The 435,571-nt window shown below is 50.4% G+C and overlaps 5 protein-coding genes across 14 annotated transcripts; 1 reads left to right on the top strand and 4 right to left on the bottom strand.

The window, feature by feature from the left end:
- Positions 1-7,937: 7,937 nt before the first annotated feature.
- RASAL1 (RAS protein activator like 1) lies at positions 7,938-35,945 on the top strand. Of its 3 annotated transcripts, XM_070516110.1 has the most exons (22): positions 7,938-8,106; positions 8,549-8,766; positions 12,673-12,729; positions 14,108-14,221; positions 14,375-14,436; positions 18,791-18,920; positions 20,929-21,010; positions 21,084-21,215; positions 22,879-22,967; positions 24,020-24,137; positions 24,276-24,429; positions 24,796-24,860; positions 25,159-25,271; positions 27,013-27,205; positions 29,671-29,808; positions 30,266-30,410; positions 31,445-31,617; positions 32,736-32,873; positions 32,948-33,083; positions 33,859-33,979; positions 34,820-34,896; positions 35,152-35,945. In XM_070516110.1, the coding sequence occupies exons 2-22, from the start codon at positions 8,702-8,704 to the stop codon at positions 35,289-35,291; spliced, it is 2,442 nt and encodes an 813-aa protein (XP_070372211.1). In that variant the 5' UTR covers positions 7,938-8,106; positions 8,549-8,701; the 3' UTR covers positions 35,292-35,945. The 3 variants fall into 3 exon arrangements, with proteins under 3 accessions (XP_070372211.1, XP_044631774.1, XP_044631773.1); XM_044775839.2 differs by lacking the exon at positions 7,938-8,106 and having other exon boundaries at positions 8,338-8,766; positions 32,820-32,873; XM_044775838.2 differs by lacking the exon at positions 7,938-8,106 and having other exon boundaries at positions 8,338-8,766.
- A 961-nt stretch (positions 35,946-36,906) lies between these two features.
- Positions 36,907-73,632, bottom strand: DTX1 (deltex E3 ubiquitin ligase 1). 3 transcript variants are annotated; one of them, XM_070516112.1, is made up of 12 exons: positions 73,496-73,632; positions 72,668-72,908; positions 72,072-72,160; positions 71,188-71,254; positions 53,553-54,234; positions 40,952-41,013; positions 40,410-40,568; positions 39,851-39,912; positions 39,205-39,363; positions 38,953-39,114; positions 38,769-38,858; positions 36,907-38,167 (listed from the first exon to the last, which is right to left on the bottom strand). In XM_070516112.1, exons 1-12 carry the CDS (start codon positions 73,595-73,597, stop codon positions 37,943-37,945), a joined length of 2,100 nt encoding a protein of 699 aa, XP_070372213.1. In that variant the 5' UTR covers positions 73,598-73,632; the 3' UTR covers positions 36,907-37,942. The 3 variants fall into 3 exon arrangements, with proteins under 3 accessions (XP_070372213.1, XP_070372212.1, XP_070372214.1); XM_070516111.1 differs by having other exon boundaries at positions 71,943-72,160; positions 73,496-73,528; XM_070516113.1 differs by lacking the exons at positions 72,072-72,160; positions 72,668-72,908; positions 73,496-73,632 and having other exon boundaries at positions 71,188-71,580.
- A 19,047-nt stretch (positions 73,633-92,679) lies between these two features.
- On the bottom strand, positions 92,680-145,489 carry LOC106842212 (2'-5'-oligoadenylate synthase 3-like). Its single transcript, XM_070516808.1, has 27 exons — positions 145,174-145,489; positions 142,873-143,155; positions 141,302-141,477; positions 140,254-140,492; positions 139,151-139,304; positions 138,371-138,715; positions 137,003-137,285; positions 135,190-135,365; positions 134,145-134,395; positions 133,588-133,732; positions 133,039-133,212; positions 131,470-131,755; positions 130,262-130,437; positions 129,689-129,927; positions 128,628-128,775; positions 118,071-118,145; positions 117,358-117,555; positions 115,516-115,783; positions 105,747-105,925; positions 104,601-104,836; positions 103,942-104,083; positions 99,900-100,073; positions 98,857-99,139; positions 97,522-97,709; positions 96,150-96,388; positions 94,669-94,822; positions 92,680-93,524 (listed from the first exon to the last, which is right to left on the bottom strand). The coding sequence occupies exons 1-27, from the start codon at positions 145,354-145,356 to the stop codon at positions 93,426-93,428; spliced, it is 5,493 nt and encodes a 1,830-aa protein (XP_070372909.1). The 5' UTR covers positions 145,357-145,489; the 3' UTR covers positions 92,680-93,425.
- Positions 145,490-152,391: 6,902 nt separating this feature from the next.
- Positions 152,392-167,452, bottom strand: LOC106842249 (2'-5'-oligoadenylate synthase 1). Of its 3 annotated transcripts, XR_011505339.1 has the most exons (7): positions 166,706-167,013; positions 165,579-165,867; positions 158,241-158,425; positions 154,846-155,078; positions 154,017-154,170; positions 153,392-153,639; positions 152,392-152,893 (listed from the first exon to the last, which is right to left on the bottom strand). XR_011505339.1 is itself a non-coding variant. In XM_014858636.3 (6 exons), exons 1-6 carry the CDS (start codon positions 166,880-166,882, stop codon positions 152,735-152,737), a joined length of 1,197 nt encoding a protein of 398 aa, XP_014714122.1. In that variant the 5' UTR covers positions 166,883-167,452; the 3' UTR covers positions 152,392-152,734. The 3 variants fall into 3 exon arrangements, 2 of the variants coding, with proteins under 2 accessions (XP_014714122.1, XP_070372210.1); XM_014858636.3 differs by lacking the exon at positions 153,392-153,639 and having other exon boundaries at positions 166,706-167,452; XM_070516109.1 differs by lacking the exons at positions 152,392-152,893; positions 153,392-153,639 and having other exon boundaries at positions 153,671-154,170.
- Positions 167,453-171,244: 3,792 nt separating this feature from the next.
- Positions 171,245-427,064, bottom strand: RPH3A (rabphilin 3A). 4 transcript variants are annotated; one of them, XM_070516106.1, is made up of 23 exons: positions 426,975-427,064; positions 294,278-294,380; positions 266,781-266,902; positions 265,330-265,450; positions 232,554-232,642; positions 219,668-219,814; positions 203,582-203,711; positions 202,223-202,309; positions 201,590-201,755; positions 199,175-199,213; positions 198,925-199,077; positions 193,400-193,486; positions 191,655-191,717; positions 190,382-190,621; positions 188,196-188,275; positions 185,170-185,244; positions 183,643-183,752; positions 181,632-181,758; positions 179,429-179,485; positions 178,564-178,718; positions 177,272-177,353; positions 174,237-174,333; positions 171,245-173,439 (listed from the first exon to the last, which is right to left on the bottom strand). In XM_070516106.1, the coding sequence occupies exons 5-23, from the start codon at positions 232,622-232,624 to the stop codon at positions 173,309-173,311; spliced, it is 2,097 nt and encodes a 698-aa protein (XP_070372207.1). In that variant the 5' UTR covers positions 232,625-232,642; positions 265,330-265,450; positions 266,781-266,902; positions 294,278-294,380; positions 426,975-427,064; the 3' UTR covers positions 171,245-173,308. The 4 variants fall into 4 exon arrangements, with proteins under 4 accessions (XP_070372207.1, XP_070372208.1, XP_044631782.2 ...); XM_070516107.1 differs by lacking the exons at positions 266,781-266,902; positions 294,278-294,380; positions 426,975-427,064 and adding exons at positions 242,409-242,475; positions 265,604-265,855; positions 265,957-266,112; XM_044775847.2 differs by lacking the exons at positions 266,781-266,902; positions 294,278-294,380; positions 426,975-427,064 and adding exons at positions 265,604-265,855; positions 265,957-266,112.
- Between the last annotated feature and the right edge of the window lie 8,507 nt (positions 427,065-435,571).

Here is a 435,571-nt window from a genome sequence, read left to right as displayed (position 1 = left end):
GGTGAGGCGGTGAGGGGCCGCTCCCTTTGCTGGGGCTGGGGCTACCCTGGCCGTGCCTCATGGAGCCCCTCAGCCTGGTTGGGGTGATAGAGAGGGGCCGTCAGCATTACCCGGTGGGGACCAGCTCGGAAGGGACCCCTGACCTGGATCTGGAGGATGAGGAGAGGGAGGAGCTGACATAGTTTGAGCAACTACTGTGGGTCAGACACCGTGCTAAGTACTCTACATACTATATCTAATTTAATCCTTAAAACAGCACTGCAGGGGCGGGACTAGGGAAAAGTACCCAGAGTAATGTTACAAATACTCATGGGTCCTCCACACGGAGATAGCAAACTCCAGCTCCTGTCATCCTTGCTTCTCATCATTTTATTTTTCTGTGCTAAATAATTTATTTTTTCATGTAAAGAAATGTGTTTTCTTACTGTAGAGTAACACTATTTTTAAAAAACTATAGTTCTTGTAATGCATACATTGCTTCAAACAACTCCTAAGCATGTTAGAGCGTATTAAAAAAAAAAAGGAGTTAAAATAACATACATTTTATCTTTGAGCATTTTCCATTAAATTGCAAGGGTTAACTTTCTGCATAAATTGACGCAAGTTGCAAGACACATGATCTCATTTTTTCTTGATTTAAAAAAGATTGAGGTATAATTTACATAAAGTAAAATTCATTTTTTTTCACATACAGTTCCGTGGGTTTTCGCAAATGCATAAAGTCGTGTAACCTCCACACCACATGCAGTTAAGACACAGAACGTTGCCATCACCTCCAAATCCTCACGCCTCTTAGTAATCAACCCTTGCCCCCACCCCAGCCCCTGGCAACCGCTGACCTCTTCTCTATCCGTCTGGTTTTGCCTTTTCTAGAATATCACAAATGAAATTCTATACTTTGTAGCTTTTTGAGTTTGGCTTCCGTCACCCAGCAATATTGATCTGAGATTCACTCATGCCGAGGTGTGTACAAGTAGATCCTTCTTTTTCATCACCGAGTAGTATTTGATTATATTCTGTCACTTGTTTATTCATCCTCCACTTGGGTTATTTCTAGTCCAGGGCAATTTATAAATACAGCCTGTAGTCCCGAGCAGGTTTTTTGCGTGAATGTAAGCTTTCATTTCACTTGTGTAAATATGTAGGAGTAGGATTGCCGGGTCACATGCCAAGTGTGTGTCTAACCATATAAAACACTGCAAGCTGTCTTTCCAAGTGTCTGTGCCATTTGTATTTCACACCCGCAGAGCATGGAAATTCTGATGGCTCCGTATCCTCGCCGGCAGTTGGTATTAGTTTTTTAAAAAGTCATTCGAATAGATGTGCAGCTGCATGGATTACTTTTTATTTAGAGATAATCGTAGGTTCACATGCAGTTTAAGAGGTCACACAGAGAGACCCCACGTCCCTTCCACCCACTTTCCCCAATGGTCACGTCTTGCATAACTCTAGTACCATATCACGACCAGGAAATTGCATAGAAACAATCCAGCATCTTTATTCAGATTTCACAGTTTTACATGCGTCCATTTCGTGTGTGTATCTAGTTCTGTGCAATTTTATCACATGCAGATTCCTGTGACTGTCACAGTCACGATTCAGAACATTCACCACAAGCATCCTTCCTGCTACCCTTTATAGCCACCCCCCTACCCCCGCCCCACTCCTCCCACCTCCCTGATCCCTGGCGTCCGTTCATCTGTTCTCCAGCTGAATAGTTCTGTCCTGTCCAGGATGTTATAGAATTGGAATCATACAATATGTAACCTTTTGAGGCTTTTTTCACTCCGCTTCATTCTCTTGAGATCATCCTAGTCGTCACATGTATCAGTGTTTGTTCCTTTTGATTACCGAGTAGCCTTCCACCGTGTGGATGTACCACGGTTTGTTTAACCATTCAGGTTGAAGGACGTCGGGGTTGTTTCCAGTAAAGCCGCTGTGAAGACTCACGTCCTGGTTTTTGTGTGAACACAAGCTTTCCCTTCTCTGGCAGAGATGCCCAAGAGTGCAATTGCCGGCTTGCATGCTACATGAGTGTTTAGTTTTTCTAAGAACCCGCCGTGTTCTTTGGCAGGGCAGCTGCACCGTTTCACACTCCCGCCAGCAGCATCTGAGGGATCCGGTTTTTCTGCAGGCTGACTATGATCACTGTTCTTTGTCTCAGCCGTTCTGATAGGTGTGCAGTGAAAGCTCGCTGTGGTTTGACTTTGCATTTCTCTGATGGCTAATGATGGTGACAGCTTTCCACGCGCTTCTTCGCCATCTGTAGATCCTCTTCAGCGAAGTGCCTGTTCTCGTCTGTTGCTTAGGTCCTAATTGGATTGTGTTTTTTCTTTTTAACTGTTGAGCTTTGAGACTTCTCTGCATATTCTAGATACGCATCTAGGCATTCCGGATAGGCCTCTGTCGGATGCTTCTCCCGGTCTGTAGCTTCTTTTCATCCCCATTCACATGGTCTTTTGCAAAGCAAAGTTTTAAATTCCGCTGAAGCCAGTTGGCCACTTTTTCCTTTATGGATTGTGGTTTTGGCCTCAAGTCTAAGGTGGGGTTGGAACTCAGGCCGTTTGGGTGTGGAGTCACCCTCTTAACCACAACACTCCAGATCCAGTTGGGCCCTCCTTGGACTCTTCTCTCCTCCGGCCCCTTCCCTTCCTTCCCGCTGCAGAGAATGCCATCCTCTGGAAGCCAGTGTGCATCCTTCCTGTCTTAATTTCTATTCTTTTAGAGGCAGTTTCTTGAAAATATTTATTGAGCACCTACTATGTGCGCCAGGCACCATGTGAGGATATGGCAGTGGATGAGACAAAATCTGCCCTCATGGGGCTTACAGGCTAATGTGGTGGCCTGATGCATCAAATAACCCGGTAAATATGTCATTACGCTCTGCTAGGGTTAGGAGGAGAGGTCTAGAGTGCAAGGAGGTGGACAGGGGAGACCTCCTTGAGGATGGTGGCATGTGAACCGAGACCTGAAGGATGACAAGGGGTGAGTAGAGGAGAGGAAGGGTATTCTACGTACAAGGAGCAGCATGTGCAAAGGCCCTGAGGCAGGAGATATGGCCCCCTCCTAGAAGAGAACAAAGTTCTGTAGGTTGGCGTGCAGAATTCTAGGATGATGGGGTGGGTCAGGACTGGATAGGGCCAAGGAGGGACCAGACCTGTGCCACCAGTGAGAGATGAGGGAACTGAGGCCCAGGGCAGTTAAGTGACTCCTTTGAGGACACGGGGCTGAGAAGTCTGTTTGTACAGAGAAATCAACCCATCCCTGCCCTGGAGCTGCTCATGGCCTAGAGGAGAGAAGGCCCCGACACAAACAGCTTGTCTTTAGAAGGCTGGAGCTCCGGCTTTCACTCTGTGGTCAGCCAGTCAGCCCCAGGCTTTGGCATTCCTCTCTGTGAAGTGGGGCGTTGCTCCCAAGTCCTCTTGGGGCCCCTCTGCCATGCTGCTGAGGCAGAGGCCCCAGCCTCCCACCTGTCTCCATCCGCACCTCCTGGGGGATGGTCTGGGTGGGGCTGCTGAGTGGCAGCAGGACACAGCTTCTCTGCTGGCCTTGCCCTTGGCCACAAACCACGAGCTCTGGAGCCATCCACTCTGCCCACCCCCACCCCCGCGGCTCATGCTTCAGTGGCTGCCCCTTCCTGCTTCTCCATTCCAAGGTGAGGAGGGGCACTTTAGGGAGAAGGTCCAAGGAAGGAGGAAGGGGCCTGGGGACTGACAGACGGCCTCGGGGGAGGCCGGGCCTGACCCCTGCTTCCTCGGCAGCCCGCCCTTGGGGAAGTTTGGAACTCCCGCTCACCCCTCCCACCGCTGCCTCCTGTCCCACGTGGCTGCCTGCCCGGAATCTGCCCAGTGATCACAAACGGGGCTTTGTGTTCCCGAGACAAAGAACACTCTCCTCACCCCAACCTGGGCCATGGCTTGTCCGCCTTGCCCCGATCTTGGCCTCAGGAGGGACAGAGCCACTTCCCAGGAGGCGAAACTGAAGTCTAGAGACGGACAGGTCTGTGGAGCCAGAGGAGGGGTCTGCCTCCCGGTTTGGGGGCGAGGTGTATCGGGGAGGTGGTCAGCTGGCAAGGTTAAGTTGCCGCCCTAGGCACCGTGGGGACAAAGGAAGTAAAAAATATGACGACTCTGATCCCAAGGAGAGAGGCCAGCCCCCCAGCCCTGGAGGGGACTGAATTCCCTCTAACCTGCAAGTGCGTTTCGAGTCTTTCCGCTCCAAACAGTGTGGAGGCATGGCGTGAACCCGACATCGTCCCTGACATTTAGGAGATAAGACGGGCATGTAAATCACCACGAAACAAGAGAACCAGAGAGCAAGGTCAGGGAGCGGTGCCAACGCGGGGCGGAGGGGGCGTGTCGGTCCTCGCTGCCTCCCCAACCGCTTCCCAGGGCTTCCCGGAGGCCGTGAAGGGAGCCAGGGATGGTGCGCGCAGAAAACAGAGCAGCAGAATTATTTTCTGATTATAAAGAAGCACACGCCAGTATGTGGGAGAAAGCCCTCTGCCTCAGCTCTGCCCCGTGCCTGCTTTATCGTCTCCTTAGCACTTCCTACTTCTAGAATATTCTGTAGCCGCATGTTACTCTGCTCCGTGTCTCACTGTACTGACAGCCCCATGGGAGCAGGTCTGGGCTGTATTATACCTCACAGCATCCCCACTGCCTAGTACATAGCAGGCGCTCAAGACATATCTGTTGAATAAAAGGAATATTATATACATGCATATAATATTTTATAGCATCAGGATCATGCTGTATAGATGGTCGTATATACTGTGTTTTTCCCACTCCTTATGTTTTCCTTTTTATCGTTTTGCCTGTCATTCTATAGTCTTTGAGGACATCCTTTTGAACAGCTGTATAGTATTCCATTCCATTGACATTACATTGTCTGTACTTAATTTCACCCCTCTTTATTCACCTTTATTCAATCATATCGGTAGGAATTAAACACAAAATAAGTAGAGAAAGGAAATTAAAGACCTTCCTGATGGAAGGAACTGGCAAGGCTAAGGCAGTGTGGGTGAGGGGAATCTGAGTAAAGTCTTAAGGGTGTGAATTCAGGAGTGTGTCCAGGGGGCTGTGTGGCCAGGGGATCCTGTGTCCAGTCGTGTGTTGTTAAACCGACTCTTCAAAAAAAACAGCAACCTTAGTGTTTGCCAATTTCCATGGTGTAAATTCTCCTACCGCTATCAATTCCGAGTTCCCAGTGTGGCACCGCGGCACACGGAGTTGGAAGGGCACGGGCACGGCGGTCCTCATGAGCCGGGAGGCGCGGCTTCAGCACACGCCTGCTGGTGCCCAGGCCTGATCCCTCCCCCGGATGAGGAGGCCTCCCCACCCTGTGTCTGTGGGCTTTCCCAGCGCCCCAGGCCCAGCGTCTCAGATGAAGTGAGGACTCAGCCTGTCCTGGGCAGTGCGGCCCATCAGGACACAGGAATCTGATCTTGGGATCTCCCTATCAGATTTCTCAGCTGGGATGCACACCCTCGAATTCCCCCAGCTCAGTGACCGGGGCCACACTGGCCACTGAAGTGTGGCCGCTCCATCCATCCCCAGAATTCAGGGCTGGGCCTGGCTCTCCCCCCAGCCACGTCCTCAGGACCCAGCTTCAGAGCAAAGCCACCAAGTGAGGCTCCATGTCAGGCACAGCAGTGGGTTCAGGATGTCCCGCGATGGCCATGACACTTATTGAGCACTTGCTGTATGCCAGGCTGTGCTAAACGTCTGACGCTTATTCCATCCCGTCCTCACACTCTGCCTGAGATGGGTCTTATTCCCATCCCCAAGTCACAGACGAAGAAACCGAGGCACCAAGAGGGTATAAGTCACTTGCCCGAGAACACCCAGCTCGTAAGTGTAGGTGCCAGGATTCAACCCCAGGCTGGCTGGATGCTGGAACCTCTGCTCTTCAACCCTGAGCTCAGCATCTCCTCCCACTTACGGCTTTATGAAGCACCTGCTGTGTGCACCCCGTGGGTGCCGGACTGCAGGACGTTGGCAAGAAGACGATCGTGGGTTTGTCTTTAAGAAGCTTAGAGGAAGGGGAGGGGGAGGGGGCTAACTATTTCTTGAGCACCTACTGTGTACCAGGAGTGATGCAAGGGGTTACACTGCCCGCTGGATTAACTCTCATCACAACCCCTGAGAAAGGTGAGGCCCTTCCCACACGACAGCCCCAGCCTGGTGCCCCTGAGCCTGCCGTCCCCTCTCCCGGCTGGGTGGCCTCCAGCAGATCACGCTCCTTCTCCGGGCCACCTTTCCCCCTGGGTCCTGTGACAGGGGGTTCCCTCAGAGACCTCACACCCTCTGCTAGTTTCGGGTCAGAGCTTCTCAGAACAACAGGAAGTGGGCAGGCCATTCAGAAAGTCTGGGGACTGTGGTCACAGCTCCAGACGAATTGCAGGGTCGGACGCAGGATATTGGACAGGTGACAGAGCTGGCTCCCTGGAGGCCTGGGTGGCACAGCCCACAGCCTTTGTAATCCCCTGGGGGCCTGGGGAGGGGCGTCTGGGAAGTGACTTCCTGCTCAGCTCCGGAAGACGGGCCGAGGGGGCTGGGTGGCAGTTTGGCTGGCATCCCAGGTGGCCCCAGGACTAGACCCCCCATAGATTCCATCAGGGGTCTCCGGGGCTAGACAGCCTATCTGGGGTCTCTGCAGGATCTCAGAAGAAAAAGTGTCCGCCAAAAGCTGCCACGCACGTGGAGGGGAGCGGCAGGGCCGCTGTGTTGAAGTAGCAGTCACTCAGCAAGAGCCACTCTCCCCTGGCGAGGATCGGGGGTGACTGATAAAGATGAGGGGGCTCTAAATAGTCCCTTGGGGATGCCACTGTTCTGGTCCCACCCTGGATCAGCCCTCATCCCCCCGGATGCTGAAGGATGTTGCAGTACTTCTAAACCTGCGGCCAGCCCCGCTAGACCCATTTCCCAGGTGGGGTAACTGAGGCCCAGTCTTTGGAAGTTGGGGGACTCCCTGGCTGGGGTGCCAGGTAGGAAGTCGAGGAGAGACACTGGGAGGCAGTCCACGGGGCCACTCATGTGGCTGGGCAGGGCCCTCCCGTCCCACAGGTTTGGGTGGCGGCTCCCGCCAATAGGGGCCTTCCTATCGGTGCCCAGCCCTGGGTTGACTGAGTGAGTCAGGCTCAGCACCAGCCCTTGTAAGGACTCAGGCAGGTAAACAACAAACCCACGGGGAGAAATAGTGTGCGCGTCAGTATCTGCCCTGGGACTGGCCTCCTGGCCACATTATCTCATTTAAAACGTGAAAAATGTAGGAACCTAGAGCCACAGGAGCAGAGAAAAGGGGAGAAAACCTCTGCCTGGGGTGGGAGGGCATCCTGGAAGACGTCCCAGGAGAGGTGCCATTTGAGCTATACCTTGGAGGACAATAATATTTATATCAGATACTTTCTGAGAGCTTCTGATGTGCCTGTCCCTGTTCTGAGACCTGGGTTTGCCTCCTTCATAGCTGCTCTATCTCACCTAATTCTCTTGAAACCCTGTTATTGAGATACCATGCTATTCCCATTGAACACGTGAGAAAACCAAACCAAGGCACAGAGAGGTTAAGTAACTCGCCCAAGACCACACAGCTACCAAGTGGCAGGTCAGGATCCAAATCCAAGAAGGCGAACCAATTACTGCCTGTGAGACCTTCTGCAAGCCATTTAGCCCTCTGAACCTCAGGGTCTCTATCCGTGAAATGGGGGTAACAGTACAACAGTACGTAGTGCATAGAGATATTTGAGAACGAAGATGAGATAATGCTTGTTACACACCTAGAACAGTGCCCGGCATTAGTAAGTGTGCAAACAAGTCTAGGTGACTTTTATCATCGCTGTGGTGCTGTTATCCGCCAGCCTGCCCCTCCCCCTCCGGCCGCGGCTCCCTCCCCCGCAGTGCCAGCCCGTGACGTGGGAGCTGCCGCTCGCACGATCTGAGTTTCATCGGAAACGAAAAGAGATGGGGGGATATTCGAGGCCCTTCCCTTGACTCTGAACGGACCCCCAGGAATGTGCAACCTTCACTCTAGCGACCCCTCCCGCGGGCCGCGGATACCGCTCCCGGACAGGGCATGGAGGTCGGACGGAGGAGGCGGCGCCGGAGGGTAGGCAGGGGAGGCCGCGGAGGTGTGGACGTGTTGGAAGGAGCGCAAGCAGGGGACAGACTGTGTCTTCCGAGCCCAGTGCCAGCTCACCAGGAGCCAGCGGCCACGCCCATTGATGGCCGTGCCGCTCCCCACCTGGCAGTCCCGGCAGCCGCGCCCGGGTCTCCGCGGCCGGTGCGCTCTGGCGCGTTTGGCTGGGGTGCCGGCAGAGGGCGCGCGAGGGGACGCGGGGACGGGCGGGGGACCCTGCGGGAGGCGGGATTGGGGGGAGGGTGCTGGGCCGCCCCCTCCCGCCCCCTGCCCGCCCACCAGGAGCTCCAGACCCGGAGGCAAGAGCTGGCGGTGTCCCCTGCGCGCTCCGCCTGCTCGGCGCGCCGCTCCTACCTGTGGAGTCCGGGGGGCGCCCCCTCCCCGACGCCTCTCCTTTCTCCTCCTTCGGAAGCCTCCCGCCCAGCTGCACGCGTCTCGGACAGGCGGCGCTGGGACCCCGGGACAGGGCGCCAGTCTGGCAGCTGGTGACATGTAGACGTCCTCTCCGAGGTCCAGCCTCGGAACCTGGGCGCCCTCCTGCCTGGAAAGTTTGAGGCTGGGCGCCATGGCCAAGAGCAGCTCCCTGAACGTCCGCGTGGTGGAGGGCCGGGCGCTGCCCGCCAAGGACGTGTGAGTACCCCCGGGGCGCGGCGGGGGTGAGGGACGCACGGCACATGGGATGGGGCGGGGGTCACCCATTCCGAATGCTAGGGAGGGTCGGTGAAGTGGGTGTGGGGTTCTCGTCTCAGACCCAGTATTGGGACAGAGCTGCCTTCCCGGGGCGAGAGGCCCCATGCCGGTGGCTGTCCTGGTGTGAGGGGGCGCCCAGACTTAGCAGATGCCCCGCCCCCAGGAAGGGGGGTGTCTTTGTTCTGGGATGCACTAGAGGGGTCTTCCAGGGCTGAAGAGGGGGTTGGAGAGTCAGATTCCGTCCCAGCTGGGGAAGGGATTGGCTGGGGTCTGGGGGGGGGGGTGTGGGGGGGTGTCTCTTCCTTCAACCAGGCAGGTGTTGGAAGTGGGATTTCTCCAGGTTTGGGTGGGTTCCTATCAAGAGAACCCTGGGGAGGAGCGCTGGAGGGCGCAGGACCCGGGTGGCCCCAGCATTCCTCCGGGCACATCTAATGTTTAGGTTTGCAGAGTGTCACCAGGTGGCCCACCAGCCAGGCCCCGGGGGAAACGGGTCCTCTTGATCCAGAGCTCTGAGCCCCTCAGTCTGGGAGCTCCCAGCCCAGTGTGGGCCTTCCTTGCATGCTAAGCCACCGGAGCGCCCTGCAGCCCCCTCGGTGGCCAGGTGTGATGGGGCTCGAGGACCCTCGGGCTCCCCTGGTGCTAGTAGTCCTTGGCTGTGCCTCCCCAGGGCTGAGTCAGCAGCTGCCGAATCAGCAGAATGGCGGGAGGGGTCCCCCTCCTGTTTGGCCTGGAGCCCAGAAGGAGCTCTGAGGGTGTCAGCACCCGGGGCGGCTGCGGGATCCTTGGCAGGTCACTGGCTGTGTGACCTTGAACCTGGTCCTCTCTGGGTCTCGATTTCCCATCTGGGCGCTGGGAGCTCTGGACAGGAGTCTCCAAGTGCCCTGCGGCCGAGAGGGTGGAGCACCTGTTGGGGTTTCCCCCGCGGCCAAGGTGAGCCGGAAACTGGATTCTGGCCTTTGCGCAGGTCGAGGTTGGGGCTTAGCTGTACCCTAGCTGCCCGGGCCGTGGACCCCCAGTGGGAGCATCCTGCCAGTGACTTCATGAACCGCCCCCCTCCCCACATGCAGCTGTGCCATGGCAGTGGGGGGGGAGGGGGTTTGCTTAGAGCAGTTTTCCCCGCCCCCCCCATCCTCATCAGCTACCCCAAATAAACACGCATCTGACACGAAAAGCAGAGAGCCTGCGGTGCGAATGCAGCATCTGGACGAGCCCCTGCCTCCGTCTCTGAGATGCCCTCTCAGAGCCCCTGAGCATTCGAGATTCTGGAACCATCGGGGCAAGGAGGCCAGGAGTGGAGGCCTGGCAGCTGCTAGAGGGCTGAGGGGACCCTTCCAGAGCCCGGGCTCCATCCCGTTGTGCTCTGGCCGCTCCATTAGTCCTGGGTGAGGGCCACGAGGGGGTGGCAGGTGTTGTCCCTGGACCCGGTTCTCTGGGCTCCTTCTGCCTCTGCTGAGGAAGGGGTCGAGTCGTGCCTGGTTCCCGCGTCTCTTGACCCCTCTTCCCCCAGGTTCCCAGGCCAAGGTGAGCTCTGGGGTGGGTTCACCCTGGAGCAAGGGTAGGGAGGAGTCACTAAGCCCCAGTTGGGGATCCAGCCACCCTGCCTGTTTCCCTCACTGTTCGCCCTTCTTTAGAGGGGCTCTCCCCAGAGGATGCTGCGATCTCCGTGCCCATGGGGGCTCTTACATGGGGTGTTTTCTCCCTCTCTTCTCCCGAGGGAAAGGGCCTGGATTCTTCCCGAAGCCTCACCAGATTTGAGGGGGGTCCGACCCGGCTCTGGAGGAGGCCTCAGTCGGTACTCGTAGAGTTATTACTGTCATTAATAATAGCAGCTGTAAGCTCCAGGGCTTACTATGGGCCAGGTCCTGTGCTTAACACTTCCTATGGTCCCAGCCCAGAGAGTCAAAGTCGCTTGCCCAGGGTCACACAGCTGGGATTTGAACCCTGACTGTTCCCATGCACAAACCAGACTGGGCAGGCAGTGGCCAAGGGGCCTCTTTTCCCACGCCTGAGGTGGGGCAGGGGCTGTGGGAGAGGCCAAGGGTCCGGAGAGATGGAGGGTCTGGAGGGGGTGGCCCCCCGGCTGCCGTTGCCCCTACCTGATAGGAGCCTGATAAGGCCTCGTGCGTCAGAGCCCTGGAGCCGACGTGGGAGCTTGGCTCCCACAAGGGGCCGGAGTCAGGATGGCTCCACGGGAGGGGGCGTGTCTCCCAGCCCTTTGCCAGTGGGATCCCAGCCAATCCGGCCCCACATCTGCAGCTGGGGAAACTGAGGAATGAGAGCTTGCCTAAAAGAAGCTTGGGGGTGGAGAACCCAGAGAGGGAAATGAGATATGGGGCTTACCCAGCCACGGGCATCCCGGGGGGTGGAGCCAGATGGGGAAACTGAGGCTCCTGGGGTTCCACAGCCCGGTGGTTTTGGGATAGGTCCAGAAGGGGAAACTGAGGCCTGGGGCCTCATAGATGAGAGTTCAGAGAGGAACTCAGAGACGCAGGACGCCGCCCAGGCTCAGGTGTTCAGGGATGGAGACCGGATGGGGAAATGGAGGCCCTGGAGCACCCGGCAGACGGGCTGAGGGAAGGAGTCCGGAGAGGAAACTGAGGCACACGGGAGCCTGCAGACGAGGCTCAGGCTGGAGCCGACTCCTGGGGCCCACATGCCTCGTCCCTGGAATCCTGGAGGCATTTGGGGAGCCCTGACAAACTGGATGGAGAGGGGGTGGCAGCGGGAGAGGGCGGAGCCGGGCCTCGAGGGAGGGGGCCGTTGGGGAAGCGATGGTGAGCTGGGTGGAGGCGGTGCTGGTTAAGAGCGTGTATGCTGAGCCCCGTAGACTGGGGTTCCAATCCTGACTCTGCCAGGCGGGGGTGGGGGGGTGGTGCAGGTCCTCCCCCAAGGAGCTCACAAGGGGGCAGGATGAGTTTGGGTGCTCAGAGGGACCGGAGGTCAAGTTTACACGGGATGGTGGAGGTCAGGGACGGCCTCTCTGAGCAGGTGAATTTTGGTCCAAGGTTTGAATGACAGCCATGATGAGATCAGGGACAGAGTGTCTTAGGCAGTTGGAACAGCAAGTGCAAAGGCCCTGAGGGCAGCCTGAGCTTGGTGGAAGGCAAAGGAGGCCTGTGTGGGGGGACTAGGGGAGCAGATGGCACTGGGGGAGGGCCCCTGGCTGACAGCTTGGGATGGACTGGTAACTCTTATTATGAAGAGGGGATTGTGCTGGCTTTGGTTGACTGATGGCTCGTGGCCGCTCAAGGGGATGCAGCCTATCTCTCCTATGGGCTGCATTTTGAGGTCTGGGTGCTCTGGTCTGGGCCTGCAGTGGGAGAGTCTTCTGAGGGCCGTCCCCACTGAAGGCCGAGCCTCGGGAAGTCCCCTTTCCGGGGAAGCTGGCATTGAAATGACGCTCCAGAGAGGGCAATGCTCACCCCAGACGATGGCATCGAGGCCGCATGGGGAGGGCTCAGGTGAGCTGGCTTGCATCCCGCCTGGCATTGTCCCCTCTAGTTCCTCCCCTGCCTGAGGAGGTGTGTGCTAATATGATGCCCGATTCATAGGGCAGAGAAACTGAGGCCACCGGGGAGGGGACTGCCAGGATGCTGCAGCCAGCAGGTGGCAGAGCCAGGGATGACTCCCGAGCACACGCTCTTGAGTGCTCCTTTGGCCTCCTGGCTCGTGCCTCAGTGTTGTGTTTCTGTGGGTGGGAGTGCAGCGAGCCCGCATGCGCTGCGTCTCCGCTGACTTGCTGTGTGACGCGGGGCCGCAGTCCCCCCTCTCTGTATACTGAAGGTGGGTTGGGACCCCCACCGTGGCTGCCTCCCAGACCCCCTCCCTGAAGCCCCTCTTCTGCAGGTCTGGGAGCAGTGACCCTTACTGCATAGTGAAAGTGGACGACGAGGTGGTGGCCAGGTGAGGAGTGCGGAGGCCAGGCCTGGGGTGACGGGAGCAGGGCAGAGGGCGCCTTCTGGACCTGGGAGTCCAGGCATGAGAATTCACATTGAAAGGCTTGCCCCACGGTGGACCTGCGGCCTCACGGTGGGCACCATGTGCCTGGCCTCGGGGCCCCACGGCTGGGGCTGCCAGTTCCTCTCTCCATCCAGCCCACCAACTGGCCGACCCCTGCCCCCTGGACCTGCTGATGTCCCTGCCAGCTCCCTGGGCCTGACTCAGCGGCTGGCAGCCTGTGCCTCCCCCAGTGGCCTCCCCGGGGGCGGGCAGCTCACGCTTGGCTGGGCTGGCTGGTTCCGGACCTGCTGGGTGCTGCGGGCATCGGGGTGTGTGTATGCGTGCGTGCACCCAGCGGGGCCTGCTTGTGAGTGTGTGTGGGTGATGGAGGGCTGATGTGAACGCCTGTGACCACGTGCGCGTGTCCTGTGGGTGTGCAAGGCGCGCAGGCTCACACTGTGTACATGTGTGCGTGCCTGTGCACACACATGAGCTGTGCTGGTCACACATGTGTGGCCCCTGCCTGCTTATTTGGGTAGACAGGCACTGGTGTGAACATGTGTGAGGTGTGAGGTTGTGTGTGTGTCGGGCGGGGGGACATGGGGCTGGGCCGTGCTTGGCTCCCGCCCCCGCAGGCCGAGGGACGGCTCTCAGCCCCCGAAGGCCTGAGAGGTGCGGGTGGGCGGGTGGCTGAGGCCTCCGTTCCTATGGAGACGGCAGGATTCAGGATGCTCCTGGCGCCAGTTCTGGTCCAGATGGGCCGGGAGCTGGGGGCGAGGAGCGCGCATGGGGGAGGGTCAGCTCGCAGCACCCCGGCTGACCCCCCCTCCATCGTTCTCTCTGTGCTCATGCTGTCCCATCACTGCCTTCTGTGATACTGCCACTAAACCCGCAGATGGATTTTCTGTGTGTCTCCAGGCTGCTATCTCCCCGTCTCTGGGCTCTGAGGAGCCTCTCAGCTTAGGGGCTGGGGAACCTGAGGGACTTCCAGCTGGGAAAAGGCCAGGGCATGGGGCAGTGGGTGTTTGGGAAGAAGGGTTCGTCTGATGGTGATGCCCTGGGCTGGGGTAGAGGGCAGAGTGTGTGCACGTGTGTGTGTTGAGGTCTCTGGTTGTGTGTGTTGAGGTTTCTGTGTGTGTATTTGTGTGTATCTCTACGTCTGGGTTCATGTGTGTGGTTTGTGTGTGTGTGTGTGTGTCCCTGGGTGGGTGTGTATCTAGGTTCTGGGTGTCTGCATGTGTGGAGCCCCTTCTCGTGTGTGTGTGTGTGTGTGTCTGGGTCCCCAGGTGCCTGCCACCTGCGTGGCCCAAGGCCCCCCAGCCCTCTGTGCCCCCTTTGGCAGGACAGCAACCGTCTGGCGGAGCTTGAGCCCCTTCTGGGGGGAGGAGTACACCGTGCACCTGCCCCTGGACTTTCACCAGCTGGCCTTCTACGTGCTGGACGAGGATACGGTGGGGTGGGTGTGCTGGGGACCCAGGCCCGGGCGCCGGAAGGGAGGCGGGACGCCTCGGAGCCAAGTACCTGCCCCCCAGCCCTCGCTGCCTGCCCCCTCACTCCACGGGTGGGGTGGGGTCCCTGACTGCACCCTCACCCCGCCGCCTTTCCGCAGGCACGACGACGTCATCGGCAAGGTGTCGCTGAGCAGGGACGCGATTGCCGCTGACCCTCGAGGTGGGTGAGGGGCCCCGGCACCCTGCTGGGCAGAGGGAGGAGGGGACGGCCGTGTCAAGAGGGGGCATTTTCGAGGGCAGAGCGGGCAGCGTGGGGAAGCATGGAGCCTTCAGTGGAAATTATTTCAGCTGTTGTTAATTGAGTTTAATTTTAATTTGGTTCTTTTATTGAGCAGTTCATTCATTTACATAGTTCAGTATCCAAGATCGCAGTGAAACTGTCCCTCTCACCCCGGTGACCCCATTCTCGTCCCAGTGTTGTCCGTTTCTTCTATGTCCTTCTGGAGGTGTTTCAAACATAGGCAAGCAAGCAACAATAGTAATAGCAGCAAGCACTTATATAGTGCCTACCGTATACCGAGCACTTTCTGAATGCTTTCCATGTATCCACTCACTTGACGACGGTAACAACCCTATGAGGCAGGTGCTCTGCTTGTCCCCGCTCCACAGGGGAACAGGATGAGGCACGGGGGCCCCAGTGAGTCGCCCAAGATCTCAGAGTCATTGAGCGGGCCGGCCAGGATCTGAACCAAGGCTGTCCAGCTCCAGAGTCTGTGCTTGCCACTCTGCACGGTGTGTGCTCTGTTCTCCGCTTCCAGGAATGAGAGCCTGTTACAGTCACTGCTCTGTGCCTCGTCTTCGCCTCGCCATGGGTCTCGGGGATCTTTCTATATTGGTGCCCCAGAGCCTCCCCATCCTTTGATCTCTGTGTGAGTTCACGGCCCTCCGTTGTGTGGATGTACCGTCATTTATTTGCCCAGGCCTCTACTGATGGGCACGTGGGTTGTTTGCAATCTTTTCCTAGTTCAAACAATGCTGCAGTGAATAGCCTTGTACAAACGTGGTTTCACACCTGTGCAAGTTGCATCAATCAGAACTGGTCAATTCCCAGAGGTGGAACTCACGGCTGATAGATATTGCTAGATCACCCTCCATGGAGGAGGTCACAATTTACACACCCTGTACCCTTGTCAACAATTACCAAACTTTTTGATCTTGTATCTGAGAGGTAAAAATGGCCTTTCAGCATAGGTTATTGTGCGTTTCTCTATGAGTGAAGTTGAAAACCTTTTTATATATTTAAGAGTCACTTCATTTCATTTGTTGTCTATTGTCTATTCATATTCTATGTGCATCCCTCCCCACCCCCCGCACTGGGTTGTTTGCCTTTTATTATTGATTTGTAGGCACTCTTTACATATTAGGAAAACTAGTTCTTTGTCATATTAGCTGCAAATATTTTTTCTCCCTTTGTGGCTTATGTTTTGACTCTGCTTACAGTTTTTCCATGTATAAAATTTATTTCTTTTTCTGTAGTCAACTCCATCTTTTTTTTTTGGCTCTTGATTTTCTCTGACACCTAAAAAGGCCTTCCCAACCCTAAGATTAAGAAATTTTTTTTACATGATTTCTTCTAGCAACAATTTGTTTCCTGTTTTTACATTTAAGTGTTTCATCTATTGGGAATTTATCCAGAGACAAGGTACAGGGTATTACTTTTTGTCTGGGTGAGTACTAATTGTCTCAACACCATTTATTGAACAATGTATTTTTTCATCAGTGGGAGTTAGTTGAAATCCTACTGTGTGCTAATCAGCACAATCATTGCTCCTATTTAGTGAGGGCTCCCTATGTGCCAGGCAGGGTGCTAAGCACTTTCTGTTTAGTCCTGACAACACCAAGTGAAGTGTGCGCTAGAGTGACTTTGAATTTGTGGCTGATGGGCGGCGAGGCTGCGAGAGGCGAGGTGACTTCCCCCTCCCGGAAGTTGTAGAGGTGGGACTCGAGCCCAGGCTGCGCCCGCCTCCAACGTCTGTGTCCCTAACCTGTGCCCTGGGCTGTACCCAGTGTGCCCCAAACATCCCCAAGGGAGTGGAATTAAATGAATGGAGGATGAGGCCCAGCTTCAGGGAGCTTGTGGGCCAGATAGAAAAACAAAACACATTCACACAGAACAGGGGGGAAGGGAAAATGAAACTGTCACGAGTCTGCACGTGGGCGCTTTTTATTTTTTGAACAGGACAGAAACGTGGGAGTGGAGGTATATGGAGCATCACTGGCCTGACAATGGAGGAGGGGGCAGTGAGGGCTAGCGTGGTCGGGGGAGGCTTCCTGGAGGAAGGGGCATGAGTGGGTCCTTAAAGGGGCTATCGCAAAGATGCTAAGCTGTCTCTCCAGGGTTTCTCTTCTAGGACCAGGCACAGGCCAGGCCACATGGGGCACTTGGGCAGGGTGGGTGGAGAGGCTCCAGGTGCCAGGCCAGAGGCTGGACTTTCTTCTGGAGGCACTGGGGAGCCATTGATGGTCCTGGAGCAAAACAGTGCAGAGATTGGAGCCCTATTATGGGAGGCTGGAGTGACGGGAGGGAGTAGATCCCTGAGTGGCTTTGTGGATATTGGATCACAGGGGACAAAAGTAGATGTGGGTGATCAAGTAGGAGTCTGCAGCGATGATTAAGTGAGAGGAAGCTGGTGGCGTCCTGCACTTGGGGGGAGCAGGCGACAGGGAGAGATGAGATAGAACTTACACTCTCAGCGGCAGGGGGACCAGATCCTCAGAAGGGCCTCCCGCCACCTCACGGCGAGACCCTGACTTAGGCGGGATTCCTAGTGCGTTGTTGGGGTTGCCGTGAGGAAGGAGAAACCCACAGTCTCCCCTCCGTCCCGATCATGGGCTGAAACCTAGCAGGGAGTGGGGCCCAGCAAGAGAGGAAGCAAGGGTGGCCCTGACAGTGGAGGTCAGCGTCAAATCCACAGTCGACAAAGAGACCCATCTCGGGTGAGGGGCGAGGCTGGTGTTACTGACCCCAGAAGTCCCCGTTAGACTGAGACCCCCCAGGACGAGCGAGCACCATCCTCTCCGGGGACAAGCATCCTCATGTTCAGTTTCCTGCAGAGGGAGCTCAACAGACATGAATTCACAATCAAAAATCACCCCACACCAGGAAGTGGGCCACTGGGAGCAGGGGCCAGCAGGAACGATAACCATCAAACTTAGACCCACGAAGACTTTAGATTTTGTAATTATGATGTACAGAATTTAAAAGCAATTAAATAGGGGCCAGCCAAGTGGCTCAGCAGCTAAGTTCACACACTCCACTTCGGCAGCCCAGGGTTCGCTGGTTCGGATCCCGGGTGCAGACATGGCACCGCTTGGCACGCCATGCTGTGGTAGGCATCCCACATATAAAGTAGAGGAAGATGGGCATGGATGTTAGCTCAGGGCCAGTCTTCCTCAGCAAAAAGAGGAGGATTGGCAGCAGATGTTAGCTCAGGGCTAATCTTCCTCAGGAAAAAAAAATTAAATAAATAAAAAGTATAACCACCAGAAAGGGCCAGCAATAACCACAATAAATTAAAGCAATACCTTAAAAAAGTAAACAGACTTGAAAAAGAACCAAAGCAAACTTTTAGAGATAAAAGGCACAATTATTGCGATTGAAAACTACGTGACTGAGTCCCACAGCGGATCCCTCAGAGCTGACGTGCGAGTTAGTGAACTGGAAGAGAGCCGAAGAAATTATTTAGACTTTAGCCCAGACAAACAAGAAGGAAATTAAAAAAGAGAAGTTCAAAGACATAGAAAATAATCCAGAAGGTCTAACGCCCATTTAGTTGGAGTCCTAGGAGAGAATAGAAAAAATTAGGGAGAGGAAATAATAATATAAAAATTGAGGAGAGGAAATGATTAAAAAAAATTGATGACCTGGAATTTTCCAGAACTCAAGGGAGGATATGGTTCCATAAATAGAGGAAGCACAACCTGTACGAAGGAGGGTAAACTGACATCCTTACCTAGACACATTGCAGTGAAGCTGCCAAACGTCAAAGCCGTCGTCCTTACGATGAGGGAGAAAAGACAGACCATTTACACAAGGTCAATTATTAGGCTGAATGACTTTCCAATAATTACAAAGTGTTGAGGGAAATGAAAGAAAGGCAGAGATTGGGGTCGACCTCACTGACTCGGGCAGGGAGAATGGCCCGGAAGAAGGCTCAGAGATAGGAACGCCCACAATTTTGGGGGGGGGGGAGAGTATGTCAGGACTAACAGATGGAGGGCTTTCTGTGCCAGCATGAAGAGCGTGGTGATGCTTGGTTAAGGGCAGTGGCCCCAGAGCTGTCTGCCTGCCTTTAACTCCTAGCTCTGCCGTTCCCAGTGGGGCCGTGGGCAAAGGGCTCCCCCCCGTGCCTCACGTTCCTTATCTGGAAGGGGGGTAATCACGGTACTTCCACCGGAAGGCTCCCAGGAAGGCCAGGACTTAACACGTTTTTCATGTTAATTCAGCTTTTAGGTTAACACGATGCCTTGCACACAGTAGGTGCTTAATAAATGTTGGCGCCTCTGCCCTCCAGGAATCGATAGCTGGATCAACCTGAGCCGCGTGGACCCGGATGCAGAGGTACAGGGTGAGATCTGCCTGGCCGTGCAGATGCTGGAGGATGCACTGGGCCGTTGTCTTCGCTGTCATGTGCTCCAGGCCAGGTATGGTCCTGATGTGGGCTGGGGTGGGGGGTGCTCAGAGAATGAGCGGGAATCCACTGGGTACCCCCAGATGCCTTGGCCTGTGAGATCACCTCACTCCTGGGACACCCCTGGGCTCAAACAGGATCCCTTGTAGGCAAACAGTCCAAGCTACCGGATTGCAGGTTTCTGGGGTTAAAGCACCAGCGAAATCCTTGTTGGGTCCCCAGTGACCAGCAAACAAAGGCCAGACACTCAGGATGGCCAGACACATGAGTGTGGAGGTGTATTAATCAAATTGTGAGCAATAGATACCCAATTCATACTGGCTTGAGCAGATTGGCTCATATGAATGACATGTAGCTTCAGGCATGGCTGGATCCAGGTGCTCAAACAGTGACATCAGAAATCTGTAGATACAGATTCCTCGGCTGTCTTTTGTGTTAGCTTCATTCTCAGGGAATCTCCCCCCAGGTGGGGGCAAAGATGACCCCAGCAGCCCCAGGCTGGCATCTTACCACCTTGGCTGCTCCAACTGAAAAAGAACTTCTGTCTCTCACCATTTCCAACGAATGTCCTGGGACTAATTCTTATTGGCTCACTTTGGGGCATATGCCCGTCTCTGAACCAATGACACTGACTCTCGTTGGTCAGGCCTGAGTTGTAAGCCCATTCCTGGAGTGGAGGGAGGGATCAGCCGCCTAAGCCCTGTGGGCTGGCAGTGAGGGAAGGTGGGTCCTGCCCCCAGGAAACACCAGAAGGAAGGCAGAGGCAGGACCAGTGAAACCCACAGATGACCCTCCCGGGGCACCAGCGCATGGGACACCCATCTTTCCTCCTGCCTGTTTATCACTCTCTGCTCCCCTTCCCTCTTCCTCAGCGCCCCATCCTTCTGCTTCCTTAAATACTTCCACCCTCCTTCCCTCTCATCTCCCCTCTTGTCTTTCTGCCTTATCTTCACACCTTACACCTCCAGCCTTCACTTTCAGGCCAATCTTCGCCCAGGTAGGAGAGGATCTCTATTTCTAGTCTGCTGTGTGACTTTAAGGCCCTTTCTTGCCCTCTCTGTGCCTCTCCCACACCTCCAGATTTCTTCCCCCAGCTGGGGCTCCCTGGAGTCTGGATGGAGTACACAGGGGTAGAGGACAGGCAAAAGGACTCAGCCTGGGGCAGGGGCTCCTCGTCTGCTTTGTGCCCATGGCCTCCTCCCCAGCCACAAGGTTGTGCAGGATCCTTGCAAGCAGGAGAGGGACCGATCGCTGTCGCTTAGCAACTGGGCTGGCTCCTAGGAAACCAGAGAAGGCTTTGGATGCTGAGCAGGGGTGGGAGATGAGCAGCAGGAAGCAGCAGGCAGCCCCTGGTGGGGGGAGATGTCCCTGGGTTTGGGGGACCTCAGGAAGGATGGGGGAGGCTGACTGAGGTGAGACTTTTGGGTTGTCATGGCAACCAGAGGTAGGGGGTCTCTGCCTCGTGCCTTTTCTTGGGTCCCAGGCAGGGTGTGGGCATGAGTGTTTGTTGAATGAATGAATGAGCTGAGCAGTCACCACACTTCATCTCATTTAACCCTTGGCCCTGAGAGGTTGGTCTGTTCTTACTCCCATTTGCCAGATGAGGAAACTGAGGCTCCCAGTGTCGCCCGGCCAGTGAATGGCAGAGCCAGGCTTTGAACCCTGGCACCTTGTCCTTTGGCCTGTCCTCCCATCCAGGGGCTCCAGGGAAACTGAGGCTCCCTTCCCCTCCCCTGTGCACCTGCTGGGCTTCGTAAGGCAGGACTCGACCTGTCTGTGCCTCGGTTTCCTCATCTACTGGTGCCTCCTCGTAGGGTCGCGTTAGTCCACAGGCAGGTACCGGGGTTGGACGGGCACGGCGGGAGCGCTCCTCGCTCGGTCCCTCCAATGGAGCGGTTCGTTGTCATGGAAACCAGTGGCATCTGAATGGTCCAACCTGAACCCCTTTCCCAGGGTCCAGCTGGGGTCTTGGTGCTCGGGGGTCCTGTGTCGCCCCCACTCCTTTCTTCATCTGTCCCCAGGGACCTGGCCCCCCGAGACATCTCGGGCACGTCTGACCCCTTCGCGCGCGTGTTTTGGGGCAGCCAGAGCGTGGAGACGTCGGTGAGTGTGGGGTGGAGCCTGGGAGGCTGGGGGCCGGTGGTGGGTGCTCCCCCCTCACCCCCTCCTTCCCCAGACCATCAAGAAGACCCGCTTCCCACGCTGGGACGAGGTGCTGGAGCTGCGGGCGGCACCGGGTGCCCCCTCCCCGCTGCGAGTGGAGCTCTGGGACTGGGACATGGTGGGCAAGAACGACTTCCTGGGCATGGTGAGCGCCCCCCTCCAACACCCGCTGTGGCTCCCCATTGCCACTGAGGGGGAAGGAGGAGGGAGACGGGCTGGACGTCCTGGGCCCCGGAGGGCAGATGTGAAGGCGGCCTGGGTGATGGAGGCTCATCGCTCCTGGTACAGGTGGGGAAACTGAGGCTCTCAAAAGTGCAGGAACCTGCCCGAGGTCACAGGGCGGGCCCGGAGTCTTCTTCCGGATGAGAGTACCAGGATGCCGTGTGCTGGCCCTGGGCTGAGCGCTTCTCCCACATAACCTCATTTACATAACCCTCGTGGCCACCCCTGAGGCTGGGACTGTCGTCATCCCCTTTTTACACGTGGGGAAACAGGTCCAGAGTGGTGAAGTAACTTTCCCATGGTCACATGACAAAGAAACGGCAGAGCCAGGATTTGAGTTCAGGTCTCTCTGACTCCAGAATCCAAACCCTTAACTCCTGCTCCTGGAAACGCCACGCTCCGCTGGGTTCTCCTAGAACCTCAGTTTCCCCGTCTGTGCAATGGGTGTGACTGCTCCTGCCTCTCAGGAGTGATGGACGGAGACTCAGGGCTGACAGTTTTCCAAAGGCAGGAAGAGGAGAGCAGACGGTGAGCGGGGGAGGCTCGGTCACGCGCTGCTGGTGCGAATGTAAAATGGTGCGGCCGCTTCGGAAAACAGCCCGGCCGGTCCTCAAATGGTTAAAGATGGGGTTACCGCCGGACCCAGCAATTCCGCTCGTAGGCGTGTGCCCGGGAGAGATGAGAACATACGGACACGACAGAACTTGACCCTGAATGTGCACAGCAGTGTTTTCACAATGGTCCAAAGTGGAAAGTCCGCACACCTCCATCGAGGGATGAATGCACAGACAGGACGTGGTCCACCCTACAGTGGAATAGGATTCAGCCATAAAAAGCAGTGAAGGGCTGACACATCCTGTGACACGGATGAACCTTGAAAACATGACGCTAAGTGAAAGAAGCCAGACACAGAAGAATCTGTGTGATTGTACGATTCTGTTTATATGAAATGTCCTGAATTGGCAAATCCAGAGAGACAGAAAGTGGAGTAGTGGTTGCCAGGGGCTGGGGGTCGGGGTGAGAGATGGGGAGCAGCTGCTAATTGGTACAGGCTTTGGGGGGCTGACAGAAAATGCTCTGAAATCAGTGGTGATGGTTGCACAACTCAGAGAATAGACTAAAAACCGTTGAATGATTTACTTTAAATTGGTGAACTGAATGGGAGACAACTTCTGTCTCTCTAAAGTTATTTCAGAAGGGAGGGGACGGGGCTCAGGTTCTTCTGGACTGTCCGTAAGCCTTTTGCTAGATGCAATTTGTGTCCCTAAACAGAGCTGAAGATATACTCAGTCCAGACATGCTGTCTCTAGCAGCTGTGTAACCTTGGGCGTGTCACTCCACCTCTCTGAGCCTCAGTTTCCGCAACTGTAAATTAAGTGTGCTCTGGAGGCCCTCAGTGCCCTGGCAGGGGGAGGGTGTGTCGCTGCTGTCGTGTGGATGGGACACGGTGGGGGCAGGAGGTGGCGCCTGGAAGGCTATGGCAGGCTATGGCTCCTTGCGTGGGCAGGCTGAGCTCTCCTTCCAGGGCCGGTGGCCTGGCCCCGGCAGGGCAGGGCTCGGCTGAGGGTCCGTGTGTCCCCCCACAGGTGGAGTTCCCCCCTCAGGTCCTGCAGCAGAAGCCCCCCAATGGCTGGTTCCGCCTCCGGCCCTTTCCCAGAGCCGAGGAGGATTCTGGGTAAATGTGGGCGCGGAGGGAGGAGGCCAGGCTGGAAGCACACTGGGTGCCATCTTCAGCTTGGGGGCAGGTCATCATGGTGCCCACGTCAGCCAGAAGCTGTCACCGTGTCCCTGCCCTCATTCATCTCACAAATGTTTGTCAAATGGCCCACGGTGTGTGTTTACATGTGTCCAAGTGGTTCGCCCGATCCCCTCCACCTGCGAGCATGTCAGTTCACACTTGTGGGTGTGTGGTCAGAGCCTTGGGTCCTTCCACACCTGCCCACACCTGCCCACACCTGTCTGCACTGTCCATTCCTGTACACGGGGTTTCACTGGGCACATCTTTGCACACTGGCCATATCTCTTTACTCTGTCTGCATTATCCACTCCTGTTCATACCTGTCGGTGTCTGTTCCCACCTGCCCACACCTGTTCCCACCTGCCCACACCTGCCCACACCTGCCCACACCTGTTCCCACCTGCCCACACCTGTTCCCACCTGCCCACACCTGCCCACACCTGTTCCCATCTGCCCACACCTGTTCCCACCTGCCCACACCTGCCCACACCTGTTCCCATCTGCCCACACCTGTTCCCACCTGCCCACACCTGTTCCCACCTGCCCACACCTGCCCACACCTGTTCCCACCTGCCCACACCTGCCCACACCTGTTCCCACCTGCCCACACCTGTTCCCACCTGCCCACACCTGTTCCCACCTGCCCACACCTGCCCACACCTGTTCCCACCTGCCCACACCTGTTCCCACCTGCCCACACCTGTTCCCACCTGCCCACACCTGCCCACACCTGTTCCCATCTGCCCACACCTGTTCCCACCTGCCCACACCTGTCCACACCTGCCCACACCTGTTCCCACCTGCCCACACCTGCCCACACCTGTTCCCACCTGCCCACACCTGTTCCCACCTGCCCACACCTGCCCACACCAGTTCCCACCTGTCCTTCTGCGGAATCCCCCTGCTCCTGACTGTGCTCACCCTGCCGCCCTGGCCAGCTGCCCCCGCCCACACGTCCCTGTCCCCCCCGCTCTGCTCTGGTCCTCCAGGGGCAGCCTGGGCGCCCTGCGGCTGAAGGTGCGCCTCACGGAGGACCGCGTGCTGCCCTCCCGGTACTACCGGCCGCTCTCGGAGCTGCTCGCCACGGCGGTGCTGGGGCCGGCAGAGGTGGGTGCGTCCGACGAGCAGTCCCGCCGGGCGGGTGGGGGTCTGGGTCACCGCTGCCTCCTCCCTCAGGGAGCCCCAGCTGGGCTCTTCTGCTTTGGGGTCCCAGGGCCACCTCTTCTGCCTCCTGTGCTTGCCCAGGAGGATGCTGCCAGCCCCCTGGCTGTGCTGGAGGAGCTGACCTCAGGGGACTGCCGCCAGGACCTTGCCACCAGGCTGGTGAAGCTGTTTCTGGGCCAGGGCCTGGCCGGGCCCTTTCTGGACTATCTCACCCGGCGTGAGGTGGCGCGGACCAGTGAGTTGCCCACATGACCTGCAAACATCACTCCTCAAGGGCAGGTCTGCAGAGGGGTCTCTGCGGGGGGATGGGGAGGCCTCGGGCAGAGGACAGGGGTTCCTGTGTGTGTGTGTGTGGTGTCCCCTGTGCTGTGCATCCAGCCAGCTGGGAGCACAGTCCTGGTTCAGGCCCTGGTTTTGCTACTCATGAGCTGTGTGACCTTAAGAACCTTGTTAAACCACTCTGGGCCTCTGTACTGTGAACAGAGTTGATGGTGCAAGTCCTCTCGATTCCTGAGGCTGGAAGAATCATGACCCCACGTTGGGTGGCGGGGGTGAGATGGCCCCCCCAAATCCCAGCAAACCCTTTTCTCTCTCCTCCCAGCCGACCCCAACACCCTCTTCCGTTCCAACTCCCTGGCATCTAAGTCAATGGAACAGTTCATGAAGGTGAGGAGGTGAAGGCCCCGTGGGGCCCGATGGCAGCTTCCTCGGGGGGACTCCCTTCCCAGTGCTCACTCGGAGCCCAGAGCTTGGCTGCCCTCAGGTGGTCCCGGGTAGCTGAGGGGGGTGGCTGGTGCCCGGCCTCGCCCTGACCTGCCCCCAGGTAGAGTCCCCCACCCCAGCCCTTGGCACGGCCCCGCCTCCCTCTGGGCCTCTCCCTGCGGGGTCCCCCGGCCCCCCGCTCACAGGCACAGCCCGGCCTCGCCCTCAGCCCCACCCTGTGTGGTGCCCCCTCCGCCCCCAGCTCGTGGGCATGCCCTACCTGCACGAGGTCCTGCAGCCGGTCATCAGCCGCGTCTTTGAGGAGAAGAAGTACATGGAGCTGGACCCCTGCAAGATGGAGCTGGGCCGCACCAGGTGAGCAAGGCCGGGGGACCCCAACCCCCGACCCCCTGCCCGCCTGGAGCCTCGTCAGGCTGGGCCCACGCCAACTCCCACCCTCTCCTTCAGGCGCTGCGGCTCAGGAGCTCTGCGTCCCGCCTCCCAGCCTCTCTGGGGCCTGAGGCTCTGAAGGCCGGGTGGGGCAGTGGTTAGGGAAGGACTCTGAACTCAAGCTCCAGGGGCCAAACCCCAGCTCTGCCACCGCTGATGGGCAGCGGTCTGCGTGCGGAGTGGCTCCCGGAGCCCTCTGGGAGCCTGGGTGGAAGCACGGGGTCATTCCACCCTTGGTGGGCTCTGCCTCTCTTTCCAGGACCTTCCCCTCCAGCCGGGGTGGGAGGCCTTGCTCCCGCCAGGCCACTGGAGCTGGTAGCTGGCAGTCCCTCAGGGCCCACGGTGGGGACAGGAGAGGGTCTTTCCGCCCAGCAGGGCTGTCCACCTTCCGACCACCCTAGAGGCAGGCATCTGGACCCCTTTTTGTAGGCAGGGAAACCGAGCCTCAGAGAGGGGAGGTCACCTGCCTAAGGTTGCACAGCTGGGAAGTTGTAAAGTGGGGATTTGAGCAGGCCTGAGCAGGAGTGCAGAGTTCATCTGTGAAACTCCAAGGCGAGGGCTTTTCCTGGTACGTCTGGCGAGGACCAAGTGACTCAGGGGGTGCCTGCAAGGAGCAGGGGCAGCTGGGGCCCTGGCCTGGCAGGGTGGCAGGCAGACTCTGGAGCCGGCAGTCCCGAGTTCTGACCTCCACTCTGCCACCTGTTTGCAAGGGGACCTCTCTGAGCCTCAGTCTCCTCCTCTGTCAAATGGGAACAATCAGGCTACTTAATCTGTTGGGTTGCATTACGATTAGATGACACGATGCCAGACACAGTGAGTTCAGGGCTTAGCTCGTCGTGTCCAGGACACAGTGGGGCCGGGAACCCCAGCCTGGCTGCCAGGGAGTCTGCAGCCTGAGGCTGGGCAAGGCGGACCCTCCACCCATATGGGAATGAGAAAGGAAGGAATGAGACGATTGCAGATGGAGGAGTGTCCCACTGTCCACTCACCACGACAGTGGTTGAAGACCCACGACATGCTGGGCACTGGCTGAGCTGAGTCCACCGTGGGGAAAAAATGGACACAAGCCCCTCTTCTGGGGGGGTGGAAGAGAGAATAAACTGAAGAAGGAGGCTATTGCAGGCGATGGGTGGAATGAAGAAGACAAAGCGGGAAGGGTCAGGAGGGCCCAGGAGCAGGGGGAGCTTGCAACATTCCACAGGGTCACAGGGACAGCCTTGCAGACGAAGGGACATTTAAGCAGAGAGTTGAAGGAGGTGAGGGAGGGAGTCGTATGCAGATCTGGTGGAAGAGCATTCCAGGCAGCCGGAACAGCAAGTGCAAAGGCCCTGAGGTGGGATCACGTGTCTGGCACGTCCGTGCTGAAAATGCACTGAACTGGAGTCTGGCATCATGTGCGGCCAGGAAGGGATGGCCTCTTTGAGGAGGTGACGTATAAGGTGAATGTGGAGGCAAGAGTGTCGCAGGCAGAGGGACAGTCTGTCCACAGGCTCCGAGAGGACAGTGAGCTGAGCGTGTTGGAGCAGGAGAGAGAAGCCGGGTGGGAACAGGAGGGGAGGGTGTGGAGTGGGCGGGCGGGGTTGCTGGGCTCAGTAGGGGCTGGGGAAGATGTGGAGCGGGGGGGATGCCCAGCTCTGAGGCCCAGCCGCCCCACTTGCTCCCCCAGGAGAATCTCCTTCAAGGGCGCGCCCTCAGAGGAGCACGTGCGGGAGGCCAGCCTGGGGCTGCTCACGGGCTACCTGGGGGCCATCGTGGACGCCATCGTGGGCTCCGCAGGGCGCTGCCCGGCCGTCATGCGCCTCGCCTTCAAGCACCTGCACCAGCGCGTGGAGGAGCGCTTCCCGCAGACGGAGCACGAGGTGGGCAGATGGGGAGACCGAGGCTGCGGAGGGCAGCAGCTCGTCCAGGGACACGCGGAGTCAGGGCAGAGGGGGGACAGAACCCGGCTGCCCACGCTGAAGGCCTGTGTGTCTGGCAGAAGTGGGGGCGGTGTTCTCTGCAGGGTCTGGGACCCAGGAGAAATAATAATAGTTAATAAAAATAATAATCGCAGCAGCTGACACTGCATGCAGCCCTCTCCACGGGTCAGACCTTGTTTTCGGTGCGTTACGTGTTGTTACCCATTATCCAGTGTTCACGTCCACCTATGAGGTGGGTACCTGTATTGCTCCATTTCGCAGAGGAGGAACCTGAGGCCCAGGCGGGTTAAGTTACACAGCCAGGAAGGGGTGGCGCTGGGATGGGCCCCATCCAGGCAGGCGGGCTCTTGCATCTGTGCTCATAAGCGCCAAGTGATAGACTCTGTGCAAAATAAGTGAATCTTAAATGCCGGCTGTGAGATTGAGAGCAAGCTGGCACACAGTAGGTACTCAGTAGCAGACACTCAAAATAAAGGCTAAAAGTAGGTCCATGCCTGGGCTGGGGCTTTACCAATATTGATATGGAAGTTGAAAACTCAGGTGCTACAGGGCTCAGGCAGGTGAGGAAATGAACCAAGTGTTTGAGGCGTGGGGCGGTAGGGAGTGGTAGGGCCTGTGGCGAACCGGATCCCACAGCTTGTCTGGTGGGAGCAGGCCTGGACAATCAGTGATAGCCATGTAGGATTGCCAGATCTGCAGAGTTTGTTTTTTTTTTTTAAGCCAGTATTCTGGATTTTAGGTGCCAGCTCTCATTTTTTAATTGATTGATGCCCCATCTCTCCCCACTTCCTGTTTACAGATGGGGAAACGGAGGCCCAGAGAGGTCAAGGGTCTGGGCCAGGGGTTGGGGACTGAAACTGAGGCCTGTGGCCTCCCAGCTGGGGTCTCGCCCTTGTCTCCCTCACCCCCGCTGAGGAGTGAGCTCTGGGCCTCCAAACTGGGACGTGGCTTGGTGACACCCAGCTTGCCGGGTGCTCAGCTGGGCTGCCGGCAGAGGTGCTAAGTGGGACACAGGGAGGAGGCAAGGGGAGGGGGAGGCCAGCTCCCCAGCCAGCCTGGCCCTTGGAGGGGCCAGTATCAGGGACGCCAAGTGTCCCCCAGTTCTCGGCCCCCAGGGTGGGCAGAGGCCGTGGGCAGGGAGCCGGGACCGTCACAGGCCGGGGGGGTGGATGGGGGAGCCCAGGGGACCCCATCTCTGCCGCTCTGACATCTGTTCCTCCTTCTCGAGAAAGGAGGAAGTTAATGAGCTGATGTCAAAGGCTAAAATTACGCTGGGACAGGGCGGCCGGGGGGGCGGGGTGGCTGTGGGGGGCAGTTCAGGGTTCCAGACGGCGGGTTGGGGTGAGACCCTCCGGGCACCCAGCTCCTCCAGAGGTGCCCAGGAGGCAGGTCTCAGGTGTGAAAACAGCCCCTAAATAAAGGCTGGAGCACAGACTCGGGCTAAAGATAGCCGGCGAGTGGGGGGAGCGGGGTGGGGGGAGCGGCAGGGGCCGGTGCCGTGGGAGGGGCCGCCCTCTCTCCAGTCTCCCTGAGCTTGGGGGGCCAGGCTTCCCTGCAGGCAGGCCTGGCCTGGGGCTCGCACGGACAGGCACCGTCCTTCACAGTGTGCAGAGGCAGAGGCTGTGGCTGGGGGCACATGGGCCAGGCGCAGGGACCTGAGTGTCCTCGTCTGGAAAACGGAGATAATAGCATCTCCCCCCGCCCCCTCGCTGGGATTGTGTGAGCATTAGATGTCATAGTCCAGGCTTGGTTCCCAACCCCCAGCGAGCGCACCGCAGCAGCTGGTGTCAAATACAGGAGAGTGTGGTGAAGAGCGGAGAGTTCAATTCCAGCCTGGGGTCAAATCCTGGCTCTGCCACTTACAGCTGTGTGGCCTTGGGCAAGTGACTGTCCCTCTCTGGGCTTCAGTTGCCTCCTCTGTGAAATGGAGATATAATAAAGTGAGTATTAAGTAAACAAATGTGTGCAGAAGGATCTGGCCTGTTGCTATTATTATCAGAAATCATAGATCTGGGTTGGAGTCCTGCCTCCTCTACTCAGCAGCTGTGTGACCTTGGGCAAGTCACTTGACCTCTCTGAGCTTCTGCTTCCTCATCTGTAGAATGAGAAGAATGGTGGTGCCTCCCTCATAGGGCTGTGCCCTGAGTACAGTGGTTGGCACACAGCGGACTCTGAGGATGTTTGGCTAAATCTGATTGTGCAGGATGGGTGTTGTTACTCCATTTTCCAGGTGGAGAAACTGAGGCCCAGAGAGGAAAAGCCCCTTTGGCAGACCTGTATGGCCACCTGACCCATCTCCCATGCCACTTCCCCTTGCACCACTGATCTATAGTCCTTGCTGCCTCAGTTTCCCCAGCTGGGAAGTGGGTCTGGCGGCCCCTCTCACCGGCTTCTCCTCTCACCAGGACGTGAAGTACCTGGCCATCAGCGGCTTTCTCTTCCTGCGATTCTTCGCGCCTGCCATCCTCACCCCGAAGCTGTTCGACCTCCGGGACCAGCACGCAGACCCCCAGACCAGCCGCTCGTTGCTGCTGCTTGCCAAGGTACCAGCAGCAGAGGCCCCTGCTGGGTGTCCTTAGTCAGGGAAGAGCATAGTAGGACCAGAGCAGGGGGGCAGACCACAGAAGACCCCAACACGACCCAGAGAAGGAGGAAAGTGGGAAGCAGGCTGGTAGTCATTTACGCCTTAGTATGAATTAGACCATCCTTTGCAAAGTGGTCACCTGTTGGGGCTCTGATGGGCTCCAGAGGATGGATGATGTGATCAGCAGTCCTGGGTGGGGGGATCTGGGCTCGGGAGGGAACAGAAGACGGGCACTGGGGGTGCATATCTGTGCACAGGGAGGGGCAGATATTGCTCAGAGCAGGTGCTGCTATGAGTCTTCTCCTTTGGTGAGCACTGATTTGGGAGCCAGGACCCTGGGGCTGTGTTCGGGGTCCACAGAGGGCCCTTCCCCCTGCGGTGACCGTGGCCCTGGCGTGCCCTGCCCCTTGCTCCAGGCCGTGCAGAGCATCGGGAACCTGGGCCAGCAGCTGGGCCAGGGCAAGGAAGTGTGGATGGCCCCCCTGCACCCCTTCCTGCTGCGGAGCGTCTCTCGTGTGCGGGACTTCCTGGACCGGCTGGTGGATGTGGACGAGGAGGAGGGTGAGTTCCTGTGTCCCTGCCACAGCCAGCCTGTCACCCCACTGGATGCGCTGGGCCTGCCGCCCCCCCCCCCAGCACTGAGACTGTGGACCTGTGCGTCAGCTAGTCAGTCCACTAACATCTCCTGGCACCGGCTGTGCTGGGTCTCAGAGATGATCAGAGTGCAGGCCTTGCCCTCCAGGCCGCTCCAGCCAATGTGGAGAGGCGGGTGGGGATTGTGGTGCAGGGTCCACACAACTGACAATTATCTAAGTGCTGACTCTGTAACGGACACTGCTCTGGGCCTGGGAATAGCTGTGAACAAGACAGAACAGACTCCTGCTCTCACGGAAGTTTTATTCTAGTGGGGACCACAGGCTGTGAGCACGATGAATTAGCCGAGCACATGGTGTGTTAGGGAGGATGAGTGCTAAGGAGAAAAAATAAAGGAGGGAAGCGAAGGTTGAGGTGGGGGTGGCAGGTGGAACTTTTAGAAAGGGTGGCCAGGAAAGACCTCGCTAGGGTGACATTAGAGCAAAGCCCTGAAGGAGGACAGAGAGCATGAGGATCCTGAGGAAAAACGTTCCAGGCCGGGAAGAGCATGTGCAAAGGCCCTGAGGTGGGGCCAGAGAGCACTCGTGAGGAGGCCAATGAAGAAGAGTGAATGAGGGGGAGGAAGGTGAGGATGAGGCCACCGGACAGTTTTAAGCAGAGGAGTGGGGGTTGAGTCCGTATCACAGTGTTGGGTGCAGGTCACCTGGGAGCAGCCCGTCAGAGTGTGGAGCCCCGGGTTTGCCTGGCGCATCTCTGGTGCGGGGCTCCCTGGGCGGACTCCCCTGGGCGCCATGGCCGCAGATCCCTGCCAAGGAGAGGGCCCAGGGCCTACGTGTGGTCCGGGCCACCCTCAGCGGCGCTGTCCCCCTCTCAGGGAGGGGTCCAAGGCCTCCTGCCTCCGGGGGAGCGCAGGCTCCTGCTCATCCCTGGGGCCGCGGGCGCGCCGGCAGAGCGGCTGGGCCTGGAGCGGAGGGGCTCACTGTCCCCCTCCCCGTCCCCAGAGGCTGGGGGACCGGCCAGGGCCCTGGTCCCGCGCTCGGCGACGGTTCGAGAAGGCTACCTGCTGAAGCGCAAGGAGGAGCCGGGCGGCCTGGCCCCGCGCTTTGCCTTCAAGAAGCGCTACTTCTGGCTCAGCGCGGACGCGCTCTCCTACGCCAAGAGCCCCGAGTGGCAGGTGGGGCCCCAGCCCTGTCCCGGGGAGGGCTTCCAGAGGGGGCCTCCCCAGGGAGCCGCTTCTCTCTACCCAGGGGGAAACTGAGGCCTGGGGTTGGGGGGGGGGGTTGCGATGACTTGCCCAAGGTCCCGTAGCGACTTAGCAAGTGCCAACTCTGCTCACACATTTGGGCCATGCCGGCACAGACGGGCACAGACACACCCACACACACCCATCCTCAGGCCTCCTTCCGCATGCACCGTTGAGGGGCGGACATATCCCCCACATGTGGATGCGCACAGGGCAGGGACGCTGCTCACCGCGCCCCCCCCCCCCCCCAGGTCTATGCCCCCATCCCACTGAGAAGCACATGAAACGGGAGCTGCTCGCTCCCAGGTACATGCCCGGCTGTATAGGCGCCCACATTCGGCATTCGTTCACTCACTCATTCATTCATCAAACATTTGAGTGACTACGAGGTCCCAGGCAATGTTCTAGGCACTGGAGATACAGCAGTAACGAGACGTAAAATGCATGTTCTCATGGGGCTGCCATTCAAGCGTAGCACAAGCCGAGCCCCACGCTGGGATCTACCCATTTCTGAGTACCACATCCCTAACTGCCACTAGCCAGCCCTGGAGAGGGTGCCCACGCTGACGGCTGCTGCATCAGCAGAGCGCCATTCTAGACTTCAGCTCCCTGGGTTCCAGCGCTGGCGGCACCAGCCGAGGGACCCTGGGAGGGTCATTTATCTTCTTGTGCCTCAGTTTCCTCATCTGCAAATTGGGAAGAACAGAGCCAGCCTCAGACATTTGTTGTGACCATGAAATAAGGTGATGGATGTAGAGTGCTTAGAACCACATCCCAGGTGCCGCAGAAGCGGTGGCTATTATCCTTCTTCTTAAAGAAGGAAACTGATGCCCGGATAAGTTGTCACTTACTCAGAGAGTGACGGGGCAGGACTGCGGGACTCATGGAACAGCCAAGGGGACACGCACACAGATCACAGATACACAGATTGAATGTCCCCACCCCCCGGGGCCCACCTGAAGCGCACACCCAGAGGAAAGCTGTCCCTGGGCCCCGCCGCCCCGGCCCCAGCCCCCAGGCCGCCCCGCAGCGACGGTCCTGTCTCCCAGACGCGCTCCTCCATCCCGGCGTCGCACATCCGCGCCGTGGAGCGCGTGGACGAGGGCGCCTTCCAGCTGCCGCACGTGATGCAGGTGGTGACGCAGGACGGCGCGGGGGCGCTGCACACCACCTACCTCCAGTGCAAGGTGAGGCCCCGCAGGGGTGCGGGTGACGGCGTCCCTTGGGTCCCCCACCCCTGACCGCCCCCGACTCCCTGCAGAACGTGAACGAGCTCAGCCAATGGCTGTCGGCCCTGCGCAAGGCCAGCGCCCCCAACCCGGACAAGCTGGCCGCCTGCCACCCGGGGGCCTTCCGCAGCGCGCGCTGGACCTGCTGCCTGCGGGCGGAGCGCTCAGGTGAGGGGGCGGGGCTGACTCGTGGGGGCGGAGCCTGAGCCCCCCCCCCCCCCCCCCCCCCCGCCGCACCTGTCAATCAGCGGTGTCCTACCTCCGCCCGGGCTGGCTGTGCAACCTTGGGCGAGTTACTGAACCTCGCCACGCCTCAGCCTCCTCAAGTGTGGAATGGGGCTGATAACAGTGCTCAGGTGTCTTGCGAGGATTAAGTGAGGTGATATCCACAAAGCGCTTAGGATCCTGCCCGGCGCGTGGCGCTCATCAAATTGCACCCCAGGTGTCTCGTGGTACACGGACAGACCGTGGGCTTGCTCTCGAGGAAGACAGGTGAATAAGCAGAGAATTTAATACAGTGTCACGAGTACCGAGATGAGGCTTTCGAGGCTCCGGAAAAGGCCTCTGACCCAGCCCCAGCGCTGGAGAGCAAGGAGGGCTTCCGGAGGAGGTGTTGCTTACATGTGACCTGAGAAGAGAAGTTAAGGAGCAAAGTTGGGGACAGGGATGGGGTAAGAAAGAGCGTTTCAGGCAGAGCACGGGCCTGGAGGCGAGGCAGAGCGGGCTGGAGGACAGGAAGGGTCTGCGTGGCTGGACCCCGGATGTGGCAGGAGGACAGAGGCGAGGCTGCTGCTCTGGAGGAGGGTGGAGGCCGTGGGGCTGCAGGGGAGGACTAGATTTGAAGGGCGGTGTTAGAGGGGAAGGGCAGGGTTTGGTGGCTGCCTGGCTGTGGGGGCTTCTGGAAGGGCGTGGGGGCGGTTATTGATGATGCCTGTCCCCTCAGCCGCTGGCTGCAGCCGCACACACGCGGCCGTCACCCTGGGGGACTGGAGGGACCCGCTGGATCCGGATGCTGAGACGCAGATGGTGTATCGGCAGCTGCTCCTGGGGCGGGACCAGCTCAGGTGGGTGCCCCCACCCCTCCCACTGCAGCTGCTGGGACCAGCGGGGGCAGCCACCCACTCTGGCCTCCCACCTTCCTTTCTTCCTTCTTCCCCTGCGCCTCAGCTGGGCCTCCCTGGGGCGGGGTAGGCTCAAGGTGAAGCCCGGGAAGCATCCTCGGGGGCCTCATGCAGAAGTGGGTCTTGGGGTCTTTTAATACCAGGGGATCCAGAGACGTGGGCACAGACCTTGGGTGTGTCCCTCCCCTTCCTGGGCCCAGGATCACCGTTATTCAGTGACAGACACTTGTTCCAACTCATTATACAGAAGGCTCTGAAACTGGCATGCCTGAGTTCAGATCCTGACCTGGCCACTTACTGGCTGTGTGATCTCGGGCAAGTTGCTTACCTTCTCTGTACCTCAGTTTCCTCATCTGGAGAACAGGCATAACAGGAGTCCCTACCTCATGGGCTGGTCCCCAGGGTCAGATGAGCTAATAGGGATAAAGCACGGGTGGGGACCTGGCCACACGGTCAGCGTTCGATAAATGCTCACGGTTCTTATTACGCTGTGTGAGCTTCAGTAAGTGTCTTCACCTCGTGGTGTCTCAGTGGCCGTCTGTATAATGGGGCCATCAGTACGTACCTCCCTCAATACGTGTTTTGCGATAATTAGATGACTTGATATGTGTAAAGGGCTGAGAACATTGAGGGGACTTTACAAACGTTTGTATGACCATGATGATGACGGTGACAACTAGGGAGGACCTGTCATTCCTCCTGCCACCAGCAGAGAATCTGTGGGGTAGAGAGCAGGGTTGGGAATCAGGGCCCGGCCTTGTCTGTGTCCCTCTCAACTTCCAGGAGGAAATTCCTGGAGAATTCTAGCGTGGACACGACTCCGGAGGCTGGCACAGTGAAGGGCTCTGGCTCCTTGGAAGGTAAGGGGTCAGAAAGTCCCTTTTCCTGGCCGGCTCTGATGCCCCCTGCACTTGCCAAGCAACTGCGATGTCCTCGCGCCTGCTCTCTCTCCTGTTTCCGGTCCACCAGCAGGCCAGGGGTGTAGGTGTGGGCTCCGGTACATTTTGGGGTTCTCAGGGCACAAGGAGAATCTGGAGCTGGAGGAAGCCCTTGGTCGGGGGTGGCAGCCTGCCCTGGCCTGGCTGAACCCCCGTGGCCCCCTTGTCTCCCTCCAGGGGCCTGTCCTGATGCCCTGGCCCGGCAGAAAGCAGCAGCTGCCCGCCTGCTGGAGGTACTTGCGGACCTGGACCGAGCCCATGAGGAGTTCCAGCAGCAGGAGGAGGGGACGGTGGCCCCTGGCCCCCTCGGGCCCTGAGGGGATGCCACAGCCACCTGGCCGGAGGAGAAGGAGCCGCTGGGCTCTTCTCAGCGTACCCTGGTCCGGGAGTGCCCTGTGGCTGTCCTGTACCTCATTGATGCTGTGGCTTGGGGGCTTCTGGAGATAGCCTAGTCCCCTGTGCTCTGAGCCCAGAACCTGAGGCACGGAAGCCCTTTGGCAGGGGCTCAGCCTTGCACTGAATGAGTCTCGCTCTCTGGGTTGAGGCCGACTGGAGTGGATGGGATAAGGAACCTAACTCATTGGGTCTCTGCTTCACCGGACTGGCCTCTGCCTGTGAAGCAGTGTGGCACCAGTGAGGCCAGCCTGGCCCTGAGCTGCTGGATACAGTTGTACCTGAATCCCTGATGCCCATGTGGTCTTGTTGCCCCAGACAAGCACTAAATGGGCTTAGCCCTCCCTGTTTTCATGTCTGTCAATCCCTGTTAACATCACCGATCCTCCTGAGCCCTGCCCTTGGCCGAGGGTCCTAACCGCAAGCTTCCAGAACCAGGTGCCCTCAAGAAGAACTGAGGCTGGGAGCCCAGTGTGCCAGACTCAGATCCTTGGAGGCTGGGAGACCTTGGGCCAGGCTCTTTCCCTCTCTTTGAGCCTCAGGTTACCCTGTATAAAATGAGGAAGGAGTGAGTTCAGATGCGTGGGTGTCAATCTGGGTTCTATGGAGGTGGCTCTGGAGCCAGGCAGGGGTTTCTCAGACGGGGCTCCAAAGCCCCCTACCCTGGGGCTGTCTGCTAGACACGCAGATTCCAGGCCACCCCCTCCCGCAGCTCTACTCAATCAGCACCTGAGGGTGGGGTGGGGGCGGGAATCAGGGGTTTTAACAAGTTCCTCAGGCCACGTGGATGCACATGAGGTTTGAGGATCCCAGGGCTGGGCGACTTTCTAAATTCGCGTTTGAGGTGAGACTTCGTTTGAGACTGAATCACAGAAGGTAAAGTGTTTGGGAACACCCAACTGGCAGAACTGGAAGGGCCACCAAGGCCTCGTTTCCGGCTTTGTGTGACCAGAGGGTGGGACAGAAACTGAACCCGCCTGGCTGGCGACAGGCTGCACCAGGAAAGGCACGTTGCTATCCCGCGGGTGGCCAGCAGGGGTCGCCTGGAGCCGCAGCGTCCGCCGCATCCGCCCCGCATCCTGGGATGCTGCAGAGGCTCCCACGCGGCCTGTCGCAGATCCTGGGATCTGTCCTCCTCTGTCCCTAGACAGAGCCTGGTCCTCCTCCCCGAGGCAGGGGCCGGCCTCTCAGGCCAACGAGCCGATCATGGGGTCGCCCAGCTCCTGCATGTCATCGGGGGGCTTTCAGCCCGAGTTCATTCCTCGTAGTAATTGTGCTAGGGAGCGCCAGCACTTCCGCCCCCGCCCTCTTGGGGATCAGGAGGGTCTGCCTCCGCCACCATCACGCCCCCTGCCTGCCCCAGGAGAAGAGAATTATGGGGACCGCCCATCTGCAGCTGCCCAAGGCTGAGAGGGACAGTGGTCCCGGGGCCGTCATTTCGCGGCAGGCTCCCGGATGAGGTGGAGCCCCCCGCCCCCCACCCTGAAGGCTCCCAGGAACAGAGCGACCCACCCTGCGTCTTGGCAGGAAAAGACTGGATGAGGAGGAGAAAGACCGTTTATTTCTCCACCCACAGTGGGATTGGTAGGTTTTCAAAAGAGCAATCGCTGGCGTCCCCTTAAGCCTTGGCTGTCGTCCACCGCGGCAGCCAATCAACAGAGGCGGAGCTGGTGCGTTGCCTGGGCAACAGGCCCCTGGTTGGCCGAGACCACATCCACTGCCCAATCCCAAGGAACGGAAAATGGACTGTTTGCTGTCCGAGCTGCTGTCTGGACCTGCCGGCCTAAGCCAGGCCTCCTCGTTCGCTCCTGAAGCCAGAAGCTCCAGCCTTTGGGTCTCGATGTTGGAAGCGATTTGGTGGCGGGAATGGAGCGGGAGGAAAGGAGCACAGGGCCTTTGTCTGGGACGGACAGAAGGCGAGGGGATGGGAAGCGAGGAGGAGGTCAGGGTCCCAGAAGGATGAAGAGACACAAGCACAAAATAAGATACCTCTAGGCCCCCTCTCTAGGGCCTGCCCCTTTGCAAAACTGCTCAATCATCTGGAGGTGTCCACCCCATGGGCCTACCACTGCCCACTGGTGGCTGTCAGGGATGGGTGACAGAGATGGGGTAGGCTGAGCGTCCCCAGTGCCCCTTCCCCCCCGGGAGCCCCAGCAGGCCCCTGAGTGCGTGACCTGAATCCTGCTGCTGCAGACGAGCCTGTGCAGCTGCGACAGGGGCACAGACGCGATCCGCGCAGAGTATCACAGGGGTCTTCCTGTCTCTTCCCCCAGTGTGGGGGTAAGTAGAGGCACGTGGGTGTGCGTGCATGTGTTCAACAGGACACGTGTGTTTGTGTGAGGGGGAGGGAGGGCGCCGTGGTTTCCAGTCCCCTCTGTGCCACCCTCTCAGGGAGCTAGGGGTCGGAGCTGGCCGGTCTGCCATCCTCCCATCATGCCAACTGGTACCAGCCAAATCCTGGGAATGCTTCTGGCTCCTTCCGCAGACTCCTCCCCAGCCCTGACCCTGCGCTGCCAGGACACACCCGGCGGAGGGAGGCGTACGCTGGACAAAGCAGGAGGGAAGGTGGGCGGCCTCAGGCCTTGGCGGTGGCCTCCGACACACCCTGGGCTGTGAGCTCGGCCAGCACGTTGTCTAGGTAGCTAGCGTCCGGGTAGCCGTGGCCCGTGAGATTGGATCCAAACTCGGTTTTGTGGTGGATCTCGTTCCACACCACAGTGTCCGACTCGCCCGTGGTGTTGGACGTGCCGATGGTGAAGATGAGCCTCCGCTCCCAAGCCGTGATGAGCAGCCGCAGCACCTGCGGGACGGGGCACCGGGAGGGCGGCCGAGGTCACAGGCGGCCCGGCCCTTGTGCCTGGGGCCACTCTCGCCCAGCCTCCCCGCTCCCCGGCCACTCGGTGGCTGCCCAGCTGGCCGCTTCCTTCCCTGGCCTGTTTCTTCCGGGATGAAGGAAGGAAGCATCTCAAACTCACGGCCCTCAGCGGTGTTGGTTTGGACCCCACAATGGCTTAAATAGCCACTTGTGACTTCGTTGGCAATGTTCAAAAACCTGGAGATTTCTGTGAGAATCTGAATTTCTGGCTTCTCTTGAAAATCACCAAGCAAACAATCTATGTGAAGAGCCTGGACTGTTTGGGTTCGAATCCAGGCTCCACCACCTACTAGCTGTGTGACCTTGTTAAAGTTACCTGCCTTCTCTGAGGCTTTGTTTCCTTATCAGTAAAATGGGGTCAAGACCTTGACCTCAGTGGGCCCATAAATGAGGTGAGGGCTGGGCACACAACAGGTGCTTATGGTCAACGCTGGGGCGGGGAGGCATCTGAGAGCAGCAGTTGGGGATGATGGGGACCGCAGGCCCCGGCCCGCTCCCCCCACCCCTGCACCCTCGTGGCACCCACCTTCCGGCCCTTCTCGTTGTTGGGCAGATAGCAGTGGCGTGGGAAGCCTCTTGCCGTGAACTTCTTGCCTGGGTTGGGGTGCTCAGGGCCCTGTGGGGAGGGGCAGTGGGTGCTTGAACTGGGGACAGGGGTGGGGGCTCCGGAGGGGCAGAGCCAGTGGGGTCAGGGGTCCGAGGGGGCTCACCTGGATGCCTGTGGGGATGTCATAGACGATGCGGATGGTCTGCGTGTCGGCGAAGCCGGGCAATGAGTGGGGGATGACGTGGAACTCCATCTTCCCGGGCGGCTGAGTGCCCGTCTTCTCCCCGTAGATGGCCTTGCAGGTGGGGCACTGCAGGCTGCCATCCTGGGGGGGTGGGGCTGGCGGTGAGGTCCCCAGGGGTCCCGGCCCACCGCCCCCCCGCCTGCTCCCCACCCACTGCCCCGCCCAGCCCACCTTGTTGCCGTTGGAGTACATGGCCACGAGGCACAGCAGGTGGTACATGTGGCCACAGCGGCCCAGGCGGCCAACCAGCTCGGGCCGAACGCCCTTGTGCCGGAGCACGCCCTCGTAGCCGGAAGCTGTGACCAGGCGCTCCATGCAGATGGTGCAGTCCTGGGGGGCAGGGAGGGGACACTGAGGACTGGGGAGGGTGGGACACCCCGGGCCAGCGCTGCCTCTCAGCAGGAGCCAGGGTCCCAGCCACAGGGGGCGGCAGCACACCCGGCTCTGTGGCCCCCATCTCTCCAAGGAGAGGACCCCCAGGTACTGAGTTCACACGGAGGCAGAGGCTCCCTCACGCCCCTCTGAGGGCTTACAGGCTTCTCCCTCAAAAGGAAAACTGACACACGTGTGGTGGAAAATATGGCTAAAAATAAGATGCAAAAAGTGCCCATCATTACAAGATTGATAAATGTGATTCTATCAAACTTCAGCATTTCGGCATTTATCAAAAGACTCAGTCAAGAAAGTGAAAAGGCAACCCCACACCCCGGGAGAAGAGGCTGTGACACACAGACCCAGGCTTTCATGTCCTGGAGGGCGGCGGCCAGGCGGCCAGGGGGGAGGGGCGAGGCCGCTGCCGGGACCCCTGGGGGCTCACCTCATCGGGCGGGTTCTTCACCTTCTGCATGTATCGTCGAACCACATCCTCAGGGTTCTTACCTGCAACAACACAGTGCAGTGGGCTTGAGGGTCCCCGGAGTCTACCCCTGAAGGCTTGGCTCAGGATGGGGTCAGGGGTCAGAGGGGTGGGGTCAGAAGCTGAGGGGCTGGCAGGAGGCCCATGATGTCAGGGGTTGCTGGAGGTCAGAGGTAGCAGGAGTTGGTAACGGACAGAGTCAGGGGTCAGAAGCTGAGGGCCTGGCAGGAGGCCCATGATGTCAGGGGTTGCTGGAGGTCAGAGGTAGCAGGAGTTGGTGGTGGACGGGGTTAGGGGTCAGAGGGGTGAGGTCAGAAGCTCAGGGGCTGGCAGGAGGCCCATGATGTCAGGGCTGCTGGAGGTCAGACGTAACGGGAGCTGGTGGCGGACGGGATCAGGGGATCGGGAGCTGGGCTCAGGCGATGCAGGTGGGATCTAAGTCCTAAGAAGAAACTGGAGTTGGGGGGGTCCGGGTGGCGGCCGAGGGTTAGGGGTTACATCTGGGGCGTGGAGGGCATACTCCTCTTGAGATGCTTCTTGGTCTTGCGGCACACCCCGGGCACGCCGGGCACGGGCTTGACGTCGCTCTTGCTCACGGGCGGCGGGTGCAGGATGGGCTTGGGGGCCCGCGTCAGGCACACGGGCAGGCCGGCCGCACACAGCAGGATGCCGGTCATCCCTGGGGGCGGGGACGGGGTGGGGTGGTCAGGGGGCGGGCCCAGCAAGGCCACACCCACCCCGCGCTTTGGCCCTCCCGTCATTGGGCGGACGCGTAGGTCCTCTCCCCAGCCCCGCCCACCTGGTCGCGCTGGGAACCCTGGGGCCTTAAGGTGAGTGGTGGAGCGCCCCCAGGCCCCGCCCACTCAGCCCTGCCCCAGGCTGAGGCCAATAGGAGGGCCTTCTGTGGGCCACGCCCACTCAGCCCCGCCCCCAGGCTGAGGCCAATAGGAGGGCCTTCTGTGGGCCCCGCCCACCAGCCGGCGAGGGGCGGAGTCACGGGACGACAGGTGCAGCGGCCCCCTCATGGGCGCCCCTTCCTTCCCGCCCTGGGCCAGACCTCACCTGCCAGGGCCGGGTGGACCGGCCCAGTTCCATTCAAGTTCTTCACCGGGAGCGCCGGGACCCTGAGGGGAGAGGAGAAGAGGCCGCAGCTGGACCCCACCCCACACCAGAAGACCCAGGGACCCTGGTTTGCATTCTGGCTCCGGCTCCCGGGCATGCTCTGACCCCTCTGGGCCTGCCCCAGTCACCTAGAATGACCACCAGGGAACTCCATCCTGACTCTGACATCCTTCTATTATGCGGTGGGGTGTGACCAGGACCTCTGGCCCTGTTATAACGGAATGGGTCCCTAGCCTTAGTACTGATTCTTTCCACTCCAAGCCGGCCTCCTCCCTAGGGAGGGCGCTTGGGTTCCAACAGCTCCCTTTCATGGGCCACTGTACCTGAAACCCAACTATTAATGATTTAGCCATTCTAGTATCTCTCAAAGTCTGCTATACGGAGCACTAATCTCCACAAAATGTTCTAGAAAAGAAGGATTACAGGGGCAGATAAGTTAGTATACACTTTACTGTCTCCCTTTTTGAAATTCACAACATACACGAGCATATTAAAGGCTCTGATAAGTCCTGCATAAGGAAATATGATTAGCAACGGCAAATTCAGGTTTTCCAAAGACATTTGATGATGAACATTTTTTCCCCTCTGGAATATCTACTGACGTCAGTTCCTGTGCCTAAGGCATTGTCCCCTCTTCAAATGAAGAGTCCCTGGGAAAACGTAGCCTGCTTCCCCTCTTTGCCCTTCCCCCCAAAGAGCTCTGGCTTTTGGAATCAGTGAGAGCTGCTTTCATATCTCAGCTCAACCACTAACCAGCCAGGCGACACACAGCACATCGCCACACCTCTTGTAAGCCTGTTTCCCCATCTGTGAAATGGGGATAAGATGGCACCCTCCTTATGTTTGCTGTGACGAGTCAATGAAATTCTGTCTGTTAAGGGCCAAGCACAATTTCTGGTACCAAAAAAGACACGAATGGCATTAATCGGCATCGTCCCAGTCATCGCCGTCGCCGTGTAATCCTGGCTGAGTAATTTCTCCTGTCTGCACCTCAGCCCACTAAATAGGGCGTAGATTCTCTCCCTCCTGGAGAGGAAACCAGCAAAGTATTGCAGTGACAAGCATGGGCAGGTCACTTAACCCCTATGACCCTCAGCCTCCTTATCGGTAAGATGGGGATAACGATGCCTCACCTACGGGGTTGTTGGAGGGCTGACTGAGAAAGCCTGCTCTGACCTGGGCCATGTGCCTGCCCGGGGCCCACGGCCTCAGGGTTCGCTGGGGAGGGGAAGTGGTGTCTCAGTGTTGATGGGCACGGAACCCTGGATGGGTGTGTTCTGATGTTGAGAAGTCGTGCTCTGAAAGCCAGCGGGCAGCCTGGGGGCCTGAGGGAGGTGCCACGAGGCGGGCAGGAGGGGTGGGGACGGGGGCAGCTGGGGAAGGTGTCCAGCTCCTTCCCCGCCAGCTGAGGCCCGAGCCCCGCCAATGCCGTGTGCTCACCTGCCCTGGCAGGTGCAGTCAGCACCAGGGAGCTGGCTGGGAAGCAGCTTCCAGCAAATGGTACACGCGGCCACTTGGGTGGGGCCGAAACAGCTCCCCCCGGGGGAACATGCACTCTGTATACAAGCACACATCTACGTGGGGAACACAGCACACGCACAGGTCCACAGACACAGATACACACAGGGACACACAGACACACGACCCTCCCGGGAACACACAACAGATACACGCACATACAGGCACACACACACAAGACACAGACACACATACTCGGGGAACACGCCACACACATTTGCATGCAAACATACAAACACCCCCCCCCCCCACCAGGGACACCTACCACGACCACATAGACACAAAGAGAGACACAACAAGCCTCAGGGATGCATCCCCCATGAACACGCAGATTCAGACACACTTCCGCAGAACGAATGTGTACACACACTCCAGGAACACGCCACACACAGAGACACACACATGCACACTGCAAGGACACTCAATTGGACAGAGAAGCCAGCTCCTGGGGGGCGGGGCAGCCCGGCCAGAGCCACCCGTCCCCAGACGCACTTCGCCGTGGAAAGCAGAGAGCAAACTCTGGGGAATGCACTGCAGCCCACAAAGGGTCCCTGCGACCCACACATGGGGACGCACCTGGACGCACATGGACCCACACCCCCACACTGACCACACACGCTCAGCCTGGGAGGCCCACACTTTGCAGAGTCACACGCACTGCACACACCCCCCCCACTCTGGCTGCTCAGCCACACAGGCGGACACGAGGTGGCCAGGGAGCTCCTCCCGGACCCCCTGAGGGGACAGGGGTGTCTGGAGCGGACAAAGGGTCACTGAACACTCGGTGACCTGGAGTCACTGAACACAGCTCCTGAGTGAGGTGCCATGGTGGGGGCAGGTCCCGCGGGGCGCCCAGGGCCTGGTCAGTTGAGGTGTGAGGGGAAGGTGCTATGCCTCAGTTTCCCCACCTGTAATGGTTCCCCATCATGTGACATTCAATGAATTGAAACATGTAAAGCTCATAGTCTGGGTGAGAGTGCAGGTGTCCCGATTTTCTCCTTCTAGCATCTGGGACCCAAGAGACGAGGGCTGTGTATCCATCTGACCCTTCTGGGGGTCTGCATAATCCTCCGGAACCTTCCTGGGGCATCACCACCTAATATCATCCCTCCACATACTCTTACGGACGGCACAGAGACACGGACCCCTTCCTCACCCTTTGAAACACTTCTAGCATAGACACCTTAAGGTCCCCAACACACCTAGGTCTCCCCCACCCCCTTCCTTCCCTTCTGTCTCAGGAGAAAACATCCCTCCTTCTCTCCAGGGCTGTCCGTAATATGGGCGGAAGGATAAACAGTTAGCATGCCTGCCCCCACTTCTTGTCTCCTACCTGCGGCAGACATCACTAATCCATCCCCGCTCTCTCAAGCCAAGCAAAACCCTCAGCAGCTCTCTGGGCAGCCTCCACCCCTCAGTGGGGGCAGTTGCTACCCTAGGTCTAATAGTGCCCAGAGTCTGGCCCAGCTTCTGGCCTGGTCTTGGTAAGCCTCTGACCTGGGAGCTAGGTGGGGGGGGACTCCAGAAAGGGGAGCTTTTAGATCTCGGTGGCCCACAATTTCTGGCAGCCCTGAAAAGCCACAGAGCCCCGGGTCCCAAAGCTGCTCTTGCTCCTGGGAAGCGGGCTGTGCGTGGGGCATGAGGGTGGGGCTGTTTCTTATTTACCCCCCGGCGAGCTGGGGGACGGTCCCCAGGCGGCCTGCAGCCTCCGTCAATCTGCAGGCCCCCACGAGAACCCGGGGGAGCAGGGTTCCCACGACGCCCGAGCGTGGGAGCCACCCGGCCCCCTTTTGATGTGGGGCGCGCTGTTTCCTCCTGTCAGTGAGAACAGCCTCCTGCCCTGGACAAGAGACCGCTGCCCGCAGGCCTCCCGGAAGGGGGCTGGCCTTCCCTCTCTGCTCCGCCCTCCCGGGCCCAGCCCGGCAGAGCACTGGGGAATCCTTCAGGCCCCCTGGAGCCTGCTCTGACCAAGCCAGGCCTGGCTGTCCGAGGACAGGGCTGGGTCTTGCTGCCAAGCTGCCTTTCCTACTCCGCATCAGATCCTGTTCCTCCTCTGCCCTCCGTCCCCCGTGGCCCCCACTGGCTCAGAGTAAAATCGACCTTCACGACACAGCCAGCACCGCCCCCTTGAACCCCATTTCCCCTGTGCTCACCCCTCACCCACTCCACCCCAGGCCCCCCGCACCGGGTCTCCCCGCTGTTCCTCAAACATGCCAGGCACATTCCCACCCCGGGGCCTTTGCACCTGCTGAGCCTACTCCCAGAATGCTCTTCCCCACATATCCTCACACCTTGTCACCTGATCAGACACCTTCCCCACCACTTGACTCCAGAGAAGCCTCTGTCTTTGCCCTTAGCTTACTTAATATTTTTGTCACAGCACCAGTCACAACCTGATATGGTAACGTCTCAGGCATGACCGGGCCCTGCTGCCTCTGTCCTCATCTCCCGCCCGGCCAGCTCCCTGCTCCAGACACGGCTGCCATTGCTCCAGCACGCCCAGCGCGGCTCCTTCCGAGGCCTGCACACGCGCTGTGCGCTCCGCCCTCGGGCTTCCCGCCCCCCAGAGACTGATGTCACTCAGGTCTCTGCCGCAGGGCCACCTCCTCAGAGAGCCCTCCCCGGCCCTCGGCGTCCACACTGCACATCACACACATTAGGTGGAGGCTGGATTCCGCGGGGACGTGCCAAGCAGGTGACTCGCGTGTGCTCGGCCCATTGTCCCCGTGCGGCCTCCGCCCGCCCGTGTGAAGCGAGCCTTGAGGCCAACGTCCAAGAGACACACCCTCCGCAGCCCCGGTCCCCAGAGGGGCTCAGCCAACACTCACTCTCCCGTGGGCAAGCTCGGGGCCTGTCCCTGTGAACGCGCCGCCCCGAGCCACGCAGGGCGCCCTGGGGCGTCAGTGGTTCCAAGCGCTCACGGGGCCCCACAGTCCGCTTCATTCCCTCACCTGGTGCTCCCAACAAGTCCGTGGTAGCCCATTCTGTAGAAAGGGAAACTGAGGCACAGAGAGGGGAAGTAACTTGCTAGGAGGTGGTGGAGCCTGGATTTGAGCCCAGGCTGTCAGACTCCCGAGTCTGTGCTCTTAGGCACGCTCTCTCACCATGGCTCAGATGCTGAGGCAGGAGGCCCTCACAGAAAGAAGTCTCCCCAGGATCAGTCTGGGAAAGAGGAACGAGGTGTTGGGCTCTCCTTCCCACCAAGGAAGAGCAAACAGATGCCTCGTACCTGCTCTGCTGGGAGGCGGTGTTCACAGGCACGATGAGATAATGTGGGGAGATCTTCCTACTTGCTGTTCCTCACACTGTTCCCTGCCCTTTCCTGCCTGAGGACCTTTGCTGCACTGTTCCCTCTGCCTGCCCATACTGCATACTGTCTATTCCCAATTCACACCTGCCCTTTGAAGACAGGTTCAAAGGTCACTGTCTTCATGAGGACTTTTCTTTCTTTCTTCCTTTTTGGTGAGGAAGAGTGGCCCTGAGTTAACATGCGTGCCAATCTTCCTCTATTTTGTATGTGGGATGCCTCCACAGCATGGTTGGTAAGCGGCATGTAGGTCTGCGCCTGGGATCCAAACCCACAAACCCTGGGCCACAGAAGCAGAGCACATGAACTTAACCACTATGCCACCATGCCGGCCCCTCTAAGGACTTTTCTGACCTACCTCAAGCGAGTTCATATCCACTCCTTTAATTCCCCAGGGACTGTGGGAATCTTTTTTTGCCGACACAGACACGTTCTGCCTTGCATTCTAGCTGTGTGGTTCCAGTCCTGTCTCTTCCACCAGACTGTGAGCCTCTGGAACCGCGTCTGACCCAGCCCTGTGACCCTGGAACTCAGTGTAAGTGGGTTCTCAGTAAGTGCCGAATGGAGGGGTTAAGCCAAATGAGAAACTGGTCTACCAGCTCCGTGGTCTCCTCAGAGGGGGTCTGGCGTCCTTAGAAACAGTGATTCTAATGCCGAATGTCCCCCCAGAGACAAGGAAGCAGGGATGGCAAGTATATGACATGCATGGTACCACTGCCCATCCAGCACCCATAGCAGCCATCACCAATCAATCCCAGCACTCCTTTCCACTGAGCCAAAATGCAACTTCAGAACCCTCCTCAGCACAGTGCTCCAGGAAGTCACGACCATTCAAGCAGAGAGGGCACAGGGGATGACATCTATTTGTCATTTATTTTGCAAATGATGGGACTGAAGCCCAGAGAGGGGAAGTGACTTCACTAAGGTCACCCAGCTGCTTAGTGGTGCAGCTGGCGCTGGGTCCTGGAGTTTCCGAGTCAGAGGCCAGGGCTGCCCGCAGGCCGATCTGTGGGGCCACCTGGAGTTGAACAGCCTTCCTCCCTCTGGGCCTGGAGGTGGGCTGACCTCTGACCCGGACCCTGGAGCTGGCCGCATCTGGGCTGCGTGGGGGTGCTCTGGCCAGCCCCAGGCGTCACGGGGCTCAGGACCCCAGGGAGGCAGGAAGCCACACTGACACCCCCTTTAGGGTAGCTGAGTTTCTGTTCCCCTGCCTGAGCCTGGCATCCCCACCCCTCCACCCCGACAGACACACTCCCGCAGCCCCCAGGCGGGTCACATTCTCTGGGGATGGTTTCCAGGTCCTCCAATTGACCTCAGGTGCCCTCAGTACACCTGGCCCTGACCCAGGCCACCTGGGGGGCCTCAGGAGGCTTAGACCTCAGTCGTTTGGGTCCAAGTGGGTGAAGACGGGGCAGACGCGAGAGTGCATGTCATGAGCAGAAGGAAGTGGAACAACCTGGGTGGGGGCGTGCTCCCTGGGCTTGCTCCTGTCCCCTGTCCCCTTTCAGTGTCCACTCCACTGTACCTGGGGAACCAGCCTGGGGCCAACCAAGTCCCCCCCACCCAGGGGGAACCCAGAAGGCTGAGGACATCACCGCCAGCTCTGCAGAGCGTGGGTGCTCCCTGGGCCCAGCAGACCCCACAAGCCATCAGCGGCTGCTGTCTGGGGCCTGGCTCACTTCCCCTTTCCTTGTTCCAGCGCCCCCATCTGCCCAGACAAGCCAGGCAGCTTCCATGAGCCTCAGTTTCCCCTCTGTCCAACAGGACCCCTGGCCCGGTCCATGCCTAGGGATCACAGGGAGCACGAGTCCCCTCGAGAGACAATCTGTGGGGTGGCTGCCATTTAGGGTTCAGATTTATCCAAGGCCCTGGGGGCTCAGCGTCACTCTCCTCCACTCCCCTCCCTCCCGCCCCCCAGCGGTGTGCAGGGCAGGGCAGGGGAGGGGGGAGGGGGGAGGCTGGCGTTCCCACGGCCTGAGCGCAGGGTTTGGCCTCCCAGGGAGCAGGGCAGGAAGTGCCTCAGGTCTGAGGGAGGGGATGGGGTGTTTGCTGTGACCTTGTGGTGAGGGAGCGAGCAGGAGGCCGAGTGACAGCCACTGCTCAGAGCCAGGCCGGGAGAGGGGGTAGCGGGTGGCCAGAGGCCCGATGGGGACACGGCCGGGGTGAGACTTTTCATGTCGTGCCTCTCAGTGCCTTTTTATTTTTGAAGCCCTTAAACGTAATACCTATTAAAGAACTGGGGAAACAAAATGTGGATGCTTTTAAGTAAAAACGTAAAATCACTGCTAGAAATAAAAAAAAAAAAAGAAGAAAAATACCCAAACACACCCACTACATCAAAGCCCACCTTCCCCGGCTCCTGCCTCCTGCGTCAGCACCCCCTGCAGTCTGTTCTCAGTATCCAGAGTGAACCTGTCACAACAAAGCCACACCAGTCTCTCCGTAGCTCACAACCGCCGGCTCCCATGGCACGCTGAGTCAAAGCCGAAGTCCCCCCCCAACAGCCTTCAGGGCCTGACAGGACTGGCCCCATTTCATCTCTGACCCCCTCTCCTACTGTTCCCCTGCAGCCTCCCCAGCCACACTGGCCTCAAACAGACCAGGCCTGCTCCTGCCTCAGGGCCTTTGCACAAGCTGTTTCCTCTGTCTGGACGGCTCTCCTCCCAGTTCTCTGCGTGCCTTGCTTCTTAACCTGCTTCAATCTTTGCTCAAGTGTTACCTTCTCAAGGAGGCCTCTTCATTTAAAATTCCATCCCTCTCACTCCCTACCCCCTTCTGGTTCTTTATTTTTCTTCTATAGCTGTTATTAATTTCTACCACATTCTAGAATTTATTCATTTTGATTCTTGTTTGTCTGTCACTAGGATGTGACCTCCAGGAGGGCAGGGAGTGTCTGTCTGGTTCATGGCTGTGTCCCCAGGGCCCCAAACAGTGCCTGGCACACAGCAGTCACTCAATATATATGGATTAATTAATTAAAAAACAGATGAACGCGGGCTATAAAGAGATAAAAAGGAACAAGGAACTGGGGGAAGCTGCCAGATGAAGGGTCAATATTCTTAATGCAGAAGGAGCGTCGCAAATCGATCAGGAAGCGAGAAGCAGCCCGAGAGAAGGAGACGCAAGAGAAATAAACAAGTACATGGCAAAAGAAGGATGTGCTGGTGGCCGGTAACCAGGAGGTGCTCAGGCCCATGAAGAACCGGAGGTGGGACGACTCAAATGGCATCCACGGCCCCGAGTGGGTCAGCGACGCTGGACAAGCTGGACAGGGATGGACGGAGCAGCACCCTTTCCCACGGCCGGGGGTTGGGGGCGGGCGTGAACGGGGCACACGTGAAGATGCAGCACTCTGACATCAGCCTCCCGCTGGATAGTGGCCTGTGTTGCCAGCCCCGCTTCACAGGTACCAAAACTGAGGACCAGAGAGGGCAATGAGCTCAGCTGGGGTCACACAGGGAGAGGAGACGCCGAAGCTGGGAGCAAATGCAGGCCCATCTGCTCCCCGGGGTTCCCTGACACCGAATCTTGGAGTGGGCAGACAGCAGGGTGGGGCACCCCAATACCCTGGCCAATGGGGGTTTTTGAATTAGAGTGCTAATTGTGTGACCCGGACGGAGCAAGGCCAGCCTGTCGGAGCCTCAGTTTCCTCATATGAGAAATGGGGAGAACACCACCTGCCAGCTCAGGTTTCCGTGGGAATTAAGAGAAGCGATGCACGCAGAAGCCGTGCAATGGAGCCTGGGACTCGGCGAGCGCTCGGAAAACGGAAACAGCCTGCAGCTGCGCCCTCCTGCGCCCCTCCACCACGTGGGGTGGAAACTCTGAGTCTGGCTCCTCGGCCCCACAGCTGTGTTCCCAAGTGCTGGATGCTGCCCTCTCAGGAGACAGGGCGGATCCTCCCACCCCTGCGTGTCCCCCAGGCCTGGGCTGCCAGCTGGCTCCCCGCCCCGCCACAGGGGCCAGCGGAAAAAAACCCGGCCAGGGGACACTGTGGCCAGGCTGGCTGTGTGGCCCTGAGCAAGTCAGTGCCCCTCTCTGGGCCTCTGTCCTGTTCACACCCAGGGCTGAGATGGGGATGGGAGATGAGAAAGTAGAGGTCACTCCTCTTTAGATCGAGCTGATCCCATGGGCGACTTCAAATGCATCTGCGTGCCCAGCAGCTCGGCGTGAGTGGTGGTGGGTTTAGCTGTCTGGCAGAGGGGGAAACTGAGGCACAGCTATGCGCCCACGGTCACCCGACTGGGAAAGGGCCGAGGAAGGACAGGACTCTGGGTCTCTTTGGTCCTGCAGAGAGGGAGGTGGAGAGAAGGGTGCAGGGGCAGGGAGAGACAGCTGCTGGGAGGAGAAGAAAAGGCAGGAGAGAAGGAGAAAGAGATACACAGACAGCCAGAGACTGCAAGAGAGACTGAGACTCAGGGAGCTGCAAAGGAGACTCGGAGAGACACCGTTGTGGGTTGAACTGGGCCCCCAGGACCCATATGCGCAGTCCTATCCCCCGTCCTCAGGGTCTTTGCAGAGGTGATTCAAAAGAGGTCGGAGGGCGCGCCCTAACCAGCACGACTGGTGTCCTTATAAAGCGGAAGTCTGGACACTGGAAACACAGGCAGAGAGGCTGGGGGAAGGGCCGTGAGGGCTCCGAGGTGTTGGGGACCTGGGCGGGGTGGGCCTGGCTACCTGGCTCCCCAGAGACCCCATCGCGTTCCCCTCATAGGCTACTCCTGGCTTGGGTTGCCTTGGCAACGGGAAGCTTCAGCCTGGAGGAACCGGGTCTGCCACCCCCTCCCTCCTTCCTCCTCTCCCCTCACCCAGCAGCAGACCCGCCGGCCCCGTGCCCACCTCCCGCTCCGAGCCAGGGGTATTTTCATCTGGGGTTCCCTGGAGATGGGGGCTGGGGCCTCGACCCAAGCTTGTCTGGCCCAGGAGGGTCAGTTTGAGGGGCAGAGGTGAGGCTGGGTAGGGTCCACGTGGCCGGGGAGGGATGAGGGAGCCCTTGCCAGTCCCCTACCCCACTTTCCAGGCGGAAGTCTGGACTCAGAGAGGGTCAGCAGCAGCTCCCGGGGGAGGGGGAGGGGCAGAGACATAAACCGGGTGGGGGCACACGGCTGGGGAGAACGGAGTGCTGGCAGGTCAGAGGAGGCCACGTTTAAGGACCAGCACCCCGGGAGCAAGCTTTCTTCTCCCCGCAGCCCTGGTGAGCTCAAACACACTCTATAGCCCCCCTACTGCTGGAGCACCAAGCCAGACTCCCCTAAGGCTCCAAGCTCTGGCTCTGGACCCCGATCTGGGAAAAATCTCAGCCCCGACTGTTCCAGCAGGGAACTCCCACCCTTGCGTGGTCTCCAGAACCTGCTGGATGCACTCCCACCTCCACCCCTTTGCCCCCGCAGTGCCCTGCCTGGGGGGCCCTTCCCCTTCTGGCCAGCACCTCCTTCCACCTCTAACCCCTCCCAGAACATGCATGCTCTTCAAGCCCCACTGAAGATGCTGTTCCCTCTGCCGGGAATGGCCTTGCTCAGATCAGGCTGCCTCCTCAGAGGCCTTCCCTGACCACCCCACGCCCTCTGACCCCTTTGACGACCACCCTGCCCCGCTCCCTCCCCGGCACCTCCCTCTCTCGGGTGCTTGTGTTCATTTACTCCTTTACTTGCGACACGTCTGTCTCCCCACCAGTCTGGACCCCGTCTGTCTCGCCGGGCTCTGTGAACACACACCCACAGCACATATCTGGAGAATTAATACTGAGCAATAAAAGCTGAGTAATTCCCAGTCTGCTCTAAAACTGCAGCTTTCACAAATTTCATCAGTGACTGAGAAATTCATCTCACCTGACAACCCATCCAACACACGCAGAGAGGAAGCAGAGCTTTCACGGGACGATTCTGACGTTACGATGTACGATACAGACCAGCATTTTCTAGGCTATTCTAGCCGCTCCGTTCCAAGAAAATTCTGGTTACAACGTTCTGATTTCATAACCCACCAGGGAGTTACCACACAGCCCGAGAGAGGAGGCTCTTGAATTCCTGCTGCAGAGGTCCCCAGAAATTTCCTGGTTCTCCCCGCTGCCCCCCATCCCCACTCCAGCTGGCCCACTCCTCATCTCGTCCTGGGGTGCTCCAGCCCTCCCTTTCCATAAGTGCGCCAGTGCCAGGTGGCCACCCACAGGAGCCATGATGAACAGCCAGCCTGTCACCCCCGGACAGGCCAGCCCCTCCTGCAACCACCCCCGGCCTCCTCAGGTCTGCTCTCTGTGGGCCCTGGGCCTGTCCAGAGGAATGACCTGGAGGGGACGGGAGGGCGAGGCAGGCAGGGTGGCAGCTGCTGGAGTCCTTCCCACGACACGTCAGAGCTCCTACCTCCCATCCCAACCTCCTCCTGGATACCGGAAGTGGTCCCAACAGCCACTACTGAACTATGGTGTGTGGAGACGCTGCGTGACAATGCAGAGTCCTGCTCCCATTTCACAGGTGACGAAACTGAGGCTTAACGAAGGGGAGGGGCCCATCTCACAGCTCAGGATCGGCCAAGAGGGGGATCTGAACCCAAGCAGTCAGACTCTCAAAGGGACAGAAGGTAGATAGGGCAGCCCACGTCAGGGTCCCCTCCCTTCCCCAGGCCTCAGTTTCCCTTGGTGAAAGAGGAGGCCTGGATGTGGTGACCTCAAAGGTCGTATCCAGATCGGACTTTTGTTGGTCTCAGGTCACCACGGTCCATGCCCTGGGCCATGCCACAGTGACACAAGCAGAGCAGGCTTTTAGTGCCCACCCCTCCTCCTGGGCACATGATCTGCACCATAACCGTCTTGTCCCTTCTAGTCTGTCCCAAGGTCAAGGTCTCTGCTCTTCCCTCTCATTCCCACTCCTCAGGGTCTGGTCCTCTGCAGACAGGCTTGCTGGGGCCCTATCTGGGGGCCCGGCATGCCTAACCCAGGGATTTCCACAACTGTTGTGACGGGGGTTCCCCTGCTCGTGAAATCCCGCTGGGAAGGCCACTTCATAAGAGACTCCCCCAAAAAGGCTGGTCCGGTTAAAACGAGAGCAGAGGCTGGCTCTCGTGTGCTGACTTCTTGTCCATCACCCCTCCTGCCACTCTCCCAGGTCACCCCAGGAGTCCCTGGGGCCCGGCTTGAAAACCAGAGTATCAGCCCAAAGTAACGGTGACAGTTCAGCGCGGCCCATAGGGGAAACACTTTCGAAGAGCAGCTAGTGCCCGCCCGGGCCTCCAGGTGAGATGCGCGTGGACTGGGGCAAGCGAGGTCGGAGGACTGCACAGCACAGCATCCCACAGGCCCGCCTTCCAATCCCTGCCTGCCCCCAGGTGACCCTGAGAGCAGGGCGCCTCCCCCAGCCTCAGCCACTTGGTCTGCAGTGCGCGCAGGATAGAACCGTGTGGGGTAATAAAGGAGGGGTTGCAGATACAGCTTAACCAGCGGTAAACATGGAATAGCCACCATTACTGTTGCCATGGCCCCCTCGCTTGTGAATTGTGTGATCTTAGGGAACTTATTAACCCTCCCGGACCACCTTCCTCATCTATAAACTGGGGATGATGATGGGTCCTTATGCATGCAGGTAAACAAGTGGGAACACGTTGACGCTTGGCGCAGAGCGAGGACTTAGATCCTAGACATTGCTTATGACTGTTATTACTATCGCTCTTCTTTGCTCCCAGCCCCGGTGGGCAGCCACCCCTGCGCCCGGGGGCCCGGCTTACCCCGGCGGGATGGAGGCGCGTGCGCTCACGCTGGTGGCGCGCTGGGGCCCGGGCCGGTTGAGATTGTTCTGCCCCGGGGTGGGCGCGCCGCCGGGGGCGCTCGGGCTCCGCGGGGGCGCCCCGGGGGGCTGCGCGGGCTCGGCGGGGCCGGCGGCGGGCGCGGCCCAGAGCGCGGCGCCGGCGAAGGTGGCGCTGGGGCGCACGGCGAGCGCGCCGGGTGGCCCTCCGGGCGGTGGCGGTGGCGGCGGCGGGGGCGCGGGGGGCGCCTTGCGGCGCTGCGAGGCCAGGATGGCATTGGAGGCGGCGCGCGTGCTGTTGACCAGCAGGCACTGCTGGCACGAGCAGGGCTGGCCCGAGCTGGCGCCCACGGGCCACGACTGCGACTTGGGGATGGAGCCGACGGTGAGCGGGTAGGCGAGGTCCAGGCGGCGGCGCAGGCGGCGGCGCCGGCGCGTCTGGCGGTTCATCTGCGACATGCTGTTGAAGTAGATGAGGTAGCAGAAGCCCAGCGACGAGAGGTCGAGCCACGGGTGCTGCTTCTCGTAGGCGTTCTGGATGGTGATGCAGATGTCCATGTCGTAGGCCGTCCACGCGCCGCCGTCGTTCTCCCACTCCCACACGATGCCCTTGCCCGGCGCCGACGACGGGTCGTAGAAGTTGCGCCGCACTGGCCGCATGGTGCCTGTGCTCACAAGGAGGAGGGGGTCAGTACAGCTGGGGGTCAGCGCCCGAGGCGGGGGGGAGGGGGGGCGGGGTCGGCACAGGCTCGAGGGGCAGGGCTGGCGGGGCGAGGTTGAGGGGGACGCGGGGCGAGCAGCAGGGCCAGCACGCATGGGTTGGGGTTAGAGGCGGCAGGGGCGAGGGTGGAGGGTCCACAAAGCGGGGTGTCATGGGGGTGGAATGGCGAAGCAGTCAGCAAGGCATGGGGGGGCAGGGTAGGCAAGCTCCCCCCACCTCTCCAGGGTCAACACCGCCCCGAAGCAGGTGTGGCACAGGCCCTGGGAGCAGCGAGAGGGTGGGGGCTGTTCAGATGAGGTGGGGGGAGCAGAGCCAGCGCGTGGGGGGAGGGGGCAGGGACCAGCAGGGGCCACACCACGCAGACACTGGGGGGCACACGGTCCTTCACTCCTTCCTTAGTTTACTCATCTCATCACTCGTTCATCAAGCCATTCACCAGTTTATTAATTCAAGCCCAGGTTCATTTGTTCATCCCCAAACTCATCAGTGCATCGCCCAGGCCTGCGGTCATCTGGGTGCTTGTGGTTCAGACCTGCGTCTCTGCCCCCTCCTGGGCTCTCTCTGTGCCATCATGCATTCAGTCAGTCCCTCATTTACAACCATCCCATTAACACCCCCCCCCCCCCCCCCCCCCGTCCTGTTCTCGATATTCTACCTATTTGTCTTGTTTTCTGTCTGTCTCCTCCCCCACAAGGCAGGGAGTTTTATTTGCTGCTGCATCCCCAGCGCCTGCACACAGTAGGAGCTCAATAGATATCTATTGAATGCATAAATGAATTCACTCATTCAGACACTGATCCCTGTGGGGTTGAGTTACTCTTTCCTTCCTCCGTGGCTTTGGTTTCTCCCTGCTCTGGTCCATTCCTTCCTCCGCTCATTTATCTGTTTCTCACTCGTGTTTGTGTTTTCGTTCCTTCCTTTGACGAACGTGCTGTCTGCTCTTTGAAGGCTGCACGCTGAGTGTTCACTCAAAATGAACACAACACATGGTAACCCCAGCCGGGGGGGGGTCCTCATGCCCCCATTTTAAAGATGAGAGCACTGGGGTTCGGCTCCCCAGCCCTGCTCCGTGTTCCCCTAAGCTCCCGGGAGCAGGGATCCGTGGGACACTGGGTTAAGCAGAGACAACCCAAGGTCCGGGCTGCAGGACTTCTCAGAGCCTTTAGTCTGCTCTGGGCCTGGGGTGAGTAGGGGGGATTCCCTCGCTGGGTTTACTAGGCACATCTACAGGAAGGCTGCACCCTTGACGGCTCCTCAACTGTGGGCAAGTCCCTTCAGCCTCCCCAGGTCTCGGTGGCCCCATCTTGAAAATGAGGGTGATGCTAATCCGTGACCCCACCCCCACCCCCCCGCCGCCGCCAGGGCTGCCAGGAAGATTCAGCGACACCAGCCACAGAGCACAGGGGCTGGGTGGGGCATCCGCGCTGGGAGGCCCACAGACCTCATTCAAGTCCTGATTGCTTGACTTTGCAGCTCTGTGACCACGGTCAGGTGACTCAATGTCTCTGAGCCTCAGTTTTCTCATCTCTAAAATGAGCATGAGCGGACCTTCCTAGTGAGGTGGTTCAAAGGACCCATCAAGACAAATACTGTCTCGTCTCTGATGATTCCAAAATCTGTCATTTCCAGCCTCCTCCTCTCCCCTGAGAGCCAGACTTGTGTATCCAGCTAGTGGAGGCTCTGATCTCCCCCCACCCCAGACCTGATCCTCCTGAAGGCTTCCTCGTCACAGTTACTGGCAGCTCCAGCCTTTCAGCTGCTTGGCCCCAAATCCCCCAAACCTCAGATTCATCCCTGACTTCTTACCTCTTACCCCAGCTCCAGTCTATCGGTAAATCCAGTCACCTCTACCTTCAGATCCATCCCACATCTCCCCACTTCTCCCCACTGCACTGATTCCACCTGGTCCAAACCACGGTATCCCTCCTGCCCGGACCATTGCAGTAGACTCACGACAGGTCTCTGCTTCTGCCCTTGCCCTCTCTAGTCTGTTCCCCACATGGCAGCCAGGGGGATCTTGTTCAACACAAGTCAGATTACATCCTTCTCCTGCCCCCAATTCTCCCATGGCTCCCTGCTCACTTGGAGTAAAAGCCAAAATCCTGGCCATGCCCTGCCAAAACCCCACGCTGTCTACGAAGCCCCCCTCGCTCACTCCACTCCAGCCACCCAGGCCTGCCTGCTGTTCCTCAGACATCCCAAGCACTATCCAGCCTCAGGGGCTTTGCATTTGCTGTTCCCCCCACGTGGAATATGACCTAGCCACTGCCAGATGTTCTCGGAGTTTCCACCTCGCTTTCTTTCAGGTCTTCGTTCAAATGTCACCTCTTTGGAAAGACCTTCCCAGACCACCCTTCTAACACGGCCGCCCTCACTTCCCCGTTCTCTCCCCCTGCCTTATTTTCTTCCTGGCAGTCTGCACTACCTGATACGACCTATTAACCCTCATGCTTTTTTTTTTTTCTTTCTGCTTTTTCTCCCCAAATCACCCCAGTACATGGTTGTATATTTTAGTTGTGGGTCCTTCTAGTGTGGCATGTGGGACGCCGCCTAGCATGGCTTGATGAGCGGTGCCGTGTCTGTGCCCAGGATTCGAACCAGCGAAACCCTGGGCTGACGAAGCAGAGCCACGAACTTAATCACTCGGTCACGGGGCCAGGCCCCACCCTCATACTTTCTTTGCTCTGTGCAGGATCCCCAGCGCCCACCACAGTGCCTGGTGCACGCAGGATGCTGTCCCTACGGGGAGGGGGTCCGCAGTGCTAAGTGGCATCCCTCAGGGTTGGGCGGGGCCCCACTGTGCTCCCTCCAGAGGATCCATCCCCTCCTCCCCACCTGGCTCAGGCTGCTGTCTCCCGACCACAGACTCCATCTGACTGTCCCCAACTTGGGTCCCTACCCAGGGCTGACAGAGCTTGTCCTCTGCTCTCTCCTCTGATAGATTCCCAAGGGTCCTGGACCACCCCTGCCCCATCAACTGCCCTGAGCTGAAAGCCGGGGGCTGAAAGCTGGGGGAGTCGAGGCTCAGAGCAGTAGCTGTGGACACGAGGGAGGCGGGGCTGCGGTGGGGTCCCTGGGCTCCTATCACGTTCCAGCCAATCATCTGGAAAGGTCCCCAGGGCCTCTGGGGCGGCCCCCTTGGATGCTTGCTCTGTCCTTTTAATTGAGTGTGTGCGCATTGATTTTTCCCTGACTACGGTGTTCTTCCAGGGCTGGCTCGAGAGGGGGTTGTTAAAGGGAAAATCCTGGATCCTGTCCCCGCTCTGCTCCCGAGCGCCGCCTCCGCCTCTCAGGGCCTCAGTTTCCCCATCTGCCCAGTGAGGGCTCCTGATAGGTGATCTTCAGGTCTGAAGCGCCGCCATCAGCCTCTGCGTGGGGTTAGGGCACTGTGCTCCTGGAAGGTGTAACCCTGGTGGGAGGGCTGGGAGGGGAGCTGCCACATTCAGCCCCCTCGGGTGCCAAGTCTGAATTGGGCAGGGCAGGGCCGGGGGTGGGAGATGCAGGGTGAAGTGGTGGAGGGGGCTCCACATACAGCCTCAGGGTCCTCCTCTATCAAATAAGGGTATTAATACATAGCCCAAAGAAGTGCTGTGGGACAAGGTACGATAATGCACGTCACAGGTGCTCAGCAGAGCCCTCAGTTATAGCAAATGCTCAGGGAGTGGTAGCTAAGATGGTTGTTGTTATTGCACACATTACCCACATTCACTCTCTAGCAGCCCTTGTTCACTTGGCAAACTCCTATTCATCCAACAAAACCCTCCACCTGCCCGCCTCCTCCAGGAAGGGCTTTTCCGTTCTGTTGCTACAGCTGGCACATGCAGCTTTTTGTTGCATGTCTATCCTTGCCCTGTCATTAAATTATTTGTTTTTGTTCTTAATCTCCCTCACTGGTTGAGGCCTTTCTGGAGGACAAGGACCAGGTCGGATCCACGTCTGTGTTCCCAGCAGCGGGCACAAGGCCTGGCACAAAGGAGGTGTCTGCAGCTAAAACGGGTAACCTACTTGGCACAGCTCAGGGCTCAGAGGACTCAGGAAAGAGGAAAGGTTGGTCTCGACGGAGAGGGAGTGGAGACAGGAGCAGGAGCCAAGGGCCACATGGGGCCCCGGGGATGGGGTGAGGCCAGGGTTCCAAAGGTCAGCCCTGGCCAGCTCTGCACCTGAGGACTCTGGGAGTTTTCTGGGCCAGGTCAGCTTAGGCGTCCCTCTCTCCAGGGCTCTATTTACAGGCATCGATTTCCCTGCCCGTTCACTGGTGGTTATTAAAAGTGGCGTCCCGAGAGCCGGAGTAACAAGGGCAGCTGCCGTCCTCCCCGCTGGGCCCCCCGCAGCGTCCCCCCTGCCGCCCGCCCATCGGTCTGCCTCTCCCGCTCCCGCTGGCCATGGACCAGGCTGAGGGGGCCTCTGGTTCCCTGGTGACCTGCCTGGGCTGCGATCTCAAGATTTCCAAGAGAGCAGCCGCAGAAATGCGCCTTGCCCTCCCCTCCGTGGCCTTGGCCTAGATTTTTGGCCAGAACAATGGGTCCAAGATGGGGCTGGAGGTTCTTCAGCCTGGGGGATGGGATGGGTCTCAGACTGGTGGCCTGGGGGCATGGCCGGTCTTTCTTTAAGCCCCACGCCACCAGGTGTCCCTGAGCAGACTGCTCCCCTCTCGGCCTCACGGGCACCCAGCTGCACCGGCCACGAGGGTCTGGGTCCCTACAGCAGCTGGAAACCTGTGGCAGGCACGTCCCACTTCTGAGCTGGTTTTCGTGCATCTCCTTTTGTTGTCCGTCCCCCAACCCCCCTTAGTTTCTTAGGAATGTCTGGCTGAAAAATTCCAATCTTGTTCCAGCTGAACTGAGGGGAAAGGGGCCCTGGCCAAATGTCAGCGGGAGGATTGCAGGAGCTGGGCCCCCGAGACCGGGTGTGGGGGCCGCCACACACTGCAGCCAGTGACCAGTTCATGCCTGGGGCAGAGACGAGAGAGATGGAGACACGGGGGCCGGGGGGAGAGAGAGGCACAGGGAGACTGCCAGGGTGGGGTCAGGATCCAGATGGGAAATGCTGGGGCCGAGACAGAACGAGAGGAGAGACACACAGAACAAAAAACAACAGAAAAAAGAGTGAGGCAAAGAGACGGGAACAGAGAGGACGGACAATGGGGACAGACAGTAGCTATGGCAATGACCACAGAGCAAAGGTTTATTGAGCACTCACTGTGTGTCAGAGGTCTGCTCAGCACTTTCTGTGCACTAACTCATTTTATCCTCACATGATTCCTTCCAGGGAGGGAGCAGAATTATTCCCGTTTTACAGTTGAGGCAACTGAGGCCAGAGAGGTGACATCTTGGAAGGGCTGGGAATGCTGCTCCATTCACAGAGTAAAGGAAAGGCCAGGTTTGACTGGTTCTAAGGGGTTCAACTCAGCCAAGCGGGAGCCCAGCCTAGGATACCTCTAGTGACGGGGAACTCACTACCTCAGCTTTGCCCTCAGTTGTTTTGCTGTAAGAGGTTTCTGCCCTGAGAAATGTGATCTTGACCTGATGACCCCCCTGCCTGAAGGTGGGGTGTTTGGGGGTGTCAGTCCCCAGCTTTTGGCCTTAAGAAGACGCTGACTCTGTAGAGAGAGGGGAGGCCCCTGAGCCCCCCTGCCTGTCCCTCAGCCTCCAAAGGGTTCCTCCCTGGGACGGGCTAGCCAAAGGGCCAGCAGGGAGCCCCTCCCTCTGGGGGTGGCTTCCTGGAGGGAAGTGACCTCAGTTTGGGGGCACCCAGACCCTGACAGGAAGGGGGGGCCGTGGGAGGCAGTCATGGGACATCCTGTCAGGTGGGGGGAGTGCCACTGCAGGCTGAGGCCTGTGACTGCAGACTGGGCAGTGGGTTGAGCATGAATTGAGCGCCCACTGGATGCCGGGCCCCAGGGAAGGACTTCAGTGAATCCCCACCTAACCCAGAAGTAACGGTCACAACAGTCGTTCACACTCAGAGAACTCACTTCCGTGACTGGGCTCATGTCACTCGTTTAATCCTGACAACAGTGCTGCGAGCTGGGCTGTTACCCCCATTTCAGAGGCGAGGGGAAGGAGGCACAGAGGGGTTAGGAACACCCCCAAGGGAATCTGTGAGTAAGGGGTCTAGCCTGTGACCTTCCCAGGCCGCCTGGCTCCATGCCGTTCCCTTTACTGGTCTGCTCTGCTCCCACCAGCCCACGTTCCAGAGGAGGAAACTGAGGCATGGAGGTTACACAGTGAGTAAGTGGCACGGCTGAGGTCCAAACCCAGACTGCCATGTGACCTTGCAGGACAGTGGCCCTCTCCCTTCACCCCCGCTGAGTATCTGCGTGGCTGGCCAGCCCCCCGACAGCAACAGCGACAACCATCCTGATTTACTGAAGGCCCCCACTGTGTCAGCCGCTGTGCTCAGGGCTCAAATGCATCGTCCGGCCTCGCCACGGCCCTGGGGGTTTTGTGCACTGTCGTTAGCCCCATTTGGCAGAGGGGGAAACTGAGGCTCCTTGGGAAGACAGGGAGGGCCGGCTGGGGTGGTGGCCAGGCTGGGATTCGAAGTGCGGTCTGTGGGGCCTCCCCCGCCCGGCCGGTGATCAATACTCCCGGCGTGTTCTGTTTCCCTCCAAACTCTCCCGGGGGACTCGTCAAGCCGCCGCGGCCCATTAGCGGTTTCTGCACGTCTGAAGCTGGCCCGGCTCCCCAGGGTCTGCTGGCAGCCAGGCCAGGGCAGTGGGGAGAGGAGGGGAGCGGAGGGGAGGTGAGGGGCTCTCCAGTCCGCCTGGGGGAGGCCGAGGGTCTGCGTGGCACTTGGACAGCCTACCACCTTCAAATCGGTTTTGAAAGGCCCTCGCCCCCGAGGCTGCCGCAGCTGGAAGCTGGCTGTGCCCACTTACGGGTGTGGGGGGCTTCCCGGTCACCTGGCTCCCCACACACTCGGGCTCAGACGCCCTGGCCCAGCAGCAACAGCTGAGAGCAGGGAATGGGGGGGTAGAGAACAGAAGGAGCCACAGTCCTCCATCTCCTGGGGCCCCAGGTGGCCCTCGGCAACTGACCTGACCCTGCCGAGCCTCTTCATCTTCATCTGTGAAGTGGTCATCATCATCGTCATCACAGTGAACGCGCATGAGGGCCTACTATGTGCCAGGCACTGTTCTAGGTGCTTTACAGACACCAACTCTTAACCCACACGACACTCTACAGAGCAGGTAGCCTTCTCATCATGGCCTTGTACAAATGCTGAAGCACAGAGAGGTGAAGTGACTTGCCCCAAATCACACAGCTGCTAAGCCACTAAGGCAGGATTTAACCCAGCCAGATTTGAACTTCTCCCCACTACCACTGCCACCACCCTGGTCCAAGCCACCATTAGTGCTAGACTATTGTAGTAACCTCTGCCCTGTGTCCCTGCTTCCACCCTGTAATGCATTCTCACAGGGCAGCCAGAGGAATCTTTCGCAAACTCAGGTCTGACCACATCTCTCCTCTGCTCAACACCCATCAATAGCTCCCTAGTGCCCTTAGGAAGCAGTCTAAGCTCATTAGCTCATCTTTAGGGCCCATCACAAGCTGTCTGCACAGCCTCACACTCTAACCACACCAAACCTCTAATTATCCTCTGAGCACATCATGCATGGTTGTGCCTCTGTGTATTTACACATGCTGTTCCCTCTGTCTGGAATGTCCTTCCTCTCACCCACCCCTTTTCCTCCCTGCTGAGTTCCTAAGCAGTCTGCATGGTTCAGCTCAAGCACTATCCTCTTGGAATCTCCTCTGCCACCCTTAGGGAGAAGCACTCCCTCCGTGGGGCTCCCAGAACACCTTGCCCCTGCAATACCCCGTTAACGCACACACCTCACTACCCGCTGAGGCTCTGTGTCCCCTCCAGCCTGCAAGCCTCTCAGAGGGTGGGCTGGCTTTCAGCTGCCTCAGCAGCCCTCCACCGCCAGCAGCACAGGGCGGCAAGGGCGTGGAGATGCTAGCTGAACAAAAGAATGAATGAATGAATGACCACACACACACCTAACCGAGTCTACAAATGACGAGGCTGGAGACCGCGAGCTGGGGGTGGACGCGATGTTGTTTCAGGTCACAGGCTATTTGCATTCAAAAAATACAATGACCAGGCATTTAAAAATTGGGGTGTGCTCACTCGAGTCTGGATTTCAGAAGTCCCCAAAAATATTCAAAGATGTGGCCACCACTTCTTGGCAGAGGCTGAGTCACACTCACCTCATTCGTGTTTTCAAGTATTTACTGAGCACCTACTGTGTACCAGGCACTAGAGAACAACATTGAAACCTCTGCCTTCGCAGTCACTGCACACGTGTCTATTAGCTGCCCAGGCCCTGTGCGCATCTGAATTTTTGGCCTCTGTCTAGATGGGGAAACTGGGCCCCAGCGAGAGAGGAAGGGGCTTGGCCCAAGTCACCTAAAGCAGAGACTGCTCCTGACCCCAGCCCCTTGGCCCTCATTTCCATGGTCCCAGGGGACTAACACCTTGGCATGAATGGACCTTTGTTCCCCAGAAGAGAGCAGTTGGGGGAGGGCTCCAGAACGGTGTGATTTCAGGTGAACTTGATGCTTCCCCAGCGAGCTCTGCCTGCAGTCAGTGGGAAAGGGAACAAAGCTCAGCGGAGGCAGGGCCCAGCCTGTCATCAGGAGAACAGGAGGTTACGCTGCGGCTGCTGGCAGGACGGTCCTGGCCGCCAGCGCTGCCTCCTTCCTTTGATTGCCTCGTCCTTTGTTCGGCATTTCAGGGCGTTCGGACCCAGGGCTTGGTGCCAGCCTCCCTCCCGTAGCTTGTCACCTGCCTGCCACTATTGCCCAGGCAGGTGGAGGTGGCAGCCTGGAGCAGCTCCAGAGGGACGATGGGAGAAGCCCAGAGAGGGAGAGGTGCTTGGCCAGGGTGGCAGAGCAAGGACTCAGCCACACAGGACCCAGGGGAGACTCAGCCCCCAGTCTGGCAGCTCCTGGAGCCCCAAGGTCAGGAGCAGCCCCACATCCCGGGACCTCCTCAGTGTCTGGCCTCCTGGGTCAGGCCCGTCACCCCCCACCGGATAGAAGGGCCTTGAGGGCAGCCGTCTGTGCTGTCCTTTTCATTGCGGCATTCCTACTGCCTGGGACAGTGTCTGGCACACAGTAGGTGCTCCTTAAATTCCTGCTGACTGAACGAACGAATGGATACTGACCACAATCCCGTGAGACAGGTCCTGTTGGCCCATATTACAGAGAAGGAAACTGAGGCTCAGGTAGGGAGTGTGGTTTACTCAAAGTCGCAAGCCCCCTCCCCCACGATCACCAGGGAGCTGCTGAGAAGGGAATCTGGGGTTGGGGCCCCACCAACAAGGCTCCCTGAGGCAGCCAGTTCCAGATTTGGGGCCCCATGTTCTCGGCTGGTATTAGCCAAGGGCAGCCAGGGGCTGGTGGGGGGTGGGTGTCCATGTCAACCAGGAGGCTGGGTGGGCTCATGGGGGCGACTGTCTCGGGGCCTGGAGGCTGTCCTGGGGAGTGGCTACCACTGGGTGTGATGCAGGAGTGAGCAGAAGGAGGGGGCCCAGGAGACACAGACGTGGAGCAGGGAGACCTCGGAAGGCCACCCCACACTGAGGAGAGAGCTAGGGACCCCGCTGCCCACAGTCTGAAGGGGCTCCTCCAGTGTGACCAGTCCTGCCCCATCTCCTCCCCATGCCTGCCCCTTCACTCCTTATCTTCTTCACTCCCCTCCATCACAGTCCCCGCAGCGCCCCACGGCCTCCCCATCCCCTCCCCCATGACAGCCGCTATTACCCTCCCCATCACAGCCCCCTTTATCACGCGCCTCACTCCATCTTATTGTTAGCAGCTCCAATCACAGCGTCCATCACCTCCCGGTCCCCTCCCCCTGCCACAGCTCTGGTCACCTCCCCCACTCCAGCCCCACACCTCTCTCATCTCTAGGTCAGAGTCTGCAGCTCCCTTCGAACGAGGAGGCTGGCGGGTTGGGAGAGAGCAGGAAAGGATGGAGAGGGGACAAAGAGGGGCAGGGGACAGGAGGAGAGAGAAGGGGCTGGCTCTGAGGAGGATCCCACCCCCACCCCCGCAGGAGTGGGCCGGGCGCCCGCGGGCGCTGTCCAAGGTGCTGCGGCGCCGGGCCTGGTGCGGGCGGGCGCTGCAGACCTGGATCTGCATCTCAGGCCCACCTCTTCCTACCTCGGGCAGGTGGCTCCCCACCCTCTGAGCCTCAGCTTTGCTGTGCGTGAAATGGGGTGATGCTTCTGGGCGGGTGGAGGGAGCCCAGACAGAATTAAGGAAGTGCCTGCGTCAGGCCCTGCCCAGCCTGCTCCAGCTCTGGTCTCCAGGGCCCGTGATTAATGAGGCTGGTCCTGCAGCGTGGCTCTGGGTCCCCCGGGGCCTGGCCGCTAAAGGAGAGCAGCTGGCAGCCCAGCCAGGCCCGGTGGGACCCAAAAGACCTCCCTCACCCCCTTCCTACCTCTCCCCCTTCTGTCACAGCCCCCCTTTTCCACCCAGGCCGGGCATCTCCTCCAGGACCTTGCCGATGCTGGTTCCTCCACCTGCAGGTGTTCCTCAAACCACACAGACTCTCAGAGGACTCCTCCTCCAGGAAGCCCTCCTACTCAGAGCCCCCAGGCACACACTGCCCACATCACCTGTACCTGAAGGCAACCTGTACCCCTCCTATGAGGCATTTTGAGCAGGAGTACCAGGTGCAAAGTGATATTCTCCACGCTTTCACCTACATCGTCTCATTTAACCCTCACCATGACCCTCTCAGGAAGGGATTATTCTTGTTCTCATTTTACAGAGAAGGGAACTGTGGCTCTGAGAGGTTAAGGGCTTGCCTACGGTCACACAGCCAGTAAAGGGCCAAGCTGGAATTCAGATCCATGTCTGAGTTGGAAGGTCCAACAGCCGTTCCCTCCTCTGCCTGCACTAGACTCCGAGAGCAGTCTGGCAGGGGGCCTGTCCTTCTCTCCGAGTCCCCAGGACCCAGCCAGGTGGGCAGCACTGACTGTCAAACAAAAGTGATGATGAATTTATGGTATCAGGAGAGGCTCCTGGAGCCAGACAAGCAGCCAGAGGCCAAAAGGGTGAGACTGTAATGGTGGAAATGTTGGCAGTGTGACAGGTGGCAGTGGGAGAGACCTGGGTAGGGATTACGTGGACCTGCAGACACCATGGGACGGACCCCTCCCCACCCAAACGCACATTGTCCTTCTTGCCCCTGTTGTCAGGCTCAGCCTCAGGGACCTCCAAGATTGGCTGGGAGACCGTCTCAAGGGCTCCTGTAACCAGGGAGCTGGTCCTGGAGGCCTCTGTGGTTGCGTAGGTTGTTCCTGACAACAAGCCCCAACAGAGCTCTCTAAGGAGAAGAGGGGCACTGAATGTCCCTCTCAGCTGGGGCATTGAATGTCACCTTATTCTCCATCCCTGATACCTGTCTGAGAGGCCTGGGTTCCAGCTTGGGACTAACTGTGTGAACTTGGGTAAGTCACTCACCCTCTCTGGGCCTCCGTCTCTCCATCTGAACAATGACCTGCTTAGGAGTCTAAATTCTGGTGGTGCTTTCCCTGTCGATGGCTGCTCCTCCCTCTGGGTGGCCCCACCCAGTCTCCAATAGCTTAAGCATGTCCTCAGACAGGACGTTTCCCAAAGCGGCAGGGACCAGGGCCAAGGAGCCCCAGTGACCCACAGAAGGGATGAGGTAGGCTTGGGAGATGCTGAGACCATCTGCCACCTGTCATTCCAGCCCGCCAGCTTGGGAGCCAGGCACAGCCACGCTTCCAGCCTCGGGGACAGCAGCCGTGGAGGGTCCCCAGTCTGGCCTCCCCCAGCCTCAGCTGTCCCATCTACAGCATGGACACAAGGCTGCCATAAGTGCCCCCAGCAGAAGAGGGAGAGGAGAACGGGTGACAACAGGCAGTCAGAAAGGTGGCCCTCCCCTCAGCCTCCAGCCACGTGAGTCCCGGGAAGAATCTGGGAATTGTTTAGGAAGTGGCTAAGTCACATCCCTGTCCAGCTGTGGGGACCAGATGGAAAATCCAAGGTCTGGGCGAGGCCCTCGGAGGCCACTGCCCCCCCGGTACTGCCCCAGTGACCCTCAGGATAGTTGGGGCCTTGCACGGGGGCAGAAAACGGCTCCCAAATCTTTCCCCCACTGCTGGTGGAGCCAACCGCTTCCCCCAAGATCCTGGGCCAGCTCCGCCACCAGCTGCTGTGCCCACAAACCCCTCAGCCTTAGTTTTCCCATTTGTGAAATCTTGGTTCGCCTGTGGTAGGGCCGGCTGCAGACAAAGGAAGCCGAGGAGAGCTTTAGGGGGACAGCACGTGGCCCAGCAAGGAGGACACCAGGGCTGTCGCTGCACACATGCCCAGGAAGGGCGTGATCTGACATCATGTGGCCCAGGGTCACAGCATTCCCCTGCACGTGGGCTCCAGACCTGCATGGCTTCAAAGGGAACCTCACCCCCTGCAGGGAGCGATGAAAACAGCCCAGCAGGGGAGAGGTGAGAGGGCACTGGCTGAACAAACAGCAGCCCCCACGGGACCGGGCCTGGCCTCTCCCCTGTGGTCCCAGCCAGACAGGGCATCTGTGTGTCAGCTGTGTACAAGCGGTTGGTGCTGTGTGTGTATGCACAAGCGTGTGCATCTCGGCACATGCCACGAGGCGTGTATTTCTGTATATCCCGTGCTGGGTGTGCCGTGGCACCAGCCCTGTCCCACCGGTAGGTTAAGAACATGTCAGAGCAGGGGTTGGTGAACTACAGCCCACGGGCCAAATTTGCCCGCCGCCTGCTTTCGCGGAGCTCACGAGCTAAGAGTGGTTTTGACAGTTTTAAATGGTTGGAAAAAATAAAAAAGAAGAAGATTTCCTGACCTGTGAAAATCACATGAAATTCAAATTTCAGTGGCCACCACGAGTTTGAGGGGAACACGGCCACATTCATTTACATAAAGGCTGCGGCTGCTCTTTCACACGCAGCGGCAGAGCTGAGCAGTTACCCCAGAGACTGCAGGGCCCACAAAAGCTAAAATATTTACTCTCCGACCTTATCAGGAACTCTGCCGGCTCCCGTGTCAGAGCACTAGCAAAGCTGGCGCGCGCTGCTACTCGTCCCCAGAAATCAAAGTTCAGCTTCAGTGAACTCATCGGGAATTTTACAATCAGAAAACCTCGATCGGGGGCCGGCCCCGTGGCCGAGTGGTTAAGTTCACACGCTTTGCTTTGGCAGCCCAGGGTTTCACCAGTTCGAATCCTGGGCGCAGACATGGCACCGCTCATCAGGCCATGCTGAGGCAGCGTCCCACATGCCACAACTAGAAGGACCCACAACTAAAAATACACGACTATGTATGGAGAGGGGGGACTTTGGGGAGAAAAAGGAAAAAGAACATCTTTAAAAAAAAAAAAAAACCTCAATAGAAGCTGTGTTCATTTCAGTGCATGGATGCGAGCTTTGGGGTTTACAACCTTATGTTGTTTTTAGTGTGTGTGTGAGAACCCTAATCTTTTCAAGGTTCAGGACCTCCTACTCATCTCTCGTGCAGCCACAGTGTTCAGCACATGCTAGGCACACGGTGGCTGATTAGCCAAGGTCTGTGGGATAAAATCACAGGCTTGGTTCTCTCCATCAACCCGGCAAGCCTGCTAGCAAAGCAATGCTCTTGCGCATTTCATAGATGTGGAAACTGAGGCCTGAAGAGGTGAGGACACCTGCCCAAGGCGCTTCCCTGGACCATTAACAGTGAGGACAAGGCATCCTTGCCTGACATTGTTTGCTCCTGGGAGCACTGGGGCAGCACCCTGTGCCAGGTCTGGTGGGGAGGCGTCCGGCAGTTTTCCGGGCATCCAGGTCCCCTGCCAGCCATGGGTTTCCAGGCCCCCCTCCCTCGCTGGGGGTCTTGGCAGCCTCCCAGGAGCCTGTGGAGGGAAGAGTGGATTTTTCCCTTTTCCAGCAAACAGGGGGCAGGTGTGAGCAGCTCTGGGGAGGGGGGCGGGGAGGTGACTGACTTCTGGGGGCTCCAGCGAGGCTGAACGACAAAAGGGGTGCCACTGAGAGTAAGGGGCCTGCTGAAGGGGGGCAGAGGGAGTTTGGGGGTGCTAGGAACCCAAGTAGGGGTGCTGGAAATAGAAATGGGGCCCTGAAAGGTGTGGGGGGAACCAAAGGCGAAATGGCCAACTTGGCAGCCTTGCGGGGGGCTGTCCCTGCTTCTCAGGACCATGAGCCGGCCCAGCACCAGCTCTGACCCTGCAGAATGCCAAACACGGGGCCAAGGAGAAGACCTCCTCCCGCTGTCAGACCCCGCCCTCCACCAGAGAAGCTTCTGGGATGAAACAGAGAGAACAGGGCAGAGGACTCCTAGCACGTCTCATTTCTCCATCAGGGACTCAGTGCCTCTCTAGAAGAATGGGCACGAGGACTTGAGGGTGACTTCCTCTGCTCTCAGGATAAAATTCAAAGCCCTTTCCCTGGCCGTCCAGGCCCGTATGTCTGGTCCCTGCTCCAACCTCATCCTGTACTGCCTTCCCCTTGTTTACTGCACTGCAAACATAACAGACTTGAATGAACTCTGCTCCTTCCCACCACAGGGCCTTTGCACAGGCTGCTCCCTCTGCCTGGAACACTGCCTCCCTCGCTCATTCTTCAGATTTCTGTTCAAACCTCACTTCCTCAGATTAGCCTTCTGTGACCACCCCTAGACTAGGTTTATCTCATGTTCTCAGACCTGCAACTGGTTACCTGTGTGCTGTGTGCCTGCCTGCTCCCCCACTACACTGTGATCTCCACCATAGGGTGTCCAGTAGTAGATGTCTACTGAAGACCCCATCTTGCTCCTTGCAGTATTCTTGTGCTTAGCACAGGGCTGACCCACAGCAGGAGATCCATAAATGGTCCTGTGATGGCCTGAATGAGTGGCTGGGGCCACCAGTGAGCACAGTCAGTGCCTGGAGTTATGGAAACATTGAGGTACTGAAGAGTAACATCCATAAACCACTTGTTACGAGCTCGCCTGTGTTTCCACACTTGGTGACCACTCTGTAGGCACCAACCAACGTTCTGGAGTAGAGCTATCCACTAGAACCTTCTGCAGTGAAAGCAGTGTTCTGGATCCCTCCTGTCTAGTACTGTAGCCAGGAGACACAGGGGGCTACCGAGCACTTGAAATGTGGCTCGTGGGACCAAGGAACTGAATTTTAAATTTTATTTAATTTTAAGCAACATAAATTTAAATAGTGGCATGTGGTTAGTGGCTACCATATTGGATGGCACAACTTTAGAGAGAAAGAGTCCTGCTGTCCCCGAGGCTCACATGCCATTCTGTCATCCAAGGGTTCACAGGAACTGCCCCAACCTTCCTCAGCTGGTCCCTGGGGTCACTCATGCCAAAGCTTCCATGAGGCCGGACCTCACCATCCTCCACTGCCCACCAAGCTTGTCACAGAGACCACCAGGAACAATGACTCAGGGAGATGTCCACCCAGATGGTGAGCAAAAATGCAGAGAGTGGACCTCCCCATTTTTATCACCATCAGCACCTATCACACGATCACCAAGACTGCCACTAACCTCATTCTCTCCATCATGACCACCCCATCACACCACTGCCAAGTCACCACCAACACAGCCATCAACACCACCACCACCAGTTCCACAATCAACACTACCAGTGACATCACCACCAATACCATCTCCTCCATCATGACCACCCCATCACACCACTGCCAAGAGCACCTCCAACACAGACATCAACACCACCCCCACCAGTTCCACAACCAACACTACCAGTGACATCACCACCAATACCATCTCCTCCATCATGACCACCCCATCACACCACTGCCAAGAGCACCACCAACACAGACATCAACACCACCACCACCAGTTCCACAACCAACACTACCACTGACATCACCACCACCATCTCCTCCATCATGACCACCCCACTGCCAGCCCTGATCATCACCACCGCCATCACACCACCCCAACACCACCAACCTCTCATCATCACCACCGCCATCACACCACCCCAACACCACTGACCCCCCCATCATTACCACCGCCATCACACCACCCCAACACGACTGACCCCCAATCATTACCACCGCCATCACACCACCCCAACACCACCAACCTCTCATCATCACCACCGCCATCAAACCACCCCAACACCACTGACCCCCCCATCATTACCACTGCCATCACATCACCCCAACACCACTAACCTCTGCCCCCCATCATCACCACCGCTATGACATCACCCCAACACCACCAACCTCCACCCCCATCTTTACCCACTGCCATCACATCACCCCAACACCACCAACCCCTCATCATTACCACCGTCTTCACACCACCCCAACACCACCAACACTTGGAGCCAGGACAGGACACCAGTCAAGAGCTCTGGCTCTGAAATTCAATTGCCTGGGCTTCAATTCCAGTTCTGATTTAAATCACTCAGACTCAGTTTCTTCATCTGCAAAATGGGACGACTACTACTATTAATACAATACTCAGACTTACTGTCTGTGATTGGAAAAAATCCAATGAGGAAGCACATGGAAAGCCCTTCAACTGTGAGAGACATCGATCCAACCATTTTGCAGATGAGGAAACTGAGGTTCAGAGAGGTGATATAACTTTTGCATAGCCCTACAACTAATCTAAGAGGCTGGACTGGAACCCAAGTCTTAAGCTGGACTAGGCTAGGCTGTCCCTTTTTGGGGGCAGGGAGGTCAGATCGGCAGATGGACCTTCTGGCATTTCCAGGCTCCCTCGAGGGGTGGTGGGGGCGTTTCTGCATTCCACCAGAAAAGGTGGTGGTGTGGCAGTGCTGGTGGTAGCGTCTGTGTCTTGGCCCGGCCCGGCAGGTGTGTGTGTGGGGGGGCAAGGGATAGTGAGTCTGCTCACCTGTGTCCTGGCGAAACTGGTGCATGGACTGCAGGTCGATGATGTAGGGCACCAGCTGGGCGTCCACCTGCCCCAGGACCACAGAACCACGGGCGTCCTCCTTGAGCACGTTCTCGATGTGGTGGCACACGGTGGCCGTGTAGGGCCGCCAGCGGCTGTGCTCATTCAGCCACTCCCACACCACCACCCGGGCCACATTCTGCGGTGGGAAGCCCAGCCCGTTCCCGGGCATCATGATGCCCTGGCCTGGCCGTGACATGGTCGCTGTTGCCTCAGGGGCCAGGACCCCACGACCACGGGCCCAGCTCCTCCTGGGCCTGGGAGCAGGCGGGAACTTCCTCTCTCCCTAGGGGTGCAGTAAGGACTGTCCAGCCTCCCTTCTAACTCCTGGTCCTCTTGGAGGCCCAGAGGCCTGAGTTAAAGGCGTGTGGGGCAGTGTTCCAGCTCCAAGGACCCCTTCCGGGCAGGCAGCACGGTCTCAGATAAAGCTGCTGCTCTGCAAAGCAAGGCTTCCTTCTGATGGGGGAACCGGTGCCCTAAGTGCCTTGGTTCCCTCGGCTCAGATGCGAGAGTGAGGCAGCGGCCTCTACTCTAGGTCCCGTCTCTTCCCTGCTGGTCTCCCGTCCTTCTTCCGGCGCCCAGGGCCTGTCACCCAGAAGGCCGGGCCCCAGCCTGCTCTCTGCAGCGCCCAGCCAGCCCTCCGCGCTCCCAATTGCGTCCCAGACCCTGAGCTTGGCTTCAGTGGGGCTGCTTGCCTGGTCTCGGGTCCGCCCCACCGACGGCTCCTGCTGAAGGGGGCGTCCCTGTACCCCCTGTCCCCGCTCCACGGCGTCCTGGAAGGCCTGGTGGCTGAAGAACGCCCGGGGGAGGGGTGCGGCGCCTACCTCCGGGCTGCGGCTCTGGAGCTGGGCGAGGGGACGAGGGGGGCGGGGGCCCGAGGGCACGCCCCACCCCACTCGTGCTTGCGACCTGCCTGGAGACAAGAAGGGGAGAGGGCCCTTTAAGAATAGAGCGCGGCACCCCCTCCCCCTTCCCGGGAGAGCGAAAGGCTGAGAACAATGGGGAACCGGTGGGGGGGGGGGCGCCAGGGGGGCTAAAGGGGGTCGCCGGCCACGTTCCCCTGGGGCAGGCCCGAAGGGAGGGCTGGGGCTGGGGGCGCGATTTGCCGAGACTCCTCACCTGCGGAGCCCCCTCCTCGGCTCCCCAAGCGCTCCCCTCCCCCGAGGCCCGCGCCCGGCCGGGGATGCAGGGTGCGCGGGGATGCGCGGGGATGTGCGAGGATGCGCGGCGCGGCGCTGCAGGCGCGGCCCAAGGCCCCTCGGGGGTCGCGTCACCGAGGAGGTGAAGCCCGGAGCTGGATCATCGGTGCCTCCTGCCCTTGGGGTAACGGCCCCCCTTCCGCAGCCCAGACCTCCCCAAAGCGCGCGTGGGTCCCCTGCAGGAGCCGGGGGTGGGGTCCCCAAGCACCCCGCGCTCTCACCGCCTGTCCTCTGCTCTGCCTCCTTCTCGGCTCGCGCTTCAGCTCCGCCGCCTCCTGGGCTCCCCCCGGAGTGGGAGGGAGCCGCGGTCCCGCCTCCGCGCCTTTTCCCTCCCAGGCCTGGCGGCCGCCGCGCTGGGAAACTGGGCTTTCCGCGCGCGGACAGACTAGTCCGCCGACCGACGGACGCATGAGCCGCTGCCGGGCCCCGGGATCCCGCGGGTGGGAGGCGGCAGCCGCCGCGCTCAGGGGAGGAAAGGGGGAGGGGGCGGGGAAGGAGGAAGGGGAGGAGACAGATCAAGGCCCTGAGCGCCGCTGGTCCGGACACGTGAGTCCTGGGGCGCCCCAAATCCTCAGCTAGGCCCACCTGGGACCCCAGGAGGTCTCCTCAGCCCAGGCAGGGCGCAAGGCATGGAGTAGGGTATCTATTCAAGCAGGGGTCGCCTGCTTGAATTCTAGTCATCTTTACATCCCAGTTGCCCAATCCAGGGCCTGGCATACAATAGGTGCTCAATAAATGCTTGAATGAATGAATAAATCCAGAGATTGTTTAAAGAAACATCTTAAAGGTAGCCTTCTCTTCTCCTTCCACTATTCTGGGAGAGAAGGATCGGGAGGGGCTGGCAAGGCCCATTTCAGAGCCAAATGGAATCGTGGAATCTGAGTGTACATATGGGAAGACAGGGCCCAGCGAGGGTAAGAAACAGGCTCAGGCTCACACAGCAGCTTAGAGCAGAGCCCAGACAGGAGCCCAGAGCCGCTGCTTCTCCCAGTACCCAATTAGCCAGCCCAGAGCCCACTTCCTCAGAGCACCCAGCTGCTTCAGCTTACCGGGAGTAGCAACAGCATCCGCCTCCCAGGGAGGTGGGAGGGACCTAGGCCAGGAGGCAGAGACCTTAGAGGAAGGCCAGGGCAGACCCTCTGCCATCTCATGCACAGATGCCTGCAAACAATTGGCGCTCAGTAAATGCTGGGTGGGGGTGGCCGGACAGCAAGGGAGGAAGGTGGGGCAGCAGCTCAAGCGTTAACAGGATGCCGCTCTCCCTCTGGCAAGCTGGCTGCAGCTGAGGACACACACCAGCTGGGAGGGGCTGGACCACCCGGGGCCTGTGGGTGTTTAGATTAGGGGAGATGAAGGATGCCTGGGCGGCAGACGGGGGGTCAGCGGGCTGTTTGGGAGCCTGCCCAGAGCGGCCCACGCGCCCCTTCCTCCCCGGGGCAGATGGCGATAAACTAAGTGAGGTCAGGGCAGGCTGCACAGGGGCGCTTTCCCAGAACCGAGTCCAGTTCCCCAGCCGGCTGGAGTGGCCGCCCCTCCCCAGGCCCCTGCTCCATCCTGCAGCCTGGTGCCTGATGGGCTTTCCCAGACTGGCTCAGGGATTCTGCTTGCTGGCGCCTGCCACGCACTAAACAGAGAGGCTCTGTCTGAGGGCAGGGCCAGCCCTGCAGCTCCAACGGGATCACTGAGCTCTAGGGTTTTCGCCTGGCGTCCACTGATGGCTTTCCGGAGGTCCATGCAGGCCCCCTCTCCCATTACAGACACACTTAGGTGTCTGCATTTTTCTGGGAAGAAGGCTCTGGCACTCAGAGATTCTTCTCCAGGGAGGCTGTGACCCAAAAGATTCAGAGCTGATGCTCAACAACCTTATGTTACAGAAGTGGATCTGAGGGCCCCAGGGTGGGGAAGAGACTGGCTCAAGGGCACATGGAAATTTAGCAGCAAGTTGGAAAGAAGAACCGAAGACTCCAGACTGTATAACGCTATTTAAGTTCTAAGGAAAGGTCACCACCTCCGGGAAGCCTTCCCTGAGCTCATCCCATCTTTCTCTGCTCCTCTGCCCAGACCTTGCTGTGACACCCTGTATCACCATTGGCCACTTCAGTGGACTCCGTCCCTGCCAGAGTGAGAAGTCCATGAGGTCAGAGACTGTGTCTTATTCACTTTGGTGTGATGTGGCTGGTGCTCCTTACATAAAGGTTATTGTTTATTGGGTGCTTGTTACGTGCCAGACACTTAGATAGTACTCACGACTCTGCACAACTGCCCCACAAGGTAGGCGACGTTGTCTTATTTGACAGATGGAGAAACCTTGGAGGTTAAGTGTCTTGCCCGAGTTCCCAGGGGGAGGAAGTGGTGGATCTGGGATTTGACTAGCAAACCTGGCTGTACCTGCCCCTGCACGATGCCGCCTCTGTGTGTGTTCAGGGACATTAGAATGGCATCCAGCTGAGGATCTGCGGCAGATCCTGGTGGCCCCTCTCCACTGGGCTCTGGGACATGTGGAAGTTCAAAGGCCCGGCCCCAGGGAGAAAGGGATTCTGAGGAGGGGAATGGAACTCGGCCTTCAAGGAGCCCACCACCCGCTGGGGAGAAGGCCCAAACATCAACGGGGAAGCCCAGAGAACAAAAGCGATCAATCATGAACTCTTTTCAAAAATTCGTCTGTGCGTATTGCACCCCTAGAAAAAGAATCTTGGGATTTTCTCTTCTGTTTTTGTCTTGCTTCCTCGCGGCCATGATACTCGCTGAGGTCATCAGGGCAAGCAAATCAAGCCGGCAAGATGGGAGAAGGTTATCCTGCCACTTTTGTAGACCTTTGAGATACACATCAAATCTGGGGCTGATCACACTTATTTAAGCTGCATGTGAGGTTAGCGACGATTTCCTCAGCTTCGTGACCTCAATGACTTCAAATTCGTCGATGTAACCATGGTTATGGTCACCGTTAGAAACCAGATGAGGGTTTTGAAGCACGACCCAGAGGGACCTGGGGTTTGCCTCTCTCTTCTCAGTACTGTCGATGCTCTTGAGAGCATCAGTCAGGATGTTATGTGCACTGTTATGGTGGCATGGAAAGATGGCAGCAAGAGGTGAACTCATTTTTTTGTTCTCGTATCCATTATCTATTCATCCATCCATCCATCCTTGCATCCATTCATCTATACATTCATCTGTGCAAATGATTTTTCCTCCCTCCCTGCCTTCCTTCTTCTCCCCCCATCACTTCCTCCTAACCACCCATCCCTCCATCCATCTACACTCATCTATCTGTCCATCCATCCATCCAAAAGATACCGGCCCTCGCCTCTGAGCCGGACACTGGACTACGCGCTGAGACACAGAGATAACCAAAACAGCGTAGTTCCTGCTCTCCTGTGTCTCCGAGTCTAGTGAGAGGGGGAGACATGAATTGAAGCATCACACAAAGTTGATTATGAAATTTTGCAAGAGCCATGAAGGAGAAGTTCAGGCTATCCTGAGGGCCTCTAACAGGCGTCCTACCAGGTCTCGGGAGCCACGGAGGGCTTCTCAGAGGAGGTGACATTTCAGCTACTCCCTGAAGGATCCATGATCTTCATGTGGTCAAGCGGGTGGGAGGAGGAACAGAGGGAACAGAGATGTGCAAAGGCCCAGAGGTGGCAAAGAGCTTAGTGTGTCAGAGCAACCGCTGGGAGGCTGTAGTGGCCACTGAGGAGGGAGCAGGGGAGAGCCTGGGGCAAGAAGACGTGGGCGAGGCCTTGTGAGCCCCAGTGTGGGCTTGGGATTTTTATGCTAAGAGCCACGGGGAGTTACGGAAGGGGAAGCCCCACGCTGAGAACCTCTGCTTTAGTTCCCCTGGGGGTAGTAGTCTTCCCAGTGGTCCTTCCCCTGGGTTTGGGGATTGAAGCTGAGAGGGGGCCGAATGAGCCGTCTCCAGCCCATTGGGCCCATAGGACATACTATGAGCTCTCAGGTCTCATGTGGGCCACCCACTTGTTCATTCAATCAGAAAATGTTGATTGAGCACCTACTGTGTGCCAGACGCTATTCCAGGCCCTGGGGATGCGATAGTGGGTAAAAGAGACAAAAGTCCCCATTCTCCCAGAGCTGACATTTGGGGGAGGGGTGGAGTTAGGCAGTAAACAAATGCGTAAATAAAATACATAGTCGATCACAGTGGAGAAAATAGAGGCCTCGCAACACGGCCCGGGGATGTGAATGGGCGCAGCCTTGCTGGGAACGGCCCAGCCTTGTCGCCTAAAGCTGAGCCTGGGCACAGCCTAGGACCCAGCTCTTCTACTCCGAAGTGTGCAGAAGTCCCTGCCCGTTGACAAGAGGAGTCACGTGGAAGAATATTCACAGGGGTTCTGATCACAGAGGCCAAAATTGGAAAGCAGCCACACGCCCGTTGATGGGAGAGCAGATGAAGAAATTCCCCCAGTGAAATATTGCATGGCAGTCAAAAGGAAGGAAGCAGAACCATACGCCACAATACAGACGGATCTCTGAGGCAGAATAGCCCATGAAGGATGTCCCATCGCGTAAACATGATACCTTCATACAAAGTTGAAGCAGCTAAAATTATATGCACGTATGCAATAACGAGCTCTACAAAGGAAGCAGGGGAGGTTAAACACGGGACTCAGGATGAGGATTATGGTAGGGGATGGGATGCTGGGGTAGGGGGAACCACGTGGTTTGGTGTAGGTCATTGTCAAGATTCTAGTTTCTGTTTTGGGTGGTTTCACAGGTGTTTATTACCTTATGAAAATTAATCATTAAAAGCTGATAAGACTGGGTTGTGAAGCAAGGATTACGATAAACCCGTTTTTTTGTGAAGCAGAGTTAAAGGAGAAAAGCACGCACGCAGGAGAGGGGCCACAGCACGCGTGCAGCAGAGGCAGGCTGCAGTTTTCAATCAATAGGTTAAGGAAGGCATCTGAGCCAAGGCCTGAAGGAGGGAGGTAGTGAGCCATGGGGCAGGTTTAGGGAAGAGTGTCCCAGACAGAGGGCACAGCAAGTGCAAAGGCCCTGAGGTGGGAGCATGCTTGGCATGCTCTAAGAATGGCAGACGGTCGGGGCTGGAGGGAGTGAGTGTGGGCAGGTGTCCTGGAGATGACCTGCGGGGAGCGGAGGAAGAAAGCAGGCTTAGGGAGGGGGAGAGAGAATGGGGAGGAAAGGGAGGACATTTCAGGGTTCCGAGAAGGGCCCAGTTCCTGAGTCTGCTCTTCTCAGCGATTTGCTGTTCAACTTTTCACTGGATTCCATGAGCCCCTTCAGTTTCCTTGAGGCAGTTTAACTGAGTTTCTCTGACTGGAAACCCAGTGCGTCCCACCTGGGTGAATCGCTGACGCTGTGCCCAGAGGGCCCGGCGCTGGTTTCTTCAGGAGAGGTTTCTTAAGAGAAGGTGCAAACCAGAGAGTGGAGGCTGGGCCGTGGGAAAGCGCTAAGAGGCGGGAGGAGGCCGGGCCAGCACGGATCCGACCCGGGTGTGGGATGGGGATCAGCCCGTTCACGGAGCGCCTCCTGCACCAGGGGTTTTTGAAGCTCTTCAGTCCTGCCCGGTGTCCTTACAGACTTTACAGACGGAGAGACGCAGGCCCCGGGGCGGTTAGGACATGCAGGTGAGCAGCTGAGCCTGGAAAGCCCAGGTCTCTGACCTTGACCTTGAAGCTGTCCTGTCTGGGATAAGAGGTCTCTGACCCGTTTCCGCTGCGGCGTCCCCTCATCTTTGGGTAACCTGGGGGCAGGTGAGTCCTTGTCACCTGTGCCTCTTCCCCAGCCTCCGGGCAACCCAGAGGCCTGCGGGCAGCTAGGCGGGGTGGGCACGCCCCACCCAGGCCTCCCTGTGTCTCCAGCACAGAGGGAAGGGACCCGGAGAAAGAAGGGGCTCAGAGTCGGGGGGATGGGGACGGGGTGGGAGGGCGGTGCGGCCGCGGCGGGGCTCCCGCGGAGCTGGTGCATCCGGGCAGGGCGCGGGGAGGAGAGGGGAGCACTAACTTTCTCCGGGACCCTCGCACCTTCCCTCTGCACACCGCCAGCTCGGGGCGTGGGACGAAGCAGGGAGGACTGTGAAGCGGAATAGGAGCGGGCGCACACTGCCCCCTGGTGGCCTATGTTTGGGCCGTTGCCCTAATGCTGGAGGGATTTCCAGAGAACTCATTTTTATTTATTTTTTATTGTGTCGAAAACCATAACATACAATGTATCACCTTAACCGTTCCTAAGTGTGCAGTTCGGTAGTGTTAAGTATGTTCGCATTGTTGTGCAACCATCTCCAGAACTTCTTCATCTTGCAAGACGGAATCTCTCTATCCGTTCAACACGCCCCATCCCCATCCGCCAGTCCCCGCCACCAGCATGCCGCTTTCTGTGTCTGTGTCTGTGACTACTCTAGAAACGTCAAGTGAATGGCATTATACAGCGCTCGTCTTTTTGTGGCTGGCTTATTTCACTTAGCGTAATGTCCTCAAGCTTCACCCATGTTGCAGCCTGCGTCAGAATTTCCTCAAGCCTGAGTAGTGTTTCATTGTACGTACGCGCCACATTTTACGTGTCCGTTCAGCCATTGGTGGACACTTGGCTTACTTCCATCTCTTGGCTGTTGTGAATAACGCTGCTATGAACGTGGGTGTGCAACTATCTCTTTGAGACCCTGATTTCACTTCTTTTCGGTCTGTACCTGGAAGTGGAATTGCTGGATCATATGTCCTATGAAATGAATTGTGTCCCCCGCTAAGTTCATATGTTGCAGCCCTACCCTGGAGTATGGCTGTATTTGGAGACATGGCTGTTGGGGGGTAATTAAGGTTAAAGGAGGTCGTGAGGGCAGGGTCCTAATCCAATAGGACTGGTGGCTTTATAAGAAGAGGAAGAGAGAGTGTGTGTTTCTCTCCTCCCCTGTCCTCACTCACTCGCTGAGGAGAGGCCGTGTGAGGACACAACGGGAAGGCAGCCATCCACAAGCCAGGAAGGGAGCCTTCACCAAACCCAGCCACGCTGGTACCCTGATCTGCAACAGCTAGCCCCTAGAACTGCGAGAAAATGCATTTCTGTAGCTTAAACCTATATTTCTATGACATTTTGTTATGGCAGCCTGAGCTGACAAATACAACATGGTAATTCTATCTTTAATTTTTTGAGGAACCGTCGTACTGTTATCCACAGCAGCTGCACCATTTTGCATTCCCAACAAGGGTGCACAAGGGTTCCAATTTCTCTACATCCTCCCCAACACTTGTTCTTTTCTTTTTTTTTTTTTTTGAGGAAGATTAGCCCTGAGCTAACATCTGCTGCCATTCCTCCTCTTTTTGCTGAGGAAGACTGGCCCTGAGCTAACATCCGTGTCCATCTTCCTCTATTTTATACGTGGGACGCCTACCACAGCTTGGCTTGACAAGTGGTGCGTAGGTCCACACCCAGGATCCGAACCATTGAACCACAGGCTTCCGAAGCAGAACGTGCGAACTTAACCACTGCGCCACCAGGCTGGCCATGTTATTTTCTGTTTTTTTGATAGTAGCCATCCTAATGGGTTTTCCAGGAAGTTTTTTTCCTGACAACTCGGTGAAGGCTCCCTGTGTGCCAGCCCCAGGCTAAGTGCATCTCGTGCTTTCTGTCATGTAACCTTTGTGTTAGCCTGATGGTGAAAGTGTTACAGGTGAGGACACTGAGGGTTGAAGGGACAAGTGACTAGCTTAGTGTCACCAGCTAGTAAGTGCTAGGTCCATCAGGGGTTCAAACTTGGTTGTGTGTCTCTCTACAGCTCAGGTTCTTGACAGAAACCTTATTAATCTTGATGATGATGATTCTAATGATGACAGCTGGTGGGTACAGAGCATTATCTCTGTGCCCGGCACTATCCTCCACTTTTTACATACATTTTATAGCCCACTTAAGCTTTGTAACAACCCTCTGAGATATGTGCTATTATTATCCGCATTTTACAGATGAGAAAACCAAGGCACAGAAAACTCAAGTTGTTGCTTCAAGTTATATGGCCACTAAATAGGAAAGCCAGGATTTGAACCCAGTGTCCTATTCTGCCTTTGTATGGATGCACATAGCTTCAAAAAATCCCACCTACGAAAACCCAAATTCTCCCAAAGGGAAAGTGAGGCAGGATTTGCTGCAGTAAAAGCACGACATGCATAGCTCTCCTGTGTGTGCGTGATACCGGACAGTTTGCAAAAGACTTTCACGGCTCAGCGGCATGAGGCCTCACGCCATCTTTGTTGAGGAGCGACTGCTTCTAAGTAGGAGAGGGCCTGTGGCTGACCTGAGGGGACCCCTGGGCTCCGGGAGCTGGGACTCCAACACTGGGCTCCCACGAAAAGGCCAGGCATTTGCATCAGATAAACCACGTTTGCACCCTGGCTCCTTTCCTTTTTTTTGGTTTAAATTTTTATTTTAAATTCATTCTGGGCTTACAGGGGAGTTGCAAAGAGTGCAATGAATTCTTGTCTACCTTCACCTAGATTCTTCAAATGATAACATCTTACCCTATTTGCTTTATCCTTCTATCATCTATCTATCATCCATGCGTCTTTTGTTTTTCTGAAATACTTGAGAGTAAGTTGAAACATACATATGTTTATTTTCGGAAACATTTGAGACTAAGTTGCACATACGCTATTCCTTTACAATATCCATATGTATTCCCCGATACAAAGGAATTCTTCTGCCCAACCACAATCAATGATTAAAATCAGGAAATCGATACAACCTGTGATCTAATCTACAGACTTGACTTAGATTTTGCCAACTGTCCCAGTAACATCCTCTATAAATAGCAGAATAACAATCATCATCGTTCCAGGCTCATGCGGGGCTTTGAGACCATTCTAGACCATTCATCTCAGCCACCCACCAACTGAGGCAGGTGCACGTGTGAGCTCAGCTGACCCACAGACTTACGAGAAACGATAAGTGGCTGTTGCCCTAACTCACCTATCTTTGGGGTGATTTTTCATACAGCAATAGAACTGACGGAACAGGTGCACCAACGAGGATGCTTTGGGCTGCAAGGAACAGAAAACTCAACTCAGAGTGGCTCAGACCATGAGGACACTTCTTTACTTAACAAGGAGTTCTGAGGTCAGTCGTCCCATCAAAGCCATTGTGTGAAGGATTCTCTGCAGAAACAGAACCAATGGGATGCGTGTGTGTAGAGAGATTTATTTGTTTGTTTGAAGGAATTGGCTAATGTGATTGTGGAGACTGGCACATCTGAAATCTGCAGAGCAGGCTGAAGACTAAGGGAAGAGTTGCTTTTGCCACTGAAGTCTGAAGCCCGTCTGGAGATGGAATTTCTTCTTCCTTGGGAGAACCTCAGTCTTCAACTGATTGGATGAGGCCCACCCTCACTATGGAGGGTAATCTGCTCTACTCAAAGACTACTAATGCTAGTCACATCTAAAAATACCTTCACAGCAACATCTAGACTGGTGTTTGACCAAACATCTGGGCACCATAGTCTACTCAAGGGAACAAATAAAATTAATCATCTCAGCTATCAAGTCTCTTCCATCCTTCTGCTTTCCCATCCTTGAGATTTTGATATTTCAGCCTTAGTGTTGTCCCCTCAAGGTCACAAGATAGCTGCTGAAGCTCCAGAAATCACAATTTCAGACAGTAGTGTCCAGAGCAGAGGGGAGAAAGAAGATAAAAAAGGTGTTTTCCTTGCCCAGCTCTCTCTTCATAGGAGGACAGTCTTCCCAGAATCCCTTAGCAGGCGTCCCTGTGTGTTTAATTGGCCAGAGCCGGGTCACATGCCCGCCTCTAGACCCATCACTGGCAGGGGCACGGGACGCCAGGACCGGCTTAGACCAATCAAGACTCATGCCCTGGGAATGGGTGGATCCGGGGGAGCAGGCAGAAAGGGAGGAGTGACTGGTGGGTAGCCAGCCAACTGTGCCGGCTGTGCTGGATGCTGTTGGAATGCTGAGGAGTGAACTCCTGGAAGACTGACCCTCTGCAGAAGCCAGAGGCCATAACAGAAGGCAAGTGTGTTGAGAGTCGGCTGGAGCCCCTTGGTGCGATTAGCTTTCCTGGCTTGCCCCGTGCCCTCAATAGTTAACAAGCCACCTGGAGGACCCCACCTGATGGGGTAGACAGGGCAGGCCAGCTGCGGAGGAAGAAGTGGCCACCACGAGCTGTTGTCTTCTCTGATGTGACACTCTGGTTCTGTCCCACGGCCGCCTGAGCTCTGGCCAATCCACTGACCCCTGGCCAGCCATCTGCCGTTCCTCTAGAAGCTGAGTCTGCAGGGGGAGACCATGGAGGACATGCCAGGAGATCCCCCAGCACCTAGTGTGGTGGGAGGAGGAGAATTGACCCCAGAGCTAACAGCCAGAGAGAGGTCACGCATGTGCTGAAGTGGACTGAAATTCCATCCTCATTCGTGGGACACTTCCCAAGGCTTTTCACGCTTTATTATCTTGTTTAAGTCTCCCCACAGGCCAGGGAGAAGACGTCACTCTCCTTATCGTACAGATGAGGCCCTGGAGGCCCGCAAGCTCAAAGGGCCTTGCCAAGGCCACTGTGTGCGTGTCCTGTTGCTGCTGCGACAGACGGCCTCAGACTTGGTGACTTCAAACAACACAGATTTCTTCTCTTACGGTTCTGGAGGCCAGAAGTCCTAAAACCAAGGTGTGGGCAGGTCTGCGTTCATTCTGGAGGCTTCGAGCGAGAATCTGTTCCCTTGCCATTTCCACCTTCTAGAGGCTGCCTGCATTCCTTGGCTTGTGGCCTCTTCCTCCATCCTCAAAGCCAGCAGCGTAGCATCTTCCAACCTCGCTCTCTGCTTCCGTTGTCACATCATCTTTTCTCACCCTGACCTCCTGTCCCCCTCTCCTAAGGAGCCTGGTGTGGACATTGGTTCCACCCAGAGAATCCAGGATAATCCCGTCATCTCGAGATCCTTGGCTTAATCACGTCTGCAGAGTCCCTTTGGCCATGTAAGGTCACACATTTATAGGCTGTGGGGATCAGGATGTGGGCGTCTTTGGGGGGCCGTTACTCAGTCTGTGACAGTTACCCAGCTGAGGAGTGACTGAGATCTGAGCACCCCCCATTGCCCCTTCACCCTCCCCCTCAGCGGCTTCGCTGTGACTGCAGGACCCGACAGATCCCGGGCGTGCCCTGCACACCCCCACAGCAGCTTTTCAGTGGATCCTGCGCTGGCCATCTTTAGATAAGGGATGAACACGTGGACCCTGGAGTCTGGCTGTCTGAGCTGAAATCCTGGCTTCAACCCTTCCCAGCTGTGTGATCTTGGGAAGTTACCGCCCATCTCTGTGCCTCTGTTTTCCCATCTGTAAGATGGGAATGATGATAATAGATCCCTGTCCCATAGGTACGGAAGATGCGGACTAAGTGATTTAACGAAGATAGAGTTCTTAGAACGATGTCTGGTTCGTAATAACTTCACTAAATGTTAGCCAGCTTATTTTTTATTGAAAGCATGACATTCCATCACTTCCTATCTACCAAGTTGCTTTGCTCTCTTCTAACTCTGGGGTCTGAATGTGTCGGGGTATTTAACACCAGCTGCCATAACAGACAAACCTGGAGTCTCGGTGGTTAAACGCCATCCAGGCTGGCTCCTCACTCACCTAAAGGCTCATGAGGACGGGCAGCCCTCCTCCATTTAGAGCACATGGCTCCCGGGGTCCGTGTGGCTGGGAGGACTGAGAGGGAGCAGCTCTCTCCATCTCCCACTGGCAGCTCTCAACTGGCTCAGCTCGGAAGCGACGTGTCAGTCTCCTCGCGGTCCACTGGCTGGAACTTGCTGAGGACGATCCTGGCGTGGCCTGAGGGTCAGCCCTGTGGGAGGCATAGCTTTCAACATTCTGGGTGGAAAACCGAATCTGGGTTTCATCTGGAGAAAGGAGGATGGGGCAGAAGTGGGCTGATTCATTGAGAGTTCGGCGGACCCAGGAGACCCCGTAAACGGGGGTTTTTCACCTGGGGTCCACAGACCCCTTGAACTTGGATGGAAATAAATTATATCTTTATTCTCGTCAACCTTAACTGTAGCATTCCCTTGCACTGTGAACACTGGCCACAAACGGTAGTCTGGGAGACTGTGGCGTCTGTAGACGTCGCAGATCATTTCGTGTCACATTTTGCGTGTTGGAGCTATCTCAAAAAATATGTTACCCATCACTACTGGGAGATCATGATGGTTATTAGACTGGAAGCTTCATTTTAACCAGGGCCGCAGGGCTGGGTTAATCGATGCCCCCACCCCGCCCCGAGGAGCTGCAGCTGAGGTCTGATGAGCTTGCCAGGCTGACTGGGGGATCGGTAACCCCCGGGGAGTGAGGGTCTGTCTCTGGGGTCATTACGGCTGATCATTACGGCTGCAGTGAGGGTCGCCTGGCCCAGGTCGGGTGGGGGGCTGCAACCGGGGTTCAGGGCTCAGCTGGGAGTATTTTGGAGGTTTCTCATCACTCCAGGAGAATCATTTTGTTTTTGAAACTCTGGCCATGAGAACCTTTTCTCCGGGCAATCCGAGATCTGCTATGGTTAATGAGCCCCTGAGACCCGTAGAGCTAAGGGATTAAAAGCTTAGAATTTGGAGGCGGAGAGGCCCAGGCTAGAATCCCACCAGGCTACTCACCTGCTGTGGGCCCTTGGGCCAGGGGCGTGACTTCACGGGCCTCAGTTTCCTTATTTGTAATGTGAGAACAATGGTATCAAGCTAGATGGCAATGTTGAGGATTGAGGGCGACAGGGCACTCACCCTACTCTTGGCCCGAGGGAAGTGAGTGCTCAGAGCCTAGAGGCAGCTCTTATCCCAGCCTTTCACCTGGGCCCAACTGGACCACCGAGCCAGCAGCAGCGCCCCCTCCCTCCCCGTTCGCTCAGATATTGCAGCCATGGTGGGTTCCAGGCTTTCCAGTGTTCTAAATCCAGCTGAGCAGCGTTGCCTGGTAACGGGGACATTTTGACTCTGAACAGCTCTGAAAGAGCAGGGCCCTAGAATCAGCTTTGCTGATGGAGTTTCTGCCTTGCGCTGGGCCTGTCCAGGCTGTTTGCTGCAGGACGCAGAGCAGGGAGAGGAAGAAGGACCTGGAGCCTCGTTGCTCCATGAGGCTCCCCGGCATTCGCTGAGCGGGAATCCAGTCTCCTCCTGTGGGGCCCAGGCGTGAGCACGGGGATGCTTCCTGGTCAAGACCCGGGTGGTGACCTCCGGCGAGAGAGCTGCTCTAAGCGTCGGCTTCCCCCTCTGTCAGATGGAGATAAAGTATCTACCTTGTAGGCAAGAATCGGATGTGCAGTGAAGGAAAAGCTCCGTGCCAGATGCACGGGACAGTCACCGTCAGCAGCTCTGTCGTCTCCTTCCTGGACAGGATGCGTGGAGCTGAGCCTAGGGTGGCCATGGCTGAGCACAGAATGGGGCAGGGGGTGTTGTCCCGTGTGCTTGGTCTGGCAGCATCTCCCAGGAGCCCTTGAGAATGCTGTGAGCTGGCGTTTGGCCTGAGCTGGGCCTGGCTGAGGCGGGGCTCAGGCTGGGGAGAGGTGTGGGTGTGTGTTATGTAGGAGGACAGTGGCATTGGGGGGTGACAAGAGAGTGGCTTTGGTGGCAGTAGCACTGAGAGGAGACAGGCCTTGTTTCGGGGAGGAGTCCGGGGGAGGAGTCTGGGGGAGGAGTTCGTGGCGCTGGGGAGGGATGTTGGGTACCTGGCTCGGCTGGGGATGTTCTCGGTGACGGGAAGTCTGGAGGGGGCGGGTGCTGGCTGGTGTGTCGTGGAGGGCCCATGCTTCTACTTCTGCACTGTCCTACTCAGGCTGCTGGCTTTTGGGTCTCATGCTTGCCCCCTGTCTTTGCTCAATGGCTATTGCAGCTGCAGACTTGACAGAGTGTTGGAGGCAAAGTCAGGGAGCCCTGGGTGGTGCTGGCCAGCCAAGGCTTTCTCTTTTGTCAGGAGAACTAAAGGTTTCGGAGCCCCCAGCAGACTTCCCCTTAAGTCCCATTGGCCAGCGTGGGGGCTGGAACAGGCTCCATTGTTCAGCAGTGACGAAGCAGCGAGGGAGGAGGAATTGGGAATGGCTGCCGGCTTGGACAGCGACAGTGTCCGCCTCAGCTGCCCTGACCCCAGTGCGATCCTCCACCTGCTCTCCTCTCTTCAGTGCATCCCCCGGGCACACCTAGATGCCCAGCTGCTGCCCGGTGCCCCCCAGCCCTCAGCTATGCCAGGGCAGGTTCACGGGCCCTCAAGGCTCATCCATGCTGTAGCCCATGCATTTCATTCCTTTTTATGGCTGAATTATATTCCACTATGTGGATAGACCACAATTTGTTTATCCGTTCCTCTGTGGATGGACACTTGGGTTGTTGCCACCTTGTGGCTGTTGCGAACAGTGCCGCTACGAACGCTCCTGGACAAGCATGTGTTTGAGTGCCTCTTTTTAAATCTTTTGGGTCTATACCTAGGAGTGGAATTGCTGGGTTATATGGAAATTCGGTGTGTAACTTTTTGAGGAACTGCCAAGCTGCTTCCACAGCGGCTGCACCATTTTATGATCTCAACAGCAATGTGCAAGTGTTCCGATTTCTTCACACCCTCTCCAACAACTGCTATTGTCCAAAATTATAGCCATCCTAATTGGTGTGAAGTGACATCTCATTGCGGTTTTGATTTGCATTTCCCTAATGACTAATGATGTCAAGCAACTTTTCATGTGCTTATTGACCATTTGTATATCTTCTTCGGAGAAATGTCTATTCAAGTTTGTTGCCCACTGTAAAATTGGGTTTTTGCCTTTTTGTGGTTGAGTTGTTGGACTTCTTTATATATTCTGGATTTTAAACCAGATGTATGATTTTTATATATGATTTTAGATGTATGATTTGCAAATCTTTTCTCCCATTCTGTGGGTTGTCTTTTCACTCTCTCGCTAGTGTCCTTTGATGCACAAAAGTGTTTAATCTTAATGAAGTCCAATTTATCTATTTTTTCTTTTGTTGCCTGTGCTTTTGGTGTCATATTTAAGAAAACATTGCCGAGTTCAAGGTCAAGCAGATTTTCCCTTACATTTTCTTCTAACAGTTTTATAGTTTAGCTCTTAAAATTTAGGTCTTTGATGCATTTTTAGTTAATTTTTGTATATGGTGTAAAGTAAGTGTCCAACTTCATTCTTTGCCTGTGGATGTCCGGTTTTCTCAGCACCATCTGTTGAAGAGATCATTTTTCCCCATTGAATGATCTTGGCGCTCTTGTTGAAAATCAGTTGGCTGTAGCTGTGAGCATTGATTTCTCGGCTCTCAATTCTAATTCTTTGGTCTCTATGTCTATTCTTATGCAAATACCACACTGTTTTGATTACTCTTTGTACCAAGTTTTGAAATTGGGAAACATGTGTCCTCTAACTTTGTTTTTCTTTTTCAAGATTGTTTTGGCTATTCTGGGTTCCTTGAAATTCCATGTGAATTTTAGGATGAATTTTTCCACTTCTGTAGAAAATACCATGGGAATTTTGATAGAGATTGCCTTGAATCCGTGTGTTGCTTTGGATGGTATTGTCAACAATATCACATCTCTCAATCCGTGACCACAGTTCCATTTACTTTTGAGGATCTCTTGCAATTACCTATTAACAGGGGGTTCTTCAAAGGGAGAATGCCTCCAGAACTCAAAGACTTGAATCCCTAACGGTGAAATCTGAGGCCAATGGGAAGGACCTGTTTCTTGAATATACGGCATAGAATGATTTCAGAAACACCACAGTGGGTTAATTCTGTAGAGTGTGTCCAGTGTCCACAGGCATCTGTGAAGCCAAATTAAAAGGAAAAAAGTTGTTTCAGAGCCATTGGGTCTTTCCTTCTCTTCTCCTAGTGGGTAGTTAGTGAACAGTGTGTGGAAATAACGGATTGCTTAAAGATGCCTTGCTGCGTGGATCGTGACTCGAAATGAACCTCCCTCCCCGAATCACGTCACGGTGGCTTTAAGCGCACCTCACTGTCTTCTAGGACTTTCCCGCTTTCTGCTCAGGCTAATTGAACTCTCTTGAATACCACAAGATGGCAGCAAGAGCGGGCTGCAACGAGCCGAGCAGAAGAGAAGATCAAGCGCAAGAAAGAGAAGGAGGGAGACGCGAGGAGAAGGAATGAGAAAGAAGGACGGGGCACGAGCAGGAAGACACAGCTCCGTGCGGATGGGGCCCCACAGCCGCACACTCAGCGGCCCTAGGGGACTGGCCGTGGGGCACGAAGCTACCCTGTGCAGGTGGGTTGACCTGCCTGAAATACGATTATACAGGAAATTGTTAGAAAACCAGTGTTTTCCTGTAACAGTGGGAATGGAGGAAGCACGGGAAAATTAGGGACTGCAGAGAACTCTCTCATTCTCTCCTTCACTTGAAGACGCAGTGAACTGGCAGCTCCCTGCAAACCTGGAACAGAGCGCCCACCGGCTGTTCCCGAGTTACGGCCTTTTATAAGGAACCGGTAATCTAGTAATTAAACTGTTTTCCTGAGTTCTGTGAGCCCCTCTAGCAAATGATTGAGCTGGAGGAGGGGGTCGTGGGAGCCCCCCGATTTATAACCGGTTGGTTAGAAGCACTGGACTCAGGCTGGCATCTGGCGGAACTGAGCCCTCACTTGTGGGGTCTGACACTGACGCCAGGTGGACAGCGTCAGAATTGCACTCACTTGTAGGAATCCGTTAGTGTGGGAACCACCTCCGCCATCTGGTGTGAGACACATTGAGGGCAGAGGAGAAAAGCAGACTTTTCCCTTCCACGTGTGACTTGCCTTCCCTGGACGCAGGCTGGGCCGGCCCGGGGCCACTGTGGTCCTGGCGTGGGGAGTGGGTCCGGTTCCCGAGCTCCTGAGCGACCCCTGCCCCTGTGAGACAGACGCTGCCAAAACGAATTACCGCAAACCCCACGGCTCAACGCCCTGCAAGTTTGTTGTCTCCCAGGGCCGTCGGTCGGAAGCCCAGGAGGCCGGGCTGGCTTCTTGCTGTGGGTCCCACGAGGCTGAAACCAACGCGGTGGCCGGGCCGCCTTCCCACCTGGAGGCTCCAGGGAGAAGGGCTGGCAGGCTCACTTGGGGTGTTGGCAGAGCTCAGTTCCGAGGGCTTCCTCGCTGGCTCTCACTGGGGGGTCATTCTCAGCCCCCGGAGGCCATCCACACCCCCGGACTCGTGGCCCCCTGCGTCTTCAAGCCAGCAGCAGCAGCAGCTCAGGTCCCCTCCTGCCTTTTCCTTGCCGAATCGACTAACTTGAGTTTGGAAATGCTCTCTGCTTCTGAGGGCTCCTGGGCCCAGCTGAGTCACCCAGGGGATGAGCCGTCCGGCACATCTCAAGATCCTTAACTTAGTCCCACCTACAAAGTCCCTTTGGCCATATCAGCTCCCATACGTGCAGGTCCCGAGGAGTAGGGTGTGGACATCTTTGGGGGCTCTCCCTCTGCCCGCCACACCCCTTCCTGCTTCCCAGGCCTCCTGTGGGTTTAGTGGCACTTTCTCTCGTCTGTCCGAGCTCGAGGTGGTCACCTGCTGGCTATCTCATTCTCCTGTTATTCTGGCCACACCATGGCCAAATCTTGGGTAGGATCCCTTATCCTGACTCCTCTCCCCCAGCAACAGAGCCTTGTCACTTCTCCCAGCGATAGCTTCTGCTCCATCAACTGGAGCCGTGGCCCTTGGAACGTGAGAAGTTCTCTTTTGTGATTCCCAGCCTGGCCCCACAGTGAAGGGAGAGTGGCTTGGAAGTGGCACCTCTCTGAGGAACGCCAACCAAGATGAGCATGCCATGCACCATTGGTGCTCAGAGGGAACCCTCTCAGTTGGGTTCGGTTACTAGGATCCTCGCATCCTGCTCCCTGTGCCCACTTCCTCTCTCTGGGTCTGCAGCCCACTCCAGGGGACCCAGGCTGGCTCACACAGGTCTCCGGCCCACTCCAGGAGACCCAGGCTGGCTCACACAGGTCTCCGGCCTGCTCCAGGGGACCCAGGCTGGCTCACACAGGTCTCTGGCCCACTCCAGTGGACCCAGGCTGGCTCACACAGGTCTCCGGCCTGCTCCAGGGGACCCAGGCTGGCTCACACAGGTCTCTGGCCCGCTCCAGGGGGCCCAGGCCGGCTCACACAGGGAGAACTTTCTTCACCTTTTCCTTGTCTGAGGTTCACCCCAGGCACGGAGGCCAAGAAATAGAACCAACGAGTGACCACGTTTTCCCTGCTCAGATTTGACCAAACTCAGCTAAAGAGGCCTCAGGGCAGAGCAGCTGAGGCCCTCCAGCACGCAGGTTCCAGATCATTCTTTCACCCACCAATTCTCCTCCTTGCTGGCTTCATTCATGGTCTGCTGCTCAAATCCTTCCCAAACTCCTCCTGGGCCATCGGTCACTCGCCAGGTGTTGCCCTGCTTCTAATCGTTGCATGATTCCTTCGATGGAAGTGGGGACCTTGTTGCCAGGGTAACCGGGAGTCGACAATGGGCCTTAGATCTTGACCTTTAACCCCACTGAGTTGGAGCCTTCCTATGTTCTTGGCTTGTTTCCCTTTTGCGGTCGTAAGAATGCCCGCCCTTCCACACTTCTGTCCTTGTTTCTCCTGACTCTTGTTCTCTTCCTATGAAGTCTGTCTGGTCTATACATTTTCTCTGGAATTTGCTAACTCAATTCCTTTTGTTACTTATAGCCAATTTTTTTTTTTTTTGCAAAAATACTTAAAGGATGGTGCCGTGTGCTCCAGATTGCCCCACACTCGCGGACACGCCGTGTCTGTCTGTCCCTCTCCTACTGAGGCTGTGATTAAATCGTGGATCTGGGAGGTGGCAGTCTGTCCCCCTTCTATTAAAGGGTGCCCCATCAGTGTCTCCTCTAATGGTTTCATCTGTTGCTAATCACTGCCTAAATCATTATTTCATCAGAGTTTGCAAGATGGTGATGTTTCTATTTTGTCATCCTTTCAACATTTATTAAGTAGAATTCTTCTGTAAAATTTTTTTTTTCCTTCTCAGTTAGGGGCTGTTCATTAATCCTGAAATACAGTTGTACAAGAGAGCCTGAGTTTAATTATTACCTATTCCTTGCTGTGCCAATTTTCTGAAAAAATGTTTGTGGCCTCGTTACCTCCAATGATGACCCATGACCACATTTCCTGATCACTGTGAACGCTCCCTTATCTTTGCTGTTAATGAACTTAAATGTCTACTGAATACTGAGAAGACATCGACGAAAGAGACTGAAATGGTTCCTTTCTGTCTTTGAGTGCCTTGAGTTCTCTCTTGCTGGTCTTAGTCCACTATATACCTATCGCTTAGTGCATGGCTGTAAATTGCCCTTCCTTTTCCTTTAAGAGAGTTAGGGTTCCTCTAGGTACATCATGAGCCCTGTGAGGATGAGGCAGTGTCTTACAGTTTCCTGTCTATGTATCAAGGGCAAGCTGGGCCTCCAGAAGGGTCTGGCGACTAGTTGTAGATGGAGTAGACGTGACCTTAGCCTGGTCATTCTTTCATTCTTCAACCTCAGGTCCTAGCTGTTTCCTTTGCTGTTGCTCTGGACAAGGGCAGTGATACATTCCAACACCAGCTCACCGACACCAACTGGGCGCCCTACAATTCAATTCCGTTCTGACGCTGCCTGGAGTTGGTGCAGGCCTCATGAGTTAAAGGGCAAGGTCCCACCAAGACTGCCCCCACTTCAGATGCCGGTCACAGGGGAGTCCCCAGACGACCCGTACTTCTAACTTGGCTATGGATTCAAGTTCAACAATTCACTAGAATGACTCTTAGAACCCAGGAAACTGCTATGCTTACAATCACCATTTTATTACAAAAGATACAGATAAACAGCCAGAGGAGGAGATACATAGGGGGCAAGGTCTGAAAGGGTCCTGAGCCCAGGAGCTTCTATCCCCACAGAGTCAGGATGTGCCATCTTTGTGGTACATCAGCACACTTGCCAACTAGGAAGCTCCCAAGCCTTGTTGTCCCGAGTTTTTATTGGGGTTTCATTACGAAGGCACGACTGATGAAATCATGGGCCATGCACTTGAACTCAGTCTCCAGCCTCCCTCTCCTCTTGGGAGGTTGGGGAGTGGGGCCGAAAGTACCAACCGTGTAAGCACATGCTTGGCATTTCTGGCATGGCCAACCCCTCCCCTGAAACTATCTCAGGGCCCACACCTCACTAGGTAAACTCAGGGATGGTTGGAAGGGGCTCAGTATGAATACAAAGGACACTCCTATCAGGAAATCCCAAGAGTTTTTGAAGCTATGTGCCAAGAACTGGGGACAAAGAACAGATATATTCTTTATTTTATGACAGTTGGTTTATATGGCAGTAATAAAATGTTAAGTGGGTATCTGAAGTTAAAATGCATAGACCTTCAAGCATCTTTGAAGCTAAAGCCAGAGGAGAAGGCCGTTAGATTTGTCAAGAAGATACTCATGGATGGGGGAAAAAGGTGGGCTCAGAAGGAAAAGACAACAGGCTAATATATATATATGGCAACAGTGAAAATCCCAAGCGTTTAGAGAGTTTGCAGGTCTATGCAGAGGCTGGCTCACTCCTGGCGTAGGAGACCTTCGACCGGGCAGGGGCAGACAGGATTCTGTGTACGGAGGAAAAGAGACAGGAGGTGGGCGAGGTGGAGGAGTATGAGAGTAAGACTGTAGAACTATGAGAGCCAAGGGGCAGGCAGAGGGCTTCACTTTGGGAATGCAGAGAGATTCCGCTTCTAAGACTTGAAGGAAAAAGAAGGAGCTAATTGGAATAATCCAGAATGGTGGACAGAAATATGGTGCACAGAAAGCTGGATGAAAGCAACTCTTTTTAATTAAGGTAAGTCACTCACGGAATGAGAGCTCAGCAAGGCGAGACTTTACAAAAAGAACTTGGCGGTCTTGATTTCAAGAGGGGTTGAAGAAACAAGGGAGGGAGCCGTGGGGACCGTCAATGGAAGAATGGATCTGGTTAGTCTTTTATATAGTGAACGGATTCTTTAAAAGCAGTTGCCAGATGACCTCTAGAAGCTTCTTCTAGCATTGGTATGCCAGGATTCTATGACTTCGGAGTGAGAACATCTCATTGACAATAGGATGCACCCCCGCTCCACAACTTCCTGGCGTCTGCACTGTCTAGAAAGAAAGAAATATATGTGCGAGAATACATATCCCAAGCAGTTATAACCGTTGGTTAAAAGAGTCAGAAAAAAAAGGAAGAACTGTATCTGAGAGGGTCACTATTACCAGGGGGACAATTTTTGGGTGCTTGCTGACAGTGTAGATCCTGGTAACTAAAGCTGACCCCAGAGTGGGGGTGGGGGTGTTCTTCTAAAGCAGTTCTCATTTGGGGGCAATTTTGCTCCCCATAGGACATGAGGCGGTCTTGAGGCAGTTTTAATTGTCACAACTGGGGGGGGGCATCTAGTGAGTAGAGACTTGAGATGCTGCTCAACAGCGCCCCACAACAAAGGATTATCTGGCCCCAAATGTCAATAGTTGCTGAGGCTGAGAACTCTGCTTTGAAAGAGCCTCGAGAAAGAACCTGGCGGAGAACAAGCAGACCTGGGGGCAGGTCTCTTGGTGGGAGGTGCAGCCGTGCACAGGTGTGGCAGGCACTCGGTTGGCTCACCAACCCTCATCCATAGTTGTCTTCACCCCCCTTTTTGGAGCCACTTTTATGTTGCGGGTAGCCATGTGAGTGTTCTGGGCAATGAAATGTAAGAGAATTTGCTGGATGAGGCTTCTCATAGGTGCCTCCCTCCTCCCTGTTCTTCTTGCCTGGACCCCGAACCCCACCTGGAGCGGCAGTAGCCACTTTCAGTGCCATAAGGACTAAAATCAATACCTAAAGAGGGCGTAGCCAGAAAGAGCTGGGGATGAGTGTGTCCCCAAGGGACACTTTGTAGTGTCTAGACCTGCTGTTTTGATTGTCATACTGGGTGAGGGGTGCTGCTGGCATCTAGTGGGGATGCTAGATGCCAGGGAGGCTGCCCAGGACAGCCCCCATTACAAAGAAGTGTCTGGCCCCAAATGCCAATAGTGCAGTGGCGGATGGAGAAAGCTCGATGGAGCTGTTGGGCGAGTCCTGGTTTGCCTGCCTTAGGATTTCTCGTAATGGGCAGAAAAAACCAATTGTGTAAGTGTACGCTCCTGAGTCGGGTTTTCTGTTATTTGTGGCTGAATGAATTCCAAGTGGAAACTACAGCAGGAGAAGCTCTTTGGTTTAAGTCTGTCGCAGGGTACACTCCAGATGACATTTCTTTTAGATTATTCTTACGGGCACTTCCCACTTTTGTACGGGGTGTGCACTGCCGTCTTGGAAGCAGAGGGAGGACATCCATTCCGTAGCTTCTTTTGCTAGAAGATGCCAACACCAACGGTCGCCTCCGCCCACATCACCAGTGGGTTCGGCTGGGTCCAAGATCACGGGCCTATGCAAGGGATTAGGAAGCATTAGAGGGTGCTTTTCAGAACAGTGGCCTCAGAATTGGGGGTCCTTTCTACTCTCAGCAATAAAACAACGTGCCCTCATATCTTAGATGTCAGCAATTCAAATGTACGATTGCAGGTCTAAGTAATTTCCTAGAATTAAATCACATTTGTCAAAAGAGTTTTGAAAGGGGCCAGCTGGGTGGCATAGTGGTTGAGTTTCACGCACTCTATTTGGGCAGCTGGGGTTCACGGATTCGGATCCCGGGTGTGGACCTACACTACTCATCAAGCCATGCTGTGGTGGCAACCCACATATAGAGTGGAGGAAAGATTGGCACAGATGTTAGCTCATGGCCAATCTCTCTCAGCAGAAAAAAAAAAAGCTTTGAAAACTGTTAATGATTATACACATGGCATAATATAAAGATCTCCATGCTTTGTCAACTGAAGCATGATGTATAATTTAATCAACTGTAATGTCAAGTAGGGCACACCCCTGGTGGGTAACCCACCAGATCTCGTCCTCTCTTTCCTCTTCTCTGTTCTTTCTCAACGCTCCTGTCTTTTCCATACTTCCATTGTTTTCGTCCCTTGCTGGTGGCATGGAGCAGATACCCTAAGATTCCTTTCTATTCTTTTTTTTTTTTTTTAAGATTGGCTCTTGAGCTAACATCTGTTGCCATATTTTTCTTTCTTTTCTTCTTTTCCCCAAAGCCCCCCAGTACCTAGTTGCATATTCTAGTTGTAGGTCCCTCTGGTTGTGGTATGTGGGATGCTGCCTCAGCATGGCCTGAGGTGCGGTGCCACGTCTGTGCTCAGGATCCGAACCAGCGAAACTCTGGGCCACTGAGGCGAGCCCGCGAACTTAACCACTCAGCCACGGGCTGGCCCCTTCTTTCTATTCTTGAAGGATAAAGGTTTTGTGAGATGTGGATCTGAAAGGGCAGATGAAACCTGGTCTAACAGAAACCCTGCAGACTAAATCGATGGGGAACGATAGCGTCATTTCTCAGGGACACCTCCCAACTTCCACACCACTTAGACCTGCTAATGAGTCCACGCTTTTCCTTCCGACCTAGAAAGACAAAAGCAACTCAGGGACCCAGCACCTTGGTTCTCCCCTCTCTATTCCTCCCAGAGCATGTTTTCTCCTGCTTCCCTAGGACTCCACCCCTGGAGACTGGGTGGTTCTGTGGTTAGCGCAGTCCTCCCGCGGGGTCACATGAGGAATGATGAATCCTGACCCCGTGGGTGGAGAATCCAGGTCGCTGACACGGTGCTGCAGGAAATCAGGTTATGAGGAGGAGGGGGTAGGGTCTGGGGCACCTGGTTCTCTGCATCTGGGTCAGGAGGAAGTTCCTTATGGTCTCATCCTCGAAGCTGTAATTGACGGTCCAGAAGACGCAGAGCTGCTGATATTTTGTGACCAAATCCAGCACCGTCAGGAAACCTTCTGCCGTGTCAAACTGCGTCGCCCCGCTCCCACGCTCCCAGGCATAGATGGTGAGGAGCTCCAAGGCGTACTTGGGGGGCAGGGACCCCTTTTTCTTGAGTTTCCTTTCACACTGAGGGAAGAGTGGGAAAGTCAGATGAAGCTGGGTAAGGCAGGGAGGTGCGATGGGCTCAGCCAGAACCACAGAGACTGCATGTTAAGGACCGCTGAGGCCATGGCTGGGCAACTGAGTCACAAGATGCGGTGCTGGGGGACTGGTCTGTGGGGGTCTGAGCGGGGCGGGTTTGCAGGGGCTCACTCAGCAGCTTGTGGCCAGCACACGCAGGTTTTTTAGTGTGCTTTGGCCATATATGACTTCCCAGAGTGATGACCTAGGTACCATTTTCTAAAACTCCCGTGAGTCCTAATTATGGGGCCAGTTTCCCTATGTCCTTACTAATCCTCCAACACTGCTGGCTACCAAATGGCAGAGATTGCCACTTTAGATGAAGGCCTGAGGCTTGGGGAGGTGAAGTGACTTGCTCAAGGTCACACCGTAGCCCTGAACACTCTGAGTGCCCTGGGGCGGGCTGTAGAGCCATTTCTCAGATTTTCTGGGATGGAAGCCACAGAGCTCAGTCTCCATCTCAGGCTTCAGGGAGCTGGACACAGAAAGGACACATTGCAAGGAAGAGCTGATGGTGAGCTGGATGTTTGCTGCCATGAAGATCCTTAGACCACCCTGTGCACCAGACAGTTGATGGAAGCGAAGGGAGGCTAAGCAGCACAGAAAATGCAGCCTCCGGGCACGCCTGGCGCTCCGACTTGCCTTCCAAGAGAGTGTCTAATCTGTGTCTAATGGTGACGGGCACCGAGCGGCGGATAAGCCATGCTGGCGACTTGTAGGCATATGCAGATCCCAACTTCACCTGGCCTGCGTAGGTGGGATAACTTGGATTCCTGCGGAATTCTTTGGTCAGAGCAAAGGCAAAATAAGCCACGTGTAGCAGCTCTGATGGTGGGAGGTGCTCTACGTTTGACCCATCTTAGTGGGGTTCGGGATGGGAATTCCGCACAGATACCCAGGATTAAGGCAGGCAGAGTCCCTACTTGGGGGGCAGGGACCCCTTTTTCTTGAGTTTCCTTTCACACTGCCCCCAGCGCAGGAGGCTGTGGGCGCATGGAGCGCTCGAGAGGCACTGGTTTCATGGCCACAGAGTCCTGATGAAAACCATAACCAGAGGGCTGGAACGAGAGCTGGCATACCTGTTTGTACCAGTGCTTCACCAGGCGGATTAAACTCTTCACTTTCGTGGGCCGGGAGTCAACGAAATTGCGCTGCAGCTCTGTGAAACAGGTGGAGAACTCTCCCCCGAGGGCGTCCGAGGATTTATACAGCTGGATGAGCTCAGCGTAGACCCTGGGGCTGGGTGCAGAGCCGGAATTCAGTTGACCTGGCATGGGGGAGATAGTTACATTATGCCTTAATATGTACAGAAAGTAATAGGTTTCAAAACATTCTTGACAAATAGAATTTAATTCTGGGAAATTTCTTTCAACTCTATTAGTATATTTGAGTTCCTGATGTCTAAGATATTGGGAGCATCTCCAGAGTAATGAGATATTTAAACAGTTCTATGATCTACAGGAGTACAGGTGGTACCATAAAAGTATTATCCAATATGGTAGCCACCAGCCAGTGTGGCTATTTGCATTCAAACTAATTAAAGGAAAATAAAAAAGTTTAGTTCCTCATTAGCACTAGCCACATTTCAAGTTTTCAGTGGATGTAGAACACAGATTATGGGAAATTTCCACTATCACAGAAAGGCCCTTTGGACAATGCTGATCTGGAGTTTGCAAACTATGGCCCCCAGGCTAAATCTGGCCCGCTGCTTGTTTTTGTAAATAAAGTTTTATTGGCACACAACCACGCCCATTTGTAAAGGTGATATTGATGGCTGCGTTCATCTACAATGGCAGAGTTGAGTAATTGTGACAGGGACCTAATTGCCCTCCAAGCTGAAAATATTTGCTATCTTGCCTTTTACAAAAAAAGTTAGCCAGCCCCCAATCGATACTGTTATTTCCTCTCTGAGAGACACTAAGAACCATTCAGAGGGAAGGTGCCGTAGCTTCTTGATTCGGATTTGGGAAATGCCTGAAATTGCTGTGGTTTCTTTTAATACACCATTACGTGTTTGCCACCCGTGAATTGAATTTCTAAAGGAGATTTTTGCCTAAGATTGGAGGCGAACACCCAGATTTCCTGTTTTTGCCTCAGAATTCCTCCCCCAGGCTGTTGTTTACTTTCTTCCACTAATACTTGAGGAAATTTATCTAGAAATGTGCACAGAACTCCTGGATACTCCATTCTTTGATAGATACTGTGGATGATATCATGGGAGTAGAAGATGTGGATCTTGGCCATCCTTGGGATTCTTAAATGAGAATGAAAGTGTATACAGGTGTAAGGTATGAATGCCACCTGCTGGGGGCACTGGCCCCATGACTGAGTCCCATTGCTTTCCCTCCATCCTCTTCTGCCATCCCTCCAGAATCCGCGTTCCTCCGCCAGCGGCTGAGGTCTGGGGATCTTACCTAACGCATTAAAGGCAGGCAGCACATCAAAGTCAATACTTTCGTTGAGCACTCTGGATTTCAGAGAGAAGCTCAGCACCCTGGGAGCCTTCCACTCTGAAATCTCAAACTTCACTTCAAACTCCTTCTCCCGCTGACAGGCTTCCAGCTGTTTACGGATTTCCTTGATGATTCTCCATCTTTCCGTTTTCTGGGAGGTGTAGTTGTTAAGCGAGCTAAGGAAGACGATGATGTCGGCATCAGAGCCGCTCTTCAGAGCTGTGCCTTTGGCGGTCGACCCTCCCTAGTAGAGAAAGGCAAGTTGAGATATGGCATTTTCTAGACTGTGAGCCGCTCAGCCCTGTGGGCTGGTACCAGTTGGGCTAATTCATGATGTTGCCCAGGGTAGGTTCCAAGTTAGGGTCCAGTTAGGGCTGGGTCCAGAGCAGAGTGTTTCATTCTTCAACAGATGGAGGGAAGCGTGTCAGCCCATGGCCTTCGAGCCATGGACAAGAATGGTCCAATCTGCTGAATCTCTAGCTAGGTTGTTGGCGTGAATCAGGCTCTAGTCATGGAAAGAGGAAAGAGGTCACTTTTTGGATCAGTTCACACTGAGCTCAAAATCTGCAGTGGTTTGAATGGTGGTCCCCCCAAAAGTTATGTCGATTGGAAGTGTGAGAATGTGACATTATTTGGAAAGAGGGTCTCTGTAGGTGTAATTAAGTTAGGGATCTGTGGGCCCTCCAATCACAGGCGTCCTTAGAAGAGAAGAGAAAGAGAGAAGATAACAGAGAAGGTGATGTGGAGACGGAGGCAGAGGCTGGAGTAGCTACAGGCCAAGGACACCAAGGATGGCCAGCAGCCCTGGGAAGCTATCACAAGAGTCAGAAGTGTGTGGTCAGTGACACGAGCCATGCATTATCACCCACCACTGAACATCAGTCTCTAGCTGCCCATCTCCCCTCATCCTTTTGCCCTCCAGCTTCTGATAGATGCGTATTGTAGAGGGACAATCCCGCTTAGTTCCCGCCCAGCATTCCCTTAAGAGAAGCGCCTCTACTCACCTTGACAACCTTCTGAACTTTTGTAGGTGAATGTTGAAAGCATTTTTCTTTAAGGAATATACAGATGATGTTGACAGCTTTCTTGACTTGATCTAGGAAAACTTTGTTGGGCTGGAGAAAGTCCATGATGAACGTATCTAGAAGATGGCCTGGGGTCACGTAGAGTGGCGCTGGCTGGGGAAGATGGAAGAGCCTCACTGTGAGTGGCCCCTGTCCATTCTGGGCCCTCTGCCCGCCTCTCCCTCCCGCGCTCCAACCCTCATGCTGGTACCCCTGTCATCTTCGGTTCTTGCACTGACTTATCCCGAGAACAGACCTGAGAGTGTAGGGTGACACCCACGGCCCGCCAGAAACAAAGCCTCTGCTAGTTGCCCCTTCTGACATCCTGGGAGAGACCTAGATTTTTCTCCCCACGGGTTTGTAATACTCCTGGCTCCAAACTGCTCTCTGATTTCCACTTCTGGTTTTGGCATTGTCTACTAACGGCCAGCACCTTTTACTCATCTGTTCCTTCCTTATTTTCCCGTTTACTGTAGCATTGTAGATTTCTGAGGATCACATGAATCCCTTGTCCAGGTTCTATCAGCCTCCATTCAACACCATGGGCCCAGGTGGATTGGTTCCCAGGGCCGCCATAACAAATTACAACTGGGGGCTTCAAACAGCGGAAATTTGTCCTCTCACGATTCCGAAGACTAGAAGTCTGACATCCAGGTATCAGCAGGGCCGTGTTCTCTCTGAAAGCTCCAGGGGAGGGTCCTTCCTGCCTCTTCCAGCTTCTGGTGGCTCCAGCAAAGGAGCTGCAGCACCCCAACCGCTGCCTCTGTCATCACGTGGCCATCTGCTCTCGGTCTCACAGTGTCTCTCCTTGTAAGGACATGGGCCATTGGATTTGGGGCCCATGCTAAACCAGGATGACCTCATCTTAACTAATTACACCAGAAAGATCCTATTTCCAGAGAAGGTGACATTCTTGGAACCAAGTGGACATGAATTTTGGGGGACACTATTCAACCCACTCCCCAGGCCTACCCCGGGGGATGCTGTCCCCTCTAAGCGTCCAGCAGAGAGGCTGCGCTGGGTCCAGAGGGGCTGTGTGTTCAGCCTGAAGGGATGGTTCTCTGCTCTCTAATCAAAGGGGACCATGGAGGCGGGGACCTGTTCACTCTCGTGCACCTGTGGTCAATTCTGGAAAGAAACCCTATTCAGATTTCTTAGTGGGGTCTGATACCTGCAAAGAAGCGCAGCTGTCTCCTCTCCAGTAGAAAAGTTCAGATGGTGGGGTCGTCCCGTGCCCCCCGAGGTCGTGACACCCCGCTTGAGACTGTGTCTGCTCCCTGTGCTACCTGTTAATGGCCAGTCTCCCCTGCGGGTCTCAGGCTGCAAAGGCAGTCTGCTTCCTGCTTGTGGGGGGCAGAATAGCGGCCGCCCGCCCCAAATGGCCACGTCCGAACCCCCAGAACCTGTGAATCGGTTGCCTTATATGGAAAATGGGACTTTGCAGATGCGATTAAATTAAGGATCTTGAGATGAGGGGAGTATCCTGGATGATCCAGGTGGGCCCCATGTCATCAAAGACTCCTTAAAAGAGAGGCAGGATGTCAGCGTTCTAGAGAGAGAAGCAGAGGTCAGAAGGAGAGAAGATAATACCACTGGCTTTGAGGATGGAGGAAGGGGCCACGAGCCAAGGACTGCGGGCGGCCTCAAGAAGCTGGAGAAGACAGGAAGTGGATTCTCCCCTGGAGCCTTGTTTTATTAATTCGTGTTATTTTATGCTGTGAAGTCTCTAGCTTTTTTTTTTTTTTTTTTTTACAGCAGTAGGAGGAAACGAATATACTGCTCTGCCTTGATGCTGTCCTTTTGCTCATGAGCACAGACAAGATGGGTGGGCTCACCTGGGGCAGGGGAGGGATGGGCAGCTTGAAAGTTGAAGGTCGACCTTGGCTGCCCTCAGATGTTGTAAGTGGACCTTGCAGTTGCTGAGGACAGTGTCCCCTTGAAGGCAAATTCATTGGCAGTACTGCCCCCTCCGCTGGGAAGAATACTGTGGTATGTGTGAGCATGGGTGCACATGTGTGTGTTCATGTGTGTGTGCATGCCTGTGTGCACGCACCCTCCAGGGCCTGAACCTCCTTATGTAGTGGTTCCTGGGCCTGGACTGCCTCCAACAGCTGTAGTAAGAGGGATGGTCTCATAGGCCTGGAAATAGAGGTTGATGGGGTGGCAAGACAGAAGGACAAAAGCAGGTATCAAACGCCAATTAGGAGAGGCGTGAGAACTAAATGCAGTGTGTGCTTCTGGGTTGGAAAAAAGTGGTTATAAAGTACTTTCTCAGAATGATTGGCAAAATCTGAAAATGGATTATATTTGGACAATAATAGTATATTAATCTGAATCTCCGGAATTTGATCATTACACGTGGTTACCTAAGAGAATGTCCTTGTTCTCTGAGATGCCTATGAAAACACGTAAGGGTACAGAGGAGAGGTCTCTGGCAGCTGACTCTCAAATGGCTCGGTATGAACAACACTGACAGTGATGGTGATGGTAAGTGTGTACACACACACACACGGAGGCTGTATCATAGCGACCGTGGTAACGTGTTCAACATTCGGGGAGCCGGAGGAAGGGCGCACAGGAGCTCAATGAATCATTCTTGCAAACTTTTCTATACATTTGAAAGCTTTTCAGAATAAAATGTTAGGGGGCAATAGTTTTTTAAAAAAAGCTATCTTAGGAAGCCAGCAAAATTGGGGTCAGGGAGCCAACACCAGGAGGCCAGCGAGAGGAGGGGCGGGGGGCGGGGCACAGGATACCGGCTCAGAGCATCACATTCCTTCTGGATCCAACTAGGGCTTCTCTCCGTGCACAGGTTCCTTCACTTCCAGGGCCCCATGAATTGGGTAAGCTCATTGACGCCTACGTTTGCATCCCAGATTTTTGCTTAATTGGCCTGCAAATTTCTGTGCAAATAGAATCTTGAGCTCTGCCCCCCATAATCGGGATATAAATTAGTCCTGCGTCTGTGAAATGTGGAATTTGGTTGACCCATCTGGCCTCACATGATACATTGGTCCCCACACTTCCACTCGGAGACCCCCAGGAAAGCTGAAGGATTCAGCGGTCAGACCTGAGAATGTGCTGGCTGGACTGCCCTCCTCGGATGAGCCCTGAGGGCACAGCGGGTTCCGTGTTGACTTGGGGGATGGGGCAGGGAGGGCAGGTGCACCTGTTTGCCCCTTGAGCAGTTCCCCTGTTTCCAGCCCCACTTCTGCCCCTTGCCCTACGCCTGCCTGGACGGAGCTCAGAGCCTGTCCCGGCATCAGCAGGCAGGACTGCCACCCACTTCCCTGGGGCTCCGCTTCATGTCACCACCTTCTCATCGGCTTTCTGTCTTACAGAAATTAATTGAAATCTCTTGTCTTCAGATGTCCCCTTTTCTCTTGGTTCCATCTTGCATGCACTTCACTATCATTTTCATAGATGGGAGGCCCCAAATGGTGTGTTACGGATTGAATTGCGTCCCTTTAAAAACTATGTTGAAGTCTCCACCTCCAGGATCTGTGAATGTGACCTTATTTGGAAATAGGGTCTTTGCAAGATGTAATCAAGATGAGGTCATTAGGGTGGGCCCTAATCCAAGAGAAGGGGGTCCTTCTAAGAAGAAGAGAGAGACGGACAGGCACAGAGGAAAGCCCTTCTGAAGACACACAGGGGGAAGGCCCTGTGACGATGGAGGCAGAGGCTGGAGCGATGCTGCCACAAGCCAAGGATTGCTGGCAACTACGAGAAGCTGGAAAAGGCGTGGAAGGACCCCCTGCTAGAGCCTTCAAGGGGAGCGCATCCTGCTAACACCTTGATCTTGGCCTTCCAGCCCCCAGAACTGCGAGAGAACAAATTTCTGTTGCTTTAAGCCCCCGGCACATGGTACTTTGTCACAGCGGCCCTAGGAAACACACGGTGGGTTGGGTAGGACTGCAGTTGGTGTCCGGGGGGCCCTCCCTGCAGCAGGACGCAGGCTGTAACTGGAAAGCCCTCTCACCAGAACGTTCCAGGTTGGCCCACGCGACTCTCTCAGGCCAGGAGACGACAACCAGCTTTCAGCCGCTACTTTCAGCACTTGCCAGCACATCTTATCTCTGCTCACGTTATTGGTTGGGTCAGTTGGATCCAATATTACTGGCCTATGGATTTCATTAGATTAAAAATAAAAATCAGTTGGGCGGCTTGTGGAAGAAGAAATCCGTTTTGGGGAAAGAGGCCTAGACTGGACATCTGGTCACCTGGATTCTAACTCCTCTGGTTCCTCTCCATTGCTGGGGTGCTTTGTCTAAGATGCCTACCCCATCTGGTCCTGCTGGCTCTCTGCTTTACGGAGATGTTCCATTAACAACATAATAAAGTGGTCTCCCCTTCCTGCCAACCTTCTTCTCTCTTAGCCTCTCCCTTCCTTCTCCAGGGGGAGCACCTTCCTCGTGTTGGTTTTGGGGACAAAATGTGACAACAGTTTGGCATGTGAGTAGCATTGGTCAGGCTTCCCTCTTTCAGACAGGCCTCTCTTGGCCTCCTTCCCCACTGCTGCTGGCATACTGTGGGAGCATCCGTGGCAGGGGGGGATGGGGCGGGGTCCTCATTCTAAGCGGGTCCAGCCCGGCATGCAGACGAAGAGGTAAAGGGAGGGGGCCGTGGGAGGGTTTGTACCTGGACGATCGGAGCTGGCTCAGCAGCATGTTCCGGACAGTGTCATCCTCAAAGTTGTAGTTGACCGTCCAATAGATGCACAGCTTCTCCTGCTGCCTGATCAGCTCCAGAACAGTCCTGATGCCTTGAGCTGTATCGAAGTCTTCTTCTCCGCACCCCTGTTCCCAGGCGTAGACGGTAAGCAGCTCCAAAGCATACAGGGGAAGCAGGGACGGTTCCCCCTCCTTTTTCACATACTGTGGGAGAAGAAAAGGGCCGTGGCTAATTTGGGGACCCCGTTCCTCCCACGCCAGGGGTCTGAAATCGGGAAACCAGAATCTATAAAACGTTGCTGGCCTCCACCAGCGACTAAAATGACACCACGCCTAAAATTCGATGGACTGACGATATCAAGTGTTGACAAGGATGGGGAGCACCTGGAACGGCCTTGCATCACTAATGGGAGTGTAATTGGGTACAGACATTTGGGAACACTGTTTGGCAGTATTTACTCAAGTTAAAAAAATATACATATTCATTATGTACACACATATACATACATATGTATGCCATGTGTCTATGGATACAGGTATACCTACAAATTCGTATACCTTATAACCCTGCAATTCCCCTCCTGCATATTTACCCATGAGAAATGAGGGCTTAAATTCACAAAAAGACGTATAGGGGAATATGCATAGTAACCAATTCATTATAGCCCCCATTTGCAGATGACCCAAATACCTATCAGCTGTAGAGTGGATAAATGTGTGGGATATAAATACAACGGAATACTAGAAAACAAGGAAAAACTGCAACCACATGGACGAACCTCTCACACATCTGTTGAACAGAAGGTGGCAGACACAAAGTACGTTCGGCAGGATTCCGTCGATATCCAGTTTAAAAACAAGCAGAATTAATTGGTGGCGGCAGATGTTGGCACAGTGGTTCGTTTGGGGGAAGCGTTGGCTGGGGGTGGGGTGGGTGGGGGCAGAGGCAGCCTGCTGGGGTGCAGGAATTGTGCCCTCTTTTGACCTGGGTGTTGTTTAAGAAGATATAAAAATGCTTTGAACTGTATCCTTAAGATTGTTGTACTTTGCTGGATGTAAATATCTCCATAAAAAGGAATGGGTGTCAGCCACAGATGTGCAGTTTGAAAATTACCTTCTCATACCAATGCTTTACCAAGAGGATCAAATCCTTCAGTTTTCTCGGACGGTTGTTGAAAAACTTCTGCTGGAGCTCTGTGAAGCAGACTGAGAACTCGCCGGGGCTGGCTTTTGTCATATCCAATGATCTTTTGAGTTCTCGGTAGGTCCAGGAGCTGGGATGCTCTCTCAAGCCTGGTGGGAAAGAGAAACACGGGACTTTTGGTGTTCGCATAACCTGGCCTCAGTGAGCCAATGATGAAGGTCGGTTGTGGTTTGACGGCCCACGCCAACAGCTTAACCTGTACGAGGACCGGGGTGCTTACAGAAAAGGTGAGGGGTGGCTTGCCCTGCCAGATAATAAAATGTAGTCTAAAATGGCCATCATGAAAATGATATGGTGCTGGCTTGAGACCAGATCAGCAGAACCCAACGGAGGGACAAGAAACACAATTACAAATGAAAAAGGGGGCATTCCAAATTAGTAGGATGGGATGGTATCTTTAAAAATGGTGTTGGGGGATCTTGTCAAGATGGCGCCATGAGCAGACATTGAACTCGCCTCCTCCCACGAACACAACCAGGTTACAACAATTTTTGGAAGAATTACCCTGGATTGAAAACTGAAAACTGGATAAAAAGAACCTCCACGACAAGGGACAGTCCTGACAAAGGCAGAAGAGACAGTAAATCCGGCCGGAGAGGAAAAAAGCCACCTTTGGGAGCAGTGGAGCTTCTCAGCTGGCCAGGCGGGAGCCATCCTAAGGTACGCAGCCCTCCCTGGAGGAGTGAGGTCCGGAGCGGGGGCGATACTGCTATAACCATCCTTCAGACTCAGCCCAACTGAGACGGGGGTCTTACTGTCTGGCCTTGCTGGCTATTAACTGCAGCGAGGACATCCCCAGAAAAGCTATTGGCTGAAAGCCAAAAAGACCTGGGTCTTAAAGGGCCCATGTGCAAACTCACTCATTGCAGCAACCTAAAATCACCAGAGAGAAGGCTGACTGTCCTTTGGTGAAACAAGACTCACCTGGTGTGCTCTGGGGGCATCTTGGTGAGAGGAGGATCCTCTCTGGAGACTGAGACATTGGTGGGGGCCAAACAAGAGAAGCCCAAAGAGGCCCACACCAAGACATATTATAATCAAAATGTCTAAAATTAAAGACAAAGAGAGAATCCTAAAAGCAGCAAGAGAAAGGCCTCAAGTGACATATAAAGGGAAGCCCATCAGGCTATCAGTGGACTTCTCAGTCGAGACCCTACAGGTGAGAAGAGAATGGGACAACATATTTAAAGTGCTAAAAGGAAAAAACCTACAGCCAAGAATACTCTATCCATCAAGGCTGTCATTCAGAGTGGAAGGAGAGATAAAGAGCCTCCCAGATAAGCAAAATTTAAAGGAGTTTATCACCAAGAAACCAGTTCTGCAAGAAATGCTGAAGGGACTTATTTAAGTGGGAAAGCAATGACCACAAATAGAGATTAAAAAAATTATCAAAAAAACCCAAAACAACAACAACAACAAAAACAGGCAATAAAATCACTTTTAAGGTAAAAATATAGTAAAGGCAGCAGATCAACTACCTGTGAAGATAATATGAAGGTTAAAAGACAAACGTACTAAAATCACCTATTTCAATGATAAGAGGGTAATGGATAGACACACACTAAACAAAAGACTATATATGGTGTGAAAAACATATAATGTGGGAGGAGGGGAGTGAAAAAGTAGAGCTTTTAGAAAGAGGTCAAGCTAAAGAGTCTATCTACTCAATATAGACTGTTATGTGCATAGTATATTAAATAGCATCCTCATGGTAACCACAAACCAGAAACCTATAACAAGCAGGAAAAAAGTAAGACAAAAGAAATCAAACATATTACTAAAGATAGCCATCAAACCACAAGGGAAGAGAGCAAGAGAAAAAGAAAGGAACTGAGAAGAACTACTAAAACACCCCAAAAAAGAAAAAGTGGCAAAATGGCAATAAATATGTATTTATCAACAGCTACTTTAAATGTCAATGGACTAAATGCTCCAATCAAATGCCATAGGGTGGCCAACTGGATAAAAAAACAAGACCCATGTATATGCTGCAAACAAGAGACAGACTTCAGACCTACAGACACTCACAAACTGAAGGTGAAAGGATGGAAAAAGATATTCCATGCAAATGGCAAAGAAAAGAAAGCGGGGGTAGCAATACTTATATCAGACAAAATAGACTTTAAATCAAAAACTGTAATAAGAGACAAAGACGGGCACTACATAATGATAAAGGGAACAATCCAACAAGAAGATATAACACTTGTAAATATCTATGCACCCAACATAGGAGTCCCTAAATATATAAAGCAATTATTAACAGACATAAGAGGAGAAATAGACAGTAACACAATAATAGTAGGGGACTTTCACACTCCACTTACACCAATGGATAGATCATCCAAACAGAAGATCAATAAGGAAACACTCGCCTTAAAGGACACATTAGACCAGATGGACTTAGTAGATATATACAGAACATTCCATCCAAACACCACAGAATACACATTCTTTTCAAATGCACATGGAACATTCTCCAGGATTGATCACATGTTAGGCCACAAAACAAGTCTCAATAAATTTAAGAAGATCGAAATAATACCATGCATCTTTTCTGACCACAAAGGTATGAAACTGGAAATCAACTACAGAAAGAAAACCAGAAAAGCCACAAAAATGTGGAGATTGAACAAAATGCTACTGAACAATGATTGGGTCAATGAAGAAATCAAAGAAGAAATCAAAAAATTCCTGGAGACAAATGAAAATGAAAACACGACATGCCAAAATCTGTGGGATACAGCAAAAGCGGTTCTAAGAGGGAAGTTTATAGCAATTCAGGCCTACCTCAACAAAGAGGAAAAATCCCAAATAGACAATCTAAAAGCGCATCTAAAGGCACTGGAAAAAGAACAACAAAGCCCAAAATCAGCAGAAGGAAGGAAATAATAAAAATCAGAGCATAAGTAAATGAAATAGAGACTAAAAAACAATAGAAAAAATTAATGAAACCAAGAGCTGGTTCTTCGAAAAGATAAACAAAATTGACAAACCCTTAGCTAGACTCACCAAGAAAAAAAGAGAGAAGGCTCAAATAAATAAAATCAGAAATGAAAGAGGAGAGACTACAACGGACACCTCAGAAATACAAAAGATAATAAGAGAATACTATGAAAAGCTATACGCCAACAAATTGGATAATCTAGAAGAAATAGATAAATTCTTAGAAACATACAACCTTCCAAAACTCGACCAAGAAGATGTAGAAAATTTGAATAGACTGATCACCAGTAAGGAGATTGAAACAGCCATCAAAAACCTCCCAAAAAATAAAAGTCCAGGACCAGATGGCTTCCCTGGTGAATTCTACCAAACATTCAAAGAAGACAACACCTATCCTTCTCAAACTCTTCCAAAAAATTGACGAGGAGGGGAGGCTTCCTAACTCCTTCTACGAAGCCAACATTATCCTGATACCAAAACCAGACAAGGACAACACAAAAAAAGAAAATTACAGGCTAACATCACTGATGAACATCGATGCAAAAATCCTCAACAAAATACTAGCAAATCGAATACAACAATACGTTAAAAAGATCATACATCATGATCAAGTGGGTTTCATTCCGGGGATGCAGGGATGGTTCAACACCCACAAATCTACCAATGTGATACACCACATTAACAAAATGAAGAATAAAAATCACATGATCATCTCAATAGATGCAGAGGAAGCATTTGACAAGATATAGCATCCATTTATGATAAAAACTCTAAATAAAATGGCTATAGAAGGAAAACACCTCAACATAATAAAGGCCATATATGACAAACCCACAGCAAATATCATTCTCAACGGAGAAAAACTGAAAGCTGTCACAGGTGTCCTGTTCCTAAGAACAGGAACCAGACAAGGATGCCCACTGTCACCACTCTTATTTAACATAGTATTGGAAGCCCTAGCCAGAGCAATCAGGCAAGAAAAAGAAATAAAAGGGATCCACATTGGAAAAGAAGTGAAACCATCACTCTTTGCAGACGACATGATTTTATATCTAGAAAACCCTAAAGAGTCCACTAAAAAACTTTTAGAAATAATAAAGGAATACAGTCAAGTTGCGGGATACAAAATCAACGTACAAAAATCGGTGGCTTTTCTATACACTAACAATGAAGTAGCAGAAAGAGAAATTAAGAATACAATCCCATTTACAATTGCAACAAAAAGAATAAAATACCTAGAAATAAACTTAACCAAAGAGGTGAAAGATCTTTACACCGAAAACTATAAAATATTGTTGAAAGAAATCGAAGAAGACACAAAGAAATGGAAAGATATTCCATGCTCTTGGATTGGAAGAATGAACACAGTTAAAATGTTCACACTTCCTAAAGCAATCCACAGAGTCAATGCAATCCCTATCAAAGTTCCAACAACATTTTTCATGGAAATAGAACAAAGAATCCTAAAATTTAGATGGAACAACAGAAGACCCCGAATAGCCAAGGAATCCTGAGAAAAAAGAACAAAGCTGGAGGTATCACACTCCCTGATTTCAAAATAGACTACAGAGCCATAGTAACCAAAACAGCATGGTACTGGCACAAAAACAGACACACAGATGAATGGAACAAAATTGAGAGCCCAGAAGTAAACCCACACGTTTATGGACAGCCGATATTCGACAAGGGAGCCAAGAGCATACGATGGAGAAAGGAGAGTCTCCTCAATAAATGGTGTTGGGAAAACTGGACAGCCACATGCAAAAGGATGAAAGTAGACCATTCCCTTACACCATGCACAAAAATCAACTCAAAGTGGATTAAAGATTTGAATGTAAGACCTAAACCATGAGACTTCTAGAAGAAAACATAGGCAGTACGCTCTATGACATTGGTCTTAGCAGCATATTTTCAAGTCCCATGTCTGACCGGGCAAGAGAAACAAAAGAAAAAATGAACAAATGGGACTACGTCAAACTAAAAATCTTCTGCACAGCAAAGGAAACCATCAACAAAACGAAAAGACAACCTAACAATTGGGAGAAGATATTTGCAAACCATATATCAGATAAGGGGTTAATATCCAAAATATACAAAGAGCTCATACAGCTCAACAACATAAAAAACCCAACAACCCAATTAAAAAATGGGCAAAAGATCTGAACAGAGATTTCTCTAAAGAAGATATACAGATGGCCAAGAGACATATGAAAAGATGCTCAACATCATTAGCTATCAGGGAAATGCAAATCGAAACTGCAATGAGGTATCACCTCACTCCGGTCAGAATGGCTGTAATTAACAAGACAGGAAACAACAAATATTGGAGAGAGTGTGGAGAGAAGGGAACATTTGTTCACTGCTGGTGGCAGTGCAAACTGGTGCAGCCACTATGGAAAGCAGTATGGAGTATCCTCAGAAAATTAAGGATAGATCTACCATATGATCCAGCTATTCCACTGCTGGGTATTTATCCAAAGAACTTGAAAACACAAAGGCATAAAGATACCTGCACCCCTATGTTCACTGCAGCATTATTCACAATAGCCAAGACATGGAAGCAACCTAGGTGCCCATCAAGGGACGAATGGATAAAGAAGATGTGGTATTTATACACAATGGACTACTACTCAGCCATAAGAAATGACGAAATCCGGCCATTTGTGACAACATGGATGGACCTTGAGGGTATTATGCTGAGTGAAATAAGTCAGAGGGAGAAAGTCAAATACCATATGATCTCAATCACAAGTAGAAGATAAAAACGACAAAAAAAAAAACCCACATAGCTTTGGAGATTGGACTGGTGGTTACCGTTGGGGAAGGGGGAAGGGGGGAGGGGGGAGGGCAAAAGGGGTGATTAAGCTCACATGTGAAGGGATGGACTATAATTAGCGTTTGGGTGGTGAACATGATGTAATGTACACAGAATTTGAAAGATGATGTACATCCAAAAAAATAAATAAATAAATAAAATTTAATGGAGCCTTAATAATTAAAATAACTATGGATCAGAAAAAAAAATGGTGTTACCCAAGTTGGTACACACCCGGAGGAAAATAAAGTTCACGTCTCACATACAGTGTATTCTGCCATTGAGCCCATCCTGTGAAGGCTGTGTTTCAGAGACAAGGGTTCAGGCTCTCTGAGGAGGCAGGCCAGGTGGAGGCAGGGCCCTGGAGGCTGGCAATGGAGGCCAGTGGGCAGGCGCAGTCCCTGCAGAGCTGGACCCTGGGAGATGGGGTGATGCACGACAGTGCTTCCCAAACTGGGGTTCCTATCGGGACCCTGGAACAGAGGCCCAGGAGCCTCCCATGCCGATGAACCTGGGCCTCTGAGTTCCAGATCCACTCTGCGGGAGAGCTGATCCCCAAGCAGAGAGACCTCGGGCCTCCGTATTTTCACTAGGTTCCTCAGTGATTCTGATACCCACTGAAGTTTGAGAACCACTGGTGTGGGGTGAGGAAGCCAATGCAATGGGAGAGATGTCAATAGGCCGCAGGAGTTCATCAAAGGGTTTCCATTCTTGCTAGCCGAGCTCCACTGTTTACAAACACCCTTAGATAAACAACAGGAGATGGTAGCCAGCTTGTTCTTTTTGTTTACTGACTTCCTATCATCAGCCAGTCTCAGTTCTGGGCACTGGGCATGCAGGGAGGTTGAAGGAAAGAGCATGTCATCCTTCTCAATACTGGCAGTAAGGTAGCTAACGTTCGTTGAGCGCTTCTTCCACATCAGGCACAGTGCAAGCGCTTCAGATACAGTGAAATACAGAAGCCACACACACTCTTAGGTGGTTATTGCGATGAACTGCTCATTTACAGGTGAGGAAACTGGCACACCAGGCAGTCAGGTAAATAGAAATCCCACTTTGGGTCAAAGACCCGGGGAGAGAGCAGTGGTGGCACACAGCAGTGGAGAGAGAGGTAGAGTTGGAGGAAGCCTGCCTGGAGCTGGTGTGGAGAGCGGGCCAGACTACGACCACCTGGTGGCAGCTTCTGGATACTCCGTGTGAGGAAGAGCTTATTTCTCCTGTCACTCCATCCTTGCATGAGGGTGAGCCCAGCAGAGGGTGCTCTGGCCTGGTCTCCAAATGCCATGCTCTGAACAAGATGAGAGAACATAGGATTTCCTACGAATTTTGAGTCACACTTTGTCTCTTCACCTGACTCCCGCTGTTGTTTGAGGCAGGCATGTACACTCAACCCTTCTCATCTTAAAGGTCCTGCAATCTAGCTGCTTCTAGCTTGATCTTACAGTTGGCAAAAGTGGGTGACTAGTGGGACCAAGGGAAGGGCTCAGGGCTGCCTGGTTTCCAAGCTGGTGCATTCTTCTCTGAACTGGGTCACTTTTCTGTGAATGTGAGTCATTAAGGTGTGTCTGTGTCACCATCTTAAAGGCACCCGTGGCCTGGGGCTTAGAAGACCTCTGCTTTTATTCTAACTCTGTCAGTAACTGGCTATGTGGCCCTGGGAATAGTCCTTTCCTTCAGTTTCCCCATTTGTTTAATGAGGGATGGAATTTCATCCCTAGCATTTAAGTTTGCGATTGTATATGTACCCGTGCTTGAGACTAAGCTGTGACTATCCCAAGTCTTATCCATCCACCCATACAATCAACCATCCATCCAGTGATCTGTCTGGATCCATCCATCCATCCATCCATCCATTCATCATCCACCCATCCATCCATCATCCATCCATCCATCCATCCATCCAGTCATCCATCCATCCATCCATCCATCCATCATCCATCCATCCATCCATCCATCCATCCAATCATCCATCCATCCATCATCCATTCATCCATCCATCCATCCAACTATCCATCCATTCATCCATCCATCCAATCAACCATCCATCTAGTGATCCATCTGTTCATCCATCCATCCATCATCCATCCATCCATCCATCATCCACCCATCCATCCATCATCCATCCATCCATCCATCCATCCAACTATCCATCCATTCATCCATCCATCCAATCAACCATCCATCTAGTGATCCATCTGTTCATCCATCCATCTATCATCCATCCATCCAATCATCCATCCATCCATCATCCATTCATCCATCCATCCATCATCCACCCATCCATCCATCATCCATCCGTCCATCCATCCAACTATCCATCCATTCATCCATCCATCCAATCAACCATCCATCTAGTGATCCATCTGTTCATCCATCCATCTATCATCCATCCATCCAATCATCCATCCATCCATCATCCATCCGTCCATCCATCCAACTATCCATCCATTCATCCATCCATCCAATCAACCATCCATCTAGTGATCCATCTGTTCATCCATCCATCCATCATCCATCCATCCAATCATCCATCCATCCATCATCCATTCATCCATCCATCCATCATCCACCCATCCATCCATCCATCATCCATCCATCCATCCATCCATTCATCATCCACCCATCCATCCATCATCCATCCATCCATCCATCCATCATCCATCCGTCCATCCATCCATCCATCCATTCATCATCCACCCATCCATCCATCATCCATCCATCCATCATCCATCCATCCATCCATCCATCCAATCATCCATCCATCCATCCATCCATCCATCCATCCATCCAACTATCCATCCAATCAACCATCCATCCAGTGATCCATCTGTTCATCCATCCATCCATCATCCATCCATCCAATCATCCATCCATCCATCATCCATTCATCCATCCATCCATCATCCACCCATCCATCCATCCATCATCCATCCATCATCCATCCATCCATCCATCCATTCATCATCCACCCATCCATCCATCATCCATCCATCCATCCATCCATCATCCATCCGTCCATCCATCCATCCATCCATTCATCATCCACCCATCCATCCATCATCCATCCATCCATCCATCCATCCAATCATCCATCCATCCATCCATCCATCCATCCATCCAACTATCCATCCAATCAACCATCCATCCAGTGATCCATCTGTTCATCCATCCATCCATCATCCATCCATCCAATCATCCATCCATCCATCATCCATTCATCCATCCATCCATCATCCACCCATCCATCCATCATCCATCCGTCCAATCATCCATCCATCCATCGATCCATTCATCCATCCATCCATCCATCCATCCACCCATCCATCCATCCAATCAGTTGCTCGTGGACTTTGAAGGCTCTTGGTCTATGCTAATCCAAATTCCTAGTTCAAAACTAGGGCCTTGCTTTGATGTTCACCTGGTGAGAAGGCAGACTCCAAATGCCTGCCCCAGCTGAACTTTTCCCAGATGTGTGCCCCATCCTCTTCCTCTAACCAACATTTATTCTAGTCTAAATCCCCAAGTGTGGCCCACAGACCAGCAGCAGCATCACGGCACTGTTTAGAGACACAGAATCCCAGGCCCTGCCCCCAATGTTCTGAATCAGAAGTTGCATTTTAACAAGGTTTCCTGGTGATTTGTGGGCATGTCACAGTCTGAGATTTCCTCTAGATTCTAGAGTCTAGAACATTTTCTCCAAGGTCAATTAGGAGATGGGGGAAAAGTTCTAGAGAAGAGAGTAAGCCCAGGTAGGAGAGACCTCCTGGCTCGAAGGTCTATGGTCCCCTACTTTGGAAAGCACCAGTGGTATCCCCAGCCTAGAGGACCTGCATAGCTGCCCACCACTCCTTTCTTTGGCTTTGCACTCTCAACAAACTCCTCCAGATCTGTGCCTGCCCCCATACACCCAGGAGGGCTCACCCAGAGCATTGAAGGCAGGCAGCACCGCAAAACTGACGCTTTGCCATCTTGTGAACACCTTGATGATGAGCCCACCGTTGGGCCTCTGGATCTCTATCTTGGCTACCAGGTCTGTGGACTGATAAGCTTCCAGGCACCTGCAGATTTTGTTGAGGATTTCCTGTTGGCTTCTCTTCTGATCCTGGAATTTTTCAAAGTGACTGACGAAGACGACGAGGGTACCATCGGAGTTGCCCCGTAAGACTGTTTTCCGTCCATAGGAGCCACCCTGTCAGTGACGGAGAAGATGTGAGATTCTGGACCTATGGGGGTCACAGGGCACCCCAGCATGCAGTAGTATTTCTCAACTCCAGCAAAAGCCCCAAATGTCACCATAGTCTTAAAATTGAGTGACAGGTATCCATTTGTCCACCCAAAGACCTGAATCAGGATTCCCATAGCAGCACATTCCATACTGGCCCCAAACTGGAGGCAACTCAAATGGCCATCAACGATAGAATGGACAAATGCGGTGTATCCGCACAATGGATACACATACAACAAGGCAGCGATTCACACCACCTGCACATAATGACGCAAATTTCGTAAACAGGATGGGTCACAAAAACCACACACTAAAGCCACACAGTGCATGATTTCACTTATATAGGGCGACCAACCTGTCTGGTTTATGGGGGACAGTCCCAGTTTTAGCACTGAAGGGCCCATGTCCCAGAAAACCCTATAGTCCCGGACAAACTGGGATGGTTGGTCACCCTACATTTAGAGAAAGTTAAAAATCCAGTGAAATGAATCTATGCTGTTAGAAGGCAGGAGAGCGGCTGCCTGGGGTTGGAGGTGTGACTGTCGGGGGTCCAGGGGCTCTGGGGGTGAGAAGGTTTGTTTCTTGATCTGGGTGTAGGTTACACATGTATGTTGTGTGTGCCAATCCACCAAGCTGTGCACTTAGAGCTCTGCAGTTTTCTTATTGTATGTTTTCTTTTAACTAGGAAAAAGTTAACAATATTGAGAGGCAGGATTGCCTGGTGGTTAAGCCCGCATGCTCCCAAGCAGATTGCCTGGGTTTAAATGCCAGCTCTGATGCCTGCTATTAACTAATTTCCTCATGCCTCAGTTTCCTTATCTGGGCCAGGGAGGGGGACACCGAGTGTCCAGGTGTCTTTGTTGCTAGGGCTACTGGGTGTGTGCAAGGGCAGAAGCCAGGAGCCACGTGACAGCAGAGACGTGGGAAGCCGGGCGCTGGAGAGCATGGGAGGAACTCGAACCACACCCCTCCCTCAGCTCCTGGCAGCTTCCCAGCACCATTTCCTCCCCAAAGCTCTAGAACTTTCCGCCTCAGCCCCGGGATTCCTGCCCATAGCACTGACCATTGCTAACTGATGCGAGCTCCCCACCTCCTTGCTGTTGAGCAACCAGAGGTACCTTGGGTGGCTTTACTGAAGTCCTCCAGCCTCAGTTTACTCCCCTGTAATACGGGGACGACAGACACAATAGTAGTGAGTAATCACAGCTAATTTATTGAGCACTAACTATGTACCAGGCTCTGTGCTAAAAACACCATATGCCTAAGTCTCATAACACCCTGAGGTGAGTACTATTCTCTCCCATTTTACAGATTCAGAGACTGAGGCACAGAGAAGTTAAGTAACCTGCCCTGGGTCACACAGTAGTAAGGGACAGAGCTGGCTCCCGAGCCCCCGCTCCTGAGCTCTACCCCATCTCCCATCATCTTGTGTGCCCAGGCCCTGGCACATAGTAGGTGCTCAGCACCAAGTCTCCCTGCCTTCCGGTGGCCGTGGAATCTCTTGGCTCCCAGAAACGCAGCCCCAGCCCTCCACTCACCTGGGCCACCCATTTCTCCAGGGTGAGCTGCTCGGCTCTCTGCAGGGCGGCGCAGATGCCGGTCACCGTCCAGTCGATCCGTGTCTCACATTCTTCATAGGGCCGCAGGGACTCCTGGATAAACTCATCCAGTTTCCGAGCAGACACTTCGTACAGATGGGACTCCCAGTTTCCCATCGCGCCTGCTGGCTGCTGGGGTCACAGCTAATGGCAGAGCAGGAGGAGGAGGAGAAAGAGAAACTCCTGTGCCTGGAGCGGGAAACCGAAACTCAGAGCGCCTCAGCTGACTTCCTGGATCCGGAGTCCCACCCACCCCCTCAGCGGGGGGTTTACAGCCCTGCTGTTCCCAAGGGGCCCTCCCGTCAAACTCGCAGCCTCCGCAGCCCGACTGGGAGGGCTTTCACGTGCTAGAGCTGCGTCCTTGAGCACACTGCCTGCCCCTTCTGTGCCTCCATCTCGCCAGCTATTAAGCAGGGGATGACAACAGTACCTCTCTCGTAGGAGCAACGTAAGGATGAAATGATACCTGCAAAGCACTCGGAAGGGGCCAGCACATGGCAGAAGCTTTATGAACGTTTGTTAAGCAAATAGCATTTTACAAGGGGTAAAGGTTGTCTTTTGAGCCTCTTTCCCTTTTTCTCTGTTCTCAGTGGCCTGGGAACTCAGAGTCAAGGAGAGCAGCAAGGAGAAAGAGACCCGGGGCGGGGACTGACTTGCTCAGGGACGCCCAGCAAGGCGAGGGCTGAGCCACACTCGGGTTTCACTTCTGCCACTGAGCAAACACAGGTCTGGGGGTGGGGGGTGGGGGTGTCAGCGGCTGGGAGCTGCTGTGTACTCAGTTCCTCGGTATACGTGTGGACACCTGCGGGGCCTCCTCAGGCACTTAGCCCACCCAGCAAGGAGGGAAAACAGGCCCAGGCGCCCCCAGGTCAGAGGGAGACAGATGGATGGGCAGCGCTGTGACAATGAGACTGACTGAGGGCTCCCCCCCGCTGCCTCTGCACAGCCACACTAAGTAATACAGAAGACAAAGGTCTCTGCGGTGTGGGAAGAGGGGCCCTTCTCCGCTGTGATCATTAATTTTGTGAATCACCTTGGCTGGGCCATGGTACCCAGATGTGTGGTCAAACATTATTCTAGATCTTTCTGGGAAGGCATTTTTTTTTTTTTTTTTAAAGATTTTATTTTTTCCTTTTTCTCCCCAAAGCCCCCCGGTACATAGTTGTGTATTCTTCGTTGTGGGTTCTTCTAGTTGTGGCATGTGGGACGCTGCCTCAGCGTGGTTTGATGAGCAGTGCCATGTCCGCGCCCAGGATTCGAACTAACGAAACACTGGGCCGCCTGCAGCGGAGCGCGCGAACTTAACCACTCGGCCACGGGGCCAGCCCCTGGGAAGGCATTTTTTTAAAGATGAGATTAATATTTAACTCAGTACACTCTGAGGAAAGGACATGACCTTCCATAATATGGGTGGGCTTCATTCAATCAGTTGAAGGCATTAATAGAAAAAAGTACTGACCGCCCCTGAGAGAGAGGGTAGGCCACCAGCAGCTGGCTTTCAGCCTTGAGCGGCAGCATCACCTTGTCCCTGGGTCTCCAGCCCCTCAGCCTACCCTGCAGAATTTGGACTCGCCAAGATCCACAATCACGTGAGCTCATTCCTTAACATAAATCTCTCTCTCTCTCTCTGACTTTAGATACATCCTATTGGTTCTGTTTCTCTGGAGAATCTTGCCTCCTACACTCGCCCGTTAAGGGTCCTTCCTTGCCCTTATCTGAGTTTTACTGCAATGCCTAGAGGTAGTCTGAGCTGAGGCCATAAGCCTCCTTTTCTAGATGAGAACATGGTGCTCAGAGAGGTGAAAGGTTTGCCCAAGGTCACACAGCCAGTAAGTTGTCTGGCTAGGATCTAATTCTACACTACCTGATTGCAAAGCCTGTGCTTTATTTCTTATTATTTTTTAAACACTTTATTTAGAAATAATTTGAAACACAGAAAATTTGCAAGATGAGTACAAAGACGTTCCTTATGTCCTTCACCCAGATTATTCCACCACGTCTGCCCCTTATTCTCTCTCTAGGCACATCTTATCAGTATTATTATGGCTGAGTTCCCAGATACCCGTGGCCCTGACGTGCACACAACCTCCTCCATTGCCAGCATCGCCCACCGTACATTTGTCACAACTGATGAACCTGCGCGGACACACCATAGTCATCCAGACCCCTTACTCTTAAATACCTCAATGTGGATCCCCTAAGAACATGGGTATCTTGTTCTGTAAACGGAGCAATGATCTGATTCAGAACTTTAACACTGACATAATGCTATCATTCCTTACAGCATGTATAACGAATATATTCTTACCTTCAAATTTTCCCAGTTACTCTAACGCTGTTCTCCGTAGCATCCCCTCCGTCTCCCGCCTAGGGTCACATGTTCTGTTTAGTTGTCATGTGTCCCAGATGGGTTCCCTGGGAAGCCCCTGGGAAAGGATGATGGCTTTTTGGAGGAAATTCCCTGTGGCGTAATTGTCCATCCTTGAAGCATCCTCATGTGCAGATTGAGTAGTTCCCTGGTCTGTGGCCCATCTAGTCTGCCCCCAGGGGTGCTATATTTTATGACCAGCTCCTTAACTCTCTGTGGGTCAGGCCCTCCTGGCTGCCCCTCAACCCCACCACTCATTAGGAGAATTGTGTCCATCCGTGGGTAAGAGTTGCCTTGTGGCTGCTATTATCTCAGGGTTCTACCATCCCCAGTACCGTTAGGGAGCTTATAACAGCATCTTCTACGGAGGAGGCCACCCAGCCTCCTTAGTGATGCTGGGTCCTCTCACTGGCCTAGTCCTTATGGCCTCAGTAAAGGTACATTCTCTGCTTTTCCACAGAAGATAATTGGTGGTGTGTCTGGCCTTGGATAGCATACCCATCCCAGCATGCCCACTCCTCTGAGCTTTTAATCCCATCTTCCACCATCTCCCATAGCAATATTGGTATTTGATCTCGCTCAGCACAGGCTCCCACTTTCTTCATTCTTCTAGGAGCTTTGCTGGCTGCAAATTGGCACTTTCTCTTGCAGTCCATCCCAGGATGTGAAATCCTGAATCCCAGCAGGGGACTTTCAAATCAATAAACTTCCGCATCCAATTACACTGCAGGCCCTGGATCAAGCACCATGGGGTCCACTCCTACACATCCCCACCTGACTTTTGCTGGTACACGCTGCCAGGGTCTTATGGCTATTTGGTTTCATTTGTCCCCAGGTATTTTTTTATTTCTTCTTTGAATTCTTCATTGATCCAATAGTTGTTCAGTAGCATGTTGTTTAGTCTCCACTTTTTAATTTTTATATTTTATTTATTTTATATATATTATATATTATTTTATATATTATTTATTTATTATATTTATTTTATTTTTATATTTGTGACTTTCCTAGCTTTCTTCTTGTAGTTGATTTCTAGTGTCATACCGTTGTGCTTGGGAAAGATACTTGATGTAATTTCTGTCTTCTTGAATTTATTGAGACTTGTTTTGTTTCCCAACATATGTTCTATTCTTGAGAATGTTCCATGTGCATTTGAGAAGAATGTGTATTCTGCTGTTTGAGGATGGAATCTTTTATGTGAGTCTATTAAGTCCATCTGGTCTAATGTTTCATTTAAGGCCAGGGTTTCCTTGCTGACTTTCTGTCTGGGTGATCTAACCATTGATGTAAGTGGGGTATGAAGGTCTCCTACTATTATTGTGTTGCTGTCAATTTCTCCCTTTGGGTCTGTTAATAATTGCTTTATATATTTTTCTGCTCCTAAGTTAGGTGCATATATATTAATAAATGTTATGTCTTCTTGGTGGATTGTCCCATTTATCATTATAAAATGTCCATCTTTGTCTCTTCTTATCTTTTTTATCTTGAAGTCTACTTTGCCCGATATAAGTATGGCTACACCCACTTTCTTCTGTTTACCGTTAGCTTGGAGTATTGTCTTCCATCCCTTCACTCTGAGTCTGTGTTTGTCTTTAGAGCTGAGATGTGTGTCCTGGAGGCAGCATGTTGTTGGGTGTTGTTTTTTAATCCATCCAGACACTCTGTGTCTTTGGATTGATGAATTCAATCCATTTACATTTAGAGTGATTATTGATATATGGGGGCTCAATACTGCCATTTTATCTTTTGTTTTCTGGTTGTTTTATATTTCTATTGTTTCTTTTTCTTTGTGTTTCTGTCTGCCATTTCAGTTTGGTGGTTTTCTGTGATGTGTTTCTCAGTTTTCTCTTTTTTTATGTTTTGTGACTCTGCTTGAATTTTTGTTTCATGGTCACCATGAGGTTTGTATAAAAGATCTCATAGATGAGATAGTCCTCTGCTGAGAGCATCTTATCTCTGTTTGCCTACGCAGGTTCTGTCCTTTTCCTTCTATATTTTTGTTGTCACAAATTGTCCCTTTTTGTATGGTGAATTTGTTACCAAATTGAATTGGTTAAAGTAATTTTTGATACTTTCTTTCCCTTTAGTCTTCATGGTACAATAGTGTTTTCTAACCTGTTCTGATACAGAGTTGCAGTTTTCTGATTCTGTCTGTCTATTTATCACCTTGCTCCAAGCTTTGTAAACTTTTGCCTTTTTGTTTCAGGTAGGAGGTCTCCTTTCAACATTTCTTGTAAGGCAGGTCTTAGTGGTGATGAACTTCCTTAGCTTTTGTTTCACTCCCACAGCCTTTATTTCTCCTTCATATCCAAAGGATAACTTTGCTCAATAGCATATTCATGGCTGACAGTATTTATCTTTCAATATTTTGAGTATATCATTCCATTTTCTCCTGGCCTGTAGAGTTTCTGCTGAGAAATCTGCTGATAGCTTAATGGGGGTTCCCTTGTAGGTTGTTTTTCCCCTCGGCTGCCTTTAATATTCTTTCTTTGTCATTGACTTTTGACAGTTTCATTATCATGTGTCTTGGAGAAGGTCTTTTTGCAATGAGATAATTGGGTGTTTTATTAGTTTATCGAGTTCTGTCTCCAGGTTTGGGAAGTTCTCAGCTATTCTTTCTTTAAATAAGCTCTCCACTCCCTTCTCTCTGCCTTCTCCTTCTGGTATACCCATTGTCTTTATGCTGTTCTTTCTAATGGATTTGGATAATTCCCATAGAATTTTTACATTTTTTAAAAGTCTCAGTTCTCTCTCCTCTTCTACCTGCATCATTTCTAGGTTTCTGTCTTCAAGCTTGCTAATTCTCTCTTCCATATGGTCTGCTCTATTTCCAAGGCTTTTCAATGCATTCTTCATCTCCTTTATTGATTTCTTCAGCTCCAGAATTTCTGTTTGGTTCTTTTTTAGAGTTTTAATCTCTTTGGTAAAGTATTCCTTCTGTTTATTGATTTTATTCCTGAGCTCACTGAACTGCCTTTCTGGGTTTTCTTGTACTTTGTTGAGTTTATCATGGCAACTATTTTGAATTCTTTATCAGTTAGATCACAATCTCCCATGACTTTGTGCTTGGTTTCTGGAGAAGCGTTATTTTCTTTTTGTGATGCTGTGTTACTGTGGCTTTCTGTGGTGCTTGCTGGGTTGTTCTTCTGCTGGTGCATTTGTCACAGTGAACACTTTTCTTACTTAGGTGCAGCTTTGCTTGTTTTGATTCTAACTATTCAGCCGATTGGAGATTAGAGGGCTTTCTTTTGTTCTCCAGTAGGTGCTGCTGTGGCACTAGTTTTGGTTTCTCTTCCCTGAGCTGCCTCTGGCTGTGTTTGAGGATCAGCACGTTCCACCCTCCACTGCCCCTGTTAGGGGTGTCGCCGGGTACTCGGCACTCTTGCCTCATCACGTGTACTTCAGGGGTCACTGACACAGGGCTGGTGTTGCTATGGCTGCTGGCTTCACTGCTGGGGGTCACAGCGATGACTGATGCCTCCCCCATGTCTGTACAGAATCACTGTGGTCAGAAGCGCCACCATGGTGGCAGGGCAGGGGGAGGGTGGGGGAAGCAGGGTTTGTGGGCACTGCCTCTGCTGTTGTTTGCTTCCTTTTGGCCTCAGGTGTCACTGCAGTTGGGAGGTTCGAACATCTTTGCCTCTGCTGCTGCCCACCAGGTTCTCTGGGGCTGGGGGTCCAGGATCCTGGGTACTGCCCCTGCTGTTCCCCCAGTTCACCTCCTCTTTGTACCTTCGTGTATACTGATGTGTGGGTCTCTCCAGCATCCTGGTGTGTTGGCCATGTAGCCTTCTTGGGTTACGGATGTTCAACTAGCTGTAGATTGAAGGGGAGAGACAAAGGGATTCTCCGACACTGCCATCATGCTCACATCCCTATGGGTCTTCGGGATACAAGTCCTTCCCTCCCTTCTCAGGCCCAGCACATCCTCAACTGGGTTATTTCGGGACTTAACATTAGTCATAGGCCTAGAGGGCAAGAGGGAAGGTGGGCACAGGTCTTACGGAAGACAGGCCTCCACAGGGTCTCTAGGTGAGGGGAGAGGGGCTAGCTTTTAACAAGGAGGGTGGGTGGGCCATTCCTGCAGCTCAGAGGAATCTGGGGATTCAAGATTTTCAGGAGCTTCAACTCTTACGTGCCCCGTCTATGAGTCAGGGTCCCATTCTTTCCCAAGCTAGGTCCTGACCTTGTTTAGCAGACCTGATTATTTTGAGAGTATATAACTTTCTTTCACACCCACTAGGATGGCTATAATCAAAATGATGGACGATAAAAAGTGTTGGCAAGGATGTGGAGAGACTGGGACCCCCATTCATTGCTGGTGGGGGCATAAGTGGTGCAGCTTCTGTGAAAAACAGTAAGGTGGTTCCTCAAATGGTTGCACCTAGGCTCACCATGTGACCCAGCAATCCCATTCCTGGGTATTTCACTTGAGATAAATGAAAATATATGTCCACATAAAATCTTGTACACAAATGTTCATAGCAGTATTATTCACAGTGGGCAAAAAGTGGGAAAAATCCAAATGCTCATCAATGGATGAATGGAGAAACAAATTGTGGCACATCCATACAGTGGAATATTACTCAGTAATAAAAAGGAATGAAGCCTAACATACGCTGTCACATGTGAAAACACTGTGCTAAGTGAAAGAAGCCAGACCCAAGAGGTCACGTATTGTAGGATTCCCTTTATACAAAGTGTCTGTGGTAGAGACAGAAAGCAGATTCACGGTTGCCAGGGATCAGGGGGAGGTGGCTGGAGGGAATGGGGAGTGAGCCCTGAGGGGTTTTGGATTTCTTTTGGGGGTGATGAAAATGTTCCGGAATTAGTGTGATGTGTACACCTTGTGACTTCGCTCACCTTGTGAATATACTAAATATAAACCTTATGAATATGCTAAAACCACTGAATTGCACCCTTTAAAAGGTGAAATTTATGGTATATGTATTATATCTCAATAGAAATTTTTTAGGGGGCTGGCCTGGTGGTGTGGCGGTTGAGTTCACGTGCTCTGCTTCGGCGGCCCAGGGTTCACCAGTTCGGATCCCGGGTGTGGACATGGCACCGCTCATCAAGCTATGCTGAGGTCACGTCCCACATAGAAGAACTAGAAGGACCTACAACCAGGATCTACAATTATGTACTGGGGCGAAGGGGAAGGGGTTAGAAAGAGGAAGATTGGCAACAGACGTTAGCTCAGGGCCAATCTTCGAAACAAAAAAATGTACTGACATACAAAACTTTGAAAAAAAAAAAAAAAGAAACTTCCCTTCTTGGCTTAAAGAAAAATTTGTTTTTAAGTAAAAGTTAAATTTAAAAACAACACAACCCTTTCTTTGGAGCCCCGCCTCCCTTGCAGTTCGCTCCTGGGCTGGGGCCTCACTTCCCTGCCGTCTGGCTACAGGGGGTAGAAGGAGCCTCAGGTGCTCATTCTGGGCTTTCAGTTGCTGGTTGATCACATTTAGCTTTTCGTTTTTTTTTTTTTTTTTTACCAAGGTCATGGCAGGTGCCACCCAATTCCACTGGCCTGTTTATTTATGTGCCACTGCCAAGCTGTTTAAATACTAGAGGCTTCAGTGTATGTTTTAATATCAGTTAAGGGTAGTCCCTCCTCAGAGCTCTTTTCCTGGTTTTTTGCGTTTTCCTAGTTTTTCTTGGATGTGTATTTTTCCATAAGAACTTCAGTGCCAACTTGTCTAGTTACAGAGAAAAGTGCATGTGGCTATTTTTGGGTGATCATTGAATGCATAAGTCAACTTAGGGAGAACTGACAACTCCCTAAGGGTGTGGCTGCATCAGGAAGACCCCAAAAGTTACAGCGGAGCCACTAAGTCAATCCCAGGGGCCACTGTCAAAGACCAAGCGGCTAGAATAAAGTACGCCCCTGCTCCGATGGCAAGACGTCCTCTCTGCCCGGCCCAGGGGACCACCTCACCTCTCTTCCCACACACTCATGCCCCCCTGTTTCCCACCAGCTCACAATTATCCTAGCTCTACAGCCATTTCGAGAGGGAGGCCTGGAGTCCATGTGGTGAGGATGGGAGTCCCCACATTGGGATCCACCCGGTCCACCCAGGACGAGAACTGAAGGCTCGCAACGTGCGGGCTGAGTCCCCATCTGCTGCCGGACACGTGGCAGAGCAGGTCTCTGCTGCCCACAGGTGTTTCCCCTGAGTTCTCGGGACAGCGCGGAGCAGCAGCCGGGGCTAACACAGAAGGTGTAACTTGGGGTCCTGAGAGCTCCCGTCTTAGGTTCCCGGCCAGTCAGCAAGGTGAGTTTAAGAAGACTTTATTAACACCCATCCAGCAGCAAGAGCAACACGGGGATGGAGGCGTACATGTGGCTCGGGTCGTGGGGGGTCTGCCCGAGCCTCACCCACCCCAGACCCTGTGGGCTGAGCCGAAGGCGGAGGACTGGCTCCCTGTGGAGCAGAGCACGGCTCTCCATCCCTCTCTCTCTCCAAGATGATGATGGTGAGGGGAGAGCGCTTCCTCCCGTCCCCTGGCCTGCATCCCTGCAATGCATGGGATGTTCGTGTCCCCCTGGATCCCTATGTTCAAACCCTAATCCCAGGGTGATGGTGTGAGGAGGTGAGGCCTCTGGGAGGTCCTTAGGTCAGGAGGGTAGAGCCCTGTGAATGGGATTAGCACCCTTACAAGAAGAGGCCAGAGGGCTGGCTAGCTCTCTTCCCACCACGGAAGACACAAGAAGTCTGCAGCCCGGAAGAGGGCCCTCTGCAGAGCCCGACCGGGCTGGCACCCTGATGGCAGACTTCCAGCCTCCAGCACTAAGAGAGACTATAAGCCACGCAGACTGTGGTACTTTGTGACAGCAGCCCGAAGGGACTAACACAGCACCTGACCGGCAGTGCCCAGCAGTGGTCCCGAGAGAGTCAGACTGTCTGAGATACTCCGGAGGGCAGAGAGGGGATGTGCAGTGGCTGCTTTCTCTGTCTCCTGGCCCTCCCTTCTGGGATGGACCACTCCATCACCCACCCAAAAGATGTTCCCAGTGCAGCTGCAGGGGATGCTGGCCGGACCCTGGGCCCAGGCACTGGGCATCCATTCCTCCCTGCGCTACGTGGGATGGGAGATGAAACATTCACCTCTCAGACTCCCCTGCAGCCAGAATTCTGGCTGTAATTTAAATTGTGCTAAAGGAGGGAGGCAGAAGCCATCTTCTTGCAGCGCTGGCAGCTGGCAAGTCCTGAGAGATGTTTGTGGCCGCTGAGCCCTTGTTCCCGGGTCTGGGCCCCAGCGCTGTGGGTGTGTGGCAGTGGGGCGGCTGCAGTGGCGTTGGCAGAAACAGCAGCTTCCTGACCTCTGAGTCAGCCACGGTGATCTGATCTTGAAACCAATAGTCCAGTGGTGGCCCCTGCCTTCTGCTCCTCTGGCAGAGTTTAGGTGGGTTTAGGTGGATCCCCTTTCTGCTTACGATTCCTGGAGTACTTTCTGGTTTCTGTGCTGAGCCCTGACTAAGAGGGGCACCGTTGTTGGACTGGAGGTCTGGAGTGCCTCCTGCATGGACCTGGTAGATTTGTTCTGGAGGCAGAGAGAAACAGGCTGAGCACTGTTGTTCGAGCATTGGCTCACGTTCAGTTCAGGATGGAGGATCCCATGGGTGGCATTCCAGTGGGTCAGGAGAGAAGACAGAAACCCAGTAAAAATTCAGGAAGACAAACAAGGCATGGCATCGAGATGTACAAACTGGGGGAATGAATGCAACAGGAAGGGTGAAGAAACCGAGGTCTCTGATGAGAAGGGATCCAATTAGGTGTCCAGTGAGCGGGAACGCATGGCATTCATGTACCCATGTATATGTGACAGACAAAGCTAGCTGATCCGGGCATGCTCCCCTGCTGGCAGCTGAGCTCAGAGAGCTCCTCAATAGCCCAAAGATACACTGTAGGCCTGTGAGCACCTTCTTCCTGCATCCAGGCCAGACACTGCCAATCAATCACGGCACTCATGCCACCACCTTCCTCTACTGCATCCATGGCAGACATAACCAATCGATAAGGTCACTCTTCCCAGCTATGTATCCATTCTTCAGAATCCTTCAGAACACAGGGCTCCAGGCAGCCACGACCAACTGATAGTGGCTGACAAATGAGATGAAAACTCTGCCATCCCCGTGAAAAGTTCTTGGACTGGGGAAGAAGGCAAGGCACTGGGAGGCCAGGGATGGGTTTCTGCAGGAGGAAGGATGTGAGCCCGTGTGGATGGGCAGAGAGAAGTCAGGGAGAAAGAGGCCGTTCACAGCAGGGGTGGGGTGCAGGGTAGGATGCAGCAGCAGCTGCCTGAGAACAGAGAGTCACGAGGGTGACGGAGAAGCTGAGAACCCAGGCTGGGGCCGACCCACGGACTGCAGGGTGCAGGGGAGTGTGTGAGCCGGCGAGGGCCCATCTGGTCCCGGGTGGTGCTCGATGAGACTGAGTCAGGTGGGGAGAGCAGAGGGGCCACTGGGAGGAGGGATGGGAGACTGGACTGCGGAGGAGGCAGACCCACTGATTCAGTCTCGCTGTCTCTCACACACTCACACACACATGTGCCAGGTGACCCTGAGTCTCCCCAGGGCAAGGGCTGGTGTCCATCTGTCCATCTGGCACGACCACTGACTTTCTGGGCTTCACACCGCAGCCTGGGGAGGGTTATAGAAGACGTTGGTTAGCCCTGACCTTCCTGGAGAAGCTGAGACCCATGGACAGACAGGACATGGAGGCCGGGGGCACACCCGGGGCCAGGACTGGGCCCTGCCCCTTTGGGAGCAGACATGCCCCTCCCCCGCCCACATTGCACCCCCACCAAGGGCGCCCCTGCTGCCCCACAGGTCTCTCACCTTCACCGGCCATGGCTGGATGGGGCTGCCATCCCTGCCCATGCAGCATGGGGCAGACATGCAGGCCACAGCTTCCTTGGCCAGCAGGTCCCAGCGGGCATTGGGGCCCAGGTTGCCTGTCGGGTCAGCCGGATCCAGGATGATGGGCCTGCAATTTCCATCCAGGGTCAGTCTTATTCCTGCAACTTTGAGGAATTTGGTTGGACTATTCTAGGGTTGGTTGGACTATTCTCTTCCCTCACCAACACTCTGCAGTGGGCAGGGACAGGGCTCGGAGACTCTTCAGGGCTCTGGACACACGCTCGAGGGCAGGGAGAGAAAATAAGCCACACGTGGTCCAGGTCTCCCAGCGGCATCCAGGGCAGACATTGCCAATCAACCACAGTGCTCAGGCATGCTCACCCCTTCTGGACGCCAAGCAGGCATCCTTAATCAATCACAGCACTGGTTGCGCCCCTCTCCCTTCCTGTGTGGGTGGGACACCTCGCTGACTGAGCAGGCAACTCTTCTCACTGAGCCAAATCACAACCTCAGAGTCTTTCTCAACACATCGCTCAAGGAGCCATTGTCCACTGCCTGGAGGTGCCTCAGGCACTTGTGAAAGCACCTCTGGTACCTCTGCACCATTTCAGAGGTAGGCGAAATCCCCAAGAACGAGGTATGCTTATGTTCTCCGAGGGTTCGCAGGTGGGGTTGCCAGATTAAACAAATACCAGTAGAGGATGCCCAGTTCAATTGGAGTTTTGGATAAATGAGTAAGCTTTTTTTTTTTTCAAAGCATAAGTATATCCCAAATATTGCATGGGACATACTTAGACCAGAAAGTTTCCCACTGTTTATCTAGAATTCAGATTTAACTTGGATCCTGCATCCCACTGGGCCACCCTGTTTACAGGTGACCAGGAAGCTGGCTGCCTGTCCCTCAGTACTGAGCACCACTGTTAGAAAGGAGCTCGGCTCTAGAAAGAAGACTTTCCTGCCTCTGCTCCATGCCCTTAGGAGGCGGGGAGGGAGGGAGCGACCCCGGAGCTGGGAACCCGGGCATGGAGGGTGGCCTGGACCTGGGCTTCTGAAGCTGCAGTTTCAGGAAGTCTCTGACGGTCTCGTTCTCGTTGTCGTAGTTGACAGTCCAGTAGACACAGAGCTGGCGGTACTGGCGGACCAGCTCAAGCACGGTGCGGAAGCCCTCGGCCATGCTGAACTGGCAGTCGCACCCGCCCTGCTCCCAGGCATACACAGTCAGCAGCTCCAGCCCGTGCTGGGGGGGCAGCGAGCCCCTCCCCTTGGGCATCTTGTTGCACTGGGACACAAGGAGACAGGGGATGTGTTGGTCCCTCCCGGCAATGAAGAGGAATGGGAGGGACCCTTCCAGAGTGGGCAAACCCCACCCCAAACTTCTGTTGGGCACCTCCGTGTGCCCATGCCATACGGTCATCATCCCGTCAAATCCCACGGCACGGTTATGTCAGCCCTATTGCACAGATGAGGAGACTGAGGTCCCATGGCTGGGAAATCTCTCTCTTTCTGCTCCACCAGCCCAGGGTTCCGGCCGGGGCCGGGCCCCGCATCCTCCCGGGACAGCGCTGCGGAGGGACAGCCCGGCCGACGGCAGGTGGCCCCGCACCCCTGCAAACCTGCTGGTACCAGTGCTTCACCAGTCGGATGAGGCTCTTCAGCTTGGTGGGCCGGGAGCTGATGAAGTTGCGCTGCAGCTCCGTGAAGCAGGGGGAGTACTCGCCCGCGTTGCTGTAGCTGTGGATGAGATCCACGTAGACCTGCGGGCGGGGCCGCGAGTCCAGGACCAGCTGGCCTGCAGGGGGGGAGGAGGCCACCATCACTTCACTCCCTAGGGTCCCCGTGGGGCCAGCTCAGGAAGGACTTCTTGAGATCTCCTGCTGGGCGTCTCCCTGTGGGTGGACAGGACCCAGTGGGAGGCCCGGGGGTCTTTGAGGGGGAACACAGGCCCGGCATGAAATCCTTGGGGGGGGGGGTCTCATCCCCTTTGCTGCCCACCTTCAATGCACCCGCTTCCCCAGCAGGAGGACGTCTCAGCTGGGAGCTGACCTTTCTTTAACGTCTGACACCTGCTGGTCTCTCTCTGACAAGGCAGAGCCTCTGCAGGGAACACAGCGGGGGGTGGGCAGCGCTGGCATCCCCGGCTGGTCCCTTGCACCAAAAGGCACCCCTGATACCCAGCTCTCGCCCTCTGAGCTGGGAGCTGAATAGATTCAGATGCATTTCTGGATGAATCTCTCCCTTGCTACTTGTTTCCCAAACCTCAGGAGCCAGATACATTCGTTTCCAGGGGGTTTCCTCCCCTGCAGACTCTGCTCTCACACTCGGAGCTGAGTACAGACAAAGGCATTTGTGGCTGTTTGGTTCAGGGGTTTGTGCTCAGGACTGGGAAGAGTCCGGCACACAGTAGGTGCACTAATTGAATGGACTGATCGAATGGGTCTGTGGCAGCTGTGGGAGGTGGTACACGGATACTCAAAGCTGGGGACGCACTGAGATACTTCAGTGTCCGCACTGTCAGATGAAAACGGTGGGGCTCAAGGGTGGGAAGTCCCTTGTTCAAGATCATCCAGCATGTTGGTGGAGCTGCTGGGACAAGAACGCAGCTCAGGACCACCGTTTGCCCACATAGCACCTTTGCATGAATTAGCAAAAGGTGCCCTTTTCTCCGGACACTTTGCAGGACCGGTGTGACAAACATCCACATCGACAATGCCTACGATGTGAACAGGTGCGGTCTAGTTGTGCAGTGCACAAACTCTACAGCTGTCCGTGGCAGCCCTGCCTCTGCTGTTCCCCTTCTGGGGACTGTGCCTGGGCACCTCACCTAGGGCGTCAAAGGCCGGCAGCACGTCAAAGTCCACACTCTGATCCAGCATCGTCTGGGATGTCAGGGAGAAGCTCAACACGCGCGGGTTCTCCCACTTGGAGATCTCGAACTTCACTTCAAACTCCCGCTCCTGCTGACACGCCTCCAGCTGGGCTCGGATCTCTGAGATGATCTCGGCCCGCATGTTCCCCTGCTCGGTGAACTGGCTGAAGCAGCTGAGGAACACCACTAGGTCGGCGTCTGAGCGGCCTCGCAGAGCTGTGCCTTTGGCTGAAGAGCCACCCTGGAGAGGACATGGCAGGTGGCTCGACCCTTGAAGTACCGCTTGACCTCCTCCTGCCAGAGACTATGGGCTCTGCACTCTGAGTTAGGGACCTGCTGTGTGACCTTGGGCAAGTCACCTAACCTCTCTGTTTTACATCTTTAATATGGAATTAATATGTGGCATTGTTGTAAGAAAAGGAAAAGTGCAAGACATAAGTTTAAACCCTTCAATAAATGTAAAATTTCTCATTCTATTGTTTGGGGGCTGGAAGGGATTTGAGAGATTTTTTTAGGCCTTTGGTTCTCAAGCCTGTCTGTCCAATGCCTGGCCCCTCTACCCCTGAGGCTGACTTAATTTGGGACGTGGCTGGGGCATCAGTATATTTTTTAAAAGCCTCACTGTGATTCTAAGTGAAGCCACAATTGAGAACAGCGAGTCAGGCTACTGTCCTCAAGTGTTACAGATGAGGAAGTCAAGGATCAGAAAGGGGAAGGTATTTACCTGGGGTCACACAGCAAACCACCAGGCCTGGGACTTTTCATCGGCTGACTCTGTGCCGATGCTCTTTGCAGTGCTGACCTGCGTCTCACTGTGACTCCGATTGGGAACTAAGGTTGTATCTGCTCCAGTGGGTAATGTGACTTCTGGTACACCCCGACATCCGTTCCACCCTCTGGGACCACATCCTGGCTTTCTCTGGGGGAGCCCCTCTTCCCCCACAGTCAGCCCATCATGTCCACATGGGGCTGAATCCACCATGTGACCCAGGCATGGCCGGGCAGAGCAGGATGTCCTCCCAGCCCCGTGATTGGTTTGGGGAGGTATAGCCAGCCAACGACACTCAATTCTAAGACTTTTCTTTGAATTTCAAGAAAAGAGAATTTCCCTTTCTGGAAGCTTAGAGATGCCAAAGACCATCACATGGACAGGGCCTGTCCAAAGACAGAAGAAGACAGAGCCGAGAGCTAGGAGCTAGGGAGAAAAGCTGAGTCCTGAAGATCCTGTATGGGCTCCTGGATCTAGCTGTGTCTGAAGGCAGCTCTACTCCAGGGTTTTCCACTGACATCAGCCAATACCTTCCTTTGGTCACTTCTTTTGAGTTGGCTGTCATGAGCAACCAAAACAAACTCATTGGGCAACCTGAGCCCTCCCTCTGCCATCCAGCCATGACCACATTCTACTTTCTCCTTGATGCTTGGCCCTGTGCTGGTTGCTGCAGGGGCCACAGAAATGGCTCTGACCTGGCCGGACCTGGGAGAGATCGCCGCCCTGCTCTCTGCCCACAGCCCCCTGGGACTCACCTTGACCACCTTAAGCACCTTGATGGGAGAGTTCCGGAAGCAGTTGTCCCTCAGGAACGAGCAGATGGTGTCCACGGCCTTGTTCACCTGCTCCAGGAAGTGGCGGTTGGGCTGCAGGAATTCAGTGATGAACTTGTCCAGGTCACTGGCCGGGGTTTGGCAAAGGAGAGCGGGCTGCAGGGAGAACCCAGGTAGGGCCAGCTCGAGATGGGGTCCCCGCGACCGCCAGGCCCCGCCCTATGATGTCTTATGAGGACAAGACTCCCACTATGTCCTATATTTTTTTCTTCTCAACTGGTCGGTGGGTCCCAGCATCATGGGGACCAGAGTTCCAGTTCTGGTGCCACCTCTGCCACACAGCCTCAGTTTCCCCAACTTTGAACGGGGGCACTGAGGAGGCCCATGCCTCACTGGGGGAACAACCCGTGCCTCAGCTGTAAGCCGTCAGCAGCCTACACTCCCAGCGGCTGGGGATGTGTGCACCGGCCAGGAAAGGGGATCTGGGAAGGGGTGCCGCCAGCACCTGCCACCCCAGGGACCCCCTCTTACCATCACATCCCAGGGCTGCACTGGTGTCCCTTCTCTACTCATAAGGCAGGGCTGCGTCCCCAGGGCTGCTGCTTCCTGGGCCAACAGCTCCCAGCTGCCCTGGCCCACGTTCCAGGTGGGGTCGGCAGGGTCCAGGACCAGGGGCCTGGGGGCAGAGTGGGTGGGCAGGCAGGTGGGGAAGGTGGGAATCAGTGAAGGAACAGAGGGGTGGGAGAGACCGGGAGGGGGTGGGGGGCCTGGGGAGATGGAGGAGACTGTGAGGACTTTAAGGTTGGCCGAGGTTTGCCCAAGTGCAGGAGGGTGCCCGGCTGGCCGCCTCTGTCGGGAAGCTATTGGGCAGCCCCTTAGTTTAAGAAATGGTATTTTACTCTGTTACTAAAACCGGCCCTGGGTTCCTTCAGGGCTCCTTGTGTCCAAGCCTTCTCAGCAGAGTCCAGAGGGAAGCGGGGTGGGGTGCCCCAACCCCGCCCTGGACCGCTCGTGGAACAGTGACTCCAGGGGACAATGGGTCAGGACAAGGATGACACAGAGCAGGCAGTGGGGAAGTGGGCGTGCACCTGGGGTTCCGCAGCTGGCCAAGAAGGTGCGTTCTGAGAGCTGGGTCCTCAAAGCTGTAGTTGACCGTCCAGTAGACACAGAGCTGCCGGTGCTGCTGGGCCAGCCCCAGGACGGTGCGCAGGCCTTGGGCCATGCTGAAGCGGTCCTCCCCACAGCCCTGCTCCCAGGCGAAGATGGTCAGGAGCTCCAGGGCGTAGGCGGGCGGCAGAGAGGCACCGGCCCGCTGCGCTCCTTTGTTCTGAGCTGCAACCTGTGTCACCCAAAGCCAGTCAAGAATCAGTGGACGCGGGCACCTACTGTGTGCTATGCACGGCCCTACGCAGTCAGAGAAACACAGGAATATAAAAAGCAAAACGACAAGAGAGAGTAGAACCTGGAGGTAGCCTGGCTCAGCCTCTGCATTTTACAGGTGGATGAACTCATTCCAGAGGGCAGAGTGACTCGTCCAAGGTCACACCGTGAGGCTAAGAGGCTCAGACTGGGTCTTTGCCTAGAGTCTTTCCTCAAAGGGTGGATGGGCTCGGGTGTAGAGGAAGGGCAGCTGCAATCTATTCATCTCGGTATCCCAACAGTTAGCAGCAACGCGCGCTCAGGAGACGTTTGTTGAATAAGTGAGCGCGAGCGAGCTGGCCTTCAGAGGAGCGTTCAGCGAGGGAGCCCTGAAGGACGCTCAAGATCTGGCGCAACTTGCAAAGAAGATGGTGATGGGGGAAAAGCACGAGCAAAGGCTTGGAGGTGGGAAGGGACCGGGAAAACATCAGCAGCGCGAGGAGAAAGGAGAAACATGAGCTCGAGAGAAACGGTGAACCGGAGCCATAGGAAAGGAGGCTTTGGGGACTGATGGAGACTCTCTTTCAGCCTAAGGCTCCCAGGTCTTGGAGGGGACCTGGAGGATGGAGGTGGTGGTCCTTCTAGCTGGGATGGCCAATAAGAAGTGGAGGGGGGTGGTGGTGATCGCGGCGTAGAGGAGGAGCTGATTGGCTGAGGCAGTTGCCATGACAGCACCCGCTTCCTGGGCGGAGCAAGGGGGCGTGGGGGCCTCACCTGGCGGTACCAGTGCTTCACCAGCAGGATCAGGTTCTTCAGCTTGGTCGGGCGCGTGTTCACGAAGTTCCTCCGCAGCTCCGCGAAGCAGGCGGCGTGCTCGCCCCCCCGGCAGCCGCTGTCCAGGAGGCTCGAGTAGACCCCGGGCTCGGGTTTGGCGCCCGCGCGGAGCTGGCCTGTGGGTGTTAGGAGCTCTGAGCGCACAGTTCTGATTGGAGTCAGCAGCCTTCCCGGCCCAGCCAGCACCAGCCTCCGTAAGTTTAACAGCAATGATAAAACATTGAATCAACTGTAGACAATCTATAACTTACAATAGCAAGCAGAGCTATTATTATTATTATTATTATTTGGTACCGACTATATGCTGGGCGCTTTTTAAATAATTTTCAGTAATTCACCCAGTAACTCTGCAAGGTGGATAATCTTGACCGCAGACAAGCCATGTAGCAAAGAGGTGAAGGAGATGAGCTTTGGGCTCAGACGGGCCTGGGTTCAAATCCTAGCTGTGCGGACCTGGCCTCTTTGAGGCTTGGTTTCCTCATCCGTAAGACGGAGGTAAGAAATAGCATCCCCTTCATAGGGCTCTTGTGAGAATCAAATGAAATCGATGTGTGAAGGCTTAGAATATGCAACATGCTCAATAAACATAAACTGTAGCTATTATTAATGTTGTTAGCTCCCAGAAGAGAAAATCAGGGCATCGAGAGGAAGCTGGAATGGAGTCCCGCCCCCCTCTTTCGTGAGGCTGGCACTCTGGAATAGATGCCTTCTCCATGGACGGTGACTAAAAAAGATCACCGTCTCTCAGAGAGACTTCAAGGAAGCCTGCCGTTGGGCTCTGGGTGGGAGGAAGAAGAAACGGAGACCCAGTTGTGTGCTGGATGTGGGTGTGAAGCCCAAATCGACAGTCTCTGTCTGGTGGGGGAACCCCTGGCTGTTAAAAGAATGTAAAACTGGCCTGGGAACTAGTGAAACTCTTGAAGCCTCGCTAGAAATCAAAATCAAAACTTGGTTCCCTAAAGGCTGTGCCTCCAATCCAGAGCAGAAGGAACGTCCATGGGAAAGGAAAGAAAATGAAGGTGCCACATATTCCGAAGATGAGCTCACGATCAAAAATTACAGAGCACATGAGGAAACGATCTGCCACGAGGGAGAGTCAGGAAACCCAACAACGAGGAGAAGCAGCCCTTCAAGAACTGGAGAAAACAGGACAATCTGAGAGACTAAAATAATTAAAGAGATCAAAGGAACTGAAGCCACAATGAAAGAATAGGAATCTATGAACAAATGATGGGTTGATTGGAGAAAGAGCCAAATAGAACTTCTACAAGTGAAAAATAAAGTCATTGAGATTTAAAAAAAATTAAGGCCAGAAGCAGATTAGACACATTTGAAGAGAGTTAGGAAATAGGAAGGTGGAATCGAACAAGCGAACGGCAGGCAGCCCTGAGAGATACAGAGATGGGAAAAACGAGACAGAAGAAAAGACAGGGAGAAGGAAGTGAGCCGCCATTTAAGAGTGGTTCCAGAAGCAGAGAATAGAGAAAATAGGGAAGAGGCAGTCTTCAAAGAGATGTTGGAAGACATTTTCCTAAAACTAGAGGAAAAGTTGAGTTCTCAGATTGGAAAAGCAGGACAAATTCAACAGTGTAAAGAAAAAGAGAGCATATGCAGACAGATCAGACACTGAAGAATGCTATGAACCGAGAGAAAGTCTGAAAAGCTACCGAAAAGGAAAGCAAAACAAAACAAACACACACACACAGATCGTCTATGAAGACAGCTCTCCAAGTCGCAGGCTGGGCACCCTCACCAATGGCATCGAAGGCAGGCAGCAGGCTGACATCCACCCGGCTCTCTAGGTCCGCGGACGCCAGCTGGAGCTGCAAAGCCCCAGGCGTGCTCTGCTCAGGGAACTTGAGGCTCAGGCTGGGGACCCGGTCCTGCCACCACGATTCCAGCTGTGCCCGTATCTCTTCAAGGATCTGCCCCCGGCGGGCCCCCTGGTCCTTGTAGTCCTTGAAGCAGTTGAGGAAGATGACCAGTTCGGCATCACAGCCACCCCTGAGGTCGGTGCCCCGGCCGAATGAGCCCCCCTGCAGGGAAAAGAACATCTCAGAGCAGGGACCCTCTGGGAGCCCAGGAGTCACCCTCTGACCCCACCAGCTGCACCCCACCCGCCACCCTGAGACTGTTCTTCGCTGGTGTAGGGTCAGGGGCACTACAACACAGCCCTGTGACCTCTGACTCTTGGGAGCCTGGCAGAGTCGGGCCGTGTCTGCCTGCACCTGCCTTCCAACCTGAGGAGGCTGCGCGAAGTCAGTCCGATATGCAGCAGCCGGGAACGTGGGCGGGCTACAGCGGGGCCGTGATCAAAGGTTTCAGTGGGATGCCTGCAGCACCTGCCGACTGCACATCTGGACCACAGGTGCACTCGGAGGACCCAGGGCTCCAGGGGCCTGCAGATGTGTTCTGTGGGCCTGTTTCAATCAATTCATTCATTCACTCATTCATTCATTCAATGAATGTTTATTGATCATTGACGCGTACCAGGATGTGCGAGTGGGTGAAAGTTACTCATTCTTCTGGAACTGATAATCTAGCAGGGGGTGGGGGAGGGAGGCACAGTCAGCAAACAACAGTTCCGGAAGGTTCCAGGTGCTGGGCAGAGGCCGATGGAGCAGTGAGGGGCCTCGGGGTGGGGTGGAGGTTGCAGTTTGAAATCGAGTAGTCAGGCCTCAGCGAGAAAGGGACTTGAGTTGCAGACTTAAGGAGGGGAGAGGGAGTTAAGAGGATGGGAGAAGAGCATTCTAGAAGAGAGAACAGGCAGTGGGGATGTGTGCTGGGTGAGTTCCAGAAGCAGCCAGGGGCCCAGTGCGGAGGAAGTGAAGGTCGGAGGGAGACCAGGGCCAGATCCCGCGGGCCTTGAGGCCGCCGTACCCGGTGAAATGCTGGAGGACTTTGAGCTGAGCAGGGAAGTGATCTGATTATGGTTGAATAGTGTGTTTTTTTTTTTTTTTTGAAAGTGTCATTAAAAAAAAAAAAAGCTGGCACTTAAATATATTTCTCCATCCAGCAAAGTACCCTTCCAGAGATGGCCAGTGTCCCTGCTCTGTCTCCTTCTGCTGCCACTGTGGTCCCTCCGTAGGGTCCCATTGGTGCCTGCACCCGCCAGACTCACCTTGCTGGCTCGTGAGGGCTTGTGGACGCAGTTCTCACGGAGGCCGCGCAAGATGACATCGATGGCCTTGCTCACTTGCTTCTGGAACTGGGAGCTGGGCATCAGGTGGTTCTGGATGAAGCGGTCCAGCTCCGGGGCAGGGATCCGAGACAGATCCGAGACCGCCTGCGGTGGGCGGGGCGCGATGCTGGCCGCGCTCGAGGGACCAGGAGCTCGGCTCGAGGGCTGCCTCCTCCTTGTGCTCGGGTGCACACCAGTGAGAACCCCGCTGTCCTCGGGGGTCCTCTGGGCAGGGTCTTGCTGGATGCGGTGGTCCAAACCCGGGCACCCGGTGCGTGGAAGGTCCTGGAAGATTGTGGAAGGAGCCATCCTACCCATGCTCAGAGGTTTCTATGCCCCTTCTCTCATCAGCCCCCTCCCATTGGTACAGTCAGGGCCACTGGGGCTTAGAGAGGGGAAGTGGGAGGGCCGCCACCAGCCCATATGGCACCTTAGTGCAGGTTAGAAAAGGCGCCCATACAGAGGGGATGAATGATAAGAAGGTCCTCCTATGGCGGGCGGACACAGCGTGGTAAGCAGACACTAGCTCCAGGAAAACCAAGGTGTCCTGTCCCCCTGGGCAGGCCTGGCGTGGTGGTCAGATTGCTCACACGGTGCTGCTCCTGCTTTTTCAACTCTGTTCCACACGCCACGGCCCCCGGCACGTAGAAGATACTCAGGAAACACTGAGCACATAACTTAGGGGTCAAGCCCAAGGACTCTGGGGCGCCCCCCACTCACCAGCCCCTCCCAGGGCTGCACAGGGCCGCTTGCTGCCTGCAGAAAGCACGGGTGGTCACAGCACAACTCTGCCTCTTTGGCCAGCAGATCCCAGCGCCAGGCTGCCCCGTTTCCCACATCCCACGTAGGGTCAGCCGGGTCCAGGATCACAGGCCTGCAAATCCAGAGGGATGAGATGGTTCTGGGTAGCAAGATGGTCAAGATCAAGATTGGAACCTGGTTCTAATCCCAGCTCTGCTACTTTCCAGCTGTGTGACCTGGGGCAGATGACTTACCTTCTCTGGGCCTCAGATTCCTCACATTCAAAATGGGGATAACAACCATGCCTGCTTTGATGGGCTGTTGTGGAGATTAAATTGGAGCAGTGGTCCTCAACTCTGGCTGCCTGTTAGAATCGTAAGCTAGCAGGATCCACCCCCACGCACTCTGAATTATACCCTACGATTTAGCAATTTCAATCCTGCGTCCATATCCAACATTTATGCATATGCACTGAAATACACATTCAAGACTGTGTGTCACAGCCCACTTGTAACAGCCCCAGAAAGGAAACAACCCAAATGTCCACCCTGAGTAGAATGGACAATATATTGTGACAAATTCACACAAAGCAATACTATTCAGCAATGGAAAAGAATGACCCGTGACTGCACGAAACCACAGGGATGGGTCCTAAAGACTTCACATTGAGAAAGGGAAGTGCCAGGCGATGCCATTTAAATGACGTCACAACAGAACTGTAACGACAACGGTCAGAATGGGGTTCCCTGTAGAAGGGTGCAGGGGACGCTCCTGGAGTGCTGGAACATTCTATCCTGATCTGGTGGGGGTTTCACAGGTATGTTCACTTTATACAAAGTCATTGAAATGTGCACTCTGGATGCGGACGTTATATGTCACTAGAACATCCATGCACAAAACTTGTGGCAGATGTTTTAAAACTCCCCCGAGTGATTCTAATTTGCATCTGGGGCTGAACCCCCTGAACTAGAAAGTGCGCGTGCCGTGCCGGCCTTGGCCCCCACGCAGGCCGTTCTATCAGTCTTAAGCACCTCCCTGTGGCCGGGGCGCGGGAGGGCGGGCAGTGGGGCATTAGGGGGTACCTGGGTCTCTCAAGCTGGCGCCGCAAGAACTGCTTGAGCGCGGGGTCCTCGAAGCTGTAGTTGAGTGTCCAGAAAACACACAGGTGCCGATAGTCCTGGACCAGCCCCAGGACGGTCCGGAGGCCCTGGGCCAGGCTGAAGGCATTCTTGCCGCAGCCCCGCTCCCAGGCAAAGATGGTCAGCAGCTCCAGAGCGTAGGCAGGGGGCAGCAGCTCCCTGCTGGCCTCCTGTGGGCACACCTGCAGACGGCGGGGCAGGGCTCAGAGGACAGAGCGGAGGGGAGAGCTCGTTCTCTGCACAACTTTCCTGGGTCTCTCCATCTCTGCCTGCAGGCTGAGGCTGGGACGGGATGCTGTGTTCCACGGCTGTGCCGAGAGCAATCTTGTGCCTCTCCTCTGCCTTCACTGCTGGGGCTTCAGCAAAGTGCTTGGCTCATATTCAGGGGGAGGGAGGGAGAGGTAGGAGATTCAAGGCCCCAGGAGCGGGGAGCAGACAGGCCTTGCCCGGTGACCTTGCTCAGGGTTGCACAGCAAGTCAGTCGCTGAGCAAGAACTGGAATCCAGGATCTCCTTACACCAGAGCTGCTTTATGACGGGTGGTCCAACAGAAGGGCCCAGCCACGTTCCCTAAGATTTTGGGGAGCCTGTTCTCTCATCTCCAGGCACAGGATGAGCACCCCTTCCCCAATACCCAAGGTTCTATCAACAAGCATGAACAGTGCAAGGGGGCATTCCTGAGGCTGGCCTGGGAGGTCTCCTGTGACAAAAGACCTATACACAAAGTGAAAGTTCAGGGCACAGACTGGGATAATAGATTTGCATTATATTGACTCAATAAGAATTAGCACCTTGAATATATAAAGAGTGCCAACAAATCAACAAGAAGAAGACAGCTAACCCAGTAGGAAATAATGGACAAATGATATGAACAGGCACTTCCGAGAAAGAAAAACATGAATAGCCACTAAATGTAAGAAAATATTCTATTGTGGAAGCACAAATTCAAACAGTCATATGCCTGCAGCAAGGACCCTCACGAGTGGCCTCACCTGGCGGTACCAGTGCTTCACCAGCAGGATCAGGTTCTTCAGCTTGGTCGGGCGCGTGTTCACGAAGTTCCTCCGCAGCTCCGCGAAGCAGGCGGCGTGCTCGCCCCCCCGGCTGCCGCTGTCCAGGAGGCTCGAGTAGACCCTGGGCTCGGGTTTGGCGCCCGTGCGGAGCTGCCCTGCGGGTGTGAAGTTCTGTGAGTCAGGAAGGGTGCTGAGGGCAGGCTGGAGGGTGGTGTTGGGGCGGAGCTCAGCTTGGGGTGCTGAAGAGAGTGGGGAGAATTTGGGGGGACCCACCAGCATGGGGGCTGGAGGATGAGGAACAGAGTCTGGAGCTTCTCAGGAGGCAGAGAGGAAAGCTCTAATGGATCCCTTCCTCCCAAATGGCCAGGTAGCCCCCGGGGGTTCAGCTGAAGAGCAGCCTCCTCGTTCCAAGATGGTTAAACAGGAGTGACACTTCCAGCTGAGTCAGGAGGCGGCGAGCTGGCAGCTCTCACCTCCCTGAGGCCCCCTCGGGCGGTACTGCAACACCGCTGTACATCCCGTTAATTAATTGGTGCCACGGGGAGAGGAGACGATGCCAGAGGAACATAAGGCAAGAGGTCTGATTCCTCAGCGGCCATTGCCAATATTTTTTACTACATGCCACGCACTGTGCTGAGAGTTGGACATGGACCCCCTCACTGTACCCCGACCAGAACCCTCCGAAGGAAGCACAGTCCTTCACCTCATTTTACAGCCGAGGAAAGAGGCACAGAGAAATGCAGTGTTCTGCCCAAGCTGAACAGCTGGCCAGTGACGGAGACAGGATTGGAATTTTCAGGAGGTGCCTTTTCCTCCACCACTTCCCCTGAGCTTGGCTCGGGAAAAGTAAACACTCTGCATAATTTTCTAGGTTCCTGACATCACTTGCTGTGTGACTTTGGGCAAGTTACTGTACGTCTCTGTGCTTAAGAAAGACGATAAAATGGAAGATAAAACAGTACCGACCTCATAGGTTTGTTCTGAGGAGTTAATGAGATAAAACATGTCGAGTGCTTGGGATAGTTAAGCATTTAGTAAATAGCAGTTATTACGGTTAATATATGGGTGCCCAGAGGGTGGGTGTCTTAGGTGTGGAAGAGCGGGGCTGTCAGCCAGGACATCATAACCCTGGATAAACTCAAGATAGCAATCTCCCAGAGCATCACGGCAGCTAATAATAATAGAAAAACTAGTAACAAGAATAATAGAAATAAGAATAGCAGACACTCATATAGCCGTGTCAGGTGCCAGGCTCTGTTCCAAGTTCATTACACATATAACGCACACTGCCGTTCCCACGACTCCATAAGACAGCTTACTATTTCCCATTATTATTATTATCCTCATTTGACAGATGTGGACACAGGGCGTATTATTATATTCACTCAAGCCTGGGTACACTATGAAGGAGAAGGCGAAAATCACAATGATGCTTCTAAGATAAAATACAAGATAGTCACACAGCAAGTTGGTGGCAGGCCTGGAACAGGAAGCCCTGTCTTATCCCTAATCATCTTGCCCCCAACGCTGGAACGGGCCGGACCCCTCACCTAGGGCATCAAAGGCAGGCACCAAGCTAACATCCATCCAGTTTTCAAGGTCTGTGGATGCCAGTCGGAGCTGTAGGACCCCGGGCATGTTTTGCTCAGGAAACTCAAGGCTCAGCCCCAGGACTGTGTCCTGCCATGAGGATTCCAGCAGTGCCCGCATCTCGTTGAGGATCTCCGCACGGTGAGCCCCCTGGTCCTCATAACTCTTGAAGCAGTCGAGGAAGATGACAAGTTCAGAATCACAGCCACCCCTCAGAGCTGTGCCCCGGCCAGAGGAGCCTCCCTAGAAAGAAAGAAAGAACTCAGAATTCTGCCTTCTCCAACTCTAGTGCCTGCACAGGCTGGCAGGCAATTTGAGTGAGGCAAGTGGGCTGGGTGGAGACTGTGGCCACACAGCTTCCAGCATTTGAAGCTATGCAGGAAGGCAGGCCCAGGGCAGCCAGGTCTGAGTTTTCAAGAAAAGTAATTTTTATATGTAAATCCATGATTTCTAAATGTTGGCAGCTAACTTTAAAAAAAATTAAAACTGTAGGTGAAACAAATTCTGCTTCGCAGAACATACATTCACAACCTTTGCCTGGGATTAATACAAAACTGCGACATGATTCACTGAGTCTCTGAGACCTGTCTGACCAGTGTTTCTCTCTGCAAAGCTGCCAGCCTGAGGATTTGGGAAGGAAAGTCACATTCTCAGAGTCTCTGCTCCATGCCTGGGGCTCTGCCAAATGTCTGACACCTGTAATCTCGTTTCCAAGAGGCAACAACGTGATGTGGTCACCAGTATGGGTGAAGCTCAGAGAGGTGAAGTGAGTAACACAGCCAGGCGGAGGCAAGAACCAGGACTAGCTTCTCACTTTACAACCAGGAAATGAAAGCGCAAGGAGGCAGCCGCTGTTCAGATCCCCAGCCGGGAGAGGTGAGGCCGTGCTCTGCACTCAGGGAAGCACACTCCAAACCCACATTCTTTTTTTTCCTCCATAAATTAATTCACTTAAAAATACTTTTCATTATGAAAATTTTCAACCCTACTCAAAGGAAGAGAGGATTTTAAAGGTCTCGCCACATCGCTCCATTTGTTTGACCCCTTTTCTCCCTCTTTATGTGATTTTTATAAGGAATTCCAGCCACTGTGTCATTCCGCCCACATACACTGTCAAGAGCATCTCTAAAATGGTGATTCCCAATGGTGGGCGACTGTGCCCCCAGGGGACACGTGGCAATGTCTGGAGACACTTCCGGTGGTCACAGCTGGGGCAGGGGAGTCACCTCATGTTGGCCCTCGTTGGGGGGGGGGGTCCTTCTGGTGTGACTCCAGAGGTGTGCGACCCCTTCTTTGCTTTCTGGTCCAACCAGAAGCCCCAGGCTCATCCTGTCCACCTCCCGCCAGCCCGAATCAGCCTTGCCTCCAAGGAACCCCTTCCGCAGGGAACAGCAGCTCAAGGCTGGAAAAGAAGCCACTGCCCACTGCCTCCTTCAAAGCCTCGAAGGATCAGAAGGCCAGAGCGAAATTCAACCACAAGGGCGGTTCCAGGTCTCCCTGGAAGCTAAGGATGGTGGGCGCTAGGGAGCCTTAGACTCTTGCTGAGCAGAACTTCCTCCCATCCACTCCCATCCACTCCCGTCCATCTCGAGGGCAGAAATCTGCCTCCACATCTCCCAGGCCGCAAGGCTCTCCTCCTTTCCACCCCTCTAGCTAAGATTCAGCCCTAGGAAACCGCTGGGTCTGTGGGCATCCTGAGGTCACAGGGGCAGAGTGGCATTTATGTGACAAAAAGTGGCCTGGGCCAGTGGCTTAACCACGCCCTGTGTCAGTTTCCATATCCATAAAACCGGGACAAGGATCCCCACCTCGCTGAAGGTGAAGTGAGATAAGTGTCATTTAATGAGACAGTGTTATTTGGTAATTTCCTGGTACATTGGGCTGTAATTATAGAGTGTTATTATTTCTGCATCCTTCGGGCCAGGCATAGTGTGAGGCCCGTAAAGAGCACAGATGCAAGAATCAGACTGCCCAGCTTCCAATCCTGGCTGGACCTCTTACAGGCTGACACGTTACTTTGTCTCTCTGTGCCTCAGTTTCCCCACCTGTCAAGTGGGAGTTAGTATCTGCTCAGCCGCGCTGTTGTGGGCAGTATGTTGGTGCTGGCGCATAGAAAGGACGTTATTCGTGTTAAAGAAATCAATCAAAAGAGCTGATAACCTCCTCCCAGGTCGCACCCCCCATCTCAAGGCGCCCAGCGTCCTCGATCGCCCCTATTTACAAATGAAGCCCCTGAGATCGACCCACCCGGGGCCGCTCACCTTGACGATTTTCAGCACCCGCCAACGCTGGGCAGCCGCACCGGGGCGGCCCCCGCGCTCTCGCAGGGCGGCGCTCAGGTTGCCCAGGGCGCGCCGCGCGGCCCCCACGAACTCCGCGGGGGGCTGCAGGCTGCTGGCCACCAGGCCGTCCAGCTCCGCGGCGGGGGTGCGGTACACGTCCATGGTTCGCGCGGGCGCCAGGAGGCAGGGCTGCGCTGGGGCCGCGGGCGCCGATGCCCTCGCGCGCCCCTGGGTTCGCGTCCCGGCGTCCGCGCGGTCCCGGTGCTGGACCCTGCGCCCGGAGCCGGGGAGGGAGGGATCCTTCTGACCCAGCCTCCCGCGGCTTCCCCATTTCCCGCCCAGCCTCCCGGAGGTCCGCCTCCTTTTCCCGCGTTCTGTTTCAGTTTCGTTTACTTCCTGCAGCTCTCAGGCCGCGCGCCCACTTCCCGGTTCCCTTCCCAGTCGTGGCTCCCTCTCCTTGGCCTCCCCGCCGCCAGCACCGGGGCTACCTTCCCGGCAGCTCCCAGCAAGGATGAACTAAACGTCACTGAACAGAACGCCTCCGCAGCGGCAGGTCCCCAGGACACAAGCCTTGGCACCGAGTGATGCATCCTGAGCGTTTAAGAAATGTGCAGGATTTACGTGAAAAAAATGGTCAGAACTGGAACTGAGCAGCCTGGAGGTGTCTTCCATAAAGAAGGAGCCCCTGCCTTGCTCTCTGGCTGAGGGATGCCTTCTAAACGCCAACAGTCAAAGGAACACTTGCAGAACGCTTGTCGTGCTGCTTTACACACACCTCATTTAAGCCCACCCACAAACACAATGGATGCTGTTATTGTCAGACCCGTTTCATAGATGAGGAAGCTAAGGTACAGAGAAGCTAGGCATCTTGTCCAAGGTCACACAGCTGGAAAGTTGTCAGACCAGCTGCGAACCCAGGGCACACTCTCACCACTGCGCTCTATTCTTTTGGCTTGTTTCTTTAAATCACTTTATTGAGGTCATATTGGCTTATAACATTGTGTACATTTCAGGTGTACGTTACTGTATTTCAGCTTCTGCGTAGACTGCGTCGTGTTCACCATCAATAGTCTAGGTTTTATCCCTTGCCATACATATGTGCCCCTTTACCCCTTTCGCCTTCTCCCCACCCCCCTCCTCTCTGATAAGCACCGCCTAAAGCAAGGTACAGATTCAGTGCAATCCCGATCAGAATCCCAATGACATCCTTCCTGGAAACAGAACAAACGATCCTAAAATTGATGTGAAACAGAAGACCCCAAATAGCCAAAGCAATCCTGAGAAAAGGGAACAAAGCTGGAGGTATCACACTCCCTGAGTTCAAAATATACTGCAAAACTATCGTAACCAAAACAGCATGGTACTGGCAGAAAAACGGACACACGGATCAATGGAACAGAATCGAGAGCCCAGAAATAAAACTGCACTCGATTCTTACAGGAGCCAATTCTTCCTAAATAATTCATACATTTAATGCAATTCCCATAAAAATTCCATTTGTAAAACTTCAAGCAAATAAGAAAAGTCTGTCTATAAGAATAAAGAATTTTTTTAAAGAGGAGAAATGAGAAAGGAAAATGAGTTTAGAATGGCACCTCTCACAGCGTGTTCCATGTGTGGTTTTTAACCACCAGTGTGTGGTTATAAAGCCACGAGAGTGAAATCCTTTTGCGACTGGCACAAAGCTAGGAAGATAAGCTGCAGAGCAGAGCCTGCAATCTACACGGCAGTCCCTTGCTGTTTCTATCCTCATGGTCTGGCCTCTCCCTGTTGGGCTGCTTCCCTATTGTCCTGCACCCAGGCGATCAGAATCTGCACATCTGAGCTCTCTCCCAGGCCTGGCCCATGTCAGAGTCCATCCGCTCCTCCATATCTTACTCAAAAACTCATTAGTCTTTTGCTCCATCAGCTCAGGGATCCAGCATGTACTCCGTCTCTGAGTATATCTCAGGCGACACTTCATCTTAACAAGAACTTCCTGAAGTCTGCCTTAACCGAAAGGAAATAGGTGAGGTCAGAGGGTGAAGTTCAGAGGTCGTGGTGAGCTACAGGAGAGCTGGTGGACTGCCAGTGTGTACACCCAGTTTATATTTTGAGTAGTGAGTGCCACATCACTGGGGGTATTCAAGTATAAGAAGAAGACGATTTTGGAGGTTAGATGTTGTGGAGGGGATTCAAGTCAGGTGCCTTCAGCCGTAAAGCCGTGATTTCCTTGCTCGCCCACTAATCCCAGTCATCTTCTTGATTCACACGTCACTTTAGAAATTTTCCATTTGAGTTGGCAGACTGAACATACCCTCAAGATCCTACTAAAATGACAACAAAGATAGGTTAAAAGTATCAGGCAACTCAACAGGTCGGAAATTGAGGAAGAGAAGCATCAGGGGAGCAGACATTTGAAGAATTTTTAGAAGGTAGAAAGCAGAAGGGTCAAGCTTGGGTCAAGATGGCGGACTGATCAGATGGTCAAGGCTTCAGCTCCCACCCTAGACCTCTGGAAATACCAGGAAAGTGATGAGAAAATTAGTTAATGCTGCTGGATCCTAAGTGCAGGTGCCTTTGTTGAACTGGAGATTTATAATCCCCCTGAAAGAGATATGGGATTGGATGAAGGAGGAAATTACAGCCCAAAACACAGGAAGAAGAGGATACCTCTACCGGGGGGGAAGGGCTCTCAGGAGCTCTGGGGAGGGGCCCCGGCATCTCACAAAGGTGAGTGGTGCTCAAGGAGTGGGTTTGCGTGAGGAAGAGGAGGGGGTAGCTGGCAACGGTCGCCCAGGGCTTCCAAGATGGCAGTACATTAAAATTCACCCCCTCGTGGGGCTGGGGGCCCTCAGCATGGAGCTGAGCACCCTGGAGTTCCCCTCTCTTCCCTGAACCCAAACTGAACATCACACATGTTGCATATACTTTGACAGCCGGGCAGCTGTGTTCTGACGTCTTCCAGAAGCTCCACCCCCATCTCTGCTGACTAAATAGGAGCTCGTCTAAGTTTCGTTTCCTCGGCAGGAAGTTGCCCAGAGTGGTGCATCATCACGAGCGACTCCAAAACTTATGACTTGGGTGCTTCAGCTTTCACACAGTAATTTCTATCATCCCTTATACACTTGCTTCTGTTTCCAAACCTCGTGAATTTGTCCTTGAACCAGCAGCCCCAAATACCGGCCCCCAGAGCTTTCCATAACCTGGATCTTCTGGCTTAGCACAAATGATCAGAGCTTAGTTGAGAGAAATACTTATCAAAAAAAATTTGGGGGGGGGCCAGAAAAATTGCTTTATTATTTCTTGTGGTCCTATAAATAATATGAGTTTACTGCAAAAAAATTAATAAAATCAGAAAATTCGGAAAAGTATAAAGGACATTCGTACCGTTGTAATCAGATATACCCACTGACAACACTTAGGTTTTCCAGGAACCTGTCTTTACCGAATGAAATTTAAGAAAACATGCCAAGTACAATGACATAGAAACAAATACCTAGGAATAATATGACAAAAGACACGAGAGACTTATGCAGGGAAAAATTGTGAAACTTTGTTCCAGAGTCATTAAAGAAGACTAAAACTAATGGAGAGAAATTCCAGATTGATGCATTCTCAATACTGTACAGATGCCACTCTCCCTAAACTAATTTCTGTCATTCCAATCAAATACCTCCCCATATTCTGGGTGGAAGTTCACAAATTGAGTATAAGATTAATACAGAAATAGGGCCAAGAGAAGCCATGGATTTTGATAAAAAGAGGACAGAGTTCCTATAAGATATTAAGAATTATTCTAAGCCTATAGTAATTAAGACAAGGTAGTATTAAGGCAAGGATATGAAAATAGACCAAGGGAACAGAACAGAGCCCAGAAACAGACTCACACATAGATGGGCTCTGGGCACACGTCAGATGTGGCCTTGCAGAGCAGTGGGAAAGGACGGTCACTTCAACAAATGCTGCTGTAATAGCTGGGGCTCCACACAGAGGAATGGGTGCTGGACCCCTACCTCACACCATAGAGAAACAAATGCCCTTCGTTGCCTGTGTTTTGGGGTCGTATCCATGAAATCTTTGTCGAATCCAATGTCGTGAAGCTTCTCCCCTGCGTTTCCTTCTAGGAGGTTTACAGTTTCAGGTCTTATGTTTAAGTCCTTAGTCCATTTTGAGTCAATTTCTGTGTGTAGTGTAAGATAAGGGTCCAATTTCATTCTTTTTCATGTGGATATCCAACTTTCCCAACACATTTGTTGAGAGATATCCCCTCCGCATTGTGTATTCTTGGTGCCCTTGCCAAAGATCAGTTGACTGTATATGCAAAGCATGGGCAACGAAAGCAAAAATAGACAAGTGGGGCTCCATCAAGCTACAAAGTTTCTGCACAGCAAATGGAACTATCACTCAATTGAGTGAAAGGCAATCGACAGAAAGAGAGAAAATATTTGCAAACCATAAATCTGATAAGCAGTTAATTCCCCAAGGAGCTCCTACAACTCTATAGCAAAAAAAAGAACAAAAAACTAAGTCGATTAGAAAATGGGCTAAGGACTTGAATAGACATTTTTCCAGAGAAGACATACGAATGGCCAACACGTGTATGAAAAGATGCTCAACATCACTAATCATCAGGGAAATCCAAATCAGAGCCATGAGCTATCACCTCACACCTGTTAGAACGGCTATTATCAAACAGACGGAAGATGCAGGTGTTGGCAAGGATGTGGAGGAGCTAGAGGGGCCGTGCACCGTTGGTGGGAATGTAAATGGTGCAGCCACTGCACAGCAGTCTGGGAGTTCCTCCAAAAACTCAAAAGTACTACCATATGGTCTATGTGGCTTTTCAATTAAGCAACTAATTACCGATTCAATTAATCTACTGACGACTGTAACATTGTTGATGACCATGAAACACTCTCAGAAGACAATGCAGGTGGATTATCCTCATGGTGGAATGCAACGCAGCATTACCCGTGAGCCGGAATTTTTTTATCAGCATGGAGGGAGAAGTATGTAAATGTGACAGAGCAGGTAACAGAACTGGAGAAGGCGTAGGATCCCATTTTTAGAAAAACTCTACATGCACAGGGAGACAGGCGGAGTCAGAGAAAAGGGGCAGAGACAGGCCCCAAATTGGAACGGGTTGGAGGAAGGGACTGTGGGAGCGGTTTTTTTTTTTTTTTAATGATTTCTTTATTTTGCTGATGTTAAAGACAATAGCCAAATATTGTCATGAAGGAGGAGGTTTATCCTCACAGATCCCTAGAAACAGAGGGCACAGCCCGGCCATGCAGGGCCACACGGGGAAGCACCCGTGTCCTTCGTGGGGCGGAGGGAGCCAGCTCGAAAACATGGGCTGGAGCTTTTATGTCATTTCTGTGGGAAAGGCGGCGCAGGGTCAGCGGGCTTAGGATGGGCTGGTTTGAACAGTCTCAGTGGGCTCTGAGCATAGGGGCTGTCCTGAGCTGGCTGGTGCCTGGTCCTGGGGTGAGCAGGGGAGGTGGATTGCGGCTTGAGTTTAAGAATCCTGAGAAAGCGATAAAGGAGGTGGTTCGGAGCCCGGCTCTGGATTGGTTGGTTTGCCATGAAAAGCGAACTCTCAGGTGAGCTGTTTGCTATCTGCAGGAATCAGCCAGCCCTGGGAGGGGCAGTCTCTCCAGGATCAGCAAGGCCCCAGGTGTCAAAGCATCAGAAAACAGAGAACATAAGAAGGCAAGACTGATAGAGAATCACCGGCCGAGAGGCAGGAATGAGGTTTGAGAGGGGGTGGAGAGGCGGTGAAATGGCGGCTTCTTCCAGGAGCCCAGCTGCAGGCAGGGACAGCAACCGAGAAGAGGTAATGAGCTGGGCGCTTGTGCGCCGTGCTTCAGTTCTGCATCGCAGCCAGGAATTGCTGACCAGCACGCACCGACCTGAAGGTGGGGCAGAGGTGTCGTGCTGGTCTGGGCAACTCCAAGAAGCAGACGCCAATGCAGGATTATTGTGCAAGAGTGGCTGTGACATGAACGCGAGAGGACAAGGGTCCAGTTCCGACTCTGCTTCTCGCTAGCCAGGTGACCCCGAGCCAGTGCCCTAACCTCAATTCATTATTATGAGACTATTAATAAAACCATCTCGCAGCGATGCTGGGGGATTCAAAGGAGAGATACAACAGGGACAAACCAAAGACTGTCTGCCAGCCACTCAGGTGACCAGTGGCTCAGGTGATAAGAGCATGCTCGGTCCTTTTGTGAGTAATTACAGTAGTTTTGATATTTTGGAGTCTTGTAAATGAAATGTCGTTTCTTGGTACCAAGGACAGTGTGACAGTCAGTAAAGCCTGTTCTTTAACCCCGTGATCCACCCTCTGGGGCAGAGCCAACAATAGAAACACAATGCAAGCCACAGGTGTGGTTTCACAGTTTCTAGCAGCCACGTTAAAAAAGTAAAAAGAAATAAGTGAAATTCATTTTGATTCAATCGATATCTCAAAAAATTGTCAGTTTAACATACGATCAATATAAAAAATGATCAGTTGTCAAGAATGTGATGTTCCTTTTTTCTTTATTGTACAAAGTCTTAGAAACCCAGTATATATCTTACAATTACAGCACATCTCAGTTTGGACCAGCTACATTTCAAGTGCTCAACAGCCCCACGCGACTGGTGACCACTGGGTGAGACAGGGCAGTTCTAAAATTTTCCCTGGATAAATGGTCCGAGATGTAGACAGAGGATGAACCAAAGATGCTTGCCTCAGAATTATTCGTAATTGAAAATTGGAAGAATCCTAAGCTATCCAATATTAAAACGTTCCCCACGAATGCCAGCTCCGCAGGCAGAGGTTTTGAGGATTTTTGTCTGTTTGGTTCTTTGTCGTGTTCCTAGTGCCCAGAACAAGGCTTGGCACATAGTATGTGTTCAATAAATTTTTATTTTATTTTTTTGAAGAAGACTGGCTCTGAGCTAACATCTGTGCCCATCTTCCTCTACTTTATATGTGGGACACCACCACAGCATGGCTTGATGAGCGGTGTGTAGGTCCGCACCCAGGATCCGAACCTGGGGACCCTGGGCCACCAAAGTGAAAGTGTGAACTTAACCACTATGCCACCCGGCTGGCCCCTCAATAAATATTTTTAGTTGAATCAATGAATACACACACACACACACACACACACACACACACACATATTTCTTGGCACTGTGCCCTGAAGTTAATAAACACCCAACAAATGGTATCTGCTATTATTTTTATTGTTATTGATAATAAATTGGACCATAACCCTCTCACCAGGTACACAGAAGAAAGTCAAGGCTGAGTTTCCACTCTTTTGTCTAAACCTCAACTGTTGCCTCTCAGAGAATATTGTCAGAAAACAGGCTGTGGCGGGATGAAGCTGCGGGCAGCGCTACCTAGGGAGGGCGAGAAAGAGGGGAACAGCAGGAAGAGGGGTCAGGAGACCCGGATTCTGGTCCTAGGACTGATGCCAAGTCACAGCCGATAAGATCCCGCCCAGGAAATGAGGGGGCTGGCCCCCCCGACTCTGGAGTCCTCTCCTCCACGCTGCGCCGGCGCTCAGAGGATGGTGCAGGTCCAGTTCTCTTCCGCGTCGGGAGCGGATGCCCTCTGGCGCGTGCTGCCGGTCTGCGGGAATTCAGGGCGCCATCCGTCGTCGCACTGGTAATATGCGCGCTCAGCCCAGGTCAAAGTGTCGTCCTCGCTGTCTTCTTCAGGCTGAAGCAAGCACACGATCACGTTGGAGAGCTGCCCTGGGTCTCAGCGAGCATTTATGGGGGACACTGTGACGTGCCACCTGCAGCCCCCTCAAGGAAGGACCAGCAAGCCCCGGCTGCCGGGGAGGCCGTGAGCGGACGGACTTCAGCGGCCGCCCCTTGGGGCTGCCTCAGTGGCAGGGCGCCCCGCGCTGAAGACCACGCCCCGCCTGAGCGCCCCGCCCGGTGACCCATCCACAGCGGGTATAAAGGCCTGGCCGCCTCGGTCTGCTAAAGGTCAGCTCCGAGGGCCAGGGCCGTTTGAGCTCCAGGGCTGAGACTGCCCCCGGGCTGCAACCCAGGTGGACTTCTCCCTGTGCCCGCCCGCTCCTGCTTCCTTCCCCTCCCTTCCGCAGGCCTTGATTCCAGCGGATCACCGCTAACATCGTGCGCTCTAAACTCCCAGGGAACCCACCTAGGACGTCATCACCCCCCACCCCCGCATGAGGAAGACCCCTACCCTGGGAGTGGAAAGATCCAAGTTCGAGTCCTTGTGCCCCACTTAGCTGTGTGACACACCCATGTCAGTCAGCTGCTCTGAGTCTCCCATTTGTCAGGTTAAGTAGGGGGGGATGCAAGGCAGGCTGTTTAGCATAGTGGGTTGGGCACTGGCGTTGGAGTCCACCGAGTTGGAATCCCAGCTCTACCAGTCCCTAACTGAGTGTCCTCGAGCAGGTGACTTCACCTCTCTGAGCTTCCTTTTCTCATCTGCAAATGGGAGTAGAAAACATACCTCCCGGGGTGTTATGAGGATTTAATGAAACAACATGTGTTAAAGGTCTGAGGACAGGACCCCAGCCCAAAGCGGATATTCAGTGAGCGGTGGGTATTTATTATTATTATGAGTAGGGTGCGCCAGCAGCAGCTGTTACAGAGTTACCCCAGGCAAGGCAACGTTAATTAAAGAACGAACTCTGGACAAGGGATGTGAAAATTCCAGGAACCCTCCAAACGGGGTCAAAATGACTGTAAAGTATGAAGCACAGCCTGAAACTCAATGAATGTGAGCAACCTCTAGCAAGAAGCAGGCCCCAAGCGGCAGGGAGGCGGGGGAAGGTCGGCAAGGAGGAAGCAGAAGGTCTCACCCCCACGTCCCAGGAGCCCACTGGAGACCCATCCCACTTCTTAAAGCACGGGTAACTCAGCCAGGCTCTCGCCTCCTGTGCCAGCCGAGGCCAGCTGCGTGGGTCTCCACCACCAACGTTTCCTGTGGGGTCAGCCGGGTCCAGAATCACAGGCCTGAAAAGCAATGTTTAGAGAGGGACAAGTGAAGAGGTGGGGCTGCGTCTGAGGAGTGTAGACGCTCCTGCAGAGCAAACGCCAGCCTGGGGCAGGCTGGGACTCGGGGCAGGAGGACCGGCCCAGTGGGGCACTGTTGCCTGGGGTGTGTCCTGAGTGCCCCACCCCACAGTGGGCAGTAAGCATGAGGAGAAGGAGCCTCACACTGGGGCCTGACAGACCTGGGGTTGAATCTCACCTGGGCCCTTTATTAGTGGTGTGCCCTTGGGCAGGTCACTTGACCGCACTAGCCTCAGTTTCCTCATCTGTGAAATGGGGAGAGCTGAACACACCGACCTCAAAGGATGTGGCATGAGGATTGAGACAAGGCGTGTGAAATGCTCAGCACATCTGTGTCAGCTGTTTCACTCACTTTCTCTTAAGGTTTGGACAAGCGCCTTACCTCTCAGAACCTCAGTTTACTCATCTATACAGCGGTTGGCATGGTGCCTGCCTCACGGGGCTGGAGGTTGTTGTTAAAATCAGATGGTAGCACTAAAGTGTCCAGCTCAATGATTGGCAACAGAAGATGACCAGTAAATGTGGAGCCCTTCCACATCCTCCATTTCCAAGGGGCTGTGTCTGGCTCCGGGCGTTCATTGATGTGGAGAGCTGAGAGATGTGGGGACAGAGTACCTGGGTTTCTTGAGCTGCCTTTTCAGGTATTGTCCAATAACAGGGTCATCAAAGTTGTAATACTTTGTCCAGTAGATGCAAAGCTGCTGGTACTTCAGGACTAGTTCCAAGACAGTCTGAAATCCCTGAGCTGTGTTGAATTCTGTTTGTCTGCTTCCCTGTTCCCAAGCATAGACTGTCAGGAGCTCCAGGGCGTACTGTGCTGGCAGTGGTTTCCCAAGTTTCTCCTTGCACTGAGAAGAGGAAAAACAATTGGGAAAATGGGCTTGCCCAGCTTTTGTGTAAAGCACATTTCCCGTGGGCCAAATTCAGCCTGCCACCTGTTTTAGTAAATAAAGTTTTCTTGGAGCAAAGTCACGCCATTCATTTACGCATCGTCTATGGTGGTTTTCATGCTACAAAGACAGAGTTGAGTAGTTGTGACAGAGACCATGTGGCCCACAAAGTCTAAAATATTTACTTCCTAGCCCTTTATGGAAAAAGTTTACTGACCCCTGGGTAAGGGCTTGGGCTCTAGATTCTGACTGATGCGGGTTTGAATCCCGGCTCCACCATTGTCTGATTCTGAGCAGACAACTTAGACTCTTAGAGCTTCTTTTTTCTCATCTGCCAAGTGAATGGTAATAGCAGCACCTACCTCAGAAGGATACTCGGAGAATTAACCAAGACAAAGGACTTGTAGAGTTCCTAAGAGCCTACAGAAGCCAACAAATTTTTTTCCAAAGGAAGATATATAATCTAAAGCCTCAAACTATTTTCAAGTACAATGACCAGCATGTAAATAACCAGGCACATAAGGAAACAAAATATCAAGAGCGATAACTAACAGAAAAGAGAGAAAATAGTAATAAACCCACAAAACTTTAAATATTGAAGGATCAAATACAGACTTTAAAATAACTAGGAATATTAAACCAAGAGCTTGAAATAGTAGGGACTCAGAAACCATAATGTGGCAGATTTGGAAAAGAATGAAATAGAAATCCTAGAACAAAAAATTACAACTAACTGCAATTAATAATTCAACAGCAGATTAGACAGCTAAAATTAATGAATTGGAAGGTAGATTAGAAGAAACTATTCAGAATAAAACATGGAGAGACAAAAAGATGGAAAACATAGAAGAGAGTGTAGAGATATGGAAGATAGTGTGAGGAGGTCTAACGTACATTTACTTGGAGTTCCAGGAGGCAGGGAGAGAAAGATGCAGAGACCATACTTTAGGGGAATGGCTGAGAATTTCTGAAACTGATAAAAGACATCTCTCCACAGATTCAGGAATCCCAATGATGAACCCAATGAACCCCAAGCAGGACAAATGAAAAACAATCATCGTGAAGACACATCAGATTGAAACTAAACAAAATCAAAGACAAACGGAAAAATATAAATGCCCCCAGAGGAATAAGACAGATCACCTAAAAAGGAGCCACAGTTAGACTAACAATTGACTTCTCACTAGTGACACTGAAAGATGGAATGATATATCCATCTACTGAAGTGACCACAAACCCATCAATAATGAGGGTAAAGTCAAGACATTTTCGGAGAAACAAAAACGGAGAGCGTTTACTATTAAAAGACCGTCACCAAAGGAAATCTTAAAGGACACACTTCAGGAAGAAGGAAAGTGATCCTAGATGGGAGGCTAGAGATGTAGGAAAGAATTGATAGTGAAGAAAGATAAATGTGTGGGTAGATTAAATGAATATTGGCTCTGTAAAACAATCATAATGCATTGAGGCACTCGAAAATGGAGAGAGACGTGAAATACATAACCATAGCAGCGTGTCAGTCGGAGGTGGTCATGATGGTGGTTAGTGGAGTTAAAGTGTTGTAAGTTTCTTCTATTATTTTAGAGGATAGAAAGAAGAAAGGATGCAAGGAAGGAAGGAAGTGAGGGAGGGAGGAAAAGAGAAAGAAGGAGAGAAAGAGACAATTCTTTGCTGTGCAAAACTGTCTTGATCATTGTAAAATAACTAGTTTCTTGGTTTTTTTCCATTAATTATCTGTAGCATCCTTGTCCCCCGTCACCATGGTTACCACAACTGTCCTCATGAATGTTCAATATGTCCCTGGGGACAGTGTTGCTCTTGTCAAGAACCACTTTTGTAAGTACTAACATGCTTGGGCTCCCTCATCAAAATGCCTGGAACAGCAAACTGAGATGTCTAGCAAATACTGATTGTCTTGCTTTGCCTAAAGTACTGTTTTTAAAGCAGGAAGGTTATCCTTAATTACTCTCTTTCACTCACTCATTCATCCAAAAATATATAGAATGCTCATTATATATTAGGCAAACTCTTGAGTCAGAAGACCAAAATTAAAGCTTTTAATTTTGAAAGAGCCATCTCTTACTTTCTCTTTCTGTAAAATGGGTTTAATAATAATACCTACCCTTACCCAGCTCACAGAATCACCATGAAGATTAGATAAGATATAGGACATTTAAAAGTAAACAGAAATGCATATCACACCCAGAAAAGATTAAATACAAATGTGGCACAAGCTAAGCACTCGATACGTGTTAGCTTTTATGATGTGTGCTCTTGTGGTGGCTCAGAGAAACCACATTTATTGGGACCAACATTTTCCCGGGCGCCATGTCATGTGGTTTATTTTGCAAGTGAGAGAACAGGAAGCATGAGGGGTTAAGTTGCTTGCCCACGGTCAGACAACCAAGAAGTAGATAGAGGAGGATCTGAACACACGTCTGAAGCCCTGGTTTTCCTCTCTCCACCTTGTGAAGAGTGTGGTAGACTCTGTGAGTGAGTGTGTGTGCGTGTTTTGTGTTCGTTAATCCATTCAGCAATTGCTTATGGAGCACCTATTATGTGCCAGGCACTCTTCTAGGTTCTGGGGCTAGAGCAATGAACAATACATACAAATCCCTTCCTTCATGTACATTTTTAGTTAGGAGACAGACAATAAAAACCAAATAGGCAAATGCAAAGGGCTGGAGGCTGGAGCAGGGTTTTCCTCTTGGAGGAACAAGAAGGAGGACAGCATGGCCTGGGGGGGTGGCCCGCTCAGAGAGGTCGGAGGGCAGAACCCTGTGAGTGGCACAAGGTGACTCAGAGCAGGGGGAGAGTGACAGAGGTGCTGACAATTGATGAATTATGGATCTATTTCAAATATAGGATCAACATCATTTGGTGACTGATTTGATGGGGGTGTGTGTGAAAAAGTCAAGGAAGATGCATGGTTTTGGCCAGAGCAACTAGAAGGATGAAGTTGCCATTTCTCCTCCCCCTCCTCCCCCTCCTTCCTCTTCCCTGCCCACTCCTCCTTCTCTGCCTCTATCCCCCACCTCTTCCTCTTGTCCTCACTTTCTTCCTTCTCTCCCTCCTCCTCCTCTGCTCCCTCCCTCCCCTAGACTGGATGGAGGGCCATACCTTTTGGTACCAGTGCTTGACCAGGCGGATGAGGCTCTTGAGCTTGGTTGGCCGCTGCCTCAGGAAGGCTCGCTGCAGCTCCGTGAAGCAGGGGGAGAACTCTCCCTCCTTCCCCAGGGACTGGCATTCTTCGATGAGTAGGACATATATGTCAGGGTCAGGTCTGTACGATGTAGTCACCTGACCTGTTAGGGATGAATCCATAACTTTAAGATGCCAGCTCTTGAGAGTTGGTGTCAAGATGGCAGCATAGGTGGACTCTGAAGTCACCTCCTCCCACGGACACAACCAAGTTACAGCTATTCTTGGAACAATTACCCCTGAGAGAGAACTGAAAATTGGATAAAAAGAACCCGTGCAACAAAGGGCAGTCCTGACTGAAGTGGAAGAGGCAGAAATTCCTTTCTGGAGAGAAAAAAGCCACCTTCGCAAGCCAGAGAGATTCATGGCTGGCCAGGAGCAATCCTAAGGTACGCAGCCTCCCCTGGAGGAGCAGGGGACCTAGGTGGGGAGTGTTACTGCTATAAGCCTCCTTTGGACTCAGCACAACTGAGAAAGTCTCATAATATCTGGCTTTGCTGTCTATTAACTGCAATGGGGAATACCCCTAGAAAAGCTATTGGACATAAGCAGAAAAAAGCCAGCTCTTAAAGGGCCCAAGCACAAATTGACCCATTTCAGAATGCAAGCTAAAGTCAGCAGAAAGAAAAGTGCACACTTTGGTGAAAAGAGACTCAGCTGATAGGCTCTGGGTGCATCTCAGTGAGAGGTGACACCTCTCCAGGGTTTGAGACATTGGCAGCAGCCAATATTGTGACCTAGTAGAGGTGTAGTGACACAGATGCTGGCAGACACCATTGGAGTTCTTTCTCTGACCTGTTAGCCCAGGGTCTGCCCTGTGCACTAGAGCACTGATTTAATCCAGCTCAGCCAGGACAGGCAGCCCACCCTAGTGACTGGCCCCACCCCACAGGAAGCCCTCGGGCAACTTGTCAGCCTGCATAGACTGGGTGCCCGGATCCTCTGCAGGCAGGCGAGTAGGTCTGCCTCTGTGGGGCAGGGCGTGAGTGAGGAGTGGGTGGAGTGTGTGGGTGTTGGTGGAGTTTGTGGGGGCCTCTGCAGTGGGGCAACTGGGTCAGAATCAGTGGGCTGGGAAGTGTGCATGGGGTAGGACTGTGTTGACGGTGTGTGTGGGCCTGTGAGCTGTGGGGCTTGTCAGCTGCAGAAGACTTCATGCTTCTCAAATAGCCACATAGGGGATCGGCCCCACCTCCCAAAGTCTCAAAGAATTGGGTGCTCCTGTGCCTGGGGCCAGTCCCACTCAGCTGCAATCCTGAGAGAGCTGAAAACAGCCTTGCAGGTGGGAGCCCTTTAGCAATTGTAAGCCCCTGAGCCTAGCAACCAGCTTTGCTGGGGTCCTACTCACTTATCAGAAAAACTGCAACAGGAACTTACTATTAGACCTTGCAGCCACCTGTGCTGGGGCTCCCCACACCCAATAAAGTGACCGAAGGGTCTGTAGCACCCACATGCAGCTGAGCATTACAACCAGCCAGCCAGGTGGACAGCCTAGCCTCCCAGGGCACCTGCAGCAAGCGCAAACCTGTCACAACAGAAGGACACATGTAGCCCACACAGAGGTCACTCCTGGAACATTTGGAACTTGTCATGAGAGGGAAGCACGCTGCTGGGCCTTATAAGGCATTTGTTACATAAGGCCACCTCTCTAAGATCAGGAGATGTAGCTGACCTACCTAATACATAGATATATGCACAGAGAAAGAGGCAAAATGAGGAGACAAAGGAATATGTTCCAACCAAGGGAACAGGAAAAAAACCAGGAAAAAGAACTAAATGAAAGAGAAATAAACAATCTACCTGACAAAGAGTTCAAACAAAAAGTCATAAGGATGCTCACTGATCTTGGGAGAAGAAGGGATGAACTCAGTGAGAATGTCAAAAAAGAATTGGAAAATATATAAAAGAACCAATCAGAAATGAAGAATACAATACTGGGAATGAAAAATTCACTAGAGGGACTCAATGGCAGAGTACATGATACAGAAGAATGGATCAGCGAGCTAGACGAAAGACTAGAGGAAATCACCCGAGCTGAACGGATAAAAGAAAAAAGAACTAAAACAATGAGAGCAGTCTAAGGGAACTCTGGGACAACATCAAGCACACTAACATTCATATTATAGGTGTCCCAGCAGGAAAGGAGAGAGACAAGGGGGCAGACAGTCTATTTGAAGAAATAATAGCTGAAACCTTTCCCAACCTAAGGAAGGAAACAGACATCTAGGTACAGGAAGCACAGAGAGCACCAAACAAGATAAACCCAGAGAGGCCCACACCAAGACACACTATAATTAAAATGTCAAGAATTAAAGATACAGAGAGAATCCTACAAACCACAAGAGAAAGTCAACAAGTGACATACAAAGAAAACCCCATAAGGCTATTAGCTGGCTTCTCAGCAGAAATGTTACAGGCTAGAAGGGAGGAACATGATATATTTAAAGTGTTGAAAGGAAAAAACCTATAGCTAAGAATACTCTACCCGGCAAGGTTATCATTCAGAATGGAAGGAGAGATAAAGAGTTTCCCAGAGAAGCAAAAATTGAAGGAGTTTATCACCAAGAAACCAGTTTTACAAGAAATGCTAAAGGGACTTATTTCAGTGGGAAAGAGAAGACCACATATAGGAATAAGAAAATTATTGAAAAAAACAGGGCAATAAAATTACTGGTAAAGGCAAAAATATAGTAAAAGTAGCAGATCAACCACCTATGAAGATAACATGAAGGTCAAAAGACAAATCACTAAAATTACCTATTTCCATGATAAGAAGGTAATGGATACACATACACACAAAATAAGAGGTCAGATATGATATAAAACATAAAATGTGGGAGGAGGGAAGTAAAAGAGTAGAGCTTTTAGAAAGAGGTCAAACTAAAGAGACTATTAACTCAATATAGATTGTTATCTACATAGGTTATTATATATGAACCTCATGGTAATCACAAACCAGAAACCTATAATAAACACACAAATAATTAAGAGAAAGGAACCCAAGCATAATACTAAAGAAAGCCATAAAACCACAACAGAAGAGAGCAAGAGAAGAAGAAAGGAACAGAGGAGAATATCAAAACACCCAGAAAAAAAGTAACAAAATGGCAAGAAGTATATGCTTATCAACAGCTACCTTAAACATCAGTGGGCTAAATGCTCCAATCAAAAGGCCAGTACGATAAAAAAACAAGACCCATATATATGTTGCCTACAAGAGACACATGTCAGGCATAAAAACATAAACTGAAAGTGAAGGGATGGAAAAAGATACTCCATGCAAATAGCAAAGAAAAGAAAGCTGGGGTAGCAACACTTATAGAACACTAATAGATATTAAAACAAAAACTATAACAAGAGACAAAGAAGGCCACTACGTAATGATAAAGGGAACAATCCAATAAGAGGATATAACACTGGTAAATATCTATGCATCCAACATGGGAGCACCTAAATATATAAAACAATTCTTAAGAGATGTAAAAGGAGAAATAGTGACAGACAATAGACACCTCAAAAATACAAACAATTGTAAGAGAATACTGTGAAAAGCTATACGCCAACAAAGTGGATAATCTAGAAGAAATGGATAAATTCTTAGACTTATACAACCTTCCAAAACTGAATCAAGAAGAAATGGAGAATTTGAATAGACCAATTGGCAGTAAAGAGGTCAAAACAGTAAACAAAAACTTCCCAAAAAATAAAAGTCCAGGACCAGATGGCTTCCCTGGTGAATTCTACCAAATGTTCAAAGAACACTTAATATCTATCCTTCTCAAAATCTTCTGAAAAGTTGAAGGCGGAGGGGAGCTTCCTAACTCATTCTAGAAACCCAACATTACCCTGATACAAAACCAGAGAAGGACAACACAAAGAAAATTACAGGCCAATATCACTGATGAACATTGATGCAAAAATCCTCAACAAAATACTAGCAAATCAGATAAAACAATACATTAAAAACACTGTACACTGTGATCAAGTGGGATTTATTCCAGGGATGCAGGGATGGTTCAACATCTGCAAATCTATCAACGTGATACACCACATTAACAAAATGAAGCATAAAAATCACATGATCATCTCAATAGATGCAGAGAAATCATTTGACAAGGTATAGCACCCATTTATGATAAAAACTCTGAATAAAATGGGTATGGAAGGAAAGTACCTCAACATAATAAAGCCCATAGACGACAAACCCACAGCTAATGTCATCCTCAATGGGAGAAAAACTGAAAGCTATCTGTCTAAGAACAGGAACCAGAGAAGCGTGCCTATTTTCACCACTCTTATTTAACATAGTATTGGAAGTCCTAGCCAGAGCAATTAGGCAAGAAAAAGAAATCAAAAGGATCCAAATTGGAAAGGAAGAAGTGAAACTGTCACTATTTGCAGATGGCATGATTTTATACACAGAAAACCCTAAAGAATCTACTAAAAAAAATTTTAGAAATAATAAATGAATACAGTAAAGTTGCAGGATACAAAATCAATGTACAAAAATCAGTTGCATTTCTATACACTAACAACAAAGTAGCAAAAAGAGAAATTAAGAATACAATCCCATTTACAATTGCAACAAAAAGAACAAAATACCTAGAATAAACTTAACCAAAGAGGTGAAAGAGCTGTACCTGAAAACTATAAAACATTTTTGAAAAAAATTGAAGAAGACAAAGAAATGGACAGGTATTCCATGCTCTTGGATTGGAAGAATGAACATCGTTAAAATGGCCACACTTCCTAAAGCAATCCACAGAGTCAATGCAATCCCTATCAAAGTTCCAACAACATTTTTCATGGAAATAGAACAAAGAATCCTAAAATTTAGATGGAACAACAGAAGACCCCGAATAGCCAAGGAATCCTGAGAAAAAAGAACAAAGCTGGAGGTATCACACTCCCTGATTTCAAAATAGACTACAGAGCTACAGTAACCAAAACAGCATGGTACTGGACAAAAACAGACACACAGATCAATGGAACAGAATAGAGAGCCCAGAAATAAACCCAAACATCTATGGACAGCTAATATTCAACAAGGTAGCCAAGAACATACAATAGAGAAAGGAGAAAGGAAAGTCTCTTCAATAAATGGTGTTGAGAAAACTGGACAGCCACATGCAAAAGAATGAAAGTAGACCATTATCTCACACCATACACAAAAATCAACTCAAAATGGATTAAAGACTTGAATGTAAGACCTGAAACCATGGAAATTCTAGAAGAAAACATAGGCAGTACGCTCTTCGACATCAGTCTTAGCAGCATATTTTCAAGTACCATGTCTGACCGGGCAAGGGAAACAATAGAAAAAATAAACAAATGGGACTACATCAAACTAAAAAGCTTTTGCACAGCAAAGGAAATCATTAACAAAATGAAAAGACAACCTAACAATTGGGAGAAGATGTCTGCAAACCATATATCTGATAAGGGGTTAGTATCCAACATATACAAAGAACTCATACATCTCAACAACAAAGAACTAACAACCCGTTTTAAAAATGGGCCAAAGATCTGAACAGAGATTTCTGCAAAGAAGATATACAGATGGCCAACAGGCATGTGAAAAGACGTTCATCATCAATAACTATCAGGGAAATGCAAATCGAAACTACAATGAGGTATCACCTCACTAGGGCCAGAATGGCTGTAATAACAGGACAGGAAACAACAAGTGTTGGAGAGGATGTGGAGAGAAGGGAACCCTTGTACACTGCTGGTGGCAGTGCAAACTGGTGCAGCCACTATGGAAAACAGTATGGAGATTCCTCAAAAAATTAAGAATAGATCTACCATATGATCTAGCTCTTCCACAGCTGGGTATTTATCCAAAGAACATGAAGACACGAATGCATAAAAGATACATGCACCCCTGTGTTCATCATACCATTATTCACAGTAGCCAAGACTTGGAAGCAAACTAGGCGCCCATCAGAGACAAATGGATAAAGATGTGGTATATAAACACAATGGAATACTACTCAGCCATAAGAAACGATGACATCTGGCCATTTGTGACAACATGGATGGAACTTGAGGGTATTATGCTACATGAAATAAGTCACAGGGAGAAAGTCAAATGCTGTATGAAACAACACCAAATACATAGAGACAGATTGGATTGGTGGTCACCAGAGGGGAAGCGGGGATGGAGGAGGGCAGAGGGGGTGACTAGGCACACGTGTGTGGTGATGGATTGTAATTAGTCTTTGGCTGGTGAACCTAATGTACTCTACACAGAATTCAAAATATATTACGATGTACACCTGAAAGTTATATAATGTTATAAACCAATGTCACCGCAATTAAAAAAAAAAAATGTCAGCTCTTCTCTGAGGTTCTTTCAGTTGCTCTGGGGAGACAAGCTCACTGGCCGTGGGTGTGGTGGAAAGGGCAGCAGGCTTAGAGCCAGGAAGCCTGAGGTCCATCCCCACTCCTCCCTTCTCCCATCTCCTCTGCCATTGCCCCGTCCCAGCCGCCCTCATCTCTCACCTGGACCACAGCAGAGCCTCCTGGCTGGTTCCTCCACAGCCCACGCAATAGTATTATTTTGCATGGCATCTGACAGATGTCGCTGCTTCCCTCAAAAAGATGGACACTCTGACCTGTGCACCACTGTGAGTTCACTGGGGTGTCCTGGGGTGCCTGGTGCACAGTGGGGGAACTCACATTTGTGAACACCTATAGGTACCGGGCCCCGTGTAAGGGCTTAATGTAGTTGATCATTTAATACTTAAAATAATAGTGTGACACAGGTAATGTAGTTTTATCAGTTTTCCTAATGTAGAAATTGAGCCTCTCAGAGGTTCTGCCTCCTGTCCAAGTGCTCCTGCAGATTACCTAGAGATCCGAACCCCCAGCAGAAGTTTGAGGAGGTTTCTTCGTGTTTTGGGTGAAAGATGAAATCAACGTATTGACTTTATGCCAGAGCCGCGCTGCCTCACTTTAGAAAAATAAAATCCACACCCTTTGCCACACGTAGAGCTAGGCAGCCTGGCAGCTGTTCTATAGGAAACGTCTTGCCCCTACATTGTGCCAGTTTGCTGTTTACTGTCACTCCCGTGGCTGATTATAATCCTAGTCATTCTCGCCCCAGGAGAGAGACTAAGATCTCCTCCTCGTTTTGGAAGGATGCTCCGTTTTGGTGATACTCTCAAACTGTGGGAGATTTCTGCTAGAAATACGAAAAGAGAGAAAGGGGCCCCGACATAGGACAAAGGCTGGAGCCTCTGTGCCTGGAGGGCTCACCTAGGACATCAAAGGCAGGCAGGACATCAAATTCCACCCCCTCATTGAGCTGGGGCGACGTGAGCACGAAGCTGAGCGCGCGGGGCCTCGCCCACTGCTGCCCCTGGATCTCGAACTCCACGTCAAACCTCTTCTCTCTTTGACAGGCTTTCAGCTGCCTCCGAATCTCCTCGATGAACTCTGCTCGGCGCTCGAACTGCTCCCGGAAACTCTTGAAGTAGTCAAGGAAGACGACGAGGTCAGCATCGGATCGGCCTCTGAGGGTCGTGCCTTTGCCTGAGGAGCCACCCTAAAGAAGGTGAGAAGGAGAGCTCACCTTTACCGGGAAGAGCCCCCCTCAGTAAAATGACCATCACCAGACAACAATCACTAACATTCTTGAACGCCAGCCCCGGTCCGAGGGCATTTCCAGTCTTCACCCCTCTAGCGCCCACGAGGATTCTGCCATCGACCTACGGTTGTTGTGAGTTCCCGCTTTACAGACGAGGAAACATGCTCAGAGAGATCGTGTATCGGCCTGATCACACTGCGAGTAGAGGGGGAGAGATGCAATTTAAACCCTGGCTGCCTTGTTCTTGAGTCTGTGTTCTTTACTCCCTGTCTGCTACTACCTTATACTGTTATACACTGTAGACCAGCCCATGCTGGGTGGTTTCCCCACCTTGTTTTACTGAATCTGCACAATCTATAAGGTACTGGGAATTATGGACCAGGAAACGGAGGCACAGAGAGGTTAAGTGACTTGCTCAAAGTTTCACAGCCATAGGTGCTATCTCCTTTCAAAACTTATCCTCAACCAGTTCATGATCCTGTAGAAACAGTGACTCCCCAGCCTGGCTATTAATTAGCAGATGGTTGATCAGAGCTGAGCCTCAGTTTCCCCATCTCTGAAATGGGTGTGGCCTCAGACGGTGGTTTACAAACTTCACCCGGGCATTTGTTAAAAAATTACAGATGTGGGGGCTCAGCCCGGAGGCTATTTTAACAGCTTGTGGTTCTGCTCTTCGTGTGCTTACATCAGACAGCCCCAGTCCTGCCCCGGACGTTTTGCTCTCTCCCTTCCTCTCTGGAAACTCTTGCCCCTGGAGCCAACCCCTCCCCAGGGAGGCGGGCGGCCCTGAGCTCACCTTCACCACTTTGGACACCCGCACAGGGGGGGCGGCACCTCGGAAACACCTCTCCTTCAGGAAACTGCAGATAATGTCGATGGCTTCTCGGACCTGCCTGCGGAACCGCGTGTCTGGCAAGAGATAGTCTTCAATGAACTTGTCCAGATTCCTGGCTGGGGTCTTTTGGAGCTCCATCGTGACGCCCGGGTGGGGACAGAGGAGCTGGTGGCTGCAGGACTGGCTCCCAGAAACTGTCAGCCTCTCTCTCTTACGTTGCCTGAGTCTGGGCTGCTGTTGGTTTCGTTTCCTTGGAAGCAGGAAGTCGTCTTCTGAGTCTGGGCTGCCGTTTGGTTTCGTTTCCTTTGCCTCTTAGCAAACCAAACATTGCTTTCACCTCTGAGCCGCGTCTGCCCTCCCAGCTCGTTCCTCCACTCCCTGAAATTCGCGGTTCTTTAACCAGCAGCCCGGAGCGTCGAGCCTTTCTTCAGACTGTCCTCGGAAAATGTTGCTTTGTCACCCTCGTTAGGATCTCATCCAAGAGAAATCATAATTAAAAACGGATTTTTAAAATTTCCTTCCTTGTCTTTTTTTGTTGCTGACAAAATTGTTTTATAGTCTGCTATGATCTTTACAGCAGCGTGTGCATAAGAGAAAAAGAAAAAAGGCAGAAAAGTCAGGAAGCGTAAAGATCACCCACGATCCTCAAACCCGAAGACGACCACTGCAGACATCTTGGTACCGGCCTTCTCAGACGCGTTTCTAGGTTAAGACACACACACACACACAGAGTTCTCTCTTCTGTTTTATAAAAATGGCATCCCATTATGCTTTTTTTCCTTTTGATTATTAGACATTATTTCTTACAGCAGTTTTATGTTTACAGAAAAACTGAACAGAAAGTACAGACTCCCATATGCCCCCTCTCCTTCCACCCGTAATTTCTCCTGTCATTAACATTGGCGTGGTACATATTTTTACAACTGATGAATTGACATACAGTCATGCACTGAATAACGACGTTTCAGTCAGTGACAGACCATATACACGATGGCGCCCCCATAAGTGCCACACGGTCCAGATGTGTCGGAGGCTGTACCATCCAGGTTTGTGTAAGCAACGCTATGATGTTTGCACAACGACAAAATCACCTAATAAGGCATTTCTCAGAACGTATCCCCGTCGTTAAGCGGTACCTGACTGTAGATACATCATTATTAACTAAAGTTTCTAGTTCCCATTAGGGTTCTCTTTGTGGTGTTCATTCTGTGGGTTTGCCAAATGCATAATGTCATGTATCCACCATTATGAAATGACACGGAATAGTTTCACCACCCTAAAAATTCGTTTGTTCCACCTGTTCATCCCTCTCTGAGTTCAGATCTTCCTTTCTAATCTATGCGTTCAAAGCCAAAAATTTCCCTCAAGCACTGCTTTCACTGCATCTCACAAATTTTAATTGTTTTTTTTTCTGAGGAAGATTCACCCTGGGCTAATATCTATGCCAATCTTCCTCTGTTTTTTAGTATGTTGGGCCGCCAGCTCAGCATGGCCACTAACAGAGCAGGGTAGGTCCGTGCTCAGGAACTGAACCCAGGCCGCCAAAGCGGAGCACACTGGACTTAACCACGAGGGCACCAGGGCTGGCCCAAATTGGTTGTTTTTTCTTTTTCTTTTTTTTGGAAGATTAGCCTTGAGCTAACTGCTGCCAATCCTCCTCTTTTTTGCTGAGGAAGACTGGTCCTGAGCTAACATCCGTGCCCATCTTCCTCTACTTTACCTGTGGGACGCCTACCACAGCATGGCTTGCCAAGCAGTGCCATGTCTGCACCCGGGATCCGAATTGGTGAACCCCGGGCCGCCGAAGCGGGACGTGTGAACTTAACCGCTGCGCCACTGGTCCAGCCCCTGTTTTTCCATTTTTATTGTGCAAAATATTTTTAAATTTCTCTTGAGACTTTTTGATCCATGTGTTAGTTAGAAGCGTGTTATTCAATCTCCAAATGTTTTGTAATTTTCCAGATATCTTTCTTTTATTGATTTCTTGTTTAATTCTATTGTAGACAGCATGCTTTGTACGATATCTATTCTTTTGAATTTTTGAGGGTGTGTTTCATGGCCCAGGATGTGGTCTGTCTTGGTGAATGTTGGATGTGAGCTTGAGAAGAAAGTGTTTTCTGCTGTTGTTGGATGAAGTAGTGTGTTAATGCCAATTAGCTGCCTTTCTGAATCACTCTTCTCTTAGCGAGCTCATCAATTAATTGACACTCCCCACTACTTCTGGATGACATGGTGACTTACGCCTCAAGCAAAATGTAACCACGAAGGGGGTGGGCATCCACCTATGGAACACCCATGGCTCACCAGATGGTGAGCAATATATCGAAGATTCTGTTTGCTCCTAAATGCCTTTATGGCAACTGTACTTATTAATGAAATGTGTACTTTTGACTGAATATATACAAACAGATCCAACATGAGTGCTAATGAGATCTCTCCTTAGAAAACCAACACTGAATTCTTTGGAAAGATGCAATAAAGACGAGTTTCATAAAATGTTGCGTAGAATTAGGGCCAAGCAAGACAACTGTAAAAGATGGAGGAGGTACTTGGAAAAATCCAGAATTATGCCCTCATGCCCCTGCAGGTAGCTTTAAGCTCATTAGAGAACCAGAAACAGGAAATAATCGACGGCTTATTCTTGTGCCGTCTTAGGCAAGACAGATAACACGGGACTCCAGTCAGGGGTCTGCCCTCAGCAGAAAGATCTAGGTATTTACTGAACGATTGGGAAATTAAGATATATTTGCGGCACCTGGAAGCCAAGTCAGAGAATCATGAAAGTCTGATGTCTTACCTACGGAGTCAAAGACCTACAGCGGGAGATGACTTGCTCAAGGCCACACAGCAAGTTTGGGCCAGAGCCAAGCAAAATATACCTCTTGCATGCATGCATGGAGATCTGTGTTTCTATGGTGTGCAGTGTATTATTTAACCTTATTAGGACAATGCCCCTGGCAAACCGCACTGAGCTAAGGAGGGGCCAGTGTTTCCTCCCCTTGGCGCTGTGCCCAGCTTGCATTGCTTTCCCCAGGAACCGCCAGCCGCTTGACCGTCCCCTTTCTGGGCCTCACCCTTGTCAGCCCTGATGGGAGACCAGACCTTGGCAACTGAGTCTCACCCCTTTGAAATATTTATTCTTGTCCCCATTTTCCAGATGAGGAAACTGGGCCTCAGTGTGGTCAGCGTCCACAGCTTGAAGGTGACAGTCAGACTTTGGATGATGGACTGAACGGATTAAAGAGCTGGTGTGCTTTCTCGGTCAGGGGCTCTCTACCACTCCACCGTGTCTCTTGCAAAGTGTTTTGTTTATTAGCCAAGTCGGGTGTACGAATATTTACGAGAACTTTCCTCATGTGTATTCATCGCAGCCTATTAGGCCTGTTCCCTTGCCCAGGGAAGGAAATCAACCATTACAGATGGAAATCAGGTTTCTTTTCAATTGCCCGTGACTGACAGCTGGTGGCTGCTGTGTAGAATGCGGTGTTGAGAAGGATTCAGAGGCTGCTAGTCGGCTCTGTGGGAAAGGTGCCATATTGATTAGTGATGTCTGCCGTGAGCACAGGGAGAGATTAGTGATGTCTGCCGTGAGCACAGGGAAAGAGAGTGGCAACAACTGTCTCCCGCCGTCCCTTGGAGCCTGGTGTGACCCTAACTGGTCCCTCTCTCCACCCGGTGGCAGCTGGCTAAACTGTAGGCAAAATGGATGGGCTTTAGGGCGGTGGTTTGCAAAGTCACGGTGAGGTGGAAGAATGGGGCACCAACCAGGAAGTATTTTCAAACAGACCCCTCGTCCACAGGGTGCAGCAGAATCCAAGGGGAGGAGAGGGGACAGGGAGAGCACTAGTAGTTTTGAAAAAAAGGTCTCCCCAGGTGATTCTAATCTGCCGACTTCTGCCCCTAACCTTGAGCATCACCCTTTTGGGGGTGAGAAAGAAAATTGTCTCAAACTTGGCTCAAAAGAGAAGTTTCTGTTGGTTGGAATGGAGGCTCCTTCTGGGAAGCAACCAATGTCCCTGGTAAATTGCCTCAACACTTTTGGGCTATGTTATAGATCACTTTCAGGACCGCTGAGAATCTCAAGTGACGGGCTATCCGTGAAGGCTCCTTACAGGACGGAAGATTCTAGAACACAAAGGAGCTGTTTGATGAGCTGTGTTACTGTTAATCAGCGTGTTAAGAGTGCTGCATGAGGAGTTCCACAATCTAGATTCTTTCCTGGCATCGCTGCCCTGAGACATCGGTGTGTCCGTCCCTTCTCCAGGCTTTGGGTTGCCAGTGAGTGAGTGGACGGAACTCTGGGGCCCCTTTCAGCCTTGACTTGTTGCCCGCCGGCCCCAGGTGAGCTCCACGGGAAGACCAACTCCACGTGAGCCGCGAGCACATCTGCCTTGCTCACCGCACTGTCCTCAGTGGCTGGAGCACAATGACGCTCACTGCATGTGACTCTCCAGACAGCACGTGTCCTGGTGGGGAGGGGGACCACCCAGAAACCAGAAAGGAAGAGCACAGGCCACCAGCGTTCTTGGGTATTCCTACTTTATTTTTGGCTACATCATCACAAAGAGAGGCAGGGTGGCTCTGCATGCACCGGAGGGCGTGTGTGTATTCTAGGCAGGAAGGTGGTTACATTTGTCAGAGGGGGAGAGGGGGCCAGGGCTGGGGGCGCTGTGAGCCTGCCGCATGCTGGTCCCAGCGCCAACACCAGCGTCAGGCCTGGGCCACACAGCCAGTGTGCTGTCTCCCAGGGGCGAACGTGGAAAGGTGAGCTGAGGGTGGGCGCCAAGGGGCCCTGGACAGAGAGAGGGTCAGGAGGGAAGATGGCAGCCAGGAAGCTATTGGCCATCTTGGGGAAGGCAAAGAGCTAGATGCTTAGAAAATGGTTATTAAAGGCAACAAATCAGTAACTTCCAATGAATTGTGAAGGGAGCTGGCGGAGGAGGGCATTGAGAGGGCAGGTCAACAGGTGTGTGTTTGGAGAAAGTGAGCGTTTTAGTGTCCATCTGATGACTTCTCCAGACAATGGTGGGGTCTTGGGCACAGGGGGGTGATTTTCACTGGGAAAGACTTAACGGAAATTGGGAAAAACCAAGCCTTTCTCATAGGGCACTGAGGATTGCCTGGCCCCAACCTCAAATTCATACTGTTTGTCCTCCTTGCTTTTTCATCCTTTTTATTTTTTAGGAAGGAAGACTAAACAATTTGTGATGGAACCATAGCCTTTGGTGTCAGGACCTGTCCCTCTCTGAAGTTTTTGATCCATGATGCCATTTCATTCTCCCGACACACTTGGTGAAGAGGGTGTGAGAGAGAGAGAGACCGAGACAGAGAGAGATGAGGAGAGACAGAGAGACTGGAGGCAATTCTGAGTGAGAGACAGGAGGTGAGAGGGTCAGAGAAGCAGGGAATCAGAGTGCCAGGGCGGGGGCTCATTGAGTCATGTCACTAAGACCAGAGGGAGGAGCAAGGCTGGGGGCTTTGGCGAGGCCCCCTCGGACCCAGAACTCTGGTTTCTAAATGCCTTCTGGGCCCACTTGGGGAGGCTAGTGGCTGAGAAAGTCCCTCTGCGGGGCGTCTACACAGCTCGCGGGATGCTGCTATGCACCTGGGGCCGCGCCAGCAGCTGGCCCAGGCCTGAAGACCTCTGGCTCTGCCGGCAGGAGAAGTGGGTGGTCTTAAGGACCACGGGCCTAAGTGGAGCTTCAGGGTTTTGCCCGTTTCTCAGAGTTTGCTGGTCAGGCTGGCGAGAGAAGGCGAGGGGTGAGGCTGTGTTGGGATATTTTTTGCTTTTGCTATTTTACTCCCTTAGAGAGGGAAGGGAAAGGAAGGGAGAGGTTAAGGTGGTGCAAGGAGAAGGAGAGAGGAGGAGGAGGGAGCAGGAGGTGGGTAGAGACGGGGGTTATTTTTTGCTAGGAAGCAAATAGTGACATCCTGAAAGACGAGGGCTACCAAGGCCCTTTGTGTTTTCTGCGTGTCCACTTCTGGATGCATCTGGAGCCGGGGGGGTGTGTTCCTAGTCACCGGGGAGTTAAACACAGCTGTCTGTTCTCCTGGCCATTGGGGTGCATGTCACGGAGAGGCGGTGGGAGCCTGGGTGCTCTATTTCTGCCCCAATGCCCGTCCTCACAGTCTTGTCCGGGTCTGCGGACAACTGAGGACATACATAGACACGACACAGGAAATGCAAGTTGTGTGTGTGTGTGTGTGTCCAAGGCCAGGAGGGTCTAAAAACAGTCCCAAATGAAGAGGAACCTCTGTAATTTACCTGAACTGAGAGGTTAAGTTAGCAAGCTCCCTGTAAAAATCTCCCCAGCCCTATCCCAATTGCTCGTCCTGGAGCGACAAGAGAGGGGCAGCATTCAGAACCTGCATCGCAGCATCACGGAGCAAGGAGGAAGGTCTTTGGCAGCAGTGCCCAAGGTGAGGGGGAGACCTCACAGGCAGGCTCAGGGGTGGATGGGGGAGGGGAGGAGTAGGGCAGAGAGACCGGAGTACACGGGCGGCTGGGGTAGGCTGGGAGGTGACCTGGGCATGGGGCGGGGACCTGGGGACCTGGGCGCCATCCTAATCGCTCGACACGTGGTTCTCGTTCTGCAGCTGGTGCCAGCGCTCGATCTTCTTGTCCTTGTTTTTCAGACACTCGTACCAGTGTTTTAAGCGCTCTCCCTTCGCTGAGATCCCCAGCTGGCAGCCCCCTAGAGGACAAGATGGCAAGAGAGGGGCAGTGGTCAGAGTGGAGGGCCGTAGGGGACTCTCCTTCCGGACCCAACTGTCTCGTTGGAGAAAATCTGCCACCAAGGAGGGACGCCCTCCAAGCGACTTGGGATCCATTCTCTATGGAGGGTTGTTGTTACGATGCTATTCTGACTCCTGGCTTCTCTGCCTGCAGGACACCTAGGCGGGAACCTGCTGCAGCGCGAAGTCATAGCTGCACTGTCTGGTTTTAAAGACCTTCCGCCAATCACCACCCCTCTCACTGAAACTTTTCTCCCACTGCTTCTGGGTGCTCATTGTCTATTTCCAGTCGGTGCCATCACCCTGCTCCCTCCTGCCTCCATACCTTCGCCCATGCTGCGTCCCTTGCCTGGAGGACCCTCCCTGCCCCATCTTTAATGACTATTCTTCCCCATCACCTGGAGGGGGACTGGGAAATCTAGAACCTTCATCCTGGACTTGCAAAGCGATTAAGACTTTGCTCCCTATTTTCTGCGGACACTGCACATCCGCATCTCCTGTGATTTCGTTATTCCCCTGGAAGGGATCTGGCAGCAAATAACCGATTACGACCCAATCTTCCCCGCTTTGTAAGCCCTTTCATAGACAGGCATTCCCAAATTGGACTCAAATCAGGACCACGGGTCCGGCCGTAGCATTTAGACAACGTGGTTGCCAGAATAAGGGCGTTTCCTCAACCCTGTGCAGGCCTGGGTGAGGCTCTCCTCTCCTGGGAGCACAGAGGACAGGGTTTTCTCTGGGAGCCGGGAGCACTCACCGATGTAATCGTTGGACTTGCCGATGTCGTAGTCCCAGACCGAGATGTCCAGTGACTTCTTCGCCAGGTCACTATGTTTGATGTCATAGAAAAACTCCTGGATGCAGCAGAGGAAGACGTGTGAGTGAGAGGGGCCTCTGAGCCTTGGCATCAGGAGCTAAGATGCTGAGTCCTGGGGCTCATGGACCGAGGGGAGGCCTTTGAACTGGGCAGCCGGGAGCAAGGGGGCCTTCCGGCTCTGAGCCTTTCCCCCCAGGCCAACAATCCTCTTTCAATAAACACTCTGTATAACAAAGTCCCTCAACCCTGTAATTCTCTTTTCAGTGACTCTCTGCTTGAAATTGGGAAGGCTGGTGGGGTTTTTCTAAGAGCTGGTCCTGGTCAATTTCCTTGAAGCAGACAGCCATGAGCTCAGTCTTTCCATTCTGGTAGCTTCTGCAGTGGGCTTTCCCCTCTCCATCATTTAGAGATTAAAGGTAGTTGAGGCAGCTGAGACTGACACAAGGGGTCGCTGCTTATATTTCCCAACAATCTGATTTTTTAAAATAACTTCTCTGCCTAATTATAAAAATCATTCGTGTTCATTGTTAAAACAAACAAGGAAGAAAAAAGAACCCCAAAAAACTTGCAATCTAACTACCCAAGAATAACCACTGTCAACATTCCCAGGCGTGACCACATCAATGTACGTTTTTAAAAATTGATATGAATATTTTTGATTATATGAAATATAATATGAATATACTGTATTTTGGCCTTCTTTTTCCATTTTACACATAAGGTAAAAACCAACTTGGCATGTTAGCAAGCATCACCATTCCGATGGCTTCATTTAATAACCGTGTGGCTATCTCAGAGCCTAATGCCCAACAGATGAGTATCTAGCTTGTTTCCAATGTTTTACTGCCATAAATGATATGATAAAAGGCACCCTTGTGGCTAAGTCATTGCGTCCATCCACGATGATTTATTTAGGATAAATTCCAAGAAGTGTTTTCCTGAGTTTGCAAAATTTTCAGGTGGAGAACAGTGGGTACATACTTTGATGCTATTTGTGTACAATAAGAAAGCCGGCCACACACATATTTGCTTTGTGTGTATTTATATAAATCCTGGAAATGGATAATATTGTGCTTCAGAAGCAAAGAAGTGGGTGCTGGAGGCTGGCAAAGGAGGGGATGTTAAGTGGATATCCTTTGGCGCATTTGGAATTTTTCAAATATGTGACTATATTACCTGTTGCCGAAATAAATGGAATTTAAATTAAAAAATTTTAAGGTTTTGAAGTGTTTTGACAAACTTCCCTTCAGAAGCTGGACCAGCTTGCTTCCTCACCCACAGTGTGTGCATTTCCCCACATGCTCAAAAACCTGGGGACCAACAGATTACAATATTTGTGCGCCAGACTGCTCTGAGATACGGTATCTGGTCTCAGTTCTTATTTTCTCCATTGCTAATGAGTTTCTTGGCTATGTGGAGTTCTGCTTTTGTGATGTGTTCCGACTCTAGGAGAGGGGAGAGCAGGACAGCAGGAAGTGGCTTCTTACTCAAATTCTTGAGTCAGAGTTAGGAAACCAGAGGTCCAGCTGAGAGATGGAGCTGGGAATCCGAGGGCTGCGCTGACCAGCCAGCGATTGCCAGCCAGCAACTGCTCTGGGCTCTGTTGACATAGTACCTTCCCCGCCTACGCACACGTGGGCGGATGTTGTTAAGAAATGAAACAACACCAACACACCGTATTGTAGCTTCCCTTTCTCACTTTGTAACATTTGCTGAAAACCAGTACTAGCTGGCTCTGACCCAACACAGATCTCTAAGGGCGGGGACCAAGAAGGGAGAATTCAGCGCTGGGATAGCGCCCAGGGCTGCTCCAGGGCAGGGCATGGAGATTAAAACATGGAAGAATGTCTGCCCTGGGCGTGGAGTGAGGCTGAGGGATGGGGTCCGGGCCAGGACTGGTGTCTTTCACGGTGCCTGTGTGCATTTCTTCTTTCTCTTTATTTTGGGATATTTGAGAAGGGAACCACATATACGGGTTAGCTTAGAACTCATCTCTTTTTCCACACTTTCCTTTATTCGACCCTCTCTTAGTTCAACAGATATTTCTGGACCCCTAGTCTCTGACACGCTTGTCAACAGATAATTGAAATCCAGAGGGACCGCACAGGACGGAGGGACGCACAAAGCCTGGATGCACAGAGGAAGCGTATCGGCAGGGGTCAGCACCCACACGGAGTCTTGAGGGATGGCTAGGAGTTTGCTAGAGAGGAAAGGAGAGAGAGAGAAGCCCAGGAAAAAGGAGGAGCAGATGCAGAGGCTGAGAGGTGTGCCAAGGGCCTGCACTGAGTTTAGTGTGACTTGAGAAAGGGGTGTGTGTGACATGGGGCAGGGGTGGGAGGTGAGTTTGAAAGGGCTTGATTGTCACAAAGTTAGGGAGCCATTGTTGGATTAAGCAAAGGGGTGACAAATGCAGATGCATGATTTAGAAAGCTCCTGCTTCTGTAGAGGATGGATCAAGCACAGGGAAGTGACTCAGGAGTTTACTGCAATAGTCCAGGCGTGAAATGCCAGGATCCGAGCTAAAGCAGTAACAGTGAGAACACAGAGGAAGGGGCACATTCAGTGGGTATGTAGACAGTGTTAGCAGGACCTGATGCACTGGATAGACAAGGGGAGTAAGGAGAAGGACAGGACAGCGCTGAGTAGGGGTATGGTAAAGGGCACCACTGCCTTTATTTATTTTCTCAAATTCCAGTATTATAGACTACTAGAATTGGTAAAGATATCGGAGATGATTTAATTCCATCCCTCCCCAGAAGCAGCTTCCTCCTTATGACATTCTTAATCTGTTGGCTTTTGTCTTAGACTTGATTCCCTCTGGTGACAAGGAACTCGTTACCTCTCCTTTAGATAATTCAAGGTGATCTATGAGAAAAAGTTCTTTCAATGTGCTTTATAACATTCTAGTAGGGAGTTTGTTCCTCTCTCACATACAGGAAATACCCCAAAGTATGACAAAAATGGGTCAGCCTTACCTCGTTAAATTCAGGATTCAAGGTTTTCTTCTTAATTTGAGTCTTGTGTTTGGCCTTCTTTCCCATGTCTGGTTTCAGCCAGCTGAGAGGAGACACAAGAGGCTTCTATGGATGGGGTTTAATGAGTAACAACAGCCCCTTGATGACCCCAAAGGCTCCTTCCAGTGTCCTTCCAAACAAGTTGGAAAGCGAATCAACATCATAATGACCAGTGTGCATCAGAGCATCCACTTGATGCCAGGCGCTGCACTAAGCACCCTAGGTGTACTTAATCCTCAACAAACCCTAGATGGTAGAACCACCACCCATTTTACATACAAGGACTGAGGGTCCAGAGAAGTTGAGACACGTGCCTAAAGTCACACAGCTGGGACTGAACCCAGCTGTTGCCTCTGGAGTCTGTGCTCTTAGCCAGTGCTTTCTCACAATGGATCAAACTGAGAGCCTGGATGGCGGAGCCTGGCACTTCACCATCCATCACCCCTTAGGCTGCCCCCAACTCCTGGGGAGATGCCACGAGTGCAGACAAAAAGGAGAAGATGCAAATGTGATTACTGTCTCTCCTCTGGTGAAAATTATCCAGTAGCTTCCCTTTGACCTCAGGGTAAAGTTCAAAATCCTTGATGTGGCCTCTAGAGTGTGTTGGTTGGGTCCCTGCCTCAGTCTAGCCAAATCCTGTGTCATGCTCTTCACCCCGCTCCCTACTCACTCTACTTTCAACCCCTGGGCCTTTGCACAATGCCTGGCACATAGTAGGTACTCAGTCAATATCTTCTGGGCAAATAAATAAAGTGGGCTAAAAACTCCTAAGAGCTGGGACACTTGAATTCTGATTCAAGCTGTCACCTGCTATGCAACTTTGAACCTGAGCGTGAAACTGACGGACAAGCTGCTGGGCTTGTCTACGGTCTCGTCTTGGAGCATTTCCAGACTGAATCTGGAAAAAGTCAGACTGCCTCTTTCGTGGTGGCTCTGGACAGCTGGAGGGGTGTGTCGCTGATTCCAAATGGCTTCAGATGGGGCTACTGCAACTTGCTGACCGCCCCTCTCCCACAGGAGGGACAGAGCCACAAAACTGCTCCTATGGGTGAGTGACACACCAGCCTGACTGTGCCCCATTCTCACCATCCAGCCAGTCCTGGGCATCCATCTCACTGTGTGACCTTGGGTAGGTTCCTTTGTTTCTCTGGGCCTCAGTGTACAATGATCTTAGGGAAGTTCTCTGGTTGTCCCCTTGCAAGGGTCTAGGACCCTCTCTGGGGCCTGTTCATGGTCCCAAGGCATTGACTTACAGCTTGACGAATGGATCTGAGTAGCCATTGGCGTCCATGGCGGCCAGGTGCACACAGCGTATGATGCCCACAATGAGGCCTCCCTGCTGGGTGCTGTACATAAGGGACACCAGGATCTTGCCGCGTTCCTCTATGTCACCAATACGCTCCACCTGCTGCAGTAGAAGAGGGCGTGTGGGCCTAGGAAGGGGCGGGGACCCGGCAATGCGGATGGCGGGCACTGGGGAAGAGCCCGTGTGAGGTAGGAGGAGCTGGGCCAGCGCAGGCGCAACCAGAACCACTGACAGCAGCCTCCAGGGAGGAGCAGACGGTGGAAGCCAAGGGGACCGGCCCCAGGGACATGGGACCAGTGGCTTCACCTGACTTAGACGTGGACTGACTGGCTCTGATCACAGGTTGAGCTTGACCCTGGTTCCAGCCCGACTCTGAGTTCAGACTCCCGTGACCCAACCAGTCCTCTCAGAAGTGGGGTCGGACGAGGGACCCAGGCTGAGGGCGTGGATGTGCAGCCCAACCCCAGCCTCTGCCAGACACACAGCTCAAAGAGCCTGCCCTGCATCCCCCACAGAGGGAGTGTGGCCTTGCCCTGTTCCTGCAGAGCTGCCCGCAGAGGATCTGCCAACAAGGCCGAGAAACTCAAGGGTGTGTCCCGGGAGTGAGAGCGTGGGGCTTCCCCCACCCTGGGGGCTCCAGGTGTGAAGAGCACCCACCTGGTCTCATGTTCTAGGGCCTGGGGCAAGGGCATCTCTCCTGGTGAACCAACAGGAAGGTGGTTTGAGGAGAAAGAGTGGGGAAGGGGCCGGGGAGGGAGAGAAAAGGGAGATGGGCAGACCCCGACTGTGGCTTCAGCACCCTCAGTGCTCACCTCCTCCTCATAAAGGGCCATTCCTCGGGCTGCCCCGGTGGTCCCAGCACGCTTCATCTTAAAGGAGACAGAAAGGGAAGAGAACATTGTCTATGGGGCTCACCTCCCGACACAAGAAGGACCAGAAACCCTGCACGCCTCCATCAGCATCCAGAGCCATGAGGGTGGGTTCTCCAAGCTACTGAGGCTAGCTTTCTCCCTTACAGTGAAAATTTATATAACGCTAAACATTTGACAGACACTAATGCACAATAGCCTATGATGTATGCTGTATTACTATCTCTGTTTTACAGATGACGACACTGAGGGTCTGAGTGGTTAAGCCACTTGCCCAAGGCCACACAGCCAATAAGTTGCAAAGCATCCCCTATATAAAGCAGATAGGATTTCACCCACTCTGGTTGAAGTGATGCAGGGGTCCTGGGGTTTGGCCCACCAGCTGCTTTCCCCCCACCCCAATTATTTATTGATCCTGGTGTCCCTCACGCACAAGGTCCTTCTGTGGGACTCTAAGGCTCTGGGGGGACACAATGTGAAAACCACTGGTTAAATCCAGCTTCCCCACTTTAGAGATGAGGAAAACTGAGGTCTGGGGGGGAGGGGAGAGCTCTCACAAGACCCCTGACCTTGGCCGGGCATATGGGAGGAATCGGTGGTAGGAGGGTTAAAGGCAAAGAGCACAAGAATATGACGAGCAGAGTTCTGCGGCCGCTGCCTGTCTGGCCATCTCCGTGCCTCTGGTGCTGGCTGCGTCCATCACAGCGAGAGGGGCAGACCGAGGAGCTGATGCTCCAGGGCGGGGCCTGGCCACTTCCTGACCAACTGGACTCTCTGAGTGAGGGAAGGAAGAAGGAGCCCGAGGAACCAGCTGCGGCAAAGACGCAGAGGAAACGCTTCCCTCCTAGGGTGTCTGCAATGATTTATTTGGAGCCTGGCATTCGGGGTAAATCCCTCCGTGCAGTTTTCCTTATGTGTCTCGTTCCTTCGCCTGTGCTATAAAAATATGGCGTGGCACACAGATAGTCCCTCCCCGGGCCGGCCATCTGCTGGGGGGATGCCGCAGGATTTCCCCTCCCACTCCCCGTTGCTTCCCCGTGGGGAGCTGGCCCGATGGCCGGGGGGAGCAGGCGCACTGGTGGCTGCAGGAGAGCTGGGCTCTGGCTGGCGCCCAAGAGCATAGCCACGGACTCGTGGGGTGACCCTGGCGACCTGCTCCCCTCTCTGGGCCCAAGGTGGCCCATATGTAAAAAAGGGCAACTTAGATTATCTCTCAAATTGCAGAAGGCTGGTGCCCACCTACATCAACAATTTCAAGGAGAAATCTCCACAAATTGGAGTGTGGAAAGCTCTGATTTTAAAATCTCCAGTTGATTCTGAGGTGTAGGCCAATTGGAGAACCTCGATTTGGTCCTCGTTCTTTCTCAGAAGGCGAGTACTGCATCTAACAGGAACACTTCTAACGCTTTATATGCACTCACATTTAATCCTTAAAAGACCCCATCAGATCGGCACTACATTATCCCATTTTACAGATGAGAAAACAGAGGCCCAGAGAGGTTAAGTAATTTGCCTCAGGCTATACTGTATGTGGCAGAGCCAGGATTCAAACCCAGGGAGTCTGGCACCAGAGCCCATGCTCTTAAGCACCACGCTATCCTGCCTCCTGTTCATCTGCGTGGGGCTCTGTGACCTCATGACTGACAGGTGGGTAAGGCAGTATTCTTTCCCAGGAGAACAACGGTTAATTTTTGAGTGCTTATTATGTACTAGGTTCTGTGCTGATTATGTCTTGCACACAACCCTCCTATGAGGTGGGTACTATTATAACAGCCATTTTACAGACAAGCAAAACTGAGGCTCAGAATGGTTCAGTCCCTTGGCCAAGGCCAGGGAGCAGGGAAGTGGCCGAGTTGGACTCTGAACCCAGGCAGGCCACCCTGCCACACCACACTGCCTTTCCCAGTTTTACCAAAGAGGACCCTACATTCAGAGAAGTGATGCCAACACAGGGTTGGGAAGGGAAGGGCAGAGCCAGGATGCAGCCCCGATGTTCTGACCCAAAATCTCCACCCTCCCCTCGACAGCTACCGTCGTCCCTCTGCTGCTGCACCCTCCAGACCTATCTCCCCTTTGCAGGCCCAGAGAAGGCAGCACCTCCCAAACTCCTCTCCCGCCACGGAGCCCTCGGGGCAAAGCCATTCACCGGGATCACTCGCTCCAGACAGATGTTGAAATTCTTCCTCTGGTTGGGCTTCAGTTTCTTGAGCGAGAATCTGGTCTCACCAATAAACTCATTATGGCCAAATTTGTCCTCATCACAAACAGAGATCCTGTGGTCAACATAACAGATGGAGAGAGAAAGAAGAGCATTTATTAAGCTTCTACCATGTACCAAGAGCTGTGATTGATGCTGGCAAGGAATGTGGAATGTGAATAGGAGTATTTCAGTTTCCTATTATTGAGTACTGGCCAGGTACTTTTTATTTCCTCCTTGTTGAGGGATAATTTAGAAGCAGTAAGGTGCACAAATCTCAAGTTTATAGCCACTTAAATTTTTGCAAATTCATATACCCATGTAACCACAACCCGTCAAGATATAGAACATTCCAGCGTCCAGAAGACCCTCATGACCCCTCCTAGTCAATACCTCCCTCAAAGATAACCACTATCTTTGACCTCTGGCCCCATGGATCCATTGTCCTGTTTTTGACCTTCACATAAATGGAACTGGATGGTATACACTCTTTTATGTTTGGCTTATTTTGCTCAACATTATGTCTGTGAGACTCATCCACGTCTACAGTAATTTGTCCTTTTCACTGCTGTATAGTATTCCATTGCATCAAGAGACCATAATTATGCTACTGATGGGCATTTGGTTTTGACCTATTCCGAGTTTAGGGTTATTATAAATAAAGCTGCTATGGAACATTGATGTTCGCATCTTTTCTTATCCTCGTGCACATATTTCTACTGGGGATCTTCCCTGGAGTAGGATGTTGACTCACGGACTGTGCATAAGGTCAGCTTCAGTAGAAACTTCTAAATGTTTTTCCAAAGTGGTTCTGCAGGTTATACTCAGACCAGCGGTTTACGCAAGTTCCGGTTGCTCTTCATTCTCCCTAAATTTGATTTAGCCAGCCTTTAGTCTTAGCCTTTCTGAGTGGCAATAGTATGTCCTTGAAGTGTTAATTTCCATTTCCCTGATGATTAGTGGAGTCTCCTTTTTATAAACTTTATGGCCATTTGAGCATCATCTTTTGCAAAACTGGTCTAGGAACTTACCTGACTTCTTCTCAATTAATTTTTCTTCCCCTAAAACATCTGAATTTCCCACTTTATTTTTTTCAGATTGGTGCCAGAGCTAACATCTGTTGCCAATATTTCTTTATTTTTTTTCTTCTCCCCAAAGCCCCCCAGTACATAGTGTATATTCTAGTTGTGGGTCCCTCTAGTTGTGCTACGTGGGGTGCCATGTCAGCATAGCCTGATGAGCGGCGCCATGTCCGTGCCCAGGATCTGAACTGGCGAAACCCTGGGCTGCCACAACACAGCGCACGGACTTAACCACTCGGCCCCGGGGCTGGCCCCTGAGTTTCCCACTTTAGAGAGGAAGCTGGGGCCCAGAGAGGTTGAATAATTTTTCCCCAGTAAGAGGCAGAATAAGGATTTGAGTCCGGGTGTCCTTGAATCCTAAAACACCGTATTGTCCTTCGTCACTGACATTGCAGAGCACTGAGTAGACCAGAGGCAGACAGGGCAGGTCCCGAGAAAGGTCCCTCAGGAGGCCAGAAGGACCGGTCAAGGCACGACTGACCCTGACATATGCAAAGGGGAAGAAAGGACTTGTACCCCCAAGGCATGGGAGGCCGTCTGGGGGACTAATGGCACCTCACTCCTCAGCCATCAACGTTTGTTGAACAATGGTGAAAGTTCCAGAAGGGCCAGAACACCCTTGGGGCTGAGCCCACCCTGCAGAGACTGGAGAAAGAAGTTGTCTGCACCCCACAGATGGGGGTGGAACCCACGCCATCCTTCTGCAGGGCAAAGTGTCTCCAATGACTTAAGGATCATCACTGGTTTTGATATGGTAGTGATGCTTCTAGGATTAAATCTCAAAGACAGAGAACTTTTTCAAGGGTGGCCCCGGGAGCTGCGCGTGTCTCGGTCTGCCCGGCCTCAGTCCCCGCTCTGCCCAGCTGCCCTGTAGTTACCTAAGTGTCTTCCTCTGCATGTCCTCATCCGTGATGCCGTGATAGACGAGAGTCTCATTCCAGACAGGGTTCCGGGTGTTCCGCAGGGTTTTCGTACGAAGCTTGTTGGACTACAGCCAGAGAGACAGACGGACAGACACCCGCCTCGGTGGGGAGCCAGCCCTGCAGCCCTGTCTTTTGGGCTGATTTGGGGTAGATGGGTAAATTAGGGGTCCACTCCCCTCAGAAGTGTCCAGGGCTGAGTTTCTCCCAAATGCATGGTCTCAACAAGTGGGGGACACCCTCTAGGGTGACAGCTACTGCCATCACCAATGCAGGACACTGGGCCACCCCTCCCTCCACGCACTGGGCTCTCTCTCTGAACTTTCCACTAAGATTAGAAAGCAGAGCCATCTTCCTTTGAGAACAAAAATATCATTTACAGGCCAGGAAGGCAGAAATAAGAGCACCCACTCCTGGGCAGTGAAGGGACAATTTCTGGGGGTGTTGGGATGGTTCCTTCTGTTTCCCCAAATAGCATCCTCCATGCCTGAAATTCCTTAGAGGGGACCAAGTTTTTCATTTTACTCTAAGAGAGAATGCTAGAAATGCACTAGACTCAGAAGAGGTGGCCTGGTGACAAATCTAATTCATACTAACATGTAAATGACTCATTGGACTCTTTGACAAAGCAAGTTTGCATTTAGAGGGGAGCAAAGCAGAGAGTCTCAAGGAGAAGCAGACGGCACTGGGGATTTAGAAGGAGCCGTGGGCAAGCCCTTCAGTTTAGCCATGACCAGGCGAGGGCCTGTCTTCCCTCGATCCAAAGAAAGAAAGAAAGCGTGCATGCGCATGCACACACGGGTGTCCTCCTTCAGGGGCACTTGATACTTGTAGAGATTTTTAACGGTGTTTTCCCGAGCTCATGGAACCAAGTGTGTGGTCACCCTTGTTTCTAAGACATTCACGTCCAGTTAACACAACGCAAAAAATAAAACCCAAAAAAGGCAGCTCCCTTCCCAGCTGTGTGCTCTGAGTGGGTCAATCCAGAGAGGAGAGTGAACCCCACTTCCCCTCGTCCCCCTGCCCCCGAGCCCAGTGGTGATCTGCAGGCCAGCAGGAAGCAGAGGGAAAGGAGGGCGGGACGTGGGAACATTCTCTCTCAGTGACAGAACTTATCTCCAGCGCTCAGCCCTAAAGCCTGGAGAGAGCCCTTCGTTTCTACTGAGACACGAGGAGTGTCTGGTTGGGACGTAAACGGGGTGGGGGGGGGAGGACCGTGGTCAGCCCTGGGGAGCCACTGAGGGTATTTGAGCAGGTGGAGGGTGCAATTAGGGCGATTGCCTCCCTCCTGCCTTTGGCAGCGACCCAGATGTCAGGTTTCTGGGTTGAAGAAAGGAGCAGAGCCCCGGCCCCTTGAAGGAGAACCACTCCTGGCCCACCCCGCACTCCACCTCCGCTCAGGGAGGAGGGGCTTGGGGGCAGATAGGGCTATTTTAGGCTCCGAGCTGGGAACCTTGCCTAGAGGCCATCCAGGCCATATGGTACCTTGCTGGCTCCCGGGAGGAGGTGCAGCTTGACATAGGGATCGGCCAAGCCATTGGAATCCATAGGCTTCAGTCCCTGCAAGAGAAAAGGCAATGGCATGAGGGCCCCGGGAGGGCCGGGTGCTCAGCTGTCACAGGCAAAGAGGCACAGCCCCTGGCACCTGTCCTGCTCATTGGGACACCCTGTGTGCTTCCTCCTCCAACGAGAAGGGAAATGCAGTATTGTGCATCAGGCAGACAGGGTTTAAAGCCTGGCCATGTCACTTCCTGGCTGTGTGACCTTAGGTAAGTTTCTTCACCTCTCTGAGCCTCATGTTCCTCACCTGTCAAACGGGATGAGAACAGTACCCGCTTCGAGGAGTGGTGAGACTGAAACATGATTTCGCCTGTTAAGTGCGTGGCACAGTGCCTGGCTCAGAGCGAGCGCTCCATCAAGGTTGGACTGTCATTGCTGGGGTGGGAGGAGCTGCGTCAGAATAGGAAGGGTGGGAGAGGATGGGAGCCAAGGGAAAGGAGGCCTCACTCTGAGACCTCAGCGTCTCCATCCGTGTGATGGGGATCAGTCAGTTCCCGGCCCCTCAGATGGCTGAGATGAGCTCAAATGGACCCCGTAGGGGAGGGGAGTTTGTCCGGGGTGGGAGCTAAGTGGGGGTTGTTAACAGGAGCAACTCCAGAATTCCCAAGGCTCAGATACACCCTGCCCACCCCCTACGCCCCGGGCGAGGCAGGGGTCCCGCCTTGGGCTCCCACTGTCCCCTCTCACAGTGCTAATCCCGGATCCCACTTGTTGTGTCCTGTGGCCGCTGGGGGCCTCAGTTTCCTCATCTGTTCAATGGGGCCCATGCAGCCCTGCTTCTTGGGGTTCTCAGAGGATTAAGCAAGATCGCAGCTGTGAAGGCTGAGCTCTGACCTGGCACAAGGAGAGTGAACGATGTTTCTACCGCTGGGCGGAAGAGGAGCCACAAGATGGGGGGCAAAGGAGGGAGCTGGCAGGGGAGGCTAGTGGGTAAGGGCACAGGCTTTTGAGCCGGACTATATGGGTTCAAGTCTCAGCTGCACCACTTCCTCGATGTGTGGTGCAGTCACTCAATGGCTCCGTGCCTCAGTTTCCCCGTGTGTAAAATGGGAACGATGACAGAACCTTCCTTATAGGTTGTTGTGAAGATTAAATGGGACAAAATAGTCTGTAGAAAGTTCTAGAGGGTGTATAACAGTCAGGAAATTCTCCGGTCCCCAATTTCCCCAATGACAGTCCACGTGGGCAGGGCCTGCTCTGGCTCACGCTGCATCCCAGGGTCTGGGGTGGGGCCTTGGACGGAGCAGGCATTGATAGATGGTTCTGGAATGAACGTTTGGATTGTGAGGTTGCCAATGGGTGGACACCGCATCTTTACACATTTTGAATGTCCCTGGGCGGGGCCCGCTCGCTTGGTTTATCAGTTACTAGGACTCCCTAATGTCTCTCACCCAGCCCACTTTTCTGTCTCTGTTACCAGCCCCACCCGCGAACATTGAGCTTTCCGTACCCTGTCCCCGGGGGCTAATGGGGTCCTTTCCCCTGTTCCTGGAGCTGGAGGAGGAGACCGCGTGAAGGAGTGGTTAGCGCGCAGAGCGAGACTGTTCCACTGGACGCAGACCCAGTTCTCGCTCTCTGAGCCTCAGCTTTCCCCTCTGTACAGCGGAGCTAACAGTGACCCCGACCTCAGAGGGCCCCGTGAAGAAGGCACAGGACAGCGTGTGGCCCACTCCCTGTGTTCTAGGGGGGCGGGAAATGCGTCTAAGCGCTCGCCACAGTGACACACACACACAGCAGGTGCACAATAAATGCTCACTGAAGAAGTGACGGGGGCCAGGAGGTGTCTTGATCTGGGAGTTGTGTTACACATTTTACGCCTCATTTATCATCCAAACGGGGACATTTTATGAGTGGCAGGGGGAGCTCTTAATTATTCCAGCAAGGCAACAGCATGGCTGGGGACTGTCCTGGGCAAGCTGGCACCTGGGGCCACCTCACTTTTAATACAGTCATCCTTGTGGGAGAGGCACTCTTATTATCCTCAGTTTAGAAATGGGCACACTGAGGCACAGAGAGGTGAAGCAGCTTCCCCCAGGTCACACAGCTGGGAGCAGCGGAGCTGGTCTTTGAACCCAGGAAGTCTGGTTCCTGAGTCTTGGATGTTCTTCTACAGGGACCAGACTTGGGGTGTGGGGACTCCTAGTCCGTTACGTCCTGGGATTGCACTGGCATCATCCAGCTTTCCTGGGGGTCTGCAGTTGAGCCGGCTCAGTCCCCCGGAGGCTGCAGTGTGGAGACGCCCTTCCACCCGGGTGTGCCTTTCCCGCCCCTCGGACGCCCACGTTAGTGTCCCTGTGTCTGCAACAACAGGCCGCGCTCCGGCTCCACAGCCACATCAGCAGAAGGAGCCTTTCGGAGGGCATGTCACTGTCAGTCAGGCTGTCACTGCCTCCCGGCGGCACCTCTGTGGTCCCCTCCAGAGGCCGTGGACGGGGCTGGGCAGATCCCGGCTCTTGAAGCTGGCTGTCTCCACTCTCGGGAGGCAGCTGCAGTTAAGTGAAACCCCTGTGGGACCATCCCCCAAGGAAGTTCCCCCACAAAGGAATCAGCCGTGGCTAATTTTTTTTTGAGGAAGATTAGCCCTGAGTTAACTTCTGCCAATCCTCCTCTTTCTTGCTGAGGAAGACTGGCCCTGAGTTAACATCCGTGCCCATCTTTCTCTACTTTATATGTGGGACACCTACCACAGCATGGCTTGCCAAGCAGTGCCATGTCTGCACCCGGGATCTGAACCAGCGAACCCCGGGCCGCCGAAGCAGAACATGCGCACTTAACTGCTGCACCCCTGGGCTGGCCCCCCGTGGCTAATTTTTGCCCTCTTCTCATCACTGTCACTGTCACAGATGGATAAAGCAACAGACAGGAGCTAGGCCTAGTCCCCCATGCCCTCCCTGAGTCCCTTAGTCATGCCAGAGAGCCTGAGTGGTCCCCAGCTCGGCCCCCGCACCCACCTTGGCCTTTATGATGGTGCAGTGCAGGGAGCTGTTGTCCTGGTCATAGAGAAGGCTGAACTCCAGGGCACCCAGGGTGGCTGAAGGAACCAAGAGAACATTCATTCAGTCATTCAACAAACATTTCCCGAACACTTATTGTGTGTGTCTGGGCTAGGCGTTGAGCCTACGGAGGAGAAGAGACTCAGTCCCTGCCCTGGACACCTCCTCCTGGTAGATGCTCCTCTTCTTTGGAGCCCTTAGCACATCTGCCATCAGTTAATCATTTGTGCAGTTGCCTAGCTAATGACTTCCCATCCTGCCGGATTGAGGGCCCCACCAGAGCAAGGGCTGTGACTGTCTTATTCACTGCTGTGAACCATTGGGCACAGGGCCGGGAACAGAGTCAGTATTTGCAGAAGGAAAAAATGAGTCTTTGCATTTGCTGCCTGGAATGCTCTCCTTCTCGATCCTCACGTGGCTGACACCTTCTCATTATCTATGTCTCAGCTTAAAGGTCACCTCCTCAGAGAAGCCGCCCTGATTGCTCCATCTAAAGCAGCCACCACCATGGTCAATCGCCCTATTTCACCTCCTTCGCGGTGCTCTATCTCTATTTGGAATGAACTCGTTGGCATGTTTCCTGTTTCTCTCCACCAGAATGGTGGTTCCATTAGATCAGCCACCCGGTGTGTCATCTTTCTGCCGTGGGATCCCCAGCCCGAAGACTAGTTTGGGCGCCTAGTAGACGCTCAGTAAATCCTTGTCAACTATAGAGATGAGTGAGTGAGTGAGGAGTAGAGAGTTGAACATGGAGACGGCTTGTGATAAAGCACCGGGGACGGCTCATCACAGGGACAGACACGGGCCGGGGGGGTCATCCAGGCTTGGCAGGTCAGCAAAGACACTTAAGGCAGATGGAAGGAGCCATGGGTGCTGTTCCGGGTGGAAGGACCAGGATGCAGAAAGGCAGGACAGAGATGGTGCATTTCCAGAGCAGAAACAGCCCATGGCTGATGGCGGGGAGGACCCCCTAGGCTCCTCTCCCCGAGACTGCAGGCCCGGGACCCGTGAGGAGCACAGAGGACAGAGCGGACAGCTGTTCTCACCCAGGTCTGGCCTCTGATCTGCTACAGCCCCTCCACTCACTGGCCGTGCGAGCCTGGACAAGTCCCTGCGCCTCTCCGCGCCCCGCCTCCCTCTCTGTGACACCTGAACGCTAAAAGCAGTGAGCCCAGGCCCCCTGGGACGAATAAATGATCGCATGCACACGACATGCTCAGAAAGGCACCTGGCACAAAATAAGTGCTCAACAAGCCCTGACTATTATGACTTCTGTTGTGCGCACCACATCTTCATAATTCCGCAGGCGTGTTTAGCACCATAGAGTAAGACAGATTTCCACGATTAATTATGACACACTTTACAGCAGTACCTCAATTTACCCTCCCCTCAGCCCTGCGTGAGAGGCCGGACTCGCTTCCCATTTTACAACGAGGAGAGGTGACAGGACGGGCCAAACTCATGCCACTGTTTACAGCCACTGGTTCATGTCTTCTGAGCGGGTCCAGTCTTTCTGCCTGACCAGGAGCTCCCGGAACGTCCCCCCAACCCCACAACACGCATCGGGTCCAGACACTTGCCCATCCCTGCTCCCTCCAGCTCATGAAGCCCCCCGAGCTGTCCCCTGCTGCCCCCAGCCACACCCAGGAGAAGAGCCACTGCTGTGTGTGTGCGTGCACGTGTGTGTCCCTAGGACTCGGGGTCCCAGGGGAGGGGCACGAGCGGGCACTTTGTAAATCATTGAATTGATGGACACAAGAGGAAATGTCCAGGAATTTTTAAATCATGGTTATCATGGTTAAAAAAATTACTTTCAGAAGATACATGTTAAAGAGTTTTGGAAATTATTAAAACACACATATGTATCCCTGAGAGTGGAATTGCTGGGTCATACGATAATTCCGTTTGACTTGTTGATGTTTTGTGTATTTTACCACAATAAGAAAATATATACAGCACCTCATCTTCAGAGAGCTGATGTCCTTTGTGAATTTAGTAACACAGATTTGTATTTGAATAATTGGCTAATACATAGATAAGGTTTGGCATTTTGGGAGCCCCGGGGTGTACTGGTCTGTCCCCGAGCCACTCCTGATTCCCCGAGGTGGCTTTTCCCAGACACCCCTCCGTGAAGCGCCACCTACTTGCTTCATCCGAATCGTAGCTGTCGGCTTCTTCCTCCTCCTCCTCCGGGGCTGGGGGCTGGCGGGCAGGGGATGCAGCGGGCTGGATGACAGTGGCAGACGCTTGGGAATAGGTGCCCGGTGGGTGGCCCGTCCGGTCCTCCCTGGTTGCAACTGCAGGGTAGCCGCCAGCTGCCCCCATCCTCTCCTCCCGGGGTGGGGCAGGGGCCCCGGGATAGCTGGGGTCGCTCGGAGCCACCTCTGCAGGGGAGATGGGGAGAGGGCAGGAAAGCAGCAGCTGAGTCCCTGTGTCCTACTGCTACAGCACTACCCGAGTGATGAGAGCCTACTGTGTGCCAGGCTCCCATCGAGCCTTGTCCACAGCCCTGCAATGGAGGAGCGCCACTCCCAGGCTATGGGGGGGGGGGCCGCGGCATGCCATCACTCTTCTCAGAATGTTGCCCTTGTCAAAGCCACCTAGGGAAGCTGGCAAAAATGCAGGCTCCCGGGGTTCCCCCCAGAACCAGTAGGCCGTGTGGTGGGGCCTTGGAATCTGTATTTTATAACAAGTCGCAAGAGCTGATCTGGATGCGGGCAAAACAGACCTCACGGTGGGAAGGATCGGTGGGGCGGGCTCTTCAGCCGGACAGCCTGGGTCTGAGTCACAGCTGTGTGACCTGCAGCAAGTTAACGTCTGTGAGCTCAGTTTCCTCGTCTACAAAATGGGAATTCTGACACCTGAACATGCTCAAATACTAGTTCCATTATTTTTAAAATTATCTAATATGTGTATCGCACTTACAACAGTGCCCCGTGTGTCAGAAAGCAACACACAGGTTGCAGCTTGGTGACTGCTGGTGATGGTACATATACATTCTGTGTAATACTCACTGTCACTTAGTGTGGACTGAATACGTTCCAGGCCATGTGCTAAGGTTTTGTATGTATTAGTTTGTTTAATCCTCCCAACAACCCTGAGAGGTAGGTTCTATATTATTCCCATTTTAAAGATAAGGAAACTGAGGTTCAGAGAGTGAAGTGACTGGCCCAGGGTCACACAGCGAGGAAGTGAAGGAGCAGCGTGTGCTCCTAACTACTCTCTGTGTTGTGGTTTTCCAGCTCTCTGGTCTGGTATGGGCTATCCAGAGGTTTGGAATCAGAGGGGCCCCTGAGAGCTCATCACACAGGTCTCAGGGTGCAGACCGGGCAGAGGTCGGGCAGCCCCCCGCTCTGTCATGGGGAAGCAGGGGAGAGGCGGCCACTCAGGCAGGCATGCGGAGAAGTGCACGCTTGCCTGGTCTCTGGTTGGGAAGACGTCCTGCTGGCCCAGGGCTGGGTCTGCTGCCTCCTGGGGGCCCTGAGCGGGGAAGAGAGAGAAAGGAGGATGAAGCAGAGAAGGTGGCAGCATTTGGGGTTCGTCCTCACCCCCCTCCTTTCCTGGGCTTGAACACAGGCCCGGCACAGCAGGTGATGGGCAGAGGCATCTGGGGCTGCAGGAATGGCCCCACTGGGGAATTCTGGGGTCAGAAAGGCCCCAAAGCTTCCTTCCTGGGCCCCAGCTGCCTCCTGTGTGGAATGGGAGTGGTGGCCCCCGTTCTCTGTGTTTCACTGGCTGCCATGATGTTGATGAGCAAACGGAGCGAGACTCGCTTGCGAGGTGAGGGCAAGGTTACACTCTGAGTCCACCACTGCTGTAGGGTCATTACCTGTCCAGGGGATTCTCTACATTTCCCGAGGGGCGGGGCGTGGGGGAGAGCCACAGGGATGGGGCACGAACTAACGTCAACGACACAGTGAGACAGTCTCTCCCGTTCCCATTGCCTTTCAACACTGATTCCATCACAGAGAAAGTCTGTTAGCGCTACTTGGTCTGTAACAATTCTTTACTCTTTGTGACTTTCCCTTTTGAACAAAAGAGAACAGGCCTCCGGCTCAGAATCCTCAGGAGGCCAGAGCGCCCAGAAATTCACTGCATTGTTTTATTTCCATTACATTAATTTTTATTATTACTCCTGCAACAGGCTGAATCGTGTTTCCCAAAAGACGTTCAGGTCCTAACCCCCAGCACCTGTAAATGTGACCTTGTTTGGAAAGCGGGTCTTTGCAGATGACCAAGTTAAGCTGAGGTCATTAGGGTGGGCCCTAATTCAATAGGACTATGTCCTTATATGAAAAGGGGAAATTGGGACACAGAGAGAGACCTGCATGGAAGGAAGACGCTGTGAAGACACAGGGAGAACACCATCCACAAGCCAAGGAGGGCCGGAGGCCCCCAGGAGCTGGGAGGGGCCTGGCGCAGCATCTCCGTCACAGCCTCAGAAGGAGCCGACCCTGCCCTGCTTTGATTTCGGGCTTTCCGCCTCCAGAACCGAGAGACTATACATTTCTGTTATTTTAAGCTGCCCAGTTTGTGGCACGTTGTCACGGCAGCTCCAGCAAACGAATTCACTCTCTCTTTACAGCATGGAATACTGGTTTCCCGTGTATACCACGACTACAGGTTTTTAAAAAATATCACATTTTTGACTGCACCAATTAGGCACTATCTCTACTGTTTTATACAAGCTGTGTTTGTTTAGATTGTCCCACGTTACTCATCTCTTTGGCCCCCCCTTCTTCTGGAACCCCACACACCCTCTGGGAGCATTTGCCTCTTTACTAAAGTCCCACATCCTTAAAATTTCCCTGATGAGTTTGTGACAGCAACTTGTCTCAGTTATGGTTTGAAAGTGAGTCAATTTGAAGAAAGATATTCAGGAAATAAGAGTGCAGGTGGCAGGAGCGTGTGGTAAAAACTGTGACAGTGCGGTGACGATGCCTGAGCTGGGACACACTGGGGAAGGAAGCGTGGTCACTTCTCGCATTGCCCGCCCCGCCCGGCTGCCCAGCCCAGAGGGCTCCCCAGCGTCAGGGCCTCAGGAGAGCTTGGGGTGTGGTGGTGGCTGCAGCTCTGCGGAAACCCCGGGGGCTCTACAAGCACAGCCAGGTGGTGTCGGGGTCACAGCTGAGTGACGGCCCGGGCGGGTGGGTGGCAGGTACCTGGCTGCCCAGGCTGAGGGGGCGCTGGGCTCTGCGTCGAGGCGGGGGCAGGTCTGGAGGCCTGGACTGAGTTGGCCCGTCTCAAACCTGCAGGGGGAGGGAGAGGAGACAGCCCGTCATGTCGCACACATGCATGCACACACGCACAGTAGAAGCAGGAAGAAGCAGGGGACCGCTCAGCCGGCAGCAGGCAGGGCCCTCTGGATTTGAACTGAATGCACCCCCGACACTCCCAGCTCTGTGAGACCCTCTTCTCCTCCCCCCGTGCGTTCTCTCTCTCCAATACTCAGACCCTCCAGCAAGTCACAGCCACACGGGTGCTGAAAGCACAGGTTCTGTGATGTTGCTTCCACCTGTGTGACCTTGCACAAATGACCTACCCTCTCTGGGCCTCAGCTTCCTCATCTGTTCAATGGGGATAGTAGTCCCACCCTCACAGGGTGGTGGAGGAGACACAACATACAATACACACCAAGTGCTCAGAACAGCACCTGGTTGCAGTTAACGCTCCACTCTGTCAGGTGTTGATATTACTGTACCGTTACTAAGAGCCTCTGGGCTCCAGCTGCACGGGGACCCAGCTTTGCATCCCAGCTTTTCTTTTATAAGCTGTGTGACTTTGGACTGGTCATTCACCCTCTCTGAACCTCAGATACCTCATGGAGGCAACAACTCTACTCACTTGATAATAATGAGTTAACATTTATTTAATCATACCATGTGCCAGGGCCTTTACATATAAGAATTTATTTAATGTCTACACCCCCAGAGGCGGGCGCTTTATTATCTCCACTTTACAAATGGGGAAACTAGGGTACAGAGGGATGAGGGGCTCACCTACTGCCCCTTGGCTGGTCAGTGGCTGAGGCAGGGTTTGAACTCAGGCATTTGGTGGAGTCGGCCTGAGAGCACTGGGTGCCACCACCTCCTGCAGAGCTGCTAGGGGACTGATGGGATGATGCACACGGCAGTTCCTGGCACACAGAAGGTGTGACATTCCTGGAACGAGGCGCCACCCTCTCTCATCTCACTGGGATGGATCCCACCTTTCCTGAATCCAGCCTTTTTCCCTGGAGAGAGGCTTGAATGCTAAGGACAGACAGCGCTTTGCCACCTCTGGCTGGGGGCTTACCAATCCCCAGGTCCCGTCCCAGGGTCCTGCAGTGGCACTACTGTTTGCTCATTTGGGTCCTTGCTCATTCACTCACTCATTCATTCAACAAGTATTCATTGAATGTCTACCAGGTGCCAGTCCCTGTGCAAAGATGGAGAAAACACCACCTTCGTTCCTCCAGGAGCGCATGGCCCGTCACCCAGGGCCAGTTTAGAGAACAAGAATAGCTGACATCCGCTGAGCGCTTCAGACGCATTCGGCCCTCAGCATCAGCTCATGCAACTCTCACAACGTGATGTTGCCTGTGGTAGTACGGTGCCCATTTGGCAGTTGAGGGACTGCAGGTTAAGTGTGCTCAAGGTCACACAGCCAGGAAGCCGTTAGGACCTCCGTCCAGGTCTATCTGACTCCAGAAGCCACGTCCTTAGCGATTATCCTGCTCCAGGAGGTGGACAGAGAGTAGGCGGCACGCGGCCCCACCGTGCGCCAGGCTCTGCTGAGCCCTTTACCAGCATTGGTCACTTAAACCTTTAGAGCAGCCCAAGGAGATAAGAATGCTTACTGCTCTTATTTCCATTTTACACATAAATGGAAGCCCGGTGCCTTGAACTGTCAAATGGGAACACGCGGCTGGTAAGCGGCAGAGGTTGGACCTGACCCCACAGTCTTTGTTCGGTGTTTGTGCACTTAGCGTTGGACTGGAATGACCAGGTATGTAAATAAGTAACATCGCAGGGGATGGGGGCAGAAGAGGCGACCTCCAGCTGGCGGATGGGGACAGCTTCATGAGGAGGTGGCCTTTGTGCTCGTCCTTGAAGATGCACAGAGTTGGGGTGTGCCAAAGGGAAAGGGACATTGATGCAGAAAAGACCTCTTAGTGGCATAAAGAAAAGTCAGAACAATTCTGGTTTATGCTGCGGCCCTCATTCCAGGTCGCAGACCTTGGAGAAGGGGGCGCTGGGGGCATCGGGATACCAAGTGGAAAATGCAGAGCTGAGCTGATCCTTGTCAAGGGGCCAGGACTGGAGTGGGAAGCCATCCTTGGCACTCCCGACGGGACTCTGGCTCTATTCTGGCTCCCCACCGAGGGCTGCCGGCGTGACTGATATTCCACGGCAAGGGTGTCTGGACTCCAGTAGATCAGGAAGGGGTGCAATCACGCCTCCTCAGATGGCAGAAGAGGGTGGCAGAGACACGTGTCTTGGAGCACCAGGCCCCTTTGACCAACCTCAGTGCCACCAGGATCTGAATGCCTATTACATGGCCATCTGTGTGCTGAGTGAGTGATATAAAAATATAAGATGGTGGCCCCTCCTCTGCTCAAAATCCTTCTGTGGCTCCCTAGCACCCTCGGGAAAAAGTCCAAACTCATTAATCTGTCTTTTCAGGCTCTAAGCAGTGGTTCTCAAGCTTCAGCCTTCACTGAGATCAGTCGAGGAGCTTGTTTAAGGAATGAGGAGTCTGGAGCCCTAACCCCAGGAATTCTGATTTACACGGTCTGGAATGGGGCAGAGGAAGCAAGAGTTTTAACCCGCACTAAGGCACGTGGATCTGCTGCTCCCCTGTCCTCGTGTTCCTGACGTTCGACCAGGAGAGAGATGCAGGCTGCAAGCTGTTGGAGTTACAGTGAGAAATGCAGACTAGGGACATGTGCTGGGACCCTGGGAGCTCAGAGGAGGGAGCGATGAACTCGGCCCAGGGTGGGGCAGGCAGATGCTGGAAGCTTCACAGATGAGAGGAACATTTACGCTGACTCCCAAGGGACAGAGGATCCAAACCTGGCTTAGGAATGTCATTTGGCTGTCATTTCCTTCAGGAGGCAAAAATAATAGAGTCTAAAAGCACAGGCTTTGCTCTCCAAAAATTAACTCAAAATGGATTAAAGATCTAAATGTAAGAGCTAAAACTAGAAAATGCTTAAAAGAAAATATAGAGGGGAAACTCCATGACGTTGGCTTTGGCATGATATGATATACCAAAAGCACAGAAAACAAGAGAAAAAATAGATAAACTGGACTTGATCAAAATTTAAAATGTCTGTGCATCAAAGGACACAATCAACAGAGTGAAGGGCAACAGAATAGGAGAAAATATTTGGAAATCATATATCTGATGAGGAATTAATATCCAGAATATATAAAGAACTCCTGTAACTCAACAAGAAAGAAAATGAACAACCCCATTTCAAAATGGGCCAAGGGCTCGAACAGATATCTCTCCAAAGAAGACATACAAATGGCCAGTCAGCATGTAAAAAGATGCTCAATATCACTAATCGTTCCAGAAATGCAAATCAAAACCACAACGAGACACAGCTTCACGTCCATTAGGATGGTTCTATACAGACAGACAGAAAAAAACAAGTGTTGGTGAAGGTGTGGAGAAACTGGAACCCTTGTGTGTTGCTGGTGAGAATGTGAAAATGGTGAAGCTGATGTGGTAAACAGCATGGTGGTTCCTCAAAAAATTAAGCATAGAATTATGTGATCCAGCTGTTTCACTCCTAGGTATATACCCAAAAGAATTGACAGCAGGAACTCAAGTAGATATTGGTACACCCATGTTCATGGCAGCACTATTCACAATAGCCGAAAGTGGAAAGAGCCCAAATGTCCATCAGTGGATGAATGGATAAACGAAATGTGGGCTATGCCTACAACGGAATGTTATTCAGCCTTAAAAGGAGTAAAATTCTGACACACACTACAACACGGCAGAACCTCAGAAACCGTATGCTAAGTGAAACAAGCCAGCCACAAAAGCCCACATACTGTGTGATTCCATTTACATGAAACGTCTAGAACAAGCAAACCCTTAGAGACGGAAAGTCAATTAGTTGCAGGGGTGAAGGGGAGGGAGGTGCGGGGAGTCAGTGCTTAATGGGGACAAATTTCACTCTGGGGTGACGAAAGAGCTCTGGAGATGGATGGTGGGGACGGTTGCCCAACAATGTGAACATACTCAACGCCACTAAATTGCACACTTAAAAATAGCTAAATGGTAAATTTTATGTTGTGTATATTTAGTCACAATAAAAAAAGATTTTAAAAAAGCATTGCCAATAAAAACTTCACTTCTGGGGGCCGGCCCCGTGGCCGAGTGGTTAAGTTTGCGCGCTCCGCTTTGGTGGCCCAGGGTTTCGCCAGTTCGAATCCTGGGTGTGGACATGGCACCGCTCATGAAGCCATGCTGAGGCGGCGTCCCACATGCCACAGCTGGAAGGACCCACCACTAAAGATACACAACTATGTAGCGGGGGGCTTTGGGGAGAAAAAGGAAAAAAAAAAATCTGAAAACCCCCCCCCCCAAAAAACCCACAAAACTTCACCTCTGGAAGAGAAAAACAAAAAGCACAGGCTTTAGTGTTGGACAGACATGGGTTTAATTTCCATTTTAACCAGCTGTCAGCTGTGTGGCCTAGAGCAAGTGGCATCACTTCTCTGGGCTCAGTTTCTCCATCTCTAAAATGGGAATAAGAAAAGTCTTCGTACCTGCATTTTGGGGCTGTGATAAGAATTAAATGAGATAACGCGTGAAGAGCTGGGAACAGCATCTGGCACATAGTAAGCACTCAGTAAACATTCTCTGATGTGGTGGATCTGAGAAATTCATCTTTCTTTGCCCACCTGAGTCTTAGGTTCGTTAGAGGGCCTGGGCTGTCAATTCAGCACAGAGCATGTGCCTAGCTCTCTTGCCAAGAAGAAAAGGAACTGAGGTGCTAAGCCACGAACCCACTATCAAGGAAGAGAAGGCCAGAGGTCAACATGGGACTGAAATAGTCAGCCCGTCTAACTCAGGTCCGGTCTCATGCCCTCACTACGAAGAAATGAAGCTGCTCTGAGGTCTCCCAAAAGGGGTCAAGGAGCAGAGATCTGCCCCGTCTAGTAGACATCTCTTTCAAAGGCCGGGATTGAAGGACTCCCACTGGTGGGCACTCTTGCCACACCAATGCACCGTGAGTGAGGCCAGAAGTGCTGGGCACCCAGGGAGATGGGAGCACCTGTGAGGGACATCTGGCCGTGCTGACCCCACCATCTTCACAGACCAGCAGAGGCCGCTTGTCAAGGGAAGAAAGAACTTGGATGGAGCTGTGAGAGGGCAGTGTTTTTACTTCGCTCAAAGCCGAGGGGCATTTCCCCCAGAGCTTTTGAGGAGGAGGGCAAAAACGTCATGTTGTTCTCACACATGGCGTTGGAGCGAGAAAAGGATATAAGCAAAACTGTGAGACAGAATTGTTTCCGATCCTGGCTTTCCTCTACCATAGACTAGAACCAGTATCTAAAACAGAAAGTGGCACACAGTTGGTGCTCAATAAATACTGAAGGAACAAATGAATAAAAACACTGTCCTCTCCATTCCCGTTGATTCTCCTCATCCAGGAAGCCTGTCTGGATTTGCCCATCTCTCTCACCTGATGGGCTCCGGCTGGAGTCACCGGCAGCCCCGCCGTGGCCCTGGTCCCAGCTCTCTGAGTCGCGGCTAAAAGAGCTCATTCGCGCCTCGGAGGCTCTGCGCACGGGAGGCCCATAGCTTCCTCGCCCAGGAGAGGAGGCCAGGTCGGGGCCTGGAAGGGAAAGCGTGAATTGAGTGCAAGAAGGGCAGCGGGGGAATGGACGGAAGGGACTCCTGTCCCAAAGTAGAAGAGAGTCGGCAGGACCCACCTGTCTTCTGGCCTGGGCCCTTCCTGTCTTCAGTGTCACCTGGAGAGAGAGAAAATGGGTGCGGGGCACTGTTCAACAGTTTCTGGAAAGCCATTACTCAACGAGCTCGCAAAGGGGCCACCCACCAGCCCCAACAACTTTTTATTAATTAAAATCTCCCCTCCCAACCCCCAGTTAATGGAGTCCCCATTTACAGGCTCACGGTATTTCCTTTCATGCACAAACACATATGAGCACACATAGCCCTAAGAAAGAACAAACTGGGGTTGTCGGCTACAAATGGTTCTAGAATCTGCTTTGTTTGCTTAATTTGCTTTCCCCAGGATTCACTGAGCCGGCTCCAGCCTCAAGCCCTTTGCACACGATACAGGCCCGCTCTACCACTCTAGTCAGAGGTCTCCCCAAAGAGCCCCTCCCCGTCAGCCCTTCTCTGGCCATTCTATCCCACATGGAGCCTCCAGTCACCATCTGTCCCCTTTACCTGCTGCATTTTCCTCCGGGCGCGTATCACTATCTCATATTATATTGTATGGGTATTTGCTGTTTGCTGAGCATGATTCCTCTACTAGAATTTTGGCTGCATGAGGGCAGGGATCTTGTCTGTTCCATTGACCCCTGTATCCCTCGGGCATAGAGCAGACCCTGGAACTCAATTGGTGTCGGGTAAATGTTTGCTAAAAGAATATTGAAAGCACTTATCTTGGACGTAATTCCAAAACTAGAAAGTACGTTTACACCATTCCATTTTAAAAGATGCTTACTATAGTATGGTGTGGATATATCATAATCCATTCAACAATTCCTTTATTTCTGAATATTTAGTTTTTTCCAGTGTTTTTGCTACCACAAATAATGATGCGGCAAATATACTTACGCATGTATCTTTTCATGTTGGTACTTGTACTGCTGTTAGATACAGTCCCAGAGAGGAATCGCTGGATCAAATGGTATATACACTTCAAATTTTAATAAATCTGCCATATTACTCTCCAAAAGGCTGGCGGTGACTTATTGTCCTCCCCACAGACACAGAGTCCCCACTTCTGCACACACTCGCCAGCACCGCATCTTACTACCAATAAGTTCTTAGGTGTCACCATGCCACAGTGGTGACGTTACTTCTTCCTTGTGAGGTGCATGGGTGTTACGTCAACTACATTTTCAGAGTCATTTGTTTTGTCCAGAGTTTATCCAATAAGCTAATTCATACTGTTTACGTGTGCATCTTTATGAGTCTGTACATAGATGATTAACATTACATAATATTAGCCAACCCTTACTAAGTACTTCACTCTGCAGATCAGTTTACATGCAGTATCTCATTTAAACCTCAAAATAACCCAACGAGTTATTAACTCCATTTTATAATGAGGAATGAATCTCAGAGACGTTAGGCTACTTGCCCGAGCTCACAGGGCTAGTCAATGGCACAGCTAGAATTCAAATTCAGGCCCTCCTGGCCTCAGATGTCCAAGCTCTTGACAGATATGCTGCGCAATCTTCTTAGCCTAGAGAGAGTAACTCTTAACCAGAAAGAAGGATGCTCCAGTGGTGGAACAGGGGGCTCCTCAGGGACGCAGTGTGTATTGACAATTTGACGATTCTCTGCAAGGAGCAGAAATTGCTCAAGCCCTCTCAGGAGGAAAGCATTTGCTGGATGCCTTCTGAGTGCCAGGCATTGCACTGGGTACCTTGAGAAGTTATCTTATGGGAAATATGGTTGGGCACTTCAATTTCTGAGACCTTCAACTCTGATCTTCCTTTCAGAAGCACTGCCTGCGCTCAATGCCAGAACTGTCATTCAGACCTGATGATTTATCACTTAGTGTTAACGGAAATTATTGCGAGGATCTTATCTGGTCAGTCCCCATTCAATTAAAATGTGTTTTTATTGTGGTTGCTTTTTTTCTTTTTACTCTTTTGCCTCTCCCTTTTTATGATAAATTTAATAATTAATAATGACACTTGGATAATAGTGATAATATCTACAGTAGTGGGAATTTTCTTTTACTAATTTCCTTTCTATTCATCTTTCACTTTTAATTAGTTCAATTTCAGATTTGTCCATGATTGATAGAAGAAACATCAGGGGCCCCTAATCTCTCATGGGTTCCATGTGTATTTTGGTTGTAGGAGTCTCTATCAGTTCCTAATTTTAGTTTCCACCTCCTCTGTACCTCTAAATACTCCATCAGGGATGACAACAAAGCCTTTTGGCAGCCTGGCATTGCTGGAGAGTTCCCTGTGCTGCCCTCTTGATAATGATTCATGGTGAGTTGTGAAGGGGCCGTAGATGTCCTAGACCCCAGGCCAGAGGCTGGCTGTCCACCAACTGGGTAGAAAAACAGATCTGGCAGGTAGACCAGTTACCAAGACCTGTCCTTGGTCCTGAAAGGAGAAGCTGTTTTGTCTTACCTCGCGTTGGAGCGCGGGCTGTGTGCTTGGGCTCGGGGACAGGCTGCTCAGGAGCAGCTGGCTCGCTGACGGGCTGCTGGGGCTTGGTCTTCTTTATAGGCATAGGCTGTGGGAGGACCTGTTTGGGGAAGCCCTTGAAGAACCACGCCCCAGAACGCTTCCACACCTGGGGGTGGAGACGTAGAGGATGAAGACATGCAGCCAAGCACTGTTGCCCCTGCCTCCGTGAGTGCGGACTTGGAATTGTGCTCCCTGCCCACAGCACACTGGCACAATAGTCAGGACACTTTTCTTACCACTACACTGTCTTTTACAATTTTTATTTGATTTACACAATATCCCTGAACACTCAAGAGAGAGGGCCTGAGTATACGCATTTTCTTGATGGAGAAAGTTGAATATCAGAAAGGTTATGAACTGGTATAAGGTGGCATGGCCAAATTCACTCAAAAACTCAGGGACTTTTTCTGCCAGGGTTCACAGCTGAACTGGTTCCCTTTATACCAACCCTTTAAGACACATACCTGACCAGGTTCCCCAGACCCCAACTGCCACCCTGTCTCCCTGGTCCCAGAGAGGAAGGGAGAACTTGACAAAGACTGGAGGTCCTCCAGATGGGGCCAGTGCACTCACCTCTCTCTGCTCGATGCAGATTTTGCAGAGCCACACGGAATGCGGGCGGTTGTTGGAGGTCTCCACCCCACACTTGGTGCAGACATTCTAGGGACAAAACATAGTCCAGTGCACACTCACATAGGCCAGGCTCTGAGCTGCCAGTGAGCAGGAAAAGTGGCTGGGAAGGGTAGCAATGGAGATACATTCTGTCTTGGTGGATGTAAAGAGCTAGAATTCTCCTTGTCTCACCTCCCTCCCATGACAAAGGCCGGTTGGAATAAAGTTACAATTTGGGTCTTAATTTTCAATAACAAGAACTGGAATGACCCCCAAGCACTGGATGAAGGAATTCTCCAAGAGTCCCCGTGGGGTCTGAGTTTTCAGCACCCATACAGGGGAGATCATTGTCACGATTTTTTTAAGAGGAGAGGCCATATATCCATTTTGTTTACTAATTTATTTTTCTTCCTTTCCCAAATGAATCTGAGATAACTCAGACTACAGGTTCAACTCTTCAAGGAGAAGGAAGTTATGTGAGTAAATGCCACGGCTGTGTGATGCAGCATCACACTTTTGGCTGAGTTCCTGGAGTCAAGGCAGATAGGAAAGCCTACTAGGTGACAAAATTCTCACTATCTGGGTCCAACAGACAAGTTTTTTAGGAATAAACTCTCCCCAGTATCTCATTCTAAATAGATAAACTTTCCCCAATATTGCATTCTAAATGCTTGGACCACAAGCAGGAATTGCCAAGTGATGTTATGGACGTCTCCAGCTGGGTTGTTCCCTGAATTCCTTTCCTGGGAATTAGACAGACCAAGGATAGTCGTATCTCTGTCCTAGAATTGTTGAGGGCAGACAGCCTGAGGAGAGGGTACAGGGTGGAGAAGTACAGGGAGGCCCCTTCACAAATGAAGGTTCAAGAAGCCCGGTGGTCCTCACATGGCTGGAGAAGGGTTTTCTAAGTCACTTGCACTATAACCCAGGGTAAGAGAATGCTGGGTAAGCCTTCCACATACACAGAGGTGTAGACGCATGCCCAGCATGCTCTTTAGCCTGAGGCATAACTTGCTAAGCCACACCCAGGAGGCTTGCATGCTCAACTGTAACTCATGTCCTACTTCAAGCTCCCAAGTGCATCCTGGATAGAGCTGAGCTCCAAGAGGACAGAAGGGTCACAGTGACTCCCAGGGGAGGAACCAGGATCAGGGTACCTCGGAAGACAGCCAGGCATGGCAGCATCCCAGAAGGAATCGCATTCTGGCAACTATTCTTCAGGATCCAAGCACCATCCCCAAGACCCAGGGACCCTCAGGGCTCAAGCCCAGGCCTGGCCCTTCTGCACGTGATGAGCAGGGAAGAGGAGGGCACTGGTACCTTCTTGCAGTCCTCACACACTACGCAGGCAGAGCCCAGCATCCCCAGCTGTTCTCCACACAGTATGCAGCGGTTCACCCCGTCCCCAGCCACATTCTTCCTCATGTTCTCCAGACGGTCCACCAGGCGCCTGGAAGCAGAGACAGGGTAATAAGCACCTTATTACCAGGAAGCACCAGCATCTCCCACAGTATCAGGCTGACGGTCTTACCCTTCTTTGAGTCACGGACTCTTGAGCATCTAATGATGACTGTTGGACCCCTGCCCAGAAAGAGGCACATGCACATGACATTCTGATGCATTTTCAGATCACAGAACCCATATCCCATATCTCCCACCTATTCTATTGACTGCAGATTAAGAACCTTATCTAGTCCTCTCTATCTCCTGTCACCTCCTCCAAGGAAACTGCCTCCTGGGCTCCAGATCTCCTCATCTAATTGTCTACATGATGTCTTCCCTTTGATGCCTTCACAGGCGTCTGAAACTTGTGCTTTCAACTGAACTCCATCTCGGCTGCTCCCCATCCTCTAATGTACCTCCTCCTGTTCTCAAGAAATGGCACCAACTTGCTCAAACCAGGAATCTGGGGGTCTTCCTTGACCCCCTCCTCCCCGATAGTCAGTGATCCAACCAAATTCTATTGCATCTTCCTCCCTAACATGTCTAGAATCCACCCATTTCTCTCCATCTTCAAGTCACCGTCATCTCCCCTAGGGGACCGTAGTAACCTCTTAATAATCTCCCTGCTTTCATTCACTGCCTTCTGTGATCTGTTCTCCCCACCACAGCCACGGTGCTATTCCTAAAACATAAATCTGATTATGCCATTCCCACTCCACTCTCTAAAACCTTTAATTGGTTCCCATTCCACGAGGTTTCCATGCCCTACGTGATCTGGCCCCAGGTGAAACCTTAAACCTCTTCTCCCTCTTGGTCTTTTTTGAGGAAGATTAGCCCTGAGCTAACTACTGCCAGTCCTCCTCTTTTTTGCTGAGGAAGACTGGCCCTGAGCTAACATCTGTGTCCATCTTCCTGTGCTTTATATGTGGGACGCCTACCACAGCATGGCTTGACAAGCGGTGCCATGTCCACACCTGGGATCCGAACCAGTGAACCCCGGGCCGCCAAAGGGGAACATGTGAACTTAACCGCTTCGCCACCGGGCCAGCCCCCTCCCTCTTGGTCTTGCTTTCAATGCTCTCCTTCAATGGTTCTCTCAGTGTACTCACCAGACCGTCAGCATCAGGCTCACCTGGGAACATGTTAGAAACACACATCTTTGGGCCCCTGCCCCAGACTAACTGGATCAGAGTTTCTGAGGGTGGAGCCCAACAATCTGTTTTAACGAGGCCTCCTGTGGATCCTGACGCACACGCAAGATCGAGAACCATTGCTCTGGTTACTCAGGTCTTGGAGTTCCAGTTCTATCTGCCTCAGTACTTTTGCACATTCTGCTCCTTGTGCTTGGAATACAGTCTCCACCCCAACACACGTATTTGTGATCTCTCTCACACACACACACATACCTACTTTACCGGCCAAGATTCCCCTCATGCTTCAAAATTCCAGCTGAATTATCACTTCCTCTTGGAAGCCTCTCTGACCATCCATTTTATTTCTTCTAATACCAACCCTGTACTTCCGCACAGCGCTTGTCACATGTATAAGTAACTGTGAGATTATCCACATTGACTACTTAGTTAATTGTGAGTCCATCTCTGGCTGCCCCTTGAACTATGGGGTCCTGGGTCAGGGACCTCGTCTGTCCCATTCCTTGCTATGTCCCTTGGCCCAGAGCGAGTGTTCACACACGATGGTTGAACCAATGAGTGAATGAATGAATGAATGAGGGCAGCCCACTTTCCACATTTGTATCCAGCCAGCGCAGGCTGACCTGAGCATCAAGTGACTTATGATGACAGCTTGTACTTATACAGCACTTACGATACGCCTGGCAGGGTACGAAGTGCTTTGCCTCCCAACCCTAGGAGGTAGACACTGCTATTTTATGCGTGAGGAAAGCAAGGCACAGAGAAGTTAAATGACTTGCCCAAGGTCACACAGCTAGAAAGTGGCAGAGACAAAATTAGAAGCCGGTTTCATGTGCATCACATCAGGGCTTCTCAAACTTCACATGCACACAGATCACGTGGCCATCTTGTCAAAATGCAGATTCTGAAACTCCAGGTCTGGAGGAGGGCTGGGGTTTCTAGAAAGCTCCCAGGTTCCCAAGTGCTCCCGCATGATGCCACTGGTCCCTGGGCATACCCTAAATGGCAAGGCTGTATAACAAGCACAGCTGCAGGGCATCCTGGGCCAGTCTCAGGTGGTTTTTTTGACACTTTCCACCAGCTTGAAGTCACTTCCTTGCCCTTCCCTCCAACAAGATGTCACTATCCCCACTCCAGCCACAGCCAGAGGACACGGATGGAGCCGGCCCCTGCCCAGCCCTCCACGGCCTGGATCCCAGCTGAGGACACAGTGGGATAGCGTGAGAGCCACTGGGATGGGACACGGGCATCGCGGGTTCCCTCCCAGCGCTGCCTGGCAGCTACATGATGCTCACTCTCTCCACAGGCCCCCCGCGCTCCTGCCCGCCCCTGAAAGCGCTCTGCTAGCGAGTTATAAACAGCAGCTTCTCCCTTCGTCTTCCATTCAGCACCCAAGGAAGAGCCAACAGCAGCCTGTGGGCTCCGGGGCCCCCGCTGTGACCAGATGGAACAGAGCTGCTCAGGGAGCAGGGGGTGCAGACCCGAGGGCAGCCCGCTCTTCCCTTTCTCCCCTCCCCCATGCCCTGACCCCCTCCCCCTGTTTTCCCTAGAAATCGCTTTCATAGGAGGATGGAGGCGGTAGCAACCAGGAGCGAGCCCCCATCCGAGGTCTCAGAACACCCAGAATAACAGTGGCCAACGTTTACCAAGCCCCTCACTGTGTGCCAGGCGTGGAGACAGGCACTCCATCTGGATTTTCTTAACGAGTCCCTCCAGCAGCACTATAAGATAAGGAATATTCTTGTCTCCATTTTCCAAGTGAGAAAACTGAGGCACAGGGAGGTTAAGAGGTTTACCCAAGTCACACAGCTGGGAGGTAGAGAAAGCTGGGGTTCAGAGCCAGGCAGCCTGGCTCCTGAGTCCCTGTCCTTCACTGCTCCACCTCGTGCCACCACCGCCGAGCAGAGCCACGGGAGCTTCTGGAGCAGTCCAGTCCTACTCTGCTCAGTGGCCCTGCCTTCCACACCCTAAGGGACCCTCCAGCACTGGGAGTACCATGTCACACACACACTGTCGCCCCAGACGGCTCTGCCCCACCCGCCTCTCGCTCCCTGAGGTTGGCACAACGCACCACCAGCTGAGCCATCATCTTGTTCTCCCAAGAATCCTCAAGATGGGTCAAGATGAGAAATCTGGATTTTACCCCCAGATTTTGCCTCTCTGGGCTTCAATTTCCTCATCTACGAAACAGAAGATGTTAGGCGAAACCAGCTGTTGTCAAACTGTGCTTGATGGCACCCCAGGGTTCCTTCGAGGCAGTTTAGGGGCCGCCCACTGTCGTGGTGTGTTAGGAAGGATTCTGAGGGGCCAGGAGACCCCATTTCAGCCAGAGCCTGTCTGCACTTGTCACTTTGGTTTGTTTGGGCTATTGAATTAGATTTCCTTTGGAAAGTTGGTTCCATGGTTTAAAGAAACAGTTGGAAGTTGTCTGGAACAGGTGAAATTCAGGATACCTTTCAATAAGACACTGAAGTGAGCTAACAGAGGCCGAGGATGGTAATTACGTGGTGACATTTTTCTTGTACACACCTACTTTCTTGCTCTCACCTCTTTTCTCCTTCCCCCACTGCCCTCATGAGGAAATGGTTAGAGTTTGTTCTTCCCACTCTATCATTAGGGGTCCCAAAGCACAGAGAGGGTGAGAGGCTTGCCTGAGGTCACTCAGCCAGGGCGGGAATCTACTTCTCTGCTTCAGTAAATCACCTTTCTTTCCACGACGCCCCCAGGGCCTCCTGCCTCAGGTCAAGCCTTGCCGACCCAGCTCGGGAAGAGAGAGTGGGACAAAAGATCCAGTTCTGAACTGTGGTGTGCTTTGCTTGGGAACTCAGAAGGCTCCCTGACTCCCCTCAGAAAATAAGGGCCCTGGATTCACCCACCACTTGCAAACCCCCATTCTAGCCTCTCTACCAAGATGCCCGCTCCTTCCACCATTCAATCCTAAATGGCGAAAAGCCCTATTAACACGCCTTGTACTAGGAGTGTCTCATTAGCTTCTATCAGTGGCAGCAAACGGCACGGAAAAACAACAGATTTAAGATCATTATTCAGATGTCTCAGCTCGGGCACCCTTGTTATTTGTGGATTCGGTACAGACCAAGAAAGAGAGAAGCGTGTGGGGGCCACGGGCAGCCCTTTCTCTGCTCGAAGACCGTGGTGAGCAGCCTGCCCCTTGCACACCTTCTCTGAAGCCCCAGACGCTGGGACCTCAACATGGAGGGCCCCAACCGCCAAGGAGTATAAACTTGGAAATAAACTTTGCAGGAAGCTAAATCGAAATGATGTTACGGGAGATCATGAGTCACAAATGGGTCTTTATCCTGGTGATAAGGCAGCTCAGCTTCTTTGCCCCAGAAGCCACGTTTGTTGTTCCCAGTCTTGGCAGGAGGGCCCTAAATGCATCACGGAAGATGCTCTCAATCCTCAATTCAAGTCAATCTCCCAGAGATCATTAAGAGAATATCAATGCATGGGGCCCCATCAAAACCCCCTCAGCCACGGGTACCAGCATTTCAGCCTGCAGCCCTGTTGAGATCTGCTGTGTGGAGGGATGTTGCCAAAATTTACGGTGTACTTCTAGATCACCTGGGGAGAGCATTCAACATTCAGACACTGATGCTGCGGGGCTGGGGTGAGGCCTGGGAATCTGCGTTTGGGAGCGGCTCCCTGTAGGGTCCTGATGCTGGTGAATCCCTGGCCACACATGGAGAAATGCTGCAGGAAGGAGGTTGCGGGACAAATCACATGGAAAATGCTCTCCATATTATAAGTGGGGAAAAGACCCCAAACCCAGGATGCAGAGCTGTGATCAGCATGTGAGCATGGTTTGGACATGGTCATGTGGACATCCTCCTTGTGTGCACTGGACAAAATAAACAAACAAACAAATCAGGAAGGGAACACACTAAAATATTCAGAGTGATTACCACTGGTGGTGGGATTATAAGTAACTTCTATTTCCTTCTCTAATGCCTCTACCACCCCCTCTCCTTAATAACCCAATTAGCTGGACTTCCCTATACTTCCTTAACTTTCCACAGTGAATGTGTATTATCCTTACATTAGAAGATAAAGTGCTTGGGGTTTTTTTGGCTTTTTTGCTGAGGAAGATTCGCCCTGAGCTAACATCTGTGCCAGTCTTCCTCTATTATGTATGTGGGTCACTGCCACAGCATGGCCACCGACAAGCGGTGTAGGTCCGTGCCCAGGATCTGAACCCGTGAACCTGGGCTGCCAAAGTGGAAAGTGCTGAACTTAACCAGTAAGCCTGGGGTTGGCCCCAAGAAAGTACATTTTTGAAGGAAGGGAAAACAAGCCAATGGTTAGAGGACATGGGTTTGAATCCTACCTTTTATCCAGTTAATGACCTTGAAAAGTCTTTGTTCCCCGGGCGCCCTCTTTCTAGACTATAATGTGAGGGGTTCGATGAGATGCACCTCAAGTTTCCTCCTGGGGCAACATTCAGGGGTCCTCAGATTCTGAGGCCGAAACACCGAGAATTCCCCTTGTGCTTTGACATCGAGGGACCCTCAATGACTAAGAGAAGACCTGTCTGCACGGGTGGGCCGGTTTTGTCTGCCTGCCTCATGTTTCCACGTTAAGTGCCCAATTCCCTGGACACTGTAAGTGGCTGTCACTCTGCTTCTGTCTCTACATCCCGACTAGCTTTACACCTACGACCCTTGCCTCGCAGCCAGGAAGCACACCCGTCACCGGGCTGCGTGCTTGGGGGGAGCTGTTGGTGACTCAGTGAAGTTGGGAGGGCACCTCCCATTCCCCACGATGCTCCCAAAGGAGCCAGAAAGGGTCTGTCCCCTCCTCTGGGCACCAGCAGATGACTCTGGAGGTGGTGGGAAGTGCATTCCCACCTCAGAGTGAGCTTGCTGTCCAAATGCACACAGACGGGCTCTTCATTCACTGGACAAACGTTTATGGAGCACCTGCCATGGGCAAGTAGACAGTGAGGACCCGACAGGGAGCACAACAGATGTGGTCCCTGCCCTCGTGGAGCTGGCCTTCTAGGGAGGGTCTCAGACATCGTTTAAACAATCACATAGAGCATCATAATTACACTCCTAGTAAGTACCCTGAAGGACAAGGACAGGCAGCTGTGAGAACTCATAAGGGAGGGACATGAGCAGTCGGGAAGGGGCCTCAGAGGAAGCGACTATTAAGTTGGGACCCGAGGATAAAGACGAGCCGACCCACTAAAGAGGATGAGGAAAAGCACTGGGAGAAGAAGGCAAAGCATGTGCAAAGGACCTGCGAGATGTTCGGTGTGGCTGCTGGGCTGGATGGCAGGAGGTGAGGCTGGAGCGGTGGGAGGGGCCACTCCAAACAGGGTCTCCAGTCTGAGTGATGTGACGGCATTAGACGGCTTTGAGCCGCGGAGGCTCAGCTTCCCGCATTTTGAGACGACATGTGGACACGTGAATGGAGCCCTGGAGGCTCGGAGCAGGCAGTTTCCGATGCTGCCATGGTTCCAGTTAGAAGGAGGCAGGCAGGTCCTTGGGCTTTGTCCACACATGAGGTGGGACCAGGGCTCTTGAAACTACAAGACCGTCCCGAATGTGTCTAACTCAGTAGTGGTAAAGAGTATGCCGGGAGGGGGACCACAAAATGCCACTGCACTAGAGGCTTCAAGGAGCCAACCCCTGTGTCCGTTTCCTTTTGCTGCTGTAACAAATTACCACAAACTTAGTAGCTTAAGACAACACATATTTACTATCTGAACAGTTTGGAGATCAGACGTCTGGCACAGGGCTCTCTGGGCCCAAGGCAAGCTGTTGGCAGGGCTGCGTTCCTTCTGGAAGCTCTAGGGGGAAATCCGTTCTCTTGCCTTTCCCAGTTTCTAGAAGCTGCTCGTATCCTTGGCTTGTGACCCCTTCCCTCCATCTTCAAAGCCAGCAGTTGCATTTTCCAATCTTGCTGGGCCTCTGACCCTCCTGCCTCTGGCTTACAAGGACCCAGGTGATGACATTGGGCCCAGTGGATCATCCAGGACAATCTCCCATCTCAAGATTCTTAACTTAATCGCATCTGCCAAGTCCCTTGGGCCATGTAAGGTCACGTACTCAGGGACTGGGATGTGGATGTATGGGGGGGCATGTTCTCCCCACCACACCCGCATTCCTGCCCCATCCGATTCCACCTCATTCAGGTGTGAATCAGGCTCCAGCCCTCCTCTCCAGGCCAGGTTTGGGCAATTCCTCCCTGCCTGGCTGGGACACCAGGAAAGCCAGGTTTTGGACACCACGAGGTTCAAGTCACCTTTTCCAGGTGCTCAACCCCAGGGAAGCCTAGACTCCCTACACACAAGCACACACCTGCACACATACACTTTCAGAATTTAGAAATAGGAGGCAGTTACGACGCAGGTGTCGAGTGCCAATTCTGGAGCGGGCTTGCCTGGGTCCGCATGCGGACGTTGCTACTTCTTAGCTCTGTGACCTCAAGAGAGTTACTCAACCTTTCTGAGCCTCCATTTTTCTCCTGTAAATTAGGGGAACAAAGTCTTTACCTCCTAGGATTTTTTTGCAAAGATAAAATGAGAGTGTTTGTAAAATGCCCAGAACATGGTACCTGCGCAGTAATGGTTGCTGCTAATCATTTCTTCTGGAAATTTGTGGCTTTTATAACTCCCCTTACTCACATTTTTTCTATGTAACCAGAGTACTATAATTTGCCCATGAAATCCGTCTTTCTAAAGCTTTTAAAGTGGCTGCAGAGACTGGAAATTGACGAGATTCACGTGCCCATCTCAAAATACACACGGATGGCACGGGGACTCACACAGGCACGTGCTAGAGGCACGTGTCCATGTGCACCTGCGAGTGCACACACACACACATGCACGTGTGTGCTCGGCACCTGCATACGGAATGCACGCAAGGCTGCCAGTCCTCCGCCCTTGCAGGGAGGCCAGCCCCGTTTGGCCGCCTTCTGCAGACAAGGATATAAGCCAACGGCGGGCCTGACCGTGCCTGTTTGCTAAGCTCAGGCTCCCTGAAAAAGTCCCAGCTGGCCTCGGAAACATTCGGGCAACTGCTCTGAGCTTTCAAACAAACCAGAAGAGCCGCAGCATCCCGGTGAATGTCGACGGATCTACGATGGCGCCAGGAAGCAGGCTTAACGTGGCGCGCTGCAGAGCTGAGAGATAGCCTGTCAAGGTACGATGGGTTTGTGCACCGATGCCTGAGTCGGCGAGGGAAATGGCCAAACCCGGGCTTCCACCACTGACAGCATGGGGCCGGAGCAGCTGCCTTAGAGCAGCGGTCGACCACGGCTGCACGACTCATAAAAACACAGCAAAGCGGGAGAGAGGATGCCATGTTGTCTCTCTGTCTGTCTGACTCTCACACACACGTACACACACACACACTCCATCAATTCCAGAATCATGCTGCTTTTCTCCTCACCCTAATCGCTGGTGGGGGGGGGGGGGCTGGATATTACCGTCAAGTTTATTAAACTTGGCACTCTCGGAAGTTCAGATCGGGCCACTCGCTGTGAACAGGGACACGGCTACTGTGGCGGGGGCTGGCTTGAGGCCCCAGTGCCAGGCTCTCTCAGGAGCCTGTCCTTAAGTGACCGAGCCGCTCTGTCATGAAGCGATGCGGCTGGCACGCAGGGGGCGTGCATCTCAGACTCATTAATTCTCGCTGTTGTTGGTTACTGCCGCCACCCGGGGAGCCGTAGATCCTAACCCCTCTCCTTGACGGATTGTGAATGGGATTGCTGCCTGGGCCTCTGCTCTGCAGGGAAGGGGGTCACCCAGCTCAGAGCTGGAAACGAGGGAACCAAGACAGAAAGACAGAGAAGTCAGCCGAGCCAAGGCTGTCAAGGCCAGGCAAGGTGCTGGCCATTACCAACCCAGAAATAGCAACGGTACCCAGGAACTATGCTAAGCACCCTACGCATATAGTTTCTTTAAGCCGCCTACAACCTGTGAGATCAGTTCTATTATTCATCCTCTTTTTACAGATGGGGAAACCGAGGCACACAGAGGGGAAGTCACCTGCCCAAGGACACAGAGCCTGCGAGCAGCAGAGATGGGATTGGAGGCCAGGTCCAGCTGCCCAGATGCTGCCGCCGGCTGTAGGAGAACGAAGTCTGTATTTCATGGCAGTGCTTGCCACTGGGGCTCTTTTGAACCCTCCACTGGCCCTTTCCCGTTGTAGAAAGTAGAGTCGAGAGAGCATGGTGCTGAGCCGCGGGGCCCAAGGGTCATTGCAGGGGAGAGGGATGAACCATCCCACTGGAGGAGGAAGTGTGTAAGATGGCACAGTTAACCTGAGTGAATACCTCAGACACCCCGTAAATTACTGACCTCTGAAACCCCTGTAGGCGTCTGTCAGTTGCCTCCCTACCTGCACCCCAAAAGGCAACAGGATGAGGGGGAATGACACGTTCGAGTTCAGAGTCTGACTTGGCCGTGAAACAGCTGTGTGCCCCTGAGCGTGCGTCTTACCTCTCCAAGTCCTCTCGGCCATGAAGGAGAGACCACAGTGTGCCTCTCGGCAAGAACGTTATGAGGACTAAAGGAACGTGACATATTGGGAAGTTCCTAACAGTGCCTGCCATAAACGTTTGTCTCTCTCAAGCAGCAGAACAGGACTCTAACCCTGGAGCCCGCTGACCTGGGTTCGTAATCCCAATTCTGTTGCTTATTAACTGTGTGGCCCTGGGCAAGTAGCTTAAACTCTCTGTGCCTCAGTTTCTTCATCTGTAAAGTGGGGATGATAATAACATGGCCTAATGCACAGCGTCGTTGTGAGGATTACATAAATGAATCTACCTAAGCTCTGAGTGCAGAGCCGGCACGTGGGGCTCTTGTTAAGAGTTCCCCAGAAGGTGAGTGTGGTTGCAGGAAAATTCTGGAGTTTGTTTCTTCTCCCTTTTTTGAACCACTCAACAAAAGGCTAGAGCAGTGGTTCTCAACAGGCGGTGATGTCGCTCCCTAGGAAGCAATGGGGATGTCTGGAGACATTTTGGGTTGTCATTGCTGGACGGGGGTTACTACAGGGACGCTGCTAAAAAATCCTATAATGCACAGGACAGTCCCACCACAAAGAATTATCTGTCCCCAAATGTAAATAGTGCTGAGTTGGAAAAACCCTGGGCTAAGAGTCTCGGAGACCACATGGTCCAGCCTCACCCCCTGAGGTCAGTGATCCCATGAGAGGCTCCGTCAGCTGGGTTTAGGGTTCACTCACCGTGAATTATTCATTCAACACATATTCATTTGTTCTCCAGGCACTGGGCTAATTAAGGAATTAAGCAGATTTCCATGATCATCTCGTCCGAGCCGATTCCATAAGGTACTAAGTCTGGAGGACATTAGAAAGCGTTGATCCAATCCCTGGGAAAACTGGGGTACTCAGGATTTCTGAACATTGGGGCGTTCCGAGTCTCCCCCAAACCTGATGAAATCTATGAATATTTCTTCTCAAAAAATGTACATAGGCACATGCATAAATGTGTCTATAATATCAGGAGGCTCGAGCACCCCGGAACCCTATCCACAGAATGTCTACGACTCCAGTTCAAAAAAGAAAAAAGTTGGGCGGTCCTTTAGAAAGAGGAGAGTGGCATCTGGCTTACTGTTGGCTTGTCGAACCACAGGAAAGACACCTGCCTAATGAGAAGCAGCAAGTTCCAAGCATTATTACTCACTTCTCCCTCTGGCCACATTTTGGAAAAATTCTGTGCCAACAATACAGAGGATGGTGGAACTGAGATGGGAGGTGCTAGGAGTCCAACAGATTCTGTCAATAACAGGTCTGCCCCTGTCTCTCTGACTTCCTCCTCCATCACAGCATCTGGACACCCAGGTTAATGACAAATCCTAATTACTTTTTTGGGCCCATCTGTTTAGAGAAGTTGACCTCGAATGGAAGCCACCTGGCTGCCTCTCCCTCTGCAGGCAGGATAGTGAGCAAACGCCTTTGAGAGGCTCTGGACAGAAGGAAATGTAATAAGGATGCAGGACCTACTATGGGAAAAACAAAAACAAAATCCGCAAACACAGATTTCCCCAGGCAAGGGTTTAATTCCAGACTTAATACATTCTAAAACTCCCCTGTCCACGCCATGGGTGTCTGCCCAAGTCACAGAGGCCCTCTGCAGACTCAGGATGAGCACTGCCAGCCGTGTGTGCACAGCCTGGCACCTCCGGCCACAGCTGATTGGATGAGGGGTGGGCACTCAGGGTGAGCTGGGCCAATCAGAGTTCTTCCCTGGGAACTTGGAATTAGGACTAAGAAAAGCTATGACAACTGGGGACATAGAATGGGTTAGGATTTTCTAACATGTGGGACGGGAAGCAGACCTTTCATGAGGCTAGGCTGTGTTCCCTTCTCGGATCCCTTGAGATATCTCTGTGGCCTGATATTAAATTCTCCTTTTTGCAGAAAGTGCTGGAGTCTGCAAAGGTGGTCACCGTAAATGCCTCCCTTCCCTGGACATGTAAGTCATTCTTCCCCGCAGGAGACGGGATCCATTCCCTCCTCCAACAGAACGTGGTGGAGCGCTGCCCTACCAGGTCTGTACCTAGCTGTTAAGAATCCTGGCAACTTCCATCTTTGCTCACTCGGGATCCAGCTGCCAGGTAAAGGAGCTGAGGCCAGGCTACTGAATCAGAAAAGATCCCATGGAGAGAGAGGACCACTTAGAGAGCAACGAAGCACAGACATGGGACCCAGGCACCAGCTGAATGCAGCCAAGTGCAGACCCCAGCTCACGCCACATGGATCAGAAAACCCACCCAGTGGAGCCCTGCCAGAATCCCCAACCCCCAGAATCATGAAAAGTAATACTCTATTGTGGCTTTCAGTCACTAAGTTTTGGGTGTTTTGTTAGGCAGCAGTAGGTGAAATAATTCAGCTGGATTAAATTCCTTTCTTGCAGGCGAAATGTCCTAACTAATATAGAAAGTCTGCAGCAGGAAGGGCATGCAAAATAAACTCTGAGATCCCACTTAGCACTAGAACACAGAACACAGGGGCAAAATGAGGCTGTTTGATGAGTTTCCCTCTGGCCATCGTCTCTCCCTCCGGGGATGCTGGAGCGAGCAGAGCTGGGTTGAGGGCTGAGGGGAGAGTGCAGGTTTAGAGAACCCCTCGGGTAGAAGCAATGAGCCTCCAGGGAGAGAACCAGCTCGGGTCTGCTGCAGGGCCTGGTGCTCCCCGGGGCTGCCTGGGGTGGCTGACTCCTGCCGAGCTGCCCCAGGGAGGCAGCGCCCCCGGGAGGCCTGAGGGCCATTCTCCCCTCGCACTCTCAGAGCCCCAGGAGCCTGGAGACCAGTTCTGGTAGCTCTGGGGGTACAAACAGATTAATACCATCTGGAAGAAATCACTGGCCCAGCACAGAAGGGGTTCTAGATCCCCAAACGTCTCCTCCAAACCTGAGCTTTTAAAATTTCCATGTTCTGCAGAGTCTAAGAGTTTGGGGCCAAGACTTCCGGAACGACACCTAATAGTTAAGAGCAATATTCTGAGGGTCAGCCAGACAGGGCTGTGTATCTTGGCCCTGTGTGACCTTGGGCAAGCGACCTAACCTCTCTCAGCCTCAGTTTGCTCACCTGCAAAATGGGGATAATAATGCCACCTACTTGATAAGGTTGAGAGGAGCAGTTACTGAGTTAGCCCATAGGAAGGTTTTAGGTTCAGAGGTTGGCACGCAGTAGGTGCTCAGTAAATGATACCCACTATGGTGATTATTTATTACGTTTATTAACAATGATTTCACACCTCTCCCAGGTGGCTTTCCCGTGTAATAGAAAAGAAGCTTCAGCCTCACAGAGCTGGTGTCTGGACCCAGAAGGGTCCCCAGATACATCTGCCATTTTAACAGTTAGAAGGAGCTCGTTTACTCTGAGAGGGGCAGCCAGCAACACAGTACGGGGTCCTCCCCCAGACACCCCCAAATGCCACAGAGTCTGAGCAGGAAGGTCCTGAGAATCAGACTGACCGGCCTCATTGGATGGGTGGGGAAACTGAGGCCGCCAAGCCTCACTAACCGAGAGCCTCGGATTCTGAAGAGGGAGCCCTGACGGCATCCCGTTTGCAGCCTCGCTTCTTGTCTGATGCGTGGCTTTGCGTTCATCTGACTCTGCTCTGATCCCGCTCCAGGGAACCATGGGTAGAACAGAGTGAGGGCGGGTTGGCGCTTACAGGACACAAACAGCGCTGGGTTTGCCTCTGGCGATGCTGCCAGCGAGGGCTGGCTGCTGGAGGTGCAGGGAACCGGCCACAGCCAGAATCCCCCGGGAACGCCCTCCCCGCTCTAGCGGCAAGCACCCCATCTCAGCAGAGGGACACACTCTGTCACCAAGGCTTGGCCCTGCTTCCTTGGAAGCCTCTCAGATCCCTTGCCGCGGAAGCCAGGGGCTGCCAGAATTCCAGGGCTCGCCAAACAGGAGTCTCGGCGCATAATTCTAGAGCGGAGGCCTTGGCCAGGGGCAAAAACTGAGCTTCCTGAGCAAATGCACTGTTAGATGATTGCCACCACTCATTGACATGCGCTCTGTGCCAGGCACCACGATGATCCTTCATGTGCTAACTAAACACTCACCAAGAAGGACAGCTCATGCTATCCCTGTTATGCAGATGAGGAAACTGAGGCACAGAGAGGTAAAGTGGCTTACCTAAGGCCACACAGGGAGTAAGTGGCAGAGCTGGAATTTGAACCCAGATCTCTCTGACTCTGGGGCCCCAGGTATCAACCACTGGCTATTCCACCATGTCATCAGGTTACTCGAGGCAATGTGGGAAGACATGGAAGACAAGGCAGAGACCCCACCTACTCTGTTCTAGAATGTTCAAGCTGGAATCTGCTCAGGCCACAGAGACCCCCTTAACTTTGCCCCCAGAGGCAGCCCAGTGGCTGTGTTTGTACAACACGGCCGGCACCCCTGGCCACAGCTCACTGGACGAGGGATAGCCCCTGAGATCAGCCAGCCAATCAGAGTGCCTTCCCTGGGAACCTGGACTCTGGACTCTCCAGCCTCTTGGCCACAGGAAACGTAGAAAGAAATTGGGGGCAGCATCGTCCGCCATCGTCACTCATTGACTCAACAAATATTTTACTGCACACCTACTATGTGCCAGGCTCTGCGGATTCAGTGGTGAACAAAACAGGCAAAAATCTCTACCCTCAGGAATGCTATAATCTAACGGGGAGAGACATACAATAGTCAAACGAAATGTGTAAAACACAAAATGTGTTAGCTGGTGGCAAGTGCCATGCAGGAAAAAGGTGGAGGGGAGTTCTTGCTTCCAAGCGTTTACCCTTCACATCCATGTCCCTCCTTTCTGAGGCTGAGGCCCACTGTTGGGTGAAGTGAACACACACGCATACACACACTCACACTCACACACATGTTCCAAGACCTCCAGCCTAGACAACTGCTCACTCCCGATATATCTTTTAAAAAGCAAAACAAAAGCTGAACCCTATAAGCAGGCCTCTCGAGATCCATCCCTTCAGAAAGTTCCTGAAGATGCTGACGGAGGGTCGAGCATGAAGCCGACAGGCTGTGGTGGGTGTTTGTCAACTGTCAACAGTGCCTTGGATCTCCCCAGCGCGCCCTGAGCAAAATTATCTGCAGAGGCTCAAAGCAAAGGGACTCACTTCCTGCATGTTCGCAGCATCATTTTCCACTCAAGAACCTTGTTAAGCCCTAGCTGACTGTGTGGGGAGAGAGATAAACGGGTATCTCGGGACCTAAATCAGTTGTAAGCAGTTGGCAAAGGCTGCCCCTGGCTGAAGGGCCTGGGTGGGAGGACGCACCCCAGACCCCCTCCATTTCCCAGTGGAGATCCAATCTCTGAGGACCACTTTAGGGGCCTGGCATGCGGGCAGCTGAAGTTCCCAACCCGGGCAGGAGCTCCCCTTACACACAGACGGCCTCTCCTCCCATCCCCTCTCACTCCTCCTCACTGATGATCACCCGACCCCCGCTCCTCGCTTCTCAAGCCCACCCACACGCCACTCCCTCTCTCTAGCACCGTCCTTGCTCACTGATGTCGTCACTCTCTGACACACATGTCACACATCCTTCTTACAGCCCTTGCTTCTCTCCTATACACATTTTTAAATGTCTACCCTCCAAACCCCATTTTTTCCTTCCTCTTACTATTTATTAAACATGACGTATTACCAGGACCTGGGCCAGGTTGCACACGCATCATTTCACTTACTGCTTACAACACCCCATGGGATAGTTACTGTTATTTCTCCCACTCTAGTAGTGGGCACACCAAGCTCAGAGAGACAACGCGGCAGGCTCAGAATGGACAGCGGGCAAGCGGGGAGCTGGACAGAACCCGGGTTCTTCGAGTCCAGACCCACCAGGTTAACCTCTGTGGCCCTCCTCCCATGCTGGCTCCCCTTTCCGGATTGATTTCTCCAGCTCTCTTATATAATTCATTTCAATGTGCCATTCTGCGCACTGTCCCTCAGACATGCACTCGCTCCTTCGGCTGCACGTTCCAGCATCCACATGACCAACGTCTCTAGAGCATATTTCTGTGTAGCTGAAATGGGCAAAGACACCCTGTGCTTGCACACACATCCAGCCTCCGATGACACTCTCCCATTTCCTCATCAGATGATGCCCCCTCCCCCAGGAAGGAAGCCCCCACCCAGGCCAGTCCCCAGCCCCCTTGTGCAACAAGGATTCCATTCTGCCTGGGTGGGTGGCCTGGCGTGTCACAGATGACAAGCCCCACTGGCAGCCCAGCCCCGCCCCAGCACAGCCCCTGAGCATCACGGCCTCGGGGCCTCTCGGAACGCCGGGAATGGCAGGCCTCACCCGATCCGCTCCTGCTCCATCTCTTCCATCTTCTCAGCGCGAGCGATCACCCTGTTGATGATCTCCTTCTCCTCATCTGTCAGCTCTTCCTGCTTCCTCTGTCTGTCGGGCTGGCCGCTGGGGTGGACGGACCAGCCTGTCTGGAGCCTGAAAGGTAATTTGGGAAGGAGTGAGGCTAGAGAGAAGCCCAGTAGGCAAGGTGGAGTAGTGGTTAGGCTGAAGCCCCTGGAGTCTGGTAAGTCAGTTCGAATCCCTCCTGGGGGACTCTGGGCAAAAGGCTCATGTCTTACAGAGCCTCAGTTTGCTCATCTGTACAACGGGACACACGTCCCCTCCTCACACGGTCCTAATGAGTTTATTTTTATTAAGGGTGTAGCACGTGGGAGACACCCCATAAGCGGCATTTGCAGGAAGCCCGTGGGAACCTGCAGGGTGATGGTGTTCTCAGGAAAAGAAGCCAGAACAGTAGACTTCACAGCTGGAGCGGAAGCAATTCTGGGAGGGCTGTCTGAAGCCCTGGGCCCCAGGTGGACCCCAGCCCCAGCCTGGCACAGACATTTTTTTGGACCACAGACATTTTTTTTAAATAGAAATTTAAACTAGTTGCCAATTAGGTTTATACCTCTCTTTTTTTTTTTTTTTTTTTTTTTTTTAGGAAGATTAGCCCTGAGCTAACGCCTGCTGCCAGTCCTCCTCTTTTTGATGAGGAAGACTGGCCCTGAGCTACCATCCGTGCCCGTCTTCCTCTACTTTATATGTGGGACGCCTACCACAGCATGGCTTGCCAAGCAGTGCCATGTCCACACCCAGGATCCAAACCGGCAAAACCCGGGCTGCTGAAGTGGAACGTGCGCACTTAACCACTGCGCCACCGCGCCGGCCCCTGGAAATCTCTCTTGACTTCACATAAACATCCAGATTTCCAGCCTCATTAGCTCCTGCAGCATTTTGAGTTCCATCCTGTGCTCTTATGGCTTTTCCTTTTTTTAAAGCAAACACTTACATAGCACCTACTGGATGCCCACATTACTGTATTTAGTCCTCACATCATCCCTACTGTGTGCACACATTACCTCATTATCCCTCACCTCATCCCTACTACGTGCCCGAATTTCCTCTTTTAACCCTCACAGCATCCCTACAGGCAGGGATTGTCATTGTCTACTTACTGGTGAGGAGAGTCAGAAGTGGAGAAATCAGACCTCTTGCCCGAGGTCGCGTGGCCGGAAGCGCAGAGGCGGGCTTCAGCCCCAGGTAGGCTGTGTGCTGACCCTCCACAGCAGCAGAATGGGGCACCTGCCCGCAGAGCCCGTGATGGTGCCGGGACCAGAGGCTGCTGGGCAGAGGGTGAGGGCTGCGTGGAATCGCCTTTTGACACTCAAAGTTGGAAATGAAAGGCCCCATGCTCCCACCTTAGCTGGTCTGCTCTGAAAAGCAGGGAAGGAAGACGGTGGAAGCAGAGGGAGCAGATGCCTTGGGGCGAGTCTTGCTGTGAGAAAGTGAAGGAGGCAGCGGAAATGCTGTTGGAAACGCACCTCGCCCAGGAGCAGGGACCTCCGGAGATGAACAGATGCTAAAGACGCTCAACCCCCTTCTCAGAACCCTCCAGTGGCTTCTCATTGACCCAGAATAAAACCCAGAACTACAGAGTGGTGGGTGCACAACATTGTGAATATGCGAAATGCCACTGAATTGCACACTCTAAAATGGCTAATTTATGTTATGTGAATCTGACCTTAATAAAAATAAAACCTAGTCTTCTCGCCTATCTGCAAAATCCTACCTGATCTGACCTTAACCTGCCTCTTCATCCTCTTTGCCCCCTGCTCTCCCTTCACTCCAGCCACACTGGCCTCCCTGCTCAATCTTGAACACTGAAACCTTGTTTTTGCCTCAGGGCCTTTGCACTTGCTGTGCCCCCTTCCAGGAACACTTATCCCCCCAGATCTCCCATGGCTGGCTCCTTCTCGTCATTCAGAGAGGCCTTCTCTGGTCTCCCATTGCCCAGGTTCACTTTCTGTACTGCAGCCATCACTAATTGAAATTATCTTTTTAAAGATTTTTGTAATTTACCCGTTTGTTGCCTCTCTTCCTCCACCAGAATGTAGGTTCCAGGAGGGCAGGTAGGGACGTGTCTGGGTCTGGGTCACTATTATGTCAATGGCATTTAGAATAGTGTCTGAGAGAAAGCACGTAGAGTTTTTGAATAAGATACGGTGCCTTGTGGCCAAAAGGTTTGTTAAACATCTAATTGTATGTGTGACCCATGGAGAGACCAAAGCAGTGAAAGTTACTTAGTCTAGGGGACCAAGGAACACTCCCTGAGGAGGTGACATCGCCTCTGAGACGCTGAACAGGATTTACTGTGATGCTGGCAAAGCTTAAATTCAGGAACTTTTGTGGGCACAGGCACCTTCCAAGACTGAGAAGGGCCCTAGTAATGGTCATGTGATCTGAAAAATTTGCAAAAGCAAGACATTTTGTCTTCTTTATCTTGAAGAGGGCCCTAAACTTTATAAGCTTCAGGCCCCACAAAGCTATGGCTGGCTCCTACAGAGACCTTGAAGATAAGCTGGAGCTGGCAAGGGAAAGCAGAGGAAGAGACTGGACCTGGCAGAGGGGGTCGTCTTCGCAAAGGCCTGGAGCTGAGAGAGTGGGCAGCGTGTCTGAGGAGGTGAAGGGAGATCGATAGGGAGGCAGCCTACAGGATCATCTCCAAGGATCTCTGCCTCCTGGCAGTCACACCCTCCCTGTGTGGTCCCCTCCCACACTGAATCCCAGCTGGTCCTGTGTGACCAACTAAATATGCTGAAAGTGGCTGTGTATGACCTCCAGGGCTGTGCCATAAAAGACATCACGGCTTCTGCCTTGGTCTCTCGGGTCATACACTCTGGGGACAGCCAGCTGCCGTATCATGAGGGCACTCAGACATCTCTGTGGAGAGGCCATGTGGAGAGGAACTGAGGCCCCCAGCCAACAGCCAACACCAACTTGAGTGGATCCTCCAGCCCAATGTCAAACCCTCGATGACGGCAGCCCCAGCTGACATATGACACAATTGCATGAGTCACTGTGTGCCAGAACCACCCAGCCAAGCCACTCTCAAATTCCTATCAATGGAAACTGAGATGCAATGAACAGTTTCTGTCGTTTTAAGCCACTAAGTCTGAGGTATTTGTCCTGGAGCATGGATAACTGGAGAACCAGCCCAGCCGGAGGAGAGAGACTGGGGACATAGAGCCCCATCCACAGTGTCTGTCCTCATTTTCTATTGCTGCATCACAAATTATTACAAATGTAGGGCCTTCCCCCACACACGTCTATTATCTCACAGTTTATGCCAGGAGTCCAGGCCCCTATCTGGGTCCTCCACTCTGCGTCTCACAAGACTGCAATCAGGTGTCGGCTGGGCTGCGTTCTCATCAGAGGCTTGACTGGAGAAGAATCGGCTTCCAGACAAATTTGGGTTAGTGGCAGAATTCATTTCCTTGCAGTGGTGTGGCTGAGGGCCTAGCTTTTTGCTAGCTGGTGGCAGGAGGCCACCCCAGGTGCTGGAGGCAGCCTGCAATTCCTAACCAAGTGGACTTTCCCAACTTCATCCCCTGGGCTGCTTCCTTCGTCAAGCCTGCAAGGTGAATCTCTAGCTCCTGTTGACAGAGACGGAGTCTTAGGTAACACAACGTAATCATGAGGGTGACCTCCCATCCTATTCACCGTGTTCTATAGCTTAGAAGCACATCCCAGGTCCTGCCCACACTTAAGGTGAGGGGATTACAAAGGCACGAACCCCAGGAGGTGGGGACCATTGGGAATCACCTGAAAGTCTATCTGCCGCAGCCTCCCTAGCAGGGGTCCTTCCAGCCTCGCTTGAATGCTCCCCACAATGGAGACCTCACTCTCTTATAAGGAGTCTGTGCTGTTCTGTTGGAAAGATCTCCCCTATGGTGCAGTAATATCCCTCTTATGTTTCTTTCTGTTATTTTGAAAGGATACCCCTGACTCCTGCATAATGAAGACCACTTGTCCTTCCCAAATTGCCTTGGCCATAACCTAACCCAGCCTCCTCCCCAGGTCCCTCTGGTTTCCAGGGAAATGGATGTCTCAGCTGCCCCTATTCTTCCTTCCTTCATTCCTACCTTTCTTCCTTCCTTCCCTTCTGACCCCCCTCCATTTATTTCCTGCCTTTGCAAAGCAGCTCAGTGACCAACACAGAGCACAGATGAGATGCTGGGCCTCATACCCAGCAGAGACCCCTCCAAGGGCCTGTTCCTGCAGCTCACAATCTGGTCATGGGCATGGTCAGCCATTGGCCAGACCTGAAGCCAATGCCCCTCACCCCACCACACAACTCACTGGGGTCAGCGCGTGCAGGAAACAGTGCTGCTGGATACACATGGCTCCAAAACCACAAGCAGGGATGGAGGTTCCCAAGACGGTCCGCCTAGGATAATTGCCTCCATCTGCAGACGAGCAGACCGTCTGCTGGAGGCTGCCGGCCCCGCTCCAAGCCCTTCCCCCATCCGCTGCTCCAAACACACAGTTGACAAACAGCTCATCCAGTGTTTGAAAATGTCGCCGACTGGTCTCAGTGGGGACTCACAAGCCTCCTGTGGATTTTCCTGTTTTAATTCCAAAAGCAAACAGAGGGAAACGAGATGGCTTTTCAAAGCAAAGCCTTTGCTCTCAAGGGAGAGAACGAGGCTGACCGCGCCTCCCCGGGACCGGGGAACACTGTGAGCCTGGGGCCTCGAGAATGTCCCTGTGACAGGACGGTGGCTCTCTCGCCAAAGGACTCTGGGCACAGGATTCCAGCTCCACGTCCTTAAGACCAGAATCCAGTGTTGGAACCTTGTCAAAGACCAAAGCTAGAGACCAAAGTATTGCTTCTTTGGACAAGTGACTCAGAGCATCGTGTCCAATCCAGAAAGCACCCAGAGGGCCTACTGTGGGTCCGCTTGAGCCCTCTTTGAGCCGGCGGAGTTCAAGATTGGAGCCCTGGACCTGCCAGCTACTAGCAGTGTGTACTGGGCTCTGCGCCACCCTGAATGTTGGTCTCCCAATCTGTTAAGTAGGAAAGATTTCATGTCTGTTTCCTGCTGGGACCCTCAGAGGCCACTCCTGACCCTCGAAGGCTGCAGAAGGAGAGACCCCTGGCTTACTGGCTGAGCCAGCTCAGGGCAAAGAGGGCTGGCTGTCTCCACTCTTACTCACACACTTAGGACAATGATTACTGGAGAAACACTGACAGGCAGCTGCCTCCTCTTCCCCACGACTCTCTACGCCACGGTTCTCAAACTGCTCTGCAGCTCCCCAGAGGGATCTCCCAGGGCTGCTGGGGAGCGGGGAAAAGAGGGACAGGGCGGGAGGGAACCAGGCCCTCCACCCTCGCTTCAGCCAGATGGCAATGCTGGCTTCGCAGCACTAGCAAGGCAAGGATGCCAGCAAAGAAAATAAACAGAAAAAATGTTAAATGATTTAATAGTTGATATTTAATAAAGGCATGATTTTTTGCATTGAAAACCTCAATGCTTCATCCTTCTAAGCATCCTTGTGCCTTCCCATGTGAATTTGAAATGGCTCCCAACAGAGGGTCAGAGTCTATTTCCCTACCCTTCAAATCCTTCCCAAACTGACGACCTGCTTGTCAATAAAATGCAGGGCAGTGGTGGTGTGCCCGTCCCAAGGCTAAGCCTGCCAAGGCCGAGTGCATCTCTGCTTGCTCTCTTATAGCCCTGCCATCACCATGGCAACAAGCCCAGGACAGCACGCCGCGGGGGCGAGAGGCATGTGGAGCAGAGCTGAGCCGTTCTAGCGACAGCCATCCTGGATCAGCTCTTTGACACGTGAGCAAGCCCAGCAAGATCAGCAGAGCCGCCAGCCAAGCCCAGATCCCTGAGAATAAACCACTGTTCTACGCGCTGAGTTTTAAGATGGTTTGTTACACAGCAAAAGCTAACTGATACAGTATCCACGATGGCAACAGCAACACAAATGTGAAGCTTGTTCGACTCCCTGCGTTTATTTTACAGTTTGGTATTATTTTAAATCACAGTTGCATGAAGTTTACCATGACTTGTTCAATGCTTTCAACCACTAAAGGTCTTTAGCCAGTGCCACTTGTCTGTCTTATATATTTAGCTTCTGAATAAAATATTATTCAGAGGAAGAGTTTTGCTGCTAACAAAAAGTCTAAAGATAATCGTGGTTGACCTGCTCATTTTCCAGATGCCTGTGCTCAGAAGAGGGCAGGGGGTTGCAGAGAAACATGTGGTGGCAGCACAGTCAGAGGCTCGAAAAAGCAGCATTCTAGAAACGCTTCCACTCCCCCGTGCATGCACCTGCTTAGGTCATCCAGAGAGGGTCAGAAGCGGCCTCTCCTAAGGACATTGGTCCTGACTCCGGATTGAAGCCCCTCACAGATGTGTCTCCCTAAAATATTGCAAAGCACACCCTCCCAGCCCCTTTTGCCTCCCACCTCAATCCTTCATTTCACACGCACTATAGTCACGTAATAAATACCCAGCAGATGTCTCTATTAATCAGTGATAACTCCCACAGGAGCAGGAGGACGGAAGTGCTGTCGGGGCACGAAGACTCTGAAGCATTAAGCAGCAGTGGTGTGCGGAAAATTCATCCTTTTTCTTTCCTTTCTCCTCCTTCTCCCCTCCCTCCCCCGAGGATGCCCACAAGAGCAGGTGTCAGCAGGAAATCTCTTTACAGCTCAGTGAATGAGATTTTAATGAATCCTGAAGGAAAGGACGGGGAAGGAAGAGCAGCTGCACCACAAAATGTTTTACACACGCCTGCTGGGACAAAGGCCCTTTTGCCTGAAATCTACCCCTACCAGACTAAAGGGGGTGCAGGAGGGATGCTGTGGCCCCCACCCCTTTCAGAATGTTAAGGGAATCTTGCGTCCTGCTAATCTTTCAAGCCAGTCTGTGTTCCATCAGTTCTTCTAAAATTCCATGCTATCATCTTTGGACTTAGCACATGCTGTTCCCCTACCTGGAACTCCTCTGTCTTGTCTCCATCTTGCTTCTCCTTCACCTGGTCTCAGCTTACACATCACTTCTTCCAGGAAGCTCTCCCATCATGACCCCCAAGTCTGGGCTAGGTGCCTGTCCTTGTGCTCCCACAGCCCGCTGCTATTATAGCAACTTGCACACTGGAGTGTATTTGCTGGTGACTGGCTATTTATTTGTTTTTAGACCCCACTGGACACATACTTGTATTTTTGGCTATCTCTGTATCTTTGGAGCCTAGCACCGTGCTTGATACATAGTGGGAACTCAGTGAGTATTTGTTAATGAAGGAAGGAAGGATGAACATACACTCTACCTTTCAACTTTCAGCATTCAGGAAGCCTGCTAGAGCCTTGGGACCCTCTGGACCATGAACTTCTCTCTTCCCATGTTCATATTTATAATCTGACAACGTCTCGGTCTCTCTCCCTGGCATGTCTGAACAATAGACTCACGATATTCATAAGAAGCAGCTGTCGCCTGGCCAGAGTCTTCCCAGCCAACAACAGAGACTGCAGAACATTCAAATGGTCTTTAGCAATCAGCTTGTTCAAAGCTCCCATTTTACAGATGGAGAAACTGAGGCACAGAGCCTAGTTAAGTGTTTATCAGTGTTAAGAAAATCTTTAGAGGATTCTGGGCCCGATGATGTGGTCATTTGGGTCCAAAAAAGCTGGATGCATTATGTCAGTGCTATATGCATATACATACACACACACACACAATGTATACATATAAGGTATATATGTAAAACGTATGTATACAATGTATTTATATAATGTGTGTGTGTGTGTGTATATATATACACACACACAATGTATATATATACAGAAGGGTAAGGCAAGGTTGTGATTCACACCTTCCTCTGGCTGTGTTTGGTGCTCTACAGTTAGCAAAGCTTTCCTGTGCATCTTGTTTGATCCTACCACCACCTGGCGAGGGAGGAAGGGCAGGGCCATCATACCCATTTTACAAAAGAGAGCGCCAGAGCTCAAGGAGGTGAAGGGCAGTGCCCAAGGACGCACTGACACTGAACATCAGAGCAGGACTCAGACCTGGGGCTTCTGACGCCAGACCCAGGGCTCTGCTGTGGCTCTGAGGTAGGCTCTCCATCATGGGGAGGGTAAAAATGACTTTCCATAGTTTCTAAATGTGCACACGCAACCGAAGCCCAGTCTGCATTGCAGCCCGATTGTTCATTCATTGGACCCAGCGCCCAATCTGTCACGCATATTTAGGAAATGAATCCAATTTCAAACACAAAAGTTGTAAGCAAAGATAGGACCTCTGTGTGGAAGGCACCCCCCTGAGAGATCAGGCTGACTTCCCGAGGTGACAGAGACCATATGCACTGCTCATCACTTCCCATTAGCTCTGTTCTGTTCATCATCATCTTTTGTTAATGACAGCGGTTATCTGAGTTAACATTTTCTTCATCTAAAAACACTGTTACCACGCAAAATGCTGCAGAAACAGGGGCACAGAAAGTGGTCAATACACTTGCTGAAAACCACATATTACTAACAAGATTTAAATCGAGGGCTCTCCTAAGGAACACTTGCCATCCTTTTATCAAGATATTTTTCTGAAACTTCATAATTTTTTTCTCAAGAGGCATGTGTGTGTGTTTTTAATAGCTTGGAATTTTTTTAGATATGTAAAATTTGCTAGTTCCTTTTTTAACCATCTCTCCTTAGGGGCAAGCCATATTGATCAGAAAAGAGACAAAATTCAGCTCATAGAGAAATAAAAGTGTCATAAAATACTCACTGTTCTTTATCACTGAAGGAAGGCAAAGAAAAGAGAGAAAGAAAAAAGTGAATAAAGTTGGGAAAGAAATCTGATAACACCACCAATACTGTCTAGATGCAACAACCACACAGTTTAAATATGAAGACCTACTTCCAAATTTTTTGCTCATTATTATCTTATTCTAGCACATCTAAAACAAGGCTGCTCGAGTGTAGGGTTGTAAAATCCACAGCGTTGATTAAAATGACCAATTAGTTCAGTTCATTAATTAATCGAGCTGATCATTTACATATTTGAATAATGGGTTTGGCGCACCAAAGAGAAATCACTTCATGATAACACGGCCCACTTCAATCTTGGTTCCTGTTTTCAGACAATGGGGGACTAGAAGCCCTTTGAGGAGGGCAATGAGCCCTGAACGATAACTGGATTATCCAGAAGGAAAACTTGCAGTGCCCCAGTTTGGAGAAGCAAGTCCTTCCATTCTAGAAAGGAGACGAGCATCTCTATTCACCAGGTGCACAACCACAGACAGGTCACGTCTCCTCTTTCTGCCTCAGTTTCCACCTCCGATCTCTGGGACTCTCATGCTTGCAGACTTGCAAGCTATGGAAGAATCAACTTTCCAGTATTTCTCCCCATTTATTCCCATTATAAAGAGCTGAACCACTGCCCTACCCTTGCAAGAAGCAGACACATTCAGTTCTTTCTAACACAATCGCAATTGTGTTTCAAACACCGTGGTGGGATTCAAGGAGCTTGAGAGAGCAAGGCATTGGAAAATCACAAAAGCCTGAAGTGTATCTGGCTAGCCAGCAGTTAATTAAGACTCGGCTTCTTAATTTACTGGAGAAAGACATTAGAAGCGTCTGCATTCGCACATTACCCCTGCAGCAGACTAGAAATCATGTGCGATGACTATAATTCACCCATTAGCATTTATTGGAAAATAATTTTAATATCTGAAGAAAATGCAGTTGCAATCAAGCCGGTCGGATGAGTTCAGAATGCCAAGATGCGTCACAGGGGCCCAGGAGCACCTTAATGAAGCGGCGTCCAGGCTGCTTGAATCATTCTAATTTAATTGTAAGGTAAATTGTTTGGCTTCATATTGACTAAAGTAAACTCCGATGGATGGGATTTTAATTAACTGACATTTCTGAAATAAGATAAATATTTTACCCTACACATCCTTCAGGCAACCGTTTATCTTACACAGACATGCTTTTTGGCTGATAGAATATTCTCTGCAAAGAAGTTTGGCTCCAAGAGGACATCAAGGAAGGGGCTTGGGAAACTGGGCGTTTGCTTTTGAAAAGGAGACCCACAGAGTTCAACAGTGTCTTCAAAACTGTAAAACTCAGGACTGGAGGAGGTTTCAGGTCAAAGTAGGAAACAGCAGGGGTTCTTGCTTCAGAGAATGTGAGCATGCTGAATATTCAGAAAGACCTTCTCCAATATATAATTAGCTCCTTGATAAATCAAGGCGAACATTTTTTACTGCAGTTCTGGGATTTCTAGAAAGTAAGGGAATTCTCCAATACCCTTTTCAAAACCAAAAAATAGACTTCATCAAAATAAAAAATTGTTCCTGGGCCAGCCTGGTGGCACAGTGGTTAAGTCAGCTTCAGTGGCCCGGGGTTTGCCGGTTCAGATCCTGGGTGCGGGCATGGCACTGCTTGGCGCACCATGCTGTGGTAGGCGTCCCACATATAAAGTAGAGGAAGATGGGCACGGATGTTAGCTCAGGGCCAGTCTTCCTCAGCAAAAAGAGGAGGATTGGCAGCAGATGTTAGCTCAGGGCTGATCTTCCTCAAAAAAACCAAACCAAAACAACAAAACTATTCCTCTTTAAAAGACTCTGTTATGAAAACGAAAAGACAAGTCATAGACTGAGAGAAAGTATATCCAACAAAGGACTTTTATCTATAACATATGAAGAAAACCTGTAAAACTTAATAATGAGAAGATAAAGGACCTGATTTAAAAATGGGCAAAAGTTTTAAACAGACACTTCAGCAAACATGTTGTATGAATGGCAAAACTACATAAGAAGATGATTGACATCATTAGCCATTAGGGAAATGCAAATTAAAACCACAAAGAAATACCTCTCTGCACGTACTAGAATGGTTACAATTGAAAACACTGATCGTATCAAGTGCTGGTGAGGAGGCAGAGAAGCTGGAACTCTCATACACTCGTGGTGGAAATCTAAAATGGTACAACTAATTCGGAAAACAGTTTGGCAGTTTCTTAAAAAGTTAAACACACACCTACATATAACCAAGACATTCTACTGCTAGGTGTTTACTGAAGAGAAATGGAAGCATACATCTATACAAAGTTTTATTTGTACTCACTCAAAACGGTAAACACCCAAATGTCCATCAAAAGATGAATAAACAAATTGTGGTCTATCCACACAATGAAATACTATTTAGTAATGAAAAGAAACAAACTGTTAATGTGAAAATAATATGGATGGATGGTGAAATAATTATGCTGAGTGAAAGAAGAGAGGCCTCTCTCCCCAAAAAAGAGGACACACTGTACGATTCCACTTATACAAAATTCTAGAAAATGCAAACTACTTTGTAGTTACAGAAAGAAGGTTAGTGACTACCCGGGGATGCGTGGAGAGAGGGGGGGAGAAAGGGGCGCAAGGAAGCTTTTGGGTGAGTGACTTTATCCATGATGCAGATCGTGACAGTTTCATGAGTATATACATATGTCTTTAAATTACCAAATTGTACTCTAAATGCATTCTGTTGAAGGTACATTCATTATACCTTCAGAAGGCAATTTTTTAGAAAAGAAAATGAAAACCCAGCAAACTGAATCCAGAACCGGGAGCTGTGAGCTGTAAGCCCATGCAAACACCAGCACCACGTTCCAGAGTCTGACCCTGAGCTCCCAACCAGGCGTGGGAGCCGAGTCTGAGACCCCTGCAGTGAGCCGGGACCCTCCAAGGGAGCTGAGGTCCTCCTGGCTGAGCAGCACACCTGACTCCTGGCCAAGCAAGTGCAAATCTCTCTGAAGGAAACTATTCCCAAAGCAGATCCCCAGGAGCCTCAGATCGAGCTCACAATAAAAAATGACCAAGCGTCCAAAGAAACAAGTCCTTATGAGTGAAACTCTGCAGGAACAATAAACAACAGACTTAGATTGTCAAGGACTTCAGGCAGTGGTGTGCTGGCAGATTTTAACCATTGAATCTCTGGGGAAAAAGCCCCACTGTGGCTGATTTCACATACCAACAGGATGTCACCGAATGCAGAATTGGGAAGAAATATTCAGTAGCATGCCATTATATATAGTATTTTACCCTACACGTATAGCAGACATACTTAACATAGAGAATAATGAAATGCAGTAAAAGAATTAAGAAGTGATGAATTTTGAGTATTTATATCCTTCATATTTAATAGAATTTAATTGTAAAATTAGATAACTTAATTTTTAATAATGGCTGTGTTTAACCACTGGCTCGCAAAGTTCCTGAAAATTTGACATCAGCGTTCCTGAGCCACAATCATACAGACCCAGCACGCCACTGATTCAAGTCTAGTAATTTCTTATAAATAAGAAATTATTTATAAGTAAATTCTTGATACAGAAATGGGAAGTTACTTTGACGTGAAATTTCCCAATTTTCAAACGATTGGGCCAAAAATCAAAAACATACTTCCATGAGTCAGAGTCAGCTGGAGGCCAGTGTGAACCTCTGATCTAGCCCACTTTCCTTATTTGATTCATGGGGAAACTGAGGCCCAGAGAGGGGAAGAGATTCACCTGTGATCACACAGTAAATTAGCTCAGATCTAAAACCAGGACCTAAAACCAGGTGGTTCTAACCACCCGGGTCAGCAGGCCCACCACTCCCCAGGCCACCTCTAATTTGGGGCATGGACCTCGAAATTTGATCTGGTTATTCCACCCTTGCAAAGCAGTAAGATCAGTGGAGAGGTTTCCAAGACAAAATTTCCACCAGCTTCCTTTTCCCCGACCCCTATTTCTTTCCTTGCCATTCCTTTTCTCCTTTAAGCGTAGATCTATCGGGACCTCAGGGGCCCCAAACAAGCCACTCCCCAAAAGACCCAGTGACTTACTTTGATTGAAGAGGTCGGTCACTGGGACACATCCAGCGGCTTGAGCTGCTGCTCAACACGGTGTCCGTCATGGCAGAAGTCAGGTGTTCCTGCAAAACAGCAACCCAGGCAGGATGTCACCCAGTCATTCAGCCACTCAGTATCTCTCAAGTCCCCGCTCTCTGCTGGGCGCTCAGGAGATCCAGAGAAGAAAGAGAACTTCACCCAGCGTCGCCACTTTCCGGATGGGGAATCTCAGGCCCCGAGCAGGAAAGTTCCTACTGGAACTCACAGCTCCCCAGTGGCAGAAAAGGGTCACCACGGAGAGTCCCGTCCCAAAGCCCGCAGCCACGTGCTGTGGGAAGCTGAATGGTTGAGAAGTTGGGAGGGGAATGGGGAGAGGACCCTTTCCCATCCTGCAGGCTTTGGAATTGCTCAATCTTCAGGTGGGTGAAGCTGGAGGGGGCTGATGGTGGACACGTGGGAGGGAGGCCCATCACTGACAAGCCTTTTCATCTGCTCCCGTGGGGCTAACATAACCTTCTCAGATTAATATGACCATTTCACCGTTTCCACTTCAAAACGAAAGGAGAGTGGCTCCCGTTGCGAAGGAAACCTGCTGAAAAGAACCGTAGCATCTCATTATTGCCTGCACCGAGAGCTGAGGGGGCGGCCCTGGGCCCTGGGTCCCCTGGCCCAGCTGGGCTCCGAGGGCCTCATTCCCTGCTAGCGAGCATCCCTGGCTGCCCCTGGTCTGCATGGCCGAACATTCATCCCAATGCCTCCCCTCGTGCTTTGCAGCAGAGATGAAACACAGCCCTTGGAGGACCCGGAAGGGAGGGAGGATGGAGGCAAGGGATCCACGGTGCCCTGGCAGGAACTCTGATCGCCACATTCTGCTGCCCTCGAGGCGGAGCCTGGCCTGCCGCCAGTCCTGGGCACCAGAGTTCACTTCCTATTGAAAGTCCGCCTGCAAAGTCCAAACTCCCTGGCTGACCGCCCCATGGAAACCATCCATCTCTGTCCCTCCAGGCCAGGAGCCCCCCCGGACAGCACTGATTATTTCAGCTTTGGCCACTCAGGCCTCTCAAAGCACTTAACACCCAGGGCTGACCTGGTCGAGCAGGCCTGGGCCAGGCGAGGGGACGCCTGAGTAATGGAGGCCATTTGGGCAACTGGAGGAGGAGGCCCAGAGAAAGGAGGTCGTGCGTGGACAGCAGACCCGGGCTGGGGTGGAGAGGCAGGTGGAGTGGAGGGGGCGTGGCAGACACTGCTGGTGCCCTTGACAGGTGGTGTGCCCACCCTCAGCCTCTAGGCATGTTAGTAGCTAAGGGCTCGCGGCAACACCATTTTCCAGAGAACTGCCCTCAGCAACAAGAGCAGCTGCCTTGCTCAGAGATACCCAGGAGCTACTCCTGCTGCAGGGAGCAGCCCAAAGCCGGTGACTGACTGACAAGGGGAGAACATAAAAGCGCAGCCCCCGTGTCTCCAGGCGGGACAGCTGTGTGGGGCCAGCACGCTCCAGAGTGCCCCGTGGGATCAGGCTGACGCCAGACTCCAGCTGAAGCCACATCCTTGCCTAGAGTCCTCCACTGCCCTGCCCTGCTTCCCCGAGTCCACCACCAGCACCAGAAACCTCACCTCACGTTCTGATTGTGGAGAACGTGACCGCATGCTGGAGTAGAAGGGAGACTGTTATGAAAGCAGGGCTCTGATCGCCCGGGCATTGTCACCCTGGGCAAGCCACCTCACCATTGTCCAATCTGACAGAGCGTGGCCCTAAGATTTCTCCTACCTGGCTGCAGACGACACTACGTGAAGTCTAGCCCAGATGTTGGATTTAGGGGGAGTTAAGAGAAATGGAGAAAGTCTCTGGCGTTTTCAGACCGTCCCTGCCTCTCCCATTGCCCACTGCAGAGAAACCATCGCCATCCTGGACAGGAGGCCTGAGGCCCAGGGAGGACCAGCAGAGGGAATCCAGCCACTGACAAAGGAGCAAGAGCAGAGATGTGTGTGGTCGGGTAAATAGTGCAGGATTCCAGCCCTAGACCATGGCAGGACATTGGTGTCACCGAGCCGATGAGTTTAAGCACCTGTCACGGACCCTGACACCCAGGAAGCACTTTGTAGAAAGGTAATTCCGTTTTCTTACTTCTCCTATGGTTTATCCAACAAGAGTAACTGATATTTCTTGAGCGCCTGCTTTGTGCCACATTCCATACCTTCGTTATGTACTTCAATCCTTCCAATCCTACTCCCAGGTTTGTAGTGTTATCCTCATTTTACAGGGGAGAAAGCTGAGGCTCAGAGTGATGAAGCCATCTGCTCAAAATCACACAGCTGCCAAGCAGCCAAGCCGGGACTCGAACACCACCTCCCAAGCCCGTCTGCCGTCCATCACTCTGTTCACACCCGCACTGCCTTCCTCCCTGGCTTCAGGTTGCTGGGTTCTGACGAGTGTCTGGTGACTGGTGGCCCCCCGGGCCGTATTCCCACCTCTCAGCCTCAGAAACAAGCAGAGCCCTGCCCACCCCGAGCCCCGCCCGGAGACGCTGCGAGATCACAGGCTTGGCTCGGTCAGGCCTGCAGGCCTGGCTTCAATGTGGTTCTACAGCTGCAACTTCAGGAAGCGTAAGCTAATGCCTGCCCTGGAAGCCAGAGGCTCCAGCTCTTTCCTGGGCTCAGGTGCCCCCCAGTCCTGTGCAGGTTCCAAGGAACCATCAACTTTCAGAAACAAAAGCAACAGCGGCAACAATCGCCGGCTGGAATTTCACAGGTGTGCTACATGCTCAGCGCCTTTCAAATTTATCTCGTTCAATCCTCACAACAGCCTTACGTGGTAGATGTTCTCATCCCGTTTTACAGTTGAGCAACTGAGTCACAGAGAGGTTAAGTGGGTTCCCCAAGGTCCTGCTTAAAATCTTTCAATGAAGCAACCTAAACGCCTAATAACAAGCACTGGCCAGCTGCAGGATCAGGATGGTGCATTGTGTGGTGGAATATTACACAGCCGTGAAGAAGAACGCAATGCTTTATGATGGACATGCATTGCTCACCAAGATAAATTGTCTACAGAAAAGACCAACATGTAGGACAAGGTTCTAAAACAACACTGTTGTGTGCATGAGGGAAAGTAAGATGTGTGTGTAATTTGGGGTTGTATATGCATAAAACATTTCTGCAAAGAATGCAGGAGGAACTGATAACGCTGCTTGCCTCTGGGGAGGGGAACCGGGTAGTGGGACTGAGATGGGAGGGAGACTCACAACATACCCCTTTGTGCCTACAACCGTGTGGATATGTTAGCTATTCAAAAACAAACATTTATTTTTATTTTATTTTATTTTTTTTGAGGAAGATTAGCCCTGAGCTAACATCTACTGCCAATCCTCCTCTTTTTGCTGAGGAAGGCTGGCCCTGATCTAACCTCCATGCCCATCTTCCTCTACATTATATGTGGGACGCCTGCCACAGCATGGCTTTTTGCCGAGCAGTGCCATGTCCGCACCCGGGATCTGAACCAGCTATTTTTTAAAAACATATAATTTTAAGATAATGAAGTGCTTCAGAGGCTACCTGATACACGTAAGATTTAAGACCCTCTCTGTGACCTCAGAGAACCGTCATGATCCCCTGCCTGCTACTCTCCCTGCGTCTCTGACCACGCTCCGGTCCCATTGGCCTTTCCAGCCATCAGGCCTTGGCCTCCGCTGTGCTCTCTGCCCCGATAGAGTCTTCTCTCACTCTTGCATGGCTGCTTCCTCCTCATGCTCTGCCCATCTCTGCTCAAACACCACCTCCTCCAAGATGCCCTCCCTGACTATACTCACTATACTCTCTAAATTACCGCCTCTCACCCTGTTACTTACTCTCACTGCATCTTGCTTGTTTCCTTTATAATATTTATCAGGATCTGCAATTATTATTTTTTGTGTGCTGTTTGTCCGTCCACCTATCCTGTAAGATTCCCTACAGCAGGGCCCGGGTCTGTATTTGTTCAACAGTTGCACCTCCAGCACACACAGGGTTGGCTTCAGGGACCTGCCACCCAGGCAGAGAAGGACCCTGAGCTTAGGAGGACCCTGCCCTTGGCTTAATGCTGTCCTGTCACCGTCTTGAAATTCTTAATAATATTTGAACAAGAGGCCCTGCATTTTCACCTTGCAGCCAGTCCTGAGTGTGGTATACAGTAGGTGCTCAATAAATGTTCACATAAGTCATAGAGCTCAGGGGGTGCAGTGGGGACTCAATAAATCTGTGTAAGTGGCAGAGCGAGGCGTTGTTTCCCATCTGCCCACCTCCACAGCCTGCCACTAACCCTTAGGCAACCCTGCGTCTTAACCGCGGCGAAGACCCTGCCCTGGCTCCTGCGAGGACTGTTTGCTGAGGATCTGTGCCTCCACCCCCTGGAATCTCCAAGGCCTTCTGCTGGTTTGAGTTGAACTGAAAAAACAGCTCTTAAAGCCCATTTGGCTGCGGAGCTGCAGCAGGTGTCTAAGCGCGCCTGGGCGGGGCTGCGCTGGGCTGGCGGGGGCTGCACGCGCGCTTCAGGGCGCCGCAGGGAACCGGCGAGAGCGGCAGCTGTCTGCGCGGCGCTCGACGCCACACTCGGCCTCCCGGCCCCGCAGTCATGGAATTAAACCAGGTGCTTCGCAGCGGAACCTGCAGCCATGATGGTGCCCAGTCCCTTCCATCTCCCCTGCCTCTTTTCCGGCCCCCCTCCTCCTCCCCTGAGTCCAGTCCATCGCGGCCCAGTTGGGAATCTGGAAAAACTCTCAGACGATCTGATGGGGTGGGAGACACAATGGGCCTCAAACGGGGGTAGAGTGGGGGTGCTCGAACAGGATCCAGGCTGAAAAGATGTTTTCCTTGGCCCATGCAGTATTGTTTGAAAGTAAATTTAAGCCAATATTTTAAAAGCACAGGATTTAATTAAAAATACGGACTGCCAGCTTCTCTTGAGAAATGGGAAGAATCAAAAAATATTTATAGAACATCTATTACTCTGGGCCACACACTGTTCTAGCATTAAAACAAACAAAAGAGGGGGAAAATCATTGTTGCCATGCTGCTTGCCTTCTGAGGGGAAGACAACAATAACCAAACAAGTCAAATATGAAATGTGTCAGCTGGTGATGAGCGCTTTAGAGAAAAATAAAACAGGGAAGGGGGATTGGTGGTTGAGAAGGAAGGTTGGTTTTAAATAGCCGGTCAGACGGGGCCTCACTGAGAGATGATATTTGAGCAAAGACATGGAGAGAGTAAAGGACGGAGCCATGTGGATAACTGAGGCAGAGCTTTCCAGGCAGAGGGGAAAGCAAGTGCAAAGGCCCTGGGGTGGGCATGTGCTTGGTAAGTTGGAGAAACAGTAAGGAGGGCAAAGTGGTTGGAGTGGAGTGAGCAAGGGGGAGATGGACGGGAGCTGAGATCAGAGTAGGGGTGGGGGTGAGGGCCTCAGCTCCTGAGACCCATTCAGACTTTCACACTGAATGATGTGGGAGCCACGGAAGGGCTTTGAGAAGTGACGTGAGTGGAATACGTTCTGTTCTGTCTCACCATGCATCCAGCTTTGACTGTGTGCCAGGCACGTAGGGTTCCTACACACCGCTTGCCAAGGCAGGGACACTGGACCAGCAGAGAAAGATGGCAGCCTCCCGCCCTGCCTAGTAGACTTGACGGAGCCGAGCGCCCCCCCCCCCCCCCCCCCCCCCCCCCCCCCGTTGCCTGCACACCCTGCCATCCAGCCTGCTCGCTCAGAGCCCCAGCATCCCTTACACATCCAGCTGCTCCCAGAGGGTGCAGGCTGCTGCTCGCTTCTCTTTGTTCCTAGAGGTTCCAGGACATCCCCAGCCCCCCTGAACCTGGGCTTCTTCCACGCTGAGCAGACTGGTGCCCGAGACAAGGACAGAGACAGGCCTGAGAGATGCTCCAGACAAAGGCACCTTTGTGTCCCTGACCTTGAAACAGAGCAAACTCAGTGTCACCTCCACGTGGTTCTCCCATCGCCATATAGCAGTAACAGATGGCTCCTGCCATGAGCCTTCAAAGAATCCCACAGGACAGTCCCCGTTTACAGGTGTTTAAGGCGGGCGGAGCCCCTCCCCCACTCCTCTGCCACTTACAATCTTCACGTCTTGGGCAAGGACTTCCCATCTGCGGGTCTGTTTCCTTGTTGCTAAAATGAGGATGGTAATCGCAGCTCTGCCCCCCCAGCCCCTCATCACGGCTGCTTAAGATGTGCCCGGTCCTGGGCTGAGCGCTTCCCATGGATGACCTCGTTTAACTCTCCCAACCCCCCATTAAGGAGGGTTTAGTATTATTTCCATTTTGCAGGGGATACTGAGGCTCAGAAAGGTTAAGTGACTTGCCTACCCAGCTGGTGATTGGCAGAGCTGGAACTGGTACCCACAGGGTCTGACACGAGACCCTGCATGCTTAATCGCTTTACTATACTGTCTCTAAGAGCGTTGTGAAGAATAAGGTATGATAATGCAGGCAAGACACTCAACATGGTCTTTGGAACATAGTGTGTTCTCAGTGGATGCTAATTATTGTCACCACGATCATCATCAGCATTACCATCACCATCATCCTCATCCTCATCATTTCTTCTCTCTACTAGCAAAAGTGGACCATAACTCCCAGGACGTGCTTTGAAGGGCACCGAACGCCCTCACAGCTACCCTGGTACTTCCACTTCCTCCGCCAGCATCACTCGCCAAAGGTGCGTCTTGCCCCACTCTTTCCCACCTAGCTCAGGAACTAGAGCATTAAGCTGATGTAGATGCGGTGGATTGATTGCAAAAAACAGCCCCAATTTGTCCCTACCTGCCTCCATGCTTCTTTCAGCTCCTCCCATTGAGAGGTGAAATCTATTTTTCTACCCTTTGAATCTGAGATGGCGATGAGGTTTTCTGTGGCTGACGGGACAGTAGGAAATGCGATGCAATCAGAGGCTTGAAAAGTGCCAGCAGTTTAGAGCTTGGCCTCCATTGCCACCCTGGGAACCCTGCAGTCACCGTAGGAAAAGCCCAGGCTGGCCTGCTGGAGGATGCGAGACCGTGTGGTGGGGACCCACGGCTGTCCTGGCTACTGCAGCTGACGCGGCACAAACCAGCCAGTCCCAGCCAACAGGCAAGCTGACCACAGACGTGAACAAGCCCAGCCAAGATCACCCAAGTGTGGGCTAGACCAGAAGAACCACCCAGCTGAGCTCAGCCCAGTCGCTGACCTAAACGACCATGAGATAAACAAATGGTGGTAGTTTTAGGCTACTAATCTGTGGGGTGCTTTGTTAGGCAGCAAAAGCTGACTGATAGAGCCACCTATTGTTATAGGACAATTGCCAGCCTTGAATCCAGAGTCTTGGGAACCAACCCTGGCTCCCCTATTCATTTCCTTTTCTGTGTGACTCTGGCAAGTCACTTAGTCACTCTGAGCCTCAGTTTTTGCATCTGTAAAATGAGGACGTAAATATTCCTATCTTGGTTGTGCCTACCTTGCAGGGTTGTTGGGAAGAGTGGGTGAGTTAACAGGTGCACAGGGACCTTGGAATCTAAGAGCTTTTCAAATGTCGGGCAAGGAGGTCACTGTCACTGTGATTTGAGCGTGGGCCAGGGAGGAGAGCAAAGGTCTACATTCCAGGTGCTTGTCCAGGCCTGAGTGAGACGCCACAGTGGATATCTGCCGTGGGGATTTCTTGTTTTTGCCTGTCTGGCATTTATCTCCCCTTTTTTTGGTAACAGCACCCCAATTTTCCTTTGGGAGACCATCCCTCTCTGTGTCAATCTGTGTGGCTCAGGTGGGGCTCACCCAAACCTGGTCCCTAGAGGTGGGCCAGTGACCGTTTCCTGGCCAATCAGTGTATCACACCCCGTGGGCTACAGTGACTGGTTCGGGGATAGGCACCAGACCCAATCTGGACCACTGAAGGCCTGCTCTAAGACTTTCGCTGGAACTCCATGGAAGGAAGCGTTCTCTTTCCACTGGGATTGCTCAGCTGGTAGAACTGAAGCCCGGAGCCACTATGGGCCACTTTTGCCACCACGTGGGAAAGGCCCGTCAAAGGACGAAAGTAGAGCTGAGAGATAGAGAAAGATTGATTCCTCATTATGCTGTTGGGATGCTGGATCCAGCCAGGCCTGAATCTATCCTGGCCTTTTTGACTATCATGAGCCAATATGTTCCTTAATTTTTTATCCTCAGGTCAAATACGAATTGAACTTGTACCGTTGCAACCCTCCTGAGCTCTCTGTGTGTGTCTTCACAGACCAGCCTCCTTGAAGCACACAGGGATCTCAAAGGCAGCCAGCACTGGCTGAGGCCTGGAGGGAAACACACCGGCCTTCAGCCACCCCCTGGAACCTCCCCGTCCTCTGCTTCAGAGGCACTGCCACCTAAGCTCAGGCCTTGCAGGAGGATGGGAAACACCTGCAAAGCATCCCCACCAAGGCCTGCTGAGACCCTGCACTGACAATTAAAATTCAGCGAGAATAAAAAGCACTAATGAAAAGCAAAACTAAGTACTTAATAAGACAAATGAGGCAGCAGTATTGAAAGTTGGCATGAGAGAGCTGGCATTAATTAAAAAGAAAGACTAATTCCTTGCCTCCTCCAAAAAGGCTGTGTGTGTGTGTTTCCAGAGAAGGCTTAGATTTGTGAATGTACGAAATGGCAGGGGAGCACACAGACTACGGGATTGGTTCTGCCTGGCGGTGGGGTTCTGCCCAGCGGGAGGAACCTTTGGGCTGGGCCTTGAAGGATGGGCTGGGGTGTGCAAGACATAAAGGATGGAGGAAAGGATGAGAGAACTGAGTGAGCAAAGGCTCAGAAACTCCCACGGACATGGACTGTTTGGGGAATGGACAAGTTCATGGGGATGGAGCCCGGGGTGACTGGAGAACTGGGAGGAGGGGAACACAGGACTGAAAAGAGCGTGGGGCCCGATGGTGAACCCCCATTTCTGCGGGTCAGCAATGACAGTGCAGAGCATCTCCAGCGCACTCCACCCAGACAACCCTACTTCCATTTAAGGGTCCGGAGGCCGAGACCACGTGCCCTTGGCAAGGTAACTCAGGGCATGGGGCTGGGAGCCAAGCCCATTCTGCCATTTATGAGCCTGACAAGGGTATTCACCTTCCTGAAGCTCAGTTTCCTCATCTGTAGAGTGGGGCCAATAATAAGACCCATCTCAAAATAGAATTATAGTCATATGTCGCTTCACGATGGGGATATGTCCCGAGAAATGCGTTGTTAGGCAATTCCATCCTTGTGTGAACATCATAGAGTGCACTTACACAAACCTAGACGGTACAGCCCGCTACACAGCTAGGCAACATGGTACTCATCTTACGGGACCACCACTGCACATGTGCTCCATCATTGACCGAAATATCGTTATGCAGCACATGACCATATTGCGAGGATTAAATGAGATAATATATGTGAAGTCCTTCATCCAGGGCTTGGCACAAAACACCGCCTTGTCAAGTGGGAGCTATCATTAATTTATGTGGTTATTAATAATAATTATCTCAGTTATGTTTTCCTAAAGAGATGGGAGACCAGCTTCGGCACTAGAAGGAAATGTCTCAGGGTTTCGAAGCTGGAGTAAGTACATGAAGCATGACAGTGATGAATGATGGAAATAACAACAACGTGTATTACGTTGTGATAATAACAATATAATTGTACCAAAGCAAGGGTCATTTGTGGAGTGCTGTGGTTGTCCTTAAGGCTGATGACTAAATATTTCTGTCTTTCCACCACGTGACAGGACAGCCCCTCCCTCACCCTGGGAAGCTGGGAGTGACCCTATGACCTGTTTTGGCCAATGAGAGTCCCCAGGTGGAAACCCTGCAGCTGGTGTGTCCTCACCACGTTCCTCTTTACTTGTCATGACGGTCACGGATGTACGAAGATGGAATCCCCTCGGTCTGGGTCCCTGTGAGGACAAATACAGAGCAGACACCCTGCTGACCACCAGATCCAGGCAGCACGAGCCGGAAGCAAATCTCTGTTGTTCCAGCCACTGGCACTTTGGGCACTGCTTGCTGTTACAGCACAAACTGACCCATCCCGTCTGTGCTCCCTACGGGCCAGGAGCCATGCTAAGAGTTTCACAGGCAACAGCTCGTTTATCTTCATAACGATCCCAGAAATAGTATCTTTTATTACCCGGCTTTACAGATGAGGAAACTGAAGTCCAGAGAGGTTAAGTCATTTGCCCAAGGACACACAGCCAGTAAGTCACAACAGGGTGTGCGTTCTAAATGAGGGCACGGAGGTAAACACATGACACGCGCTAAGGCAGGACAGAGCACCCAGAACAGATCTTCCTGGGGAGAGTGTCTCCTGCTGGACAGGGGTGTGCCAGCCTTTTCCTTCCTCGCCTGAGTTTTGAATCCGTCTGAGCCCTGAGTCTACAAATCCAAATATCGACTGACGAAATGCAGCCGCAGACCCTGTGAACAGAATACTGTTTGGGGCTTATGACACAGTCTTATGGCCAGACCTGTCACCAACAGCTGAAAGGTATAGTGAGGGAGAGTCTGGATTAAGGGGAAAAACAGATTTCTAGCCATCAGAGGTATCAAAAGGAGAATGTGCTGCTTTGAGGGGTAATGAGTTCCTAGTCACTAGAAGTAATCAAGCAGAAACAGCAAGGCAAGTACTTGATTCCTTGATGAAGTGGAAACTTGCCTTTGCTGTGTTGCTACAAGCTTATCTCTGCTTCAGCTACAGCATGGTGAGCGAGGACAGAGGGAAAAACTCGCACTGACTTCTGCATCTGCGCGTGCGCGCACAGACACACACGCTGCCCCAAACAGGAAAATGCGATTAGACAGGTCTGCGGAGGAAAACAAGCCATTTAGCCTAATGGCCCCCGGCCGCCACTCAGGCCCGGGCTGCAATGAAGCTTCTTCTGGTTAAAACTCAGCTGGAACTGACTCTCTGCAGCCCTAACTCTCAAGATGCCAGGGAGACCACGGGCGTCGTCCTGATCCCTCCTGTGGCTCCGGGATGAGATCCTCAGAGCAGAGAGGGCCATTTATCACCTGAAAACAACGGCGGCAGGCCCCATCCTCGCATCAGAGGAGCATCTTCATAAACCACACGTGGTTGCCCTTGACCTTGCTGGTTTGCTCAAGTCTGTAAATAGCCTCTTCATTAAACTCTCCCCATTTACTCCTTTGGGTGTGTGACCAGTTTCTGAGGGCCTACCATATGCCAGGCGCTTTCCAGATACTTAACTCACCTAATCCTCACAATGACCCAATGAACGACGATTGTTCCCCTCTCACAGGTGAGGCACCTGGAGCACAGAGAGGTTGGGTAACTTCTCCCAAGTCACACAGCTAGTAAATGATGGGGCCCCACTTGGCATCCCAGTGGTCTAGCTCCAGAACCTGTGCCCTTGACTAGCTCACTATCCTGCCCTGAGGATCTGTCCTTAGCAAAGGTGGGGTGGCATAGAAATTAACAGCACCAGCCTGCAGATGGGCAATTTCCATATCCCACCTCATTCCATCTTCACCACCATCTTATGAGGCAGGCTCTGAAGTTATTCCTATTCCTAAGACTCAGAGGGGTGCATTAACTTGTCCAAGGTCACCAGCCAGGAATGGTGGATCCAGCCAAGGCATAAACCCAGGAGGTCTCCCTTTAATACCAACTGTCTTAACCACTGCTCTGGACAACCACTCTTACGACACAGTCGCCTGGCCAGACCTGTCACCAACAGCTGAAAGGTATAGTGAGGGAGAGTCTGGATTAAGGGAAAAAACAGATTTCTAGCCATCAGAGGTATCAAAAAGAGGATGTGCTGCTTTGAGGGGTAATGAGTTCCTAGTCACTAGAAGTAATCAAGCACAAACAGCAAAACTACTTGTTGGGGCCGTTGTGAAGATGTGCTTTTCTGAAATGCCCTCTTTCTGCATTTGGAAAGGAATGGCTCAAGCTCACAGACTCCTCCCTCTCATGTGTGGGCAAGACTCCTTGACTTTGCTTAAGTCTCTCATCAAGCAGGCAGAGCCAGCCTCCGGTGACAGGAAAGGAAGATGAAGTACTCTGGCCTTAGATGCTCCCTGCCCTGGGAAAACGCATCATTCACTTCATCCTTGGGAAGAAGAGGCCATTAGGGCCCCCAGGAAGGGCTCCACGTGCCTTTTCTCCTTGCCATGACACGCACACACTTGGGCACACACATCCCCGCTCCACCGTCGCCCACACTCCTGCAGCCTCCACACCTCCCCGCCATCCACCTGCGCCTGCCCACTCACACCCGCCCACACCACACACCGTACTCACCCACCCCTCCTGAGAACAGGCTCCACACGCTTACTCCTGCACACTCCCACTGCACGCCCCTCTACCACACACACTCACACAGCCTCCACACTGCCCTCCTCCCCCGCCCGCAGCGCCATCCCCACCCACAGCACCCCTGCACCTCTGCCAGTTTACCCCACGCCAGTCACACCTACACCTCCAGCCCCACCACGCACACACACACACACGCAGACACACATGGGTCACCATCATTTTCACCCACGGTACAAATTTCATGACAGAATCTTCCATCAAAAGCTCAGGCTTTGTTGTCACATGGACGTGGGTTGAACCCCCAGCTCAGCTCAAGCTGGGTGAGCCCAGGCTAGTGACTTGACTTCGCAGAGCATCCGTTTCCTCGTCTGTAGAATGGAGGCTGTGACGGCACCTGCCTCACGGCGCTGTCGAGGGGCTGGAGGGGACGACAGGGGAGTGAAAGGTACCGAGCCCAGGCTTTACAGGGCCAACCCTCCCGAGGCGGGTGCCACCCAGGCCTTCCCCCAGAACCTCTGCCCCCCAAAATAATGTGGGTCACAGAGTCTCTGGCCAGGAAGGACACCTCTCATCTCACACAGTCCGGCCACAGCCGCTCCCTGGAGTGTGGATTCCAAGAAATCCGAGACCACTTCAGACGGAACGGAAACCTTCTCTTCGTTTATTCTTCTCTCATGAATAATAGATCTTGACGCTCCACCGCCGTCCTCCCCCTCTCCTGCCCAGGCCCTCCTGGCGCCGAGCGGGGCAAGTGACAGGAAAATGAATCTCGGACAGTGTCGGCTGGAGACCAGGAAAGGGCCACAAAGTCCCTGGCCCTCGCCCTGTCCCCACAGAAACAGCCATCAGAACATCACGTCCAGATGAAGCGCTCCGCAGTTGACGAGGCCCTTGGTCTTCAGAATCACCGGGCCGGCGGGCGTGACGACCCTCGTCACTGAGGCAGAGGGGCTGCCAGGGTTCAGACCCCAGCTCGGCCTCTCTCTAGCTGGATGATGTTAGGACAGTCACTAACCCTCTCTATGCCTCAGTTTCCTCATGTGAAACCAGAGATGATAATAATGGCGATAACAGCACCTGCCTCCCAGGGACGTTGAAGGATTAACGGAGTGAATACTTGCAAAGTGTTTAGAACAGTGCCTGGCACGCAGCTAGAACTCAATAGAGAGGAGTTTGTTACCCTCATCCCACCTCCGGCATCCACAGGCTGATGACAACAGCAGTAATGGTATTTGCCGTCACCTACGTGCCCGGGGCCACACCAAGCGATTGACACACGTGGGCTCTTTAACACTTGCAGAGACACCACTGAGTGCATTTCACAGATAGAAAACTTGAGGTTTATAGAGGTTAATTGGCTCTCCCCAGGACGGAATCAGAGCCCGTAAGTCGTAGGGCTGGGAAGCAAGCACAGCGTGCCTCTAAACGCCCCGAGCATCTTCTTCCTCCTCCCCAACCTTCTTCATTGGACCCCGAACAAATAGAGAGCATTCCTCCTGTTCCAGGCCCGGCGCTGAGAGCTTTACATGTGTTGGTACTTGGCATGGCGCTCCCTAACTTAACTCTCAACTCAGTCATTAGCCCCACTTTACACCAGGAAACCGAGGCGGGAAAGGTTAAGGATTGGCTCAAAGTCACCCACTAAACAAACGGCAGAGCCAGTATTCAAACCCCAGATGTCAGGGTCTGTATCTACATACAGCACGCATATCCCACACCACACACACACACACATGCACACGCGGCGCCTTCAAGCTGCCTTAGCGAAGTCGCCGCCGGTCCCCTGACTTGAAGACCTTCTGGGGAGACCTCACATGCAAACCCCATCTGAAGCGGGGCTGGTGTCTCCTCCTTTCAAAGCCACTCAGTCTAGTTGTAAAGCATTTGTACCACCTTAGGGGCAGACACGGACACACGCCCCTTCTCCACAGCCAGCTTCCCAGGGACTTGCATGAGTTGTCAAAAGCATGTGAAGCCAGCGGGAAAAATGTGGACCATAGGCCTTGATTCTGGGGCAGCGTGGCGGACTGTTAAGTTGACATCCTCATGAACATGCCCTCCACGTTGGTCATCCCTTCCACACGCACGCTGGCTTAGCATGTGACCTTCTTTGGCCAATGGGAAGCCAGTAAATATGACAGCAGCAGAGAGGAGGTCAGCCCCTCCTGAACCCCGTGGACTGAGACACGGAAAAGACGGGTTGCTAGAAGAAAGTTGGAGAGTTGGTTCCAGGAGAAGGAGGAGCCGTGTCCACTCCTTTCCCCCACGGAACTTTCAGTCTCGTGAAGGACGATTCCTGTGAACTATGGGGGGCTAAGCCCTGAGTTTCCGAATTCCAAGCACGTTGGTGGGGTCCTTCCAGGCGGAGAAAGCCGGCCCGAGAGCGAGGCCTACCCGGAAGAAAGCAGCACTAAGAGACGATCAGAGCTCAGGGCCAGCACCATTTTTGAGCCACTAGAAACCGTCGGGCCTTGGCCAGGTGGTGGACTCAGGTTACACTAAGGAGGAAAAGTCCCTTTGTGTCGCTTGAACTAGTCTGAGACGCGTTTACCATCATTGTCGTCCTCATTGACACACACACAGAGTCGATTCTCCTTATTTGCAGATTCCATATTTGCCAATTTGCCTGCTCCCTGAAATTTTATCTGTCATCCCAAAAGGAAGCGGGGCAGCCCTTTCATGGTCATCCGCAGACGCGCACAGAGCAGCCGAAAAACAGAGAGCTGCCCGACATGCGTGTTCCGAGCCGAGGTCCCTCTCATGCCCGCTCTCAGACTGGAAACAAGCCTCTTGTTTGAGGTCTGTTTAGTGTCGTGTTGTTTGCATTGTTCTGGTGATTTCACTGTTCACAACGGCCCCCGAGCACAGTGCTGAAGTGCCATCTGGGGTTCCCAAGAGCGAGAAGGCTGTGATGCATCTTACAGAGAAAATACGTTTGTTAGACGAGCTTTGTTATGGCCTGAGTTCCAGTGCCATTTGCCATGCGTTCAGCGTTCCTGAATCAACAATATATGTTGTTATGGACTGAATGTTCGTGCCCCCCACAAATTCCTGTCTTGAAGCTCGCCCCCACAATGTGATGGTATGAGCACGTGGAGCCTTTGGCAGGTGACGAGGATTAGAGGAGCTCATGGAGTGGGACCCTCGTGATGGGACTGCTGCCCTTAGAAGGGTCGAGAGAGAGTTCGCTTCCTCTCTCTGCTCCCTGCCATGCGAGGACACATTGAGAGGTCAGCAGTCTGCGGCCCAGGAGCGGGGTCCCACCAGAACCCGACCACGCCAGCACCCTGATAGCGGACTTCCAGCCTCCAGAGTGAGAAATACATTTCTGTTGCTCATCGACCGCCCAGGCTAAGGTAGTTTGTTATCTCAGCGCAAGCAGACTGAGACGTATATTAGACCAGGCGTCTTCAAATAGACACACATGTAAAACACGGATACGTGGATTGGCTGATGAACTGGAACCAGAGGCTCATAGAACTAACCCTGCGCTCCCCCCGGGAGCAACGGGTCAGGATTTGCTAGTTCGGTGATCATGTAGAACCTTTATAGAACGGAACCACTGCAAACAGTGAGAATCAACTAGTCTGTCTGTCCGTCTACACACATACTGGGTAATGATATGAAATATACAATACCTTATGTATATGCACGCGTGTATATAAGGATGTATACATTTGTATACTAATCAGCAAGTGCTCCTAGCCTTCTGCTTTCCCCTCCTGCAACGAGGACCATGAAGTGGGACAAATGCTTAGGAGTTTGGTCTGTTTTCTATTTTATTTTTCACAGTGTGGTAGAGGCAAGGGGCAAATAATGAGATAATTGGCGCAAAGAAGCAATTTGGGAGGAAAAGTGCCACGGACCTCTGAAGTACTGTCATTACGGCTTGTTCCCTGGCCAGCTTCTCCCACGAGAAACCGAAGGTGCATTTCAAACCCCATTCCTCCACCACCACCTTTCTGGGGCAAAACGAGGTGAAGAGGAAGGGTGGAAACCTACCGAGAGTGAACATACTGGCTCGGGGGTTCACCAGGGACGGCAAACTGACAGGAATCATCTAGCACGCAGCCTTTCTGGAGCCGGATCACACAGCGAGCCAGGACTGGGAGCAAATGGGTTTATTTTATATTTTCAATCTCTAGCATCCATAGAGTATACTCAGAGGAGAAAGGTTTGCAGCCAGCTGGGGGTGTTGCAAGCGGTTCCTCTCGAGCCAGGCTGTCAGCTCAGTTTCTGCAATAAACTGGGTCACTGGTGAGGGCTGATTTGAGGGGGCAGGGAGGCCCTCATCTTTCAAAGCTGAGGACAGGTGAGGATGGAGTCTCCTTGGCCCTGATTACCAGCCCTTTCTTGAGGAAAGGAAAGCTGGAGGGTCATTTCTCTCTAAAAGAGGAGTCAAGGGTTTGCAGTTGTTTCTGAGTTTTCGGTCTGGTTTTGCATGGCGAAGCCGCCAGATGAAAATCGAGAAAGGAAGCTGAAGTGTCCCCAACAAGTTTTCACGGGACCTGGGGACGTAGACGCCTTGAGTGGAAAACCAGGCTCGTATGATGAAGAGCTGAAACAAGCAGGAGGCGCTGTGTTAAGGGTCTGAATCCAGAGGCAAGAGGAGGAGGAGAGGATGCTTACTGGTCCCACAGTCGCTTCACCTGGTGCTTCTGGAGACATCTTCAGAACGCCTCCTCAGTAATCACCACTTCTGGGACTCCAGCCTGAGTCCAGCTTAGGGACCCGTTTAATACGAAGTGGCTAAATGCAGACACTTCCCTGGGGCTGGTCCTGGCTCTGTCCCTCGCTGGCCTGGGACCTTGGACGAGTTCCTTGGCCCCTCTGCAGCTCCCTTTCTTTGTCTGGAAAATGGGGGTTAAAGTTTACCTTCTTCTCAGGGCTGACGGAAGACTCGGATGAAGCGAGGCATGTGGGCTCTCGGGACACTGCTGGCCCACATTACTGTGTAGCCGTCCTCTCAGAATAATGGTAGTTCTAGCCTGAAGTCCTTGTTGCCAACAACCACAGCGCTAAGCTTGAACTTATACCCACCTTCTTGTTTTTCTGCCTCTAGCATCTGCCATCAACCTTTCCTCTCCCACGTGCAGTAACCTCCAAACTGAGGAGCCTCTTGAAAATCCTCCAATGGTGACTGCTCTTGTGGCCCTGGTCCCCCACGATGATGAGGGGGCGGCTGGGGCAACCAGAAGGGAATGGGCAAGAACCGCTGAAAGGCGCTGCCCATCCCCGGAGACCCTCGTCAACTCCTCCATTCACACTGCACTTCCACGTCCCACAGAGATTTCACAATAGCATCTCTCTTAACCTTCATAACATCCTTGCAGGTGATGTAAGATGAGAGTTTAGGTCCCTCTTCAAAGATGCCCCAAATGAGGACACGTGAGGACAGATGACTCTCCAAGATACGCCAGTGGTAGACAGAGGGGTTTCCTTAGAACAAAGGGGCACATCGCTGGCTGCATCCTAGAATCGTGGGGGGTGGGAGAGTTAAAAAGGCTAATTCCAGGATCCCAACCAAACCAACTAAAGCAGAGCTTCATGGCGCACACCTGCATCACACGTTTTGAAAGTCCTCCTGTGATGATCACGTGCAGCTGGGGCTGAGGACCATCCGCTCAGAAGCACCTGCCCCAGTCCGCACCCTCCTCAGGGCCCCTGCCCTCTGCCAGCACATCTTAACTTGAACGAGCATCCGAGGCCCCCGGGGGGCTCGTGAAAGCAGACTGACGCTTACTTCCCGGCCATTCCCCGAGTTTCTGCTGTGGGAGGTCTGCGACACAGCCCGAGAATTTGCATTTCTAATACGTTCCAGGGAACGCTGATGCTGTGGCCTGGGGACCACACTCTGAGAACCACGGCTTTATGCAACGCTAGAAAAACAGGACCCAGGAGACCAAATTCCCTGGTTCGCGTTTCCCTTCTCCTGGCTCTCTCTTGCCCTGAGTCAGGGCGAAAACTCTGGGGTGTGCTGTTCAAAGTTACCAGAAATCGGGGAAGGCCGGGGCTTTGGGGCTGTTCCTTCTCTTTTCCTCTCCTTTTAAAAATAATCCACCACTTAAGAGACTGTCCCTGAGCATTTGCGGCTTGTTCTTCCATACGCGGCCCAAACCCTCCGCCTGCAATGCAGGTCTTCTTAAATATTGAATAAGTCTGCTGCTCCACCAGCTGCCGGCCGGGCTGAGGTAATGTTGATATTGACAGAGGCTTAATGCGATTAATCGGGTTTAAAAGATCAGGCTGCTGAGCTGGTTTTGTAAGAGACCTTCAATTTCTTCCCCATCACCAGAATCTCTGGTGTCTCAACCCCTTCCCCATCCACCTCCCACCCCCCACCCTGCTCCTAGGGTTTGGGGATCTTTTTCCTCTTGCTGCTTTTGGTGTGTAACGAACCGACAGGTAAGTGCGAGCAGCCTCGGGAGCGGGTGAGGTTTTGAAGGAGAGCAAGGAGCATTAGAATGGCATTGTCTGCGTTCATTTATCCAAGCAACACTTATTGAGCACCTGCTGTGTGCCAGATGCTGTGGGATGCAGTGCCCTGAGCAGACAGCGGTAAATAAAACAGTCAAATATCCCTGTTCCGGTGGATCCGACCATCTAGTGGGGGGAGACAGACAAGGAACAAAATAAATAAGTAATAGAGAGTGTGTCACATGGTGCTGAGTGCTAGGGAGAAATAGGAAACAGAAGGAGGAAGTGGCTTTCTGGAGCAAGGGTGCGATTTTAAATAAGATGATCAGCAAAGGCCTCCCCGAGGAGGTTTCCTTTTGAGGAAAGGCCTGAAGGAGCTGAGGCAGGGGGCAGAGGGTGGAAAGGATAAACAGGATCCTTTCTAGAATGTTCAGCTCTGAGATTTCATCGTCATCAAAATAATAATGACTAATGTTTACTGAGCACCTCTCACGTGCCGTGGGTGTTCCAGGCAAAGACCATGTGTATTGCCTTGTTAAATTCCCAAGACAACCCAATGAGGGAGATGGGATTGTTGTCCTTCATTTTCCAGATGGAGAAACTGAGGCACTGGGAGATTTAGTCACTTGCTCCCAGTCACACAGCAGCACAGCTGGGGTTAAAGCCAGGGAGACCGGCAACCATCCCTCCCTCCTCTCTCCACTCTCATCCTCCATATTTTCAGGGAGGAGCTCACACGATGGTTAAATGCTGAACGCAACCTCTCCCTGCTTAGGGTCCCTCTGTCCTCCTTCCCAGGGAGTCAGCGCTGTAAAGAGGGTGGGATGGGGGTGGCAGGCTTGGCCAATGCACGAAGCTGTTTCTGGGTCAGAGTATTTGTCAGATCTCCCCAAGTCCTTCCTCTGTGCTGCAATGAGGGAGGCCTTTTCAAAACAGATCTTCTTGGGTCATCCTTTTGCTTGTGACACCCCATTGCCCTCAGAATAAAGACAAGTTGCCACACCATGGCCTTGCAGGTACCACCAACCTCATCTCACACTGAGCTACCCCCGACCCTGTGTTCCAGCCATGCTGGCCTTTGTTCAGATCCTTGAATGCCACCTCAGGGCCTTTGCACATGCTGTTCTCACTGCCGCGAATGTTCTTTTCTCGTCCCTTTACTCAGTTAACTCCTATTCATGCGTCAGCTCCCAGATCAAATGTCACTTCCTCAGCGAAGCCCTCCCAGATTAGGTCAGATTTCTTTGTGACATGCTTTCATAGATTTGTGCTCGTCCATTTGCATGATTACTGATTCATGTCTACTTCCTTGATGGAAGATACCAAATTTAAATTACTTTCTACTATATTCCAGCAGTGGGCACAGTGCCTGACAAATACTGTAAAAAGACCAAATAGAAGACGAGGATGCCCCAACCAAATACTCCTCAGGTAGGAAGCAGAAGCAGAAATTCACCTTCTATCCAGGTCCTTAAAATGTTTTTCATACTGCCAAGCCACCTGTCCCAATTTACTTTGTTCTGAATAACCAAATAGTTTACATGAATTCTTTCTAAGCTTTTCAACCATCAGGCAACTTCAAATGATATCTCTTCCTCTTCCCATTCTTTGCCAAAAGTTATTTGCAGTAGACAACTTTGATTAAAGTTATAAAACTCTCTTTACTTTTCTGGTTTGTTAATTTTTTTCGAGATATATCGAGGGCAGAAAAGCACAGTTTTTATGGATTCACTGATTATTTTATATAACGTGATTTTAAGTATGTGTGTGATACAATTAACGGGTCAAATATTATAAATGGGCATTTGACCATTTCATCTACATCCCTGAAAGGTTATTTATTTAAGTCTGAAAAACATTTCGTGGGGTTGGGGGAAATTGATCGTTTTATGAGGAAAACGTGGAAACTGAGTCCACCTTGCATCTGAAGTCATCGGACTTCCATGGTAACAGAGGGTCAATAAATATTTATTGACTGAATGAACGAACGATTGTATGTTGGTTGAGGGGGGCCCAAATTACAACACAGAGGAGGCTAGACCGTCACTTCTGAGTTCTCCCTCTAATGAAAACGAGCTCAGACTCTTAGCCTCATGCAATCACCTCCTAACGTGCATTTAACTCTTAAGGATCAGGCTGTGTCTTAGGAATTTTATTTCTGCAGTTAAGCTCCAGGAGGAAGAATGATCAGAAGCGACAGGGGTCAGATCTAAGTCCACCTCAGGAAGGACGCATGCTCACCGGGCCTGTCCGACAACGTGCGTGGTGCTGATCCTCCCTCACTGGAGGCATTCAAGCCCATTGCCCAGGGAGTGGGGAGGAAGCTTCACGTGGTAAAGAACCAGAAAGAGCAGCGTTCCTCCCAGAACGACCCGTGGACCGGCTGCCACTGAATCATCAAGAAACTCTTTATACTGCAAATTCCTGCGCACAATCCCAAACCTTCTGAACCAGAATTTCTGCGGATAGGCCTCGAGGATCTGCATTTAAAAAACACCCCAGGAGATTCTCGCACACACTGAGGTTAATGATGGGACCAAATTAGCCCTCTCAAATGAGTGGAATTCCCTCCCACATGTAAGGGGGCCTCTGTAGGGTTGGCAATTTTTGTTATTTGCCTAGGAGGGCCCTCAAAGTTTTCTTAGAAAAAGAAACTACCATCAACTATTGCCAATGCTTCATTTTTAAAGGATATATTTTAACACTAAATGAGCTGAAAAGACTTAATATCAAGCTAAGGGAGAATCCGTTCTAGGAAAATTTAGTTGGGGACATTTTTCCCATCTGTAAACGCCTAACTCTCCTGCTTTCTCCAGGGCCAGTGGGAACTTTATTATGGGCCAGATCCGAGTTTGGAAACCACTAGCATAGGTGAGTGGCCTCCCAGAACTTTCCTGAATTAGGAAGATCCAAAGATCTGAGAATGAGTCTGTACTGGCTGCTAAGAAATAATCCCAATGGTGACAACGACAGTGTCCTGGGAGCTCAGCCCGTGAACCCATTTGATCCTTACGAGAACCCTACAAAATACGTGCTATGAACAGCACCCCTATTTTACAGTTGGAAAAAGCTGGGGGACGAGGACCTTGGGTAACTGGCCAAGTCTGCGCAACTAGAAAGGGGTGAACGGGAGGTCTGAATCCGAGGAGTGTTGCCCTCTCAATGCTGAGCTCCTAATGCTGGGCTATCCCACCGACTAGTCGGGTCTTATAGTGCCGGGTACTGACGACACTGAGAACAGACAGCCCTGAGGTTTGCTGATGGCACATGCAGGGGGGTCGGCACAGAAGCTTGAGGGGCCCCAACTTCCAAAAAAGCATGAGAAGTAGCCCCCTGGCCCCAGATTGTCCAAGCTGGAGCGCCGCAGATCCCCTCTTGCTGGCGGCCCGCCCTCGGGAGAGAGGGTGCTCCCGGTGACCAGGCGTGCTGCGGCCAGGCGTGCTGCGGCTTGGAGCAGGTGTGGTGTCCACTTGCACCACCGGGAAGCGCTCACAGCTCCAGCTGCTGGGCCCATCGGGAGGGATCCTGAGGCCACCAAATGAACTGTCTGCTTTTCTTCCAGCCTGTCCGTGACTGTCACTGTGTTGCTTTTGTTGGATTTACCCTTTGTCGTTGACCTGGTGCACCTGCTACGCTTTGGAACTTTGTGGCTTGGCCATTGTCATCTGGGGACACTAAACATTTTTCTGGTCCCTAACTCAGCTTGGGAGCTTGGGAAATTGGTTGATCTGTAGGGGGCTTCCTTCCTTCCTCTGCAAATGGAGGTGCTAATTCCAACTCTCCTCTCTAGGAGGTTACTGTGACACAATGTTGACTCTAGAGGTAATTCTTTTTTAATTTAAGTTCTGCACAATAACGAACAGCTGACGTTTACACAGTGTGCCACGTGCTGGGCGCTGTTCCAGGTGCTTCATATAAATATATATAAAGTCATGTAATCCTCAGGGCAACTCTATGAGGGAGGTGTTATTATTATTCCTATCCTACAGGCGAGTAAACTGAGGCCAGAGAGGCCAAGTGACTTGCCCAAGGTCACCGGCGGGCCAGTGGCTCAGCCAGAATTCCAAGGAGGTCTGGAGACAGCGGCTGTGCGTCTAACCACTGAGCACACCGCCTGCCACTGATCAGTGTGGCCCAGTCCTTCACTGGAAGGGCATTCACGCTTTAAATCCAAACCAGGAGGAGCTGAACCCTAGAGAATCCACTTCTACGCAGTTTTAGATTTAAAAAAGAAAATCTCTAAGTTGCTTGATCTTCACACCAACTCTGAGCAGGTGATTGATCACACCCCATTTCACAGAGCAGAAGGAGGCCCTGGGAGATTCACTTCCTTGCTACAAAAGTTCAATATTTGACTTTGGTGTCCAGAAGATCTGGGTGCAAGTCCCTGACTCTATCCTTTATTGACAGCGTGGATTTGGGGGAACTGAGGCCTCTCCGTTCTCTGGGGCCTCAGAGTCCTGGTCTGCGAAATGGGCATAATCATGACGCCTCCTTCCCACGGCTTTGTGAGGATTAAAGGAGGTGACTCACGAAATGCAAAGCGCAGGGTCTTGGCCCCGTGACCGCTTTGTGCCTTGGTGGACAAGCCCTCGATTCATTTGCTTCCAGACAAAACTACAGCTCCAGGATGCAACTACCATGTGGCATGGCTGGGACTTCAACCCACTCAGATAGACTTTTAGCTCAGTGATCTTTCTAGCAAGAGGGTGATGGAGTGCTGAAGGCAGGTGGGAAGCCGGCCAGGGCATCAGAGACCACCCTACAGTGGAGACGTGAGGCTGCCCTGACAGGCCGTGTCAACCAGAACAGCCCTGTGGTGTCCCACTGAGACTCAGGCTCCCAGACCTGCTGCCATGACAACCAGGATTTTCCAGAGCTGAGTCTGCTCCATGCCAGGCCTTCGGGTGTCTCTGGGGGCCTCTCTGGCCACTTGAGGTCTCCCACCACAGCGTCTGTAGTGTCTTACACTTTGAGCAGATTCGGGGCCAAGAGGAGCCTTTCCGTTGCCACCAGTCCATTTCGAGAGGCCACCTCAGTGTTCGAGGAGGAGCCCAGGCCTACCGAGGTGGCTCGTGCGGCTGACTCGAGAGGAGGACCAGGGTCTCCACGTGGATCAGGAAATGACTACTCAACGGGGTGGGCACTGTCTCAGCCTCAGTCAGGAAACCGCCCCCCAACACACAGACATGCCCCCCCAGAATAAGTCTGGCAGAATGTGGGGGGGATGTAAACACCTAATTATCTGACGCCCCCCACATTTATATAGACTAAAAGTACATGTTTTGAAGGTGCGTATACAAACAAAAGAGATGTCCATTAAACAGAATAGAAGGGTTGCCTGGGAGGGGAGGGGAATGGAGTATGGGGATAAAAGAGAATAAATAACGAAAAATTGAGACAGAGGGCAGCGAGGATCAACACGGGTCACGTACCAGGAAAGGAGAGAGGAGGATGACTCTCAGAGCCTCATGCCAAAACCCACATTCCGTGCGGATGAGTTCTCCATGGAAAACTGAGAGGCCACACAGGAGGCCAGCTCTCCTCAGGCTATAATCAGGTGCCAAGGCCCTCCTGGTCCCCGACATGCGAGCGCTAGTTATTTTTCCCTGGAGATTTCTCTCCAGAGAGCTAATGCACCATTCGGGAGATGACATGTGCCCAGACCCCTCTGCAGAGGATGCACAGACGCCACAGAGGCCTGGCCCGGCCAGAGAAATGTTCCAAGGGAAGAAAGAGAAACAAATCTAAAGAAACAGCAGCGGCTCTGTTTCTGAAAAGCAAAGGACAGGTGGCGCCGTCTGCAGGTTGCAGTCTCCCACCTGAGGGGCGGCCCGCCCCAGAACAAGTGCCATTCTCCAGTGGCGCATGCCCAATGCTGATGGTTCCCTTCTGGCGCTGGTAAACAACAGGTAGGTCTCTAACGATTAGAGGGCAAGCTGCAGACGCCAGGAGCTCGCATCTTCCGTCCTGCCAATCAGCCTTTCCTACAAGCCCCCCATCTCCAGACCTCTGGGAGAAAGACTTGGCCAGACACCCCGGCCTGACACAGCGGCGGCAGCCACTTCCAGTGGCTTCATCGTCTTCGCCAAGTTCCAATATCCTGCTTAACGCTGACAGATTAATCCAGCCACTGCTCAGGGGAGGAAGAAACCCCGAGCTGCTCCTTTTCCCCCGGGGAGAGGCGGATGCACATGGTAGCAAGCGTGGGACGGGCATTGCAGACCCCCCTGAAAGGCCCCGCACTCAGCTCGTCCTGTGGGTCTTGCCTCTTAACCCCCCAGCCCCTGGTTGCAGCCAAGGCCCCAGAATCACAACTGAGGAACCACTGCCAAGAACGGGTCCTTGTCCCCAGAGTGGACCCCGACTCTCCCCACCCCCCCACCCCACGTCTGACCCAGGGGTAAGACCCATCTGCGCTAATGCAGAGCACAGCCCAAACCTGACCCCCTTTGTCCCTGCCACCACCTGGCCCATGGCCCCATCACGGGGCCCCCCTGCTGGTCTCCCGGCTTCCACCCCTGCCCACTGCAGTCCGTTCTCCACTCAGAAACCCAAGTGATCATTACCAAAACTGTAAATTAGGTCATGTCACTCTCCTGAATAAGGCCTTCCCCCCACATAAAACCAAATCCAGACTCCTCGTCTATGCTGGCAGGTCCCACGTGACCCCGCCCCGGCCCCCCAACCACCTTGTCGCCCTCACTTCCCCTCACCCCACTAACTGGCCTTGTCGCTGTTCCTTCAAGACACCACCGTTGTCTCTGCCTTTGCACTTGCTGTTCCCCGCACCTGAATTGTTCTGGCTCCTTCTAGAAACTCAGCTCTCAACCCAAACTTTACCATCTCCAAAAACCTCCCCGGCCACCCATTTTTAACTAAATTCACTATCTCTGCCCAACCCACCACTTGTCACTCTCTGCTGTCACACCGTTGCCTTCACAGCACTAGACACGGTCTGAGATCATCTTGCTGATTATTCACTTGCGTACTGCCTCTGTCGCTCACCGGACTGTAAGCTCGAGGATGGCAGGGAACTGCCCACTGCCGAGTCCCACTGCCTAGAACAGAGCCTGGCACATGGCAGTATCCGGTCCGTACTTGGGGATGAATGAACAGGGAAGGGAGTTTGCAGAAAGCAGCGGTTCTCAAAGTGGGGTTCCTGGAGCAGCAGCATCCACATCACCCGGGAATGATGCGTTAAACGTGCAAATCCTTGGGCCCCATCCTGGTCCCTTGACATCAGAAACTCCATGTTTTAGTTGTCCTCCGGGGGATTCGGACACAGGCTCAAGTTTGAGAACGTCTGGCATGGAGGCACCTGCAATGTCTCGCCACATCGCCTCTTGTGACAAAGGAACGAACACCTGGCTGAGCGGTCAGTCTGGTCAGGGGAGGAGATTGGGGAAGGAGGAGGTGGTTGGCGCCCTGCCCTTGACTGGCCTGGGGCCTCTGGTGCCCGGGTCATCTTCACGCCCCGGAGCCATGCAGAGAATGCCAAGGCTGGGGAGGGCTGCAGAGACCACCATGAACCTCTCCCAAGCAGGAGGGCAGGGGACTCGCCCAGAAAGCTGCCTCTCTGGGCTCTGGAAAGTTCTACAAAATTCCAAGCATTCAACGCAGAGGTTTGCCCGAGCCTGTCCCAGGTTTAACACACAGGGTCCTGTGGGCCAAAAACCCCCTCAGGGCCAGGCCAACTGGGACGATTGGTCACCCTACTTGGAGGCCTGACTCGGGGTCTCGGAGACTCACAAATGCATTTCCTTCACAAGCCCCATGGGCATGTCTGCACAGACGGGCTGACGAAGGGCAGGAGCAGGAGAGGCAGATAGCGGGAGGAAAGGAAGCGGAGAGGCCAGCAGCAGGGCCCAGAGAGATGGGGAGAGAGAAAGAAGGGGAGGAAAGAGGGAACACAAGAAGGGAGATGGGGAATTTCTGAAGGGTGAGAAAGATAGGGAAGGGATCCGGGGCAGTGAAAAGGGGAGAGAGAGCCAGAGATGCAGAGACACAGGCCACTGTGACAGAGAGAGGCCAACAGGCAGAGGGAGACGGAGAGAGCGGGGCAGCTGTGGGACAGAATGGACCACGCAGATGCTTTGGGGCAGCATCTCACACTGAGGGCCTCCCCACGAACTTCGGGAAATCCCCTCTCTTCTCAGCAGCCCCAGAACACCGGCCCGCCATCAAGGCTGGCAGCGAAACCTGCTTACATAATCTGTTCTCTACTGAAAGCTGCTTCCATTCACGAGTTGCTGCTTGTCGTTGTGCAGATGCATTAAAGAGGGAAAAAAGGAAAGAAAGGAAGAAAAAAGACAAAAAGATAGGAAAAGGCAGCTGAACGAATTCAAGCAGATTATATTGAAAGATGAGGAGATTTTTTCCCCCCCGTCTCTCCAAATAAATCTTTCACAAACCAAACGGCATTAGGATGCTGTCAGCTGGGTTTCCTCTTGCTGATTAACTGCAGAGGGGTGGGCAGAAACACCAGCTTCCTGAGCCATGTCATCCCGCTCCCTAGCCGGATTCCTAAGCCCGAGTCTGACACGGCTCCATCACAATGAGATTTAAGCGCGCATTATGTCATTAAAACTAATGACAGCAAGACAATTACTTCGAGGAAACCACAATGACATTGCATACGGCAGCCTGGTGCCTCGGCACCACCGCCTCCCACATTTCCCTGCCCCAAACGGAGGGCCGAGTTGGGTTAAGAAGAGCCAGCTCTGTGCCCTCAAGCCCCAAAGGCCTGGCCAGGCTGGAGAGCTGGTCACTGCGGCCTCGCCACGGAGCATCTGATAAGCTAAGTCCCCAGGTCCCCCCTGAGAAAGAAGCGACTCCCTGGAGTGCTCTGAGGTTAGCAAGGAACAGGGTCAGCCCTGCTGGGGCCAGCTCCTGTGGGAAACTGAGGCAGCCAGTAGCAGAAAGTAAATGGGGTATGCCCAGGAGGCAACAGCTCAATTCTTACCCTGCTCAGCCCCCTGGGGGATGATGGGTGGGCTGGGGGTTGGGGGACCTTGGCAAAGAGTCTGAGGCTCGAAACACAGCTAGAACTGTTATAACTAACAGCTGTAAAAGTGTTTTCACATTTCAAAAAAACTCCTTTAGCAGCGGAGGCTTGTGAAAACACGGGTCCCAGGGCCCCGCACTCAGAGCTTCAGAGGGAGCAGGTCGAGGGTACAACCCAAGAATTTGCCTTGGGTTCCTTAGGGCACCGAGAGCTTTTCAGCCCCCAGCAGGATGTGAGTCCAGCCACGGCTGCCTTTCTCTGCCTTCCGCCCTCTCTTCCACCCGCAAGCTTAGCATGCGCAGACTCCACGCCCCGCTCCGGAAAGGCTCTCCCCTCACTCTTCACAGAGGATTTCACAGCTCCTCCTCATCGAAGGGAAATGCCCAAGAAGGCCGGATGCCTCATCCCACCCCAGAGCATCTGCTCTTCGCCCAAGAGCAAAGCCTTAAGATAAGGAACAAAATTTTAATGACGGCATTTCAGAGAGCCGTGGGCTGAGTGAAGACACCCTAAAAAGGGCGACTAAGGAAGCCCTCTTGGCATCACCCCCCAAAAGATCACATTTTGTACACAGTGACTTACTTTATCTAAATCCCCAGGGATTGTGTCTTTGTCACCATTTTATTCCCAATACCCAGCATGGTGCCAGGCATACCATAAGTACTCAGTAAGTGTACAACACATGAATAAACGTCAGTGGATGCTCTGGCAGGAGGAGAGAGAGGCCTGTCCTTAGCCTGTAGCAGACTCGAGATGAAAGCCTTCCAAACTCTTCACCAGTGACACTTCATAATCAACAAACACTAATTAAGTGCCTACTGCATGCTGGTCTCTGGCTGGACCCTAGTCCAAAGACACCTCCCCAAACTGACCCGTCCACTAGTCCATCACTTGAGGTTTCATTCGTTCATTCATTCATTCATGCAAGTCATTGCTGAGCCCCTGCTGTGTGCTAACCTCGACTCCAAAAATGAAGACAGCACAGCCGTGGCCTTGGAGGAGCTGGCCTTGCAGCCCCTCGGGAGCCCTGTGCAGGAGCGCCGTGGAAGGCAGGGCATGCCCCATGGCAGGAAAGAGGGGGAAAGCTCGGCTCCTAGGAAAAATCCACAGGCTCTGGGCTGGAGAGGGGATGACTCAGCGAAAGCCTCCCCAGGATTTGGAGGAACAAAGACTCACAGTTCAGCGGGGCTTCCCCTCCTGGGCCCCTCCCTCCAGGGCCTGCCCACCACCCTCACAGGCGCTGTCTCTCCTCGGGGCCTCATAAGCTTTAAGGAAAGAAGGTCATTATGCCCATTTCACAGATGGAGAAACTGAGGTCTGGGACCTCCAGCAACTGCACGCAGCCCACGGAGGGAATAAGCGGACGGGAAGCCTCCTGTCTGCAAGGCACGGCGTCTCTCCTGGGTCCCAAAGCTGCTCAGCTGGCCCGAAGGATCCACCTTCCTCCACCTCACCCCACTCCTGTTTCAGCCAGGGGTAATTTCACTGTCACTATCATCAATATCGTCCCCATTGCTAACGTGTGTTGGCTATTTACTCCTGGCCAGCTCAGTCCTAAGCACCGTGCAAGCATTAACTTAAAACTCCCACATCTTCTTTATTATCCTCACTTTACAGATGGAAAATTGAGGCCAAGAGAGGTAAACTGACACAATGGAAAGTACTAGAACCAGGATCTAAACCTAAGAGGTCTATCCCCAGAGCCCACACTCTTAGCCACCACACCATACTACCTTAATATAACTAACTGAGGAAACAGGCTTAGAGAGGTTAAGAGTCTTGCCTGAAGTCATCCAGCAAGGAAGCACTGGAGTCAGAATTCGAACTCGGGTCTGGCTGTTCCCAGAGTCCCACACCACAGCCCCTCGAGGGGCTGGTTGAGGAGGCAGACGAGGCGGGGTGGGGGGGCAGGAAGGAGAGGAGGCTATTTCTGTGGTGCCTCCTTCACTCTCCAGCACGTCAAGGATCTCCATCCTGGGTGGCAGCTGAGTAATTGAAGCTCGCTGGCTCCAGCCCACCACTACTGGGTCCCGGATTTATTTTTATCCCAGGTTACATCCACAGCGCTCAACAGAAATAAACCGTGCTGTTTGCTTCTCATCGTCTTCACATCGACTCCTGATTTGTCTGCATTTACCACCAGCTCCCCGCTCCAAGGGGATAAAGAGCGGAAGACAGGTCCATATGTCAGGGTGGTTTTTATTAGAAAGTCACAAACCCTCTGTGACCCACAGAGAGAGAGAGAGGGTTAAGTACCACATCCTACAAATAACCCCCAGAGCAGCCGGCCCAACCAGAACACGCAGCCTGGAACGGGCAGCCTGGATGTGTAGGAGCAGCGAGAACAGGGAAAAAGGCAGAGCGAGCCGGTGAGACGGCCTCTCCAGGCCACCCTGCTGGAACTGCATTATCTCGGGCTGCTGCCTGTCTCCTGCCAGTGAGGAAGGAAATGTCCACATTTGTTGCCACAATTATGCTTCCCGATCACCAGCGCAAGCTGGAGAGGGCTGCTGAAACCCTCCGTGTGCACCCCACCTGGGTGGGGGAGGTGGGAGGCAGCCAGAGGCAGGAGTGCGGGGTGAGGCCCTGTCTTCATGATGGTAGATGCTGGTGTTGCTGTGCCATAACTTACTGGGCGCACTTGGGCAAGTTGCTTTCTCTCTCTGAGACCCGTGAAGCCTAGATCAGAGGTTCTGAACTTGGGGTGCTCGGATAGGCATCAGGGAGAGTCCACGAACCTCCTGATGCTGTGTGTTTGCGTGAATAAGCATCATTCAGAGTGGAGGTTCTCAAAGGGGTCCTGGCCGCCACCCCTGGGATAAGTCTCTAGAGGGCCTTCAAGGGCCGCAGATCTGCATGTCTGTGAATCGGAGGCCATGAATAAAGCAGGTCTCTCTCCAGCTGAGCACCGGATTCTAGGAACCCGGCAAAGATCTGATTAGAGACCCCCATCCCCCTTCACCCCAAACAGGAGCTCCTCAATACACATGACAAATTCCCAAACACTGGGCTGATGCTTCCTAGAAGTGTGCAAGCACACACACACCCCCATCACACAGTCACAGGATCTCAGAGCTAAAAGGGGCCTAGGGGCCACCTAGACCAACCTCCTCATCGCACAGATGGGGAAACGGAGGCCTGGAAAGGGGAGGCAGAGCTGGGGCTGCAAGCCGGGTCTCCTGATCCAAGTCTAAGGTTCTTTCCAGAAGCCTCCGTTTCCCTCTGCCTGGTGCACCACAATGCACCATTTCAAATGTGCTGGGGAGGAGGGAGGGCAGCCTCCTGGATCTCAGCCACCCCCAAGGAAGTAAGGCTGCAAGGAGGTGTTTGAAAAGCACCCACATGCGGACGACGAGTCCCGGCTACCTCAGCTGGGCCGGCACGTACTGCATGGCTAACCCAGTCATTAAAACACTAAAATATGCCTGCGCTGGATGGAGACGCTGCACTGAGGTCCCCGTGGTCCCCCTGATGCCCCCCCCAGGCTCCCCCAAACCTCCCCTTAATCCAGCAATTAAAGGGTTAACACTCAGCACAGCAGGGGACCCCTAAGATCCCCCACGCCAGGGCCCCACCATGGTCCATCCTGATCCCATTAGTGCCCAAAGTTCAATATTTTAAATATCACCCACGGCCAGATCTGTGGCTCCTTATTTAAACCAAATTTCCTCACATTCATCATTCACACTTGAGACTTCCCAAGGAGGAGACTAAGGCAACTTCCTCCTTGAGGTCACCTAGCGAGGGAAACCTGGGATTTTGAGGACCAAATCTTTGGCACTAACCACCCAGCAACCTTCCCCTCTGCCTCACATGTTCTGCCTGACCAGGCGCACGCTCTGGGATTTTGGCGTCCCCACTTGGCTCTGGGGCTGGAGAAAATTGCAGAGTGAGCCCGGCTCCCATTTCAGGCTTTCTGGTCTCTGGGGCTGATGTTTTACTCCTCCCACCTCTAAGTGCAAGAACCTAAAGAGGAAATCCTTGGGGCTGCAGAAGCCTGAGGTGGCCCCTGAGATAATGACGAAGATGCTAAAAATAAGGACGTTCATTTCCAGAAAGGTAGATGTAATCAAAGCAGACCGCAAAGAGAAATCCCCTTTTGATGGGTCACAGATTAGCAGCAAAGGCATTTTAAAATTAAATGTGGGTTTCTGGATTCGGTCACAAAGACCTCCACTTCCTCCTCACTAACAGGTTGGTGCAGGCTTATTCCATCAGGATCTCAGAAACAGAAGCTAGAGCGGAGCATGGCCTGCCCTGGAATGGATCTGAAGCTGGAGCCCTTCCCCAGAATCTGAACAAACCCTGTTCCCTTCTTTTCCTACTCAGAGACAGGCTCAAGGATGCCAGGATATACTCCCCCATACCTGAACTTACAGGTTACACCACCTGTGAAAATAAAACACCGTCTGCTCAGCAGACAGCTGGCTGCTCCCCTCTGGCCTGCCTGACCACTCACGCCAAGCAAACTGTGGTCCTTTCATGACTCCCAGGAAGCTTAGAACAGCCAAGCTTGCAAAAAACACCACAATTAAATTATTCTTTTACCTACCTGGAAGATGGTACCATCCAAGCCCTGTCCTATACAAGCTTCACCTGGTGTGCCTAGGTGACCTTCCAGCCTCGGGTGACCCTTTCCCATCCAGGGCCAAGGTGCCCACTCGCTAGATCAGAACACACAGTGACCCTCTATGCCAGGCTGGCCAGCACCACAAAGGGTTAACTCTCTCAGAGAACTGCCGGCTACTTTCCCAGCTTCTGCTGCAAGGAAGAGGGCAAACTGGGCAGAAGCCACAAATTTTATTCCATTGCCTAAAATATGAGCATCTCTTACCCCCTCCTTGGGCACTGAGCTGAAATCTCATCTGGCTTTGGGGTACCATTTAGGCAATAAAACACTGCAGAACGTGGGCAAATAAATGTGGCTATTCCTCCATACCCCTCTCCTCCCACCTCCCCTCCATCCCATCGGCTCATGTACACACATCATCGCAACTGGGATTCCAATACCCCTAACTCATTTGCACAACTGAGAAGAATATCACTTACCACAACACCAGCAGATTTCAGGTGGAATGGGCGAGATGAATTCTTGCCAACTCCTCCCTTCCCTGCTGGGTAGGAAGATGCTAACTCCCAATGACTTGGTTTGAAAGCTCGGTGGAGGTGCCTGAAAAAAAATTGTTCATTTGACTCTCCTACTCTTCCCAAAATAAAATCAAAGCACGAGCACTCTTTCTCTCTCCCTCTCTCTCTCCCCCCCACCCCCCCCCACACACACAACTACCCCTAAATTGTGCAGGACCAAGATGAAAAGAAATACCACTGCTAGAAGAGGAGAAAACTGAAACCCGTCGGTGGACAAGGCAAAGACAGTGGCTTCCTCAGACTGCCTTCCACATGGAAGAAGGTTTTCGCTCTGTGAGCCTCTCCCTCCCTCCCTCTCTCTCTCTCTCTCTCTCTTTCTCTCTGTCGTCCGCGTCCGCGTAGGCAACTCCGGGCTGCTAGCGGTAGACGAATCAATTGCCTCCCCAGTGCCCGAATCAGTGGCGGCTGCCACCACTGCTGCAAAACCCTGTGTGAGCGAGGGAGGGGTCAGCAGCTTCCCGGCGCAGGGGGAACCAAGCCTGCCTCCCCCCCCCCCCCCCCCCGCCCCGTGATTTATGCATGAGGTGCCTGGAGAAGGAGAGGTGGGAGGCCGGGCGGAGAGGTTGGGCGCGCCAGAGATCCCAGCTGGTGGAAACGGCGATCAGGAGATTGGCGATCAGCACCGCGGACAGCGCTAAGATGCGGGGAGGCGGGGACCGGCGGGAAGCGAAGCCTCAGGCAGCGAAGTTAAGTTATTGGATGCTTAGAGCAGAGAGGGGGAGTCCACGGAAGTGGGGGACGGGACTTCTCGACACCACACAGTGAAATCAGTGACAGCCTACCTACCCCACACTTGTTCTAATATTGTCGCTCGCTCTCAGAGCAAAGGAGCTGTGACTTCGAAGCACCTTCCCCACACACGCCCCCAGACCTTCACTACCCCTCTCGGCTCAGAGAAGAGTTTGACCCCAGTGTGGGAGCCTCCAAGTGGTTTTTCCCCCCAAATCAGCCCAGCTGACCTGTCCTCATTCACATTGCTGCAGATTTCTGACCTGGACCTTGGGTGCCTCGGAATTCAGAGCAGGAAAGATGAGGCTTAGGAAACGGAAATTTCTAAGGGGTAGGATGGCTTCATTGAATAAGGACCTGACAAGTTTCTGGGAACCAAGTCCAGCCCCAGCACAACCTTGGAAAAGACGTTTAATGTCCCCAAGTCCCATCTGTAAAATGAGGATGTGGTTACCCGATTTTCCTAAAGAGAGGAAGCAAGAGGTTAAAAAGCAACAATTAAGAGCACTCAAATTTCAGGGTGCTATGATCCCATGATCCACAACCCCTCCTACAATTCAAATGTTTTGACAGAGGGAGAAAGGAGTTGACAGCCACCCCAGGGTGGAATGTGCCAGCCTCACCTTTCAGCACGTGGTTTCAGCAGGATGAGTTGGGAGATTCTAGGAGGTCTAAACCAGACAAGTGAGCTTTGGCCAAAGGCCCATCCTCAAAAGATCCATGCTGGCCTTCTGAAGTGAAATCACTGTATGGACATGAAAACAAAGTCATTAAAAGGAGAAATACACAAAGAGAAATGGATTCCCATGGCTTCCAGTGTGCCAGATCTCAAGGGTCCTATTCTTGCTGACTGTGGGGAAGGAACAGGAAATCTCCAGTGGATCGGGATCTGTTTACAGCTTCTCTGCAAAATGAAGGAGAACTCTCTCTACTGGGGCCCCTCCTCCAAAGTGTCTCACTGAGATGGCCCAGGGTGAGCTACCATATTGTCACTTAATTCTTCCCTTGAAAAGTAGGATCTTAGAGAGCATTTAGAGCTCACGTTATAGATGATGATCATGATGATGATGACGGTGATGATGATGGAGATGGTGGTGATGATGGCAGCTATCATTTATTGAGAACTGACTATGTGCCAGCCATTCTGCTAGGAACTTTACAGGTATCCTCTCCTTGAATCCTCATCATGACCCTTTGAGGGTACTATTATCATCCCAACTTTACAGACGAGGAAGCTGAGACTCAAGAAATTAAGTCCCTTGCATAAGCTTACACAGTAGGTGGCAGACGCAGGATTCAAACCCAGGGTTATATGATCCCAAAGCTCATACCTCAGAATGTCTCTCTCTCAGAGTCAAGTTCAAAGGCATTCTACAATTTTTTGGCAGGATCTCATTCAATCTTTTCTGGGGAGACCCTATGACATAAGTTCAATCCCCTCACTTTACGCACGGAGAAACTGAGGCTCAGAGAGGGCCAGTGACTCGCCCGTAATAAAGCGCTAGGAAGTGGCAGAGTTGAATCTGGAACTCTGCCTTTCAGATGCCAGGGCCTGCGTTCTAATGCCTAGGACAGTGCCTGGCACATAGTTGACCCTCAGTAAACATACGAAGAGTGAGGCAAGAAGCCCAGAGAGGGACTAAAGTCACAGGATGCTGGTGGCAGAATCAGAACCCAAGGAGCCCCAAAGATAGGCCTTTGGGCTCTCAGTCCCAAGGAATGTCTACCCAGCTTGTCATGGCTTCTGTGGGCATTAGGCACATGTTCTGGGAGGGTCTGTCATGAATTCAGATCTCCCCTAGGGAGTGAAAATAGCTACCACCTGCTAAATGCCTAGACACCTACCGTGTGTCGGGCACTGTGCTAAGGACTTTACAGTGACCATCTCCTGTCTTCCCAACTACGTGAGGTGGGTGCTCTTATTGTCCCATTTTCAGATGAGAAGACTGAGGCTCAGACAGGCAAAGTAAAATGCCAAAGCTCACACGGCCAGGGAGTGGCACAGACAGGGATGCAAATTCTGGGTCTATGTGACTCCAAAGCCTGTGTGCTTTTGCCACCCTTCTAGTTTTTTCTCAACCTGGGCCCCCCAGAGGCCCCCATGGAAGTGAAAAGGAGGCCTGAGTTGCCCCCCCACATACCCTGGTTTCAACCAGAGCAGTTGGCTTTTAGCTGTTTTGCATACTGGGCATCTGCCCAAGCCTTCATTGAAATAGGACTTTGCAGCAAAATTAAAAAATAATAATACGGTTGAAACCAGAGCTGTGCACTGTCCCTGGTGGCCACACCATCGAGGAACTCGCCCTGCCTTCTCAGGGCACTTTGCCCCCACCCTTCCCACCTCTCTGGTCCCCATCTCCAAACCCCTCTTCCATTCTGAGAGCTCCTGGGGAGTTCAAAGAACCAGCAGCCATGGTAAGCTCGACAGCCCTGCAGCAGAGAGAAGCCTCGAGACCAGACACCTCCAGGCTGAGCCCGGCCGGGCTCTGATCCTCTCCAAGACGGAGCACTGCAAAGGGATTTCTCAGGGCCCTGGATTCAGCAAGCTGCCCTGTCCTGTCCTTGTCCTGCTGAGGCCAGAGGCAGCCCATTAAGACTCTCCATCACCTCCAGGAAAGACAGGCAATGATGACGGTGGCGATAACTATTAACAACCAAAGCTTCCCACTATGTTCGAGTATGTGCACTGCATTATTATTTCATCCTCGCAGCGGTTCTATGTGTTAAGATGGCAATAGTTTCATTTGCATTTTACAAATGAGAAAACAGACTCTGATGCCTAAAGCAACTAGCCCGAGGCCATTCGGTTCATAAACGGTAGCACTGGGATTTGCACCAAGGCCCTCTGAGTTTATAACTTGTATGCTACATGGCACCCCTAATTATAATTGTCTCTCCCGTTTATTTTTGGCACTTACTATTCCCCAGGTGGCATGCTTTATCTCCCCAGGACTACTCATGACTTATAACAGGGCAATGAAGTTGTGGTACATTATTTGCCCTTCTTAGAGATGAGGAAATTAGGCACAGAGAGGTCAGGTGATTTACCCAAGGTAACACAGCTAGGAAGAGGGGGGAGGCTGGGTGTGAGTCTAAACAGTTTGTTTCAGAGCCTATTGTGCTCTGCTCTCTCCCAGGGAGACGGGTATGAGACAGCCCAGAAAGTGAGAATGTTCCCATTTCAGTTAACAAGAGTGGTAGGCGGAATAATGGCCCCAAAAGATGTCCATGATCTAGTCCCCAGAGTGGCGAATATGTTACCTTGTGTGGCAAACAGGACTCTATAGATGCGACTAAGTTAAGGATCTTGAGATGGAGAGACTCCCGTGAGTTATCTGGGTGGGTCCAAAGTCATCACAAGGGAGCTTATAAGGGAAAAGGGGAGGCAGGAGGGTCATGGACGAGAGGTGGGATGGAGTGAGTGTAGGATTGAGAGAAAGACAGGTGAAGATACTATGTTGCTGGCCTTGAAGATGGAGGAAGGAGCCACAAGCCAAGGAATGAGGGCAGCCTCTAGAAGCTGGAAAAGGCAAGGGAACAGATCCCCCCATTGAGCCTCCAGAAGGAGCACAGCCCTGCCGACACCTTGGTTTTAGGACTTCTGGCCTCCAGAGCTATAGGAGAATAAATCTGTGTTGTTTTGAGCCACTAACTTTGTTTTTGTTTGTTACAGTGGCCGTAGGAAACCAGTACCGTAAGGCTGCCAGAGGACCCTACAATAAGAACCCCGTAGCAAATCAGCCAGAGGGCCCAATCCTTCAGTCATATCACAGCCTGTTCCAAACACGCAGTGTGTGCGTGTGTGTGTGTGTGTGCGCCTGCACACGTGTACACGTGGAAAGAGGCCCCACAAGATCAAGGACTCGCTCGAAGCTTTAGCCCGACCGCCAGGCTCTGTCACTGGATGCCACCGCCAGGGCACACAGCGCTCTCGTCACTCCGTCCTTCTCTTTTAAAAGCCTCTGGGGAAAAGCCATCATCAGGAACACAAAAGGGGAGAAGTGTCACACTGCAGCTTTCCAGGGCACAACTCATCACAGGGGATCAGTCCAAGACAAAAGGAGATGGAGCAGAGACACGGGAGAGCAAGAAAGAGAGAGAGAGAGAGAGAGAGAAAGCAAGCAAGAGACAATGGCTGAGACTGTGTGCCCCGAGAGACCCCTTCCCACCGGGAGAGGGGCGAGGCCTGGGGAAGCCCATGAGCCCCCTCAGGAGAAGAGAGGGCGACTGCAGGGAAGACGCTGCAGGACTCGGAGAGCCAAGCTCTTAAGACAAGGGATTTCCAATCCATAGAACTGGACCCCTTTCTTCCTCGAGGAGTCTAGTTAAGCACCTGCCCAAAGCTGCCAGAGGCCCTGGAGGAAGGAGCGTCGGCAGAGACAGTATAATGAAATGGTGAAAAGGCCAGGTTTTAGGGTGAGGCCGGCTGGGTTCCAACCTGGCTCTACCGCATAGAAACTGTGTGTCCTGGAGGATGTTGCTAAACCTCTCTGTGACTCAGTGTCCCCATCGGTAAAGTGGAGGGTAATAACATTACCTCCTCATATGGCTGCCATTAGGATCACATTAGCTAATGTATGTAAAAGCACTCAGAACAATGGCTGGCAGAGAAAGCCCTATGTGGGGGTCATCTTTAGTTATTATTGTTGCTCTCATGAATATTATTATTATTGAAGAGAGGTGTTTTCCAAAAGGGTGAGATGTGCTGTGCTGAGAGAAAAAAGATGAAGTTAGGTCGTCTGTGGATGCGTATTTTTAAAGGTTTAAATGTGACATCTTTATTTTAAAGTGCATTAGAGAAATGCTGTATTTCCATTCCAGTAGTGACATAACGTTTTCTTCTATGCAAATGTACTTAAGTGGATGTAATGTAGGGCAAAAATAAGCTTGACTTTCTCTTTTCTTCCCAGCACCTCAATGGCATTATCTGCCCTGAAATCAGCCTCTAGCTGGGCTGGGCTCACCTAACCCCCACCCCTCAGCAACTGCATCTCTCAGGGGCGGCCTCCCAGTTATGCCAGTCAAGCCAGAAGCACAGTCTGATGCCAAGAAAATAAAGGAAGGATGCAGGATCTCGCCTCTCTTACGGCCCTTCCAGAATCTTCTTCTGGTCTATAACAAATAAATAACTAACACTTAGCGAAGATTGCTCATATGTACTTCCCTCATCTGAGCCCCTACAATATAGCCTAAGCTTCTCCCCGGGTCCAGCCTGCATCATAACTGGTTCCTCCACTGGACCGGACATTCCAAGAACACAGCTCAATCCTGCATCTCTCTGAGTTCTCAGGACCCGGAACAAATTTGATGTTTGGTCAATGCTGGATAAGTGAATTAGTCTTAGAACTTCGATGCTTGTATCTTTTATCTTCCTGCAGTCTCAGGAAGGGGGATCTGACCACCCAAAATTGCAGGTTTAATTATCATAAACGGGATATGTCAGTAGTTCACAGGATTCTGCGAGGAGCCCCGTATCCTCAACCCACGGCTATCTTTGAACAATTTTAGGAGGACCTGGTCTAGATCGTCATCCCAGATGATCGACACCAGAGGGAGAGAGCTGAAGGAGCTGGGAGAGGCCTGGGAACCAGCCTGATGAGTGACATTTGAGCTGGCTGGATTTGGGCAAGTGGAAAGAAAAGAGTAGCATGAGGGAGAGCAGCTTGAGTAGAAAGCTCAGATGTCCTGACACCCACCAAGGCGTTCAGGATGGAGGGGCTGACATTTGCGGCGAGAATCTACATTTTCAAAGGGAGCTTTAAGCTCTGACAGAGAAGGAATGACTCCTCGAGGGAGGGGTCCCAGGCACTGTGACAGGAGGTGGGGCCGGCAGGAGAGACAGAGCTATTTCCTGTCGGGTCTTTCAAAGCCCTCCTCCAAGAAGACCCTCTCAAAGCCCCTGTCTGGCTTTTCCCTGGAAATGAATTAACCCGGTTCCTCAATTCTGCTGAGATCTCCCATCAGTAGCTAGTGTTGGGGAGGAGCAGAGGGAAAGCTGCCTCCTCAGTTGGTGGCTTATTTAGAGCATCATTTAGAGACCCACCAAGCACCTAGCACAAGGATGAGAGGGAGCTGGGTTTGAATCCTGCCTCTTCCACTCACTGGCTGTGTGACTTTGGGTAAGTCACTTCACCTCTCTGAGCCTTGGCATCCTCATCGGGACAATGGAGATAATAATAATACCTACATCATTAGTTTATGGGGACCACTCAGTGGGTTGGCACAGTCTGTAAAGTGCCTGGCACAGACTAAGACCTCAACACATTAGTTACTATTATTATCATCCTCATTGTATTAGTTTTTTATCATGACCCTCTGCCAGGTTCTTGGGATACTGAAATGAGTAAGATGCCACCCCTCCATGCTACAGGCCAAGAGGAGAAAGCAAAAAGAGGCCCCCAAATTACAAAACAGTGTGACAAGTGCTATAAAAGAGCTGTGAGAAGCTTGCCAGAGAGAGGACGTGGGTTTCTGCCATGTGTGTGAGGTGGGGAGAGACTGAGCGAGGTTACCTCCACGAGGGACCAGGGAAGTGGGGGCAGGGGGCATGCCACGTGACTGATCTCCCAGCACCCCAAGCGTTTCTCCCTCCCTGCTCCAGCATTTGCTCCAACATCTGGGGAGCATCTCTTCTCCAAGGAGATTTCTCGACATCACACTTATGTAATCCTAACATGACACGACAGATATCCAGCAGGCTTGAGAAAGGGAGAGCTGGCCCTCCCCACGGAGCCCATTCGGCTGGGCAGGCAAGGCGGTGCGGACTGCTGCAGGAATGGTGAGAGGCCGTCTTTCAGGCAGCCGATGAGCCATCAGATTAGCGGGTGGGTAGGTGGCAAGGTAAACCGGCCCGGACTTCCTGGAGGTCGAGTGGGTGCCATGCGTCCACAACCTGAGAAACTATATGCACCCGCCATGTGCCCCGTGAGCCTCTCTCAAGGAATTTAACCACAGGAAATAATTAGGCGTATGTACACAGATTATCATCACAGCATTGCATACAATAATGACAAACTGGAAACGACCTAAATGCCCAACAATAGGAGGCTCATTTAAATAAATTGTGGCATATTCCATCCCAGGGGAGGTGAAGCAGCCCCATACCATGATAGTCTTGGTGTAACCCTGAAAAGACATAATCCCCATATTTTTAAAAAAAACTAGAAAATGGTATTTATAGTTTGACCCCATTAATAAGTATGGTCCCTGGGAAGAAACACATGCCGAAAAGTTCCATCTTCATATACATTCTATCCTTCCTTCAAGGTCTTGGCCAGTCACTCATTTATTCACTCAACAAACGTATGCTGAGGACCAAGTTATGTGCCAGATGCTAGGCACAGAAGGACGCAAAAGGGATACCAATTCCTGCTCTTGCCAAGCTTAGAGACTCAAGGCCACTTCCTCTGGGAGACCTCTCTGATGACACCAGTCCAGACTGAAGTTCCTATTTTCTGATTCCTGGTAGTAAATTTCCCCATAATTTACAAAGAATGATAACAGCAACTCCCCAAGACCTCAGCTAAGTTCTTTACACTCAGGCTATGGTTTAATACTTCCAGCAACGCTGGGAAGTAAGTCCTGAGATTGATCTCCATTTCTCAGATGAGAAAACCAAGGCTCAGAGAGGATATTCGTGAAACTTATCCATTAGCAAGTAACCAAGCCGGGATTCAGCACACATTGTTTGTGTTGAACACACACTGAGCAGAAATTCAGGGCACCAGTTCCCCGAGGGCCCCTCTTGTGGACTGGACCCCAGGAAAGAGGAGGCTTGGAGAAAAGATGAGGAGTGATGCTGCAGGGAAGGTCAGCGGCAAATCTCCAGCCCCAGAGCTGAAGCTTCTAAAGCTGAAGCCCCATGCAACACTCCTGCTCACTCAGACAGCAAACCCAGGAACCTCGGCGCCAGCCCGTTCTAGCACAGGAAATGAAGACAGAGAAAGCCCCAGGGGACACAGTCTGGTTGCATTCCAAAATGCCTACTGGTTTTTCAGAGAAACCAGATAAGTTCCAGAGGGTACTTTTCATAAGAATTTATATGTCATTCTCAAGTCAACCTTGAGGAGCATCAAAGCACAAAATCGTTTCTCCTCATTGGCCTATCCTGATACTCCCATAATTCATTGCAGGGAAAGGGAGCAGAGGTTCTGAGCCTCTCCATCCTCCATTGTCAAAAGGAGGAAGAGTATCTACTTCCCTTGGTGTTTAAAAGGATTAGAGGGCATTGAAATGTGAAAGAGCCCAGTATAGAGTTAAGCAAATAGTAAGCATTCGATGAATGCCTTCTGAGTCTGAAAGCAATAAAAATCACCATTAAAACACCACTGTTATCTGGAAAAAATACCCCTCTCCAGCCTGGCAAGATTGCGCTTATCAGCCTGTCCCTAGCACGGGAAAGAGACTTGAGAAAATGGCGCAGGACAGGTAAGTTTTGAAGGAAGAAGAGAAACACTAGGGGTCAGGAGGTGTTTTCTCAGAGGTCAGGCCAAGGTGGACCCCAAGGAGAGAGGGATTTTGAGAGGGCTGGTTACACAGAGGAGAGAAAGTGGGTGCACACAGGAATAAGGAAAGTCAGACATACTAAGGGGAAGTTTTGCTAATTTCAGTGAAGACCTCAGAGCATGGGGGAACCCGAGCTGGGGCATCAGACGACCTCAGGCATAATCAGCACATATTCGGTTGCAAGAAACAGAAACCCCTCAGAGCAGCTGGAGTGAAAGGGACTTTATTGTAAAGATGGATCTCGTGGAGTCCAGACCCCAGCCTCCCAGCCACCGTCAACTCGCCTGGACCATTGTAGTTGCCTCCTCCAGTCCCATCTCCTTCCAGCGCGTTCTCTACACACAGCCAAAGGCGTGTCCTCAGAACCAACATACGACTTTCCCTCTCTTGAAACCCCCTCTAAGATCTCCCCACTGCACTTTTAAAAAGAAAGGTTTTACCCAGCCTATAGGCGCTACATCATCTGCCCCCACTCCCACCCCCTGCCCCTTTGCCCTCATCTCCTACCCCATGCCCTCTCTCACTATGCTCCAGCTTCAGGCCTTTGTTCTGTTTATCAAACCCCCAAGCTTGTTCCCACCTCAGGGCCTTTGCGCCAGCTCTTCCTTCTACCTGTACGGCACTTCCTCCTTTTCTTTCATGGCATGTTCTCCTCTTGTCATTCAGGTGTGAGCTTAAGTCACTTCCTCAGAGAGACCTTCTCTGATGACCTCCCCCTTATTGCCTATTTCAGCTTTCTATATAGCACTCATCACCATCTGATAGTTTACTGTTAATTTAGATAAATAGATGATAGATAGATTGATAGATCCATAGATAGATAGATGATAGATGATGGAGTCCGTTTCTCTTACCACAGTATAAGTTCTATGAGATCAGATACCTAATAGTCTATCACAGCTTTATCCCTAGAACCTAGAATAGTGCCTAATACATAATAGATGTTCAATGAAAGCTTGTTGGATGGATGAATGGATGGATGGATGGATGGGTGGATGGATGAGCGGATGGATGAATGAGTGGATGGATGGGTGGATGGATGGACGGATGGGTGGGTGGATGGATGGGTGGATGGATGGATGGATGGATGGGTGGATGGATGGGTGGATGGATGGATGGATGGGTGGGTGGGTGGGTGGATGGATGGATGGGTGGGTGGATGGATGGATGGGTGGGTGGGTGGGTGGATGGATGGATGGGTGGGTGGGTGGGTGGATGGATGGATGGATGGATGGGTGGGTGGGTGGGTGGATGGATGGATGGGTGGGTGGATGGATGGATGGGTGGGTGGGTGGGTGGATGGATGGATGGGTGGGTGGGTGGGTGGATGGATGGGTGGGTGGGTGGGTGGATGGATGGATGGATGGGTGGGTGGATGGATGGATGGGTGGATGGATGGGTGGATGGATGGATGGGTGGGTGGATGGATGGGTGGATGGATGGATGGATGGGTGGATGGGTGGGTGGATGGATGGACAGATGCATCCAAGGACAGGATATGAAATCTAACCAGACCTCGTATGATTTACAAGAAGTACATCACAAACCAAGTTTTCTCCCTGTCTCTGAGTGGCCCCAGGATATTTCTTTGCTTTGCTTCTCCATCTCTTGTCTTTCTCTCTCTCTCTCTTTTTTTTTTTTGGTGATGATTTCAGATTTACAGAAAAGCTGAGAATCCCCCTATACCCTTCATTCATCTTCTCTTAATGTTAACGTCTTACATTCCCATGGTACATCTGTCAAAACTAAGACATTAATGTCAGTACAAAACTATTAACTGACTCCATTTGGATTTCACTGACGTCTTTTTCGGTTGTCCTAGAATCCAACGTTACCTTTGGTCATCACGTCTCTTAGTCTCCTTCAATCTGTGACACTTTCTCAGTCTTTCCTTGTTTCACGACCTTGTCTGAGGAAAGTGGCTGAAAAAGAATCTTAGTCTCTTTCCTCAGACTTGCACATGACCCAGGTCGTCTTGTCTCAGCGTTTCAATGCCTCTTCTATCCGAGCAGACTCTGTGGCTTTGAATTTACCTAGTCAGCAGTGCTGGTTAGACGGGGCTGGGTTGGGGGCAGGTCACACAGTGTGAACAAAGAGAACTGGAGGGTGGCAGCTTCTTGTAGGAGGCGTATCAGTTTCCTGGGGCCACCATGACAAATTACCGGCTACTGGATGGCTAAAGCAACAGGAATTTCTTCCCTCCTCGTTCTGGAGCCTAGAAGTCCAAAACCACGCTGTTGATAGGACCGTGCTCTCTTGGAGCCTCCAGGGAAGTCTGTCCCGCGCCCCTCTCCTGCTTCTGGGGGCTGCCGACAGTCCTTGGTGTTCCTCAGCTCGTGGCTGCATTGCCCTGGTCTCTGCCTCCATCACCATGGCCTTCGTCCCTCTGTCTCTTCTGTGTCTGTGCGCTAATCTCTTCTTCTTTTAAGGATACCAGTCACATTGGATTTGGGCCCTCTCTAATCCAGTATGACTTTATCTTAATCTAACTAATCATATCTGCAAAGACCCTATTTCCGAATAAGGTTACATTATGAGGCTCTAGGCGGACGTGAATTTGGTGGGTGGGGGCAGGGTGGCTTACTATTCAACCCAGTGCAGAGTGAGTGTGACGGGCAGGGAGGCAATGGTCGGGGTACGAGCGCTAGCTCTTAACTGACCAGTAGAGTGGCCTTGGACGAATCATGATCTCTCCTGCCTCGCCTTCACCGTCTGTAAGATGGGAGGAGGCAACAATAATATTATTTGTATCACAGGGGATCAACCCTGCCGACAGCTATGAAAGCAACTTTTAATCTATCAGGTACTTTATAAAGATGAGTTACTGTCTGTGGCAGCCTTGAGAATGTGCCTTGCAGACCTCCAGCTGCAGGAAGCTTAATTGACTGAGGGCCCCAGCTGCTGAGCTCTGAAATCCATCGGTGCAAACGAGGCCACTCTTCCCAGGGGCTGCTCCCTGCCAGCAACGGAGCGCAGCAGGAATGCGAAACAGGCCTGCTACGGGAGACGCAGGACTCCTCTGATGGGGACGATGGCTGGAGGACTCCTGGATGCCTTGCTGAAATTTCTTTAGACTGCACGGATGCTCCCTTCCAACCTTTCCTCCCTCTCCTCTTCACGCCGGGTCTGACAGCTCTCCAAGCCGTCCTGGCTGCCTGCCTCGTTTCTTCCACAGGTGTTTCCCTAATTAAGTCCTTACAGGTTCCATCCCGTCCTGGCATCTGGAGGACCTGGACTGGATTATCCCAGAAACCACCTGTTGCCTTTGCCTGATCAGCACACACATCCCTGCTCCTGACTGCCCTTCTAGTCAACATCCCTCCTGCATAGCTGGCCCTGAGGCCTGGGTGGAGCTGACGCCTCCCTCTACTCCAGGTTGGCACGTGCCCTAGCCTGACCAATCCACTGAGTGGATCAGCCACAATGGCCAATGTTTGGGACAGAGAAAGGCATGTGACCCAATGCAAGCCAGTGAGATCCCTGTGAGAAACTTCGCTGGTTGTCTTAGGAAGGAGGTATATCTTTTACATTGGGGTTACCATGCTGCTAAGCCTGGAGCTACTGAGGGGCATCTTTGCCACCCTTCAGCCTAAGACTGAAGTCTATGCAAAAGAGACAGCAAAGTGAGAAACTGATTCCTGATGCCGTTATTTGAGCGCCTGGATCCAGCCATGCCTGAAGCTCTTACATTTGTCCATAACGTAAGCCAACATATTCTGGGGTTTTTTATTTTAGCCTATTTGAGTTAAGTGTTCCATCTAAAAAAAATTAAATTCACGACTTTTCTCGGGTTTTTTTTTCTCCCCAAAGCCCCAGTACATAGTTGTATATCCTAGTTGTAGGTCATTCTAGTTCTCCTATGTGGGATGCTGCCACAGCATGGCTTGATGAGCAGTGCTAGGTCCACACTCAGGATCCGAACTGGTGAACCCCAGGCCGCCAAAGCAGAGAGCACAAACTTAACCTCTCAGCCATGGGGCTGGCCCCCTAAAAAAAATTAAATTCATAACTTTCCTGATACCATTCCTCAAAGTGAGGGCCAAACGATGAGATCGTGGCTTCTGGAAAGCAGCTACAAAGCCAAGTAAATATCAAGGATGGACAGAATGGGTTCTTTTAATTCTATGTGTGGACTACTTTCAGAGTGTCAGAAGGATTAAAGAGAAAAAAGAAACACCCAAAGAAGCATCAGTGGGAGCCAGTCTGGCTTTAGGCTGCTTTTTAAAGAAGGCCGCTCCACAATTAGGATTTCCAAATATAATCATCCCTCTCTTGTTCGACAGAACCCAGTACCTAGACAGCTCCCTCTAAAAATAAGAGAAATAAAATCTGTTTTCTGATGAATCACAAACGCAGCCCATCTCTGGCTTTTCTTCTGTTTTGGGATAAAACTCAAAAGAAGGTGTTCCCCTTCTTTGAAAAAAATTAAAATTTTTGGAGATTTCTATCAATAAGTTGGTTCTGCTCTCCTCCCTTAAAGGTCGATTCTTTTTGCAAATGCTCATGCCTCCATTGGGGGAGCCTGATGTCAGGCCCACAGTATCAACCACTGTTCAGGTTTGTCCTACACGGGTGAAAACATCTTGGCCACTCTTTGCTGGGAAATAAACAAGAGCCTCCACGAAGCCGAGACTCAATGATGGCTTTTCCCTTAGCTCAATGCAAGAGCATCAGCCTGCTGAGGCACTGTGAGTAGGACCACAGAATTTAGTAAAATTGCAGCCTGTGAGGCATTTCTAACTCGAGGCTCAATCTCTCTCCTTTAGAAATAAAAATATATAATAAACGATTCACGTTTAGCTGCTGGCATCCTTAGTTAACACGAGGAGACCGAACTTCCTTAGGCAATCCTTTCCCCTTTCCTGAGTAAATGCAGATGGCAGAAGGAAGGTGTGCCCCACATCAGGACCCTTCTGCCCCTTTGTCAGATGTGTCTCCATCCCTGGCACAGCTTTGATGGCAAGAAAACAAAGGCACCTACGTGTTCTTTAAATAGATCTCTGCCCTGGCTGCCTTAACAGCTAATGGCCAAGGGATGCTAACACACAGTGGCATCTGTGTTCCAAAATCAAGGAAGTTTTCCGTCAACTGACTTGCTCCTTTATTAAGAGGAAAGGCAATCAGGCACGCAGAAACAAAGCTGCCTAGGAGATCTGAACCTCTGAACGGCACTGAGCAGATGCCCAGGGATGAGGAGGACTCAGATCAATAATAATAATAACATTAATGATCACAGCAATGGCAGCAATGATGGCTATTACCTTCAGAGCACCTCCTGCAAGCCTGGCTCAAAATCACTGCTTTATATGCCTGATCTTACTGAATTCTCCCAATAGCTCTAGGAAGGAGGTGCTCATATTATCTGTGTATAACAAGATGATTGTGGTGGACCGGTTGCAAAAATGGCTCTAATTCTTCCTTTCCCTGTACTGACAGCACTTGCAATGTGACTTCACATGGCAGCGTGACTTTGCAGCTCTGTCCATCAAGAGACGGAGTCAATTTCTTCCCTCTTCAGGTTGGCCCATGTCTTGCTTTGGCCAACAGAATGCCAGGAGCCCGGACTTGGAGGGTCCTTCCAACTTCTGCTTCCTCCCTTGAGGATGATAAGCCCAAACTAGTCTGCTGAAAGACGAGAGGCCACATTGAGGCAGAAATGGACCCAGCCAAGGCCATTCTTGACCTTCCAGGGACCCACAGCCCAGAAGCAAGCCCAGGAAGGTTAGCCAAGCCCTGCCCAGATCGGCACGTCCTCCCAGGCAACCCACAGACTGGTGAGCGGTAATAAATGTTTATTGTTATGTGCCCCTGGGGTTGTGGTTGTTTCTTACATGATGTTATTGTGGAAACAGACAACTGATAGAATGAGAAAACTCAGTCAGAGAGAGATCACAGCGACTTCCTAGCAGACTTCTTAGCACCCAGTGAATATTCAATAAATGTTAACTAAATGAGTGAATGAATGAATAAATGAGTTGGAAACCAAGTCCAGATCTGACACCACAGTCTGAGTGTTTGCCTAATAGGCTATACCAGAATCAATATTTCTATCCTGAGCAAGTTTGTTCCCATTCAAAACCACCCAGCACAGGAGCTGAATCAACAAATGCTCTTTCCTTTCTCTTCTCTCCCACCTCTAACTTCTCCTCGGTTTTAACTCCATCCCTACTCTATTATAAGGTCCCTAGAGAAAAGGAGAAATGCCAGCAGTAAAAAAAGATGTGTTTGACACAACTATGAGTTTCAATTCAATCTTTCTCTGTTTTTATGTGTTAGACATAGCTGGATTCCGTCCACCTCCCATCTTTGATCTCCAGCTTTTAACAGGCAAGTTTAGACCATTTATATTATCCGTTGTGACTACGGATATATTGGAGGTTTGCTGTACCATCTTCTTTTGTGCATTCTGTTTACCTGCTTTTAACATGGTCCACCCCCACCCCCCGCCTCTTCTGCTGCTATTTCCCCCACTGCTAGTAGGGAAGTTATATTTTCTTTCTATTCTTTCAGTGGTTACCTTCCATTTTTTAACATGCATATGTGACTTAATCTAAAATTAAGAGATTGTTTCCACCAAGATGCAATGGCAGAATAGTTTAATTCTAGTCTCTCTCTACTGTCTTGCGCATCTAGCCCTGTTTATCTCTCTCCCTCAGAGCTGTCACCCCTGTATCCCCAGGCCCTGGCACAGCATCTGCACCCTGTACATGCACAAGGAATGCTACTGGATGAACGGATGCTTATCTTTGCTTGTTATTACACTTTAAACATATACGACGTTTACTATGTTCTTATAGACAATTTTATATTCTTCAAGGGATTTTCACACTTGCCAACCCACACCTTGTAAGGTAACCAGTGCAGATATTGTAAATAGGATATGAGGCAGAGGCGCTCGGTGTCCTGGGAGCATAACAAACCAGAGAGAGGAGGCTCCAGAGGGTGAAGCCAGGCCTCTGGACTCTCAGCCCCGTGCTCTCTGAAGTCTCCAGGATATTGGCAGCCGGACGAGGTTTAGTGTTCCCCTCTCATGAATATTTTGTTCACATTTAATCATCATAGCACTTTATATGCCAGTGACAGTCTGAGAAGTTGTCTCTCATGCCTGAGAGAGCTCTTCGTTCATTCCAAACTCTTTACCCTTATTAAAAATTTGTTACTCTGAAATATCTACTTGTCTATATTTATATATTTATCTTGATAGCTATCTATCTATCTGTAGAGATGGAAATAGAAATATACAGTTATGCATCATTTAATGACAGGAATACGTTCTGAGAAATGCATCATTGGGCAATTTCATCACTGTGTGAACATCGCAGAGTGTACTCACACAAACCTCGATGGCACAGCCTACTGCACACCTAGGCTGTATGGTACTCATCTTATGGGACCACCACCAGCTATGTGGTCCATTGTTGACTGAAACGTCATTATGCAGCTCATAACCGTATATTTTTTCCCGACGTAGCTGGTTCTTTTGTCAGGGCAGCCCTGTACCTCTCAGCATCCTTCCCCTCCCTGGCGCCTTTCTTCATGAAGTAGATTTGTTAGTTGATTTTTCTTTCCAGGAGCCTCAGCCCTCCCCCAACCCTCACCTCCCTGTCACTGTGGCCCAGTAGTGACGTGGGCAATGAAATTATTCTACCCCCGACACCAGGAAATGCAGGAAGGGTCTGTGGAAGGCAGGATATCAGCATTAATTTAAAAAAGAAATACACCCCGACCCTCTGTGAAGAGCTTTAATCTTTCTCTTCAGGGAATTAAAACATTTCAAAATAGCAAATGAAAACTCATTTAATCTCTCCATTCAAATATGTTCCGTCAGCCTATAGATTATTAAAAAAAAAAAAAAAGATGACAGTGCTGAAAGTGAGAAAAAAATAAATAAACTCAATTTGTGCTAGCAATCAAAATTTCAAAGCTGGGGTCAGGCCTCCTAACGGGAAAGAGGGAGATATTTTCTGCACCAGGGAACCAATTCCACTGTCATTATATTCTACTTCTTTTTGCTTCTGCAAAGCCCCATCCCTCAACTAAAGGTCTTATTCATTTTCTCCTTCCCTTTTAAATTTCTGTGCAAGCCTAGGAGTGCAATGCCTCCAATGATAATACTAATAAGAGCTCACAATTATGGAGCACTTACCACATGTCGATCACTAATCTAAGTACACGGCATGTTGTACAACACATTCAATGCCCACACAACTCGATGTAGTGGGCACCACTATTATTCCCATTTTACAGATGAGGAAACTGAGGCACAGAGAGGTGACATACCTAGTGGGGGGAAGAGGGAGGATTTAAGCCCAGGAACTTTAGCTCTGGTGCCCACACTCTTAACCACTCCCCTCCTTGGCCTCTCAAGGCCATCCCATTACTGTCCCCTGAGATAAGTCACTGTCCCGTCTTCTTCTGTTTCTCCTCCTGAGTACTCTCCACCTTTGTCCATTCTGCTCTGTGTGGACTGAGCATTCAGGAGGCCGACCTGTGTAGACTGCCTCATTGGGCTCCCTTGCCCATTGGGTTCAGCCAATGGGAGGCCCTGGCAGGAGACGTGAGGATGGGAGGAGAGAGAGACTGGGGTATTCATTCCCATGCCCTCTCCCTCTGGTCATCATAGGTTGGCCAATTCACTTGACCAAATGCCACACATCCCCTGTCAAGTGGCCCTCTCCACAACTTTCTCTCAAGGTTCAGGTAACTTCTCTCTCCCCTCCCCTCTTAATACCTAGAGGTGGTAGTCTTCTCCTGCTGGATCAAGTCCCCAGGTTGCTGTACATCTTTGGCAGGTTCCCTAAACCCTGCCTCCGTCTTGGTGAATAGTCCTCTCATCGTCTGCAGATTTCCTGGATGGAGTGTGCTTCCGTTCCTGCCAGGCCCCTGGCTGATACGCCCGCCCAGGACAATTCATCCGCATTTCCTCCAACTCTCACTTCATGGACCACAAAAAGCCGCAGTCGCCAAAGGAAGGAGGATTACTCAGTACCCTTAGGAGATGGTCATTGGGCCGTCAGCACCGCTTCTGATACTAAGGGAGGACATTTATAAATCATTCTTTCTAGAAGTAGCTATGGAGTGCCTTCTAGATATCAGACACTATGCCGGGGATACGCTCGTGGATGGGACAACCAGGGTCCCTGCCCTCAGGGAGCAGCGTAAACCTTAGAGGGAGATTCAGGTCATAAACGAAATAAACGAGAAATAGAATAGAATTGCAACTGTGGAGGGCGAGATGAAAGGAAGGAGAGTCTAAGAGGGGCACCTCCCCAAATGAGTGATGCTTAGACCTGAGGGATGAGGAGAGGAATCGGCCAAGCAGTGTGAGTGTGTGTGTGTGTGTGCACGTATGGGAGTTGGGGGCTTAGAGTGTTCCAAGCAGAGGAAGCAGGAAGGACCTAAGGCAAAGGTGACGGAGACGGAAGCTGTGACGGTACAGCTGAAGCCCTGTGTCCACCACCCCAGCACCTGCGTGAGGCTTTCCACTGGGGATGCTACAGCCCCTTAGGGGGAACACAGGAAAGTGGGCACGGGGCTTCTTCTTTACTGCAGCAACCACAAGGATGCTCCTGGCACTCAGTGTCCAGGGCCAAGGATTCTAAATGCCCTGTGACGCACAGGACAGCCCCTCACCGTGAAGACTGATGTGCCCTGAATGTAAACAGCACCCTGTTTGGGAAACAAAGTCCTGAGCAGCCCCTCCCGGAGGCGCTCTGAGAAGTCCGTCTACACCAGCTCCCATCCAACAGGGTGAGGTGGGTGGGAGGAGCGGAGGGAGAGGGACTGAAATGGATTTGCGTCTCAGAGGACAGGACCGGAGATGAAAGGGAAAGGAGGACTCCAAGAAAGAGAGGATTGAGCGGATTTTCTTATTTTTAATTTGAGAATGAGAATTGAGAGTGAGAGAATATTGTTCTAGAAGGTCGCTGCCATCACTGTGGAGCAACGTTTTTCAGACTCTTTAGAACAAGATGCACAGTAAGAACTACACCTTACATCCCAACTCAGCTCATTTACACACACGAACACAGACATGAGACCAAAGCAAGCGTTTCACAAAGCAACACTTCCCCAGACCATAAACGATGTTCTCTCATACGTTCTCTTCCTGGATGATTTCTACCCACTGAATCGACTTTACGGCGTACTAAACAGATCTCACTTCTCGGTTTGAAAAACACTGCTGAAGACATAACTAGAAGAGAGTATTTTAAAGATGAAAATTGTGATAACGGATTATGTTGATGAGCATGTGGGGAAATGAGCATCTCATAGACATTAGTGAGAGCGAGAATTAACGCACTTCCATTAGTGGGCCGTTTGGCAGTCTTTATCAATATTTTAAACGCATATGCCTTTGACTCAGCAATTCCGCTTCCAGGAATTCCTTACAGATTTACTCACACGTGTGCCCAAAGACGGATGGAAAAGGATATGCATTGCAGCATTGTTTGTAGTGATGTAAGATGGGAAATAATGTAAATGTCCATTGTAGGAGACTGGTAAAATGAATTATGGGACATCCTCATTATAGAATAGTAAGCCACCATGAAAAGAAATGAGGCAAGTTCAGATGAACTGAAATGGAACAAGGTCCAAAGCGTACCATATAGTTGACAAAGCAAAGGCACCATCCTGATAACTGTTAAGTTGAATGATGAGTACAGAGAGATTGATCATATTATTCTCTCTATTTCTGTATATGTTGGAATTTTCCCATAGTTAAAAAATTAACAAGACAAGTATGGGAACTATTTTGGTATGTTACCAATTGTGTTTAAGCCGATTTGCTTTGCTAGACGAGAGGGTACGGAAGAGAATGCAAGTAACATGTGTCTCTGGCAAGAGAACTAGGGAGCACATGTGGGAGGGAAGATCTTAACCTTCCACCCTTTTCTGCCTTTTAATTGGCAACCATACGTACCTTTTATCTATGTGTGTACTTATGATTAAAAATATAAAACTGCTTTGCCAAACTCAACAAAGATAAACTCCATTCCATCTGAAATCAAAAGAATCAAAATTATACCTGAAAACGACAAACAAACCAATTCACAAAATAGAATGTATTCCTGGCTTTGACCGCCCCCCCCCCCCACCTCCCACCACACCACTGCCTTCGGGGGTTTCCTGAGCAACCAGGTAAAAAAGTGGAATTGTGTTGGATTAAATTTTTCTGTCAAATTGTTTCTTTGAATTGACACAGGACAAAGACTGGGCCACGTGAGACCCCAATTATACCCGGGTTAAACTGGAAATGATTTAAAATTTAACTTTTTTAACTTCATCACTTGAAGAATGATGGGATTATGATGCAGACATTCCATTTCTCAGTGTCCACCTGAAAGAGGAGGCCTGAACGAGGATGCTCATTGCAGCACGGGTTGTAATAGGGAAAACAGGAAAACAGTCTAAACATTCATCAGTAAGAATACCGATGGAATATTCTTGGGGCCTTTCAGAGATAATTAGGTTTTGATGAGGCCGTGAGGCTGGTGTCTCCATGACAGGATTAGTGTCCTTACAAGATGAGGAAGGGACACTGGAGCCCTCTCTCTGTCTCTGTCTCTCTCTCTCTCTGCCAAGTGAGGACGCAGCAAGAAGGCAGCCATCCACAAGCCAGGAAGAGTCCTCACCAGGAACTGAATCATGAGCACCTGGATCTTGGACTTCCAGCCTCCAGAACTGCGAGAAATAAACATCTGTGGTTTAAGCCATCCAGTCTATGGTATTTCATTATAGCAGCCTGAACTGACTAATAGAAACCCCATGAAGCTATTCAAAAATATAAAAATATACATATACTAACATGGAAAGAACTTCAAGTCATAATGTTGGATGGAAAAAGCAAGTTGTGGTCACAGTATGACAGTCTTGCACATTTATGTAAAACACACATTCATCTAACAATACTGTAAGTTAATATACAAATGCACATAAAATTATCTGGAAATATAAACATCTAGCAAATGACAGGACACTTCAGGAGCATGGGAGAGTCATAGTCAAAAGGGATGTTTTATTTGTAAGTTTGTGGCGGTTTTTCGGTTTGTTTTTTTGCTGAGGAAGATTCGCCCTTGAGCTAACATCTGCTGCCAATCTTCCTCTTTTTGTATGTGAGCCACCACCACAGCACGGCCACTGACAGATGAGTGGTGTAGGTTCGCGCCCAGGGAACCAAACCCAGGCCACTGAAGTGGAGCATGCCGAACTTTATCACTAGGCCACTGAGGCTGGCCCTGTAAGTTTTAACTTTTTAAAAAATGCATTGATGTATTACTTATATAATTAAAAATTATTTCAGAATGTACCCCCTCCAAAGGGTTCAGAAAGAATAGCCTGACCCCAGGCCATACAGTCAGCCAACTTCAGAGCAATTTCTAGAATCCAAGGTCTAAAATCTGCCTCCCAATCTAAGAGTTCTTCCTGCTACCATTTAGCTCTCCATCTCCGTTTTGAAACCAACAAAAACCACATTCCTCTACCCGAGAGAGAATATGGCAGGGCTCGCACCCTATCGGATAGCAAGGAGGAGATAAGCTTTTAAGCACTAAACGGAACGTGGTTAGATCTCAACGAGGTTAGCTGAGACAATTAATGTCAAAACCTTCCAACTGACAGCTTTACACAAATTAGCTTCCACATCAGCTTTAGGAAACGAATTTCATTAGAGTGTAGAATTCAGTAGAGGGTTTTGATGCCTTTTAAAGAAAAGGAGAGATGAAACTCAAGGGGAGATTAAACTATCTTCTAGAGAAACTTCATAATTATACTAGAAGGACAATGTTTACCTCTGAAATCAGCGCCCAGTGAGGATAAGCTAGAAGGAACAAACAAGAACCTCAAAGAGGTGTCAGGTTGAAATCTGCAAGAGAAATCCATGAGAGGGAAATAAAAAGATTAAAAGTCTCATCAGTCTTATCAGTTATAGTAAGAGCTAACATTTATTTACTCATCCAAAAAATATTGAGTTCTGACTGTGCCAGGCACCATTCTAGGCACTTGGGGATACAGCAGGGAACATGACACACAAAAGTCCTCCTGGGGCCAATGTCCTGGCAACAAACATAAGTGCTAGAATGATCTGGGCAGGTGAATAGGGAGTACCAGGGTAGGAGGGTTCTATTTTAAACACAGTGAGTCAGGAAAGGTCTCACTGAGAAGGTGACATTTGAGCGAACACTGAAGGAGGTAAAAGAGCAAGCCCAGGAGATATCTAAGGAAAGTTTGTTCCAGACAGAGGGAAGAGCAAGTGCAAAGGTCCTGAGGTAGGTACCTAACTGGCATACATTTGATGAGCAGCAAGATGCTAATATGACTGGAGCAGAGAGAACAAGGGAGGAATCCCAGGAGATAGGATGAGAGAGGAAGCCAGGAGCCAGACAGGCCATTGCAAACAAAGAGACAGCAGCCATAGAATTTAGAAAGCAGGAGTGACTCTGCTCCACCTACAGCCTTTCTTCGAATGTGCTATGCAGTCGTCCAGCCACATCTGTTTGGGAAGGAGGTGGTCACCTCACTTGCGCAGGACCAATCAGATTTCTGCTGCTGAGGTTTGGAATCTGGGCTATAAAGACTGAGTTATTTTGCTGGCAGGCGTGGCAATCACCGCCAGGGCCCTGTCCAGATCCCCTTGGATCCTTTTACCATTTTCATGCACACTGGTGGCCTCTTGGTGACTCAGAGAGCCTGAAGTGCCTGGGCATTCCCTTAACCCATGACTGACAGGTGCAGGGCTGTAAATACTCCACCTCTGTCATCGCTGAATGGGGATGTCTCCAAGGCGCGCCTACACTGTCTCCAGAGCTGCCCCAGCAGGATTAATCCAGATCACCTTCCTCGGAACTGTGCTTGGTACCACGCCCTGCGTGGCCTCTTTTCCTTCCCTTAGGAGCCCTATCTCCCTGCCGTCTTCCCGGTTTCCCCGAGGAACCCTTCCTAATAAATCCTTTTCACGTGACTCCTTGTCTCAGGGTCTGCTTCTGGGAACCCACCCAAGCCAGGAGGTGAGCTAGGAAGTCACGTGATAACCACCACCGCTGATGTTCGCTGAGCGCTCCCTGTGTGCCAGGCAGTGACCAGAAGCACTGCATCCACACGGACTCATTCACTTCACATCAGCGCTAGGAGGCAGGTGCTATTATTATGCTCCGTTTGCATATGAGGAAGATGAGTTGCAGAGAGTTAAGTCTGTGCAGCCACTAAGTGGCAGAGCTAAGATTTGAACCCAGGCAGTCTGATTCCAAGCCTGGGCTCTTGGCCACTCGACCGTTCGTGTAGGCTTGGGGTGCAGAGCTGGCACTTGGGGAGGCCGTGATGGTCCGGGTGCGAGAGGAGACGTGGCAATTATCTATAGAGAGAAAAATTAGCCCAAGAGAAGCATTGAGGGGAGACGGAGAGGCACGTGGATGGGGAGGGGTCCAAGAGGACATTGCGAGTCTCGAGTCGCCATGAAGCCCAGCCATAGCTCTTGCCGTTGAGTTCTAAAAGATCTCCCTGATTCCATGTAACACCCTTCATTTTTATCTGAGCCACCTTGAAGGAATCTCTTCTCCTTGGAACCAAACTAATTCCCACATGTGCCAAGCACTGTGGGTCCTAAGATGAGGTCTGGTCCCAGCCCTGCAAAGGCCTGTGGTCAGCTTCAGCGCAACCATCTCAGTTACCTTTTGAGCCAATATTAATAGAAGGTTTATGTGGAAACTTACGCCAAGCACTACACTGAGTGCCTTCCATGCATTCCATGAGGCGGATGCCATAATCAGCTCCATTTGACAGACGAGGACATGAAGACTCAGAGGTGTGAAGTCCCTTACACAAGGTGGGGGTGTGACAAGTGACAAAGCCAGCACTTCAGGTTAGGTGTGACAGACTCAAAGGGCCACAGACTGGAGCACTGAGCTTCCCCACATTGCTTGTCCAGGTTCTGTCCTGTGAGGCACAGCAGGGAGCTGCGGGGTCCTCACTTGCCCACGTCTGCCCTTGCCACGGGCAGAAATAACCTCATAAGCCGCCCACAACTTCTCAGAGCCAAAATTTAATGAGGCTAGACTTTCTCCCAAAAAACTGGAATTGGAGCATAAAAGAGTAATAGCGCACGCACACACACTTGAAACGTCACCCCCTCCTCCCTGCCGCTTCCATGATGGATATCTTTTGCCTCCTCACAGATGAGTTCCTCCCCGGCCAGCTGGGACCATGCAGACAAGCAGCAGGGGTGTCCAATGAGCGGAGAACTCTCAGTGAATACAGAGTCTTCAGAAAGCGATGGCTCCTCTCTCTCAAACCAGCAACTGAAAATTCCTCTCAGAGCAAAGCAAAGCCCTTTGTGGATCAGACAACAGCACAAGCACGTTCCGACTGGTTCAAGGGTTCCAAATGAGATCCCCTAACAGGCTGGTACCAGTCAGACGCCAACCAGGAAAACAGATACCACTCTAAGTAATTCAAACAGAGGAACTTTAATGCAGGAAATTGGTTACATGGAGGATGGAAAAGGTCAGAAGCCAAGACGGCATGGGGAGACCACCCAGAGATCAGCAGCAGCAAAAGCTACAATTGCCCCCAGATCTGGGTAGACACAGGGAGGAGGAGGCATTACCAGAGCCCAGGGGCTCGGGTCGCAAGGCAAACGCTGGAACTGGAGAGATGCAGCCATTGCCGAAGAAGCCTCTCAGGGTAGAAAAAGGTAGGAAAGAAGGGCCCCAGGGTCTCCGTCCTGCCCTCCAAGATCCTGCGGGGTCTCCCATTGGCTGCTCCCAGGCAGGAGCTAGGGAGCCCAAGAAATGCAGCCTAAAGGGCTCCCCCCACCCCACGCTAACAGAACAGGGAAAGGAGAGCAGTGGATCTGAGGGCAAACTGGCCCAGGACCACCATACTCTGGCTTCATTCATTCACTCACTCATTCAGTGAACATCTCTTAAATGCCCGTCATGTCCAAGGCACTGAGCTGGGTGCCTAGAGCCTACAACACTAACAATACACAGCCCCTCCCTCGGGGAGAGTTATTTACAGTTGTATGAATTGTGGGCTGGTCATGGAGATAACACAGGACCCAACCTGGAAGGAGCAGTGGATCTGGAGGCCCTTCACTGAGAGGACATTCAAGCTTCATCTTGAAGGATGAGCAGGTTTGCCATGTGTGGGGAACATCTGTTGTTTTCATCTGCTCAAAACCCAAGATTCCTTGGAGAACAACCTTTTATCCACTCTCAGTCCCCATGGTTCCCCAAGGGATGAACACATGACCCAAATCTGGCCAATCAGCATATTCCTTCTTCCTGGCCACAGTGATTGGATCAAGGATGAGCACGTGACTGAAACTGGTCCAATGAGAGGCAGCCCTGGACTCGCTCAGGACCCTTACACGGAAAGGAGCTCTCCTTCTCCCGGTGTTGTTACTGGATGGAGGCAAGCCTGAACTGTGGATGGCCATCTTGCCACTAGGGAGAATGGAGGAACTTAAGAATGAAGCCAACACAAAGGGAAATTGATCTGAGAGGAAGAGAAAGTCCTGATGGTATCATTTGACTTCCTGGATCCAGCCATACCTGAGACCAATAATATTAGATCCTTCAGCTATTTGAACAAATAAACTTGTATTTTGCTTCGGTCACTTTATGTCGGATTCCTGTCACTCATGATTTAAAAAGCCATGACTGACAAGATGAGAGAAGGTGGAGGAAGTAGGGTTTGCAAGGAGAGGCAGGAAAGAGGGTGGTGGATTCAAGGAACCACAAATAGTTGGATGTGCCGGGATGGCAGGATTTTGTTAAAAGGGGGGACGGGGGTAGCAGGTGAGTCTGGAAAGGTAGACGTGGACTTCAAAAGCCTAGAACACTAACCAGAGGAAGCTCAGCTTCCTCCACAGAACCCAGAGCTTCTACAACTTTCTATTTTTACATCAAATAATCAGCAAGTGTTTTGAGCACCTCAGGATTACGCCCAGTCTCGTAGTGAGTACAAAAGAGACAGTTTGTGCCCTCAGGGGGCTTACAATCCAGGTAAAAGGAGGGAACCTATAGCTGATAATGTAATAATAGTGAATATTTATTGAATATTTACAATGTGCCAGATACTGCATTGTTTACATAGATTCTTTTCATTGAATCCACACACCTGTCTAGGAAGTACGAACTGAGATTGTCCCCCTCGTTTTATGGATGAGGAAACTAAGGCTCAGAGAGGTTGAGTCACTTGCCCAAGGTCACACAGTTTGGAAGTGGCAGAGCCAGGATTTGAACCCGGCAGTGTGACTGCAGAGTCCACATGCTCGAAGCATGTTGCCGAAGGGTCAGTCGAGTTCCAGGTGGAATAAGAAAAGTGAACAGGAAAGAAGTCAAAATGCCAAACTGGAATCTGTAACCAAATGTAAGAGGCTCTGCCGCAGGCTGCATGTTGGGAGACAGCCCCATGGAGGGCGCAGCTGAGGGTCACGGGTCTGCCTGGCAAAGAGCCCTTTCACCTGTCAGTGGGTGTCCTCGTGGGCTCAGGGGCGACCTGGCCTTGCTGAGGAGACAAGACAAATGAAACCCTTGTTGAGGGACATGAACTTGAAATGTCAGAGGAAGAAGCAGCAGGCAGCTGCCACCTGTCCCCACCTTCATGGTACCCAGTCTTCCCTGGACAGCACCCTTTTTCCGTGGTCGTGACTGCCTCCTGGCAGGTACTGCAGTTTGACACCCTGCAGTTTCCCCACACCACAGAGCGGCCTGCAGGAGGTGCATTTGCTTTTATTTTGGGGAAGGAAGCCGGGTAGTCTAGTATTAACATTCGGTGCTCTCACTGCCGCGGCCTGGGTTCATTTCCTCGTCAGGGAACCACACCACCCATCTGGGGGTTGTCATACTGTGGTGGCTGCGTGTTGCTGTGATGCTGAAAGCTATGCCACCAGGATTTCAAACACCAGCAGGGTCACCCATGGTGGACAGGTTTCAGTGGAGCTTCCAGACTAAGACAGACTGGGAAGAAGGACGTGGCCACCCACTTCCAAAAACACTGGCCGTGAAAACACTGTGAAGAGCACAGAAGCATTGTCTGATGCAGCACCGGAAGGCGAGAGGCTGGCGCAGAGACCAGGCAGGGGTCCGCTCTGCTGTCCACAGCGTCGCCAGGAGTCAGAATCCACTCGATGGCACAAACAAAGACGGACGGGAGTAGGTTCTGAAGTCCACCCATTGTCTACCCCCCACCTTCCCTCACACTCTTAGAGTGTGCACACACGTGCACGGGTACACATTGCTCTCTGTTGATGCAAATTATGCCCATCCTTCAAAGCCCCCTGAAATCCCACCTCTTGTCAGCCTTCTTTGAACACTCAGACTGGAAGCCCCTCTCTTGTCTCAGAACTCTGAGAATCAGAGTCACTTAGAGGAAACCAGGCTCAGAGAGACTACATGGCACGTGAGCCTCAAAGCCACCACTAGATTCCAAGTTTTCTTCAGAGGCCTCCCCAGACCGGTTCTCTTCCAGGCGACCCAGAGCTCCAATGATCTGTGTGCCATGGCTGGACACATTTTAGTGCCTTGAAATATCTTTGGATGGCAGATGGCATTTATCATATCGATGTTGACCGACTGGTCATGGCTGTCTGCAGCATTGTGTTGAGAAGGATGCAGAGGGTTATGACGTTGTCCTCAGTGTCAAGACTGATGACTGATGTCTGCCGTGAACACAGAATGGGGGGTGACGTCATATATGCCACGGATTTGCCATCTGTTTCTCCTTGCAGAAGCCTCTCACTAACGTCCCAGGCAGAATTAGCTGCTCCTAACCGTGGATCCCCACACCACTTGAAACACATCCGAGGACTTTCCACATGGTGATGTAACTATACGTTTGCATGCCTCTCCCATGAGATGGCGAGTTTCTCAAAGCCACAAGCCGCTCGTGCATCCCCAGGGCCTCAGTCGCTGCCTCGCCTGAACCACAGCAGATCCTCAGTAACATCTGAACGTTGCAATGGTCAGACTTGCGGATTATAATTTCACTAGCTTATGTCTTCTTTAAACAGCTCTGTATTTTCCTCCCACACCTAGCGTAGAGCTAAACTCATATTTAATCTAATCTAATTTATTTGCTATCAGTTGTCGAGCGCTTACTACCTGCCAGGTGCTGTGACATGGGCTGCAGGTATATTGTCGTATTTATTTCCCCCCACACCCTGCAAGATAGCTATTAACCCTATTTTACAAATGATGGCACTGAGGCTCAGAGAGGATATTCGACTTGCCCAAGGTCGCACAGCCAGTGAGGAGCAGAGCTGGGATTTAAATCCAGGTCTGTGACAGCAATTTTGGGTGATTGATCACCGTTGTAACGAAGAGTAGTGGTCGGTGGGGAGGCAACAAGAGTACCTACGTTTGAAATCTAGAAACTGATGTGGGGCTGGGGGTGTCCTGTTTCATCTTATTAAATGTGGCATTTAGGCTCAGAGCCTCTTTGGGGTGGTGGCCAAAGTCGGAGCCAGGCTGCAGCGGCCACTGTGCCGTTAACGGCCACGCTGCCCGGACTCGGGCCTGCTGGGCCAGCCCATTGTGACTCAGCCCCTGGGAACGTGTGCTTCTTTAAATAGATCCTGCTCTCAGCTGGTTCTCAGGGCTGATCAACGACTCACCTGTCACCAGAGGGATGGACCCTGGGGCTTGCCGAGCTGCTGTGCCGAGGTGGAGCAGAAGGACATGAGACGCGCTGGAGGAAGGTCATCGGTGGCTGAAATCCTGCCAGAGAATTAAGAGAATGACGGGGTGAGACCCACCCATCGCCCCAAACTGGTCTTCTGGGGTTTCGCGCCAGGCCCCGCCTTTCCGCAAAGCCCCCGCTGCTCTGTGGAGGAACCAGGAGCAGGTGGACCAGAGCCAGGCGACCTATGTTCAAATCCCAGCTTTGCCACCAGAGAGCTGCGTGACCTTGGGCAAGTCCTTCCCTTTCCTGTCCTCTCATCCATCAAGCGACACTCTGTAATTACAAATGCGCATCAGGAGGCAGGAGACAACCAGATTGTTCTCAAAGGAGGATCAGCCGAGTGACTTACGGTCCCTCCACACCGTGCGACAAATGCCACTCAGACACAAGAGGCAATTAACACACGCCGGGATGGAACCATCTCCAAGCAGAGTGTGGGAAAACGAGCTGCCATCTGAGCATTTTAAGTGGTGTCCTATATAGACATGTGCACCAGAACATTCATAGAATAACTGGAAGGATACACACACACATTCTGATGAATGAAGACTTAAAAACTTTAAGATTTTTTAAGGAGACAAAGAATAAGTCTTCAACTTATTTTTCACTCTATGTTGGTTTTTTGTTTTTTTTTTTATTTTCACTATCTCATGTTTCCAAAACAATCTGTGTGGCAGCAACAAGAATCACACATACATGATCAATTGAGAACAAGGTGGAGCTATAGATAAACTGGGCCCCGAAGAGCCAGGTCCATTTCTGGTGACCAGAAGCTGGGTGTTTTTTGGCAAGCCCCCTAGCCTCTCTGAGCTTTGGTTTCTGCTGTTTCTCAATGAAATGTATTCATGACTAGTAGGAAGATCAAATCTGGACGCACTTGGAAAGCAGACGGTGCTGCCCATCTGTAAGGTGCATATTGTTATTCATAACCTCTTACTTCTAGGGAGCAGAAGAGTGAGTGTATAAAGGACCAGCCAGAGAAGTTCTGGCAACTTCCTCTGCTAAGGCATTTTGTCAAATGCATCCCAGCATTTCCTGTGACTTTTGAGTCACATGAGGCCAGGTTTGGAGCAGAGCAGAACTGGGGTGAAAGCCCAGCTCGATCATTGACTAACTTAACATCCAAAGTCTCAGTTCCCTTATTGGAAAAATGGTGGTAGCAACACTTCATGGGGATCTGGTGAGAATCAGGTGGCATCACGTATGTGAAACTGTCAGCATAGAGTTGTCACTTACTATTTGCTCAATGAATGGGAGGGTTTTCTTTAAACCTTCTTTGCAGTTATAGCAGAAGCCACTTTGCTTTTAGAATCTGTGTCCCAAATACAGTTTATAGAAACCCCCACCTCTGGATGGAAATGAGTCTACTTTCTGACTCAGGCAGGGCTCCCTGGAAAACAGAGCCTCAGGCAAAAGCGTGTGCCTTGACACATGTTGGGGAGTCTGATCCCAGGGAAGTGAGAGTGAGAGTGAGAGAAAGGAGGGCGACAAATTAAGGAAGTGCGTGACGGAGCTGGCACAGCCTGGGGAGAGGTTGGCTGCTCAGCATGGAAGTCTTCAGAGAGGCTGCACGTTTGAGCCGTCCCTCTGGGGATGGGAATAATCTATCCGCTAGCCCTCAACTCCCATTGGTCAAAACTCTCCCAATGGGGTGCCAGCTGCCCCACGCTTCTTGATTTCACATGGGTGGGTATCAACTGGACCTCACAATGCCTTAGTGGTTATAAGGGACCAGAGCAGCTGCCACAGCAGGAATGAATAGCAATGATGGTGGCAACGACCATTGACTCTAAGACCCTGAGAATCACACAAGCTGTTGCCAAGCCCACTGTGGCTGGAAAGCAAGGCAGGTGCGCGGTTCACGGGAGGCACATGAGCTCGTTCTGATCCATCTTCCACCCAGGTGAGAGCCCGGATCTGCCTCCTTAATAGTCACACTAGAACGTCAACCTGCTCCCTGCTTATCTAGGGTCTAAAGCACCCAGATGCTCTCCCAACCGCCCATCTCAGAGAATGGAGAAAGTCTTCTGGGACCTGGGGAGCATGTGGTCCTGCTCTGCTCCACTCCCTCTGTGCGTCCCGTTAAGAACCGACACAGCCCTCTGGACAATCTCTGCCCTTTGCTCCAGCAGCCTGCTCACCTGGGCCTCATTAGCTCAGCCTCCTGGGGAGCGTCCGTCAGGAGTGGCACCGAAACGTGAGATCCCGGACTCTCTATCAAAGAACGCGGTGGACCGCCACAGCCGTGCCAAATCTATCCTGGCTTCCGCCAGGCTCTCTCTGGGAGGTTAAACCATGGTATTCAGAGCCCCTTGTTTAAATTCACCTGATTTCACTCAGCCATTTGTTCAGCAAATATGTGTTGAGGAAATCAATAAGAAAAAGACAATCTAATGGAAAAATGGTTAAAGAGTAATGAATAGGCAGTTCATAGAAAAGAAAACACAAATGACTCTTAAGCATTTGAAAAGATGCTCAGTCTCACTCAAGAAAGAGAAATGCAAATTAAAGCTACACCGAAATACCATTTTCCCCCATCAGGTTGGCAAAAATCCTACAGGTTAATAACACGCTTTGTCTGTGAGGCTGCGGGGAAATACGCGGGCGCTGTCGGCGGGGGTGTTCCTGTGGCGTGGAATCTGACGACATCTATCAAAATTACGAATGCAGATAATCCTCGACACAGCGATTCCCCTTCTGGGAGTTTATCCTGCAGAGATGTTTGGACTTGCGCAAAATGATATATGTGCAAGGTTATTCACTGCAGAATTGTGAGAGCAAAATATTGAATAAATGAAGATACATCCAAACATTCTACATCGATATTTTTAAAGAATGAGATCTCTCTCTATTTGCTGATATAGAAAGACCTTCATGAGAGATTGGCAAATGATAAGGCACGGAGGAACATGGATATGCCATTCCTACAAGAACGCTGCCTAACAAACCACCCCAAACTGAAAAGAGGGATCGCTCATTCTCACGCTCACGGATCTGAGAGCTGGGTGGGGTTCTGCTGATCTCGACTGGGCTCAGTGGGTGCCTCTGCTGCGAGCTACAAGCTGCAGGTCCTGTCCAGTCTGTTCCATTTCCCTCATTTGGGAAGGCTGAAGGGGCGGCAGTTAACCAAGGCACGTTCCTCTCACGGCGGGTCATGGAGACGAGAGCACGAGACCAACCACACAAGGACTTTTCAAGACTCATGTTTCGTCAGCTCCCATCCCATTGGTCAAGTCCAAAGTCAAGGGCTGAAGAACAGCTCTCTCCTGACCGTGAGGCCGTGGCAGGGGTGTGGATGTCTAACACGACCAGAGAAGAGTGAGGAATGGGGCCAACAGCTCCACTCACATTACACAAACACACACACATATCTGTACGCAATTTTACTTATCTCCGCATAAAGATATCCTGGAAAAACCTTTAATGATAAGCTGTACTGGGGGCCGGGAAGAAGTGAGAATTAGGTGGATAGAGGATACGGAAGGAAGAAGACATTCCACTGTATATCTTTTGATATTTTTTTACTCAGGTGAATGGTTTACCTGTACGAAAAAAAAAATGAATGCAAACTGCAGATTGAGTACCTAGTAAGTGCCAGGCGCTGGGCCCGGTGCTGAGGATAAAGTTGTAAATACAGCAGACCTGATTCTGCCTCCAGGGAGCTGATGGCTGAGGTCAGCGGTTCTCTACCCCAGCTGCCGCCAGCACCACCCAGGGAGCTTTTTAAAAATACTCATGTTCAGCTCCAGTCCCAGAGATTCTGATGTAATTAGGTTGGGGTAGAACCAGGCATATATATGTTTAAAAGGTCCCGGGTGGTTTTAGTGTGAAGCCAGGGTTAAGAATGACCAGCCTAGTAAGAGGAGGCAGGCTTAAATAGATAATAACACAATTAGTTGGCTGCACCTGTGCTAAGCACACCAAAGGAAAAACACATAGATTTCTTATAGTACTAAGAAAAGCTTTGTTTTTCTTGAGTAACTAAATTCTTCCTTCTCTCTGTTATAAAAAGCACAAGACTTGATGTATCTCCCTTTTCACTTTGGCAGCCAGGAAGCTCAGCACCAAATTTGAAGCTCAACTGGAGCCACTCCTTAAAGTTATACTGCCTACACATGTGTAGTCTTTTCCCTGAATTGAGTTTCTGCTCTTACTTATTTTTTGGTTGATCTTGAATCTCTATTTCTATTTTGTCGTTGGTTTATGGTTTGTGTTCCTATAAGGTGTCTCAAATCTTTTATGAAGTGGAGGAATTAAATTATTAATAACAATAATATGACTTGTTTATTTGTTTGGCATTTATTATGGTCCAGGCACTAAGGTGGGTGCTTTAGGTGTTTTATTTCCAATTGTTTAAAAAAAAAAATTTACAGGAGAGGTATCATTATGCTCATTTTACAGATGATAAATGGAGGCTCAGAGAGGTTAATAGCTTGTCTAGAGTCACACAGCAGTAAGTGGCAGGGCTGGTATATTAGTCTCCTACTATTGATCTAACATATTACCACGAACTTAGTGACTTAAGACATCACAGATTTATCTCAGCTCTAAAGTCAGACGTCCAAATGGGTGGCCAGGGCTGCATTCCTCCCGGAGGCTCTGGGAAGAATCATCTCCTTGCCTTTTCCAGCTTCTAGAGGCTGCCTGCATTCCTTGGCTCATGGCCCCTCATAACTCCGGCCCCTGCTCCTGTTGCCACATCTCCTACCACTAACTCTGACCTTCCTGCCTCCCTTGTGTGAGGACTCTTATGACTATGCTGCCCCCACTCCCACCCCAGAAAATCCAGGATAATCTTACCCTCAAAATCCTTAACTTAATTGCATCTTCAAACTCCCTTTTGCCACGTGGAGTAACACAATCAGAGGTTCTGGGAATTAGGACATGGACATCTTTGGGGGGCCATTACTCAGCCGACGATAGCTGGGATTCAAACTCGGGACCCTCTAACCCCTAATCGTGTGCTCGTTTCACTGTTCCTTGCTGCCTCCACAAAACCTGGGGTTTATTTCTGTGAAATCATTGATCCCAGGCCTTCATGGGTCTACAAAGAGAGAGGAACATACTTGCCTGCATATTGGACAAGACACAGGAATAATAACACGCTCTACAAAGAGAACTCCCCCATTCCAGTTGGAGCTGGTAGGGCTGTTTGTAAGGTAAGGCGCCTAAGGACAGTGCCCCGTCACGCCCTGCGGTTGCCATGTGAGGCTTCAATTAGTGGCTAACGTGGCTTTTCTGCACTTTTCATTTGTTTCCTTGTTTGTTGCTTCCTCCACTAGAATGTCAGCCCCAGGAGAGGGGACCACATCCATCACACTCGCCATAGTATCCTAGAGCCCAAAGGAGCACAGTAAAGAGCTGGCATTCCACGGATAAATGCAAACCCTAAAATTTCCCTGATCCGGTGGATAGCATTTCATCGGATACAAAATTTGAAGATGGGGGAGGGAATCGAGTGGGCTCTGCCCAGAACCCCCCACCTTTGGGAGACGCTGATGTGAAAGCTGAGGCCCCTGGTCAGGACCGTAATGGAGGGAAACGAGAGCAAGATGGCGTTCGCGTAGCTGTGCCCTTCTGAGAACAGAGATTACACCTCCTGAACACTCTACGTGAAGCATTCTGAATCGATCGTGCTCAGACATCAATAACAATCCACCTATGAAAAATCCTCCCCCAAGGGCACAAAGATAGATGTACAAGGAGATTCGCGGCGCTGTTTGTAACAGCAAAAAAATGGGACACAACCCAAATGTCCATCAGAAAGGGTTTCGGGAAATAAATGACCATACAGTCACAATGATGGAATGCCATGGAACTATTAAAAGAATGGGATAGATGGGGAAAGTCGTCCAAGATATATTACTAAGTGAAAAAAGTGAGCTGCAGGAAAGTTTATAAAGTATGGTCCTATGTTTAAAAAAAACTGTAACGCAATAAAAAAAACAATATATGGACACTTTCTAGTTCTTTGGTTCCAAGAAGCAAATTTTTTCACCTTGTTTTTGAAATTAAGACTTGCCTTCTCATATAATGCAGCATTTTATGTTTTGCTGAAAGGCTGTTAAGTTGAGAGTAGATTACCAATGATATGGTTTAGAATAGAAGAAACAAGAGGGACATACATTAGCATATACATTGAAAGTAAACACAAGAGATAAGCATATGCATAGAAAAGCTAAAAATATACACATTTTGAATTTAGGGGTGAAATAGAGAGCGGAAGGTGCAGGAACAAAGCAGTGTATTTCTATAATTGAATTTTTTACTAGGCACACATATTACCTTAGTAATGAGAAACAAATTAAGGTTAAGGAAAAACTCTTTCTGTGACCTCTCCCTATCATGGGGAAGAGTCAAATCCACTTTGCATTCAGGAAAATGGGGGCATCAAAGGGGCTTGTGACAATTTTGTAAGTTGAGAAAATTGAATCTCACTTGTTTTTTTAAAATAGAAAGAACGTTGTTGTTTTCTGTTTATAAAGTAATTTGTGCTCATTGTATCATTAAACACCCAAATACACGGAAAGTGGGCAATGAAAATTACCCACAATCCCACACTCTAACCCCAAAAGAGAATGAATCTTAACACTGGGGCGCATGCCTCTATTTACCAAAGCAGCACCAGTATTTATGTACTGCCTTAAAACCCAATTTTGTCCCATTCAATATGTAAAGAATATCTTTGCGTGTGAGAATACTGCAGTACCATCATCATTTTCATGACCCCGATACATTACATATTACATACACACTTGTGCCACAACTGGTATAACAGAGACCCTATTGTTGAACATTGACTTTGTTTCCATTTGGGGGCCAATTTAAATAATAGTGCAGAGAAAATTCTCATGCACATATCTTTAAGCATTTATCTGATTATTTATTGAAGGTAAATTCCTAGAAGGCCAATTTGCTGAGTCAAGAAGTTTGCACATTCTGTGAAGGCTTCTGATCCTTGTGGCCACATTTTCCCTCCATGCCAGGAGTGGTTACGAGCATTTGTCTTTATGGAGCATGGACTTCATGCCAGGCCTTGCATTCCATTACCTTCTGAACACTCCTTTGAGACTGATGGTTTTATTATCCCCCATTCTATAGATGGACAAACTGAGGCTCAATGAGGTATATAACCTCTCAACGTCACACAACTAAAAACTGGCAGAGCCAGGAACAAAAACCAGACTGTCTGCCTGCAAAAGGCGAGCTCACCATCATAGCACTGTGCTGCCTGCTATTAATATGGCTTCCAGAATAATCCTATCATTTTATCATCCACCCAACAGCTCTTGAGAAAGCCCGTGGCCTCATTTTCTCCCCCTTTGCCAAACTGAGTATTCTCACGTGAATCACGTAGGGAGTGTGCAGTTACAAGCAACAAAACACTCAACCCAAACTGGCTTAAATAATAAAGTGGTTCACTGGCTCAGGTAACCAGAAGTCCTAAGGAAGGGTAAGTGTGAAGGGCGACCTGATTCAGCAGCGCAACGGTGAGACCAAGATTCAGGTTTTGTTTCTTCTCCCTGGCATCTATGGTGCTGGTTTCCTCCTCCATCTGACTCTCTTTCATGGTCCCAAGATGGCTCCCAACAACTCCCAAGGCTGTGTGTCTTATTCAAGTCTTGACACGGGGAGAGAAGGTTGACTTTGGAAGGTAATCTTTCCCAACACCCCCCAGTTTCTCATTGGCCTGAATTGCCCCCACGTGTTCCCCGGAGCCAATAACTGTAGCCAGAAGGTAGGAAGATGACAGTGACTTGAGGCCCGAGCGACGTACATGTTCTCGTTCCTAGATCCCAGAGCGGGGGTAGATTTAACTTCCTCCAACGGCTAAATAGAAAGGTGTGGAATGAAAGTCAGGACACTTATCAAGAGAAGGAAGGTTGGATATTGGGGATCATAGCATACACTCACACCCCACCCATCTCCTCTCTGGCCTCACCATTGTAGCACCCCCTCCACACCACTGTACCCTTGCTCATGGCAGGGGGAAGTCTCAGGGAATGAACACTCCCACGGAGCAGGCTTCAACGATGATGATAGAGTAGGTGTATAGATACCCCAGCTCCCTCACCCCCTAGGTAGGTCGACCGAGGTGCGTGGCCCATAGCAGCTCCCAGAGTTTTCCAATGGGATTAAGCTCCAGTTGCCCACAGTAATAAGTGGCTTGGTGACTCATCCTTCTTTGGCTCCTTTCTCTTCCTTTCTCATGTCTCCACTCCCCTCCCAGTGTTTCCTGGGACCACCTCCCAAATAAACCACTGACCCGAGATCTACACCCGGGAAACCCAAACTGATGCCATGATGCAATGACAAAGTCCACTACATGATTATTTTTGGTCTTGGTCTAGTTTGGGCACATTATAAAAAGCTAAAATGGCAGCATTATGAGGCTGATGATAAATGTTCGTGCAGTGGCTCTCCACGCCGGTGAAAGAAGCCTATCTATCCCCAGGCTACCTCCTTCAGCTGCAGGGTGAAGGAGAAAGGAGGCCCCCCTCCTCCAGAAAGCACTCAGCACTGACCAGACAAGAATGCATTGCTGAGCAGCTCATCGCAAGACTGTCCTGCAGGTATAGACATCCGGACTCCTCGGGGAGACTCCTTTAGGAAAAAGAGAACTCTAAAGACTGACTCAGCCCGTGGGAAACTGGGGTTTTTAATATATCTCTTTCTGGGTTCATTTGCTATAAACAAACTATTTGTCTGCTTGAGAGATAAAAAAGAAGCCTTTCCTTAAAAGATGCCACACGTTAATTTTTAAGTTTGTTCCTAAAAGATATAATCTCTCCTTTTGTGCCTGTTAATGGGATTTGTATGACAATCATTTATTTACTGACTTAATTAATTGCCATATAGCTTTGCACAGCTGGATGGAGCCTGGGGAAATGGCTGATTTCTATCAGGAAAAGATGTGTGAGCAGCTTCATTTCAGGGATGAGTCGTAAACTAAGCAGATTTCTAGCTCGGAAATGGCCCTATTCAAAGGGAAAAACCTCGAGACTCTTTAAAATGGGGCCTGATTTCCTGAGTCTGAGAGTAGGAAGGAAACTGAAAGATTATTGAGTAAACTGCCTCCTTTTACACATGAGAGAGGTGGAAAGAGAAAAGCCCAGGAAAGAGAAATGCCCCATCTCTGAGATTACTGAGCGAGGAAGTGAAAAGCCATGCAAAGTCCCAGGCATTTTGATTCGAGCCTAGGGCCTGTCCCACAGAGCCTCTGCCACACCCCAGAGCGCTGAGGAAATAGACAAAATGTACTTCTGTTCCCAGTGGGTGGGGCTGGGGGCTGTTGGATCAAATGGATTGAAGATAGAGGCAGGAAAGATGCCTAGCTTAGAATGTCCTGGAGAACACATCACTCTCTCTGTCTCAGATAACAGCAACTCTGGGATAAAGTGAAACTCTTGAGATAAGACACAGGAGGTTACTTAGACAAAGAGAATCAAATATAAATGCTTTTAAGCTCCAGGTAGGCAACAAACAGGTGAGGTAGGTGGGAAGTGAACATAAGGGAGTGGTGAGGACTATGGCAAACATGAGAGCATGTGCCCATCTCAAGGATCCCAGTGTTGCCAGATCACCTAAATTTTTTAAGAGAGACCAAAAGTCCAAAGCGTTATGTGAAAAAAGTGTTACATGATATCTTCTAGCTTTTAAATCTTGGCAATTGATGTAATTTTCAAAAAAGATGACTTAAGCCCCATACAAGCCAAACAAAACGTCATCTCCCAAGACATCGGTTTGTAACACCTGGTGGCAAATCTGGTTGTTCATTCATTCAAACATTCATTCATTTGTTCGGGATTGATGGCAGTGGTTCCTAAATCTTTCTACATTAGAATCACCTAGGAAGCTCAAAAATCCTAGTGACCACACATGCACCACACCAATTACACCAGAACATTTGGGAGTGGGAACTAGGTGTCAGGATATTTTAAGTACCCATGAATGATTCCAATGTGCAGCCATGTTTGGGAACCACTAGTCTACAGTGGGTCAGGCTGTGGGTTAGCTACCTGAGACACAAGGATGACCAGGACAGACATATTCCCCATCCTCACGGGGCTTACAGCCCAGGGTGGGATTCAAACAGCTACCCAGACGTGGCCAAGGCTGCCAGCTGTCCACCGAGCCTGTACTCCCCATCTCTAGGGCACATGCTGGACTACATTTCCCAGCCTCCTTTGCAGGTAGATGTAGCCACACATCTGAATTCTGACCGATAGAATGTGAGCAGAAGTCATTTATGTCGCTTCCAGGGGGGCCCATGAAACCCCCAGGTCTGCTCCTCTATGCTCTTTAACTCCTGTTGCCATGTGCTAAGGATGCCACGGCCACCGTCAGCCCAGGTCGATGGGTCCACAAGTACCTGCGAGGACCACCTGCGGACCTACACCAGCACCTCTGAATTGCTGCTGAGATCTTGTGACAGCAGCCTAACCAATACGCTAAGCGATTATAATAGAGGCAAGAACATGACAGCAATAGTACTAGATGCGGTGGGGGTACAGACCCAGACTGTGGGGATAGGGGAGGCCCTCCTATTTATTCACTTACTCATCCAACAAATATTTACTGAGCACTTGCTATGCACCAGGCATAGATGCAATTAATGAAATCAATAAATAAGTTATTGTCACACAAATCCCATTAAAAAGTTGCAAGAATACAGCAGTGAAAGAAAGACTTCAAAATCTCTGTTTGCCTGGAGTTTAGGCTTCTCAAAGTATATGGCGACATTTGAACTCAGATCTGAAGGGGAATAAGGTGGGCAGAGATCTGGGGAGGGGACACAGGTATCAGAGCTCCTAGAAAGGGAGGGAGGTGTGCAGCGGCTGTGGGGGTGGGAGGAGGCAGCACTTTGGGGGAGTTTCAAGTGATTGGACCTGGCTGGAGCAGGGAGTGGGAGCCCGGCGGGTGATGAGAGGGGAGACAGAGAGAGACGGAGACTGAGAGACCGAAAAAGACAGACTCTGGCAGAAACAGAGATGGGGAGAGAGCAAGGCAGAGAAACTGTCAGAGACAGAAACAGACAAAGAACCAGAGAAAGAGAGCAAAGCAGAAAGATATGACAGGAACAATGAGCCGACACTGCAGAAGCTCCTCCTCCTGATCCCACACGCACCGGCCTGATTTTTACTCAGGAGACAGACGTCCACATTTTACTGAGGTTTACTTTGCTTTGTTGAGAAGGTAAATATTGCATCTCCTACAACCCTGGGCGATTTCTCCTATCTGAAGCCTCAGAGGAAGCCCCACGCTTGGCGCAGGCAGAACCAGCAATGAGGGCTGTCATTCACCACCCAGCCCTGGGTCGAGCGATGGAGGGCGGGGGGGGGGGGGGGGGGGGGGGGGGGGGCGCGTCAGGAGACCTGAGTCCTAGACCCTCCCTGACTCTGGGCGGCTGTGGGGTCTCTTCCTTGGTGTCTTCATTTGTAAAACGAGTGGGTACTTTCCTACTCTGACATTCTGTGGCAGCACAGAACACACAGTAGGTGTTCAAGAGTACTGATTCGTGGAAGGGAGGGAGGGAGGAGAGAGAGGAAGGAGATGAGGGAGAGAGCAAAGGAAGAAGGAAAGAAGAATGGAGGGAGGAGGGAAGAAAGAAGGGAGAAAGGAAGGAAGAAAAAGGGGGAGGGAAGAAGGAAGGAAAGAAGGAGATTTTGAAGACTAGACGAGTGCTATGGCAAGGAAGCAAGAGAGGTTACAGGGGCTTGAACCTCACCTGCATTGAATCTAAAAAGAGAAAGGCTGCAGCATGGATCTGGGTTTCCCCAGGAAGCTTATAAACCTTGAAGAGATGCCCACAGTTCCATAACCATGGAGGGAGGAAGGAGAGACCGGCATTCAGAGGTGGCCACTAACGGGAAAGCACAGAGTTGAGTGGCCACCTCCCCCAGCCCCACAGAGCGTGCTGAGTGACAGCTAGGCGCCGGAGGAGAACAATGGCAGCAGTCTGCCTCCTCGAGGTTTTGGAGCCAGCCCAAGCTTCCCGGGGCGAGGTGATGGTTCTGAAAAATCCCCAAACATTCACTCCTCTCCCTCCTCTTTCTTAGGGAAGGAGTCTGGGAATTTGCTCCTTTCTAGCTAAAACCAACTATTTCTGGACAGCGGAGGCCTTTGGATTTTCAAAGGGTGACAAGGGGAGCTGAATTCACACTGGGAACAAATGAGTAGGTGACAGCTCACCTGGGAAAACAACCTGTGGGAGATCAAAATGCATGAAGACTGGAGATGGATCCACGAGCCCACGTCACTGTGAGTACATACGTGGGAGAAAAGGGAACTCTTCCTTACAATAAAATGCCAAGGATGAAATGTGAAAGGATTGATGGAGTTGGAACACCTTAATGGATGCTAAGACTAAAGGTGGAAGTTTGATGAGTATCAAGATATTTACATGGTCTCAAAGCATCCCCCCACCACTTACTTGTTAATTACAAAGGGGAAAGTAACCTTGCAGATGAGAAACCTGTTGACCCTGTTAACCAAGTGATGAAACTGAACCCCACCAGGGTCAGGACAAAGACAGCATGCGCCTCCTGAGACCAGGCACCAAGGAGAATCCAGCATCACTTCTGCATTATTCCTGCTGAAGCACACAGCCTGAATCTAATCACGGGGAAGCATCAGGGAAGCCCAAACTGAAGGCGGTTCTACAAAATAATAGGACTGAAGTCCTTGAAGATGTCAAGGTCAAGAAACAGATAAGGGCTGGGGCTGCCCCATGGCCGAGTGGTTAGAGTTCCACATGCTCCGCTTCAGTGGCCCGGGTTTGCGGGTTTGGATCCCAGGCGTGGACCCACTCCACTCATCAGCCGTGCTATGGCAGCAACCCACAGACAAAATAGAGGAAGACTGGCACAGATGTTAGTTCAGGGCTAATCTTCCTCAAGCAAAAAAAGAGGAAGATTGACAATGGATGTTAGCTCAGGACAAATCTTCCTCACCAAAAAAAGAAAAGAGAAAGAAACAGAGAAGGGCTGAGGAGTTGTCACAGATTTAAGAGGCTAAGAGACACAGCAACTCAAGGCAAAATGCAGAATCCTGGACTGGATCCTGGACAGAGAATAAAAGGACTTTACTTCAACAGTTGACACAATTTGAAAATGGACTGTGGATTAGATAATAATGCATAGATGTTAAATTTCCTGATTTCAAAAACTGAACTGTGGTTATGTGAGAGAATGTCCTTGTTCCTGGCATACACACACTGAGGTGTTTAGGAGTTAAAATAAAAAGGAAAACTGAAAAAAAACAAAAGACAAGAATCTGAACATCAAAGCAGAGAGTCAGGGCTGGTTTCAGGGGTCAGGGGAACTGTGTTCAAATCCCAGCTCTGCTACACCCTGGCTTTGTGACCTCAGGCAAGCCACCTGACTCTCTGAGCCTCGGTTTCCTCATCTGTAGAATGAGGCTACCTGGTACCTTTCCTCATGGGATTATTGTGAAGATTTGATGAGATAGCCCCTATATGGCCCGAGAACAGCCTCTGGCATGGACAGATTCTTGATAAATGTTAGAGGCAGCCAAAAATCTAAAAGCCTCAGGGTTGGGTGAGGTCCTCTGTCTTCCAGTCCAACTTTCCTCCCAAATATGGGTCTCCCTGGGAAACGCTGTCCATGAGAAGAAGCAGGATTCTAAATCCGACTGAGAGAGTCAGAGCTATGAGTCCACCCTTTCGTTTCACAAATAGACAAACTGAAGCCTAGAACCGTCAAGGTCAAGTGGCTTGTCAAGATCAGTCTGACTCACCAAAATTTTAATTAACACCTACTATGTGCAAGGCCAGTGCTAGACAATGTGGGAGTTTCAAAGATAACCAGGCTCAAAGACCGAGTGTGAAAGCGTGTGTGTGCAATTATTACAGACCAGAAGGAAATGCTGCCCACATGTCCCTGTGAAATCTCACCAGTCCCCAAACCAACCAGCATCTTTAGCATCCCCATCCCCATGTCTTAACTCAAAGCCTTGTCTTACTGGGATGTCAAACTCTTCCCCATTTCTCTCTACAAATCTTCTTGTGCTCTTACTTAAGACCTTCAGTTGCTCCCTATTGCCCTTGAGATAAACCCCAAACTCCTTTTCAGAGTGTACGTCAGCCCAACTACTCAGAACAGCCCTGTGAGGAGATTGACAGTCAAACCACAAAATTGATTGAGCACCCTCTATGTGTGAGTTCCCGTGAGGGTGCTGGGAGGATACAAAGAATAGCTTATCGCCTCCACTGTTGGCAGCTTGCACGGTAGCCAAGGAGCAAACACTCCTGAAAAGATAGTAGGCCACCCTGCGGAGACAGTCTGGAGCACTGTTTCTCCAGGTGTGGTCCCTGGAGAAAGCCGTGCATCTCACTCATGAAACTCCTATTGCATGAGGGATGTCGAACACACAGCAACACTTTTGTGATCAATCTTTGCAGCAAACCTTCTGTGGTTTGCAGGGAGCCAGCATAAAAGAGGGGCTGGTGTTTCACGCTGTGGTGGGCAAAATGCTGCCTCCCCAAATATGTCCACGTCCTAATGCCCAGAACCTTACGTGGCCAAAGGGACTTTGAGAGATTTGATCTGCAAGACCTCCAGATGGGGAGACTATCCGGGATTACCTGGGTGTAATCACAGGTGTCCTTATAGGAGAAGGGCAGAAGGAGGTTTGACTACAGAAGAGGAAGAAAGAGATGAGATGACAGAAGCAAGAGGTTGGAGCGACGCAATTGCTGGCTGTGGACTACAAGGCCAGGAATGTGGGTAGAAGCTGGAAAAGACAAGGACGTGAATTCTCCTCGAGAGCTTCATGCCAATACCGTGATTTTAGCCCCATGAGACCCGTTTTGGACTTCTGACCTCCATGACTATAAATAAGAAATCTGCATTGTTTGAAGTCACTAAGTTTGTGCAATATGATACAGCAGCCGTAAGAAACATATGCGTGCTTCGTTCCACGCATCACAACCTGTGATGTCAGGAGGAGTATTTACCCAGCAAAGAACCTACCTTTCTCCTTCAGACCTGGAAGGATAATGACCTCCGCTGAAAATAGCCCCAGGATACAGCACTATTTCCTAAAAAAACACAGTTTTGGAAATAGCCCTGATTAAAATAGCTCCTTAAATAATCCAGTTTAAGAATGCCAACTCTTTCCCGCCAGGGCCCTGACTATTACAGATTCTCATTAATCCCACTGCCCAAGGATGTCTAAAGGCTCGTCCCTAGACTTCTGCACATTCCAGCACATTCCAGAACATTCCAGAGCATTCCTGTCCCTAGATTGCCACCCATCCCAGAGGCTGATTTCCTCATGGTGCTCTCAGCATCCTTGCTCCTGGTGTCTTAGGTGCTTCCTCAGATCCATGAGCTTTATATAGAGCATAGGCAGCCTCGTTCCCTCTTCAAATCCTCCAGAGAATCTACCACCAGCAAGAACTTCTTAACAACGTCATATTCCCGCATATTCCACAGGGGGCACCGCAGCAATGTGAACACTAGCTGGTGGCCACTGTAGACGTCGCCAATCTCACAAGATTTATTGGGCTTCCACTTGAGTCTTCAGCTGCCCTATGCCTCTCTCCAACATGCTGACGCCTCTCTGCTCCTCCTCCCATCTCTTTCCCCCTCACCTTCTCCAAAGCTTTGGAGTGAGACCTAGGACATGAGAGCAGAAAGCTCGCCCTCTCCCCAAACACTCGTCAAAGTAATCTTCTACAGAAAGACCACTCTGTGCCCACGAGGAACTCCAGCAGGAAAAAAATGCTGTTCAGCCTCAATGCAAAGGTAGCATGAGTTTGGAGTTTGGAGGATGAGAAGCCAACCAAAATGAGAGAAGGTGAGAAGAGAGATCCAAGAGCAAGGAACCTGAGCAAGATGGCAGCAGGTGGGAGCCCAGGAAGAAAGACAATTGATGGGAGAGGCTCTGTAGTGGGAGCAGCTAAGGAAATTCACAATGTTGGACATTAAATTTCAACCTAGTTGCTGTTGTGTCTTGAGTGGTGGTCCAGCTCAGCCATCCCCAAACCTTCAATAAAAGTCTGCCATGCACAACTCACCTACCTCGGTAATTCTTTGAGGCACAGAGGAGAGAGACTGTGTTCAAAGCAAGACAGAGACGACGACAGCTTCAGGAGGCAAGATAGCCCATGAAGCCATCTAGAATTCCAAACAAGAAATGATCAAGAGGACAGAAGCCCTCTGAGAATTCTCAGATATCCCCAAGCAGGCATTGAACTTCCCCAATACGTGGGCTGGAGCTTGCCCCGTTTTGATTTCGATTTCACAGGGACAAGTGGCCTTGGAAGTGTGGAGGATTGGAGACATCCAGATGGCACGTGCAGGTAGCACTCTCAGACTTTGAACCTGAGCGCTAATAGTCAAGGCCTCACAATCATAATGCAGAATAGAGAAGTGCCTGAACCTCTGCTGAACTGGGGTGCTAATTACATGTCTGTGAGACCATCAGCGAGAAGGCTAAAATTAGCCAACGATCTGATACGTTGACACTTGGCATCAGTAACTGAGGCTTCCGTGAAAGACAGATTTACAAGATGAGCTTACGTTTCATGAGGACACACAAGCTTTCAGAAGCCCCAAGAAATTCTGCAAGTTCAGCATTTTCTCTGCATCCACCTGGCTATGCATCGTGGTGAGAAAAAATGCTGGCTTGCGGCTCCTGGAGGCAGAAGAGGGTAGGAAGAGAGAGGGGCAGAAGCTGTTAGATCAAGCTCCCCGGCTTAGTCACTGGAATGTATTTTCCTAACGATATTCATTGATATGCATATCTGGAACCAATGCTTTTCAGAAAAGAAAAACAAAATGAGGCTCTGTGGCTAACTATAGAATTAAATACGCTGCCGAAATTGCTGAGAGAAAATTGCCTAGGGTCTCCAAGCTGAGAAAAACACTCTTATTATAAACCGGAAAATGAGCCAAAGGTTTAACTAAAATTGTCTCATTTAATCCTCACAAATACGTTAAGTGATTGGTGCTATTATCAGCCCCATTTTACAGATGGGGGAACCAAGGCTCAGAGAAGAGAAGTCACTTGACTGGCGACTCAGTCAGGATCTAATCAAGAAGTTAGAAACCATTTCAAGAATTTCTAACAGAGAATTTAATGCAGGGGATTGGTTACATAAGTGAGGAGGGAGCAGGAATGGTGAGGCCACCCAGAGATTAGTGAGGGCAGAAAGATGCTCTATCCCCAGGCTGGAGGGCTGGAGGGAGGAGGTGGCACTCCTGGAACCCCGGGGCCAGGGTCACCTGATGGAAGCTGGAACTTGGAAGAAGTTAGCAGAGCTGTCACAGGCAGAGGGGGAGGGGGAGAAAGACCCTGGTGTCTCCCCCGCCTCCCACCTTCTAGGTTAATGCCAGTGCCTCCCATTGGCCGGACCCAGCAGGAAGCCAGCTGACGAGGAAGTCTGGGAAGGGCAGCCCATGGGGCTGAGCCCCCCGGACCAGGACAGCTGGTAAGTGGCTTAGCCAGAATTTGAACCCAGGTCTGATCCAGCCCAGTAAATCACAGCTCATTTCATGGAAGAACACAGCAACCGACTTTACATTTCTTCAGGGTGGCACCCATGGTCCCATGTGAAAATGAGGGAGGCTCAGATGACCCTCCCAGATTCTGGGCAGTGCTCCCTGAGGACACAAGTGGGCCACTCAGAGACACGAGTTCCAACCCGGGCTCAGGCGATGGCTCCTTGTGTGGATTTAAACAGATAATGTGACCTCTCTGAGCCTCAGTTTCCTCCTGTGAAAAACGGGTGATAGAAATACACCCCTCACAAAGCTGATTTAAAATTTACAGAGCATCTGGCTCACAGCAGGTGCTCAACAAACAGACCTAATTACCACCACCATCAACGTCATGGAACCCACTCACAGAGTTATCATCTTCCTTAAGGGGTGAGTGGTCTCCCAAGGAGCCAGGGCTGACAGAGAAGAAAAGTGAGTTTCTCAGTCACGTCTACAGAGCTGTCCTGGGCATTCTCTCAGAGACTCCTCAGCTGTCAGGCAACTTACTCAAGTTCACTAACAGTTACAGGCTGTTCCGGGGAAAGAATACCTAGGGATCCCACAAATTCTGTTTATTCTGGCTCCTTCTCCTTAATGCACACATTTACCACACGCTGTGACTTGACTTGACTTTCCTCAGAAAGTTGTTTGTTGAGAAAATCAAACACCCAAGCAAGCACACTCAACTCACAGGACGTACAGATGCGTTACGAGCCTTGGGTTTAGAAGCCATTAGGGAGGCGCCAGCCACGAAGGTGATGAGGTGTACGAGGCGGGCGCAATTTCAGCAGGAAGCTGGCTGAAGCGCTCTGCTGTCGGGGGACGGGCTCCATTTGCTCAGCACACAACCATCCCATGAGCCAGCTGCTCTTGGTGATTGGGCTGGAGACAATGTGGCTCCCAAAACGACACCACCAGTCACCTTCCTGGGGGACCCTTCTCACGGCCTCTGCGTCCATGCAGTTGAGGCGGCAGAGGGTGGAATCATCGAAGACAGTGCTCCTTCAGGAGTGGCCGAGAAATGCTTACTCTCTGTATCTGGTTGAATGGCGTCCCCCCTCTGCCAAAACCCTGTCCCCTGGGAACGTCAGAATGTGACCCTGCTTGGAAACAGACTTCACAGATGGAAGCAGTTAAGATGAGGTCCTATTGATAAGGGTGGTCCTAAGTCCCATGACCGGTGTCGTCACTGGGAGAATAGGAGTGACATCACCAAGATGGCAACATACGTTGTTCCTGACTTTGCTCCCCCTCACGAGAAGAACAACTATCGACTATTTGTGGACAAGACACCCTAAGAACATTCCAGAACATGGGGGTGAGGCTGAAGCAGCCCCCTCCACCACAGAAGACCAAGACAGACCGCGTTAAAAGGATGATGGATGCTAACTAAGCTTATTGTGTAAGTTTCACAATATATGTAAGTCAAGTCATTATGCTGCACACCTTAAATTTCTATAGTACCGTGTGTCACTTACATCTCAATAAAACTAAGAGGAAAAAATAATAAAAATACATTTTGGGAAGATCTAAAAAACAAAGAAGAGAGAGAAGACACACAGAGATACACAAGATCCACACAGGGAAGAAGATCGTGTGACGACAGAGGCAGCGACTGGAGTGATGGGTCTACACGGCAAGGAACGCCAGGAGCTGCTGGGAACCGCCAGAAGCTGGAGGAGAGAGAAGGGTTTCTACCCAGAGTCTCAGAGGGAGCACGGCTCTGCCAACACTTCGATTTCGGATTTCTGGCCTCCAGAACCGTGAGACGATCAATTTTGCTTTAAACCATCCAGTTTGTGGTCATTTCTCATGGTAGCCCCATGAAACTAACGCACTCTCCATTTCTGTAGTTATCTCGTCACAGACCGGTAACAATGTGTGGACCAGCGCTGGCAACAGACCGCACGTGGATCAGCTCTGACCGAAGGCGCTGTGGGTGTGGATCTGGGCTCCGTCCCTCTCCAGCAGGCGGGCTCCCCAGGGGAGCTTGTCCTCTTGCTTCCCTAGGACCTGGCACCGACACTTGGGAGAAATTTGGGGTCACGGTGTCCCAGGTACAATGATGGGAGGAGGGACAGTAGGCAGTTCAACCCTGAGGCCAGGGAAACTATTCTTCATATCATTGACCCCATGGTCCAGTGTACCACCCGCCCCCTTGGAACTTAGAACAGTACTTAACGCAGATCCCCAGGGAAAATTAAAGCAGAGGTTTCCTACTGTGCGCACATACTGGAGAAGGACTCTATGGCTCAAAGGGAAAAGTACTACAGGATCGACTAGTCATGTCTGCCTGGGATTGAAATAGGGAATAGTGACATGTCTGTGCCACTCAACCATTCCAGCTTCCCGTAGGGGCAGATCCATGCCATTTGCAACCTTCAAAGTGCCAGCCTTTCCGAAAGAGAGCTCTGAAGAGTAAGAAAAATAACAATTGCAATGGTGGCTAACATACATTATGCACCTACTATGTGTCAGGGCCTATTCTGAGAGTTTTAAATCTTTCAAGTCACTCAATCGGCACAACTCCATGAGGTGGTCACTATTATGACCGTACGGGAAATTAATTGCCTTGGCTTGATGGAGAAACACATTTCTGGACAGCCGCTGTCCCCCAGCTTCACGTCACTGTTCTTCACGTGTTCAACAAATATTCACGCAGCACTTACTATGTGCCAAGGCCAATACAAATTCCTGAGGCCACAGAGGTACATAAGACAGAGCCCCAGCCTGATGTCTGGAGGCATTTTTAGTTGTCAAAACCGGCAGGGGTGGATGCGACTGGCATCTAGTGGGGAGAGGTCAGGGATGCTGTTCACCATCCTACAATGCCCAGGACAGCCTCCACAACAAAGAATTATTCAGCCCAAAAGCAGAAATTCTAGTCTAAAGGAGTCAAAGTCAAGGTGAATTTGAGATGGGCTTTGAAGGATGTGTAGGAGTTTGGTGGAGAAGGGGGGGAAAGTCATTCCAGGCAGAAGGAAAAGCCTATGAAAAGGTGAAAAGTAGTCAAGTAAAGGGCAAGGCATGTCTAGAGAATGGGAACAGCTCAGTATGGGTAATAAAGTAGGGTGGGGCTGGATCCCAGTGGGCCCCACTAAGTATTTTGAATTTCATCCTATAAGCAATGGAGAACCATTTAAAGTATTTGAGCAGGGTGGGTGATAGGCAGGTCAGAACTGAGAGAGAATGTCGCGTGAAGAATTAAGGGAGAATGGGCAAGATCGGGGCAGGAGGCCGTGAAGTCAGGCTGGTTCCCACACCATCTCCGCCCCAGCTCCTAGTTAATCTCAAATTCTGGGCACCTAATCTCCTCCGGCAGGCCCAACTGCAACATACTGTTCTCCATCCCAGACTCTGCCAGGCACAGATTCACAAAGCAATTAGCCTCTGCTGCCAAGGCAGAGACAGGGGCCTGCCCGGCCCGTGAGATCCTGCCTCCGACAGGAGAGAGCGGAGCAGATTCCCACCCCCAGCGCAGGGCGTCTCCAGCCATTTGCATCCAGAAGAGACTTTTTCCTACTCAGTTTAACTGGGGAGGCAGAAAGACACTCTAATTGGAGTTCTCTTAGAGGCTCGCGTGTGCACACACACACACACGCACACACAGCTTTCTAAGGTTCTGTCCCCAACAGCTCTCCATGCCTTTTTCTCCTCATTTCTCTTGACTTCGTCTGCAAAGCATTTTGAGGGCCCCAGTGGGACACGCAGGCCTACGGCCTCCCAGGGGTCAGCAAGGCCCCCCACCTCCCAGCAAATCAGGCCGTTCGCCACGCTTGCCATCAGCCCAGATAATCGATCCCGCACTCTCAGATCCTGTTTTTCTCCTCGGGTGATTTTCCGAGGCCTTTATCTCTGCTCCATGACAGCCAGGGCCACAGTCAGAGTAGAGTTCCCAGTTCAGGAGCATGGACTCATTCACCGCAGGGCTCAGTTTCCTCATCTGTATAATGGGAATCATAAGGTTTCCAATTCAGAGAGTTGTGTGGGGCATCGTGGAGATCAAGCGTGTAAATTGCCTAGTACGGTGGTCGGCCTGTAATAAACGCTCAAGAGATGAAGAAAGAGATGATAGCACTGTGACCAGAGCCACCTAACGCTGCACGGCCCTTCACACTCTCCTCTTTCTCACCACACATCCTGGAACCAGGAGCCTCGCCTCCTCCGTCTGGGCCCCTGTCTGCGCACACACTCTCCTTGAATCCTCATGAGGCAGCCGTGGAGACGTGCTGCTCAGATTTCCCTTCAAGAAAGAATTTCCTTCAACTAAGAGAACTTCGGGGTCTGCCACTGCGTTCGAGCCAAGGCCACCTTCTTCCCAGGCAGCCCCCAGACAATGACTGAGCCTGGTGGGGGTACCAGGGCCTGACCATCTCTGTCCAACATGGGGCTCCTCTAAGGGGCAATCTTTGCTCTGGAGCCCGCCTTGGGTTGGCCAAGACTTGGTCAGACCTGCATCACGGCCCGAAGGTGCTCCCCACTCAGGCCTGCTTCCTCTCCCTTTGTCTTTCACAGGCATTAACCCCCAGGAAACATCTTGCACCTCGAACTCTATCTCAGCATCTGCTTCTTGGAGGACCAACTGACACACCTCACAACAACCCTTGATGCAGGAGTGTGTGTGTGCGCGCGCATGTGTTTTCAAAGCTTGTTTCCTTCCCTGTCATGCGGAATCATCCTGGTCCACCCACCGTATGACTTCACCCTGCAGAACAGAAGACTCTCATCTTGAATGTGAGACGCGTGAGGACAGGGGAGGTGTCCCAGCGCCCTCAGCACGGTGGCCGGCACCTTGCAGGAGCAGCTCAATGCACATTTGTTAAATGGATGACTAAACTGATGGCTGTAGCGTGGTATCCAGCTAGGGCAGTGCTCTGCGTCTTACAAAAGCAAAAAATATTCAAAAAGTCAAATTTCCGTCTAGTCTAGACCCGGTAATAACAAGATCTGCCAGTATCTACTGAGGACACAGTGACGCACCCCCAAGATGCCCCTTTAGGGAAGGATGCACCACCCCCGCTGCAGAGCCACTTTGCCCAAGGTCACAGGCATCCCGGGGTGGCCCACACCAGAGACTGATTGATGTGGAGTGTACAGGCCTGGGCATCTTGGCCATCCTATCTCCAGGCTCCCTGTGGGCTCAGTGGTAGCAATGCTTGGCCCCCATTGTAGCTCAACCTCTCCCTCCACTCTCTCCTGCTTGCATCCCCTCCTTTCCACTGGCGTTGATCCCAAGAAGTCTCCTTCATAAACATCCTGCCTGCTAATCTCCATCTCAGAGTCTGTTTCCCAGGGAACCCAACCTGCGACATGGGGTAACCGTGCTAAGAGCATTCACACACATGGACTCCTAGCATGCCCACTACCCGTGTCCCAGGGGGAGGACTTATTCAGCCCAGGGAGCAGATGAGAAGTCTGAGGCTCAAGAGGGTCATGAGCCTCTAGCAAACCGAGAGCTGAGGTTCAAGACCAAGTGTGTGAGCTTCAGAGTCTGAGGTTTGAGATCTTCGGAAATGAATGTTGCCACCTTCCGCCTCCAGATCGGTCTCAAAATCGCGCCCAGCTCTCAAAAATAGTCAAGGCAAGCACCCAAACTACTTGTCTCCCCAGACCCAGCTCCCCCCTTGTGCCCCCCTAAGGAGCCTCGGTGGGGCCCACCGCGAACCAAGACCACCAATCAGGGAACACGAAAGGTCGTTTGAAAGGAGCTGTTGCTGAGTGGATGGTGAGTCGAAAAGGATGTTTAATGAAACCTGTTTATCTGATTGAAGCCCGAACCTGAGAAATGAGCCTGAGGCTCCACGGCCCACCCGAAGCCTGTCAAAGAACCAAGGAAACACACAAAATATGGAGCTTCTTTATGGATTTTTTTTTCAATGTCTCACTAAGCAAGAAAAAGGGAGAGAATAAAAAGTACAAAGACTGCACCAATTTGATTGAAATATTTGCTGTCTTTGGGACCAAAAGGAAACCTTCCTCCGTAATTAAACGTCATTTTTCTAGCAGACTGAATTAGAAACCCTTCAAGGAGAAATTCCCCCAAATGGGTATGACATGATACCACCATCGGAGGCTGCTGAACCAGGAGGGAGGGGACGGGAAGAGGTGGCACAGACCACAGAGACCGGGAGAAACCAGGAGGCTGTCGAGGGCCCCCCAGCAGAGCAGAGACTGGGAGCAAGGGAATTAAGAAACTCTCTCCAGATGCACCATTTGTTAGCAAGACTCTCAAACACGTCCACAGGTGATTAAGCTTTTAGAAGACAGGCATTTCCTCTAAATTTAATAGGAATAGAGAGCTGGGCATTTCCTGAAGCTCCAATGCTGCATAATGAGTCGTTTATTTTGTACTCGACTGGCGTTTTTTAGCATGCATGGGGGATGGATAAAATGACAGTCACTGTCTGACTCTCTGGCTGCCTAACGTACCAGGCGCCGAATCTCCAAAAAGATAGGGAAGGAAACTTACACCGGTGTTTATTGACATATTCCCCTCTCTCCTCACAATTTCTCTCGGGCACACGCGCGCACACACACACACACACACCATAAACTGAAATGGACGAGAGAGCTTCTCTTCCCCTAAAGTGAAAAACACTGCATTATTCCCCATCCGCAATAGTTAGCATCTCAAAATACAACCAGCTCCAACACAGAATCCTTACAGAGGATTAATGACAGGCCAGGATCACTCTGGAACGCTGTTCAACTATTTTCTTGTTGGAAATTGCAGAGGATCTCACAGCAAGGCAGTACAAGCCGCACCACCCCTCCTCAGTCTGGCCTGTCACCAGGGGTGTTGTAGCAGCCTACAAAAGCCGGTAAAATGCAGTGAGCTGAGCCCCAGATGCCCAGTAAACCAGCCCTGGAACAAACGGCCGGCCTCATTTCCTGGTTTGTTCCTCCCGCGGTGTGGGAAGCCCCATGACAGCTCTCGCTTCCTTCTTCAGTGGCGTAGGGAAGGGAATGGCCAGAGCTTCAGCTCCCACCAGCGTTGACTGACACTGTCTGCCACGTGCTAAGGGCCATGCCAGGGGCTTCCAGGAGTTGCAGATGAGAAAACCGAAGCCCCATGTCACAAGCTGGGGTCTCCAAGCCCAGGCACTGAAATGGAGTTTGGTGTGCGAGATGTTTCCTGGGATCAGCACTGGTCAAAGGAAGAGGGCAGGTGGAGGATGGAGCCGAGAGATGTCAGCCTGCGATGCTGGCCCTGCAAAGCTTCGGCCAACCCCCAGGGAGCTTGGGAGCAAATACTGTCCCACACCGGGGGGAAATGGCCAGGCCTTGACACCCCTCCCTGCTCAGATGCTCTTTGCAGCTTACCAGGGAAAGGCACGACCTCAGGCAAGGCGTCCGTCTGCAGCTGAGGCCAACCCTGAAGGGGCTGCCCCAGAGGCCATCTGCTGGGCACACTCCCTGCGGCTGGACAGCCAGTCCGGCCGTGAATCTCGTGTCTGCTCACCCAGGATACTAGTTTCCTAGGACCACCATAATAAAGTCCCACAGACTGGGGGCTTACACAGCAGGAATGTGTCTTCTCACAGTTCTGGAGGCTAGAAGTCCAAGATGAAGTGTCGCCAGGGTTGGTTCCTTCTGAGGCTCTGTGGGTGTATCTGTTCCACGCCTGTCTCCTAGCTTCTGTGGTTTGCTGGTCATCTTTGGTGCTCCGAGGTTTCTGCTGTGTCACCCCAACCTCTGCCTTCATGTTCACAAGGCGTTCTCCCTGTGTGTCTGTCTCCAAATTTCCCCTCTTTATAAGGACACCAGTCAAAGTGAATAAAGGTCCACCCTACTCCATATGACCTCATCTTAACTGATTCTGCCTGCACTGACCCTATTTCCAAACTGGTCACGTTCTGAGGTGCTGGGGGCTAGGACTTCAATATATGAGTAGGGCGCAGGCCACAGTTAAACTCGTAACACACAGAAAGGCGAACCAACATGCTCGCATCCACGTTCACACAGGATGTGAGCAGCAGAGTTGAAAGCGAGCTCTTCCGACTTTTAAGACCGTGCTCTGGGCAAGGCCACAGCCAACTGGGCTTCAAGCTGCATCATAAATTGAGTCGTTCACTGTTCTCCACTCCGTTAGTGCAACTAATCAATACCTAGGATTTTGGTGGGGTCTCCTTCTCCACTTAAGGTGGCTGGTGAGTTCTCTTAAGGTTAAATACCGGGAACAGCCTAATAGTTAATAGCTCCCGGGAAGGCATTGGGTCTTATGCTTTTATGGGTCTCAGAACCTTTCGGCTTCCTGATGAAAGCTATGACTGCTAGACAGAATGCATGTATGAATATGCACAGAAACATTTTTGCATAAAAATTCAGGGCATTCATAACGCCCAGCCATCATCATCAGTTTCGTATTGCTCCTGCCATGAGGGCAAATTGAGGGAAAAAAATAGAAGCTTAAAAGGGAGTTTAAGAAGCTATGAAAACCCGCAAGAGAAATTAAAAGCTGGGATCTGCCAACTTCTCCCCACAGATCTAGCGGCTCGGCTCGGGAACGGAAGGAGACTGTGCTAGATTCCTCTGCTCCCGTGATTTGCCTCTTCTAACCTTGTGTTAGCAGCATAGAAGGAAAATCCTGCTTCTGGAATGGAAGGGAAATCCACACCCAGCACCCTACCCTCAAGGCGGTCTTACTTGCATTGGAAAGGCAACCCACATCGAGGTTTCCCCCTCAGAAGATGAATTGAAAGGAGAAGAGTGGGTAGTTTGGTTTTCCTGCTTCTCAGCAGGTCTACCTTAGGTAACTATGTGTTTTCATTTATTGGACTATTGGGCCAAGGTCTGGCTTCAAGACAAAGCATTGTAGGAAAAGAAACCATTACCCCAGAAGAAAGGTTATTGGTTTCCAAATCGATGAAGACTTTTTTTTTGGCTGTAAACAACAGAAAACCCTACTCCAACTGGCTTAAGAAAAATATAGAATTTGTTGTTTCATTTAATATACTGATGTGGTCTTCAGGCAAGGTTTGATCTAGGAACCAAACCATACCATTGGGACTCTTTTCTTTCTAAGCCTCAGACTCTGGCTTTGCTACTTATTCTTTGACTCTATGGAGTGCTTCCAATAGTTTCAGAGTTCCATCCTTTAAGTTCAAGTGCGTGGGAAAGGAACACCTGTAGCTCTCTCATTAGTGTCAGCAAAAAATCTCACTGCAACCGTCATCTAAGAAGATGCCTTTATATCTCAGAGATGCCAACTAAAATTCTGAGGGGTAAAATGGCCAATATCTGGGTTTGCTTCAAGAAACCTCAGCAAAAATAGAGAAATAGGGGAAAAGGTGAAACAAGCGTGGCCAAACTTGTATAATTGTTGAATCTGGGCGATGGGTATGTGGGGGTTCCCTTTACTATTATTTATATTTGGTGTTGATTTACTAGTTTTCGTAATGAAGATGTATTTCAACAGTCATCGCATCTCAGTAGCTCTGAGGTTTATCACACGTCCATCCCTGAACCAAGCACTGTATCCAGGAGAATGCTAACCTCTGATTGATCATTCTTGAACTGAGTTCCCACTTCTGAGCCAATGACGGGGCCAATGTCACCTGAAGCATTCCCAGGAAGAAATCAAAGGGTTGCTACGAGAGGAAGGGTGAAGACATGCAAACACAAGGGGAAGCTGAATGAGGCCTCTTCTTACCACTCACCTTCATAAAAGCTCCTTACCTTTCTCCCACCTTCCCATCACTTTTCTAAGAAGTCAGGAAAGTGGTACGACGAGGTCATGGAAAGAGTGTCCCTTGAAAGCGGAAGATGAATTGATTCATCAAAACATATATTGCTTTCCCGCTATGTGCCAGGCACGATGCTGGGCCCTGGGCCAACAATGACACGGTTGGTGACTTTAAACAACCGCTTAACATCTCTGAGCCTCAGTTTCCTCATCTATAAAATGGGAACAGCAAGATAGACAGAGAAATGACAGGTAATAGATAAGATGGAAATAGATAGATGGTAGATAGATACATAGATAGATGGATAGACAGATAGATACGCCAGGGTTGTCAGATGAGAGATTAGCTATACAGAAGAGTTCAGCAAATTCTAAAGTTGTCATTATTTCCCCTTCTCTGTCTCCCTCTCCTCCTCGTTGACTCTCCTGGTTCCTCTCTTGGAGTCTAATAAGTGCTCTTCCTTGACATTTATTTATTATTTAAGTGACAACTGTTAAATTTATTTGTTTGTTTTATTTTTTATTTATTTTAGATTTATTTATTACTTAATTGATACCTTTAGATCAGTTGAGGTTAGAATTAGCTGCATATTAACAGATACAAAAAATAATTAGGGCTCAAACAAGGCCTGGGTTCTTTATCTCTTGGGTAAAATGAGTCCAAGGGTTGAGAGTCCAGGGTTTTGATGCTAGCCCTACAAAGTCACCAACAACCCAGGCTGCTTCTATGTTTCTTCTCTGCCACCTTTAGCATGTGGCTTTCATCTTCAAGCTTGCTTCATGGTCACAAAATGGCTGCTGGAGCCCCACTCATAACATCCACATTCCAGGCAGGAAGAACTGAAGAGAGGGAACTGGCCAAAAGGCTCTGATCCCAAAAATGGCTCAGCCCCCTTTAAAGAATTTTCCCAGAAGCACCACCCAACATTTCCACTTACGTTTCACTCGCCACTCCTGTCCGCAAGTGAAGTTGGGGAATATAATTTTTCAGTTGGGTGTATTGATGCTGAAACAATATAGGGGTCTATTACTGCTCAAGTAGTGGAGAATGGATATGGAGTTTAGACAACTAGTGGAGTATTCCACAGCATTCCTTACAAGGTGGAGAAGCCAAAAGTCATATTTTCAACTCTCTTAAACCACTGACTTACACGGCCTTTTCATAGCCTGGATTCTTTATTCCTGTGTGAGAATTTCTTTTTCGGCCTCTGCACATTTAGTCCCAGAATATGATCGGGACACCACCTCTGAGGAGCCACACATTCGCTTCCAAAAGAGATGATCCCAGTGACCAGTTCTCACGTCTTCTCTGCGTGAGACATGAGAGGAAGTAGGAGAGCCTGCCAGTGAAATCCAAGCCTAATGAGCAAAGTTCTCTCAATCAGCCTCAAACTCACTCCCAGGGCGGGGAGCTTCCTCATCTGTAAATGAGGTCGGGGGGGCGGGGGTAGGTTTCTCTGTCCCCTTCCAGCCCTGACATTCTATAGCACGTTCATAAAGTCCATTCACCAATCATCAAAGGACTGATGGATTTCATCTCAAAAGAGTTTGGAGAAAGGGAGATTCACTATTTTTAAAAATCCATTTCAATTCCACTTAACAAGAGCTTTCTTTTTTTTTTCCTTTTGTTAATGGAACTTGGAACTGTGTGAAAATTGGAGATCTAAGCTCTTGGATAAAAAGCATTAAAAGCTGCACGTCCCGGCTGCCTTCTCGTCTTCATCTCACTGAGTGGTATGTAGCCCGGGATTACAGCATCTAATGCGGCCACATCTTGAATGCAATTACCGTCACTATGGCGGGTTCCATGAGAGTGTATTCCAAGATTAGCAGCTCTTGCCAACGAGTTGGAACATCTAAATAAGGTTGACCATCATCAGAAAAAAAATTCATTATCTTATTGTTCATTGATACTGCAAAAGCTACATAAGCACAGCAGGCTCCTTCAACTTTTTAATAAAAGGATACGATTTTGCTTACAATTGTTAGGCCAACAGATTTAAAATATTTAACTTGAACAAATGCATTAATGTTTTCTAATATATCCTTGGAGTCTAGGAGAGTCACAAGCTGGCCTTCCATCTGTTCGTTTCCCTGAAATATTGCCATCCCGAGCGACGACCGTTGTTTGTTTTCCTGCTGATCGATTTAAAGCTTCGCACTCTTCGTGCTCCAAGGGTCAGATCTGTCGAGATCATCCATTGTGACCAAGCGAGGCAGATTTGGAGATTCACAGACTCCTTCAGGCCACAGGAGTTCCAGGAGGAGCAATGAAGCAGTAATTTTCACAGCGGCTAACGTCAAGAGTAGATGTCTAGCTCATATCCACACCCCAGGAGGAGTTTATTCTACTACTCAGAATTTTTGTTTCCAGCTATTTGCCACATGCCAGGAGCTCTGATAGAAGGCTCGTGTGTATCATTTCATTTAATCCTCATAATAACGCCCAGGTATGGATACCTTACTATACCCATTTTTCAGATGGGTGAGAAACCCAAGCTCAAAGAGGCAAACTTGTTTGCTCATTAGTCATAATCAGTCCATGGTGGAGCAGGGGCTTAAATCCACGTCTGTCTGACCCCATAGCCCCAGCCCTACACACTGTGATAGATTAAACCATTGCCCCAACTCTTCACCCTTTCCTGGATCCATGTCCTTTCCCACGTAACTTTGCAGTTCCTCCCACAAAGCAGCGCACGTCCCAGCCCCTTGACGTTGGGGTTGGCCACGTGACTTGATTTGGCCAGTGTGATATGTGCAGATACGACACAAACATAGGCTTAGAATGTGCTGCACAGTTGGGTTTGCCCTCTTGAAATTCTACCAATTCCAAGAAAATAACGTGCCTTGGCTGGCCTGCTAGTCCCTGGAGGAGGATAAGAGACACGTGGAAGAGAGCCGCTCTGGCCAACCTGCAAGCTTGTGGGCAAGAACTAAGTGTTTGTTGCATGCCACTGAGATTTTGAGGTTGTTTGTTACACAGCAATAGCTAACTGACACAAGAGCTATTGTTTACTGTCGCTTGGTGTCATAGATCTTCATCACAACTAAGAGGAAAATTCTGTTCAATTCAGTGATAGCCACTAATATTTATATATAAAACAAAGAAATTGTCTAGCCATCAACATATGGAAGATACCACCTGCCCGTCACCATCTGCTATCCTAAGATGTGTCGACTCCATGTCACTCATCATGATGTTCAGAGACCTGGCTTAACTAGCTCACGTGAAACCTTTGAGTTTGACATTGAACTTTGAAGGATTTGATCGATTCCTCCAGAAATCTCCAAAGACACACACACACAGCTATGGGGCTCCCTTCCAATCAGGGAGATGGTTGTCAACCTTGAACTTCAGTCTGTTTCTCTGCTACTGCAAAGAGATTCCAGAAACAACCTGAGTGCAGAATGAGCCGAGATGTGTTGTGGGGTCAGTCATTCCCATGTTTCTTCTCTTCAAAGAGCCTCTGGGCGCAATGAGGAGAAGAGAGAGGGGGAAAGCTGCAGGTTCAGAGAGGAGCTGCTTGGGGGCAGAAAGCAGGTGACATATGAAAGGAAACCTGATGAATAAACAAGGAAAAACAAGCCAGTGGTCTGATTCAGCAGATAGGACACCAAAACATTCCCGCTTCCACTGGCACGAGGGTAGCACTCAATTCAAGCTACATAGAGCTCCAGGCTGCTGTTTACACGAGGTTCTGGAGCAGCGTCTGCCATGGGTCTGTCAGCCTGACAAGACAGACAAGCCTTGATGAAACGTAAGAACTTAGGTTGGGCAGCTGCTCCCATCTCCCCTGTTGTAACATCCCACCCGATGTCACAGTGTATCCGTCAACCGCCCTAATTTATTGCACACCATTCTTGCATGCAGACCAGCTGTTCCCAAAGAGGCTGTCAGTTATTCATTCAGTCCACAAATCTTTACTGAATGTCTGCTACAAGCTGGAGCTGCAATGGTAAACAAGACAGATAGGAACAAGACACACATGGTCCCTGCCCTGACGGGGTTTTTCAATCTAGTGGGAGAGCTCAACTGGACGAGCTATGATGTAGAGTGCAATGCTATTATTAGGGAATAAACAGTGCTCTAGAAGCAGGAAGGGTCTGGGGCTGGGGTCCTCCAGAAGCCGACTCTGAGATATTTATTTGGAGGTGATGCCAGGAGACATTGGTAGAGAAATGGGGAAGGGAGACAGGAAAAAGAAGGCATTCAGTCAAGGGCCCACTGTCAAACCATCCACCAGAGCTTAATCCTGCTGGGGAAATCTAGGAGTCGGTACAGAGCACGTGTGTCAGTTATCCTGTCAGAGGGGTGAGGCAGCTGGGGTATATACACCAACGCCCCAGAGTCGATTCTTGAAGGCTGCTCTCAGGCAGCATTAATTCCCCAGTACTAGACTGCAGCAGGGGTGGGACAATGAGGGTGGGTGTCCAAAGAAAGGCCTCGAGGAAAGAAATAAAGGAACCGGCAATCAGAAGCTGGGCCAGTGTGCACTGAGCTGATAAGGAGCGAGAGATTATGAATGGGGCACAAGCATCTCCATGCTATATATGAAAAAACTGAGGCACAGAGAGCTTAAATATGTTGCCCAAAGTCACACAGCAAGAGAGTTGCAGAGCTGAGATTCAAGGCCAGGATTCTAACCACTATATTCTTACCATCTTTATACACCATCTCTCATGTTATTAAATATTGGAACTTTACTCTAAAGGCAATGGGAAGTCACATAAAGGTTTTAAGTAGGGCTGGGGGTGGGGAAGGTCATGTGCTCACACGGCTGACATGTGGACTGGAGAAGCGCAGAGTAGAGGCAGGTTTGAGGAAACTGGGGAAGTTAAACAGGCAGTGGTGGCAACGGTCCGTGCCTAGATTATTTGCTTCACAGCCAAATATAACCAAAGACTTGAGCCTGAAGATTGTTAAATCACGCCGTCTTCTCTGAAAGGGCTCAGTGTACCCAGAGCCTTATTTTTGCCCACGTGCCTACTCTGTGTCCACAAAGGAGAACAGATTTTAAGTCCTTAGGGATCCCAAGAGCCGCATATCTTCTCACCTTGGTCTGACCGTCTTTTCTTAGAAAATTCCTTTGTCCCACAAAGTCATCCCTTAGTCCCTACAAAATGTTGCTGAAGACCGGATCATGAGTTTAATCCCCAAAAGGATGGGCTTACTTTACTGCAAACCAGCCTGCTCCAGCCATAGAAACAGAAAACGCCCACCAGTACAAGGAGTACTGGATACAAGAAAGCAGAGGGAGCAGGTTTCTCAACCTCTGCACTGCTGACATTTGGGGAGATGATTCTTTGTTGTGGGGAATGTCTCGTGCATTGTAGGATATTTACTAGCAGCCCTGTACCCACCAGAGCCTGTAGCACTCTTCTAGTTATGACAACCAAAGCTGACATTGCCAAATGACCCCTGGGGAACAAAATCACCTCCTGCTCCGAACCACAAGGATGGAGCATTATAAATTTATCTCCAGCCCTGGGAAACCGATTCCAAGATGAAGCCCTACTAACATCAAGCAGAACCAGAAATTCTGTGTAAAGGATGAGATCAAACATCTTCAGAAGATTCTTCTTTCAAGGAGAGCAAATACATTGTACAGATCTGCAAATCACCTGGCTAATGCCCACGGCAGACATCACCAATCGACTACTGCCCTCTTTCCCTCTAAGCCTGAAAAGACCTACCTTTCTCGGTGCAGCTCTACAGGCAGCCATTGCCAATCGACTGAAGTTGCTGTGGGGGAGTCACACGTACTATTGTCCTGTTGCTCTCTTTGCCATCCCTGTGCTGAATTACACTATTAGAGAAGGGTCTTCAGGGTTTTCCTGCCCCAACATGGCCAAGAGACGTGACCCACTCCCCTCAGCAATAGACAACAGCAATAATTCTCAACCGAAGGAGGAGGCACGTGCTCCACCATGGAAAAGTCCAAATCCTGGGAAAGGAGGGTGTATACACACACAATGAGCCCCTCGCCCTGTAATTCTGGTAGCCTTGACTCTCTCCCCCTCATCCCCCAGCTGAGAATCGTGGCTGTATATTATAGACATAGTTCCTCGGGAAGAAAAAATGTCTTTCCTTCTCCACATTTGTCCTTTAAGAAAATGAGAATGTTACATATGCATGGAGTTCTTGATATATTCCATTTTCTTTAATAATCCAAACATGGATTTAAATATGTTTTTAACTTAATGCAATCTGAGTTATGACTGTTTAGTTTGAATAGGTCAACATACACTGCTGGCTAATTGAAGGCGGATCTTTCTCAAGCTCTGGGCTAGAATAAATTTATTTTTCATGGTGCTTCTTCCTTAGAAAAGTGAAGAGCTGCATTAGCCAAGCACAATGATGAGAAAAAAATTCCCCCTCTCCTGTTTCCCGTGTAGATAGCAGAGGAGGACAGGCTCAATTTGACAGTGAGAGTCTAAGCTGGTGCAAAATTAGGTAGAATGAATTTGCCTGAAGGAGAAATTCATGTTTAAAAGCAGGGCCAAAATGCTATTTAAATTGATCGCAGTACTACACACCTATTAGAGTCACTAAAAGCGACAATGACAAAATGACAATGCCGAGGGCTGGCAAGGATAGCAACAGAGGGGAGACGCAAAATGGCGCACCCTGGAAAACAGTTTGGCAATTTCTTATAAAGCTAACCATATACTTACCATTCAAACCAGCTAGCCCACATCTAGGTATCTGTCCAAACGAAACGAAGCCACATTCACACAAAAACCTGGACACAATGGTTTATAAGGCTTTCTTCATAATTGTCAGAAATGGAAACAACCAAAATGTCCCTCAACTGGAGAACGGATAAAGAAACTGTGGTACGTCCACACCATGGAATACTACTGAGCAATAAAAAGGAGTGAACTACTGATACACACAACAGCATGGGTGCCTCTCACTGTGCACACGTGTGTGTGTATACGTATATATAGTGCATTACTCCAATTGTATGGCATTCAGGAGAAGGCAAACCATAGGGATGAAGAAGAGATCAGCGGTTGGCAGGAGCTGAGGGTGGGGGAGAGTTTGACCACAAAGGGGCGGCATGAGGGAATCTGGGGACGGAGCAGTACTCTCTCTTGATTGAGGTAGCAGTTACATGACTGTGCCTTTGTCAAAACTCTCAATTGATTACACCATCCGTAAATCCAGAATATCCTGGAACACTCCTCTGAGCTTCCTCTGGAAAACAGGACAACTTCGTAGGCTGTTATGAGGATTAAATGGGACCAAGAAGGCAAAGTGCGTAGTAAATCCTCAATAACTGGTGTTTGTTGTTATTCATTTAACCAACACTTACCCTGGGAAAGGCTCTAAGTACTAGATTTACTTGCCTGTCTTGTCCACTGGGTTATACACTCCTATCGGGAAGGGAACAAGCCCAGTGTTTATCTGTACACATCACAGCACCTGTTCCCATGCTTCATGCAGGCAAGATGATCAATAAATTTTTGTCAAATTGAAATGTTGTGGGTAGAGATTGATAATTATTGCCTATTTAATAATACTCCAGCGTTTCAGCTGGAGACATGGCTGTCTAGCTAGAGACTACATTTCCCAGACTCACTGAGGCTAGATGTGGGCATGTGACCTGGTGTAGCCAATGGGATGCAAGTGGAAGTGAGGTTTGCCCTTCCACATTGGTGCCCTTAAAAGGATGAGTGTGCTGCTAGCTGGAGCGCCAGGACTAGAGCCATTGCCCTGAACCCAGAGACAGAAGTGACAAGTGAGGATGTCCATCCTCTGTATCTAGAGACTATTACATGAGTGAGAAATGAATTTATGTCCTCCTAAAGCCACTGTTAAAGCAGGCAAACCAGTACCCGAACCCACACAAACGGAAGCCCACTGTACATACCTTTCTTCATTCGGTAGTTCAAGGATGTTTAATCGTTGACAGCTGCTAGGGGGGTGCCCAGGGGTCTATGACTGGTCTCTGCCCACTGTGAGCTCACAGTGTCATTGGGAAGGGAAAAATCTACAGCCAAGACAAGTTTAATAACAATGTACAAATTGACTTGAAACAATGCAAGCTATGTCATAAGAACTTCATCAATTCAACTACCGTTTGAATATGTTCTAAATGCTGGGGACTGTTTTAGATACTGGGAATATAATAATCAAAAAAAGAAAGTCAGGGTCTCTGCCCTTAGTGCTTACATTCAATTGAGGAGGGAGCAGGAAAGAAGACGATAAGCAAACACACAAATAAATCAACAAGAAAATGTCAAGCAGCGGTAAGTGCCTGGATGAGAATAAAACAGTGTGTTATGACAGATAGAGAGGGACTTGGGGGTTAATATTCATGGAGTGGTCAGGAAAGAAGTGACATTTAAGTTGAGACCTTAATGATGAGAAGGAACTAGTCATACAAAGATTTGGGAAAGGATGCTCCAGGTAGAGGGACCAGCCAGTTGAAAGGCCCTAAGGCAGCAAATTGGGAGAGAGGGAGAGACAACAGTAATATAAATACTTATTAAATAGTACAAACACTAAGGATGTGAGTAAGGAGAAATCAGTGTGGATTAGATTTATCAGAGAAAGCTTCCTGGAAGTGCTGAAACTTAAGTTGGATGGAGAGGAAGGAAGAGGATTTGGATCAGCAGAGAAGACAAGGGAAGTAGTTTTAGAGAAAAAAAAGAAAGGTGAGCAAGGTATGGAAGCAAAAATGGACCTGCTCTAACCTTAAACAGATCCGTGGATGGCGGATATGCAGCACGCATTCCTTTCTTTGCCATTTCCTTACCCATGGCAGACATTGCTAATCAACCACAGCACTTTTCCTTATAGAGCCTGAGGGTGGCCCTAAATCTTCACCCATCATGCCATCAATTCCAATCAATGCGAGTGGCAGATGAGGCAAACTTCAGAGTCAGCCCTGAAGGAATTTAAAGGCTCTCTTTACCACCCAAGAAAGGCAGAAGCAGGAAGTGTCATACCTGAGAATAACACGATCGGACTTTTATATTTTCTTGCAAACAACTCAGTCAAGAGCCTCTTATCCTGCAATATGCAAATGCAGCTCTCTCTTAAGCCCTGCAGACACAGAAACCTGGACCCTGAACTAAAACAAGCTTTGCCCTTCCTGCTCTCCCTTGGCATTCTGGTATTTACGGCGGTGCAGGCTGAATTTGTCTGGTTCCTGCAAACCTCGGCTCTGGCTCCCTGAGTCCTTCCTCATAACCTTTGGGGCCTCTCACATCTCCCTATGGGCTCCAGCTCCTCACCTCGTGGATCACGTTCTGAATTGTTTTCTTTGACATTTAAGGCGCTGCCTCAAGATGCGCCACTGTGAGGACGCCATCAGATTCCAGGCACATGCGCCCTCCTGAATGATGGCCGCCCTCAGGCGTCTGAAACACCTGGGACACTGCGTGTGCCCTGTCCAGCCATCTGGGCCCCAAATGGAGGCGCACACTGGGACAGAATCTGAGCGCTTACTAGGGGGAAGCACTTGTGCCAAACACTTCACGTACCAATCTCCCTTAATCCTCATATTAACCCCATGAGATGCTCTTGTTATCCCATATTACAGATGAGGAAACTGAGAGGTTAGGCAACTGGCCCATGGTCACCTAATAAGTTCCGGGAATTGAACCCAGAACTCAGCAACTGAACCCAGCTGTCCTGCTTGCTAATTCAATTCTTCTCTTATTTCTTATCCATACCTCCTACCTCAGAGCTCCCCTCTGCCATCACTTGAGTTCTTTCAAATTGGGTGCCTCTCCCCTTTAATTTGTTCATGCAACAAATATTTATTTATTTACTTATCTTTTTTTTGAGGAAGATTAACCCTGAGTTAACTGCTGCCAATCCTCCTCTTTTTGCTGAGGAAGACTGGCCCTGAGGTAACATCCATGCCCATCTTCCTCTACTTTATATATGGGACAGCATGCGTGCAGAGCGGTGCCATGTCCGCACCCGGGATCCAAACCAGCAAACCCCAGGCTGCTGAAGCGGAACATGTGCACTTAACTGCTGTGCCACCGGGCTGGCCCCAACAACAAATATTTATTGAACATCTCCCATGTGCTGGGCACTGCCAGCTGGCGGGATTCTTTCCTGACTTCGTACCAGGAAATTCTTTCACTCCTGCAAAAGCGTGATTCTCAAGATGGTGACACGACTCCATTGTTTATTATTAGGCTGCATCTTTTTCTGCTAATCTTGTGGAATCTTTCTCAATATAAGTATTTTTCCAAAAATACAGACTGAAACAAGTTTGAGTTGAAGGCTGGGGAAAAGATTGTAGAAATGAAATGTGCTTTCTTTTCTGCACACTGTTAATTTTCCTGCAAATCCTTTCAGCTACTTGGGTTTCGAAAATAATGTGAAATTAGAGCTACACCGATCAACGTGAATGAATCTCAACCAGGATGTTGAGTAAGGAAAGCTAGTTCCAGAAGGATGCGTGTACTTGTTATCATTTAAATAAAATAACGTGCAAAACATACAATATGTTTTGTTTTGGGATGCATACATAAGAGAGAAAAATATAACCGCATGTTTGGGAATTATAAGCAACAAATTCAGGATGTCAGTGACCTCTAGGGGATGAGAGACAGGCAACTGGGGAGCAGACTCTAATTGTTTTTTTGGATTTTATTGGTTTTGGAGTTTATCCCTTAAACTGGATGGTGAGTCCATGGGTATCTGTTATATTATTCTTTACACCTTTTTATATGTCTGAATATTTTATACATTTAAAATAATTTTAAAGTAGACATCTGGATAAGTTATGTGGTTTCTATTAGGTTGAGCGACAAGAAATTGCCACCATTCAACCATTTTTGACCTACAAAGGGGCGATTTCCTGTTTCATCAAAGAATACTGATCTGCGATGCATCAATTCATCCAAAATCGGCATTTCTAATAAATCTCCATTAAGAATAATTAAGAATAGAAAATGGCAATCTGGGCTGATTTGTGTGTGTGCGTGTGTGTCCTCAAACTCTAATTAACTACAGTTTTTAGGGGACAGGACTGAAATTAATCTAAGAGCTAAGATGTGCAGAAAATGGGAAAAGAGACCTTGCAGCAAAAATCTGACAAATGTGCCATTTGCCCCAGCAATCAGTGTGGCTTATCGTGTTTGCACTGGTCAGCCGAGTGCCTCGGATAACTGTCATTGGTCACTTCTCAATAACCTGAGGTCCAGTGAGGAAAATTCTTGCTCATTGAAACCAGGAGGAAGGCTTTATTATTAGTATAAAAGAGGCCACTCATTTCTAAGGTGCTTGAGTAGATTTTCATTATCTTACACCAAAAAGAAATCTATTTATGTCAAGTAATGGAACTCACTCCAAGAAGAGAGTAATAACGAGAAAACTATATTGCATTGCTATCATTTCACCCACTTCTCAGTTCTTTTCAACTGAGAATTGTCCCCAAAGAGATGTGCTCCTTTTTTCTTTTTTTTTTTCTCAAGGCTTTAAAGAAAAAGAACTTTTAATGGAGGAGGGGGGGAGGCCCAAGATTGCAACGCAAATGATCAAAGTGAACACACTATGTTTGTTTATATAGGTCAATTTGGGTTTCAAAACTTAAGAAACACTCCTGGAGCTTCTTAGAAATGCAAATTCCCACCCCGCCCAGCTTCTGATTCAATGGGTCCAGCCTGGAGCCCAAGAACCGTGTGTGCATTTTTAACAAGTATCCAGGGTGACTCAGACATTTCGGTGTTTACGGATCTCACCAGGTGGTCGGAGGGTCTGGCCAGCCAAAAACAGATCTGAATTCTCCCAAATGTGGTTCTTGATAGAAGTTCATTCTGAACTTGAGAAAGCATTCTAAGCTAATTTATTCCATTTGCTTGCCTACAGAATTGTTTCATTCACTTTCTCATTCAACACTATTTCTTGAGCACCCACTATGTGCCAGGTTCTGTGTTATAGTAAGAGATTCATGTTCTCAACCAAAGAGGGAGGGAGGAAGGAAGCGTAATAAAGAAAAATACAGACCATCATAAAAGAAATGGAAACGATGGATTTTTAAAATCCCCAGGCAGCCCACTGTGGAGACACAGCACCTAATTTAGAATGACTACTTTACATATATTTCTGCTTAATGTACCTGGATTCTTGTTATGTTCTCCTCCAGACGCTAAGCTCCAGGTATAACCACCTCATTTGTTATCTACTGTGAACTGTGAGGGAAATTTAAGGATATGTCACAGCACCACAGTCATGATTGGGCCTGAAAGAAAATAGCAGAGGCCAGGCGCCGGGGTCTTGGACCATTTAATGACCGCCTGGGGACTTGACGGGGCACGGGGAGCAGCCCCCTGATTCCCTGTCTCCTGTGAGCTTAGAACCACCCCTCTCGGGCCTCTTTCCTTCATCTCAGCCAAACATCCCATCCTCGTCGAAGTGTCCTGGTTCATCGGGGAATGACAGGGTTCCAGGGACGTGGAACTTTCAGTGCCAAAAGCACCTGGCGAAGTCCCAGGTAAACCAGAACAAATTGACCACCCTACCTAACCCCCTCTCCCAAGGTGCTGACTGAAGGACAAGAAAGACCACCAGCCACGAGCACAGGGTCCAGATGTAGTCGGTGCTCAATAAATAAATATCTGTGGAATGAATGAACAGTGCACCACACAGCAGCTGACACAGAGTAAAGCTACCAACTTTAACTATTATTATTGGAACGAGTAATGATTAAGCACCTACACAGCACGCTTCTTAAACACCTAGTGTGGCAGACATTCTGCCAGGTCCATTTTTAAATAAACTTAAAATAAAATCTCGGTGTCGTCTTTGCACACATCCCGGTCAAAGCAGGCTGCGGTTTAAGAGATTAAGAGTTTGGTTGTTTCTTTGTGGTTTGGGTTTATTTGGGGGGTGTTTTGCCATAAAATTAAAGGAAATTGTTTCCCAGAAGCCTCATCTAATTGCTATTTATTTTAATTCTCTGTATCACGTACCCTCAACCCCAATAAATGATAGTGAAAATCAAAGCTGTAATAGAGTTTTTTGTTTATTTTCATAGCTACATTGTTGCTCACTGGACTCCAGGCCAATGAAAGAAACAAGACATGAAAGGAAACAAACTAAACTGTGAGACTTCCTGACTCCCGCCCTCCTCTTGAAGGTATGGGCAATTCTGTTTCCACATGATGGTCTTGTCCCCTGCGCTGCTTGATGTTCCTTGAGGTCATGAAGATCAGACGTTCAGAAGTTCATTTACCAGCAATGTCTTTTAGGTGCAAACAAAGCTGCCCAGAGCCCAGAGGCGCCAACCGTGCTCATCGCTACAGAAGGACGTCACGTGGTGTCCCTTCGAACAAGCAAATGGACCCACAACTCCACTGCTTTGCTCCCCTCCACCTCCTTCCTTCCCAGCGGGCCTAACACTGTGCTGAGCACACAGTGGGTTCTCCATGAACACCTCCCTATTGGGTGGATCCCTTACACATCCGCTTTGGCATCTCCTTAATGATCAACCCGCCATCTTTGAAGGCAATTCCACCACTGCCCCATTTCTCTTCTCAACAGCCTTAGAGATGCAGACATCCACCTGGACATCCCAGCGAGGTTATGCACTCCTTTTTCTCTCCTTGCCCTAGAAGATTGTACTATTGATACCTTGACTGTCCCTGGGAGAGAAGAGTAAATGAAATAAGAATTGGCTATACCTCTTCTGGAATACACAAAATTTCTCTGTGCTATTCAAATGTCCCCAAAGGCTTGGTCACATTCTAGGATTGCAAATACCCAATGATGTAACTAAGATGAATTTGGTAATTTCTACAATTTATTAAATGCCAGGTACAGACCTAAGCAATATCCATATATCTTCATTTACCCTGACAGCCACTCTATTAGCAGTTAAAACCACAAGTTTTTAAGTCAGACTGATCTGGCTTTAAAGCCCAGTGCTCTGGCCTATTGGGTGGCCTTGGAACGTAACATAATCTTCCTAGGTCCCAATTTCCTTACCTGTAAAGCAGGGGTAAAAACAGCTACCAGGGCTGGTGTGGGGAATCAATGGTGGGATATATCTAAACTGATGATCACAGTCAACGTTTGGGTAATGGTGTTGATGGTGATGATCAAGAAGAAAGAAGAGGAGGAAAATAAACCAATTCAGAGAGGCTAATTAACTTACCTAAGGTCACACAGCTAATCAGTGACAAACATGGGATTCAGAGCCAGGATAAGCTCACTTTCAAATGAATTTTAGTACCAGAAGACTTTCTTTAAACATCTCACAATTCTGAGCATTTGTATCCCACCTCCTGTATAGCCCTGCTCTGAAGGAAGCTCAAAGGAACACTTAGGGTGCTGAGGAACACCATTTGAAAACCATTGCTGCTTTTAATACTTAATTAGTAGTTAATTTAATATAACATTACTTCCTATGTATCAGTTATCTATTGCTGCAATAATGCCATGTAGCAAACAACCAGCAATAATTAATGTTTGTTGCTCACACATCTGAGGTCAGCTAAGAGTTGGCTGATCACTTTGGGCTCAACTCCACCTATCTCTTGTCTTTCTTGAGCCAACAATTAACCCAAGTGTGTTCTTACAGCGATGGCAAAGGCACATGAGAACAGTCAGGAACCCAGGGCTCTCTTGAGGCACAGGCTCAGAACTGGTACATTGTTGCTTCCGCCCCATTAGATTGGCTAAAGCAAGTCACATGGCCATTCCCAGAGTCAGAGTAGAAGAGGACCACAAAATTAGATGGAAAAAGGAGTGGTACCTTAGGACTTATCAGGTCCTTTAATATGCGAAGAAGCATATTTGAGTCTCCAGTGGATGACGTGTGCCACATGAGATTGGCAGAATGTTGCTTAGGCTCCTCATGGAGAGTTTGGCAAAGGCTCCCGTGAGTGGTGCACAGCCATCCTTGGCTCAGCTCTTCTCCCTTAGCTTCAGTCTCCCCTCTTTGCTCAACAGCACAAAGAAAATCGCGCGAAGGTTCAAGACCTGTTCCCTAGCAGCCGTGTGATCTTGGGCAAGACCCTCAACCTCTCTGAGCTTCAATATCTTCTTCATGAAACAAGGACAATTACACCTGCCTTCAGCTCTCTGGTGGTGATCAAACTGGACCACTTAGGCAAAAATGCTCAGCGAACCCTAGAGCTCCTGAGCGAGTCTTTCAAGATGCTTCTCAGCCCGGCTCCTAGTCCCAGGCTCTGCTCAAACTTAAAGAGAACTTGTTGCAAATCTGAAAGTCTGACCATTTTCTTTAACCTTGACATAGGGTGTGAAGGGAAGCTCTTTCTCTTGTTGGTTACAGAAAGAAGCAGGGAGTGGAAAAGTGGGGGACGTTTCCTGGAATATTCTGAAACCTAAGAGAGTCTTGGTGTGGCTTCTGTCTATAAAGTAGAACGGGAAGCAAACACAAGAAATGCTGAAACTGAGCCAGCTCATCTGCATCCGATGGCAACTTTTGTCCTCCAAACTTTTCCAGACACACAGGCAGCTTAGTTGGCATTCAGGTGGTGGCTGTGCTTGCTGAAGCCGTCCAGCGTGTGTCCCAAGTGAAGTCCCCTAACTCCCTTCTGCTTTGTTCTTAATCCCAAAAATAGGAGGAGGAGGGAGGGGAAGCTCATTTCTCATTAACAGCATATGTACTTTTTGCAGCTAATGTATTCACAGCCCAGATTAGATGACATCGTAATTGCAGAAATGCGGGACCTGATGTAAGTTGCTGGGTGGACCCCGTCAAAGTAGGAAATGTGGAGATGGGCTCTCACATCTTGGTTTTCCTTGCTTCTAACACCACATCTCTTCTTTGCTATATTTCATTATTGCCTCTTGGTCTTGTGCCCTTAAGCCACAGGTTGGTCAGTCCCCAGATTGGAATGGGCATTAGAACTCATTCAGCAAAACCACAACATCTTCCCCTCTCTATCACTCCCCAACCCAAAGTTGAAATCAATCCACTCCATTTTGGGCAAGGATTCTCCCGAGCTCTGCTGAAATACCTCCAGTGACAGAGAACTCGCTAAATCTCAGGGCGGCGCCATCTGTTGCAGATCTTCAGAGCTCATCTTAGTTAGGTTAACCACAACCCACCTCCCCACAGCTCCCTTCACCCTGATTCTGCTCACTAAGGCCCCACAGACTTTATTCCCTCTTTCCTGTGGTTGTCCTTCAGGCATATGAAGACACCTATCACATCTCCTCACTGAGAAAGTCTAAGCCACCAGGCTTGATCTTGTTCAGCTTCTCACCCATTGGACATCCATCATTATGCCCTTTTCTTACATCTCAATTGCCTCTCCTTCTGTTCCAAGCTAACCTTTCCATCTACGTTCTCAACTTTATTTCCTCCTGCCCTCTCTGTGACCATGGTGACAGAACTGGACTTGGGAATCAATAAAGAAAAAAAAAAAAGAGGAGAAAAGGTCCATGCCCAAGTTTATAGCATAAGAGACTGAACAAATGGTGAAGCCATCAATTCCAACAGGGAGAAGAGAGAAGCAGGTTTGGGAGGAAAATAATGAGTTCAGGGTGGGGCCAGGTTGAGTTTGATGTATCTGGGGACACCCAAATGAAGATGTCTAGCAAGTGGCTTTAAGATTCTGAAGCTTGGGAGAAAGGCCTGGGCTGGGGTTGGAGATGAGGGAATCATCAACATAGAGAAGGTGGTTGGATCATGTGAAGGGATAAGATGACCCAAAAAGGGTGCAAAGAGTGAGAATATCAGAAAGCCAAGGATGGTACTTTGGAGAACTTCAACTTTTCAGACCTAAGTGATGGATGATACAGACATGAGAAAGGTACAAAGAAAACCAAGAGAATTCAGTGAAATGAAAGCCAAATGAGCAGAGAGTAGATAAGGAGGGGTGACCGACCATGTCAAATGTGACATGAGGTCCATCAAAAGAGAAAATGAGAATGTCCAACACACCTGGGTATTAACAGATCAGGGATGAACTTAGAGAACCTGATTCCCGTGGAGGGATGCGGGCAGAAAACAAACTTCAGTGGATGAGAAGAGGTTGAAGGGAATGCAAAGAAAGCTTTGCCTTTTGAGAAGTTTGCATGCAAAAGGAGGAGTTTCTGATTTAGCAGTGGTATTCATTTCCTGGGGCTGCTGTACAAATCACCACAAACCTGTGGCTTAAAACAACATAAATTTATTCTCTCACAGTTCTGGAGGCCAAAAGTCTGAAATCAAGGTTAGTAAGATTGGTTCTTTCTAGAGGCTCTGAGGAAGAATCCATCCCATGTCTCCCTCTTAGTTCTCACTCAGCAATCTTTGGGTTCCTTGGTTGGCAGACACCTCCCTCCAACCTCTGCCTCCATCTTCACATGGCTGTCCACCTCTGTGTCTCTCTGTGTGGGATTTGAATGCCCCAGTTTTTTGAGAGAACACCAGTTATTTGCTTTAGGGCCCACCCAAAATACAGAATGATCTCATCTGGAGATCCTTAACTATATCTACAAATATCCTATTTCCAAGTAAATTTGCATTCACAGGTATGAGGGATAAAGACTTCAGCATATCTTTCTGGGGCCATTATCCAACCCTCTACAAGGGTCCAAGTATGATGGATGCCTATATGGATAGAAAAGAAGTTGTGATGAAAACTCTCTCCTCCCTCATCTATGATGCCTAAAAAATAAATTGTCATATTAATATCTCATTAAAAATTTATTAGTTTATGGTTGGTGTCAAGAGGCAGCATAGGCAGACTGAACTTACCTCCTCCCACGGCACAACCAATTTACAAAAACTCTTGGAACAACTAACCCTGAGAGAGAACTGAAAACTGCATAAAACGAACCCCCACAAAAAGGGGCAGTCCTGACTGAGGTGGAAGAGGAAGAAATTCCTTTCCAGAGAGAAAAAAAGCCACCTTCACAAGCCACGGCACTTCATGGCCAGCCAGGAACAATCCTAAGGATTACGCAGCCTTCCCTGGAGGAGCAGGGGACCTGAGCAGGGGAGTGTTACTGCTATAAGCCTCCTTTGGACTAAGCACAACTGGGACAAGTCTCATATCTGCCTATGCTGCCTTTTAACTACAACGGGGAATACCCCCAGAAAAGCTATCAGACATGAGGGGAAAAAAGCCAGCTCTCAAAGGGCCCATGCACAAATTCACCCATTTTGGAAAGCAACATAAAATCACCATAAAGAAAGGTGCACAGGCCTTTGGTGTAAAGAGAATCACCTGGTAGGCTCTGGGTGCATCTTGGTGAGAGGTGAGACCTCTCCAGGGCCTGAGACATCAGCAGCAGCCATTATTGTGACCTAGTGCAGGCATGCTGACACAGCCACTGGCAGACACCATTGGAGTTCTTCCTCTGGCCTGTTAGCCCAGGGTCTGGCCCCCCCATTAGAGTGCCTGATTTAATCCAGCTCAGCCAGGGCAGGGAGACCACCCTAGGGACAGGCCCCACCCAACAGCAAGCCCTCAGGCAACTTATGGGCCTGCATAGGCAGGGTGCCTGGATCCTCTGCAGCCCAGTGAGTGGGTCTACCTCTGTGGGGCAGGGTGTGCACAAGGAACAAGTGGAGTGTGTGGGGGCATTGGTTGAGTGTGTGGGGCGTCTGCAGTGGGGCGACTGTGCCTACTTCAGTGATTTGGGATGTGTGCAGAGGGCAAGACTGTGGTGACACTGTGTGTGGCCCTGTGGGTGGTGGGGCTTATCAAAGCCTGAAACAATTGGGTGCTCCTGTGCTTGCAGCCAGCCCCACTCATTTGCAATCCTGAGAGAGCTAACAACAGCCTTCAAGGCTGGAGGCCTACAGAAATTGTAACCCCCTGAGCCTAGTAGCCAGCTATACTGAGGGCCCACTCAATTAACAGAAAATCTGCAACAGGAATGTGCTGTTAGACCTCACAGTCAACTGTGCTGGAACTCCCTACACCTGATGAAGTGGCTGAAGGGTCCATAGCAGCCGCACACAGCTGAGCATTACAACCAGCCAGCCAAGGGGACAGCCTAGCCTCCCAGGGCACCTGCAGCAAGAGCAACCCTGCCACAAAAGAAGGATACATATAGCCCACATGGGGGGCACTCCTGGAACATTTGGAACTGGTGACGAGAGGGAAGCACACTGCTGGGCCCCAAAAGGCATCTCTTACATAAGGCCACCTCTCCAAGATCAGGAGACATAGCTGACCCACCTAATACATAGATTTAAGCACAGAGAAAGAGGCAAAATGAAGAGGCAAAGGAATATATTCCAAGTAAGAGAACAGGACAAAACCCCAGAAAAAAACCTAAATGAAACAAAAATAAACAATCTACCTGACAGAGTTGAAATAAAAAGTCATAAGGATGCTCAGTGATCTTAGAAGAAGAATGGATGAACTCAGTGATAACATTAACAAAGAATTAGAAAATATAAAAAAAAGAAAAAATTAGAAATGAAGAATACAATACTAGAAATGAAAAATCCACTAGAGCAACTCAATAGCAGAGTAGATGATACAGAAGAACAGATTGGTGAGCTGGATGAAAGACCACAGGAAATTACCCAAGCTGAACAGATAAAAGAAAAAAATAATTAAAAACAATGAGAACAGTCTAAGTGACCTCTGGGACAAACTCAAGTGCGTTGGCTTTCGATTATAGGTGTCCCAGAAGGAGAAGAGAGAGACAAGAGGGCAGAGAATCTATTTTAAGAAATAATAGCTGAAAACTTTCCTAACCTAAGGAAGGAAACAGACATCCAGGTACAGGAAGCACAGAGAGCACCAAACAACATAAACCCAAGGAGGCACTCACCAAGACACATTATAATTAAAATGTCAAGAATTAAAGATAAAGAGAGACTCCTACAAGCCACAAGAGAAAGTCAACAAGTGACATACAAAGGAAAACCCATAAAGCTATCAGCTGACTTTTCAGCAGAAACCTTACAGGCTAGAAGGGAGGAACATGATATATTTAAAGTGTTGAAAGGAAAAAACCTACAGCCAAGAATACTCTACCCAGCAAGGTTATCATTCAGAATGGAAGGAGAGATAAGGAGTTTCCCAGACAAGCAAAAATTAAAGGAGTTTATCACCAAGAAACCAGTCTTACAAGAAATGCTAAAGGGACTTATTTAAGTGGGAAAGAGAAGACCACAAATAGAAATAAGAAAATTATTGAAAAAAACAAGGCAATAAAATTACTGGTAAAGGCAAAAATATAGTAAAGGTAGCAGATCAACTACCTGTGAAGATAACATGAAGGTCAGAAGAGAAAAGTACTATAAATACCTATTTCCATGATAAGATGGTCACAGATACACACACAAAAAATGGAGGTTATATATGATAACAAAAAGGGGACTTTTTTGAGAGGAAGGGACTAAAAGAGTAGAGTTTTTAGATAGAGGTCAAACTAAAGAGACCATCAACTTAATATAGATTGCTCTATATGCAGGTTATTATAAATGAACCTCATGGTAATCACAAACCAGAAACATACAATAAATACACAAAAAAAATTAAGAGAAAGGAACCCAAACATAATACTAAAGAAAGCCATCAAACCACAGGGAAGAGAGCAAGAGAAGAAGAAAGGAACAGAGAAGAACTACTAAAACACTCAGAAAAAAAGTAACAAAATGGCAATAAGTACATACTTATCAATGGCTACTTTAAATGTCAACAGACTAAATGCTCCAATCAAAAGGCATAAGGCGGACAATTGGATGAAAAAACAAGACCCATATATATGCTGCATACAAGAGACACAGTTCCGACCTAAAGACAAGTAAAAGTGAAGGGATGGAAAAAGACACTCCATGCAAATGGCAATGAAAAGAAATCTGGGGTAGCAATACTTATGTCAGACAAAATAGACATTAAAACAAAAACTGTAACAAGAGACAAAGAAGGGCACTACATAATGATAAAGGGAAGAATCCAACAAAAGGATATAACACTTGTAAATATCTATTCATCGAACATAGGAGCACCTAAATATATAAAGCAATTATTAATAGACATAAGAGGAAAAATAGACAGTAACACAATAATAGCAGGAGACTTTAACACTCCACTTACACCAATAGATAGATCATCCAAACAGAAGATCAATAAGGAAACATTGGTTTTAAATGACACATTAGACCAGATGGACTTAGTAAATATATACAGAACATTCTATCCAAAAACCATAGAATGCACATTCTTTTCAAATGCACATGGAACATTCTCCAGGAATGATCACACATTAGCCACAAAACAAGTCTCAATAAATTTAAGAAGATTGAGATAATTCCAAGCATCTTTTCTGACCACAATGGTACGAAACTAGCAATCAACTACAGGAAGAAAATCAGAAAAGTCACAAACATGGAGATTAACAAAATGCTACTGAACAAAAACTGGGTCAATGAAGAAATCAAAGGAGAAATTAAAAAATACTGGAGACAAATGAAAATTTGACATGCCAAAATTTACAGGATACAGCAAAAGCGCTTCTAACAGGGAAGTTTATAGCAATACAGGCTACCTCAACAAACAAGAAAAATCTCAAACAATCTAACAGTGCACCTAAAGGAACTGGAAAAATAAGAACAAACAAGGCCCAAAATCAGTAGAAGGAAGAAAATAATAAAAATCAGAGCAGAATAAGGGAAATAGAGGCTTAAAAAACAATAGAAAAAATGAAACCAAGACTTTGTTCTTTGAAAAGATAAGCAAAATTGACAAACCTTTATCTAGACTCACCAAGAACGAAAGAGAGAAGGCTCAAATAAATAAAAGCAGAAATGAAAGGGGAGAAATTACAGCTGACACCTCAGAAATACAAAAGATTATAAGAGAATACTACTAAAAGCTATACGCCAATAAATTGGATAATCTAGAAGAAATGGATAAATTCTTAGACTCATACAACCTTCAAAAACTGAATCAAGAAATAGAGAATTTGAATAGACCAATCACCAGTAAGGACATGGAAACAGTAAGCAAAAACCTCCCAAAAGATAGGAGTCCAGGACCAGACGGCTTCCCTGGTGAATTCTACCAACCATTCAAAGAACACTTAATACCTATCCTTCTCAAAATCTTCCAAAAAGTTGAAGAGGAGGGGGAGCTTCCTAACTCATTCTATGAAGCCAACATTACCCTGATACCAAAACCAGACAAGGACAACACACAAAAGAAAATTACAGGCCAATATCACTGATGAACATTGATGCAAAAATCCTCAACAAAATACTAGCAAATTGAATACAAAAACACATTAAAAAGATCATACATCATGATCAAGTGGGATTTATTCCAGGGATGCAGGGATGGTTCAACATCTGCAAATCAATCAACATGACACACCACGTTAACAAAATGAAGAATAAAAATCACATGATCATCTCAATAGATGCAGAGAAATCATTTGACAAGATACAGCATCCATTTATGATAAAAACTCTGAATAAGATGGGTATAGAAGGAAAGTATCTCAACATAACAAAGGCCATGTATGACAAACCCACAGTTAATACCATTCTCAATGGAGAAAAACTGAAAGCTATTCCTCTAAGAACAGGAACCAGACAAGGGTACCCACTTTCACCATTCTTATTTAACATAGTATTGGAAGTCTTAGCCAGAGCAATCAGGCAACAAAAAGAAATAAAAGGGATCCAAATTGGAAAGGAAGAAGTGCAACTGTCACTACTTGCAGATGACATGATTTTATATATAGAAAACCCTAAAGAAGCCACCAAAAAACTTTTAGAAATTATAAATGAATACAGTAAATTTGCAGGATACAAAATCAACATAAAAAACCATTTGCATTTCTATACACTAACAATGACATAGCAGAAAGAGAAATTAAGAATACAATCCTGTTTACAATTGCAACAAAAGGAATATAATACCTAGGAATAAACTTAACCAAAGAGGTGAAAGATCTGTACGTTGAAAACTATAAAACATTGTTGAAAGAAATTGAAGAAGACACAAAGAAATGGAAAGATATTCCATGCTCTTGAATTGGGAGAATTAACATTGTTAAAATGTCCATATTTCCTAAAGCAATCCACAGAGTCAATGCAATCCCTATCAAATTTCCAACAACATTTTTCACAGAAATAGAACAAAGAATCCTAAAATTTGTATGGAAAAACAAAAGGCCCTGAATAGTCAAAGGAATCCTGAGAAAAAAGAACAAAGCTGGAGGTATCACACTCCCTAAGAGTTAACAAAAGTGCCTAAACATACTAGATATTTAATAAATGTTGATTGAATATGTGGAGTATATTTGAATGAATGAATAGGCTACAGGCAGGTAATCCTGGGTTCAGAGTCCTCGTGCCCATTATAAGTATCACTCTTTTAACTTTTTTTTTATAACATTTGGAACCATTGACCGTGTCCAGATGCCTCCTGCTAGGCATAGATAGAAAATTTAAAAGTCACTGGTACCTAAGCAGTACCCTTTCTTTTTATTTATTTATTTATTATTGTAGTAACATGGGTCTATAATATTATATAAATTTCAGGTGTACATTGTTATATTTCAATTTCTGTGTAGATTACATCGTGTTCACCACCCAAAGACTAATTACCATCCATCACCACATGCATGAGCCTAATCACCCTCCACCCTCCACCCTCCTCCCTCACCCCTTCCCCTCTGGTAACCACCAATCCAATTTCTGTCTCTATGTGCTTGTTTGTTGTTGTTTTTATCTTCTAATTGTGAATGAGATCATATGGAATTTGACTTTCTCCCTCTGACTTATTTCCATTAGCATAATACCCTCAAAGTCTATCCATCTTGTCACAAATGGCTGGATTTCATCATCTCTTATGGCTGAGTAGTATTCCACTGTGTATATATACCATATCTTCTTTATCCATTCACCCCTTGATGGGCACCTACGTTGCCCCCCTCAAAAGATTTATTAGTTTAGGCAAATAGAATTGTAAAAGGCTCACCAGGGGTAATATTCATTCAACAAACATTTATTGAACTCTCCCTATGTGCCAGGCATATTGCTAGGCACTGGAGATAATGAAATGAATAAGATATGAAAGTAAAAGTTATTGTTAAATTAATTTCTGGAATTCCTAGTAAAATTTAAAAAGTCAGAAAACCTACCAGTTCCTGGAAGTGTATATAGATTTTCTTTAATGCGTGTATGATTTTTTATTTTTCACTTTTTATATCAACCTTATGGAGATATAACCGGCATACAATAAAATGAATAGATTTTAAGTGTAAAGCCTGATGAGTTTTGACAAGTGTAACCACCCCCCCAGTCAAGAGAGAGCACACATTCATTACCCCCAGGAGGTTCTCTCATGTCCCTTTATAGTCAAATCCGCCCCAGGCAACCTCTGTATGCTTCCCGCCACTATAGATTAGTTTTGCTTTTTCTATAGTTTCATGTTAATGGACTTATATTCTTTTCTGTCTGGCTTCCTTTGCTCAACATAATGTTTTTGAAATTCATCCAAGTTGTCATGTGCATAAGTAGCTTATTCCTTTTTATTACTCAGTAGTATTCCATGGTTTGAATGTACTCCAATTTATTTACCCATTCATCCATTGACAGACATTTGGGTTGTTTCCACTTTGGAGTAATTATGAATCAAGCTGCTATAAACATTTTCATACAGGTCTGGTCGTATGTTTTCACTTCTCTTGGATAAACAGCCTAGCTGTGTGAGGGCTGGGTCATGTGGTAACTCCCTTTTATTGTATAAGAGACTGCTACACTACAGTGCAAAGTGGCTGTACCATTCCCATCGGTAATGTATGAGAGTTCCAGCAGCTTCACACCCTCACCAACACTTGGTATTAATTATCTGTTTGTAAAAGCCATTCCAGTAGATGTGCAGTGGTATCTCACTGTGGTTTTGATTTGCATTTTTCTGATGATAACGGTGTTGAGCATCTTCTGTGCGTTTGCCATCTTGTCTCTTCTTTGGAGAAGTGTCTGTTAAAGTATTTTGCCCATTTTTAATTCATTTGTTTGGTTTTGTATTATTGTGTTATGAGATTACATAGATGAATATATATACATATACATGTAATTATCAGCTATGTGTTTTGCAAATAATCTGTGGCTTGTCTTGTTTTCTTAACAATATCTCTCAGAGTGTAGAACTTCTACATTTTTATGAAGTCAAATTTACCATAGTTTTATGGTTTCTACTTTTTGCCCTTTCTAAGAAATCTTTGCCTAACTCAAGGTCACAAAGACTTTTCTCATATGTATTTTATTGGAGGTTTTATAGTTTTAGATTTTACCTCTAGGTCTGTGATCCATTTCAAGTTAATGTTTGTATATGGTGTGATGCATGGGATGAAGTTCATTTATTTCCACGTGGATATGCAATCATCCCAGTACAATTTGTTGAAAAGACTATTCTTTCTCCATTGGATTGTCTTGGCACCTTTGTTAAAAATCGACCGCATACGTATGGCTCTATTTCTCAGCTCTCTGCTCTATTCCATTTATATCTAGCTTTCTATTATTTTGCCAATATCACGTTGTATTAACTACTGTAGCTTTTTAGTGAGCCTTAAAATCAGGCAGTCTGAATCCTCCAGCTTTGTTCTTTTCAAAATTATTTTGGTTACTCTGGACCCTTTCCACTTCTACACAATTTTTAGAATTAGTTTGTCAATTTCTAAAAATAGAAGACTGCTCAGATTTCGAAGGGATTACTTCATAGGCAATTTGGGGTGGCTTGACATCTTAACAATGCTGAGTCTTCCAATCCGTGATCTGAAACATCTCCACATTTATTTAGGTTTTCCTTAATTTCTCTCAGCAATGGTTTATGGCTTTCAGCATAGAGGTCTTACATATATTTTCTTTAGTCTATCTCTAAGCATTTCACATTTTTGACGTTATCATAAATTGTATTGTTTTAAATTTTTCATTTTACAGTTACTCGTTGTTAGTGTACAACAGTGCAACCACACTTTTTACGTTAACTTTGTATCCTGCAACCTTGCTAAATTCTCTTATGAGTTCTTGCAGGGTTTTTTTAATAGAATCCTTAGGATTTTCTACATATACAAGTGTGCTGCCTGAAAATAGGACAGTTTTATTTCTTCCTTTCCAAACTGCATGCCTTTTCTTTAACTTATTGCCGTGGCTGGGACCTCGAATATGATGCTGAATAGAAGCTGTAAAGGGAACATCCTTGCTTTGCTCCCAGGTTAGGGGAAAAGCTTTCAGTCGTTCATTATTAAATACAATATTAATTGTAGGTTTTTCATAGACGTGCTCATGTGCCCTTTTTTAAAACCTTAAATAGCATCCCCGTTACTATTCATTCTATAAAGGGTAAGCATATTTACTGTGAAACAGGCAAACAAGAGTGAAGGGCGTGACACAAAATGCCGTGACCCAATGCCACCAATCTCCCCCACAAATGTCACAACTGTGATCATTTGGATGCTGAGTTATCTAGAGCTGCAAATTCTTTCAGTTGGAGACTTCTTCTCTTCCCCTGGAGTGTGACCTGAGCCCAGTCCGTTCTGACTCAATTGCTGTCTCTGTATGCAGAGGGAAAGGAGCATTGTTCTTGGAATCAGAAGAGTTGGGATGAGACGTCAGCACAGTCTAGCAATCAACAGCCTGAGCTTCCGACTCAGATCCATCTGAGGTTCCATCTCCATTGCAATTCTTACTAACGTGTGGTCTCTCTGAGCCTCTACTTGCACATCTGTCAACAGCCATGATAACAGCACAGGTCGCACAGGGTTGAGATGGAACACACAAGACGTAAGACAGAGACACATATGTTTAGCACTTTGCCTGCGCAGAACAAGTCCACCATGAATGGCAACAGTCACTGGGTGTCTTTGGGCCAATTTCTTAACCTCTAGGACCCCATAAAATGGGGATACTCCCACCCACCTCCCAAGATTATGTAGAAATGAAATGAAAGAATATCAAAGCAGAGCCGAACAACAAAGTCTGATTGGTGACTGGAGATTGGAGTCAGAACTTGATTTAAAATCCATGCCTGTTCCTTTTGCTCCCAATTGATTTCCTGCGAGCTACAGCGCTTGTTTCTTTATTGATCAATTTCTGAGATTGACCTACATTGTTCTGGATAGGCAATAGCCTCAATTTTTAAATAAGGATTAATTCGTTTACCCTGGAATGAACAAACTCCATTTTTTCCCCCTTCCAAAACTGTTACCTTTTTCTAATGAACTCCCAAAATGGAAGAACGTTTGGTCAGCCACCCATTCCCATGGATTTGGGTTAGGATATATACCAGAAGCAGCTCCAGTTATCGTAAAAACATATGTCTCCAGTCCTTCTCTATGGATTAGGGTTGCTGAATTTCATAAATAAAAACAGGATGCCCAGTAATATTTGGATTTCAGATAAGCAATGAATAGGTTTTTGTATAAGTATAGCCCATGCAATATTTGGGACATACTTATACTAAAAAGTTATTCATCGTTTATCTGAAATTCAAATGTAACTGGGAGTCTTGCATTTTAACTGACAACTCCACTATGGATTTCATTCCCAAACTGCATCTAAAACTTCCATCAATCTGCTAGGGAGTGAGAACTCAGATAGGAAAAGGGAAGAGCAGAGATGGAGTGACCTGAATTTCGTGGATGGTGCTAGGTACTTTAGCTACTTTTCCTCATTTAATCTTCACTCACACATTTAACAAAAGCCATATGGGTCGGGATCATCTCCCATTCTATGAATGAGGAGATTGAAGCTGAGAAAGATCAAGCAGTTCATCTCAAACCCAAAGAAATTATCTAGAAGAGTTTCATGGAAGGTGAGACCATTTCAAGCAAAAAGAATGAGTAAAAGGAGAGGGTCCAGGAGTGAGAATGGCTTGCCCTGGGGATACTGAGTATAGGAAAGAGGACATTTCTCCCAACCCCATGCAGGAGAAACTGCTGACCTGAGGACCTATCGGAGCCCAAGATGCAGCCTGGGCCACTTTCACTAGCGAATTGCATCCCTGTGCTTTCCTCGATCATCGTTCGTGTGGTTTGGCTCACTCTCGCGCTCTCAATCTCTCTCTTGCTCTCTCACTCTCCCTCTCCCATCTCTTCCTTTCGTTTGCTGCTGCTGCATGATCATCACAGCCTGGCAGTCAGCAGCGGTAACACTGTCACTTGGAGGAAAGATGAGGTCCTGCTTGGGCCTTGGGATTAAATCAATCGCCTCAACACCTGCATGGAGATGAGCACTTGCCAGCTAATAACCAAATGCAACTTTGATTTCCCATTTGTCACCGCCCCTTGTACGTGTAAAACTGCAGCTAGGAGATGGAGTGGCTGGGCCGAGCAGGATGCAGACACTGCTGGGTCCTCCCATCAAATTCCAGCGAACGCTCAAGGTCCAACCATAATGAGTCTGGTGTAGTTGGAGATGAAAGTTGGAGAGTGTTGGGAGGAAGATGACAAGGAGCCACCAAAAAGCACTGGAGGTGAAGAAGAGCCACTTAAGACATCTGAACAAGGCAGCAGCCATGCTCAGAGGGACTGAGGTGCTAACAAAAGCTTGTCGACCAGCTGATGAAACACCGTCCCCAGCTTCAAGAGGAGTTTTGCTATGAGGGCGTGCGGTGTGGACTGGATACCAAGTGGGAGACCATGGCAGGACTCCCGGCCTTCAGTCAGCAAATATTAATTGGGCATCTTCTAACTGATAACCATCATGCAAGATGCTATTCTGGATGCTGAGGATACAGGGGAGAACGAGAGAGCCCTGGTTCCTGCTCTCCTGGAGCTTACGGTCCAGTGGGAGACAATTAGGAAATAAACAAGTGAATAAATAAGCATGATCATTTCAGCTGGCAGTAAGCACTTTGGAAAATTAAAACTAGACGATGGGATGGTTCAGAGGAGCGGGCATCATTAGAAAAGATCAGGGAAAGCATCTCTGGCTTCAGTAGAGACCTGGAAGATCAGAAGGGGCCAGCCATGCCAAGATCTGGGGGAGAACATTCCAGGCAGAGGAATGAGTAAATAAAAGGAACTTGGAGAGAGAACAGAGGGGCCATGTGGCTGGAGTAGCTAGAATGAGGGGGAGAGGGGAAGGGGTTGAGGTCAGGTGGGTGGGAAAAGGCAAATTACACAAGTCCTTGCAGACCAAGGTAAGAAATGTGAGCTTACCCCAAGTACAAGGACGAGACTTTGGCTGAAGCAGTAAATGGTGGCAGCAGGGGGGAAAGGCGCCAAAGGCCACTTCACAAATGAAGAAGACCAGGCTTTACAACAGGTGAGAGGTGGAGAACCCGAGGAATGCAGCTCTAGTTGAGTTTGGTTCCAGGACACTGATTGGCCCACGTCTACGGTGGGCGGAGAGCTATGTTACAAGACTGTGTCCTTCTTACGTCATCCTCTGACGTCCATGGATTCTCATCTCTCCAGCCTCTTGTCCCATGTGGTCAGAAGGCTATAAGATTCCAGGATTCATATCAGCTTGGAGAAGGACAAAGATCCCTTAATAAGCCCTGTTAATAAGCCGTGGATCCAGCCCAGCTTACCAAAGAGAACGGCACTGGGGGTTCAGTTGAAGCCCAGCTAATAATAAAATGGCACTTAATTCCTTCCCCCCATTGTCTCATTTGCACTTATCTCTATCAGGGACTTTGGGTGAAAGGGGGTGGCTGAATCAAGACTGAACTCAGGCATGCCTGGGTCCTGTAACCAGATACCATCTAAAGCTTCCCCAAAGCTCACAATGGCCCCTAACATGCACAGAAGGAATTCTGAAGGATATGCTTCAAAAGGTTTTTTAAAAAATGGTTGCCTCTTAGAGGTAAGATCATGGATGGGTTATATTTCCTTTTTATGCTTAACCATATTTTGCAGCTCTGCTACAACTAATATTTGTTACTTGAATGGCAAAAAAGTAAATTAAAAGGCTGATGGTTCATACAATTAGATGGGACAATCCCCCTGTGTTATAAGTGTTCCTTAGATTTGGGGGCAAAAACTAAAATATTCTAAAGGAAACTGTTTCCTCCTCACATTTCAGAAAGGCACGCATTTCCTCTTTTACAAAATGCGTGGCGCCCACAAGTTAAGATCTGGGCTTCTCTGTAGTGTAATATTCACAGAACATAAGCTTATCCCCAAAAAACCTGAACTTTGAGCCTCGTATTTTATTACCTTATTTGCTTTTACAGCTCTCTTGTAAAGATGTTTATTTTGAGCAACATAAGCAATCAATTCTCTTCTCGTCTCCCCCTGCCAGGCTTCTTCCAGTCCCAAAGTGCCTTTGAAAGGCTCAGGATAAAAACCAGCCCTCACTAACAGCGGACGTGCTGTCCTGCTATTGCATTGTCTGTGCTCGTGTTCAAAGGACCATTTTGTTTTCACTTTTGTCCTGACTGATTTCAAATTGTAGTTTAAAAAAATGAAACTGACAATCATCAGACCAAAATTAGCACAGGTTTCCATTTTGCAATCGGAAATCAACAAATTTCCTTATGAGAAGCCAAAACTCCAAATCAGAGCTTACAAACCAGTGGTCTGGCTTGTTGAATTTGGCCACCATGGGTGTTTTATTTAGCTCCTGGCTTATACAGCTTGCACAGCACTTTCAATTGGAATTTGTTATCAATGGTTACAAATCAGGAAATTTTAGTCCACGATCCAGATTCCCAGCTTCTCTTGAAAAATATGAGGATATAACAGTCCTGGGTTTATACAGCCGCTTGGCAACCCCAACTTGGAGATAAGTAACAGGGCATGGGCTTGCCTGTTCACCAAAGTCTCCACCACTCCCTATTGTCTGCCAATCTCATGATCAAGTTTCCATTACCATTTATCTTCTTGTACCTGGACCACTTTACTTATTTTGGTTACCTGTCAGGCCTCTGTAGATATCTGAGTTTGCAACTTTTTAAAGAAATTTTATTAAGGTCCTATTGGCTTAAAACATTGTGTAAATTTCAGGGGTACATTATTACATATCAGTCCAACTTTTGTGGGGTTTTGGTGAGGAAAATTGTCCCTGAGCTAACATCTGTGCCAATCTTCCTCTATTTTTTGTCTGTGGAGTGCTGCCACAGCATGGCTTGATGAGCAGTGTGTAGGTCTGTGCCCAGGATGGAACCTGCAAACCCTGGGCCACTGAAGCGGAGTGTGGGAACTTAACCTCTTTGCCACTGGGCCGGCCCTCAGTGCAATCTTCATCCAATTCAAATAGAGCAAACTCAGACATGTTGTTTCATTGTTTCATTTGTGTTTAAAAATTGTATCTGTGCTTCAAATGGCATGAAGACAAAAACATTGTGTATAAGGGATGGTAGAGAATGAGACAAAAAGTAAAAAGACTAGCTGGAGGCCCTTGACCAAATACATCATCTCTCTATGACTCAGCTTTCCACATGTAAATTTTCATTTAACAAACGTTTAGTGAGCATTTCTTATGTTCAAGGCACTGTGCTAGGAAGGCAAGGAAAGGCGGATGACACATTGGAGCTGGACTGACTTTAAAGCATGGCTGCCATTCTTTGACGTACCCCTCCCTATTGAATCTGGGTGGGCTTATGACTGCATTGATCAACGGCCAAAGTGATGCTATGTGACCTCCGAGGCTAGGTCATAAAAGGCCGCAGCTTTCCCCTTGTTCACTGGGATGCTCACTCTTGGGGCCCAGAGCTGCCGTGTAAGAAGCTCCACTACCCTGTGGCTTCCATGCTGTGAGGAAGCTCAAGCCACATGGAAAGACCGCTCGCAGGCAATGTGATCAACAGCTGAGTCCAGGCTTTGCGTCATCCCAGCCCAGACACCAGACATGTGAGCAAAACAATCTCCAGAGGACTCCAGCCCACAGCCATTCAAGTCACCCGCTGCTGTTAGAATCTTCCCAGCTGAGCCCTCGAACATCATGGACTGGAGACCAGCACTCCTGCTGTGCCCTGTCTGAATTCCTGACCCACAAAAACTGTGGGCATAATGAAATGGTTATCATTTTATGCCGCTTAAGTTTTGGGGTGGTTTATTACACAGAAATAGATAACCCAACAGGAAAACACAGTTTCATGGAGCGTAATTATCATCGCTAAATATTTATTGGGCACTAAGAGCCAGATACTTGGATGAGCATCTATTACCCCCTATAATTCTCACAACAATCCTAGCACAGAGCTTCTATTATCTTCCTCATTATTCAGGTTCTTAAATTGAGGCAAAAAAAGGTTAAGTAACCTACCTAAGCTCACAAAACTTCTAAGTGGCAAAGCCAGATATTGCACCCAAGCCCTCTGATTCCAGTGCCCACTTGCCGGCCCCTCATTTCACTCTCCTCTGAATTGCCACAAACAGCAGAATCAGTGGGCATCTCGTGGCATGGGCTGAAGCAAACACAAGCAGAAAGTTCTTTTGAAGTTGCATATTCTACCTTTAAAATCCTTGTGAATATTGTACTTTTGTGCCCTACATAACAATTGCCTGCTCTCTCAGTCAGTTCTGGAGGCTGGACATCCAAGATCAGGGTGCCAGTGTGGTTGGGTTCTGGCGAGGGCCCTCTTCCTGGCTTTCAGACGGCCACCTTCTCGCTGCGTCCTCACACGGCGTTTCCGCAGTGCGTGCACATGGAGAGAGAGCTCTCTCTCTCTTCTTATTCTTATGAGGCCACCAGTCCTATCAGATTAGGACCCCACCCTTTTGACTTCACTTCACTTTAATTATCTCCTAAAAGCCCTGTCTCCAAATGCAGTCACAGAGGGGGTTAGAGCCCCAACAAGTGAATTTGAGGGGAAGACAATTCACCAAATGGCACATAGAACTGCCATATATGGATGTATAGGTTGTCTGTTGCACAAGGGTCCCCCACCAAGATGGCAAGTGGAAGCTGAAATTCAGGCAACACTCCCCTCGCTAAGGTGGGCATCCTGGCATTGGCTACATCCACCCAGAGGAAGGGGCATCTTTTTCTAATTCCCATGATCAAGTCACATGGGCTAGCAGTGCCCTGGTGGTACCAACCAGAGGGCTGCATAGTACGGGATTGACATTGACCGTAAATCCATCCTTGCTTTTAGAGGGAAAAAACCATATACAAATGTCCTACAAATGACTGGGCATAATTGTGCTTATATAAGCATAGCAACCCAGCTCATTGTCACCAGCAAGCTCAAGTATTGGCTAAGAGAGAGGACTTTGGACTCAGCCAGATTGAGTTTGCATTCCACCTTGCCACTTATCAACTCTGTGACCCTGAACAAGTTGCTTAAATTATCCAAGCCTCAATTCTTCATTGATCAAATGGGAGTAATAAAACCTACCTGACTGAGGGATTGACTCAATGAGTAAGTGCAAAAAAAAAAAACCCTTAGCACAAGCCTGAGCTTGTAGGTACTGAATGAAATTTGTTGCTTTGGTTTCTATCCATATTCATACTTTAAAATAGAGGATGTCACTCTAGGTAGACCTAAGGGCTTGGACAGTCATGTGTGTCCACCAGCCCAGTTATCCAGAGATGGGCACTAAAGAACAAGAACACAACGGAATAGTCTTTGAAAAATGGGCCACCATTAAAAGCCATCATCCCTAAGGTTCAGATCTGTGACTTAGATTCCAAATCACTTCTGATCGTCTCAGCCTCCAGGAGCTCCTCTAACTCAGTGATTCTAACCTCTTCTGGATCACAGCATCTCTAAGGAAAAGCTTGGACCTTCTCCCCATAAGAATACACACCTGCCCCTAAACACAGCATTGGGACATGCTTCTAGGGGTACTGGGAGTTGTTAAAATCCCGTGGACTCACGGTTCACATACCTCGAGTCAGGAATCCCCAGTCTATAGGTGGAAGTGTTTATCCTTCAGTTCTAGAAGGATTCTGTGTCCTGTCAACAGCACATCAGGTTCACAAATTTTCCACGTAAACAATTTGACAGTATAACTATACATTTACATCTTGCTAAATATTCGTATCAAGGTGATCATAGAAAACACTGCATGAGACTTTGGGAAACATTAAACTATCTTGTGACTGTCCTTTTGGGCCTTGGGGCTAGAGCACAGTGTGATTGTTTAGGCTGGAAAGTACCTATGATGGAAGGGATAGTCCTACCATCGGTCATCATGAAAGGAAGTTTTGGATGGGCAAGGGAATGAGATGGGCCTTGGGACTGGGGAAGCGAGGAAGCTCTTTCTATGTCCGGTCTAAGGGGCATTGGCCCACATACCAACACGTGAAAGAGCCAGCATCGTCTAGTGCCACTCAGAGGTGAGGATGTGGGCTGGGGGCAACCCCACACATTTGCTTCCGAAGCGGTAGCAGCCCCATTGGGGCAGCAAGAGCAGTGAAAGGAGGCAGGCCATCAATCCTGGGTTGAGGATGGAAAATTAATTACACACATTTATGCCTTTCCCCACCTCAATGATAGCATAAGTGGCAGACACTGTTCACTGGCTGGCCCAACAGCCATTCCAAATCTCCTTCTTCCTGACCACTTGAGCCAGACTCTCACTTTCCCAGCCTCCTTTGCAGCGGGGATAACCATGTGAATCCTGAGGCCAATGAGGGCATGTGGAAAATCTCTGACTTCCCAATAAAAGGAACTGAAATGGCCATGACAGACCTCTTCTTCCTTCCTGCTTTGAATGAGAACATGCTTCCTAGAGCTGAGGACATCGTCTTGGAAATATGAAGAGATAAGCATGAAGACGAAACATAGAGAAGTAGAAAGAGCCTGGGACCTTAATATCCCCCACTGAAAAGCTGAACCAACGCCAGCAACCGCATGTCTCCAGACTTCACAACTTGTGAGAAAAACTAAACCATCTGGGGGCTGGCCCCGTGGCCGAGTGGTTGGGTTCGCGTGCTCCGCTGCAGGCGGCCCAGTGTTTCGTTAGTTCAAATCCTGGGCACGGACATGACACTGCTCTTCAGACCACGCTGAGGCAGCGTCCCACATACCACAACTAGAAGAACCCACAACAAAGAATACACAACTATGTACTGGGGGGCTTTGGGGAGAAAAAGGAAAAAATAAAAAAATCTTTAAAAAAAAAAAAACTAAACCATCTGTGTCTCAGCTGCTGTTAGGTTTTCTGTTACTTGCAGCCAGACACACTCTTATAATTCAGTTAAAGACATTGAAAACATATAGAGCCGTGGTCTACCAGGTATCTACTGCTGCAGAGTAAATCACTCCCAAAATGTAGTGGCTGAAAACAACAACCATTCATTTAGCTCACACTTCTGCAGGAGCAGGCTTGAATGATTTCGGCTGGGCTTGCTCATCCACGTGCAGTAGGTTGGAGGGTTGGCTGGAGGCTAGTGGGTCCTGGATGACCTCACTCACACATCAGGAAGTATGGCTGAATGTCAGCTGGGGGAAGACGGTGCCATGTGCCCCTCATCACCCAGCAGGCTACCCCAGGCTTATTCACAGAGTGGCAGCATTCCAGGAGCAGCAAGAGAGGCCAAGCCCCACTGCAAGCCTCTGCTTACATCACGTTTGCTAAGATCCCATTGGTCAAAGCGAGTCACATAGACAACCTTGATTCAAGGAGTGAATGAATAGATTTCAGCTATTTTAGGGGTGTAAGACGTTACAAGGACCTGGATGCATAGATGGGGGTAATTTGGGCCATTTTTTACAATCTGCCACACGTGTGATACAGAGAAGGCGGGAACTCCATCATCTGAATAGATTTCCGTCAAATTCTGGAGGATGAAAAGTGGATGGAAGAAACTGATACAACAGTCAGAAGAAGCCAGATTACAGCAATCACAGAGGGAGGGAATTAAGGAATGAAGGCTGGCTGGTCCCACAAACCCCAGAAAGACTTGAAACCATGAGACCAGACACACTGAGGAGCAAGACAGAAGCCTGGAAAAAGAGGGATTCATCAGAAGGCTGACTCCCCTGCCCAGACACTCCCCCCCCGCCCCGCCCCCCACAGCTCACAGAACATGGACAGAAATTGGAGGTTTCTCCTCTAGATAGTATAGTGGCCTCTGAGAAAACCCTCCACATTCTGCATTTGGAGACAACTGACCCCCATTCAAATACCCAAAACAAAGTCTACCAGTCAACCACAACTCAGATCCCAAACTGACTCTCTCTCTGAGTATGGGGAGGTAAGCAAAGGTCACCAGGCATTTGAGGAAACCCTCCAATGCACAAGAGAGAGATCCAAGATAAGCCACAGCAATAGTTGGCACAGACAACCGTGTCCCAGAAAGGGGACGTTCCATGAGGGTCGGCAACCAGCTCAGAGACCAGGAAGACCTGGTGGGTATGTTTCAGACATGCTCTGGGAAACACCCAGACGAGGCTAGAGGATCCTTCACAGGGCACCAATTTCTGGCAATTAACCAGCTGGTGATTCACTCAATAATGAGTCTGCAGAAAAGGTGCAATCTCATTGTCATCACAGATCTGTGAGGCTGGAGGCATGCAGGTCACACTTAATAATATGTTTTTATAATAATAATACACTTTTGAGAGTAACAAAAATAATAGTAATTTGTTTCTGGAAGGAAAAACGTAGAATGTGGGTGGGTGAAGGTGGAATCTTCATCCATAATGTCCAAAATTAACAATCCATAATGTCATCATCTATTGCAATGGAATATCAATAAACCATTTATACTACATTTCCAGACTTGGAGGCCGCTCTTAGAGCCCTGAAAACTGTCAACAAACACAGAAGGGTCAGTCAGAAGAAGAAAAGAAGACCAAGACCACAGGACAGAAAACAGAGACAAGAAGATTCAAAATGGAGGCCAGAAGACTTCTTATTGGATTGGAGGATAATAAACAGATGCTTGTCATTGGGTACATGCACCCTGACCAAGAGGATAAAAGAATTTCTAAAGGGGCTGCCCGTCCAATATCTCTCACCCCCTTTTTCCTTACAGAGCTCTAGTTTTCTTCCAGGAGTCAGTGGGCCCGGCTAAAAGAAGATGCCTCCCAGCCTCCTTTGCAGCAGGGAATGGCCAATGGAAGCAGAAGTTGTGGGTAGGACTCTCTGAAACTCTCCTGAAGAGGGAGGTAGACCCTTTTCCCACTCCCCTTTCCTTATTCCTCCCCGGTGTGACAGCAGGCTGCTGGAGCTCCAACTGCCATCTTGGACTATGAGGCAAATTTGAAGATCAAAGCCATATGCTTTGGATATTAGAGAAGACTAGAAAGAGTTTGGGTTACCAATTTGTGTTGCACACCCAGCTCTTTTACATGAGAAAGACTAAACCTTTTGCGTCCAACAGGATAGGTTAGGTTATGATATGACAATGAAGAGCCTCTCGAAATCCCAGTGGCTTAAAACGACTAGATTTATTTCTCATTCATGCTGCATATGCATCATGGTTTAACTCACTCCAGGACCCAGGGTGATGGGGCAGCCGCCATCTGGAGCATTGCGGGTCATCATGTAGGAGGCAAAGAGAGAACACGGCAAGTCATGCACGGGCTCTTAAAGCATTCACATATGTCACTTCTACTTGCATTTGATTGGCCAAAGGAAGTCACATGGTCATGCCCACTGCAAAGTGGGTAGAGAAGAGTGAGTCTAACAGGTCTTGAAGGCAGAGGGCCAAGAATATTTGGTGAACAGTACAAATCACTAGCCCACCTCTTTCTAGTTGAAGCCACTAGTTTGGGTTTTCCAGAACATATGGCTAAACCTGATTCTAATGGCTATCGGGGAGCAAGTTGTCAGAAAAGTTCCATCTCCATATGGGCCAGTGAGCTTCACGCCATCCCCCTGAGAGAAACCACCTTCCTTTCTTCCCAGCAGTGGGAAAATAGGACAACAGCAGCAGCGACTGGGACACGCTAAGTGCAATAATCTCTCCCATTCGTGCTCCCAAAGGCCCACAGGCTCAAGGGCACGCAGCTAGTCAGAGGCAAAGTGAAAACAGAACTTAACCCTGGTGCCTCAGAGCCACCCGACAAATCCCTCAGACGCCCAGGTCTCCTGGCCCTGAGGCCCACTGGAACCTGCCACCCTTCCCCTACCAGCCAGCGCATCCTTCCTGTCCTCGTGCAGACTGGTTGTTTTCATGGCCCTTTCCAGCTTCAACTTCTAACCCAGGGGTCTGCACCAAGAAGTCTAGAGGGTCCTCTTGTAAGTTTCGCATTTATAAATAAGATCTTCTCTTCACTTTGATGTCCAAACAGAGGTCACCTGCTCACTTCCCCATTCAAAGCACTGCCATTTCTCTCCTTCGCCCTGGCACTATGGCGCTGTTAGTAATAGTAGAAGAATGAGGTCCAATTAGGGCTCTTCTGAGCGTTTTACCAGTCAAAATGGTGCTGAAACAGGACACTAAGACCAGAAATCATGAAGAAAATGATTTTTAGACGAACACATTTTTTTCTGTACAGCTTAGACACAAAAACCAAAAGTAGAAAGCAAATAATAAATCAGAAAATATTTCAATGCATATGACAGAAAATGGGTTAATATCCATAATATATAAAGAACTGAAAATCAACAAGAAAAAAATGAACACGGCAACAGAAAGTGGAGAAAGGACTAACAGGAGTAGATACTCAACCTCCCTAATAACCAAATAAATAAGAATTAAAATTACTTTTTTCATCATCTTAGTAAGAGATTGATCCTTTGCAGAATTGATGAGGGCAATTAGAAATGGACACTCATATGTTGTTGGTGGTAGTCTAAATTAGAACAATATTTTGGGAGAGCAATTTGAAATATCCATTGAAATTTTAACGTCAAGTTGTATAGACTAAAGGTCTACCGCTTTTCGTGAGTCGATCCTACCTCAATAAAGGGGTGAAACTTAGAAATAAATAACGTGCCTACTCCTAGGGCACTTGGCACATAGTGAGTGCTCAAAGCACGTCCATGGAGCAGACGGACAAGCTTCGGCTGTCTCTGCTGTTCCAGCAGAAGAGCGCTTTTTTCCAATCACCTGAACTCTGCAGGAGGAAATTTTCCACCCCAGTGATCTTTCAAGAAGCAAAGAGAGTCATATTATTCAACCACCTAAAACCCTCCAATAAAAATTAAATCCAAACTTCTTAGCATGCCATTTAGCCCCGCCCACCTCTCCCGCCTCCCTTGCACCACTCTCTGCCTGGCTCACGGCCCTGCAGCCCCGAGGCACTGTTTCCCCATTCTTTGATTTCCCGCCTCAGGTCTTTGCACATGCAGTGCCCTCCATCTGGAACACCTTCCTCCTGCTCTCTCAGTACCTGGTTTTCCCTTGTCCTGCACATCCCTGCTGAAATGTCGCATCCCACGCTTTCCTGACAGCCCACTCCAAAGCCAGCTGCTGACTGTCCATCTCTATCAAACATTCTTTGCTTCCTTCCCCACACTTAGCACGCTGGGCATTGCATATGTGTTTATTACAAGGGTCTTGCCCATCTCTCTGCCCTCATTGGACTGCAAGCTTCAGGAGAGCATGAACATGTCTGTTTTGTCCAGTCCTTGAATGTCAAGCACGCGGCACAGCAGGACATCATCAAGAGTTTGCTAAGTGAAAGAATATCGGGCCAAAGCACCTTCTCACCTTAAGGTGGCTTTCCAGGAGGCTCTATCTTCCAGGAGAGAGTGGGACCTGTCACACCAGGACAAGTGTGTTCCAGGCTGCAGAGAGCCAGGCTTCTCCGTGGAAATTAAGTTGGCGTTCTGATGTTTGCAAAAAGGCATAACGGAAACGCCATGGCTTGCAGCAGAAGAACATTAGAGGGCTGTGATGCAGACCCCTTCCCTTGGGCTGTGGGGCCCTGTCTAACCTGTCTCAGAATTGCGATCCTTTGTCTTCTGTTCTGCTTCCCCGAGTAGACTGTGAGCTGTGAAGGTAGAGACACGAAGACTATGACGATGCTGGGTCCCATCGCCACCTCTTCAGTCTGAGCACACACTTGTCGTAGAGCCGGAACCCAATTATTATTTGTTGAAAGGCTGTTAAATCCTATATTTCGTCTCTTCCCTCCTTCCAGCCTGTTCTGCAAAACAGGTAAAAATAACTATGTCCAGACCTTTGTAGATTTTAACAGGAGATGAGCCCAAACAGGAAGGGAGAAAGGTGCTTTTCCTGATAGAAATCTCTCCGTGGGGCTGATTTTTGTTGTGGATGATTCCATTTATTTTGTTATCTCTGCGTTATGGGCCGAGCAAAGATCTTAGCCACGGCAGGTCTAGTTTCAGCCTTTCCTCTTGCCTTCATGGCTGCACTAATATTTCCAATTTCTGGTTCTGGGCTCTGAATTTTAGGAAAAACCCAAGGTTAGACCTTGTCACCTGGAGAGGAAAGCTTGTTCTTGGGCGTGTTTAATTAGTAGCAATATTAATGGTTGCCTCATCTGGCTAATTTGCTGTGTGCCGGGCCCTCTGCTGCAGGCCCTGTAAGCATCACAAACTATTGAAGCCAGGACTCCAGGAGGATTGTTTTATTCCCATTTTACAGAAGGGGAAACTGAGGCTTGGGGTGTACAACAGCCTATTCAAGATCACTTGAGAAGATGACGGGCCCCACACTTGTGTAACGCCAGAGCCCAAGTTCTCAACACCAGGTCCCACTGTGCTTGATTTGTTTTTGTTTTGATTGGTATCCATGACAAGAGCTGGGTCATTCCCTCCCTCTCTTGCAAGCAGGCCTGTCCCACAGGGGGACTTTCATAGGTCAGCCCCCAGAAACCATGGGGTTACTTTGCTGGGTGGAATTCTTCTTTTTCCAGTTGCTAGACTTCATGGACTCCTCACCAGAGCAGAACCACCTGTTTATGAGCCCGTACAGAGTCTCCGTCACAGAGCCCCCTGCAGCCAGCTGTCATTACTGAACCAGAGAACCCCACGCAGGAGGAATCCAAGACTCCCAGGCTGGCCGGGGGCACTCCCCTTTTAGCAGGGCAGAGAAGTTACTGCCACCTTCTCCCCTCGTTCCTCCTCTTCCTCCTTCCCTAACTTGTCATTTTTTCCCAGCTTTCCCCTTCTGTCCAGCCAGCCTCTGAGAACAGCTCAGGGCAGCACCAGGATGTCCCTCCCGACTCTGCCAGGGCAGTCATTCTTCCCAGCCACCAGGAACACTCCGACGGCATGCTCTCAGAGACAGGCCCGGCATCTCAAAGCCACTGGAGCACCTGAGTAATTTACTGCTCCCAGAAGAAGGGCCCCTCCCCTGCACAATTCCTCCCACACCTGCAGATTTCCTCCAAAGATCCCCTGTCTGCCAAGAGGAGGGAATGAAGTGGCACTTGAGAGGAAAGCCCAGTTGCATTCTCACTGGCATCTAAAGGTATTATCTAGGGGCCAGAATCCAATTTTGAAATCAAATAAAGTCACACCAAAATTACGGTTTAATTTGTGAGTTTAACCTTGCTGGGGAGAGAAGTAAGGAAGTGACTTGATGAGAAAGTTCAAGGCAGCTTAGATGAGCAACACAGTCGAGCGCCCTCACACTAGCGTGTTGATGGCTGCTAAGGAGAAACCAGAAATGCACACACAGGCTGCACAAAGTTGCGAGGCAAGTTGGGGGAAGTGAGTTTGACTTGTAAACATTCAGTTGACATTTGCGCCAGCCTTGGACCCATGTGCCCTCAGAGCCATCCTTCCCCACTCTGCCCTGTGTCACATGGGACTGCGTTTCCCAGACTCCATTGCTAACTGGCTTCAGGTTGCTTCAGCCAATGGGAGGCCCTTTTTCGAGATGAGGAGAATAAGACCCGTGTTTTACATGGTTGTCTCGAAAATTTGGAGAGCACAGTGCCTGGCACGGTGTTCACTGTCATGTCAGTGTTGGTCCTCGTGACCTGAGTAAAGTTTACAGTCACCACACACACATTCTGGGGTGGCAAGTCTATCTCCGACGCTGGCTCTAACATTTTTGGTGCTTTTTGAACCCTCGAGAAACATAAAAGGGTGCCCAGAGTCCCTTGGGAAAACTATGGTGCCTCTCGAGAAAATTCTTGAGCTAAGTCATCAGGAAAAAATATTATTTCCTTTAACAGGGAAGTAGCAAGTTCTGGTGCCAAATAATAAAACTTTTGACACATGAAAACTGGCCAGTTTTAGCTTTGACAGAGATGAAAGAGAGAGGGATTCAACCAAGATGCTTCTGCAGACGCCATCTCTTTGGCGCGGCGGAGAGATTGCTACTGTGTTACAGGTTCGGAAGCTGCCCCAGGGGACCTTACTGCTCAGAATTCTTTCGTCTGTGGTTGCTGTGACAAAATTGAAAAGCCAGCCCTGACTTTCTCTTGTGATGTTTAAAATAAACCAAGGAAGTAAAGCCCTTGAGCGAGAATGTCAATTGGGTCTTTATTTTTTTCCCAAATAAACCGCAGCTGATAACTTTCTATTGCCCATCAGATAAGGGATTATCCTGCCGCTCCTGGATCTCTTTTGCAGGAGCTTCTTAAATAAAAACTCGGACAGCCGACCCTCAGGAGTGCGGGATGGAAACTCTTATCCTGATATCTTGATGGGTTCCTGTACAGGGTCAGAGATAACAAATCTAAACACCATCTACCTCCAGATGCTTGCGGGAAGGTGGCCTGGGAGGGCTGGTATAACTCAGGAGACTTGAAAGAGTCCCTCGCTGGGTTGTGTCTGGGGCACCTTTTGGTGGAAATAAAGCCACAGGGTGGCAGAGCGCAAACGGCCACCACTCAGAGCTGTTGCAAATCCAACAAAAGAGATTTCCAGCATTCTCAGACACCTACGTACAGCATGCCATGCTCACATGAGCAAAATTCTCTAAATTTGAGAGAAGCAAGTAGTGACATGAGGGGGTGGTGACACACTGCACTAGAAGGCCTCAGCTCAAACTCAGCTGCTCCTCTGTTTCACTGTTCAGTTGTTAGCCGGCCGCCTGCCTCTCTGAGTCTCTGAGCTTTGGTTTTCTCAGTTGCGATATAAAAATGACAATACTCATAACAACAACAAGCCATGGTCTCACAGCATTACTGGGAAGATCAAGGGGAGAATGGAGGGAAAACGTTTAGTAATAGTAATTGTTCAAATGGATCATCTGAGATTGGCTCCTCCAGAAGCTGACGCTGGGACAAAGACATGACAGCAGTGGTTCAGCCAAGAGGTGGTCCTGTAGGTTTGGGAAGTGAGGCAGAGAGGGAAGAAAACTAGGAAATGGCAATAAATGTCATAAAGAGACCTAACATTAAAGAGATGTTAACTCGATGGCCCTCCCAGCTTGCCCTGAGGGTGGGCGCTCGTGCCCCAGCGTCAGATGAAAGCGCAGAGGCAGAGAGGCAGGTGTTTGCAGTAAGCAGCCTTCAACTTGCAGAGGTGAGGCTCGAGAGGGTACAGGCCGGGCAGAGCACCTGCCGCGTGCCGTGAGCCAAGCTCTGTGCTGAGCACCTTACATGGCATCTCATTTAATCTCACCATAACCCTGTGAGGTTACATAGGAGGTAAGCAAGCCAGAGAATCAGACAAGAAGTCATCAGCAAAACTGGCACCTAAGCCTGGGATGGTTAATTTGGTGTGTGCACTTGGTTAGACAGTGGTGCCCATTCACTTGGTCAAACTCCAGTCTAAATGTTGCTGTGAAGGTATTTTTTCAGATGAGATTAACATTTACATCAGTGGACTTTGAGTAAATCAGATTATCCCTCCACAGCATGGGGGGCCTCATCCAACCTCTCTCTGTCTCTCCGTCTCTCTGTCTCTCTCTATCAGTTGATAGATGATGATAGATAGATGGTAGATAGATAGATAGATACAGAAATACAGAGATAGATAGATAGATAGATAGATAGATAAATCTTATTGGTACATAGATATCAGCAACATTTAGACTGGAATTTGCCCAAACAAATGGGCAGAGAGAGAGAGAGAGAGATTGGTTCGTATTGGTTCTATTTTTCTGGAGAACCCTGACTAATACAAAGCCTGAGCCTGTTGGCCTCAAAGACTGCTCTTACACTCTCTTACACTCTTTAATTTGTAAACGGTAAAGTGCCTCTAATTCCCGTGCTACAGTTATGGTCTTTATTCATCAACTGACAGGTCTTCATAAAGCTCTGGTCTGCCTGGGGAAAATGCAAAAGGGAACACAGACCTTGTCCCTCAATATGCATTCTCATAAAAACAACGACAAACAAACACATAGAGATTGGATTGGTAGTTACGAGAGGGGAAGTGGGGAGGGAGGAGGGCGGAAGGGGTCTTTAGGCACACATGTGTGATGATGGATTGTAACTAGTCTTTGGATGATGAACATGTTGTCATCCACACAGAAATTGAAATATATAACGATGTACACCTGAAATTTATATAATGTTATAAACCACTGTTACCGCAATAAAAAAAGAATAAAAAATCCCCCCCAAAATGCATTCTTCTCTTCTTCCTGAGTAATAGATTCCTGAATTTTAATGGCACATAGCCACGCAAACTAAAGACTATCCTTCACTCGCAGCTAGCAGTGGCCATGAGAATAAATCTTGGCCAATGAGGTGTGAGCAGAAGTGACGTGCAACTTTTGAGTTGTTCCTTTAAAGGGAAGAGGCACGCCCCCACCTCCTCTTCCCTCCTCACTGCTCGAATGCAGGTGTAACGGCAAGAATTGGAAAAGGCATTTTAGGCCATGAAATAATAACCATGAGTTTGAGGATGGCAGAGCAAGAAAATAGAAGGCGCCTGCCTAGAACCCTAACAATTGGGAAACAAGCACATCAATCCTGGGCTGTATTCCCAGACTTTTATTGAGAAAGAAAGAAACATTGATTCATTGTAGGTTTCTTTTTTATAGCATCCAAATCTGCATCCTAACTAACATAAAGAGTGAGAGTAGGAATGGGACTCTGACAGTTGCTTCCATGTCCAATTTTCAAAGTCAGACACAACCACCCACTACCTTGTTAATCTACTAATCATGAAAATAAATGATTCGTGGCTGGTAGCTCAGAAATAATCAGAATGGCATCTTAATGCCAAGGTTTTTTAACAGCCAGATTTGATCATCTCCCGGAGTGGTGGATTAATTGCATTCATGGTCTCAGTTAATGCCCTCCTGGTGTCCATGCCTTTGCAACATGACTTTGCAGCTCCTCCCATCAAGAGGCGTGGTCTGCTTCCCCTGCCCTTAAATCTAGGCTGGCCATGTGACTTGTTTTGGCCAATAGAAGGTAGCAGGAGTGATGGCATGCCAATTCCAAGTGTATACCTCAAGAGACTTTGTGTTCTTCTGTTTCCTCTCTGGAACTGTCACCCTGAGAACAAGGTTGGAATAGAGGGTTAGACACTAAGTAAAGCAGATATCATTCATTCCAGCCAAGACCATCGCAAACCACCTACCCTCTAGGTGATCACAGACAGATGAGAACCCACCTAAGATCAGGTGAGCCAGCCCAGACCATAAGAATGACCCATCCGGTCCAGCTTAAATTGCCAACCTGCAAAATCATGAGCTAACTAAGTGGTTATTGTTTTAAGCCACTGATTTTTGGAGTGGTTTGCTATACAGTAATAGTTAACTAATATCCCCTCTTACTCCGTGTGCAGGTCAAGAGCTCAGAAGCCAAGAGCTGGAAGCATGTGGGTACCTGCAGGTGGATGAGTAAACAGACATCACCTCTTGAGAAGGCTCTTGGCAACACCTGTCAACATTTCAAATGTGCACACCCTTTAATCCAGCACTCCCATTTCTGGAAACAGATCCTACAGAAACAGTTGTTCACACGCTGGAAGATATATATCAAAGATGAACATTACAGTATTACTTATAATAACAAAACATTGGAAACAATCCAAATACCCGTCAACTGGAGACTGATTAAAAAAATTATGCTCCAGCAATACAATGGAATACTATGCAACCACGAAAAAGAATGAGGTAGACCCTCATGTGCTGACATAGAAAAGTATACACGATATATTAGTGAAGAAAACAAGCAGCAGAACAATATGCTTAGTATGATCTCATTTGTATAAATTATGAATGTTGAATGCATATGTATATACTCTAGAAAAATACGTATATAGAAACATTTTAAAAATCTGGGAGTAGACCAAGACAACTTTTAATAGTGATTGGCCTCATGGAGTTTAAGGGGTTTGGGGGGGGGGGGTCTTTCACTTTTTATTCTATTTCTTTGTGATTTGGATTTATTTATAAAAATGGCACTATCTTTGTAATTTAAAAAACCACAGGGAAAACTTTTAAGCATCAATGGGCACAATGAGCTGGTGGCAATGGATTTATCAGGCTTTTGGGCTAACATTTCTTTGACCACAAGCCAGCTTTGTTGTTAACTATTATTCTCAGGGCTGCTGCTAGCTCATGTAGACTTTTGTGCAAAGTAAGAAAAGGAGTCCTTTTATCCACTCCACCCAGGTGGTAAGCAGAGTAGGGGCTGGACGTCAACCCCCACTCACCTCTCACGCCTGAGCAACGAGAAACCTGCACAACCACAGCCAGCAACTCTGGGTAGTGATGATGCATGGCTGCCTTCAGTGGATTTAGATGGAGTAGGGGATTTGAAACAGAAGAAGGAGAAAGAGTCGTATTCATTTTTCATTGCTCATGAAGCTACTGAGAAGACAAATGTCTGCATATAAATCCATGTTGGAATTCTGCTCTGAACCTAAGAGAATAAAAGCCAAAAGGAGTTCTGAGAGAGTGAAATAAGGTGACCCTCCCACACACACACCATCACCACCAAGCTCCCTGACTCAGGCATCTCTTTGCCACTCCAGCCACTGCTTTCTCACTCAGTTCACTTTGACCAGAAAGAATTTTTCATTTAAAAAAAAAACCTCTCCTGCCTCCCATTCTCCCGAGTGTCAGCTATGAAGGGGGAAACTAGAGCAGCCTGACTTTCACACCCTCAACTGCCTGGCTGGACTGTGGCACCGGAACCTGAGAGGTTGCGGGTGGGGCCCACACCAACCGCAGGTGTCAGAGCTGGGGGGCACGGGCTGGTTCCAAAGGCAGGGAGACTTGATGGCAAAGAAGGCTAAAGACCGGCCAGGGAGGAAAATCCAGAATACGATCACCAACCCAGGGGAGGAAACAGAACCCTAAAAGGCAAAGCTTTCAGACATACCCTCCACTTTCCCTGAACCATTAAAACGCTCCTGGCTCCACAGAGCAGAGAAAAAAGACATAAGCTATTAAGTTCCGTTTCTGTCTGAAACAGCAGCAAGATAATTTCCTGTCAGTGACCTACATTATGACTGCAGCCATGGCTGAATCTGACTCTCAGCTCAGGTAACTGCAAGGAGTGGGAGTCATCTGATACATCAATGCTTGTTCCAAGAGAGTAGAGAGGGGGCTGCTCTGCTAGTCTTGAACCTGATGCTTTTGACTCTAAAGTCACTTAGATGCATCTGACAGGGAAGTGGCTTTGTGCCTTTGCAGATACTGTGCCCCCTACAAAGGCCACATGTGGCTCAGGATGGCTTTGCAATAGCAAAGTAGCTTTCAGCGAATCTGATGTTTTTAAAATCTGAGTTTATAAAAACAGCTAAGGGTGATCATTTGCATTACAAGACGATGCTTCCTCTTTTTCAAGTGAGTTCATAACTGAGTTCTAATAATAAGTGTAATCTCCTTATGCAATTAAGCTTTTGTTTATACACCATAAACTCAGAGTATAAAATAAATCTGAAGAAAGACTACTAATAGCCCAAATCAAGCAAATATTCAAATTCAAACAATAATAATAACCAAAATTTATAGGGTATGTAACCTTATGCTAGGCATAGTTCCAAACCCTTTATCTACATTTACTCATTTAACCTTCACAACATTTAACCTCTGAGATAGGGACAATTATCCCCATTTTACAGATGGATAAGCTGAGGCAGAGGGCGGTTAAGTGATTTGTCCACTTCCAATAAATAGAACAGCCAGGAGTCAAGCCTGGATGTATAGAATCCTGTAAGTCAATGAAAAAATATGGTCTTCTGACACATGAGGTTCAAGAACTCAGATAGGATTGGATAGTTCCTAAGACCCCTTTCAGTGCCGACATTCCCTGTGGATACAAGTCGAAAGGAGCCATATTCCTGTTTCACATGTAAAGGCATTTACACCTGGATTCCAAGTTGGAGGCCATCCTAGTCTGGACTCCTTCACAGGCAGAGCCTCAGATGTGGACTTGGGGGCAGATAGTTTATTTAGAGGGCAGGTGATCCAGAGAAGAGAGGTGAGGGAGTAGGACGCTGATTTGGGGAAGGAAAAAAAGCCATGAAAGGTGTGTTAGTGAGCTGGTTGTCCCTGTGTGCATTAGGGCTCAACTTTGCCGGGGAGCCTCGCAATGTCCCTCCAAAGGACATTCTAGGATATTTATCCACCAGCTCTTGTCCTCCATTGATTGAAGGTTACTCCTGGGAGTGTTAATTCCCCAGCCCTTCCAGCCTGTGCATGGGTTGGGTGGCCTTCTGCGCTGTGGGAGAGAGCTCTGAAGCAGAAAAGCACAGAGACGCCACAGGACGCCCTGGGGTTGCAACGCTTACAGAGGCGGGGAGCTGTCCATCGCCGCGGTGCTGAAATCAGGTGTGCGGAGAGTATGTGCTGCAGAGCGCAAAACTCATCTCCTACAGAGAACGGTGGGCAACCTGTCTTGCTGCCACAATCCAAAACTGAAAGGTGCCTCCTCTGCTGTAGGTTTCTTTCTAAACAAAATGAGCTTTTAGAGTTGGACACGTGACCCAAGCTTAGCAATCAGAGGTCCTCCTTGAGATTTTCGGTTAAAACTAGTGAGGGAGAGGGGGCCAGCCCGGTGGCGCAGAGGTTCAGTTCGCACGTTCCGCTTTGGTGGCCCGGGGTTCGCCGGTTCGGATCCTGGGTGCGGACACAGCACCGCTTGGCACACCATGCTGTGGTAGTCGTCCCACACATAAAGCGGAGGAAGATGGGCATGGATGTTAGCTCAGGGCCAGGCTTCCTCAGCAAAAAGAGGAGGATTGGCGGAAGATGTTAATTCAGGGCTAATCTTCCTCAAAAAAAAAAAAAAAACTAGTGAGGGAGACAACCTCTTTCTCTGGAAAGATGTGACCCTGCAGCTGCTGGAAGCCATATATCTAATCACGTGGAGAAAGCGATCCTGTAGTATGAGACTATGAGACCAATACAGTGGGTGGGAGGCAGGGGCTGTTAATCTGGACTCCTTTGGTTTCGAGTTACAAAGCCCAAATCAAAACTATTTAAGCAAATAAATAGGAATTTATGAGCTCGCATTATTGGGGAATCTAGGGGTACATATTCAACTCAGTTCAGGCATGGCTGAGCCTAGAATCTTAACCAACAATCTCTCTCTCCCTCTCTCTCTCTCTCCTCTTCCCCCAATTACTTGTGCATCATTGTCTCTACTTGGCTTCCCTCTACATGATGGCCACCTCTAGCCCCACATTCTCATTCTTCTTTCTCAGCAATCCAGTGAAAAACATACTTCTCTCCTTCATCATCAGCCTACCAGTCCCAGAGGATTCTCTGTTTAGCCCAGCCTGAGCACGTGCCCACCCCTGTAGCTAGGGGTTCGGGAATAACAGTTCACCATCATTGACAACCATCAGGACAACATGGCAGGAGCTGGCAAACTATGGCCCATAGGTCAAATCTGGCCCACCATCTGTTTTTGTAAACGAAGTTTTCTTGGAATCCAGTCACACCCATTCATTTGCGTATTTTCTATGGCTGCTTTCATGCTTCAGTGCCAGAGTTCAGTAGCTGTGTGAGAAACTCTATGGCCTGCAAAGCCTAAGATAATTACTATCTGGTCCTTTAGGGTAAAAGTTTGCTGATCTCTGCCATAAACAATGGAAGAGGAGTGAGCTCCCCCTCTTGCTTATAGCAAAACCCAGCACTTCTTCTTATTGGCTGCGTAACCTTAGGCATATCACAACTTTTCTGACCTTTGGGTCCCCTATCTATAAGACGGAAATAACAATACCGTCTTCACAGGGTGGACAGGCAGATGGATGAGTGGATGAGTGGATGGATGAATGAAGGGTCTTATACCAAAACTTCTTTGTCCAGCAGTGCATTCCTTTGGAGTTAAATTTAATTGAGAAAAGGTTAATCTGGAATGAGTTGAACAGAAGACATGCCAGGAAAATGCTCCTCTACAATAAATAAAGAGCTTAATGCAGAGTCACAAACACAGTAAGCACTCAATGCATGGTAGATTAAAAAAAAAGGGGGGGGGGGACCCAAAGAAAGCAAAGCTGTGCCCACTGAATGAGAGCAGAGTAAATAACTTTGTAAAGGTACAGAATGACTTTCAGCATTTCGTTCTCCCTCCTCCCTACTGAGATCCTGACGCAATTATGTCTCAATCAGGAGAAAGCAATTTTGTCCCCATTGTGTGGAGAGGAGAGGATGGTCCCTGCTTTGACGTTCAAACACTTCCTGATGTTTGGGTACAGCCGCAGGTGGCTGCCGACCCAGCAAGCACTGGGTGGCTTGTTTTTTGCAGGGGGAGTGGCAAGGCGGAGGGGAGTTTGTTCAAAGCCGCTGTGGAAACAAAGTGTTTTCATTTTAATCAGAAGAAGTGCTTCCAGAATAACTCTTCCTTAATCGCTCACAGAAGGTAGCACATCCACTTTTAATGGAACTTTCTGAAGAGCAAACAGGAGACAAAACTTTAAATGCCACTTCTGCTTCCTATCAAGAGCCTCTTATTCTTTCTGGGACTCAGTTGCCTCATCTATAAAATGGGAAGACAACTCTTCGCTTCCGTGAAGCTCCCTTCCATGGGCACAGACCAAACCGTGTCTAATTCCCATTTCCCCCTTTTGAATGAAACACACTATTTTCTGAGACCCAAACAAGAATCCCAGAAGCACGTTTACCTATGACTCAGCATGGACCAGGCTCTCTGCTGGGTGCTCTACACACATTGCCCCACGGAATCCACGCACCCATCTGAGAAAACAGGTGCTGTAATTACCCCTTTTCAGGTGGGGGAACTGAGGCTTAGAGAGTTGCTCTGCCTCGCCCAAGGCCGCCCATCAAGTCAATGGTAGAATCAAGGTTTGAACTTAGGTCTGTCTGACTTGAAATCCCATATTCCTAACCATTTTACGCCAGAGGAAACTGAGGCTAAGTGAGGCAACGGATCATCAAATGATTGAGCGGAAAAAAATTGGGGGGTACTGTACCCCCAACCTTTCTCTAAGTTTGTGATTATTTCAAAAATTTTTCTAAATACACGACAAAGAATATCTATCTACTAGATGAGATATGAGTGCTAAGAAAAGTGCCCGGCATAAAATAAGTTCTCAATCAATATTAGCTGTTGTCACTATCAGCATCTTCTTCTTCCTCCTCTGAACCTGAGCAGATAGACCATGAGGCACCAGCAGGTGAAGGTCAATTAATCTTACCATCTGGGCACCAGCCCAACGACAACCATCATCTATCAACAAATTGATCTTGCCCCAATATATCAAACACTTAGCAGCCATTCCTACAGATGCAGCAAAACATTTGTTCTCTTTAGAGCATTTTACTGACAAACAAGTCACAAAATCCATCAGCAACTTCTGTTGGCTCAGGCTCAGACCCATATCCAGAATCCAGACACTTCTCATCGCCCCCATGGCTAACACCCTAGAATCCGCCCTCGTCTCCTCTCACCTGGATCACTGTAACTGCCTCCTAATTGGCCTCCCTGCGTTTACCCTGGTCCCCCTTGCAGTCTACTCTCAACACAGCAGGTGGCAAATCCTGCTTAAAAAAAGAATAGAAAAGAAAAGTAGATCTCATTACTTCTCTGGTCAAAATTTTCCAGAGATGCCGTACTTCACTCAGAAAGGGAGCCAATGGACCTACACTGGTCAACAAGGCCCCACGATCTCGCCAACCTCATCTCCTCCCTCTCTCCCTCTTGCTCGCTCTGCCCTAGCTGTGCTCATCCCCGAGCACACAGAGAGGTTCCTAGCTCACGGCTGCTGCACTGGCTGTTCCCTCTTCCCCTTCTCCACACAGCCGGCTCCCTCCCCTCCTTCAGGTCTTTGTTCAAGGTCTTTCTCTGACCCCCTATTTAAAATTGCAACACCCCTCATCCCAGCACTTCCTACCGCTTTCCCCTATTTCATTTTTCTATAACAATCTTCACCTCCTAAAACTTCTATATTATTACTTCATTTCATTTGTTGGACTGTTTATAATCATCACAATATTAGCCCCTTGAGGACAAAGGAACTGGCTGCTTATCTTCACCAAAATATCCCAATGCCTGAAATATGGCAAAAGCCATCAATATACATGTGTTGAAAAGTGAATGAATGAATGAATGAAAGGGTCTTTGCATGGGCCAGAGGAGAGAAAGAAGGAGAAGAAATGTGCACAGAAGCTTCACAGGCGACGGGGGCTCTCCAAGGCTTCGTGTTCTCTCTCGGCTCCCTCACCAGCCCCCAGCCCAGCCAACCACCCTGGCGCTGTGCTTAGTGGCACAAATACAGGGAGTGGCTGCTTTTAAAAATGAAGCTTCCAGTTTGATGGTTCCTCAAAAAGAATCACCATATGATCCGGTCATTCCACTCCTCGCTACACACCCAAAAGAAGCGAAAGCAGGAACTTAAACACGTATTTGTACACCAATGTTCATAGCAGCATTAGTCACAATCGCCAAAAGGTGGACCAACCCAAATGTCCACCAACAGGTGAACGGATAAACACAGCGTGGTCTATGCACGCAGTGGAATATTATTCAGTCTTTAAAAAGAAATAGAATTCTGACGGATGCTACGGTATGGATGAACCTCGAAAACATTACACTAAGTGAAGTAAGCCAGACACAAGAGGGCAAACACTGTGTGGTTCCACTTATATGAAGCACCTAGAACAGGCAAGTTCACAGAGGCAGAAAGTACAATAGTGGTCACCAGAGGCCGCGGGAAGAGGAGAACGGGGAGTCATTGTTGAATGGGTATGGTTTCTGTTTGGGATGACAAAAGAATTCTAGAGTAGATAGTGGTGATGGTTGCACAACACTGTGAGTGTACTTAACACCACTTTATTTGTAATGAAAAATGTTTAAAATGGACAACTTTATGATATGTATATTTTCCTACAATAAAAAACAGTTTCACGCATTCCATGGCAATCAGTGTCTCTGCTATCAAGAGCAAGGTAGATCTATAGTGCTAACACGCAAAAGTACCAAGTATAATTGAGTTTTAAAAAGTCAAATGGTATTCATAATATGAACCCATTTTTAAAATTCTTCTGTGTGCCAGACACTGTCGCAGGCACTAGGCTCTGACACTGGGAAATGGTCAGAGCTACCAGCTCTCGTGGAGCTGGCATGCTTTCAACAGTGATGGTGGTCCTGGGGGTAAGCAGGGAGAGTTTATTTTTTTCCTTTTCGCCTTTCTGTACTGTTTGAATTCTTTTACCGTGTTCCCGTTCTTGTTTAAAAGCTGTTTTAGGGGGATGGCCCAGTGACATAGTAGTTAAGTTTGCATGCTCCACTTCAGCAGCCGAGGGTTCACAGGTTCAGATCCTGGGCACAGACCTACATACATCAAGCCATGCTGTGGTGACATCCCACATATAAAAAAAAAAAAAGAGGAAGATTGGCACAGATGTTAGCTCAGGTACAATCTTCCTCACCAAAAAAAAGCTACTTTTTAAAAAGATACATGAAAGGAGATGAGCAAGATTCCACTTTTGGACCCCAAATCATCCCTCACTGTGTAAGAATTTCCTCAGCCTCCTATTGCCCAATCAGATAAGAAAGCCTTAGTTCAATGAAGATGGGAAATTTTCTAGAAAATTCTAAAATTGCATTAAGGGAGCTTGGCCATGATCGAGCCAATCTTCTCAGTGTAGCAGGAAGGTTAGAAGTTCTCGCCCTGATTATCAGGGAGGCCTGAACTCGAGTCTCAGTCTCTCCATCAAGTGGCTATGCGACCTCCAGCAGGTCATTCACGTGTCCATGTCTCAATGTCCTCAAGTGCAGAACGGGGGTCATGTTAGAGATGCGGTTATACAAATGCGATTGCCTTGGATGCCTGGATGGAACTGGAAATGTCAGCTTTCCCAAACTTCTAAGATGCTTCATTCATTCACTCATTCATTCATTCATTCAACAAATGTTTTCTGAGAGCCTCTGTGCCAGGAACTAAGGTGATGTGGATCTATATTTGGTGCTAACTGTATGATGACGATGTTGATGCTAAAAGATGGATACACGTTGGCTGAATTTTATCCCCCCAAAATTCATGCATCACGTTGGCTGAATTTTATCCCCCCAAAATTCATGCATTGAAGGCGCAACACCTAGTACTCAGAATACAATGGACTTGGAGATAAGGTCTTTAAAGAGGTGATTAAGCTAAAATGAGGCCAACAGGGCTGGCCTAATCCAGTATGGCTGGGGTCCCTGTAAGAAGAGACAGAGGCACCGAGGATGCACAAGCCCAGAGAAAAGGCCACGCGAGGAAGCAGGGAGAAGATGGCCGTCTGCAAGCCCAGGAGAGAGGCCTCGGGAAACCAACCTGCCGACACCTTGATCTTGGACGTCCAGTCGGCAGAACTGTGGGAAAATGAAGTTGTGTTGTTTAAGCCCCTAGTCAGTGATACTTTGTTACGGGAGCTGAGCAGACCCATACAGTTGGTGAATAAAACAGACAAGGTGTCTGACCTCATGGGGCTCCTAATCTAATGCAATGCCCCTCAAAGGGCAGGTGCCCAATTGCTGTAAGAACTGGAGGCAGAGAACGCAAGTGATGCAAGTGCTCAGAACACAGCATCCTGCGCGCTTTACTACGTATGGGGAAACTGAGGCCCGAAGAGAAGGGGAGACACGCCTCAGGTCACAGATCTGGTTAGTAGTTCCATCTTTTCCCCCATCACTGTGCTGCTGCATTACCAAGATTCGTAAAGTCTCACCAAGGCATTGGATGGAGAGGTTTTTTTTTTAATAATTCAAAATGAAAATACGAGGGGCACCAAATAGCAAATCCCATTACTCTCAGAGACGAATGGAGACGAAGTTTTCCGACTCTAAAGGGAATGAAATGGAAAGTGGCACTCTCTGAAGGCTCCCAAGAGATCTGGCGCACTCCACATGAAAGAGCCACACAAATAAACACCGTCGGTTTGAAATTTCTGTAAGCGAAAGACCAATCACTTCGAATTTTGAATCAGTAATTTTGTATTTCATATTTGAGAATGCCAACTACGGAAACACCTCGAAGTATAAGGGGAGAAAAAATATCATGCACATTATGTATATAGAGAACAATGAAAACTATCCAAATGCCCCTTAACCGGGGGACGGGTTAGCAGGTTGTACCCAGCAGAACATTATTCGGCCCTAACGAATTATGTTTATGGTACATTTATATCATGGGAAATATTTATGTCATCAGGTCAAGTAAAAGAATAGAATGTGGAATTGCATACGTTAATGCAGTGATTGAGTTGTGGTAGATTAAAAACTGAGCATATAAAAATACCAGTGGGAAAGACACTCAACCATTCACAGAGGTGGTCTCCATCTGTCTCCTCATCTGGATTTTTCAAATTGCCTACAATGATCATAGACCTATTCCTAAATTTATTTTTTAATATATTTTGTAATATCAGGAAACTATGTAGCCTAGACTTTCCTCCAAAAGTGAGTATTATATTCTGAAGGCTGATAGCAATAATAATAACAATGACAATAATTAACATTTATTAAGCATTTGCCATTGTGCTGGGTACTCTTCTAAGCTCTTGACCTTTCTTAACTCACTTACACATTTGCTCGCTCACTCTGTTCCACCTGCACTACCCTCCTTGCTCTTCTGCAAACTCTTTGCTGCCTCAGGGCCTTTGCACTTGCTGTTCCCTCTGCCTGGAATGCTCTTTCCCCACGTTGTTCACTTTCTCCAGGTCTCTGCTCAAATGCCACCTCCTTAGAGAGGCCTTCACTGCCCCTCTGACCTAGAGCAGCATACACCCTTCCTCTCCAGTCCACTACTCTAGTTTATTTTTCCTCATGGCATCTATTCCATCTGTCATCTTATATAGTTCACTTGTTTATTGCCTGTCACCCCCATTAGAACATGTGTCTGTTTTATTTACTGCTCTCCCAGGCACTGAGAATAACACTCCTATCACATAGTAGGTGTTCAATAAAAAGAGAATAAATACAAGAATTCTATGAGGTAGGTCCTTTATCGTCCCATTTTACAAATTATGAAACTGAGGCACAGAGATTCTAAGCTACTTGTTCAGGTTCACAGGGCCAAGAAGCGGCAGAGCAGGGGTTCAAATATGGACAGTCTGGCTCCAGAACCCACATTCTTAACCAAGAAATGGCCTGAGCTGGGGTTAGAATAGTCAGAGTATTGATAAAATGAAACAGATTTCACAGAGAGATCTTCAGGAAAGACAGGCCGCAGGAAGCATAGCTTCCATTCGTTAAGCACAAAATCTGGGTTTTGAGCCAGAAAAAAAAAGCTGGCTTGTGCAAACGTAACACACCCAGACGCCTTAATTCTTGGCATCGTCTGTGCTCTGGAAGAACCACCGCTGATCTGTGGCTAAATCCACATTTCAGAGCCCCGCCCCCCCCCGTGGCCCAAAAGATGAGCAGTCCCCAAACTAGGGGACGTGTACCCCCCCCCCCGTGGGAGCAAAAGGGATCGCGCCGTTAGGACCTGCCCATTTACAGAACGAGTCCCACGTTTGTCGTCAGAACGACGCGGTGAGTTGAGGACTCCGGCCGTCCAGCAGCAACATGAGGGCGGAGACTGTCTGTCTTGTTCACTGCTGAGTCCCTGGCCCCCCAAGGGGCATCCGGCAAGACAATCAGCAAAGAGCGAATATCGAAAGTGGAACAAATATTAAGGATGGGAACACGGAGGCTCAGAGAGGGGATGCCCCTTTTCCAAAGTCGCACAGCTAATAGGCAGCTGGTTCCTTCGACTCCTCTACTCCCAGGGAGTATTGTTTCTCCCGCCAGGATAAGGATAATTCAGACTGTCAGACCTCACTGTGCACGTCAGGATTTTAAGGTCGAGAAGACAGAAGCTCCCCAGACGCATGGTGATGTCGCTGCGCCTTCCAGAAACCCAAAGACCCACTTGCCAAGGCCGTTCCCCAGCAGCGACTGAACACAGAGTGGGCAGTATAGCTGTGTGGCTCACCACAGACACAGGACTCCTGGAAAGGCAGCCCTCACTCTGGGGTTCCCATCAGCCGGGCCGAGACTTCCTCAGAGCTGCTCTGGGGCCTGAGTCTCCTCCCTCTCGGCCCTCCTTCCTGCGCCTCCCTTTTCACAGGTGTCAGGCCCACATCACACTCTTCCTTCTCCATCTCCGGCTCCTCCTTCACAGGCACACACCCCCATGATTCTCTCCTGGCATCTGCTTCTTGAAAGATCCAGACTGGCACAGCCGGATTCTCAAACAGAAACCTGATCCATCCAACAGGATCTCAAAGGATTCTGGGTAATTGTGGCAGGGCAATCGATGGCTCCCCCAAAGATGCCTGCATCCTGATCCCTGGAACCTGTGGGCATGTTACCTTACATGGCAAGAGGGCTTTGCGGATGTGATTAAGTTCGGGATCTTGAGATGGAGAGAAAACCTACCTGGATGTAATCACAGGGGCCGTTAGAAGGAGGCAGCAGCTCAGAGAGAAGATGCCGCGCTGCTGCCTCTGATGATGGAGCAAGGGGCCCCGAGCAGACTCTAGCACCTGGAAGAGGCAAGGGTTCTCCCCCGGAGCCTGCAGAAGGAACCAGCCCTGCCGACGCTTTGATTTCAGTCCTTGATTTAAGACTCATCTCGCACTTCCCACCTCTCAAATTTAGGAGAATAAATTTGTTGTTTTAAGGTACTAAATTTGTGATCCTTTGTTACAGCAGCAACAGGAAACTGATCCAGTAATGAAGTACGAGGGAGGAGCCGAATCGCCACATTAACACAAGTGGGAAGCCCCGCTCCTCCACCACCTCATGCTTTATCCTTAGGGCGTCCTTACCCAGGCCGCATTTCAGCTGTGCTGCTGCTGGGGACAGGCAGCCCTGTGATTAAAGCATTGGCTCGATCCGCCCAAGACAGAGTAACAAGCGCCCTTGGCGGGGTGGGTGACACAGCTCACGGTTCACTTTGTCTTGGGTTTCTGAGGCAGCTGGGGCCCCAGAGAGCAACAAATCTGCTTACACTCCCAGCATCAAGGTCAGGGTCAGTCCTGGCTTCGAACCCCAGCTCTACCATTATTTAGCTACAGGACCTTGGGCAAGACTCTGATCGCCCTGAGCCACCATTTCTTTCCCGGAATCACGGGGCTGGTCACACCTGCCTCCACGGAGCCTCGACGAGAAATTGCGGGAAACTGTGAGAGTGAGAGTCGCTGATTAACGGGTGCAGAGGTTCAGTCTTAGAAGACGAAAAGAGTTCCTGAGATGAGTTGAACGACACTGTGAACGTACTTAACACGACTGAACTGTATGCTGAAAAATGGTTAAAATGGTCGATTTCATGTTATGTGTATTTTACCACAATGTTTTAAAAAATGTCTGCCCTTCAGCGATCTGCTAACCTTTCTCCTCTCCGTCTCCTTTCACGGTGTCTGCATCCCTTGGCAACGACGGTGGAGGAGTTAACTGTCCCGAATAAGGGAATTTGCCAGATGCTTGAGCCTTCTTCCCCCAGGGGAGAGGACTCTAGCATTTCCTGTGAGCCCACTGCATGCCCCAGAAGCTTTCACATTTAACACTCACAACTCGGTCAGGTAGATATTTTCCTTCCCATTTTACAGGTGAGGAAACCAAGGCTCAAGGAGCTTAAGGACATTATCTGAGGTTTTATAGCTAAGAAGCGTAGACCAGAATCTGGATCTGCATCTGTCCAGCCACAATGCCCGTGATTAGTTCTCTATTCCACACTATCTTCACAACGACAAACTTTTCAAATAAAATTATTTTTCGGAAATCTTTCTTAAATGGAGAGGACTCCATTTCCATTCGAGCGGCCCTTAGAGAGAGGCAGGAGGAGAAGAGAGGAGCAGACCAATGGGCTTCTTACTCACAGGACTTCTCAGAGCCTTTAGTTGGCAAGTTTACCTTGTGAATCTGCAAGAGGGGTCATAAACGAGGCAGTGTGTCCTAGACTCGGCTCAGAACCCTTTTCAACAGAGCATCTTAACATACGTGTTGGGAAACCGTTCTCAAACTTTAGTGGGCGGGAGAATCACAGAGATGCTCGTTAAAATGCTTTGCCCCTGAGGAATGATGTAGAAATTCAGAAATCTGGGGTAGCATCCAGTCTCAGGTAAGGCTAATGATGGGGCTGGCCTGGTCGCATAGTGGTTAAGTTCACGTGCTCCACTGCGGAGGCCCGGGGTTTGCAGGTTTGGATCCCAGGCATGGACCTACACACCACTTACCAAGCCATGCCGTCCCACATACAAGTAGAGGAAGATTGGCACAGATGTTAGCTCAGGGCCCGTCTTCCTCAGCAAAAAGAGGAGGATTGACAGCAGACGTTAGCTTAGGGCTAATCTTCCTCAAGCTAAAAAAAGAGGAAGATTGGCACAGATGTTAGCTCAGGGACCACCTTCCTCAAGCAAAAAGAGGAAGATTGGCAACAGATGTTAGCTCAGGGCCAATCGTCCTCACACACACACAAAAAAAACTAAATAAATAAGGCTAATGCTGGTGGTCTGTGGATAGTTCTGGAGAATCACTCACCAGAGGCTGTATTCTGTTAGTTGCAGATTTGCTCCAGCAACAGACTTACTTTGATTGAACAGTAAAGACAGAGGATGAAGGAGAAATCAGAAGGCTTGCTCAAGGCAAGCCTCAGACATACGTGAAGGAATGAACAAATGAATGAGTTAGCCATCAATTGAACAAGGATCCAGGATGTGGTCCAGAAATTCCATGTTTAACAACAGGTAAGAAGTGATTAACAGGAAAACATGCTCACCAACAGGAGCTCCTAGCAACTGAGAGAAATCCGAACCATTTTGATATTTTAATGCTCTTGGTACGTTGATAAATAATGAAGAAATGCCAAAACAGAGGAACAGAAAGTGCGATATAGTTTAAAGATTGACACAATAAATTGGTGCTTTTCTGCCACACATACGATGACTTCATGGGAATGCAATTTGGAGAGAACAACCTGAGTCTAAATTTGAAGTCTCTCACAAAAGCTCGGCCCAGACCCGCCTGCCCTGTCGTAAGCCCTGGTCTACTGGACACGCAGAAGAGAACTCAGCCACCAGCCCTGGAAGTAAAACTCACTAAATTCCAGTCCATTCTCACAATCACCATCGTTCTCTTTAACCATGTAGCAAACACTATCGGTTGCCTTTCCGACATCCTTTCCTCCCCTCCATCTGCTCACCTGTTATGGCTCTCTCTCGCTGTGTAACAAGCCACTCCAAAGTTCAGTGATTTAAAGTGACAACAATCATTTATTTTGCTCAGAAATCTGCAACTCGGACAGAGCTCAGTGAAGATGGCTCGTCCTTGCTCCAAGCAGCGTCATCTGGGGCAGCTTGACCAGAAGTTGGAGGATCCGCTTTCAAGCTGGCTCCCTCACTTCGTCGACAAGATGGTACCGGCTGTTGGCTAGGGCTCAGCCATGACGGTGAGCCAGGATCCTTGGGTCCTCCCCACATGGGACTCTCCTTAGGCTGTGCGGGCTTCCTCAGAGCATGGCGGCCGAGCTCCAAGAGCAAGCATTCCAAGAAGACAAGATGGAAGCTATATCAGGCTTTTATAACCTACCCTCAGGAGTCACGTGGTTGCCTCCACCATCGTCACAAGCTTGTCCAGCTTCAAGGGGAGGGAACATAGACACTGCCACTCAATGGAAAGAGCATCAAAATCACACTCTAAGAAGAGCATTTGAGGTGCAAGAAGTTGTGATGCTTGGAAAATGCAATTGGCAAGGGTGGCCCCTCCCCCGGTCAGCATTCTGCTTCCATTCGTCTTCACTGCCTTCGGCATGTGGTGCACTTCTACCAGTGAGGTGTGAGCAGAAGTCTGCTGGGGTCTTGGGAGAAAGGTATTCTTGCTCTATAAAGAGACACACAAAAGAAAAAGGAACTTCTTCCATGTCTGGACATTAAACTGCATCTCAAAATGTCATCTAGAGCTGGGAGAGCCGTCACGTGACCATTAGAGCTGCCGACATCAAGCTGGCAGAGGAGAAATACAAGAAGAACATTGGTCCTTGGTGAAGTTATCAAGGCACTGAGTTAATCCCGGAGTCACCGTTACTTGAGATAATAAATTTTCCTCACTGTTCAAGCCAGCTGAATCAGGATTTTTTGGTCACAATAAAAGCGTCCTGGTTGGGCCAGCCCCGTGACCTAGTGGTTAAGTTTGGCATTCTCCACTTCGGTGGCCTGGGTTTGGTTCCCAGGTGCAGACTTACACCACTCGTCTGTCAGTGGCCATGCTATGGCAGTGGCACACATACAAAAAAAAGAGGAAGATTGGCAGGAGATGTTAGCTCAGGGCGAATCTTCCTCAGGAAAAAAAAAAATCACGATTAGTACAAATAGCTACCATTTATTGAGCATTTACTATGGACACACAGCTCCGCCACTGGGCTAAGTGCTGTCCATTTGTTATCAGATTTAATCCTCACAGTAAGCATGAGGCAGCACTGTTATTAATCTCATTTTACAGAGAAGAAACGGAAGCTCAGAGACAATATGGAAATTGTCCAGGGTTCCACAGCTAGTGGTAGAGCTGGCATTTGAATCCGGGATAGAAGCCTGTGGGTTTCTCCACTGTTCTGTAAGACTGCCTCCCGTGCCTGTCCACGGGCCGTCTGCTCCCAGCCCCCTCCGCATTCCAAACCCCGTGCGTATTTACAAATTGATTCAGAGAGCAGCTGCGGCAGCCGGGAACTTATGAATCAGATCTGCTGGAAGCAATCACAGCCTTTGAGCAATCCGTGAAGATGCTGAAGAGCCATACTATGAAATCCGAACCAGCTGTGATGTACCCCCAAGGACGGCAATTCCAGCTCCAGCGGGAGCGCAGGGAGGAAATCGGCGGAGGGGCGCTGGGTCTCCACCTGTCTCCTCCAAAGCCAGATTCCAATTTGGTTGGAGCCCTGCTTGCAGGATGTTTTTTCCATTGTGATAACAATCTCAGAACACAGTTCAAGTGCTTTGCCTGAGTGTTTTATGCACACCTTTCAGAGACCAACAAGGCTTCCTGGGAACAAACAGAATAAACCTACAAAGTGCCTGGATGATCTAAACCCAGGGAGTCTAGAAAAAGCCACAGAGATAAGAACATCATTTGACGCATCCAAAGAAACCGGCAGATGTTTAATGAAACCAACTGTACTAAGTTCAAACAAGGCAGAAACTTATACATACTGGTGTTGGACGCCATCATTGTGGGGTCAAAAGAATCACGGATGACGTTAAAATTAATGATGCCTTGTGGTTTGACCCAGTAACTGTCTTTCAAACTCTAGACCTCGTAAGCTTCCTTTCTGCAACTCTCACACTCTTTCCATGTTTGACTTATCAGTCAGAACCCTTTAGGTTATATCTGAACAAAACCCAACTTTGGGAGTTTTTTTAAATGAGATTTTATTGTTTCAGGTAAATAAAATGACCACGGGCCTTCTGCTTCAGGTACAGCTGGATCCAGGCATGCAAATAATATGATCAAGGTTTGGTCTCTCCCCAGCACACAATTCCGCTTCTCTTTGTGTTGAATGAATAAAGGCAGCTGTACTTTTATCACATCTCAAGCCATACTGGAATCCACTTATCTCTCTCCTAAAAATGTAGTCACAGACCTCCACAATTTCTAGCATTTCTCTGAGACTAAGAGTCTAACCTCCACCTTCAACTTCATCCAGCACCCCTGTCTGATCCAGGTCACTTACAGCATGCTGTTCCAAGCAACAGCTAGAATTCTGAGATAGGCTCACCAGAGTAAAGTAAGCAAGCAAGCGGTGATTTTACTGCATAGGTTTGCATTTAATAGAGCCCAGATACAAGCTGGCTGCAAGAAGCAAAATTAAATAGTGACCTTTTCAAAATTTGCTTTCTCCAATGCAAATGCTAGCCCATGGCTGCAACCAGACATTTATCATGTCTGATTAGTGGATTTATAGTCAGACAATTCCAAACACAGAAAACGGAAACACGCCCTAGCTTAAGTGCACCCAGCCCTCTTTCTTAACCAAGATTCTTCAAATTTGACTGTTTGATGTGACCCAGCCACTCTCCGTGCCCCAGACACACAAATGTCCCATTAAGAATGGTGGCATTTACACCACAGCTATTTTTCCCCCCTCTGTGCTGGGGGTCTGGGGGAAGGGAGGATGCTTAAGACAAGAGGGAAACTGGCAAAGAAAAGGAGAGAAAAAATCTGGAGGGTTGAGGAGGAGACCTCGGAGACTGAAGAATTCCCGCTAGTCATGTTGGTCATTCTTCACGCTCCTCCACTCTGTGCCCCTGAGAGAATTTCGTAAAGTTCCTGAGATTTGCAAAGGGGATTGAATTCCGCGGCCACACTCCCCTACCTCTGCAGAACTTGCACGCGCTCAGATTTCTCTGACAGTTGATTCCATCAAAATTTAGTGAACTAAGCGTCTATTGCCCCAAACTGGGATGCTATTCAACTCAAAAAATACTTCCTGGGCATCGAGCGTCCCAGGATAACTGCCCTGAGAAGAGAGAAGAAAGAGAAGAAGGAGGAAGGAGAGGAGGGGGGAAAGAGAAGAGGGAAGAGGAGAGACAATTAGTGAGCATCTGTGTAGTGCCTAATGAGACCGTGTGGTGCAGTGGTTAAGGTCACAGCCTTCAGCCAGAGCCCGATTTTTTAAAATATATTTGACGTGTCACATTGTGTAAATTTAAGGTGTACAACATGCTACTTTGATATATTCATATATTGTAATATGATTGCCATTGTAGACATAATGACTTTGAACTCCGTCTCCTCTATTCTCTAGCTGTGTGACCCCGGATGAGTTACTGAACCTCTCTGAGCTTCCATTTCCTCATTTGTAAAATGGAGATAATTGCCCAGAGCTGCCTGAGCTGTTGTGAGGATTCGATCGTGTGCCTGGCGTGTTAGTCAGTAGCTAACAACCGGCAGATGTTGTCACTGTTACCAGGTGCCATGCTGAGCGCTTTTGGGTCCCATCCTCACCTAACCCTGTGGTACGGGCACCAGTGCAATGTGTGCCATCAGGTTGTGGGGCTGGAGCTCATCCTCGGGCCTTCGCCCTCAGCGCCTCCGGCCGTTTCCAGCCACCAATATCTGCATCTGTGCGGGGCCGCTTCCAGAACCACAGAAGCCTCTCCGGTCGTGCAGGCAGAGCCAGGGCATCGGCCCCACCCCCACCCAGGAGGTAGCCTTCTCCTTAAGGAGGCCGGCTGAACGCTGCCCCCCTGTTGGCCACCCTCCCTTCCCTGCACCACGCCACCATTCTTCTGGCCCCAAATAAACCACTTGCACGGGAATCCTTGCCTTGGGGTCAATTTCTTAACAGAGGTTCAGAGAGGTTGAGGCAATTGCCCAAGGACACACAGCTATTAAATAAGAAGAGATGGTTTTGAACTAAATCTGTCTCATTCCCTAAAGGCTGTGACCACTTCCTGTCTCATCTCCCTAAAACTAATGATATTCAGTGCTTAGGGAGGCAGGCACCCATCAAGAGGAGTTTTCTGGGCACCCACTTTAAACGGAAAAGCCTGCAGCCTCAGCCATGTTTTCCTTTCCCTTGTCCCACCGATGACGGGTTGCACTTTCTCTAACATCTTAGGTCTCATCTCAACACAGGGCCACGCGGCAATATGTTGCATTCCAGGTCTCAGAGCACTTGAATAGATGAGTGAGGGAGCATTTCCGGAGACCCGTTCCCAACAGCAGTGGTCCTGGGAGACGTGGTGTTAAACTCAGAGTCCTGGGGGCACAATAAGGTGGGGCAACTCTGGCTTTGCTAAACCCCCTTGGAGCCTCACAACACCATCAATATATTCAAGGCTCTGAGAAGTCCTGCAGTAAACAGCTCTGTTTAACCCAATGTTTGCCAGGCTTTTTTGACTATAAAATCCTTTTCAGGTTGTCAATTATCGAGATCCCTGTAGAAATTAGTGTTCCATGGAGCCCGTTTTCATGAATGCTACATTAGGGATTGAATAGAGATGGGAGCCTTCATCTTGTTTGCTAGGTAGGATTTCATTAACTTGGATGGTTATCCAATTCGCGCATGTGGATCTGGCCATTGGGATAAGATATCCATGGATTTAAATAACACACTTACTGCCAAGAAGCCACCACCAACCAGATCCATCCGGGGGATATTATGGTGCCAAGGGGCAGTAAGTACCACTAGTGGTTACCATCTACATCTCAAGATGCGGAGAATGCAAAGGATACAGGAGAACCAAGAGGACCCCTGGAAAGGGCCGTCACACACTGTCTTCAGGCCCACTTCATCAGCGCCTTCACTGTTGACCATGCGTTGTGGGATACGGTGGCAAGAGGTGGTGGACTAGAGAGGAAAATGGAAATGCTAATGTAATATGGAAAGGGGCCTGGCTATAGGAACCACAGGAAAAGTTGATTTATTCAACATTCGAAAAATCTAGAATTTGCCCCAAAGTAGTATGGCAGGGAGGAAGTGGGCAGGGGCGTAGATTGACGACATTGGTCATGGGTTGATAACTGTTGAAGCCGGCTGATAGGTACATGTAGGCTCGTTATACGATTCTGTGTACTTTTGCACATGTTTGACAGTGCCTATCAAAAAAGTACAAAGTGTATATGCCATGCCCCCATGGTCTCACGCACCATCGGAACTCATCTCATACCCCAGGAAGAGCGTCCTGCGTTCGGGGAGATACTCAACCAATTCATCATCTGGACCACCAGGAAAACAGCGACGGACACGGATGGCACCCATCCAAACCAGTGATCTGCTCATTTTCTAAACTGGCTTTAGCCGTGAGCACCACCCCATCCCTGAGAATCGCGTCTTGTGGGCAGACGGGGCTGATGTCCATTTGACTTGGAACTCGAACGCCATCTCGCAGAGCGCGAGACAGCAGAGACACACAAGCAGCGCAAGTCCAGAGGGAGATGTCCGAGATTTCAGATGACTTGCCGAGGGTCACCTGGCTGAACCAAGATTTGGACCCGAGTCCCCACTCCAGGTCCTGGGATATTTATAAATTCTGAACTTCAAGAAATATGTTGTCTCAAAATCCTAAGTGAAGCTTTGCTGTCTTGCAACAAAAACATGACTCCTTACGGAAACAAAGCTACGCAGGACTAACCCTCACTATTTTAAAGGATGGTTCCTAAAGATGGAGTTGTTAAACATAAAGTCCTTATCACGGCCGGCAAGGCACCGCATGATCCAGCCCTGCTCATCTCTCAGACTCCACCTCGCACCTCGCCTCCTCGTCCACTAGGCTTCAGCCGCACTGGCTGACAGGTACAGGGGTGTCTCCTGTGCATCGCAGGGTCCTTAGCAGCATCCCTGGCCTCTACCCACGAGATGCCAGTAGCACCAACCCCCTCAGTTGTGACCATCAAAAACGTCTCCAGGCATTGCCAGATGTCCCCTCGCGGTTTATTCACTGTGATGGATCCGGGGCGTGCAGGCTGGAGCCCGGGCTGGGGCAGAGCAGAATTGCTCCGTTTAGGAAAGGATGAGGAACTGGATTTGAAGTTCTGAGAAAGGGTTGGAGGAGTCAAAAGGCTGGAGCCCTGAGGCTACTGAAAAAGAGAAATTGCATGGTAGCCAGTCCCGAGGAGGACATCCGTTCCTATTTCTCTGCGGAGAAGAACAGACATGCCCAATTTGTGGCCATCTTTTCCTTTTGAGTTGTCAGCACCGGGTTGTGTGAGGCAGGCCCTGCCTCCATCTCCCTGTGAAATCTTCAGCAAAGTCCACACTGCTGGGTAAGCCTTTTGTGGGAGGGCGTCTCTTGGGACCCTGAAGAGGTGTGGAGTTTTGTGTCCAGGTTGCCACAAGGTTAAAACAAACAACATGAGCTGGGGCCAGCCCCGTGGCCGAGTGGTTAAGTTTGAGCGCTCCAGCTTCAGTGGTCCAGGGTTTCGCTGGCTTGGATCCTGGGCATGGACATGGCACTGCTCATCAAGCCATGCTGAGGCTATGTCCCACGTGCCACAACTAGAAGGACCCACAACTGAAAATACGCAACTGTGTACTGAGGGGCTTTGGGGAGAAGAAAAAAAAAGATTGGAAACAGATGTGAGCTCAGGTGCCAAACTTTTAAAAAAAAAATCCCAGAAATTTATTTAAAAAAAACTATGAGCAGACTCAGGAGCCAGAGGAGGACAGCACCATCTGAGCTACCTACTTAACACCTGTAAAAACTCTACAGAGAGGCAGGCTGGGGGGTGCAGCCCCCACCTCACCCTGTTTTCTCCCCCTGGGACACCCCTGCCCCCACCTCACACCTGCCCACCCTGCCCACATCAGGCTGGCAGGTGTCAGCTCCGCATCACTTCCCACCCAATGACCGAACCCACTATTTTATAATCACCTGTTGAATGTCTGTCTCCCCAACCCCCTCCCAGACTGAGAGAGAATGATGTCAGGGACTGCATCTGCCTTATTCACCTCAATGTCCCTGGTGCCTAAAACAGCGCCTGGCCCAGAGGGAGCCACGAACCATTGCTTATTGAGCAGTTCCGTGCCCAGCTGACCTGACAACAGGAGACACAGAGAGGAAGTGGAGTGCGTGCTGTGGTGCCCTGCCCGGAACCTCCTTACTAGGTGGGTGCCCCTCCCCCAGCTGCTGTGAGTGTTGACGGCTAAGGGCTCACAGTCGCACCTTCTCCAAAGAATTGTCCTCCAGATGGGAGCCACCTTGCCCGGGAGGTTACACCCTAACCCACCCCTGGGGCAGCCCGCAGCCAACAACTGGCTGACATTGTGGTGCAGGAGGCCGGCCGCTTGTCTCAAGACGGCACGAGTTCCGCAGTGCAATTTATGCTCCAGAGTTCCCCGCAGGATCAGGCTGAGCCCGCGGGCCTGCTGAGCTTTTCCCTGCCCTCTCCAGCTTTCCTCATTCCCCTTCCTCTGAGAACTCTCCCTCAGTAAATCACTTGAACAAGAATCCACACCTCGGAGAATCCTAAAATGGGCATAAATCATTGTGAGCTTTAGGGAGGAGACAAGATTGGGGGAAAGCGTCACAGGAAAGCTAGCACTCTGCCCAGCACACGTGCAAAGATTGGATGGATGGATGGATGGACAGATGGACAGAAGGATCCATTACCCATTGAGGGCAAAAAGTAAAACATACTGGCTTCACACCTGAGGGAGCGATAAAAGATCATCGGATGGACCTGAGGCTGAACCTTTCTCTACCTCTTCCTAGCTGTGTGACCTGGGGCAAATTACAATACATCTCTGAGCCTCAGTTTGCCCATCTGTAATATGGGAGATGGTCATGATGTCCACCTCACACGGGTGTTGCACTGAGCCGATGATTAACGTATATATAAAGCTCTGGGCACAGCGCCTGACACAGGAGCGCTTGATAAATAGCATCTGTTATTATTATTGTCATTTTTGTTATTACTGTTGACCCAATTAAAAGTCAGATATAAAGTAGATTTCTCTATTGTGTAACAATACATTCAAACAAGCAAAAGCTGGTTAAAAAAAAGCAGACACCAGCAGCTAATTGTTCAAAAGGAGAGACTAAGTTCAGGGAAATGGGCATTTCCTGGCTGTGGTAAAACTAAACCCAACACAGAAAACAGGCTAATTTCTCGGGGAAAGAAAGTAAAGATCTGGTCACAGGGAGATGAGCTCTGTCTGCGCTCCGTGAGCCTGGGACCTCCAGGAAGCATCTGTGTTTACAGGGAGAATTGTAACGCCCTGGTCCTTTCATCTAGAGCCGATTAATACCCGTCTCCCGGCCCCTGTCTGGTCTGTGATTAGTGCTCCTCATCATTATGATTTGCTACATGAAGCTGGGATACAGTTTTCACATTATCCCTAAACGCCAGGGATTAATAGCATAGAAAGTTCCGGACATGCGAGGTGTTGGGCCGAGCCTGGTGGGTCTCTCTTCGACCCACCCCCATTGCCACCACCTGGTCCAAGCCACCAGTAGGAGCCTCCTCCCTGGCCCCAGCCTCCTCCCTCGCCCCACTGCTGTCGATTTTCCTCAGGAATCCTGTTAGAGTGTAAGGCAGATCCGTCACTCCTCTGCTCTAAAGCCTCCTGGTTCCCCATCTTAACAGCAGTGACAGCCCCTGAAGTCCAACAGGGGCCCCAAGGCTCTCTCCAGTCTGCCCCGTCACCTCGCTGGTTTGTCTCTTACTCTCCTCTTTACTTGTTCCACCTCCAACCAGACTGGCTTCCTTGCTTTCGCCTAAACATTCCAGGCATGCTGCGACCTCAGGGCATTTGCACTTGCTGTTCCCTCTGTCCAGGACGCTCTTCTCATTACTGACATGCCTCTCCCTCCCACTTCCTTCGGGTCTCTGCTCGTGTCACCTTGTCCGTGCAGCCTTCCCTGACCTGCCTATCTCAAATGAGCAACACCTGCCCCTCTCCCACACCCCGATTTCTCCTTTCTCAGTTTTCTCTTTCTCCGTGGCATTTATTACTCTCCCCAAGATATGCCCATCTTTCCCCCAGAATGTCCGCACCTTGTGAGCAGGGATCTTTCTCTCTTCTGTTCCCTGCTGTACCCCCAGCTCCAAGAAGAGGGTCCAGCACAATAAATACATACCACACTAAACTTAGCCTATAATATAAATTCAAATAATATCAATGTAATAGACAATGTAACACACAGTATAGTCATATGTAACTATGTATATAGAACATATTTCTATTATAACTATATGTTACATATAACATACGTGGGGATAAGGATTCCAGCATGGGAATTTGGAGGACACACAACCATCCAGTCCATACCAATGTGTGATACATATTAATGTGTGCAATGTGTAATAATATGTAAAACATATTACATATAATTATAATATATAATTAAATATAATTATATGATACATTATATATAATTATATATTATGATAATTATAATATAAATATATAGTATATAATACAAATAGTAATATTAAAAAGTAGCTGCTCAATAAATATTCACCGAAGTAATCAATTAATTAATGATTAGCTGAGATTCACACCCGGAACAACTCTCCTGAGCCTGAGATTCCTTTCCTCCCACACCAGCCCCGCCGGTCCCCACGAGCGCCCCCACGCCCTCCTCCTTCGCACCTTTGCTCCGCTGTTCTCCTGCCCTGCACGCCTCAAGTCCACATCCTACTCCTGCCGTGCCTCTAGCCGCAGAGCAAGTGCCCCCAGCGTCCGGGAGACTTCTCTCATCGTTCCAGCCTCTCGATGATTTGCTTTGCCAGTCGAGGCCAGCATTTGCCCTCTTGCCGTGCAAGCTGGCGTGTGATCGTGTCCAATTTAACACTTCATCACTTCCTTGATCGTTCTACGCGCGTTAAGCATGCCCGCCCCTACCCAGCAGAGCTCAATAAGTATCGGTGGTTTTGTCTGAGATCAGGGACCAAGCTACAGAATTGGTCCCTCCTACTCCCTTACTGCACCTGGACCCAGAGTAAGAATTCAATAAAAATATCCGGAAGTTTCAAATGCCCTAGGGTAGAATAAACGATTATTCAACAAATATTCGCTCCCTCCCTTCCCCGGCCTCCGTTGAAGGAGTGTGTGTCCCCGCCACTTGGATGCTTGACCATGGACCTGCTTTGCCAGCAGAAGGTACATAGAAAGGACAGCTGACTTGGGCTTTGACGGGATCCCTCCGGCTGCTGTATTGAGGACGGGCTGATGGAGGGCAAGAGACGAGTGGCAGTGGGTTGGCCCCAGGCGACAGCCGTGGAGGTGGTGAGAAGTGATCAGATTCTAGAAATGGCTTCAATGTGGAGTGGACAGGATTGGTTGATGGATTGGATGCGGGATATGAGAGAAAGAGGCAGCGAGGCGACCCCAGGTCTGCGGCAGAGCGACTGGGAGGATGGAGTTGCCGTTTAGTGACGTTGGGAAGACTGTGGAAGGAGCGGGGGTCTTGTTTGGAGACTGAGTTAGACTTTGGACAAGTTAGGTTCGAGGTTCCCATTAGACATCCTACAGGAGACGTTGAGAAGCCATTTGGCTGTGCAAGTCCAGAGTTCAGGGGAACCACTAGGCTGGAGACGGTAAATGTCCTCAATTTAGATTGTGGTGATTTAGATTAAGGTTGCACAACCCTGTAAATACACTAAAAGCATTGAACTGTCCACTTTAAGTGGGAGACTTGTATGATATGCGGATTATATCTCAACAAAGCTGTTTTTAAAAAGCAAATTGTGGAACAACGCGTGTACTATGAGCCCACTTTGGTAACAAATAAATGTGATTAAAAAATAAAACAACTGCATGGATGAGCCTCTGTGTTGCAAGGTGGAGAATGTTCACTTCCCCAGAATTCCTCTTGAGATGAACAATGCATTTGCAAGGAAGAAGCATTTTGACGAGTGACGTGCAAAGGCTGGGAACGCCCAGATAGCAAGATGGGGTCCCTGGGCTGCCTCCTAAGGGGTGGATCTCGTTAACTGGAGGGTCCTTTGTGAAGTGCAGCCCAGGGTGAACCGGGAACGCCTTTGGGGGTGGGATCTGGTGCGCGGTGGAATTGCTCAGCGCGATGGAAGGCAGGGGACTTGGAAATGCAGGGAGGAGATGCAGAAAGGAAGAGCGGGAGGTGAGCCTGGGCGCTGCTGGAGGGAAGAACTGAGAGGGAGAAGCCCCAGGAGCGACGGGGCCGAGGGCAGGACTTAATGCTGTTTGGGGGGAGCCTTTGAAGGTCACCAGAACGTGCCACCCCAAAATATGCCTCTTTGGCACGTGGATTATTTTGAGCTAAAGGCCATTGAGAATGAGCAGACACAGGAAAAGCTCTTGAAACAGGGCACATGGGTTTTTTGCATAAAGGAAATTGCCATCTGTAGAGATGTCCCCCTCTCCTGCCAGGAAGAGGAGAACCCCTCCCAACGCTTGTCAGTGGAGAAGGCACAGCCTTAAAGCTGCACCACAAGCCCCGCTAAACAACCCTTGTTTACCATGTTTTCCTGGCCACCTTCCCACAACTGCCTCCCCCACCCAGAAGCTCAAAACCAAACCCCTCTTCCTTCAGCCTAAGGCAGTACCTCAGTCCAAGCTCTAAACACCCCCTCGAGTCACTCATCTCTGGGTGCTCCCATGTGTTAGGGATGCGATGCACATGTAAATAAACTTCTGTTTGGTTTTCTCTTGTTAACCTGTCTTCTGTTACAGAACCCCAGTCAAGAACCTAGAAGAATGGATAGGAAAGATTCTTTTTCCTCCCCTCACCTTGCAGTGTGACCACCCCCCACCCCGTCTAAGAAGGCTCGGTAGACCCCACCGTGCTCCCCGGGGCTCCTGTGCAGGTGGATGGATTCCTTTGCGAGAACTCAAAGACGTGCTAGATTCTGCAGTCGGCGTGGCAAAAACCACAAGTCACGCCCGGACTTGGAAGCTGACATCTGGGATGCATATATACACAAATTCAGAAAAAACGCAAAAAGGATCAATACCACACCACTAACCGTGGTTACCTCTGGATGTGGAATTGACAGCAAGGACCAAGAAGACATTCACCGTGAACGAATGAGCAAGTGAGGAATGAGTGAACGAATGAGCTCAGCTCTGTCCACAAACAGCACCGAATCCCACCAGCCTTTGTGCGAGCCCATCCTGCTGAGACTGGCTAAATGACAAGAGTGACCATTTGGGGATGCTGGGTCCCCCCAAGGTGCCTGAGATTAATTTCACTGCCACCAACACCTCAGCCACGCGGATCTGCAAGTCTTAATTACATGCAGGGGACCAGCAGGAAGGCTCCTTCATTAACTCTGACCCCAGAGGCACCCGTGTTATTCTCTGCTCCCTTTCTCTTCTCTTTGTGACACCTCCAGCTCCCTAACGGAAGTGGGGGGACAAAGATGAAGAAGAGATGTGCTTCAAACAGGCAGGGAGAGACGGCCCAGGCTGCAGGGGGCTTCAGACCCTCAGAGCTCCTGAGGGGAAAAATGTGTCTTCCTGTATTTTTAGGAAATGGCTCCACCAGAGGTGACGGTGGGGAGCTGGGTCCTCGCCCAGGGTCGGCCCTGCGTTACAAATGCCTCTCCAATCCACCTGGGACGATGGGATGTTTTTCATAAAGTCTGTTCTCCCAGCTGAGCTGGGAGGGACTAAAGCCACATTCGTCTCCTCAATTTCAGCTACTGGACCAGCATTGACCATGGGTTTAAGGCTCCGACAGATGATCTCCCCTATGTACCACCCTGCATGAATGATTAAGAGACAAGAAAGAAAGAAAAGGAGAAGGTTATATGAGATCAATTAAGAAGCAGACCCAGGTTCAGATCCCAGCTTTACCACTTATCAGCTGTGTGGCCCCGAGCAAATTGCTCGACTTCTCTGAGCTTCAGTGACACTGTTTTTTTTTGAAATCCTCCCACTGCCTGGTGCCTGGAAACTGTTACCTTCCCAAGATTGTGTCTTGGAATCAAGGCCTTATCATCACTGAGACTGTTCTTCTAAGATGCAGAAAACCCTTGAAAAGTCTCCAGCTCAGCCTTGAACATTCAAGAAGGGATCCGTTTATCAGAGATGAGCAACCAGTTGTTTGGCAGGGCCCTGGTGATGGGAGACAACAGACAGGTAAGTTTTGTTGAGTTTTTTTTGCTGGGGAAGATTGGCCTTGAACTAACATCTGTTGCCAACCCTCCTCTTTTTTTCCTTCTCTCCAAAGCCCCAGTACATAGTTGTATATTCTAGTTGTAGGTCCTTCTAGTTGTTCTGTGTGAGCTGCCACCATGGCACAGCTACTGACAGATGAGTGGTGTGGTTCCACACCTGGGAACCAAACCTGAGCCACCAAAGCAGAGGGCTGGCTCAGGACAGGTAAGTTTTGATTGAGGAAAAGAAAGAGGAGGAAGCCTGGGAAAGAAGTGCTCCCAGAGGAAGGGAGATGGGTTGATGCCTGAGAGGGTCCAGGGGACAGGAGCCGGGCTTCAGTGTCCCCATCTCAAACAACAGACAACAGACAGCAAACTTATTGAATGTTTACTAGCTTCCAGGCATCGTGCTAATGCAACACGGATTCTGTCTTCTTGTTGACAAAAGCCCATTTTACAGATGATGAAACTGAGGCCCAGGAAGGCTAAGTAACTTATTTGAGGTCCTACCACCAGGACATGGTGGAGCCAGCTTGAAATTGCAACCATGGTGGATGCCTTATGGTTCTTCAGAGGCACTGGGATCCTTGCACAGGGTTGGGGAGTGGAGGACGTGACAAAAGGAGGGAGCAAGGTATGGAGAGAAGTCACTGAAACACAAGCCTCAGCTGCTCCCAGTTGCTCCAGGACCTGCCAGGCTCTGCAGCCGAGATCTCCATTGAAGACCCAGTGTCCTGCCTTGACTGGGTCCCTGGGAAGGGCTGGCTGCCAAGGACACCCGTCCCTCCTTCGCTCCCTCTGGCTCCAGTTGGCCTGATGCTCCTGAAATCTCACTTCTCCAGGAGCCAGAGCAGGGAGCCAGGGCCGAGTGGCGGGAGGCTGAGAGAAAGGGCGGGCACCGGGTCTGGGAGTGAGGGCTGGAGGCCCTGGGAGGGGGTGTCGGGGTTTGCCGGGGGCAGGAGGCCAGGCCTGCTCCACAAGGTTATGCCAGGGTCTGCCAGGCTCTCCTCAAAGCTTCCAGAAAACAACAACAACAATAACAAAAAGAAAGCACAGAAACGTGAATTGTTCTCTGTCTTTAGAGATTTGTGAAGCACCTACTGTGTGCCGGATCCTCTGCAGGGTGCTGGGGTATAATTATGGGGAAGGTACAGATCCTTTGGAGCTCGTCCGTGAGACCCCATCACAGAGTAAGTCCCTCCACGTAAAGTGGTGCAGGAACCTCCGAGAGAGGAGATGAATTAGCTCCATGAGAAGTTGCTGGGTCGCTTTTCATTTCAGGTTTTGTTTATTGTCGTGCTCATAGCTAACATCTGATCAGTGCATGCTACGTGCCGAGTACGAAGGAACGTATGTGCACTGACTCCTTTCATCTTCACCGACAGGCCCCAACCTGGACATGGTTGTCATTATCCCCATCCCACAGATAAGGAAACTGAGGCTCAGAGAGGGTCGGTCATTAGCCCAAAGACAAACATCTGGTGTATGACTTTCCCATTGCCACTGTAACAAATTATTCATAAACTTAGGGACTTAAAACCAGGCAAATTTATTCTCTCACAGTTCTGGAGGTCAGAAGCCCAAAATCAGTCCCGTGGGGATAATGTCAAGGCGTCAGGAGCGCTGGCTCCTTCTAGAGCGTCTAGAGGGGAATCCACTCCCCTGCCTTCTGCAGCTTCTGGTGGCCGCCTGCACTCCTTGGCCCAGGGCCCCTCCCCCACCTTCAAGGCACCCCACTGTGGTCTCGGCTCCAGTGTCGCCATAGACGGGATGTTTGTGCTCCCCCCCAAATTCATAGGTTGAACCTGCCCCCTGTGTGATGGTTTTGGAGGCGGGGCCTTTAAGAGCTGACTGGGTCGTGAGGGTGGAGCCCTCCTGAATGGGATTAGCACCCTTATAAGGAGACCCCGGAGAGTCCCTCAGCCTTCCAGCCCGTGAGGACACAGCGAGCAGACAGTAGTCTACCAGCCAGGCAGCGGCCCTCACCACACACCAGATCTGCTGGCACATCTGCGTGGACTTGCCAGCCCCCCAAGCTGCGAGGAAGAAAAGTTTGTTGTCCATAAGCCGCTCAGCCTGTGGTATTTTTTTATAGCAGCCCAAACGGGTGACAACAGTTGTCATTCTCCTTCTCTGACTCTGACCCTCCCGCCTGCCGGTTCAAAGGCTCTTGTGATGACACTGGGCCACCGGGTAACACAGGGCAGTCCCCATCTCAAGATCCTCCGCTTCATCATCTCGGCAAAGCCCATTCTGCCGTATGAGGTACACTCACAGGACCCCGGGATCAGGACGTGCACATCCTCGGGGCATCACGCGGCCCACTGTGCCTGGGAGCGGCAGAGCCAGGATTCCAACGCGCAGGGCTGACGGCAGAGTCTGCTCTGTGAACCCCCAGGCCAGCAGGAGCACCCCTGATGCCTCATTCCCAGGGAGGGAGCGCCCGGGCTCTCCAAGCATCACGCTGCGAGGACCCTCGTACAGCCAGGCCCTAGGCAGACGCAGCGTGGAGCCAGCCGCCCCGGTTAGCACCCCTGCGCATTGGCCTGGGGCATCCATCCAGCAGGGCAAGGAAGACCCCCGCCTTCGGAGTCAGACAGTCCTGGGCTTCCATGTCCCATGACCTCTACCAGCAATGTGACCTTGAACATGGGCTTCGCCCTCTCTGGGCCTCAGTTTCTCCATCTGTAAAGTGGGCATACTTAGACCTGCTTCAAAGCTGTTGTGCAGATTAAATGAGGTCACGGAGAGAAGGGGCTAACACAGACCCAGCACAGAGCTGGAGCTCAAGAGACAGGAATTTATTATTATTATTATTATTATTATCAGTGAAAAGGTAGAACTCTGGCACCAGCCAGCCCTTCTCGAATAACCTTGTTTATCCTGGGATGATCTGCTTGGATTTCACCCTGGGGATCTCAGACGTTAAAAAGTAAAACTCTTCAAGGGCCCAGACACTCCTCGGGAACCCCAAGCACAGGCAAGAGAGCCCCACTCACAGGGGAGGAGTTTAACAGAGCAAACGTGAAGTCCTAAGGACGCCCTGCGAGGCAAGCCCCATGCCACGCCAGCCCTGCTCCGCAGCCGGCTAGACGGCGTGCGCTCTGAGAACCGGGCACCAGTCCCACCGACAGCCTCCCAGAGCCAGGTGGGTGATGCGGGAATAAACCGCGAAGCAGGAGGACCCGTTTCAGCCCTGACACGCACTAAAGTCTGTTATTAAAAGGCCCCTGGGGTATTTCCAAGTGAATGGCCCACCCCCCAAAGAAATATTTTGACAGGTGGGGCTGGATATTCAATAGACGCTGCTTCTTATTTAAAGCAGAGTGTGGGCTGGCAAGAGGTTTTTTCCTCACTGGAGCCTTTATCGTCCGGATTTCATTCTAGTTCCAAGAATGCCACACCGCAGAGCAGGGAGAGCGTGGCAGTGACAGCTAGGATTCTGGCGGAAGCAACTATATTTGACAAACGCTTCAGCCACTAGCCATATGCACATCCATTTCAATGAAGGAGTGGGAGGGGCAGTTACCCCACTGCAGGCTGCTAATTTCATTGAGGGGACTCTAATCATTTTTCTCTTTTTCTTTTTTTTTCCTCCCTGGCCAGAACAATGCCAGTTCTATAAGAGTATTTTTATTTGCTGGAACTACACATTAAAGTTAGAAATAATGGCAATGATTTCTCTGCAAGATGCTCTGAATAGGATGAGCAAGGATCTGGGCAGGGCTAAAACGTCATCAGAAGAGTGGCAGGAATGACTTTCCCAGGGCTGAGTTCTAACGCCTCTCCTGGGGCCATAAAAGGAATGCTCAGCTGACTACATCTGAATGGGGTGGTGGTCACACGGCTGCATTCATTTGTCTAAACTCGTAAAACTATGAGGCCACGAACCAACTCTGTCACATAAAAATGAAAACACATAATTGCAACTGATCAATAAAACTGATTAACAAACTAAAAAGTAAGAAAGGAAGAATGCTTGGGATCTGCCTAAACTGGTCCCTGGGAGTATTTCCGATGCTGAAATCTTAATTCTCTCATTCTGCTTTCATTGAATAAGGGTTTCTTGAGCATCTACTAAGTTCAAGGCACTGTTCTAGGCACCGGGGAAACAGCAATGAATGAGATGATGAAATCCTTGTCCTTGAGGAATTTACATTCAACTGGAGAGAGACAAACTGTAACCAAGAAAGCATATAGGCAAAACACTCTCAGGGAAGTCTAGGTGCCAGGAAGATGATAAAATAAGATAATGGAATGCAGAGGGACTGGGCAAGGGGCTGCTTTAGATAGATCAGGAAGGGATTCTCAAAGGAAGGGCCATTTGAACTGAGACCAGAAGGAGGAGAGGGGCCAGCCAGAAGAAACAGCAAGTGCAAAGGTCCTGAGGTAGAATTGGAGAGACGATCAGTGTGGTGGGGCTATAGTCAGGTGAGCCAGGGGAGGTGCATGATGAAAACGGAGAACGCGGGAAGACGAGACGGGAGAGGTGGGCAGGTCAGATTGTTCAGTACCTCGTAGGCTGTAGGGAGAGCCTGAGTTTTATTCTAAATGCAATAGGAAGCCATGGGTGGGTTTCGAACAAAGATGCAAAAGTGAGACCATTACTCCAGTGGATCAAGGGACACTCTTGGAGGTGTGTTAGCTGTTCTATCGCCACGGATGCCGAGACCATTGGCCCAGAATGTGTCAGACTCGTACTGGGAGTTGATTTTCCAGAAAGTGGGGTCGGTTTGTTTCCCATCCCTGGGAGGCTTCTGAACAACAGGATGCAAGATGGCAGGTTGGTTTGGGGAGCATGGTCTGCATCATGCATATCAGTAAATAGGGTAATTTATTCCACGTATCTTACCGGGCACCTCTTTTAGGCACGGCTCTCGAGACCGGGGATACGGCGGAGAAGAAGGCGGAACCATATGTCCCCACGCAGCTCTGTCATCAGTGCTAGAAGGTGGCAGGGGGGAGGGGAAGTTCTAGAGATGCGAGCGCGCCAACGAGGAGCACGTAACGCAGACTTGAGGGGATCGGGGAGACTTCTCAGAGGAGGTAAACTGAAGGATAGGCAGGAGGTGGAAGGGGGAAGAAATGGCATTCCAGATAGACAGAATATCATGTGCAAAGGCCCCGAGGTCACAGAGGAAACCCAAGGGACAGCATTACAGCTGGACTGGATCAGAGAGTGTGAGGGTGGAACAGTCTCATTAATCACATTGAGGAGCTTGGAATTTATCCCAGGAGTCATTGGGAGCCATGGAACAGATTCAAGCCATGGAGAAGGAGCGGACTATCAGATCTGCGTGTTAGAAAGATCAGGCTGTCTGCATGTGGAGAAGAGACTGGCAGGGTGTGGGGCAAAGACAGGAGATGGGGATGCCAGTGAGGAGGCTGGCGTGGTCATTCAGGTCAGAGGCAGTGGGAGCCTTGCCTAGTGACGTAGCACTAAGACGGAGAAAGGAAGATGGATTAGCAAGTCGCGGGTGAGGTGGACTCCACAGGACTCGTGGCTGGCGGGATGCCAGAATGGAGAGAAGTAGAGGTCAAGGGTAACAATCGAACTCCTAACTTATAGGTCAACTGTCCAGTGGTGCCGCTGGGTAATGACAGTCTCTCAGGGTCTGGGGAAGCTGGTACTCACGGAACCTCCAGACCTGCACCTTGGGCACAAGGTGGTAGTTTCAAGCCGTAATGAGTACTTGAAATGCAGCTAGCATGACTAAAGAAGTGAATCTTTTATTTAATTTCAATTTTAAAACCTAGATTCGATTCAGTTATTGAAAAACTTTTCAATATGTTCAGGACTTAGTTATGCGAATCTCCTTTGCTCCTTATAAATTTTATTAACTCTAAATCCAGATCAAACATTTCTGAGGAAAACTTGGCTTCCAAATTGCAATGTGCTGTAAGGGTAACATACACTCCAGATTTGAAAAATTTAGGATATAAAAAAAAGAACTGTGCCTCTGTTTCCCGTCTCTTTGCAGAGGGTGCTATGTGTTGGGTACAGAGGCTCGAGCCCTTGGGAGTTACCAACAGCTTGCTTTTCACCAGCAGATTTTCACTTGTCGAGTCTTAAGTCCCAGCATCTGAGAAGCCGGTTTCCCCAAATATCCTAAAGAGTTAGCATCTCAGTTGAAAGCAGAAGTCCTTAATTAATGAAACAAGTAATTAACCTTGAGAATGAAAGTGTTCCCTAACACAATACATGAATTTGCGAATTTAATGCAGTAAATATTTACTAAGAACCATGGGCAGGACGCTAGTTAACAGAGAGGGTTCATTAACTACTGCTAGGTAAACCCTAATCTGAGTAGTTTCAGGTCATGATCAATTACTCCTCACGCCGGTGGGGGCCAGCTGACGGAGGTCAGGCTCGGCTGGGGCGGCTCTGCTCCACGGGTCTCTCATCCTCTTCGGAGGCACCGTCACTTCCCCCTCACTCTTGGTGCGAAGGCAAGACGCACTGCTGAACCCAAAGTCCGGAGGTGGGGAGACACAGGCTGGCCCCCAAATTTTAAGGCAGGTTTCAGCTTTGATAACTTTCGAAGTGTAAACACTCCAAACTCAAACACAGCATTTGACATTTTATTTAACTTTCTTTTACACTTATTCAGCGTTGTCAAGTTTGAATACGATACGTTTAATGTTTCGTTTAAGTCCCTCTGAGTGAAGACGGCAAATATTGATCAAACAAGTCACGTGACCTAAGGCTTGGCTACAAGAAAGAAAAAGAAAGTCAGTGGTGCAGTTGACCCCACAGCGACACAGAGGTGAGTACGCAGGGAGCTTGCATTCTGAGGAGTGCTGCACGGAGGAGAGGGGACCCTGATTGTGATAGGTGCTACAAAGAAACACAAATAAATGTAAAATACGTTATTACAGACTCCACGTGTGAACATAATCACGAGTCAGGTGGCATGCTGTTTCATATGCATCATTTCATTTATTCCTCACGGCGCAGTGAAGTCAATATCATTATCCCCACTGGACAAGATCAGAGAGGGGAAATGTCTTTGCCAACATCACACGGTGAGCGACGCAACTTGGATTCAGTCCCAGACCTGGCTGACTAGAACGCCTGTGCTCAGAACCTCTAGACGAGATACTGAGTTCCCGACGTTAAACGGAACAGTGAGTCAGAGGAGAGAGAAGGAACTGAAAGTCTTCATGAAAGAGAAATCCTCTGTCTCTGGGTCCCAGAAATTTGAGTTTGATGCTGACAGGTAGAAAGGGAGGGAAAAGCACAGACGATGGAGGGAACAGAATGATCGAACATGTAGAGGCAAGCCTTAAAGTCTCAGCACATGGGTGGGGAGGAGCAAGTCAAACGCTTGGCTTCCCAGGAAAGTGAAGACCAGATTCCAGGCTGAGGAGTCCATGTTCAATGCCATAGGCAATAGGGAGGCACTGAAGGTTTTAGAGCAGGAGAGTGACTTCAAAGCAAACTGCCGTTCTAGTTAGCCATAACATGAACGGCGTGCTAAGCAAAGAACAGCCCATTTAAGAGACAAGAGACCAGGCCATCCCAGCTGGGCGTTTAGTCAGAGAAATTGGAGAGAGAAGCCAAGAAAAAGATAATTCCCCGGTGTTGGTGAATTTCACCAAAAGCCACACTCGGAATCCTTCCTTCCTCAGCTCTATGGGGAGGACAGGAAAAGCATCCCCTCAGGGGCTGCGGAACTTGCTGGAAACCCTTCGACACTCAAATTCAGGTAGGTGATTAAAAAGCACTTTTTACAATTGAGTGCTTTTCTTTCCTTAAGCTCTGCTAGTTAGCATGTCTTCAAATTAACATAAAACTGCATCAGCCAGTTCCTGGAGCCAACAGGAGGGGAAAGAAATCACTGCTAGCTTTTTAAGATGCCCTCTTAGACTGCACAGGGGAAAAAAAAGGTAATTATGTACCTAGTATATTGCTCAATCTGTGCTTTAAAAAAAAAAACACTCTGAACAATTCTTCTGGCTTGTATTAATTCTGTACAACTATTATCTAAAATTATTACAGCAAGCAAAGGCAAGCAGGATAGAATGAACAGATTTTTAAAATAAATATTATGGGGGTGCTTTATAGGCCATCAGAAAGTGGTGCATTGTTAAAGCTGGAAGGAACCTCAGAGATTACGTGACCGAACTCACTCATTTTACGCCAGAGAGGCCAAGCAACTTCTCCAAGTCACACAGCAAGCTGGGATCTGGGGACGCAGGGAAGCGGCTTCTGTAAGGGCCGGCGTGTTTGGAAATGTAAGATGCCTTTGAGTGTCGACTGTCTGCTGCTCACCGAGCCAAGCACTTTTTATGCATTATCTTATCTAATCCCCCTGACGGTCCTATGAAGCAGGTACTGTTTTTATCCCCATTTTACAGATGAGAAACCCAAGATTCAAAGCAGCGAAGTTGCTTGCCAGAGGACCTAGGGCTGGGAAATGGTGAAGCTAGAATTTGAACCCAAGTCTGACACAAAGCCTATCCTCCTCTCACAAGACTATCTGCAAATTAGAATACTAACTCCCAAGGGGATGAGAATACGCCACTTGGGCATAAGAATTATGCTGAGCTGAAGGCAGTTGAGAAAACAGCAGACCCCAGAGGAGCTCTCTGCTCTCCCCCTTTCTGCCTCAGAGCAGGCTATAAATGTCCTTTGTAAAGGTGACATAAGTTTCCATTTGTAAACGTGTCCCCCTCTCTGGCACCATGAAGAGAATGAACTTTACGAAACAACTCTCATCTACCATGCATTGCCTACTCACCTTCCCATAATGTACTACTCCTTAGAACCCAAACCTCCTTTTCCTTTGCCAAGTTACTTCTCCACAATTGATCACCCTTTGTTAAAATGGTATATAAATCTCCAAGTCTAATCTCTTCAAGTTTTCACTTTTGTGAAGTCCTTGTGCACATAATAATATTAACATGAATAAAATCTATATGCATTTTCTCCTGTTAATCTGTCTTTTGCCAGTTTAATTTGCAATCCTCAGTGACAGAACCTAAGAGGGTGGAGGCCAAGATTCCCCCCACCCCTACTGTAATTCCAAGACCACAAGCTCCATGGCTCTGCCTACCATAGGGCTCAGTAAACAGACAGAGGAGCAGCCCATAGGGGAGAAGGAGCCACTGCCGAGCAGGTGCTGACAGCAGGAAGGTACATGAATAAGCGAGGGCTCGACACCTGCTTATCCAGAATATTACATCAGTCACCCCCACTTTATTCATGGGGTTTCTGTGAGAATCAAGAGATGTGCTGCACAGAAATGACCTTTGAAAACTATGAAGAGTGACACAAAGGATAAATTAGACCTCTATAATTATTATTTCTGACACAAAGGATAAATTAGACCTCTATAATTATTATTATTTCATCAATAAGTTAGCCAACAACCTCAATGATTTGAGAGATGAAGAAGCAGGAAGAGAGGAAGGACGCTCTCGGAGCACGCCAACATGTTACGAAAGCCACCTGTTAAAAGAGAAACCCCACATATTCTCTCAGGGCCTCCTAACTCAGTTCACACACAATTCACACTAAAGGTCGCCGGGTTTCCAATTCCACAGGAGACTCCAAACTCCAATTCAGAAGACGCAGGACACTGCTTAGAGTGATGGATGGTTTAGGCAGAGATGGAAAGAGGGGGAATCAAGCTCTGAAAGCAAATAAAGCGGCTTGCCGTCGGGGGCAGTTTGGTGTGAGGGCAAACAGCTCTCCACCCCTCAGTCAGGGAGGAAGCACGGAACAGAGAAAAGAAAGAGTGTGGAGCCGCCCGGAGCTAAGCCCGAATCTGAGCCCCACCACTTAGAAGTTGCACGAACTTTGGCAGGTTCCTGCACCCTCTGAGTGTGGGGGTTTTAAGACGTGTCCACAAATTCTTTGATGGTCCCCCCTCCCAGGGGTAAAACCTAACTCTCCTCCCCTTGGAACAAATAGAATGATGCAGCACTGAGAGTGTACCGCTGCAGAGACGAGCTCGTGGAAGGCCTGTGGCTTCCGTCCTGGTCTCTGTCTGTCCGGGATCACTCGCTCTGGGGGAAGCCAGTTGCCGTGTCGTGAGGTCATGTCGGCAGCTCTCTGGAAAGGTCCACCAGGCAAGGCACTGAGGCCTCCAGCCAATAGCCATATGAGTGCACCATCTTGGAAGTGAATTTTCCAGCCCCAGTTGAGCCTTCAGATGACTGAAGATGCTGTGTTCTGACTGCCACCACATGAGAGATCCTCAGCCAGAACTACTCAGCTAAGCTGCTCCTGAAATGCTGACTCTCAGAAACTATGAAAGATCAGGGCCAGCCTGGTGGCACTGTGGTTAAGTTCACACATTCCACTTTGGCGGCCCAGGGTTCACCAGCCAGGATCCCGGGTGTGGACACACCACTGCTTGTCAAGCCACGCTGTGGTAGGCGTCCCACATATAAAGTGGAGGAAGATGGGCACGGATGTTAGCTCAGGACCAGTCTTCCTCAGCAGAAAAAAAAAAAACCTATGAAAGATCATAAATGTTTGTTGCTTCAGGCTCCTACATTTTGGGTTAATTTGTTATACAGCAATAGATACCTAATACACCAGGCCACAGTTTCTCCATCTGTAAAATGAGAATAATAACAGAGAACAGGAACATAAATAAGAATACATAAGATGTCTGGCAGGTGGCGGTTGGTGAATCTATGTGAGTTTCCTCTCCCACTTTCCCTTCAAATGCACCTGAGAGCATCCCTTTGGAATGGATGGATAACAGGCTTTCACAACATGGAGAAAAGTTCATCTGTTTCTGTATCCTTTTTTAGAAAGCAAAACAATTTTTAGAAGGAGGTGATTCTTCGAACGATTGCCATCAAACTCACCTTCAGTAAAATAGAAAAGTTTTATCCACACACTAGCCAATAGTTAAGAACAGAATCCTTGACTTCAGAAGGATCCAGGTGCCAGGTGCCAGCTCTGCCACTTTACCAGCTGTGTACCCTTAGGAAAGTCACTTAACCTCTCTGAACCTCATGTTCTACAGAAAAATATAGATGACCTCAGGGGTGTATGTTTCAGTCACCTGGAAAATGTACTTATTTAGAACTCCTCCTACCCTTGGGGTTCCAGAGGAAGGGGCCGCTGTTGTGAGAAGACCAGCTGGCACATGTGACAACTCCTGTCTTCCACAACCAACACACACACACACACAACTAGGCAGTATGCTGGGGCAGGGTGTGTGTGGAGGGGGTATTGTTATTAGATCCCCTCTTCCCTTCAAAAGTGCTTTTCTACCCATTTAGTAAGACTTCGCTTGTACAAATATATTGAGACGGGAGTAGGGGCCCCATCAGACACCATGACTTGCCTTAGCTCTGCCCCTACTAATGCGGGCCCGTCCCTGTGGTTATGAGAAAGCCTCTCTCCTCCTGCCCCCTCCCCAAAAACAAGAGCCGTTTGGTGTCTGGGGGTGTTTGGAGGCAGGCGGGTTCGAGACAGAGAGATGCACAGTAATTAAAACGCAGGTCGAGAAAGCTGAGTTCCTTTAACACGCAAATCGAGAAACTGGCTGCCAGGAAGCTTCATTTTTGAGCCTTGTGGGCTGGGGACTTTGTTAGAGAGGCTACGAAGACAGATGGGTGGAAGAAGAGATGGGTGGGGAGAAAGTGTGGATTCGGGAAGATTAAAGAACCTGGTTTGGGGGGGAGGAGACCTCGAGAATACAGAGGGAGCCCCCAGAACCCTCTCCCCATGGCTGGGATGTAATTTTTGTAAATTACTGTTACCTCCTTGAGACGTATGTTTAAAGGCATAAAGAGGTGCCCCCAGCAGCAGATTAGGACACAACCCCGCCCGGACACCGAGGGCTCTCTGCGCTCCTCGTGACCCTCCCCCCATGCCTCCACCGAGGGAAGCTCCGCTCTGAATTGAGGTCTGGGTCTCACGCACGTCTTTATACTTTTACTCCCTATTTGTGTAATGTGTATCCCTAACATGCCATAATTGCTTTGCATATTTTAAAACTTTACATAAATAATATTCCCTATATATTTCTGTGCAACTTGCTTTTATTGCTCCTGACCTGATGCATTTTGGAGGACTCGCCCGTGTTGGTTTGTGTTGGTTTACGGAGCCCCAACTCACTTATTTTCAGTGGCATGAATCTAAGGCGTCATCCACTTCGCTGTTGATAAGGGGCTAATTTACGTCCCCATTCCCAAATACACGGTGTAAAAGATTACAAAGGGAAACGGAATTAGATATTGAAGGCATCTGTTTTTTTTAGAGCTTTGCCATACAAAATGAGCCAAACATTTTTCACATCTACCTCAAAGGCCTGCCGTAAGGAATAAGGAACAGGATGCTGATGATAAAAGTTAACATTTATCAACTGCTTCCGGCCCGCCCAGCGGCAGGCTAAAAGCTTTGTATTAATCATGCGTTTCATCTTCAGCACAGCCTGGCTGCGGGAGCAGCTAATGTTGTCCCATCTTGCAGACAAAGAAACTGAGGTTCAGAAAGAACAGAAGTAACCTGGTTGAAGACATATTTCCTGAGGAGTGGTCCTCGAACCCAGATGCCCGAGAATGCTTAGTGCTAGACCCCAAGCTAGAAAAGGGCTCCGGCAGAGTCTGGCGGAGCGGGCACTCAGGAAACGGTAGCTTTTGTTACTGGTAATAATGAACCATTTTCGAGCTGGGCAAGATTCTTAGAGCTGGCATTAATTATTCAGCTCACCTGGGGAGACTGACTTGCAGTATAGCCTATATTTAAATCAAGAAGAGGAAAAGAGATGGCCAAGTGATTCTGATGCGGGGTCGGTGAGCCAAGGAGTCGAAAGAAAGATTTCTTGGACTCTTAAGATCTAGCAGTAGTGCTCTTTTACGTAGAGAATAGTATAGAATAGCATGAGGACAGGACCCATGGGCAGTCAGAGCTTCTGCTGCTGCCATGCGGACAGGACCCACGGGCAGTCAGAGATGCTGCCGGCATGTTGCTGCTGCCGCTTCTGCTGCCGCTGACATGGGGAGCTGCTGCTGCTGCCGGCATGGGGACAGCACCCACAGGCAGTCAGAGCTGCTGCGTGGGGACAGGACCCCCGGGCAGGAGGAGCCGCTGCTGCTGCCGCTTCTGCTGCAAAGTTGGGTGGAGAGTAAGGCTAAATTTAAGGCATAGGTGTGTGAGTTATCTCTTTACAAGACAAAGGAAAGAATATGTAAAAAAGTTAAAATGGTATCAGTGCCTGTAGGGTCCGGCCATTTGGTGGTCCCACAACTTTTAGATAAGAATCAAACCAGATTGAGTAAATGGCAGAAGTCACTGCTCAAATATTATCTTCAGCTAAAGACAAAGGAGGATTTTGGGGTGGGGGGTCAGTTACATGAGGTTGCCAGACAGTAAACAACTTAAGTTCTTGCCTTCTGGCATTGATTAAGAGTTTCTAGAGATAAGGCCATCCCCCTTCTTCCTGGCACAGAGAGGGAGGCATCTTCAGAGATAGAGGTTTCCCTTAGAAATGTAAACGTTTCCCAACAAAGGGGCAAGCAAATTCCACTCCTCAGAGCCTGCTTCTCATCTGTAATTTTAAAATTAACCAGCCTAAAAATCCTCATCATAAACCGTTTTAAAATTAACCAGCCTAAAAATCCTCATCAGTTCCACCTTTCCCAAAACCTGATTCTAATTACATCCCCAGGGAGTGCCCTAAATCCGCCAGCCTTGGGAAACTGCACCCAGTGTGGTTCAGACTGTGTGCCGTGAAACCTCTTTTCTCCAGGCTCACAGCTCGGGGCTAGGAAGCAGTGCACTTATCTGAGTACATGCACCATACCAGGCACAAGGGACAGTGCTGAATCCTCGCTCAGTCCTCACAGCAGCCCAGGAGGCAGGACTGTCATCATCCCGTGGCACACACCAGAGGCTGAGGACCCGGGGTTCAAGCCGCTTACCCAAACTCACTGGGGCACTTGGCGGCTGTGACATAAGAAATCTATATATTTGATCTCTGCCCCTGGTTCATGGCACAGAGCTCCTAAAACCCTCATAGGGTCCTGAGTGATGGGGGTGCTGGGAGGATCTTTTGTTCTAAGATTTGGTCCTCATCCCCTGTTCCTCAGACCCTTGGAATCTCCGGAGGGAGGAGCATCTTTTTGCATGTTAACGAGGTGACTGGAGGCTGGGAGCCCCGAGAGAGTTTCAGGATGGGAGCTGGTCCAGGCATGATTAGAGGGGTGGAACTTTCAGCCCCAAACCCCTTCCCAACCTCCAGGGAGAGGAGAGGGGCTGGTGATTTGAGTTAATCACCCATGGGCAGTGGTTTCGTCAATCACGCCTCTGGAATGGATGCTCCATAAAACCCGAAACGGCAGGGTTGCGAGAGCTCCCAAGTCGGTGACGCAGCCACATGCTGGGAGGGTGGCACAGCCCAGCTCCGCCAGGACAGAAGCCCCTGCGCTTGGGTGCCTCCCTGTGCGTACCTCTTCAGCTGGCTATTCATCTGCATTCTTCATAACATCCTTTGCAATAAGCCAGTAAACGTAAGTCAAGTGTTTCCCTGAGTTCTGTGAGCCATTATGGCAAATTACCGACCTGAGAAGGAGGTCGTGGGAACCCCCAATTTACAGCCACTTGGTCAGAAGTGCAGGTGACAACCTGGGACTTGCAATTGGCATCTGAAGGTGGGGAGGGACAGTCTTATGGGACTGAACCCTTAACCTGTGGGGTCTGCGCTAACTCTGCTAGTCGGTGTCAGAATTGAATTGTAGGACACCCAGGTGATGTCCAGAGAGTGGGAGAATCGCTTGATGTGAGGGGAAAACCCACACATTTGGTGTCGGAAGTGTTGTGAGGAGAAGGAACACGCATTCCCTTTAAGTGGCAGACGCAGTTCGCCTGTTAACCATTCTGCAGGGCCGCGAGCAGGGCAGGGTAATGCCAAATCTCTCCCACCCCAGGAGAGTTCAGGAGACACTGTCCTGGAATTTTTTTTGAATACCAGGAGGGGGAAAAGGTGATGAGACATCACTAATATTTTGCTTGATACTCAGTTATATGAATATGCTATTCCAACGAGCATAAATTTACTTTTTCAATGAAAACTTGTATGTTCTAAAGAACATCCAAAACGCCAGATGAGCAAGTTGAAAAGGGCCGCAATACCCCAAGCTCCAATAACCCATTCCTTCATAAATCAAATTCCTACAAATCAGGCTGGCCGGGTGGTACAGCAGTTAAGTGCGCACATTCCGCTCCAGTGGCCCGGGATTTGCTGGTTTGGATCCTGGACGCGGACATGGCACCGCTTGGCAAGCCATGCTGTGGTAGGCATCCCACATATGAAGCAGAGGAAGATGGGCATGGATGTTAGCTCAGGGCCACTCTTCCTCAGCAAAAAGAGGAGGATTGGCAGCAGGTGTTAGCTCAGGGCTAATCTTCCTCAAAAAAAAAAACAGTTCCTACAAGTCAAATTCTGATCAGCAGCCTGTGCCCAGAGTAGGGCCACATTTAAACCCTGGACAGCTTAACGGTAGAGGCCCTCACTTCAAATATAAAAATATTAAAATGTAACCACATAAAACATAATATACACTGAGCTGTGAGTTGAGTTGACATTGACTAGTTGACATGTGTTACAATGTGTACGATATTTCATGAACTGAAATATGCATCATTTCAGTTACACACTCAGAACCAGAGAGTAGAAAGGTGTTGCCAGGGGCTGGGCGGGAGGGGAAATGAGAGATATTGGTCGAAGGACATAAAGTTTCAAATATAAGATGAATAAGCTCTGGGGGTCTAATGCGCAGCACAGTGATTGTAGTTAATAATACTGTATTGTATACTTGAAATCTGCTAAGAAAGTAGATAAGTGTTCTCACCAAACACGAAAATGGTAACTCTATGAGGTCATGGATGTGTTAATTAACTTGATTGTGACAATCATTTCACAATGTGTATGTGGATTAAATCATTACCTTGTACACCTTTTTAAAAATCACATTGTACAATCTAAACATTTACAATTTTTACTTGTGAATCTTACTTCCATAAAGCTACAAAAAAATTTAAAACTAAAATTTTTTTCAATTTATGGTTTCCTTTTCACATTTCAGAGGCCATACTTCTTTTGAGGCTGCAAATCTTGGCCCTTGTAAGGCTCCTAAGCGCCCAGCACTTGGACCTCACGGTGCCCAGTGGACAAATCAGGTCTCATCTTAGCCACGTAAATAGAAAGTCAGCTTCGTCTTGTGACACAGACACTATGACTCGCTTTTGTATTCCTCCGTGTCAGCCCTGATAACGCGTCAGAGCTAATTCAGCAGGCAATGTGAAAATGCTGACAGCAGAACGCCAAGAAGACAAACGATTAATGGCTGCCCCCCGAACAGAGAAGTTAATTACTGGCATCTAAAATATCTGAGGGGAAGATGTTACACACCCACATCACCAATTAACCTCACCCCTAAGAAATCGCCATCGATGCAATTAATAGAAAATGACTATCATCCTAATTACAAGCTCTATCCCAGAGGCCAGTGTTAGGCAAGGAAACTTCTTTATTAACCTCTTCCTGATTCGTTTCCTAACTTCTTTGGCATCCTTTTAATAAGCTACACTCGGGTTCCACTTTCTCCCTAAAGCTGTCCCCAGAATAGTTGTTGCTGCTGCTGTTGCTGTAGATAACTTTTATTGAGCAGTTACTACATGCCAGGCACCACAATAAGCACTTCCTGTGCATAGTCTCCCCGCTCCTGCCCACTTCACTTATTCATGGTCCCTGCCTGGTACAATTTTTCACTTTTCAGTTTTCAAACTTCATCTAAAAAATTCGATTTTGCCAAGTACTCCCAAAAAGGGGCCATCTCTCTTGACTCACACCAGCCAAACTCACAAGAGAGCAATGTATAAATCAGAGTGCCAATTCCTCCACTGCTGTTGAGAACCAGAAGTGCTCAGGGCACAAAAACTCGTCTGCTCTACCAAGCACCTTTTCTTCCTGTTACAAATTCCTACAGGAAGCCATCGTGTACACTATTGGGGTCCCTCTCACCATCCTTGCACACTGAGTTGACAACCTCTGTAAATACCTGTGATTCTTTGCCAGGGCTTTCTCTGGTTGCCAAAGCATGCTAAGTCAGTGTGTAGAGCAGGTCAGAAGGGTCAATGAGATAACGCCCCCAGGAACAGCCCTCAACTGACCTGGTGTCAGTGAAGGATAAGCGCTTCCTCGCCCACACCACTTTGCGCACCACGAGCAACTCTGAAGCATGCAGTACGCAGCCTGCAGGGGTCCTCAGCAAGATGGAGCCTCGTTGCACTCAGCAAAAATCTACTACTTATGCCCTTCTCTGTCTCGCTTCCCTCCCCTTCCAGGGCTTCACGAATCACCTGCCAAATAAACTTCTTACACTCGAGCCCTTGTCTCAGCCTCTGCTTCTGGGTGGACCCAGACTAAGACAGACATCATGGGTGGTCTTGCAATTAGTCGGCTGGGCCATCGCAACGTTGAGTCCCTCCATTCTAGGGTTTTGCCTGATGCACAAGCAGGTTCTCTTACTTGTGGGTCTAGGAACTCTCTTTTCTAGAAAGTTCTGGACACACACTGATCCGTCCAGCCTCCCAGGACTCGCTTCTATAGATTCCCCAGTTAACACAGTCCTCCTCAGAGGACAGCCCAATTGATCTGTACCGTGTAAACCCTGACAGTTGAGGTTTCTTTTTCTTTTTTGTAATGCAAGTACCTGATTTAAGCTTTGATTGCCAAGATATCCATTTCAAAGAGGCAGCCCCTTCAAAGACGGCTATCTCAATAAACACTTCGCCAGCCCCACGGACTGGATAAAGAGCCAGGCCGCCTCCAGCCTCTGAGGCTCCACGGTGTGAGAGATCTCTGTCAATTTCAGTAACCGACCAATTGGGCCACTTGTTTTTTCTCTTCCTGCGCTTTAAATTCCTGTTCTGTGTTTTAAATTCACCAGCAAAGAGCAAGACTGTGAAACTCTAGGCCCCCACCTTCAACCCCAATGAAAGCAGAATCCCAGGCCCGTGCATGCTCTCTCTTTCTGCCCACGACCCCACTGGGCGGCCCCAGATGAGCTGTGTAATTTCCAGGTCCTGTAAGTAATAGACCTTTTTTAATTTCAAAGTGTCCTGATGGTTATTGCTCAAGGTCATCTTGCAATCATAACAAGAACCACAAGGGCCAGTCCAGTCATAACACTGGCTATTGAGAGACTGAGACGCCACCAAACAATCAGACTTTTGTGCTTTTAATTACAATCCCGATCCAGGCACCTTCCTGACACAGGTGGGAGGGAATCTCCGGGCTCCCCAAACCCATCCATCACACACATGCTTCCAGGCAGGCTTCGGGGTGGCTCATTTGCTTTTCCTTTTCTTTCAATAGATTTTTTATTACACAAGTAACATGTTAAAACATCCCCCTTTTTATAAGAATTAAAATATGACACACAAAGCTCACGTCCCTCTTGAATCATCTTTCTCCAAGAATCTCAGTCTCCCTTCTCTGCCCCCCAAGAAGTCACCGCTGTGGTCAGTCTGGTGTGTAGAGTTCCAGGCTTTTTCCTGTGGATCCGCACAGATATATGAAGTCACGGGAAAGCTCGAGTGACAGGAGGTTACCATAGGCGGCATCCTTCTTATATATGCTACACGAGCAACAAACAAGCAAAAAAGGAAATTTAAAATGGGATATCGTTCACCATAGAATCAAAAGATGTTCTAAGCCTGGAAACAAATCTGACAAAAGATAAGCAAGACTTTGACGCTGAAAACTAAAAACAGTGCAGACAAAAGTTAAAGATTATGTACATAAGTGGAGAAATGTTCCATGTTCGTGGATTAAGATTATAATTCTCCCCAAAATAGGATCCCATTCAAAATCTACTAGGATTTTTTAAATTGACATTTATCAGCTGACTCTCAAACTTATATGGAGATGCAAAGAAACTAACAAAAATCAGGCAACATAGAAGAAAAGAAGAAAGAGGTAGAGAAAGTGGAGAAGAAAGTTGGAAAACTTATGCCACCAGGTTTGAAGTCTTACTTAAAGCTATAGTTATTCAGATAGCGTGGAACTGGCACAAGGATAGACAGATAGACTGATGGGACAACATAAGGTCCTGGAGCAGAACCACACACATACAGTCGCCTGACTTGCAACAAAGGCATTGCTGCAGTCTGGGAGGCCACTTGAACGAATGGTGCTGGGTCAACTGGACACCCACACGGACAAGGAAAGAAACAAACCTTGACTCCTTACCTGGCACCGTACACAAAAATCAGTTCTAAAGAAACCACGGACATATTGAACGTATTCTTCGTCTTGCTTTTCTCACTCAGTGACATGTTCAGAGCATCGACCCTTCTCTGTACTCATCTCCTACTTCATTTTTTTACTGGCTGCTGAGTAGCCCATGCCAGGATGTGTGTGGCTTATGGAGCTGTTCCCCTCACACGTGTGTGCGTATTCTCTCCAGCAGTGTCACAGAGGTGGAATCGCTGGGTCATTTTCTTCAGATCAGTTAGCATCTCCATTATATTTGGTTTTTCCAAATTTCACTCTCAGTTAACATTGGTGATTTGTGGTTGACCGTGGAGGGTGGAATCAACATGCTGCCAAAAATTGGTTTGGATATCAAGATTGATGGCACCACACATGCACCAAGAGGGTATGTAAAGATTCATTCCTCACACAATGAGACTTTCCGGGGAGAAGGAGGGAGGCACGCAAGTTGGCCTGAAATGGCTTGACCAAAGAGAGGGATAATGGGGCAGGATGAAGGTTCCCGCACGCTTGGTTGAACTTCCCCATCAGTGCCCAAGGAGGCAGCATACAGGATTTCTTAATGGCTTGCCCAGATGTGGGACAAAGGGGCTAGACAGAGGGAGAGAGCTTGAAAGCTGTTGGGTTAAACATCAAAAATGGAGAGCGACTCTTTATTATCATTGGTTTATGTCAGCTTGGGTAAGTACCTTGCTGCATGAACCACATACCCTCTAGATCAATAAATAGTCACTAATCAATTTATCACGGACCGGTTTAGCTGATCATGTCAGGTTAGGCTAGGTTATGGTCCTGACTCAGTTTCCCCCTCTGAAAAACTGTTAAAGAAAGCCACCAAGTGAGAGATATAGCTAAGCTACTCACTAGTCTTTTATTGAGCGCTTACTATATGCTCTGAGAGCTTGTGCATCAACTCTTTGCCATATAACAATCCTATGCACTCACAGATATTGTTATCCCTATTCTACAGGAGAGGAAACTGAAGCATAGGGAGGTAAAGTGCTTTGACAGAACAGCATAGCTAGTAAGTGGCGGAAGTGGGACTCAAGGCCAGGCTGTACAGATCCAGAGCCCGACTCCTAATCACTATGCCAGGCTGTGGACTCCTCCGGGACAGTGACAAATGCACGGTCCCACCGTACTGTACAACTCCAGAGTCACAAAGAGTACAACGTAAGTGATGCCCTCTAGAGCTGTGGAACAAGTTGGGTCTTGGGTGCACCTAACACAGTGCCTGGCACAGAGTAAGTACTCAATAAACATGGTGACCTAACTAATTAATCCATTTACATATAATAATAACAACAAAGCAGCATTATATTCTCCATGGGGGTACAAAAACCAATACAATGAAATCAACAGAAGCGCTCCAGCGCACACATTGGGCATTATTTCAGCATCCCATTGCAAGAACAGCTGAGGAGAAATGTCCCTGTGCTCATTAGACTGAGAGCTCCAGGAGGGCAGGAACTGAGTCTGTTTTGTTTCTACTGGACTCCTAGTACCCCAGCACAGGGCCTGCATAAGGACTCACTCTGGAAGTATTTGTGAAAGAATAGATGGATATTTGGACAAAAGACACCTGGATGGATGCATGGATGGATGGATGGATGGATGGATGGATGGATTGATGGATGGATGGGTGGATGGATGGATGGGTGGATGGATGGATGGATGGATGGATTGGTGGATGGATGGATGGATGGATGGATTGATGCATGGATGGGTGGATGGATGATGGATGGATGGATGGATGGATGGATGGATTGGTGGATGGATGGATGGATGGATGGATGGATGGATGGGTGGATGGATGGATGGATGGATGGGTAGATGGGTGGATGGATGGATTGGTGGATGGATGGATGGATTGGTGGATGGATGGATGGATGAATGGATGGATGGGTGGGTGGATGGATGTATGGGTGGGTGGATGGATGGATAAACGGACGTTTGGATGGATTACTGGATAGATGATGAGATATATGGATGGATGAATGGTTTATCAGCAGACAGATGGATGACGATTGGGTAGACAGAAGGATACATGGGTGGATAGATGGATAGAATGGGCAGTTAAAATCATGGACGCTTTAGTTAGACTACCTGGGTTCAAATCCCAACTTTGTCAAGCATTCCAGGAATAAACTTGGAATTGAAGAGACTGGAAAGCAACCCAAAATTGGACCCTGAGGAGGAAGGAAGAGGGTAACTAGTGAATGAAATAATTATGGACTAATTTAATCAAACACCTTCCTTGTACAAATGGGAATACTGAGACTCAGAGAGGAAAAATTATTTGTCCAAGACGACAGAGTCTATTAGCGGCAGCATCAGGACAAAAGTCCAGCTTTTCGGACTCCAATTTATTCATTCAACAAATATATTGAGCACTTACTATGAGCCAAGCAGTACACTAGGTGCTGGAGAGACGGCACTGAGCAAGACAGACACAGGCCCTACCTCCAGAGCACTTACAGGCTAATGGGAAATGATCAGCATTGTGCAGAGGAAGTACCAGGCATTAGGGGAATGTAAAGCAGTGAGAAATAATCTAGCCTGTGGTCAGCCAGGACTGCCTTGAGGAGGACATTAAAGCTAAGACCTAAAGACAACTGAAAAGATGGATAGGAGGCCGTATTAAAGGTCTATGACCCCATCTCCCTGGACCTCGTTTTCCTCATTTTCAAATGTGGATAATAAGTGACACGAGAGACAGCACTCAGCAATGTTAGTCCTCCTCTTCTTCCCCAGGAAGGTGCCCTTCCAGTCCAAAGTGCATCCCATGAGGAAAGAGTCGGGCATGCACACAGTCTAGAAACACAAGCCATATTTGTTCCTTTATCCAACTTGTACTGTTGGCTGAGCACTGGCTACCTGTCCACAACCTTTGCAGACACAGGTGCACATCCCTACTTATCAATTCTAATACAGAATGTGTCAGTCAGCGAGGCCACATCATGCTGAAGTAACAAACACGCCAAACTCTCAGTGGCTTAACACAACGAAGGATTATTCCTCCCTCACGCAGGCTGCTGTGCGACCAGGCCACTCCGAAACCCAGGTTAAAAGGATGCTCTGATTCGCATTTTCAATGTGAGGCCTTCATGCTTCACACAGCAGACAGAAAGCACACAGAGGACTCACACCCACGTTGCTACGCTTAGGGTGACACACACGCCTCGGCTCACAGACCGCCGTCCAGAGCTGGTCGCAGGGACCCACTTAACTGCAAGGGAGCAGGCATGCAGTGGAGCACGGGCCCGTCCGAAGAACTGTCTCACCGCAGCCGAGATGCACGCAAGTCCTCAGATATGATCACAGCTGCACTGTGTGTCGGGAAGGTCCGACTGCGGACGGCCTGGCTAAGGCTCCTGAACTAAGACCTCAGAATGCAGCAGAGACACACACAAAACCACAGATAAAGAGAAGCAAAACCACGGGTAAAAGAAAGAAAAAGAAAGAAATTCAGGTCCACTGTAGACCCGAATTCTCAAAACCAGGTCAGGAGTTGCGCTGAGTTGTCCATCTGCAGCCTGGCGGCTTCCATGGGATGCTTTCATTTCTGAGCACAAATCACTGACAACAATGCCAAGCACAGAAATCCAGCCGCACAAGTCCCACGGCACCTGTAAATACAGCCTGACGTGGCACAATGCCCAGGATCTATTTACTGGGTCCTGTACCCAGGAGAAAAGTTCAGCCCCGTCACAGCCGTGCCTCCCTGGAAGCGAGGGTCAGCTCAAACACAGTAAAACTCAGCAGAGGTCTCCAACTCAAACGCCGGCAGGGGCCACCAACCAAGAGGCGCGGTCGCAGGGGACTGGGGCAAACGAGGAGACATGGGCCTCTTTCCAGGGGCAGCGGCATCTCAACCCCATCTGAGTATTAATACTTGGAATTATTTTTAAATTTCTAAGGGAAGTTGGAAGTCTGGATTTTTGATGTGAGATGTCTTAGATGGTTTAATGTGGGAATTAAAGGAAAATCTTAAAAACACTCTTTAGGTTGAACAAAGTATATCGCTGTCCATATTCATCCCGTGGGCCTGCCGTGAAGTGGGGCCGCTCGCTGTGAAGCTGGACCCCAGGTCCTTATTCAAGCTCTAAACGGTGCAGCCTGGAGCCTCAGGCGAATCTGAGTCCCCCCACCAAAAGTAGCCATAAAGGAGAAAGCGGACATCGGGCAAAATGCCTACCCACCAGGGAGTGGTGCTGTAAATCTGGCTGCTCGATGAAATATTACGTACCCAGGAAAAATGTTGTTCATGAAGACAAGAAGTCAGAGAGACACAGTTAGGAGAAAATTCTCACTGAAAAGCATTACGCACATAATAACCACCCTCTATATCAAAACGGTATATCAGGGGCTGGCCCGGTGGCGCAGCGGTTAAGTTCACATGTTCTGCTTTGGCTGGGGTTTGCCAGTTCGGATCCCGGGTGAGGACATGGCACCACTTGTCAAACCATGCTGTGGCAGGCGTCCCATATATAAAGTGGAGAAAGATGGGCACACATGTTAGCTCAGGGCCAGTCTTCCCCAGCAAAAAGAGGAGGATTGGCAGCAGATGTTAGCTCAGGGCTAATCTTCCTCAAAAAAACAAAAAAAAAAACCTGTATATCAGAGCAGGACTGAAAAGAAATGCACCAAAATGTTGACCAAAGTCGCTCTTTGGGTGGTTGGATTATGGATAGTTTTCATTTGTTCTTTTTTTTCCGAATTGTTTAATGAGTTTGTCCTCTCCATAATAGGGGAAAAATACATGTTAAAAATTAAACAAATGTTGGGGTATGTGTGTCAAAGAATTTTAGACCTGGAAAAAGATTAGTGGTCACCCACTCCAAAACGTCTCAGTCAACAGAAGAGGAAACTGAAGACCAGAGAGGTTGAGTAACTTTCCCAAGTTCACACAGCTCTTAGAAGCAAGGGTGGTCTTAAACTCAGGCATCTTGAATATCAGTTCAGGTTCGAGCACTGCAGGCTACTGACCCAGGCATAAGATAGAGAGGAAGAAAACTAAACAAAAGTGAAAAGGAAGGAAGGGAGGGAGGGGGGGAGGGAGGAAAATCTTAAAACTCTTTCCAAGCTACCTATGGTTTGGGTCAGTGGGGGGGTTCGAACATTATGAGTTATCTGTGGACCTGCTCATTTCCATAAAGGCTCATAACCTTAATTTTCCTCTCACTAATATTCCCCAAGGTAAGAAAACCTGCAGGCAGTAACCAAAGAACAAGTTTTGCTTCTAATTTAATTACACTGTCCTTGTCTATTAGGGTCGCCAAGAACCTGGACGTAAACCTCCCCTCAAAGCTGGCATGTAATGCAGCGGACGCAGAATTAAGAAAAGTTAATTTGGAATGTCAGCATAATTCCTGTGGGAGAACTCACTTCTGTAATTTACCTCCCTACTCCATTCGTGCTTTGACAGTATAGGAATTTAATATTTTAGTCACATCTCACATCTTGCAAACCGATCTGTACAAATTTGCTAGTAAAAAGGCTATCTTGACTAAATGATATCAAAATGCAAACCAGCCAACTCCCTCCACCGCCCTCACATACAAAATACAAAATTATTTCGGCTAAGTTCTTGGTTAAAAATGGCCTTTTCTAGAGGAGAATATTTTCATAAAATCACGGAATGGTAAAGAAGGGCTTGGGAGATGGGGAAGGTAAGGGGCTGGGGCAGGGGCATAGAGAGAGACAGAGGGATACGGTGAAAGGGAGAATTGACTGCTGAGCCCAGAGAGAAATGGAGAGATGAGCAGAGAGAAACAGGAAAAAGAGTGAGACACAGGTAGACAAAGAGAGAGATACAGAGGCGAAGAGATAACAGTGGAGATTGAGAGGCAGACAGAGGCAGAGACAGACAAAGAAACTGAGAGACAGAGAGAGCTAGAGTGACGGGAGGGAGAAAAAGGGAGAGGGAGGCGCTGGTCTTCCCTTAACTGTAACGCCCATCGTGTCGTCATCATCATCATTGTAACGAACCATAAATAGCCTGGTACCTGGCTTCAAGGTGTCCACCAAGGTCAAAATAAAGTGGGTTGTAACTGGAAGAAAATGTCTGCAAATCACATATCTGACAAAGGGTTAGTTTCCAAAATATATAAAGAACTCACACAACTCAAAAACAAAAAAGCAAACAACCTGATCAAAAGATGGGCAGAGGATATGAACAAACATTTTTCCAAAGAAGACATACAGGTGGCCAACGGGCACATGAAAAGATGTCCAACATCACTAGTTATTAGGGAAATGCAAATCAAAACTACAAAGAGCTATCACCTCACACCCGTCAGAACGGCTATTCTTAACAAGACAGGAAATAACAAATGTTGGAGAGGGTGTGGAGAGAAGGGAACCCTCATGCACTGCTGGTGAGAGTGCAAACTGGTGCAGCCACTATGGAAAACAGTATGGAGATTTCTCAAAAAACTAAAAATAGAAACACCATATGACCTGGCTATCCTACTACTGGGTATTTATCCAAAGAACGTGAAATCAGCAATCCAAAGAGACCCAGGCACCGCTATGTTCATTGCAGGATTATTCACAATAGCCCAAGTGTCCATCGACTGATAACTGGATAAAGAAGATGTGGTATATATACACAATGGAATACTACTCAGCCATAAAAAAGGACAAAATCGTGCCATTTGCAACAACCTGAATGGACCTTGTGGGCATTATGCTGAGTGAAATGTCAGACAGAGAAAGACAAACACCGTATGATTTAACTTATATATGGAAGAGAACAAACACACAGATAAGGAGAACAGATCAGTGGTTACCAGAGGGAGAGCGGGTGTGAGGAGAGTGAAATGGGTAAGGGGCACATATGTACGGTGATGGATAATAACTGGACTACTGGTGGTGAGCACGATGCCGTCTGTACAGAAACTGAAACATAGTGATACACACCTGAGATTTACACAAGATTTAAGGCAATACGACCTCAACAAAATAATCTTTAAAAAATAAAGAAAGAGAGTTGTTAGGATCCACACAAGACAGAGAGAAGAGGAGCAACACAGCTCTCTGGCAGAAGTCTGGACTCTAGGATTCGGAGCCTCCAACTTAGAGGCAGAGGCCTCTGGCGCTTTCCAGATGTGCTAGTCCCCAAAGCATCCATTTTCCGCCACCTGCCCAGCCAGTCGGGGCAGGCAGCGAGGGAAATCTCACACAGCTCTGAACACTCCGCATACACGGCCGCAGACCAGGAAACTGCCGAGCTCAGGGTGACCCTCAGAGCCCGCGGGCTTTCTCTCCCGTCATCTGAAGCCATCACACATGGTCATCAGTGCCAACCAAAGCTTTGCTTGTCCCGCAGACTTTGCTGGCCTTGACCACCTCAGGATTTGGCCTAGATTTGCTCTATCAGCTGATATTTATACAGTGAAGAAAAAATAATGATAGTGATACTATCAAGGAGCATTTTTTTGGGACCACTTATTGTGTGGCAGGTACTGGACAAAACTGTGTAAGAATGATGTCATTCATGCTCACTGCAAAACCTTTCACATTTTAGCAACAGCATTTTGGGGGGTAAGAAAACTGAGGTTCAGAGAAGTTAAGATTCTTGTCCAAGAGCACACAGCCAATGACTCAGGGAGACAAGATTTGAACCCAAGACACAGCTCTTAACCACAGTGCCTCTCTTCCAAGTCTCTAGTATGAAGGTTCCTTCAGTTAAAGATTGTACTTCCAAGGGGCCAGGAAAATGGTTTTAGAAATCCACCAGGCTCGCTCCCTCCCTCCATGGGGCTTTGCATATGCTGTTCCCTCTACCAAGAATGCTTTTCCTTTCTTCCCTCCCCTCTCTCCCACAAGCGTTTAAGTCTGCTCACTTTCCGCATCTCAGGTCAGTCATCATTTCTTCAGGAAGCCTTGCCTGGTTTGACCAATCAGATTCCCCTACTCGCTCTCTCAGAGCAGATGTACCTTTCCCGGGTTCAGGCACCACAGTTGAGATTTTACCTGTATTTGTGCGATTCTTTGCTTTCTCCCAGATCGGGCTCCTCTACTGGGGAAGAAATACAGGATGCACTGCATGTGTCTTTGCACAGCCCTCTCTCCATAGCACCCACCGGTGCCTCCGGGCCATAGGAGGTGGCTTTGTGCATGTGTTTAATTAACCAACTAATTAATTAATGAGAGAATGAGTCAAATAACTAGAAATATACGTCAAAATCAAGATTAGAAATACGAAGATGGGGAAACACTGTAAGAAACAGCCAAGGGAGTTGAAAGCAGCTGTGTCCAGGGACGGCGTAAGAGAGGAACAGGCCCCTAATATTTGGTTATAAACGTCCCAGGATTACTTCAATACAGTCAAACTAATTTTTAAAAATGAGATCATAAAAATTAAAAATAACTGCTTTACCAGAACTTTTTTTTAAGACAAGAAGCAAGATGAAAGGGAGGGAGGAGGGAAAGTCTTCCAAATGGAGAGAGTCTGCGGGTGGGGACATGTCAGTGAGGAGGAATCCTGGGAACACTCCACGCGGTTCCAAGGATCTGGGGGCCACCGTCTAATTCTGAGAAAAGCAACCCCAGGGACACTTCGTTCCGAGCGTGACGCCGGCGGAGCCTGTGACGGGCAAAGCCAGCCCTCAACCACCAGGGCACCTGACCGGACCCAGAATCAGCGCCCAAGCGAAAAGCAACCAATCACAACAGGCGGGGGAGACCGTGAATAAAATCCTGCCCAATAGGATTGCTGCATATTTGATAGCAGCAAATCCAGCCAATCAGATCCTCTCAGAAAGTACAAATAGAAGAGCGGCCGTCAGTTCTGACCTTGAGACTCACAGTGGACCTGAAAGAGGCCCTCTCCGAAGTTGTATACAGAGTAAAGTAGGTGTGAATTTCCCAGGCTCTATGGCTGTGATCAGATTATCAAAGGAAGCCATAAGAAAGAAAGATTAAGAACTAGTAGATAAGGTCAATTCTGTAATATTTTTAAAAATTGGAAGATTTCATGTAAAACTCTAGATTTCCAACTTCCAAAAAAATACAGTAACCCTGAGCCAGTAATTTCTCATGGTCATGATTGTTCAGAGCTGAGTTGCAGCTGCTCCCTGTAGATAGGGCCTGTGTTCTGCAACTCAACATATCCCCATCTCTCTTATGTTTTCCTGGATCAGCCTGCTTCACTTGTTGACATTTCATGCCTAGGCCCTGTAAACAGTTGAGTTTGCAATTCCTAGCTGTCAGAAAATGGCTAGTTCAGACTAAAATGTGAGTGGCTGATAGGTTTCCTTTTTTGTTGTTTTTTTTTTTTAATAGGAATTTGTTGACCCCATCAAAATCCCTAATGATGGAATTCATAAGAGAAATATTTCTAAGTCCGTCTCAGGCCATGTTTATATTCCTCACTCTCTCCCATTCAGTTTGGACCAAAAAAACAGAAATCCAGTTCCGGGCATTCTACTTTGAAAAGACTTTTAATTTTCCATGGACCTTCCCAGATTTCTCTGCATTCTATTTTTTTGTCGTCGTTTTCTGCAGGGGGGTTGGTTTTTGTTCGATTTGGGGGGTTTTTGTTTTGTTTTGTTTTGGGGCTTTTGGGGAGGTTCTATTTTCGGGGTTTTTTGTGGGAGGGTTATTTAGTTTTTATTGTTGTTTTGTTTTTGCTTTTTTAAGACACATTATTAGCTGCTGGCAACTGTAGTTTTGCCTCTCAAAAGACTCTTGGCCCCTAACCAAATAGGGAATGGGCACCTCCCTTTGATTGGCACATGGTTTTTGAAAGCATCTGTTTTCCTCCTTGCTCGGAGGTAACAATCACAGGCAGCCACTATTGCTGGGGTGACGCTGAGAAAAACCCGGTCACCTTTGCATAATAAAGTGCTGGGCCATTTGAAATCGTCTCATGCTGGGCCCATTTTCCTAGCTGCTTGGCACCTGCAAAGGGACAAAATGACTTTGAATTGAGGGGTGGCAGTGAGAGAGACAAAGGCCTCCCGCGCATCAGAGTCTGTGATATTCTTTATACCACAAGCTTGAGAACAGTGACTTCCACTGTAACTCAGAGGGGGAGAGAAATTTCGTGCCTGAGGCTGGTGTCTAAGAGAAAGAGTCTCTACTTTACTTGAGTCAATTACAGCTGATTCAGTATTTCCTGAACATCTGTGAAATGCAGCACGTCTGACGTGTGGGGGTGCAAAGAGACACAGCTCTCAAGGAACTTGAAATCTAGTAGGGGAGATCAGACAAAAACACCAAGAATGGTAACAAATGTGGTTTCCAACTATGTAAGGGACATCTGATCTTTCCTGACAAGCATTTATTCCTCCTTTTTTTTTCTTTTTTGGTAAATACCACCATGCTCCCAATCTCAACCTATTTGGGCCAGGTGAGCCAGCCCCCACTGATTGCCCCTACAGCCTCTTGAAAGAGAGATCAAGTTCTGGTTGCATTATCTGTGCCTCTGGATCCAGCCATACCTGAAATCCTCCCCTTTAGTCTTTTCCAAGCTTTGAAACTATAAAGTCTCTTATTTATTTAGTTAGTTAGTTAGTTAGTTATGCCTAAGCTGGTTTAAGTTATCCCTTTTAACTAAAGGAGTCCTGACTAATAAAAATATATACAAATGCTCTTACTTATGTTACCTCATTTCATCTTCAAAACAATCCTGTAAGACTTACAAGAGGGAACAGCTCAGGGCCCTGAAGAGAGTAAGACCAGTGTGAACACCGTCAGTTTTACTGTGATGTAACCAAGCCTTCTAAAGACAATTCTTCCCACCACCCAATTATCTGGGGCCAGATCTGAGTTTTAGGGGGTTAAGACAAGAACTCCGAATGGAATCAATCAATAGAAGAGTGTGAACCTGGAGGCAGGAAAGAGCGTGATAAAACCTGTCGGGGTAAAAGGGCCCAGAGCAGAGTTTCTCAAATCTTACGATGCAGATGGACCAGCCGGGCATCTCATCAGCATCCGGTCTCATTCAGCAGGTCTGAGGCAGGCCGGAGGCTCAGCACTTCTAGCCAGCTCCCCCTCAGGCTGGTGCTGCTGGCCCAGGACCACGCTTTGAACAGCCAGGGCTCAGACCAGGGCAGGGAACAGGCAGAGGTGTTTAGGGCAGAGGTGGCCATTGGACATGTTCTATTTGACTCACACACTATTTTTAAAAATTAAGAAACTTGGGGCCAGCTTGGTGGCACAGCTCTGAAGTTCAAACATTCTGCTTCGGCGCCCGGGGTTCACCGGTTTGGATCTGTGGTGTGAACATAGCACCGCTTGTCAAGCCATACTGCGGTAGGCATCCCATATAAAAAGTAGAGGAAGGTGGGCACGGATGTCAGCCCAGGGCCAGTCTTCCTCAGCAAAAAGAGGAGGATTGGCAGTAGTTAGCTCAAGGCTAATCTTCCTCAAAAAAAAAAAAAATTAAGAATCTTTATTATACGAGTTTCCCCATTTTTATCTATGTTTGAAACAGTTCATTATAAAAAGTGTTACATTTAAATGACTTGCCAAAATCTCAAGGGGATTTTACATAAACGTCTCAATTTCTGGCTTCCCAAGAAATTGGATGATCTGGCCACACCGGGCCCACAATCCTGCCTGGCAACCAGGAGTCTTCTTGGTGGGGCTCCAGCTGGTCCCACGGCCCATCTGCTCAGCACAGCACAGTAGTTAAGAGCCTGGAATCTGGAGCCACTCTGCCTACGTTCTCATCCTGACTTGCCACTTCCTACCCCTCTGATTTGGGGCAGGCGACTTTCACCTTGCTGTGCCTCAGTTTCCCTGTCTATGAAATGGGAGCAATAACAAGTAGCAACCTCAGAGTGGGTGTTGGGAGGATTAAATAAACGACTATGTGTAAAACTCTTCAGACAGTGCCTGGCACACAGTTGGGACCAAGTAAGGGCTGGGACCATTATTTATCTGCTGGCTTTTGTGTGCACCTGAGTTTGCAACCCCTGGTTTAGGAGGTGAAATAAATAGGATATTGTCAGTGGGTGAGGCCAGGAAGACCCTCCCTGACTAGCTATGGAAACCACGATCCCTGGAAGATAAACGCCCTGGGGCGGGGGGTGAGGATGCGGGTAAGAATCCGATACACACAAGCGGATGTCCACCGTCTCTTAGGTGTCCAGATTTCAGCACTTTCTGAGTCCCCCCTGTTCCTACTCCTTGGCCAAGGCCTCACTGGGCAGATGGGGGTAGCTCGCCCCAGGTAACCCCTGGGACCGCTGGAGAAGGCGCACATCCAACGCCCTGTGGCTCCCTGGCGCCGTGTTGCCCCCCCCCCCCACCCCCCGCCAGCCTGGGGAAGAGGCACACTGCCGGGGACGCAGGCCGCTGCGCCCCGAGGGACCGCTCGCACCCAGCGACCACCTGTTTTCCGCGCGGACACAGCCACTCGCACAGCCTTGCAGGGACCCGCCCCCCAAAACCCGGTCGGATCTCGCCGGTCCAGCGCCTCCTCGCGGCCGTCTAGCTCCGTCGTCGCCCCACCCCCAGTTCTAGCGCATCCTCCGGCTCCAGCAGCCCCGCTCCCGGGGACAGCGTCCTGCGTGCCCGCTCCGGAGAAGCCCCCGCGACCCCTTACCCAGGGCAGGCCGCCGCGCCGGGAGGCAGGACCTGCGGCGACCCGCCCCTTCCTCGCAGCCCCCGCCCTGCCCACCTTACCCGCCCGCAGGGACGGTGGTCCGGCCGGCCCTCTGCCTCTGCCTCCAGCGGTGTCGCCTCTGCGACCGCCGCCACCACCGCCGCAGAGCCACCTGCGCGTGACCCTCGATCGCCAACTCCACACACACACACACACACACACACACAGACACGCGCGCGCGCGCTGCCCTTAGATGTGGCAGCGGCGGACCGGGGGAAAGCTCATAAAGGGTTAATGGGACAAGCTCGAGGTTAGGAAGGCCGCCGCCCCCTCTCCGTCGCCCACGATCACCGACAAGAGAAAAGTTGTCTCTGCAGCTGAGTTTCTGGGCTGGCAGAGCCCATTCACACCTTCCTCCCGCCCTCATTCGGTCATTCGCCCTTTTTGCTGGTCGCCAAATATACAGCGGTCTCTGGCCCCCCGGGGGTGGGGGGGGGGGCACTTCCTGTCTCTTACTAAGAGTCCCTAAAGGAAAATCAAGTGACTTAAACGGCGCCTGAAGTGGACTTTCTGCCAGTTTATTCAGTTATTTGTGAGCCAAAGGAAATGCAGTTGTGGTTGGCGCATTAAATGGATTTTTTATGTAAAGTGCTTGGAACAGTGTCTGGCACAGAGTAGGCACTCAATTATTATTACTCTCTGCTTGCATTCAGCAAGACCCCCATCCCCAAAGCTGAAATGCAACAGAGCATCTTTCCGGTGCGGAAACCATCTCATTCTCTTCTTCTTTAAGGCAAGTGATGGAAACCAGAGGATTGGGGCCAGTTGTGGCCTGTAGAATATGTTCTGTTTGGTTTAATCCATGTTTTAGAAAAAATGTGAATTAATTGCCAACACTTAAAAGCTGAGGGATCACATAAATATGGGGATTTTCCATAACTGTGAAAAATAGAAAGTTTGGGCCACACTGAGCCCGCTTCCCTGGAGGCAGGAGCTCGCAGCTGTGGGGCCTTTAATCGGGTGTTTCCTCTGATTGCCCAGTTCCCACTAGGCTCGCTTTGCTCATTTGCAAGGTCCTCTCGGCCCCTGGAGACCTTTCCTAGGGCCTGATGCTGAGTTTTCTCCAGTGTCCCCAAGAAGTAGCTATCATAATTCCCATTTTACAGATAAAGAAATTGAGGCTCAGAAAAGTCTAGTAAACTTTCCAAGGTCACACAGCTTATAAATAGCAAAACTGAAATTCGAACCCAGTGTTCATGCCCAAGGGCCTCCTCACCGTCAGAGAAAGCATAAAGAGGAAAAAGTGGTTTACAGCAAACCATCTTTTTGAAAGGAGCATTTTTATTAATAGCACACTTTGAATGCCAATTTGTTGGGATTATTTAACAAGAATTTAAATTTTCAGCTTCATGTAAATCGGCAGTGCCCTCTCCCACACTCACTCCACCTCCTGGTTTTTCTCATTTCAGCACTGAAAAATTCTAAAGGTTTAACGGAAACCAAAAATGTTCCTTATTTCATCCATCCCTGGTTACTGGCAACCATAGGTGTTCTTTCCTTTCTGCTTCTTCTTTTTTAGCTTCTTTATTTATATTTTACTCTCTGTAGTTTGTAAATTCCCTCTTACCAGCTGCTTGCAAAATCAAAATGTCTTCACTGTCAAGTTCCCAGTGAGGGCTGTGCAATGTTTTGGCTCAATAAACACACATATAACAAGAAATTTGTGCTGTGCCCCTACACACCTATATATACACACTCCCACTCCTGATAGGGTCTCGGTGTCTCTCCAGGTCTCATTGTCCCCAAATGTATTTATAGATCTTAAACTCGAACACCAAAATCACTAACGGTTTTTTAAATAAGCATAATTGTACCTTTCACATGAAAGTTTTAAAAGAGTTTGGTTGCAACCATGAACTGTAAAAACGATCCTACATTATTGTCAATTTAGTAGTTGTCAATTAGTTGACAACTAATTCAAAAGAATTTTATACACGGTGGAGACAACCCCTCACTCCAAAAACGAGACGCATATCCAGCCAGATGCAGCCAGTTTATGACTTCTGTTCTCGACTGTTAGGGCACCCCTTAAGGTGCGCCCACCCCTTTGAGGTCAGTGGGAAAGCTCTCCTCTGATGCTTTTCCCTCTTTCTTGGGCCCCTGGATCCCTTTGATTGTCTCCAGGTTGACGGTGTGGCTGTCAATCATTCCATTCCGTCCAATGGTTCTGCAGGGTGGGCGGGGGAAGACGGAGGGGAGTCAGAGACTACAGATTGGAGGGAGGAGAAGGGAGTAAGAGGTCTTCTCTGTGGTCTCAGTTCAGGCTCGAGCATTTTAAAGTGTTACTCAAAGTGTGGTCCAGAGACCAGCAGCATCACGTTACCCGGGAGCTTGTTGGAAATGCGGAATCTCGGACCCCAGCCGGCCCTACTGAATCCGACGCTGGGCGGGGGCTTGCAGGAGTCCGTGCTTTAACAAGGCCTCCCGTGATTCTCATGGGCACTCAAGTCTGAGGTTTTGTGCTGAAGTAACCTCTGTCTCTTTCTCCACCTTAAGTTACATTACCAAAGGCCCCCCTCTGTTACCCAGCCAGACCCCAGAGAGCAAGGGAGGCTCAGAACCCATCCGCCACACTGAGAATCTCCAATGACTTCGTCCCTTGTCTATGTGAATATATAATCCTACAATTCAATAATGAGCAAATAACCCAATTAAAATGTGGGCAGAAAATTTGAACAGACAGTTCACAAAGTATGTAAATGGACGATAAGCACATGAGAAGGTGTTGAACAGCATTAGTCATTAGGGAAATGCAAATTAAAATCTCAGTGACATTCCCCAACACACCCACCAGAATGGGCAAGACTCCTGAGACTGACGATATGGGATGTTTGTGCGGGTGTGAAGCAATGGGAGCTTCCACGCATTGCTGGTGGGGATGCAAAACGGTACAACAACTTGGGGAAAGAATCTGGCAATTTCTTATAAAGCTCAACATACACTTATATGACCCAGCAGTTCCACCTCTAGGCATTTACCCAAGAGAAATGAAAATGTGTCCACACAAAGACTTACACACAGTGGCTTTACTCATGGCAGCCGAGCACTGGAAGCACTCCAAACAGTTCTCAACATGTGCGTAAATAAATTGTGGTATATCCATATAATGGAATACTATTTAGCAACAAAAAGGGATGAACTGCTGATACATGCACCCACATGCATGAGTATCAAAAGCATGATGCTGAGCAAACAAAGCCAGAAAGAAAATATTACATATTGTATGATTCCATTTACATGGAATTCTGGGGATCCGTGGAGATAGAAAGCAGGCAGTCAGTGGGCATCTGAGTGAGGGGCTGGTGATCGATAAGGATGACTGTTTTTAAGTGCTCATCCTGCTCCAGCGGTGCTGAGGAGGCCATCACTCACACCAAATGGACAGAGGCCTCCCTGGGCCTCTGTGCTCTCTTAGCGCTGAGCCTGCCGTCTCCGCTCTCGCTGCCGCTGGGAATGGACAGTCCAGCGGTGCAGAGGTTTTTCCCACATCGAATAACTTCAAATGCCAGGAATTGGGAAGCGAGCGTCTTCAGCTCAGCGGAATCAGCGAGCACTGCTCACTCTGCCCCTGAAACAGCCGGACAGCCCTGGGGTGGGGACGCTGTAGGGAGTGCAGGAGCCACCCTCGGGGCTGTCTGGAGACTCCCACCAGGCACCTGCAGGCGCCGGGCTCCAGCCTCTAACGCTGCTTTTCTCACTGGAGTCGGGATCATCAGGGCCACATTCCGTGGTTCCTGAGCATTTTGGAGAGGGAAGAAAGGCACAGACTTGAGGAGGCGCTGACATGGCAGCAAGTCACATCCGTTTCTGACCGCGAAGCAGAGCTGCCGCGCCTCGCAACTCTAGGGGGTGACGTTCATGTGGAATGAATAAGTAAATTCAGCATGCAGACGGCACCCCCGGACCCGGGCACCGTGCAGCCTCAGTTCCACTGAGCGGGAACTAGGCACCGGCTGCAAAGGTCTCTGACCTCAGCTAGAATAAAACCCCATGACGGATCATTTTTCTGTTTACAGGAACTTTTTTTTAGCTAAAATTCACATAGCGTAAAATTAACCATTTGAAAGTGTTCAATTCAGTGCCGTTTAGCACATTCATCACCACCATCTAGTTCCCAAACGCTGTCACCACCCCAAAGGGAGACCTGTGCCCATTAAGCACGCACTCCCCATCCCCTCCCCCCAGCCCCTGGCCCCCACTGACCTACTTCCTGTTTTTGTGAATTTGCTGTTCTGGACATTTCATATAAGTGGGATCACACAGTACGTGGTCTTTTGAGTCTGGCTTCTTTCACTTTGTATAATGTTTTCAAGGTTCATCCTTGTTGTAGCACAAACCAGTATTTCATTCCTTTTTGTGGCTGAATAATATTCCATCGCATGGACACATATCACACTTTCTTGACCCGTCCATAAGCTGACGGGCGATGGGCTGTTACAGGCCCTGGGACAGCCGTATTTTGGTCCTGGGAGGTGAGGGGACTGTGAGGTCCTCGGAGGACAAGTCCACGGCCTCCTGCATTCTTCACACGTCCCTGCTGCCTGAGTCAGTGGGCTGTTCCAACAGAACATGGTAAACCAGCAGCTTCAACAACAAACACTTGTTTCTCACGGTTCTGGAGGCTGGGTGGCTGAGGTCAGGGTGCCGCGCGGTCAAGTTCTCGTGAGGAGTCTCCTCCTGGTTACGTCTTCACACGGCCTTTCCTTGGTGCATACACACACAGATCTTTTGCCTCTTCCTCTTTTTACAAGGCCACCAATCCCATCATGAGGGCCCCCCCGCAGGACCTAATCTAACCCACTCACCTCCCAAAGCCCCACCTCCCAATACCGTCACATTAGGGATTAGGGTTTGAACATATGAACTGGGGGGGACACACATTCAGCCCACAGCATCTGCCTCTGACCCGCTCTGCCACACTACTCCTGCCTCCAGCCAGTTCCGCAGGACGCGGGATACACTCTCTAATACCGAAGGAAAGAAGGGTGGAGAGAAGGAAAGGAGGGCATTCATTGGACAAATAATAAAGATATTGTAAGGCTGCTGTTGTTTATTCAACAAATATTTAGTGGGTACTTATCATGTGGCAGGTCAGGTGAATGCTGGAGTAGTGGGCAAAGCTTCCTTCTATAATATTTCTTACTTTTTTCCCTCCTTCAACTTTTAATTGTTTATTTTCACAGTTCCCCTCTCTCCCTCCGCCCCCCAAGTGACGTGGCTTCTTCTCTCCCATCTCACACTTTCCTTCCATCCTTTTCCCTGACTGAGCCATTTGCCTTCCCAGCCAATAAGGTTTGTATGTTTTTTTAAAGACACTTCACAAAAGAAGATATATAAGTGGCCAATAAGCCTATGAAAAGATGCTCAACATTGTTAATCATCAGGGAAATGCAAATTCAGACCACAATGAGATACCACAACACTCCCACTGGCAAGGCTAAAATTAATAAGGCCGACAACATCAAGCATTGACAAGGATATGGAGCAATTGGAACTTTCCTGTGTTGCCGGTGGGAATGCAAAATGGTACAATAACTTTGGAAGACAGTTTGTAGCCCCTTTTAAGGATAAAGATACACTTACCATATGACTCAGCAATTCCACTCCTAGACATTTACCCAAAAGCCCGAAAGTGCTGGGTTTGGATCCAGACCCTTTCACTTTCCAAATGTGTGACCTTGAGCACATGATTCAGCCACTCTGAATGTCAGCTTGCTCATCTGAGAAGTGGGGATAATAATAACACTTCATTCATTCATTTAATGAACGTGTGTTGAGCGCCTCTGGGAACCGGGCTCTGAGCAAACGGCAGTGAGTGAGACAGACGTGCTTATCCTCAAGGAGACGCCAACCTGGAAGGAATGCAGGCATTAAACAAATAAGCAGACATAAACAGATCATCACAAATGGTGATCCACGCAGGGAAGGCAAAGGACAGGGAGCTGGCAGAGGGGATGACAAGGGGTGCTGAACTCAGATTGCAGGGTGAGAGAAGGCTCTTCTGGGGAAATGGCCCATAGATGCAACCAGGAGGACAGAAGAGCCCGTGGGGAGGCCCCGCAGCCACAGCGTCTCAGTGTGAGGAGGAGGCAGGAGACCAGAGCACTGGAGGACCGCAGGAGGCTCGATGTCCCTGATGGGGCCCCACTACACCTGCGCTGTAGGCCAGATGAGGGGCGGGGATGTTATCTTAAACGCAGTGGCGCGTGTCCTAATTTGGGTTCCCCTGAGCAGATGTTGGTTTGTAAACTGAGCCCCGGATGGAAAGCCAGGAGAGACTGAAGAAAGAGGCAGACCACTCCAGACTGTACGTGGCAGGTTTAATAAGCAAGGGAACTTACATCCGAGGCTTGTCTTGGGGGGCCGCAAGCCAAGGAGACCGCCACCCCGCCCGCAAGAGTCTTAACACTTTATCTAGAAGCCTTTACAGGACCCCTTGAGGATGCCGTCCAGATGGTCTCAGCCACACATCGCTCTCTCCAGGCTGCGTCCTTGGAAATGGCTCCCACCGTGGGAACGGTGGGCAGAATGTGCATCCCGAGGGCAGGGACCAGGACGAGGAGCCTCCGATTGCTCGGCTCCAGCTCACTGGTCCACCAGCGGTCACGTCCTCTCGATGACCTCCTCCAACGCTCCACCCCTCGTGACACGCCCCTGTGTCTGCGACGTGCCCTGAGCGGTCAGCAAGGGGTTTTATTGATTTGGAGGTGGCTCATTTGGTGCCTGTCTGGCTGCCATGGAGGCAGATACCACAGCAGCAAGAGAGGCACATGAGAGAGAAAACAGATGAAGATAGTGATTTCCAAAATAAGTTACAATTTTTTTCACCAAAAGCCCCCTGATCTGAACCACTGATTTACTGAGTCCTCTAAGCTCAGGATGGATACTCTGGCTGTTTACTGGTGTCCTCATGTGATTTAACAAAGATGCTACATTAGCAAACTCACCAGGTCTGAATACACAACACTGTGTGGATAACGACACAGGTGCCTCCTTGCAAGGCGGTAATAGTGTTCAAGGTCATCTTATGGCGGAAGACAGGTTTTCTCATTAGAGACATCGTGGTGTTCAGGAAGCACAGGCTTTGTTGGCTGTCATTTAAGCCTCGCCGGGTGAATTTTAAGGGGTTCCGTGTGTGCTACAATGTCCTCCAGGCCCACGGAGGGGACACGGCGGGTTCAGTCACGCACACAATCCAGATGGTCTCAACAGCACCTTGCTCTCTCAAGCTGTGTCCTTGAAAACGGTTCCCACTGTGGCAATGAGATGAGGCGCTTCTGATTGCCCAGGTCCAGTTCGGGGGTCAACCAGTGGTCACATTCTCGTGATGACCTCCTCCAACAGCAGACCCTGAGACAAAGATGTGAGAGCAAATCATCTATTTGGGGAGTGAACTCAGGAAGCACTGTAGAGGAGACGGGAAGGCAAAGGAAGAAAGCAAATAGAGATTGCATCGTTAAATAGATTACCATTGGGGCAAGAGGGCCCAAGTCCCCACTCAACCTAATTCCCAAAGAAGGGGTGAGGGATCCGGGGTATTTATCCACCAGCTATCACAGTCATTGGTTGAGGGAGCCTCCAGCAGGAGGGAGGGACGCCAACGCTTGGCACTTCTAGCCTCCCTGTAAATGGCCAGATCAGGCCCTCAGGCTAAGTGTCTTAGGTGCTGCTGTTGGAAGCCATCAGGTCCATGTGCCCAGAAATGGTGGGTGCCGAGGGGATATGAGCAGGGCACCCACCACATCTGCTCCGGGAGTCCCTGAAGGATCTTGAGCAGAGTGGTTTTCAAAGCCACTCTTGTCTTCGGGTGGAGAACAGACTGTAGGGAACAGAAGCAGAAGCTCAGAGCCTGCTGGCAGTGGTTCAGGCCCCAGACGGTCACAGTTGGGACCAGGAGGGTGGCAGTCGGGGTGGAGAGAAGTGGGAGGGCTTGAGATATATCTGGAAGTAGGAAGTGCAGGGCTTGGCAATGGATGGGATGTGGGGATCGAGGAGAGAAGGCTGTCAGGGATAGCACCGAAGTTTCTGGCTTTATGAATGAAGACGGTGTTCCCGGAGAGGGAATTGGAGAAGAGGGTGTTTATTTATTATTGTGGAATTCGATGAAATTCAATAAGCTCTTGTAGGAGGCTGCTCCTAACGACATCAAAGCCGGCTGGGGCCCGTGACTAATGTCGAGTTTGAAACATTTAATCTCTGGCAAATAATCCACAATAGAAACAAACCTCATCACTCACCTTGGCAGGTTACTGGAACTCCACGTGGCAGCCAAACCCAATTCTGGAGGCAAGTTCCAGAAATTACCTTTGGTCGTGCTACTCCAGGGGGCAAACCCTTTCCCTGACTTGCAGCGATGGCGGCAGAAGCTGAGCACCAGAGCGAGGTGGTCATTTTCAGCCGGCAAAGTGCTTTTAACTCAGTATTTTTAAGTGGCTCAGAGTTTTCCGCTTAACACATGGCCCAAAAATAAAAATAGAAGAGCGAATGTTTGGGATTTGTTCCAGAAGATTTGAATCAGTCACTCATGTTTCAACAAACATTATCATCTAATGTTTTCGAGGCAAGTGGTCCAAAGAGAGGAGCTTTCTCAAGAAGCTAAATCACATGAGCAGAATGA

The sequence above is a fragment of the Equus asinus genome, chromosome 8, assembly GCF_041296235.1.
Source record: "Equus asinus isolate D_3611 breed Donkey chromosome 8, EquAss-T2T_v2, whole genome shotgun sequence".
Lineage (NCBI taxonomy): Eukaryota > Metazoa > Chordata > Mammalia > Perissodactyla > Equidae > Equus > Equus asinus.
This window is presented reverse-complemented; position numbering and strand designations above follow the sequence as displayed.

What these genes read in the sequence shown, in the direction of transcription:
- RASAL1 (XM_070516110.1), top strand. Translation starts at nt 8,702, where the DNA reads ATGGCCAAGAGCAGCTCCCTGAACGTCCGCGTGGTGGAGGGCCGGGCG. An exon ending in GACGACGAGGTGGTGGCCAG is followed by an intron (nt 12,730 to 14,107) that starts GTGAGGAGTGCG and finishes CCCCTTTGGCAG; the next exon opens with GACAGCAACCGTCTGGCGGA. An exon ending in CCACCTACCTCCAGTGCAAG is followed by an intron (nt 32,874 to 32,947) that starts GTGAGGCCCCGC and finishes GACTCCCTGCAG; the next exon opens with AACGTGAACGAGCTCAGCCA.
- DTX1 (XM_070516111.1), bottom strand. An exon ending in CCAGTTTCGCCAGGACACAG is followed by an intron (nt 54,235 to 71,187) that starts GTGAGCAGACTC and finishes TTGTGAGCACAG; the next exon opens with GCACCATGCGGCCAGTGCGG. An exon ending in ACAACGAGAAGGGCCGGAAG is followed by an intron (nt 38,168 to 38,768) that starts GTGGGTGCCACG and finishes CCCGTCCCGCAG; the next exon opens with GTGCTGCGGCTGCTCATCAC.
- LOC106842212 (XM_070516808.1), bottom strand. Translation starts at nt 145,356, where the DNA reads ATGGACGTGTACCGCACCCCCGCCGCGGAGCTGGACGGCCTGGTGGCC. An exon ending in TGCAGCCCTGGGAGGGGCTG is followed by an intron (nt 138,716 to 139,150) that starts GTGAGTGGGGGG and finishes ACAATCTTCCAG; the next exon opens with GACCTTCCACGCACCGGGTG. An exon ending in TGAAGCACTGGTACCGCCAG is followed by an intron (nt 134,396 to 135,189) that starts GTGAGGCCCCCA and finishes TGGGTGACACAG; the next exon opens with GTTGCAGCTCAGAACAAAGG.
- LOC106842249 (XM_070516109.1), bottom strand. Translation starts at nt 166,882, where the DNA reads ATGGAGCTCCAAAAGACCCCAGCCAGGAATCTGGACAAGTTCATTGAA. An exon ending in TCAAGCACTGGTACCAAAAG is followed by an intron (nt 155,079 to 158,240) that starts GTATGGCCCTCC and finishes TCCTCTTCTCAG; the next exon opens with TGCAAGGAGAAACTTGGGAA. An exon ending in AGGCAGCTCAAGAAACCCAG is followed by an intron (nt 154,171 to 154,845) that starts GTACTCTGTCCC and finishes ATTGCTTTTCAG; the next exon opens with GCCTGTGATTCTGGACCCGG.
- RPH3A (XM_070516106.1), bottom strand. Translation starts at nt 232,624, where the DNA reads ATGACGGACACCGTGTTGAGCAGCAGCTCAAGCCGCTGGATGTGTCCC. An exon ending in AGCCCGCGCTCCAACGCGAG is followed by an intron (nt 199,214 to 201,589) that starts GTAAGACAAAAC and finishes CTCTCTCTCCAG; the next exon opens with GTGACACTGAAGACAGGAAG. An exon ending in CTACGATTCGGATGAAGCAA is followed by an intron (nt 188,276 to 190,381) that starts GTAGGTGGCGCT and finishes TGGTTCCTTCAG; the next exon opens with CCACCCTGGGTGCCCTGGAG.